The sequence below is a fragment of the Colius striatus genome, chromosome 5 (genome assembly GCF_028858725.1).
Source record: "Colius striatus isolate bColStr4 chromosome 5, bColStr4.1.hap1, whole genome shotgun sequence".
Lineage (NCBI taxonomy): Eukaryota > Metazoa > Chordata > Aves > Coliiformes > Coliidae > Colius > Colius striatus.
This window is the reverse complement of record NC_084763.1, coordinates 40,869,335-41,446,050: the sequence shown is the minus strand read 5'-3', so window position 1 is coordinate 41,446,050 and position 576,716 is coordinate 40,869,335. Positions and strand designations below refer to the sequence as shown.

General features: G+C 40.9%; 3 protein-coding genes across 4 annotated transcripts; 1 reads left to right on the top strand and 2 right to left on the bottom strand.

Annotated features, from left to right (window-relative positions):
• Nucleotides 1–18,648: 18,648 nt before the first annotated feature.
• Nucleotides 18,649–21,006, bottom strand: HTR5A (5-hydroxytryptamine receptor 5A). The gene is made up of 2 exons (XM_010199427.2): nt 20,269–21,006; nt 18,649–18,981 (listed from the first exon to the last, which is right to left on the bottom strand). The coding sequence occupies exons 1-2, from the start codon at nt 21,004–21,006 to the stop codon at nt 18,649–18,651; spliced, it is 1,071 nt and encodes a 356-aa protein (XP_010197729.2).
• Nucleotides 21,007–46,050: 25,044 nt separating this feature from the next.
• PAXIP1 (PAX interacting protein 1) lies at nt 46,051–80,368 on the top strand. Of its 2 annotated transcripts, XM_061997268.1 has the most exons (21): nt 46,051–46,167; nt 51,119–51,253; nt 53,177–53,220; nt 57,982–58,045; nt 59,059–59,172; nt 62,767–63,408; nt 66,192–66,918; nt 67,736–67,830; nt 68,829–68,924; nt 69,228–69,365; nt 70,593–70,714; nt 71,191–71,375; nt 71,544–71,587; nt 74,117–74,184; nt 74,567–74,669; nt 75,537–75,705; nt 77,335–77,435; nt 78,581–78,715; nt 78,800–78,875; nt 79,472–79,536; nt 79,983–80,368. In XM_061997268.1, exons 1-21 carry the CDS (start codon nt 46,081–46,083, stop codon nt 79,992–79,994), a joined length of 3,222 nt encoding a protein of 1,073 aa, XP_061853252.1. In that variant the 5' UTR covers nt 46,051–46,080; the 3' UTR covers nt 79,995–80,368. The 2 variants fall into 2 exon arrangements, 1 of the variants encoding a protein (XP_061853252.1); XR_009818818.1 differs by lacking the exons at nt 78,800–78,875; nt 79,472–79,536; nt 79,983–80,368 and adding an exon at nt 77,751–77,976 and having other exon boundaries at nt 78,581–78,653.
• Nucleotides 80,369–126,801: 46,433 nt separating this feature from the next.
• Nucleotides 126,802–561,567, bottom strand: DPP6 (dipeptidyl peptidase like 6). The gene is made up of 26 exons (XM_061996360.1): nt 561,367–561,567; nt 320,278–320,392; nt 311,905–312,003; nt 284,285–284,379; nt 281,553–281,627; nt 259,525–259,577; nt 235,538–235,619; nt 217,770–217,890; nt 185,488–185,642; nt 184,289–184,386; nt 179,455–179,578; nt 178,677–178,715; nt 172,307–172,414; nt 171,639–171,730; nt 169,795–169,842; nt 167,559–167,677; nt 146,963–147,010; nt 141,177–141,275; nt 135,854–135,923; nt 133,712–133,906; nt 132,954–133,008; nt 131,936–132,041; nt 131,281–131,339; nt 128,753–128,825; nt 128,580–128,653; nt 126,802–127,084 (listed from the first exon to the last, which is right to left on the bottom strand). Exons 1-26 carry the CDS (start codon nt 561,565–561,567, stop codon nt 126,938–126,940), a joined length of 2,550 nt encoding a protein of 849 aa, XP_061852344.1. The 3' UTR covers nt 126,802–126,937.
• Between the last annotated feature and the right edge of the window lie 15,149 nt (nt 561,568–576,716).

Sequence of the window (576,716 nt, the reverse complement as noted above, 5' to 3'; positions counted from 1 at the left end):
CCAGGAGTGCTACAGGCTTGGGGAGGAGTGGCTGGAAAGCTGCCAGGCAGAAAGGGACCTGGAGGTGTTGACTGACATAGGCTGAACATGAGCCAGCAATGTGCCCAGGTGGCCAAGAAGGCCAAGGACATTCTGGCCTGTGTCAGGAATAGTGTTGTCAGCAGGAGCAGGGAGGTGATCATTCACCTGTACTCAGGTTTGGTGAGGCTGAACCTCAAACACTGTCCAGTTTTGCCCAACTCTCTACAAGAAGGACATTGAGGTGCTGGAGAGGATCCAGAGATGAGTTACCAAGCTATTAAAGGGTTTGGAGCATGTCTCATATGAGGAACAGCTGAGGGATCTGGGGCTGTTTTGCCTGGAGGAAAGAAGGTTCAGGGGAGACCTTATTGCTCTCTGCAGGTACCTGAAAGAAGGTGGGGGTCAGTCTGTTCTCCCTAGTAACAAGCAATAGAACAAGAGGAAACAGCCTCAAATTGCACCAGGGGAGGTTCAGGCTGGATATGAGGAGGAATTTCTTTCCTGAAAGGGTTGTCAGGCATTGGAACAGCTGCCCAAGGAGGTGGTAGAGTCACATCCCTGGAGGTGTTTAAGAAATGGGTGGATGTTGCACTTAGGGAAATGGTGTAGTGGTTGATAGGGCTGGGACAAAGGCTGGACTCGATGATCTTAAAGGTATCTTCCAGCCAAAATGATTCTATGATTCTATGAATCTGCCTCTCCTGATCTGAATCTTTTAGAAAAAGTTATTTGCTTCCAAGTAAGGGTAAACTGCTTAGTTAGCTGTTCCCACAGTTAAGTACCCTGGCAAAAATTGGCTTCTTCATATGTTGTTGAATTTCGGCTTGACCCTTTCTGGGAAGGGTCCATATTGTCAGAGTCTCCACATGAGAGAGAAAACAGGAGGATGTAAAGTAGGTAGTGGGAGAAGCTCTGATCTGTGATTTGTTAAAGAACAGTGATGAAAAAATCCTCATGATGTTCCATAGTGATCCTAAAGGATCTTGTACTGAAAGAAGGTGATTTTTTCTTCTACCAACCTCACATCTTGACCTCCAAGCAGAGCTTACAAATCACAGGACAGCAGTGAAGTGGCTCACAACCATTGGTGACACATGAGAGAAGGCAATACAGATACTTGAGGAGGTAGAGAATGTGTTGCTCCATAGTGCAAAACCATGACTTGCTGGGACGAAACCGTGAATTAAGGATCATCCCAGGACATAGAAACAGCTGAACACAACTGCAATGGAGCACATGCTTGTGATATGTCTCCATACCAACACTTCAGCTTGTTTCCCACTGAAACCTAATATCAGCCCAGAGCAGCCATATAGATAAATTATCACTGAATACTGAACTCAGATCCTTACTTAAACCCCCTGTAAACTCTCTTGACATCTTGAAATTTTCTCCTTAAAAAAACTCTTCTTGAAAGCCTGCTAAACTATTGTGATTTGCTTTTCAGTTCAGCCCAACAGTGATAGAATGAAGGTCCTTGCACGAGAAATATCCACAGCTGTTTTATTTTCTGTGTGCTGCTCTGGTCTGACTGAGCACACAGGGCCTTCCAGTTGGATTCACAGAATGGCAGGAGAGCTTCTTTTGTACCCGTTTCTCTGAAATACGTAGAATGTTTTGGTATCTAGGTGAAAATTAAAGAAATTCAACTGGATATTTCCTTTCTAGGATGTTTTGAAAATATGAACACAATAGTTTCACATCCCTCCAAATTCTGTGTTTGCTGCTTCATCCATTTACATTGAAAATGTAAATACTGGGCTCAGGACAACTTGCTAGTGCTGCTGTTACTGCCTACACTTTCTTTCTGATGATTTGGCCTCAGGAATCAGTGAACCATTCAAGCAGTTCTGACTACATTTTGTCTTTGATCTCTCACATCAGAGCCCTTTGAGGTTTTCAGCCAAGAGCTGATTCAAAGGAAGACCAGACCAGCACTTGATCATTGCTCTTGCCTCTCCTCCACCATTCACTACGACCATGTTGCAGGGCAACCTAAGGAGCTGTGTCCCCTCACAGTCTCTATATGCGGGTCTAAAACATTTCCAAACCTGAATGAGAATCTCCTACTGCTTGAAGCATTAAGGTCCTCTGGCATTAGGGCTTACTTCTCCTGTGTCCAGTGTTTATTTCTGAGTAAATAAACACCCAGGTCTAAGGGTGGCTGAGCACTCAAGCTGGGATCACCCACTCACAGGTTATTTCCACTCCACAAAACCACCACTTCTCCACCCTGGGAGGGGCTCACTGCCCTCCACTCTGCTTGGAGAGCCAAGTCCTTGTCAAACTTTACTGCTGTCCTATTTCTTCTGCCTACTCCTGCTTTGTCCTTTCCCCCACTTCTAAAAGCATTTCTGATTAGTGGGTTTTGTATACAATGAAATGTAGAGCAATGACCCCAGAGCAGCTCATGGATTATGAGGATGGAACCAGCTGTTCTCAGAACTCTTTTGGTTTGGGGATTTTTATGGGAGTTGTTGTGGTTTTCTTGATATATATTTTTTTTTAATCAAGCACTGCCTACCACACAGCTGAGTAGAATGTTTCTCATGCAAAAATTGTCTTCAGAAATACTAAGGACTACCTGATAAGTGAGTCAAAAGAGGACAATTCATATTCTGCAAGACTGCAGAGATTGCTGGAGCATTACTGCCAACTTCTATAGCACAGGACGGAAAATTTCCTGCAAGAGTAACCCTGCTCTGCACTGAGACATCACTGCATAGTTTCAGTGTGTGTTTCAGAGTGCAATGGCAAGATCTGGGCAAAGGGAACATACTCATTTTCACAGACAGGTTATTTCTCAGGGAGGGACACAGTCTTGCCATGCCCTTACCCCACTGGTCCAGCTCAGAGAGACAAGTCTGAGGTTGCAGCAAGGAGAGGTGACAGTACAGTGAGTGCTGGGAGAGGAGCTCCTGGCTCTTGCTTCATGGAAACTCAAATTGCAAATGCAAAGAGTGTTTTGTTCTCCAGTGCTGCCAGCCCAGCAGTGCCATTGAAAACTGTCTGTACAATGAGCTCATCCTTTGAGACTTTTTTTTTTCACTTTGCACCTCCCATAAATACTTGTAGCACCTGCAGCAAGGAAGCATCAAGAAGCCCCAGCTGGGATCACAACCCTTTTGAGGAAAGAATTTTACAACAGGTAATAAAAGAGTAAAGGAGATAGTGCACACAGATCAAAGGCAAGATCCATATTACCTATCTGCATACTTTAGACATCTAAGTGCAATACTTAAACCATGCAACTGGTGTCTAGAATTGGCCCGGATATCTGTCATGGTTTGACATGAACATGTTTCTGGTAAGGGGGAAGGGGCTGTAAAGATGGCTCCTGTAAGAAGTTGCTCAAAACTCTCCCCACCTCAGAGCCAGACCCACTTCTGAGGCTGAGCCAATAAGACGCCTCCATGATCACTTTTTAAGAAGAAGCCAGAAGAGGAGGCTTCTTCCTGTTTTTTCCTTCTTCTATCCCTTCTTCTTTTTCCAGCTGGTGGAGGTGCAAGGAGTGGGAAAGAGTGAGAGAAATGACCATATGGACTCCAGGGTCAGTGAGGGAAGAGAGGAGGAGGTGTGCTGGAGCAGAGACTCCCCTGCATTCTACGAAGAGGACTGGTGAAGCTGAGATTTGTTTGCATTTCGTTAAAGACACGGCATCAGGGACAATGACTCACTTCATTAAAGACCTCGCATCAGGGGCAGTGATTCTCTTCATTAATAGGAATCGTTTAACAGAATAAAGCTCAAAACAAGTTAAAAACCCCGTGCCAGGGGCAGTGACTATGGCCAGAGGAGGTTGTGTCCCGTGTGAGAGACCCTGTATGGGTAGGACCTGCAGCTGCTGGGAAGAACCCACACCAGAGATGTTCATTAAGGACTGTGTCCAGTGTGAGAGACTCTCTCTGTGAGAGACTCTGACAGGAGTTGTCCTCACCTGAGAAGAGAGAAGCGGCAAAGCCCATCTGTGAGAGACTGACCACATCCCCCACTCCCTGCCCCTCTGAGCCGTTGAGGGGGAGGAGGTAGAGATATTGGGAGCAGTGAGCTGGGCCTGGGAAGAAAGGAGGGCTGGGGGAGGGAGATCTTAAAGTGCTGATTGCAATTTTCTCATCATCCTACTCTCTTTTTGCTTTTGGTTCTGTTCTGTTTCTTGTAGGTAGTAGAATAAACTTTCCTACTTTCCTCTCTAAATTGAGTACTGGAGTCTGTTTTGCCCAGAACCATAATTGGCAGTGAGACCTCCCTGCCCTTGTCTCAATCCACAACAACCTTGCTTATCTTTTTTCCTCCCATTTCACTGGGGCCTCTGCCATCCTAATGAGGCTGGGGGTGGATGGGGAGCACCAGGCAAGAGACTGTAGTGGTGCTTCATTGCTGGCTGGGAAAAAAACACAACACAGTATCTATGGTTAGTTCTGCAGCGATGGAAAGGTTGCTCAGAGGAGCAACTCATGTCTGTGGGGAAGAGCAGAGCCTTCAGGAAGCTTCTGAAGTGCAAGTCCTGGCCAGGAACTTGACACTTGAAGCTATATTTATAAATGTAATCTTCAGGATGGGTGCTTTTGACACAAAACTGAGGGTTGGAAGTTCAGCCTGCTGTTTTGTCTACACACTCAAAAATAAGTGTAACACTTGCAGCTGCCAGTGCTAAGGCTTTTTGCTCTTACTGTAATGCTCAGCTGCAAAGAGTGATTTCCTGCTGAGACCACAGGAACCATCACTTGAAATGGCATCAGTATTTTTGCCTTTGGACATCCATGTTCTTGTTTATAAAGAAAGGCCAGTAGACAAAGAACTGCTGTGTCACTTGTTAAAAAATAGACATTTCCCCATTGTCTGGTGATGTAGCTGTAGTGAATCACCTATTCTACATGCATTTTACTAACTCACTCCAAGGAGCTATTGGACCTGCAGGATCTTGAGTTAAAGAAACAATTCCTGCTGTAATTCCTCCCATCTGACCAAGTAAGAAACCAAAATGACACGCATAATGAATGATTGAGATATTCTTAAAACAATGGTTAAATAATCTAAATCTCATCTTGGATTAATTGATGGTTGTATTTTCCAGATCCTCTTGATAACAGATTTATGGAGTCCTTTCTCATGCCTGAGATCTGCTGGGTTATCATCAAGAGAGAACGCCTGTTAATACACCTGAGCTCTGTTCATTGCAAAGGCTATTTTCGCTGTTTCAAGCAGAAGCACCACACAACAAGAACAGCAAACAAACAGCTGACAAAGCCTCATCTGCTCCAGACAGATTAATCTTCCTTTCCATGAGCCAGCTCCAGTGCCACAAGACCCAAGGAACTGTTGGCAAAGATGCCACTCAGCTGCCAGGCAGAGGGGAGGCTGCCTCCTCAGTGATACACAAGGGTGGCTGAGCATTTTTGAGCTCAGCATGTAGAGGAAGAAGAGTGAAAACAGAGCAACCCAATGGTAAAATGACAGCTTGTCATCTTCCCAGACAGATCAGCCTTACAGCAGAAATTGCAGAGATGCATTGCAACATCAGCCACAGCTGAATGTTACTTTCTGTCACCTCCACGTTTCTAGCTTTTCTTTAATCCTCAGACTATTGGCTTTTCCCAGAAATGACAGTCAAATGAATGATTCGAAGAGATGTTTGCGTTGTGGGCAAAACTCCTTGCTCTTCATTAGGTTACCCATCGTGAGTTTGACATGCACATGATACACTCACACACAACCAAGCAACTTTTCATGCAAGTCACATTATTTTTTTCTCTAAAGAAAGAAAAAGAAGGAAAAAAGCACCTATTACATTTTTTGACTTTAAATACTCCTGAGACATGTAGCTACAAGAATTCTCCAGATGATGTCTGAAGGCAATAACAAAAAGGAGGCAATAAACATTTTTTCTCTATGAAAAAAAATCGTTTTCATTAATTCCCAGAATATTGTAAGTCAGAGTATAGGCTTATCCCTGCTTCCCACAAGCAATAAGACATTGGAGCAATACACTCCATTTAATTGCAACAGAGGTTTTGAATGTGAAGAGATAAAGATATCTGTCAACTTGCAGTACAAATGATACACCAGCCCCTCCAAGTTTTTCTGTCCTGTTAGTCTAAAGCTAGAGATATTTCAGAAAAACTCCAAATCTCACTCAGGTCATTTCAATAGGTTTAAATTAACAGTCAATTCTGGCTCTGAAGTCATGAGCCACAGGAAGTAAGAACTAATTACTCAGTTTACAGAACAAGGAATGGAGAAACCAGATTTGTAAATGCAAGGGTTTTTTTTGCTAATATTGTTTTCTAAGCTCAGAACGGAATTTGCAACATCCATGGTTCAAGATGCTTTTGTTTTCAGCCAGCTGCTCCAATGCTTCTATACTTGGACCTGGTCAAGGAATAACTAGAGAGCCTAAAATTCAAAGCACATGAGTTCAAATATTTTCCTAGAGTGCAATCATGCACATAGGCAAAAATGATTAAATAATGAAGGTTTATAAATTCGAAGGCTTGCTGTGGGTACCGCAAGCTTCAGTGGTGGCTGCTGTTTTATTGTTTCCATGGCATCATAGTAGTAATACACATCGCCACCTGCAATCATTTGGACACATGGCAAAATTTGAAGATGAAAAGTTTCTTTAGGTTAGCTGGAGTCCAAGGTGCCCAGAGAATACAAAAAAGCTTAGCAAATGAACAGCACAGCAGCAAGTATGATACAGTGGTAAAAGTTGATTTTCACAGCCCACACACACTATGCCCACAGGACCAAAACTGACTCTCCATGCATCTCCTTTTTATTCTTTTATAGGTAGAGGAGAATCAAAAGACGGAAGACGCAAAAAAAGGCTCTGCCACCCTCCCAGGTTTATCTAGTCATCATTAATAAACTAATTTCCTGCACTTCTCCTGGTGTTAGATGAATTTTTTCCCCATGTAAGATTAATTTCACCTACCTAGAAAAGACTTCAAGTTTAATGTTCAAGTGTGAGCTAGTCTCTGTAGGCTTTTTTCATATTTAGTGGAAAAATGTGTCTTTTTAGCAATACCTCACCTCCTTTTGAATGGCAAGTTAGGTGATGCCTAACTAAGATGCTGCAGAAAATGTCACTTGCTGATGATCATATTCATCAACTATATTATCCACCTGGACCTCAGCAAGGCCTCTGCCACTGTCTCCCCTAAGATCTTAACTGAGAAGCTGTTGAAGCACAGGCTGGATGAGCAGAGGGTGAGGTGGATTGAAAACTGGATGAACTGGCTAAGACAGTGGCGATGATCGAGGGTGCAAAGTCTAGTTAGAGGCCAGTGACCAGCAGAGTCAATACCAAGTCCAGCCCAGTTTAACATCTTCATTAACAACCTGGATGCTGAGGCAAAATATACCCTCAGTAAGTCTGCAGATAATACTAGACTAAGAGGAGTGGCTCATACACCAGAGGGTTGTGCTGCCATCCAAAGGGACCTTGATTATCTAGAGAAATGGGCCAACAGGAACCTTGTGAAGTTCAACAAGGAGAAATGAAAGAGCCCGTGCCTGTAGAGGAACAACCCCATGCACCCATATACTGGAGGACACACAGTTGGAAAATGCCTTGACAGAAAAAGAGGACCTGGGGGTCCTCATGAACACCATGTTGAACATAAGCCATCAATGTGTCCTTACAGCAAAGAGAGTGAATGCTGTCCTGGGCTGAGGCGAGTAATCCTTTCCCTCTGCTCAGCACTGGTGAGGTCACAGCTGAAGTGCTGGGTCCAGCTCTAGGCTATCCAGTACAAGAGAGATGTGGACAGAGAGTCCAATGAAGGGCCATGAGGATGATGAAGGGACTGGAACATCTCTCCTATGAGGTGAGGCTGAGAGAACTAGGACCATTCAGCCTAGAGAAGAGATGGCTTGGGGAATCTTGCATACAAACACCTGAAGGAAGGGTGCAAAGAGGATGGAACCGGGCTCTTTCTAGTGGTGGACAGTGACAGGACTGGAGGCCATGGGCACAAACTGAAACACAGGAAATGTCTGAACATCAGGAAACACATATTTGTTGTAAAAGTGACAGCACTGACACAGGTTGCCCAAAGAGATTGTGAAGTCTCCATACTTGGAGATGCTCAAAAGTCATCTGGGCACAGTCCTGGGCAATGAGTTCTAGGTGGCCCTGCTTGAGCAGAAAGGTTGGACCAGGTGATCTCTAGAGAACCCTGCCAACTTCAACCGTTCTCTGATCCTATGAACTCCTGGTCTCTTTCTTAGCTCTGTCTATAACATCAACCCTTCATGAACAATGATTAATAAAACAGCACTCAATCCTGAGCCATCAGAGTGATTTGCAAAACATCTTACTAATGTCCTCCAGAAAAAGTTCTGGAAATGTTTTGTCTCCTCAAATCACATATAATTGATGCAATAGAAAAATTTAACAAGCTAACAGCATTTTCCATGGTGAAAATCAGTTTACCTTTGATTCGTCTTTCCTTTTATCCTTGATGAGACAAATGCTTTAGTAATTAAGTTTTTTGCTGAGAGATATTTTTGTCCTTCATACATCTGCACAGTCATTCTAGTTGAGAGCCAAATAAACAAGACCCAGCAAAAGTCAATGCAGTGTGAAAAAGAAACATGCGTGTGTTTGTGCGTGTGTATGTTTTGCAGGAAAATCATGCATCTGTATTGACATTTTCCAGTGCATGTGGGCTGATCATTGTGCCCAAGGAGAATATATTTTCCCAAACATATTTAGGTATGCAGTGTTTGTGTGGTGGGAACACTCAGAGCAACGATATCTGGGAACCTGGTGTGTATATGTGTTCAGACATCTCCTATGCTGCTCTGCTCAGGGGGCAAAGGACAAAAGAGGCTCCCATACTCACCTGTGTCTTTAAAGTTTTCTAAGGATGTTTCTGCATTAATTTATTTTATGGGCTCAGTGTAAATCAGCCATTCTTCAGAAACAATACCACCTTACAATCTGGATAATTCTGATTTTCCTGCCTACTTGGTGCTGTGGGGTGTTTATGTAGTATCTGGGGTAGCGAGGCTTGAGTTAATTCAGAGATACCTCTTCCCCGAGGACTTCCTTGGGACTCCTGAAAAGAGCTAGGCTGGATAGCTTTGTCTTTGCATGAAATAGAAATGCAAGATGGTGTAGAGCTGAATAAAGGAGTCTGGAAATGTACAGTACTAATCCTACTCTGAAGCATCTCAAAATTCAGAGCACTTGAAGGGGAGGCGGGGAGGGAGGACAGTGGCTTTGATCTGGTGTGGAGGGCTACAGATAATAGCTGTAGAGGGTGAATGAGAAAGATGGTTTCCACTTACAAAGAGCTGTACAAAGTTGAGCATCTAACTGCTCTTTTTGCACAGTATTGCAATATCTTACAAAGCTGGAGGATACTTGTTTAGCAGCCTTACCTTCCACTGTCTGCACTAAGGTTTAGGGTATCTAGGTTGTTTAGGTGCTCCATTACCATTTAAATGAAAAAAAAAAAAACCACACAAGTCTAAGCATCTCACTGTCTCCAATGATCATATTTGGGAACAATAAAAGGGATATTGTTCCTTTTTTCCCACTGCATGGCAGCTGGTAGAAGGAAATGAAAAATAATCAGTTTCTTTCTGCCCTATGATGCCACTCTCAAGCAGATAAGAGCACACTCAGCCCTTGACCTCACATCTTGCCAAGCAGACTCTTATCTTGCCACAGAGGAGCAGAAAGGTGAGCGGGCCAGATGGTGCTTTTGACATCATCTCCTTCTCTGCAAGTAAGTGGAGCCATCTCGCCGTCTGCCTGCTGCCAAAATCCACGGCGGCAGGTCCAGGCAGTGCGTGCTGTCTGTTGCCTGCAGCTCCTGCTGCCCTGCAGAGCCACGCACAAGCTGCAGGCACAGCCAGGCACAGGCCAAGGGCAGAGACAAGCATTGGCGGAGGGCAGAGCCAGGCATGAGCTGCAGGCAAAATCAGGCACAGGCAAAGGCCAGAGCCAAACATGGACTAAGGGCAGAGCCAACCATGGGCTGAGGGTAGAGCCAACCATGGGCTGAGGGCAGAGCCAGGTCCAGACTGCAAGCAGAGTGGGACATGGGCCCACAGAGAGCTGTCTGCTCCCTCCTCACCCTCTGCCCTGCCTCCAGAGCCCTCTTGCTTTTCCAGCAGGTTCCAGGATGCATGGAGGTCCACACAGAATCATAGAATCATTTCAGCTGGAAAAGATTGTTAAGATCATTGAGTCCAACCACTAACCTCACACTGTCAAGCCCATCACTAAACCATGTCCCTCAGCATCTCAGCTAAACAGCTTTGAAACATCACCAGAGATGGAGACTCCACCTGTGCCAGTGTCTAACAACCCTCTCCGGGAAAAAGTTCTTCCTAATCTCCAATCTCAACCTCCCCTAGCACAACTTGAGGCCATTTCCTCTTGTCCTGTCACTCGTTACTTGAGAGAAGAGACCATCCCTCAACTTGCTACAATATCCAGTGAGGGAGCTGTAGAGAGTGATCCTGTCTCCCCTCAGCCTCTTCTTCTCCAGATAAAACGATCCCAGCTCCCTCAGCTGCTCCTCACCAGACTTGATCTCCAGACCCTTTACCAGTTTCGTTGCCCATCTCTGGACATGGTGCAGCCCCTTGACGTCTTTCTTGTAGTGAGAGGCCCAACAGTGAACACAGCATTCGAGGTGCAGCCTCATCAGCACCAAGTACAAGGGGACAATCACTGCCCTGGTCCTGCTGGTCACACTACTCCTGACACAAGTCAGGATGCCCTTGGCCTTCTTGGCTACCTGGGCACACTGCTGGCTCATGTTCAGCCAGCTGTCAACCAACACCTACAGGTCTTCTCTCTTCAGGCAGCTTTCCAGCCACAAGTCCCCATGCCTGTAGCATTGCATGGGGTTGTTGTGAACCAAGTGCAGGACCTGGTACTTGGCACTGTCAAACCTCATAGAACTGGCTGGGGTAAAAGCACAAGGCTCTTCACCTTCTTGGTGGTACTGATGTTCAGTGCCTGTGACAGACAGGGGTCCTGCTGTGTTTCACAGGGTGCATGCAAACCCTTCTGTAAGGAAGGATATCCAAAAGAAACAAATTCCTCTCCCATTAACAGCACTAGAGTGGCTGGAGCTGAGATGGCCCCCTTTTCCCAAAAAAAGTCTCCCTCTGTGAGGATCATGCCCACTTTATAGTTTTGAAGTGCTTAGAGTCCATTGCAACTAGGTGTTTCAGAGGGATACTGGTGCAACCCAACAGCTTTTTATTACCTCATTTGATCTGGGGTATGGCTCATTTGGTTTATGAGGTGATTATCTTGACTATGATCCCTGAAGGGTCAGCAACCCCAACTCTGGGAGCAGCAGCATGGAAGAACATAGGGAAACAGGCTCCACCATTGGAGATCTCCTCTGGGTCCCTCTGGGAACAAGAAGGGAGCCTGGAGAGGAGGTGTGGGATAAGAGATGTTGCTCAGCTGGGGCTGCTGGCTGGAGGGATGAGGGACAGCAGGATGGAAACCAACCCAGCTGTCCACATCCAGATAAATGAACACAGGAATCTGCATAGCCACAGGTGTTGCCTTGCCTTTAAAGCTGGGGCACAGCTTTTCATGAGACACTCATGTGCCTCTGATTCAGGAATCACCTGGGGAAGATGCTGTAGTGCACACATGACAGGTGGGTATGTGCTGTCTTGGAGGTATGTGTGAATAAAAGTCATGGAGAAGCTGATCTGAGGAGCAGCAGCAGCAGATTTGCTGTCAAATAGGTTTTGTTCAGAAGTCATTTGCTGTATTCTGCCTGCAAACACTGACCACTTCTGAGGTTTCTGAAGGAATTTAAAGGGTTTATGCAATTTACAGTCTTCTCCAGGTGCCTTAAATGCTCATTTTAGTAAGAAACAGCCCTGACACTCATTTTGGTTGGCAATTATTAACAACTTATAAAGCAACCCTAGGGAGTTTAGTCAGGGTAATATGCTCTGAAATCCCTGGTTAGGCTGAGGTCTGTGCCGCAAAACTGCGGGAAGCAGAGGAGTGTGACTGAGTGCCGCATTATCTTGCCTCAGCATCTACCTGCCTCCTTTTAAAAAGCCTCAGAAGAAGCTTAATTACTTAATACCGTGAGCTTGCAGTTGCTTCTTCTTTTCAGATTCCAGATATTGAGTAACCCCTTGTGCCAGCAAGTGTACTTGCACTTCGCATCTGCTGTATTCCTCCTGTCTATTTAATATTCACCCCGAGGCTGTGATGTGAGGCTGGAAGGTCCAAGATGCTCGGTGGGAGTATCCTGCCTTAATGCACCTGGAAACTTTGGCACCAGGCAAACAGCTGAGGAGAGAAAAAAAAACCTCACAGACCTGCAACTCCTAGGCAATCGTGCAAGAAGCTCCATATGCTCTGGTGCCTGCAGAAAGGGCTGTGTTTGGCATTGCATCAAAATTATTTCTCCCTCCTCGACAGCAAGTCTCCGTTTAACCACAAAACTACGTGACCATGAACTCTGCTTCTCCCCTATAAAGCCTGTCTGACAGGAGCCCAGGTAAACTGGGGGGGATATAAGGCTGTTAGCAGATTTTGAAGGGGACTGGAAGATGATAACATTATTTTTCACTATGATTTACATGCCACGGCTGCTTTTTGGTTGCGAAGAGCCCAGTTTGGTCCAGCTGTACCAGGCCAGGGTGATGTTGCAGAGGCAGAAACCTGACCAATGTTTGAACAGCTTCCTGATGTCCAAAGCTCCAACACAGCACCACAGGAAAGTGGTAGAAAGGTAGGACATCACAAACCTTAACAAAATGAGCCAGACCAGATATGACTTAAGCTTTGGGGCTGCCCCAGGAGCCTTTTGAAGAGCTTGGTGATTCAAATGTTGAATCACAGTAGCTCAGGCAAACGGAAACAAATCTTGGGACTTTGTAGCACTTCAACTGTTGATTTGGTACCTTGAACACCCCCCTTGAGTTGAGGAGGTTTTCCTAACTAGTAAAGATGCTAATTTTGAAAGGTTGCCCTCCTGTGTACCAGCAGCCAAGGCTGGTGAGACCCGTGCCTTTACCACAGAAAGGCACAAGGAAGGAGCACTGACCTCAGATTGCAAACCTGAACTGATGAAAAATGCAATGTTACAGGCCAAAACTTAAGTAAATGTAGGGAGCTGGCCATCAGCAGAGAGTTTTGAGTGATACAGATTTCCATTCCCTGAAGCTAGCAGCAGAAGGGGGCTGAACCAGGAAGGTGGATGCCTAAGCCATGCAGAAGGAGAGGTAGTAAGGGGAATTTTCTTTTTTTCCTGCAATTAGGGCTGCAATGGGTTGGGGAACCTTTTTGTCTTCCCTTTTGTATTCTTGAAGAGATGAGCAGATGCACAGCAGGGACAGCCTGACCAGAAGCAGGGAGGGAAGTTAGAAGCAAGATTAGAGGACTGGTTTGTCAGGAATCATTCCAGCAGAAATCTAAGGCCAAGCCATAGCTCCTGTTTTCAGTTTTCCCATCCTGGTTGCTGCCAGAGAGCAGTGGAGAGGCAGTGCTCCATGGACCAGACCCTGGAGCTGCACCCAGCCCTGCTCAGTGCCACCTACCGAGGAGGTAGCAGCAGTTCAATGTTGCAGAAGCTGTTATTCCCACCTCTGAAACTGTTAGTTAGACAGAGCAACAACAGTAATTCACTGGGGGATCCAGAGGAAAGACCCATCTGTCTCATTTTTTAGGATGATTAGGGAAGTATTTGACTTGGCCAGCATGGGAAATTACACGGCTGAGAGAACTGCAATTCTGAGGCTGGCAATAGTGTCCGGGGGGAACTCAGAAAAGGCAATGAACTGAAATTGTAGCCTCTCCTTCAGTGCCCAGAACAGAACCCATAGCTGGACACTGCCTGTGCACAGGTGAGGAAATCTGCTTGTTCCCAGAATGCTGAACAGTCTTATATGCTCAGCTCCTGACGTACCCTGAATCAGCCGTGCCTCCCTGCCTGCATCCCACTGCTCCCGGGTGTGTGCCTTTCCCTCATGCTGGGCTAAAATGCTCCCAGACGGTTTGCATCCTCATTTCTCTGTAAAAATGACTTAATTTTCTGTATTTACACCTTTTCCAGCCCATGAGTCGTTAGCAAATATTGGACAGTTTGAATCTCATATTGATTTCTTCACCTTTTCATGGAAGAGTTAGGTGTTGTCAAGTCAGATTCAATAATGAGAAGTGAATACTTTATATCATCAGCAGCAATCAACCATGTGTTGCAATCAAAGAAAGACATCAATGTGATCTATTTTAATTGTATTTATTTCCTGTAATTTTTTGTTCATCAAGTCCTTTCTCAGCTGTTTGACATTTTTGCCACAGATCAATTTCAAGCTGTAAATCAGTAACTGTATTAGCCTTACAAATACTTGGCTTTCCCAATTTGCCCTTTTAAGATATGGGCACGACTACATGTTCCTTCCAGTCTTCTGCAACTTCCTCAGCACTTCAGTGTTACTGGAAAGAATGGTGATTTAAAGAGCTCTTTGGCCACCTCTTAAATTCCATGAATATGCTGGCAGTTTCATGATGTTCAACCAGCATATATCACAGTGGGGATGCAGATTTTGCCATGGATGTTACCCTACTGTTCCCACATGGAGTGTTAGTGATGCCCATATCATGTTGATCGTGATCATGTTAACAGCTTAGTGCTGAAGCAACACAGGTAAAAACTCAAAAGACTCCATGGTGATGAGTCCTGCCCAACCAAAGCAGCTCAAATCACTACTTTGCAAAAATAACTGTGACACTTTGTCAGTAGTACCTCACTGCAGCAATCGCTGCAGTCATTAATTACCTTTGTCAGGTGAAATTCTTTTAATTGCCTGCAACTTCCTGGAAACTCCCACTTTCAGCTGCTGCTGACAGATTAAAGGACATATCTCCCAGCAGTGACTTGTTTGTTTGTTTAAGAAAAGTCTAGGGAAAAATAACAGGGCTGAAGCCATGCATGGCCCACCTCTGGTTGTGCAGGGTCAGTATGTGTCCTGGAGTCATCTGCCCAACTTAGAAGAATGGTAAGCAGGATGGGGATGAAGAAGGAACGTGGTCAGCCAACCTGTCATGTAATCCAAGGGTATTCTTTTGTGACCTTTTCTTCTTCCTAAAAAATAAAGGAAAACCAGTAGCAGACTACCTGAAGAGCTGCTGCTCCTTGAACCTTGGCAACATGCGCTCAGCATTGCGAGGAGACGCTTGGCAGACAGCATTCAGCTTGCGCCCTCGTTGCCTGGGCTATCAAGCTCCCATACAGATGTTCATTGAACTGTCAGAGCATTGAGAGGGAAATAAATTGATTGTAAGTGGAAGAAGGTTACTTAAATATTTTCTGGAAGTATTATATAGCCATTAAATTGCAGAGGAAACTCAATAATAATGGGTAATAATGTTCTTCCAAGGAATTAAATAGAAGCCCAATTTATAATACTGCTCGGCATTCAAACTAGAGTATTCCACCCTCCTGGTACATGATAAACATTTACTAATTAATCCTCACAAAGCCTCAATGAGGCATATCTCTTCACGCTACTGATTCTTTTTTATAAGTGGGAACAAGAAGGTGCATGATACATCCTTTGAAGCTGGGGTCATGTATGTCTTCAAACATGATTTGGACCTCTGGGAGCCGACTTGGCATCTGTGTTTGAATACTGAGAGGCTTGTAAAAAGCCTCAGAGCCAGGGTGAGAAGTCAAGATCTCTTTGTGCCCCTTTGCTGTGCTTGGACCATCACAGTGTATTTCAACATGATTCTTCATCACAGTCTCTAGGATACTGATGTTTTCCCTGCATGAACATATTACATTGCAGGAATTGTATTTAGAAGAAAAGCCAGTGTTCGTAAGTCTCAAGTAAGAGCTGTAGGAATTGTCCCATAACCGAGCTGTTGATTACATTGAGATTCAAAGGAACAAAACTTACGACCAATTGGAAGCTGTTATTTGCAGAAGATCAATATAGATTGTATGAGCCGTGAGTTGTCACATAAATGTGGATGTAATTTACACAGTGACGTTGGACTATCCATGACTACAGACATGTTAGAATTATCCTAGTCATCATCTTAAAATTCTCTTATTGCCAATTCAGGCACGGCATGAATAAACACAGGGTGCAATGAAAGGGAGCTTCATCCCAGCATCGAGATGCAGCAAAAGTGGGGATATTTCCCAGTGATTTAATTTTTGTCTGCTTACATAGGATACTAATTTGAGTTTGCAGTTGATTGCACAGACTGCAAAGAACCCACACAACACAACAGAGAATCTGCAATACTCATCAAAGAGCAAACAGAAACAGAGCTGGTCACAGCCAGGACTGACACAGAGTGGTGTAGATGTGATGCTATGTGTTAAAAGAGTGAACTAAAGTTCAATTTACCAGTTAGTCCTTGCTTTAGCATTTAAAGTACTGCTGTGGTCACCTAACAAGTAGTTTCCTACTTTTAGGTACAATCAAGCTTAGATAACTTCTTGCTTGGATGAGGAAGAATTTTTTCCAACTTTTTCTTGGCTAAACAATCTTTGACAGAACAAAAGCAATAAGTTCCCAAAAAGAACAACTCTGCATTGATGATGGACTGTCCAGAGAAAGCAATGCAACTTTACACCCTCAGTGAAACAAAAAATGGGCTTAAGAGTTTACTGCAATTTTTGACACATCAGAGATGTCACTAATAACACTTTAAAACAGGTAAGAAAGAAAGAAAATGCGCTTTATGAGCTATAGAGAAATTGGTCTATAGTTAGTGCAGATCAGAGACTTTTTCAGGGGAGTTAGGAAATTGCTCCCATTCTCTCCATCTCCTTGAATTAATTAACATTAAAACTCCGCTTTTACGGGACAAGACACGCTAGACAAAATTATGGTTTGCTTGAAATCACTGAGAATTTGTCCACTGCTTTCAACAGGGGTAGGGTTTTACCTAATACTTCTAACAGACTTTTATAAGAGAGCATTGAAAAAGATCTCAGGGGCCATTCCATTTCTCCACTTGCTGCAAGGCAGGATCAGCTACATTGACATCAGTCCTGATGGATGTTGGTCCAACTGGTCCTGAAAGCGTTGCAACACTTGATAGCACCTTGAACTCTGCTTCTATTTGCACCTGTCCCGAGGTATAGAAAGGAAAAGGACTTATTTTTCACCGGTTTAAAGGAGCAGTGATAATTTTAACATCTGACGTCTCACGATCTATTAATGATAGGACATAATCCTACTCACCCCTATGGAGCTTTCCCATGATTTTTTGTTATTTTTCCCTTTTATCTCCTCTTCTTGAGATATCTGACAAGAAATCTTGTTGTTCTGGTTCCCATCTTGTCTTTTTCTCCACCATTGGACTTCTAGTCTGATTTCAGTAGCTGTCCCATAAGAACCAACAGTTAAAACTAATGCTTTTGTTTATCTGAAGGCTTGTCAGTCTTCCAGCAGTGCAGCGTAAAGTGTATAATTTTAATTCTAGGAGTGAAATGCCAACTCCTATCATATATTGGCAATGTGGAAAGGCAGGGAGGCAACAAAGCAATAACGACCAGGCAGGACTGGAGCCTTAGGGCAGAGGGAAAAAAGAAAGAGTGGGCAAAAGAAGAAATCTTTAAGTCTGGCCCTCTCAGCAGAGAACCTCCGTAGTTTGCTTATAATGTTTCCAGAATGAAACATCTCCAGTCATTAACTGCCCTTTGCCTGCAATTCAGTGTTCACAGAAACAAAGTGGGGTCTTTGCTTTGGTTCTGAGATGACCTGAATCAAACTTGGAAATAATAAACCACAGATTCTTGTTGACAGTCAATTTGAAATACACCCCTTGCATCCCCTGCAACTACAGGAAACCTGCCCACAGCTGCTCAAAATACATTTGTGGTTTAGAAACAGGCACAAAGATTAACATTTACAGCTGGTATTTCTGAAAGTAAAGGTCTGAGGCAGATGCTCACGTGCAGCAGTCTGAGACCAAGCGGTGGATTTTCTACGCATTCTCTCTCACTCCAAGGTACACCATGATTCAAACTTTCATAATAAATTACTTTAAAAAACAAAAATAAAACACGGAATCCAATAGCAAATAGCACAATTTGTTGTGGCTAAAGCATGTAAGAAAAGGCTCTGTACTTGGAGTCTACTCTTAACCCTTACTGGGTCTTTTATTCCCCAAATACAAACACTTTACCATCTCTACCAGCAGAAGAAAAGACAAATAACCTTTTGAACCAAGCCATAAAATACCTAGTTTCTTACAGAATCACAAAATCTCCTGACATTAAAGAGTTCCAGCTTTGCACACAGGACAAAGTTGATCAATGCAGCAGTGGTCAAGACAGTTTCAAATTAGACTCTGCCAAAAGACTCCTCTGCACCATTGCTGTCACTGAATAGAACATCGGTAGGAAGGCAGGAGGAAAGCAGTGGGTCACTGGAGGAAGAATGCTGTGCTGATGAACAGAGAAACCCTTACATGCTTAAGAAAAATAGTAACTGACTTAGCATCTGGGATGGAGATTCTGAGTAGGAACTCATGGAAATGCTTCTTTAGCATCCCCTTGGTATCTGTGGCTTTGAACTTCCTCAAGAGTTTGGTAGATCCATTGAGAGGTGCAACCAACTTTCTGGGGCAGCAGGAAAGTTTTTTTCTGCTCAGTGCTGTCTAAAGAACAGGTTCCTGAAGGCATTGTTGTAGTTTTTGTTGAAAGCAGTGTAGATGAGTGGATTAAAAAAGGAATTTGAGTAGCCTAGCCATAAAAATATACTCTTCCAAATGGGTGGGATGTCGCATGAGCAGAGGGGGTTGATGAGCTCTGTGATGAAGAAGGGGATCCAGCAGAGCACAAAGACCCCGATAAGGATGCCCACCATGAGGGCAGCTTTCTTTTCCTTCTGCTCTCTCCACGTGTCTCCATCCGTCTGGAATGTAACAGTGGCGTGACGGACAGTGAAGATCATCTGTGGCTGCTGGGCAGCTTCTTGTACCTGCCAAACACAAACACAAGTTGCACCATATGTGTCTCAGTCAGCTGATCCCACACAGTAGGTACACGACCAAACCACGCAAGTGACGTCCAGAGCTCACAGGGAAACACCAGACATCTACATCACGCTCTAATGGAGGGGAGAGTCATCTTTGGGGTAATGGAGGCTATTTTTAAGTGAAGTGAGAAACTAAAGAGAGTAGAGATATATGGTCACATGAAATTGCTCACACAGCATTGCAATAAGATTGTTTTCCCATTTACAATCAGATCAATAGAACAGTCGTGCACCTACATTCCTGGCTCTGAAGTCTCCTTGCTTTCTCTGAACCCATTTTATTTAAGTCATAGAATCATAGAATGGTAGGAATTGTAAGGGACCTCTAGAGATCATCCAATCCAAACCCCCCTGCTAAAGTAGGTTCACGTCGATCAGGTCACACAGGAACACATCCAGGCAGGTTTTGAAAGCCTCCAGAGAAAGATTTCACATCCTCTCTGGGCAGCCTGTGCCAGGGCTTCCTCACCTTCACAGGAAAGAAGTTTTTGTGTTCCACCTTAAAAATGCCACCCCATCCTCTTGACATACACTTGTAAAATACTTGTATTAATGAGGTCCCCCTTCAGCCTTCTCTAGGCTAAACAGTTCCAGGTCCCGCAGCCTTTCCTCACGGGAAAGATGTTCCAAAGTCAAAGTAGGAGAGGAAAGAATATGAGCACACGTTTTCATCTTCCTCCAAAAAGTCTTTACAGTGCACAGTCACAATGCCTGAGATGCACTGACATAATACAGCCCTGGTTAGGAAGGATTTACAAGGATGTTCTGCACGTGCACCTCCCACACGTGTAAATGCACAGTCTCCCCAAAGCCCCAGCTGTTTGCCAGGTTATGGTCCGTAGAGGAGACAGGAACCCATCCCTTCACACCCCCACACTCCTCCCCATGGGAGGATGGGTGACCCCTTACTCACACTGGCAAGCACTGATTCTGTATTCCACGGGGGATGTCTGTGAGTCACTGCACGCCCACGTGGTGCTCAGGTTCACAATCTGGCCCAACATTGTTTTAGCTACACCTTGTGTGTTCACAGCTGGGGACTTGGAAGGAGTCAAAAGACTGGGCTTGCAAGCTTTGCAGTCAACTTTCCATTGAAAGCTGCCAGAATCCACAGGGCTTTGGTGGGATGCTATCTGCTTGCACGCTTTAGCTCTAAGTGTTCCCCACTGCTGCAAGGGCTTGGCTGCTACCGGCAGTTGACCAGAGCAAAATATAATGCAGCTGACCTACCTCCAGGGCTTCTGGTGTAATGGGAGTGATGGAGTTGCTCTTCCGAGACCCAATTCGAAACTTGGCAGCCTTGTAGATCTTCCAGTACACAAAGAGCACTACACAGAGGGGCAGGAAGAAGGCGCCAAAAGTGGAGAAGATGGTGTAAGAAGGCTCTTGGCTGACTTGGCACTCCTCATTGTCCTCTGAGTAAGTCTCTCCCCAGCCAAAGAGCAGCGGGGCCAAGGAGATGAAGGCAGAAAGTGCCCAGGTGAGAGCAATCATGATGTTGGAGATGCGGCGCCGGGTGCGGAGCGTGTACTCCAGGTGGCGGGTGATGGACCAGTAGCGGTCGAGGGCAATGGCGGTGACATTCCAGATGCTGGCAGTGCAGCACAGCACATCAAAGGAGATCCACACCTGGCAGAGCGAGCGGCCCAGCCGCCACCGCCTCCCGGACAACTCATGCACCAGGCTGAGGGGCATGACCAGGGCCGCCACCATCACGTCAGAGACAGCCATGGAGGCCACCAGGTTGTGGGGCACCCGATGGAAAGTGCGCACCCGGAGGATAGTGGCCAGGACTAGCCCGTTCCAGAGGAAGGTGGCCACCACCAGCATGGCTAACAAGGTGAGGACCAGTACGCTGAAGACCGAGAGATGCGCACGGCCACTCTCCGGGCTGGCGGAGGACACGCTCCGGTTGCCGGCTTCTGGCGTCGTATCGTCGAAGCAGCTGAGGTTGAGCGGACGCTCCATGCCAGGGGCTCCGAGGGTCCTGGGCTCCTCCGGGCGAGGCGGCGGTGCTCGGCGCTGTGCACTTCCCCGGGGGAGGAGGTGGGGAGCGCCGCTCTACCGCGGGAGCGGACGGTCCCGGACCGCTCCGAGCGGCGCCGGCCGCGGCGGCTCCGCGCTGCCCGCCGCCGGGGTCTTCATTCCCGGGAGAAAGAGCCCTGCGTCAGCCGCCGGCTGACGGCAGCCCCCGGCCCGCCCCGGCGGCGGGAGGCGGTGGCTCCACGGGCGCGGCGGGGTGCGCGGCTGCGGGGCGGCGCGGGCTGCGGGAGCGGCGGTGTCTGCGGAGGAGGCGGCTGTCTGGCGGGGCTCGGGGCGGGCAGGTGAGTGTGTGTGTGTGTGTGCGATGTGTGCGCCGTGTGTGTGTTCGCCCCTCTCCGCGCCGTACGCGGGTGCAGGGTGAGCTGCCTTCCGTGGGGAGCGGCTCGGTGGTTAGTTCGTGCTTAGTCATTTTAGTGCGCGGATGGTCCCTCGGAACCGGCGCCGGTCGAAGCGGGTTGAAGGCAGAGCGGGCAGCCCCTGCCCCTACCCTTCCCCTACCCACACCGTGGGGGTGCAGCCCTGGCTTTGTCTGCGCTGCTCGGAGTGACATCTCCTCCGTGGGGTGTATTCCCTATTAGGTGCAGGAAAGTTCGTCTCCCTTTTGACATTGCACCTGGGCTCTCCAAAAAATGTGCTAGCGAGATGTCTTGGGTATTTTATAGCTTCTATGTATGCTCGAGCCTATGTCCAGCAAACCCGTTGGTAATCCTGGTTATTCTGTGCAGGGGGTGATGAGGCAGGGGATTATTTCTTTGAGAACTTCTGCTCTGGCATTTCCTAACTTGATACCAATTGACAGGCCTTTTATTAGCAATAATCTCTCACTTGGCTGTTGTTATCAATTGTCAGAAACGTTTCATTAACTGATAATGAACTGTTTGAGCATTTCACCTGGTTCTTCTCACCCTCTGTGATGAGAGGTGAGACTGTGGGCCTTGCTGTGGAAGGCAGGATTTCAGCCCATGGAGCGGGTTTGCCCGTGCAGCAGCTGTGTGCAATGATGCCAGGCAGCTCCAGCCCCAGAGTCTTGGGCAGCACTCAGGCAGGGCTGTGCTGGTGTTGGCACCTGGCTCTTCCAGACTGCCCAGGACGTCCAGAGAGCTTTTGGGTCGGAGCTGACAGATGATGTGAGAGGCCATTGGGCACTCACATGGGGTTCGCAGTATGTGTCTCTGGGAGGGGAGAAGCAGGAAGGGCATCAGTATTAATATAATGATAATAATCAGCAACAATGGCCCTTGCTGGTAGACTGCACTTTCAGAGTTGGGGGAGAAAACACAAACTAAATAAATATTCAGGGCAGTGCCCAATGCACAGTGTGCTCATGAGGTACAGAAGGTAAACCCACACTGATGCTTTCTGTACTCTCCTTGGAAACTCTCTGGACTTTTTAATGAAAAACAGAAAAGTAACAATAACAAGGGCTAAAGAAACAAGATGTTTTCTAATGCTGCTGGTTGTTTCTCTGTGTTACCAAGTTAAACACAAGGCAGCATATCCAAAACAGGCCTAGGACCTTGTTTTGGCGGGACAAGAATTTCCCCATTTGGACTCATATTGTTCTGTGATATTCATCCTTAGAACCAGAGAACAGGACCTGGTCTGTTGTAGTTCCTAGAACAGGTGTGGCCCTAGGGACTAGAACATGATTTTGGAAATACAGTACCATCTTTTTTGGCGGGAGATGTGATTGTCATATTTTTATATGCATGAATACTGACAATTTTGGAATGGGTAGTGTTTTTACTTACAATTGCAACGACAAATGGAGTTTGCAGGCTTTCAGAAAGCCTCTTGATTTAAAATTCCTGGTTTGTGAGGTGCCAAACATCCTTGACTGTCATTCAGTTGATCAAAACACTTAACAACTGCTAGGACTGAGAGCTTCTTGTTGCACGGGCCCTTCCCAGAAAAGCCTATGAAGCCCAGAATTAACAAAATCAACCACAAATTATGGAATATGTGCTCCTGAAAAGATATTACTATTTTTTGCTTCAGACAAAAATTACATTTCAAGGGAAATGGAAATAAAATGTATTAAATCTGAAGATGTAAAACTAGATTATATCCTAATGAATAATTATGACTACTTTCATTATCTTACTTACTGGACTGTTAAAAAACTGTAGTAGCAGATTCTGGAGTGGAATGGGTTGGTTGAGTACTAATTGCAAATAGAAAATGTAGATTCATATATATATATGGCATATATGGAAATACAAAGGTCTGCACTCGGGATGGAAAAACTCTATACAGCATTACAGGCTGAGGACTGACTGTGTAGATAACATTTTGCAGAAGAGAATCTGGGTGACCTGGCCTATATGAGCAAGTGTGTGGGCATCAGGCTGAAAAATGTAATTATTTCCCACTGCTCAACAAACCTTGGAAGTTTATGTCCACTTTGAGGTTCCTCAGTGCAAGACACTGAACATACTGGAGGAAGTCCAGTGGCAGGTGATCAAGATGATGAGCAGACTGGCCTATGATGTATAAAGAGAGGGAGAAATGAGTTTATCACTTAAAAAAAAGGTAAGGGGGAAAATTTTACAGCAGTCTCCAGGTACCTCAGGGCAGAGTGTAGGCAAACTCTTCTTTGAGGTGCACAGCAATAGGACAAGATGAAATGAACACAAGTGTACAACATCAGATATTCCAATTAGGAAACTGGGAAAGAATTATTCACCCGGAGGGTGTTCAGTGCTTGAAATGGGTCCAAAGATGCTGTGAAATCTCCATTCTTGATGATGTTCAAAATTATCTGGACAGCACGGTAATTAGCCTGATCCAAATTTGAAGTTGACTCATCTTTAATGGGGGTTGGACAAGGTGAACCCCAGAGCTCCCTTACAACCTAGATCATTCTGTGACTCTAAGTCTGCAGTCTTTAAACATGTTGGCTGGAGGCATCTGCAACTGCATGTTGTTATCTTTAAGGACAAAATGCTATTTAGTTTACATAAATTAGTATACACATTGATTTCCTCAGAATCATTGATATTTATAAAGTAGAGCAGAAGGCTGGGATCTGTAGTGAGTGGATAACGTTTGTGGAATGATCATTTCATGGAATTATGGAATGGTAGGGGTTGGAAGGGACCTTTAGAAATCATCCAGTCCAACCCCCCTGCAGAAGCAGGTTCACCTAGTCAGGTCACATAGGAACATGTCCAGGTGGCTCTTGGAGACCTCCAAGGAAGGAGACTCCACACCCTCCCTGGGCAGCCTGTGCCAGGGCTCCCTCACCTGAACAGTGAAATAGTTTTTTCTTATATTTAAGTGGAACTTTTTGTGTTCCAGCTTCATCCATTACCCCTTGCTGGCTACTATAGAAAAAAGGGATGTCCCAACCTCCTGACACCCACCATTTAGGTATTTGTAAATGTTAATAAGATCTCCCCTCAGTCTCCTCTTCTCCAGACTAAACAGCCCCAGTTCCTGTAGCCTTTCCTCATATGAAAGATGTTCCAGTCCCCTGATCATCTTGATGTCCCTGCGCTGGACTCTCCAGCAGTTCCCTGTCCCTCTTGAGCTGAGGAGCCCAGAACTGGACACAGGACTCCAGATGAGGCCTCACCAGGGCAGAGTAGAGGGGGAGAAGAACCTCCCTTGACCTGCTGGCCACACTCTTCTTGATGCGTCCCAGGATGCCATTGGCCTTCTTGGCCATGAGGGCACATTGCTGGCTCATATTTAGTTTATTATCAATCAGGACTCCCAGATCTCTCTGCAGAGCTTCTCTTCAGCAGTTTGACCCCCAGCCTGTACTGATGCAGGGGTTGTTCCTTCTGAGGTGCAGGACTCTGCACTTGTCCTTGTTGAACCTCATGAGGTTCCTCTCTGCCCAACTCTCAAGCCAGTCGAGATCCTGCTGAATGGCAGCACAGCCTTCTGGGGAATCAACCAGTCCTCCCAGTTTGGTGTCATCAGTGAACTTGCTGGGGGTACACTCTGTCCCCTCATCCATCCATCCATAGAGACATCTATGAAAGTCTCTGAGAAAGGGCTCTGCACTACAATGTCAGGGTTATCTCACATCCTCATGGATGGAGCCAGAGGAATTTAAAATGTCAGGCCTTCCTTGGATTTAGTAGGGTTCCCCCAGTACAGACATTCAATGCTGTGTGCTACTAAATAACATCTACTGGAGGTACCTTCCAGTTCGAAATGCATAGGGGATGGTTGGAGGTTAGGAGGGAATTCCCAGTGTAATCAGTGCCACTGCGTACGTGCACACCCAAGTAGTATCTGCCTTTGAGGACAGGATGAAAGGAATTTGAACCTGCTTGTAGCTTTTTTTGAACCTCTGCACTCAAAACGGGCAGGAAAGGGTGAGGAGATGGCTCAGGAGTTGGTTTTGCTGGGCATACTTAATGAATGAATGAGAATTTCAGTCTACAGGGTAGGTGGAGCTGCTAGGTTAAACAAGGATTAAAGGAACACATATACTTGCTGTATATATACACCAATAAATCTCTGTATATACACACCAACACTGAGAGCTCTGCTCAGTTGCCAGCCAGACTGCTCTGTAAGTGTGCATCTCCTCAAGGCAATTTGAAAAACTCAGAATCACTTAAATGTCATTTAATGTTCATCAACTCCAGCTGACACTGATTACATCCTTTTTGAACACACTTTTTTGAACCTTTCTGAACACACTTGCAGACCACCCACCCCTCTCCTACAACAACAAAACATTCAAACACACAGTTAAAATGTATACCCTCAGAGCCCGTCCACACTTCTGGTCTCACTCTTGGCTATCAAAACCAAGATCCTCAGAGCTGGCCAGTACTGTGATAGACTTTCACGGTGCCCCCACCTCTAGCGTGAATGTCCCATGGGGAGAGATGGGGAATGCTGAAACGGACCTCTTTGTGGATACATATCAGCTGTTAAGAAACTCCTATCTTTGTCTAATTCATCCAATAAGGAGGGAGAAAAGAGGATGTACAGGGTAATGGCTGTAGTTGGGAGGAAGACTGAGTGAATCACTCTCTTGCTGGTAGTCTGTGAGAGTGTGTACTTGAGGCATAGGCAATCAAGGTTCAAAGCACCCCAGACCATGCTACAGGCTTGAGTCATCATGTTTTGAATCCCATGTAAGCATTTTAATTGTCAAGCAGCTGGCTCTTCTGACAGATTTCTCTCAGGATTCTTCTGTTGGACCTCATTGATAATCATGTATTTGCTGGAGGATGGACTTAGCTGAGGTTTTCTGACATCCCAGCCAACAGATATATGGAGACAACGTTTCTCTCCCAGGAATGTGTAGTTACTTGCTACAAAGTGGAGTAATTGCTATTGACTGAGAAGTAGAGATTAATCCTGCCTTGTGTTAACAGGACACTTGCAGGACTGTAGGAGTACATCGGAGCAGGAACAAGGGGGACCTGAGTGCCCGACATCCCCAGAATGCCCCACGTCCCCAGAGTGTCCCAGTAACTGACCTGTTTGCCTAGGTCCTTTTGCTCCAGGTGCTTATGAGGAACTTTGAAAAGTTTTACTGTCTTGGCGCAGAAGTTAAAACAATGAGTTGACGTCTTGTTGGCTTTTTATTTCTATGGCTGGAAAACTTCTGATCTAGCTCTCATTTGGTTTAGGGCATGCAAGCTTTCCTTTAGGATTTGTCATCAATTGTGTGACTTTAGTGACATAACTAAAGTATTGTTTAATTCCGCAGTCAGAACAAAACAGAACACGAACAAAAGCTGTTCGACAGAACAGCTCGTTTGCCTATCCCTCTTGCCTTGAGCATAGTCCTCTCTTACGTAAAGTCCACGGTAAGTATCTCAGTCCTTATGTCTCTTGAATTTGGCCACAATCTATTACACAGAAAGCCTGCAGGGAGGATGGACTCTGGAACCTTGCCTTACTGTATATGTCTCAGTAAATGGATTGCCAGGAGCGTTTATCTGTCTTTTGCCCAACGTGAATTAACTGCTGCTGGAATTAAGCCCTTCATTCTTGCATAGCCAAAACCATGTTCATGATCAGAGGACCAGATGGAACCTGACTTAATAAAGTCTTAGGATGTCTCTGGAATCATTCACTGCTGCAGTTAAAGTTGCACTCTGTGTAAATAAATGCAATGTAAATAATCACGTTTTTCATACCTTAAGGGACAACATTAATCATTTGTGTAATTTCAGGGGAGTCAGCAGAGTTATAGTAGGTGCCGTATTGGCTTTTAGTTGAAGGTGCTTTGCAGTGAGTAGTTCTGACAGTAACGCAATAACTTGGAGCCAGCCTCATAAGGCATCCTCAGTATTCATTCATTACTCAGGTGGTAGCAAATACTTAACATATATATACACCACCACTGTGATCTTTACCTGAGGTTGATCCCTGAGGAGTAAGCCTTTCTGTGGACTCTGATGGCTTACATCAGAGTGAGTTGCTTACATACCCCAATGGAAAATTATCTGTATTTCTGATTAAACAACAACAACAACAACCACAACAGTTTAAAAATATCAAAATATATTATGCTTCTGGGAGCACACAGTATCCTGCAGTTCTGTCAATCACCTAGAGTAGCAAGCCTATAGAAAAATAATAAGAGGCTGTGTGGGAAGTCTAGGTAGCTTTATCTTAATACATGAGTATTGGCAATCAAAACTGCCAATGCAAACTATCAGGACTCTGCCAGGGAGACAGATGGCATGATGACAGCAAATGGGTAGGTCTCTAAAACTCAATTATCATTTCAGTTCAGACCTTTATTCCGTACGCCAGGTTGTGGAAGAGATTTGTTTATCTTGAGCTTTATGCATTTTGGCAGATAATATGCATAGGTGTGAAGCTATAGGGAAGGCTGTGATAGTGCTAGGCTGAACACAGGTGGTGGTGTATTGTCTTGTTTTCCAGGTTGCCTTTCTGCCTCCTTGCAGGTGGTAGGTTTCTGAACCTTTATTTACAATAATCCATCTGTAATCTGGAAATGTTCTGTCAGAACTCCAGGGGCAAAATATTTTAAGATCCATTGACCATAATCAGGAGAGAAATCACTCTGAACAGCTTTCCAGGCCAGCAGTTCTTCAACTTATTTTCTTATACTTCATTCCATCCCCATTCTGCTCCATTTGGCTCCTTGTTAGTGTGTTCCCATGCCCATGTCTTCCTTTGTTAGAGTACCTTCTCCCCAAACCACCACCAAACCACCCAAACTTCAGCATTCAAGATTGGATTTCTAATTGCAACAAATTGACAGTGTGTGCTAAAAGGAAACCACCGATGCCTGTCATCAAATGATATCTTCAGTAGGAGATTCTATTATCTTCTTCCACCTCAATAGCCTGTTATCTTTATATGCTGTTGGTTGCTGCCTTTTTCCCTGGAGTTTTCTGAACAGCCACATCTCTACCTGCCAAAGGAAGCATTGGCATAGCTGTGCATCTTTCTCAGCTGATGAGTGTCTCAGATTCATATTCACATGCTCCTTCCTTCCAGTTGTGGAATATTTTCCTCCCCCTGATTATATGGACTACCTGTATGTTTCCCTGCTCCTGCCTGCCCAGGTCACGCCGATCAGCAAAACTACTGTCAATTTAAGTACAGTAAATTCCCAGTATTTTCAATCTGTGCAACATGGCAGGTCATTAGAGAAAATGGGAAACCTGAAGAATTTCACTTATTTATATTTCATATCCCTGTTGCTATTGAAATGAGAGGCTCATACAAATGAGAGGAGTCATTTTGAATTTAGAACAAGTCAAGCAGTACGATATGACCACACGTTTTCTTTCTGCAACTGAGTCTGCCTCCATGCCCGTGTGAGAAAAGCATTTGCAGACATCTCCTGTAGGCTGACAAAAGGCTTGCCTCTTGATCACAAGCAAGACAGCAAACTTGTCCAGCTATGTGAACAGAGGCAGTTGTTTTCAAAAGACCCCAAACATAATTTCTCTCAGAGGATTTGGCAGTACCATGTTATAAATACTTTAGTTTGGTTCTTTCTACTGCAGCAGACACTTGATCAAGCAATGTCTTCTTGCTACTGCTATAAAATTCTCTGAACCTGTGGGATGAAAGTGATTGTATAAATATGTCTAAATGTCTCTCTGCTTTTTACAAGGATTTTTCTTAGTAGCTTAATTATTTTTCACAACCAGTATTCACTACTTTGAGAGCAAAATGTTGCCAGATCTTTCTTAATTGTCCAGATATGTACTTTATTTATTAAATAGCTGATTTTTCTTCTGTCTGCTGGTCAAGGTTGGTAGACTGTAATTCAGACGTGATGGCCCAGTGGTTTGAGAGCTGCAGCAGCTCAGCAGCACAGACATGATGGGTGACAGTGGGAATATACTTACACAAGAGCTGGTGGTGGGAAAACTGATCAGCAAGCACAGCTGAAGCCAGCATTCTGGAGTTGCCTGAGGTACGGCTGTGTGCTCACCCTTGCTGTGTCCCATGGTGAAGCCACCAGGCTCAGAGGAAACTGACAGCATCTGCCACCATCTCCTTTCTTTTTGGAGCTCTTCCTTCCACTTTTTCTTCAGGTGTCTCCAAGTATCATAGAATCATTTTGGTTGTAAATGACCTTTAAGATCATCAAGCCCAACCACTTACCTGACACTGCCAAGCCCACCACTAAACCACCACCTCAGCTACATGGCTTTGGAATATCCCTAGGTATGGGCACCACCTCCCTGGTCAGCCTGGACCAGCATTTAACAGCCCTCCCAGTGAAAAAGTTTGTCCTCATCTGCAATCTAAACCTCCGCTTGCACAACTTGAGGCAGTTTCCTCTTGTCCTATCACTTTTGTTACTGGGCAGAAGAGACCCTTCCCCATCTCACTACAACCTCCTGTCAGGTCCTGCTACTTGCCAGTAGTAAGTGATCATGTCATTCCTCAGGCTCTTTTTCTCCATGCTAAACACTACCAGCTCCCTCAGTCACTCCTCATAAGACTTGTTCTCCAGACCCTTTCCCAGCTGTATTTCCCAACTCTGGAAACACTCTAGAGTAGATGCAATATATAGTGTAATTCTTGTCCCTGCAGAGATTTTAATGTGTGACCTGAAAGGTAAGGGCTCTGTCTGGCCTTGTTAAAATGTTTGCTTCTGTAAGTTGGTTTTCTGTAGTTCCTTTTTCTACCTCTTCTGTGGTTACCTTCCACTTTCAGGTTTTGACTGTATCACAGTGAGTTTGAACTCAGCTGCTAAAGCAACAAAAAAGGTGACATCCCTATCAGAATTTCAACTTAAATTTAGTAAACGTCATCCATTTTGATACAACTGAACTATTCAGGGTCTCATAGAAGCATACTTTATAGGATATCTTCATTAAAGAAGATATTGTCCATATGCATAGAAGATGGCTCATGTACTACTTTAAAAGCTGAATCTCATTTTTGAAACAAAAGAAATTACTATATTTTCAATAGGACTCCTGATCTGACCTGATACATCACCAGAGCTTTCTGGACAGACTGTCAGTGTCCTTCTTTGTCCACACATTTCACCCTCTTCACTGCATGCTAATGCTTCTCCTTTCTTCTGTGCTTTGTGGAGCACGAGGATAGTTACCATGGTCAGCTTTTATAACATCACCACTAGCAGCTGACTTGGCAGTAGAGTTCCAAATGCAACTTTGTAACTGTGACCAAGATTTAGTAGAAAAATGAGGAAAAAAAAACCCACTTAACATTTTCATGTTTTAAAGCCTTTGATCCAACATTCTCACGTACGACGTCTCCTGTCCCTTAGCTTTGACTCCTAGCACTGTTCTCAGTCCTGCAGAGCTGCCCACACACACATGTATTCCCACACACACATGGTGCATGTTCTCCATTCCAAAGAGGTTTTCTTGCAGCTTTTCTCTTTTTATGACATCTGTGATTGGAAGGAACCATAAATCACAGTGTCCTTCCTCCAGATAATATCTCCTGCCCAATGAGAGGTATACCCCATTAAACAATACATTATGGCCTCAGATTAATGATGAGTGTTACAAAAGAGCACCATGGGTCATGGAGAACCATTGGTGGTTCATTAGAGTGCATCTTGCAGACAAGTACTGATAAACACCGAGCTGGACTATTTTACACAGGTGAGGTTTAGTGCAAGGGCTTGGGTTGCGTCAACAGAGTTAGCCATCAATATGCCTAGTGTTTATAACAAAAATCTATGGCAGCTGCTTTCAGTGAGCATCAGTGAAATAGGTGAGGAAACAGATTTCCTTAAGAAATCCATGGCTCTGGCTGCCTCTCTTCTATTCATTTCAAGGAGAATTATTGTTTTACAAGGTCATAAGTATTTTTATAAAACAAAAATCTCTAAAACATAGATGTAAATTCTCTGGATTGCTTGTTAAATCTCAAAAAGACATCCCTATCAGAATCAAGCTTTCTTTTCTTTATCTGAATAATAATACTCCTGTAGTAGCTTTTATATCCTTTATCCTTCAGAGTGAATAGAGACAGGGGTGAGCTTTTGGTCTTGCTCTACAAAACCAAGACCAAACAGTCTCCAAGGTATGTTCAGGAAGCAATCAAGTCAGCCTATTATAAGAAATTCACCCTCTGCAAATTGAGATGCCGTAAATAGTGACATACATGCTCCTGTTCTTGTCAGCTTAATGTCAAGATTTAGGTCCACCTCCCTGCATGGCTTTCTTCCTTCCCTTGCCCTTAGCTAGAACAGGAGTATGAGAGGGTATGTAACCTTTTGATATTTACCAACTGGATTATTTATGAATGTGTGAGTCAACTTGTGGTGTGTAGGAGAGCCGTGTGATAGCTAGGCTCTTCTGGAGAGGGCAGATCTTGTGTATCCTGGGATGGACCTAAATATTTGCACTGATTAGATTGCAGTTTGGTGCTTTTATCATTTTATCATTATGAGCACTGTATGAATCATAGCTTATAAGCATGTACATGGAACGCATAAGATGTGTAGAGCACTACAACTAGCTGGTATATAAGTCAGCCATTGGAATGTGCCCAGTGAGCCATTTTTTTATCTGGACTTATTTCAGGAACACATCCTCATTCATGACTTTTAATTTTTTTTTTTTTCCTTAATTTCAAGTATGTGCTTTAGTCCTATTAAAATGTGCAGAGCTTGAGGATATACTAAAAGCTGAGAATGTGATTTTGGAGCATTCCTGACTCAGAGACAAAGCTTCGGAAAATTGGTACAAAATATAGGAGGCAAAAAGCTGGGACTGTAGAGAAGTGTAACTATGGAAAAGTTCCCCCTTCCTTTCAGGAAAAAAAAAGAATATAAGTGTATCCAGCTCTCTGAGTGGAAGCAACACTAAGGAAAACACCACACTACACATTCAGAATGAATTAAATCAATTGATGGCTATCCAACCACAGAGAAAAATAATGTAATTGTAACTGTGAGCAGCAAAATGGTTCTGCCTAATAGTTAAACATCAGTAAGCACCACTGTGTCAAATAAAATGCAGATCTCATTATCTGTTTATGTGCATTGTGAGATAACTGTTCAAGTTGAAGAGTATAAAAATTTGATTTAATTCACTGACATTTTGAATACAAGAGGGTCAGGTTGGTCTTGTAACAAATAACAGCTTGGGGCATGTGGAAAGGAGTGTAATTGAAGATAAGGCTCTAGCAAGATGAGTGGAAAATGTAATAGAGTTCAAGGATACATTAAACAAATGTATCCTGGCCTTCACACTGTAATCACCTATGTCTGCCATAAGGCAAACAGGGAATGTAATTGACTCCCTGAAGGAATATCATTACAGCTCTGGTGCTTGCTGCCTCATGCCATGATTTCTTCCATTTGCAACACTGAGAATTCGGACTTGGCAAGTCCTGGGACCCTGAGGCTGCTCTCATTTATATAGGAAACTCAGTAAGCTCTAAATAAACTTAGAGATGTTTTCAGTGGCTTCTCTGAAGGTTAACCCTGCATTGGCAAGTGTCTACTACAGTGTCACAGATCCAAAATGACCAACGTTGGCATGAATATAGCAGAAGCCTTGTCCTTGGAAGACAGTCCTTTAAGCACATTTGAGAGCTAAAAAGTTCAGGCTCTAGTATCCCAAAGACAAAAGAGGCAGCTTGTTTGTGGTCTGGTGTGCTGGAGATGTTCAATGCAACCACATTTTCTTGCATGTGCTGTGGCAGTTGTCCCTTTTCCCCAATTCCTGGGCAGTTCCAACCATGTCTGACAGGGCTGCAGAGACATTAGGCATATATCAGAGATGAAAGACCTTACTTTAGACACTGAAGAAGCCACACTGTGAATTTAAACCTTATTTGGCCTCAGCCTGTTTACAGGGGAATTAGAACTTGAGACATAAATCAATCATAGGCTTTCTTGGTTCAGAGAAGTATTTGTTCATATTGTGGGAGCTTCAGCATATCACAGAGTATATCTTCCTGGTAACCAGAACATTTAGAGACATATACAACCTTTTCTTCCCTGAAAGCCTCCTGAAAGCAAAAAAACCCCAAGAGACAGAGCCAGGACTGGTCTGAGAGCACAAGCAGTATGCTTGCATTCATTCTGAGCTTAGCTCTAATTGGAGAAGTCTTGACAGTAAAACTTGTTTCTTTGAATCTCAGCTCCTGGTTAGCACTCAGTAGTGGAGATCATTAAAACAGACTTACTCTAGACACCCAGTCAATAATTCTAATTTTTTTTTTTTTGCATTGGAGAGTGGCAGACAGTTAGCAACTTAAGTAACAAATGTGTTACTTCATAATGTTTTCTGCTTGGCATACTAAAGAGGCAGAGTTCTGAATATCAATCTCTAATTAAGCTGGGTCATGTTAAAAATATTGATCAACTAAGAGCAGCAGTGGATTCTTCATCCCTTGATGTCTTCACACAAGATTCAGTATCTTTTGGGAAGCCCTACCTTGACTAACCAGTCACTCAGGATGCTCAGCAAGAGTATTTTGGATGAAATTTGAGGGCAAATGGTAAGAAAGCTGACCAGAAGATCTACTGGTTTCTTCTGGCCTCAAGGCTGTTACAGATTTAATTTAATTTGCAAATTTGTTTAATTTCTAAATACATGAGAAATAGAAATCAGCTTCCTTCTCCATAAAAAGAAGGGAGGAGCCAAAACAGACAACAGTAAATACTTGTCTGCATAGTACGGTAACATCCGCATGTACTGAGAGCATCCAAAAGCTGCAAGCACATACGTGTGACATACAATCAGCTTTTCCATTTGTACCATATCACAGGCAGATAAGTATGTCTACCTCTGTGTCCATGGTTAAGGATGTGCTGGCACGTGTCTTTCAGTGTGGTGGTTTGACCCTGGCTGGGTGCCAGGTGCCCATCAAAGCCACTCTATCATTCTTCTCCTCAGATGGATAGTGGAGAGAGAAAAGATTCATGGATCAGAACAGGGAGATCACTCACCAATTACATTATGGGCAAAACAGACTTGACTTGACTTGGGGAAATTAGTTTAATTTATTACCACTCAAATCAGAGAAGGGAAATGAGAAATAAAAGCAAACATTAAAACACTTTCCAACCACCCCTCGCATCACAGAATCTCAAGGGTTGGAAGGGACCTTGAAAGATCATCTAGTGCAACCCCTCTGCCTGAGCAGGATCTCCTAGAGTAGGTCACACAGAAACTCATCCAGATGGGTTTTGAATGTCTCCAGAGAAGGAGACTCCACAAGCCATCTGGGCAGCCTGTTCCAGTGCTCCCTCACCCTCACACTGAAGTTTTTCCTTCTGTTTCTTTGGAACCTCTTGTGTTCTGGTTTGTACCTGTTGCCCCTTGTCCTATCACTGGACATCATTGAGAAGAGCCTGGCTCCATCCTCCTGACACTCACCCTTTACATGCTTGTAAACATTAATAAGGTCACCCCTCAGTCTCCTCCAAGCTGAAGAGCCCCAGCTCCCTCAGCCTTTCATCAGAAGGGAGATGCTCCACACTCCCCTAATCATCTTTGTGGCCCTGCACTGGACTCTCTCCAGCAGCTCCCTGTCCTTCTTGAATTGAGTGGCCCAGAACTGGACACAGTATTCCAGATGTGGTCTCACGAGGGCAGAGTAGAAGGGGAGAACCTCTCTCGACCTACTGCCATCCTTCTAATGTACCCCAGGATGCCACTGACCTTCTTGGCCATGTGGGCACATTGCTGGCTCATGCTCATGCTGCTGTCCCCTAGGACTCTCAAGTCCCTTTCACCTACACTACTCTCTAAGAGTTCATTTGCTAACCTGTACATGGGGTTATTCTTTCCTAGATGCAAGACTCTGTACTTGCCCTTATTGAAATTCCAGTAGTGCAGGGAGAAAGGGGATTGTGGTCAGTTTATCATGGATTATCTCTACTGCTCCTTCCTCCTTAGAGGTGGACTCATACTCTCCTGCTCCAGTATGGGGTCCATCCCATGGGACACAGTCCTCCACAAACTTCTTGAACATGGGTCCTTGCCACAGACTACAGCTCTGTCAGACATAGGTGAAGCTTCTTGCAGCTTCTCACAGAAGCTACCTCTGTAGCCTCCCAGCTACCAAAACTTTGCCATGCAAACCAAATACTTTTGGCTACCCTGAAAATGGTGCTCTAAGCTTCAGCTTTTGGGAAAGCCATAAGGCAGAAATGTGCTCCCAGACTGGGGCTGTTTTTGGAGAAAAACAGTAGAGTGATCAATTCTGCTCCCTGTGCTCCATGTGAAAGTTTAATCTAAATGACCTTCTGGCCTTACACTCTGTAGGCTGGAGGAACTGCTCTGAAGATGATGAAACTACAGTGAATTTTTTACATCAGCCAGGGAAAGTTTCCTGTCAGAATATTTTTCATTGATTTTAGCACTAAGACCCCATGGCTGCATGTGGATTTCTCAGGCAGATAGATGGGCATGTGTTAGCTGTTTCCCTTCATCTCCCACTTCACAGACAGTGATGTGTCTGAATCATTGCCCATGTTGAGCCAGCACAGGGTTAACTGGGTCAGGAAAATGACCTGAGGATAACCCAATCATTTTTAATAGTCTTCTCTCAGCAAGACCAGTGTGGGTCACCCCTGAGACACTGAAACTTTTGTGTGAATACAGTACTGAAAAAAAGTGAAGGGGCAGAAATGAGGAACCTGAACCAGAGGAGGTTTGGTAATGGTTTAAGTCAATTTAAGTGAGATTGTGGGTTGGAGGATCTAAATTAGCAGCAGACAGCTCCTCCCATCTCAGCGGCACATGGAGCACTCCTTTATGCTGCTTCAGGCCTTGCATAAATCCAGGCTCAGGGAACTAAACCACATTATTACCTTTCAGCAAGTTTAGCTCCATGTTGGTCAGATAACTCACAGTTTGTTCAAGAGGAGCAACAGAAGTATGGCAAAAAACAACCAACTGCCATGGTAAGGATGGAGGAAACCTGTTGCTCTCAACATCAGCAGTGAGACAGAAGAATAGCACAACCATGATGTGATGCCACATGCCCAGGGAAGTGTCTTTTGTCCATTCCTCTTCCTTTATGAGCAAAACATCTAACTTTCTGAACAACATGCAGAAAGATGTGATGTAATGGGGTTTTTTTTCAGCTAAAATTTGGGGGTTTACTCTACTTATAAACACAAACCCATAAATGAATAATGGAGATATTCTCAGAGAAGTAGCCAGGCTCATTCTTCACACTGTTCTATAACATGCTCTGGAACTCCAATAATTTCAGTTGTCTTTTTCTGCATTAATAATGTCAAAATAAATACAAGTGTTAACATCCTTTGAAGCACATCATAAAGATTTGGCACAAATAATGACAAGTTTGTTGTTCTCTAGAAAAACTCATTTTAGTAACTCCAGGTTTCATTAACTTTTTCCAAGCCTGCATGAATGGAAGTCCAGGCTTAAAGGAAAATTTCCATTCTCCACTGTTTGGCTAATACTAATTTACCTAAATGGAAAGCCTGTAAATGAAGGAAATCTTGACAAGCAACAAAAAAGAGCTATAATTACCCACCATGTTTCACAAGCATTTTTTCTCAAATTCAGAAAAAAAGACAGGAATTGGTAGGTACCTTAGCAAGAGCAGAAACAAAGACATCTCCAGAGCTGCAAAGAATGATGCCCAATAAACTACAGCATCATATTTTATTTGTGGCAAATTATTTGTTCTTGCCAAGAACACTGAGAGGACTTGCATTCTTCTTTCCTGGTACACTACAATTAGGTCCAGAATGCATTAAGAAAGTATTATATATATAATTATATATAATACATTATTATATATAATTATATATATGTAAAAAAGTATGCATGTATGTGTACAGAAAATTTATATAGAGAGGGTTATTGGTAGTCTGAGGGAAAGAGAGCAAGATATAGATCAGATATTAGGGAAGACCACCTAACCACAAGGAATTTTTTCAACACTAGAACAAGGTTTTGGGAGGGTTATGTGGATGTTATCACTGGGAGTTTTAAAGGAGAGAGATTAACCAGGGGTTCCTCCTGCTGTCCCCCATCCATGCTGGCAGCTCCTTAACTCTGTGTGTGGAGGAGACTCTGCAGTCTGGAAGAGCCCTGTGTCAGTCTGTGTACTTGATTCCTTTATTAGCTAAAAACTGCTCTACAGCCCTCCATACTTGAAGCCAGCCCTGTACCAATGTGGTGCTGTTACTCTTGTTGGGAAAGATCTTAGAGCAGGAGTGCCTTTAAACAAGTGTAACTACTACAGTTACACTGTGTACAGTCCCGCTAGCTGTATTTTCATAAAGGCATACCCAGCTGAAGTGTAGGGGTGGCTTTTTGTCCTTGCAATGTGACACATAACATCTCATTCACCTTTCCCCGTGGGCTAATATGCCAGACATTACTTTTCAAGATAATAGAAAGGAGCAGATCTCCTCCTAGTACTGTGTTTCACTTCTGATAAAAAATGCCCTTGCGTTAGACGTGCTAATGAGAGCATTCTCCTCCCCTGCTCATTTATGTACAGTTATAACAAAGGTACACCTTGTTACTTGACACTTGCAAAACACTTTGTAACGATCATATTCAAAAAGAAAACTGTCAAACAAATGACAAGGCATTCTCAGCGCAGTCCTGGAATTGGGAGAGAATCGAAAATGAAACTAACAGTTCCAAGAGACCCTTTAGGATTCTGTGTTTCAGTACAGATAAAAAGAAAGGTTTTCAATTATGAATCATATTTGCCATTGCAAGTAGTCCCATTGAAGAGGAAAAATGCATAGACAGTGGAAGCCAAAGCAGAGCCCTCTGTGTACCTGCTTTGCATATTTTGCTTGAAATGATAAAACCAAATTCTTATGCACATTAAGCAATTGGTCTGACCCAGCAATGTGTCCTCATGGCCAAGAAGGCCAATGGCATCTTGGGGTCTATTAGAAGGGCTGTGGTTAGTAGGTTGAGAGAGGTTTTCTTCCCCTTCTACTCTGCCCTCTTGAGACCACATCTGTAGTATTGTGAACAGTTCTGAAGAAGGACAGGGAGCTGCTGGAGAGAGTTCAGCACAGGGCCACAAAGATGATTAGGATAGTGTGGAGCATCTCCCCTCTGATGAAAGGCTGAGGGAACTGGGGCTCTTCAGCTTGGAGGAGACTGAGGGGTGACCTCATTAATGTTTACAAGTATGTAAAGGGTTAATGTCAGGAGGATGGAGCCAGGCTCAGTGATCTCCAATGATAGGACAAGGGGCAATGGGTATAAACTGGAATATAAGAGGTTCCAAAGAAATACAAGGAAGAATTTCTTCACTGTGAGGGAGCACTGGAACAGGCTGCCCAGATGGCTTGTGGAGTCTCCTTCTCTGGAGACATTCAAAACCCACCTGGATGAGTTCCTGTGTGACCTACTCTAGGTGATCCTGCTCTGGCAGGGGGGATGCACTAGATAATCTTTCAAGGTCCCTTCCAACCTTTATGATTCTGTGATTCTGTGATCTGGTGACAATGCAGCAAGCATGCCTTCTGTGACTTCACATCAACTTTCCAGACACATGGAAACTAACGTTAGCTTTCAGTAAAAAATTGGGTACTTTGGGAAGATATATTTTATCGGAAAAGTAACATCTAGAAAGCCAGCTGCTACCAAATGAGCATGTATTATTAACAAAGGACTCAGAAAGCCTTCTGCTCACTGGAGCAAAACAAATACACAATTTAATCTAAGCTCTGAATTTAATTAACTGCAAGAAAAAAAAAATCAAACTGTTGCTTTTTTTTCCACAAGCAATTATGCCTAAATATGACATTGGAGGTGCATATGAATTTTTCATATAATCATTTTTTTGCACACAAATAAGGCATCTGTGTAAGCAAAAACTAATTGTCTGCACAAATCTTGTCAACACAGTGGGCTTTCACTATGTGCAAGTAACGCCCATTGCAGAATAAAGATTGCTTTTCTGGAAACGTGGTCAAAAAACTGCTACATACAGAACTCTGGTTAAGACATAACAGATACTGCTTGGTGTGTTTATAGTACAGATAATGTGCCATTCAGATAATTGGGGACTATAGTGATGTGAGATCATTGTGGACTATGGTGATATGCACAATCTCTGTTCAGTTTATTCACTAGAGTAACTAAGCCCAGAACTCATATTAAGGCATAAATAATCTCTGCGAGCAGTTGTTCTCATTGAATTACACTATTGTGCCTGCAACAGAGCAGCCACTGTATTTAAAGTGAGAGTTTGGCTGTAAAGTAAATGTTTCCTGGCTGTGTTCTGCGTAGATTTAGGTTCTGTATGTACTCAGCACCTCTGCAAGAGTTAAGTTCCTTTGAATTAGTCTCATCTCTCTGTGTTGTGATCAGGCCACCAACAGTCGCTTGACTTGACACATGAGCATGCCACCATGTGACTGAGCATCCCATGTTACGTGATGGGCATGGGTCCAGCGACGTGACAGGGAGACTGCAAACCCTTCTGAAAGAGGGTGAAATGAACATAGCATACTGCTAGAAGAAAACGTATAATTCCAGATCCTACAGCCCAAGAGAGACAAGGCTGCTCCTGGTGCAACCAGTAGTAAGTCAGGTCCAACCAGTACTAAGGCTGAATGTGTATTCCCAGCCGGCACACTCACAGAACCACATGTGTACACTACATATATACACAGATACATGGCCTGCCCCATGCATCACAGACATATTCTCATACCAACATGGACAGCACCAGGCCCTACCCTGCTCCCAGACAAGCTGGACAGTGTGCAACTCCACTAGTGAGAAAATATATTTCTGATGAGTTCCTGCGTGACCTGCTCTAGGTGGTCCTGCTCTGGCAGGGGGGTTGGACTAGATGATCTTTTGAGGTTCCTTCCAACCTAGGAGATTCTGTGATTCTGTGGTATACAACATAGGTCTCTCCAGCAGTTGCTCTCAGACAGTCTGTCCAGTATCTGGCCCCTCAGTCCCAGTCTCCCCAGTTGTTGGCATCTGGGCATACAAACCCTGAGGCTGCAGCCCTGCTCCGACTGGTGGTACAGAATGTCAGACACAAACAGTTGGCTGGGACTTCTCAGGTCCTGTAGGTGGTTCCCCTGTGCTCTTGCCTCTGGAGACAGGCAGGTGCTCTCATACCCAGAGCTGGCTCTTAGGGACCCACTCACCCCCTTTGCTCCTAGGCCACTTCAGCCCCTGGTCCAACTTGATCTGGGGCTGATGGCTCTGCTGAGACAGTCATGGGAAGGTCCAGACAAGCTGGTGGTACCTGAGTTTGGGTTCCCACCTGCTGATATGCCCCTGTGCTCATCTGGCTTGTGCTGATGGGCCATTGATGGCCCCAGGGATGGGCCTGGGAGCAGCCTGGTGGGGTATTTTTGGGGCTTTCCCTCCTGCAATTGTCCCTCTGAGCTCATGCAGATGAGCTTTATCACATAGCCTAATGTCACCTGGACATAGCTGAGCACATTTTCTACTCCTTGCCATGACTAAGCAGTGTGATCAGCCCACTGACTGGACTCAGTTCTGTGTGCTGACCTGTGGGCAGAACCCAGAATTTATTTCTGGCAAATACAAGGGATATTTTTCATGTTCAATAATGTATTTTTTCAATCTAGTTTTCTGTTCTTATGGTTCATAAAGTTGATCACACACACAAGACAGAAAGCAGAGCTATTAATTTTTGTTAGAAATAGTCTAATTGCTAGAATTTGAATAACTTGTTGACAGGTGACTCATGAAATACATAAAGAAGTGAAAAATAGTTTCACTAATTTAATTATGGTGCTTACTTAGAAGATAACTAAGGGGAAGAATTTGTGACTCATGTGAGTAGTCTTTTTTCCTGGGAGTGGTCATCTTGAAGACAACAAAAATGTGAATAAAAAAAGGTACGTCCCTGTGAGAAGATTAGTATCACTGCTGAGAATACAACAGCCACTCCATGTGACCCAAAATCCAATACTAAGATTTAGAAAATTACTTCTCCAGGGCCACTAAAACTGTTAAGTGTCTAAACTTCTCCCAGGTAAGTTTTCTGTAGCCCTGTTGCTGTGCATTCTTCCATGGCACATACAGAAATACTTCTGCTTTGGCTGTGCTGCACAGATGGTTACCTATCTGACATCTACTCAAGCTCAGGCAAGATCTTCCAAGTCCTACTTCTTTAACCAGCATAACTACAGGGCTCTGTCCATGAGCTGCTTTCAGGGCCTATTTGTTTGATGAGAGGTGGTTGTGATGGTCTCATTCTCCCCATTTTTATCAAAAGCTCTGTAGTTAAAAAAACATATAGAGGATGTAGGCTTCCAGCAGCCGTACCTGCCTTGTGCTTTTACTCCATCCAGGAAGAAAAGGACAGACGTAAATGTCATTGTCTCACATTCCAGGTCAGGGTTTCGAAAGCTTTGTTTTCAAGGACTGAATTTATAAACCCAATATCTTTTAGTAAAACTATTTTAGTTAATTCTTAACCTCACTTTTTTTCCCCCAACATTGCATTACACTTTTGTAGCGTAGATGGAATGACACTTTTTTTCTTGAATTTGTATCATAATTAGTCAAAAAGAACAATTCAGATTGACATCTTCTTTATGGGTGTCTTTTTGTGGAAAACTGCTTTTGCAATGAATTTCAGTGATTTAATGCAACAATCTGACCTTGTACTACTGATTTATGATATCTTGTAGAGAATTTTCAAATTGTTGGGGTTCAAAACACCACATTTTTCTCATATTTTTCTGATTTGAGTAGTTGAACAAGCAGAAGATCCAAAGCAGCCCCACTTGATGCTGCATTAGCACAATTTCAGCTGAAGGAACAGGCTGCCCAGGGAGGTTGTGGAGTCTCCTTCCTTGGAGGTCTTCAAGACCCGCCTGGACACGTTCCTGTGCAACCTGATCTAGGTGACCCTGCTTCTGCAGGGGGGTTGTACTAGATGATCTCTAAAGGTCCTTTCCAACCCCTACCATTCTATGATTCTATGATTCTATGAAGGGGCATTATTACAAAAAATCCCTTTCCAAGTACTCTGGTGGTTTGCAGTATAGCTTCATTAGCATAGCACCTGGTTTGAAATGCTTGTAATCTTGCCGTATGAAGAACTAGAAATAATGTGGCTATCGTAAATCCAAAGGATAGAAAGGCCAGGGGTACTCATTAGAGCAACAAAGAAAATAGGCTGGGCAGAGAAATCAAGAGGACAAATCACTTTGGTATTCTTTCTGTGGAGTGGTAATACGCAATAGCATATGAGATTAGATATAAGGAAAGTACTCTTGTGAAAAGGGGCAATTTAGCAATCACACTGAGAAAGATGAAGCCAACTAATGATCGACATCATGAAGAGAAAAGAACTCAGAGAAATACAGGGAGCAGAAACCTGAGAGATACCCGTATTTATGAAAGAGGTGAGACTTACCAGTGGTGGAAGATGCAGATGATTATAGAGGTACTGAAATCCAAAAGGAAAGGAAACTCAGGAAGCTATAGTGTTAATGATATCTGATAGATCAAGAAGGATAAAAAAGATTTTGCTGCAGGTGAATGAAGATTTTGGTCAAAGTAGTTCTAATTTAGGGGGATGAAGCTAAAATAGATCAAAAATGGAGTTGGAAAGAGTGAAAATTATGGAACTGGTCTTGAGGCCTGGACAGCAGCTATGAAGGAGGGCAAGGCTCTGAAAAGTGTTTTTCAAAGAGAGTCTGGGAAATATTTGGGGCAAAAGAAAATGACAAAAAAAGAAAGTAACAAGAGTTATTAGAAAAGATAGAAAGTGAGATAAGAATATGAATTACTGGATGAAAGAGATAAACAGATTTATAAGCAGAGGGCTTTTTATTCCCTGTATATGAAAAAAGTGTATCATATAAAATTTTAAGACCTTTTAAACTTTTTACTAGAAGAATAAATTGTAAGGAGAGGGGGTGTGGTAGTTTGATGCTGGCTGGATGCCAGGTGCCCACCACACCACTCTATCCCCCACCTCCTCAGCAAGCCAGGGAAGGGGAAAAAAATAAGATGGGAGTCTTGTGGATTGAGATAAAAGTAGTTTAATAAAGAAACAGCAAAGCCGCGCGCGCGAGAAGCGAAGCAAAAGCAACTAAAGCTGTTACTCTCTACTTCCCATCAGCAGCAATGTCTGGCCACCTGCCGAGAAGCAGGGCTTCAGTACGCGTAGCGGTTGCTTTTGGAAGGCAAGAAATGAATCTTGCCTCTCCTTCTTGCTCCTCTCCGCCAGTTTATATTACTGAGCTGACGTCATATGGTATGGAATATCTCCTTGGTCAGCCTGGGTCAGCTGTCCTGGCCATAGTCCCTCCCAAGATCATGCCCACGCACAGCTATTGGTGAAGGTGGGGGAAGGAATGCTGGAGGGACAGCCTTGATGCTGTGCAAGCAGTAGTCATAGTACTGATACCAACAGTAAGCACAGCACTGCAAGAGCTGCTGTGGAAAATCACTACCATCCCAGACCCACTATAGGGGGAGAGAAGTAATATGCTTTAACCTGCAATTAAAGAGAAAGATCTATGTGGGGTTCCAAGAAAAGAACAGGTGGGAGGTTGGGTATTTCTTACATAGCTGGAGTAGAAAGGGGTAGATTTCATGTGGAGATCCAGAACACCAGAAGAAAGGCAGATGAGGCATCTTGCTTGTAAAAGGATGAGGAGTTAGCAACTTCCATGCTAAAAATCTCACTTCTACTCCCCTCAAATTACTGGATAAATAATAAATTTCTTGTAAACAGATTAATAATTTCTACCTGATATGTTTCAGGAATAACTCAGGTTAAATAACTTTTTCTCTTGGGAAAGTGTGACAGGCCTTGTAGTCAGGAGGCAAACAATAGGTGTCCTGTATTTTTATGGCCTTTTGATGCCGTTTCATAACATCACTTTTAAGTATGGGAAGGAAATATTGTTTGTGTAAAAGTATTATGAGTGGTCCAAAACTCCTTTGGAAAGCATAGTGCATGGGTAAATTTTACTTGGTAATCCATGGATTTTTAAAAATAGTCCAGATGAATCAAGCTCTGAAAACATTCATTTCTTACCATTGGCTATGAAGGTTATACCAATAAAATAATGATTTCTGGTTTCTGATCAGTCATCTAAAGTTAGGTAAGATACATCCCTCTCTAGGCTTCAATGGTTTTCTATTGACATAGGATGCTTTGAATAAGTTTCTGAGAGAAAATGTCTGATTTGGGTAGTAGTTTGTATCACATACTAAGAGAGTGGCTAGGGTTGGAAGGGATCTCTGGAGATCATCCAGTCGAGCCCTCCTGCTAAAGCAGATTCACCTTGATTGGGGGCACAAGAACATGTCCAGGTGGGTTTGGAAACCCTCAGAGGAGACTCCATATCCTCCCTGGGCAGCCTGTGCCAGGGCTCCTTCACACTCACAGCAGTTTTCCCTTGTGCTCAAGTGGAACTTCCTGTGTTGCAGCTTGTGCCTATTACCTCTTGTCCTGTTACTGGATGCTATAAGAAAAAAACACTGGCCCCATCCTCTTCACATTCACCATTTAGGTATTTATAATCATTAATATAATTCCCCCCTCGGTCTTCTCCAGGCTACACAGCCCCAAGTGTCTCGGTCTTTCCTTGCAAGAGAGATGCTCCAAGTCCCCTCATCATCCGTTCATTAACGAGTTGGGTACTGGAATACATCTTACACCTATTGCATTTGCAGTCTCTCTTTTTTTAAAAAAAGGATTGCATTTTCAAAGGTCCCGATTAATTGAAAAAATGGTTTGAAACTGGAAAGTGCAAAACATTGTAACTTATGTACGAGATACGTAGTACACAGTGGCAAGCTGGCGGCCGTTGCTCCGCTTCCCCCAGGAACAGCGAAAAAAATAGGAGTGCCCCGGCCTGGACTCCCTGCTTTCCCCGTGGGCTGGAGTGTGAGGAGTCCGGCTGCAGTCTCTCGCGGTCCCTCAGGGACGGGGATGACGCGGGACACTGGAACTCGCCATGTTCGCGGGCCGCTGCCCTCACCCGCGGCGCCTCTCGGCCCCGTGGAGGCGGGACGCGGCAGGCACGGCTGTGGCTGTGTTGCCACGGCTGAGGGCGGCCACGGCTGTCGCCGCCGTCTCCCACACGGTGGGAACGGGGGGCGGGGCCCTCGCGGGGCGGGCCCTGCGGCGGCCTCGGGGGGCGGGGCGGGGGGCAGGGCGCTCCCCTCCCCCCCGCCCTCGCCTGTTTGCCAATGGGCGGGTCCGGGTATCCCCGCCGCCCGCCTCTGTCGTTCTGGGCGAGTCCATTGCTTTTCGTATGGGGGGAGATTCGGACCCGGATGCTAGCTCCGGGTCCGGTTCGGAGAGAGGAAGAGGAGCAGAGATAGCACCTGTGAATCAAGGCCGGCCGCTGTCCTGCGGCAGCAGGAGCGGCTGGTCGGGCGGGGGGAGCCGCTTTCTCCGAGCGGCTCTCCCCTCCCCCTTCCGCCTCCCCTGCGTCCCGGCGGGGGATGGTGTGTCCCACAGCGCGCGCCTTGCTCGCGCGGTTCGGCGGCTCGGTTGGGGGAGGGGACGGGAGACCCCGGTGGCTCTCCTCAGTGAGCGTGGGGGTACTGGGAAGGGGGCGCGGGGGTGCGCGCGGTGCTGGCGACCGGGACCATGTCGGCGGACGAGGAGGAGCTGAAAGTCCCGGAGGATATGTTCAAAGATGTCAAGTTCTTCGTGGTGGGAGACATCGACCCCAAGGTACCGGGTCACCCTCCCTTTCGCCTCCTCCCTGAGCTCCCTTCTGCCCCTCTTCTCTCTTCCCCCCGCCTCCATCCCCTTGGGGGGGGGCACTGTGGGATCGTCCAGATCCTCTCACACGTTTCTCCCCCCCTCCCCCGCCCGCCCCTTCCCGCGCAGGCTCGAGGCTAACGCGCCGCTCCGCAACACGCGCCGTGCCGCCTTCCCGGGAACGGCGCGCGGCGCGGGGGGAGGGAGCGCGCCTGGGGGAGTAGCGGTGGGGGGCAGGCTAGCGGCCGGTAACGGCCTTGCCCGCGAGTAGCGCGCGCCACCCGCCATGGGAGCCCGCGGCCCCGGCGCGCAGGCCCCGGCGCCGCCTGAACGGGGGAATGGCGGGCGGACAGGCGAAGGGACTTCCTGTTGCAGCCCGGGCCGGGCGGGCATCAGGGCGCCGTGCGGGGCAGCGACCGTGCCTGCCGCTCCCCGTGCCCCGCCGGCGGGGCGCTCCGCAGGGCCGCGCACGGCCCGCCCTCTCGCCCTCAGCGTGCCTCTGTGCCGGCCCCAGCCCCTCCCGGCCCCGCCGCTGTGTTCGGGTTCAGGACAGGGACGGTGGGCAGCGGGAGCTTGCACCAAGGAGGGCTTGGCTGGCTCTCCCCTCCCCATACGGACCACACAGCTCTCGTCCCGACTCAGGGTGAGCTGTATGGGACCTCCGTGGCTCAGGAGCCCGTCTCAGACGCGTTGGGCGCGCAGAAGTGCTGCTGTGATCGGAGGTGCCACCACCGTGTTTGCCCTGCCCTGATCCAGAGGGAGCAGAAGAGAAATGAGTACTGAGAAATGACGGTCCGGCCCTCTGGCCTAGGGCAGTACCCTGAGTGATGATGTTGGCCTAACTGTGGCTTAGGGTAATCCCACAGGTGATGACGTAGATGTTACAGTTAGTAACAAGCAATCGTGTTGAATGAAGTGGGCTAAAAAAAGTTTCTGTGGCATGGCCAATTAGACTAGTAGTTGGAGTATCCCATATCTAGCTTTAGGACAGCACCTTTGTGCAAACAGATGACAACGTGTTTACCACTGAAATTCAAGTTTTTGCTTTGTGGTAGTTGCTACAGTCATCTTGGTTCAGCATGGGTTCCTTAAATTTCATGTCCTGGCGTTTGTGGAGTCTAGTAAGCCTTTAAGTAAACTTGAGATGTAGGCACTGACCCGTTGAGATGGATTTTATTAATACAGATAGGATTACATGCTAACAGATAATAGTTAAAAAGCAGGAAAAAAATCCTGATATCCCTAGAGATAAAATTTTTTGACAATGTGTTGGAGATTGGATAGCAATTACTGCATTTAAAAAAACCCTATAGTGGCAATATTATTATGTGTATGCAGATGAGTGTAAAAATCAGATAGGATTCTTGTATATCATTTGTCATATAAATAGTGTCCCAAAAGGCATGTAGTTAGTTCTGTATTGACACAGCAAGACAGTCAGCTGTATTCCCACAGAGTGAGTAAACAAGCATTCTCTTAAGCTAGTTTTCTTTCTTAAGTTTTATCCTTCTTAGCAGTTAGTGTCATTGACTGAAGTCTTTGATTAGTGTTAAATTAGGTACACTAAATTCTCCTCTACTTGTAGATGACTTCTCTGGGTTAGAGGGAGACACTGAAGGTGGCTCTGGTGGAGCTGATAAGGTCAGGCACAGCACTGCACAGAACTGACTACTGCTGGCAAGATTGGGTTGTGTTTGGAGCTGTGTAGCTTCTTTATGAGAGATGCCTGAATTGAGAAGTCTCATGGACCTGAGTTGTTTCTGCAGCTGGCTGGCCACTTTAACCACTCTTCCCTACAGAACTCTGGTTTCTGAAATGGTTTGGTAGCATAGCACAGTAGGCATAGTTTGGTGGCACAGTAGGCATGGTTTGGTGGCATAGCATATTACATGGAGCCCAGGGCTCACCCCTGTTTTCACTGGTGAGCCATTGAGAGGATGAGGCACTGAGGAGTCCTGCCTGGGTTGGGTTGCAGAGTTGAGTCAGAGTGGGGAAACATGTGCTGAGCTTGTGGCCAGCTCTTGGTGGGTGCTTTTGTTCTCTCTTCTGCAGGTGCCCTCTGATACTCTGGGAGCAACCTGAACAAGAGGAGTACTGGTTGTGCTTTGAGCCAAGGGAGAGCATATATTCTAAATTGAACTCCACAAATAGTTTTTAAAACAATTCTTATAGTGAAATGTTGTTCTGTTATTAATAAAAAAAAATCAAAAATATGTTTGGTGCTTTTTACTTCTTCATATACAAATGGTGCTGACTTGATTTTGAGAAGAAGTTTCTTCCTCTATATTTTGGGGAGGAGCACACTTTGATCAGCTAAAATTTTCAAATGGTTTAATGGAAAATAATACATGTTGAAACAGGCCTTGCACAAATGAGCACTCAAATCCAAGAGTAACGTACTCAGGTGAATAACTGCATACTCACTACCTATTCAAACATCTGCAACATGAACAAGAAGGGAAATAAAAGTCTGGAATTGTGCATTGATGTTCTTTGGCAGATAAGGGAGAATTAGGCTGCTGGCTCTCAACTTTAAATCCATTCCATTGGGATGTTCATTTTTCTGCTCACACCTTACAAGGAGTGATAAATAGATATCAGCTTTCTTTTTTTTTTTTGATAAATACATTTCTTGCTTTCTTAAAAAGTGTAAACCTAAACCATTGTGCTTTGGTAACACAAAGTATTTCATACAGAAAGAGAGAAAAAGTGGTGACAAATAAGAAAGGTCTTTTTTGTACATACAACTGTCAAGTTAGTATCTTACCACATTTACAGTATTTAAACTGACTACCTGAAACTAGTGTAACTTTCTGCACAAGCAGACTCTTTGCACAAACTCTTTAATGCAGCATTGTTTCGTTGTTGAAAAAAAGAATCTCCTAGCTTCTTAATTGTATTTTCTTTCTCCTGCTTTCTGTCAGACCTGGGTGAGCAGTTTTCACTGCAGTCACTCCTTCCCATACACAAACAGCTGAACGGGACTTGTAATTTGGGGAGAGCTGTGTGAGACAGAGCTTGTGTGGTGGGACTGTTCTTAAACATCTACTATTTTCAAGAGCACTTTATTTTCATTTGGCTTTTCCCATTGGAATTACAGCATCATGTTTGAAGTGGATTTCAGGCAGGGAGGTATCCTGTGATTTGAGAGATTGGTGTATAAAATGGAAAACATTCTATTCTGTTCCTGACTCTGATAGCAAGAACAACAAGCTCGTGGTCCATTCACTTTGTTGTTTAGAGTAATTCTTTTGTAATTTGATAATATTACGTATACATCCACTGCAGAGAAAAAAAAAAAGTTGTGGATTGAGGTTTTTTCTTTTTTCAAATGGAGTTTTAATGTCAAGCACTTCAGTCAGGAAGTGCCAAAATTGCTGCCTCACTGAGTGACGATTTGTCCATTCTTGTTTTTCTGTGTAGCCTAGATGCTTTCCAATAACCTGGTGCCACATTTTGAAAGAGTCTGGGTTTTTTTAGTGCATTCTCTGTCCAGTTCAATGTACAGGGTAGGTAGTAATTGCTTAAATATTCAATACTCTGATGATTGCAGTGCCTTGCTCTCTGCTATTCACTGATTGGGAGGGGCACATCCTATTATGAGGGAGTATCCCCATCAGGTTTTGAGGAACAGACCTTTGTCCTTAGCAGATTTTGTAGAGTGAACATCATTCTACTTTGGTTCTACAAAATATTTTTTTCCTTTTATAATTCAGAAATAAATAATTTTAAATATCATTTTTAGCATTTGAACTCTAGACCTTAATGTTCTTTTCCTTCCCTCTACACCCCACTGCCTTCTCTGTTACTTTTATTCAAATAAAAGTGAGTCCTGATTTGAAGGGGCAGGACTTGATTTGTCACACAGATCTCTACAACTGAGCTCAGAGAATCCTGAACCAAAATCTTCTATAGGGGCCTTGCAAAAATAGGAGTAAGAAGTGCTTTATGAGTTTGAGGTGCTTAGCGTTTTGTGAGGACAGAGCGATAATGAGGCATATCAATTCTGGCTCTAAGGCAGTAACTCAGGAAGCTGTGTGTCCTTCTACTGTTTTTTTTTTCTTATTTCCCTAATTCCTTTAAGTCCTCCATCACTTCTTTTCCAAGTACATCAACTCCTTTTTAGAATATTTTCCCTCCTCATGGCAGTGCGTACTTTTTTTCTGCTTGCAGGTCCTTTTCATTCCGAGAGCATTTGAAGTGTTCTTTCCTCAGTTCTTCTGTCTGGCTGCACTGTTTTGGAGCAGCTGATGGCTTCTTCAAACTTACACATATCCTCTGGGATGAAGTATATTGACTGAATCTAGAAATATTGAAGCCAAATGCATTTGGTGAAGGTGGAATTCTTTTCTTAGCTGTTAAATGAACATTACAGAAAGTGCCTGAACTTTTTTTTTTTTCCTCTCAATCCAAGTAAATAACTGACAAAATCTGGAAGAATCCCTGTGAAGACTGCAATGTAGTTATGATACTATCTTTTCTAAGGTAACTATTGGGTTATCTTTTTAAACTTGAAACTCTTCTTTCAAAATATATTCAAACGCTTCCAAAGCTGCCATATGTGAGAAATCAGCACTGAGAGTTTTCTTGCCCTGCCTGAGAGAAAATTGGTTTGAGGTGGTTTTTTTTGAGGCATATATGTTTTGGGAAAATTTTGACATTTTCCAGATTTCTGCCCCAGCCTGAGTTAGTTTGGAAAGTAAATCTCCAGCTTGAATAGTAAAAATGGCAGAGGTGTAAATCATTGTCAGTCAGGTTTTAAATGGGATGCATTTGGCCACTTAGAGAGAGTGCTAGCTACCTACAAGTGAAAAGGTCATATTCATTCCTTGCATGTGTTAGTATGTTCTTGCATTAACCTTTTTCTCAAATAAAAGGTGCTAAAAACTGTTGACTTCTCCCTTTTCTCTTTTGGCTTTAGGTTATTCAACTCCTGAAAGCTGGGAAAGCAAAGGAAGTCTCTTACAATGCACTGGCTTCTCACATTATTTCAGAAGATGGAGATAATCCAGAAGTTGGAGAATCTCGTGAAGTTTTTGATCTCCCTGTGGTAAAGGTGAATGATTCATCCGTGATATTGTCAAAGTACTGATGGAGATGCTTTATTACCAAAACAAAAAAAATAGACATTTGGATGATGACCAAATGAAATGTAGCTTTAAAAATCTTTCATTCTTGTTACACAAGAATATCCTAACTGAAAGATTTCTATTACAGTTCTGTTCTCTGTTTCCTCGTGTTGCTCTGTATCTGTCAGTGGTTTGGTTTGGGTTTTGGTTGTGGGGTCTTTTTTCCAGATTCTTTCTTCAGTCATCTGTGAGATTGTGTCCTATTAGGTGTACTTTAGGAAATGTTTCTGATGGGAAGGTTCTTAAAAGCTTCTGGCAATAGAAAACCTCCATTTAGAATAAGTAGTAGACTGCTGAGGGTTTTTTATAACATGTATAATTGGCAAGGTGCAGAATTACTTTGTTGATTCTGCATGTGTGTTCTATGATAATTTTAAACAATAGGAACTTGTAGGAAACTGTTTTGCTTTTTTTTTTCCCCTTCATTTTCATTTTAGCCATTCCCCCCCCCCCACCTTCTTCTTACTCACACTGTCATTACCAGTATTTTGTTACTGTCTTGCAATACTGGGTTATTTTTGCAGTGAAATTCTGGGTTTCGTGTTGAAAACATGAACTTGTCACTGTGTATGTCATGAGAGTGGTTAGAAGAAAAAACACTGATATTCCACTCCCAATACCTTTGGGTACATGATTTTAAGTTGTTTTTTTTCCATATGGTTGTAGGTAACACTAGAGAATTTTGATAGCTTATGTCACGAGAGTTCACCTAACAGTGCAGAAGTAATCATTCATTCCAGAAAATAAAAGGTGCTTAGCTAAGGGACTTCATGGTTGTGGTGGATGCGATGATTAATTTTTAGATCCTTTTTCTGAAGTATTCTGTGGCATAATTTTAATCTAATAAACAAGACCACTGCTGCCATTCTCCTGTGAAGGATATCAACATTGGAACAACGCTTTCTGCTTTCTAATGCCATTTACTTAAATGTTTTCATTTTCTTTATAACTGCTACTAGCTAAACTTTTTCATTTGCCACATGAGAGCAGATCTTTCAGTAATGTCACTTAGTTTGACCTGAAAACATCACACACAGCCTGGTCAGTAATTGAGAAGATTAGACCAATTATGATGGGAATGGAAGTCAGAGGCAAAGGTAGCTTGTTGTAGAGAATATAATACAGGAATAAGGAAGAGAAAAACTTGAGGGAGGAAAATTCCTGGTTTTGAGTTTTCCAGAGGATTGAGGAATTAGAAAATAAGTCAGTTCATTTTTATGTATCTCTTTTTGAAAGGGAAGAAAATAGCAAGACTTTGGATACCATAAACAGCTACTATAATGTATTGTTTTGTTCATTTTTTGAGGAAAAGTAATTTCATACTGAAAACAGTGTTACTCTTTTCCCCTCCTTCCTTGTATGCTGTATTGGGACCAATGTCCTACATCTCCATTCCTGGCCACTTCCCTCTCTCCCTTTGAGCCCTCCTGTCCCAGAATACCGTCAGTCGCACCATTGCTGTGTAAGGTTATGGTTCCTGACTCCTCAGGGATGACTGTAAGGTAGGGGTTTTTTGTGTGTTAGAGGTTTTTTTTAGAGCAGGGAGAACTGAAAAAAGGGAGATTATGAATAAATACTATAAGTGTTTTTTCCTGGCACAATAGAAGGATAAGAGAAATGTGTCTTGCTTCCATATTGCTGCACGACCTTTGACCAGTATTTATATTAACTCTTAGAAATAAATCAGAACAGTCCTTTTTGTAAAGACCTAAGTACAATGTCTGTGAAACTTAAACTTTCAAAGCTGGGAGGTATGTATTGAACCTAATTATAGTATGGACTTGGAAATAAATTAATATTTCATACATATAGACCAAATTTTTTAATGTCTTGTGCATTTTATTTTTCAGCCTTCTTGGGTGATCTTGTCTGTTCGCTGTGGAGCTCTTCTGCCGTATCCTTTAAGTTAAAATTTGAATCAATTCTATGGGAAACACTTTAAAGTAGATAACATTGAGGAATTAAAGGCTATTTCAAGTATGTACAGCTTAAATTTTTTTAAATGTTAAGGTTTGTTTGCCTGCCAAGATTGTAGCATGCTTGGAGCTTCTTTGTCCCATTTCAGTTTTCTTATCCCTCTGTCTCTTGGATGCTTAATAGGCACTTGCAAGAAAACTGTCATCAGATCAACTCAAAACCTTTTGGCTGGAAGTTGGTAATTAACTGAGAGGGATGCAGGAAAAATGCTGGAGTGCAAGTTTGGGGGCAAATGATGGTTCAGAGTAGAATGACCTAGTCTGCTTTCTCTAGAAGCAGAATTAAGTAAAGGATAAATGTGCAATAACTCATAGCAAAAGTGTGTCATAAATAACACTTCATAACCAGATAGTGTTAGTATTCCCATTTTGGAGTAGTCTGTCCTTGCCTTTGCTAATCCCTTGTTGGTTGTTTTTGGCTAGATCTGTGGTTCTTTTTTGGAGCATATATTCTTGCATATGGATGTCATCTTCCTTCTTAGCAGTTATACTGTTTCATCTTTTTTTATGTTCACTTCATTTTTTTTTTGCTTTGGATCATAGGAACAGTGACAGTGACTGTCATCAGAAAAAAAAAAGTCATGGATCTTTTTCTCAGACTATTCATGTTGAGGATTCTGTATATGGAAAAGCTGAAGCAGAACAATACATTTTAGTACAGTAACAAAACTAGGGAAGTACTCTGTCAGGCGTGAGATCTCATTTTGGAGTGAAGTTAGCAGGTGATCATATCTGGAATGGAAAACAAGAGGTGGTAGACACAGGAGTCCAGGTGTTTGTGTTAGAAATTAAAATCTTAATGTACTTCACCGATTCAGAACTTGTGTTCTATGCCCAGTATTTCAAGGTATGTGTCTTTGCTTTTTGTTGTGTCTTGCCTATTTTGGAAATAGGCTGCATATTCTCTACTTCCTCAAGAAAATTCAGCTCAGAGCATAAACCATAGGAAAAGAAAGCATTGAAGTCATCAGTTAAAATGATACAGCGAGGTCTCTGCAGCTGTTTTAATCACGATAATCAACACGCCAAATAGGATTCAGCAGTTACTGTGAAACAGTTGCCAGAGTAATGGATGGTCTTCTGACCGAAGCAGAAGAAAGTTTTCCATGAGTGACTTGACTGCCAAATGGAAAAAATGCATCAAATGTTACATGGCAAAGCCCAAATTAGCAGAGCTCCTGGTGATGTGATCTAGGCTGATGATTTTTGTCTTTTACATTTGGAAATAATGTGTTTATCATCCTTTCATCGTCAAGATGGGAGTGTACAGTTGCTTATGTGCCATTATCTGTAAGCCTTCTCCCTGTTCCTGACAACTGGTCAAAAGAATAGTAAAATGGCTTGGAATTAGCAACCTTTTCAGGTTTAAGTCATGTAGCATTATATTGTTCTTTCCTGTGGAGAAGTTGCACTATTGGAAAATTGGTCATCCATCAGAAACTGGGAGTTTTTAAAAGCGTACTCCCAAGAGCCGGTATTAGTACATACCCAGAAGAGAAATCAACAGATAAAACCAAAGAGTGATGCAGTCCGTAGCTAAATTGTAGCCATAAATGTGTGAATGTAGGCTGCAATAGGTATTGCTCAGGAAGTATTTATTGTGAGTCTGTAGGAACAACCAAATGAAAACACCGTGTCTCAGTAGTATCATATTCTCGAGTTATGTGGAAGAAGGAAATTTTGTACACCTGTCTGCAATAAATGTGTCCTTGGACCTTTGACTTTGTTGTTTCTAGCACTTTGTGTCCTTAGAACCTGTTGTTTTTGGATTTATTCTGACCCTTATAGTGCTCACTAAAATGGGTTGTTAAGTCTTAACTTTGTTCTGTTTCAGTCTCTTTATGACTTGTAGTGCAGTGGCATCCGGCCTTTCATTAGGGTTTTAGGTACTACGGTAAGGAAAAAAAATGCAGTAGTTAATAGCTTACTTTTCCCAGTTGTTTGGTTTTGAACGCTGTTTAAGTAAGAACCTAAAGTTTGAGATTCTATGGTTTTGGCTTTTGTTTATGTTTTAATTTGAAGATTTAATGTTCCAAGTGGTCATTGACTTTCTGAAGAAACAAGTCCTGGAAGCATCTTTTGTCAGTTAGATGTACGAATCTAATAAGACCTTCAAAGATTTTATGTCGGCTTCCCAGTTCTGGTACTTAATTTGATGGGCATTTGCCCGTCAGTTTTTAAAGGTGAAATTTAACTTAGAAAGATTTAATACAGTAAAAAAAGCCATAATAACTTTGCCTGTGTCGTGTAAATATGTTTTAACATTGCACTGTGAAAGTTGTTTTCACCAGGGGGAACTTGGAAGGCAGAGTGTTCTGCTGTTCCCTGCTGCTGATGTTCACAAAATCTGACCAACCTGCAGCCGATGAGAAGTAATGGAAGAACTAACCTGGAAGCAGCCTTCATGGCAGAGGAAAGACAGTTTTGTGTGTGAAAACCTGTTATAATGCCATGAAGGGGGCTGGTGATTTCCTTCATAATTCCCTTGATGGCAGCAAAAGCAAGAATGAAGAAGATTTATTTTTCTGTGGTCTTGTACAGATGAAAGAGGATCAGACCACTTCTGAATTTTTGTTGCTGGCAGGGGAAAAAAAAAAGTGAATTTTGTTGCATTCCCTCTTTTTTTTTTTTTTTCCAGGCTCAATTGAATTGTTACTGTTGTGCCTGCTTGTAACTATTTTAAGAGGCTCTGTTTCACTCCTATTCTTCAGAAGATGCAGGCTGCAGTCAAACTAATGGACCTCTTAAAAGTTAAATACTGAGCTGTTCCTGCTTTATGTGCTTCGAGCAGATGTTCAGGCAGGGAGTAGACAACTGTACACTTTTGAAAGATCCAGTAACGAATCTCTACCTTAAATGAGATACTATGCAACACGTTGAAATTTAGGATGTTCATCAGACTTAGAGCTTCTTGGACTGTTCTGGAAAATGCCAGTAATGTGTTCTTAAGTTTTAAAGAGCTCTGGGCTTTGTTGTTAGCTTGCTTTGTGTTGCCCTTTCTGAGTCTCAGAACTGAAGTATTGCTGATGCGTTTATCAACAGCACAGAGAAAATAATTTTGTTCCTTTTCAAATATCCCAGTAGGTAGTTGGAACACAACGCACATCTGTTTTTGTAGTTACTTTTTCCAACAAGATGTGCATGTATCATAAAACATACGAAAACCACAAAATCATAAGAAAGGGTAGAAAAGGGTGAGAAGTTACCAAAGTCAGGTGGTCCATCTGTCTTTCTCACATCACTTGTGTCAACAGTTCTCTCTCCTTCTCTCCTCACAAGGCCTTTCTGGTAGTGGAGATTTCATTGTTTCCCCAGTCAAACTACAGTGCCTAGCTGTTGTGTTCGTAGAGTTTAACCCCATTACCATGCTGCAGCCTAACAGTGTTTTATCTGAGCCACTCTGAACAGGGAGAACAAATTACTTCCTTTCATTTAGCAGCCTTTAAAGGATTTGAAGTTGTGTCTTAGCTTCTTAAACACGTTAATTCTGGTCTTCCACTTTAATCTTGTAAGCCATATTTACTACATCTGTAAAAATTCCCACTGCTCTTTTTCACATACCATTTAATTTCTTAATCTCTTTCATGCATCTGAAAAGAAATAACGTTTTACAGCCAGAGATCTTGTTGAATTTTGAAAGTGTAGTGGAAAACTTTGTGCTAGTTTCAGGATGTGCTTCTGTTTATACATCCCAGGTCCATACATATAGTTTTCTCAGTCTATGTTTCACAGTGGCTCCTAGATAACTTCCAATGCAGAATCTTACCTCAGTAGGAAAAAATCAGCTGCATAAGAGATGTGATACTTATATTGACTTGCCTACTACAGTTTGCAGATAATCTCTGTAATATGTTGTTTGGTTTGTTTTTTGTTTGGTATATGAGCTCGTTCCTCAATATGTTTATTGTTCAGTGACTTTTGTAGACATAATAACCATGCTATATGGTAGGAAACTGTTTCTACTTTCCTAGTCTTTGAGATCAAATTGCAAAGGGCAGGTTAGGTTCCAAACAATATCTTCAACCAAAACCTCTATCGTTTGGTTGTCAGACTTAGCCATTTCTGAAACCTCTGCTTCTGTATTGCTTTCAAAACCTTTTTTTCTTTAAGGCTATGCTTTTATTTCTTGCTGGTTTTAAATGAGGCCATCTACCAGCTTGCCATCTTTCTTAAGTGCAGAAAAAGCACTTTAACTTTCTCACAGCTGTCCACTATTAGCTTTTATTTTACAAAACCCCGCTTGTTCTGTGTTATTTTGTTGAATTTCTTGTGCATCATAATACTTACTTAGTTTTTGTTGCTGACCATAGCAAAAATTTATTTCATTCTCCTGGTATTTTTAAAGCATGGAAGGTAAGCATTTGATAATGGAAGGAAGCTCTTGATAATGACTCAACTCCTGTAAGCTAAGCATCCTGAAATGGGATGAGGGAGATGTTCTAGGAACAGGCAAGTTTATAATACTACCCAAATCAGTCATAATATTGGAGGTGCCTCTCCATTTGTTCTTGATGCATGCAACTTCAATGGGAAATAACCAACATGCTTGTGAAGATCAGTTTTTGAATGGTCAGATACTTGATAACATCTGAGAATTACTATTCACACTAATTACTTTCTAAAGTCCCTCAGGAAACTCTCATTGAAATTATTTTTCATCCTTGACACCTGCTTTCCAGTGTAAATGGCTTTTCTCCAGAATCATGTCAGATCTTTTTTGGAGTCACTGCCTGTCTCTCTCAGGTAAGAAGTGAACTGTATTTACTCTGCTCCAATGTACGCTGTGAGTGCGATGCTTTGGTTTTTTGAAGAGATATACTAATTTTTCTGGTGTACTATTTGACTTTTTTTTCCTGTATGTTAGGTGAACTATAACCTAAGACACTTTTCACTGAAAATGAGGACATGAACATTTCCAACTGTGAACATTCAATGAGTAGTTTGTCTTGTAATCAGATGTATGGTGGTTGACATGTAGACTACACAAGGCTATAAAGCCTTTGCTCCTGTTCTTCTATTTCTGCATTAACACAATATTCAGTCAACATGTTTTACCTGCCTGTGCACTGAAACCTTAACAAGGGTGCCAGTGAGTAAAGTAAGTGGAAAGGTGGTGCTTCAGTGGCTTGCATTCTTTACAAGCTCCATGGATCTGTGCTCAGCATATGTGTGCAAGCAGATAGGATTGAGGTTTGGGTGTTAATGGAATATATATGTGTATGTGCTTTAGACTTTTTAACATGTTTTTTGTATAATGCTGTCACTAACTGTGAAAGGTAATGGCTTAAATACATGTGGCATTCTTGGTAGAGGAAAGGGGTATTGCTGTGACTTAAATTGTTAGAAATAAACACTCTGTATGTTTACACAGACTGTTATTTTGGTCTACTTGTTTAAGTCCTGTTCAGTGAATTTAAAGAGGTTGTGTAAGAAAATTACTGTTTGCTTGATCACTACCTTTTTTTCTCCTGTGGAAGGAGATACATTAGTGTTGAGTTTTAGAGGAGTGAAGGATATTTTCTCTTTATATGTGTAGATTAAAAATGATTGTTTAATGTCTTTTTTGTTGCTTCTCTTTGTCACCCTTTTTTCTCCATAACTTTCATGATAATTTGGTATTTAAAAGTGATAGGTAGTACATTAGCTAGACTTGTAAATGGTATGGCATGGATTTTAGCCATGGATTGTACTAAAATTCTTTAAGCAGAAGGCAGCTTACTGTGTAGACCTAAAAGGCTTATTTACCTTCCTTTTAGGTTTCATCTGAAGACCGAAGTACGCTGTGGGCTTTGATTACTTTTTATGGAGGGAATTGCCAGCTAAGCCTCAATAATAAGTGTACTCATTTGATTGTGCCTGAGCCAAAGGGGGTAAGACTTTATTGCATGTACAATTCTTCTTCTTGTAGCTCCCTGAAGTTAGAATTCTTATGAGTGTTCGTTAGCCTTGAACAGCTAATTCAATACAATTATGCATTGCAGCTATTCAGTTCACATCTACTTTCTGTGCGGCTTTAAGCCTGATTAATTCAAAAGATGTCCACTTTGATATTGCTTTTTGTATTCCTGGTTGTATAAAGCATTTTATTCTTTATTCTGATTGTCTTAAAATAATTTTGACATGTCATAATCATTAGTAATTGTAATTTGTAAATCTGTAGATACAGAGTCAGTGAGGAGAAATGAAGGACAAAATTGAAAAGTTGTGTGAAATGCCCTTTGTTGTGAGGGCTTAAAGGATAAGAGCAGGAAGAGGAATAGGGTAATGTTTTTGGTTTTTTGGTTTTTTTTTTTTTCTTAATGACAAGAGAACCCTCAAAATCACTCATTCCTCTTAGAGAGACATTAGGACAACCAGTACACAGTCCAGCTGCTTATAGTCATACTTCAAATCACTTCCTTCATAGTGTCGTAGAATGTCTTCAGTTGGAAGGGACCCATACGGATTATGAAATCCAGCTCTCTCCTCCTCACAAGACTGTCTGAAACTAAACCATATGATTAAGACTGTCATCCCGATGCTCCTTGAACTCTGACAGGATTAGTGCCATGACCTCTTCCCTGGGGAGTCTGTTCCCGTGTCTGACCACCCTCTCAGTGAAGAACCTTTTCCTAGTGTCTGATCTGATCTTCCCCTGACTCTGTCTCATTCTATTCCTGGTATGAACAAACTAAGCGACCTCAGCTGCTCTTCATAAGTCTTGCCCTTGAGAGCTTTCGCTATCTTGTTCATCCTCCTCTGGATGAACTCTTTAATAGTTTGATGTCCTCATATAAATTGAGGTGCCTAAAACTGCACACAGTACTGCAAAGGGGCTGCACCAGTGCAGTGCGGAGTGGGACAACCATGTCACTCCACCAGCTAGCTATGCTGTGCTTGATACACCCTAGGACTGGCTGTGCCTTTTGACTACCAGGGCACACTGTTGGCTGATAATCAACTTATTAACCCAAACCTCCATCTCGTTCTGCAGGGCAGCTCTCCAGCCTTTCCTCCCCCAATTTGTACACGTAACCAGGATTACCCTGTACCAGCTGCGGAATCAGGCACTTGTTAAATATCATACAGTTGGTAGCTAGCTGGCACTCTAGTCTATCCAGATCTCTGTAAGGCCTGTCTGCCCTCAAGGAGGTCCACAACTCCTCTTAATTTAGTATCATTTGAATTCCTACTACCTTGGAGGAAGTCAAAAGTTTCTGTCTTTATGCAGATGGAGAAAGAGAATCGGAAATGCCAGGTAACTGGCTAAAGGCAACATTGAGCATATCAGACCAGCATGTGAGTCGTGCTTTGGTTATACTAGTGTACTAAAAAGTTCTTCATGAAGTGTTCAGGTACTCACCTTCATGATTTATTTCTTCCATCAGGATAAGATGTAATGCATGGATGATAGCTTAAAATGCTTCTAGTCTTGCTACTCTGACATGCTACTACAAGGGAATATGCAGCAGTTTGTAGTGAGAATAGTTTTGACACTAGTGAAAATTTAAATATTTGCTTTGACTAGACACAACATAATAAAACAAAATTCTTAATAATGCTCACCACAAAGAAGAATGAAAACTCATATCTGCAAATAAACTTGGTTTCATCTGTAATCTCGTTATTGTGTATGAATGACAGTTTCATTGTAGGAAATAACTCTAGAGAAACATTAAATTAAATTAATTTCCTCTGAATGTGCTGGATGTTAATTTATCTTGTTTGACATACAAAGAAAATCTCAGTTAAATCACTTTTAAATATTAGATCCTGAAATTAGTTTCAAATCTTCTTCAGAAAGATTTTTCTTTGCACTGTCTTTATATTTGTGAGGGATTTCCATCATCAGGATGATGTTTGAATAAATAAAACACTGATTCTGATCTATTTTGATGTCTTAAGAAGGGAAACAGTGTACATATGTACACTTAGTACATACGTACTTATTAGTACTTCATCTTCAAGTGATGAAATGATAAGGAAGGAAGAAGGGATAGATAAAGCTTTTTGTCAGCATGTTAACCTCTCACTGAAATGGATTTAGCTAGTATTTGGACAATATAGTGTTTTAGGCCCATGAGGGAACAAAAGACCATGATTAGCCTCAAGTACCAAAGACCTGAGGATTGCCAAAGGGCAGGGAGAGCTTAATTGCTGCTTAAGGTTCAGGACAAAACAGACCAGGCTACTCGGCTTGGGGAAGAAAACAGAAAATAATTTAAAGCAACATCAACTAAAACATAACCATAAAACCCCAAAACACAACCAAAATTAAACAACACAGAGGGGTACAACGATCAAGAGTCCGACCAGCCCTTTAAGACCACCTTCTCCCCACCCCTCCCCTTTTCTCAGGCTCAGAGCCCTGATACTGTGTTTTTACCTCCTCCCCCCCCCCCCCCCCCCCGCAACGACTCAGGGGAGCAGGCAGTGGGGGTTTCAGTGAGTCTATTCCTGATAACTTCTGCCCTTTGTCTCTCCTTAGGGCAGGTGGGCTCCACACCAGTACTCCCTGCAAGTCCATGGGGTACCTCACACGCACAGCAGCCCTGCACAGACTGCTCTGACATGCATTTAACCCAAAGGCTGCAGCTCCTCTGCTTCTCATGTGGGGCTGCTCTGCGGCCCGCAGGCTCTCCAGCAGAGCCTGTGCCATGGCCACCTCCTCACACAGTCTCTCACCCATCTGGGTGCACTCACATGGAGCTGCTGGTGGCTCTCAGTCCTGACATGGCCTTGCATGCACTGCAGGGATACAGCCTGTGTACACAGTTGCAGAGGGATCTCTGGTCTGGTGCTTCTCCTTCCTTCCTCCTTCTCTGACTGTGGGGTCCATGTGGTCGCCTCCATCTTGTATCACTCTTACACCTCCTACCAGCACTTCAAATTCCTGTCCCTAAATAGTGATGGCAGAGGCACCAGATTGGCCCAGCCGGGCCAGAGGTGGGTCTGAACCCAGGAGCCAGAGGAGAGTCCAAAAACTCTTTACCAGGTCTTCGCTGCAACACCCTCCCCCTGTTACCAAGCAAAAGCTGCTCCTTGATAAACCATGACAGACAGAAATGTAACTTTCAAGTTAAGGACAATGTTACAGTTTGCAGCTTCTGATAAGATATATGGGAAATATCTGGCTGGTGTCTGACTTGTATTTTTTGTAACATATAACTGCATTTAGACTCACCTTAATGTCCACTTGAAAATCATCTGCATCCTAGTACCAAACTGTGAAGGCTTTTTCAGAACTAAATTTCATAGGTTTTGAATCTTTTGGTGGTTAGGTTGGATTAAAATTTGGACAGACTTAATTTTTTACAGTTATGCCTTCTGAGCCCTTTAGATTGTAAATGTGGAGGTTTTTGTTTTAATGTCTTGGAACTTGTGTTTGTGCACAGTAATTGTAGTTTACCCTTTTGATTCTGAGAGAGCTACTGTTGATGCTGTCCAGTAATAGAATAATATTTTATCTTCTTCCCCCTGCCCAGGAAAAATACGAATGTGCTTATAAACGGGACAGCATTAAAATTGTGACACCAGACTGGGTACTGGATTGTATAGCTGATAAGACTAAAAAAGAAGAGACTCCTTATCATCCTCGTTTAATCATATATGAGGAGGAAGAGGAGGAGGAGGAAGAGGAGGAAGAAGCAGAAAATGAAGAACAAGATTCTCAAAATGAGGCTAGTACTGATGAAAAGTTATCAAGCCCAACATCTTCTCGAGAAGGATCGCCTTTGGGCGATCAAGCTTTTTCACCAAAATCCACTACAGCTGATAAAGCAAAAGGAGAACTGATGTTTGATGATTCTTCAGATTCCTCTCCAGAAAAGCAAGAAAGGAATTTGAACTGGACACCAGCTGAAGTCCCACAGGCATCCGCAGCAAAGCGTAGGTTGCCTCAAGGGAAAGACTCTGGGTTAATTAATCTATGTGCCAATGTCCCACCAGTGCCAGGTAATATTTTGCCTCCAGATATGAGAAGCAATCTTATGGCTTCAGTACAAGGTGCCCAAAGTTCTGATCGACAGGAAATGATGACCACATGGAGTCCAGCTGTACGGACATTAAGGAATATTACTAATAGTGCTGATATTCAGCAGATTAATAGACCGTCAAATGTAGCACATGTAAGTGTTGGGTTTTTAATTTATAAGATATTGGACTTTTTCTTGGGAGCTATCATGTCCAAGAACTTAATTTTCCTCTTAGTATTCTTTACATGTACAAAGAATTAAAAGTTCCCCATGAGAAGTGGCCAAATTAGTAACCTCCCTGTAATAACTAATTTAATTCCTAGCAGCTTCACAGAAGTAAGAATGCATTTGGAAGAAATTTTTCAAGGAGTAAAACTGTTTAACTATAATGTGGTGTAAGAGCTTCAGTACTGATTTCTTGGTAAGAGAAAGAAAAAAGAATAATTTTTTAGTTTAGAATTATTTGGCTAGCTCAGGCAATCTGATTTCGTGCCCCTCAAGCTTTTTGTTTAGTGCAAGGAATTATTTGTGCTATAAACACAGAAAACCGATTGTTCTCACAGTAGGTTCAGTTCTATACTGTGGTGTTCTGCTGGGTATCATTAAGTTGTTATACAATATAGTCAGGATTACGATGCAGAAGACAAGTTAAAAGTTCTTCTGCCCCTTCATATAGTTGAAATAATTAAAGCTTTTGTATTGAATGTATTTTTTAGAAGAAAGTAAAAAGTGAGTGAGCATGCACTGAAATAACTTACAGCATTGAAATTCTTAGATGTTCATAGGAAGGCAATGTGAGAAGAGTAAGTGCTGATAAATGTCAGATGTAGATTTTACTTCAGTAACTGTACTGGTGCATTTATTTGGGTGTTCATCTGATGGTAAAACTTCCAAAGATGCCTGAATAATACAGAAGCTTACAGCTAGTACTTGAATGCACAAACTGGAGGCACTCAGGAATGTTGGTTCTTTGTTCTCTATATGACTTCTGAATATGAAATGGAAATACAGACTTCATTTTAAATCTGAATCTTAGATTCTTCTTCTCAGTGCCTTGACTCATTTAAGGACTGAGATTTCAAGGTAAGGACTGATCAGAACTGTCAACTTCCTGGTCACTTGGCCAGTGCTGCTAAGTTGGCTGGTGCTTTAATGTCTGAACACCATGTCTTCTACAGCCTGGTCATTGTACTGTCAAATACTCTTTAGTGATGCCTCTGTGGAAGTATTTTTCTGTAAGTCGTATTTATATTGCTACAGAGCAGTTGATGCTCTGTCATGCCTCAGCTAGATTTTGTTCTCCAAAAGTCTGTTGGACTAGCGACTCGACTGTGGTGTGCAAGGGCAGTTCTCAAGTATGGTATCAGACTGCTATGTAGTTTGTGAAGCTAGCTCTAACACGTGGAGAAGAGTTTTCCATCTTAGAATGGAGAGATGCGTGTTTTCTGGAGGCAGGAATGCCAATTCTACGTTTTACCTTAAAACTTCCCCTTGGCTAGGTGGAACTGTACTTCATGTCTTGCATGTATTCCATGTCTTGGTGCACAGTCTTAGAAAGTTAATGTGTGATTTGAACCTCAGATTTCTGTTGAATGGCAAGATCTGTCATAAGGCAGATTGCAGATAAAAAGTGGCTTCCTGAATATAGCCCTAGGATACTTTTGAAAGTTTTATCCTTTTATTTTGAAATATGTGACCTGAAGCTTCTGTAATTTTGACTTTTGAGACATTTTGTGGAGAGCAGAATGAAGGTCTCTCCCCACACTGAGGCAAGGAAACATGCATTTTGTGTCTGTTACTCGTAGTTATTGACTGTTTATACTGTCGTGCTGTGATAGGTGATGCTTTGATAATTCTGGTTGTAAATATATGCTACACCAACAACAGCCTGAGATGTTTTGAAATGCATTGTAAAAAACACAACCAAACTCTTGAGCCACCTCAGATGAAGAGTTGATGGACATCTCACTGAGAGAATACAGTTAATTGGCTTTGTGTTCTAGCAATGTGCTTTGATTCCTCTCGCTCGCGCACACACGTGGCTGAAATTTACACTATATGTGGTGAAACAGTGTGGGTGAAGGAAGTAGGCTTTGCAGGATTCACAGAAGCTAATTTCATGTTTAAAATACTTTATGAATCGTGAGTCTAGAGTTTCTTATTGCTGCTTCTAGTATGTTAGGAATTTACCTAAATATCCCTTTTCTGATGCTTTAAAATCTTACTTGCTAACTTGTGTCTGTGTAGTGTGAAATTATTTTTTCCTTAACAATTAGTTATACATCTAAAAATGAAATTAAACTCCATATTACTTTAGCATTCCATAAAAACCTAAAATCTATTATTCATAAATACGTGTTGGTTAGTTGTTTGGGTTGTTTTCCTTGAGAAACTATTAGTTCTGAGCAGATCAATATTTTCTTTGTATTTTGGGATTCAGTTTAAAAAATAGAGCTAAATATTCCTAAAGTGGTTCAAAAGAAAGCAAGGTTAGATTAAGTTTCTATGTTCCAAACAGCACTAGTTAGTGGAGGCATTATTGGCAATTGTTAAGTTAAAGAAAATAGAACTACAGAGCTAAATGTTGAACTTTGAATTAATATTACAGTTGGTTGAATTGATTAGTGTAATTATTAATATAGTGTTCGTAGTCATAATACCATTGGAGATACAGTTAGTAATACAGGGATGGGTTTTAATCTTCATTTTTGCTAAAACATTCATTGCCTTATTATAAGAGCCACATGTAGCTTCAGGCCTTTTTATGTGTAAGTGTGTCTTTTCATTCTGCTATTAACATTCAAACCTTTTTCTTTAGCTCGCAATGTATTTAAGGGTAGTGCTCGTTTTTGAAACATGTTTTCCCAGTGGTTGTTTAATCTTCTTAAAAACTGAATGAAAACAAAAAGGTCATGAAACTAATCTTTGTTTTCTAGATATTGCAATCACTTTCAGCACCTACAAAAAGTTTAGAACAGCAAGTAAATCATAGCCAACAGGGACATCCAAATGCGGTGCTGTTTAGTCAAGTGAAACTAACACCAGAGACACATTTATTACAGCAGTCACATCAAGCACAACAGCAACAGCACCATCCTCTTTTACACCTTCAACCTCAGCAACTTATGCAGCTACAACAGCAGCAGCAGCAGCAACAACCCCAGATTTCCCAGCAGTCTTTCCAGCAGCAACAGCCTCACCAGTTTTCGCAACAGCAGCAGCAAGTTCATCAGCAGCACCAGTTTGCACAACAGCAGCTTCAGTTTCCACAGCAGCAGTTACATGCTCAACAGCAGCTACATCGACCTCAGCAACAGCTCCAGTTCCAACAGCAGCATGCTTTGCAACAGCAACTTCATCAGTTGCAGCAGCAGCAGCTACAGCAGCAACAGTTGCAGCAGCTACAGCAACAGAATCTGCAACAACAACAGCTGCAACATCATCAGCAGCAAATGCAGCAGCAGCAATTGCAGCAGCAGCACTTGCAGCGATTACACCAACAACATCAGCAACAGCAAATGCAGAATCAGGCAACCCAGCACTTAACTCAGCCATCTCAAGCACTACAGCATCAAGTTGCAGCCCAGCAGCCACAACACCACCAGCAGCAACAGCAGCAACTGCAACAGCAGCCGCTTTTTGGACACGACCCAGCAGCGGAAAGTTAGTAATTACTACCTTCTTATCCTGGAAAAAAGTGTCTGGTGACATGACACAGTGTGGATTAGAATAATAAAAAGTAGTCCTGTGGTACAGCATGGGATTGTGAGACTTAAAGACACCATTCATGACTAAGGACCTTGTGTACTAATTTTCAGGCAGACAAATTTTAACTAAGGATGGTCCATAAATTTGCAAAGCATGAGAGCACTGAGAGCATTCTGTTTTCAGAGACACACTTTATGTCACTAGCACATAAATTAGACTATGAGAACACTGTTAGTCTATACATACTGTAAATTTTCAGTTGTTATTTTGATTCCTTTGAAAGAGGGGAAGGAGGAAGCTTTCAAACAGAAGAACATCTGGAAAGATAGCTTAAAGTTTGGAAAAAATAGTAAATGACTGCAAATTCAGTATCAGATAGAAGATTTTCATTCACATTGCTTTGAATTCTGTCCATGCTAGTAGAACTGAAAACTTTTTGCTAGTTTTGACTATTCATAGCTGATCTGTATAAAAAGTTACTGTCTTATGTTTTTCTTTTGGTGCCACTTCTTTCTGCCCCTTTAGCCCCACTTCCTCCAGAAAAAACCCACCCAGCACAAAACCAAACCCTGGGCAGAACTGTGCCTTTAAATGGCTCTTGGCTTTGGAATTTTGAATCCTACTTTTTCCAGAAAATATTTATTTCAAAACTGAATTAACTTTATAACCTGGTAATAGGGAAGATTAGTGTAGCAAATATGTTCTGAGATGAACTTTTCAGACTTGCAAGTATTTAATTGTTTTTGTTCTTTTATGTGCCAAACTATTCCAGTTCCAGAAGAGTATTTCCTCCTGGGCTGTGTCTTTGCAATTGCTGATTACCCTGAACAGATGTCTGACAAACAACTGTTGGCAACCTGGAAAAGGGTAAGATTTCGTTGTGTTTTTCAAACACTGTGATAACATAATGTCATGGTAACTCTTAAAAGAAATCATTGTGAGGATTTCAGCACTGGTCACTTTTCTTGATGCATCTGGCATTGTGCAATGATTGTGCTGTAACCTAAAAAACCATTATTCAACTGCAGCTGATCAGAGAAGTAATATGCTTTAGACATGCAGCCTGCTTGGATTATGGCTTTAATTATGTCATTAACTAAATAAGTTATAACCTTAACTATTTCCCAACTATTTATGCTTTTAGTCAGCTGTAGTGCAGCAAATGTAATGTAGCATTTCTGTCTATCTTTAACTTGATTTTATAAAAAGACTCTGGCTTTTTTTGCATATCATTTTGGCATTTATTAGCCTGTGGGGTGTCCACCTGAGTGAATAAAATGGAGGAATAGAGCGTTTCTATTTTTTGCCAACTTCTATTTTTCAGAAAAATCTGATTGTATCTTTTCCTAAATGAGAGGACTTTGGTGTTCTTCAGAAACTTCTGATGGATTTTGTAGTTGAATTTTCCCTACAATTTTGCATAATCAAGTAAGCTGTTGACATTTTTAACAGCACTTGTGTTTATTGCTGAGATAGAATTGAATAGTTCATGAAAAAATGTTTGATAGTTATATTGCACAAATAAAAAATGTGAGAAGGGTTATTTTGTTTATATATCTATTTTTTTAAAATTGAGTCTAATAAAAAATAGAGTTTTTGTAGCTCAGTGGAAAGGTGCATATTAAAGTTTATTTTCTCCATGTTTTGGGTTTTTTTTCCAACACTGTTTCTTAAGTTAGATATCCAAATTTTTGGGGGGGATAACTCTTCAGGGAAATGGTGCTAATTGTGGCAGTGTCCTCAAGTGTAGACTTTCATTTCTGACTGTTTTTTTTCTTAGGGTAATTTTAAAATTCTGTTTTATATATATATATATATATATATATATATGTATATTAGAAATTTTGGATTTATTCTCTTACCAGATCATTCAAGCACATGGTGGGACGGTGGATCCTACCCTTACAAGCAGGTGTACACATCTTCTTTGTGAAAGCCAAGTCAGTAATATGTATGCTCAGGTAAGCAAACTAGTAACATGTATTCATGCATGCAGAGCTTTTCAATGTGTACTTCACACTTAGATGGCAAATATAAAATCCAAGCTTTTCATTATGTGCTTTTTTCTGATTTGTGGTTTATGGTATAACAAAATTTTGTAATGCGCTTACTAGACTTATTCCAGAGAATGCTGAGAAAGATGCTGTGAGAGGGAGCATCCTGAAAAAACAAAGGATTGAAATTAAAGCTTTGTATTATAGAAAAAGTTTTTAAAATAAAGATGTGTTTTGTTTTTTGAAAGCTGTTTTTGTGCATATTCATAGGCTTTAAGAGAAAGGAAGAGATGCATTACAGCACATTGGCTGAACTCAATCTTGAAGAAGAAGAAAATGGTACCACCCCATCGAGCCCTTCATTTTCCAGTGGCATTTCCACCAGGAGGAAAGCCATGTTCTCAACATGTAAGAAGAAGCAGCTTATTTCTAAAGAATTCTTGCTTCCTTATGTGAGCAGTAACAAAATACAGCTGGGAAATGCTTACTCAAAGCAAAATGTAGGGTTTTTTTTATCTTGGAAGAAAAGCTTCTGTTCATCTTAAAGTCCTGTGTCACAAGACTTAAGTTCCAAGTGCTCAGATGCAAAGATTACGTAAGTGAAAAACAGCAAGATGACAGGAATCAATGGTGGATAGACATTACTAGTAGCAAGTTTAACAACATATGTTTCCTTTACCATAACTCAGTATTTTGGGGGATTTTTTGAGGATTTTTCTTTTTTTGTGGCAATACCTAGCAAATATCAAAGAAGAAAGCCATGTTGTTAATCAGAGAATAGGAGGTCAAAGTTCCAGTAGCCTTTTTGATAAGAAGCAGTGAGGTAGGTGAATTTTGTGGGATTGAAAGATAAAGTTGAGGTTGAATTCAGTGCATCTTGAAATATACTGTGCAGTATAAAATGAGATGCCAAAATATGTCTTGGCACTGTATTTCTTTGTGCTGGATGCAGACACTGGATGATGGCTTTACTACTAGCTGGTTCTAAAAGACACAGAAAAAAACAGAGGTTTGAGAAGATTAGAATATGCACATAAACAGAGTGGTTAGTAGTAAGTGTAATAAATGTAGTTTATTATCGACAAAAAAATTGCTGTTGCCTTTTCTGAAATAAAAGGACAGTGGTAAAAATGAAAACTTGGCAAGACAAAGAAGAGAAGTGAATTACTGTTCAACACCTATGATTGGCTGTCACAGTTAATTTGACTTCATGGCAGGGTAGAGCAGTGTATTCAGATTATTAGAAGTAGAGCAGTACAAGTAAGTATAAGCATTTCTATGTCTCTCTGAATATAAACAGTAGGAGAAGAAAGAGGTGAGGCGTGTGAAAAGAAAACCAGCTCTGAGTTCTTTCATAGTAAAACTGTAGTCTCTGTAAATAAGAAAAAAGCTGGCCAGCAGAATGGAAGGGATTCTTCCTGAATTACAACTAGTACAACAAACTTGACATTATTATGTATAAGCAGATAACTTATAAATTGTACTTTATATATCCTACAAGCCATGTTTTAATTTAAGCACCTATATGCCATAGTTACGATGCCATCTATGTTCATTGTAGTGTAATCAGTAACATAAATATTTGTGGGTACCACCTGTATTCAGTTATTTGTAACTCTCCCTTTCTCTCTATAGATAATCTCAGTGACAGGATTTGTTGACAGTGACAGAGATGACCTCAAACTAATGGCCTACCTAGCAGGTGCCAAATACACAGGCTATCTGTGTCGAAGCAATACGGTTCTCATCTGTAAGGAGTAAGTGGTTTATCTCTGCAGCACTTGTATTCCTACTTGCCTGTTGCCAGTTAGTGCTTCTTTTTAATGCAAGGTGCTTGCAATGTCTCATAACGAGTGTTGATTTTAATCAATGTTGTGATTTGATAGCAATAATTTAATCACACGTTTACAATACTTTCTAAGTGATGCAGTTACATATCTAGAAGTAAAAGGTCTTGTTTGGAGTTTTTTATTAGTAATTGTTTTAAAAGGTTGAGGAAGGGAATATCATTAAATACACATCTAACTTGATTCTGTTTGGGGCAGAAGTTCTCCCCTAATTGACTTTTTCTAGCATGTGAAGCAAAAATAGTTTTTACAGAGTATCTGCTTTGTCAGGCTTAACATAGGCCAACACAAAGCACTGGTATTTCAAGTTTAGTACCAGAAGTTGCTGTTTTGCCTGTTTCATTGAAATGCACTGAGGTTTTGTTTCTTCATCTCTGAAAAATAAGGCCCAGTGGCTTGAAGTATGAGAAGGCTAAAGAGTGGCGAATACCATGTGTAAATGCACAATGGCTTTGTGACATACTACTGGGAAACTTTGAAGCTTTGCGCCAGATACAGCACAGTCGGTATACAGCGTTCAGTCTTCAAGATCCACTGTCTCCCAGTCAACATTTAGTTCTAAACCTTCTGGGTAAGAGTTTCAGTTCCCAAATACTGTGTTCTGCAGTGTTTAAAGATGGAGGTGTTTAATGAGTGCATGTACCTGATTATATGTATTTATGTACCTGAAGCATATAGCTTCTGTTACAAAACAAAACCCCACAGTCGTGTAATTTTTGGTTTGTTCTTCATTTCCTAGATGCTTGGAGAGTCCCATTAAAGGTATCACCAGAACTTCTAATGGTATGTTGCATTATTGTGTATATATACAGCTATTTTTATGAGAACACTCTTTAGTGTTTTTAAGCATGAGCACATGTATATGATGTGATCAACATGTCTGAGGGATTTACACAGACCCATACTTAATCTCCTGGTTGTATTTCCTTCTAGTGTTCACTCTATTTTGAGAAATCTGAGAAATAGTCTTTTTACAGAACTACGAATCTGCACTGTGATACACAAAATCAAGTCACTTTTGAGACATCTTGAGCTAGTGCTTCACTCTTCAATTTTTACACGACACCTTAAGAAAAGGCTTACTATTTTTTGAATCAGTACCTAACATTATCTGAAAATTGGGCCACATAAGGGTTTTTAAGGCAGAGCACCAAAAATCAGTAAGAATTTTGTTAGAACGTTAATGAAATTTTAAATAGGATAGATAATATAAATTAAGGGTGGAACTACTTTATATCATCTCTTTGAAATAGTCTAATAAATAAAACCATATATACTATGTATTTTTAAATTAAAGAGTATATCTTGTTAAAGTGTGGTCAATAACCCTAGAAATAGCAACAATGTAAATAAACAATAGTAAGGATATGAAGATTGTACCTTAAAAAATACAGAAAACATTTAAGTTTTGTCCTGTAGTGGATTCTGTGAAACATACAAAACATGAGATAGGTGTAAGAGGTGAGATGGAAACTGCAGCTTATCTTCAGAATTGTTTCCTTGTTCTGAAAATGTAGAAAACTGTTTCAGGTTTTGTGTTGTAAATTCTCTTCAGATTTACACTTGATAACTGTTTTTGAGGTGTCTATGTCGCTGTAGGTAAATCCCGGTTTAAGCTAGTGAGCTTTCAGTTTGTTTGTACAGCAGGAGACTGTCAGATGACGTTTTATATTGCACCAAGACATTTTGCTGTAGCTTTTGTGATCTGAATCACTTCATCTCAGTTATTTTGTATGCCCTGCCCTTCAGAAAAGAGGAGCTTAGTAACTGTCATAACTTAACTTGTATTAATACTTTAAATGAGGTCTGGGCACTACTTGTTTCTATACATTTAAAAACAGCCTTAGAAATGGCCACTACTGTATGCCTGGCTGTAAATTTGAAACCACCTTCTTGTAAATCCCTATGGAATTGTTTTGTGAGCCTGTAGGAAATCAGTTTTCAGGAAATTAAATGCTTTTAAAAATTTGTGTGCTTCAAGAAGGATTCATTCTACTAGTGGGAAAAGAATTATTTAAGAGATTCAGTATGCATTAGCAGTATCTAAAATAGCTTTTAACTAGCTCAGTTTTGAGTTTGTGTACTACCCTTTGTGTTCATACTGCAGTTGAGATCTGGGCATGTACCACTCTCTGTGACTCAGACCAGATGCTGGTCTGTGTCTTGTCTTGCATAGCAAATGGAGAGAACTTAGGGTTCACACACCTCCCTTTCCATGTTTGCTATATGAGGACTCTTCTTGCCCATGATTCTTGTAACTTAGATTGCAGGAGACTTCTGAAGGTAATGTTGTCCAACTCCCCTCAGGATGCCCACGTTTAAAGAATGTGATACAGTAATAGAAAGTGCAGGGTGTGTGGAAGTATCAGACAAGGTACTTCACTGGCTTCACAGTCGGCATTTCTATTTGTCTTGGGATTTAAGGTATAGGATGCTCTTTTGAGGACGACTGTCTGTCAGATGATGTTGATGCCGTCTATCTTTTCCATTTTCATAATTGAAATGTCTATCAAAAAAGCTCTTCTTTCCAGCCGCTCTTACTAGTGATTGTCTAGCATAAAAATGCGTGTCTCAGAGTAGGGGACAACAGTGAGCTTGGATTAATGCTGCTTGTCTTTCTGGTCATCTGCCTCTAGCATTCCTCATTAAATTTCAGGTGTAGATTTGAAAGTTAAAGCATAGATGTCACACTCCTGCAACTGAGAGTTATGTTTTCCAGTTACTCAGGACAAGGAGAGCTTAAAAGCTAATTTTTTCTACCCCCCAAGCAAATACCCTAGTGGCTGATCTAGTACTGAGGAGGTGGGAATGTCTATCCAGTGAGTACTGAAGCTTCCACTGGAGCTTCTGTTTATGTACTTGGGGAACCTGAGTGTTTAAAATACAGGTGCTAGTATTTTCTGTTGCTATCTAAGCTCCTGGAAGAATATTACAGCCTTTGTGTATTTAACAAATTGAGAGGTTTTTCAGTCTCTTTCTCATTTAGTTATTTGGGATTTCTATTGATGATTATCAGCTTTACCTAAAGGAAAAAAAAAGCCCTACAATATTTTATTTGCTGTACACTTAAATGGTTATGTAACTTTATGGAGAAGCTTTGAGCAATTTTTGATTAATTTTCTTTAAACTTTTGAAAGCTTAAGGGAGAGCTTCAGCATAAGATTTTCTTCAAGCAAATTAAAAGCTTTTTCATTAGCAGTTATTTTTCTTTAATATAGTCTCAGAATCCTGGTGTATAGTTTTCATCTTTTGGAACAGAGTTTTGTTTCCCTGCTCAATTTAGATATAAACATGCAGATGATCTAATTTCAGGGTGTGAGGTTGCCTTTGAAACCAAAGCAAAATGAATCCAGTCTTCAGCCATCTTCCAAAAGAGCAAGGTAAGAGTAATGAGCAATCAGTGCTAGTAGTCCTGAATTTACTTTTCCACAGAAGTGTCAACTGACAATCAGTCTGGTTCCATCCTTTGCCCTGCACTGATAGTTATCAGTGTTTTTTGCATTTTGCCAGCTTCTCAACTGGCAAGAATTAAATAATAACTAAAGAGTGGAGTAGTAAGAGAATTGAGAGAGAAGAGAAGCAAAAGATGCCCTATTCTCAGATTAGCAGTTTTTTCTTCAGAAGAAGATTGATTGTGCCTAATTCTCATTCATCTCAGTACTTCCACTGATAGAAGCTGCAATAGTGTGCTTACCTAGTTTTAATGATAAGACGAACTTGGGCCTAAAGTTCACATTCTTTTCTATTTCATGTATTTTGTAGGATTGAAGACCTACCACCACCTACAAAAAAACTCACCCCAGAATTGACACCAATGGTGCTGTTCACAGGGTTTGAACCTATGCAAGTTCAACAGTACATTAAGGTGACTTCCATGCTTCTCTCTTGTGAGCTACATTGAAACATCTGTTAACTTTTATTCTTGATGTTGAATTTTTTCTACATAAGGCTTCATTAGCGCACTTGTAGGAGATAAAACCTCACACTTAATGGGGCTGAGGTTAGAGTGTAGATTTATATGAAACTGGTTTTATTTGGTAACTCTTTTGCTTCAGTTTGCTACTGTATGCTTTTGTTGCACTTGTTTTTTCCTTTCCCTGCATTTGTTTTAAAAAGCAAGGAGGCCTTTCTCACATTGATTTTTAAATGAGCAAACTTCATGACAAAATTTCAGTCAGAAAAGTACTGATGGTTTTACCTGGATTAGACCCAAGATTCTCCTAGTGCACTTGCTATCTCAAATACCCACATGAAAAAGAGATCATTAGAATCATAAAAAAATACACGTGGAACTAATGTATCTAAAGAATACATATTTTTCATGAGATGTTTTTCTCTCCAAAGAAAAAACTGCCGAAATTCAGTTTGCTGTAGCTGCAGCTACATATTATACCTTCCATAGAGAAGAGCAAAGTTATTTCATATTCTGCATGTTTCACTCCCCAGAAAAAAAAAAGAATTACTTTTTATCCTGTAGTTATTTCCTTGCTTAAAAAACCAAAACAACCTCAGCCAAAAAAAGAAATTTGTGTCTGGAAATAGCTGGATTTTCCATGGCTGTAACTTCTGTACTGTGATCAGCTTTAGTAGAGGAATGATTGTAATACAGAAATCTATAGTTACTGTTTCATTAGGAGCTTAGTTTTATTTAATTATATTATGATTTTTCATTTTTTTCCTCCAATTTTTAAAGGACTATACCATTCTGATTTGTGTCTTGTACAATTTTCAGAAACTTTATATCCTTGGGGGTGAAGTAGCTGAATCTGCCCAGAAATGTACCCATCTAATTGCCAGTAAAGTGACCCGAACTGTTAAGTTCCTAACAGCAATTTCTGTAGTCAAGCACATAGTAACTCCAGAGTGGTTAGAAGAGTGTTTCAAATGCCAGAAGTTTGTTGGTAAGTTAAACTAGTATCAACTAGTAAACTTAACATTTGTTGATTTAAGTATGTGAGCATAGTATACATGTTTTGACTTCTGACTTCAGTGTCTCTTGCCAGTTTTCTAATAAAAAGTCAGACTGACATAGTTCATATCCAATGCAATGTTTAAACAATTATGCTGGCAGCTAGTTTATGTTTCACTTAATGTAGAAAGTTATGTTTGAAATCATTAAATTAAACTGTCATAAGAATTTTTTTTCAAGTTCTCTTTCCATAGAAAATCGATTTTAATTTTGTTTTCATTTGATTTAATATAGTTTCTTTTTGTTAAATGAAGTAAAAAAACACTTCAAAAGTTTGCGTTAGAATGATTAGATCGTTGAATGTGGTTAAGCATTGTATTTCTTTCTTGTATAGACATCTGCAGATTTTTACTTATGATTACATGCATTTGAAGCCCCAGATACTTTCGGTTTCAGTAATTTTTCTAAAATTATTGATAAGGAACTAAACCACTGTTTGAAATAGGTACAAAAGTGCATTTAAACAATTACAGTTAATTAGTACTATATCTGTGTTGGAAGATGCCAGCTTCATTTACACTGTTTCTCTGTTGATGGGTGAAAAGAACAAATTTCGATAGTTTTGGTTTATTTGGCGAGGATGTGGGTTGTCAAGAAAACCACCTTAAAGGCTGATTATTTGTGTTATGGGTTTTTTTTAATGCTTTTTATATAGTTTGATCGTAAGGAACAAAGATGTAACATTACTGCCTAACCATTCACAAAGACTCTACGGGTAGTAACTAAACCAGCAAACATTTTTATACATGTGGACAAGGTAACTTCCATGGTTCAGCATCAGTGATCTGAGAAATCAATCAGTTTGAAAGCTATTGGAAGATAAAGTCTGGGAATTTAAAAGGGTGGCTGTTTTGACGTAGTACTTCAAGGACTTGTCTACTAATATTTAGTCAATTTGTAGCCTTCACTTTTGTACCTATCCAATGGTGGAAAAGATGGCAGTTGTTTAGAAAAATTGTCCTGTTTGTCTTACTGGAAGAGCATTAACACCATCTCTTGTTCTCTCTAAATTTTTAATAAAAAATAACTTGGGGGTGTTTTAATTCAAACTGCTTTAGAAATGTATTTGACATAGCTTTTTGTGGAAAAATAAATGAAATTAAAGACTGAAATTCCATCCCTAATAAAAATGAAAAATCAACTGAATAAAAGATAAGAGAAGCTGACGGAAAGGTTACTCAGTTAAGGATGCTTGAGGAGTTGAAGGCAGATTCTGGGCTACAGTAGATTTTCACAATGATTTGTACTTAATCATTCTGCTCCATTGAAGAGAATGAACAAAGTTTGCAAGTTCTTCCAATAAGTTAGAAAAAGGGACTTTATAGGACAGTGGCTGTTCCTAGATACATAAGTGTAAAATACACTGTTTCATTCTCCAAGTAATTGTGAGTTATCCTTGTAAGATGCCCAATAAAAGGCATTATTATAATCATGTTAAAATTAATTTTGTATTTACCATGTAGAGTCCCCCTCCCACCAACATTTTCTGATCAGATTACATCCTGGGTTATGTGGATGTTTTTGTCTTTCATGTGTTACATCGTCAGTCTTTCTTTTTCAGATGAGCAGAACTTTGTGCTCAGAGATGCTGAAGCTGAGGTGCTGTTCTGCTTTAGTTTAGAGGAGTCTCTAAAGAGAGCACAAGTAGCTCCTCTGTTCAAGGTATGCAGTTTAAAGGGGCATTTAAATAGTTGGAGCTTTTCAAGCTCATGATAGTTAAAGGGCAGTAAAACAGACTAACATATGACATGAAGCATTTGTTTGAAGTTTTAATTTTAACTTTATGTATATTTCCTCCCAAAGCACTGTTGGACTGGATCTAAGCCCTCTAAGTGGCTGGATCCTGTAGATGTGAACCACACATGCTCAGTATACTCAACGGTATTTATTCCTTATAGAATTTAGAACATTGCTCCATTATTTGCAAAATGCCACTTAAAAAAGGACTTTTTTCTTTTCTTTTTTTTTAAACACCAGACTGGTAGTCAAAGCACTTGCCTGTAAAAATGAGGTTCCGAGAGGGAGTTTGATCTTCAGGCTAGGGAAGTTCTGATCTGATTGTCCTTCAAGGCTGCAGTTACCACAGGCTGTTTGTGAAAATTACATTGCAGCGCAGAAGGGTATCTGAAGATCCAAGTTGCTAGAGATTCTTCAGATCAACTGAACTGGGAGACTTTTTCTTGAGACAAGCTACCTAAAAATGGTATTTTTAGAACTTGTAATGAATAAGAATCTATGTCTTAAATCTAAATACTACATTTCACTCAGTTTAGCAGTCTAAATAGCAAGGTAATTTTTTGTTATTCCTATCTGGTAAAGAGAGATAATTATACTTTATGATCTGATCACCTCTGTATCAGTCTTGGTCAGTAGTAGGATATTTTTTTTTTCAGGACTAATAAATACATTGACTATTAATTAAAAGCTGAAAGTTCTTTTGAAACACTTGAGATATCCCTATGCTTGAAGAAGAAAGGAGCATTGTTGTTCATTTATGTCTTACCTTTTTTATTTAAATCCTAATTTAACTAACAGTCATGTGAAGGTTTCCTGGTTGTTACTTTACAGATGTTGCAATAGGCACACCTAAGCTGTGGAAATTTGTCAAAATTCCCTCCAAGGAACACATATGGGGTAATTAGAGACAACTCATCAGCTGATTGCTTTGTTGCTATAAGCTGTGATATCTAAAACCAGCTCACAATGCCTGCCCTGTGATGGTATAAAAGAAGAATCACATGATAATAAAGCTCAATGCATTGCATAAATTGGTTAACAAAATGATCTTCTTTCTTTTCTCTTTTCAGGGAAAATATTTTTACATTACACCTGGAATTTGTCCCAGTCTTTCCACCATGAAAGCTATTGTGGAGTGTGCGGGAGGAAGAGTATTGTCTAAACAGCCTTCTTTTCGAAAACTCATGGAGCATAAGCAGAATAAAGTGTGTAGAGTGTTGCTTTCTAAAATATTACCAGTATATCTTACTGTGTTACTCTGAGCTTAACGCTTAGTTTCTTTTGTTTAGAGTTTGCCAGAGATAATCTTGATTTCCTGTGAAAATGACCTTCATTTGTGTCGAGAATATTTCGCAAGAGGCATAGGTATGTACAAGCTACCAGGATCATTTGAACAGTGTACTTGTTGTTTTGATTAAAAAAAAAAATTATTTTACACGTACAGACATTTCTTGAAGTTTTCAGATTCAATTAGAGGGATACAAGGTCTACCCTGGAAACCCTGGAGAAATACAAGCTAGCTGTTTCCTAGGAGTGTGTCCAGGTGGGTTTGGAAACCTCCAGAGAAGGAGACTCCACTCCCTCCCTGGGAAGCCTGTGCCAGAGCTCCCTCACATGAACAACAAAATAGCGTTTTTTCTTCTGTTTAAATGGAACTTCTTGTGTTCCAGCTCTTGTCCTTTACTCCTTGTCCTGTCACTTGAGACAATTTTACCTCATGCAGTTCTGCATAGGACAAAATTACTGTCTCAGTGTTCACCAAGTCAAAGATTTGGGGATTTTCATTTTAGCTGTCTTTACTTTGGTGCAGAACCCCAAGACATGCTGTATTTATTAACAAATATCTGGAAGGAGAAGTCTAGTATTTGCAGTGTCAAGTGTGTGATGGCTAACACTAGGGCTCTGATAGTGCTGGGACAACACCTGGTGTAAACTATGCGCATGTTTTTTGATATTTCCAGATGTCCACAATGCTGAGTTTGTCCTGACGGGTGTACTTACTCAAACACTGGATTATGAATCATATCCTTTTTATGTAAAGGCTGTCTACTGCTTAGGGGGAATGTGGATTGCTGAAAGTTTCTCTTAATTAGAGACTACTTAGAATTTTGTAGGATGTGTAATGTTTGCTGGTAGGAGGTTAATTTAACACCCAGAAAGCTAGCTTCAATTCAAGGTGGAATGACTTTTTGACAGGAAGTACTTCAGTGGAAGTGGGAGGCTGGGTTGTCAGAGAGTAATAGTAGTAGAATATTAAACAACAGGTAGAAAGCTTGTTTACTGAGGAAAACAGTGGTCACGAGTCACTTGCAGATGTGGAAAATAGCTTTTTACTGAAGAAGATTCTAAACCCTGTTTGATAAATGCAGTGGAGGGACCAGTAAGGATTCTGTATCTTTATGCATGCTTTTATATAAGTTCAATTTGATAGACATTTCTTAAAGTTATTCTTTCTTAACCAACATTACATATAAGTTTACTTGATGGATAGTAAAATGCCTTACTGCTTCGGAATCCTTGGAGCGCTAAATCTTGCTGTTCAGCCATTGTTTGAAGCAACTAAAACTTCCTGTGGATGCTGTTTTCCAGCTGTTTTCCTAGGGATGATGAGCAGTTTAAAGCAGGAAAGCAAAAATCAACTGCATCTTTTTTAGGATGTGTAATTTTATTATGCTGAAACATAATTTACTATGTTTTGTATTATACTACCCTTTTAAAAGAGCCCACTTTAGGTATCACGATTAGCCTGTTTTTAAGCATTTTAACATAAATGATGGTACTTCAGCCAAAAGTGTAATTTGGATGTAAAAATAAAAGGGCTTGCTATCTATTAAATTATGGATGTTGAAGATGAAAATGTTTTGTACTTTATTTTTATTTCTTATACTCTATTTTCTTTTATATTGATATTTTGCCCACATTTTAAATAAATGTACTTTTAAATGTTTTACTCTATACTGTAGTGGTGGTTCATTTTTTTGAATACTGTGCAACGATGGCACTCTGGTAAGAGTAAATTACTCACATCTTTTGCAGGCAATGTAAAATTATTTTTAAGCTTATTTTACCAGATATGTTTTAATATATGAAATCCCAGTGCTTTAAAGGGAAATAGTTATAAATGTATATATATATGTTTCTACTGAAACAGGCATCTTGAAGGAAGGAGAAACTATAACCCTTTGTATTACACTGTTGTGATAACTTCTGTTTGTATAGTGAGTTTTATTAAATAAATATTAAACCCCTGTTTTCTGATATTTGGTTGTATTTCCTAAGCCACAGGCAGTTCTAATAATCTGGCTTTACCGTTTTTGTCAGTTTAGATTTTAGTAGGTGAAGAATCATCCTATTTGTTTTTTGATCAGTGAGCCATTCACTCTGGTGGGTGAGCACAGATAGACACTTGTCTGTGATAAAATGATACTTGTCAAGTGTATTATAGCACTTTGTGAGCCATTCACAGGATAATTCAAAATGCAAGATAAAAATAAATTATAGTTTCTCATGCTATTTGTTTTCAAGCACTTTGTGTTTTTAAACAGAGCCATTTTATGGGGAAGCTTTTACATGTACAGTGTCATTAAACTGAGGTTAGCTGCTGATTTTAGCTTATGCAGAACTATCTGTGGAGATATTACTAATCAAATCTCTTTTGTGCTATGGCTTAATATGTAACTCTAGCCAGTGATGTTCAGCCACTGTTTCTGTTGCCATTCTTCCCATGCCTCAGTTAAACGAAGTGCGTGTGTGAATGACAAGCTGTAAGGACACAGCAGTAGTAAATTTGGAGATGAGTGCAGTCCCATAGAGGTCAGTACTGTGCCCGTTGCCCATTATTGCTGCTCTGGGTTCCTCAGCTATCCTGATTTACCTCTGATTTCAATATTTTTATCCCGATTTATCTGCAGTTTCTACTGTGATGATATGAGAGGTAAATTTTCTATCTGGTAGACTTTTGATAAGACGACCAATTGTAGTAAATGTGGAGGTTTTATTTTAGCTCAGGATGGATTGGAAATCAAAAGGATATGGTACAGAGTGGTACTTTTTTCTAAATGCATTTACTTGAAACGGCAGTTATGTGTTTGCCTTAGTGTGATGTTACACTCTCTGTAATACAGTTTCCTCTTCATTACGAGATAGGTTAAGGAAAAGTCTTTAATGGGAAGACTTAAGGTTGGAGGTTGATGACATAGTTTTATGCCTTAACTTTTAAAAATGGTAAAAAAGGAAGAAGGGACTGCAGTGGGAGTTAATTGTTGGATTGCAGTGGGAGTTAAGTGTTGACTCATGAATTGTTGTGCAAATGACTTAAATTGTTCAATCATATACACTTGGCATGTCTGATCTCCCTTAACTGTCAATGAAGGGGGAGAATATCTCTAAAACCTCACTTTAAAACCTCTGCAGAGAGCTCATCTCTTAACAGTTTAGCAAACTAGTTTAGTTCTCTGCATCTGTTACAACAGAGAAAATAGGTGTGGTGAATCGAACCCTAAAGAACTGTAGTGCTATGTTGCATAAATACTATATTTTTAGATGGATTAAAAACTTCACTTTTTTTTCCTCCCTCAAATACACTTCAGAATAATAATGTTGAATTTATCTATATTAATATCTGTATGGTTTGAGATTTCCTTCATTTAATACTAGTTACCAGATTGCAGAGAGTTGTTGGGTGCCTTTTCCTTTAAAACAAATGTCACCTATTGTAGCTTTTGGACTTTTGAAAATGTTGTGATAGACAAAACCTCTTAACTCGAATAAATATTTTGTACCTGTTGTGCATTCAGTAATTCTTCTGTATGCCTTACAATGAGTTGCCATGTCAAATGTAAACCTTGGTTCCAAATACTGGTACAGGTCCGGAATGAGTTTGCAGCACCCTTCAACTGCGCATCAAATCAAGCACAAGGCATGTGGGATTTGCAGGATGGGGTTCTAGAAGCCAGCAAGACTTGCTTAAAACAGCTTTCTGCAGAGTAAAACCTGTCAGTGAGGGAGGAGAAGCGGAGGGAAAGCAGGTTTGAATGTGTTAGCAGTTTCTGCCTCAGCCACAGAAACTGCCAGACTCGATAATGCATTTGTGCCTGGAGAAGAGTTCACACCTTTTTTACGATTAACTTCTTCCATGTTTTTCACACTGAAGCAGTATTGAGGATATATGCCTCTGACGAAGATGACTGGAGTTCACAGACATGTGAATGCAATAGCATCTGAAAGGTAAATTTCCTTATGAAAACTATCCAAGATGCTGTCAGATACTGCACAGAGAAGCTTGAAGAAAACCGAATGCAATCATGGAACAAATGAAACCCATGGGACATGTGAGTGGTAATGCATCTGTTTCATCATCAGTCAAGACAGTGTGTTTATTTAGCCAACATACAAGTATGACTGATTTGATTAACCTTTCAATTAGAGTGAAAAACAGAACCTGCCAAGAAATACTCTTTCAAGAACCACAGGAGCTGTCCAGAGCCAACTGGCTTGCACAGATGTTGCTGTGCATGTGGTTAGTGGTAAAGGGTTTGATGGAGTATTGTAATACTAGATTGCTGTTATAAACACACTTTGACTTTAGTGGAAGGTTATGATAGTTAAGTGTCGATCTGGTCCTGTCTTCTGTACTTAAGAAAAAAATAAGTACCTTCCATGGTGTTGTTTAGTGGCTTGCAGAAGCCTTAGGTCCGTGATTTTGCGTTCTTTGAAGAAAATCTTGTCATGATGCAGCAGTTATTTAAAAATAAACATAGAACATGTCTGTAACAGCACAGACATGCCATCAATTCAGGATCTGCTGGAAGTCGGGAAGACTTCACTTATGACTCACAGCAAGGAAAGCTGTAGGGTAATAAAGTAGGCTTGAACAGAATTGTACAAGTAGTGCTGGAAGAGAACTGGTGGGCTGATCCAGTTTCCAGTGTCTCAGGGGATGGAGATACCACAGTCTATGTGAATGTTCTGTTTCTGTTTATTACCTTCAAGGTAATAAACCATTCTCCTTTCTAACAACAATGTCCATTGTTCCAGAAGAGACTATTGACTCTTAATTTCATCCCCATGAACCTCTAAAAGTCTGGCTCTTATTTCTACCCTCCCTTCTTTCTAGAAGGCTAGATCCCTTGCCTCATTGAGCAGTAGAATTTCCTTTCTTTTCTTTTACTTTTTGCCACTGATGTTTTTATAGAAGCCTTCTGTGATGCCTTTCAGCAGCTAGTTTCAACTTGGGCTGAGCTGCTGTATGAAAGAAATCAACTGCACAGTTCGAGATGTGTAAAACATCTGAGTGGAGCAGATAAGCAGCAGAGCAGATGTGTTTAGGAAGGTTGTGCAACTTTCATCTTTACACAGCTCTGCTATTAAAAATTCATCAAATGTTTTCTAAGCTCAGTTCAGTTTGTCTTACCTCAAGGCAAAAGGGTAGACGAGTGCTCTGTTTATATACTTTAGGTTTACATACCATGTGATGCCTTACAGGGTGCTGGGAGATGACAGTATGTTAGATAAGAATTGCCCTTTTGATGAGTGGAAGTTAAGACTGAGGGAAATTTGCACTTGAAGGGGTGAAGCAGGGAATAATACCCAGGTTAGCTAAATTCCAAGTTCACATCTTGACAGGCAGTCAGAGCCCACTCCCCTTCCCATTCCTCTGCCTGTCTCGTGCTGCTTGCAGCAAGAGCAAATACAAACCAAGTGATGAGATGAGTGGGAGCAGCAGGAGAGTGCATGGCAATCGGAGAGGCAAGCTGACCCCTCAGAGAACAGGCTTTCACAAATGACTCCAAGGTTTGATAGGGCTAAGTTATCCTAGAATGTCCATGGAATAATGGGAATGAATATAAACATGTTAATAAGGGAATTGCAGCTGTGGTTTTTTTTACCCATGGGGCTGCAGGATTGAGAGCAACTGCTCTCCAAACTCATTCCTTTTGCTGAAATTCATTCTGCAGGAAGCACTGCAGGCTGCTGATTCTTCTTGTTGCTCCCTTAATCCCTCTGCTAGTGTTTAGGAAAGAAGTGGTTTCTAGATGTTCCCAAATGTCTCTGAGCCTGGCTAGTGCTATGGTGTGTATGGGCCACAGACCAGCATTTCTGACATGAGTAGTACCAACCCTTTTCCTTTGTATGTTCATGGTCCTTCCAGTACAATCACGGTGAGCTTGTTGTCCGTCCAAGCTCTTAGGGAGAGAGAGTATGAGCTGAGCACTGGCTGTTCGATGCAGAGCAGCTTGTACAAGCAGAAGACAGGGAGGTTAGGAAAGTACCTTCCTTAGAAAAGCAATCCAGTGTCTTTGAAATGTAACAGGCTGCTCTCCAGGGAAAGGCACGCTTGAGGAACTTCCTCAGTGGGATACAGGAGCTTTCCCTGGAGGAAGCCAAGTAGAGAGTGACTATCTGAGCCCTTGGGAGATGCTCAGAGCTCTGCCAAGGGAATTTAACCTGCAGAGTATGCAGACAATGGTGGTGAGTGAGTGATGCTTGGAAAAATATTCCCACCGTGATACATTCCTTTGACCTCAAGCAGTGTTTTGTCATAACGAGACCATGTTGTATCTGCCTGGGAGAAGGCATATCAATCAAGAGGCACCCCAGGTCGGACAGATGGACACGGCTTTGAATGGGCCTGCCTGGGATGTTTCCTTGTTGCAAGCTGTGCAAAAATTAAAAGCAAGCCTGTTTTGAGCTTAAGAGATCAAATTTTCTAAGTATGTAAACTAAAAGACTTTTAAATGAAGCAGCTACTACAAAGAGAAGGAAGATAAAGCAGAGGTTTCCCTCCCTGCTCTCTCTGGTTTTAAGGGACTATTCCTCTGTTGATTTTGTTCAACTTGAAGTGATTGGGTTGTGGGAAGTTGCACAACCCTTTCTCTTTCCAGATACTGAAAATATCTTGCTGAGCAATGATACTTCCTCAACTATTTCTGTTGTTTTGGGGATTTGACATTTTTATTTTATAAACTTGCAGCTTTTTATGGACAGTGACTATGTCTTACAATGCCTGCCTTTATGAGAGAAGAGAAATGGCTTTGTAAGAAAAGATTTGCATTTCAGCTACATGTGGGAAGTCAGAGTTAACCCAAGGGACCCAAACCAGCTGCCACCCACTAGCCTTCCAGAGGCCAGACTAGAGCAGAGAAAGGAAGAGGAGCTTACACCTACAGCCCAGGTGAGGGCAGGCAGCATTCCCAGGAAGAAACATCTGGAGAAAAATACAGTAGTATTTCAGACTTGTTTTTATTCTATTAAAGCACTAAATAAAATTTGTGTTTTCCAAGGAGAAAAAAGGAGAGAAAAGAGTTTCCATTGTCACGTGGTGATTGTGGCTTTTCGCCCCGCAGGGACTGGAGCAACTGGACCAGCTTGGAGAAAAGTCTGAATGGCAGAGTTGTCAGGAGAAGCTGAGGTGGTGTGGAACACTGGCTAGGGTTCCTGTGTGCTGCAAGGCTGTGGCAGATGTGAACTGAACCAGCCTCTTTTTGTCTGCAGTGATGTTTGCTGGTCTCACCTGAGTAAAACACATCAGTGCAGCCCTTCTGTGGTAACTCACTCTGTTTTCAAACCTGGGTATTGCTGTAGCTGTGGAACCACATCTGCGTGCATGTCTGTGCTGGAAGCTGAGCTGGAGGGGAGCTCATGGGAGAGACCCCAGGCATGACTGAAATGTGCAGAGAGGACAAGAGAGGAATTAAAACATATTCTTCCTCTTCAGCATCCTTTAGCTGAGAGGCTTGATGGTTACAGCTCCCATCATGTAAGGGGAAAGCTCACAGGAGCTGTGGTCCAAGGCATATTTAAATCTGACTTACCTGGGCTGAATGAGACCCCCCATCTCCCTGGCAAAGCTTTGCTTCTCATGCAGTGTATTTTTCAGTTCGTGCCTCTTCTCATTTCATGCTGTTCTCCCCACCACTTTCTTTTCCCTCTCTGTTCAGAGAAGGCAGCAACAGCCATGTATTCGACATTCCAGACTCTCTAGCTGGTTTTGGGCTGCAGATTGCTTTGACTGGCCTCACAACTGCTACCATCTTTAACAGAAAGCCCAGTGTGGTATATAAACTATTCAGGATATTAAAAATGCTACTGAGGGCATTAAAAGTAATACATTTTGTGTCTTGTCTCTCATATCGTTCTGTGCTCTTTGACTTGTTTGTTCCTTGAATGAGCATGGGATCAGAGCACTGCTGTGGAGAGGAAATCAAGCAGTTTGCTCAAGAGGAAGTTCCCCAGAGTTTCTCTGCAGTGAGCATCCCAATGCGTCTGCTTGACAGAGCCTCTCCCTCGGTCAGCAGTGACTGATAGAGCTTCATTTCCTCTCCTGCCATACCAAGAAGTTTTTTATTGCAAACTGCATTTCTACTTCCGTAGAACAGAAAACATAATAAAATCTAGTTATTAAAAGAAGTATCTCTTGATCTTAGAGACAGAAGTTAGGTAGAAGGCAAGAGTGTTTGTAAGCTGCTCTGCTTTGTTTTGCTGTAAGGTAGTGAAATATCTGAAATGCGAATGGATCAAATACAAACTCCATCCAATATCTGTTTACTTGGATTTGTGGTGAGGGGCCAATATAAACAAACCTGTGGAAGCACTGTTACAGCTGGGCTGACCCAGAAATGCTACAAAAAGCTTTACAAGGAGGGCTCTCTTTCTAGGACAACTGGTATGGAGGAGCAAAGTGTCCAAGCTCTGTATCATGTGCACACCTGGAGAAAAGCTTTTGTGATTGAAAACTTGTCTGAACCAGATGATTTCACCAGATAAAACAATGCAAGATATCATCCCTCCCAGCACACTTACTCATCTCCGTCAGCGAGCTGTGGAGCCCTGGGAGCATCAGTCACTTGACAAGAAACAAACCCTGCCCAGGGCTAGAGCTGAGGTGCTTCTCTCTGCAGACCATCTCCAATGACCAACTCTTTACAGAATCTTTATAAAACCTGTTTTCACATGGATGTGAGACCCAGGGACATTCTAAGGACCAAGAAAAGTATAAGAGCTAAATGAAATATTGAGCTCAATAGCTGGGTCAACAAGGACATGGGAATGAAAGGTCATAGAATCATTTTGGTTGGAAAAGACCTTTAAGATAATCAAGTTCAACCACTCACCTCATGCTGCCAAGCCCACCACTAAACCATGTCTCTCAGCACCTCAACTACACGACTTTGAAGTAATTCCAGGGATGGGGACTCCACCACCTCCCTGGGCAGCCTGGGACAGGGGCTGACAACCCTCTCAGGGAAAAAGTTCTTCCTAATCTCCAATCTCAACCTCCCCTGGTACAACTTGAGCCCATTTCTTCTTGTCCTATCACTTGTTACTGGGGAGAGGAGACCAACCCTCACCTCACTATAACCTCCTGTCAGGGAGTTGTAGAGAGTGATCATGTCTTCCCTTCTCCAGATTAAACAGCCCCAGCTCCTTCAGCTGCTTCTCATCAGACTTGTTATCTAGACCCTTCCCCAGCTTCGTTGCTGGTCTCTGGACATGCTCCAACACCTCTTGCAGTGAGGGGCCCAGAACTGGACACAGTATTCAAGGTGCAGCCTCACCAGTGCTGAGTACAGGGGGACAATAATTTCCTTGGCACTGCTGGTCACACTATTTCTTGTGCAGGTGAGGATGTCATTGGCCTCCTTGGCCACCTGAGCACACTGCTGGCTCATGTTCAGGTGGCTGTCACTCAACACCCTTTTCCTCCAGACAGCTTTCGAGCCACACATCCCCAAGACTGTAGCATTGCCTGGGGTTGTGGCCCAAGTGCAGGACCCAACACTTGGACTTGCTGAACCTCTTACAATTGACCTCAGCCTGGCCAGGTCCCTCTGAAGAGGACCCATTTCACAGAATCATAGAGTAGATGTGACAGTACACGCAGAGCTGGTTCCAAAGAGCTGAGTCACTGGTCATCAACCTGAAGCTAGAACAGCTGAGCCTCCATGGAGGCCCAGGACTGCTTTGAAGTGGATGTAGGGATAATAGCAAGCAAGAGTGAAAACTTCATGCTAGTACCTCTGAGCAATGCAGGAAGATGTATGCTGCCCACCAAAAAACACCCATGGGGGGGTGGGGGGGTGGATTTTGAGAGGCTTAAGAGCTTCTGAGAGCTGGCAGATTAGCAAATTATCCCATTTGAATTCAACTATTTTTCAAGAAACCCAGTTTTGGTGAAACTAGTTTGGAATTTTTGCCTAGGAAGGCAAAATGGAATATTAAAATATCAACTAATAAAGTAATTGGAATGAAACTAATTGAGAAAGCAAAGCAGAAACAAAACATTTTATACCACTGTAATCAAACCTCCTCCGTATGGGGAAATTGAAGTGGGAATTCACATTTCCAGTGTTGCAGCAGCATTGCTTCAGAACTGTGGAAACGACTTAGAAGCCTTGGAGTTTATCCAAACTGAACAAATAAAGAGAGAAACTTCAAATTCTTTTTTTTTTTTTTTTGTGTTTTCCTCAAGCACTATCCTGGGCATAACTGCTGACTTGCCAGCTACTTCTTGTAGCACCTCTAACAAAATCCCTAGCACATCGTACAGCACTTCTGGGTAGTTCAGTCCTTGATTTGGGGTTTCTAGCTAATGATACTAATTGTTTAACCTTCAGTTACACAGACCTCAAGAAATTCATCACAGTCTCCATGTACAAGCTGCAAACAGCCACGTTTGCTCTCACTGAGTGATGGTGAAGTTTCTGTCTTTATCATCCCCTGCATGAGCAGACTAAGAAAAAAGAGGGCCAGAAGTGCAAGGAGAAGTGTCACCTTCAGAGGACCGTCAGGAAAATTACAGCTTTGATAGCACTGTCCTGTAAACCTAAAAAGCACAGACTGGGAAATACAAAGACAGAACCTGAACTCTTTTTCTCTCTACAAATAATTGAATACCATGTCTTCCCCTCTGAAAAACACCCATACCAAAACCAAACTTGCACTGGGTTATATTTCATATTGGAAAAAAACCGTGATTCCTGGGCTTCTCTACTTACCAAATTTGGAACTGACAGAGGAGGCTGAATGAGCTGTTGCACTCAGCGCTGCTTTGCTTTGCTTCTTTCGGCAGGTGTTCTCTTTTGCTTTGCCATGGTGAGCATGGCTCCCTGGATTTTTAGCAACGCAATATACCCTTTTGTGTTATTAAAAGATAATTTAATATGTCAGAAAAGACTGAATCGCTCTTCTTGAATCTTGCCCTTTAGCTACTGAATCCAGTGAAAAAAGTCCAGGCAACTTCAGTCACTGGGGAAAGAAAACATGTTTAAGGTGAAGTATTAAAGTAGCTGTACTGACTTCTCTTGTGATTATCACCAAACTTAAACTTCCATCAAGAGCATTGAAGCTGGGGTTGGCAAAGTATCTAATGGAAAGCTGTGACGAGCTACAGCCGTCTAGTCCCAGCCTCTTGCATTAACACCACTCACTTCCCATTAGTTTTACCCATTATGGCAATTTTCTTACAAAATGGGCATTTTGTGGCTGCAAACACGCAGAGCCAGACCTCTGGGTTTGTTGCTGACTTCTGTGAATTGCTGTGCAATTCCACAGTCTGCCACTTTGCAGTGAATACTGATTTCAACACAGGTGAAAACTCGTAATAACAATCCAGCAGCATGAAAGAAGAATAATCATCTCTGCCTCTCTTGTCCCACCTGTAAAATGCACAGAATATGCAACTTGCTTTAATCTGCAACAGTTCATCACTGTTTCTGTACAGAAGAAAATACTGATAGCCTCTATAGTGTGATCCATTGCCCTGTGCAGTTCCTTAAGCCCTGGATGAGTGTTTGTCACTTGTCCTCTTCCAGACCATAGGATAAGACACATTGCTGGTGTCTCAAAAGTTCTGCACTGTCATCCATCACTTGTAGCTTCAGCTTCTTTGAGTGATAAATTACCAGTTTAACACACATGGCAGAGGTTTCTGTCACAATTACTACTTGCAGCTCCTCAGCATGCTGTTCCTCCGACACAAATAGGTACTGCCAGGGCCTCTTAAAAACAAGTGACAATAGACAGAGGCAAGACATGTTACAGGCACACCATTGCGCTGTTCTCTCAGTAAAACTGATGGTATTGTCAGGGTTCTGTAGTTTGTAACAGAAAAAAGAAGAGCATTTGTGCTCTGTGGTCACAGTAGTGGCAAGGATGTTCCCTTCTGGGAGGAGGAAGAGAATTGTGGCGTGTCTGTCTGCCATCTGCCACCTTCACCTCACCTCTCCTCCCAGCTGTGCTCTTCGTGTTTGGCGTGATGCTCCTCATGCAGGAGTGTGGCCAAACCCTCGGTATTATAGGCAGCACTGAACACAAGAGGATTTTTCTACAGGACAGTGTAGATAAAAGGGCTTGAAGGACCAGATTGTGTAGTGGAGTCTTGCTCAGGAATGACTGTAACAAGCTTATGAATGCTGGTTAATTTTCTTTATTGATTTTTTGGGGGCTCTGCAGCCTGGCAGAACACTGTATTCCTGTTGTTCACCTGCTTTGCATTTAAAGTAAACTGAAAGCTGGTGAGAAGGCAGCCACTTACAGACAGGTTTATTAACTGGGACTAATTGTTTTTATATCCACCATCACAACAACTTTAACTCTGTGATGTTTGCTGGACACAAATGTCCCTCCTGTAATAATATATTTAGTTATATCTGATGCTTATGAGCATGAAACATTTATCTAACAATAAATAAACTCTAACAGGCTGTTGAGACATTTGTATCCTTTGTCTCACAAAGACACATCCTTCTCTTATGTTTGCATTCACCTGCCATATGGCTTTTGGGCACAAAGGCACCACCTTAGTGATGGACAAAGTAATTGTAAAGTTCCTCTGGACTTTCCTGTTCTCTCTGTTTGTCTGGCAGCATCATGCAGAAGGGGTTGTCTGTGCAAGGACCACCTGAAATTCTGTGGTTCACCTGCTTTCTGGGCTGCAAGTGCACATTGCTGGCTCCTGTCCAATTTTTCATCCACCAGTGTACCCAGGTCCTTCTCCTCAGGGTAGCTCTCAATCTATTTGTTGATACTCCCAACCCAGGAGCAGGGCCCTTCATGTTGCAACTCCAGGAGCTGGAGCTGGAGGTGGCAATGAAATTGCCACCCAAGGCACAGTGAGCTGTGGAGATGCCAGCTCTTGCAGTCTTAGCATTCACTCAGTGTGTCAGACCAAAGGGAAAGCTCTGAAATCTGACCCCGTGTTCTGCGCTGTTGCTGCTGGGTGGTGAGCTCTGCATAGCACAGAGAAAACAGCATTCATGCTCGTGACTGAGTTCTTAAAAAAGATAAAACCCTGGGTATGAAATGCCTAAGGAAATCATGTTTGCTGCTCGGTGCTAGACTGCTAATTTGCTTTGATTTAGAACTTAAAAAGATAATTGCAGATGTGTGCGTCTGTGTAGGTTGCTGTGAAAAGACTTTCCTCTCCGTTTAATAAGCAGCCCATTAATACGGACTGCGTTCATTTGGCTTTCTTTTTTCAGTACTATCGATCTTAGTCCCTCTGTTAGAGGAGGAGACTGAGACAGAGAACATCGTGTGCTCACAGCAGAGGCGTAGGGTGAGAGATAGAGAGCTGAGGAGTGGGATTCTCCTTGCCCTAGAAAAAGCCTCCAGGGAAAAGCAGGGACATATACTCACCTGGTATAACTCTTCTCTTAAACTTCATGGCAGTTTAACAAAGTCACTTAAAGATCTTTTCTCCTGTTTTAGCGTTAATAAAAGTGGAGTGAGATGAAAGTTGCAAGCAAGCATGGTATCAGCATAACATAGAAAAGAATTCCTGTTTACCAGGACACTTCTTTAGGCTTAATTCCTACCTTACATGCTCCAAGGGATGAATCCCTGCTTCCATCTGCTGATACTATTTGTTAAAATCCTTTGCAACCTCTTCAGCCATCAAAAGCTGCCCAGACTGGGCTGCAGCTGCACGCCTGGAACAGCTCATCTGCTGTGTTTTACTGTTTATCTACTCAAGGATGACACTGATCTGCATCCAGCTGAGGCTCCTGCCCGGCACTGCCACCTACCTGGTACACACCTGTGATTTTTGAATCCAGTTGACCAGATTGGTTTTTACAGGTAAGGGAGTCAAGATGATGTGATATCATGTCGGGGGATTGGAACATCTTTTTTTCTGATGAAAGACTGTGAGATGTGAGACTGTTCAGCTGGGAGAAGAGAAGATGGAGGAGGGACCCCATCAACACTTGTAAGTACCTAAAGGGTGGGTGTCAAGAGGATGAGGCAACACTTTTTTCTGTAGTGTCCAGAAACAGGACTAGGGGTAACAGACAAAGCTAGAACACAAAAAGTTCCACTTACACACAAGGAAACCCTTTTTCCTGTGAGAATGAGGGAGCCCTGGCACAGGCTGCTCAGGGAGGGTGTGGATTCTCCTTCTCTGGAGGTCTTCAAAACCTGCCTGGATGCATTCCTGTGTGACCTGATCTAAGTGGACCTACTTCAGCAGGGGTGTTGGACTAGATGATATCTAAAGGTCCCTTCCAACCCCTTTCATTCTGTGTGATTCTGTGTGATGTCATGCTAGGCTAGTTGGTCTGACCCTTCCGTATCCATGTTTGAAAGAAAACAGTAACTGTAGACATGAAAGTGCGACAGAGATGACAACTCGATGGCTGCTTTTGGCAGCTCCTTCCCCACTGAAAAATCAACATCAAAGATGATTTCAAATGTGCTGGTGCAGCAGTGCTGGGATGGAATTGCACTGACTGCATCATTGTAACAACCCAGAGCAAAACTCAGTTGCTGCTTCTGTGTGAGCTGTGAGAGCAAAGGAGATATGGTAAAGGGCATCCCTGGATTTTGCTATAACCTTTGTCTGTCCTCTCCTTCCCCTGCCAACATGAATCTTCAGTTGTCCAGAAAGGCAGCAGCACTGCTGCCGTCTTCTTACATGGGCTTAATCACATGCAGCAGTGTGCATTAAAATTCAGACATCACCTTCCTTGTGAAGTTCCTTGAAAGGGACGGGAATCAGGTTTTCTGTTCTTCAAGGATGGAAACTTTCTCTAGAAATTATTCTTGTCATATTTTTTCCATGCATGGAAATACTAGTGATTAATTATTATAACTTTCTCAAAGTGGCTTAAAATTACTAGCTGCTCTGAAATATTGTTAAAGAAACCCCCCAAATTCTAGAGCCTTCCAGAAGAAATCCCACTGTGTCATGTCAAAGTCCACTGACCATGGGCATAAATAAACCAGGATGGTGAGATTCAGCAGAAGGAGGGTGCAGCAAGGAGCCTTCACTGCAAAACACTGTATTACGCAGAGGGGAAGAGGGGGAAATGCAGAACGTTATTTCACTGCTGGGAAGCTTTAAACTGGGATACTTGCAGTGAGAACTTGCAGTAGGCTGTCTTCTCTCAACTCCCACAGTGTGTGGATGAGATACTTGTCCCTTGCAGGGTCGCCGCGAGGGGAGCAGCATCTCCTGGCTGAGCATCCCCTAAACGGCTGATCTCAGAAATACCCACCGGATTTAAGAGAAAAAGCCAAAAAAAAAACCCCACAAAACCCAATGATAAGGTCCTCTCCAGATGTTTGCTGACAACTGGACCTGGTGCCTGTCCTGGGGGAATCTTCTGCGGAGTTCATAGGGTCTGAGCGGGAGAAGCCCCGCAAGCGGCGGAAGCGCGGCGGCTCAGCGCGGCCTCTGCTGCCACCTGCCGCTCGGCTGGGGCGGCGGCGGCGCTGCTCCAAGAGGCGAAATTATCACTGGTCGCCTCACAAATGCTGCCGGAGCTTCCAGAGGTTTGTTATTTCGAGAGGCAGATTCCAGGGGTTTGTTTCCACGGAATCCCTTTTCCAAGAGAGAGTCGAGGGGTGGGAGTTGCCACCCGCGTGTGGGAGTGACCACTTCTGCCCATCAACCCTTACAGGGCACCTTGTCTTAACTTTGCTCACCCCAAGAGAAATTGGACAGTGTGAGGCATTTCTTCACTAGGAAACAGAAAAGCCCAGGCCACTGCTGCAGCTGTTAAAGCAAAAAAAAGAAGTAAAGAATCCTGCTGATGCACACACACACACACACACACACACGCACACACACACGCGCACACACACACACACACACACACACACACACACAAATAAAATACAGAAGTGTTGTTTTTCTGGGTTTTTTTTTCTTTAAAATGAATTGCAGATTTTTTTTTTTAAAGATGCAAACAGGTACAAAATTTTACTTTATATATTTTCATCTTTCTCTGTTTGAATCATACAATCATTTTGGTTGGAAAAGAACATTAAGATCGACTTTGCCAAGCCCATCACTAAACGATATCACTCATCTCTCTATCTTTTAAATATTTCCAGGCATGTGGACTTCACCACTTCCCTGGGCAGCCCTTTCCAATGCTTAACAAGGACCGGGAGCTGGGAGATGCACTCCCATAGCCATCTCTGCTGCACAGCCCTTGCTCACATCTCAGCTGAGGCTCTGCCTCTCTGCTGCCTCCTACGCTGTGCTGTGGGACTCGCTCATTAATATGTGAGTAGCTCCATGAGGAACGAGATTATAATCGCCAAGAGATGACAGGCTGAGTCACTTCTGCTGTCCTCACATAGTTCCCATCCAATATCACTGCAGCATCCTGAGGTTAGAAACCTCTTTTAAAACACCTCCATGCCAACCTCCATGCCAGGATGCTGGGCACTGGATAGGCTGTGTCGGTGAATTTTAATGTTTTATGCTAATCCAGAGCTTTCCCCAGCTCTGCTGACCATAAGCTAGTATCTCTTGCATCTGTGAGAGGCCTCAGATGTGGGGAGAGAGTGTTTATGGCCAAACCTACAATGTCTGTCCTGCATTAATGTGAAATTTTGTCCATGACTTTGGTCTACTTGTCTGACTTCTCCTTTCCTATTTAAAGCTTGAGTTCCTATTTAAAACTTGAGTTCCTATTTAAAGCTAGAACTAGCGTTCTATGATAGTATGATACTTAGCCAGCTGAAAACTAATCTCATCTCTCTGATCACTTTACCAGAAAGAAAAGGTTTCTAGAACAGCAGAACAAACACTACCTACCTTGCAGTGATGTGTAACAGTAGATGTTTAGTCTTTCAGTGAGGACATTTCAGGCTATCATTCAAGCTCCTGTTTCCACACAACTCATAGCCTGGTGTCTTTGGGACTGTTGTGTCCACTAAACACTGAGCAGTGGGTTAGGGAGCTGTCAGGGCTGGGGAATGAAGGGTGGACAAGAAAATCAACACATGCACCTGCAAAGAACAATTTTATCAGCCTTACTTAGCTGAAATCATGAGTAACTCCACATCCTGGTTTCTCTCTCTTTCTCATATGTTTTCTCCCACTTTTTCCTTTGTATTTTTAATGGAATAGGCAAATTTTCTGATTCTGTGGCTGAAGCAGTCTTTATTGGGATTTTTTTTCTTTGTCTGTTAATGAGGTGAGAGAAATTATAGAGCAACCAGTGAGTTACCCTGCATTTACCCTGGGCTTCGAGACTTTCTAATGATACCCCTTTTTTCAAGACTTTTTTTTAAACAAATATCAAAGACAATTTGAAAATGAACTTAGTAGGGAGGCACATGCCCAAAATGAGAGGGGAAGGAAGGAACAGGCAGTGACTGGTTCACTGGAGCAGGCTCGTAGAACGTGGAGAACTTTCCACTCAAATCCTTGCCTGAACTCAAGCGAGCATGGTTTGCAGTTTGCATGCACTGAGATGGAGCAGGAACACACCCTCTTCAAATTCAGTGGTTTTGTGAAGACACTTACAGCTAGCTGACTAGTAGGACCTTAAATCCTGCTTTGCCTTTGCCAGGTCTGAGCATCCTCCCCACCTACTCAGCGCATCTGTAGGTGTTGCAGCAGAAACGAAGGTCACAGCTTGGCTGCCTGCGTCCTTCAGCCTCAGCCGTAAGTGAAGCCCGGGCCGTGGCTGCCCTGGAGCCTCCTTTGGCACATCCCACGAGTTTCACAGCTCTGCTCTTGCAGGGCTGCGGGAGATGGCCCTTTGCTGCAGATTTCCACTAGATGGAGCGATGTCTGAGCAGCAGGAAACGGGGGGAAAGGCTCGGCTGTAGTTTAAAGAAATTATGAGGGAAACAGCTGTTGAGAGTAAAATGTTTTTATTTTACTAAGGCTTCTTTATAAAAAGAACTTGCTTCAGCTGAGGTATGTGAGGAAGAGCTCTGTTTCCCTGTAGGGAAAAGCAGCTTTCCTCCTACAACATGGAATGAAGTGACCTGGCAGTCCCCACTGTGGGGAAGTAGCCAGTAGCACTGGTGGCCCTGCGTTAGACATCCCTGGGCCTGCTCAGCCTCCTCAGAGATTCCTCTCTGGGATTCTCCTCTCTCTATGGCAAATAGTCCCATCCAGGTAGCAACACAGTGCCTGCCCAGGTCTGACTTGGCTTTTAGCTCCTAGGTGTTCATGAGCGTCTCTTGCCACCAGCTGGAAGGTCTGCCTTCAGCTTGAGGATCTGACCTCACTCAAGTTGCAGCATGAACCGATTTCACCTATTTGCACTCCTCTGCTGCAGAGACAGTGTGGACAATGTGGCAAGTGGGGTCCAGGCAGGGAAGGCAGGACCTCAGATTTCCAAAAGCTGCTTCTCTTTGAGTCCATACTAGTGCTGGAGAGGGTGACAGCACCTGCATCTCACTCCAGCATGGTGCCCAGCCATAGCCAAGGCACTTACCTGGACATGGAAGGTCAGATGTGCTCTGAGGGATGGTGCTCAGGGCATAGCCTATCTGTACCAGGCACATCCTCCCTTCCACCCTGGCTGCCACCAACTATGCACGTGCATTTGCCAGAGAGTAAATTGACACTTTCATTTGACAGCAACCCTTCATTTCATAGAGATGCAATGTGACAGAAGGTAGGGAGGGAGTGACAAATGGGTGACCCAAGATGAAAAGTAAATAACTTGGTGTGAATTAGAGAGTTGCGTCCAGTTGCAAAGCAGCAGCAAGCCTGAGCTGGCTTTACTGCCAGGTTTCACTAGGCAATGCTTCCATATGTCACTTTGAGGCACTACAGTCCTGAATAAAGTTGTGCTTTGTAAGGCTAAAGGCTGTATGTGTCTGACATTGCAGACAACTCTCCCCTCTTTGTAAACAGCAGTGGTCAAAAGATAAATCCATCTGTGCAGCAAAGAAGGGGAAGCTGCAGGTAACCTTAGCCCACATCCTGAATAAGGAATAACAAGAGCTTGGGCAGCCTCAGGCAACATATTTCAGAGCTGACAAGCTGGAAGCCTTGGCTTCCTTCAAACATACCTGGTCTCCCCCATGAGTAATGATAATAGGATCCAAGCAGGGAATCAGACATGAAGACAGGCTGAAGGTTACGGCACGCTGTGCAGCTGAGCTGGGGCCCCGGGGAGCCGGCCGCCCGCTAACGCTGCTCAACTTTCGTCATGTACGGTTTGAAAACTTTAACTGACCTTGAAGGGCTGGGATTGAAGAAACATTGATCTGTGGCAAGTGGAGACCGTTTCTGTTTTGCTGTGCAACGCTTTGGGTAATCATTGGTGCAGAACTTCGACTCGGGGGCCTTTCAGTTTGATGGCCTTTCAGCTCTTGTCCCTGTCCTGGTTTTGGCTAGGATAGAGTTAACTTTGAGGAGGAAGTAGGAAGGGGCACAGCATGGGCAGCTGACCTGGGCTGGCCAACAGGTATTCGATACCATACTGACATCATGCCCAGTACCTAGAAGCAGGGAGCTAGTCGGGGGCGGGGCTTCGGGAGCACAGGCGGGGCTACCGGTCGGAGGGGGAGTCGCGTCGGGTCCTGGGTGGTGAGCAGCCGCGGCACGCGCCATTCCTTTTGTATATTCCCCTCGTGTACTGTTAAAACTGTTCCTTTTTCCCCCTGAACCTGTTCATTCTTATTGTTGTTCTATTAAACCGCTCTTATTTCAACCTACGCGGGTTTTTCCCCCTTTTCTCTGGTTCCCCTTCCCACTCCACCGGGAGGGGAGGAGTGAGCGAGCACCCTCGTGGCTCTTTGTTCCCGGCTGGGCAAAACCACGACACGTTTGGCGCCCAACGTGGGGCCCGCGGGGTTGAAATAAGACACAGTAGGCTGAAACAATTGTCACAATGTTGATGGATTTGCTTAACTGCTGTTGGCCCGTAATTTGTCATATGCACTATGTATTCTCTCTGATAGTGTTTATGTCCTTTGGAAAAGGGACAAAAGCACTCGTTCTGATGTACTGGCTGTTACTGGCTTATGGCATGGTTGTGTCACTGGGTATGGAGCTAGGCCAATACTTGTACATGACTGGATTGGCATTTCTGCAACTTGGACATTTATTTTCAGAAGGTAGTGACACTAGTGACACTCAGTTCATGGGAAAAATGGAGGGACGTAATTTTTCCATTTTTTCCATCCTCCCTTACTCATTCAAGTTAACTGCAATAGCTTTTGACAATTCCGAACGCACTTGGGATGTCCGAGCCATTGTGGTTTTATTGCTCTGTTCCCCAGGTAGGGTGTTTTTCTTGGGTAGAGTTGTGAAATGTGTTTTCCAGACTGTTATGAGGTTGGGCAGCTATGGAGGGATTGATATACAGAAGAATATGAACCGGTATTGGAAGAGTTTTTTACTTGTACAGATTAGGAATGCCACCCCAGCAACCACTGTGGCTATTCAAACTGAGGCAACTGATGCTGTTGCTGCCCTAACTCCAAGAGCAGACACTGATTCTGAATCAGAGGATCAACCTGTGGCAGTGTCAGTTGCTCCTGTCCAGAAAAGGAAACACATAAAAAAATCAGTTCGCCTTGTGAGGGATGAAGATGAACCAGTATCATCACGGGAACGGGAGGAAGAGTCAGAGCCAGAGCCAGAGATAATCACCCGATCCTTGTCCCTGAGCGAACTGCGAGAAGTACGAAAAGATTACAGTCGCCACCCAAGCGAGCACCTTGTTGCCTGGCTGCTCTGATGCTGGGAGAATGGGGCCCACAGCTTGGACTTGGAGGGCAGGGAAGCCAGGCAGCTGGGCTCTCTGTCCCGGGATGGCGGCATTGACAAGGCGATTGGAAGGAAGACAGAAGTCCTCAGCCTCTGGAGAAGACTTTTGTCTGGTGTGAGGGAAAGATACCCCTTCAAAGAAGATATCATATGCCACCCAGGCAAGTGGACCACAATGGACAAAGGTATCCAGTACCTGAGGGAGTTAGCTGTGCGGGAAATGATTCATAATGAGCAGTTACCAACAGACCCAGATGAGGTCCAGTGCACACAGTCTATGTGGCGAAGATTTCTGCAGAGTGCACCATCATCTTATGCTAATTCATTGGCAGTCATCTCCTGGAAAGAAGGTGAGGGGAAAACAGTGGGGGAAATGGGTGTTCAACTTCGGCAATATGAAGAAAGTCTGTCTTCCTTCCTACAGGCTGTTGTCTCGGCTGTAGATAAAATGTCAAAAGAGTTCCACCAATTCAAAGAAGATATGTCCCGCACTCCACCTGCCCGAGTCCGTACTTCAGCCATTAGTAGATGTCCCTCTGTTCAAGAGAGGGAATATAGAGGGCAGACACCACGAGGTGCTTTGTGGTCTTATCTGCGGGACCAGGGAGAGAACATGAACAAGTGGCATGGGCAACCTACTTCGGCCTTAAGGGCACGGGCACGGCAGCTACGGGGAAAAACCGCTACAAGGAGCAATTTCTCTTGGAAAGATGCTGCTCCAGTTTCCAGTGAGCAACTCCCTAGACAGAATAGAAGTGTTGAGCTCTATTCTAGTCCCCTCGAGGGGACTTCTAGCTCTTTTCTACAAAAAGTATCCAATGACTGCCATGGCCAGTACTAGGGAGGCCCTGCCTCCAGCCAGGTGGAGGAGAGGGACAACCGAGTTTATTGGACAGTGTGGATCCGATGGCCTGGCACATCAACCCCACAAGAGTACAAGGCTTTAGTGGATACTGGAGCACAATGCACTCTGATGCCATCAAGTTGTAAAGGGACAGAATCTGTTTGTATTTCTGGAGTGACAGGGGGATCTCAACAGCTAACCTTGTTAGAAGCTGAAGTGAGTTTAACTGGAGATGAGTGGCACAAACACCCCATTGTAACAGGCCCAGAAGCCCCGTGTATCCTGGGCATAGACTACCTTAAGAGAGGGTATTTTAAGGACCCAAAAGGGTACCGGTGGGCCTTTGGTGTGGCTGCAGTGGAGACAGAGGAAACTGAACAACTATCCAGCATGCCTGGCCTTTCAGAGGACCCTTCCGTTGTGGGTTTGCTGAAGGTTGAGGAGCAACAGGTGCCAATTGCGACCACAACAGTGCACCGGCGGCAATATCGCACCAGCAGAGATTCAGTGATTCCCATTCATAAGTTGATTCGCCAACTGGAGAGCCAAGGGGTGATCAGCAAAACTCGCTCACCCTTTAACAGTCCCATATGGCCAGTGCGAAAGTCTACTGGAGAGTGGAGACTGACAGTAGACTATCGTGGCCTGAATGAAGTCACGCCACCGCTGAGCGCAGCTGTGCCGGACATGCTGGAACTCCAATATGAACTGGAGTCCAAGGCAGCCAAATGGTATGCCACCATTGATATTGCCAATGCATTCTTCTCAATTCCTTTGGCAGTAGAGTGCAGGTCCCAGTTCGCTTTCACTTGGAGAGGGGTTCAGTATACCTGGAATCGACTGCCCCAGGGGTGGAAACACAGCCCCACCATCTGCCATGGACTGATCCAGGCCACGCTGGAGAAGGGCGAGGCCCCAGAACACCTGCAATACATTGATGACATTGTTGTGTGGGGTGACTCAGCAGAGGAAGTTCTTGAGAAGGGAAAGAAGATAATTCAAATTCTTCTGAAGGCTGGTTTTGCCATTAAACGAAATAAGGTCAGAGGGCCTGCGCAGGAGATCCAGTTTTTAGGAGTAAAATGGCAGGATGGACGTCGCCATATCCCAATAGATGTGATCAACAAAATTGCAGCCATGTCTCCCCCAACTAGCAAAAAGGAAACACAAGCTTTCCTAGGTGTTGTGGGTTTTTGGAGGATGCATATTCCAAATTACAGTATGATTGTGCGCCCTCTCTACCACGTAACACGGAAGAAAAATGATTTTGAATGGGGTCCTGAACAGCAACAAAGTTTTGAACAAATTAAACAGGAGATTGTTCATGCGATGGCACTTGGGCCAGTCCGGACAGGACCAGATGTTAAAAATGTACTCTACACCGCAGCTGGAGAGAATGGCCCTACTTGGAGTCTTTGGCAGAGAGCACCTGGGGAGGGTCGAGGCCGACCCCTTGGATTCTGGAGTCGGGGATACAGAGGATCCGAGGCCCGATACACTCCAACTGAGAAGGAGATACTGGCGGCATACGAAGGGGTTCAAGCTGCATCAGAAGTGATCGGCACAGAAACACAACTTCTCCTAGCACCCCGACTGCCAGTGCTGGGCTGGATGTTCAAAGGGAGGGCCTCCTCCACACATCATGCAACTGATGCTACATGGAGTAAGTGGATCGCATTGATCACACAACGAGCTCGTGTAGGAAGTTCTAGCCGCCCTGGAATTCTGGAACTGATCACGAACTGGCCAGAGTGTGAAGACAGTGAAATATCACCAGAAAAGGAGGCAATCCGTGCTGAAGAGGCCCCATCATATGAGGAACTTCCAGAAGATGAGAAGCGGTATGCCCTGTTCACCGATGGGTCCTGTCGTCTTGTGGGGAAGCATTGGAGGTGGAAGGCAGCTGTGTGGAGCCCCCTACACAAAGTTTCAGAAGCTGCAGAAGGAGAGGGTGAATCGAGCCAGTTTGCAGAGGTAAAAGCCATCCAGTTAGCTTTAGACATTGCTGAACGAGAAAACTGGCCAAGGCTTTATCTCTACACTGACTCATGGATGGCAGCAAATGCTGTGTGGGGGTGGTTGCAGCAATGGAAGCAGAACAACTGGCAACGACGGGGCAAACCCATCTGGGCTGCCCCAATATGGCAAGACATTGCTGCTCGGCTGGAGAAGCTGGTTGTGAAAGTGCGCCATGTAGATGCCCACATACCTAAGAACAGGGCCACTGAAGAACATCTGCATAACCAGCAAGTGGACAAGGCCGCAAAGATTGGAGCAGCTCAGATAGATTTAGACTGGCAACACAAGGGGGAGTTATTTTTAGCTCGGTGGGCCCATGACACCTCAGGTCATCAAGGCAGAGATGCCACCTATAAATGGGCTCGTGATCGAGGGGTGGATTTAACCTTGGATGCCATTGCACAGGTTGTCCATGAGTGTGAGACGTGTGCTACAATCAGACAAGCCAAGCGGTGGAAGCCCATATGGTATGGAGGACGATGGCAGAAATATAAATACGGAGAGGCTTGGCAGATTGATTACATCACACTGCCACAGACTCGCCAAGGCAAACGACATGTGCTCACAATGGTGGAGGCGACCACCGGCTGGTTGGAAACGTATCCTGTGTCTCATGCCACCGCTCGGAGCACCATCCAGGGCCTTGAAAGGAAAGTCCTCTGGCGACATGGCACCCCAGAAAGAATTGAGTCAGACAATGGGACGCACTTCAGGAACAACCTCATAGATGCCTGGGCCAAAGAGCATGGCATTGAATGGGTTTATCACATCCCCTATCATGCACCAGCCTCAGGAAAAGTTGAACGACACAATGGACTATTGAAGACCACACTGAGAGCAATGGGGGGTGGAACATTCAAACATTGGGACACAAATTTAGAAAAGGCCACCTGGCTAGTCAACTCCAGAGGATCTGTGAACAGAGCTGGCCCTGCCCAATCGGAACTTTTACATACTGTAGAAGGGGATAAAGTCCCTGTAGTGCACGTAAAAGATCTGTTAGGGAAAGCAGTATGGGTGAGTCCTACCTTGGGTAAAGGTAAACCCATTCGTGGGATTGTTTTTGCTCAGGGACCAGGGTACACTTGGTGGGTGATGTGTAAGGATGGGACAACCCAGTGTGTACCTCAAGGAAAATTGATTTTGGGTGAGAATAGCCTGTGAATTCGTTGAATCAAATTGTATTATGTTAGTTGTTAAATAACATTGTTGTTATATGTCATCATTACCATAGTTGCTCTATGCCATACCACTAACACTACAGTAAGGACCACCCAGATCACCGAAAGATGGACATGGACAAGCAAGATACAGAATAGCAGAATGTGAATTGGTGCCCAGTGACGTCCTCAAGATCAATGCTTTCAACTTACAGATAAGACACACCTAAACAACCAAATGGACTTAACGGGAATGTTAGGGGGGTGGCCTATAAACTGAGGGAATGATATACTTCTCTGTGTGTGCCCCTATTTTTTCAGGGAGAGGAAATGTGGTGCTCAGATGTTGTATATTGTGAAACTAGGCATGATGTAGATGGTATAGAATAAGGGGTGGAATGTCCTGGTTTTGGCTAGGATAGAGTTAACTTTGAGGAGGAAGTAGGAAGGGGCACAGCATGGGCAGCTGACCTGGGCTGGCCAACAGGTATTCGATACCATACTGACATCATGCCCAGTACCTAGAAGCAGGGAGCTAGTCGGGGGCGGGGCTTCGGGAGCACAGGCGGGGCTACCGGTCGGAGGGGGAGTCGCGTCGGGTCCCGGGTGGTGAGCAGCCGCAGCACGCGCCATTCCTTTTGTATATTCCCCTCGTGTACTGTTAAAACTGTTCCTTTTTCCCCCTGAACCTGTTCATTCTTATTGTTGTTCTATTAAACCACTCTTATTTCAACCTACGCGGGTTTTTCCCCCTTTTCTCTGGTTCCCCTTCCCACTCCACCGGGAGGGGAGGAGTGAGCGAGCACCCTCGTGGCTCTTTGTTCCCGGCTGGGCAAAACCACGACAGTCCCAAAGGCCTTGTATGGATTTTATGAGTGGGAATGGTTTCACCCAGCAGGGAAACACAGTAGATTCAGAGTGATTATTCAGCAGTGACTGGGGAACACAGAAGCAATTGCTTTGGCATCACAGAAGGACTTTTTAGGAGGTTCATAGAGACAGATGTAAAAACATGACTGGGAAACCGGGATGACCCTTCCTATGGGTCATCGTGGGGTCTGTTCTGGAGGTACACACTCTGTAACCCAGTGGGAGGATCTCTCCCTGTAAGATATCTACTCTTTTTGAGGAGGTGTCTGTTGAGATCAGGATTTCCAGAGTAACTAAGCTTTTTCATCGGATTGCAGGCCCAGATGAACTTGGATAAACGTTTTAACTTGAATCCTGATGTAGAGGGACAAAAAAGCATGATAGAGAAGTTTTCACGCAAGTTTTCTGATCATTTGAAATTTATCTGTAAAGGATGGAAACAAATGCCCTCAAAATTGCCAGGAACTTACATACTTTAAAGCTTTAAGTATTGATTAAGAATTACATCATTTGATAAGGGAATGTGTATATTATCTGACTAAAATTCAGAAAAAAACCCCCATTTAATCCCATCCATCTCTTATATCTAGAATGAAGTTCACTTTTAAGTGAACTATTTGCTGTGATTCAGCACTTACCTACAGCTGAACTTCAGCATTGTGTTCCCAAAGGCTCCTTAAAACCAAACTGAAGCAAACCAGAGGGGAGAGTTTTCTGTAACAGCTGTCGTCAGCTCCTGCATGGGTACTTTTCTACCATTAACCTCTGATCCTTTTCTAAAAGGCAGTAATTGCCATTAGAGGATGTTGCTCTCTGGAAGCCTTATGAAGGCCCTTCTGCCCAACTAAATGATGTCAAGCTGTGGTTGTTGTGATTTAGCTGTGCGCATGGTTTTGCTGGGTGACAGAGACTGTGAAACACCTTAGAAAGGTGAAAACACGAATGTGGCTCCACTCTGCACGTTTACTTTTATCCTTACCACAGTGATATGTGAGAGCAGATCTGCACTAGCAGGATGTAAAATTGGATGGGCAACAGGATAGCTTCCCCATCTAACTCTTGTTCTTCCCAATATGATTGTCTGCTGTTCACCTCCTGTTCCTGGCTCAAACTAACAGCAGGTGCTTTGTGGGCATTGCAGGTGATGCCAACCTCTAACTTTATGTTTCTGGGAAAAAAAAGAAAACCCTTCACTTGTATCTGTTTAAAAGCTGAAGTAGCTTAACTTTACCTGGAGTCCATCGCATTTTAGGGCCAAGAAAGGCACCCTGGGTGTGGGAGTATGTGTGCATAGAGGTGTGTTACTCTGTGTCCTAGAGCTATTAGCATACAGTCATGGAGTATCCTCATACAGCTTCACTGTCCTCAGCAAAGTCACCAAATAACTCATGTGCAGCCACAAAATAGTCCTGCCTGATTATGTGTCAACCAGAAGGGATTCAATGTGACTTTTGTGCTCTAGTTCTTATGAGAGGGGTTGTCAGTTCAGAACATTCTCCTTGGTTTCAAATCAAAGCAGGCTTGATTTGCAGCCACAGGAAAAAAAAGAACAAAACCACAAACATGACCCCCCCTGCCATGATGTGTGGCCTTTCCTCCGAGGGCTTGTGCCCATAGCACTGCACTGGGGCCCTGAGCTGTGATCCACACACAAGGATGGCTCAGAACTGCGCCTCGTGTGCAGCTGGCCCTGTGCCTTGGCTGGGCTGCGATTCTGCCTCCACTTTGTGGTGGGGATGGTGTAAAATAAAGCTGTCTTGCTCTGCCCCCTTTTCTCACTGCTGCCGGGATGGGTTTTGGCTACTGTGAGTGCAGTGAAATGCCAGTTGCAACTCAGTTAATGTATGCTAAGTAAGCATTTCATTAGCTAGCAGTGAGTCTGCAGGATAGTTTTATTAGTTTGGCATGAATCATTACCTCTCCTTTCATTTATATGGGAACTATACATTTCACTTGGATGCCTGTTTTTCTTCTTCTTTTTCTTCTATTTACAGTTTCTCTTCCCTACTTCCTTTCGCTGCCACCCTCTCCCCGATTTGCCAATGGTATCTTAAAGTAAGCTTTGAATTGTCCTAAATGATAGAATAGAATATAACAGGACAGAATAGTTCAGTTGGAAGGGACTTACAATGGTCATTTAGTCAAACTGCCTGACCACCTCAGTGCTGTCAAAGAGTTAATGCATGTTATGGAGGTCATTATCCAAATGCCTCTTAAATGCTGACAGACTCTGAGCATTGATCACCTCATATTTTTCCCTTTGTACCTCTTTTCAAAGGCTTTTGGATGTACCTACACACAGCCAGGTATGTAATCATGCCAGCGCCTTGCCCTGTATGAAGTCTATGCCAAATGATATCCCAAGCCCTTGCCTGTCTGCTCTCCCAAGAGCCTGGGATGTGCCTGTGATTGTGTGATCTGAGGGACAGATTGACTGTTGACACATTCCTCTGGTGATGCTAAGCGTGTGGCAACCCAGCCTCTTTAAAACTTGTCTTCTCCATGTACCTCAGTTTGCACTTTTCAGGGGAGACCGCAGATAAGGTCTATGCTCCCTGCCAGGGCTAAAGAGGTCATGCCTTCCACATCCTCTTCTTCCCATTGCTGCTGAATGAAACTTCCTCGGGCAGAAGACTCCTTCCTTCCTTCCTTCCTTCCTTCCTTCCTTCCTTCCTTCCTTCCTTCCTTCCTTCCTTCCTTCCTTCCTTCCTTCCCCTCACTCACATTTCTTCCTCCCTCTCCTGCTCTGCTAACTTATTTCTGCTACTTTGAACCTCTTTTTGTCTTTTTTCACCCAGGGGCTGATGATGGAGGCTCATTTCTGAGCTACATACTGCCTTACCTGAAGTGGAAAAGGCTGAGATGTCTCCAGAGACAAATTGGTTGGTGGTGTTTTATCTCTCTCTGAGACTCAGAGTCTGCTGTTTGGAGGCTTTTTCAAAGGCTATTCATGCATTGTTAGTTTGAAATTGTATTTGCAATATTTTCTTTCTGGAGCTTTTCCATTGTGCTGTCTGTGCTGACAATTAATTATTGAGGCAGTTTATTTACAGGCAGCACTTACTTTCTTCTAGCACCTCCAATGAGGTGTGAATAGCAACATTTTTTGTTGCTGGCACAGAGTGGTAGATATATTCTCTTTCAGAGCAAGACTGTAATCTAAACAATAACTTTATGAGAGAATCAACCTTGGTTTAAAAAACAAAGAGTCAGAAATTCAGCCTTTGAAGTTACATATATTGGCCAGTAACCTTGGACTTGTTTGTTGCTGCTTTAAAGAAGAGGTTTTTGTTGTTTTGCATAAAAGCAAAAGCAAAAGTTCTCAGATATTCCCATTGGTATCAGGATCTTGCCTCCAAGTCTTGCTTCTAAAACTGCTGTAGTGTCATTGTGGACTTACAACTGGACACTGTATCTACAGGAATAGGCATATGGGCTGCTCTGCAAGCTGCCCAGATATTTATGTACTTTCTTAATGTATGATTAAGAACTTTGGGATTGGACATGCCCAGATCAGGCATGGTGTTTATTTCCTTTTCTCAGACTAGTCTACCCTTATTAATCTGCAGAGGAGTTGGACTAGATGATCTTTAAAGGTCCTTTCCAACTCCTACCATTCTATGATTCTATGTCTAAACATACTACTGGGATGTTTAAGGTCCTTTAGTGCCCTGTTTTGGAGGAGAGTGCGTGGACTTGCTCCAAACCAGCTGTGTGTCCACACAAGTGCTGCCAGGAGACTCTCATGCTTCCAGCACCGGCACCACTTTCAGACACCTTAAGGCCACTTTCAGCAAATCACTTAATATTTCTCCCTGCCTGCTGCTCAAGTTGGTTGGGAGTGGAGCAGTGAGAAGGATAATGCTTTCCAAAATGCCAGTCCTTTCAGAAATCCTTGCCTTGCCTCAAAGGGCAATGCATAGCTGCTCCTGGCTCTGCCTGGGAGCCTGAGCTGCCCAGCTTTCCAATAGTTCTTTTTCCTCCTTCAGATAGTGCCTTTGGCAGTGAGCAGCACAACAAAGCAAGACATCTGAGGCTTTTCCTACCCCACTCTTCAAAGTAACAGCTGTCTCCTTGGGAGTTTCTTTTTCACTCAAAGACATCAATTTATGTAGTATTTCTCCCCCATAGCCATGGCTCTGAGCTCTGGCACCTGCAGTATGAGGACTGCTGAGAGGGACCACAGGGCACACGTGTTTGTACCCCACTATCACTATACTCAGTGTTTTGCCTCTTGCTTGACCCTCTGTTGAAGGACCTGTTCTCTTCCCCTTCATTTTAAAGACATGCTTGAAAATAAAATGAAAGCTGCACAAGATGTCCGAAGGAGACAGATGCTGGAGAAAGTCCCCCTCCCTGCCAAAGCAGGTTCCCATTGATCAGGTCACACAGAAACACATCCAGGTGCTTTTGGAAACCTCCAGAGAAAGGGGCTTCACACCCCTCCTGGGCAGCCTGTGCCAGGGCTCCCTCACCTCAACAGCAAAGAAGTTTCTCCCCCACCCCGTTCCAGTGAAACTTCTTGTGTTCCAGCTTGTGCCTGTTACTACTTGTCCTGTCACTAGGTGCTACAGGTGTCTTCTTGACATTCACCCTTTATATTTATCTGTAAGTGTTGATAAGATCCCTTTTCAGTCTTCTCTTCTCCAGGCTAAACAGCCCCAGGTCTCAACAGAAGTTACAGTGCTCTGATCATCTTGGTAGTCCTCTGCTGAGGGCTTTGTGTTTCTTTCTCCACTCAGCCTCAAAAGATGCTGAGAGATAGAAACCAATGAAGGTTTTGATGACCTTCAGCAGGTTTTTGGTTAAGCTCTCATATTCATCATGGGCTGTAGCACTGGAGACAGTTTTAAACACGTTCCTACTGTTGTGTGGTGAGTAACCCCATTCACCTCCAGTCCTCTCAGATGACCTTACTTAGTGCAACTGGTATTGCTGGCTTTGAATGCAGTGCACAGTGCTTTATCCTTGTCATGCCTGGAATGTGGAGACAAGGAGAGTCTCCATCCTCCTGGGTATGAATGCTCCCGGTGCTGTGGTGTGTGAGGGTGCAAAGAGACCTTTGAAGAACTGCACTACTCCTGATGTCCTATTGGTAGCCTCCTGAATCCAGGCTGCTCATGAAGGGTGACAAGGACCATCTGGGAAAAATGTACTCACTGGATAAACTTCTTCAAATCCATTTCTGCTGCAGGTATGTGTCCAGCTTGTGTGACTGGAACATTTCTTATGAGGAAAGGCTGTGAGACTTGGATCTGTTTAGCCTGGAGAAGACTGAGGGGAGATCTTATCAACACTTATAAGTACCTAAAGGATGGGTGTCAAGAGGATGAGGCAACACTTTTTTTCTGTAGTGTCCACTGACAGGACAAGGGATAATGGACAAAAGCTGGAACACAAAAAGTTCTACTTCAACACAAGGAAAGACTTTTTCCTGTATGAGGGAGCCCTGGCACTGGCTGCCCAGGGAGGGTGTGGAGTCTCCTCTGGAAGTCTTCAAAACCTGCGTGGATGAGTTCTTGTGTCCCGTGATGGAGGGGAACCTGCTATAGCAGAGAGCTGGGATGGATGATCCCTGAAGGTCCCATCCAACCCTGACCATTCTGTGATTCAATGATTCTGTGACTGGCATTTTGTGATTCTGTGAAAATTGCCCATATGATTTATGCCCATTGGGAAGCAGCAGTCTCACCCAGGACAAGGGGGCTTGGCCTTTGCTCACTTGTGCAGAGCTGTCACTGTTTAGAGTCTTCAAAGTGGCAGTGGTTTCAAAGCCACGTTGGAAATGTTTAAATACATAAACAACAGAGTTGGCATTTCCCTAATAGAGCTGAAAAGGGACCCATCCAGTACCCACTGAAACCTCTGCATGCTTCCTCAGTGATGTGGGCTGTGGTCCAGGCTGAAAGGGAAGGTGCTGGGGTTATCCAGCAGCTATGGAAGTATCACAGAGCTGTAGTGGGGGGAGATGCTGACACATTGTCACAACTGATTAACACCATCCATCAATGCCTGATTAAAATGAGCAGAAATGTTCTTCTCTGCCTCTGCAGCAGAAGAGCTCTTTATGCAGAAAGTGTTTCTCCTAATTACCACTCTGTAAACCCTCAGTGAGATTGAGCATCAGCATTGTAACTTAATTCCTCTCTGCTGTAATAACCTTCTCATTTCCTAAGTGCATAAGGCACGATAATACATGTGTGTTTTGGTGTTTCTTTTCATTTGTATCAGAAGTGTCCTCCATTCAGTAATGGAATTGCAGAAGATGTATACAATAAGATGTCTATTCTTGCAGCAATTAGAGGCAGAGCCACGCTGTAATCTTTGCAGGCCCAGGGAGTTCAAGCTGAGATTGCAGATCCGGCTTTCACAGCTGGCTTGTTTCTACTATCCAATCATCTGAGCTCCCTCACCCAAATTCTGAGTGAGACTCTAACTCGACTATTACTCATTTAATTTGAATAGAAGTTACTTTTTAAAGTGGCGTGGGTATCCCAACCACTTCAAGAAGTGTGTTGGTGGGCAGCTGAGAAAGTGTGAACTTGTTGCAAGACATGATAGTGCCAAGGAATCTCTTAAGGAAACTTAAGACATGGGTGGGCTGTCACTGGTGTATAGCAATAATGGTAAAAGGACATATATTGAATATGGGGAAGTGTGTAATGCTGTATGGTGAGATTTGGGCAGGATTGTATTAGGGAGATAAAGGGATGGACAAGTTGGCTTAGAAGATGCTATGCCCCTGAAATGCTGGCAAGCATTCACCAGAAGATTTCAAAGAATCTTTGTAAATCTAAATGAGATGTGTGTTTTGGGTGGGATAAATGCAGAAGAGTGAAGGTAAAGCATAAAACAAATGCAAGAGAGTGAAGGTAAAATACAAACCAGTGTCAGTCGCAGGAGGGATCGGAGAGCAAAAACATTTTGAGTGTCCCCTCTGCTCTCCTGGCACACACAGGAAGTGGGAAGTGAATCTCTGTAGTGGTTTTCCGGCTGCCTTCTGGGTTAAGAAGGGATCATTTCAGCTGAACCCAGAGGCTGGTGTGGCAGCAGGACAGATGAGTGTCCTGGATGTTCTGCAGTGACTCAACAGCCCCTTCCCCAACATCAGAAATTCTTCTAGGCAAAACTCAACAGAGCCAGTGAAAACCAGAAAATCCCTTTTGCACTTGAAAGTTGTTTTTGTTTTTTTTTCTCTCCTTCCATAGAGAGGGGTACAAAGAGCTGAGAATGACTGGTTAAACAAGCCAAGGTGGCTGGGGAGAAGTGAACTGAGGATGTTGAGGCAGAGGCAGGCGTGGGGACAGCCTGAGTAAGCACAAGTGGAGATGGGGTGCAGGGTGAGAAGGCAGACAAGATGTCCACTCTTCTGCACTGGATGGTGGGAGGTTGGAGAACCCAGTGTGTGAGGCAGAAATAAATGCTGGAAAAAGCCTTGAGTATTAGAGCCAGCAACTTGAACCTTCTTGTATTGTTACTACAAGTGAAAGGAATGTCTATCAGTGCCAAAGAGGTTTTACCTGATGGGTTTTGCCAAGGAGAATCAGTACTGCTTTCCTCATCTGTGGACATCAGTACTTGGCCAAGCAAGAAAGTGGTCAAGGTTCCCCAGAAAACCAAGAGCAGAGCTGTAAGCTGCACCCAGTTATCCAATTCCCAGGCCAAAAAACCAAACCTAACCTTTTGTTTCACATTTCTGGATGTGTTTTTCCAAATAGGAAGTCAGACAAATCCAGTCCCCCAACCAGAGAGCTGGGACAATCTTTGAGCGCCTCTCTCAAAGTCTCATTCTGGAGAGCCACAGTTTCTTCTCCATACTGGTACCAAATGTAGTGCCTGTGATGGGAAGCAGGGTGGCTCCTGGCAGGCTGACTGGCAGAGCAGTTGAAGGCTGGATGTGTTAACCCTCATACATTCTTTAGCTCTGCAAATGCACCTTCTCTTGGTTGGTGCATCCAAGATGTTGACTCCTTCATAAGGGAAGGAGGACTTGTTCTTTCCAGGAGGACTTTGAGATCTCCAGCAGCACACCTCCATACCCAGCTGTAGCCATATCCACCCACACATGATGGCCAGAGCTGGGCACAGCCAGAACTCTGTCCCAGGGACACCACTGGCACAAAGCCACAGCTGCAGGGCCTGTGTGAGCACGGGAGGTTCTGCTGGCTCTGCACATTGGTGTGATAAAGAAAGGCAGGGCACAGGCAGACAGCGTGGCCGTGCAAAGCTGGAAGTGGCTCAAAAGGCTGGACACAACTGATTGAGTGCATCTCCATTCACTTCTTAGTCCAGATCAGGAATTCACTTTGGAAACCATAATCCTCTTTGTCTCCACCTAGCACCCTGGTTCTCATCAAAGAGGGATCTCTTGGCACATGTGTGAAACATGTCCCATGCCACTTACAAATACAACATTAAACTCTTGCAGTATTGCAAAGAGAAGACCCGGCATATGCATCCAACTTCTGTCCTGGTGTGGCAGACTGAGGTTTGTTGCAAGCCAAAGTTCACCATGAAGCTCTTATGCCAGCAAATAACTTATCAGCTTGGAAAAAGACAAGACATGACTGTGATCAGTTCTAACCAATTCTGGGAAGAGCATGTTTTGGTCAGCTGGGTACAAGGCTCAAGAGACTGAAAAAGCCCAGTCAGACAAAGCAAATTTTATCACCTAGAAGAAGAACAGGCTGTTGCAGCCTGATAGAAAGTGTGGCTCCCCAGGGAGATGCCTGGAGGCAGGACTGTGCTCTGAACAGCGGCTCTGGCTTGCCACAGAATCAAAATGTTAAGGTTGAAAAAAGTCACTTAATGGCCCCAAAGCCCAAATAATGTGAAACTGGTGTTCTCTGTAGGTTTTTGATTGATGATTTTGATGAGTGAAATCAACCACCTAGGAAATCCCACTTTAAATTCACAGGGACAACTATTTATTTCTGTATACCTTGCCCAAGATAACTTACACCCCACAGCTCAGCGTCTCATCTTTATTCTCCCTTCTTTCTCTCCAGCTTCTTGCTCCTATATCATTGCCATTTGAAAAAGTTCCAGAGAAAAGGAATTGGAAGAATTTTCCTATCTTCCCTTCTTCTTCAGCCTCATTTATAGACACAGTGTCTTTTTAATACTTAATTGTTCTAATTGACTAATAATCAGTCTCGCACAATCGTGATTTGCAGCTGTAAAATGTTCTTCAGTTTCTGGATGAAAATCTCATTCAGTTGCTCTCATGGAAACCAAGATGAAGCTGTTTTGCCTGGAGGGGAGGATGGCCAAGAGTCAGAGCACCAGATCCTGTTTCAAACTGAGCTGAGTTGTTGTGGGTTTTGTCTCCATGGAAACATTCTGAGATCTCATATGGGCCACATCTCTCTGCTCCACCTCTGCAGGTGGGTAAAGGGGAAGAGGGGACAAAGTTTGAGTGCAATAAGTAGGAGACAACTTCAGCATCCCTTTGCCTACTGGCAAGTCAGACTTCCTGGTGTGAGACTTTGGGGGTCTACTGTCTGCAGGGATACAGTCACAAACTACTCAGGGCTTAAGGAGTACAAAGGTCCCAGTGGGAGTAATTCCAGAGATCAAATGATGTGCAAGTAGGAGAGCTGAGGTCTGTCATTCATTTGTCTTCTCAATAAACTTGTTATCTAGCTAAACATTCCTTTTCAGCAGCTGGTGATGACTCCATTAGCCTTTGGAGGGACTCTGTACTCCTAGGACTCAACTTGTTTTAGGGTCTGAATCATGAGCTTCTGCGCACCGCATGATGGGGTAGACTGGTGTAGATCCTAGCCTGGTATTTTTATAGAAGCAAGAATGGTGCCAGAATCTCTATTTTATTTTTCCTTTTTTTTTTTTTTTTTTGGTCTCCGTTATTCTAAATGTTCCTATCTTGAAGAAAACATTTGCATTGGGAAACAGGCCATTAGCAGCACAAACAGCAGCAGCCCTGTGGGACCTGAATGGTTGAATACAGCTCATCCTAGCAGCAGGGACACCTCTCCAGATAACCAAGATCGACAGAACCATTAAACAAAGATAATCCAGTAGTCATGAGAGAGGTGTTTGCCTCTTTCCTGCTAAGCACTATTGAAGTTAAAGCTTTCAGAGGTATACAAAGAGCAGTGGCTGTTTTTAGTACACTACAGAGTGAGAAAGTTATGAAGTTTAGAAGCAGACAGCCTCCCTGTGTTCATATACTGACGGAAACCTTGGGAATTACTAGTTTACATTTCTTGTAGTAGGCTTTCCATGTTCCTCTGTTCCTTGATCACAACTAGTCTCAATGTATATGCATTGGATACCCTGAGCTTTTGCAGTAGAGAAGATGATCAGAATCTCTGGCTCAAAATTGTGAGATTTGAAGTGTGTGGTAGGTGCCAACAAAGGTACTTCCTAAAGTATGACCAGATGGGCAGTACTGGAGAGACACATGGCAGATGGATTTGTTTTTCCATGTTAACTGTCTCTCTTTCAAGAGCATTATTACTTATAAGTTAAACGTTACAGCACATATACACCCACACTCTGCTTTGTGACTTCTGTAAGTGTAAACAAACCCATAAACTTTGTAGCCTGGGACTGCTCATCTGTTGAGCAATGTCTGCTCCAGGATATTATTGTACTTGGAAAAAGTGTTCAAAGAAGTTCAATGAAGCTCAGGAAGGGTCTGGGGCACAAATCTGATGAGGAGTGGCTGAGAGAAGTGGGGATATTTTGCCCGGAGAAGAGGAGGCTGAGGGAAGACATGATCACTCTCTACAACTATCTGAAAGGAGGTTGTAGTGAGGTGAGAGTCGGTCTCTTTTCTCACTAAACAAGGGATAGGACAAGAGGAAATGGCCTCAGGCTGTGTCAGGAGAGGTTTAGGTTAGAGATCAGGAGGAAGTTTTTCTCTGAGAGGGTTGTTAGACACTGTCCCAGGCTGCCCGGGGAGGTGATGGAGTGTCTATCCCTGCAGATATTGCAAAGCTGTGTAGCTGAGGTGCTGAGGGCCATGGGTTAGTGGTACGCTTGGTAATGTGAGGTGAGTGATTGGACTTGACGATCTTAAAGGTCTTTTCCAACCAAAGCAACTATATGATTACGTGATTCTGTAACAGCCATATGTACAAAATATGAGGAAATGTAAAGCTGGCTTCTGAGTGACAGAGAGCTGCATCGCTGATACAGTTTGTGGAGCTTCACAAAGCACAGTCTTGGCTCAGAAAGGCTCCCACAGGACTGGGTTGTAGACAGCCACAGGATATGACTTATGGGATACGTTTGAGCTACTGACCTTGCAGAAAACCTCAGATTCCATCTGTGTGCAGGGCACTGACTGAGACGCTTCTTCTGCAGCTCATCAGGCAGTGGACATCAGCCCCATCAGCTGCTGGTAGTGGCTGTGCGCTTGGGCCAAGGCCAACCAGACTATGTGACATGGGGCCTGAAACTGGGCACATGGTGCTCACTCGGGTTCAAGGAGAGTGAAGAGGACCTGCGATACCGTTGCTGCAGGCTTTGGGGATGTCCAGGGCTGCTCTCGGCTGCTCCCTGGCTGTGCAAATATAGACCACCCAACTCTGTGGTACTAGATTCATCAGAGCTATATCAAGAGGCCCTTTCCACAGCCCTTTTGGTTTTGTTGCTGTGCAAAAGCCACCCCCAGATACACATGCCAACCTAGAAGAAAACACTAGTTCCCCAAAGGCTTGGATAGCAGTTTACCTAGGAAAAAAACCCCCAAACAATAAAGTGCTTCACTGCTTTGGAAATGGTTTGTTAGCCTACTAAGAGTGGAAAAAATCTTTCTGAAGTTGGTGCCTGAACAGCACTTATATCTCAATTATCCCCAGGTTGCGTTGATGTGCATGAGATTATGAGATAATGCACTCCTTGTGTCTTTTTCAGTGCAAGTTTAAGAGCAACATTTATCTCTGGTCACGTCAGTTCCTTGGTCAGCTCAGCAGCAAAGGGGATGTTTACTGCCCTCATGCTGGAGAATCCACTAACCAGGCTGACTGATTTATTCATTAAGGGCAGGGAAATATGGAGCTTTACTCAAGAGGCCCTGGTGGGAAATTTGCATGGCAATTCGTGCTGTTTGCCTGCAGGAGCCCTGCCTGTCAGCGGGTGCCCTTCCCTGCCTTGCCACCCATTCCCTTACTGCAGGAAATGGCCCTGCTTTGCTTCAGCAAACCCTTTAATGGAAATGCAACATGGAGAGGGTTTATTTTACAATTGTTTGTTTGTTTATTTGTTTTGCAGAAGTCAAGGGACCACCTATTTGAAAAAAAAAAAGTTGGATTTTGAAGACGGAGGTGATCTTTTTGGCCATGATGGAGCACCAGGAGTTTGCTCTGATCCCAATAAAGGCTTAAGAAAATCTTCTATAGACTTTGAGGATGGAGGAAGGTTCTGGAGCAAAGGACTGGACCAAGCTGAGCTAGAAAGTCTCCAGTGTCTGGACATGAAAATAAATTTCAGGTTAATTGACAAAGTTTGGCTTCAGATCCTCAAATGTGATTTGCTGAAGGTCTGGTCACACCTGTGTTTTATCTGACTTTGTCCTATTTGCTTGACTAAAGATATTGCAGGCATTGGCCAAGTTAAATCCCTTTTCTGGGTTGTACTAACATTTATTCCAGATACTCTTGGCTTTGTTTCATGAATTATGTGAGGACCTCAGACCCATGCATGCATTCAGGCTCCATGCTGCTCTGTGCTGCCCCAAGCCTCTGATGGCTGCTGGACTCTGAGACTTCTCTTTCCCCTTACACCCTGGCTACCCTGCATTGGAAAGCAAGGTGTATGGCCTGAATAGGTACTAGATCTCTACTGGTTGCAGAGAAGCCAAGAGGACAGTCCCACTGCAATGTCTATCCACAAGCATACTTGTGGATGACTCAAAATCTACCTTCAGGATTTCCTGGAGGTGAGCAGCCTTTTGACTCGTCTCTAGACTCTCTGATAGAGGACTTTTCTACCTCTTTTGCCCTCAATGATGCCTTCTATGAACCAGTTGTAACTCACATTACCTGACCAGGCATCACAGTCTGAGTTGGCTGAAAAATAAACAATCAGAAATTAACTTACCTTTGAAATGAAAAATCTCAAAACATTTGAATTTTATGGATGTAATCTGAAAGACTAAAATTCTTATTTGTGGAATGACACTTGATACAATGCTAATGAAATCAAAAGGTATAAACGCCCATGGTTGTCATTCCTCTGCAGCAGGAATAACATTTCAGTGACAGGAACTGGCCTTGTGTATTGTGTCAAATCTTTCCTAGGTTTTTAATCTCTTTTAACATTTTGAAGCTTGATTTCTTCCCGTGGTCCTGGAGCCCCCACTCAGTTGAGACATTAGTCCCTTGCTCTAATTTCCAAAGGTTTCACCTTTCAGAACCTCTGCCCCTCTTCAGGTTGCTCCATGCTTTCTTCTGTCCCTTCTCTCACAGGAGAGCCAGGTCAGTACCGGCCCTGTATCTGAGGTTCAAATGCTACATCTAACATTAAAAAAAAAAATTCTGCGAGTCCTATAAGCAAAACCCACTTCCCTTTCCCTCATATTTTGCCATCAAGCTTTTCCATGTGTCTTCTTTGCTGTCATAGTTCAGGTCAGCCTTTCCTTTAGATAGGGAACCTTACCATTGTCTCCTACTGGATACTTGTTTTTTTGAAGATTGCAAATACTTAATTATCCTTGAGATTCCCCTTTTCCAGTAGCAAACAACTACTAGGTATATGAGGGAGCACTGTCAAGATGCCATCTGCTCCTTCAAGCATCTTCCTTTCCTTTTCCCAGCCCTTTGCAGGAGGATGGCACAGGAAAGAAGTTAGAATTAAACTATATTTTTTTGTTCAGTGGAAAATTGTATTGGTCCTTTAAGCACATGGTCATTGTGATTGAAGGAGTCCAACCTGGGAATGTGGCTTTAAACAGATACATGTAATGTATGAACTCCAGCAGAGGAAGGGATCTGCATTATGAGCAGTGACAGCGATGATGTGTATGGGGTAGTGTTACCTGTGCATTAGCCACTGAGACGTCTGATAATTGGAACTCTGACCTCAACTCCCCAAGCAGCTGGCCACAGCCTCCAGTCTTGTCTTTGGCATCCAAATACCACTGGGAGAGAAAAGTGTCTTCAGGAAGGAAAGTCCAGGATGGCTGCAAATAGTGGTTTCTTCCTGGAGAGGTGACTGGAGCTGCTGGACTTCATTGTTTAAGCAAGTCTAGCTTGTGTCCTGCATGAAGGGTAAATTTAAGAATATAAGCTTTTGGCATTGTTGACTTAATGACCATTTTGACAGCCCCTCAGAGTGAGATGCTGAGGCAGAGACCCCCCAAGGGTTGTAGGGGACCACACATAACCCCTCTGAGTTCTGCCATCGAGCTGCCTGCATTCCTTCCTGTGTGAGGCTCAAGCCTTTAGGCTATTTTTGAAGGAGAGGCAATTTTTCTTCTTGTTGCTGGTGCTTCCACCTCTCCATGCATGCTGCCCCAGGGGCCTAGCCAGCAACTGCGCTCCTGAAACTCCTGGGTAATTGATGCCTTCTAAAATTGCACCTTGGAAGCAGTTGACTGGCTCCTGCGATGAGCTCCTGAATAATTGAAGCAGTATTTGCGGGTTTTGCACTGAAGTACTAACAGCTGTGGTATGTTTTGATATTTATGAAGCCCAATAAATTATGGATTAGTCAGTGCAGTGAGCCCAGCGTGATGCTTATTACCGCTGGAGTGCCGGAGCTGACGGTGTGCTATTCATCTCGCTTTGCTTCCATTGTGTGGCTGAGTATGACTGGTGTCTATTACTGGACTTAATAGAGCTTGCTCGCAGGTTTAAGTCTCAGTCCCTGAGAGCCAACAGTGTGTTTTAATTTATTCTTCTCAACACAGATTTGAGAAAGACATACTGGGACTGTATTTCAGGGTCACAGGGCACTGCATCGAGTCAGAGATGCGGTGATGATTCTTTCTGCAGTAATGGAGAAGGGCACTAGCAGAATTAGCAGCAAGTCCTGGCATTAAACTGGAAATGATATAAAATACAATCTTCTTTGCAAGCCAGTCAGTGGGTAAATATTGTACATCTTCACTGGGAGGCTTCGTTCATTGCACAAACTTTTCCTCACGACTGAGGCAGCGCTTGTGAGATTAAACTCTTCCCTCCGCTTTCTATTCAGGCAGATTTTGTTTTGTGGATGGAAATATTTTCACTTTGCAGATGATCCAAACGCATTCCCAGTTTCCCCTCCATTGGCACAAGCTGCCCACTGGGAAGGGATACGGAAGGAGGAAATAATGTCTCACGGCAGCAGATGGCATCCTACCACTCAAAAGCTTCCCTGGTGCTGTAGTGGATAATAAATATATAACAGCAAGTGGCTGTGCTCTGCTTTATAGCTGCAGAAAGCAATTTGGGAGGAGACTGAGAGGTTTGTCAGGTTCTTAAAAGCTATTCCTTTACAAATCTAGCACTTTCTTTGCTTTCCCCATCTAAAGCTGAGAGATCTACAGCTGATCTGCCCACCTAGATTTCCCGGTGCACACTGACCGTGCAGTGCGTGCCCTCCCAAAGCAGGCGTCTGGAGCCGGAGGGATAAATTGTGCCCTAAATTGCCTATTAGTCTACTGCAAGAAAAGTCATAAAGAGAGCCTAGATGGGTTGTTTCAGCTGTGGAGATGTTCAGTGTAAACATCTACATTTCACTCTGCGAAACCAGCTGACACTCGTCCAGAAAAAAATGTGGCACTCTAAATTTTTCTTGAAAGCATCATGATACAGAAGTTCTCAGAACAGGTAATCTATAGGCTCTGCAGCCAAACCGAGCCTTTTTATCCAATGAGGTGCTTCAGGTGGGGATTTCTTCCTCTTCCTTTTCTGAAGATGCAAAGTGAGGGAATGAAAGCTCTGTTGTCCTTAAAACCCTGACGTAGGAAAAGGCAGTGCTGTTCTGTTATTAGTTGAGCTGGAGCTGCAGATCTTTTTCGAGGAAGCTCAGGATGAGTTTCTGCCTGCTGTTGCTGTGTTGCATGATAAATTGTTTACAGTCTGCCACTAGAGGCAAGCGAGAAAAGTTTCTCCCATCCCAATTTCCTCATAAATTATGTAATTGTAAGAATCATCACAGCAAAAACAAAAGTCTACTGGATCATAGATAAATTCTACACAGTTAATGAGCTTTGAATTGAATGTTTCCAGGGCTTCTACCTTCAAAAAAAATGCCCCTTCAAGAGGAACGGCAGCCACTGTACAGAGTTGATAAGGATGAAAAATGCTGAGGTAGCACCAGCTTTGGTTTCCACTCAAAGCTGGGACGTTATTTGCTCCTTTCCTACAACCCAGTTACCAACAGCAGCTAACAAATGCCTTATTGTCAGCTCTGATATTGATAGTTTAGAAGCAGTAATTTCTGTTCCTGTTATTATCCCAGATCCTCTCTGGCTTTCAGTGCAATTCTTTGTACTGCTGATGTTTGGTTACCCCTCTCATCATCACTGCTGATTTCCTCTGTGACTGCTAACTTTTATAAGCACAAGATGCAGGGTAAAATCGCAGGCATGGCTGGCAGCTTTTGGGTGAGAACGTGCCCCTTTCTGTTCCAATCATTATTGGTGCAGTGCTTCTTGCTCCTGGCAGCTCTGAGGGTGCAAGCTGTGATGAGCAGCTCAGAGCCTCTGCCTCAGGGGAACAGCCAAGAGACAGATCTCAGCCATCTTCAACTCACTTTGATTTCTAGACTCCAAAAGATTTCCCACCGAGGCTTGCTAGCTAGTGAATTTAAGCTTACTGGTGTTAAGTTTGCTTTTCTCATTTGCCTTTCATGGACCTGTCTTAGTGCACAGACTGCAAATGTCTGGGGTGGAGGGTTTCTGTGTTTTTCATAGGCATAACACTAATCATATCAGAGGACAGGATTTCTGAGCCTTCCCCTTCACAGCTGCCAGCAACACAACCGCTGTAGCAGAAGTTGTTGTCAAATAAAGGGCCCAAGACTGCACTGGGAGGGTGGTCTTGCATTTGGCTGTGCGATTGGGAGAAACTGATTTCCCCATCCCAGTGCAGGTCCAAGGCTGAAGGGTTAAAGACCTGTCCCTATCTGTCTCACACTGATGTAATAGTGTCAGCAGGGGTGGTTTCATGGTTTCTCCTCTCCCAATGGTCCCTGTCTTCAGATGTCCCTCCACTTTCACTCTGTCCCCCTTGGAGATGGTCAGTCAGGGTGATCTCAGCTGAGGGTACTCAGAAAAAGTGTGTCCTCAGCCCTAAATTTCTTGAGCTGTGGTGGAAAAGTCAGATGGTGGTTTTGGTTGTTACAACCACAAAGAAACAGCTGCAGACAGCAGTTGGCTTTCGAGGCTTGTTTTGGAAATGAAAACTCTAGTTCTTATATAAGCACCTGAGCCTCACACCAGGTTGTTTTAAGAACAGACACAGGGTCACACTGATGTTGTGCCACTGAGATAGTTGAAGATTTACCTCTGTTACTGCTCAGCAAAAGTGTTGGCAGCTGCTCCAGCATCATCACTTAGTTCTTCTGCCATGCAGACTAAATGTGTCCTCCTCTCCCTTTGATTCTGGAGCTGAATTAGGTGGAGGACACCATTAAGGAGGGAAGACCAAAGCCTTGTTTACACTTATGTCACTGAGGAGGTGAGCTCATGGCACCTGCCATAGACAATGGGTGATGTCCTGATCAGGGCTATCTCAAACTGATGGGTTCTTCCAAGAGCAGAGGCATGATGTCCCTCAGGTTTCAGTGTCCCATCTGTTTGCAGGAGCTGAAGTGGGCAGCAGGAGGGTAATGTGGGACCCTTCACAACTTGAAGCACCAGAACTGGACATGATGGATGGCTACAAGCCTCTCTATGCCCATCCTGTCCTTTTGTACAAACCAGAATATTAGGATCTGCTCTCTTATCCTTTCCAAACATCCTCTCTTTCCCTCTGCAATCTGTCTGATTCCACAACCACCACTGGTTTGGAAAGACTGAAGCTGCAAGGTGAGTGGAGGGCTAGCTGGCCAGTGGAAGTGGGGAGAGCCCAAAGAGCATGTGTCTTCATAGAGGGTAGCCTAGTGCAGTAGAGAGGACAAATAATTAATCTTTGGGATTTTTCTCTTTCTTATTCTCTCACAGAAGAATAAGCACCAAGCTAAGGACACTGGCCAAGCATGAGTTGGCTATTAGAGAAAATAATTTGTTTTGGTTATGGCTTATTGGGAGGGCTTATGATGCTGCTTTTGTATTTGTCTCTTCCTAGTTTCCAAGGGAGTGCTGGGTTTGCTTTAAGACTGTAACCATGATGAATGGGGAGAAGAGAGAAAGATGAAGTGGGAAGAGAAGGCAGGTCACAGCAAATGCCCTTAACTCTGCTCTGAGACTTCAGCCTGGAGCTTAAGTTGGGAGAGCAAAACAGAATTAAGCAAACAGCTGGTTCAGTAAGAGGCAATACTTAAGGAATTGGTAACTTAGATTGTGAGGTTTTCCTGCTATCTTTTCCATTTTTGCTTTTTCCTATTCTTTGGCAAATGGAAAGTAGACAAGAAGTCCAGAGGAGAATGAGCACCAAGGGCAGTCGGCATTTCCCCAGGCCAAGGAAGAAAGTGTCCTCACTGCAGCCCTCACTGAGGCATGTCTGGCAGCTTGCTGCAGCCCTAGGAAGAAATGCAGGGCAGATGTGCCCCACGATGATATGCAAGGTTCAAACATCCATCCTTACTGCTGCCAACGTGACTGAGCTTCAGAGAGACAACATGAGCATAAGAGCAAAAACAAGAGCACCAGGTACAAGCACAGCTCCAGCACCAGCCTTGTTCCTCTACCCTCCCTCACCAAACACTAATTTCTCCACATTGCTAACAGTACTCTCCACTGGTCTTCCCATGGGAAATGTGAGTATCCCACACATCCCTTCTCCTTCACTCTTTTTTCCTTCAGGGATTCAGCATTTATTTGGCCTGAGCTCGTGGGCAGAACTTGGATGGATTTATATACTCCAAGCCTGAACCCATAGACAATTACAAACATGGCTGGCTGCCTGGCTTTGTTAATTAGCTACCTGCAATGCCTCATTTTCCCCTCTGTGGTTTCCTTCTGAATTAGTAGGGCACTGTTCATTAGCTCTCTTCTGCTTTGGGATGCTGCAGTTGAACATTATGGCATCCAGAAATGCCTGTTAGTTGAGTATAAGCTTGATTTGTTTGGACAATAACAAAAAATATTAGTTACATTAGGTAATTAACCAAAATAACAGCAAAGCTATTTTGTATTAGTGCAAACTGCCTGCCCTATTCCGGTGCTTAAGCTTCATGTTTCCTTATTTGCTGGCAACAAAGACTAGAATAAATGTCCACAATATTTTCTTGATTTTGCTGTAAAATATTCAATTTCTCTTCCCATGAATCCAGTTCAGTCAAGTTGGTGTCAGCTGATGGGACATCACCCTGGACACTAAGAAGGTGCTTCAAGGCAGCAGGTCTCTTTGGAAAGCATCCCTGACACCTTTGTACCTCCAACTGTCTGCTTAGTATCACAGCCTTGCTATGTGATTTAGTCTTTTAGGGTTAAAAGATCTTTCATGTCTTTATTAGGCCTAGAGATATGGATGTTTGTGCAGATTCAAATCTTCCTGAAGTTACTGCTTGAGAAGAAGAGGACAATGTATTGTAGGGCAACAGTCATAGCCAGGATCTCTAATTTGAGTAAAAAAATATCCATTTCCTAGAAAATCCATAAAATGAAATTATTTTCTTTCCAGGTGCAAAGAATGGTGAAGGCACATCCAGCTGATCTTACAGTCCACAAAGTGCTGTTACAGGGCACAGCTAGGGATGGCCTTAACTTGTCCCCCAGCTATTTGAGTAGAGTAGCCAGAGTAGCAAAATAGGCACATGGGAAAGCTGCTGCTGGTTAGAGGGATGTGTCAGAGGATGGTCCTGACAGGTATATGGCTCTCCTCTTGACTTGAAGGAAAACAAACACCTGAATTTAGATGGGATGTTTGATCTTGTAGAAAAAATCTGCTGTATCAGTTTTAGTGCTTTGTTACCATTTCATAACCCACAAGCAACTTTTAGGGAAAGGGACAACAAATGAAACAGCAAAGATCACTTTGGTCAAGCTGACCTGACTGATGCCCTCAGGAAATCCCCGTGCCAGGTCAGCAGGCAGAAAGGGAGGAAAGGTGTTTTTTTGCCAAAGACTTGAGGGTAGTAGAGGTTTTCTCATGAACTGCCACTTTGAGGTTGGACACATTTTGTGATATTTGATGTTTTCCTCCAAAGCAGTCACCATTTATCATGGCGATGCCACATACCAAGGTACCATGGCGATGCCACATACGAATGCAGACTAAACTGCGATGGGTATTGATTTATAAATACTTGTTTTTATATTTCTGGTCTGCACCCTGGAGTTTGGGCTCAGTACAACTGGGAATAACACTTCCAGCAACTTGATTCTTATTTAAGTACATAACACTGAATAACGGTAGTAGCAAGCAGGGTGGTAAAATAATGTTTTATTCCATGAATGAACAAACACTACCATGCCACATCCTAGAGTTCTTTCTACAAAAGATTGTGGACAGAGCAGATTTTTACATTTCTTGGGTCAAGTTCATTTCAGGCTCTTGAGCCTGTTGGGTGTAGCAAAAACTGGTCACGCAGCATTCTTATTGTCTATTTGGCATTTTGCCAGATAAAGCAGATTGATACTGTAGTTCTTGTTCACACAAAGTCAATGCACTGTAAATTAAAGAAGATAATCAAAAGCAAACTAGGTAATTTCTGTGGTTTTTCAATATATTTTTTTTCATGATGGTCAAAGTACAACCAACATTCAAAGCTCAAAATAAAGATAATAAAAAAGACACACTAAAGAACACAATGGGAACATCATCATTGCTGTCAGGATGTGAGTTTACCCACAGTACTATGTAAAAAGTAGAAACTGGCATTGATATTCAAGCTGTCAAAACAAGAAAAGAAATTACATTAATTGTTATATTTCCAAGCTAGTACTTCTAAAGAGTCCTGATCAGCAAAGAAGTGTCATCGCATGCATGCTGAACACAAGACCAATATTGGATCGGGGACCTGACAAATAACTGACTTAACATTCCTTTATATACAACAAAATGAAATATACAGTATTAATACTGGCTGTACATTTGGTCAGAATATTTTACAAGGAGTGACACTTGTCAAAATTCTTATGACGCAGGACGTGGAAGCGAATGAAGGCTGAATTTCCTTCTGAGAGCTGAACATTTCCACAAGAAGTTTTAAAAGTTGCTTTGCACCCTTATAGTCAAGTGTTAGACATTTAAAAGCAAAACTGCTCCTTTTTCTTCTATGCTTGGCAAAACTGGTGTGAGCAGAAAAGATAATGACGTGTGTTTGGCATGTGGTAATCATTGACCTGGAATAAAGCTAAGCTGCAGACAATAAAACTCTGGTTCTGTTTAAATGGCTTTATGAGATGATTTGTGAAGTATCTGGTACAAACTCCTGCTACCATAGCCTCACCTAGCTGTTCCCCAACAGGCTGCCAACTGACTGTTTCAACACTAAAAGAAGAAAAAGAATAATCGTTACCATCGCATATTTTTCTCTAGTACAATAAAAATGCCTCCATGTCAGGGTGATTTAGCTTATTTCTGTGCATCTTTTTTAAAGCTGACAAAGAAAATACTCATTCTTGCAGGCAAAGACTATGCTGGAAAAATGAAATTGAGATTTTCTTTGCTTTATTCTAACAGATTTTTTAATACCTTGATCCCTCATTGCCTCTTTAGAACCCTAAAGTTTAAAGTGAGTTGGTTAATTCAGTGTATGATTTTGCCCCCATCCAGAACAAGCTGAAAAACTAATAAAGTAAGTATGAGACTCAATGAAAACAGAAGTAAATGCTATACAAAATTAAGAAATAATTACAGGAAGGTAAAGACTGGTGTAACCATAGTAATATTTTGAACAATGGAATTTGTATGTCCTGTAGCATGACCAACCTTCTGAACATGGGAAAGAGCAGGCAAGTATGTACGAACCAGTATCCTTTAAAAATAATTGTGCTATAATCTTTTCCATGTATTAGGTTAGATGTTTTTTTTTTTTCTGACACAGTGTGATGCTAACTATAGCAACCTCAATATGGATGACAGATTTCACTGCTACTGCTTGATTGCTTGAATGCAAAGAGACATTAAATCTTCCAGTCCTCAAAGCAGTTTCTTGGGGTGTTCCTTCCAGTTCAGTGTCTTACCACTTTCACGCTACAAAGCCATTTTGTGGCAAACAAAAAAAAAAAAAGCAAAAAGGGGAAAAAAAAACCCAAAGAAAAAGAAGATGTTGGTTGTGAATGGATTAATTCCAGACAGCAGTTTCTGCTGAGTTCACCATGCTTAATGTTCTTCCATTTAGGAAGGAGTTGCTGTCAAGTAAAGCAGATGAGCTGCTTTCAGTGTTCTTTGAATACATGCTAACAACGTAACATCTCTTTCTTCAGGAAAATGATCCAGTTGCATATTGTTAGAGAGATCTGCCTTGTGCTTAGCACGGACAAGTAGGGTTAATCATCGTCCTCCTCCTCTTTCAGTGGGGCTATCGGGAGTTTGTCCTGAACTTGGAAACATGCCACAAAAAAGTTGACGATGGAGTTGTACAAATGCTGCTCCAATGCTGCATTGCTGAAATAATGGCTCTCGTCAGGGTAAATCTGCAAAGAAACAGGCAAGTACACACTGTTAGGAGGGTCAGGACTGACCAAACATATATGCAGCTCAAGCTGGCCTGTAAAACCACTGCTTCTCCTCAGCACTTTGGGTCTTCCTGTAGATGCACAGGAGGTGATTCGGGCACTGCAGCATTCTGGGTGCAGATGCGTGTATTCCTTCAAAAGGAACTTCTTCTGGGGAAGATTTCCCATTTTGTTTCATTCTGAATAAGTTCAGGCTAAGCAGAATCAGATCACACAAATAATAGTGCTTGCTCTTTGCAAAAACTGAAAAAAAACCCCAGGGCAAGTGTGTGGAGAGAAATGACAACAGGTTTCACTGGCTAAAACAAAGGCTTTAAAGACAAAATGTCACTAAGTAAAAAAATGAAATAAAGCTTGCTGGAGAAGTAATTTGATAGAAAAAAAATGTGGGAAGCCATAAATGAAATAATTTAAACAACTTTATATTTAAATGGAACAGGTAACTTCTGCACATTTTGAATGAACGTGACAGGATCATAACGAGTTGTCTAGACTGGAATCCAGCCTGGAAAAAGTGAGTTTTTAGGGCTAACTGATTGCAGGCAGTAGTGAGTTGTCTCACTGCTGCTCTGAGTACCTCAATCCAAGATGTAGATCCCTCAGCCCTCCATTCAGTCCTCAAATAACCTTTGACATACATCAGGCCCATTAGTGCCTTCAAGCTCCCGTGTATGAATGCTTCTGCTTTAGGAAATGTGCAGGGACACTCCGGTCAGTGTGGCCAAACCCATACCAGGCTCATTGCTTAGCTCTTGTATGTGTATTCCATCCTATCTGCATTTGGAGCATGATGGAATGAGCACACACAACACGTGAAGCTCCGCAGAAATGCAGCCAGAGGGAGCTGGTATTCAGTAAATCAAGCTTCAGTAGGACTTGGGCACTGCAACACAACTGTGAACCGTAGCATGGTCCCTGCCGTGGATTGAGCCACGCCAATCCAATTCATCCCGACCATGGCTTGGGATGAAGCAGAGGGTAGGGACCATGCCCATAACTGGTGGATGGGTTCATTCTGGAAGCTTTAATGGCTTGAACATAGGCCATTCAGTGAATCAGAGATGTAACTCAGTGGAAAAAGTGATTTTCAAGACCAGAGTTTGTCGTTCTCGGCAGATTTACTGATTGGTTTAATTTAGGTCCCTGTTTCCCTGTTATTCCTCCTGAACGTGGCCTGTTGTTCCCACAGAAAGTCAACAGACATCAATTCCTTAGAGATATGTTGCTCAAAACCTCATTTACTGTAATTTAATAACTGTTTTTCAACTGTCCAAACTGAAATAGTGGTATCAAATAAGCACAGGAGTACACAGGAAGACATTCTATGCTGGTGTTATTTCTACTGCCAAGATGTGTTTGCAAGGGGCTTTTCAAAGCTTGCTTTACAACATCAGTTTCGAGTTCAAACTGGGAATAACTGTTGCAATATGAAAAAATGAAACACATACTGTACCTGCAAGCTGTAATTAGCCTTTGCCCTAATTAGGTGTGTGATAAGGTCTGCAGTATGTTGAAAATGGATTTTTTCTGTAAAAACAGATTACAATCATTAAAGAGGCAAATTTAATTAAGAAAAATCAAAGCCATCCCAAACATATAATGAGCTCAAATGACGGGATAACTTACCATCAGCAGTAGCATGAATGATCAAAAATGTCTGTTCCTTCAGTAATGAGACTCTGTGTGCTAATTTGGTGATCTGTGAAGGTAAAGGTTGTAATAAGGTTAATAATCATGCCAGGAATGACAATTTGTATGGAGAAAGTAGAAACACTTAATTCTTTTTCATACTTGTTCACAAGCACAACAAGCAGACACCAGCACAGGATACTCTCTTGGCTACTTGAATCCATCTGGAAGTAAAATAGATCCCCATCCCGTCTTTTCAGCCTCAGTATCAGCAGCAGAAAGAGGTCAGAGACCCTTGTCTGTTCTGATAATGTTCATCAAAAGCCTGAACTGTAGAACACATGGAAAATGTCAAAGTGAATTTCCAGTGAGTATGAAACTCAGATGAAAAGTATGCCCAGATGCCCATGCCTAAGAACTCTTCAGAGAACTGGAGTGACTTTGGTATGGTTTGAAAGCCAATCTCAATGAGCTTTGACAGCCCAGGGTAAGATCTGACACTAAATTGAAGTGTCCACTGCTGAGAATGCCTTTGCCCCATCTGTCTTTGAGATACACAGGGGAAATACAAATATGAGTGACTGCAAATGACACTGGATAAGAGAAATGAAGGACTTCTCCAGCTTTTGCTGCATTGTTCAGAAAAATGTGTCTCAAGGAGACTCCAAAAGACTCCAAAAATGTCTTAGAGTGGCAAAAGAATGTACATCTCAAATTAGAGATGTTTCTGCTTTATAGGAGGGCAGGGAAGAATAGCTGTCTCAACCTAAAGTCATGTTTCCTTCACTGTTTAAATGCATGTTCCCTACCTCTGGTTCACTTATATGAGTTAATGTCTTCTTCAGTTAAGACACTGTATCAGTTTTATCTTTTACATATTTTCATCTTCCCACTGTCCTATGTGGTTTCCACAGAAGATAAAGTGCATTTCCAACAGCAACAGGACCTTCCATGCCTGGCTGTGGAGGCCAAATTAGCTGGCTAAAAACGCTGGCATGTATTATTAAGATATGGTCACTGTCACTTTACATTGGATATTACATGCACCTCTCCTCATTTAAAAGACAAAGCAACCCTGAACATTAGAAGTGGCCGTGCGTATTTCCTTGGTGCTAGAGGCAAGTTTTGGGATATTTTCGTGGATGCAGGCCATCAGTAGGATGTTTGCAGATTTTGCAAGGGAGCCCTCTGATCTTCCCTCTACTGTTGGACTTAAGTAAGGACTTCTCTCATCCTCAGACTGCTGGCTGCAATACTCAAGTCTTGTGATGGTGTATGCACATTATCTTGCACCCTGTTCTCCCCCTTGTATGGCTCCTTCCTTTCTGCTCCCTCACTTGTAACTTGCCACAAATTAACTCAGCTTTTTTGGAGTCTGCATCAAGTCTTGAATTATGTGATGTTCATAAAGTTCACATCTGGTCCATGGGTTAGGAACAGTTCTCCCCAAGAAATTCATAGTTCAGCTGTGGTGTGTAGGAGGTGTGTATCACGGTCCATATCCAGCACAGTGCCATGCTCTGCAGAGAGCCCAGGTGCTGTTCCTAGCAGTTAATCCCAAATCAGCCGGAAAGGACCATTATTTGCTTAGGCCAGATTTTTCAATGCCCAGAGACTGGCAACATAAAGTTCTCACTTCTGGAATATTTGCCCTTGCTTTCACCTCTGCTGACCTGCCTTCAAATTTCTGAAACTAGAAGAGTTTGCAATGATCTAGAGATTGTGAGTGCAAAATCTGAGTAACTGTGAACTCAATATTTCAATAACCATGACAAGATGGGAGAAGCTTCAGCTGCAGGGGATTTGAGGGTGATACCTGCCTTCTCTGTAAGAAAACAATTTCAGATTTTTTCGGCCTTCTTGTCCTGTAGCTGAAGACAAGGCTCAGTAGGCTGAGCAATGTGTTCTGTACAACAAATTTTGGTTTTGTGACTATTCTTTCTTGGGTTTTTACTCCAAGTAATTGAAAGAAAGAAGACATGAACCAACTGATCCCATCACACATATTAAACAACACTTTCATTAACTGGTGCCAGTTCTCCTTTTCCATGTCCTGCTCAACTCTGGCACGGAGTTCTGCCTACCTGAAGTATCACATCTGTACTTATATTGAAAAAGCCAGGACAAGCTGAGCTTCACTTGACTTTAGGTCAAAAATTATACCTCAGAAAGAACCAAGTGACAAGGCCATTGGGATTAATTTAAAAAAAAGTTGTGATATCATGCCCACTTGGGCATATCTGAAACAGCCTTAGCTCCTTCAATCTGTAAACTGGAATAATTGTGTTTACCCAATTTAGAGAAGCAGACATGAAGGCTAACCAATAAAAGTCATATCTGTCATCACTATTAAGGCAACAAAAGCAGTAAGCAGGCTGAAGAACACCTTGATGCATTTTAAATACAGAGTTTTACTAGAGAGTCCATCTTGCATATCCTTTTTCTGTCCCCAAAAGAGAACAGATAGAGGAAGAATTAAAACCCTGTTCACATTTTACCACGAAATGCAGTACCCATGTAGTTACCTCATATGCTCTGTTATCAATCCCATGCAAGCCCAAGTATCTTTCCGAAAAGGCTGAAGCTTGAAAAGAAGAAAAACATCTCTTTCAGTCATAAAGGAGTACACTGGTGCTTTTGAGTCAAATATTGCAAATGCTAAAGATCTTTGCTACAATTGCCTTAGTTACACAGGACATATTTCTAAAAGTTATTGCACTAAGAACACATATGAGACTACAGTCTCTCGTTATCACCATGTACTTATGGTTTCTAAATAAGTCACAGAAGATTCTTTTTTTTTTTCTCTTAATGCAATGAAGATATGAGATGACAAGAGCACTATCACATTATGTCCTTTTCTCTTTTCACATGGGGCCCTCTCCATTGTCAGTCTACTGGAAGCTCCTGTTGGTCTTACGGATACCTGTATGGGACCTGAAGGCTGGTTTAACACCACTGACTTTCATGGCAGTCCTTTGATTTTCAGTGGCACTAAGTGCAAAGGGAACTAGTGTGTCCCTGAGAGAAAGGACCATCATGTGCCGTGGAGTATTGCCATCAGAGACAGGCAGCTTGGAACACAGCTCCCATGGATGGATGGCTCAGGCAAGAAAGAACCACACAGAAACATCATTTGTGGTCAGTAAGAAGGTCTATGGGCTCTGGGGTGGGGCTTACCATATAGTTTGAAGTCTGTCAGTGGTGAAAGAGCAGCTCCACAGGCAAACACTTGGTTCTCATCGCCAGCTGGAAGCATGTAAGTGCTCAGGTAGCCACCGTAATCCTGAAACAAACAGAGCAGGGGCATCAGTGACCTTGCCATGAGGCACTGCTGCTTTTGTATACAGCAAAAACGCAGCTGAGGCCTTGCAGCAAATTCTCATCCATTATAAAGCCCTGAATACCTTGCCCTGAACAAACAGGAAACAAGAAACATGTCCTTGGCTTTGGCAGATGCAACTGAAGTCGAGCTCTGCACTCACTGCACTCTTCTGAAGGCAGGAGGTTGTGTGCCCAAGAGCTTGTGTCTTTTTCATCTCATTTTATGCCTGTAATCTAATCAGACATGTTACTTCTCCACAATACTATGCTAATCTTTTTGCTATTTAAAACAGACACCACAATTTCAGCATCTGCTGTCAGTCTGTTAACAATTCCCTGCAGACACGCTGCTGGTATACAGCTCTCTCTGCCCACTCTGAGACTGTATCTCCCACAAAACACCAATTTCTGCTCATAGCCCTGCTCTAATTTCAAACTGTATGTACTTTGCAATTGCTGTTTCCCAGCCAGATGCACATTGTGGTGCGAATCTACCTCAGAGATCAATATTGTTGTTGTACATTTTTATGATACGAGCTAGATCTACCATCATTCCCATAGGCTTTAAGGGGCAAGATGAAAATGAAATGAAAGTTTGCAAGGCGAAAAAATAATTAATTATCTGACAGTGTTATTTCTGACAAGTAGTCACTTTCTGCACTTAGAAGTTAATTAAAAAAAAAGTAATTGATGAACACACTGATAAAATGAAAGCTCTCATCTTTAACATGTAAGAGAGAGAAGCAGACTATCTCAAAAATAAATAATCATAAAAAAGTCGCTACTGACGTGTTCAATAAATCAGGATTTAGCTCAACTGCTTAACTACATCAGCCAAAGAGAACAACACTGAGGAACAGTGGGGAAATGTTACCTTCCCAAACACACCGACTCGCAACTTATCAATGTAATGCTCCTTCAGCATTGTCCTAGAAGACAAGAGAGGAGAAACAAGGAGTTAAAAACATTTTAGCAAACATAGCATGATATGTACCAGCTTGAATTTGAGGTAGCTGGAGAAAAAAAGGTTGTAGACAATCTAAATCCATGCTGCGGTACACAGCTTTCACATGAGTGTCTGATTTAATCTCGCAACCTGTTGTGTTGGGTTCGGCCAAGAAATGGCAGCAAATAACCTGCACTACCTCTGAAAATCATAATAAAACTGATGCCATTGCACTACTCTGATAGTGTTTCTAGTGTGATTATGTGCAGAATAAATCTAACAATGTAACAGGACTTGACATTTAGGGGTTTTTCTGTTTTTTTCTGCTTTAAAAAGTTTAAGGGTTTAAAAATTGCTTTTTTATTTTTCTGACTATCAGGCCAGCAAGAAATTAATATAGGAGCTGATATCCAAGTTTACTTGTTTGTAGCTGTATGACTGTATAGAGCTAAAAATAAATAGGCTTGGAACACATGATGCAGATGAGCACGCTCTAATCTAGCTCTGTTTAAGACTTGCTTTTCTTCCTCTACACAGGCTGCCATGAGCCTTCTCTCACATGCCATTCCTTGGTATCCCTCCCATCTCCTTGCTCTATCTTACACACCATTAATGCAATCAGGACTAATGACAGTCGGGTTAATTGTCATTAATGAATTAATGTTTTCAATAACAGTGTCATTCACCGGACAGCTTCCAACTGATCCTTCTCTTCCAAAAGGCCCAGCCTCCTCTTAACCTCGTGTAGTAGCTTAGTGCCTTGGAAGCCGCTCCCACGGCCATCGAACTTCAGCACAATGGCGTTGTGAGAGCTGACCATGACGCTCTCCCACGTCACCTCAAACCTCTCTGTCACAATCTGGCTGCCAGGTGTCCCATCTCTGAAACAGAAACAGGCATGAAGCAAAGACAATGGAACCAAGCACAGGCCAAGCACCCTCCCCACAGCTGTGGTCTTGCCATGGCAGTGGGGACCAGCAGCTCCTGCATGCATTGTAAGGTAGGGCAGGTTTCAAGAAGGGGACACTGGTCTCTGCAATGATAATGTGCAGAAGACTGGTTGTGTGGGATGGGTTTTGAGGCTGGGGTGGATGCTGCAGGTTGGCTTCTATCTCTCTCAGTACAGCAGCTATTCCTGAGCTAAGCTGAGCTTTGAATAAACCTAGCAAGCATATCACCTGCTGAGCAGGATTCCTCTTGTGAGCAAACCAGGACAGTGACACAGAGGTCCGGTGAGTTTTCCACTGTATGTATTTTCTACATTGACAAAGATGGTACATTTCTGGTGGAGGGGTTTCTGTGAGAAGCCTGGATTTAGTGTGCTGGTACTGACAAAATACGTTGGATGAAGCTTGCAGATGTAATTGCTCTTTCCTTTACTGGCAAGCATTGAGGTTTCCTTTACTGGCCCCATTCACAGATTATCCCTCTCCTATGAAGTTCTTAAGAGTGGCTGTAGGTGGAGCGGTCAATCACTTCTGTCACCACTGCTTCACGTAAGAATGGAGGGTAAGGAGACTTCTAGAGCAACAAAACTAACAGCTTAAAAATGCCCTGGTTGTCATAAAATTGGTGGGGAAAGGGAAGAGGTTGGCACGACTCCCTTTTCACCATTCTGCTTAGGGTCCAATCCTGTACAGAGAAACTCTCACAAGAAACACTGACCCCAATGCAGCCAGTCAGCTCAAAAAATCAAGAGATGACGATGATGACTATAAGTAATATTTTAAGGACTGGCATTACTATAAAGCCACTGCACTTCCACCTGCTTCTTGTCCTTTCTGGGGTTCTCAGAGATGTCAGTCAATTCATAGCAGGGTTTTAATGTGCATGTGACTTCAGGCATTTGCATATATTCAAGCGAGATCCAGGCACATTCAGCTTCAGAGGCAGCCTAATCAAGTGCTGTTAGCTTGATGAGTACCAATCTTCCTCAAGCACTTGTATAATGAAGTACATTTTCTCTGCAGTAATTTTGTGATGTAACGACATGCTTATTGCAGTGTTTTTGTCCTTCATGGAGAGATGTGCAGGATGGTGTTCAGGCATTCACTGGGTACTCATAATTCCTGCTCGAGGTTTCTCTCTTGTGAGGTGTTCCCTGGCAGCAAGCAAGTGATGCAGTGAGATGCAGCGAGGGCCATATGGGTTCTTCCAAGGTCAGTGACTTCCCTTCCCTGGTTTCTTTCCAAATTACCAGAAAAAATTCAGTAATGTGTATTATCATTATTAAATGTTGCATACAGGAATACCCATCTGCTGTGCCCGCCAGAAGGAAATCCTACCTACCTAATATAAATGCCAGCGTCACAGAGATCTTCAAAGGTTTCCATCTCCTTACTATTACTTCAGGGAACACCAGCACTTAAATGGGAAGGATGGCTGCATGACGGTAAAATTTAAGCTGTACTAAGGCTGATTGCATCCCACTCTAAAACTGCCTTTTAAATAGCAGGGTGAGTGCCATAAGCACTGGGACAGAAAGTCAACATCCATATTTTATCCCTTTCCCCTTCTATTTCTGCCCCCAAATTACTGAATTGCAAGTGTATGTGGAATAACTTCAAAAACTCTGCGATTTACTCTGCAGGATTTCACTAGGGCACCCTCCTGGGAGCTGAAACCCTTAGCACAAACATAGGAGAGCAGGGACCTATATTTAGTCTCTTGAAGGTGAGACAGGGAGTATGGATCAACATGCTGGAGTTTGGTGCTAGAGAGATCTGAATTCATCGTACAAAACTTATCTTTAAAGGCTCTGATCGTGGCCAGGGTTTCCACACTGGCCTAATAATGTGAACAGAAAGAAGGGATGAGCAAGAACTTACACAACCAAGAGCAAGGGGTAGTGCGCAGTGTCCGAGAACGCTGCTGGCTTTAAGATCTGCATTGGCAATTCTAGTCAAAAACAAACAAACAACAACATATCTTCAGTGTGGGTATGCTGACATAACTCTAACAGATTTTTTTTTTTTTTCTGGTGTTTTGGGCTCTTATTATCAAGAACAAACTGGCATTTCATCAGAGGCACTGGTAAATATACCTTAGAAACATAGATGTTGTCAAAGAAAAGACCCATATTCCGATAGCCGAGGTGACAAGAAATGTGAATCGGGGGTACAGTACGAGCTGTTCAGGCATGCATCACTTTTACAACATTCAATTAACATCTGGCAATAGCTATAATTTTCCTTTTTGGCAGCTGGATGGGTGATGCAGACAGGAATAAATATTTTAGGGCAGCAGAGGAGGGGGAAAATTGGCGATGAAAATGATAATCTAAAACCCAATTAAGTATGGTGGTTGGGGGAGAGAATAGGATTATTTTGCTGTAACAGTCTGAAGACAGATAGAGAAACATGTATTTTAATTCTGACTTCCAGGGGGCTTAATTTTGCTGCAAACTGAGAGGTAACCGTGCTGAAGCTCATGTTCACTAAAGCTACACTTAACTGCTTCCTATGGCTTGAATAGCCAAAAATACTGCCATACAAGTGAGGCTTGCACGGATGAGCAAGGAGCCTCTGGAACAACTCAAATGGAAGAAACAAATCTATGGAAATTAAAAAAAGGGCCTGGTCACTTGGGAAGAGTATAGGAATACTGTCAGAGCATGCAGGGATGTAACAAGGAATATTAAAGTCCTCTTGGAATTAAATCTGGCAAGAGATGTCACAGAGAACAAGATGGGCAGATTCTTTAAGTATATCAGCAGCAAAAAGAAGACTAGGGACAATAAAAGTCCATTGCTAAATGAGGTGGGTGGCCTAGTGACAGAGGATGCAGAGAAGACAGAGCTACTGAATGCTTTCTTTTCCTCAGTCTTCACTGCCAAGGGCAGTCCTTGGGAAGCCCAGTCCCTGAAGGACAATAAGAAAGTCCAGACAAAGGAAGAACTTGTCTTGGTGGAAGGGGCTTGAGTTAGGCGTCTACCAGGCAAACTAGACACCCACAAATCCATAGATCCTGATGGATACACCCACAAATACTGAGGGCGCTGGCTGAGTGCTAAGCTGCTGGAGGACAGGCAAGGTGCCTGAGGATCAGAGGAAGGCCAGTAGCACTCCAGTCTTCAAAAGAGCAAGAAGAATGACCTGGAAAATTACAGCCTCATCAGTGTCACCTCCATCCCTGGAAAGGCAATGGAACAACTCATTCACAGAATCACAGAATCATAGAATCTTAAGGGTTGGAAGGGACCTCAAAAGATCACCCAGTCCAACCCCCCCACCAAAGCAGGACCACCTAGTGTAGGTCACACAGGAACTCCTCCAGGTGGGTCTTGAATGTCTCCAGAGAAGGAGACTCCACAAGCCATCTGGGCAGCCTGTTCCAGCGCTCCCTCACCCTCACAGTGAAGAAATTCTTCCTTGTATTTCTTTGGAACCTCTTGTGTTCCAGCTTGTACCCATTGCCCCTTGTCCTATCATTGGACATCACTGAGAACACCCTGGCTCCATCCTCCTGACATCTGCCCTTTACGTATTTGTAAACATTAATGAAGTCACCCCTCAGTCTCCTCCAAGCTGAAGTGCCCCAGCTCCCTCAGCCTTTCATCATAAGAGAGATGCTCTACTTGCTTCATCATCTTTGTAGCTCTACACTAAACTCTCTCCAGCAGCTCCTTGTCCTTCAACTGAGGGGCCCAGAACTGGACACAATATTCCAGATGTCGTCTCATAAGGGCAGAGTAGAGGGGCAGGAGAATCTCTCTTGACCTACTAACCACAGCCCTTTTAATACACCCCAGGATGCCATTGGCCTTCTTGGCCTTGAGGGCACATTGCTGGCTCATGCTCATCCTGCAGTCCACCAGAACCCCCAGATCCCTTTCCCCTACACTACTCTCTAACAGTTCATTCCCCAACCTGTACTGGTACATGGGGTTATTCTTTCCCAGATCCGGACTCTACACTTGCCCTTGTTGAATTTCATTAGATTTCTCTCTGCCCAACTCTCCAGTCTGTCCAGGTCTCATTGAATGGCAGCACAGCCTTCTGGTGTGTCAGGCACTGCCCCTAATTTAGGACCATCAGCAAACTTGCTGACAATGCCTCTGTTCCCTCAGCAAGGTCATTAATGAATATATTGAACAGCACTGGTCCCAGCACCGACCCCTGAGGGACTCCACTAGATATAGGCCTCCAACTAGACCCTGCCTCATAGATCACCACTCTCTGCTTTCTTCCCTTCAACTAGTCAACAATTCTGATGCCATCTTTAAACACATGAAAGAAAAGATGGTCATCAGGAGGAATCAACATGGATTCACTAAAGCTGAATCCTGCTTGACCAACCTGATGGCCTTCTACGATGGCACGATTGACTGTGTAGATGAGGGGAGAGCAGTGGATGTCATCTACCTTGACTTCAGCAAGGCTTCTGACACTGTCTCCCATAACATCCTCATCAAAAGCTCAGGCAGTGTGGCTTGGATGAGTGGACAGTGAGGTGGATCGAGAGCTGGCTGAATGACAGAGCCCAGAGGGTGGCACAGAATCGAGTTGGGGGCCTGTGGCCAGTGGAGTTCCACAGGGATCAGTTCTGGGGCCAGTCTTGTTCAACATCTTCATCAAAAACCTGGATAAGGGGAGAGAGTGTACCCTCAGCAAGTTCCCTAACGACACCAAACTGGGAGGACTGGCTGATTCCCCAGAAGGCTGTGCTGCCATTCAGCGGGATCTCGACTGGCTTGAGAGTTGGGCAGAGAGGAAACTCATGAGGTTCAACAAGGACAAGTGCAGAGTCTTGCACCTGGAACAAACCCATTCACCAGGACAGGCTGGGGATCAACCTGCTGGAGAGCAGCTCTGCAGAGAGAGACCTGGGAATACTGGTTGATAATAAACTGAACATGAGCCAGCAATGTGCCCTCGTGGCCAAGAAGGCCAACAGCATCCTGGGATGCATCAAGAAGAGTGGCCAGCAGGCCGAGGGAGGTTCTTCTCCCCCTCTACTCTGTCCTGGTGAGGCCTCATCTGGAGTCCTGTGTCCAGTTCTGGGCTCCTCAGCTCAAGAGGGACAGGGAACTTCTGGAGAGAGTCCAGCACAGGGCCACCAAGGTGCTCAGGGGACTGGAGCATCTTTCTTATGAGGAAAGGCTGAGGGACCTTGGGCTGTTAAGCCTAGAGAAGACTGAGGGAGATCTAATCAACACTTATAAATACCTACAGGGCAGGTGTCAGGAAGATAGGATGAGTATTTTTTCTGTAGTGCTCAGTGACAGGACAAGGGGTAACAGGCACAAGCTGGAATGCAGGAAGTTGCACTTGAAGATAAGGAAAAACATTCTTTACTGTGAGGGTGACAAGAGTCCTGGCACAGGCTCCCAGGGAGGGTGTGGAGTCTCCTTCTCTGGAGGTTTCCAAATCTGCTTGGACATGTTCCTGTGCCCTGTGATTGAGGGGAATCTACTTTAGTAGAAGGTCAGACTGAATGATCTCTAGAGGTCCCTTCCAATCCCTATCATTCTGCCATTCTGTGAAATGCTTTCTACATTTAGGAGAGTACATTAATTTTTAAAATGTTAACTACAATCCAGATTAGCAAACGCCCAGCAATTAAATTGGTATTAAGAGCATTTTCAGTAGATTAATACACAGATTAACTGTGTGGTTTAAGTGGTTTGCTTTGCAATCATTGTCTAATACTCCACCTAATTAGTTATTCCATCTGAATGCTAATAGCTGCAAATTGGATCAATGGCCCAGGGACAGCCAAAAAGGCCATCACTCGACTTTAAATATAACTAAGTACCACATGCAGTGCTCCCAAGGCTGTTAAACCCAGTCTACGGAAGAACAGCCCCATGGCTGCAGCCAGCTTGTATTTATTACACACATGCATATATATTTTAGGTTAAATCATAGAATCATATTTCAGTGATACCCTCAGTTAAGAAATTTAGCATCAAGCTGAGTTATTCCTAATAAGCTGGCAGTGCCACTACGAATTGGCTCACAGTGGGGATAGATGTGATCTTTCTGACAGGCTCCTTCTCCATATTTTCTGCCCATAAGGCCTGGAAATGCACATTTGTCCTTATTATTTCATGCATTGGTTTATGTTCCTAATGCTTGTGTGGCAAGCAGAACATTTTAGGCCCATTATGATCCTTTTCAAATGGCAACTCTCTCTCAGCCTTTGCTTCACATTTTTTAACACCTGGCAATGGTTGAAATTAGTAACCTGCTATCCATTACACCTCACTGCTTTCATTTCACTGCATCACAACTGAGAGGTGTGCTCCTTTTTGGCATGGGAAATATTATGCATCATGGTTTGAACTCATGGTCTTTGGGGTTGGTTTTTTTTGAGTTGTCACCATACAAATAAACTGGGATTTTTGGGAGCCATAGCACAACTCTTAAGTATGTGGATTTTCCACATATAGGTAAGACATATGCTTACAGACAGAGAAGATGCTTTTTAGGAAGTTTCAGGTACAACTGCAGAGATAGGCAGGAGCTGCTCACATTTTGGCTGTTTGCCATTAGGCTTTTCTACCTCTCTGTCCTCTTTGGCATATAGGTATGTAGGGAGTCATTACACAAGTGGTGCAAATAATGCACCAGCTGTGGATATAAACTGCTAAGTTTCTGGCTTCTTTATGTCAGGTGAAATCTCTTTTGGCTTCCTCGTACAGCTGGGTTTTTTTTCCCAACCCTATCAAATGATACAGCTTTCTCAAAGAATCTTAAATGACTCTGGTGGGCAATTGTTGGCAAGGCATCCTCAATATTGTACACTGAAAGGTGGCCACAGCTATAGCCAGCAAGTGCATACAGCATCCCACTTCAAACCCATCTCAAATAATATACCAGTCGTGCTAGGGCAAATGCTCTGAACAAAGAGGGCACCACACCATGTCATTTCCAAGAGTGACTTTGTCTCTAAAAAGAAAATTTTAAAAGGGAAAAAACCCCAAACCCAGCCCTATAATTTTGCCTTTCTACAGCTGCATTTCATCAAATCCTGTCTCTGTAACAGCCTCCTTATGTAGCACATCCTAAGAGAGTACTTTGCAAACTGTGCGAGTTTATTGAGAGACAAACTCATTTTTCCTCCTTCTAGTCTAGCCAAGATGACTGTATCATTTCACAGCAACAGCAATGAAAAAGAAAAGTAAGAGAGATCAAAGGTGCTACTTACTGTAATCATCAATCTTGATTTCCATGTATTCTACCTTAGGCATTTGCCTGTCATTTACAGCCAGCTGTACATTTTCATTTACCTCCAGATCAAAAATTTCTGAAAGAAGAAGGACAAGATCACAAAAACTTTTGGCATTGTTTGTCAAAAAACATTTTAACATTTTACAGCCACCTTAATGTGTATAACATGAGTTTCCTCATGACAGAATTTTCTTCTAGGTCCTCACAGATGTCTAATTCAGTCAAGTCTTTGAAACCCCTTCATGGTTCTGTGTTGGCAAAAAGCTATATTCCTGAAATCAGTGACATTCAGCTGTACTACAGTAAATGGGAATGTGACTTTCTGTGTTGAAGCAATACTATGGGTCCCAGTCAGACACTCACCTGCCATGCAACACTACATATCAAATGAGGAAGTCCTCAAAGTTACATGTAATAAATGGGGAAAGGGAGGAGACAGTGGATGGCTTCAGGACAAGGTTGTGTTCTACATAAGAGAAGATCCATGAGAAAGAAAGCCACGGGGAGAGAAGAGTGAAGGAAGATCACACAAACCTGCAACATTAGGTTTTATAGCAGTCTCAGTTTTGCTTGTGTCTTATGCAAGGACTCTCTGGGATTTAAGTAGAGGATTCCTTTCCAGGAATTCACCATTCTTCCCTAAACCCTGGCCATATGCTCTACTTGCTGAGCCTCTTCTAGAAAAAAAAAAAAAACACCTCCAACATCAAGAAGAGCAAGTCATTGCCAGTTGGTAAAGAAAGGGCCCACCTTTAGGAGGCATTACAGGTTGCCATGTCCTCAGTGGTGGGAAATGCCTCCTGGTGATGGTGAAGCTCCTGAGTCCTATGGGGGAGGGATCCAAGGGCCAAGGGAATCCCATTGTGGTGGCAGTGAATCCTGGCCTGGGGAGCCCATTGCAGTACTCATTCCCATGGCATCAAGCTGGGTTTGAGCCAGGGGGATCCAGGGCATAATCTCTGCCATGGGAACCCAAAGACAGTTTCATATTTTGCATCAAATTTTGTGTTTCATTGACTGTAAATTCCCTTTCAAGACTCACTGATAAATAAGTGTGTAAACCCAGCTTCTTAAATAATACTTACAGTATCCTGCTTACCGTGCTGTCTTTGCTCATCTCTGCTGAATAGGTAGGCACAGCACAGAAACATGCTCTTCCCAGTTAATACATTTCACAAATCTTTCAGCAATAGTATATTGGTTCAATGACTATTCACCCTGCTTCTGAAAAGCCTGTCTCATCTCTATTGAAACCACAACCCCCTTGAAAGTGCCAAAGCAACAGCCTATTACATTTAGTTAAATATTAAGATTCTCATTTAATTATGGCACACACAAGTAGCTTTATCAGCAGAAAGGGGCTTGCCACGTAGGGGAATTTAGTCAAGCCGTTTTATTTGTTCATATAATTGCAGTCACAGAAAGCCAGGAAGACTGTGAAGGAAATAAAAAAGATTGGCATATCTCCTAAAGGACTTTCTTTTCTGCTTTAGCACCACAGGGAGCTTGAGTCTGTGGAGTACAAATGGTCATTGCTTAATTAAATGTAAGCATGCTATAATATTCAGTGCAACTCACTATTATCAGATTATTGCAGAACACGGAGACAAACTCCTTTTATACAGTAATGGGCTTATACTAAATAAGTAAATTCAGTAGCATGCAACTGTCAGTTGCCCTCTATTCAAAAGCAAAAGAATAAGGGGGGGGGGGGGGGGAAAAGGAATCCAGGGAAATGCTAATCATATGCAGAAAATCATGAATTTCAGTAGGGGATGTGTTCTGTGCATGATCAAGTTCTGTATGTGATAAATGCTACACATATATCTGCCAAAATGAAACTAGTCTCAGTGTGTTTTGTGTTACTTTTTCAAGCCCTTCATTTGCTGTTTCTGTTTTATAGTACCTCTTATTTTATAAAATTACACAGAAAGCTATAACACAATTCATGCACTATCTTGTACATGCTGTTATATCCAATTAGCCATCTCCATGTCTATGGTAAAATCAAGGTACTGCATTTAAGGGGAAAAAAATAAAGTAATATTAGAGTTACAGGTCAGAGCTAAGAAGTTCTCCTGGCTCTGTGGCAACACCCTCAGTGAGCTGAAGAGCCTTGCAGGTGTCATCAGGGCTGCTCTGCGGTTATTCTTGGTGAGAGCATGGCCAAGCGCAGGGCTCTGGTGGGAAGAAGAGGAGCTGATACACCCTTGTGCACAGACTGCAATATGAGTGGTCACTGTGCAGAGAGACTGAAAAGACAGGAGCTTGCAAATTGTTTTAATTATTACTTATATTAAAAAATAGTGTATTTTTGTAGACTAGAATAAGCTACAAGTGCTGACTTTTGCATATTTATAGCGAAAGTAGTCTCACAAGGGACTAGACTGGCACATGTAACTATCCTCTTATTGCCAGCAGCAATAACCATGGCTCCACAATGAGAGCCCTACTCCGGACAGCAAAATGAATAGCTCCATCATGACAATTTTATCTAGAAATTATAGACCAGTGGGGAAATTGAGCCACAAGGAAATGAAATTTCGTGCTTACACGGTCACCCTGTAAGCAAGGTGACAGCAGATAGTCTAAGCCAAGGCCTAGGATTCATTGTGCAGCTTTGCTTTGGCAAATTTTATGCATGTCTTTCTCTGTAAAGGAGCATTTTAATTGGAAAAACATTAATGGAAAATGATGGAAGGATAAATTAGACCTAAATGTACAATACATCTCATTAACAATACTGAACATGGTTGAGACTAGATGGAACATTACTGAGTATTTCTATTTTAATGGCAATGCATATAATATACCACAAATCTGATTTTCAATTTGATTTAAAAAAAAATCAGTCAGAATTTGGACGTTTTATGCATCCTACCTACAAGCAACTGAGGAAACTGGGAATAAAACAGAGGACACACAGAAACTGTACAAAGCAAGACAGATCCTATACTTTTTCTTAGATGATCTGGTACTATAAGAGTCTTTCCTTTGACACCACCTTCAGTGAGAAAAGAAGCTGCTCAGCATTGCACAGAAAACCTTAGTTCGAAACTCAAGTTCCTTGGTTTGCTTTGCTCGTTTGCAGAGACAACTGCAGTGAGCTGCTTTAAATCCAGTTGCACTAAACTGATTCTTGATAAACTGGGCACATACAGAGCAGCTAGAATAAAGGTGTTGCTTATTGTATCCTAGCAATGCTTGAAGTCCCTAACTGCAGGTTAAGGCTGCACTAAGCCCTTCATTAAAATGAAAGATAAGGGCCTAAGTCAAAGTGACAGCAGCAGATAAATCTTGGTTTAATATGAGACATAGTACTACACCTTGCTATGAAGTTTCCTGAACCTCATGAAAGAGAGAAAGGGGCACCTTGGCTCAAGATTCCTGTAGACAAGCAACAGAAAAGGCTTGTCTATCTGAGGCTTTCAGGTGTGCTGACTTGGGATTAAAAGCTGATCTTTCTGGATAATTTGAATTGCCACATGTGTGAAGGAAGATGTGAATCATTAGCATGAAAAAGCCTTACCAAACAGTAAGTGCTACAGTCCCCATGAGCAGTTTGGGAAACCAGGCAGACATACAACTTGTGTTATACCTTGGGAGTTTACTATAGGCCACCTGATCAGGAAGAGGAAGTGGATGATGCCTTCTACGAACAACTGAGAGCTGCCTCACAGTCACAATCCCTGGTCCTCATGGGGGACTTTAACCACTCTGATATTTGCTGGCAAAGCCACACAGTCAGGTGCACACAGTCCAGGAGGTTCCTCCAGAATGTTGACAACAACTTCCGGTCACAAATGGTCAAGGAGCCAATGAGGAAAGGTGTGCTGCTGGACCTTGTGCTGACAAGTAAGCTCTGGTTGGGGATGTGAAGGTTGTAGGCAACCTTGGCTGCAGTACCATGAGATGGTGGAGTTCAAGATCCTGTGTGGAAGGAGCAGGACATCAAGCTGGGTTGTGACTCTGGACTTCAGGCAAGCTGACTTTGGCCTCTTCAAAGATCTGCTTGGAAGGATCTCATGGGATAGGATTCTAGATGGTAGGAGTATTCAAGTAAGCTAGTTGATCTTCAAGCACCACTTCTTCCAAGCCCAAGATTGGTGTATCCCCCCAAGTAGAAAATCAGGAAAAGGAGTCAAGAGGCCTACATGGATGACAAAGAACTACTGGATCTTCTCAAGGAGAAGAGAGAAATCTATGAAAGGTGGGAAAAGGGCCTGGTTCCTTGGGAAGAATATAGGAACATTGCCAGAGTGCAGAGGAACAAAACCAGGAAGGCCAAAGCCCTTTTGGAATGAACCTAGCAAAGGAAGTAAAGGAAAACAAGAAGGGCTTTTTCAAATACATCAGCAGCAAAAGGAAGATTAGAGAGAATGTGAACCTACTAATCAACAAGGAGAGTGCCTTGGTGACAGAGGATGCTGAGCAGGCAGAAGTACTGAATGCCTCCTTTCCCTCAGTCTTCACTGTCAAGGCCAGTCCTCAGGAAGCCCAGTCCCTGGAGGAGCGTAGAACAGTCTGGAGAATGGAAGACTTTCCCTTGGTGGATGAGAATGGGGTTGGACAACTGTTAGGCAAGTTTTACACCCATAAATTTATGGGACCTAATGGGATGTACCCACATGGTGATCTATTGTGGAGGACTGACTCCAGGCTTGGAAAGGTGATGGAATAACTCATCCTGGATGTCATCTCAAAACACATGAAGGAAAAGATGGTTATCAGGGGGAGTCAACATGGATTCACTGAAGTGAAGTCCTGCTTGACCAATCTGATGCTCTTCTATGATGGCACGTTTGGCTGGCTAGATGAGGGGAGAGCAGCGGATGTCATACACCTTGACTTCAGCGAGGCTTTTGACACTGTCTCCCATTATAGTCACATTTAAAAGCTCAGGCATTGTGGGTTGGATGAGTGGACGGTCAAGTGGATCAAGAACTGGCTGAATGACAGAGCCGAGGGTGGTGATCAATGAAGCCAAATCAAGTTGGAGGCCTGTGGCCAGTGGAGTTCCACAGGGATCGGTTCTGGGGCCAGTCTTATTCAACATCTTCATCAATGACCTGGATGATGGGACAGAGTGTACCCTCAGCAAGTTCCCTGATGGTACCAAACTGGGAGGACTGGCTGATTCACTAGAAGGCTAGTAAATAGTAAAACTAGGAAAAACTATTTCACTGTTGAGGTGAGGAAGCCCTGGTACAGGCTGCCCAGGGAGAGTGTAAAGTCTCCTTCTCTGGAGGTTTTCAAAGCCTGCCTGGATGTGTTCCTGTGTGACCTGATGTAGCAGGGGGATTGGACTAGATGATCTTAAGAGATCCCTTCCAAGCCCTACTGTTCTGTGATTCTGTGACTGGAGCTCGCTTCTCTGTGTTATCTCTTTTAAGCTGGTAATCTATATCAGAATGACTTTTTCTTTTAATCGTAGATTAAGCTAAATATTTCTTGCTTTTTGAGTAGGACATAAATCAATATTCATGAAAGACTAATAAAAAGTCAGAGAGAGATCTGAACTGTTCAGTTTTTGAGAGGGCTGGTAACAAACATCATGCTCAAACCACTGTCTTTGTAGCCCAAACAGAGAGCTTTTTTGATGGCAGAACAACAGCTATAGAAGTCCCTCTGGCTTCAGAAGACTTGCATTTAGGTAGAGCCTGGGCTCCCTGCCAGTCTAAGTTTACCAAAGAGCAACTACATCTCAGTGTCCTGCTTGGCTACTTTTCTCTGAAGAATTGCAAGGCTGGAGCCCGTTCTTACTCTGTGTGTTGGTCGTGTTGTGAACAGTCACCATCGGGACTCGGGGACCTTGAAAAGAAGAAGAAGAAGAAAAGAACTTGGTTAATATTGAAGCATACACAAATGCATTTGAACCTGGTTTTGAATTCTGCAGAGCTGAAGACTCCTGAGACTCCCTTTCCATGCAAGAGTAATCTAAAAAGCAAATCACCCTGGTATTAGAAAGAGTCTATGAATAAATGACAGTACTGTAGACTTGAAGACGTAAGGTTTCAAAGCCCTTTCCCAATGGATCACTAAATGCATCTTTCCCTAATTTGTAAACATTAAAATTAGCACAAACACAATTAAATCACTTGCTTTTAAAATTATTCTAATGACACATAAACAGCACAGTACAAGACACATTTTGTATGCTATGGATAAGTGTTGCTGTTTTGCAAACGTTTGGGGGTGGTTTTTTTGTTTTTATTTTTTGTTTTAAATGAATTAAACACCAGTTTGGCTCTCACATCAAAAAAGATGACATATACTGTCTTTAAATGCAGCATTATGGATTGAAATCAGTCAGCATTATACAAAGAGGATCATAATTACTACGTAATACACTTGAGTGAACCACAGAACTCGTTGCCGTAGATTGCTACAGTCTCTAGGATCCTACAGCCCTTACCACGGGATGCTATAGTCTTCAGCACAGGATGCTATAGGATGCTATAGTCCTTAGCACAGTGGTCTAGATTAAAATTCTTGTTCAGAAAGTCACCAAGAAGCTGATAGATAGAAAAATGGAATTGCACATGAGATGAGGTTCATGAGGTTTGTAGTTGTCAGCTTCTTTCTGATTTTCCATTATCATCTGCTGACTGCTCTTGGAGACAGGACACCGGGCCAAGATGAGCTTCAGTCTGACCCAGTACAGCCACTTGTTTGAGGCTATCATATCTGTTTGCAGATTTTCCACTGGGTTTGACAATACTGCTCAAGAAGGTGGAAGAAGCACTGCAATGACTGTGGTTAATTCTTAACCTCAGAGGCAGTGGTTATCTTACTTTCCTTCCCTTTCCCCACAATATAATATGGGGAATCAGCAAGTGTAAGCAACTGGGGAAAGACAAGATGTACACCCAGAAAAGATCCCAACAGCAGAGCCAGAGGACTCTAATGTGTGTGACTGAATATCATAGATCATAGAATCATAAAATCATACAATAATTTTGGTTGGAAAAGACCTTTAAGGTCATTGAGTCCAACCACTCACCTCACACTGCCAAGCCCACTACTAAACTGTGTCCCTCAACACCTCATGTACACAGCTTTGAAATAACTCCAGGGATGGGGACCCACCACCTCCCTGGGCAGTCTGTGCCAGAGTCTGACTACCCTCTGAGGGAAAAAGTTCTTTGTAATCTCCAATCTAAACCTCCCCTGGTGCAACTTAAGGCCATTTCCTCTTGTCCTATTGTTACTTGGGAAAAGAGGCTAGCTCCCACCTTGCTAGAGCCTCCTGTCAGGTAGTTGTAGATAATGATCATGTCTCCCCTCAGCCTCCTCTTCTTTAGGCTAAATAACCTCAGTACTGTAACTCATCTGTTCCTCATTCAACTTGTGCTCCGGACCCTTCACCAGCTCTGGTGCCCATCTCTGAACATGCTCCAGCACCTCAATGTCTTGCAGTGAACAGACCAAATCTGAACATAAGGTGCAGTCCCACCAGTTTTTGTTGACAGGACATCTCCTTTGTTTATAGTGTTTCCAGTTCAAACATACTATGTGACAAGGATGTGCAGCTGGTGGGGATGGCAACATTCGGAATTGTCTATATAAAAGACCCATGGAGGAAAGGATGTTAGAAAGTGTGTTTCCAGTTTTCTCAGGCTCTGACAGTCTGATGGCATGCTGCTGGTGTGTAAGGGAAATTTGCTTCTGAATCACATTGAATATCAAAACACTCAACAACTTAAGCTTCAAAATTAAGACAGCTTAAAGAGTCTTGTTATTCACTGAGATTCAGTTCCATTTAATGTGTCTTGAGTCCTTCAGCCTACAAGCAATTCCTGAATGATCACCACTAAATAAAAACTGGTAACTGTGAGCCATCCATACTGGTTTGGTAAATGAAATAAGTTATTGATAGCAAGAAAGGCTTTAGGGTGACATAACTTTGTCAATGGTTTTTCCTGTGCTGCCCAGAAACCACATCCTATTGCATACAACCAAGAGTCTTTAATGTAGACCTTACCTATACAGAGAAGAGGTGGGAAAAGGGTATATTTATAATTAAGCTGACTGATATGGCAGCCTGCCTTTTGTTTCCCAGTAACTGAGAATTTTTTTCACTAATAATACAATTCTTTTGTTCGCATCACTTTCTTAGAATGCAGCTAAGTGAGTATAATGCACAGAGGAAACCCCCGTTTTACTCACTAGGATTTAGCTGAATTTACCTTTCTGCTACCAATATACATTGATATGCTGACCATATTTATTTATAAATCTGCCCTGCTTTTTCCCTGCAGTCGCAGAAGCCAGTTTGCTGGAAAAGCAACAAACCTAATAAACATGGGCATGATAAAATCATCACTAAAAATAAAAGGAATCCTCCCAAATGACTTCAATCAGAGCTAGAGCAGTCCTTTAATTAACACAAAAATGCCTAACAAAAAGAAAAGGATGAGAGAAATACAATGCATATAATCCTTTTATTTTTTCAATTATTTTTCCTTTTGTATTGGTCCCATGAGAAGCTAATAAGTAAAGAAAAAAAGCCAGTATATCATTTAGAAAATTATATATATTATATATTGTGTTTCCTTAGTATCTCACTAAATCAATATTTTGGAAACTATCACTCTCCAAATAAAGTGAGGTCTCATAACAAAAAATTCAGTTTGAGGTATTATCAAATAACAATATTTTAAAATATGTATCAGTATCCTTGAAAACGTAGACTTTTGATTTGCTCAATTTTTATTTTTCAACATGAGGAAAAATAGGAATGACAAAAATGTACAGAGTAGAATCACCACATTTGTGAGAGCGATTACTTTTGATATTAAGGATTCCCAGTGATGACATTCTAGTTCATGCATTTCACACGTGAGCAGGTCGAGAGTCATTGCGAAGAAAAATTAGGTTTTTTAGGAATGATGAAAATTGCTTCTTTCAATCATAATTTTTAAAGTCAAACAGCCTGGTTAGATGCTAGACTACATCTTTTAGTATACACACTTTGAAAGTCTCAGCACAAGTCATGAGTGCCTGATGCCTGACAGGGATAGAACAAAATTCGTGAGATTAGGAAGTGTATATTCATTAGCTGCCTCCTCTACTTTATTTTCAAACCTATAACAGTGTGACAGTCCCATTACACATGCCATCTGGTAAATGCCATCCACTGTCGTTTGCGGATCTGAGAGTGAAACCTAATTTGTTCAATGAACTGCTGGGAGCTGACAGAAGCAGAGTGAGGACATCCTCTGCTCTCTGTCTCCTCTCTCCAGAGTCCTTCCAAACGGGCCTTGATTGGGACTCCTGAGCCCTGGCACATTCTGCTGCTTCTGTTCTTTAATCAGTGCTGATGAGTGTCTATGTCTAACTGCCCCCCTTGGAAACTTTGCAAATGTTCTGCCTCTTGCTTAAAAAGGTCCTGAGGTTGAATTTAAGTATTTGCTTGTGCTCCTTGCAGAATAAAACACAAAGTGTTCCACTTTGAGAAAGTAAAGCATATACCGAGCTGTTTTTCTCTTGATGTGAAAAGGCAAGAAGGATCCAGCACATACCCCATAACCTGAGTGACTGCTTCCACAATCACAGCAGGCCACTTTCCTGCATGACAAGGGGATGCATCTGCTACTATTGGTTTCCTTCCCTCAGCCATGGCTGCAGAGGGATATTTAAAAGCAGGGTAGTTCCATAGCCCAAGGTATGGAACTTGGCACTGCTGCTCCCTGCTACCTCCCCCAAAAGTTTTAGGATGCTGAGTGTCACCATACAGACTCTCTGTAACTCTGTTATCACCCTCTACATCCTTCTGGCAGGAGTGGAGTGCCCTGGACTGCTATCAGCTGGAACTGCTTCACCTGTCTTGCAGGCTCTGCTATCTCTCCTCAGCTCCAGCATCACACCAGCTCACTCCAGCAACTTGATAGCAGCTATAATACTGCTGCTTTATTTATAAAGGTCCTTAAGAGTAAGGACCAAATCTATTGATAGAAGAATTTCTGTCTGTATAGACAAATTCTATAGGTTCCCAAATAGATGCATAGTTACACAGAATAACAGAATGGTCAGGGTTGGAAGGGACCTTTAGAGATCCTCCAGTCCAATACCCTGCTAAAGCAGGTTCATCTTGATGAGGTTGTACAGGAAATATTTAATAATGCTGCATAAATGTCTAGTTACAGGACTGAGATTTCCAATTAATACAGCTAAAACTCTGTCTTTATCATAGGGCCTTTTTCTTTAAAAACATTATTGTCATTATCCACATTAGAAGTATATTAAGCTATATCGCTATAATGACACGGGCAAATTTATCATCAGAAAGTACTACCTACCGTGATCTGAAACTGCACAGAAACTCAGTGCCTCAGTAATTTGACAAGAAAAAGCATTTGCCATGGCATATCAGGAATTTTTTAAGCAGCTTTCATTATTATTTCCAAGAGGGTTCTGCTTAAGCATTATCAGAAAGAAGCAGCTCTAGATATTCAGGTGGTAAGGTATAGATTTCTGGAAATCTGGAAACTAGGAACTCATACCACTTTGAACAAAATATTTACCAGATATTTGTTTTGTAATACTTTAAAGAGAATATGGCACAATATTTTTGCTGTTTTCATGATTTAAACAGCATAGGGATGTATCAGTTATCTATCAATCATAACTTTAAAACAAAAGTAGTCATTATGAAAATAATATGAAGTAAAATTGCAAAAAAGGTAATCAAAGTTATTGAAGCATTAAAAACAGAAAAAAGAGCAGAATTGTCTTATTCTTCTCATCCATATTCTCAAAGGCTTCAATGTGGCAGATAATTTCAGACCAGAAGCTAAATTCACAGTGTGTAAACAATGAAAATTCAAATACTCTCTGCCAGTGCCACCAGCATATCTCTTAAGCACTGATGAATGATTTAAAAGAGCAGCTGCAAGCAATGGGAGCTAAGAGGTCTGGCTCTGCACAAGTGAGATAATTGGCAACAGCCATCTCTGTGTACAGATTCCAGATCTCTTTATTTGCTAATCCATGAATTATTTATATGTGCTGCATAAAGTTCATATGTTGGGGTGATATTATCAGCCTAATAAATAAAGACATGGGGAATTCTGTGAACTGCTGCTTACCATTAAAACCTTTTTTCCATTTACAGTATTTTCCAGGCTGTGCTACAGACAGATGTTCATGCTGTTTGCTTTGGCAACCCTGTTGACACAAACATCAAACAGATTTGTGCTGCTGTTCACCCTCCCCAAGGCATTTAATTTTTTAATCTAATCTACTTCCTCAAATGTAACTTGTCTTGTGAAATAATCAATACTGTCTTGTTCTCGGGCAATACACAGCATTGCACAAACCACACTGATGGTACTGCTTGTTTCTACCCCATCCGATACTAGTAATACATTTCATGCTTACTTTATGTAGAGCAGAAATAAACTAGCTGTTCTGAGGTAGCTTCAGTTAGCAGTGTCTAGAGGGCAAATGAGCAACAGATTTGTCCATCGTTTTACACAAAATAGGTCTTGAGCACTTCTAAAAGTTGCTCAAGTGAATAAGCATGGTCAGGTTCTCAGTTCATTCCACGGCAGTTTGAGAGACACCTACAGTGGTGTGGGAAGTTGGGATGACTCTAAACAACTCCACTCCAGTCTGCACTATAGTCAGAGAAACATCAAAGGACGTGGGATCTCCAAGTCTGAGAAGATTCTTCTTTGCTTCTTCATGTACCTCTATTATAAAAATATTGACAAACATCTTCTAAACGTAACTGTTTTCACTGGTGTAATTCTTACTGGTGTTTCACTCTATTGATAGGAGCTGCCTTTTAACTTGAAGCTACACTGGCTGTCACTCCAATTTACACTTTTTGGGGTTCATTCCAATAAGCTGTTTTCTAGTAATCATGAGTATTCACATTATAGTTAGAGTAGCCATGTGTCCCCAAAGCTCTCATCCAGTAAAATAAACTAGATTATTTCAGCTCCCTTTAGTTAGACTAAGTTTCTTTTCATCATACTCTTTAATGCAAGAATGTTTTACACTCAGTTTCTCCTTCCTGAACAGGAAAGATCAGAAGATCAGACCGTATCTGGAATATTGTGTTCAGTTTTAGGCCCCTCAGTTCAAGAAGAACAGGGAGCTGGTGGAAAGAGTTCAGCACCGAGCCACAAAGACGATTAAGGGAGTGGAGCATCTCCCTTCTGATGAAAAGCTGAGGGAGCTGGGGCTCTTCAGCTTCGAGGAGACTGAGGAGTGACGCATTAATGTTTACAAATACGTAAAGGGTGGGTGTCAGGAGGATGGAGCCAGGCTGTTTTCAGTGACTCGGTGATGTCTAATGATAGGACAAGAGGCAATGGGAACAAGCTGGAACATAAGAGGTTACAAAGAAATAAAAGAAAAAACTTCTTCCCTGTGAGGGTGAGGGAGCACTGGAACAGGCTGCCCAGAGGGCTTGTGGAGTCTCCTTCTCTGGGGACATTCAAAACCCACCTGGATGAGTTCCTGTGTGACCTACTCCAGATAGTCCTGCAGAGACCTGCAGCGGGGTTGGACTAGATGATCTTCCATGGTTCCTTTCCACCCTTACGATTCTGTGATTCTGTGACTCTGTCCCTGCTGCAGAGGATGTCTTAACTGGTCCTTATACAGTGAAACTGCTACTCACTCAGTTCTATGGAAAACTGTTTGCCAGAGCCATCCAGAAAAAGCATTTGTCTTTCCCATGACTAAAGCCAAGAGCTGATTTGCAGACATCCAGTGATTAGCATTGCAAGACCAGGCACCCATCTGCTCTTCTGAGATATTTGTAACTCTTGAGCTTCAAGCATATAAAACAAATTCTTGCCCTGAGTCACCATGTGCTTAATTTTGCTTTTTGTACTATGAATTTCTCCCACTCCAGCCCTGCAAGACAGACAAATTCTCCAATATTTCTGTCTCCCTTCCGATGACGCTTATCAACTTTGTGGCCTTAACAAGTTCCATTAGCTACATCCAGCTTCGGGTTCCCAGGCTGCCAGGGAACAACCTAAGTAAGGTCATTCCCAAGACCAGTTCCTACTGAACCTTGCTGCTGATCTCCAATTAGCGTTATATTTCTCTTCATCATAATCTACTGCCTTCTTTCATTTAGCGAGTACTTAACCTTCCCTTAGAATTCCTTTCCTAATCCCCATCCTCTCCGTAATTAATATCATCCAATGTCATATCAGATTGAGTGGGCTGAGGGAAACCACTTCCTTCTTTTTATGAGCCTTTGACTAAGGTTTTCAAATGCCCTAATGCAATAATGCACGTGGATGGTTCCAAAGAGGAACATGGAAGACCTACAACCTTCAAGAAATGTTGCAGATAATGTTAAAATTAGCTGTAAAAAAGAGGTAGGTAATGAGAATTTGCTTGAAGAGTTTCTGAGCCTGATAATGCACCATGAATATATATCTTGAGACACAGACACCAAAGGAGGGAACCACTTCAGCTCATGTGGAGATCACCAACTTCCCAAAAGGCTAAGGTATTTTGTTCTAGGATGCTGGTTCAAATCTATGGTTGGAGAATGAATCTAAACAGAAAAACCCCCATCCTCAACTCTTCCTCTTTTTCCAATTTCTGTTCTATTTACTGTTATTTGAAATCAAAGCCCTCATTAATTTAACCTCTTTCAATTCAGTTTTCATCCAGGCTTTCTGCAAACTTCGAAAAGAGATGAAAGCAAAGGTTAACATTTGCACCCATTTTTAAAATGTAAATTACTTATTGGATTAATCCTAATCCTAAAAGAACATATCATGAGTGGAGGAACATGCCTGACATTTTCTGTATTCCCTGCCTACCTTGGAACGTCTTGGGATGTGGTTCCTTCCCACCTGAATTCTCCAACGATTTTGTGATTCTGTGATTAAAAAGTATCACACATGGCAGCACCCTCAAGATGAGGAGAGTGTATAGCCATGTCCTGGCAGAGCTGTGGAAGGGGAAGAAGAGCATTGGAGTCCCTGTTACTCTTCCCAGCTGATATATTCAAGGGAAAAGGATGTTTCCTTGTAATTGCAGCATGAAAAAAACAACAAACCTTTGAGAAGTGCCATTTTCAACTCCTTAACACTGACTGAATAAAACCCGCTTGCATATTTCGTGCTTATTCCATTAAAAGCCTAGTATAAATTGATTTAGATAATCTTAATTTATTTTTTCCACAAGTAAAATTCTCTTGCAACAAATTAATGATATCCTATCTAGTTTAGTAATAACTGATGCTGGATATTAACTTAAAAAAAGCCCCAAATAACCCCATAAAAACCATTGCTTCACATTATCTGGTTATTAAGCTGCTTTCCTCCCATGAGTTCTCAGGTTTTAATATATCCTTAATGTGCTGACTGCATTAATAAGGGACTAAACAAGTATCACGCAAACAGGAAACAAAAGCCAGCAATAAACCTTACAGCTGGTCCAGCTGGCAAACAAGGTGAAATAAACAGTTTTCCTTAGAGAAAGCTTTAAATCTTGCAGGATGGTAACATCTGTACTATCCACTGCAGAATAATGAGTTCAACCAAGGTTGCTCATATAGCTGGAAATAACGCACATGCACCCTAGCCTTAACATGCAGGATGATACTGCCTGATTTGTAAAGCCTCATTACTTGAAGCATAGGAGGAAGCCTGTTGTCATGGTCATTTATCTCCTATAAGAGGAGTTTAGATAAAATTTTATATGTACGGAATGACTGAATGACAAGAACCCTGGCTGTAAGCAGATGATAGATCACCTTCCTCTGGGCAATGCCAGATAGCTTGTATTTACAAGCAAGAATCAAAATTAAAACAGGATCTAAGCATGTGAAAGCAAGGAACATGCAGAGCTCTGCAGAATGAGGTAATTTTGAAGGAGACTGGAGATTCACTTTCATTCCACAATCTTCTTTTTTCATGCACTGGAAATTACAGGTGTTTACTGATTTTTTTTTTCCTTTAATTAAATATTCATTATGTCACTAAGTATTTATGGGTACTTTAGACCTCTTTAAAGATGAATAACAACACAGTGAAATATTTTCTAACATAAATGAGTCTTAAAGGATGACAAAATGTGACTGGAACATTCACAAAAGTCAGCATTTTAATTAATCTCAGACTACTTTAATAACTACATTGTTAACAGCTGACAGAAAAGAAGTTCTCTTTCAAATTCCAAACCACTAATAGCATCCTGTCTTTTCCCAAAGAAAACACTCCTGTGGTACCTTCTGTTTGTGCAAAGGGATCTTTCATATCAGCCTGCTGCTCTGAAGTTGTATGAGATGTGAGGGAGCAAGAATAAGCACTCCCCATCCTGCTTTTACCCAGGGGATTTCTGACCCATGAACTGCACACAAAGGAGTTGAGACACAAGAGCCAACCTCGACTGTTAAGTAAGAAAGAGAGTCAAGTGAATGCAAATGTGAACGATATAGTAATTATAATATAAATAGGACCCAGAGATTAAGTCTGTGCATGCTTTCAAACAGCACAAACTAATTTAAGCTTCATAAGCCTCAGGAAAAGTTCCAAAAGGTCACAGTTTGCCTGGAAGCACTAATTACAGCCTTCCGCTACTGGGTATACAAAACTCCAAGTGGTGGTGTAATCATCGTTGTATAGGAAACCATTCTGGTCACAACAGATAACAGTCACCCAGTGACCTAATATGTGAGCAACCACTGGGAATGCCTTCCAGGCACAAGCATGGAAGTGATCATTTAGCTTTTGGCTGAAGTGGAAACCTGTACCCACGCTCTCTGGTCATGCCAGGCTACTGGAGGAGCGTTCATCTGCAGGACATTTATCTGCACTTCAGTGTTACCTCCACCTCTCTCATGCATCTTGGATTTTGTTAGCTAGATATTTTGGCTAGGAACCACTTGCTTGGTGGCTTGGACCACTTGCTGTCAACTCTTGATCCAAGACAAGGACAGCTCAGATGGCTCAGAAAACCTGAATCCCCATTGCACATAAGACAATAAGTAGAAAACTTTTCTGTTGAAGCTTATTATAGCACTTGCTGTGATGGAAAATAACATAACTTTCGGCAGCAGGTGAAAGCTATAATTTATTTTTTAATAATAGAGAATACAGATACCACTTTACACCAGGGTGCAGTAGTAATAAGATGCAGTCATCACATGGGCCATAAAATACTCCCCAGTCCTCACTCTGTGGTTCCCTAAAAGATTTAAACTAATGTTGTCCAGTTCCATCTCCATCTCAGCCACTTGGTCCCATCCCAGCATTTTCCACTCCTTTGCACAATCAGAAATGTTTGTACAACCACTCAGCAAAACAGTAGAACAGCTTTTAGAACTGGTCTCAACAGAAACAGTACATGATATCTGATTTTCACTGTGTTCAGTTCCTGGACCCAGCTCAGAGTAAGTTTATTTGTGAGACGGGTAGAAGACTGGTGGAAAAGCCCTCAATAGGATGGAGTTGCCTCTTTCAATGGCAGCACTGACTTTGTCATCCAGTCCTTGTGGACATCTAAGATGTACTGATGAAAAACACAGTAAGGTGCTTTCTAAGGAGGTTACTCCATTTCATAGCAAGGTGAGGTGGGGCAGAGAGGCACAATCAGATGAGACCTTGCCCTGAGCCTCCCACTCAGCATCTGGGAGCTATTGCTTATGGCACCTGCAGTAAGGAAAATATTTAAAGTTGGCTCTCAGCCTTGGCTGTCTTCAGAGCTACTGACATCGATGCACTAAGATGTGGTGGCAGCTGGCATCTACCCCATTAGTAAAATGCAGGAAGCAACCTTGCACACTTGTTTAAACCATGGTGTGCCTATTGAGTTTCTCTGTCCATAAACTCTTGGTTAATAAAACTCCTTTTCGGTGCTAGCAGTTATTTCAGTGTGTAATTAAGTCTCTTTAAATTACCTCAACAACATAATTTATTACGATCCCTGCCAAAGGTCACCTGAATTGTGAAGCTCTGGTCCTCTTAGCAGGACCAGCTGCACTTAGAAAGCATTTACTTGAATTTCAGTAGGAAGTGCTTCAGAGACTCTCTCAGATGCTTTGCCATTACCATGATGAGTAGTTTTATGATGTTATTAGGTGACACTAAACCCACATACTTCAGAAATATTGCCAGGCAGGAGGCTTTCTACATAACTGAGTTTAAGTAAGGATTAAATGAAGGTATTTCCCCTCTGTGCATTTAACATTTGTTTCAGGCTCTGGAGTGAGATAATTGTACCCACCGCAGCAAGGTTTCCCCAGATGACTGCCACTGGTGCCCTAAGCCACGTGGAATGGTTACCCGGAATGGTTAAATAGGAACTCCAGCTTCTTTGTGTCTCAAAAGCAAGAAAAAGGCTTTCTACCATTTTAACCTGGGTGTTATTGACAGAAAACAGTCCTAACAAAACATTATCCCTGTGGCATTTGACAAGCCAACACTTTTTTTCCCTTTTCAAATATCCTCTTAGAAGAACAATGCTCTATATCACCCAGAAGGAGCAAATTGCACACATACACACAACTAAGGACCCTCCAAACCAAAAAAAGCCCTCTCTCCACTGCACCATGTCCCCCGCTTCCTGACACACTCACAGTGCTGTAAAAACATATAATACATAATGACATGCTTTAAGCCAAAATAGGTTATTATATTTTTCATAACTGCTTTACTGCTACTATAACTCAAAATTCAATCCCTCATCCAAGAGATGGTTGGCTATCTCTAATGGCACTGAGGAAGGCTACGGTGGGAGGCTGATCTTGCTGGAATCCCATCCCTCAACACATCAAAGGGCTCTTGCTGCTCTTGGTACCTCCAGCTCCTGTTGTGGCTGCTGGGACTTAAGAGCATCCAGCACCTGGGAGAACTGTCCCCACACTTATTAAGGCCTGGGATGTAATTACAGACTAGTTATTGAATTGCTATTGAGACGAAACATCGCGAGGTGCTGACTGCTAACAGCAAATGCGTGCAGCCATGCCTTGTTAACTCCTCACTCTGGTATGATTTAATCATTGCACATGCTGGTTTTGTTACAGGAGTGCTGCCTTGAATACTAATAGCTGGGTTTCTGCTAGGAAGGTTTCTCTGCAGTGAAAAGATTCACTGAATCTTTCAAAACCACTCTGGTAATTTATCCATCCAGAAGCCTCTCTGTCCCTTATTGTCACTGCGCATCTGAGCATTGCAGTCAGTAACGGATTTTATTTTCACAACACCTCTAGGAAGCTGGAATTACAAGATCTTGCTTGAGTTCTCTCACGGAACTTGTGACAGAGAATAAAATCAAACCCACACATCCTAGCTGTCATTTTTAAGCTACTGAGGACTTTTTGGACCACTGTTACCAGATACGTCTTTGAACTCTCTGGGTCTAGATATGGGCCAACAAATTAAGATAACTACTATATAAACCACTTGTTTTTAAGTGTATGTATCACAGCTGTCCACATGCAACTCAGGATTCAGAGAATCCAACAGTGCCATACAATGTTATTATTTTGTTACAGAAAAGAAAATTAAGAAAGCAACCCACCTAATTCTGTGGATATATTTGCCTAAATATTGAGTCGGTTTATAGTCCAAAAATAACCAAATATATCCAGAGAAGAGCTAAGTTGCATATTTATTATTGCTTGCACCAACGTTTACCTGAACATAACTACCAAGAATAATCTGGTTCTAGGAGTGCTACTGATGGGACTGTGACATGCATAATTTCTGTGTCATATACAAGGTAACGCATGAGCAATGCAATTAGGTTTTGTGGACAAAATGTTGCTTTGTGAACTTACTCTTTATGAATGGCAGACATATCAACCTATGGCTCCTGGCACCTGCTTGTCCATAGTATAAAAACTCCTTCTCTCCACCCTTCCCATTCCTTTCCAGACATGGTAGGTCTGGTCCAAATGGCACAGGCTAAAAGGTCTGATTAAATGAAAGAACCGAGAAAGATGTAAAAGAGGTTCATTATTCTCCTGCCTGAAGGCACGAGCCAGCCTTTTATTGTCAGAGCTTGGCAGACATGTCCCTGATGGGTACATTATTGCAAAAATCCTAAAGAGGGTAATTATGCACCATCCACTGATGGAGACTGGCTACAGAGCTAGACACATTTCTGGCCTGTTCCAGTAGCCAACAGTGCTTTTCCTCAGAGTGCTGTCTTTCTGAAATATGAGGAAGGAAATGAGGGTCATGATACTTGACTCGAGATGTGGCCACAGGCAAACTACTAATTCTCACTGCACCTCTCCTTCCCACTTGGTGAAAGCATGAAAATGATAATCTGGGGAAAGGCTGCAAAGGGCTTTACACATTTTTCCATAACTCAAATTAAACAGTGCAGCATTTATTTTATCAACAATAAAACTTCTACTCCCTCTTCCCTGTATCCTGATAAATCTCTACATAGAATTATTCTGAGATATTAAATAATATTAAGTTCTTCCTGCTCAAAGAGACACAGATGTACAAATTACTGCCAATGATCCCATGGCCCTCTCATATTAATGGAGAAATGGAAGCAAAATGTGATTTGATTCAGTCATGGTGAAAGACAATTGTCATGATCTTCTTCGCTGAGGCAGAAAGGATTCAGTCACTTTTATTCAGAAAGTATAGAAGCAGTACAAACCCACTGTGTTTTTTTTCATAAATATTACAGACAAAACTTTCTCATGATTGACATGCTAAAACTAGTACATTTTTGAGATGTTTGTATATTAAAATTTATATTTCTAGGATTTTATGGAATTTTCCAGGAGAAAAGTTCCTAAACCTCACCACTATAAAAAGTGCTGATGAATCTAACTGCATCCCTAAGAAGATGAGTAAAATAGCACGTTACTTTGTTGCAGCAAGATTCATCCATAAATCCAAGCACTTTAGTGGTTTTGATTTAGCCTTCTTTCATTCAAGCCTAGCTGAATCAGCTGGTAACCCCATGAGCGAATAAAATACGAGGAGATTTTTCCAAAATAAATATCCTCAAAAAAGACAAAGTACTTACGTGGTAATGGCATGTAAGTATATGGCATCTAAGTATAGCCACAATCCTAGAAACAATGCCCAGAACTTTATATTTACTCATATTTTAAAAACAATAATGAGTTTTAAACCCCTGTGCCAGTGGCCATAGTGCTGGATGCTGGCATTTCCAGGGATGTTCCCGTCCACCTGGCTGTTGACTGAGTTTTATCCCATGCTGTACAGCATTGGTCTACCCAGCACATGAGGCAGCATTAATGACCTGGTTTTTCCACTTTTCTGACCACATCCAGTCTATTTTAAAAGTTCTCTTTGCAGGAGTCCTGGCAAGTGGTTTTTAGTAAAAGGGCTTTGTCATGTTACTAAAAGAAAGGAGAAGTGCTAATTAGCAATCACTAACTGGGCTTAGGAAGATTGTACTGATCAAGGATATGAGCCCTGTTTTGATTCCTGCTCCCAACAAGCACAAAAGGTGAGCTGATGCAAGCACAAAAGGTGAGCTGATGCATTATCCAAAAACATCCATCACTATAAATTAATGATTTCATTTAATGTGGTTTGTAATGTACATGAAAGGTTTATGTGTCTGTGGTATCCTGCAGAAGCGTAACTGTAAATTTCAGGTTTCTGTCACCTGTGTGGCCAGGAGTTTGTGCTGCAGCCACACTTGGAGGCAGAAAAATCTAAATTTGTAAATTGATTCCAAAACATCCATTTAGACCTCTTCACATTGGAAGGCTGAAGCTTTCTAAATTGTGCTCTGAACTCTATGGAGTTAAAAGGTGATTAACAGTGAGACCAGGGCAACCTGCCACAAAGCAGAGCCAGATGGATTGAGGAAACCTGGTAGCGGGAAATCTTTGCTAACTCCAACAAATACCTGGACAATAAGCAAGGAATAATAAAGGGACTTGTTAATGCTCAGAGTAAACCAAATAAGTGTAAGAAGAAAGCAATGGTCCTAACTGCTTCCACGTCCAGATGGTGTTTCCATGTTCCACCAAGAGAGTGGAAAGGGGATAATTAAATTCTCAAGAAACAGTTTAAGGAGCTGAGAAGTTTATAGCCAGCCACATGCCACCTCTATAAAGAATGAACTTGCAGCACTTTTTAAAACTTATAAATACAAAGACAGAATGAATTACTCGTACAATGATGTGAGGAACTTGACTCAAGTTATTACTATTTTGGTTGCATTTCTTCTTCATCACTATGGATCATTCTCAAAGGAGGTCTTTCCATTGCAAACCTTTCCTAGTCTCTGCTTTTGCACCACTTTATGGGACTGAATCAAGATTTTGTCTGACAAGGCCTAAGAGCTATAAATCCTATTTTTGAAGGGCATAAGAGCTATAAATCCTAGTGTCAAAGGTTGCCCGGGTCTATAGGCATCCTTCAGCACTGTAAGGGCCAGAAGTGTAGTTACAGAGCTGTTGTCATCATGGCTGGTGGCTCAGAGGACATACCTGGGGAAAAGCAGTTGTATATACAGATAAATCCCTTTCCTGTTGGTTCTTCAGGTATTTTATCAAGCATAGCTCAGTTACAACGTATCGTTTTGCTCTACAGCTCCAAAATTATCTGCTAGGAAATGCAGAAATGACTTAATACCAATTACCTGTGAGTACTACAGCATCTAGGCTAAGATATTGATAACTGCAGTGCTAGAGAGGACATCCAAAATCAAGTGATAATATTTCAGCATTGTTGTTAGAAGAGTCTATTTTCCTTTCTCCAAAGAGAGAGACAGCTTTAAAGTCATTTGATCTGCACAATACTGACAGTAAAGGCTGCCAGTCAGCTACAAACACAGGTTCCAACAGAGATAATTTTCAAAGAGCAATGATAAACTGTAGTGACTTTATTGGATCCAAAATAATTTTATTGTTTCTGGAAAAGCAGGAAGGACTTGAGACCTATAGAAGGAGATAGCGTTCCCTATTCTGTTACACTGTTTTCACAAAGCGAAAGATAACATGTCCCAAACTTATAATTGAATAAAAGGATGATACATAGTGCAGTGGCAAAGGCATTTCTCTATCACCAACAATAAAGCCAAGCATGAGCTAATAGTTTCCTCTTAGTCCTCATTACAGTCCTCTCCCCTCTGTGTAACTACCAATTTTCTTTGTGTCATCCCTAAAAATGATTAATCCTTTCCTGATAGTGCATGATTACAGAGAACTTTAATTAGCGGGCTGGTAGGCATTCCAAGAACAACCCTCCATCCTCCCCTAACCCCCATCATTTTCATCATGTATTAAATGGCATTAATTGTAGTAACATATGCATATGCCAGAGGTCTTCTTTACCATCCTCTTGTTTCAGAGACAGAAGACATTAACCCTTTGTGGGGATCCTCACACCTGCTCAAGTAATTTAGCTGGCCAATTTAGGGCTGAGGTCAATTGATGAGACTGACCAACCAATGTAAAGGACATTACAATGCTGCTGTCTGCAATAGCAGAGACTTGAACTCCAGGATCCAGAAAACCATTGCCAGTTCTGTGTGTTCAAGCAAAAGTCTCAGTGACTTCACAGATTTTTCATGAGAGTGAGGACACAGTAAACAAGCCTGCCACTTGGATAGTCAGAGTACAAGTTAACCTGCAACAGAAATGGTTGTGCATCCTTTCTTCCCCCATGAATAATCTCATTAGGACACAGGTTTTAATAGTGCTTCAGGTTACACTGAAGAGTGAGGGATGGAGTTATTGAAGAAAAGGTGCTTCCATTTAAAACAGACATACTAAAACATGGCACAGCTAACACAATGGTAATCGTTGATAAGGCTTCATCCTCCAGAGGAGATAGAGCTATCACCTAAAAATGGGCTCTAGTGCTTTAGTGGCTTGGTGTCCTTCTGACTTGCACCATACTTGCCAGAGCTCCACTAAAGAAACAGGAAGAAATTGCTCTACACAGCCCAAACTTGTAATTTCTTACCCTTTTTCTCTATGCAATTGAATTTTACATCCCATTCCAGATGAGAAAATTCCATCTACAATTAAATTTGTGTGTAAAGTAGCAAAACCTTTCCATCCAGATCCTCTTTCTGTTTATCTTAGAATCAGTGGCAGTGCCTGTTCTGGTTTATGAGAGCAGACAGAAGCATAAGCCCATATTTTATGATGAAAATGACAGTAGGAGTGACTTTGCTCCAGCATATATTGTTTTTTAGACAGTGTCTAGAGGAGATAATGTAACAGCAGTCTGCAAAGCATTGTGTTTCCTTAGACCCTACTACAGTAATTCAATCATAAGCATATAAAATTAGATGAAAAATAAGGTAACTAGCGTTGTGGGACTGAGAGATTGCAATAAATGTTGCCTCCTGACAGTAAGTATTACATTGTCCTCTTGAAAGAGAGGTTACCTTTTATTATAGCATACTTCTCTCATTTTAGTCTGTGCCAGGTAGCACTGCTGTTAAGCATAGTCTGCAAGACAGCAAATAAACTCCTTTAAGAAACTATATGCTGCTTCTAAAGTACCAAAGCAGTAAGTAGAAAACTTCCAACTCTTGACCTTTGGGATTAAATGAGCAATTCCAGACCTTTCTTATGGTTTTGGGTTAAGACAGATATTTTTCCTTTCCATTGCCTTTCACTGAAGTATCACACAGTACTTTAAAGCACTGGTTACTTAATCAATTCTTACAAACCCTGCCATCAGCTTTAGAGAAGTTAAGCTGAGCCTGTCATGTCTGTGTCTCTAAGCTCAATAAAGTTTGCAGTAGAAAGTCACAAAGCAAATTAATTAAAGGGATAGAGCGAAACTGCAGTATGGTGGAGTGTCAGTGCATAAATTGTTTCCATGCATTTATCCTGTGGAGACCTGAGAAAATACACTTTTAAAAATTACTACAGGCTTGATCGCAGTAAAATAATTTATGTTTAGCTACCTTCAAAGATGCATATGGGTCTGACATAAGGTATACACCAATTACTGCTACAAACACACACCTTTGTAGGCAGTCACAGAGTGTACAGCAAGACCTGAGCTCTGGCTGCTTTTCTACAAAATTGATGGAGAAGAAAGCACCAAATAGCAATAGGTGCTGTCTGCCACTGTCTTATCATTAGCATCAACTCAACTGTGATTGTTTTGGGAAAGCAAAGGTGAGAACTCCTGGCAGAAGCCCTTGGTTAGCAGATGTTCTAAGACATACATTTGTTCACTTTGGTGAACTGCTGCTGCTCTACCTGCTTGATCAGCTGCAGGATAGGTAGAGCTCCCTGATATACCCTCATTCAAGTAGCTATGTGCTATATGTGTATACGAATCAAAAAGATACTAGAGTGTGACTGCTTATGAGCAATAAAATACTACCCTGAGACAAAGTGAGGCAAGGCCAAACTCTAGCTAAGTAGCCTGAGGAAGTCTCCTATTTGTGGGTCCAAGTGATTATCAAATCACAACAGCTCTACCTTAGTATATGATGAAAGTCTGACGGGATGATAACTTTTATCCAGAAGTCTGCATTTCAGCCAGAACAGATGTTTTCATTGACCTGACCCACATCAGTATAGACATTTTTACAAAGGCATCTGAGTGGAGACACTGACATTAGCTCTACAGTTCAAAGTCTACTGTATTTGTGCTACACTGAGATTACAGTTTGAGAATTTAGTCTTGTATAATGAAAATTTAGACAGATATATTCAGCAGATGTAAACAGATCTGAGTCTAATGATCTTATAATAGAGACATTGTTTACAGCAGCTGAGAACCTGTCCCATAGTTTGTTATGCAAAATCATTATCTTGTGTACTTGGATTAATGTACACACAAATAAAATTCATTAATCTCTTCAGGTATCAGGACTGGCTTTTGTGTATGAGACATAATGTAATCCAAATATATCCCCTCATAACCATTGATACAATCCTTTAGAAACCTTATTCATTATTCTAATTATGGTAAAAGAACTACCTTGATGCAAATGATGTGGACACTCTCTCTAATAGTTACTGACAGCTTTTCTTGAAATGAAAACAAGAAGAAAAATGTACAGGTTTATTTTTGGGGTTTTTTATGAGACAAACTTCATAAATGTAGTACCATTCACTGAAGAAATGAATGTTATTGGGAAATCACACTTTTTGGCTTGTGTCTGCCAAACTAGAGATTCAGAGATTTACAGGTGGTCTGCTAAGTTGACTATAGTACTGTTAATGCTACTTCTCTGAACTGCATTGCAAAGTATATTTTAGAATACTTGTAAATGTCCGCAAAATACAGTTTATCTTTCCTTCTTGGCACAGAACATACTTTTGCAAATGTCCAGGTCCAGACAATTTAGTTGGTATTACATTAACTGTTCTGCTTCTCCATTATCTTTATTATTCTGGTTATTTCCCATTTTGCCAGGTTAAATATCTCTTTACTCTTGGCGTTCACCACAAAGTTACTGGCACCAAGGAATATTTGCCAGTCAGAGAAGGAGTCTGTGCATGTCCAAATAGACTGCTGATGTTAAGCAGAGAGAGCACTTCGCTGCTCTATGACAAGATAGACTTTTCTTATTTGCTTTCTCCTGTGCTGTAGAACATGCATTTCTTTGTGGCTTGCTGCTTTTTGTTTTAGAGAGCACACAGAGCCATTTCAGCAGCTTCAATCATAGCAGTGAACGACTGGTGTGAATGCACTGTGTGTGCAATTTAGGATAATTAGGCAGAATTACATTACATAAGATTAAATGCCACTGAGTTCTGCATTCATTCTTAACAGAGCTGGAGAAAGCTGACTTTTATGGCTCTTCGCCTAAAATGCCCTCTATCCTTAGCCTTTTGGATACTCCAAGGTATTTCCAACACAGGAAATCTCAGTTGGATGTGTAAACTACTCCAAGCTAAGGTAAATTTATGATGAATGAGCAGTGAAACACTAGATATTCTGTATTTACATTGTCCATTAGATAGCTTTCTGCAAACTTGCCTTTTCTTGGCAAATCGTCTTTCCATTGTAACTTACTCACTTTGAAGCCTCTGTTCACAGTACTGGTACAAGTTGAAGCATTTAGAACTCAGCCCCAGCCGCTCACAGTTAACCGCACCTCACTGTTTTAACTCCCACAAACTTTCTGACATTTTATGGCTCTAAGTTTTGCTGTTTCTTCAATTTAAGGATGCTTGGAGTGGCTACAGGAATGTACTTCTATCTCCGATAGTCAGATACACACGGAAAAAGGTTGCACACTTCTGCTTTCTAGTTAAAAATAAAACTACACAAAAGAAAAAAATATTAAGAGTAGAGCTTTAAAAGCAAAACGACCCAGATATTTATGGGCAGTCTTTCACTGCTGCCCACAGGCACATAGGATATCTAAAGATATCAATGCTGGCTCTAAATGCCATCCTTAGGCACAACAACTACAATAACAAAACCCAACATACCTTCACATGTCAGTAGGAAGTATTCCAGATTGTGACTGAAGGATGCACTGAAATAAGTACAGTTTTCAATCAGATCACAGGAGAGACACTGCCTGTTGAAGTTTCCATTTGTGCTTGCGCTGAAAAAGTTAACACAAGTCCATGAAGGTCAATGAGCAAATGCTACCTGGAAGCAACATGACTTGAACCTTACTGTACTGTAGAAGAAGAACATAAATATAATGTGTCCAACATTAGTTAGAGACAAAGCATTTCCATTTGGTTGAGTTTAAATAGCAGTAATGGCTTTTTAATTTTTTTTTAAAATTTTTGCCTGAGTGGAGAATACATAAAAGAATACTGATGTCTCTTTTTTGCAAGGTCAGGTGGTTATGAAGGAGGGTACAGCTTTTAAAAGAAAGTGATGGTTGCAAGAACACAAGTAATAATTTGGTGAATGAAGGCATGAAAGAATGGAACAGTATTTCTACACCTATTGTATTGTAACAGACAACAAATAGCTGGAATTGTTTACTTTCTTACTGGTTGCCTCACTGTTCTGATCTGATGGCAGCTGCCTCAGAAGCCAAAGTCCTTGCTAGGGGTTTAAATGGCTGCTCTTATCCAAGTAGAAAGGAAAGATTGTATTTATGAATCTGTGTCTGAAGGCGGTACCGTAGCCTGTCTATATGCTCAGAAAGGCTTTTAAGAGTCTACTATATGTTGAAGAACAAACCACAAATTAATAGCAAAAATTAATAAATAACATTTTACCCTGTGAGAACTTTGAGAATATTAATTAACAGATCTTTCTGGTATTAAAGTTAAGCAGGTGAGTGTTTTTTGCTAAGGCAGAAAGAGATGAGGCTAATTAACATGTTTATGGCCACAGGGGCAGAACTGAGTAGCTCTTGGATTCTTATTTAGACTTAGATTGTGACTGTGACTCAAATCCTGTTTGGAGCTACTAAATCAGGCACAAAAAGGAAGAATGAACAACCAAACAGATCCTCATCTGATATAAGCTGTCAGAGCTCTCTCAATGAACATATGCCAAGGTTGCTGCTGTGCTGACATCCTTGGGCTGGGACAATAGATAGCCAAACTACTCAGTGCAGGAAAGCAAATACTTGAAGTGAGGCCAAGATCACTGTGTAATCAAAGGTCAAGGACATTGACATTTTAAGCATCTCTTTCCCTGTTACCTTTGCAGAGAGGTGAGGTTAATGAGGCACCAGAGTGAGATGAATGCCAAGACAAGAGAGGAGTGGGAAGCACTTTGACTCACACCAGCAGCTCCTGAGCAGTTGTGCCCGGTCTTGGCTTTTAAAATGAAATTTTCTTCCCATTTGAGTAGAAATGAATGGTCAATATAATTTTGATTCTTTTCTCGTCAAGAAAATGAACACTGAGTTGAGCTACTCTCAATAAACTGTGGAGTGGAGTGAACAGGCAGAAAGGTCTTGAAAGGAAAAAAAATTATTCAATGACTGGTAATTTAGTTTGCTCTAGTTTCTTTTGCACTGAGTAAAAAAAGGTATGACATCATTCTAGAGAAGGAAAACGTACTGACTGCCCCTTATCAACTGATGCTATCACCAGCCCTGCTCTTCATCACAGATGCTGAGATAACACCAGAGTGACTGAGAAGAAAATCAGGAGAAATGGAATAATGATTCCAAAATAATTATTTGAAAGTTTGGGTTTTCTTCCCTTTGCAATTTGCTCCCACAATACTTGGCAATACCTCCACTGCCAATAGTGTAAACCAGCTTTTTACTCGTCATACAGTGAGGGAGGATACTAAAGTCAAATGGAATTGCAGAAAAACAATTGCAAACGTAGCATATTGTTATTGCTTTTCAATTTCATTAACAGGTGAGGTGCTATCAAATTTCCAAACTGCTATCTGGAAGTATAGGAACATTTTATACCATTAGTTTATACAACTCTGAATTCTTTCAAGTGTTACTGCAGTTCTGTTGGAAAGTTTTGTGACAGTTTATCAATCTTTAGACCAATTTGAAATTTTAAATAAAATGAGAAAATTGCTAAATTTAAAACAATCCTAAATGTCATGTGTTTTGTTCACTATTATTATGCTGTTCTGTCTATTCCAGTGACATGTTGAAGGATCTTGCAATGCCATTAAAGACAAACACATAAGAAATTGTTTCTATTGCAATTGCTTATGTAATGATAGGTGTAAGACTGAAAAAATGGGAAATTGTATATGTGAAGTCAGTAAAGCACATACCTGTATAAATGTCGCCTCCTTGGCAAATCTTCTGTGCTGTGGAAATAACTGGGGGGAAAAAAATCAAAAGGCTAGTGTACCATTAGAAGGGTGATAACAAGTATGTCACACAACATCATCTTTATTCACATAGCAATTTGCCTGATCTTGTAAAGGCAAGGAAAGTTTAAACTGAATTAGGAAAACCCACAGAGGGACATATAGTTGCAGAGGCTCAAGTAAGTATGTTGTAGTCTGCAGTGCACTTAAAACAAGCGTGGAAAAGTTTGGGTCCCAGATTGCTCGTGACAGAGGATCAAAAAATGATCATGTGATTAAATAAAAGACTTTCACCTTTTAACCTCAGGTTTTATGGCTCAGAATTTCCTTTAAATCCCTTTGTTTTTTCTCTAGAACCATTTTTTATTCCTCTGACTACTTTTTATTCTTTGCCCAGATAGGGGTTTTGAATATATCCCAAGATGGTGACTCCACCACCTCTCTGGGCAACCTGTGCCAGTGTCCAACAATCCTCTCAAGGAAAAAAATCTTCCTAATGTCCAATCCAAACCTCCTCTGGCAGAACTTGAGGCCACTTCTTGTCCTATCTCTTGTTATTTGGGAGAAGAGATTGATCCCCAACTTGCTACAAGCTCCTTTCATGTAGTTGTAGAGAGTGATTATGTCTCCCCTCAGTTTCCTCCAGGCTAAATACTCCCAGTTCCCTCAGCTGCTCCTCATCAGACTTGTGCTTCAGACTCTTCCCCAGCTCTGGTGCCCGGCTTTGGACACACTCCAGCCCCTCAGTGTACCTCTGGGAGTGAAGGGCCCAACACTGAACAGAGCACTCGAGCTGCGGCCTCACCAGGGCCCAGCACAGGGAGACAGACTGGTCCTGCTGGCCACACTATTTCTGATACAAGTCAGGATGCCATTGGCCTTCTTGGCCACCTGGACACACTGCTGGCTCTTGTTCAGGCAGTATCAATCAACACCCCCAGGTGCTTTTCTGCCAGAGGAATCACTGGAGAAGACAGAGTATGAAGTTGAAGAATCCTTCATTACCCTCGTTTTGTGCTGAGACTGCAGTGAACTCCTTTTCTGGGTAAACAGTGAAAGCCCTGGTGTGTAGTTACAACTTCTGAAGGTAGCAGAGAGGTGCTGCTGGAGGTGGTCAACCTGTCTTATGTGCAGACTGATTCCCAGAATTATTTCATGTCAATCATGTCAGATCACAGGAGCAAATATAGCATCCATGGGGTGTATAACATGTCAGGCAGGAAATTCAGCCCTGCTGATCTGCTTCCAAAAAGATGCTCTTGCTTAGATTGCACAAGTTTTATGTGGTATTTTCTGCTTGACTGTCCAGTTAAAATGCAAATAAGACTTTGGTGCTAGTTTGCTGCTTAGCTCTGCCAAATGCTAAAGACCCTTATTTTGTACGGAGGTTGCTGGTATTTGAGGGCATAGTTTTTCTAATACATTAATATTTCGCAGGTGAATAAATGATTTTTTCTAAAACTGACTGTCTAGGTGGTCAATGAAATAGACTTCTTTCCTTCAGAGGTTAATAGTTGCAGCAGGAGAAATCATTCCTTTACACAATTGTACTTAATAGTCACAGAAAGAGGGTTTTGAACTATACAGAGAAAATATAAATAAGACAAGATAGAAAATCAAAGTAAGACAAGATATATGTAATGGTGTGAGAGGTTAACCCAAAATGGAAACAGATTCTCCTGCTCTCTTATCTCCATCTCCTTATGCTCATACATTTCAGACACATACAGAACACCATTGTAACTAACCCTATAGTCTAGGACTAAACAAAAGAAGACTGATCTGCCAGACAAAAATTGACTTACATTTTATGCCTCTTTTCATCATATGCCAATATCTTTGTCACATCCCAATCGCCAGATGTAATAGACTGTATATTGTCACTGCTGCTATTGGGCTGCCAGAAAAAAAAAAAAAGAGAATTAGATTTCTTTATTCTTAAAAGAAGATATCTGAGCACAGCTTCTCTTCTGAAAAAGGGAGCTCTTTTGACTCCATTGCCTACTAAAAACAAATCATACATCTGCAGTTTCCACTCCTCCCTCACTACTTCTATGAATCTGCAGGCATAGAAATAAAAGAGTCAGAATCATCTTAACCATAACTCCACTGAAGATAATGGGATGAATTCAACACAGAACAGCTTCAGACCCCTTCCTCTAATCCAGCATGCCCACAAGACTCTGATTAATCCTTTATGGCAGTGCAGGGATTTACTTATTTATGAAAAACTAAGAAGGCATTAAAAAAACAAAACAAAGCAATGATATTGTTTGGAAACACACAGTTGGTCGACCTCTTCTAAGCATTTGGAAATTCCTGTTATGCCCAGTAAAACATCATTGAAAATTTTCTTTTATACACAAGATCCACATTCCACATCTGCATCTTCCAGTCTCGCTGGTACAAGATACTGCCTTTTATTGCACCCTGCTGCAAGTGAGACCCAAAGCAGTGGCAATGAGGGAGTCACCTGTGATGACGACATGGTGATGTGGTAGAACTTCCCACGTCCTCCCTGAGGCATGGCTCGGACAAAGAAAAACTTCCGACCGTCCTTGGAAAAAATGGGCTCTTCATTCTGCAAGAGGCAGATTTAAGGGTAAATTTACTGTATTTGAAATTGCTCAGCACTGCAAAACCCTGTGAAATTCACAATGAAATGGAGAGTGCTCTTTAACAGCAACTTGAGGCAAACAAAAAGCCTGCTGAAAACTGGGAAGATTATTGTGCTTTGCTCTTGGGAAAGTGAACGCCTTTCAGCTGTGGGAAGACAGAGAGGCAGGCAGCAAGGAAAGTTCCTTGGCTAGAAAGTTAATTCCCATTTGCAAACCGAAAAATACACATTTATAGCTGACTGCTTGGAGCAGTAGGAATAAGGACTATAGAAATGATTTGAACATTGCTGGCACAAGTATGACAAACCTTGTTTACTCTGCTGGAAAAACTGATCTGCTCATGTCCTAGAGGAAACACAACTAACAACATCTAACTGCTGTCTTTTCCTACTCTCTTATAAATGCTTGTTTCACTGAATTATTTATGAAGGGGAAGATATCTTGCAAAACTGTCTTTGACACAGAGCTCCCAGGTGAATGTGATGACTCACTTTTATTGGGTGACTAGAACTTTCAACTAGAGACAGAAGAGACTCAGCAGAAGGAAATCAAATACTACTTAAGACAAGCAAGCACTTCCTGGAAGCGTCTCTGTCTTCTTTTTGCACAGGAATCCTGAGGTATATAGGAAGTCTTCACTGCAAGAGATGGCTAAACAACAGATTACAAGAGAAGGCAGAAGGATGGTCCATATGGTGGAACACAGTATCACTACACCAAAGGAACTGGCTAGTTGAAGCTCCTCTACTCTGAATCTTGAACGGCTGGGTCTAAACCAAGAGCTGAACCTGTCCCTTGATATCAGGCTTTTCTGGAGACTGGCTGAGACCTGCCTTTCCTGGCCCCGCTTTGTCAATCCTTCCTTTTCAAGGGCAATCAACAGGGAAATTGTTGCTCAGCCTCCTCTGGGTCCTCCTTTGATTCAGTGTTAATCAAACACTCCAGGTTTCTCCTTGGCAAGTGTTGAGATACACAATGAACCAGCAACAACTTGATTGTACAGGGAGATATGGCTAATGCAAACACCTATCACAAAGAAAGAAACATTTTTATTTCTCATAAGCTAACACACTATTCTTACTGTATATTCCTTTGCTCTCATTTCTTTATTGATTAATTCTTCTCCACTATTTATCAGATTTATCAACACTGTATTAGACGTTCAAACTACTTATTTTTATTTTCTCCTGCTTAGGTTTTCAGTGTATTTTAAAATATGCCCATTTACAGCTTGTTGCAGCTCTATGAAATAATGGCTTCATTTGTTTATGACATTATTCTGGAACCTGAAACATGAAACCCTATTTTATTTCCAAATATCTCTCATGACAGGAGAAACCTCACTGAAAAATAACTGTGATAACTCAGGCAAACCTTCTGCTCAATAGGTTTTCCTTTACTGTGGTAAACAGCAATGAGTTCACTTCACATTTCTATATCTGTCTACTGCATTATATATTCCAACAATACATCTCTACCAGGAAGAGCAGGCATTGTTCAGATTAGTTTGAGGCTCATTCAGAGTTTCAGGGGAAGAAGGTACAGAGCACAGATGACAGATGGGAGACTTCAGCAGTCGGCTGATGTTATGAGACATCCTGTTCACGTGTTCCTGTTGCTGGAAAGACAAAGCATTTATACAACCAGAACTTTGTTTAGCATCTTGGCAGAGATGGTGACTTATCCCGGGTGGCAAATGGGGGGGATGTCAGACTGAAAGGTTTTTGGAACAGGATTTTATACTGTAGGGAGCTACACTGGGCATGTAATTAAAATATTCTGCACGTTGATACAAAGAGTTTGAGCCTTTGGTTGACTATTATTGACTAAATCCCACAATGCTAGAACAGAAGAACCCTCCTTGCAAATAATAAGATATCAGTTTAACGCTGGTAAAAGAAAATATGTTTCCTATGCAGTAAGTAGCTATTTTTTAAAACTTTTGGCCACAGAGGGCTTATGGAAGCAGCTGGTATCAGAAGGTACAAAAAGAGATTGAACATACTCATGATTCATTAGAAGATCCTAAAGGGAGTAGACACAGATATAGTCTCAAATGTCTCCAAGATTTTTATTGTAGATTATGGTGAAATATGAGAGGACTGGACTGGAGAAACAATCAGCTCACACACTGTCCTTAAATACCATCATCTGCTGTGCCTGCTAAGGACAGAATGATGGGGCAGAGGAAGCAGTGGTGAGACTCAGTAGGACTCTTTTTGTCTTTTTGCTCAGCTAGATCTCTGTATCTAGACAAAAGATTTCCACCCAAACAATCTAGGCCGAATCCTGTTTTGTGCAGCTAAAGGACAAAGCTGTTCTCATGTCAGCTAAGCACAGCAATAACTCAGAGTTGAAGGAGTAATCACTAAACAAAGGACGACCCTGTGGCTGGTGAAGGAATGGGTGAGACTAAACAACCTGCATCACTATCAGTAAGAGAAAGAGGAAGCAAGCCATTTCCAGCAGCTTGATTATTGCTGTGTACCAAAATGATGTTACCAAAGACTTTGTCTTGGTGGAAGAGATAAGGTGAATGGGAAACTGCTGGACGGCACTGTAACTCCTGGAGGGATCAATGCTGAAGTTCAGAGTTAGATAACACAAGTCAGTGTATTTTCAAATGGTTAGAAGAAGAAGAAACCATGGAGTGCCTCAGAAGCTTATCCCAAGTTTTGTAGAATCAGGATGAATGACGGGACAATGCTAACAGCAGTCTGAGTTTCTATAGGCCTTAGAAAGGGGCATGAAGTCCTGGAGTAAGGAATATCAATTAAAACAGAAAGGCAGAATATATTCTGTTGTCTTTGGAGAAGCATCACTGAGCATCATTGGCTATGCAGCCACCAGAGGAGGACTCTTCTGATGAAAGGAGGAAAGTTATATAGAGGATGATGGAAAGTCCACAAGTGCTTCTGACCTTGAGGAGCTACACGGTCAAACATGCACTGGAACAAATATTTGAAATAGGAATTACTTTACGGTGAGCTGGAGTGTGTGAAAGTGATGTGGACCCATGAGTGCGGCATCACCAAAACTACTCACACATCATACACTCACATTGCAGCATCACAGGCAGGAACTCCAAACCATTCAAAACCACCCACTAACTACATTACTACTACTTAACTACTAAGAATCAATACTGGGTTATCATGCTGTCAGGATTAAGGCAGGGAGTTGTAAAAGAAAAATGATGTGAGCTTTTCAACATCAACATCTCAATGTTTTGACAAAGTCTTTAGTTTCAGACTGAGGTGATCATAAGCATGAGGGAAACAGGACTGGAAAAGCAAAATGCAACCCAAAGGAACTGTTACTAGGAAGGTCAGCCAGCCCATGCAGGCAATTTTGGAGGTTATATACTTCTAAATAATTTTGTGGTAATCTGGTCCTGCCAACGTCAATGTGAAAGCCTACAGCCTTTGTTGGAGTTGGAACTGTACCCTGGTTTATGATTATATTTTTCAGGTCACATTCACAATTAAATATATAAGCCAATTAAAATGCCAGTAAAGTTTACAATCAGTAGGTGCTCAGAAATTATCTTATTTCTCCCTTACTGACTCATTGTCTGTATATGACAACTACTAGCACTACCTGGAAATGGCTTCTTTCCAAAAATTGAAACAAAATTGTTTACAGCTATAGTTGCTATTTCAAAGACTTGTATAGTTAGGCAGAAGTATGAGCAAAGTTCATTCTGATTCTTATGTTCAGAACTGCAAAAACAACTATATAAATAAAGCAGCCAAAACTTCCAAAGTCCCTAGTCAGTTTTGGTGAATATGTACCTCTTCTTATGTATGCAAAATGTCTGAAAAAATACTTTCTAGCAAAATCTGTGTAAATGTTGTGTATTTCTCATGATACTTTGAGTAATTTATCCTATTTTTCATCTACACAGACAGTGCCAGCAGTATTTCTCTTTGCCTGAGTTGGATAGAGGCTCTCCAAAGATTTTGGACCTTTATAAAATTAATGAATGAACTTAAGCCCAAAGAGGAAGATGAGACTATTTACTGTGACCTTCCATACACAGATAATTAAATGTCACTGAATTATCAAACTACCATAACAGCAACAAAATTAAAATTCATTGGTCGTATACTCTATCTCAGAACTCCCAGTGTTTCAGACAGCTGACAAAAGTAAACTCTATCATCCTTGGAGAGTTCCTCATGTCCCTGGAGAGTATCTTCTGATACTGACGTTTTTCTCTCCTTTTCTCCTGCACCCAGGCTGCTGTGAAGTTTGCCTCTATTCCAGGAAGATCAGATGCATCAGATGACCAAGAAAGAGGTAAAGCTTTTCAAAACACATGGATGAAGTACTTTGGAGGAACTATTTTAAAGAATGAGGAAAGCAGTTCTCTTCCTTGGAGAAGTTGAGATACTTCTCAAAAGGATGTCTAGTCAATGGACTATACAAGTTGTCCTACCAGTGAGTCTTCAGGGTGGACTGAATCTTGCTCAAGGTCTGTTAACTGTGTGACCACACTGCTCACCACATTGGCTGAGGGGAACTTGGCACCTGGCTCATATGCATGTATCTACATTAAAATCTCTCAACTGAGGAGCCTTCATCCTGAGCTAACTCACAGTCCTGAGTTCTTCCAGTAGCTGCCTAATGTGTAATTCATCTCCTCCTTAAAGTGGTTAGGAGACTTGCAATAGCATTTAACATTTTCACATCATTCTCATACTCAGACACACATGACATGAAAATAACTTTCCACTTATCTAGATTAAAGTATCATACAGTAAAAGGTAAGTATAGAAAACACAATTATCACAGTAGTCATATATTCCGTCAAAACTAGAATTTGAAGTAATTTTGCTGTCAGAAATACAGGCAGAAGAGGTCTGTAATTCTTCAGACTCTCACAAAAGCTATAGAAGAGTACCATCAAATATCTCCAAAGTCCATAGCAAATGTTATCTTAGTTTAGTACTGAGATGTCTGACTCATTTGGCTGTAATGGACACCCTTCTCTAACTTCAAACTAAGTATATGATGTTTGGAGATACAGTAAAGCAAACTATATTTCCCTGGAGCAGGCCTGTTAGATACTGACAGATCGGTTGCTGCAGCTATTCAGGACAAAACACCATCTTTATATGCCTGTCCACGTACTAGGTATGTGACTAAAGAACCACAGCAGTTTAAAATCATAAGTTCTACTAAACTGTATTAGTGGAGGTCCCAGAAAATAGCAGTGAGAAGAGGAAAACTTTCCTTGGATTTATAAAATAAATTAATCCAGTGAAGTACAATTCTTTTTTAAGTTATAAAGTACGGGCAATTTAATTTTCTATCTTTTTTTGAAGCTTTGGTTTTCTACGCAAGTCAACACTGTCCTTATGAACGTAAAGAATATTTCAGCAGCATTTTTACTCTAGACCTGAGAATATCAGCAAAAGATTATTTGAAATGCTTGGAGCACAAATCTATTTCCTCTGTAAAATCATTTTTTATCTGGATCAGACATAGCCTGTTGCTGTAGGACAGCCACTGGAACAGAGGAGATCATTGTTCTTGCTGTGAACTGATGTACTGCCATTTCTACAAGTTCTTGCATCCTTTGAACATGCTGTGACAAAAAAGTGAAATTAAATCTGGACTTGGAAAAATATAGTACAAGATCTTTATCTGACATGCTGCTCCCTGTCTGATGTTCACACATCCCATGAAAAATAGTTCAGTGTGGTGGCTGAATTGGTATCAGCGCTTCTGTCTGAGGAACAGCTTAATCAAATCTGAGGTCACTTCAGAAACTGACTGCTGGGGAAGTGTTATAAATGATCTTACAGAGCTGGAAATTTAGGGGTGTTATATAGACATATGCTGAGGAAAAAAAAAAAATTAAAAAAAACTCCACAAATCAAAACTTCTCATGGGTTAAAATTTTCTATCCTGTTTTCCATTTTGGTATTTTCAGTATGAAGGACCTCTGAGGTTAATGAGTCTCACAGATACTGTCAGTGGGTGAATTTCCACAACAGTTTTTCCTCTATTTTAAATCCAAGTAAATTTCAGGCTGTGAGATGTACCAGAGATGATGATGTCTTCAGTAAGTAGAACTTATTTATTACTGAGAAACTTTTTCTTTAATACAAACTACAACTTTCTCAGGCCTAGAAAATAGTTTTTCTCTTTGGAGGAAAACCAAAGGAAAAAAAAGACCTACCAAAAACTTGACAACAAAGAGAAGATTACTATTACCTGTCTGTGCAGCCAGCCTTCACTTTCATCTTCATGTTTCTAAAACAAAACAAGACTATTAAATACTGTACTTCACATGTATTACGTTGTATTTATCAGTGCAGGAAGTAGCTGAATTGAATCTGAAAAGCTGTGCAGAAAGACAAAGAAACTGCTCAAATATGTTCTTCGGGAATATAAACCAGTGACTGCTCTCTATGTCTTTCCTCTCTGATGAATAAGCATGCCCTCACTCAAGAAAGGATTTTACTCGTACAGACAAAACATAAATCCACAAAGCACATTATTCCCTAAAGAAATACAGCTTGTTAGGGAGCAAATAAAGGTTGAAATAAAAGTTAAGAAAAGATTCTGCACTGTGCTTCATGCACAGTATTTAATCTTTTTTTTTTTTTTTCAAGGGATAGATATGACAAAACACTTTTTCTACTGTGGAAACATCTATGCCAGTTTAAAAGATGGCATCTGCTAATATTTACACAGGTTATATCAATACGCCACTTACATTAGTATCTCTACGGAAAGTATTAAGAGGAAATTGTGGTTAGATGAGCATGAGCTATTTTTAATGTTACGAAATATATATATAATGCCATTAAACCAGAATGTTGCAAAGGAAATAAACAAAGTAAATATTGCAAACATTGCTAATATTCTGTGTCTGCCTAAATAAATCTATGCCAGCTGACCTGCTGTCAGGTAAGAGAAGTGAAATACTTTCTCCTTGTGTGAGTTATGAAAACAGATGGGGAATGGCCATTTGGCTGATCTCTCCTACCTTCGTGCAGACTCCCGTGGTGGCATCACAGAGTGTCAGGATAGAGACGTTTTGGGCCCTGTTCAGCCAGTTTACTGCCACCTTGGTGCTGGTTGCCCATTTCACCATGGTTATGTAGTAGTCCCTGCAAACAGAGACATACATAAACCAAATCACAATGCTGACACCTTAATGAATTGCCACAAAGCACAGCAGTCAGATGCTACTGCAAGGCAAACAGTCTAGGAGACAGCTCCAGTTATTAAGAACACTGCATCTTGATGTCTCTAGGCTTCCTTATGTGCAGATTTCAACCCCTAAAAATGACATTTTTAGGGCTGTGCAGGTGTTTTATCTGCCACTTTTGAAAGTAATTTTCAAAGAAGAGACAAATGCAGAGATAAAGAATCTTTCAAGCTATTCATTCTTCCAAGAAGGACTGAAATGCCTGGAGCAACAAATTTATGCACAGGTGGAAAAGAAATTGCAAACAATTTCCATTCTGAGAACAGTAGCTGGCTGACTCAGACACATCACTGCCAGTGGCTGTATTCTTTATGCATATGAAGAGTTAATGGCCTCTAAATATGCCTACTACACACCAAAATATCCACAAACGTTGCATTAAAAGGAAAATGGCAAGAAGGCTAGAGTTTAGAGAGACATGGGGTTTCTGTAAAGCAGATGCAACTTATTTCCATAAAGACATCAGCAGAGATGTCACAGTTTTCATCGTCAAAATCACCATCCCACGCTCCCTGTACCATCCTCTGTTGTTGGATGTATCCAGGTTGTGAAAGTACTTGGAGCAAATCAGCAGTGTGGGCTGCACAGTCCTGTAATCACTGTCTTTAGGAAAAATCCCATGCAACAGTAAGCAATGGAACCACTTAGGCTGGGCTGGGCTGGAAAATACAGGATGGCAGTGTGTACATGGGTGGTTGCCTTCTCAGAGTCAGTCTGTGGTGGTACTCACAGATGTCAACCTCGGCAGCAATTCAGGGCTTCACCACTTTATCTGTAGGGTAAAACTGGCTGAGCTGACAAAGCTGAGCTGAGCTGACTGCTGGGCTATGTGGGCCAAAGAGATCCTTAAATCATAATATGGCTTTTCACAGCATACAGTCTATAAAAAATTTATTAGTTCATTTGTTTGCTATAAAATATGTATAAGGAATTGTTGCTCTCATTGGAATTAATGTGCTGTGTCACTGGAGAGTACTTTGTGTTCTGGCAAGCACTTCTGCTCACACTAAAGAGAAAGGGCAAAAGCAACAAAGACTCGTTTGTCTAGCAAAATAACAACTTGGAAATTGATTTCAATATTTAGTGCCTGAATTTGGCTGGGAAAAATAACAAAAGGCCTCCACAATTGCATCCACTGCACTGGATGCTTCCAGGTGAGACAACAGCAGTGTGAAAATTCAGCTCCTGAAATAAAATTGTAATTTTACTCTTTATGAGCAACAGCATAGGCCCTAAGAGGAAAAACACAACAAAGCAAAATTAAACTGTATAACCATCTCTTCTGTCTCTCCAAAATTAACTGAGCAGATTCAGCCTCCACAGAAATGAAATGTGAATTTAGTATATATTGTGGCTTCGAGCATTCTTTCCATAAATTCAATTTAAAGTTTGAGGAAGTGTATTCAGTTTTTACATTCCATCTGTTTGAATGGAGAAGCCACAGTACTTTCTTAGGAACTTTTAATTATTATTTTAGGTCAAACACTATATTCCTTAACACCCCAGAGATGAGCTTTGAGTCTCAATTACTCTCTGAAGCCTCTCTCAATCATCAAGCCCAGCAGACAACTGCAGATATTTGTATAGTTATTATTCAATAGTTATTATCTCAAAGTAGTGTCGAATCTTTAATTTACTTCACATCTATTCTGTAGGACAATAAGTTTTTTGTTTCCCATTTTGCAGGGAAAATTGGGAAATAAGGTATGATTCTTCTCAGTCAAACATCTGCAGCTCTGGCAGCTGCACTGGTTGAGCAGCCAGTGGAGAGAGGTGGGGAGACAATCCATTTCCCAAGCCCTCTTCACCTGACCTCACACAGATTTTATATAGAGCTCATTTAAGTAGAATCTGTTTCTTTCTATAGAATGAAATCTAGACCAGCAGGTAACCAATGACTTAATTCAGAGACATCCATGTCAGAGAAAGTTACTTCCTCCCAACTGCAATGCATTTCCCTATTCCAGTACACGTGTTTGTGGCTGGGTTTGCAATCACCTGAAACTGGTTGTTGTGCAGCACCTGATTCATATCCTGATCTTACTTGTCTGTTTTCTGAAGGTATGAATCTAAAATATGAGCTATGAATCTACAATATGAGTACTTAAAGTAGGACAACAGTAATACAGCCATAAACACCACAAAGAACAGATATATTCTTGGGCCAAGTGAGAGGCAGCAGCCCAGCCCAAGGTCCCTAGGGCACTGTCAGCTCCTGCCTCTGATCTGCACTCAAGTTTTCTGAGTTCTCCATTATTTATTTGTTCATGACCCACGCAAGGACTAGGGACAATTTCTGCTCTCAGGGGAAATAACATCTTTAATTTGCCACCTGGGATAAAAATAAGACGTGAGGAATAAGTAAGATCATCATCCAATTCTGACCAGCTGCTGATGTAATTCCTGGGATCCAATGGTTTACATTAAAATAAAGAATGCCTGTCAAGCATTACATGTTATAATACTTTTTTTTTCCTCCTGCAATGTCCACCCTTTCCCCTCCCTTTCTTTTTTTCTCAGAAAAGCATTGCATTGGTGAAAATACATTTGGTATGTATGCTCAGAATGAAAGGTTTTTAAAATGTAAAAAAATTCAAAATCGTGCGTTTTCCCCAAAAATATGTTTTCCCACCATCAACTTTGATTTTTTTTTAACTGAAAAATATCCTAAGAGTGGAAAATATCTGACTTCCCTTAATTCTGAAAGAGTAAAAGACCCTGGCATATCTCCACTTTGTTCTCAGCTTTATTAATTGTACTAAACCACTTTGCTCCAGATAAAAAGAAGACCAAGAAGTACTGCTCTGTCCATATATCATCTGCATGAACAGATTGAGCACATTAAAATGCTTCAGACAGGACTGCTTTGCTTAAAGATCCTTATCACCAGCTTCCTCTGCTTCTTTGAAACTCCTTTCTGTAACTAACTGTACAGTACATCCCTCTTGTCTATTTTAATGAAATGTTATCACACTAATCCTCTCATTTCAGAAAACATATGCAGAATGAAAATGCACCCCTATTGCTCTTGCAGCACTACTTCTAACATACTCTAGGGATGACAATTGCTATGGTTTTGATGAAATGTATAGAGACTAATTAATTACAATATATTTTGCATCATTTTACAATATTGATTGTAATTAAATGAATTACAGCCACCCATAACCATATAAGATAAATTTATTAGCATCACTTAGGTCTTTGTAGACTGATGTTATTACTATAATTAAAATGTTTCTGAGTCTCTCTGTTTACAAGGTGTGCTAGCAACAGAAAAATTATATTGTCCAGGAGCCGCAGTTCTGACACTGTGATCCTGAATTGTTGCCTGCTGCATACAGAACCGAAGCTCTATTTGTGAAACGCAAATACATTTCTGCCCATTTGGTTTGGTCACAGGTTATTCAGCTTTTGTTGCATAAAAGTATTTGGACTATTTTAGGGTTATTCATTGAAAACTGATGCCACTAGTTTAAAACTTCTATCAGACGACTACACAGCCTATCCACAGGCCTCATATATTTACCATGCATAATGAAGATCACTCCTTCCCTGCCTTCCAGGCTGCCCTGTTTCATTAGCACTGAGCTGTGCCTCCATCTTTATTGGCACTGGAATCACAGATCCAGCAATCTAATTTAGCAATTAGTAAAAAGAGGTGAGCACATATGATGGTTGGATGCTTCTATACAAACAAATTATGTGCTTGGGAATGATACTCTTGCAGCATTACATTTGGAGTGGTCCCTATGGATCTCTTAGATGTAGAAGCATGTCTGACTTCTCTGGGCCTGCTATAAAGCTATTTCAAGTTTAAATCAAAGTTACTGAAATCTGGATTTGGGTTCTAATCTCTGAGCTTTGCAGAGAAGAGTGACACACATTATGTAAAGCTGTCTCTGAACAACATGATCTTCCTTTCAAGTGTTCACAGATCCATAAACATAGCTCAGGCTTTGACCACATGCTGAAGTCCAAGCCAAATTTTAAAGTCTTGCTGAATGCAGACTTCAGCACTTACTTAATTAGAAATGGTTGTCTAAGTAGCTGGCTGAACTGCAGGCCAATTTCTAAAACACACTTGCCCTAAAAACAGCAAAGAGCTTTCCTTTCAATTTTTAATGAAGATTGGGCAATGTATTTGTAGAGTGTTGGCTTGGTTTCACTCCTACATTCATGTCACGAAGCCACGAGCTCACATTTGTTGTGTTATAGGGCTGTCCTGTTTCTGCTTCACAAACTTTCATACAGGTCATGTATTGTCTTGCAGACAATATTCCTTTTACAATGCCGGTGATTACATGTGGAACGAATGTGTTTTCATGGATTTAGAGACATTCTGCCAAGTTCTCTGAAAAAAAAAACTGTACTCCAAAGTCAGTCAGTCTCACAGTAGTTTTAAGTAAAAATCTTTTTTTCAAGCAAAACTTTTCAGGTAAAAACACAAAAGAGAAAAAGATTTTGAAAAACTTCACGCGGATGTACACAAAATTAAACTCTTTGATAGTGGCAGAGAAAGGTACTGCAAAATGACCTTGAAAAATGTCAGTCATTTAAAAAACCCAAGGGAACTCCGGTCCAGCATCCAGGGGGAGAAAGCACCTACCTCATTCTCTGATCATCTGGTGGAGTCATTTCCAAGTCATGGGTAGGTCCATTCAGACCAATCACATGCAAAGAAATTGTTGGATTTTCCATCCCAGCCTGGATTTAAAAAGAAGAAGAAATTAACATATTTTATAAAACACAGAATGGTTCTGATTTATTATATCCCCATGGATTATTAAATGCATTCCCACTGTATGGAATTATGGACTGAACTGCTGCAGTCATATGCAAGGAAAATGCCACTGCAGTGATGTGGCGCTGAGGTGTGGAGAGGTTGGTAGGCACAACCAAGCGGTAATTTTACTTAGAGATGTCTAGTCTTTGCTACATTTCATGGTGACTAGAAATATTGCTATTTTATGCACCTTTCGATAAAAGGTTATCTAACAGGATGATGGTAGCTATCGTAAAATACTGATTCATTTTGTATTGCAGGAAAGGGCATCCCCTGCTGAATCATTGTTACTTCCATAAAACCTCCACATATGTGGATATCTCTCCTGTCAAATTATAACTCAATTTCAACCAACATGTGAGGTTTTAGGTAATCAGTGCATAAAGTAAGACATTCAGAAGAAATGACAGCAGCATAGTACACTCCTGTATTGTCTTATAGTAGAAAATTACAGCAATAATAGCAGTAGTGTGTCCATACTGGTAGAAAGCTGTGCTACCGCTGTGTACTCCTGGCAGGACTGCTGTACAGGGCTCCGCAATCAAAGAAAGATTGGCTCCTAAGTCTTTTCTGTCTTCCACTTAGTTCTGTGTAATGCTCAGGCATAACATGTTTCCAAAACCAGACTAGCTCCTCTGACATTATGCCATTCTGGATATTCTAAAGAAGTCCAAATACTACTTCTTTCTCCCATATAAAAGAAAATATATCTAAATGTAGAAATGTCCAAACTCCCAGATGTCATCAACTCCATTCTAGCATGGGAGCAAAACTAGTTTTGTGCAGGTACAAAGCACAAAATTTTGTTTTCATTACATTTAGAATGACTAATACCCCAATCATAAAACTGTGATTTTACAAATCCAGCTAAAGAGTAATGAAGACCAGGGAACAGCTGATCTTCCCTTAGACCTATTTATCTACCTCCTTACAAATGTGCATGATTATACAGTCTCCTGCCTGGGCTGACAGGAAAAAAAAAGGGTTTTTTTGATAGAACTGTTTGTTTTATTTTCCCTTACCTTTGGATAATGATATGTTTTAACGGTAGGGTAAATGCTGCCAGTATATACCGGTATGTCCATGGTGGGGACTCTGGAGGCATTAATTGTTGCATATGCTAACCTGGTGCCATCAGGGGACCACCAATGAGCAATATGAGTCTTCAAGATCTCCTCTAATTAAAAAAAAAAAAAAAAAAAAAGAGAAAGAAAAAAGCAAGAACAGGAAAAAGTCTATTAGACATAAATTACTAGTTAGCAATAAATGAAACAGCGTAGGTATGAAAATCCCAGTCTAATCACAGCACAGGGAGGATGCCACAGGAATATCAATTAAAAATACTCATTAAATTATGCCATATACACAAATGAACACAATTGATAACAATTACTCTGAATATGTAGGTTATTAAGTGTAATTATCTTGCTCAAGAAATATAAAATCATTCATATTAGTACACATATTGGTACCTATTCATGACAACATGAAAGGTTCTGCTGCCCTTACTATGTGTCCTGTACATGAGTATGTGAATATACAGACAAGCACATGTTGGCAGAGCTTGGGTTCCAACCTGGCCCATGGTAACATAGCTGAGGCTGCTCAGGGCTAAGGGAGAACTGCAATGACTGAGATTTAGTTCTCTTCCATAATGAGTTCACTAAGCCACACCAGACATATATCAGTGGATTTAAACAGTGTTTATACTTAGATACAAGGGATTTAGCTATAATTTCATGAGCTCTGTTGCCACTTGAGAATAAACAAAAATAGTAATTTTCTGTACGTCATGCAGTGCTGGAGCTTTGTAGCACTTTCCATCTTGACTTTTATCTCTACTTCATTTTTAAAATCACTTTTGCAAAGCAGTATTCCACAAATAGCTAGGGTCAGAGACTGATCTTTTTCACCATTGAATTTGGAGATTCCAGACTTCATTGTCATTTAGATAATGTAGTTGCTATTGAAAAGGTACACAGAAAGATGCCAGTACAAATGTGTCAGAGTTCAAGTATGACAGGAGAAAACAAAATTGTCATTATAAGAAATTATTTTGAAGACTGACAGAACTGAATTCTCATTAAACACAATTTCAAAGAACTTTTATTCTAATATTTTTTCTCACAATTTAATATCCTTTATTTTACAAAGATGACTTCTGCTTATAGATATCCAGAAAAATCTATAAAATTCACTCTTTGTCCAAAGTGTCTCCAGTTACTAACTCGGCTTTTTAAACCTCCCATTTTGCAAAAGGCAATAATGTAATCCATTTTCATTAGGAGGCTTAATAACATATGACTCATTCCTATTTAAACCATAGCAGAAGGGCTTGCATAAGCTGTACAGATTGATGGGCAGGAAGACAGGTCCCATTACTTTAATGTGAGAATAAGAATTAAGGAGACTGCAGAGCATTCTGAAGCCTCCAACACTGAAGTCTTGATGCACAAGTCCAAGCAGCTCCAATGTCTGCTGTTATCAGTGGTCACCACAAAAATGAGTGAGGACTTTCAGAGTTCAGACCCACTGTATTTGTGCACCACTCTACGATGACCCTTCGATTCAACTCACCAAAGACTGACCTACTTCTTTTAAGAAAATCATGGATGAGTGATCCTTGGAGAATAGACAGATATTAGCCATAGGTCACATGAAAACTTTTGTTACTCCAGACTTGCACAGGGGTTGAGACAAAACTCAAGGTAACATTAGAAAGGGTGAAAGGGAAAATCACCCTTGATAGTTATGCCTTCTACAAATAATAAATTAATACTTCATAGCAACGCATGCAAATGTTGCATGGGAAAGCACATCTCTGGCAAATCTGCTTTGCTGCATTGTCCCACTTAGGTGCATACTTAAAAGATACTGCTTTTGACTTTATATTCATTGCTCATTACAGACATAATTAAGAGTATAAAGGAAAAGGAGTAATAACAGTTGGTAGATGAATCCTTGACATTTTATCATTAATTAGGAATGACTTTATTAAGTAAACAGTTTCTTCAAGATCTCAGACTTCATTATGAAGCAGTTCTGCTGAAGGTCACATGCCAAGAAAGGTTTTACTGCAGGTTTTGTGGTCTTCTGTTAATGAGATTTAATTGTGTGAGCCTTTGCCTTGAAGTAAAGCCAGGACCTTGCCATTATTAGAGAGATTAGTTAGTTTTAGCAAACCAGAGAACATTCTTCTGAAATAAAAAATACATTAATCCCAGAAAGTTTCAACACAATTTGCAGACAATTTACTCTTGGCGACACTTTATTCTTTGTGTTTGCATTAACCACATGCTCAGATAAACAGTTATATTCAATACTCCTGGGTCTTTCCAGTCAGTTCAGAACTCACTTCATATATATAAGGAACCAAGTTCTCCTTAAACACCAAAGTCCCCCTACACATAAATCTCCTAGCTAAGAATATAAAGTGATAATTGATCAAAACTTTCACTTTCTTCCTCAAGACTTGTAGCTGCTGGGTGCTACACGATGTAAGGATGCTGTGAGGAAGCCGTAGATCTTCCTCACAGTCAGTTGCTGGTAGCTCTGCTCCTTTCTCCCCAGCACTGCTTGCCAGCCATCTCACTGGAGCAAGTAAACCCCAAAAATAGTGAGAATGAAGTGTGCAATTGCCCTAACTCAGCAAGGACTGTGATACTGCCTGTTCAGATGTGGTGGCTAGTCAAGCACAGTGTCTGAGGCAAGTCAATGCTTATTCCACGTTACCACATTCAATATTGAACTATTCTGAAACAGCTGGATGACCTTCCTTACAAGTACTGACTCTTTGGTGGCAAGAGTTTACCAGCCAGCATGAGCCAGCTGGTAAACCAATGACAAATTTATGCTCAAGAAGTCTTACAGTATGTGCATTTTAATATTTCTTCTAGTTGAGCAAGACTCATTTCAAAGCTACGGAGAGCAAAATGTTCTGTAAGTTAAAAGACTCTCAGGAAGAGCATCTGAAGTCCTAGGTCAGAGTATATTCAATGACAATGGGGTATAAATCTATTTTAAAGACTTCAATATCACTGCATGAGAAAAACTAGAGAAAATCGCAGATGTGATGAGAGGAATCTTCCTTGAGCTGAATTACAGTTTGCTGCATTCAGCATGTTGCATAGGTGGTAGTCTTTGGTATCAAGACCTGAACAGCAATCAATCCCTGGATGGACTGCATAGTAGATCAGAGATCAGATGGATATTTCTATTAAGTATGTTGTCCAGAACTAGCCCAGCACATGTATAAAACAAAAGGAAGCATCTGCTCGTTTCAAACTTTGAGTTAATGTCAGCAGTATGAGAGTATTTTATTGCACTTGTATCTTACAAAATTAACAAACAAACTCATCTTAACAAACTTCTCAAGGAATCGGGAAACAGGACTGGAAGGGATTTCAAAAAGTGATCTGTCTCTTTCTTTCATGGACAATATCTACTCCAATCCTGTAAGAATCTTCACAAGTGGATTTTGCTATTCTTTTTGATACTTGTAAAACTCCTTTAGCAGAGGCTTGGTCACAGAAATCAAACACTTTAAATTTTCATATCCTTCTCTGTCTAAGCACATAACAGTCCCACTGAAGTGTGTCCAGACCTTTACCTTTCCTTATACAGTCAAGGTAGGGAAAAGCATTAGAGCTTCCTGAGTCATATTTATGAATCACACGTTTCCGCTGAAGGTGACAAAGTTCTGGCTTGCTGTTAGGGAAAGGATGAAGCCTTCAGCAATGACTGACTGGGAAATCCACTGGTAGCTTAGAGGTTTTGTCAAATTTTTAAAGCCACCACAAATAACTTGCAATTTTCAAGTGTAAGCTAAGAGAAGCAGAGACTTGTACAAGAAGACAAAGATGCCTAGACAGACCAGTCCTCTGACAAATGCCTTTGCAACCCTTTTCTCTCACTTCCAAAATAAACAAACAAAAAGAATAAATATGATGTCAGGAGGGAAAACTGAGACAAATTATAAAGAAATAATTTTCAAGTGAAAAAAATATATTTGTTTTTCTGTCAACAGGTATGGAGCTGTATTGGCTATATAGTTTACTCGCTGAGGCTATAAGTATTACAAGCAGCAATACCCCAGTTCCCATGTAGAATGAAAACAGTTAGAGACAACACCCTGTTCAGTCACTTTCCATTGACCATCTGCATGCTTCTGCTCTGTGCAAGCCAGGATCTCACTCCTCCACAGCCACCCTTCAGATGTGCCCATGCCTATGTGCCCACCTTGCCTCCCCTCATCAGGAGTGCCATGGTAATAACACCTAAGGAGACTCATTGGCAGTAGCACATAAAGCCCTTCTACAGGGGCATGGAAGTCAGTAAAATATTGATCATAAGAGCTTTTCAATCCTTAACTATTAACAACTTCTAATGAGAATGCCTAGAAAAAATATTACAATGAATGCAAAAAACCTAACCTTTTATCTTCCAAGAAAAAATGACTCATAGATCAGCACTGCAGCTAAACAAGAGATCTTCTGAAGATCAGAATGGTGTGTCCACCCCTGGTGATGCCCCTTGTGTTACACAAGTGTGCTGCAGTTAACAACTGCAGGTTCATTAACTTCAAAAAAGTAGCTTCCATTTACAATAGCTGAGGAGGTGTCCTTGGAGACTGAGTAGAAAGTTGTTTCTGTTTTTTAACTGCATCTAGAAAAGCAGCAGCTTTCTGGATCTCAAGAGGCAAAAATAAGGACGTAATGAATAGAAGCATATAGGAGGTTTTATCTACTAAATAAATACATTTATTTTATACAACTAAAATTCTCTCCTTGTTTCAGACATAGCATTTTCTCCTTTGGTTGGAAATGAAAACAATACTATTAATATTGTGCTCATAGAAGACAAAGAGAGATAGCAAATAGTTTGATTCTCCTCTGACTAGATACAGATCCATTCACACACAGAGAAACATATCTAGTTTTCTGTCAAAAGATCCATTAATTTCAGAATATTTTAATTTTTACACAAAATGTTAAGCAAGGATTTATCTGACTGAGGGAACTTCCTCTTCCATGTTATTTATTGCTGATGTGGTAAAGTGCAGCAATTCCAGGAAGCATAACCCAGGGTTTTGTTTGTGCGATGTACGGTAGCTGATGCTCAGATCATTAAGTACTGGGTGTGCTGATGACATTTGGCTGTTTCATTAAAGCTGTTAATAAAAGGGAATTTTGAACAAAATGAAATTAAAGTATAACATAAAGGCTGTGGCTTACGTCAGGAAAGAAAGCTCAAAAGAATTTGTCAGTAGGAAGCATCAAAAGAACATAAGAGGAAGAGAGATCAGAGAACAGAAAGAGGGTCTAGGAAAGGAGAAAACAAAGACTTCTGAGATAGCAAAACCCCAAGGGTTCTCATAGAAACATCAAATAAATACAAATGCTTATTTGACAGCTACCATCTGTTTTAAAATCAATTACTAGATCACCTCAAACCACCAACCACCCGTCCAAGTTGATTACTATGGTAGAGTTTGAAGGCAAGTATTTTTACCCAGTTAAGGAAAACATATTGTTTATATCAGCCTTCGATGCCATGTGTTCAGGGCTGGCTTTGGAAGACCACCATGTCATCTCTAATACACACACATGTGCAGATTTTTCTCTCGGTTGTTTTAGTGTAGATCTACACCAACTTCTATTAAGTCACTGTAATAGGTAGAAAATGGGTGTAAAAGGAGTTATGTGTATGTAAGTAGTCTAAAACTGGTTTATATTACTATATTCATTTACATAATTTTGTGCTGATGTCAGCAATAACCCTGCAGCACTATTGATTTTAGTGCAATTAATCCTCTTTCACAGCTGTCTAATTGAGGCAGGGGTTAAAAAAGTAATTTTACAGGGCCTCTAAACAATTCAACTACTTTTTATATAAAAGAAAATAAAAGAAATTTTTTGACTGAGTCCAAACTCCAGGGTCGGTCCAAGCCCACAGTCCCTGTATGCTGACAATAACCTTTCACAAGGTGTTTGTGCCATGGTCCAAAAGATCCTTAAGAAAACCTGAGCTGCAACACTCACCTCTGTGACACTTTATTCTTACTCGAAACTCACGGCCTTCTCTGCCACTTACGGGCAACAAGTATGTGATGAATAAAATATTACTTGCTTTCACAGTCTTTTTGAGGACATGGTTTAGAGAGCACGTTCTAAACATAAAATCCTCAATCCAAAGATCTCACCACTCGATGGCAGCAGCATCATGCAGCTATGGAGCAGAACAGACACAGAACTCCTGTGTCTTTAGTAGCTGTGAGACGGTGGCAGCCCCTCATCTCAAGGAAAGGAGCCCAGACAGAAGATTTGCATCTCCTCAAGCACACGGAAGATGTGGACTTCCAGTGTCATTAATTTCCCCTTAGTCATGTCGTTTAATTGCTTGAAAATGTGTTGTTTTCCATTTGTGCAGCCTGATAGCTCCCAGGTCCTGCGGAATGTTGTGTTGAGACAGTGGGTGAGGTTTTGGCCAGTGCTTTCTGCCTCCCTGTGCCCACATGCTGAGGACCTGCAGTGAAGCTCATTTCAGTTGGGACATTCATGCTGGAGGCTGAGGACACCCCATGGGACTATTCATGTGTTCTGTGTAGTCACCAAGGCTGCCTCTTTACTTACATGTCTCTTCTGAGGGCTCCAGAGCATGGCTCAAGTTAAGCCCAAACTCAGCAAAAAGGCAAACTCCACAAAATCTGAAGGCAAATGGGCCATGGCCCACCTTTTCTTCTGAAAGATGCAGGTGACTTTGTGTAACAACTCACAAGCTGCTGTAGTCCAGCAGAAGACACGTCAACAATTGGATGTTCTCTGATACTTGGCAAGGGTTCCTGAGGGAGCAACACAGGGATGAAGAGCAAACAGCATCCAGCAGCATCAGAGTAGGAATATCAGGGGCAAAGGCTGGCCAAATTCTGACCACTTCAACTTGGGCCTCTTATCTATAGTCCCAACTAACAGCATTATTCATCATTGTTTCTCTGAGAATAATATTTAGTACACCTCTCCCCAAGGTGAAAGAGTGAGATCATTTTAGGATGGCAACAATCTACTGACAGACGTAAGAGACTTTCTGGGACTATTCATCTCACTCACATCAAAACTGCAGTTTTAATGCTTGTGTTTTGGGTTTTGGTGGGTTTTTTTTTCCCTGATCCATCAATTCTTCTAATTTTTTGTGTTTCCAACACTAAAGGATCCTGTAGTTGTTTTACGAGTCAGGGCATTGGGTTGTTATTTACAAGGTTATTGACAAGTAGCTGCCAGACCTTCTTTGCTGTCTGAGTGCTTGGGAGCTTCCAAATGCTGGTGATATTGACTACTCGCCTGATCCTCTCCTCGGGTACCTCTCTGCAGCTCCTATCAGAATATGTGTAGGAGACCAGGCTCAGGATGTAATAACTAAGAATGTTCAAATGTTGAAAATCTCCTTAATTCATACAAATGGATTTGTTGAAGAAAACCCCAAAGCCTAACAAAAACAGATGTGCACAAGTGTGTGATGTCATCTGAGAAGTTCAGGCAGATTCTCTCAAACAAGTGAAGAATTCAGCTATTCACAAATGTACGGAAGGGCAGGGGACTCCTCCAGGCCATCTTCACATTCTGACACACATAGCACACTCAGCTGTACAGTTCCACTTGAGGTTCAGAAAGCCCTTGAGAGGACCTGTCCCATGGATCTGACATGGACCTCCTGTCTCCATCAGGAGCCACGAACAGCTCCTCAGGAGATCTGGCACCCTCTCCAGAACAACAGCAAGCAAGCAGGGTTACCACAAGTCATACACAATGCCATACTATCCTGAAGACACATCAGTATTTCAAAGTCCCTTTTTCAATAAGTTTGTCCTCCTTGGACAAATATGGAAGAACAATGCGAAGTTGCCTGTACAACCTCCTTCTGCTCTTTTCAAAAGTTTTCTTCTCTGTACAGGGGGTTTTTCTCCCCTGTGCTCCATCCTTAGCAATTCTTAGCTGTTTGCTTTCAAAAGCAGTTATTATTAACGCTGACAATGGCTCCTAACAGTTTGCGGGTTTCCTCCTTTGGTGGTGTGAGTCAGTGAAAATCTCTTCGACCATCTAGACTGACAAGAAGACATTTTATCAACACAGGCAAGTCTGATCCATCAGGCTATCCAGGTATAATAGTGAAAATGAAGACTGAATTATGAAAGTAGAAATATTACTTGGAGATCATAATGTCAGATATTCCCATTTCTAACACTCACTTCAAACAGCAAATGAGCTTAGAAAACATATCCGCAGTGGCACGCTGCTGTATGCCACTGATGCATAATAGGAATGTATTTTTCCATCACTGGGCACAAACATAACCCCCAAGCCTGCTGTCAGCTCTCCATGAAAGCCTGTTAGCTAGAGGCACTAAATCTGTAGAAACTTTCCTGTTAAAAGTCTTCTAAGTAATTTCCAGTGCAGCTTATTGCTGTGGGTAAATGTTCACTGTAAGGTCGTATCATTACCTTCTCAATTGCTAAGGATCTAGACAAGACGGAATTCATGTTGCACAATTGACTAGATGCAGCAGGGCTCCTTATAGTTAAATGTGGGTTTTTTCTTTCTTTTTTTTTGTCCTGCTGCGTAACAGGTTGCTATGTCTGGAAATACAATTTGCTTATCTGTGCAATGCAGTGAGACAAATCAAGGCCTCCATTATATGCTGAATATCACTCTATTCAAACCTGCTCAAGTAGCTTCCACCTCACCTTTCCTTTAAATTAAGTTACAGGTTCTTCTTAACTAATCTATGGGTTTTATGACAGGAGGAAGATGGAGAGCCAACCTTGACACGGGAGATCCTTTTCAATAGCTACATACGTATCAAGAAAGTTAGTGATCACGAACCTTCAGAAACTGACTAGCAAAAATTCATTAGATGATTGCAATGGTTCAAGAACAAAAGTGCCCCAAAGGAATCTCTTTTAATGTTTCATAAAGGAATGTGAGAGATAAGAAGACCAAAGAGCCTGATATTGCTATTAAAGAACGTGATTCTTCAACACAACAGACTTTTATCAGCACCTGCACGAACTGTCTTTTGTGTGGATTACTTGCATGATTTATTCACCTTAAGCAGCACCTGTCAGTTACCTACCATGAGTGCTGATAAATGTCAGCTCATATTGCACAATATAGTCCCACTTTATAAAATGAGAATTCTAGCGCATTGGCTGAATTTAGTTTACCTCCAAATTTCTTGCCCAGTTTAAATTGCTACAGTCATTGAACAGCCATTAAAAACCCACTGACAGTTTATATTGCCCTACTATGGCAACATTCCCAGAGGTTTCGACCCAAACAGTGATTCAGGATCTGGCTAGCTGAGAGATTTAGCTCAATAATGACTCAGAGGACAAATCTGATTTTACAGTACTGAATAATCAGAGGAACTACTGAGATCAACTGAGTTAGCCAGGAATAATAAAAGAGAGGGCACGACAAAAACAGAACTCAAATTAGCTTAAAACAACATTTCAGAAAAAAAATTCCTCTTATTAAATAACAGAAACATTTAATATTAATGAAGGCAATGGCATATAACAAGGTTATACCACTGATGGATCAGTATGGTTTGACTACATTTATTAGAGTGGTGGCACTTGCATGTTGAACAGCACTTCAGTTCTTTCTTTGTGCAAGTCTTGGAAGGACCTTGGCTATAGACTCAGGTAAGCACACAGAAAAGACAAACATACCTCTAGGATAATGTTCATGCATCAATATCTTTTTTTTGTCTACTACCAGGAAATACAGTTTTTTTTCCCCGCAGTATTTTTGATCTGTGGACTACTGCATAGGAACTCTAAATCTAATGGCAAAAACTTGCCTTCTCTGGACCACTTGGAATTATTCCATGTGTCTCAAGGGAGCTGCAGACCTTAGGCTGAACCCCACTAATGCCCAGAAAATAGTTACAGATGCTTTGGGTACAGGTGATGCCTCCAGCTTCACTAGAGCAAGAAGGAATGCTGCATGGTACCCGCTACCCAGGGCAAGGCCACTGAGTCTGTGTAACTCTGGTTGATACCCACAGTCCAGAAACTCCCATAAGCAGGAGAGTAAATAAAACCTTGGTATGTCTTGGGTGTGCAGATTGCCCATCAGGGAAATGCTGACAAAACACAAATCAGTTTGCAGCAGACAATATTTCTGCAGCAATCACTTAAAAGCTCCTTATAAGAAAGCCATAAGCACTCGCTCAGACAAGGAAAGACAAATTAGGGAAACATCTTTTCTTCTAATGAGGTGGTAGGAAGTGGAAAGAAAGCTATATAGTGTTTCCATTCACATTTGCACATTTGCATTCACTCGTTTCCTTGCCCAGCAAAGGTCTGTCCCTCAACACATTTCTCATCACAGGCACTACTCCCACCTATGTCTACGTTCGCTAACATTTATATTTTTGAATTTATGACCATTTTAATTTCCTTGGAGGGTCCAAAGCTTGCATCTCTAATGACTGCTGGTTTTACTTTAAAGCTACAACAATTAGAGTCTTCTAATGAGAGTTTTAATTGGATAGTGAATTAAATACCAGATGAGGCTAACTATTCATACTGGCAATGGAATTCCAGAGATTTAGATGCTTTAAAAATAAAAAAAAAAAGATAGCTATATTGATTTGAGTTTTCAGTTCCCTGATGCATCTTGTTTCTCACAGTCAGATACTGATTCCATTTTCTTCAACTTTAATGTCAGCTGACAAAAACCCCATCCATAAACCAGCATATAACAATTTCTGATTTTTAGCAGAAATTTAACCCCAGAATGCATAAAAACATACCTATCAACACACACACAGAGTCATGCAGTAACAGTGAAAAGAAATTGTCAGCATAATTGGATACAAAACTGGTAGGAAAAAAAAAAACCTTATTAAAATTAATATCACAGAAAGGCAATTAAGAATTTTAAGGGAAAAAAACCCTGATTAATTAACTGCAAATTATAAGTATTACTTGGAGATGCGTTGTACAGAACAGTATCAAATTACTAATTATCCTTGCCCGCTTTGTTCAAAGATCATGAATGTGCATTTTAATTTACACTGGAGTAAGCTAAATATACTGAGAACCAGCATGTAGAATTTTGCAGAACTCATTGGGGATGAGGGGAAACTCCCCCATTACCATATAAATGACACACACTAGATCCAGCTCCTATTGTTCCTTAGGATGTGGCAGGCAAATACCGGAAATTATAATGAAGCTTATAACCTACCAGATAATAAATGTAACCCATATCCCACAAATCCTCATTTACCAAAGATAAATTTATCTGCTGTTTTTTGCTGATTAACGGTGGGTTTGGGAAAAAAAAATGCAGCCTCTTCCTTTCACCTCTTTATATGTTGCATTTATTGGCAGGATGGAGATGGCTCCATTTTTATCTAACAGCTCACAATATCTAACATAGACTAATCTTCATTTCCAAGGTCCTCATAGCCAGTTCTATCCTTAAACACTTCCTGTTTAGTATCAAGAAAAATTCCCACATAAAAGAGAGTCATTATCACAGATTCACAGAATGGTGGGGGTTGGAAGGGACCTCTAGAGATCATCCCACCCAAACATCTGCTAAAGCAGCTTCCCCTCTATCAAAGGCCACAGGAACATATTCAGGCAGACTTGAAAACCTCCAGAGAAGGAGACCATACGGTCCCTGGGCAGCCTGTGCCAATATAGCAGCTCCTTTTTCCATGAATATATTTTACCATGACATCCATGATGTTAACAGCATTGCTGTGTTGAGATCACAGCTGACCACTGTCTCCTGATTCTCTGCAGCAGTCTGGGTCAGGTTCTGTCAGGTGTTACTTACTAGCCATAGACAGGCCACAGGATACACCAAATTGACAAGTACTTTCCCACCACTAGAATATGAAACATATTTTTAAATACCTCAAAATGTTCAGATGGCAAACATTATCAAATTGCAAAGAAAACACCATTGTCCTTGTGAAGCAGAACCAGAATTGCTGAGTTGCACCACCTGTCCTTTTTAATTTATCACTAAAAAAAAAAAGATATTTTTTAAGTCATGTAATTCCTGGAGTATTCAGAAGTGGGTTATATCAGTTTTAATACATACTATCCTTTCTTTCTAAGGCTTCCCTGGATGCCTTTCATCTTTTCAAGCTAACTTTCTATTGTGGCTTTGCTCAGCCAGCAATGAAACACCACGAGAGTCTTGCTCACTGCCCCCCATCCATCCACACCTTTGTTAGGATGGTGGAGGCCCCAGTGAAATGGGAGGAAAAAAAGATAACCAAGGAAGTTGTGGATTAAGACAAGGGCAGGGAGGTCTCGCTGCCAATTACGGTTCTGGGCAAAACAGACTCTAGTACTCAACTTAGACAGGAAAGTAGGAAAGTTTATTCTACTACCTACAAGAAACAGAACAGAACAAAAAGCACAACCAGGGAAGGATGATGAGAAAAAGATCTCTCCTCCCCATCCCACCTTTCTTCTAGGGCCCAGCTCACTGCTCCTGATATCTCTACCTCCTCCCCTCTCAACGGCTCAGGGGGGCAGGGAATGGGGTATGTGGTCAGTCTCTCACAGATGGGCTCTGCCGCTTCTCTCTTCTCAGAGGATGACTCCTGGCATTCTTCCCCTGCTCTAATACGAGTTCCCTCTCATGGGATACAGTTCTTAATGAATTTCTCTGGTGTGGGTTCTTCCCAGCAGCTTCAGCTTCTAAAAATATGGGGTCCCTCACATGGGACACAGCCTCCTTGGCATAGTCACTGTCCCTGGCATGGCGTCTTTTATGAAGTGCAAACAAATTTTAAGCTTCACTAGTTTCTGCTCCAGCACAGCGCCTCCTCTCTTCCTTCAAGGACCTTGGAGTCCACATGGTTGCTTCTCTCTCTCTTCCCACTCCTTACACCACCACCATCTGGAAAAATAAGGAAGAACAGAACAAGAAGGAACAGGAAGAACTGTTCTCTTCCAGCTTCTTCTTAAAAAGTGAAGAAGTGGGTCTGACTCAGAGATGGGGAGAATTTCAAGTAGCTTCTTACAGGAACCATCTTTACAGTCCCTTCCCTGTTGCCAGAAATGGCTCCATTCCAAACCATGACACTTTCGCTTTAGAAAACACAGCAGCTCTGGGCTTGCTGAATGTCCATTCCCACTGATGACGTCCCTGGCAGCCCCTGAGGTGAGTACTCTACTCCTGCAGAGATCAGGATCAGCATGTGGGAAAGTCCATGAGAGAGGGAGGCTGTGATTTACTCTTTAGGCTTCTTCAGAATGATATTGCTTTGTCATCCCCTCCAAATTCTGAACACTGTATGCTCCAGTCTGTGGCTATAAATCCCAGCTATGTTGTTAGCATATCAGTGTGAAGTTTCGTCTCCATTAGGCGTAGCAGGATTCCACCAGGATGTGAAAACACTCAGAGCGTGGTTACATCACGATTACACAGATTGTTATTATATTTCACTGTGAAAAGCATTTCTTTAAGCAATACTAAGGGGATGTCTGGTTTCTGCTTTGCAGATATCCGTTCATGAACTGAAAAAGGAACCATGATATACTGTTATAAACACAACTATCTGGCTGACTAATTGCCTGTAAATGATCTTTCTGTGCCTTGAATACTCAGAGAGCTCTTCTTTGTGTAGTTTTACGTCCAAATCCATTCCTGGTATAAATGGTGCAACTAGTGACATATACTAACAAAGGATCCAGTTCTTTTTCAATGTGATATAAAAGAATGTAATAGTGTTATGCTTGTCTACTAAGAAAATGGTGCAGCCAAGCAACTATTTTATGCTTTCTTTCCTTTTTTAAATGGTCAGCATAGTGCACACTGTTTTTAAACTACAAGCTTAAAATGAAGTCAGGCAGAAGTGACTCTTGGTCTTCAGGCACATTTTAGTTGCTGCATTGAAGGGAAAGGGCTAATTTCTCCTCTGAATCACCTCTCACCGACATACTTTCTCCTAGAGGAGAAGAATGGGTTAAACACAGGACAGTGCTGGACAGGGACAGTGTCTGGATATTCCAGGAACATTATTTTGTTGGAACTAAAGCATTTGGTGGACTTGAATTTGCAATTTTTACACAGTCTGAGCAAATAATTCGTGCAGGAGAACACCAGCTCTGGGAGGGGAACAGAACAGTTTTAACCTGTTTTAACCTGGCTATTTTAACCCTAATATGCTTAGTCAGGCACAGTGCTTTGGCTTTGAGCAACATGGCTGCATCCATCAAATTGTTGCTTTCCTCCTCTCCCAGGGAAAGGAGCTGTGCCAGGACTGGATTTTGCAGTGGCCCTTTTGAAGGCTCAGTGGGATGGAGGAAAACATAGCTCTTGGCCTCTCCACTCTTCCAGCAACTTCCTTTTGGGCTGAGGTGCCATTCAGCAGTTCTGTGCTGCGTGATCTGCTCATTAGAGATAATCTTGGGCCTCAGTAATGAGTAGAACATGTACTACATGACTTCCGAATGGCAGCTCACACTAGCAGAAAATTGTTGTTACGTCTGCTGTCTCACTCCTCCCACCTCTCATCTGGCACCACATGCTTTCTGCTAATAGAGCCAGAACAACACTGTTAAAGTTATTATTTCTCCTTTTTGGGGGGTTATTATTCTGTCTTGCATCATTTCAAATCTCACAAAAGCACTGAAACATTTCTGATGTACACCAAGCTTTTACTGGTTCACTGTGTGCCAGGTCCACATCCAGTTCAAATTATTCTCTCACAAGGTCAAAATCAGATGCCCAAAATTCACAGGTAGGGTCTTAAACAAGACATGCCCCAAACACAGACTTGTAGTGTCCATACAGAAACAACATACCATTTTATATGAGTTCAGCATTTCTAAGAAAGGGGGTTTTAATGAATGGGCAGAAGTGAACTTGTTGCTTGTCTCAATGTTTTGTTACTTGAGTCATACAAGCAGGAGGATGCTAACTGCTCTGGTGTTTATCAGCAGTGCCCATGAGCCAGAGAAGCAGCTCTACTGATAGATCTGTCTAAAATGGGGAAATACCCAGAGAAATTCCCAAGTCTACTCCCTGCTCCATAGCATCAAACAACCACATCAGCTGTGAACTTTCTCCTGACCGTCCTACCCTAACAGGTGTTTTTCTTCTCAGTAGGTGATGAGACTTCCACAGCTATACCAGATGCTAAATATCAGAGAAAAGAGCTGAGAAGCAGCAAAGGATCCTAAAATACTTCCATTTGGCTGGAAAATGATTTCTCCAGGGTATCATTGTGTATGATACAATCTGGGCTAGAAGTGCCAAATCACAGGGCTTATCAAGAACCTCCACACATAGACCTTCAGGCAACACCCAGAGTGTTGGGGGGCAGATGGATAGAGATGACGGAGAGAAGAAAATAAAGAGAATTTTAAAGCCCCATAATGAATCCTTTTCCTTCTGATGTACTGCAGCCTTGTGCTGTGCCTCCAAGGGGCAGCACAGCCTCAGTTATCACATCTGAAATCGTTAAGCTATTGGGGACACAGCTCTTCCCTTCTGTCCGGTTCTCATGATTTCTATTCTGCTGGTAATGTTCCCAAATAATACATAACAGTCTCTGGGTTAGTATGGGTCAGTTCAATAATCAAGTAAAGTTTAATTTTTAAAATGAGATATTGAATCTTTTAAGTCATCTCTGTGCCTACAGTCTTGAGGCAGAGACTGGAAAATCAAAACAAATGCAATAAATACAATGCTCTCCAGATAATTCCTATCAAGTACAATTTATTTTGATGTCTGTTTTCAGACTGTTGCCTTCAATTTTAAAAGCACAATAGCATGAAAACATAATGTTTTGCTTTTAGGAGCTGTTCTTTCTTCAGTTCTATTTCTCACCAGTTTCTCAAATCTTTGATCTAGCTATCTTGAATGCCTCCTTTAAAAAATTGCTTTTGATCTAGTCTTATGCAGCAGCAACTCATGGTAATTTTTTTTTTGCTGCTATTGTTGTTAACTCAAATATAAGACAATGACTCAACTTTGAGGAAAATGAAAACTAATGTAGGAGGCAAATGCTTGTGAGTCATACATGTAAAAAGGGAAGGCCTGAAGTGATTTGCTCCTGTTTTCTAGTATTTGCAAGTCACGTAAGAGGCCATCAGCCCCTCCATGAAGCAGAACAGAAGTAATAGCCTGGAAAAGGTGGGGCAGCTTTAACAGTAGACATTCACCTTCTGCTCTTAGGGTTTCCTATGTATTAGAAAAGCTCTTGGTCCTGTTGAAATTACTTGGGAAATCATTTGGGGCCATCTCAGTCTTCCTGCATAGTGACTTACATAGGCACATCTCTCCAGTTGTGCATCCCTCACGTTCTGTGACCTGAAGGGGACCTGACAGGGGTCTGTGCTAGAGGCGACGCTAAGAATGTGCTGAGAACCGATTGATCTGGGTTTCTATTAGATGCTTTGCGTTTTATTTGGCATCCAGGGGCCAAGGTGAGACTCTCACCTCAGTTTTGTGCTCCAATTTCACTCATCTCTTCTAAAACCAGGTCAATAACTGTGCCTCAGTTTGCCTGTTTCTAAAATAATGGTAATAACTCCTGATCTACCAGGATATTACATGAAGATTTATTAATTGATAATTGCACAAGGCATTGAGATCAAGACAGAATAATTGCCTTAGTGAAGGTAATAATTAGATATGTACCAAGAGATAGAGCTGAGCTTCATTTATGATGCTCATTTAACCTCATTTCTGTATTTTTGCTACAAGAGTGTGGATGCCAAGGAGTAGAGCTCTTCTTACAAAGGCAATGGCAGTATTTAGCATGAGGTTTAAGTATTTTGTTACATTGACACTTGCAAGTGATGTTACACACATTAGAGATGAGAGAAAGGTTCCTGCTACAGTGAAGACAAGAAATGGAACTTGCAGTGGAGCAGGACAGACCTGTCTGAAGGGAAAGTGACTGAGGCCATCAGCAGTCCCTGGTCTGGGAGGGGAGACTTGCCAAGCTCTCCTTGGCTGCAGGTCAGCTCAGCAACCAGCGTTAATCTGATCAAAAAGAGGATTCTGAAAATCTCATCCGACTCAGGCTGTGAAATCATGCTCTGGAGTCCTAATAATTTCTACAGGAACCAGTTGTCACATCACGAAGAATTCCGATCTAAAGTTTGGGGGAGGGAAAGAACGAGCTGACACACTTTCATGAATCTCAAAACCTGCTGCAGGCAGAACACGAAGAATTCCAATTTGAAAAATGATTATGTTTCTATATAGTGTGTTCTCAAAAGTTATTTGTGAAACACTAAGGCTCATATTTCTAAATGTGATAGAACTGGGAAGTATCCCAGGATTATCAGAAGAATTAGAGAACAATCAAAACTAATGCAGAAACATTGGAGATTATTTCAAGAAGATATGAAATAGAATGATGGATTTTTTAATTCAAAGCTTAAAATGACCTCATTTTAAAAAGACAACTTTTAAAAAATTCTTCTCTGCACTTCGCTCACTTTTCCTCTGAAAATTTTATGTAACAGTTTTCAATTAAAATCCAAGTAAAAAAAGTCCCCACAAACGTACCACCAAAGAACCAAATGTACACACTAATTAAAAGAAAAATAGGATTTAATCTCTCACTGCTTCTTTCAAATCAGGATGCTCTTCATATACTTTTTTTTTTTTCCCCAGCAAATCATCCAGATTTCTGCCTGTTTGCAGCACTCTTATCAAGCCCTGACGGTGAAGGTGGCTGATCCGAGCCCTCCATGGTCTCACCACATGGTGGCAATGTAACTTTCACCTTCCTCCTAAGGAGGTGAGCTCCCTCCGATTCCCTCCTTCATTACTTCTTAGTCACTCTAATGATTATATTTGTAGGTGGCAATTACAGCCTTCTGAGTTTCTGCTTTCCATTTCCTCTACAAATGTCATAGAGTATTGTTGGGTTTATTTTTCAAATAAACTCTGCAACATTTCCAAGGACATTAAACCCTGTTATGTAAGAGTTCTCCTTTCAGCTAATGCAATATTGCATGTTTCTTTGATCCCTAATGAAGTTTTGAGGATCACTATGGAATTATTCTTTTTTGACAACAGCATTCATATGCTCTTCCATGTTAACTCTTTCCCTCCAAGATATTACCTCTCTCCTTTAATCTCTATTACTTTTTTTGTCTCCTTAGGATTTAAAAAAAAAGCAAACCTAAAACCAAACCTCAAGTTATTTAAAACCTTCTTTAAAAGAATACATGAAATAGAAAACAGAAAAATTAGGAATAGCAACAACAAAAAACAGTACATTGCAGAATCACACAGAATGGTAGGGGTTGGAAGGGACCTCTAGAGTTCATCCAGTCCAATCCCTCTGCAGAAGCAGGTCCACTCAGATTAAGTCACACAGGAACGTGTCCAGGTAGGTTTTGAAAACCTCCAGAGAAGGAGATTCCACATCCTCTCTGGGTAGCCTGTGTCAGAGCTCACTCACCTGAGCAGTAAAGTTTTTCCTTAACTTGAAATTCTTGTGTTCCAGCTTTTGTCCATTACCCCTTGTCCTGACACTGGACACAACAGAAAACAGTGTTGCACCATCCCCTTGACATGCACCTCTCAAATACTTGTAAGTGTTAATGAGGTCTCCCCTCACTCCTCCAGGCTGAACAGTCCCAGCTTCTGCTGTCTTTCTTCCCTTGATCATCTTGGTGGCCCTGTGCTGGACTCTCTCCAGAAGTTCCCTGTCCCTCTTGAGCTAAGGAGCCCAGAACTGGACACAGGACTCCAGATGAGGCCTCACCAGGGCAGAGTAGAAGGGGAGCAGAATCTCCCTCGACATGCTGGCCACACTCTTCCTGATGCATCCCAGGATGCCATTGGCTTTCTTGGCCGCAAGGGCACATTGCTGGCTCAATGTTTATCTGCTGTCCCCCAGGACTCCCAGGTCTCTTTCTGCAGAGCTGCTCTCTAGTAGGTCAATCCCCAGTCTGTACTGGTGCATGGGGTTGTTCTTCCCTAGGTGCAGGACTCTGCACTTGCCCTTGTTTAATCTCATGAGGTTCCTTTCTGCCCAAGATACAAACAAACCAGCCTGGAATACAAAAGATTCAGTCTTGAAAGGAATTACAGATGCATAAGAAAATGTGATCCAAGAGATACTAGACCTCTGTAAACCATGCTAAGGAGTAAACTTGTAGTCTTCATTTTAAATGACTGTGCTACTGAGAAGATACATTTTAAAATATTATATGTGTTACTACTCCATTTTAAAATTAGTATGTAGACATAGTCTGCATTTAATGTACAGTATAAACCTTTTTTTCTACATTTTCAAAGAAGTATTGTTACTTCCTAGACTGGAATATACTATTTCCAAGTCTTAGTAGAGAGGTATTATTTTCTGGTCTCCAGCCCAGGCACGACAGATTTAAGGTTTAATTGGTTATATGCAAGAATGCAGCACTATACAAGTCAGTCAAAACACTCAAATAAGTAAATAAATCTTGAAGTCAAACTCAGCAAACTTTAAGGCATTTGTTAGAGGTATCAACTTCTGCTTAACTGTATAATGTTGCTCTGAATCTAACAGATAAATTATGGAATTGTACCTGCCAAATGAGATTGTAATTGTGAATTTAAACATCTAGTTTTCTGACATGTTTATGTGAATTATGGGAAAATATTTTTCTACTAATAGATTGGAATTCAAATACTCTGCCCAACAGACTGCACGGATTGCCCTTTGTTGTATAATAAGCAAAGAGTAAATGTTTTCTTGGTGTTGCTTACATCCATAAAGCCACTACAGTTGCCAAAACATCTAGGACACCTAGCTACATCACAGGAAATGTTATGGATAAAAACATAGAGCACTTGGGATTTTACTTCAGTATTATAGAATGTTTCCACTCTCATTAAAATCTCAAAACTCCTTTAAAAATGAAAAGCAATTCCTTCAAAATTGACACTTACAGAATTCGTTAGAAAGAAGCACTTTAAATAATTATAAGTAAATTACAGTATTTAGCTCTTAGCAGCATTTTGTACTGCTGTGCTGTTTGATGTGACTCAAAACAGTAGACTAAAATTTTCCAGTGCAGAGCAACATGCAAGAACTATCATGGTATTAAAACTTCTTATGGTTGGAGATCAGGGCACAACACATTTTCAGTCATTATCCAGCATAATATCCTGATATGCAAATAATATCCTGTCAAGCTGGCAGCACAAGCTGACTGCAAGTGTGACCCTTCAGCACCAAGATAACACGGGTGAACACAGAATGGTTGTGAACCACCTAAGAAGAAAAAAACTGGCAAAAATGGGGTCAAGTCTGTCTCTACGTGGCTCAGCTGTGCTGTGCAAATATTTCTCAAAGTAGAAAACCCAATTTGCAATGGACAGAGTGGAAAGCAGGCAAACTGCAAGAAAGGCGGGGAAAACATAATGGTTGGTGCTGTTCTTGCTGGAGGCTGCAGACCTGAGCAGATGTAGAAACAGTGGTCTACTCCTCAGTATTATTCCCAGTAGTTATAGAATAATAGAATTGTTTCAGTTGAAAAAGAGCTTTAAGATCATCAAGTTCAACCACTAACTTCACACTGCCAAACCCATCACTATACCATGGCCCTCAGTACCTGAGCTATATGGCTTTTAAATATCTTCAGGGATAGGAACTCCACCACCTCCCTGGGCAGCCTGTGCCAGCATCTAACAACCCTCTCTGGGAAAAAGTTCTTCCTCATCTCCAACCTAAACCTCTCCTGGTGCAATTTCAGGCCATTTCCTCTTGTCCTATCATTCATTACTGGGGAGAAGAGATAGACTCCCACCTCACTACAACCTCCTATCAGGTAGATGAAGTGAGTGATCATGTCTCCCCTCAGCCTCCTCTTCTCCAGACTAAACAGCCTCAGCTCCCTCAGATGCTTCTCATTAGACTTGTTCTCCAGACCCTTCACCAGCTCCAGTGCCCATCTCTGGAAAGGCTCCAGCACCTCAATGTCCCTCTTGCAGTGAGGGGCCCAAAGTTATGGTCTAGCTCTACTTTGGTGGGCTCGTGACCCTTTACTCCATGTCCAGATTCCAAGAAATCACAGCAGATGGGGGTGAGGGCTGCAGGGAGGTAGAAACAGGGTCAAGGTCACATAAAATAAGTTACAGTTTGCCATGGGTTTGAAGGAAAATATCTCCTACTTCTTTGTTTCGTGAAGTCCCCAGCCCATATCCCAAGAAACCAGGACAGGATTAAAGGTTTCTACCATCCCCCTGGATTCAGTTTCTGCTGTCCCACACTGGCTGCTTTGCACCACTGCAGCTGTAACTCCTGCAGTTCACCCTGCTGCAGGCACCTGGTGTTTTCAAGTACCTGATATCCCCAGCCTGACACACAACTGCAAGAGCATTCCTGGCCACTTGTATTTTACAACTCACCCACCTGAAAGTTTTAAGATCATCTTTAAAATATACTGTTTCCCTCCACTTCTCTAATTACTGTTAACTCTGTGGCACAGTTTCCCCTGTAGACCTATACCCATTGAAGACTGGAAAACAGCTGGTGCAGAAGCTACGACATATGGCAGTTACTTATAGCTACATAAACTAATTGACTGTTGAGGGTGATATAATCCCTGGATGCTTGTCTTAGAAAGTGATGATATGTCAGTCTGATAGCTTTAAAATTTCCCCTAGCTCTTAAGTTGTCCTTACAGAGGAGCAAAGTCCAGGTAGGGTCATTTCCACTTCCTGGTTGGTATCAACCAAGTCACCACTGGGCTCCTTTGCTGCAGTTTGAAAAACAGCTTGTATTTGAACACCCACATCCCTTCTGTACTTAAGGTCTGAGGTCCAGAGGAGAGCTGTGAGCTTGAAATACTGGTGCAAAACTGAGTCTTGTTTTCCCAGGACAGGGATCTCAGCACATTGGTTATCATTCCCCATGCAATGGCAAGCACATGCAGCACAGACAGCAATATTGAAGATAATTTTTTTCACATACAAAGATTTAACCTCCTGCCTCTTCTGCTGGAGGAAACAGTGGAGTCCAGCTCTGCAGGGGCATGCCTTGCCCACAGCCAGCCCTCAGCAGTAACTCACTCTTTGCATTTCACAGGTCACTACCTCCTCTGCTCGTCCAGTCAAAGACCTTGGACTGTTTCCAGATGGTATTAGGATTTGGGATTGCAGCTTTTTAACTGCACTTCATAAAATCACAGAATGGTAGGGATTAGAAGGGACCTCCAGAGATCATCTAGTCCAACCCCCTGCTAGAGCAGGTAACCCTTAATCACGTCACACAGGAATGCATCCAGGCAGGTTTGTAAACCTCCTGAGAAGGAGACTCCACGCCCTCCCTGGGCAGCCTGTGCCAGGGCTCTCTCGTTCTTACAATAAAGTAGTTTTTCCTTATGTTTAATCAGAACTTCTTGTGTTCCAGCTTTTGTCTGTTACCCCTTGTCCTGTCACTGGAGAAACTTCAGCATGGCTTTTCATCTCTTGCTTTTCATTAGGAGAGCTGACATACACAAATTATGACTTCTGTCACTATTTCTGATGTTTTTTGATTACCCCATGATTGCACAAGAATGTATAGGCCAGCTCTCTAGAGAATCACATATCTCAGTAGAATTTTAATTTCCTTCATGTAGCTTTCACTTGTTCTAGTTTGGGCAGACCACATTAATGTTTGCTTCTTTAATTTCTTACATTAATTTCTTAATTTGTCTTTATTCAGGCCAAGGAGCAATGAGAAAAAGAGGAGAGCTAGGTAAATAGTTTTTGCACTAAATTTCCATAAGCAAGGCTGTACCAAGGAAGAAGTGGTGTGACAAGAAAAAAAAAATCCCACAGAAATGTACTTTTCAGGTCAAATTGAAGGAACTATGCACTGACATGGAAGTTCATGGCTATCTTTCAATTTGGTTGTTCTTTCTATCCTTTTAATTGCTTCTTAATTGCAGTGCTTTAAATATATTGAGCTTGTTTTTTCTTTAAAATGTGTTCTGCAACAAAAAATTCATGAACACTTTCAAAAGAAGAAACTCATAAATTTCCCTCAGGGGAATAATGAGGCAAACCTAAATTTACTGTAATAGAGACTGCCATTCCCTACATCTATCTTGTATAAGCAGTTTATGTGTATTTACCCTACTGTATATAAAACCTGATGTTCTCTGACTTCTGAAGCTCTTCCAAAAGCTCTTACAGTGACTTTGTAATCTCAGAGACAATGTGTCTATCTGCTAAGAGATCAGAAAAAAGTCATCAAAACTACATATAAAGTTATATAATGTTAGGTCTAGAAGAAGCCCAAAGAAATACTCCAATCCCTTCCTTGCACTGAAATAGAGTTGAATTTTATCTCAACAATTTATGACAAAAATCTTTCTAATTCACTCTTAGAAATCCCCCAGGACAGAGATCCCTACAGCACCCCGGGCAACATGTCCTAACAGATATATTTCCCCACAATATTAATGCACATAGTCTTCCTGCAAATTAACCCAACTGTTTTAATCTTCTGCAACATTCTACAGCCTTCAAGACTCTTCTGTGTGTCACAGCCTGCAAGCTCAATTCTACTAACCCAGAAACAATGGATTTTTGTTTCATCTGCGGTGAACCTGACCACCCAAATATATTCTCTGCATTTTATCATCCCAAATCACAGATACAATTTTATGGAAGAAAACCACAGTTTTGCAATTTGAATGAATTTGCAAATAGTCTCTAACAATCACACTCTTTTTTACTGGAAATAATGTCAGTTTAAGGTGCTTCCTCTGTCACTCTGATAGTGGACATAAAGCATGAATATTACAGCCAGACCCTCATGTTCAGCACCCTGGTGTAGATCCAGGGCACCACTATTGGCTTCTATGGAATGATTCCAGACATCAGATTAGCATGGAATAGGCCAAAATAGTTCTGCAATATTTAAAGTGCTAGTACTCTAATTAGTTATTAAAAATACCAGCATAATCAGAAAACAGGTCACAAATCTCCAATAGAATATTTAACCCAAGGCTACTGTAATGAATCAGATACCTATCAAGTGCTAATTTCATACTCTGATATGGTTCTACCTATTTTATTTGTCAATTTTTCATTTTTATTCACATACTCTTGCTTAAGCAGAACAGTAGCCAAGTAATTGAGCTTAATTTGGGTCCAAATTGGGTAGCTCTTTTCTCATATGAAGTAATTGAAAAGGTAACTGTATTCCTGACAAAGCAGTGGCAGTAAAATAGCAGTGGAAAAGAGATGAGATTCTACCATAGGAGTTGGTTAACTTTCATGAAAAGTTGCACATCTCAACTAAATCTGCAGAGATCAAAAGACTGAGTCTGGATTTACACTGCTGTAACTGAACACAATTTGTGCCCTCACGTTTTCTATATAGACTCTAAATCTATTTTCAGGAAAAGCTTCATATACATTTCAATAACTTCTTTAATCTCACAGACAAGCAGATCTGAACAAGTCATTCACAATGCAGAAGAGTCTTGCCTTACCTTAAAAGATTAAAATACTGGCAACAGCAGAGTATGACATTTTTATTTTTACTATTACTGCAAGTACATAGAAATCACCCAATGACAATTGGATTATTTTGTCCAACAAAGAAACAATTTCATTCAGCAAAGAATGAATGGCAAGAGACTGCATGGAACTACAAGAAACTACTTGAAATATTAAAAAAACCGTTCAGACTTATTTAACGTCTCCCTTCTGGCTGTGACCAGGCTAGCATTGTATCTGGAGGCACAGTATCTAATTCTAGAAAGGAGAATTTCCTTTTTCTTTACAACTTGAGCTGAGCTGACATCAAGGTGCTGCTTTCAAGTGTGATGCCAAGAGAAGAACCAAGGCTCAGAGCTCTTCCTGAAGAAATGTGCTTTTAAACAGGACTCCTGTGAAAGAAGAGTGCAAGCCTCAGGGCAAACACAAACAACTTCACTCACTGAACACCTCTTGACTTAGAGTACTGTCAGTTTCTGTCTGACCAGGGAAATCAGGATGGACATCTGGCTTCCACCACCCCAAGGATATCTCTGACCACAGTAAATAACAGTTTTCCTTCCAAAAGCCATCCTGAAGCCCAAATGATGACGATCCAAAAATTTGAGGATGACAGGTGTTGGGTTTGGCTGGCAGCCTCCTTCCAAACAACCTTCTGCAGAAAGGGAAGGTTAAAGACTGGGACAGAGTTGGCAAGGTTTATTGCGGTGCAGTGCTAGATTTTGAAGCCAGTCCAGATAACAGCACATTTTAAAGTTTTCAGGAGCTTGCTGATTTCTAGGCAAGCATTCACAATGTGCATTGTAAATGGTTCCATTTTCCCTGACCTTAGCCAGCTGAGAAGGGCTAGAAGCTTGTTCTGGTTATGCTATAATGTGAGCTTCCCTATGACAGGGGAAACTCCATCAAAGCAAGAAGTGAGAGACCTTCTACCAGCCTTTCATGACATGACATAGTGAAATTTAACACTCTCTTTTCCTCTGCTTTAACATGGCTAATGCTGCATCTAGTTCATCTTCCTTGCAACAGAATCATGTATGGTGGACATATCCACTTCAAACACATGGCTGAGGGTAAGAGCTGCTCTTCATTCTTGAATGCAACTGAAATGGCCAGACTTTATGCACATTTGGTATAAATGAGCAGACAAATACGGGTGCCCTGGAAAACAGTCATCTGCATTTTCAATAGGCACCTAAGTAATGGATAACTGGGAATTGTACAGCCCTAAGTACGAGGAAAGGTTGCGAGAACTGGGGCTGTTTAGTCTAGAGAAGAGGAGACTGAGGGGAGATCTTATTAACATTTACAAATATCTAAATAGTGGGTGTCAGGAGGTTGGGACATCCCTTTTTTCTATTGTATCTAGCAACAGGACAAGGGGTAATGGGATGAAGCTGGAACACAAAAAGTTACAAGCAATAGAACAAAAAGTTCTGCTTAAATATAAGAAAAAACTATTTCACTGTGAGGGTGAGGGAGCCCTGGCACAGGCTGCCCAGACGGGTTGTGGAGCCTCCTTCCTTGGAGGTCTTCAAGACCTGCCTGGACATGTTTCTGTGTGACCTGATCTAGGTGAACCTACTTCTGCAGGGGGGTTGGATGAGATGATCTCTAAAGGTCTCTTCCAAACCCTACAATTCTATGATTATATGATTCTATAAGTGCTACAAAATAGCTGCCTGAACTCAGTGGGCAACAGTAAATGATGTTTAATACTCAAAATAGAGGGAAGTTTTCCATTTTAATATGGTGATAATGTCACTGAAACACCAGGTTGGCTTTGCTACCTCACCTGAACAAGTATAGAAAATTTCCACACAGCTTCCCAAAAAGTCCTGAATAACATCATCACGTATTGGGGGAAAAATGAGTGATTTTTAGACTTAAAGTGCATTTGTGACAATACTTTACAACATTTTCCAGTTCCAAGTGTTTCCCTATTCCCCTTTACCGCATAACAGATGTGTAGTACTTCAAATATATCCATCTCCATTAAATATTTTCTTTGTGATTGAAAATGTGAAAGCTCTGAAAACCAAATTAAAATCTGTATTCACCATCCCTGTGATTCTTCACATAACTTGTCAAAAAGGAATCTTTTGTATTCCCATTAGAGTTGGTCTTTTTACTGTCTGGATTCCTGGCTGTAGCATTCTTTTGGCAAGTGATTTATTTATCCAGAGTATATAAAAAAAAATCAGTGATGACTCAGTTTAATTCTTCATCTCATCCTCCTCTAGCAGGTCTTGGAGCTACTAGTTACTGGGAAAGGTTAGCCCTATACTGTGAAATATTAGGATATTGGATCTACTTTTCTGGTGACATTGAATTGGAATTTTAGGAGTTACTTGCATTTAGACTAATCATGAATGTCCCTTTTCAAATTCAGGTATAAATTGATCATCAAAGTCCCCATTCCAAAGCAGAAGTTCAGCATTCTAGTATTATGCAATGAGAAATCAAGCAAATGGACAAGTTAGTCAAGGCAAACAGTTTTGCCTGAACTGAAACAGTTTTCAGCAGACTTACCTAGTGTTTTCCCAGTATTAAGACCACTTCCAGAGTCTTAGTATTAATATTTCTAAACTTAAGAAATATATCTACTTTTCTTGCTTGAACTACTGTAAGCACAAAAGATACTGCTCAAAATAACCACTATTTGATTTGGCATCTGCTACCAGGCACTGCACTTCTGAGACCAACCATACATGTTCTAAATATACCCTCTGATTTTTGTGAGATGCTGATTAAATTATGGAAAAGATTTTTCTTTATTACTATGTTCTCTTTCATCTCTTTATAAAGTCTAGAAAAGGAACAGAACCACTATTAGCATCAATCAGCCAGGAGCTTTGGATGTGTAGTTCCCATAAGCACAGAGAGAGTTTCAGGGAAATGCATGTGAGGGTAAATTGGGAAGCTTTACTAGATCTTGCAGCAAAAAATTCTGCAGTTTCATTGTCTTAATGATGATGACATCCTGGCCTCTCCCACCAGGTGTCACTGCCAAGTCACACAGAGGATCTGTTGGTGATAAAGTAAGATGCAGGCAGAATGAAGATTAATAAGGAATACGAATCATCCCTGAAAAAAGAGTCCTTTTTTATCTCCTTCTTTTGTTCTCTAGCCAAAAATAAAGCATAGCAGCACCGCTGTGCATAAAGCTCAACAGAGCAGAGTACCAGTTTTAAATGATGGATACATATACCCAGTGTTGTGTAAGAGTTTTAAACATATGCCCCGTGAGCTGGGGCTGGTGCTCGGCTGACAGATGTGGTTCTCTCTGACATGATGAGATGTCCAGATGACATGTCACAGCCACAGTGTTGGGAGTAAGACTGGAATGGGCATGCTCACTTTGAGGTGATTGTTAAAGACTTACAGGACAAACCCTTCTGAGCACTCTGACAGTGACATGAGATGAAGGAGTAACTCACATGCAATTCTTTCTTCTGCAACCAAAGTCCCTAAAACCCAAAAATGTGTCCCACAGATCAAGCTGCAAAACAGATTCTAAGGGACTACTCTTACGTCTGAAGACACATGCAGCAGAAAACAAGGAAAATCTTCACTTTCACACATTATGGATGGGATAGACCCATCTATAGGTGAAAATCCTTCCTGCCCCTCCCACCAGCGACAGGAGCACGCATCACTGAACTGCATCCTGCTCCCCCATGATTTCCAAGTGTTCATTTAGCAGCATATCATAACTTCAGAAGTTGTCTACCTCTCTGTGTGATCTCAAGGGAGGTCCCACCAGGCCTTTATAACAGTGCAACACAGAAAAGATCCCTGTCTTGCTCATCAGAGCCACTTAAATGGACTTTAAATTACCCTGCTGGGGTGTCTCCAGTCTGGCAGTGTCTTTCTGCCCCATTGCCCAGGATTCAGTACCACACAATCTCAAACTCAGTGAGCTTCCAAACTGCAACACAGGGAAACCACAGCCTACTCTTTGTCTCTTAGCAGGATCACACAGATGGACTCTAGCAAAACCCCACACTGGCATCCTTTCTCACAACATCTGAACAGTCTCCTCCAGTGCATGGCAGCAAATGAAGATACTGTAATTACACCACAATAGAATTCATTTCTGTTGCAGAGTGCTCTAACAAAATGCTTACATTACATGATTTTACTTCCACCTTACATTTTAATATATAATTATAATAAAAATATTACATGTACAAAGAACATGTAAATAGTCTTATCCTATTGCTTTGAGAGTACTTTGTGCCTTACCACCACTTAAAAAAATCTTTAAGCCTCATTGTTGCTAAAGCATATTCTCAAACCAATGACTGTTGTGCAGCAAACTGAAAAACAAAACTCTTTCGTGGTGCTATGCATTTAAATGTTTAGCTGGTTTCAGATGCAGAACTTTAAACTCTGTTATACAGGATATCACTCCATTTTAATACAAGCATCCATCAGGCACAGTTCTGAAAATGTTAAGTCAGGCTATGAAAACATTGTCAATGCTTATTTTAGTAATAAACCCCACGCTTAATCTATGCTTTCATGTTAAAGTAATCTATGTATCAATCTATAACCTTCCAGCTAAATGCACTAAGTAGATTAAGCTCTGATTGATTTGAAATGTTTTTCACTATATTATCAAAAGTCTACAGATCAGCATAAATACCATGAAGAATTTTTTTTCCCTTTGGCAGATTTACAAAAGCTGAGCTTAACTTGAATTGAAATGAACTTCTGCATTTTTTCCAGGGCAAAAAGCCTGTCAAATCTAATCTAGATCAGCTCTGCTTCCGGACCTAGTAAAAACCTGTGATTAATAGTACAGTGCATCTATCCTGTCGTGACAAAAGTGATCACATTATAAAGAAAAATGTTCCCTCTGGGTCTACCGTTCACATGAGGTGTCAGTATTCACCCCAAAGAGTGGCAGTGCTGGAGCTGCCATCTGCACAGCTCTCAGATAGAGCAGGGCGGGGGGGGGGGGGGAGGGATTTTTGCTGAGGTGCTCTTGCTGAAGATGATAAAAGACTTTACAAATTGGCTTCCTCAAAGAGAAAACACCAAGATTTTTTTTTTCTTATTTCTGTTTTTGCACTGCATTTTAGGGAAAGTGAGAAAGCAGCAGGTCGTGAGCTATCAGAGGAACCCAGCGGGCGCTGCAGGGAGGCTTGGCTGCCGCTGCCAGAGAGGGCGAACTTCAGCAAGAAAAAGAGCAGGGGAGGGAAGAGGAGTGTGTTGAACTCTCTGTGATCCCCTTTCCATGCTTCTCGCAGCTCCTTTGCAGACTATCTGCTGGAGATGGCTGCACAGATGGAATGAGATTTCTACATATGCTCGGCGCTTGTCTTGATAGCTCGCTGAGACAGCGTCAGCACAAACAAACGTAGGGCTGAGCATCCCACCCAGCTCTGCTGGGGAGGTGCGTGAGACGTCTATAAATGTCATCGGGAATGGGGGAACAGTAAAAATAGGCTTGAGGTGGTAAATTATGATCCTTGCCCCGATGTAAAGCAATTCCAGTCACATGAGTTTGTATTTAAAATGTGGTTTCTCTTTATCCTGCTGAAGAGAAAGCACCCTAGAAAAGGAGAGAATTTGGAAAACTAAAGGTTTAAGAGTGTGTTGGCAGAGCATCCCAGCTGCTGCTAGGCTAAAACTTCATCTTCACTGACAATGCTGCCTGAATTCCCATAGACTCTGGTGGAGAGGTGTCATTCATCTTCCAGAGGTACTTACCCATTTACCACCACGCAATAGTCAGTTTCTTCTTAGATCCCACTCCATCCATCCATGCATTCAGAGAGCTGACATCTGAACACTGCAGACACATCTGATCCTATGGCCTCACAGCTTGTTCACGCATCTGCCATGAATTCTCAGCCCTGACTCCACACCCACATTTACCTCCAAGAGGAATGCAAAAGCTCAGCTCACACAGTATGGGTCTGGATTTAATTTGAGTTTCTGCACCTCATCACCTGGGAACATTTATATGTCAGCTTTTCCTATGTGTCCTTCTACACCTGGCTCTTGAAGTAAGAGAAGTTTTTGTTTCAATATAAGCCATACTTGGACTAAAGTGATGTTTCCAAAGTGATGCAAAACATCCTTCCAGTGAAAGCAGGTTCAGTGGTCCTACTCTGTACATGCTGCTAGGAGAGGTTACAGAACCTGGCTTGGTATAAGAAGACTGTATTTGATCACACATTCATTTCTTATCCCAGTACATTAACATAAAGTTAAAAAGAAAGTTCATTATAAAGGACAAACCTTGAAGTCAATGTCAGCCAAGAAATTGCCTGAGCAATACCATAATTGAATATAAGTATGCATCAGCAAAACAAGTGTCACCATGGGCTTGGAGTTCATCAGCATGACAAACTCCTCTCAGCATGGTGCTGTGTGCCAGACTCGACAAGAAGACCTTATGTACTAGATGATGTTTATCAGCAAAATATGCACTTTTTACCTACAGAGTCAAACAGACCTGTCTACGACTTCAGAAACAAATTCATAATGAAGGAAAAAACAAAGAAAATTAATATTTTGTGACTTCTAAGCTACTCCTCTGGTAACAACGTGCTTCACAAGGAGGATACTCACTTGAAAATACTCTGTGGTATAGTGCAAACATGGATTTGAATATTGAAAGTAATCAAATTAATGTCAATCAGATTTGATGTGTTTGATGAATTTGTACACTGGTCTATGGGACAAGCTTCTCTGGGAGTGGCAAACAAAATAATTTCTTATAATTTCCTCCTTTTTGAGTCCAACAGCCCCAAATTAACTGTGGTACCAATTAACAGTGAATGGTATTTTGCAATCTATTGTGTTCCATTAAGCTTCAAGGAAACTGTGAGCAGCCACAGGGCACAGTTAATATATGTATCTGGATACTTCTTTCTGCAGAGGTAAGAAAACCTTTGGACTGTACTGGAATCTGCAGGAGAAAGTGTGACTTTAGAAGGAAACTGTGCCACAGGAAAGAGATACTGTCAGGTCCCAAAATCAGGATCCATGTGAAAAGGAACTGCCAGCATCATTAGCCAGCAACAGAGAGAGGAATGCATGTTGTGTGCATGTTTTATATATATATATACACTTTATATTTTAATTTTAATTCTGTTAAGTATTAGCTTAATACCCCAAATACTTAATACCCTAAAAGAACTGAGTGTGTCTGGGATCCTTTCCTAAACTGGTCAGCAGGTGAGAATATTTTACAAGCAGCTGCTCACAGACAGCTAAATAACCATTTGCCAGCTGAAAGGACCAAAATAAAGCAATGCTCCAGTAATGACCCTCTACCCCATCAGGCCAATTTTTAAGGGAAAGAAGCCAATTACTGTGAGGACTTGTCTTTGCTTTTAGAAAATGTTCGGGGAGCAAGATCTGGGCAGCTTCCAGGGCCTATCTAGCGCTGTGAAAAACAACTAATCAAGTAAAATTGTCTCCTTTCTTTTTTCTTTAAAGTAAAACCTCTTTCTCTCCCCATTTCTGGTCTTTTTTTGTGATTTGAAAACTGGCATGTCTATGAGTGATTGCAGGTGCCATTAAATAATGAAGCACTTCTGTTCATTAAAGCTTGGTGATTTATTACATTTGGACTAAGGGAAAGAAAAACAGCCTGAAAACAGAATTCTTACATCATTTCACATCACTTCCAGTCCAGCACTTCAGACAACTGTTAAAATAGCAGATTTTTACCTCCATAGTCCACCAGTCCTCAGAAATCCAATGTTGAATGTCTAATTCCAGCCAGTTCTGTAAATCTATAGTATAACTGAAACTCATGGCTACCTCCTGCCCTCAATGTCTTGTCCTACCTTCATACAGCCAGTCGCTGAGCCCATTGAAAATAACACCTTCCTTTCCCGTGGAGACCACTCGGATGGCTTGTTTCCCCACATGGGCACAGTAATAGATGTTATTCTCAAAGATAAATATCTGATTTGAAGGAAAAAAGAAAAAAGAGAATAGCATTAAGCAGTGGCTCGATTATAAAATGTTGCATTTTGCTTTTACAATAATTGGCAGTACAAAAATCACATATCATGTTTTTACAGCATCTTTTGTCAAAGGATTTTCACAGCTTGCTTCCAATGCCATCAGCTAATAGAAAGATTCTAATTTACAACAAACTGAAGCCTTGGTCCTTTGATACAAGCTTTATTTTTCTCATTCCTGACTTTCTTTCAGAAACTGAACAGTGCAGTTAGAGGGCATGAAATGAAGAATGCCATGGCTCAAGATTTTGAGAAAGTGGCCCAGGACTCAGTAGCAGTTTGCAGAGCTGATGTTGATGTTACGTGGTGACTGAACTGACTGCTGGAAATGGCTTCCTGCTTGTTTCCAGTTGCTCCTGCTTCTTCAAAAGCCAGGTGGCAACCTATTAAATAAATCTCAATCCATTTTTTTTAATGCAGATCCAAGAAGACAATAAACACTATCAAATAGAGGCAGTCTATGTGACTGCATCATGTTGGGCAGCAAATGAGGCACAACCTCTCCAAGGAGTTTGGTGTTTTGGCTGGTGAGGAGATGTACGCACTCCAAGGACCCAGTGGGGTGGTGTAGACCTCCTGCCCTGACCTGCTCACCCAGTCACCTTCCTACAGAAACCAGGGTCAATAGGACGAAGGTGTCTATCTTCCTTACCAGCATGGATGCATCCTGCCATAACCCCAAGCCTGTCCTTGGAAACCTTTTTCCTCCTGTTGCAAAAACGTAGTGGATTTAGGTTGCTGAAAGATTCCATGATCAAAATGTCCCACAATCTCTGAGCTCTACATCAGTGCAAGGAGTCAACTATCAGGTACCTAAGGCTGCCTCTGCAAACTCACACAGCTGGTGCTTTCTGTGGGAAAGCAATTCCATCTTGGAGAAGAATTAATAAACATAAAATTCTTATCAATCGTAACATTTCAGTTCAAGATTGTCAGGAGAGGAGCCTGACATAAGGCTCCCAAACAAGCCTCTTGGTTTTTTTAAAACTAATTTCACTCAAGTCATTAGATCTACTGCTATGACAATGCTTTTGGGAATCAGGCTTTTTATTTAAGTGTTTAAGTGCTGATCAGTGAGCAAACTTTCAGCCAGATGGTTAAAAAAGATTTTGTTCCATGGCATCAGTCTTTATCATCTGGCTAAATGCTTTGGTCTGTTTTGCAGTCATCAGTGACAGATCCTGTCCCGTCCTCACCTCAACGTGAACCACATCCTTCTCAAACTCCATTCAGAGTGCAAATATGAACTGAGCAAGGGTATCAGAAAGCCATTTAGACTGAAAGAGAAACTGTTCATATAATTTGGTAGACATTTACAGATGGGTTTTTATAAACCTGAAAATACTGTAATAAATGTTAGATGTCTCTACAACTATATCAGAATGCAGTTTCTCATGTTATACTCATGAAAAGACAGAACTGGCAAAAATATTTGCTTTCAGCTTCTGTTCCTCATCCTATTATGGTATGTGTTTCACCTAACGATGAGCTGGAAAGATTCCAGAAGAAAGTATAGATCATAATAATATAATTTTGGCAGCTGTTACAGCAAGTTTGCCTAAAGGTAAAAAGTACAATTGAAACTGTAGCTTGCTTTTTTTCCTTTTAAAGTAAGAAAAATTGCACCAAATTAATATTTTTTGAAAGTAAAAAATATGTTGTGGAAGATACTACATTCTCTTCCTTCCTATCCCTGAATCTTAGTAATCAGAGGAGTTGGCTCAGGGTTGCCAAATAAAGAATTGTTGAAGCTTAAATGTACATAAAAATTGGGGTCAAACTTTGGGCCCAAATCTCTGTGTCTAAGCAGTAAAGGTGCTGGGGTGCTTGGGTGGGGACTCCTCTGTTAGAGGCAAAAAAGCAAGTAGAGTTATTCAAGCAATACAATCCTTCCCTTGACCAGACTCTCCTAGCAAATGAAGGTTTTGCAATATTTTGTAATGTATTAAATTTTAGATGAATTCATAGGAAAAAGAAAGGCAGTTTGACAATCTGTTCCCATCCTTTGCTTTGTAAAGCATTGCAATGTTTTCTGTTTTCACTGTTTTGTCTTTCAAAGCTTCATTGCACTAATCAGACTGCATGAGGTATCCAGTAGCTACAATGGAAAAATAATATAGTGCTCTGTCTTCAAATTGTCTCCCGTATAATTCAGAGGCAATTGCAACACCTCATAGAGAATTTAAAATTATCCTCCTAACTACAGTGCCTTGTACCCTAAAAATGTCAACCATAATCAAGATAAAAGATAACTGAAGCAGCACAAGGAAGATTTCTGTGTAATGTATCTTATAAATTAAGAAAAAGCTTTTGAACTTCTGTTATTCATCAAAAAGAAATGTCTTTGGATTAATTCACATTCTGAGTTAGAAGGATATTAGATGACATTATGAAACACTGATATAATATTTTTTACTGTTTTGGGTTTATGACATCAAAGCAGCGCTTTCTCCTGAATGCTCTCAATTCTTTCAACTAATTAGAGGATAAGAAATTTTAGTCCAGAAAAATAACTTTAAAATTTATGGACACCACTTTAACATTATTTTATATTTGCTTTATGTAGCAGTTCTATACTAACGTAAAATGACAACAGAAAGGGTCAAGCTTAGTGTCCTGATTTTGTCTGGGACAGAGTTAAGTTTATTCCTAGTAGCTAGTACAGTGCTACGTTTGGGATTTAGTGTGAGAATAATGTTGATAACACACTGATGGTTTAGTTACTGTTATATAGCTCTTACCTTAAGAATTCTTCAGTTTGCCATGCTCTGCTAGCAAGAAGCACGGTAAGGACAGCTGACCTCAACTAGCCAAAGGGCTATTCCATACCATAGGACATTGTGTCCAGTCTATAAACTGGGGGGAGTTAGTCCAGAGGGGCTGGTCACTGCTCGGACATTGGTCAAGAGTGGTGAGCAACTGCACCGGGCATCACTTGTCTTTCCTTAAGATTTATTTCTCTCTCTGTTATCTTTGTTTTCATTAGAATTATTAGAATTAATATGCTTTATTTAACTTCAATTATTTAACTGTTCTTATCTTAATTCACAAATTTTTTGTCTGATTCTCCTCCTCATCCCACCAGGAAGAGGGAGAAGTGAGTGAGCAGACGCATGGTGCTTGCTTAGTTGCTGTCTGAGGTTAAACCACAACATTCAGTTTTATACTTCTCTGTACAGAAAACAAATACCAGACTCTAAATTTCTGGTGTCTTCTCTTTTACTGTGCATATTTGAGCAAGACTTTATCCCCGACATTCTTGCAATTTATATACCTTTTAGCATGAATAGAACATAAAGTCTGACACTGAGCACAACTAATAACATGAAAAATTAACCCTATGCTATGTCAGAAAGATATCCCCACAATGAATACCATGTCCATTTTCATCAGGGCACATTTGAAACAAAGGAAAGAGAAAATATCCCGGACAAAGTAAGAAGAATGGAAAAATCCATACACGGATTGAAGAAACTGAAATTGCTAACTCTGTAGAATACACAAGGAAGACATAAGTTCTGCCAGATGACAGAGGAACAGAAAAAAGGAGGATGTTTTCACCCTTTCATTTCTCTAAACTGATAAGAGAAATCAATGAAATCTAGAAAAAAGCTGTTTAAAAGTGGATAAAAATGATTTTCCTAACAAAATAAGAATTAATGCATGGACCTCCTTGCCACTGGATTTAGCAGAAGACAAAAACTTCATTCTCTTTCTGTTGGCTTTTATAATAGATACTCAAAAATGAAGTAATTAAAGATAACTGAAATGTCTGGGAAGACTAGGATAAAGTTGGTTTGTTTCATTTTTAAACTGCAGTCACTTAATCCCAAGGTAATAAAAATCAATGAGGATTTTGCTGTTGGCTTTACATGGCTCAGGATGTCACCTGAAACTTTCCGCATAAGATATAAGCCCTTTAGCCTCAGGTATCAACATACCACTAACTCACGAAGACTGGGAAGAAATCTCTGCCTGTTTGCAACTTGTATTGGAACTGATTACTTCAAATCATTTGACATCCTTGTGTGATATTTAATATTGGAGAAAAAAAAATGTTAGACTGGTTGAACCACAAGCCTGAGACAGGAGGATAACTTTAAGTCAAAGGTTAAGTATTTATCTACTAAGATAAATTTATATAGTAAGGTAAATGCTTAAACTAACAAAAAATACACTTAATTCACTTCAACTATACAAGAGCTTTAACAACACTGATTGATTTAAGGATTTGTGTTTAAAATGCTTTTTTGCTACTGCTTAAGGGCCTCTACAATAATGTTCTCTACCAAACCCGGAGTGGCATTAAGTAGTTATGCTGTAGCAATTTAAATACTGGTACTTTCAAATGGATTAATTTATGGACTTTTTCAGGAATCTAATGAAAATAATCTCTCTAAGATCAGTGCAAAACTCACAGTGACCCCCTGTTTTGGGCAGACAAATACTTCAGCTCATTTTACAGTTCAATCCACCTTGATCCAGTCAAAGAGGTTCCTATTTCTTCACAGATCAAGAGAAAAGAAATTAATATACATTGATCTGCATTTTTACTGCTTCTATTATTTTTGAACTGTAGAGTGGCATTCTGGGTTTATGTTCTCTTTATCATTTCTAACATGCATAACTTGTCAACTAAATGAGCAACATCACTCAAATTTAGCATCTCGAAGCATAATGTTTATGTCTGGATGCTTATTACTTTAAATTATTAGCACATTGTTGAAGTGTGAGTGTTTTCTAGACATTAGAAGGCAGCACTCCACACTGCAAGGCCAGTTGACAGGATTTAGCCAAGAAGGATAGCAAATATGGAAAAGTTTGCTATTTAACGTGGACAATTTGGTCAGTAAGAGCTGGCCTTCATGTATAGACAGGCACAAGGTCTTGCCTTGACACTGTTTTAAATTCCATATAATTCCAAACTTCCTTGAAGGCTGAAAAAAACAGTCACAAAATGGAAGACTTTGTGAATGGTGAAATAAAACAATAAATCAACATGCTAGTCTCCCCTCATCTAACATAATGTACTTTGCGGTTTTCTGGTTTTAATGTTAAAGCCTTCTTTTATTTTTTCTCTCTGTGTAGAAGTCTGCTCTCTTGCTGGCAAACCAGTTCACCTGAGGGTGGATTCTGCAGAATAAATAACTGATTCATTTCATAATTCTGCACAGAAATGCTTGAATTTATTTTGCAGAATCAATACAAAATATTTGTGTAAAGGTAATTATCCCTGGACTTCACTGTTGTAGATGCTGAACAAATGCACAGAAAAGATAGTCCTTATCTCAACAGCAAATCGTTTCAATAGCTAGAGAAGTACTATTGTCCCCATTCAACATGTGAAAAAGTGAGACAGAGACACCAAGGACATGACTCAGTTGCCCAAAAGTAAGCCTCTTCATATGTCTACAACACCTGGCAGATATGATACAAGACATATGGGAATATACTTTTAACATTATTCAGCTGAGGTGTTCTAAGAACCTGTGTTTAAGTAGGCAGAGCCAATTTTTAAGCCTTGCACAGGAAGACTGGCAAAACCATGAGACAAACTTGGGTAGCTTGAACAATATTCCAATGTCTTAAGGATAAAATCATCCTTTACTGTAGTTGTTCCACATCAAGTAGACTATTAGAAGCATGTGAAGTCTGGGAGAGAGGAGATCCAATATGGGCATTTTCCTGCTGTGAACTGCATGTCTAACTGATTTGTTTATTGGTAGGGTCATGGTCTTGATACTTGAACTCTGCAGAGTCAGACCTACAGTTACTGTAACATGCCTTTTGCTGAATAATAAAGGAAGATAGTTCTCGAATGCATTGGCTGGAGAAGGCTCCCCATAAGGGTCTGTGGCCTGTGAAGAGAAGCCCATGCAGCAGCACAATTTCTGGCAGGATTGGTAGCCCACTGGGGACCTACACCAGAGCAGCTTGCTCCTGAAGGACAGCACTGTGTGGAAGACATCCACACTGGAGCAATTTGTGAAGAACTGTAGCCTTTGGAAGGACCCATCTTGGAGAAGTTTGTCAAGGACTGTCTCCCATGAGAGAGACGCCACGCTGGAGGAAAGAGCATGAGGAGGAAGGAGCGGCAAAGATGAAGAATTATGATCTGAGTGCAACCTTTGTTGCTCGTGCCCTTGCACTGCTCGGGCAAGGAGGTAGGGAAATAGTGAAGTTGAGTCTGAGAAGAATGGGAGGGGGAAGGGAAGGGAAGGGAAGGGAAGGGAAGGGAAGGGAAGGGAAGGGAAGGGAAGGGAAGGGAAGGGAAGGGAAGGGAAGGGAAGGGAAGGGAAGGGAAGGGAAGGGAAGGTGGGGTTTGTTTCATTTCTCACTATACCACTTCGTTACAATTAACTAGCAAGAAATTAAATTAATTTCCCCAAGCCAAGTCTGTTTTGCTAGCAATTACTGAGTGATCTCTGGGTCCTTATCTTGACTCACTAGCTTTTCATAGTATTTCCTCCCCCAGTCCCATTGAGGAGGAAAAGTGACAGAGTGGTTTGGTGGGCATCTGCTAATCATCCAAGGTCAACCCACTACAACAGTTCCACAGTTTAATCAAGGTAATTTTTTTAACTTCTTAGTGGAAGATATTTCCTTAGAATTTTAAAACTTCTGTTCATTTTTTGGGGAGTGTCAATTATAGGAATGTTTTGTGCTGAACTATCTTCATATTTATATGATACTACACATCACATTCATCTGAAAGTCTCGGGAAAATTACACAGATTTAGCTTCCCAATATGTCCAGGAAGTAGGAATGTATCACCTCTCTATTTATATGCTAAGTAACTGGTTGAGGTTTATAACAGTCACAGTCTGCAAGCAGGCTTTGGAAATGTCAGATCATGAACACCAATAGTTTTGGGTGTGATCAAGGTCTTCCTGGAAGTGCACACACAGAAAATCCTACCCCTTCTCCCTCCATTTCTAGCGCTCTCTAATTCCCTCCAAATATTTTGGAGGTAGCTGTCCGAAGCCAGTTTTGGTTTTTTCAGTCATATGAAAACTGGAAGCTGAGGATTGTGAAAATAAAATACTGCAAAGAGAGAAAGATTCCCTGCTGGTTTATCCAAGTCAAAACTTGTCCTGACTGCACAGAATTAGCATACCCATCCTTGTCTGTGCAGCATCTTGAAGTAGATACGATGATTGTGTTTTCACTTTTGGATATCAAGGAACTCTGACAAGCACTCTACCAGAAAGGTCTTGGCATTTTGCAGCTATCATTCTTACATCATCTGCAGCATAAAAATGTGTGATCAGCTCAAAATCAGTTCTAAGGCTTGTTGCAGATCGTCTATGCATTATTTTATGAATATTCTGCCAATTTCTTCTTTTGAATCTCATGAAATGCAAACTCTGATGTTCAAATAGCTTCCATTAATGCATTCTGTCATCAGTGTTGTCAATGCAGATGACATGATTATGTCAACTCTTATTGCTTCTTCAAAAATGGTAACAAAACCACAAACTACTCCTCACCAATGAGCTTACATAATAACAGATAATATTTTAATTAGGCTTTCCTTGTTGCCATTTAAATACAGCTTGATAGCAGGTGGGAAAAAAGACATAAGACAAAAAAACTTGAAAATATTTTCATTTTCTTCATCAAAATAGCTCGTGTTCACAATTCAGGGAAAACAGGTAACAATTTTGATGGAGGAGTGAGGTAAAGAATTTTAAAATCAACTTTTTTCTTCACAAAACCAAAACATCACTATTAAAGCCAGCGATGAACCAAAAAAAGTCTTCTACCTAATCAACACATTGCAGAGGATCACAACTTGAGAAATTATTGACAGAAAAGGCTACAGTTTCAGTTTTTCATATCAGGGTTTATCTTTGTTTTAATTCAAAGAAAGAAGCTAACCCCTTACCAAGCCAAGGATTTAGAAGACACAGCACTTTCTGAAGGTAAGCAACAAATAGATAAGGCTTACTTAAATTCAACGTCACCCTGCTCAGAGACCACATCAGTTCTAAAATCATTCTGTAGAAAGGTTTTCAGGACAGACAAGCTGAAAATACCCAAGGGGACCACTAAAACCAGAGAATACAGTAGTATGGATTAATGAACATAAGAATTGTGCTGATGCACAAACACATCAAAACCAGTATTCATGACTTCCCATTGGAGACTGAAGGCTTTTACACATTTGATATCAGTAGTGTAAGAGATTAACTGCATGGAAATCAATTATGTGAAAGGAAATATAATTGATTCTGCAAAGGAAAACCATCAGTTACTGTAAAAGACATTAAAAATCTGCTGCGTTGATTACATATCTAGGAAAGGAAGTACAGAAGAGTCACCACTTGTAAATCATGCAAATCTGATTTTAGCCTTGTGTTTTGGAAATTGCTAACATCCCTGGTAAAATAAATGTTAAGAACTTAATTTTGCTTTCATTGCATGTAATCGACAAAGAGACTAAGAATCCAGAGAGAATGGAAAAGCATTTCTTCATGTCTTCAAATAAAGTAATATTTTCTATGAATAGTGTCCAGGCTTCATTTAAGAGCTCCTGAGAGAGGGATGTGGATTTGCAGATCTGGGAATGACTTCTCTGGGGATGTGGGAGATGATCATCTTGCCTGCAAGAAGTGGGCATGGGAATAAAGTAAGTGAAGGAGCAGTGGGGGGAAGGTCAGGAGACTCAGCAACATGAGAGGTATCAAAAAGGATGTTGAAGGATCTTATTTGAGATCCTGAATGAAAAGAGGAGCAGACAGAGTCTAAGCTGATTGATTGGGCTGGTGAACTGGATTTCTGTGAAGGCAAAGGCTGGAAACTGCTGACTTGAGGCACCATAAGACAGAGTCCTGCTCTGTGAACAGATCTGCAGCTACAGAGTAGTTTCAATGGCCCAGTTGTGGGGCTGGGAGCAATGTCCTGCCTGGGAAGAAGAGCTTTAAACTGAGAAAAACAGGGAAAGGCAATGATGGCCCACAGTCAGGCAAGAAAGTGCTAGGCCAGGCTGGCAAGAAAAGGAAGACAAAGGAGGCAAAGAGGAAGGAAAAGGAAGAAAAGAAGGCAGAAGGCCTGTGTGGATGAGCACATTGCTCCTGACACAACTCTTGACATTACAAGAGAGCATACAAGAAGTACAAACAGGGACAGGTGACTTGGAAGGAATATATAGGCATTGTCTGATTGTGCATGGATGGGCTTAGGAAAACCAAAGCTTGTCTGGAGCTGAATTAAGTGAGGGAGATGAAGGACAATAAGAATGGCTTCTACACGTACATCAGCAGTAAAAGAAAGTCTAAGGAGAATAAGGATATCCTGCAAGCAATTTTATTTAGCTATTGAGCATGTTCTATGAACCCTATATATTGCAATTCCGTATTGGGAACGGCTCAGGTTTTTCTAAGATTATCATTCTTACTAAATCATGCCTGTGGTATGTCTACAGCATTCACTGAAGTCTGGAGACCTTTTCCCCCAGAAATGTTAAAGCTCCCTTTGGAAAGCAGAATACTTTGTAAGATCCTGTGGTTTTTAAGGTCTTCAGAGACAGTCCAAAACTGACAAAACTGACAGTCAAGATGAACTCCCATTTAATGGACTATAGAAGTAAGGACTGAGTTCTATGATCTGGAGACACATTCCTGAACTTTTTTCCTTTTAAATTGTACACAGAAGAGATTTTTTTTTTTTTTTTGCCTTTGCCTCCCAGCTCAAGTCCTTAAGTGCATTAACATTCTTCTCAGGTTTCTACAAGCTCCTCTACAGTTTTGACATTGCATCATTACAAACGCTGTGCATTTCCATTTGTATTCTGTGAGCAGGCTAGTCCACAACACATACAGATTCTAATCACACCTAGAATCTGCCAGAGCCCAGACAAATAAGCAAGTATCATGATTCTGGAGATTCAAATATATATGTTTCAAGAAAAATGCAATGTCCTATTTTCTGTTCTTCAGGGAAGAACAGAGGGTTTATTTCACCTCATCAAAGAGAACCATGTCTGCTTGGATTTCCTTGCCCTGGATTCTAGTGGGGTTATTTTAATTTATAACTGCCTTGTTATATTAAAGAATGTATCAGTAAATGTACCATTTAGTACAGAACTCTAATTCTGCTTTTAAGTCCTGCTTGATGGATTATCTTGTATTCTGTAACCTAATATCACTGATGGTTATGTAGGGCATCAGTATAAATTAGATTATTTAATGTGAGATGGTACAGGGTTTAATTTTAAATATTTTATTGTGTTACAGAATGAATATCTGGCTAAGGATAACTCAGAGATTACTTGTCAGCATAAAGAAGCTGGCAACTAGGATTCAGGGTTCCTCCAGGTATGCATCTGTCCTTGGATGGTGAGCTAGTCAGTGTAATATTCCTCTTTAAATAGAAGCAATCAACACCTATTCCAGCAACTGAAGAGCAGAGCTAACAGAACTCTTCCTGAAGCTTTTTCATGGCTCTGATGAATGGTGGTTTCTGGGGAAGGAGAGACCACCACCACCACACACTAAAGTGAGCTGCTCCTGTCCCATAAAGGACAATGCTGCTGGCATTCTAACATCTGCCACTTCGTCATACTCTCACCAATGACTGTTGCTATCTAAAGGAAAAGCTAGCTATTTTCATGGCACAAAATAGCTTTTCAAGAACAACACTTCTCATAAGCACTTATTTCAGTGCACATCATCTACCAACCATGGTTTTGTAACATGCCAGAAACAGTCCTAAAGTTGATACTTCTAGCTCATAGATGTCTGAAATGAAAAATGCCCTCAACAGAAGATATATGTTCAATATCCATAAAGTACAACTGAAATTAAAAGAATATCAACCCTTTATATCTCTGTAATGAGGGAATTCTTTTCAGTGGAACTGACTCTTTGATATTGTTTCCCTGTCAGGAATTTTTCACTTTATGCAACTGCAGTAGCATACAATGAGGTGTGGTAACATATAGAGAGAGAGAATTCAGTACTTGCCCTATAGCACAACAAGGTGGGGAACTGCTCGAAGCTAGCAAGTCCATCAGTACATACATTTCTTGTACGTACATCTTCCGTTTCCTTAACACAGAGTGTGGATGCCCATAACAATACGTTAATTCTGTAAGTCCACTGTAGGGTAGGAATATCTTGCCATCTCACTGCTGTAACTTAACCATAAAACAAAGTGACATATATGAAGCCACAGAAAAAGTCTATGGCAGTGTCTCACCCTCAGGGACAATGCCCTAAATACTATGTCTCACAGTTAGATGTAAGAGCTGTGACTTCCTTCTGATTTGTTAAAACTCCAATGGCAAAAAAATCAAGTTAATTTTTCCCTCTGAAATCTTTCACACCCACAAAAGAGCAACATCTTATTTACAATTCACCTTTATCTTCTTGCAGTAACATTTATCATAGCATCTTCATTTACCTTAAATATCTCACTCTTTTGCCACTGATGAAAATGCAGTACCAAGGATGCTGAGAGGGGAAGGGACACAACTGTTCTCAGCAGAGCTCACAACACTGACTGTGCCAAGGCTTCCCTTTGGTGAACCAGGACCAAATACATGAAGCCCGCTGATATCAAAGGAAATCACAGGATATGTAAAACAAAAATAGGATGCTATTGTCACTGTGGCCAAAGAGCAGGGCAAAGGGGACAACATACACACTTTTCAGTGGAATTCTCTGAATAAAATGGCAGGAGAGAGAGAGAAGAGGAATCCCTGACTAGAGTAACCTCTCCAGGTATTCAGTATTCATGTAATATATCTGTTATATTCTGACACTGGAAAAGGGGAGGAAGGGGAGACAGTACATCATTATCCTGAAACTCCTCTTTTCCCAGAATGGAGGGACCACAAATGGCTGTCTCAATATGCCTTACTGTACTTAAATAGGACTTATATAGACACTGTGGGGAGAGGGCTTTTCTTCCTTGCAACTAGCAACGTAACAAAGCCAGGACAAATACACAGAGCAGACCACAGTGAAATATTGATTCAGATGTCATTGCAAATACTAAAAGGTGATAGAACAGCAGCTTGAAAATAATGATGTGAAAATCTATGAAATAATGGTGAAGACAAATAAACCTACAGCAATTATACACAGCAGTTCAAAAGCATGGCTGGATTAGGAACAACAGCAGATGATTCACTGTGAAAATGGTCCTCCTCACTCGATATCTCTGCAGCCCTTCTGCCTGGAACTAAGCTGGCATGACAGGCACAAATTCAGGCAAGGAAAAACCTGCTAATTAGAGAAGTCACTCCAGTTTAGTTCCAGGTGTCATCACTGAAACAGCTTTTTTGCATCTAGATAACCTAGTTGGCCAGACATTATGCTACAGTGTTAAAAAATGTTGGTAAGAGCAAATTAGATGGATAAAGTCTGGCTCTGTGCAGCAGAATCTGTCATTCAAATGTTTTATATATAAAAGAAATCCAGTATTTCTCTTCATTGTATAGCACTTTTAAAACAGTAATATGTGTGACAATAAGCCTTTTACAAACATTAGCATCCACTGTCTGAGGGTGCTTGCAAATCCCTAACATGATGAGAGCGAAAGACTTGCTCCTCCTTTTTTTTGCCCCTGGCCTTTGCACTCCACTGAAATAGAGAATTCTTAATGTAACTTCTGCACGTGCTGGGTAGCATAGCTTCTGTTACTTCAGAAGCAGTTATACATTTGATTTCTGCATAATAAACAAAAACGAAAGTTAGTTCCTGCTCCAAAAGAGCTGACAATGGAAAAGGTTTCTTGACTATGAATGCAGGAGAAACCCATTTTGACCATTTTGTGGGGTTGCATGAGTGTGAGAGCATACAAGATTTCCAGCAACTGTAATCCTCTCCCTGTATATTTTTGTACTCCAAAGAAACAGCGGAAACTGACCAACTGGTCAGAAGCTAAAAGAAAAAATGTTTCTCTTTGCTAAAGAGTAAACACTGTGATATGAGAGAGACTTTATTGAATCAAAACTGCTGCCTTTGAAGTTGTGCAGAACTGCTTCCCCCAGCATCTGATGTGTCACTGTTACCATTAGTATGTCAGGCCTGTTACAGCTTCTGATAAAAAAAAAAAAAAAAAGGAAAATAACAGCACAACGGTTTCTCTGCTTTTCAAATTGGAGTTTAACAACGGTGAACTGCGCTTTAGTGCTGTCCATGCAGCATTATTAGAGCAGTCCCCCTGTGTATATACCTACTTAGTGCCTAAAGCAAATATTTTGATCATGCATAGGCTCATTTTGGAAAAAAAAAAAAAACCTCAGATAAAAGCCTCCTGAAAACTTCAGGTTTTTCTATATTCCTTGGGCACTTCAGCTACATGTATGCATGAGACAGTCTCTTGCTCCTGAAGCACTCCCTGACTTCATCCATGCTGCTGTGTAAATCAGCAACAGAAACCTTCTTAAAATGTACTTTTGGTTTATTTTGATAGAGGGGTTCAAGCCTGTTAGCCACACAGGTTTTATGAAAACTGAGTTCAGGGTCATGGTAACTGTTAAAACTTTGTATAGACATTGTTGGGGCAAATGTTCCACGGAAAGCTCACGTGAGCCCTCTGCATGTGGGCAGAAACTCACTGTAAAAGATGTAACATGCTGAAACTGGTAAAATATTCCAACAAGACTGATTAACAGAAGGGGCTTTTTTGTGGCAGAATTGAAACTCCAAAAGTGAGTAGCTGTTGAGTTATAAATAGCGAGATGAGAAAAAGAGAGGAAATCTAAGGAGTGAAAAATTTTACAAAGACCAGTATAGATGGAACAGGGAGAAGACAGAGCTGAAAAATTTTTTGCAGTCCTATCACACCTATTTCTATTGCTAGAAACTATGACACAACCTGAGGATAAATACAGCCTATTCACTGAACGCCACAAAACACCACACTGAAGGTCAGTGGGCTGATGTTATTCCATAGACTTTGGGCTGTTGGTTGCAGCATGGAAATGATGGATTATTTTTTCACAGTCATTTTGCATAGTTATTTACACCAACAAAAAGTGAGTATATGACAGTGCTATTCCAATTTATTGGTGTTTTTTCACTCATTGTACAAATCTGTAAATGATGGCACATCACAGAGCAGATGAGAGGAGTGAGCTGTTTAATAACAGCCACATTTAGGAAATGCGTTCTCTCTTGCACAGAAGTTAGTGGCTCTCTGTTGACTCAGGAGCTCACATAGGTAAGGGCCCAATTCTTCCAACAGCTTTGAAAGACTTAATTTGTTAAGACTTTGTCTAAGATCTGAGACAGGCATTTTTTCCAAGGTGCCAGAAGTGAGGGCTTTTTTGCACTCTGATATTCTAACAGATCTTCTCAGATCCGGTATCTGACATTACTTAAACAGCTCTGTTGGCATGTGTGGCATTCTGCAGGCTAGTAAGAAGTCAAGAATCATGCTCTGAGGAGTTAATCATCTAAAAATTGGCATATAATTTAATGAGTAAGGACAAAAGAAAACAAGACAAATAGAAAATTGCTCCTGGGAAAGTTCCTCTGTTTATTTTTAATCGCAAAGAATGCAGATCATTCAGGCTGCTTCTGTTTCAGATTTGCTTCTTTTTTGAATGATTAGACATGCAAGGCAGAAAGAGGTCAGACACAGTGACCAAAAGTTTTCCTAGGAAGGACAAAATAGAAGCTGTAAAGGGCATACAAAATTTTGGAACCAAATCCTCTTACTCATTCTCCTTCATGTTGACAAAGGACAAATCAGGAGATTCCAAGGTGAAAACTTTTTATTTCTTGAAAACTGAGTTATCTTCAAAGTGATGGAAAATCCACCTACCCCTTGCTCCCACCTTGCACAGGAGCTGCAGCATGAACTTGAGTTGCAGCCTGTGCTCAGAGGGCTGCTGCTGTGAGCAGCACCATAGCTGGCACACACTTGTGTATCTTACTGCAGATGTAGGACCACCCTCCGTACTCTTAACATATGTTTGGCCTTCTAACTTCCTAGAACCAGGGGAGCTGATACATATTTCCCAGTGTATTACTCCTTTTCATCCCACTTGACACTTTTTCTCTCCTTCTCCTGCAACACAACACAGTTTGAGCAAAGACATTCACAGTATCAAGTTTTAAACAGACATTAGCTTTTCTTTGCCTTTGCACTCGATGTTGTCCACACAGGAGGAGACATGAATTTCACTGGCATTTATATTCTGCGTAACTCAATTAGTCCTAAAATACAGAACAGGGAGCATAGTGTACTTTATCTCATCAATAATGCCTGTAGAAATTTTTTTACAAAAGTTTCTTTTATTTGTTTCTGGCAATTCTCTGCTGACCATTAGCTATAAACAGCTATCATATCAATGCATGTAAAAGCCTGATTATTTCATAGACTACAGCTATAATTTTACTTTAAGGTATATGACTAGCAGGGAAAAGAGTAAAAGGCATATATGATAGAGGTATGGAAAATAATGCTCAAAACTACCAGTGAGATTCTTCTCGCTTCCCCTGATTCCAAATGCCAGAACAGGGAATACAGCTGAATTGCAGGCCAATAGATTTACATATTTGGAAGGAAATTAAAGAAAGGAAAGAAGAAAAAAAGAAACATGCAGAACAAATCCACTGTTGCAAGACATGTCTGAGATTCATATGAAATTCAAGAGTCATGTGAATATGTGAAGCTACTCAATAAAACCACTTGCCATGCATCCCACACACAAATATGTATACTAAATCTGATGTCTTGGGGAATTAAGTTTTCACTGTATATTTCTTAATAAAAATTGGTGGAAATTGGTATTGATTATTTCAGCATTAAAAGAGAAATCTTGGAGTAAAGAAGACTTTCTGGACTGTATGTACTATGTTGTTGCATATATAATTCGTCCATTTTTAAATGAACAGTTTTCCTTTCTGTAATGTTATGTTACTTTGGCAGAGAAGGCGATGGAGGAAGTTAATTGGTTATCTTGACTTTGGTGTGAGAAAAGTCAAATCTTCTTTTCAAGGTGGAAGTTAAGTTCTACTTGGTAAAACTGACATGAATGTGAAACAATAATGTGCTGTGACTCAAAGTGCTGAAGGCACAGCAAGTTCCAGCAAACCTATATTCAAGAAAGGAAGATTCCGTTGTGAAGGAAACTAACACTAATGCAATTCAATATCAGCTTTGAATAACAGATGTAGCTTTCACTACACATGGTGAAGCTCACTTTGTAGGACTTAAAAAAGAAAGAGCTAGTGAACAGTGAATTAAAAAAAAATGCTGGTCTGCTTTTGCTTTCTCTGCTGTGTCCTAAAAGTAATCTCTATTCCTCAATACAGTGTGTTTTCAACTTATTGTATAATACTATCAGCTGACCAGAAGCCTGATGATGAGAACACAGTAGTCTTCACCAATGAATGTAAAAGAGAGCTTTGGCATGATCAGATCCCAGTCTCTGTGAATCTGTACAAATTGCTCAGTGGTGATTTTCTGGACAGCAGCCCAGCAAATTTGAAATGGCACATGTTAGAGGAAGAAAGTGGGGCATCTACATGTGTGCAACAAGAAAAAATTAGTGCCTCAGAAGTAATTTTGCATATTGGTAAAGCCTGATGCATTTCCACTCCTATCAGATTTGAGCTCACTGATTCTTTCAAACCTGATTTTCCCAGTGATGCAGAGGAGACACTTTCTTATTCCTGTATCTGTTATTTTTCCTCCAACTTGACTTGCTGACTGGCAATTATAATGTCTCCTATTAATGTTTTTTTAAATCACAGAAGTTGAAAACAATCTAGTAAAGGACACAGACAAAAAAATCCCCCAGAGAGGACTGGAGACAGGAGACATATGCCAGACTTTCTCTGATAATGAGCCTTCAAAGCTCATTTATTGGTATAAAATTTCCATATTATTATAAAACTTGCCACTTTTTCTTCTTTTGTAACAGTAGGGAGTGTTTGGAATATGAAAAACCTTAATACTGGACTTGAATCAGGGAATGACACCAGGGGATTTGTCCAGGAAATAAGTCCTCCAAAAAAGGGATAAATCCAAGATGGCAGTGGCTCAAGGAAAAACGCTGGAGACTTCAGGATTGCTGCAGCATGAAAGTGTCCATGAAACACAACAAATCCCTGAAAAATGGTTTTTTTTTAAAAGCCAGTTCTGAAAATGTTCCTGAATACACTTCTGCTTTTGAATATTTTGCAAAGAACCAGTCAACAAATTCAGGGTAACTCAGTTCTAGAAAGATGCATTCTCTAAACAGGGCTGCTAAGATTTAAATATACCTAGTGTCAAGTCTGCAAACCAGAAGATACCCTTGTGAAGCAATGATATGCTAACTAAATCATACTGTCTATTACGTCCATAATCTGTCCTGCATCCAACATTGGGAGAAGCAGGTGTATTCTCTCAAAGAGCTTCAATAAAGTGTTCTTCCTCTGCATTTTAGACACAATTTCTTTGCAGTAAATGAATACATTTGGGAATTTTATAAATAAATGACATGATAAAACAAACTCCCAAAAGATGCTACAAGCTAGCACACAGGTTTCAAGAAACTAGTCAATAAAGAATTATTCTTGCTTCCAAACAATAGCAGCATGGTCTCTAAATTCATTTACACACTTGTTCTTTCTCTTACCAGCTGTTGCCCTTTTGGACCCCAACCAGCATACTGAAGCTTTGCATTGCTGACCTCAGGGGGATACAAATTCTGGGGATCCCTGCAAAAAGAGAAAAATAAGATTTCAGCTTCAGAAATGTCCTTCTTTAAGGTGATGCACATCTGCTTTGGAAATCCATTACGAGCTTGTAAGGCATCTTTCAGCTGGAATAATCTAATATTTAGTGCCAGATTTCAGTAGATATTTTAATGTAAAGTAAGTACTACATCTTCTAGCAAGCCTTGGTAAGACCAAGTATTTAACTGACAATCTATCTTTCTTATTAATATGAAGCTAAACATATTAGTTCCACTGTTGACTTGCCTAAGCCTTAAGAATTTGTCAAGGGATGGCAAACAAAGTAATTGTGTTTACCAGCACCGATGATGTCCACAAAAGAAAAACAACAAGTATATTTTTAATCATATTGCCCCAAGAAAAATATTTCATCTTCACCTCATGGCATTTCTGCCTAGTAATTTTCCTTTCAACTTTACGGTAGAAAAGTTTAGAAACCATACAGTAACTGCTAGGCAGTCTGGCTTCGAAGGGGAAAGCTCCTATTAATATCAAATCTCTCTTTTTTTTTTTTTTTTTTTTTTTTTAGAAAATAAAATCAAAATGCTTTTCCTGTTCTTTCATCCATTACTTTCATTTTGTAGCAGAACATCAGTGAGACGTAGCAAATGCAATATAGAAAAAGGAGGCTTTTTTGGTAAATGTCAGAGTAGCATAATGTCATTTTATCACAGCACAGACAGCACTGCCTTCACTGTATTTATACCCAGCACAAATAATTGCATTACATATTCTGAAGTAACATTGATACAACTCTGTGTATAGCAACATTCTACAAACAAGAACACTAATAAGGCCTGTATACAGTATGCCTCATTAGCAGGTCTCAAACTGCTTTAAAAAGTAATAGTATTCTCATTACTAGTCTACAGACAGGAATAACAAGGCAATTTGAGGCCAACATCACTCAAAAACAGAGAAAATAGCCAAAGTCTACCTAGCCTTTAAGCAGAAGGCTTTTTCTTCTTGAACAGAGTTTATTTCTTCATTAAAGACAATGTTTCCCAGACCCTAATTTCAAAACAGAATAAACTGAATGCAATAATTATACACTAACCAAATTATCTTTTTTTGCCTGTTTTGTGACCTGGTGCAGTATCACAGTTAGACTCTGGCTCTGTCCTTTCAAGCAAGAACTCCCTTGGCTGCACGTTCCCAATGCCTTGGGGCTGTCATAGCAAGTCCAAAGACAGCAACAAGAGGAATGTTTAGAAATTGATTCTGTGCAGTCTTTCCAGTGTGAAGTAAATCTAGCTTTTGCTGTGAACTCCTGTTGAAAGGCCCACTAGAATCAGGGCAGAATCTAGATGAGGACAATGATGTCTACAGTTTCCCCTTCCATAACTCCTGCAGTTGGAACAGCAACTTCTGCTCTCCTGCTAGAAGATGTGTATCAGTGGTCATAAGCCATAACCCATAAAGTCTGTGAAGCCCCTGGGAAGAGGTCTGTGGAAATGATTAAAGTGCTCAAGATGACAGGTTTGATGCAGATGGGATCCTTTAGGAATGTGGAGGGACAAGAATGGTTTGTTGACACACTGACCCTTCAAGTCTGAACAAACTGCAGAGTGCACAGATAGCTTTTAGCTCTATAGGCAGCGTCACCCACAACTGCTGCCAGTGGAGTAAAATTATGTCTCTTCTTCTCATGTTTTTTAACTAGAAGATGTCCTCATGGGCAGCCTAAAGTCACAGAATCACAGAATCACAAAATCTTAAGGACTGGAAGGGAACTTGAAAGACATTTTTGTATGAATAAGTGAGCTCGCATACTGCACTTCTCCTAATAGCAGCCATAAAATTCCTATTCCATTAAGAATAACCATACAACTTCTTCTGGGTAACTTCTTCCAAGCTTGTGTGCATTCGCTATTTCAGTTTCAAGCCAGATATTCCTGTTAAGACTCAATCTATTTCGTTAGCTATCTTGATTATCTTAACAGGAGGAAAAGAGAAAAATAGTGAATCAAATGAAAAACTCTTATGGGAGAACAAAAAAAAAACCCTTCACTATTTGTCAAATGAACTACCTAGTTCGTGAGGTTTTTTACCCATGGTAAGAAGACGAGCAAGATATTATGAATAAAAGGGGAAATATCATCCCTGAATAAACAGATTATACAAATTCTAAGAATTCAAACCTATAAAGCTTCAGATAATACAAGTGGAGCTATGGGACAGAACTAACAATTACAGACAGTAATTCAGACCAGAGCCCAGACAAGTCCTGTCAGTTCTGCTCACTGCATCATCTTTCAGAAGAGGAAAACTAGCACAATGAGAAATACTACATAAGCCAGCTTTGGTAGCTGATAAGGCAGAAGGGAAAGCACTCTGTTTGACCTAACAACAAAGAACTCTGCTGCAAACAAAAAAGCAAAGTCATCTTCCACTTCTCTGGCATGGCTGAGGAAAGATAAAATTGCATCTCCTGACTTTTGGCTGGGAAACTTGTAGCAAAATTTTGTTTGTTAACCTCAAAGCCTTTTGATAAATATGCTGACTGATATATATATAAATATTTTGATAGAAAGGCTGACTGATGGAATTTAATATTGTCTGGAGGTGATTGATTTACAAACCTAGCTACAACAAACCTCTATATTCAGCACGTATGAGCATGCATGTCCAGGTTGTGATGTAGACCACTGGAGATAGGAGGTGGTCAAGCATATATCCTCATGCTATAATTTGTCAATTTCTAACATGAGTTCTAAAAGCAATCCAGAATCCTAGTTTCTCTCCACAAACATTCCTGAGAGATCAACATTTTCCTAGCGAGCATCTTTCAGAAAAGAGCTCACAAGGGGAAAGCTATCATCCAAATAAGCCCTAATATATCTCACAGAAGGAGTTGACTGGCATGAGATTCCATTTATGCTTGAAGGTAGCATGAAAATGGAGTCCACCTACTTTTGAACCCTACTGTGAAAGACCAGATGCCCACATGAGTACTCAGGCTAAACTGGGTGCATGATCTGTGGTGTAATACATGTGGACTCTCTCTCTTGGCAGTCCCAAGCGATCCTGTTACAAATCCATTATCTCAACTATAGAGAGAGGAGGAGGAGTTGTCTACACAGTGGCTCTAGGTGAGAAGGCCACGATTCTCTGCTGCTCTCCCCAGGAAAGCACTTAGTGATCCTCAAACTGAAAAAAACATTTTGAGACCAGCTATCAAATACATTCCCAATTAACTCATACTATTCTGGACCTTTAGGTCTCCTTCATACAAATTTCTTATGGAAGTCAGACCAAATCAATACATATATCCCATTTGTCCACTCTCCAACTGCTGCATAAATGGAGTCTCATGCCAGCCACTTTCTTCTGGAAGGTATACTATTACTGATAAGCTATAGTTCTCCACAGTTACATCCCTCTTTTCCAAAACAGCCTGCTTAAAATTCCTCTGTATTTTTTTCTTGCATCAATCTATCAATATTATGGGTCATCTCAGCTTCTCCAAAGAGCCAGTGCTCCTCATAGACCTTCATAATTATGACTTGTTTGAATCTTAGTCTTCCCCTTGTGAGCTCATTTCTGCAGGATGCTGACTAGAAAATGGGCTAATCTGAAGGCAGTCAGTGTATCTCCTGTTATTAGCTTGCATCAAGAACTAGGCTCACTGCATCCTTTCACTTTTTTCACTATTTTCTTTGTGGAAAAGAACCTGCCAAAGAAATGGCAGGCCTTATTAAAGAGTTGCCTTTTTTTTTTCTTTTTTTTTTTCTTAATCTTAGAATGATCACTTTTAAAGCCTGAGAAAGGAGGAAATAATAATGTTGTTTTAACTACAGATCGTATTGGTTTTGCGGAACTTTTTACATCCATGTGTTGTGTAGGCACAGACGTAGCTTGGACCAGCCAGCTTGAATAAAGATGGTAGGGATAAGTTAATGCAGCTGGCATGCTACTTCAGAAACAGGTGCTGCAAGTTAATCAATTGGGCCCTGGGTGATCTCATGGGCAGAAGCAGCATATAAGGAGGTAGCTAGCAAAGGAAGGGTGGCTTTGAGTCAGCTCTGGTGGTTGTACTATGTTGCCCCTGTATGTCTCTGCACGTGCATTACTTAGACCCTCTACGTCTTTGAGTGATTATTGCCTTCACAACAACAACATTTGGTGACCCCGACGTGATTCGCTGAATCGGTTGGATCAAGAACCCTTGGCAGAAAAGCACTTGGATTCCTGCTGGAAAAGGCAAGTAATCTGAGCAAACTGATATAATGGGAAAAATGCTAAGCAAAGAGGAAAATCCTATTGACACCCTTCAGCATATCCTTGCGGAAAAAGGATTCAATTATGAAAGAGAGCCTTTGCTAAGACTTGTAAGATGGGGACAGGAAGTAGGTCTCTTTGTTTCCCCCCAAGAAGTATATGAAAAAGGACACTGGGAAAACCTAGGGGACATGTTGAATAATGCTATCGGCTTGTGTAAATTGGTATCATCCATTATACACCAGCTAGAAGCTGAGCGTGCTGCCGCTGCTGCCATGAAAGCAGAAGCTGCTGCACCATCTGCGTTCCCTGTAGATGCTAAAAGATTCTTTGGAGGTGGTGACTTTATAGTACCATCGGCTCCACCTCTAGAAGAAAATACTCAAGAGATTCTTCGGAGGGGATAATGTCGTAATACCCTCGGCTCCACCTCTGGAAGAGGAGAGCATGGATGTGAGCCCACCTCCCCCAGAACCTCCTAGAGCACCGTTCCAGGAGCCGAATACACACGTTGCTTCTCCTCCCCTCCCACCCACCCTTCACCATCCTGCCCCATCCCACCCTTCTGCTATACCTGAAGGAGTACCTAACAGAGAACGGAAGGTACGTTTTACAAATGATATGCCGTTGCCCCTGAGCTCATCAATCCCTGAGTGTATTCCTCTGCCATCATCACCCCCAACTTCTAGTGAAGATCAACAAAGACAATTATTAAAGGAAGAGTTAATACAACACGGAGAAGATATGAAACACACTTTGGCCCAGCTGGAGGAACTGATAGAAAAACCAAAAGCAACAGCTAATCAACTGTTGGAACGAATTAATGAATTAACCAAAACAAAGATTAAAGTTTCATCCCCACAGGTACTCAGAGATCCTCGGCCAGATGACTATGATCCGGCTAAGAAATGGAGAGGCCTCATACGTGATGCAGTAATCGAAGGCGAATTTATTCCACAAGCCTTTCCAGTAATAACAGCACAAAGAAAACGACAATGGGCACCTTTAGATTGGAAATTGGTAAGAGAAGGCCAGAAAGCGGTAATGCAATATGGCTTGTCCAACCCATACGTTCAGACGTTACTGGATCATATTTTTGCCAGTGGGTTAATGACTCCATTTGACTCCCGGAAGCTTGCAGAAACTTTCCTGAAGCCCACTCAGGTATTACTATGGGAGTCTGAATGGGAAAAAAGAGTTGATCTGACAGTGGTGGAAAACATGGACTTACAACAGGGAGATCCGCGGCGAGTCGTCACAGCAGACATGATGCTGGGTAAAGGACCGTTTGCTGATCCTCAGGTACAAGCCCGACTGCATGAAGCTATCTTGCAGCAAACACAGACACTGGCACGTCAGGCATTTAAGATTGTTCCTGATATGGGGGTGCCAGTTCCCTCATATACAACTATTATTCAAAAACCTAATGAGCCTTTCATGACCTTCTTAGACCGTCTAAGAGCAGCTCTGGATCATATACCAAACATGTCGGCTGAAGTAAAGGCGGAAATAGGGTTACACTTAGCAGTTGCTAACGCTAACCATGATTGCAAAAAGATCCTGCAGGCTCTCCCGCGGACAGCAACTTTGGTCGATATGATAGAAGCCTGCTCTAGGGTAGGATCGTCAGCACATTTAGCTGAGGCAATGGCAACAGCATTGAAACCTTTAGTTCAAGCCCACAAAGGAGATCGGAGGCCAAAGTGCTTTAACTGTGGAAAAATAGGACACGTGAAAAATCAATGTCGGTCCAGACCATTGGTATGGACAAACAGCTCCGCCAGGCCATCTGGGTCCAATGGCAGATTTCATGGTAATTGTTACAGATGTGGCAAGTTTGGCCATAGAGCCACTGAGTGCCGCTCTCGAGTGGCCAGGCATACAATGCCTAAGGGAAACGGGTTGACGAGCGCAAAAAGGGCGAGCGCAATGACACAAAAAAGCCCTTCAACACCAAGAGCTGCCTGGATGGCCTCAGATCAGCCACTGCAGGAAGCGCAGGAGTGGATGTGGAAACAGCAGTAGATGTAACCATCCACAACACGGAGGTAACAATTATCTCCTCTAATGTTAATGGACCCCTTGGCTATGGATTAAGCGCTTTGCTTTTAGGACGGTCATCGGCCTCTCGACAGGGTATTTTTGTGCTCCCCGGTGTAATTGATGCAGACTATGAAGGAAATATTGGAATAATGGTTAAAGTTTGGCAGCCACCAGTTCATATACCTAAAGGAACTAAAATAGTGCAATTAGTTCCTTTCAGAGCTAAAGTTCCTTTCGCAGGAAGTCGTAAGCGTCGAGACGGTGGTTTTGGATCCACTGGAGTACCTGAGGTAAGACTGGCGGTGCCGCTTTCACAGGGAAAGCCCACTCAGACGGTTGTATTCCAACATCCAAATGGTGAACACATGGTTGGATACAACACATTACTGGATACGGGAGCAGATGTTACTATTGTGCCATTATCCTATTGGCCAAAAAGCTGGCCTTTAGAGAATTTAGACACCCCTGTTGTTGGAGTAGGAGGAATACAGATGACAAAAATTAGCACAGACCTGATTTCGGTATGTATACAGGGCGAAGAGAATAGATGTGTGCAAATTAGGCCCTATGTAATGAATACTTCAGTTTGGCTTTTGGGTAGAGACGCCTTAAGCCAAATGGGCTTTCGTTTCTCAAATGAAAATTTTTAATGGCAGCCATTGATGGGCGACCAATCCTGAAGTTAACTTGGCTAACAGATAAACCAGTTTGGATTGATCAATGGCCGCTAAGCAAAGAAAAGCTCGCCCACATTCATGAATTAGTAAATGAACAACTAGAGAAGGGTCATATTAAGCCATCTACCAGTCCATGGAATACACCAATTTTTACTATCCCTAAAAAATCAGGGAAGTGGAGGCTGTTACATGATTTAAGAGCTGTTAATGCAGTGATGCAGGACATGGGTGCTTTACAGCCAGGATTACCCTCTCCTGCAATGCTTCCAAAAGAGTGGCCCCTGTTGGTGATTGACTTAAAGGACTGTTTTTTCACAATTCCCTTACATGAGGATGACAGTGAGAAGTTTGCCTTTACAGTACCATCGATTAACAAACAAGAGCCAGCAAAACGATATCAATGGACTGTTTTACCTCAGGGAATGAAGAACTCACCAACTATTTGTCAAACTTATGTTGCCTGGGCACTGGCACCTCTGCGCAAAAAATACCCTCGTGTCTTATTTTACCATTATATGGATGATATCTTGATTGCAGGGAAAGGCCTGGACCAGCATCGCATTCTACAAGAAGTGAACCGACAGTTAAGCAACTCCGGGTTGGTGATCGCGCCAGAGAAGGTACAAATGCACGCCTCTTGGAAATATTTAGGTAATATTATCACTGATGCGCGCATTTATCCTCAGAAGGTGGCAATTCAAACAGATATTGCTAACTTAACAGACGTTCAAAAGCTGATAGGTGATATCCAATGGGTACGGACCATATGTGGTATCACAAATGAGGATCTTGCGCCACTAATGCCTTTGTTAAAGGGCTCAGTAGAGGCTGATAGTGCGCGAAGACTGTCTCGGCAGCAAATCCAAGCAATAGAAAAAATAGGAAGCAAGATAGTCAATAATTACAGTCATCGATATGATCCTGACTTGTCAATTAACATTGCTGTGATAAGTCAAAAACAGCATGTAATGGCAATCTTGATGCAATGGGATTCAGTAGCGAAAGACCCATTGAGGATCTTGGAGTGGATATTTTTGCCATATAATTTACAAAAAACAATTACCACGAGGCTTGAGGCAATTGCAAAAATAATAGTTAAGGCCAGGAAACGTCTGCTGGAAATAGCAGGGATTGAGGCAGACATCATTTTCGTTCCTCTCACAGATGAGTTCTTGAACTGGGCACTGCAACAATCTGATGAATTACAGTGGGCCTTATTGTCATATCCAGGAACTGTAAATAATCATTATCCGGCCCATAAATTGTTCTCTGTTAAATTTCAAATGGAAGACTGGCCGTTGAGATCAGCAGTACCCGTTAAAGGCCTGACTGTTTTTACCGACGCCAGTAAGATCCAAGCCAAAGCAGGAGTGGTTTGGTGGGAAAATGGAAAATGGCAAAATCTAACTGTCCACTCCCCAGGCAGTTCAGTTCAACTGCTGGAACTGATGGCTGTAGTTAAAACTTTTGAGAAATGGTCAGACGTCCCATTAAACATCATCTCCGATTCCCTCTATGTGGTCGATGCTGTCACTCGATTAGAGAGAGCGCTGTTGAAAGAAATCTCTAATCAGAATCTGTATAACTTATTTCTGAGACTCTGGCATCAGATAAATGAACGGCAAACTGCTTATTATATTGGACATATTCGAAGCCATTCGGGCTTAAAAGATGGCCTATCAGTTGGCAATGAAATTGTTGACAGGATAGTGGCAGCTCCTTTATTGATACCTACGGGGCCAATAATTGACAAATTTTCTCAAGCCCGAAGATCGCACGATTTTTTTCATCAAAGTGCGAAAATGCTGGCAAAGCAGTTTGACCTGACCATATCGGACGCTCAGGGTATTGTTTCCACGTGCCCTGCATGCCAGAATCAGATCGGCCTAGGAGTAGGAGTCAATCCCAGGGGTCTGGCACCATTAGGTATATGGCAATCGGATATCACTGTCTATGCTCCTTTTGGGCGATTTAAACGTATACATGTTACTATTGATACTTATTCAGCCATGGTTTGGGCCACAGCCTTAACCAGTGACAGTTCTCGAGACGTCATAAGACATTGGAGGAGTTGCTTTGCTGTCCTTGGTGTTCCAAGAGAGATAAAAACTGATAATGGCTCGGGATACATAGCCAGTAAAACACGTAAGTTTCTAAACTTATGGGGTGTTAAACATACTACTGGTATCCCAGGAAATTCCACCGGTCAAGCCATTATTGAACGGACACATCAAACCTTAAAAGGCCTTCCAGAAAAACAAAAAAAGGGGGAAGAGGGGGTGAGTCCTCAAGACAGACTAATGAAAGCCCTTTATACAATGAATCATCTCAGAATTGTGGCAAACCGGAATGAACCACCGGCATTAACACACTTTGCCCAAATGAGTCGGGATTTGGATTTTACTGACAAACCTAAAGTTTGGTATAAGAATCCCACTACTGGAGAGTGGCAAGGACCTGCAGATCTGTTAACGTGGGGAAGAGGCTATGCTTGTGTCATTACAGATCAAGGTCCCCGATGGATTCCGGCAAAATGGATCAAGCCACATCAACAGAAAGGACTTAACTGTAAGACCAATGGAAAAAACAATCTTGAGGAAAGAACCAAGTGATCCACCCTCAATCCATCACTCTATTAAAATGTAAACCCTCGCAACTGTGGCACCACTTAGGCTGCTGTAAATTCCTTCAGCTATAAAAGAATTAAAGAACTTAAGATGACCAACAGATGAAGAGATACTTCCATCTTATTGATAATGCTCACAGATCAGCATGCTAAAGGATCTGAAGAAAAGTCCAGAACTACATCAGGAAAAAGAAATATCAGTGGAGCTACCAAGACCTCATCCCTTCCTGCCAGTGTGCGTCCCTCCTACCAACACATATCAGATTGTTTATTTTGACTTTATGGATTTCTGTATTGTATTGTTCAGCGATGTAGCTGTTATTGACCTTTTGTTGTAAACTCATGGCCATGGGTAAAAATATTTGTTTTCTTCATGTACCTTTAATTCTGAAATGTGTTGCTAAAGGCTGGCTGGTTCAAAAAAGAAAAAGGGGGGAATTGTAGGCACAGACGTAGCTTGGACCAGCCAGCTTGAATAAAGATGGTAGGGATAAGTTAATGCAGCTGGCATGCTACTTCAGAAACAGGTGCTGCAAGTTAATCAATTGGGCCCTGGGTGATCTCATGGGCAGAAGCAGCATATAAGGAGGTAGCTAGCAAAGGAAGGGTGGCTTCGAGTCAGCTCTGGTGGTTGTACTACGTTGCCCCTGTACGTCTCTGCACGTGCATTACTTAGACCCTCTACGTCTTTGAGTGATTATTGCCTTCACAACAACAACAGTGTTGTCTCTTAGAATCATAGAATGGTAGGGGTTGGAAGGGGCCTTTACAGATCATCTAGTCCAACCCCCCTGCAGAAGCAGGTTCACCTAGATCAGGTTGCATAGGAACATGTCCCGGCGGGTCCTGAAGACCTGCAAGGAAGGAGACTCCACAACCCCTCTGGGCAGCCTGTGCCAGGGCTCCCTCACCTGAACAGTGAAATAGTTTTTTTTTATATTTAAGTGGAATTTTTTGTGGTCCAGCTTCACCCAATTACCCCTTGTCCTGTTGCTAGATACAATAGAAAAAAGGGATGTCCCACCCTCCTGACACCCACTATTTAGATATTTATAAATGTTAACAAGATCTCCCTCAGTCTCCTCTAGACTAAACAGCCCCAGTTCCTGCAGCCTTTCCTCGTATGAAAGATGTTCCAGTCCCCTGATCATCTTGGTGGCCCTGCGCTGGACTCTCTCCAGCACTTCCTTGTCCCTCTTGAGCTGGGGATCCCAGAACTGGACATAGATCTCCAGATGAGGCCTCACCAGGGCAGAGGAGAGGGGGAGAAGAACCTCCCTTGTTCTTCTGGCCACACTCTTCTTGATGCATCCCAGGCTGCCATTGGCCCTCTTGGCCACGAGGGCACATTGCTGGCTCATGGTTAGTTTATTATCAATCAGGACTCCCAGGTGTCTCTCTGCAGAGCTGCTCTCCAGCAGGTCAATCCCCAGCCTGTACTGGTGTATGGGGTTGTTCCTTCCCAGATGCAGGACTCTGCACTTATCCTTGTTGAACCTCATGAGGTTTCTCTCTACCCAGCTCTCAAGCTGGTTGAGATCCCACTGAATGGCAGCACAACCTTCTGGGGAATCAGCCAGTCCTCCCAGTTTGGTGTCATCAGGGAACTTGCTGAGGGTACACTCTGTCCCCTCATCCAGGTCATTGATGAAGATGTTGAAGAAGACTGGCCCCAGAACCGATCCCTGTGGAACTCCACTGGCCACAGGCCTCCAACTTGATTCTGTGCCATTGATCACCACTCTCTGGGCTCTGTCATTATCTCAAGCCACCTCACTGTCCACTCATCCAAGCCACACTGCTTGAGCTCTCTGATGAGGATGTTATGGATGTTTTTGACAGTGTCAAAAGCCTTGCTGAAGTCAAGGTAGATGACATCCACTGCTCTCCCCTCATGTGGCCATGTTCTCCTATTCTAAGGAACTTACCTCAGAGTTTTTATGGCTATGAGTCTCTCCCTGAGCACAAATATGACATACTGCTCAGTATCAACTTAAAAAACAATAGAAGTTTTCCACTGTAATTAAGGGAGACACTCCTTTTACTTCAAGAAAAATATTTTACAATGCCAGACTGAAAAAGTCTGAAACTGCAAAAAGTAATCAAAGTCTGTGGTATGGTGTAGGCTGTGTTGCTACGGTCTGCTGTAATAACTTTTAAGTTTAATTTTAAATACAGAACAATGGTATTTGTATGAGAATTCTTTGCTCATGCTGCCAAAATGAGCAAAAATGCAACATTTTTCACCAAAGTCTGCTCTGACATGTCCATCCTCTAAGCAAATAACCTGTAAGCTGCAGTGAGTTCTCAAGAAAAACTTTTAACACTCTTGCTTAACTATGCCATAATTTTGGAAAATATAGAAAATATATTAACATTTCAGTAGTATTTGTAAAGAAGTGATAAATGCAGAAATATCTCTTCTTGTTCTTTGCATTAAGATATTCTTTGCACTGGATATTTTGAAAGACAACAGTCCTAAGCACATGAACTCACAGAACTTTAAGCATTTTTTGTGATTAACTATAAAAACAATCTATCTATCTATGTTGCCTACCTGTCTCAGCACCAGAACATTGTGTCTTCACACCTACTTCTAATAGCATAAAATCAGACAGGAGCTTAGACAGATTTCTTGTTCCATAGAAAGAAGGAAAGAAAGAGATACAAACCACCATGTAGAAAACACATCTAGAAGAGTTATAAAAAACTGGAAACTTCATAATATTTAAGAGTTTACACTGGAGAAAATTTGCAAAATGAAATAAAAACATGTAAAGCATACATGTTCATAAATGCACAAAGAACCATAGACAAGGACTTGGAGAAAGATTTCCAAATGGTAGAAATGCCATTTCTTGAGAGGCAAAAACCCATTCTTAAACAATTAAATTACTTGTTTACTTCAGTATTCACCAAGGAGAAGAGGAGATAGGTGTCATTAAGAAAATTGCCTCCCAGGAGATATACAGGTCTGCAGAGACTCACAGTGAGGCAAAATAAAATATAATACAAATGGGAATCAAAGGCTTGGCAGAACAGATAATCAAGAAATCAAACTGTCAGAAGATGCAACTAAAAGAATCCTCCTGGTATTCTAAAAGTGCTTAAAAAGACAGGAAAGGCTCTTCCATTCATCTAGGCCCATCTGCTATTAAATATTTAATGCACATATGCACATATACACATATTTTCCTTACAGCACTTTTCAGCAAACAAAAGTAGAAGGAGGTAATGAAAGCAATTGGAACTTACTAATTTCAACTACAGATACACATGAGATCTTTCAGCCATTCTTAAAAACAACTGAGCTCACCAGCCATTTTGTCCGAGACAAATTAATTCTATGGATTTGGAGAATAAAAGACAAAAACCAAGGGAATCTAAAACATTCATTCCTACTTTGGCAATCACTCAGACCGAAGCAAACAATATGAGCTCAAAGGTCTTTTTTATTACAGTCAGCCTGTGTCTGTAAAGCATCCATCAGTTTTGGTACTGGGCCTACAAAATCTTGAACAATGCTAATACCACTCTAAAATCATTTACTTGTCGGACAAAGAGTAACCAGCTTCCATTGACAATTATGTACAATGATGGCATAGGCTTGCCTTTCTAACTGATTGAAAAATGCATCAGAGACTGGTACATGGCATGGCAGACTGGAGAACAGCAAGCCATTGATCAAAATCTCTGGTTTTCTCTGAGTAAGCAAACATTGGAAATGCTCTTTAGATACTGGTAGCATTACTTTTAAAATGATGACATTATCGTGTTTCTCATGTGACCCCTCTAAATCATAGATGACAGAGAGAATTTTTATTGCTCTTTTTTTTCCTAAGAACTTTTGTTCCTGGAGTCATATTTTGTTCCCTAAAGAGACAATGAGAGGTGATAGCATTCAGGTTATAAGCAGAACCACTTAAAAGAAACTTTCTCTTACTCATGTAATTTTCTTTTACTTTACAGAGGTTGTCAGCCAGCTCTGGTCTCAGAGCTACTTAAGGCATGAGGTAATGTTATAGTTTAACCCCAGGCAGCAACTAAGTGCACACAGCCACTCACCCACTCTCTCCATGGTGGGATGGGGAAAGGACAAGAAGGGTCTTATTTCTGTAAGAAAACTTATGGATTGAGGTAAACAGTGCTGCTACTTCTACTAATGAAAAGGAAAATAACAAAAAGACAGAGAAATAATACCTAAGAAAAACAATTGATGCAAATGAAAACCAACAGCTCACCAGTGCCCAGCCTCTTCCCAAGCAGTGGCCCCTGGCCAGTGGCCCCTTTCTCACTAGTTTATATGCTGGTCATGTGGTATAGAATATTGCTTTGGCCAATTCCCCTCCAAGCTTCTTGTGCACCCCCAGCCTCCTCTCTGACAGGGCAACATGAGAAGCTGAAAAGTCCTTGACTTAATATAAGTACTGCTCAGTGAACAACCACAACATCAATGTGTTATCAACATTATTCTCATCCTAAATCCAAAACATAGTACTGCATCAGCTACTAGGAAGAAAATTACCCTATCCCGTCCAAAACTAGGACAGTTAAGGCACAGAATTTCTCAAGATTTCAAGTCTATTCATCCATAGCAGAGTCACATAAAAATAAAAAATCTAAATATTTAAATGCTATCAAGAAGGCTAGTCACAATTACAGCTATTCAAAAATCGTCTATCTAAAAGACAGGCAAAGAAAATACAGATTCAAGACAACCAACCCAGTAAGCACTGAGACGTTCAAGAATGAATTGGGAACATCTCAACAATAATGAGCTCAGGAGGAATGTACATGGTTATTCACAGTGACTCTGCCCGTCTCTAGGAAACAGTTTTTGTGATGAAATCTTAGCATTTTCCATCCAGCTGACCTTGTCTGACTTGCAAACCCTAATAAAAATATGGCACCATGATGTGATGCCTGCAGAGAGCAATATGGGATTATTAGTTCATAAAATAAGACACAGCTGTGATCTCCTACTACCAGAGCCAGTAGAAATACCTCGTTACAATATGACTTCACTGGATGCTAGGTCACACTTTTAATTGGGCAAGAGATTGATTCTTGGGCCTGTTCTGCAAACCAATATAACAGTTTGTGTTACTGGGTTTCAGACAAAAACAGAACGACTCAGTATTCTCCTGTCTTTTTGAAAACTTAAAGTCTTTGAGAAAAGCATATTTTTTCTCCTGTCAACGGGATAAGGAGATCTTGGAAGTCTGTACATCGATTCTTAGGAATACTGAAACACAGCACTCTTCTAGAAAACAGCCTCTTCCCACAGAGATCATGTCCTTGTCAGTTAAATTAAATAAGGCATAAACTTAGCAGAACAATTTCCATTTCTTTTCAACAGTTGTATGATCACTTTCAAGCAATATCACAATTAGCCTGATTTCAGATATGGTCTAAAAGTGGTTTCTAAAAGTCTCCTTATTTAAAGGACTAAAATTCTCCCCTAGCCCTGCAGTTCTGCCTCAAAACAGAGATGTATACACCTCAAGTACACATGCAAGAGGAAATGCTCAAGTTGGAAATGAGATGTAACTTTTGCCTTCACAACTCTGCATATGGATGATCCTTTCATTCCTCTGTCTCCTTCTGCGACATGGGAAACCAACCTTTTCTACTCCTGTATCATCTCTTCAAATTTGTAGTGGAGTGTTCAATAAATGAAGGGTTGGCATAACAGGTGAAGAGATATCAGGGCTGATGTGACACAGTCTGGGATATCAGCCTGGGATTACATCACCTTTGCTGTAAAGAGACTTGCTCACTGGTTACTGTGTCAAGGAAAGCCCTAACTGCAGCATCCTTTCTCCACCCAAAGGTTCCTTCTTGCATTTCCCCATTCCCTCCTTCCCCATATGTTCTGAGCTCCCCAAGGGTGCCGAATGCCTGTTTTGGGATAAACAAGAGATGTTCAGCCTTTTAATTCTGTTTATGTCTACCTGTGAAGTGGTCACAGAATCAGGTAGCAAGGACAAAAGGGAGCCCAGGACACTGTTGAGGTACACAAATGCTATGGCACAGAGCACTATGTATTCCTCAGAAGTAAGGCACAGATCACTACAATAGTCCTCTGTGACTAGACACAGGTAGCCCTCACGGTGCTCACCTGAGCCCAGGTCCTATTAAACCCCACAACAGTGAGGAAATGCTCATAATCTTGCAGGTTTGAGTCCTCAATATGGGTTTTCTTTCAGGTGTCCATAAAAAAAAAGAGTTTGTGTTTTGTAACATGCAGTGCACATTCTTTGTGCGGTATAATCAAACAACTGAACGTCTGAGTAGGCTGAGAGTTTATCACTCAACCACAGTAACAAATAATCAAAGCCTGGGCTCCAAAGTGTCTTCACAGTCTGACAGAAGCAGAGCAAAACCAAGTCCCTCGGGAAATGCATGTTTCTTCACAGAATCACAGAATGGTGGGGGTTGGAATGGACCTTCAGAGCTCATCTGGCCCAACTCCCTGCTAAAGCAGGTTCACTTTGATCAGGGAGTACCAGAATGTGTCCAGGAAGGTTTGGAAACCTCCAGAGGAGACTCCACACCCTCCCAGGGCAGCCTGTGCCAGGGCTCACTCACCTGAATAGCAAAGAAGTCTCTCCTCATGTTCAAGTGGAACTTTTTGCTCCAGCTTGTACCTGTTGCCCCTTGTCCTGTCACTGGGCAGTACAGAAAAAAGACTGGCTTCATCCTCTTGAGACCTGCCCTTTGGGTATTTTCATGTTTCTATTTTAGTGTAAAACTTCCCAGAACCTTGAACATTAGGTTAGTTACCTATTCAGTGTTACACATCATTATTTTAAACATTCTCTTTGATTTGCTTTTATTTCCCTTCTCTGACAAAATTGTACATATTAACTCAGCCTTGTTGAGTGTGAATAGGGGGGAAAACCCACGTCAATGTGCCAAGTTTTGGCAGTGGCAGCGCTAGGATGTGCACATAATCTGTGGCAGTGTCTACCATTTGGAGGCTGACCATAACTTGAGGACCAGAGAAAGTTCATTCGCACTGCCGTAAACATTTCCAAATCCAGCTAGTTTCTCAGCAGGGAAGCACATTTTTTTCAGGAGCAGAATTAGATAGGAGCCTTGCCTCCATTTCTGGAAGTGCTGCCTCAGGCAAACACTATGGCAGAGCTTGCCTCAAACCTTTTTCTTTCCTTTTTCTTTTCCTTGATGAGCCATAAGCTATTGACCTTTTCTGTAACATAAGGAGGTTGGTTGCTGGGCTTTTCACCGCTAAACTGTTAACATCTGCATCTAACTATTAATTAGTCAAGATCTTTTTTTTTTTTTTTTTAAGTCTCAACAGTCATTAATTCTTAATATCAAGTCCTCCCATCAGGAGACTATTCGTTATTATTACAGTTTCACATGGTTTCTAAGGTGTCCACCCACAGCACAACCGATTCTGGAAGACAGAAGCATGTAGGTAGGAAATGCTTTACCCACACAGGAAAGGAATGTTTCACTGAAAAGAATTGCTATGCAGTGACCAACATGGGTGAGAAAATGGCAAATCCCCTGGGGAAATGATACGGTGTTGAGATGCTTAAGTAGATTTCCACCCACTGGCACAGCCAAGAGTCCTGCCTGAGCTGCCTTCTGAGGCTGAGCTGCTTTCAACCTGCCACTGCTTGGAAGTGAGTGATGCTCAGATAATGGCTTTGCTTCATAAAATGCTATCTCTTTCTTTTTAAAGAGGTACAAAATGTATTCACAAGCAATAAGCTGGTATGTGATTTAGCCACTGTTCCAGTGATTTACCGAGTGTTTAATTCAGATTATTATAAAAAGCAAGAAGCCCAACAGCTCCATCAGGGCTTGAGTCAAATGCCACTAAACTCAACTGAAAGATTTCTATGCACTTCAGAGAATTTAAGGTCAGACTCCACAATCAAGTTTAACTCTTCCAAGGGCCAGTCTTCTCTTCTCAAAATACAGCCTAGAAAGCATGTCACATCATGAGGATGTTGTTATTTACAGTCTGGCATAAAAGCCAGATGTACACCTTATTCGACTATAATAAATTAATTATATAAACTATCTCAAAAAGACGATAAAAACTGTGGAATGATAATTTATAAAAGGGCAGGAGAGAGAAGTAGCAAGAGCAGATTCTTCATTAACTACAGAACACATATCTCTACTTATTTAACAAATCTCATATTGTTTTTTGTTTTTACGCACCTTTCTGTAAGGTTTTATGTCAATCTCTATATATCATTGTTGGTGGAAAATATTCAGCTCATCTATGTAAAACTTAATTAGCTGAAAACAGACTATTAATTAAAGTATTTTTTCCTCTTAAAAAAACATGAGGGCTCTACCTCTATAAATTTATAAATGTTAAAGGGTGATTTTTTGCAGAGCTCTCTACAGTAATTATTACATATTGCCTTTGTTGGGTAAGCAATATTTCTCTCCTTGCTCTGCAGATGGGGACACTGAGGTACAAGGAGTTTCTTTGATGCTACAGAGAAGGGGAAAACAGGTCAGAGCAAAATAAAATAGAATAGTCTTGGTCAAACAGACAGAGACATTTCCCTGAAATTTTTTTTTAGCCATGATTTCAAATAATGAAACACATTTTCATTTTACTATGAACATAGAAATGGAAGCATATGCATGGAAAACCTTGTTGTCTTTCAAAATATAATAGGGTATATAAAAATCTGATTTAAGTTTTCTTGAGTTAACTTTTGGGTTAACATTAATTAACTCTTTCCTACCGGTAGCTTGCATAAAAAAAGGAAATAGGACCATTAGTGAGAGCTCTATAGAGAGAGCTACAGGTATCACTTTGAAACTTTACTCAGAGTGAAGCATGGGCTCAATTCCTCCCCTTGTTATCACTCTTGTTATGCACTCATTCCACTCATGGGACTTCTCTTGATGTTACTGGGAGTTTGGTATTGGGGATGAATGCAGTGTTTTATAGACCCTTGGCAGTATGGGCAGGAAGGGCTGAACTCAGCCTGCGATTGCTCCTGAGATCTACTTGACACATTCCTCTGACAGCACCATATAAATTTGGGAAAAATTAGGGATTCTTCTTAGGATTAACTGTGTACAAATCCCTTCTTCTCATCACCCTGAGCTTCTCGCTGATCCCTATGAGCACATCTGGAAGTTCCTATTGACATGCCTCATTTGGATGTGCGAAGGCCGTGCTGAGAGTTGACACAAGGGGGTCAGCACTAATCCCTGACACTTAGCTGTGCTCAGAGGAAAATGGTTCATTCAGAATTGGATGAGCACCAGGAGGTCTGAAGAAATATATGTTTTATGCTGGGCTTTATTTTGGGGAATACAAGCACAACACAGAACTGTAAAAATGTGTAACATTTCTGCTGGCAGTGTTTCAAACATACCCCCCTTGGACATCAATCTAAAGTTAGCTCTTGCTTAGGACCTACAGTGCCAGAACAAACCAGTGGTCCAGTAGCACGCAGTGGTGCGAAATGACCTTAACACTGGTGAGGGAAATCCTGAAACAAGGTTAGGGAAACTCTTCAGTCAGTCATGGCCTGACCACGAAAACCCTGAACAAAATAAGTTTACTGCCTTATTTCAGTGAAGGATGTGAATGACTATGCTCATCCTTAAGATTCTGTGATTCTGTGATATTGAACTCTGTAGGAGCAACATATTAAAACTCAAAAAAATAGAGCCATTTTCAGTGGCTGGATTTCATAGGTTGCCTGCAATGTATTGCTAATTTTTTATTTTCCAAAGTTAGGAAAAATAATATTAGGAAATAGCTACATATGATATTTGTGCTCCACTTTTTCTTTTTTTTCCCCAGTACCTTGCACAAAAGCTCTCTGTTCCACATCTAGACCTGCAGATGCTACCACAGTACCTGTAATTAACAATTACCTGGAAATTATGATGCAGTAAGTGTGGCTGTGGGGTTATGAGAGGAACTTTGAGAAAATATTTGTAATACGGACAGCTGTAAGCAGTTACAGGCAGATCTATCTGAAAAGCAGAGGAAAGCAGATGGGGTAGGTAAGGAGGCGTTGGTTGTAGCGAACATCAGGACAGAGGCTTGTGCCACTAGATGGCACCCGGCGCCAGCATCTCGTTTTTGGGTGACTAGCAGGAGAAAAACGGTTGACATGCAAGAAAGCTTTAACTGAACATAACCTCTCTACACCTCAGCCCAGGAAAATGAGAATTGCAGGTTCTAGCCGGCTCTCCTTGCGAAAACTGGAAGCCAGAGGCCACTGAAAACACAAGGCAAATGTGGCAAAACCAGTAGGGGTTTCTACCCTGACTTTAGCAAAAGGCTGTGAGAAGGCTGAAATAAGAGAAAAGGAATAGTTAAATCTGTGCAGGGAACACAGAATCACTGAATGGCAGGGGTTGGAAGGGACCTTTAGAGATCATTTAGTCCAACCCACCTGCAGAAGCAGGTCAACCTAGATCAGGTCGCATCGGAACATGTCCAGGTGGGTTTTGAAAACCTCCAGAGAAGGAGACTCCACACCCTCCCTGGGCAGCCAGGGTTTCCTCATCTGAACAGTAAAATAGTTTTTCCTTATATTTAAATGGAACTTTTTGTGTTCCAGCTTCATGCCATTACCCCTTGTCCTGTTGCTAGATACAACAGAAAAAAGGGATGCCCCAACCTCCTGACACCCACCATTTAGATATTTGTAAATATTAATGAGATCTCCCCTCAGTCTCCTCTTCTCTAGACTAAACAGCCCCAGTTCCCACAGCCTTTCCTCATAAGGAAGATGCTCCAGTCCTCTGATAATCTTGGTGGCCCAGCACTGGACTCTTTCTAGAAGTTCCCTGTCCCTCTTGAGCTGGGAAGCTTTTACTTCTATTTCGGGCTTATTTTCATTTATACATAAGAACCTTTGAGTCCATTTCATTGGCATATATTAGTTGTCCCACAGAGAGACAAATTATGCTGCTACTCTTTCTGTGGGGAGTTTACTTCTGCATTTCTCATGGAAAATTGTTGCAGTCCTGCACCCTACATAAAATACGATTTGTGAACCTATGGGCTAAGGACGTGCCCAAATTGGTTTGTCACATTTCTGGAGAGCTCAGAATGAAATCTGGAAAACACTAGAATGAGCCCCTTCATCTTCAGACACAGCATGAATCTGGATAGTCTGCAGAACATGGCAAAAATAATTAGAAATTTCCCTTTAAAAAAAAAATTGTGCTGGCAGATTAATGTCACATTATTTAGAAAGTGATGCCACAGATTAGATTAATTGGCTTCCTTATTAGTTAGCCTCAGCAGGGGTGTAGCAAAGGACTGAGTGGCTAAAAAGCCTAAACTGCCTGGCCTTCCTGATGAGGCAGATCATAGCTGAAGGTGAGGAACAAGGTAGAGAGAACATGGTCACAACCTGTTTCCAGGAGCAAGTGTCTAATGAGCAGGAGGGACATTGTGTAGGGGAGTCAGTTGATTTACCGTCAGTCACTGCCTTGGCTGCTGATTTGAAGGTATGTTGAGGTGCTACTGGCACACACTCATAGGGTGTAAAGCTGATGCCTAGTTGCAGAAGAGGACTAACACATGAAAACAGTTTGTGGAAATAATGGGTTGCTGCTCAGTGCCAAAGAGTTTTGTCACTCATGTTATCATCATAGAATCATACAATCATTACAGTTGGAAAAGATCTTTAAGATCATCAAATTCAACCACTAACCTCACACTGTCAAGCCCAACACTGAACTAAACTGTATCTCTCAGCATCCATGAGGAGGGCAAGAATGTTGTCTGTGGGTTCCAAATTTTGTTGCAACCCAAATGACCTGGAACATCAAACTGAACCCAACATTGTGCTATGTCAGTGTGCCTGATCCTGCCCTCAACAATCTTCACCTACATGCATCCATCAGAGCAATATTACTGTGTTAAATACGAAATCTGTGATGAAGAGATTTTTACCCCTTCATCCAACATTCTACTTTCAGTTGATGCATTTCATCTCCTGCTACATCATGTTCACCTGCTACACCTCTCCTCTTTCTCCATGCACCTCACGAAAATATATGTAGAACTCCAAAGGAATGACAAATGCCCATATTCCAGGGAAATGGTAATGTGCTACCCTTCCACTAACCACATGCACCATGATCACCTGAAAGAGTAACTCAATTGTTACTGTACAACATTATTTACAATGCCTGTCTACTTACCTACAGCCTAAACCACTTAGTAAACCATACCCATACCAACATGAAATCCAGCAACCCTCCCAACCCTCCTCCTGACCGTGGTTGCCTGATCCATCACTGTATAATGCTGTGGGGACACCAATGCCTGACACTTCTGCATGCCTTCTGGCATCCTCTTCCTTTCCAAATCTTCCCCTTACACTGGATACTTCTCCTGTGACCAACCCGCCAACTGCCTGCACTGCTGCTCAACCAAAGTGTGTGAAACAAGTGAGTGAGCAATAAATTCGAATCCGAGGGGAACGAAAAGCTGATTGTCAGAGATGAAGAAAGATCATGCAGTAGTAACCAACTGCATGGAGCACTATATTGTTAGTTTTTAGCATTTCCAATACATATTATGCATGTTACTTCTATTTTTTTTTTTCACTTTTGTTTTGTCTGGGATATAACTGTTCTGTAAGTAAAATGCTTTTGCTCTTAGCCATCTTTACTGCAGATACAAAGCTTATGTGCTCATGCTGTGTGTTCATCCTGTTGCTCAACACCCTTTCAGCCAGCAAGCTAATTTCAGATATATTGCCAGAAACATGGGGTTTAAAAAATTAAATACATTCAGGAAATGCCTAGGGTCAGGGGGGAAGAAAGAAAATAAAAGCAGAAACAAAGACCAGATTGAGGCAGAGAAGGAAAGAAACTGAAGAAGTCTGGTGCATGTCACACTGACATACCAGAGCTTTGACATGGATGATGGTGAAAAATCCCCCAATTCCCATGTTCCAATTATACATGGAAACAATTTAACCTCAAGCTCATGATATTTTGTGGTGAGTCAATCACCAGATACAAGCTGCAGAGAAGCAGGTTTCACAAGCTCCAGGGCTCACAGATTTTAAAACACTTATGCCTATAGTACAGGTTTTTTTTGTACTGTGTACTGTTTCTCTGTTGATAGGCAGAAGCCAAAGAACAGTACTTCAGTACTTGATATCATTGCTTGGGGTTTTGGTGTTGTTTTTTTGTCTTATTCTGTTGAGTTTGTGTGTGGACAAGCATGCTGAGACAAATGCTTCAGGAATGCCTGAATGTAACTACTATTTTTTATGGAGGAAAATGCTGAGAGACTCGTTCAAACTACCTGTTTAGGCATAATGTACAGAAATTACTACTTTAATGAAGAAGCATAACAAATACTGAAATTATGTTTTATCACCTGAGTCAGGTGCAATGCTCTACAGAATTGGCTGAGCACAGTTATATTGTCCTTTTTTACCATTCTCACACATTTATCACCAATATCATACTTAAAACACACAACATGGCATCAGCTTCCTGGCTTTTAGCTTTGTAATAACTGACAATGATTTGAGGAATTTTGCTGTGCAACTTGTGCATTTCCATTGGTGCTGCAGAAACATCACTCCAAAACACCATATATCCTCATATGCCTACATTTGTCTCATTGGTATGATGGCATTCCACTCCTGACCAGTTAGGCCAATCCTTCAATTATATTTCAAAAAACCCAAAGTGTCTTTTAAGGGAAGAGATGCAGGGCAATGAGTTGGAGCCCAGTGCCAAAAGACAAGGCTGAGAAAAAGGGATTTTAAAAACTGCAACTAATCTCCCACTAAGATAAACTATAAACTCGAAGGCTCATGGCTTCAGTATAATTGTGAGCACATGTATTTCAGCAGCATCAAGGTCCTTGGAACAGACTAGCAGTCTTTCTGCCTTTAGGTGGGATGCTAGAAAGAGCAGTTATTTCAAGGGAATCTGCCAAGAGGCCCAAAACTGAAGGGCGATGCCTCAATTCTGACCAATTTTAAGTGATTAAGCACCCCTGGATGGATCCTCTGACAGTGCTCTGGTGAGTTGCTAACTGCAGCTCTCAGCCAGACTCCAACACATCTATATTCCGGCCAAAACCTCAAAAATTGGAATATGAAATTCATGAAGTCTGATTCTCTGGAGAAGCTGAGTACTTCTGTTTCCAGAATACGTCATTTTTTGTAGTGCACACGGCTCAGTGGATGCTGTAGGTAGACAGACCGTTGCAAAGGGTTGTCACAGGAAACCATTTGTCACGATACACATTATTTTGCAGAATTCTAATGGCTGAGTTTCAAAATTAAGACACTGAAAAATTTCTTACCCGTGCGGTATTTTGCTGAGGACATAATATGCAGTATATGAATGCTGATACACCTGCAAAATAAAATTAAGAAACAAACACACAAAAAAAAAGAGGTTAGTAATTGTCACCTCTGTTAATAAGCTCTTCTGCAAAAAAACAATCTAGGATTTATGTCTAGAGAGCTCTTACAAGCACTTCAAAATCTGTAGTAGAAAAGAACAATACATTAATTCACCTAACACTGTTGTGTGTTCTGTTCATCTTGCACTTTATTACAGTGTTTGGCAAATCATATACATCCAGATGCTCTGTGTCGTTACCATGACTACCAGGTCTTTGATTAAACTGGGGGCACATGGTCTCTGCAAGGGCTAAATATAGAACAATCATTAATGAGGACACCTTGGTCAGCTCGAGACATTCTCCATCATTATAACTAGACAAATCCGGGACATAATGTGGGGTTTTTTTATGTTTTCTTTATTCCTACATAAATAAACCAGGGACTGATGCTGGATGTTCTCAGAGTGGGTTGTAAGACCCCTGTCTATCAGCAAATAAAACCTTATTGACTTAGGGTGTGAAGCTGACCTCACATTTGCTTGACCTGCTAAGTTGCATCCTCCTATCAATTTGTACTCTTTGGGCCTTGGAGAAGAGCTTGTCAGCTTGCATGGCAGGTCATCCGAGAAGGGTGAGTTTATCACTTATTTTCTACATGGTAAATAACAATCCCGGAGTCAAGGTTTAAGATCTGGTGATTTTCCACTAGCGACAGACAACACCATCCCTAACAGTGATGTGTGGTTGCCCAAGGTGAGCAATGCTCAGCAAGGCAACAGTCAGGGCACTAGTGTGAAAGGTCTAAATAGGAATGACTTTATACACATTTCTACAGGCACTGACTTTTGCAATTCTGTCCTGCTACTGAATGCTACTAAATAAATAAGCCTCCTAACAGTCATTTTGTTTGACTTCTTAAATCTTTAAGCCACCTGCTCTCCAATAGCTCTCATCTTGTCCCAGAGGACATAGGAGGGACTTCTTGCATATTTCACAGAATCTTAAGGGTTGGCAGGGACCTTGAAAGATCATTTAGTTCAGTCCCCCTGCAAGAGCAGGACCACCTAGAGCAGGTCACACAGGAACTCATCCAGGTGGGTTTTGAATATCTCCAGAGAACGAGACTCCACAACACATCTGAGCAGTCCATTCCAGTGCTCCAATGAAGTATCAAATTTGTTTTCCCTGGTTATGTCTGGTTTTGAACATTTTTTTTTTTTTTAGCTTATGCCAATAAACCACAAGATGTCACAGTTCTCGGCTCCTCAGCTCAAGAGGGACAAGGAACTGCTGGAGAGAGTCCAGCGCAGGGCCACCAAGATGATCAGGGGACTGAAAGCATCTTTCATATGAGGAAAGGCTGCAGGAACTGGGGCTGTTTAGTCTAGAGGAGACTGAGGGAGATCTTATTAACATTTATAAATATCTAAAAGGTGGGTGCCAGGAGGCTGGGACATCCCTTTTTCTATAGTATCTAACAACAGGACAAGGGGTAATGGGATGAAGCTGGAACACAAAAAGTTCCACTTAAATATAAGAAAAAACTATTTCACTGTTCAGGTGAGGGAGCCCTGGCACAGGCTGCCCAGAGGGGTTGTGGAGTCTCCTTCCTTGGAGGTCTTCACGACCCGCCTGGACATGTTCTAGGACATGTTCTGGACATGTTCATGTGACCTGATCTAGGTGAATCTGCTTCTGCAGGGGGGTTGGACTAGATGATCTCTAAAGGTCCCTTCCAACCCCTACCATTCTATGATTCTATGTCCAGGATGGCGCCACGAGGCTCAGCAGTGGCCATTCCAAGCACATTGCTAACACCACAAGCAAGCAGGACTCACTGCCTGTCATTGTTGAGGGCAAGCCTGCACAGTGGTGTCTAAAACAAGCTTACATCTTTTAGGTGCTCAGTAGAGAGGCAGATAAACATAAGCACAATATTTTGTATATATTAAAACAAACACCTTCATTACAATTTGAATCCAAATGCTAAGTCCTTACACTACTGCTAGAATCCCGTAAAAAAAAGCTACCACCAGAGTATAGAGGCAAAAGAACTGGATTTCTACCTATGAAATGCAGAGACTGATGCCAGATTGATATAATTCCTTTCTTCCCCTCTGCAATTCGCTCCCTTCATTACAAGAACAGTATCAGATTACGTTCCCAAATCAAAAAATTCCTCTAGCAACGTGTCTCTGATGTATTGATATCAGGGAAGGTCAAAGCATACAAATGAATCCATAGCAAGATAGCATTTATTTTAGTACATATGTACTTTTTAATGCACCAGTTTCAGATAATGTCAAAAATATTACCACTGTCACATCTACATTCAATCATACCAAAGAGTTCTTGAATTTTATAATGCTGACATTGAACACCTGGGTGATGCACATGGCTTAGATTTTATCCCGGCTTTGGTCAAGTTATAAAACTACTAAAATTCCTTAAAGAAAATGCACTGGAAGATTAATTTTGTCTGCAGAATTGAAAAAAAACCCCTAATAATACATTTCCATTAAATACTGAGCAGCTGAGCAGCTAAAGCTGAGCAGCCTTTTTTTGTTTTTTTTTCAAATATCCAGGCAGTAAGTAAAAAAAATGATGCAGATAAACAAACTATGATCTGAGGCAAGGGCTGATGTTCAAGGTAACAAGTCATGAAGTGTTGTCAGCTATCAGAGGCAAAGACAGAAGCCAGTCCCCTAGGTGGTTATAAACAGATGTCTTCAGGGGAAAACAGAGAAATGTGGCAGGTTGGAGAGAAAAGAAACAGCCACGGAAATTTTGAGCAGGACATCTGCGGATTGATGTCCCTGCTTGTGGTACAGAGTCCCCACAGCCATGCTAGAGAATTTAGAGCTGTCTTAGAGCCATTAATGGAGTCCAAGGTTAAACATTTTCTTTGCTCTGAGAGTTTAGGAGTGAGGAAAACAAAAGCTGTGTGACTCTCAAAGAACTCCTTTATTTTCTGAACATCATTTGTCATCCTCTTGGGTCTTTGGCCAGACTCTCAAATCTCACATCAGATGTGCTGGTACCATGTAGTCTTCAAAGACTTGCAGCTAGCAGAGTTCATTCACAGAAGCAATCCTTTAATAAATCCTTAAAATCAGTAGGTTTGCTTGTGAAAACAACAACTACTTGTATGACCAAAGATTTCAGGATCAGACACTTATTATTTTAGTTCTTAAGGACAAGAGCACCTGCAGCTCAAAAGTCCTTCACATCCCTACTATTTCAGACTTGTTTGGAAAACACACTGTGAGCAACTCTTCGAAGTAGACAGGAATCCAAAAGAAATATCACTTAATGTCCTTCTGAGAAATGAACTAGCTGCCTTCTTCTTAGATATGCAAATCAAATGAAGTTCTTTTAACTTCAAGATGTTGGCAAACTTACTTAATATCTCAACTAACATTTCTGCTGGGGTCAAGCTGAATTAGGTTATTCGGTTACCAGTAGGAAAATCCTATTCCAGGGAAAAATGCAGGAATCACAGAATCTTAAGAGTTGGAAGGGACCTTGAAAGATCATCTAGTCCAACTTCCCTGCCGGAGCAGGACCACCTAGAATAGGTCATATAGGAACTCATCCAGGTGGGTTTTGAATGTCTCCAGAGAATGAGACTCCACAACCCATCTGGGCAGCCTGTTACACTGCTCCATCACCCTCACAGGGAAGAAGTTTTTCCTTGTGTTTCTTTGGAACCTCTTATGTTCCAGCTTATAACCACTGCCCCTTGTCTTATCATTGGACATCATTGAGAACAGCCTGGCTCCATCGTCCTGACACTCACCCTTTATATATTTGTAAACATTAAGGAGATTACCCTTCAGTCTCCCGTAAGCTGAAGAGCCCCAGCTCCCTCAGCCTTTCATCAGAAGGGAGAGGCTCCACTCCCTTCATCATCTTTGTGGCCCTGCACTGAACTCTCTCCAGTAGCTCCCTGTCCTTGAACTGAGGGGCCCAGAACTGGACACAGTATTCCAGATGCGGTCTCATGAGGGCAGAGTAGAGGGGGAGGAGAACCTCTCTCAACCTATTAACCACAATCCTTTTAATACACCCCCGGATGCCATTGGCCTTCTTGGCCACGAGGGCACATTGCTGGCTCATGCTCATCTTGCTGTCCACCAGCATCCCCAGCTCCCTTTCGCCTACACTACTCTCTAACAGTTCATTCCCCAAGCTGTACTGGTACATGGAGTTACCTTTCCCAGATGTTAGACACTCTACTTGTTTTTGTTGAATTTCATTAGAAACAGATGGGCATTCTTCTGAAACCCAAAGCTAGGCCTCCGGGACTGGACAGTCCTTAAAAGTTAGTACTCATTTCATTTAAGCTCTCTGTTTCTGGGGCTTAGCCAACAAAAAAAAACTTCATTAACTCCTTGTGTTGCCCTTCTCTATCCAAGAGGTGTGGTAAAAGCCATTGGATTGACTTGATGTTCTTAGCCCTGATTTTTGGCTGGATCCCAGGAGCCCACAGTTCCTCTGTAGAGAGGCATATTTGAAGGTAGCAGAGTTCTTGGCAGCTATTTTTCTCTGTAGACCCTGTGTGCCAAGCCATCCTGCCAACATAAGGTAGAGTAAGTTTGAGATTGCTATGAAGGGTTTCAGGTATTAGCAAAATTGGGTCACAAAAGCTCCCATGCCAACTGTGACCAATGAATGTAGTAAAAATCATTATATTAAAGCCACTGTGCTAGAAACACTCACCTACTGGGCTTCTCATCCCAGCTCACAGCACAGATCTTGTTTATTTTCAGTCTACATTATCCTCTGCAACATGTACATGTTTACACCGAAATCATAAAAGGTCTAAGAGACAGATCTATCTGTTTCCACTTAAGCCTTGGAAAGGCAATTATCCCTCTAAAATTCAGAAAAAAATCAGGTCTAATTATACATGACAATATTTTGTTTTGAAGTTACTGACCTCAATTTCCGTAATCAACCAAAGAAACCTGGACCTGAACTTATTATGACTGGAAATGCAAACACTGCAGCAAACAAGGCATTCATCTCTACCCTCCCCCCTCCTCCAATTCCAAAATAACAGGCTAAGTGTAGTTACTACAAGCTGCAGAAATAAAACAGAAGAAGCTACTTCTGTGCCACATCACTACAGAGCAAAGTATGGTGTTAATGGTAGAGTAACGTCTCCTAGAAAGCACCTGCTTCATCTCCAAAGATACAAGCCCTAGCCCAGCAGGGCTTACTTAAACATAAAATACACATTATTTAAGAATAGAATGGATTTGGACTCATTTGTTCATTGTGAATATTCATATATTTTAAACTAGAATCTATAACTCTTGCCCTTGCCCCAAAGGAACTGCACAAATATTTAATAAAAGTACAAAAAGACAGGCAGGATCCTGGTTACCTTCCTACATCCCACCTAAGCACAAGCAGGACACACAGAGCCTTTGGTTTCATTAACTTCTTGCTAAAAGTTTGAAATTGTCACCATTATTTTCAATTTGGCATTGCCTGTGCAAATCACAAAGGAGTAGGAAAAGATTTTAGATGGACATCAGGGATTTTAGAATGAGATTGGGAAATGTGTTTTTAGCATATTTGGTTTGGCATGAAAGATTATACTGCATGCTGAGGATTTATCAGTAGCATCAGAAAAAAGAGGAAGAGTTTAGTTTACACTTCTATCTTCTGTGGTGGTTTCTGTCCTACTTTGTGGGCCGATACTATGCTCGCACCAGCAATAACCAGCATTTACCAAAAGGCTCATTTTAATCTGTTTGATGACATGCTGAATCAATAAAAACAAGAGGCACGTGGAGTCTTTCTTTCAAAGAGGTTTACAAGCAAAGTAGCAATGAAGACTCCTTGAATAAGCCCAATCCTCTCATCCCCCAACAGCTGGTTCTATCAAAACAGCTACTATAGAGTCTTATCACTCAGTATATTAAACAGTTCACAGATCTGAGATTAAACCCAGGTGGATGGGCTGCCATCATCTCATGATTATCTCTTACTTGATCAATACAGGAATAAACCACTCTTTGCATCTATCTTCCAAATGACTCCATAGTCACCTGGTTCTTCAGGCAGTAGTGTTATTTACATCAAAGAATTATCTTGAAAACTCACCAAAAGTCCTGTAAAGCTTAGAGTTTGAAAGAAAACAGCTACAGGGCAGAGTAGAAGTGCAAGCTGCATTATAAAGCATTTTGCAAGGCTTAATATGATTTTTCCAGTATTTAGTGTCTTTCAGGAATCACACATTTAATTTTAAAAATTTTAAAAGTCATCCCACTACCCCAGATAAAAATGAACACTCTAAATAGTCACCAGAAATTAAAACTGTACAATGGTTGACTAAAATCAGAAAATAGCAAGAATATATTTTAATGTAATTAATCATAAAGCACTCAGTAGTTATTTGGGTAAAAGGAATCACTTTTTCTACTGCAATAATTCTCCAAGTAATAGATCCCCTCAAGACTCTTAACAGATCCAAATTGTCTTTATAATCTATTCGCTTCTATACTAAGAGAGTGAAAATACGGCACAAGTGGCCAGTAGAACAGGAACAGCCAGGTCCATTAAAAGGATTTCCCACATAGAGCCTCTAAAAAGACATTTGCTGGAAGTAGATTATATAGCCCATTTTCCTACTTGTGCTATGAGCGGACAAATCCCCAAATGCACACATGAATGTCAAACCAATTGAATAATCCCAAACATTTGACATAATTACCTACTCCACCTTTCAAAAAAGTCCTGGAACCCTCAAACCGTTACTCATGCTGTGATGCAAAATAGACAGGCAAAAGATGATTTCCCATTTGGCCTTTAATATCTGTGATATTTAACCAGGCTCTGAAATTGACAAATTAAGAAGCAAAAAAGAAGAAAGCAGAATGCAGGAAGTCTGCTGCTCTGTATTGTCAAACAGCTCACGTAGTTGGTACCCTGTTATCTAACAATGTCATGAAAGGGAGGGGAAAACAAGTTCAGAAGGAAAATAAAAAGCAAAGGTTTTGTTTCCTTCTACCACGCACAGTAAAGGATGAGTCAAGTCACTGCCACACTGTCACAACAATGCTTCTATTGGTCGGTCACCAACAAGCAAATACTGTGTTATCTGTGCAGGATAACTATGCCATTTATACAAATCCTCCAGTAAAGGATAATTGTCTGACTAAAAATACCTCACCACCACATTTTTTTATGGTATTCTGTTCAGAATTAAAGCAGATCCCTGTACCTGTTTGCAGAATTTTCTGTGTTTTTTATTAAAGTCAATATCAAAGACTAAATCTTCACTCAATGAGTCAACATTCTTTGCCTGAATAAAAATTCTTTACAACAGCATTGGTTTTATTGGGGCTGTGCAACCTGAGAAATGGTTAATAACTTGAACCTGCCTGTTCCATTGAGAAGAAACTATTCTTTCCCTGTCACATGTTGAACTATCTCTCCAAAGAGATGAAAAATCCATTCCTGTAACTGACCACCCTAATTGTCAAAGCTTTGTTGATTTTCTGATGTTCCATTCTCCCATGTATCTCTGATTTAGAGCACAGAGAGTTACTTCTGGCTGAGGCATGTTTTGGGGAGAGAGAGAAAAAAAAATGACAAGACCATTACCTATCAATGGGGACAGACTGGTCAGTAGCATTCACCCCACCTCAATTATTTGAGCACAGTACTACCACATTTTTATTGCTAATAGGCACTCCATAGTAACCAGCCTGGAATCAGATTCTCTGAAAAACCACATGCTATCTATTCCTTCTGTGTCACTCAAAAAAAAGAAAAACAAAACAAAAACCAAAACCCCACACTGGTATTTTATACCCTACTTTCAGTGAAGCTTAATCACTTGCAAGAACCAAACAAGTCAATAAAGCCATATAATTTGAGGCCTTTTCAACATATTCACCTTTAAAATTCATTATGATACTGACCTATTTTGTTTTCTTTGGAGACCAAATTCTCTTTTGTCTCTACATTGAATTATCCCTTTATACTTTACCACTTCCCAAGTAATGTACCTCTAATACAGTCTCATGCTGTGTGCCAACCTGTTTCTCCAGCCCTCCAAGGAACACTGCCCATTTCTCTTTGTGCCTCTAATAAATTAGGAAAACCATAATGAAATGCTATCAATGAGCTTTTCCTGTACATTGGTTCAGCTGGCAGTCAAATAACCCACAGCTGTTATCCAACACTTGATTTGGGATGCTCTTACCTACTGCACCGTATTCAGCTCATCAGCTACATGTGTAATGTGGTCACAGCCACAGAGGGTGCATGCTGAGAGTGGTGTGTCACCCCAGGATGGCCTGGGGAGCTCGGGAAAGGGCAGACAGGGGGGAAAGAGTTTTGAGTAAGAAAGGAGATAGAAAGGGACTCCACATCAATCAATATACACAGCACTTGGCAACTGGTTGCCCTTGTAATAATTGTTTTTGATATTCCAGAGGAAGTAACTTAAATTAACATCTGGGCAAAAAGAACAAGATATCTACCTGGGGAATGCAAATATGATAGTTATTGAGTTATAGGAGGAAACCATTGTTCTTGGAAATAGAAAGGGAGGATCCTGATCCAGTAGCATAACTGTGCCTGGGCAAAATGACACAGACAACTCTAAGCAATCAGTGTCTCGGAGACACTCCCATAGGTCCATGCCTCATCTCAGCCACACCGATGTGAATAAGGAGCTTCTCCAATGTTATGGGGATTTGAGAATCAGTGATTGGGAATCGCCATGAAGAGTGTGTCCAGCAGGTTGAGGGAGTTTCTCCTCCCCACTACTCTGCCCTGGCAAGGCCTCATCTGGAGTCCTGTGTCCAGTTCTGGGCTCCCAAGCTCAAGAGGGACAGAGAACTTCTGGAGGAAGGCTGTGGGAACTGGAGCTGTTCAGCCTGGAGAAGATTGAGGAGGGACCTTATCAATGCTTAAAAATACCCAAAGGGTGAGCGATGAGAGGATGGGGTCACTGTTTGTTTTTGTAGTGCCCAGTGACAGGACAAGGGGTAATGGGCACCAGCTGGAACACAAGAAGTTCCACTAGAGTATAAGGAGAAAATTCTTTGTTGTGAGGATGAGAAGTCCTGACACAGGCTACTCAGGGAGGGTGTGGAGTCTCCTTCTCCAGAGGTTTCAAAACCCACCTGGACCTGATCTAGATGGACTTGTGTGACCTGATCTAGATGGACCTACTTTAGCAGGGGAGTTGGACTAGATGATCTCTAGAGGTCCCTTCCAACTCCTACCATTCTATGATTCTGTGAAATGTTAGCAATTGACTTGGAAAAAAAGGAATAAAGTGTTATGTACAAGGGATGGAGACTAGAGGAACATAAGAAGCAATGGATCATCAGTAAGAGCCTTTTCATAGCTTTGTTTTTGAAATCATTTAACAATTTAAACTCTAAGACTGAAAATTAAATCCTTGCAACCTGAGCCTGGAGGTGCCTTTCTCTATAAGCCTGTCCTTGGTGTAGAGGACAACCAGAAGGGCTCTCCAGTCATGCAGTGCTGTGAATGCCCCATCACCCACACTGGAGCAGCAACAATCTCACATCAAGTGACATCAGAAAGGGACAGCACATTCATGCCACAGGGACTTGCATTTTGGAAGTGTTTGTAACTCAAGCTCAAGCTGACTGTAATAGGGAATGCACTGCAGGCAATAGACACTGTTAATATGTAAATCTCTCCTACAAACATACAGGGGAGGATGTTGGGATTAGACACTGATTTTCCGGCCACCAAAACAAAGGTCTCTGAACCAGCAAAGCCAAGAAGTTACTCCTTGGCAAATAGTGTCTTCTCCAGTTTACAAAATAATCATAAATAACGTGTGATAGCAACATCCACTATAATAACAGTGTTATAAGATAATGTTGTTACTTCATGTTCCACAAACCGATTATCTCTCTCGGTTGTTTCATGGTAATAATTCTTTATTAAAGGATTTGTTTCCAAATTGCACTTTTGAGAGCCTGTATAAGGCTGACGCCACCGAAAGGGCATTTCAAGGCTGGCTTTAGGATTTATAACTTTATGACATGGTGGAGGTAAAGTGGAGGCATTTTTTTGTTACAAATGCAGCTCCATAACCAACTTAGGCTACAGGTATTAACATACAGCTTGTGTGCCAGATCTCACCCCTCGGAGAGTGTTAATCCAATCTGCCAACTGCTGCCACATTCTAATACAGCTCTGCCCTGCCAAGCAATTACAAAAACCTCCTTTTGCTCCTGAGCCACCTGTCCCTCACAGCTCTCCACTGGCACCAGCAGCACCAGCAAGCACTTGCAGTCACTGGCTTAGAGCATGACTGCTCCATTTTTAACTGGTAAATAAAATGGCACCTACAAAACACTCAGTAGGATTTTTTGCATTAGCCTTTGTGTGCTTGTAGCTGCTTGTGTAATTGAGAAGCATCTGCAACCAAGTTATTAAGAATGACGAGTGAAGGCTATGAATAATAAGCTCCTTTTGTTGTCGAACTTGTTTTTAAACTTTTATCTGTATTCACAACCACATGGTATAAACTCCCAGGTTCCTCTCCTACTCTGCAGGAAGCATAGTGTAAGACTGGATGCCCTTGTCTGTTTTATAGTCCTCCTCAGAAACTGGGAAATGAGAATTAAATCATCTAGCACACAGTTAATGTCATGATTCTAAGATACAAAACAGTGTGTCTAAGGCAAGAAAGTCAAAGACAACATCATTACACAATAAGAGTACAAAAGTCTAGGGCCAAATAAAAGTGGTCTGGTTTATTTTTTCCAAACCCATAAAACATAGAAAATAAACACAAAACATCCAACCACAATTCGCTTGTAATATCTGTGTTCATAATAATATTATCTGTATTGGGTCAGCCTCAAAGTCCATCCAGTTCACTATCCTGGCTCGAACAGTAGCCCAAAGCTAACTCAGAAAGAAAACTAGAGTTGATTTATTTATAGTCATCCTTCCCCAAAATACTCTCCCAGGCTCTTGCAGTTTGCAGCTTGGAGCAACGCTCTGCAGCTCTTCACCTTGAGGGACATCCCTGCCACTGACCTCTCCTGTCATTCTTTACAAGCATTTATCCTTTTTGCACCTACAATCTCATATAGCAACACCCTCTCTTCCCAGACAACAGTGCCAAAAGTCTGCTTCGGTTATGATTCCTCTGACAAGCCTTTGGTGTCTATTTTAGCCTTAGATTTACATCCTGGAGCACACTGATTATGAAGGCAGACCAAGGCAGCTGACACAGATAGGGAGTTTATATTGTTTACATCTACATTCACTTGACTGACACTCACCTTTGTTGACTTTGGAGTTATGATTCTGAGGGCTGAAGGACAGCATGAGAAATCAATGCTTAATGATCAATGCTTTTAATGAAACATTAGATAACACCTTCTTGAAAAGAAACATGTCTTGAGCTGAGCAGACTGACTGTGAAAAGATTTTTAAAATCTCTTTTTTTTGTGAAGTTTACAGTGTAAATTATGTGGCTTTTTAGCAATTACATGAGAACCAAGCCATGAAAATGGGCTGAATGCTTAGTATATCTAATTAATTTATTCACTTCTAAATAATTCACTTTAGTAGCAGAAATTATCAGCTACAGAACCACAGCATATATGCTTTCTATTAAAATTTATTCTTAGGACATAAAAAATGCTGCTTCTACGATAGCAGTTAAGAAGGTGAATACTACAAAGAAGTAAACTCTGTCATAGAAATCTTTTATGATGGTCATAGGCTCAGAGCACGCTTAGAAGACTCAAAAAAAAGGAATCCAAGACAAGAAAGATAAGACCTTCAAAACAGCATTACAGAGCAGCAGTATAAGAGCACTGAAGCAGATGTGAAAGGAGAATGAAAGTATTCAGATACATGCCAGGGAACTTGGTCCAAAATCCTTTCTCTGTTCAGTGAAAGATTCACTTTCCAGTTCCATGTGAGATCAGAAGACTCTGAGCTATATCTCACTGTACACGTGGATCTAACTCACCGGAGGCCCAATTTCTATTTTCTGACATAAGGAGAAATAAACTGAAATCACATACAGGACAGCAGGACATTTTGTGTGTCATCCTTGTGATGATGTGGACAGCTTCCAAGGGGTAAACGGAATGTGGTTATGTTGGTAATCTCTCCAGAAAGTGAGAGGGGAGAGCAAACTCGACAGGAAGAAACCTGGAGCATCCGCTGTTCCTTGCAGGCTGCACAACCATTCACACCATCAACAGGAGCTCTGTACAGGTACTCATCCACTCTTGCACATAGAAATCTGAGGACTTTTAAAGACTTGACTAAAGCCATGTGACTGGTTTCGCTTTCCAAGAAAGAGGAGGGGGTTTTTTAGGTCTTTTTTTTTTTTTTTTACCTGAGCAGAGCAGAAAAGAGAATAGAAAACTCCATTTCCTAATCTGGGTCATTAGCTGCCCACAGAAGAAAAGCAATTATTGGTTTTAGTGTAGCCCTGATAAAAACAGAGTTCTGTGGACAGTTAAAAAGGGAAATGGCACTTGTTCAGGATAAACAGAGAACTACACATTCCTTGGATTTTGGGCATATAAGTGAGCTACAGAAGGACATTTGCATCCAAAGATTTGCATTTCTGAGCACAGGAATTTCACTGGGGTGCCCTGCATAGTAAGATCTGATTTTCCAGAAGAGGGTACTAATTTTTCTTCATATTTATTCATATGATTCATATTTTCCCCCCTATTTTAGTAATTAAAAATAAATAGATAAAAGAGACGGTAAACCTCAAGGATTAGATTATAAACTCCTGCAGGCTTGAGTTTACAGGCTCCTGCCTATAGGCTTCTGTCTATGCATCTGCATAGACACCAGTATTAAATTCATTCTGATTTTGCTTTCCAATATCTTTAAATAGCTGGTTTTTGCTCATTTTGCATCCTATTCTTAATATATTTCTTTCCTTAATGTTTAAAATAACTATCTATAATTATTGCAACCCAGTATTAAATTGATTTTCATTGTCCCTAACAACTTGGGAAGCAAGGCTATGCTAAAAACAGGAAGACATCTGTAATGTAATTCTGAAGCCTCTGCATGTTGCAAGGAACTTTGTTCTTTATGGCATTCTTGTGGTTTTTTCAATAATTTTTATATAGCTGCATTTATTTCATTCCTTTTAAAGCCAAGTTCCCTTGTATTTCACTAAGATGGATTCCCGTGTAAGTGCAAGAAAGAAAACTGCAATGATTTTTTACTGCTGACAGTTTATCTGATTTTGACTAGCTAGGAGACTTTGCACAATTACCATACCTATGTTTTATTCAAAAATAAATTGTGGGTTATTTTTAAGATGGTTTGTGAATTTTGTTAGAACATTAATCTCTACCAGTCTATCTGTTCAACTGAGCTTATCTATACTCTCAGATAAGGAAGTAGAAAGAAAAATCTAATCTTATTCAAGCAAAGAAAAATGGGATATTTTTGTATCATAGTGTTTTGCCTTGAGTCTTTTTCTTCTCCCTTCTCTGTCTGATGAAAATCTCATTTGCTAAAGAAAATATTTACAGAGGAAGACTGCTCATAGCTGATACCGATACATAATATACCTATGTACTCTTGCATGACAGGCTAATTATTTCTGACTTTTGATAGTACTCTGGTCTTCCCTGGAACTGTGGATTTGCTTTTCAGTTTACTGATGTGTATCTGTGCCTGTGAATAAATGCAGGATACAGTTTGTTGGCTTCTGCTACATGAGCGAGGCTGCCCAGCTTGGTTTGAAACGTTACTTTGCACTCAGTCGTGTCTTTGTAATTTGTGTTGGAGTCTCTCAGCTCATATCAGGAGGCTTTAAGTTTAGGTTTAGCTCCATTTATCTACATTATTAGAAGAACAGCAAGAGCTTAATCCTTTGTTTTCAACAGAAAATAGCTAAAGCTCAGAGGTGGAACAGCAGCTGAAGTCAGCATACTCAGTTTATAATGTGCTCCATTTCACTCAGTATTTTGTTGCAACAAACACACTAAACAACACTCCCTGGAATGGAGATTCAGTAAAAAACTGAGATTTGGTGCAGTTTTACTGAAATCATTACTATAGAGGAAGCATGCAGTAGCAAACCTGGAATGTGGGCACTGAAGACTGCAGGAAGACCTGCCAGGCAGAGCTTTGCCTCTCAGCTCAGGCAAACATATATTGTATTTTAAGAATGTATCTAGATCACCATTTTATAAGCACCAACATCCTGCTGAAAACATCCCCCAATGATGGAGAGAAACAGAGCTAAAAAACTGGGATCCCAGCGTGGTTTCATTATTTGCTCCTGGAAAGAGCTGCAGGACACAAGTAACTATGGTGGTTACCCACAATAAACACAGGATCCACATCAATTTCTTCAACACTGAGATGATCTGACTCCTATAGTACTTGCTGGGGACATGTTGCTGGGTTGAGCACCCATTCCTTGCATTTTTCCATGGACAATAAACACAGGAAGTCTTCATCCACCCACTCCTCTTTCCTGAGATCCAGTGCCTATCATTTCCCCTTTATTAAGAGTGGAAAATAAAGAAAAAGTATTCCTATTTTGGATATGTCATTTCACTCCATGGTTTTTCGTTCCTATTTCTACTCAGAGTTAATTTTTTTTAAGTAGGAACCCCTTGTCCATGGGCCAAAGAACTTAACTACCAAAATGTCCCTGAAGTTCATGTACTTGAGTGCCTAACCTCATTCTCCCTTCCTATTTAAGATGGAGTTTTTCCTGTAACTAAAGTGGGCTGTGTAAGTGCAAAAGGATTGCTGTTAAGAGCAAAGTTACATAAAGGAATACATTTTCTGCTGGAGCTTTGTAAGGATTTGAAGTTAACCATGAGGCTACTCCAAAACAAACAAAATAAAGAATAGTTTTGACCTCTTTTTTTCCCCTCTTTTAGTTCCAAATTGGCTCTGAAAGTTACCAACACAAAATTAGTTTCTGTAGGTTCTCCTGCAAAAGAGAGCTCTAGGATTAAACTTGGCACTAATTATTGCTCCATTGTCCTGTACTTGTGTCCAAAAATTTTTATTCTAAACACATAATATGGCAGAAATTGGACAGTGATGACTGCTGGGCAGTAAGAACAAATATTCCAACCACCTGATAAGAAGTTTACTCAATTAAAGTGGGTATCAACTCTCCCATAGCAAGAATTTTTAATTTCATAAGCATGTACAGCAGTAAAAAAAAAAAAAATTGTGATTGAAAGGGCTCTGCTGTCAAAGACACAACTGAGATCACCCAAGAAGACAGTGTTTGCACAACACTGTAATAAGAGTTTTGAAAACCCTTAAAATCCCTCTAGAGTTGTGTGGCAAACTTCCCTCTCTCTGTCCGTGCCACTACAGATATGAAATATTAATTAGGTTGAACCAATTACTGATACCAACAGGCAACAGAAAAATTCAGCACGTCAGTATGTCTGACAGAGATATTGCTACTTCTGCCTGGGCTGAGATTCATTGGCAGGAAAATCTCCCCATTGCTCAGACTTTCTTTATTAGCAGCTTTGATTTATTTAGTGCAAGGTGACCACAAAGTGTTGGGTGAGCTGGGTGGGCTGCACACCTCCAGGTCTGACAGAAAAATCCTCTTTCATCTATGAAAGATGTGTTGTTGCTGTTCAGCCTGCATTGAAAAAGGCAGACTAAAGAATTTTTATTCATGAGAGTTTTGAGATTGGAAAAGATAGTCAGTCTTTCACAAAAGGTATTTTAAGCAGTCTAGATTAATAATTAAAAAATAAAACAAAACAACACATCACTCTCCTTTGAAAATAAATGCTTGCCTCTAAATTTTGTCAAATAATAGCTGCCGCTTTGGCTTCAAATACAAAGTAAACTATCACACAGAAAATTAACCTCCCCTGTATTCTCAGCACTTTCTTATTAATACAATACTTCTGGACACACAAGCCTTAGCTTTTGTTATGCAAATGTAGCTGAGGCACTTCTCCTTATCGCTACAAATAGAATAAAAAGTATATTATTAAACAAGGTTATTTACTCTACTGATCTTGGCTGTTGAAATATGACTCAAAACAAGATGTGAGAATATGTAAGAAGGAGAAAAAGACCAGCTCCCGCTTTCAGCCCTGGAGCCCCAGAATCACCTTGTTAAAACCCCACACAGGCAAACTCATAAAAATGGTGCAATTTTCAGAGTTGTGAGCATTTCATTGAAATACTACATATTAGCTGAATGATATTAGCAATATGTACTCTACAGGAAGCAACTCAAGATGTTGTTTTCATGAAGAGTATACACGGTTTAGCAAATCACCAGATTTGATGAGTGGCTGGCCTATATGGTTCCACTAATTTAGTAATAATTTGACTTCTGATCATCACAGAATCACCACATGACTCGAATCCTCTGGTAAGTTGAGAAAAGGGAGCATATTTTGCTTGAAGATACATACAGGCACAGATGTAATAACAGAAAAACGTTTAACTGATATAAATGTCATGTAATTAGGACCAATTTTTTTTCCTTCTTTTTATGTAGGAAATGAAACTACGGTTATTTATACTAATAATAGGTAATTCCATACTAATAGCAGGTAATTAATTCTCATAAGTAAACAAAGTTAAAACGCTTTAGGCTTGAAAATGTTGGCAAAACGCTTATAGCCAGTAGCACTGATAATAGTCAACACTGCCCTTATATTTTGCAGCTTTAGAATAGAGAAGGAGTCCTGGTTTATGAGCAACAAAAATTTAAAATTGCATTCATATGAAAAAAAAAGGCTATGAAAACTATAAACATAAGCTTTTCACCTCTAAATTCTCCACTCAAAAATTCTCCTGGTTTATAACAAACACCTAAAATTAAACAAATCACTAAACCATGTAGCATTAATTTGTGGTACAAATGTTCTAACTGCTCACCTTGCCTAGCATAAACACTATACATTTTCATTGTTTCTAGAAACGACATTGAGTAGGAATGAAGAAAGTAAATACAAAATATATTTACTGCCACAGAAAGAAAACAGGTTCATGCAAATCTATTTCTAGAACTGATAAATCCATTTCAGTCAAGTAATAAGTATCACAGCTACAATATCAGCAGTAATACTGATGATAGTTATGACAATGTCTCCTTTTCAGAGGCATATTTATCATAATAATAGTGCTCACCTAATTCAAAAGGATGTTGTGAGGATTCATTAATATTTATACGCATTAGTGTTTTCAAAATAACAAACATACCATTTTAATCTTTATATGAGTAATTAAAGCAGTATGAGGTTGTAACTGAAACCTGTTCATTTCATGTAACAGCCAGACTTGGACAAATCGTATAATACCAGTTACAACAACAATAATACTACTATACTGCTTTCTATAAGTAACGCTTTTTCACTTCATTCATGCTCTAAATACAAAGCCCACAGTTTTGACTGGATCTTTCTGAGGTCTCTCTAGTCCCCCACTTCCTTGAGATCTATGTCAACAGGCAGTGAGAAAAGAAACACTAAACTCACCACATAAAACTACTCTCAAAAAAACATAGTTGGGCCTGCTCTAATTACAATGATGATTAATTCTTTGCAGCTTTCAGCATTATAAAAGTGCATTCCTTTCACTGCAAAACAGGTAATAGTGGCTGTTGCATCAGCTATAAAAGTCTCTAAGCCCTAATTGTTGTTCAGAAGTCTCAGCACCCTCCTTTCTCTCTTGCATTACCACGGTTATTCATAATAAAGGCAATTAAATATTCTCTATTTGATGTCTCACCATGTCACACAAGAAAATAACTTTTTTTCTCAGTTATTTTACCTCTATCTCTTGTTAGCATTACACAAACTCCACTGGTTAACCCCAACTACCAGAGAAATCTACACAAGCCTGTGGGATTTGGTTACTCATCATTATTCTTACCCCATCCTTCTCCCAGTCATCAAAACATTACTGAATTTAAGAGCTGGCTTGTCATTTGGCTATTTAAGAAACCTCTTTTGGAGAGCACAGGGACTTACAAATGTGATTTCAGAGCAAACCTCGCAGACAACTCTGTGTTCCTCCAAAACAGTATGCAGGCAGCACGCAGCTCATCCAGTGATGCTGGTGAAGCCATATGCTGGGCAAGAATGGCTTTGATCTAACACCACCAAAGACAGTCCTAACTCCTTGCACCCCTTCTGCTGAGGTGCTGTGGCTACATCCCAATTTGTCTATGTGATTTGGGGTTCCTGAACTCTACAACCAGAGCCCACACATTTATTTGGGGAAAGGATGACTTGAAAACAAAGTTTCTATATGTATTTCTTTGCTCATTTCCCAATGCTTTCCCCAGACTTTATTTCAGCCTATGGTTGAAGAAATAAAAAACAACCAATCAACCAATGGAAAATTTACAAGACAAAGAAGTGTAGTGCCTTCCCTACGACCTTTCCAGAAAAAGAGCAAATCTGCTGTGTTCAGGGTTAGAAAAGCTCCTTATTAGCACAAGGCTTACCGAGAATATTTCTGCCTGAAAGATTAAACTTCTGTAAATATAAGCATTGCAAAAAAGTATTTGGAATGAAACCTGACATCCCACCTAGCCACAATGCACCCACACCTGCTAAGCTTCCTGGTAGAGACATATTTTAAGGAATATGCTTCAGTTCATCATTGTCTAAGATGATGAAGTGATACAACAGGAAAACACATATTAGTTGCACCAGTATCTTTGCAAAATAAGTGTCTGACAGTCAACAGTAGTCTTATTCCAGTATGTATGCCAGTGCCATAACCAGACTCAACACTAAGCAGAGATGCTTCTGTGCATTCTTTAAAATGTTTCACTTCATTGGAGTAACACACTATACTTTTCTGGTTTGTTTTCATTCATAGCTGGTATTAAAATAGAAGCTGAATCCATCCGTATTAGAATTCAGAAAAGCAATTAATTAATATGATGCACATTAAGACATTAAACACAAATGAAAGTGCAACACAACTGTACAGAGTAAAAAAAAGAATATCCCAAACTTCTAGACTCACAATTTAAAGACAGCACATCAGCATAAAATAAAGCAATGTTTTCTGACACCTATAAAATAAGTACACAATAGTTTCAAGAATTGTCATTTTTTAAAGTATTTGTACAAATAAACTTTAAAAAAATGTCCTTTGAAAATTCATTTTGTGAAATTTCCTTTTGACTTTGCAACAAGGACAACTGCCCAAGGCTTTGCTAATCAATTTCTTGTGTTGCAGAAAACAATGTCATTTGAATTTTGTCCAAGAATACAGTTTGAAATGCAGAAAAAGGGAAAAGCTAACTAACATGCAATCATTTGTAGCCACAGCCTGCATACTAAGTGAAAAGAAAGCTGAATAAGTAATTTAATAGTTATTGCAACTTCAACAAACCCAAGGCCATCTATCATGGCTTAAGGATGCAATATTCAAGAGTAAATCTTAGTATGCATCTTCAAAAAAGTTTTTGTATCCTTTATAAACATGGATCTCAAAGGAAAAAGGGAGAGGTTTAATCTTCTTTAGTTTGGGGCTGGTTTCTTTGATTTCAGAATATTATTTCAGGAATGTTTACAATATTATTCAGAATATTTCAGGATTATTCAGAATATATTTCAGAATATGATTTCAAAAACTTTTTTAATCATAAACTCATATCTGAATACTTGAACAATTTGCAATGCTTTCTTACACCAAATATATTTCATACCCTGCAATCTTCCCAAAGGTCATGTTTCCAGCTTGCCTACCTTGTGTTTTCCTTTCTGAAAGAAGACATGGTGTGAGGAAGGGAGCACCTGGCTGTGTGTTGCTCTCTCTTGTCCAACCAGGCAACTTAAGTATCACAAACTCGGTTTTTTGCCTTTATTTTAAGCCCACATACCTGCAAGCACTGAAATGCAGAGAGGAGGATCCAGGGGAAAGATGTCCAGCCCATTCCTTTCCACCTCCATCCTCCTCTTCCTCCACCTCTGCCTACAAGTGATCCTCCACAGGTTGAATGCAAAGTCTGGGCTGCAAAGGCCCTTGTAACTTTGCTTCTTGAGATCTTCCAAGTATGTACTCCTTTTGTGAATAAATGTTGAGAATAAAAAGTGGATTTCTTACTACTGCTTTTTTGGAATGCAATTTTTTGTCTCATTATAACTTTTGTTGTTACAGGCACTTTTCTCTTATTCTCAGAGGAACTGAAGAAGCCCTCTCTCCTTGGGGCTCTTTCAGATTGCAGAATGCATCTAAGCAGTGTTGGCACAAGTGCTTCTACAGCCAAAGGCCAATCTCCACTAAAAGAACTGAATTTTCAAAATACTTCTGGTGCACAAAGCAGGAAGGATTTTAGGTAAAGGCTTTGCTTGCTGTGTGGCCATTAGACTGTCTTCTCTGTATTTGGACCTAACATCACTTCAGCATGGATCTAGACCTCTAAGCTTCAGGTAAGGGAAAAGTCTTCAGGTAAGGGAAAAGTCTTCAGGAATTTAGCCCTGAACCTTCTGATACAGTTTTATTTGAACTTTTACTAATATAAAGCACGAGCCTCCTGATTTTTACATCACTGTGATTCAGGTATACCTCCAAAGATGATAGCTGAGAAATCAGATGAGTATCAGAGCCACAACCTATGCTACCTAAAGGATACACAAATTTCCTTTGGTTAGCAGTTGAAACTAGATTTATTTTCTGGAAGAAGAATTACAGTTGCCGGTGAATGAATTACTTTTGTTTTGAGGAATTGGTGCAATTCCAGATTACAGAAACAAAAATATATAGAGCTTATAGTTTGTCCACATAGTACAGCACAGCTATCATTCAAATATTTCACATCTTAAAAAGAAAATAAATATTATTCATGACAAAGAACTGCTTCCCATGTGTTTGATTCTTTATTCAATATGTAAAAATGACTCATTACACTTTTCCTTTTGAAGTTTGGTAGAAAATTCACCCTAATCTAAAACTTGGTAGTAACCCAATGGTGATTTCTTACGAGTGATTTATACCTAACACTCTGAAGAAAAGGATTTATAATGAAAGTGATAGCTCAACCCTAACTGCAGCACTGGGAACGGTGGCACCATAATTTATGTATTATTTCAGTTGTGGGAGACCGTGACAGTTGCTTTTTGTTCTGAGGAAGAAATTTATAGCATGACTGAAAAAGGCACCATGTAAAAAAAATCACAGAAGAGGAACAGAAATCCTTGTAGCAAAGACATGTCCTTACAATCCCTCTCCAAAAGACTATAAAATCCTGGCACTGATAGTGTTTCCTCCACGATGTAATTTATACCTTTCTCCTCTACTAGATGGCAGTACAACATGCATTCTGAATATCTAAGCAAAGACCTTTCGCTCTCCTCTCCTCTCCTCTCCTCTCCTCTCCTCTCCTCTCCTCTCCTCTCCTCTCCTCTCCTCTCCTCTCCTCTCCTCTCCTCTCCTCTCCTCTCCTCTCCTCTCCTCTCCTCTCCTCTCCTCTCCTCTCCTCTCCTCTCCTCTCCTCTTTTCCTTTCCTTTCCTTTCCTTTCCTTTCCTTTCCTTTCCTTTCCTTTCCTTTCCTTTCCTTTCCTTTCCTTTCCTTTCCTTTCCTTTCCTTTCCTTTCCTTTCCTTTCCTTTCCTTTCCTTTCCTTTCCTTTCCTTTCCTTTCCTTTCCTTTCCTTTCCTTTCCTTTCCTTTCCTTTTCTTTTCTTTTCTTTTCTTTTTTCTTTTCTTTTCTTTCTTTCTCCTTCTTCCCTTTCTTTCTTTCTTTCTCCTTCTTCCCTTTCTTTCTTTCTTTCTCCTTCTTCCCTTTCTTTCTTTCTTTCTCTTTCCCTCTTTCTTTCTTTCTTTCTTTCTTTCTTTCTTTCTTTCTTTCTTTCTTTCTTTCTTTCTTCCTTCCTTCCTTCCTTTCTTCCTTTCTTTCTTTTAAAATATAATCTTACTGGCATATAAGTGAAAAATGGAAAAAAAGTCCCAAAACTCACCACTGGCTGTATATCTCGAAATCAAATGTACTTACTGGTTCGACACTAAAAGCAAAAAGTGCATATTCCCGGTCAGGTGACACTTCATATCGAATAGCCTTTAAGGAGACCTGGAAAATAAATCAAATATTGAAATAAATATTTTTGAGTTTTCAAGCCAATGACATCTAAAATTAATTGTTATGATCACCTTTCTACTGGTGAAGAATACTGCCAGACCAAGTGTTTTGAAAAACAATACATCACATCTCTTTCCAAAACTCAGAAATGTTACATGGGTGCTTATATGCTCCCATAAGAGAAAGCAAAACTGCACTGTGACTCAGAGCAGGCAGCCATCTCAAAAAATAAGAACTGTTCTTACAAATTTACTTCACAGTAGCTGGTTGGGCAGCTGTTGCCAGCAGGTAATAGAAAACTCTGATAAATGTCACTTTATTAATTCCCTCTTATTCCCTGCAGTCACTGGCCAAAGTGCAGGAGATATACAAACAGTAAATCTGCTGAAGCAAATTAGTATAAAGAGAGTCCACTACCTCTCCCAATTATGACAATGCTGAGGAAAACTATTACATTTACCCTGGTTAAAAAAGTCTCTGGGATGCTGTGGTGACACAGCTTTCCATGTGCAGCCTGACCTGAGTTCTGGACAAAGCTGCTCTATAAGTCTTACTAACAAGAGATGCCAAAATATGTCAGACTTGTCAGGAATTACCTTTTCTCTGCTCCACTTATCATCTGTACAGTGCAGACATTTCTCCTTTCAGTATGTTTCAATATAATACATTGCTGGCACACACAGCATCAAGGTCAAAGAGAGGTACCAGTAACACGCTGCTTATCCACTGCCTTTTACACCTCACCTTCTCATCTATCAAATTAGATGCAAGTACTGGAGAGATTCTCATGAAGCAAAAGAGAAGAGGGAATTTGGGCTGCAAGAAATGCACAACATCCCACTGGGGAGATCTCCACAAGGCCAGTGAGTCTGGTGGTAGTGCAAGGGGAATCCACGGGACAGACGAAGGCAGAGAAGATGGACCACAGAATAATGGAAGGGTTCGTGTTGGAAAGGACCTCCAAAGGTCTTCCCTGCCACAAGCAGGGACATCAACTATATCAGGTTGCTCAGAGCCCCATCCAGTCCAACCTTGAATGTTTCCAGGGATGGGGCATCTACCACCTTTCCAGACAACTTAAGGGAACAACACCAGTGTGGATCAGGATCAAGGAGACAAGCAGAGCACAAGATACAGTAGAGACAGCATGTAGACATATTTTATTTACTCTTATATTAATAACACAGATAAATGAAAATATGGTAATGTAGCAAAAGTTTTCCTGACCCAGAGCTGGGAAGGAAGAGGACAAAGACAATGTATCTGGATGAGGTACAACAGCTGTACTGTGACTTTTTTGATTAATGTGGGGTGATGATCTGCAGATTTAATTTTGAAAGGGCAGAGGAGCATGGGTAGAACAGGCAGAGATGCCATGACATGAAAAAGTAGCATTATTTTGTAACACTGTGCTTTTCTTACAAACGGTAAAAACTAAAAAACAAGCCAAGAGGCCAAGTTTGACTTCACCAGACCTTGACATTAAAGGAAGTCAGCCTACTCCTTTACCCTTAGTGGAATTATAAAGAAAGAGGTTACACTCTAGTAAAAGAGGATTGTTTATGTGATGTAGCAAAGGTGGAAGGTTAAATGGCAGCATGAGAAGTTAAAGGCTAGGTCTTGTAATAATAATCTAGTGACAAATTCCTTGATTCATTAAAAAACGATACTTGAGCTTTGTATGAGTCTTATACTGCAAAATAAAATCAACCTGGAATGTGCTTTTAGAGTTTTCTTGTTGATTTAATTTTAGCTTTTGAATTTCTAAAGTTATTTTCTGCAGATCTTGGGTCATTAAGGTAAGTCTCTGTTATTCATCCTCTGCTTTTCGTAGCATTGCAACGACACAGCACAACAAAATACCTCAAGTTAATCAAAACCTCAGGCAGGTACTGTGTATGTGACAATTTCACAAGGATGATATGATTCATATTTCATTGTTGGTGCAAACACAAGTGTATTTTACTTCAGAAATTAACTTCTTACAGGAAATACTGAAAACACTCTGACGTTTAAAATATCAACATCTGCTACAATGCTGGCTTCATCTACAAAACCCAATTTTACAAAATGCTTTCATCATTATAAATAATACACTATATCAACTGCAAATTTATTTTCTTTACATTCTTTCTAATAGACACCTAGTTACTTTTTTCCCCCAATAATTTCTTATGGTGTCTTTCATACGCAACTCCACTTCCATTTGTCAACACTATTCATTAACAATACTGAAATTACATTTCAACCGTCAGGCAAGAAAAATCAGCAAATCCTCAAATTAAAAAATAAGTATTTGCACGGAGGAAAGTGGAAAAAGGTACCAACAAACAGTAAATGATTTCATTTGTCTTTTCTATTAAGCATGCAAAGATGAGAATTATTCATCTTTCAATTATATATGATATGCAAGAGTAGCTTCAAATATCTATATGATACATTCCTGCAGTACTAAAGAAACTGAGCTTGCAGAATAACAACAAAAGCTTGAGCTCAATTTCACATTATCATTGTGTAGCTCATAGTATTATCAGTGTATTGCTTCTCCTTGACAATATATGAAGTCGAAACTCAACTCATTTTCTGCTTTACTGATCCAACTGGAAGAGAACTGTGAAATTCTGCTACTCATTATAGAAAATACTTACAATTTTTTTGTTTTCTATTAATATTGTTGAATTGTTAGTTTCGACATTCCTTAGAATCACGGTGCCGTTCTGGTTTCTATAAATGAATTCAGTATCTGCAAGGAGGAAAAGGAAAGAGCATTAAGGAAACCTGAAATTATCTGTTTGTGTAGAACTGAATTATGGACTTGAACTAAAAGTACTGCTGGAAACTTCCCTCTAAAAACATAGATTATTTTCTTTTTTTTATGCAGCTATTGTTGTGACATTAAAGTGGCTTCCAGAATAGTCATTAAACATCATGGTTAGTGTTTGCCACTTGTTTATTCTGCCATGCTTTCCCAGAGATGAATGGATGTCTTGAATGCACATAGCTTGTTATATTGTTAGCTTAGAAAAAAAAAGGGCTTAAAGCATTCCTTATGCTTAAAGTTTTCCAAGATCCTCAGTCTCTGTAGAAGTCTAATAAGTCAAATGACAAGAAAGTCTCTGAAAGTTAAAGGCAAATTCCCCTCCTGACAAAGTAGATTCTAGATCCTAATATTGTGAATATCTTCCAATTCCACCATTTGTCCTGCAAACTTACACCAGAGGGAGATGCATGTAAAGCATTTGTCATTTTCACACACAAGACAAAACAGCTTGTCCTCATTAAACTTTGGGACTACTTAAGCACTTGGGACATACGGAAAAAGAAAAGAACCCCCCTCCAGTAGCTGCTACACAGGCAGGACTTAATCTCTTGAAGCTCAAAACCTACTTGATTGAAAGGCTGGGGTAAATACATGAAAGAAACTCCACATGAGAGTTGGGTAGCAGGTCAAAGGTTCAGGATGAAAAACCATTACAACAATAAAGAGTTGTCATCTTGTCAGATGTCATAAAGTGAAGAAGTTCAAGTCTGATCAGTGCTTAGATGCACTGCCCCACAGATGAAACACAAGTCCCATTAAAAGACTCACCTGCTTTTTGTTGCTTTTTGTAAGGTTACTAGTTTTGTTTTCTTAAATCTGGCTAAACTAAGATTACAAACTGATGAATCCTACCAAACTTCTGTCTCCAGTTTCATCTAGAGAAACAATTCCCCATTGCCTACTCTCACTGTGGCTACCCCAGGGTGGGTATCACGGTGCATCCCACAAGTGTGAGTGGCACATGAATGGTTAAACATTATCCATGGGTTGTCTTGGGATGAGTCAAGTGAGTTTAAATCCTGCAGGACTCATACAACCACAGATCCAACTCACTGTAACCACAAACAGATGCTCAGGTTAACAATATTGGGTCCACTTTTTTCAAAACACTAGTGTACAGACCTGGCATACTCCTTCCTTATCCATGTTTCAGTCTTTGTTCAGTTCTAAATTGGTGATGACAATTCTCATCACAGTCATCGATCAGCTTTGTAAAGTGCTCTGAAAGTGCAGAAAAACAGTTTCTACACTCACTACTATCAATATAAACAGTTATCTCCTACACATCACATTTTTACATGTAAGCCTGGGAAGGAGAAATCTTTTCTGAGATTAGGATGAATCAGATTCTGTGAGGCCAAACTGTTGCTGCAATACAGATGATTCTTCCCAAACAAGATCAGAGAGACTTAAGATTCACAATGTCCAAATCACAGCAGCAGCCTTTCAGATTCATAGGCAAAATTCTCAAAGCATCTCTTTCTTTTAATTATAGAATAAATTTTACCAATAACTTTGGTCCTGAATAAAAAAAGCAGGATTGGAATTAGATTAAGACTTGCATTTGAGACCAGAATAATGAAGAAAGTTCCTGTTTGGATGTGACAGTATTAAAATTTTATCATTAGTTCTGCAGTGTTGTCTAAGGGCATAACACTTTTATAAGCATGCCTGATTATATTTAGGGCTTTAAAACATTGCTTCATACAATTTATGACTGAACAAACTAAGATATTTTTTTTTTAATTTGGGAAAGAACTGATGGAACTAGGGCAGAAGTCAAAAAAGTCATAAGCAGCATGGAGAAAATGAGTAATGAATGCTCTTTCTCTGCCTTTTCCAAAATAAATATTGAGAGGCACTACACGATATCAGCTAGTGACAGGTTCAATACAAAGAAAAAGGATTATTTCTTCAGGCAGAAGGTAAATAAGTTGTGGAAGTTTCAATCCCACAGTAGGGTGGGTGACAGGACCACATGTGGGTCCAAACAAGAATTAGAAAAATGGAAGAAAATTCCATCAAAGATTTCCCCTGAGGGGAGATGCTTTTCAGAAAGCCCTTGAACCTTTGATTGTGAGGGACTAGAAGCATATCCTGAATTATAGTCTTGAGAAATCTACCTGGTTTTTTACATCTTCTCTAATCATTTGCTCTTCTCCTGACACCAGACAGAGATGATCTCTGATGTCTAATCCAGCTTAACTTCTAGTTAACTTCTAGCTGTGTCCAAATCCATAGGAAATGCCTTATGGCAACAATTTGGGAAGTGATACAATAAAAAGCATTAATGCTTCCTACACATCTTGCCTTTATACCCTTAGGTCATTTAGGCTAAAGCAACATTTGTTATATGAGGAAAGTACACAGTACAATTTTTTACTTTCAGATATTCCAGAAAAAACTGAACTGAGAGACAGAATAATAGCTAATTATCAGACATCTTGAAAAAGATTACTGTTTTAATAATCTCCCTATGTCAACAACACAGAATGTTTCCCAATTATATGCTAAGGTCTAGACAGAAAAATTGCATTTTAAATATGACCAGAAAAGCATTTGGATAATTGTTAAGCCTCTCAGGGTATTTCCTAATTACAGGGAAAAAAAAAAACTAGCAAAGAAATTCAGCTCAAAGTTCAGTACATAGGTAAAGTAGCTTATTAATCTAATGAGTCTGTGGGGCTGTTAATATTTGTTAGCTGTTCCTTGAACATTGCATGAACTGATGGAAGTTACATTACTGCCCATAATGGCGGTGCTACTAAACTTTTATTGCTCCCTAAGCTCCAAAAAACCATAACATTTTAATAAACTGTGAAACTTCCAGATGATTACATAAAAGTTGTTCCATCGTTGGAAGCAGGAGATTAAAGACTTCCCCATTATTAGTTAAATTGCAACAAGTTTAAAACCAGGTGCTAATCTGCTGTATGTACTTCGATATGAACAAGGAATAATAAATGAAGCAGTGCTGATTTGTTAGGGCTGTAAATCTTGCTATTATATTCAATACAAGCCATCAACACAGCATCTGAATTAATGAACAGAAAATTGCTCTGCTTAAGAGAAGAAAAAATTGATCTGTATTGTATTCCAAGCAAAACACTGTGAGGTTTAGCTGGTCTGTAAGGCATATTATCTTAGTCCTCAAAAGAATCAATGAATAATATTCCTGGACTTCTGTTTTGAAATGTGTGATTTGTTCTACTGAAAGTGCATTTATTTAAATGGGACATCCTTCAATCAAAGACAAAAAGCAAGGCAGCAACCTCTGTCTGTAATGAATTCTGTCTAGCAAGTTGATGAGAATTTGCAGTCTGATTTATAGTTGTCACCACAGCTGATAAAGGTCATCACTGCATCTCATTTTTTACACCTGCCCTTCTTTGGGTCTGCTGTTCAGTGTAAATGATGCTGAAAATTGTAACTTTCAGGCAAAAAGCCATTTATTCCTCAACAGCAGAGTTTACTTTGCCAACTCCTCCTCCTCTTTCAACTCCAGGAAATCGTCAGGTTGGTAGAATATATTATGTCTGTGACTATAGATGTCACAGATATGTAGTCACACTTACAAAAGGGACTGTTTACAAAGAGCAGTGATTACTAGAAATAATGGAGCAGACTTGGTGCTGTAGAGTCAGTGATGTAGAGGAATGGGGGAGCTTTGGCAGGAATTTTAAAACACCTGCTAAGCAGAACAGGTAAAATCAGAAAACCCAAGACCAGTGATATATTTGCAGTGTCAGAGTCTCCCAGCTTCTTCGTATACATCTTTCTCAAATTCAGACAGAAAATATGCACACAGAGAAAACAGACATAGCAACAGGGAGTATGTGCCCCTTGCAGTCACTGAGCTCCCCTCTGCAACAGCACACAGGTGGGCTTGCTTAGCTGGCCTCTTGTTTAGGGTGAATCAAGATAAACTGATGGGATTTTCTTAACAGAATAATGCATTATGCACTATGGCCCCAGTGCAGGTTTTGTGTTCTCAGGCATGCTACCTGGCCAAGCCTTTCCAAGGTTTTACCATCAGAAAAGGCATGAGGTCTCTGGAAACTTGTTCCCTGGTGCTGCTGTGATGCTGAATCTGGAATGCCTGTCCTTGGTATCATATGGGGACCTCAAATCATCAGCTCAATATCCAGAGGCAGTCTAAACAGCCAACTGGACACCATCAAGAGGGCAAGACAGAATGGATCATTTGCCACGATATAAAACAAGAGAGTACAAAGATTCACGGGCAACTGACAAACTGACAGATATTAAATGAAATAGGCAGGATATGCCATCTATCTTGCATAAACCTGCCTCATTATGGCCCACTAAAACTAGCCAGGCTGAAGTCCAACATAGCATCAGCTACTGCTGTAGTTAGACATGCAACACTAGGCTAGGGGGCATTTGCCTGAGTGAACAGCAGCTCTTTTTACGTTGTCATGTGTCCAACTGGGCATCAGAAGCAGTAAGTCTGAGTGCTGGCAGTGCAAAGAAGCTGAAGGAATTACATTCAGTTGCAGGAACACAGATTTGCATTAGTGTCAGTGCTCATGAATTTATGGCTGTACAGCTTCTCTGATGAGACTAAGCACACACTATCAGAGATGAGAGACTGGTTTATAAGATAAAATAGCATGCTTTTGAGGAGAATTTTTATTATTTGTCAGAGATTATGGAAAGTAGAAAGTAGAACTATGTGATAGCCAGGACAGATGACCTGAACTAGCCAAAGGGCTATTCTATACCATGGAACATCATTCCCAGAATAGAAACTGGAGAGAGAAAGCTGAGAGGGACTGATCACTGCTCTGGCATCTGTCAGTGACTGCTGAACAATTGTATCACTTAGCTTGCTGGTTTGGTTTGGTTTTTTTATTTTTTTTCCTTAGGTTTTATTTATCACTCTGTTATATTATTTTCATTACAATTGATACACTTATATATATTATTATTATTACATTTTATTTCATTTTCATTATTAAACTGATCTTGTCTCTACTGGAAAGCTTTACATTTTTTCCCCCATTCTTCTCCCCATCCCATTGCAGGATGTGGGAGACTGTGAGAGAGCAGCAGTGTGATGCTCAGTTGCTGGCTGAGGTTAAACCACAAGATAATGGAAAGCGGAAAGCAAAACTATGCAATAAAAGATGGGAAAGAATAAGAATTTCAGTCCTGTTGTAAAAAAAATATTTTTAGTGAAACTGTAATTTTCTATCAAGTTAGCAACTGACAAATGAAACCGAGAGAAAAAAAGTTACAAGATTCACATGCAGGAAGTCAGCAGTAAGAGTTACTGAAAAGCAGAAGGTAGTATTAAGATAGTTAGCTCCAGCCATTTAGAGACACAGCAATAGAGGAAAAGGCAACTCCTCAAGTCCTGTAGTTTCAGATCAACAGACACGAAAAATAATTGAATGAGTCTCAGTCTGATGAAAATCGGCATCAAGGGAATTACCATTCTCAATCCCTAAGATTAAGGGAGATTGGTGAATAAAGAAAATGTAAATCCTGAAGTTGTTCTGGACCATTTGAGATAAATGAGCTTTCAGATACATGACCAGCAAGACTGGCAAAGAGATGACATCATGTGCAGGAACAGCCGTGAGCCCACTCCCATTGTGCCCTGGGACTGAGGTACTGCTAGCAGGGAGCTCTGCGGCTGGCACCAAGAAAGGAATTCTTTTTGCCTGCTGCATAAGAGTGACTTTGATAGACCTGACCTCAGGCATCACTAATGGCAGCTAGTAAGCAGTTTGCATCTGATGGACTTTGCAGTGGGTTTAGAAATCCTGAAAGACTCCTCTGAGCTTTCAAGAAGTGAAAGACCATATCCTATTGAAGTCGATGAGGCCAGGTAGTGCAGCTTGAAATAAGACAAGAGCGAGCCCAATATTATCACTCTCTCACTTCCAAAAAAGAAAAGTTGTTCTGGAGTTCTGCTCCCCTTCTACTTTGCCCTGACGAGGCCTCATCTGAGTCCTGTGTCCAGTCCTGGGCTCCCCAGCTCAAGAGAGACAGGGAACTTCTAAAGAGAGTGGAGTGCAGGGCCACTAAGATGATCAGGAGACTAAAACACCTCTCTGATGAGGAAAGGCTGCGGGAACTGGGGTTGTTTAGCCTGGAGAAGAGCAGACTGAGGGGGCATCTTATCAGCACTTACAAGTACCTTAAAGGTGGCGACACTTTCTTTTGTAGTGTCCAGCAACAGGTCTAGGGATAATGGACACACAGGAAGTTCCAACTTGAAGACAAGGAAAAACTTCTTTGTTGTGAGAGTGAGGGAGCCTTGGCATAGGCTGCCCAAGGTGTAGAGTCTCCATCTCTGGAGGTTTTCAAAACCCACCTAGATGTGTTCCTGAGTGACCCAATTGAAGTGAATCTACTTTAGCAGGGGGTTGGACAAGATGATCTCTAGAGGTCCCTTCCAATCCTGACTATTCTGTGACTCTATGACTCAAAGCAGACAGAATTTTAGAATTTTATCTTACACCTGGAGGACGAGACTTTCACCAGCCTTACAGCGCTGTCTTCCATGGTACAGGGCATCATCCAGCCAGGCTGAAATCCCTTTGCTGATGCAATGGAAGCTCCTGAACCAGATGGGGGTTTCCTGGAGTTCTCCCAGGTAGGTATCAATCAGACACCATTGGTTAGCACTTACCATCTAACAAGGTTACGGGCAGGAAGGTTGCAATAGTAGAACATATGTTTTTTCTGACAAATGAGGTATTTTCAGACTGGCAATGGCATACAATCATATTCATTTGGAAAAATGTATGAGGATGAGGCAGTGGAATTAAAATAAAAGGAAAAAAACGTTCCTCTTGTTTAGCAACCCAACAAGTTTTCTGAAGAGTCAGATGAGCTCTAGCACAGTGGATGGAGACCAGAGGTGGGGAGTGTGTCCCTCAGGTGGGCTTGTGCATCTCACAGCCGTCACTCCCAGCACACACACACTGGGGCCAAGGAGAAGGATCTGGCTGGGGAAAGCAAACATGGAGTATCCACAGCAGACCTGTGGCACACAGGAAAAATATACTGGCCTGTAGTTATTGCCCACATTTGCAGAACTGGGAGATGCTGGCAGTTTACACTGAAATACAGTATGTCTCTGTGGGCTTAGCAGCAGGGAGTGTTGGCTGCTGTGACTATTAGCATTCCCACTCACAAGCCAGCCCGCATACAGCAGAGTCTCACAGGGTGAGGGCAGCCCTCAGTACCAGGCAAAGCTCTAGAGACAGAGCACCAGGCGTATACATTACATATAGTCACCCACACAACTCATGTGATCATCTTGCATGGAAAGCAAACTGTGGGGGACTTAAGATTTCCTGTAAAGGTGCTTTCTGAGTGACAAAGTGAGGAAGAACAGGACAAGCTGAGGTTAATAGGCTGCTGTGTATGAGAATAAGACCTTAAAAAAGCTCTTAATCCTGCAACAGCAGCACAAGCCTGCTATCTTCAGAGACATGTTTTGAGAGTGGCCTGAGATTTTGGGAAATAATTATATCAGAGAGGAAAGTGACAGAACAGGGTAAATTCACAGAGGAAATAAAAACTGTCCAAAAAACCCCAGCAAACACTAACAAGAAGCACCAAAGAAAAGAAAAAGATTGAGCATGATATGAGCAGGAAGAAAGATGATCACAGACAGAATGACGTCATGGTTGGAGCTGGAAGGAACCTCTAGAGATCATCCAGTCCAATCCCCTACTAAAGCAGGTACACCTTGATCAGGTTGCATATTAGAGAAATGCTTATTTTACTTTGCTTTCATGAAAGGGGAAATTGTATTTTATTTAGAAGGCCTAGAGGATTATTGACCCACTTATAACAGTATCTGCCTAAGTGGCATATCTTTGGTATGACGAGGAGAGTGATTCCCCCGGAACCTAAACTCCATGGTTTGCTTCTCAGAAAAGCATGAAGGATAGATGTTCAAAAAATAGTAGGGACAAGGTAAGCTCCCTAACTGCTATAAAACTTAACCTCACAGAAGATAATGCAAAACAAAAGGACAATCAGTGCCCCATGGAAGTCTATTCAGTATCCAGACAGATGTAATCCCAAATTCAGGTGAAAAAGACAGTTACCATGATGTATTTAATACCATGATCTGTTGTTATCTCAAGACATACTGCGGTGCATTTATTTGATATTTATAGCATGTACTCATAAACAATTGAATCTGAAATTCCCTCTCCAAAGCAGAAGTCAAGCTTGTTTTGATACTGAGCTGCTTCCCAGAGAGAGAATGCAGGGAAAGCTTTCCATCCCCTGTCCCCTGGTGCTGCAGGGAGCTGGCTCTGGGACACCAGAGAGAGAGAAGGCAAGGATCACAAGGAGTGAATGGGAACAAAACCCCATTTCCATACCCACAGCTTCACTCCTCCCTCAGTGGAGAGTTGTTCCTTAGGGAAGGTCCCTGTCCCTCACTTGTAAACCGCCACAGCCCCCTGACACCACCACCCTGCCTTTTGTCTTCAATCCACCTGCCCTCACCAGAAACTCCATTTTCTTCAGCCTTCCTACTCTGCAATGCAGAAATAAGTAAGAGTCTGTTAAACTTCACGATGCTGATGCAAGGGAGCAACGGGGGACAGAAAACAGCTTGCTTTTAACAACATCACTACAGCCTTTAATTCCAGGAGACAACTGAAATCCCATTTTTATCTTTCTGGCATTATGGGTCATTATGCTTTTTACTATTTCCAGCATTATTTTTTTCACATGAGAGGCTGAAAGGAAAAGTTCTTTAAATAGGTGATTTACCATAATTTAGCTAAATGCTGTATAATACATTGCAGTGGTACATTAAGTGCAACATGACAGAACGTACTTTATTATGCAAGAAGTGCTTTTAATTGCTCATCACCTCAATGTAGTTGCACTTGGTGCACCAATATAGCACTTTTACAGTAGTACCAGTAAAATAAAACACAATTATAGCTCAGGAAAATTCCCACATCAATGTGCATCCCTATCGGGGTTGTAAATTAACTTGTCAAAAGCTCAAAGAAGGCAGTCTAGGGAAAACTTAAACCTATAAAAACCAGGAGCACTAGTCTGTTTCTCTTTTTTCTGTCCAATCCCTAACTTTTCAAGATCCAAACTAAAAAAAAATAAAATAAAAAATCATCTCATTGAAGACCTCAGTATCAAGTCTGAAATCCAGGCAGAGTATACCTTTGAAATTTCAGTCCAAAATTTGAAACCAGGTACCATTCTGCTGCTGCCTCTCATTTGCAAGACTTAACTCTGCTTCAAAAAGCCTCACTCTTGGAACTCTGTAGCCTCCGATCACGGCTTAGTGGCATGGGCATGAAAAGCTGAAGTCCATGAGGGAAACAGAGAACTCGTTTTAACTTCAAATAACAACTGTTCCCTGCTTCTATCTGCTTTTATAACACATGGTGGGGAGAAAAAAGGAGAGAAACTACAATTAGGGAAAAAAAGGAATGATAAATCCTCTGGGGTAAATCCATTTTTACTCCATCCAGGGCAAACCATCCCCATTACAAACCTGCTGCAAAATCTTAACAACAACAGTAAAAACATACATCTTGTTGCTTGCTACTCTCAGTTTATCTTTCTGTAATGACTGACAGGAGCGTGGGGATTTTGCAGCATACTGAGTTGCCTTTGGCATATTCCAGTGCTGAGAAATCTTCTTTACTATCTTCTTTTCCTATTCAGTTGTAGTCATGCCATATGCTCTTCAAGTCCTAGACATTATAGCAGGAAAAGTGCAGATGACCTTTAGGTTACCCAGGTCTGGACAGTCAGAGATACCAGATTACACTCATTCCTTTGATTCCCTGACAGAAACTTCCCACATTTAGCACAGGCCAACAGCAATTTAACCCCAAGCAACTAATTTCTCAAGAAATGGTTCCTGGTGTCTTTATCCACACCCCATATATTTTTCATAGTCTCACCATGTACCTGAAGAGCAAATGGAGGACAATGGCAGACAATGAGTAGTGTGCAGCAGTTTATCCCTGTGGTGTAGTCGATGTGCGTAGTGCAAACCCAAATACACAGTAGCACAGATTTTACTGGGACTATAAAACCTCCAGGGCTTTTGCCATAGTAATGACAGCTCATATGAGAGTCCAAGATACCATTCCTGTTTGCCTGCTCATGCAAGTACACTTGCTCCAAGCACCCCCTGGTTGTCCCCCATTGCTCACCAAACTCTCTCTTCTCTGCCAAACTCAACAGGTCTTATCTGCCTCATTTAGTTAGCCTCACACAAGGGAGTGCATAACCTGAAGTGTTACATGTAAATGTAATAATCCATTTGACACCGAGAAAGAAAGGAATCCATGAATAAATTGTCATTAAAGTGTGACCTCACAGCTTGCTTCCATAATTCCCCAGTGCATTTCCTTGCCTCCTTCTCTTTGCCCCCAGTCAAATTACATTTCTAGTGGCTATGATAGAAAGAACATACGAAGTGGGTTTTTTCCTTCTCATTATTATTATTATGGGTAGAATATTGAAATTTCAGTACAGACTGAATGATATCTTCATATTTTAAGGGGAATTTGGGTCTTTGTCTTTTTTTTTCTGTCTGCTGCAGTTGTGGAGGACTGGTTGATTACCCAGAAGGCTGTGCTGCCATTCAGCAGGATCTTGAGAGTTGGGCAGAGAGGAACCTCATGAGGTTCAACAAGGACAATGAGCCAGCAATGTGCCCTCATGGCCAAGAGGGCCAATGGCATCCTGGGATGCATCAAGAAGAGTGTAGCCAGCAGGTCAAGCGAGGTTCTTCTCCCCCTCTGGCCTGGTGAGGCCTCATCTGGAGTGCTGTGTCCAGTTCTGGGCTCCTCAGCTCAAGAGGGACAGAGAACTTCTGGAGAGAGTCCAGCACAGGGCCACCAAGATGATCAGGGGACTGGAAGCATCTTTCATACGAGGAACTAGATGATCTCTAAAGGTCCCTTCCAATCCTACCATTCAATGATGATTCTGTGATGATTCTATGATGACTTTGCTGTATATACAGTTCTGGATAAAGTTTTAATTATACATGTGCGCGTTTCATGCTACTCTATCATTTCAGATGTGTCTGGTAAAGTATGACAGTGCAGAAATATGACTGTAAAAGGAGCCTGGCAGAGCTATGGCCATCACCCTGACTTCAGGTTTTTTAAAATCAAGGTATGTAAGACAGGAAGTCCAAATTTTGGTTACCAGTGTGTGTTTACTGGTTTCGGAATGGTCACAAGAGGGCACCATATTATAGAGCCGATGGAAAGACTTTCATCACTGGCAAAGAACTATTAATAAATAACTGGATGTGATGCTGGGCAGTGGATCTGGCAAGGAACTGCAACTGGAGGGGAACAGAGGCATCTGGAAGGGAATCACTACTGATGGGGCAGTTTGCAATTATACTTACAGTCTCATTGTTTTTGAACAAACTAATGAGGGAATGAAAAAACTAGTGTCAGCTATGTAAATAGCTTCCTTAAACATTTCAAAACAGCTTGTCTGCAGTGACTGGGCCAGCTCCTGGAGGAACCAAGTGATTCCTGAATTTCTTATTTAACTTGTTCTTGTTCCTGTTACCTTCTCCACCAAGGAACCAACACTGTGCATCACTTAACCCTTGTGTGATGTTGGTCTTGAATCAGAAGTGGTTTGCAGCTAACAAGGAAATGCTAATGCAGGTGCTGAAGCAAAAGAACCAATACAAACATCTATTCTAAGTACAATGGATGAAAAATGGCTACAACAAAAGAATGACCAGTCCTTTCTTGAATCCTTGTCTTCCTTTTGTACAAAAATATCTTCTTAATGTGTTCTCAATGGGGTATCAACTTTCAGCAGAGGGCATTAAAATCAAAGTATGTCCTTTTCAACGAAAAAACTTGACTTCCTCATATTTTAGGTGTTTTCTGTCCTTACATAATTTCTTTGTTGTTCAGGACAATTCTTTTTGTCAGGCATTTCCATGCTTCTGACATGGTTTAATCCTTCTCTGGACCATGTCTAGTCCCACTACAATCTTTTTTGGATGGAGCAATTAAAACTCACTGTAGTGATCAAGGTCATAATGTCTCTTCAACTGGACAGAAACTTGATATTTCCATATACGCTCTCTCCTGAATACAGTCCAATATTGTTTCCCCTAAAAAAGTTGATTGCAATAGAAACTTGACTATATGTTCTCTATCTCCTGTCCTAGGAGAAGGAAAGCAAATATAAAACATGAAATTCTAATATACCCTCTCTGGTTTTTCCTACTCATGCTATTATGGCTTGGTAATTCAGCCATTTTAGCCATTCCGTGCCCATTAGGGGAAAAAAAATCTAGAATATTACAAATATATAGATAAAATATATGGGTAAAAGGTAATCATAAACTCTCATGAATGCTGCCCTTGATATTAAAACCTGGAAGAAGGAAAATACAGAACACATGGAACAAATATATATATGGACATATACTCTTGATATTTTTAAGAAAAGGATTAAGATGTTTTTTATGTCACAGCTCACAGCTTCACTCCCACTGGGAAGGAGAAAAAAAAAGAAGTAAAACACACCTCCAAGTTATTAAGAGTCCTGGCTTAGGTACAAATCTTCCAAGAAATATGTCTTGTAAAATGAGTCAGTCCATCAACTGTAGAAATAATAAACTCCTAGCAGTAAAAACAGCTTCATGTGGCCCAGTGTGTATCAACCCTACCACCGTGCAGATGGGCCAGCTCAGCCCTTGCTGGCTTTGCTCTCTGCTGATGCTGCCAACTTTGTGGGCAAACAGTGCCAGCTGCAGGAGCAGCTTGTGGGTATGGGCTCCTGTCCACCGGGAAACAGGAAAATTGACTACTGATATTAGGGTGATAATAAATTAGACTACTGGAAAATTTTCTGGACACTCTGTCCATGCAGAATTCATGGATTTTATGTTTGCCCAAGTCTTGTTGGTTCTTCTCAGCCTTCCTGAAGGTACCACAATATTTAGGTATTACCACAGTGCATGCATGGAAAGGCCGAGACTTCCAATCAACATCTGGACTGGCTTAGTCTGCATAAATGACCACACTGAACACAACTGCAATGAGACCAAAGTCTCTTTGAACTGCTGCATCTACCACCCCTGCCACGTTGATTTCTCACAAGGTCCAATGCATGTAAAAATAACCATTTATCCACTAGATAAAGCGGTAATGGGATGAAGGGGTAATGGGATGAAGCTGGAACACAAAAAGTTCCACTTAAATATAAGAAAAAACTATTTTAATGTGAGGGTGAGGGAGCAGTGGCACAGGTTGCCCAGAGGGAAGTGGATTCTCCTTCCTTGGAGGTCTTCGAGACTCGCCTGAACATGTTCCTATGTGACCTGATCTAGGTGAACCTGCTTCTGCAGGGAGGTTGGACTAGATGATCTCGAAAGGTCCCTTCCAACCCCTACTATTTTATGATTCAATGGTTCTAGATACAAACTGATGTTCTTCATGGCAAAGTTGCTTCTCAGTTTAAACTTTTTTTCTTCACTTCTTGGCTTCAGCTTTTAAATTTCCTACGGCCTTTCTACTAGACTTTTCCTTTTTTCCCATCTATGCCATTGTGATCTGCCTTTCCCAGAACGGACAATGCTTTGAAGCTAATGATCCAGATTTTTTTAATTATTACAAATCTTAAGCATTGACAAGGCTTCAAAAGTAGCCTGACCTTTTTAAAATATCTTTTCCAATCATAGAATCACAGAATCATACAATGGTAGGAGTTGGAAGGGACATCTAAAGATCATCTAGTCCACCCCCCTGCTAAAGCAGGTCCACCTAGATCAGGTCACACAGGAACGCGTCCAGGCAGGTTTTGAAAATCTGCAGAGAAGGAGACTCCACACCTTCCCCGGTCAGACTGTGTCAGGGCTCGCTCACCTAAACATCAAAGAAGTTTTTCCCTTATGATTTAAGTGGAACTTTTTGTGTTCCAGCTTTTGTCCATTACCCCTTGTCCTGTCACTGGACACTACAGAAAAAAGGTGTCATCCCATCCTCTTGACATACATCTTTTAAATACTTATAAGTATTAAGTCCCCCCTCAGTCTCCTCCAGACTAAACACCTCAAATTCCTGCGACCTTTCCTCATAAGGAAGATGCTCCAGTGCCTTGATCATCTTGATGGCCCTGTGCTGGACACTCCCTAAAAGTTACCTGTCACTCTTGAGCTGGGAAGCCTGGAACTGGACACAGGACTCCAGATGAGGCCTCACCAGGGCAGGGGACAGGGGGAGCAGAATCTCCCTCGACCTGCTGGCCACACCTTTCTTGATGCACCCCAGGACGCCATTGGCCTTCTTGGCCATGAGGGCACATTGCTGGCTCATGGTTAGTTTATTATCAATCAGGACTCCCAGGTCTCTCTCCACAAAGCTGCTCTCCAGTAGGTCACCCCCAGCCTGTACTGGTGCATGGTGTTAAACTGGATTCTTTTTATTTACCTTTCAAACACATTTAGCTTTTGTGGGGTCACTTAGATACAATTTTAATAATGTTGTTGACTATTAAAAAGTTTAAGATTTGTTTCATTCTCTTTTTGATCAAAGTAAATATTTCTGTAAGTCATCTATACTGAGAAGCTGGTACTTTAAGTCAAGTAGGAAAATGAACATTTGTCATCATACCTAGCTGGCAGTGTTGTGAAGGCAAACTCCCTGCCCAGCCATACACAAACCTAGTGACATGTTCAGCTCCTTCTCTCCATCATACTTGTCTTACCTTGAGGTTTTTTTCCTGCTAAGCATGAGACTAGAAGTGGCTTTGAAGAGGTGTTATACTCTGATAATCAGGGATTATTTCTCAGCATGCATATCCATTTCTGTCTCAGGATCACTTACAGGATCACCATAATTTCTATCAGAGATTATTCCTTGTTACTGGCAATGGAAAGGGATGTCAGCAAAGTATTCTGTCTCGTAAGCATATGTACAGATCCAATTCTGATTTCACGTAAAGGTGTGAAATTCCTACTGAGGACATGCATCTCATTATTTTATAGCATTGTGGTCACTGTGTGGTATCATTTGGAATCCAAGATCTCCAGATCCTTACTCCATCACAGTGCAGAACCACCTGGCTTTTCTTTGGGCTCAAACAAACTATATCACATGCATGCATTTGCCTGAAAATGCCACGAAAATCTAAACTTTTGAACACATGTGAGAAGCTGACTCCTATACTCCTGTGTATTTCCTTGTCTGTATTTCCCACCAACTAGATCATCTCTAAAGGCCCCTTCCAAACCCTACCATTTTATGATTCTATGATTCTATGAGATGGAAAATGTTCAAGAAATGACAAGGACAGTCCAAGGTATTGATCTAACACCCACCTAGCAATGGAAATAGGAGCAAGCTCCCAAATAAACAAAGGGAAATAGTTCCAAAGTAGTTCCTCGTGTATCAGGTCTTAGGCCAGTGAAAGTAGATGAGGACCACGGCGGAGGCAATGGACTCTCCTGAGAAGTGATTTGGATACAAGAATCATTTGGGGTTACTAAGTAGACAAACTACAGGAGGATCAGGTAATTCTCTGGCTTTAAAGACAATGAAAATTGCTGCCCTCTTACTCATCCATGTGCACACAAATATTGTCCCTCATGGAAACAGGACTTGGGGCTGAGAAAACCCTTGGTCTCTTCCATCCTTAATCAAATTTTCACTGATGTGAGATTTGTATGTCTAAATGTTCAAGTATAATTATAGTCCCTTGATCAGTGATAACTACCTCACTCTAAAATTCCTTTAATGAATTATTTAAGTCTGGTACTATTTCTTGTAAGAAAAAAAATGATACTGCATCTTATATGTTCAACAGCTTAATATAGTCAGGAGATTCAAACTCACCAGGGATCTTCTTTATTAGTTAAGTAAATCTTTGCCTCTAAATTTTCAGTTTAGATATAAAGTTTAATCACCAAAAATACAGCATTTCCCAAGTCCAAATTTTTAAATTATGGTATCTCAGCATATATTTATTTAATGTTCATTAAAAGGAACAAGTGGAAGAATTTATACTGCTCTAATTGATCTTTGGTAGGCATTCTCTGTCCAACAAGTGTCCAAGAGCCGTGAAGCAAGCTCAGGAAAAGCTACTGAGTTATTAAAATGTGCTTTCCACTAGGTAAAAATCTTCAAGAAGGAATCAAAGACTTGAAAATACCTTGGGGAAAAAGAAAAAGAAAAAGAAAAAAGAAAAAGGAAAAGAAAAAGAAAAAGAAAAAGAAAAAGAAAAAGAAAAAGAAAAAGAAAAAGAAAAAGAAAAAGAAAAAGAAAAAGAAAAAGAAAAAGAAAAAGAAAAAGAAAAAGAAAAAGAAAAAGAAAAAGAAAAAGAAAAAGAAAAAGAAAAAGAAAAAGAACAGAGGACATCTAAAGATGGACTGTGTGAAAGGCATACATCTTTCTGGAAATCTCTACTGAAGGTAAGAGCAGCATGTGGTAATCATGATTAGTTGTTTAATAAGAGGCTCAAACATCCTGAAGAGCTCTTCAATTATGCACCTCATTTCTTCCCTGTTTTACCCTAGGTACTCATCTCGTAGGTGCTCCTTTCCCAAAACTTTTCCACCGTTACACCAGACTGATTGCTAGGAAAACTTTCAGCAAGTTCATGCAAACCCTCATTCTTCATCTTCCTTACCTACAGTTCAAAACTGAGGTCCCCATCTATCTGCCCATATTTTCTTAGCAATGCTGGATCAAAATGAAATACATTTCTTAGTCCCTGACAAAGTAACCCTCTTCATGGCAAGACACTGTCAACCTCCTGGACAGGGGAGAAGACCATCACCCAGCTTGCTCCCATCACCCAGGAGTATGGCTTTCCTTATTTATCTCCCTCCTTTTTCTTGTGTAATACTCCTCTAAGAGGCACAGGAAACATAAAACAACCAACTTAATTTTAGTACAAATTCATCTGCAGTTTGTATTAAGAGGCAATTATCAGCTTTTTAAAGGCTTATTGAAGCCAATTTTTGTCACAGCAGTTTCCTCATCCCCAGAGGCTGGGGACAACCAGGAGCTCATGGTTACCTGCTTCACAGATGTCAGCTGGGGAAAAGCATCTATCAGGCTCACACTGCACCTCTAGCTGTTCATCTGGATTTTAACACATACTGAGAGAACATCTCATCCCTCTACCAGTTAAACTCCTGTAAAACCAATGCCTTTCCTTTGACTCTGAGAGCAGCAGGTTTTGATTTCAAACCACTCTGAATCAGATGAAAAAACCCAATCCCTTTTTAACTGGATTCAAACTGTTAAGTACGTAGGCAGAACCTCCACATGTATTTCTTTTCTTCCAGTAGCAGAAACACTGCTGATGTGAGTTGCATCTTCAAAAGTCCCCCATGGATGGAGCCACTCCCCGTGGCAGCATATCCTTTCCTTCACATTTCCATTTCTGCCCTTCTCCTCTTTTCCTGTTAATCAAAAGGTAGTTCCCTCTGTGAATTGGGTGCAGTTAAGAGTATGTTTGCACGGCTGTCAGGGTAAAAGGACCAAGCACTGGATCTAGCAGCTTTTCATTGGCCACCAGCAATAGAGAGCACAGAAATGTCATAGTGCACCTTGGTGTAACATACAGCATGACAATGGGGAGGAGCAGAGAGGGCAGTGCTTATCTAATTCCCACGTATTTTTACCTCAAATCTGCAAACAAATCTAAAACACAAGTGGTCTTAGTTTTCACTTAGTTTTCACACTTCTTACAGCTTCAAATTATTACGACCAGCTTGCTGGGCCAATATATGAGACTGTGATCATCATGTTGCCTTTTAGGGGGGAAGCCTATTTTTCCTGCTTTGTTTCAAAAAATTTCGTGGAAACAGAATAAGGCACTTTTAGGGAATAGGTGTTAGTGGAACTCAGACAAGAAGGAGAAATTAAGTCCAAGGACATATCCTGTCTCTTCCAGCCATCATTGATTCGCTAATTGTTCCCTTTGACATTATCATAGCAATTGAATGTATCTTCCAGCTCATCTTAGGCCATTAACCAGCTGGCTAGATGAGGGGAGAGCAGCAGATGTCACCTACCTTGACTTCAGCAAGGCTTTTGACACTGTCTCCCATAACATCCTCATCAGAAAGCTCAAACAGTGTGGCTTGGATGAGTGGACAGTGAGGTGGATCGAGAGCTGGCTGAATGACAGAGCCCAGAGGGTGGTGATCAATAGCACAGAATTGAGTTGGAGGCCTGTGGCCAGTGGAGTTCCTCAGGGATGGGTTTTGGGGTCAGTCTTGTTTGACATCTTAATTTATGACCTGGATTAGGGGACAGAGTGTACTCTCAGCAAGTTCCCTGATGGCACCAAACTGGGAGGACTGGCTGATTCCCCAGAAGGCTGTGCTGCCATTCAGTGGGACCTCAACCGGCTTGGCAGAGAGGAACCTCATGAGGTTCAACAAGGACAAGTGCAGAATTCTGCACCTGGGAAGGAACAACCCCATGCATCAGTACAGGCTAGGGGTTGAACTGCTGAAGAGTAGCTCTGTAGAGTGACCTGGGAGTCCTGATTGATAATAAACTAACCATGAGCCAGCAATGTGCCCTCGTGGCCAAGAGGGCCAATGGCATCCTGGGATGCATCAAGAAGAGTGTGGCCAGCAGGTCAAGGGAGGTTCTTCTCCCCTCTACTCTGCCCTGGTGAGGCCTCATCTCGAGTCCTGTGTCCAGTTCTAGGCTCCTCACCTCAAGAGGGACAGGGAACTACTGGAACACAGTGAGGGTGAGGGAGCCCTGGCACAGGCTGCCCAGAGGGGTTGTGGAGTCTCCTTCCTTGCAGGTCTTCAAGACCCATCTGGACATGTTCCAATGTGACCTGATCTAGGTAAACCTGCTTCTGCAGGGGGATTGGACTAGATGATCTCTAAAGGTCCCTTCGAACCCCTACCATTCTATGATGTTATGATTCTATGATTATGCTTTTGAAGGGTGTGATATTTTTTTCACATGCAGGACTTACACCAGTACACTTCTCCCTCTAAATTCAGAAATTGCTGTAGCACAAAAGGATGATTTTCTCAGCCTAACAGCAGCATATGTGCCCCACCAGCACCCCAGCACAAAATAGCTGGGCACTGAGGTGCACCTAAACCCAAGGTACAGAGCTTGTCCTCAGCTTGCTCCTGCAGACTGTATTAATTTTTAAAAGAGTCAAATTGATTTCTCATTTCATTCTCTCTACCAGTAATGAACAAAACAGGTACATGGCAGAAATATTCTCTTCCATGGCCTATTACAGTATGTTAAAAAGCCATTAATTCAGAGGTTTCCTGTCTTCAGTGAATACGTTACTGTCACTACTTAACTTTACTAACTGCCCAGCAGCTGAAAGGCAGTTGCAGAGCAACTTCTCTCAGAGTACAGATATGCAGAAATCTCTGAAGAAGATTCAGGTTGGAGTCTAAAGTCAAAATTATGGTTAAAATAGTTTAACATTTTCTCCTCTTCTTTCTTGTGCCAGTGAGCATAAGCCCTTATCTATTCTGCTTTAGCACACAGGATGTCACTTCATGAAGGCATTTAGGTTAAGGACAGTAATCACCCATCTCTAAAGCTCATGGATAATTCCATTGACATGAAAACTACCTAAAAGTTCACTGTGTGGTTATCTAACTAGTATTAATGTCTTCATGAATCACAAGAGAGGGTTTTTGAAGGCCAGCCCCAGCAAAACCTTCATATGCGGGTGTTAGTGAAGCACTGTCACGTGCTTCCATGACATGCAAGATCAGAAAAGCCTCCTTCAGTCCTTCCCTAGTATTTTCCTCTGGTCTATACTGCATTTTCCTTTAGTGTCGTGTCTTTACCTCAGCATAAAGTCACTCTTAGGCTCCTCAGGATTGATGGATTTTTTGCAATTAGAGCTGGAAGTTCACTGAAACCTTAAACACTGCAAAGTGATGTGCTATGCTTCAAGTTTAAACCTTACAATTCAGATAGTCACTTGGAAGCAGTCAATTCTTGGCCCGTGGATGAGCAGCCCAGAGAAAATTGCATTCCAACTGGCTGTGCTGTAGCTCTCTATCAGGGCAATCTTAGTCTTAACGGCTGTCAAAGCAGCACCTAAACACAAACCTTTTTCACAGTGAAAAATATTAGCACTTACAAAGTTCTTAATATCTATGCAAGGCGAACTATAAATAATTCATTTACTCCATACACATCCACATCATTTGAAATGCATCAATGCTTTTATCAATACAGTGCAATGGATTTACATTGCACAGAATAGACTTGAGGGCATTTGGGCTATCCAAGTATTGTTGATCTGAGCATTATTACTAAAGGTAAACTGAAATAAATTACCTCAGTTATTACATGACGGTTTTTTTCAGCATGGTAAATAAAACTTATTAGTTCTAGGTCATTAAATTCAATATTAGACTTTAAAAGAGCCTAGAGATTCTATGATGTTATTAGTAAAACATGTGAAAACCCATATGTGCTTCAGTATTAAAGGTAAAAGAATTATTCTATTATATTTAGATATTTGTTAGTCAATTTTTCAGAAGGACTTTGGAGATAAAAGCCCAGCTGCCATTCTCTGATGCAAGCTAGGCACACAGAGGTTCTGGCTCTCACTGGGTGGCAGGTTTCCAAATAACTGAGCCATTTCTGAAACCTTCATTCATAGCCTTATGCTAGTTTACCCACTATTACTCTTCGGACAAGAATAAACACTGTTTTTCCAGTGCTGCAGGTGAAGCAAGGAGGCAGAAAACTCAGAGAGCAGAGCTTGATTTTCAGATTTCTTTAAGTCAACTTCCTATCACTCTAAACATTGCCTTTGGTGTCTTGTGCCTCAGTGCTCCTTGCCATTTGAAATTATTGTGATCTTCATAGAATCATAGAATGGTAGGGGTTGGAAGGGACCTTTAGAGATCATCTAGTCCAACCCCCCTGCAGAAGCATGTTCACCTAGATCAGGTCGCATAGGAACACGTCCAGGCGGGTCTTGAAGACCTCCAAGGAAGGAGACACCACAACCCCTCTGGGCAGCCTGTGCCACTGCTCCGTCACTCTCATGGTGAAATAATTTTTTCTTATGTTTAAGTGGAACTTTTTGTGTTCCAGCTTCATCCCATTATCCCTTGTCCTGTTACTATCTACTATAGAAAAAAGGGATGTCCCAACCTCCTGATACCCACCCTTTAGATATTTATAAATGTTAATAAGATCACCCCTCAATCTCCTCTTCCCTAGACTAAACAGCCCCAGTTCCTGCAGTCTTTCCTCGAATGAAAGATGTTTTATACCCTTGATCATCTTGGTGGCCCTGCGCTGGACTCTCTCCAGCACTTCTCTGTCCCTCTTGAGCTGAGGAGCCCAGAACTGGACACAGCACTCCAGATGAGGCCTCACCAGGGCAGAGTAGAGGGCGAGAAGAACCTCCCTTGACCTGCTGGCCACACTCTTCTTGATGCATCCTAGGATGCCATTGGCCCTCTTGGCCACGAGGGCACATTGCTGGCTCATGTTTAGTTTATTATCAGTCAGGACTCCCAGGTCTCTCTCTGCAGAGCTGCTCTTCAGCAGTTCAACCCATGTCAACCTTTATTCTCCTACTTGGTTATAAACTCTCTGCAAGGACTGTCTTGCCGTGTCTGGTCAGTGTCTAGCGCATAGAAGACACACGCCTAGTTGGAGCCTCCAACTAACATACAGCCAAAAAAACTGGCCATGGCCACTGCTACATACACTCTGTCTTGCAAGATGCACAGAACAAGGCTGGAAAAATTTCCTCCAAGAAGTAAGTAATGACAGAACATTGCATCCGATCAATCATAGTAACCACAGATGGTATATTATAAGCTGCTATTATGTTTTTCTAACTACAACTGCAGTCAAGTACTTTCAGTGTGGGCGGAATGTATTTGTCATTAAGTGCAAAGACAGAAGACAAGTCGCTGCAAATGATATATATGATGCAGCCTCTACTGCTTGCTTTGACATTGGGCATGATACTGCCTTCCCATGAAAAAGAAGTGCTCTTGAGATGTGAAGGGGAAGGGAGCCCAAAATCAAGAGTCAGATTTGCGGCTGTTAGGAATGCTATATGCAGCTCCATACAGCCACAAAGACAGCACTCATAACCTGATCAGCTTCTCAGGCCATATAATGACTACGAATTACAGAATCACAGAAACATTTTGATTGGAAAAGATCTTTAAGATCATCAAGTCCAACCACTGATCCCATACTGCCAAGCCCACCACTAAAACATATCCCTCAGTATTGCATCTATGTATCTTTTTAATATCTCCAGGGTTAGGGACTCTGCCATCTCCCTGGGTGACCTGTTCCAATGCTTAACAACCCTCTTGGTGAAAAAGTTCTTCCTAATGTCCAACCTAAACCTCCCCTGGTGCAACTTAAGGCCATTTCCTCTTGCCCTGTCATTTTTTACTGGTGAGAAGAGACTGACCTCACTTCAATCCCCTTTCAGGTAGTCGTAGAGAGTGACAATGTCTACCCTCAGCCATCTCTAGGCTAAACAACCACAGTTCTCTCAGCTCCTCCCCATCAGACTCGTGCTCGAGACCCTTCCTCAGCTTTGTTGCCTGTCTCTGGACCTCAATGTCCCTCTTGTAGTGAGGAGACAAAAGTGAATACAGTATATAAGGTGTGGTCTCCCCAGCACACAAAGTCTTTGGGTCTCCCCAGAGTACAAAGGGACAATCACTTCTTTGTCCCTGCTGGTCACACTATTTCTGATACAAGCCAGGATGCCATTGGCCTTTGTGGCCATCTGGGCACAGTGCTGGCTCATGTTCAGCCAGCTGTTGATTAACACCCCTGGTCACTTTCTGCCAGACAGCTTTCCAGCCACTCTGCTCCAAGCCTGGGGTTGTTGTCGCCCAAGTGTAGCACCTGGCACTAGGCCTTGATGAACCTCATGCAATTGGCCTTGGCCCATCGCTCCAGACTGACCAGGTCTCTCTGAAGAGCCTTCCTGCCCTCAAGGAGACCTACACTCCCACCCAGCTTGGCAAACTTGCTGAGGGTGCACTTGATATCCTCATCCAGATCATTGATAAAGGTGTTAAACAGAACAGGCCCTAGCACTGAGCCCTGGGGAATCCCATTGGTAACTGGCCACCAACTGAATTTAACTCCACTCCCCTCCACTCTCTGGGCCTGGTCATCCAGACAGTTTTCCACTCAAACATAGTATTTCCATCTAAGCCACGGCCAGACAGTTTCTCCAGGAGAATGTTGTGGGAAACTGTGTCAAAGGATTTATGTCCTGGAAGCCCATATCCACAGCATGAATTACTGTTTTCAGGACAAATCAGATGACTGAGCTGCTCTTCAGCACAAAATGCCTGCATTTCTCTTTATCCCGGTTTTTGTTCACCTTTACAAGAACATTGCAGCCTCCCAGTGAGCTCTTCAGAAACCTGTGCCAAAACCCAGCATGAGAGGAATTACAGGGAAAAAACATAGTAATTGTGAAGCCTAATCACAAAGTAATGTGGAGCGTGAGAGCAGAACTGCTAAGCAGTTACGGATAAGACAAATGAATGGCCCATCTGTCATCTGGGAGAGGGCTAATGGAAGGCCAGCACAGGGCACTCCTGACAGTGTAAGGAGGAGGATATGCAAATGAGGAAATGTCCAAACACAACATTTTAGAAACACAGTATGAAACGAGCTGCTAATTGGAGCTTATATGCATGCTTAGCATATGGATAACATAATTATGGTTGTACAGTAAAGGGAAGTTCATAACAGAGGGTGGTAACAGAATGGTGTGGGGTATGATGAGCAGAAGATCACAGGAGAAGGCATGGGAGATGAGACATAGAATCATAGAATAGTAGGGGTTGGAAGGGACCTTTAGAGATCATCCAGTCCAACCCCTCTACAGAAGCAGGTCCACCTAGATCAGGTTGAGGTTGTAGTGAGGTGGGAGTCAGTCTCTTCTCCCAAGTAATGAGTGATAGGACCTCAAGGAAATGACCACAGGTTGCACTAGAGGAGATTTAGACTGTAGATTAGGAAGAACTTCTCCACTGAGAGGTTTGTCAGACACTGGTACAGGCTGCCCAGGGAGGTGGTGGAGTCCTCATCCCTGGAATTATTTCAAAGTGATGTATCTGAGGTGCTGAGGGACATGGTTTAGTGATGGGCTTGGCAGTGTGAGGTGAGCAGTTGGGCTTGGTGATCTTAAAGGTCTTTTCCAAACAAAATGATTCTATGATTCTATGATTCTTCTACTACAATGCTTCATACCTCCTATAGTATACTGTGTATAGTGTGCTACACTATTACATAAGTATGTTGTTCTGAAAAGTGAAAACTTCACAATAAATCCAGCATTTATTTTCACTACAGGGCAAATCTAAGCGGTAGCAGTCCCTGCAAGTGACACTGGAAAAAACTATGGAGCAGTCAGTTCTGTTCTGTGGGTGTGTTGTTCCTCCCTGGAGCACTCTTAACTGAGTCAATGACAACAACAGTCAAGGCAATACAAGACAGAAGCTATTTAAACAAAATATTCTTTCCTCTCCCTAAACTACTGGATAAAAATACAACCTGGAATTTGAAATCACAGTAGCATCACAGAAATTATAAGAGGCTCAAACTTCCATCTTTGGCACATCTCTTTCTTTGTGCAAATAAATTTAATTGCGATTCCAGTAAAAAAGATGGAAACATATTCACAAACTAGACACAAGTTATGATTGAAAGTTTAGAGAAAGCCTGTAAGTTTTGCAATGAAAATGTACTTATGTCATCTTTGAGACTGGTTCTCTTTTGTTTTTCTCTCTTTTTTTTTTTTTCTTCTCTAGGTCCTTTAAACTCAATGAAATTAATTTAAGCTATCGATTAGAAACATGTTATTTTTCCACTTGCCCAACAAGAATAAAGAAAATACTTAAACATCATCCCATCAAGTTCCAGGAGCTTTCAGCACATTTTTAATATTTCTTTTTAAAAGAAATACTTAAAAAAAAGTTAAACACTCAATCTAAGACTCATTAAAGAGTAAAAATTTTGCTGCTTCAGAGAGTTTAGATCAGCCCTGTGCTTACTGGAAAGAACACTGATATTTTCCTGACTGAACTGACTGATATTTAGGAAGTAAATCTCAAAATTATTTGAATACTCCTAAATATGCAGCATGCTTCATCTTTGGAAAGGCCATTAAATGTCTATTTTCTGCAATATTTAAGAGAAAAAGGAAGAAAACAGAGCTTTGAAGAGCCAAGAGGACTGAATTTCACAGATCTCTAAATGACTGCAGTATTTTGCTATATAATTAGGAAGATAGATACATTCTCTATATTTTAACAATTCTGCAGATTTCTCACAAAACATCAACTCATTTTATGAGTTGACATGAAGTTTTAAAAAGAAATTTTTAAATATGCTTTTTTTTAAAAAAAAAAAGTGCTAGGGAAAACCAGTACTCTTGTAATAATGAGTTTTAATAGTTTGGCTTTGGCATTTTAAGTCTTTCATTTGCATCCTAAAAATTAAGAATAAGAGATCAATTTATGCTTGGGTATTGGGCTAATGATCTTTCATCCTGCTTATCAGGGACCTTAACCAAGATTTCACCACTTAGCCAGGCAGAGAAACCTATGAAAAGTAACCCTAACGCAGAAAAGTAATTAACATTGTAAAACAGCTTTGGGTAGCTGGATGAATGACATTGCAGATTAGTGTCTTGCCCTTATTTATATGTGGAGTCACCCTTGAGTGAATCTACAGAGTATCTATTGGTTTTGTGAAATTTCTCTAAACATACTAAAAATCGGTAGCAGTGGTATTAGTAGCATAGCAACAGAACAAGTCCTTCTGAAATATCTATGCACTTTTGTTCAATACTACTTTGCGCTTTGTCCTTTACAGAAACAATATTTTGGCAATTTCAGATCAGGCAAGACTGATGTTAAATTGCATTGAAGCCAGTGAGAGTACATGAGGCAACAGATTTTAAGACATTCAAGATTGGAGTCCTGATAAAAGTTTGTATTGCACCAATATGTGAACATAATCGGTAAAACATGGGAAATGCCGGTTTTCCTCAGAAGACTGCAATTTTGTGGAAAATATGTCCTATGTCTAGGTAAAGCTATCCTCATCAGAGGGAGAATATTATACCTAGCCCTATGGCTCATTCTCTGCTCCTGCAAAAGTTTATGTAACTCATTATCATTCCCTTGTACACTAGTATATAAAAAAAATAGTAAAAGGCTCAACAAAACATCTCTTCATTCATTAGGGATATCAATTATTATTAGGGATATCAATTCCAAAAAAAAAAAAAGACGCTAGACAAAAAATTCTGAACTTCAATGCAGCAAATATTTCCATTATTGTTGCCAGAGGGTGGTTATGGGGAGCATCACATCCTCAGTGTACACAGCCTGGAAAAGAGCTCTTGTCCATTAGTAGGTGTGTTTGTGAAGGTGTGTATTGTCTGCAATTGCTTTTCACTGTAGCTGAATTGGTGGGAGAAGTCAGAGACAGCTGTCCTGAGGGTGGCTGGGGAGCCTGTTACTTCAGCATCACCCTTTAACACTCACTATTTTCATTACAGGTATTAAAATTGTTCCCAATGGGCATAATAGACATGAAAAGCCAAACATAAGGAAGGATTCCATCCAGTTCCCCATTAAATTAAAAAGAAAAACTAATAACTTCAGCGATAATAGGAGTTGGACTGGAACCTACATGAACAGCATGTCAGAAATAATTTTATTGTCATCCAGGCTTGTTCCAACTGCAGCAATTTCCTGCAAGAGCTGAAATCTACATCCTCCAACATGGCTCTACTCCAGCACATACTATGTGCATTAATTCAAGTATTATTTGGGTTTCCCTTGACTAGAAAACATAAGGCAGCAGAGGATAAAAAGAGCATGTGGCTTGTGTGCAAGCATCAGCCCAGCTGCTGCTGGACCACTGTTTGTCTGTTGCTTAGCAATGTTTCATCTCTCTGTGGGGAAAAAAAAATGTTTCAATGAGGGAATATAAACCTGAAGTTCTGTTTACAATAAAACAATTACTGTGATAGTGCCAAAACCACTTCTTCCAACCATGTGCTACATCACCTGCTGAATACTGGAAGCTCTTTGGGACAAAGGCTGCGGTTTTAAATGCCTAGCTATGAACCCAATGGAGAGCTTTAAATAAAAAAAAAATAATAAAGGAGAAGTTGCGTTTGCATATTAATCAGGAGAAAAGCTGGAAGGAATCTGAGGATTGAATTTTTGGGCATGGTTCTAGGCAACCAGCTCCAGCTGTCTTTGCTTTATTAGGGAGTTTGACAAGATGATCTCCTGAGGTCCCTTCCTAACCTAAACCACTTACTGATTCTGTAACTTCAGGAACAAAATAAAGAATGGAAGGACCAAAGAGGTAAATAAAAAAGCAAGACACTGCAACATATTCATGTCTCACTCACCAGTTATCCATTTAGCCTCTGGGTCATGAATTTTGAAATCATCACTGAAGAGATCTTCCACTGTTATCTTCTTCTTCTGAGACAAGCTGTTATCTTCAACTGTAAAGCATTTGAAAACAAACTTCCATTACTTCAACACTGAAATGTATCTGAAAGTGCTGCAACTCTGAATAGTGCCATGTCATATCTCATTTGGAAAGGTTTCACATTAAAAGCTTTATGCCACATGTAAGTCCTTTCCCATTGTCAGCATTATAAAAAGACCATCTGGGGGTTCACAAACAGGAACTGATGGTTTAAGACTAGACTCGGTAACTATGAAAAGACCGAGTTATGGTGCAAAACACATACTTTCAGACACAACCTAATCAGGAATTATTTTTAAAAGTCATGAAAATACACCTATAGATGTCATAGTGATATACAATGCTGACTATTCCAAAGAATGTTAAATCTACTTAACATAAACATTGTCCTGAAATCATTAGTTATTTTTTTTTTAAATAATCAAAAGTGACCAAGTTTTTACAGTTTATATTTTTATTTCTTTAAAAACTGTCACACAGAACCACAATTGGAAAGACTTTAAGAGCCTTATACCAGCTCATACAAACTACTTCATGAATTCACAAAAGATTTTGCATGGGAATTACACATACAGCTGAATAAATATTTTTGAGAAATCTTTGAGACATAACCATAAGTCCTTAGGTGTTGCATAGATGACCCATACTAATTTTCATTTTTAGTGAAAGGATATACAGTTTCATCTGCAAACATGAAAAAATGGATAGCTTTTACATTGAAGAAGCAGACTGATAGTTTAAGATGTTGTAAGATCAACTTACAATAATGTCTTTAATTTAGTTAATTCTTCTTTACTTTGTAGTGCTCCACTTTCCTCACAAAGAAATACTTTTTGTACTTCTTCCTGTGCTATCCTTCATACATTCATAGGATGGTTAGGGTTGGAAGGGATCTCTAGAGATCACTCAGTCCAACCCCACGCTAAAAAGGGTTGCCCTCGATCAAGGTGCAAAGGAACATGTCCAGGTGGGTTTGGAAACTTCCAGAGAAGAAGAATCCACACCTTTCCTGGGCAGTCTGTGCCAGGACTCCCTCACCTGAACAGCAACGAAGTTTCTCTTTATGTTCCAGGGGAACTTCCTGTGTTCCAGCTTGTGTCTGTTACCGCTTGTCCTGTCACTGTGTACTACAGAAAAAAGACTGGCCCCATCCTCTCAACATCCACCCTATAGGTATGTATAACTATTGATAAGGTCCCCCCTCAGTCCAGTCTTCTGCAAGCTTAACAGCCCCAGATCTTGCAGCCTTTCCTCATCAGAGAGGTGCTCCAGTCCCCTGACCATCTTGGTAGCTGGACTCCCTCCAGAAGTTCTCTGTTTCAGTTCTGTCCACATTTCTTGTGATGTAGTCAGAGACTGCCAACAGATTTCTGACACAAAGCACAATCTCAAAAAAATTACTTATTTCTGTGTGTGTATTACTGTTACAAGGAAATCTATCTCATCTAGGATGCCATCAACACTAAACACGTATGAGTCCTGCTCAGTAAAGCCAAGGCACAAATTTAACCACCTGAAGTTTGCCGCAGCTACCAACTTTTGTGCCAATATTATACCTTCTCATTTCTATCACCACCTCTCTGCTGTGTAGCAATTCCCATAAACACACCACAGTGGCTCCTGGGCCTGTAACTGAAGGCTTTATGTTGAATCAGTGGATTCTTGGGCCTTACAGATGAACAGTAGAGACATATTACATCACAGAACTCTACACAGAGTACTTAGCTAATATGAAACTGGATTTTAATTTTCTCAAAGCTGAAGTTTGTAGAAAAAAATTAAACTCAAGGATTTGGATTCATATATTTCTTTTTTTCTTTTTTCCCCCAAGTATTTTTTTCTTATGACAAGCACTCACCTTCTATGAATAATTTATTTTCAACACTTATATTTTTGCTGAAAAAATATCTTCAAGGAAGCTTTTCAGTCAGCTTTAAACACATTTGCTCTTTAAAGGAACATCTGAGACCACATTCTGGGTATTTCCACAGGTGTGTTCTTCATCATTCTCATGCCTGAGGTCTATTGGTTTCATGCAGCCTTAGCTATTAACATTGCATGAGATTAACATTGTTTAGTACTAACTCTTACACTGAACTCACTTGTGATTAGAATAGGTGGAGTCAGACTCTCTGAAACCATTTATTAGAGGAAAAAAAGTCTTCCTTACTACACTAAATTGAAGCCCCTGAAACTACATCACACCTTACTACACTACATTGAAGCCCCTGAAACTACATCACACCTTACTACACTACATTGAAGCCCCCTGAAGCCCCCTTGAACACCTATGAGCAGTGTTTTGTTCCACTAAAAAGTGTTTCGATACAAATGATCATTTCTATCAAATGAAATTATATTCTTCCATTTGCATGTTTTTTCCAAGTCTGATTGAAGTTTCAATCCCACTGCTCAATGTGGATTCCAAATACCAAAAATCCTCAGCCAAATCCCTCTGTGTGACAGCATTACACCAAGTTCTCCTGCATAATTTTATTAAAAAGGAATTTAGGTCAGAAGGACTCCAGGAAGCTGTTCCAATTAGTTCTCACCATGGTGCAAGGCTGCAGCACAGGATGCCCTGGGGAGATCAAGCAGCACAAAGCAGGAGGTCAGACCCCACACACAGCCCTGGGATTACAGCTGTTTCAGGCACCACTTCCCAAGTGGGAACATGGGCACCCTTTTCCCCACCTTATGCCACGAGGGCATAAGGATGTGCACAACCAAACTTCTGTGCTGGAGATTTGGGAAGGGGCAGGGTGGGAAACACTTCTCATTCCCTCTTTCTGTGCAGGATGGCAACAGCCAGTCTGGGAACTGCACCACCTCTCTTTACTGACCTCTTATCTAAAATAAAGGTAAGTCAAAGTGCTCATTAACAACGTCCACTCCATTCCTCTGGCCTCAGTTCCTCATTTATGGAGGAAGAGATGCAATTGTGGGATCTCGAGTAGGCTGTTCTGTCCTGAGCAGCAGTCTCTGACCGTGCCTTAGAGTGTCCAAAACATCTGGTGGCCGCAAGTTGTGTCCACATACAAATGCAGAGACCTTGAGGTTTCCTTGTGTTTATGGAAGGCAAGGATCAAGCATGTGTCACCAGCATTTTTGCACTCATGTCCTCTGCCCACAGCAGATACAGATAGCAGCTGCCAGTCAGGGCTTGACAGCACAGTAGCACAGGTGGCACAAGGACTAGTTATCTGAGTGCCAAGTCAGTAATCTACCATGCAAATAGCAAAGCTACATGCTGAGGGAACCAAGTAAAAACCGTATCTGTTTTATTTTTTGTTCAATGTCAAAGGCATGATGGGAACCCTGCATTGGTCAGACCTTTTGGGTTCATCTCTCTGCAACTTATCCTTGAAGTCAGCGCATCCAAAAAGTCAGGAGCTGAACTCATAAAACCTTCCTCTCCAGAACATAAACAGAGCAAAAATCCTCCAAAAATCCAGAAAACTCGAATAGAAAAGAGCTATGAGCTGACCTCCGTGTCTGTTTTGCCTCTTCATTACCAATGCTTTCTCTCAAGCTTCCTCTCATCTCCAGTAATGCTTAGAGGCTACTTAATGAGTCAGGATGTTTCAGCCAACTTTGGATGCCCCTGTTTCTTTCTATCATTCCTGGGGCTCAGTTCCAGGCCAGTATCGGATGCTTTTCTCACATATGTCCTGGGCTATTTTGCATTGCAAGTATGTGGGTGAGTGCATGTGCATGAATGTCCACCTCTCAGTGGCCAACACATCAGGAGCTCCCTTCTCATCTCAGCATATGAGCTCAGTGCCCAAGGAGACCTAATCCCTCTTTTCTCCAAGATGACCTCTCTGTTCCTAAAAAGCAGTGGCCAGACAAGGCGAACAGGCACCCTTCCTCCCTCTGTAAAATCCCTTTTTTTTTTTAATGTCATATAATACACATTATAATAACAACTGTGAACAAATTACATTCCTGCACAGCTGGTCACAGGATCTTTTCTTGCCCTTCCCAACCAGTGAAAGTCATTCAAAGCCTTCTAGGTAACGCATTTGGCTGTCTGACAGCATGCTGTGAATTAATGCTATGCAATGATTACCTCCGTACCATCTTGAAAAATGTTTGTAAAAATTTTAATATGGAGTTGGGTGTACTTGTTTTTTTTCAGCTAAAGGTCAGATTTCAAAGGAGCAAACTTGATGTACATCTCCAGAAAGGTTTATATATCAGGAACAGATGTGTAAAAAGTCCGTGTTTGCCTCCATTTCCAAGCAGAGGGGAGTAGAAAGCAGCCTCTTCCTAAGCAAAATGTCTAATGGCATTTAATTAAAAATTCTGTAGGACTGGGTCCTCTCTTCAGCTTTGATATGTGTGTGTGTGTGTGTGTGCGTGCACACATATGCTGATCTATAAACTTCTGCATATCCTTACATAAATGCACAAGCAATGCTACCAGGAAGGGATTCATACAGGTGCCATATGCTGTGACAAGTGAGCAACTGCTAATTAGGAAAGGCTCAGTCCCACACTTTTCAATAGCTGTATAAATAGCTTCCCACTTTTCAGAGGTGGGTGGAATGGCAGGACTCACACACACATGAAATTAGAGTTCCTTGGTGTAGGCAGTCGTGTGCACGCCATGTACTACAGTGTAATTAATTCATCAGTTACTGCCTCTTTTAAGAATGTTGTTCTAGGATACCAAAACATTTACAAATCATAAAAATGTTGGAATTTTGATCCAATTTTACAAAATAAGACCAGAGCATTAGTTAGCAATAAATGACTGCTACTGTAACTACATCATCTGCTAAATGTAAAGAGCACTGTTCTCAGTTCACGAGCAAATCTTAAAGCAGGGTGAGTGACCTTCCTCTGAGAAACCCAGACCCATAGGGATTTCAGCCTTTCTGCAGCTGAATCCAAAATTAAAACCTTCTTTAAAAGTTTGGGATGATTTGCAAAAGAATCTTGAAGAGATTTATAAATCCTCTTTTTTCCTCAATTACTATATACCTTATCATTTTCTGTTCTGCTAAGCAAACCTTCCCCGTTTCCCACTCTACCACTCACTCTTGGTTTTGCAGGAGACTATGCAGGAGACTACCCCAGCTTTCACAGCATTGGGAAATACCACCATTGTGATGCAAGTCATGGGCCCCGTTAAGCATCTTTCTTTGTCTGAACACAGACTACAAGACTTCATGTTGCACTCTGTCCCAAACTACTTTCTGTAGGCATTGCATGATGTTCAGCAATGGGTTTAGAACATCTCTGCATTGCATGCTTTGGTATTGCACTGCATAACAAGTATTCAAATAACAGCAAAATACTTAGAGAATAATGATGTCCCAGTCAGGGAGAGGGCCAAGATAGACAAGTAAAATGCAAAAGGTTGTTTGTACTAGTATGACCATGTTATGCTGGATTCCAACATTATCATCAGAAGGCATACAAATATTTAAAGTATTCTCAAGCACTGTGCTCTGTCCATGCCAGACTGCATCACTCCACTAGAGACATTTCCAGTGGAGTTTTTTGTTTTATTTTATTTAAGTCACACTCACGTTTGGCAGCAGTTCCTTATGAATATCCACAAAACTGCTTCACCTCCTTCCTTTGCTGGCCTCCTGTCTCCTCCTCACCTCTTGTTCAATCACTTATTTTTCAGTTTGGCTACCAAAGGATAAACATTCCAATGGAATATTTTCAGTCAAGGAAATATGGACTCTGCTTCTCCTTCTGGACAGGTTCCTCCCTCTTCCCCATTCCTACCTTGTTGGGATGTGCTACCTCCAGTCAGGATTAGCAATGTAATACTTTTTATATTTGTCAAACCAGCTTCAATATCTCACTTAGCACTGGCTGGTGGGAAATGCCTGTGAAATGAGCCTCCTGTTACCCTCTGCCATAGTACATTCTCATAATAAGCTCCAAGGCCCAAAAGAAAACTGAACTCAGCTGCTGCCAAGCCACAGCAGAAACCTAAGCTATCTATTTTACCCTTCACAGAGTCTCACCATTCAACAGTCTGGATCCATAATAAAACCAGAAGCCATACAGAACTCAGAGTTTTTGTATTGCATGTAGGACGCGGTTCTGAAACACCAGTAGGAGAAAAAAAAACCCAAACCCAGTTTACCACGAAATGAGGTAATTAGAAATCTTGAAAAACGTTAATAGAAATTAGAATAGAAAATTACTTTGCATGTTCCTAAGTTTTGAGCACAAAGACTCTCTTAATGGTACTATTTGGAGTTGTTGATAAGTACTATCTATCTTCTGTGTGTATACACGTGTGTTCTTCCTAAATTGGAGAACATTACAGGGTCTCAATGCTCAGTACACATTTTCTGTCTAGGCATTTAGTTGTACTGCAGTATCTATAGTAACAATAACCATAGCCGATTTTACACATGATTTTCTCTCTTTTTTTCAGAAGTGGGAGTAGAGTTCAAGAGAAGTCCTAAATGAGGTCTATAACAGAGTCCAGAAGTGAAACCAGAGCTGCTAAATCCTTACCAGATATTCTGATCATTTTTATAAAACAAGAAATTATTACAAGAAATTATTACAGGTGGTCTTGTAAAAGGAAAGATGTGACTTCAACTGTATTTAGGACTGTACAGGTACGTTTATGCTTCTCCCCCTGTATCCATTCCATGTACGGAATCCCGCTCTTTTATGGAAGTGGTACACATCGTCTCATCTATGCAGTGCAAGCTACTGACAATTTCTTGAAGCCCACAGGTATAGATTTAGGAATCTAGGTTTCTGTATGAACTTTTGAAAAGGCTTGGACTCTGCTTCAATAAAAATAGGACACACCTAATAGGTAAGGGATGATATTTTTCACTGCACATAAGTAGTGCCTGATGTGAGTACAGTCCACAGACCATGCCCCAAAATATCTCAGAGATGAACTGCACTGTCCAAAGGAGTTAAATCTGAACCCTAGCAAAAGTAATTTAAAACATGATTTTTAATTAAGTTTAACCTTAATGAATTTAATTACTTAATTGCTCTGGCATGACAGTGTGCTTCTGACACTTACATTGAAAACTTCAGAATACCATGAAATAAACTGAACATGGCATGACGACAAATAACCAAAGGGATCACATAGCGATTACTTCACTCATTTTCGAATTAACTCAGTGCAGTCTTATTATCTCTTGATTTGTTGCTGTCTCCAATCTACTATACACCAGGAATTTGGGATAAGAACTGTTTCAGGGAAGAGGGCCCAGACCTGCTGAACTGCATGTCAGTTCACACATTATGGGCTAGAAATTTCATCTACACAACTTCCACCTTATTATTCCACTTCACCATCTTCCACTTCTCTGTCTCCTTTGGTTTCATTTTTTCCTTGCCCCTATTCCCCTCCACAGTTCTGTGCTATCTGTCCTGCTGACCTTCAGAATCATTTACATGTACTCATCTAAGAAAAGGAGTTCCTTTTCTTCTCCTCTACGTCCCTCTGCAGCAGACCTTTTGCCTTCTGTGTTTTATAGCTACTCATTCTTTCTGACACTGAGTTATCTTTGCTATGTCTTGTCTCTCATTAGTTTGTCTTTTCATACTCAGATCACCATCTTCTCAGAGCTCTAAAAATGCATTACTTCTACTCTGTAAGTAGGCATGGAACTTTACAGAGCTGTATAAACATGTAAAATCAATAATCATAATGTTATCACATTAAAATTCAAACCTCAGCAGCTACTATATAGGAGAGGGAATTTACAGAAGTTATATACATAGAGCTTTGCTGAAACTTAGCAAGGGGCTTCAGTTAAAGAATCCCTTATTGGCAAATCAGGATTTTTTTTTTTTTTTTGTGGTTAAGTACTATCTGGTACATAAGTTACCTAGAACTGCCTTGTAAACATGACTAAGGTCTGATTATGGCATTTAGGTGCCTAAGAATAGGTATCTAGTAGCATTTGAGATGGTTTAGGAAATGCCACCCAATTGGTAGCTGCTGCTCCATATGCTCCATGAACTTTAGAAAGTCTTGTGTCCTAAATAACCCCTCCCTGTGAAGACGTCTCTCATACCCTGGCACATCCAAAATAGCACTCCTCATCTGTGTTTAGGAAACCAAGTTTCATGTTTGTATCTTCAGCTCAGCAGCCCTTATCTTTGAATTGAAACATAAAACTCTCAGTCTATGTAAGAGTAGCCTTGAACTCATCTCACATCAAGATAAAGAAAATTCCTTTGATATTGACATTGCAGTCAGTTTGCAGCCCTCTTGGAAATGTGAAATTACAGAAGATCAGAATGGAAATAAGTTAAAGGTTATAAATACCTGGTGTCAGGAGTATAACAGAGGTGACAATGAGGGAGCAGATAACGAGAATAACAAGTAAGGCAATTGCAATTCCTTTCCAGTTTCTTTGAGGAGGATTACTCCCCACCAGCTCCTAGAAACATCAAAGGAAAGTGAACATTTAGAAAAGACACTTAGACAAGGAAACTAATAGTAGAGTCCAAACAGTAACGTATTGCTGCAGAACCAGACCATGCACTCTGTGGCCATGGTGAGTGAAACTCATTCATGCGATGACAGTATGTTGTGGTATTAACTAAATCCATCCCAAGGCATATTCTACAATGAATAAATGTGATGCACCCATATGAAGCTCAGTGGTGAAACCCACACTCCCCATTGCCTCTTCCCTCATGCGTACCAGCCACCCACACCAGCACTCGATTCCAACTCTCTTAGCAAAAGCAATTTCCTAACAACTCTCATTAAGTATGGGAATAAAGATCTTTAGAGCAACTTTCAAGAGACTTTTTTAATAAGATGCTAGAGAAGAATACAGGAAGATAAATAATTCACAGGGGTTTCTATGGGGATAAAAATTAATAAGGATATCCCCACTGCCTTCCCAGAAAACATCACATCTCCTCAGGCCCCTTTGCATTCCCTCCTAGGTTGGTAGGTCTAAGGAAATGAAGACAGGCTTCATGTCTAGGATATACATTAAATTTAATCACATCCTTAAAGTGTTAGAATAAAAGCACCATCACTATTCAGTGATTAGCTCTGATGTTACTGTGGTTGTGCCATATGTTCTGTCTATGCTGTATACAGCACCCCTGCTCTTCAGACTGAAGTTTTTATGAAGTGCTGTGTTCGCTTTCACAAGATCTTCAATATTTATTGCACTTTATCCCTTTCATGCTTTTTTTGCTGTGATTTCATGCACAAATTGAAGCATCCTCAGGAACTATATGAAATATTAGCACACTCTACTTTCTTGGAAGACTGAATTCACTCGAGGGATCTGGCCTCACAGACAGAACAACTCTGGATCTTCTCCTCCTTAACCTCAACAATTTAAAATTTTTGTTTCATTGTCTTTATTATGAGTGATAGTGGGTCAATGACAGACCTGATGGCAATTCTTTAAAAGATTCTTCTGGTTTTCTTTTCTATTTTTCTTTTCAGGAAAACGAAAGCTTAGTTCTTCTGTACTTCCAAGAGTTTGCTTCACTTACTGTAACTTTTTTTATACATAGCAACCTGACCTGAGCAGAGAAGTCAGGCAATCCTCACAGTTTTGATTTCAGAAAATGATGGAAAATATTTTTCAACATTTTTCACATCAAGACTCCATTTCACAGAAAATGTAATTTTGAAACTGTCTTCCTATATGTTTGAGGATCTATCTGTTACAAAAGCTAGAAATTTGCAAGGGAAAGAGAGGTTTGAGGCATTAAGCATCTGAGGTAGCTTCTGTATTTCATTATTAATTCTAGTTCTGTAAAACACATGAAGATTCTTTTCCTTCTGGCAAAGAGGGGTAGAAGTTAGCACCTCCATCCCTTCTTGCCTTCTATTCACTTGCACTTGACTTTCTATTTGAAATGAAAAATAATTGAAAGCAACAAATTAAAAGCTTATTACTCTTACTGGAGAAAAATCTGCAAAGTAGGTCAGGAGCCTTGAGAAATGCAGTTTTGCCAACAAGCAAACAGAAAGAATATAAATACTTGTGGTTTTAGAGCACTTTCAGCCTAAGCATGAATAAAAATGTTAATTAATTTAGTCTTATAACACCATTTTTAGGAAACTGTTACAGTCCTCATTTTTCAGGTGATGCAAATAGGTTCAAAAGAGAGTCTGTGCTTTTCCCAGGGTCACAAACAAATTGAGGAATAAAGCCAAAAAAAGAATTCAGGGCTTCTTAGTAAGTGTCAGAAATATTCTTCCTCTCACAGTAGAGAACAGTGGGACCTAGAGGGATGCCAGGAGAATGGGGAAGAAGCAGCTGGGAAACCACAGTGTAATCCTGCCAAACTCTAACAGTGTCTGAGGAGAGAAGTAAGACACAGGCAGTACTATAAGACCAACGACAACATTCACATCCCTGAAAGGATTCTAACAAACCTCTCCCATCCAAATGGTCAGAAGCTGAAAAACTTAAGAAAACAGTTCATGGACTTGAATTAGTCCTACAAACTCAGATGTAGTTCAAAAGCTTAATAAAAAATTGCATTAAGCAAGTTTTCCCCATGTGCGGGTCCCAGTGTGACAGAAATCCATGCAAAGGCTTCAGCTTTCAATATGTCAATATTTCACTGAACCCATTATCATATCATAATCCCATTAATTCTCCAGCCATTGAATCAATGTTTGAGCAAAATCACAATTAAAAAGTCTGGGAATTTCTAGCATATCAAGAGGAGGAACACTGTTCATAAACCAGACTTCTGGGGTTAATATACTGCAAGGAAATAGAAAGTGAAGTTTCCACTTTATTCTCAAAATTCCATCAGGAAATCCCCCCCCCACACCCCCCCCCCCCACCCCCCCGATAAAAAGCAAGAAGAGACAAATGACATTTCAAAGTAAGGTAAACAGCTTTATTCAGCACAGAATTGAAAAGCAGCCTTTTTGTTCTTCTCAGTCATTTGAAGTCTTTTTTTCAATGGGATCACACTGCATCTGCTCCACATACATTGTGCCATATATAAGCCAGCACCGATGACTCCAATCTTTTCTACCTGTATTTCTGTTAATACCAGAGAGATGTTGCTGTGGCATTGTGATCAGCTTTTACTTCCTGGAGATTACAGCCTCACGACCAGTCCATGATACCCCATGCCCTTAGTAAGTAACTCCCACCCCTTCGACCAAGTTCCCACAAGCTGACATCAGCTGCCTATTCACAGGGCTCAGGAAAGTCTCTGTGCTTGGGACCAAAGTCAGGAAGGTGTTTACTTAAGCCCTAGGCAGATACAGATTCAAACACACAAATAATGTTCTTGAAGTGACACCTCAAAGGTTTTGTTTCCAATGAACAGTGGAAAGCTACAATTTGCCCATTCCTGAAAGATTCCAGCTTGTGAATGTAAACACAGAGATCTAAACCAACCAAAGATGAGATAACCCTGGTGAACCATGGCTATTCATCCTGAACATACCACTTGGGTTTCAAGATTGAAATCAGCCTATTACACAAATGGAAATAAACCAAGCATGCATGACTTCTGCTCTGAAAAGGAAATGATTCTACTGAAAACAACATAAAAGGAAACATTAAACCAAAGCCACTCAGTAGGAGTCACCTGCTCTCTGCTTCTCATAAAAAACTAACACAATGCCTGTATGACCTCTGCAAGGAAACTAAAGTCCTTCAGCCTGAGTTTTTTCATTTTTTTTCCTTTGCTGTTTGTTTTCCACCCTCTTCTTTCTCTTACATAAAGCCTTGATTGGTTTTGGATTAGGAAAGTAAACCAGATGTTACCACAGGTTTTAACATAAGCACACTTCATTAATGCTGCATATTAAAGACTGTAAATGTTATCAGTTTCATTTTCATTTATGATTGAAAAATAACACTATCCACCTGTGAAGTTGACTTTGAAGCCATAAATCCAGACATTTACAGTATTTTAAGATTCTAAAGTACAGATCTGTGATGACATATTTTCCTGCCTAGCAAAGAATCACTGTACTGACATGTTATGGATGAAGGCTGAATGTGCTCCAATCCAAGATGCTGTCAACAAAATTATTTCTGTGGCATGTTCACTTCAAACCTGCCAAAAGTCTGCCAGCATGGTGGCCATATTAGAATAATATAACAGCTTCTTAAAACAAAAATTCATCACGTGCAACTTCTGTTTTGGTATTTTTTTGTTCTTAACAGTCATGGCTATACTGCTAAGTGAAAGGACAATAGAGGCAGCGTCTGTAAAGTATTGGTATTATTTAATAAAAGCTATGCATCCTGAACCAAAGTCCCCAAGGATCAATACAGAGGTGGTCATGGTGGCCTCTGAGTCCTTTTCAATGTGGAATTTACACTTTTGTAGAATAACAACAAAACCTAGGTGTGTTACACTGGAATATAGGCATTCCATACACATGCTGTATGTCAGACTCCTGTAGACAGGAGACTGAGCTTTCCTCTCACTTACATCAGTGTAAATCAGAAAGAAAAGAAAAACAAAACAAAAACAGAAGGAAAAAACCAAAGAAATCAATAATATGAAACAAAAGCAAGTGTAAGATCCCTTTTTGGATGGGGATGGGGTTTATAGCAAGGCTTTGCATGGTTTCCAGTGGTATGGGAACACCACTGTCCCTGGCAAAAATTCCAATGATGTCCAGTGGAAAAATAATCTTGCCGTGAATTCGTTCTTTATAATACAAATTGCTACAGATCATAACTACTAAACAGTACAGTAAATGAGATAAAGAGGAGGTAACCCATACATTTAGATTATTAACCTTTGTGTTGCAAAAAAAGAAATATTAATGGCAGTGATAATGGCAACAAACTAGATGCAGTGGTTACAGCAGGAGGTTTGCTGAAACCTCTGGTTAAGTTTCAGATTGATATTGCCTTACTGTCTCATTGCACTCCTTTGCCTGTCTGGATCCTCTGATCTCTCCAGCCTTAAATTTAGGATAAATATTCTTTGTGGGCAGGAAGCATTTTTGGTACTCTGCCTGGCATAGTGGGAAACAATATAAACAATAATAAGCATGTAACTGCATCCTTCCCATCTCAGAATTCAAGCTGAGTTACTTTTGTTTGTTTGTTTGTTAAAATTTATGTTCTTTCCTTTTCTCCTCCCCACCCACCTCCCTCCTGCTGCTGCAGACCACCTTGAGCTGTGCTCCAGCTGAAGTGTGATGCTGAATAGCAATCGGTTTACAGATAGACTCAGAGCCTAAGCCTGAGGCTATGGTAAATTCAGTTATTCAGATGCAAAAGAAACGCTTTAGAGTGAGAGGAATAAAAACTTGATCTGTTTTTACAATTTAGGCATGGCTTGTATGTGGGCTTTCTGCAAAACTCCTACAGAAAGATTCAGGGGGATAAATCCATCCTGCCTGTTGTGGTGATGAAAGATAACTACATTATGTTTTGCTTCATCTTCTGTTGATAAACGTTTTTACTAACAGGGAGCAACGACTTAATAACAGTTAACATCTTTTCTGTCTACTCACCAGCACATTGAGAAAACTCTTTTAACCTGCACACAATGCAACACTTTATCCTGCTCCCCATTTCTGGGAGGCTCTTTTATGAGTGCCCTAAAGCCACTCCTTTGGCCTTGTACCACCATTTTCTCTCATAATTTTCTGCAAAGTGTGTATATGCAAATGTTTTCAGGTTGGGCATTAATAGAGTGTTTGAGAGTGGGGGGGAAATGGCTGTATTCCTAACACTCAGCCCTTTGTCAAAACAAACCTTGCATGTTTTATGCTTGGTAGAGCTTTCAGTCTTACATGTTTCTTTTACAAAGCCAAGAGGACGTGGCCATCTGCATGTTACACCTAACTGTTGGCTTCAACAGATGATGGGTCTTCCATAGTTTTTGAGCAGAAGGTACCAGATCCGTAGCTAGCATTGACTGACACAGATCACTGGCTCCACTGGAGGAAAGCCAGTCTCTGTCAGCTACAAATGAAACTTGGTGCTACTTCCAAACTAATAAAAAATAAATAAATAAAAAAAATCTGTAAACAAGTCTAAATACAGTAATATCAGAGATTCGTAGCTGCCTTGTATTGCAGAAACAGTTATTTAGTAACTTCCCATCATTTTTTTGAGCATTGTGATGAAGCAGTTTTGGATCTCCTCCAGATGTAGCAGCATTAAAAAATTAATCTAGCATTTCTATATTTTGAACTGGCATCTCACATAGTCAAGTATAGTCGCCACACTGCAACATCCTCCTAGCCCTTTACAATGCAGTATTATTCCCAAACTATTCCTAGTGCTTAGGGAAGGAGTGACCACATGGAATTTACAAAATAAATTAGAAGTTGAGAACGTGGACTCTGAAATCCTGCCAGGAGCTGATTGTCAATGTGACAAAAATTTAAGCTGCAAATGGCAGCTGGATGTACTGTGTGTCTCCAGCCAAAGGCATGGCCGTCTTCTGATTCACACCCAGGAGAAAGGAGATGGCAATGTCGTACGTGTACATGACATACAATGTATGTCATTAGAGGTACTTATAGTTAAGAATTGTGATGGTCTTGACTTAATGCCATTTTACTAATCTTCTTCATTTTCCCATCATCAGTTTGGTTCATTCATCTACATTAACAGAAACGGTTTTATAGCACCTGGTTCAGTGGGGCTGCAAATCCTCATAGGGGCCCTTAGCTGCTACTGTAATTCAAGTCATAATTAAAGATCTATTCCCGGTAGTGACAGAGCCCATAAAATCAACAGCATTTCTTTGATTTTATTTCAGTGTTTGATGTAAGCACACACGTTCATCCACTAAAACATGACCAAATCATCTCCTTGGGTGAAATATCTGCCACAGCACCAGTAAAACTTGGTTTGAAGCTTAGAATTTTATTCCATAAGAGTCTGTGTTATCATCAGATCTGTGAAAAGGCTTAGCAAGCCCAAATGCCACAGATTATATCACTGATGCCAGGACCTCTGTATGCCACAATACTTGCTTAGCTCCACTTTTTTTTCACAATAATGCACTGAGAACCAGGCTCCCTCCAAACCAAGACACAACAACACAAGCGCCTTGAAAAAGTACATCCTCATGCAGAAAGCTTCTGCAAAAGGTGGTGTTGTCAAGGCATGCCAAGTTGACATCTCTCTACTCCATTTTTTTTTAGAATTACAATCTCAAGAAATGGGAAAAGAAACTTCTCTGCAAGATTTGAGAGCATGGAGTAACTACCTCTCAGTTTTATTGTCTCTCCTAATTCCAACAAAATGACACTCTGCTTACATTTGTAAAAAGGCAATTATCATTTTCAATGAAATATATTTCAGGGGGAAAAAAAAAGAAAATATCATTCAATTTCTGACTCTGAACACTGAGGAAGAATTTGTGATAGAAGTAGTGAGGTGTTTAATCTCCCTGGGTAGAAAGATAGCATTAGAAATTCTGTTTAATATTACATTTTACAAACTCCTAGGCATTTTTTTTTTCCTTCTGTAATCTAGTTTGTAAATAATTTGTTTCTAAATGGTACAAGAAGGAAAACATGAGGTGAACACAATTTAATTCCTAAATAATTTGTTTTGGAACAACGTGAGAAGGAGCCGTGAAGACAGCCAAGTACGGCTAAGGATTGAGGTCACTGTGCTGCAGAGACTAAGGGAAGAGAAATACAAAAATGGTGTGTACAGCAGGGAGGAAAGAAAATGGGTTTATCAGTTTCATTTTGCACTCTCCTGAGGTGTCCATCAAACTCAGGATGCAGAAATTGCACTGCGTGCTGAGAAAGTAAAAATTACCTTGCCGGCTTACTTGCAAATATTTCTATGATACAGTAGCATAAGCAGTTGGGCAAACCATGTCAGAGACAGGATTGACCCCTGAGACCTGGTGTGACGTGGGTAGGTGAGTGACATGGACAGACCAAGGGGCAGGAGGATGGTGTGAGCTGGCACTGCTGGGAAGAAGAGGCTACAGTGACAATTGAGAGCATTTTTGAGGAAGAAGACGTTTGGATTATAATTATTTGGATTATAATTATATATTAAAATGGGATTTCAAAAGTAATGAAAATTACCTGAACCTCCACGATGAGATACAAATTAAAATGCTTTTACTTACTGGGCAAATAAAAACATCCAAACTAACAAGCATGCAATGATAAAATCTGTTCTGTATGCTCACCAAAACACTCTCTGAATTTAGAAAAGAACCAGTACAAATTACATACTTCTGTCCTCTGTGGGAGTCAAGTGACATGTGTTTTACAAACAAGTTGAATTTATCAGAAGAAAAAAGTCTCTCAAATAAGTAGGAGGATCTCATGAGACAAAAGTTCCTCACCAACTCAAGTCAGAATTCACCCTTATTGAGGTCAATAACAACAGTTTTGGTAGTGTGCCTGAGTCCTTTAACCTATTCCATATACCATAAATTAATCAGATTATGGTGCTGGATTTCTCAAGCATCTGAGTATCCTATTAAAATCACAGCATAGTGTGGGAGGTGTATAAAATGGAAACTCCAGAGTTATTCTGGATGTTAAAATTCACAGATTATTTTTATGCATCTTTTATACTTTTATTTCAGGCACCCATCATTTACTGCTTTGAAAAATACAAATTGTTTGATGTGCAGATATTTCAAAGACGGGCAATTGCATTATTCATCACTGTAGCAATATTTATATTAAGATGATACTCATAACTTTTTAAAAATCTTAACTTCCCATTGTTTCTGGGATGAAAGGCTAAAACACTCAAGTTGTATTTCATGTGTTTTAATGCACTGTTTTCACAAGATTTTAATGGAAAGCTATAGAAGGAATATTCTTCCTGGTACAAATTTTAACAATGTTGAGCAATGGAAAAACAATGTGTAAGTGTGAGCCTGTAATTTACACAATGTTTTTAAATGGAAAGACTTAATCATTTCTTAGAGTAGGACACAGAATGAAGGCTTTTCTCTCCCAGCTATGTCCCTCTCTCCACAGTCTATGTAGCCAAGATCTTTTTGCTCAGTTTCTCTCTCCTTCTCATCTCCTGAATCTTTAATTTCTGTTTTTGTAAGTAAATACAAACCAGCAAATAAAGCAAACCAAAGTCTGTTCTCTTGTTCCAAGGGCAATTGGTAGACGACATTCTCACCCACAAACACCAGACTCCCTTACACTGCAGCATGGCATGATTGTATCACAATTTCTTTACCATAACAGTGCCTGTCCTACTGTGAGCCCCAGGCTTTGCTGCAGTAGTACTGAGACAGTCCTGCTAGTAATGGGCCAAAATCATGCCTGAGAGCACGCTAACAAATCACATCAGTCATCACCTATGCTTGGTCCCCTGCATCCCTCCACATTACTTTGTCATATAAATGCATCCCTACACTCTACCTGAGTCCCAGACCCTCAATCTGAGCTACAAACCCCAACATACTCCCAGTTGTGCAGTTCTAACTCTTAAGGAAAATCATTTGCTTGAGCTCGTACCATTACTCATACAGAAGTAAGGAACAAGGGACACAGCAGTAAAAGGATGGCTGTCTTTTCCATTTTTATAATGCTAACTATTTCTTTCTGTCTAGCAGCAACTTATCCTCACTTCCATGAATGTGGCTTGGATACAGAGACAAGGGAGCAGAGTCTGCAGCCTATTAAGACTATCCTCAAAATAGCTGTGAGACCCACGTAACATCTCAGTTCTTCTGATGGGATTTGCTAGGGCTTTTCTCAGATATTCTTGAACCAGAAACCACTTTATGGATATCCTGATTTGATGTTCATGAAGTTGAAAAAAAAAAAAAACTCCACCCTTTTAATTCTCACTGGTGTTTTCCAGCTTTAGCTTAGGAAAACTGCAGTGTGAAGAATTACAGCTCTTCGAAGGATACTTGGGCTTTTGGCACAAGGGCTGGCTCAGCACTGAGTGCTGCTGTCAGTCAAAGTGATTCCAAGGTCTCCAAAGGTTTACAACTCTTATGTTTAGTCTGTTTTAATTGATTTCTATTTTTACTGGGATTCTCACAGCACATTACTAAGAGCTTTGCAAAGTCATTTATTTTCATTTTGAAAACTTTCTAGGCAGCAGTAAATACAATGACTAAGCAGTAAGCAATTTTCCTCAGGAAAGCAAGATGCCAACTTTCTTTCCCATAATGACAGTGTTAATTCACAGAATCACACAATGGTAGGGGTTGGAAGGGACCTCTAAAGATCATCTAGTCCAATCTCCTGCTCAAGCAGGTCCATTTAGATCAGGTCACACAGGAATCTATCCAGGAGGGTTTTGAAAATCTCCAGAGAAGGAGATTCCACACCCTCCCTGGGCAGCCTGTGTCAGGACTCCCTCACCTCAACAGTAAAGAAGCTTTTGCTTACATTTAAATGGAACCTTTTGTGTTCCAGCTTCTTTTCATTACCCCTTGTCCAGTCACCAGATACAACAGAAAAAAGTGATGTCCCAGCCTCCTGACATTTATCATTTAGATATTTGTAAATATTAATGAGATACCCCCTCAGTCTCCTCCAGACTGAACAGCCCCAGTTCCCACAGCCTTTCCTCACATGGAAGATGCTCCAGTCCCCTGATCATCTTGGTGGCCTTGTGCTGGACTCTCTCTAGAAATTCCTTGTTGAATTGTGGCACAATACCAAGGAAGTATGACTCCTTGTATCAAAAGAACAATTTCCTTGCCCATTTTTCATTTGAAAGAAATATTCTTAATTCAATACAACCCTAAGACTCGTCAAGTGAATTACAGAATGGAACTGAGACATCCCCATTGTCACTCAAATAAAAAAGCAACACTGACCAACATCCTTTTTTTTGTCTCCTAGAACATCTATTTCATAGGAGTCCCTGATGGTCCGTGCAAAGCCACTGCATTATCAGATCATTTTTCATCTTCATGCACCTTCACATAACTAGCAAAAGCACCTTTCTTCCTGAGTCACACTGATGGTTTGTGGGCCTGCTTTTCATCAGCTTCAAGCCATGAAGTTCCCACTGTAATCAAAATTCTTCCTTCAATTTTCTGACTCTCACTTCTGATGTAAAAGTGAGAGAGTGTGGGTCAGGAAGGCCCCCTTTGTGATTGAAATGGAAGTTAAATGTAGGCATATCATAGTGATTTATACATGCTGTAGTATTTGAATACAGAAAAACCACCCAAGCAGACAGAATGACCTGTGTGTGGCAACTTCATTACATCCCATGAAAAAATGCTTCAGAGATGGAAAGGAAAAAGGCAAGTGACCAAGAAAGGAGTTTCTCCTTCACTCATCACCCTGTGGTTCTCTCAAAAAGCAGGGATTGGCTTCTGAAATTAAGAGGTCTTAATTTCATCTGGGAGACAGAGCAATCTCCACATTTCCTTACTCTACTCAGCAGAGCTTCACATCAACTCTTGATCTAAATACACCTAAAAATGTCCTGTCTCTTCATCTCCCTTTCTACCTCACTCACTTTGCAAGACTTAAAGACATCTCAAACTCGTGGGATACTTTAAAAAATACCTTCTAGTACAGACTTCCTTACCAAGTACTTTGTCTAGCCATCTCACGTGGTGCTGCAAACACCATGCTGCATCATTCTCTTCAGATGTATTTAGGTCCTTATTTCTTGGTGGCTTCACCAGGAGTCAGCCACAGAGACACTCCTGAGGACCTGGGCCTTGGTTCCTCTGTTCTCCTCACATAAGTTCAAAGATAATACTCTTCCATAACCAATAACCAAGTACCAGATATGTAGTAGTGAGAGAAAGCACATGATGAGGGCTAAAAGAGGAACATTAGGACAGCCAGGATTTCATTTCCGATGTGCAAATCCTGTCCAGAGCAGAATGGGAACTCCACCAATTAATACACTCTGCAGATGCACCACTCAAGAAGCAGAGTTACAGGGATAATTTTTCTTTGACACACACCATCAGGGAATGAAAAGGTTAATGTAGTGTATGTGAGTGCACTTTTAAAAATCAATTTAAGATCATTTTCTCTGCTGTAAATTAGGCTCTGGCACCAGGGACAACCATCAAACTCAAATTAACAAAAGGAACAAAAAAATTTAATTTAAAACTACATTGTGATTGTATTGCTCATTGGTGCACATAAAAAAAAATCAACAACATGCATTTCATTTTTACCTCTTTCATTACAAAAAGGCTATTATCAGTGAAAGATAATGTCAAATCATAATTACAAGCAGGACTCTCTTTCCTACCAGCCTGCAAAGCTCAACATTTTCTGTAATGCAATATAAAGTCATTTGGGTTAGAAATCCCATTTGTCAGCTCTCCTCCCATTCATCAGATTGCAAGCCCTCTACTTCCAGTCACGTACACTTCTGTATACTGAGAAAAAGTAGAGTTTGGCTTCTTAATTCCGAACTTTCCATTCAGCAAGACCTTACACTGCTCTAGTTGCAGTTAAGGACATGAAGAAATTTAAGGGCAAAAGCAATAAAGCTATTAGACTCATGGTACCTGCATAGAAGATCTGAACCAGTTTTCAGGTTTCCACTAATTTTAACTGTCAGAAGAACGAACCCTCAGCTGAATCCCTGATTTTTAAAGAGATGTAGAAAAGTTCCCATAACTTCATGGCATTGCCACAGGATCTCCACTCCCCATTATCTGACTTGCAAATTATCGACTTCTCTCTCTCACCACAGCTATCTTCTTTCCCTGGAGAGAAGAGGATATTCAGCTGTACGGTGACATTCACACTCAAAACTAGAATCAGAATGTGTCCCCAAAGTGACACAGTTCCACACAATGTTTCACAAAACTATCGCCAGTCATAGCCTTTATGCTTTTCTTGAGTTGACATTTGCTGTCACCAAGATCAGGAACTGAAAGGTGGCACTGAGGACAGCAAGATTTTATTACATGTTCAGTGTCAATGAAAGGAAGAAAGAATGTGACACAACTGATCTGTGCTGATACCATTGTCCTGGTTTCCAGAAGTTATGGGCAGCACAACGAAGGAACAGACAGGTTGTATGTACTGCTCAAGATAAATTATCTGCGTTATTTTCCTTCCACTTCATTGACATAAATACCCATGCTGTTCCTCATGTATTCAACAGCCTTTCATCTGGGTCATCAAAGAAACTTCCCTCTACAGAGAGTAGATAATTGCCAATGTAAAGAATCCCAGTTATTTAACAACAGATGAATCTCCAACCATTGCCAAATGCTGCCTTGAGGAAGAGAGGCCAAGGGTCTTCTACTCCTGACATTTTTCTCTCCTGAAGTGTTCTACACATTGCTGATCATGCCCCACACTGCTCCACCTGTCCCTTCACAGTACTTGGGATTTTCTACCTCTCTCTCCAGAAATTTTTCACCTGCTGGTAAACAATGTAGAGTGTGCAATTCTATATTACTGTAGTCTTTCATATTTAACCTGGCTGCTATGTACCATTTATTGCCTCCTCTTGCAACTGGTTTTAGCTTCTAATGAAGGGAGTGTCAAATGCTAGTCTTTCAGTTGCCATGATAAAACATAATGTCAAAGCCAACTATTTCCCTGAAAAAATTGAAAGCAAACAAACAAGCAAGCTGTTGTAGTAAAATATCTGCAGTCATTTTTGTCACATTCATTTGGATAAGGGGAATGAGGGAGACAGGGTAAAAAAAACCAAATGAAAACAAAATGAAAACAATTAGACTTGCACAGATTCTTTCACTGCATTATAATGCTACAGCAGAGAAATTTATACACACACACACACACAGAGACACACTCCTCTCTTTTCTCAATTTCTTGGCAGGGGAAAGGGGAGACTCACCCCCTACACATACACACCTACTTAGGTCTGTATGAGAAGTCAGATATTTTTTACCCATTAATTTTCACCTCCTTTGAATTGTGAAACAAACTGTCCTTTTGTAAACAGAGTGAAGCTGGACCTTGACTCCTCTCAGGAAACACCTCGCAAGTCGATAGCTGCAGCCCCTTCCCTGTTGGGTGCACCATGCAACAGTGACAAACTGCAGCAGAGTATGTTTCAGCTCATACCCTCCCCATATGGTGAGGGACTGTTATTGCAATGAATAAGTAATGAAAAATATCTGATCAAAAGTTCAAAAGAATCAGAGGAATTGCCAAAGTAAAGGCTAGTGGTTTTCTTTCCTTCCTTTTTTTCCTTTTCTTTTTTTCCCATGGGTATCTTTAGGCTCATGGGGACAAAGAGACTCTTAAATGAGAAGGCACACCCCTTTGTTATGTGTGCTCCTGAGAGCATGGTGGCCGTTGGTGTGACCTGTCAGCCCTGTGTCTCCAGTAGCTCACTAGGCACCCTGAGCTGTGCTGCATTTGAAACATGGATCTCAGTGCTGCAATACCTGCCCAAGAAACTGGGATAAATGCCGGGGCAGTCAGTTTCAGCCTCTTTCAGACACATGCTCTTGAGACCCCAGACACATTCTCATTTACTTTTTAGTAGGAGGCAGATGGAAGAGAAAAAAAAGTTTGTGTTATGTCTTTGCCTTGTTAGCAAGAAATATGATAAGGCTGTGCCTTAGTGCCCTACATTGCTTTGTGGTCTTGATTTAGAAAAGAAGAAATATTGTATTTTTGTACATAGCATTTTGCCTTCATAAAATGTCACTATTATAGCCTTATAATGTAAAATAAAAAAAAGTCATATTCTTTTCAAGAAACCTCATAGCAAACTAATGAGGCGCGACAAACCTCAGATTGTTCTTTTTTCATTTTCTTGGCATGAATTTAACAAAAAAAGAATCAGAATCTAGTTCATTCTCTTACATAAACCTTTGTGAAGGACTCTTAAAATTCACATCAACACTATCTCATTCCCACTCTTCCCTTAATTTTCATTTTGTTTAATGGCTTAATCACTATTTATTTGTGATCTCAATATTTATTTTTCCCCTCTTGAGAGAGAGAAAAATTCTTCCGGGTAACAGGGCAAAGAGCTGGAATCTGTCTGCTTCTGTTTAAAATATAGTAACAGAAAAAAAAAATTCCTCACAGGGAGTAAGCACAGTTCTACTTTTCTTTTTTTTCCCCTGGGGTCCAGTAGCATGATTCCAGCAATGCCAAGAGTCCACATGGAAGTGAAATGCAAGGAGATACTCTCAGTGTGAGGTATGCAGTCACACAGCACATCTTCTTTGCAGGCTGAAGCTGAAGACATTAAGTATAAAGTAATCAATCTCCCAAGGTCCTAAAAGGCCCCTATGCAGTCAGCTTCTAGAACAACAAAAAATGTGTGGCATAGATAAAAAAGGCAGCTAAGGGCTGGTATAAAATTCCTTTGTGAAATTACAGAAGGTACTTAATATTTGTCCTATACGTTTTTCATGGGAAATGAGGACATTTGCCATGCAGGCAGGAAGTCATTATCCCCGATGGCAATAAAAGATGTCTTGATATAATCCTGATCCTTTGACAACAAGACATCTGACTGCAGATGCCCTCAAAAGACAAGTCTATGAAACATTCATGCTTGGTTTCCTGCTGAGCATTGAATTCCCAAGAGCATCCTATATTCTAAACCATCTCCACTTTACATACCTCCTAATTACAACTCAACTAATTTCTCACTTACATTAAGACTTATATTGAGAATTCAAAATCCTAAACCAGTAAAAAATGTGAAAAGCTCATATGAGAGAAATGGTTAAAAAAAAAGGGTTATTTGTATAAACTTTTTCATGTTTGTACTAGTTCAGTTTTCTGACTTTGAACTAATCCCTCTTCCCATCAGTCACTCCATGGGAGAAGTGACCAGTGGTGCATGGTGGGAGATCCAGTTTTTTATCCAGTAATTGACAATTTGTTAACTTCTCTTTCTCGTTATGCAACCCCCCCCTCATCTGCATCTTCCTATCTCGTCACTGCTTTGTAGTTTTGCTGCCAATATTTTCCCCACAGTTTTCATTGTGCAAGCAGATCGGACACACTCACTCTAGGAACAGAGATTTGTGGAGAAAATGAAGGGTTTACCAGGTCATTTATACAAGGTACTTGGGTAATGACATTGAAAGCAGGGATAGATCAGTAGGACTGTTTAATATGGAGGAGACTGAGAGGTGACCTCATCAGTGCCTATAAATAGCCAAAGGAAGAGTGTCAAGAGGATGAGGCCAGTCTTTTTTCTCTAGTGCCCAGTGACAGGACAAGGGGTAACAAGCACAAGCTGAAACACAGGAAGTTTCACTTGAATGTGAGAAGAAACTTTGCTGCTCAGGTGAGGGAGCCCTGGCAGAGGCTGCCCAGGGAGGGAGTGAAGCCTCCCTCTCTGGAGGTTTCCAAACTTGCCTGGACACATTCCTGTGTGATTTCAGGTGGACCTGCTTTAGCACGGGGTGGACTGGACAGTCTGAAGAGGTCCCTTCCAACTCTGACCACTCTGTGATTTAGATGCCTGACATCCTCAGTTTCCCTGTAGGTGAGGCTCACAAAATTCTCTAAAATTGATGCCCCAGTTCCTAAGCATCTCTCCATTTGAGACAGCATCCTTTAACAGCCATATTCCTATGGGTTTTCTGCTCACATACAGAAAAATAGAATAATCTCCCGTGAGGGTTTTGAGACAGGGCAGGGACCTTTGCAGATTAGCCTGACACACAAGAGGTTTGCTGGCCAGGCCAGAGAGCAAAGGTGATGGTTCCTTATTTCTGCACAGTGTGAGAAGACAGAGCTCACCCACAGCACACCGGCCGCCCGCTCTGCTGTCACATGCCCTGGGCTTCTCTTCTAAAGCCATGGCCACACAAAAAAACATACTGCAGCTAGTCATCCATCCCACAGGCAGCAGTGAGGACAGGCAGTTATAGCTAATCAACTGTCTGCATTGCCTTGTCAGGACAGGAGCATTTGAACTTGGCTCCCGGAGTCTCATCGGGTGTGCTGTTCGTTATCTGCTGCTCTGCACAGGCCTATGTAACCTCTGCATATTTTATTAGCTCCTGTTGCACCGCATGAATGGATATCACATATAGTTCCAGCTTGCCACTTTCATTATCAATTATTCAAACGTTTGTTGCAGAGGGAAGAAGAATCCCGTTTCCCTCTGCTGCTAATGGGATGATGGTAGCAGTCACAGCAAACTGCCTGAGCATCTTTCACGGAGTCTGATTCGGCAAAGATCGTTGCTGTGGGTGTACATGGGATCAGTAAGAGGTGGGGATGCTTGGCCTGCCTGATAATGGGGCTGCACTTGGAATCAGACTCTGGAAAAATGCTTCCCATGTCCATTAGCGATGACATTTACCTTAGTCCAGATGGCATTCATTACCCTCTGCGCATCATTTAAGCTCTGAGCTCAGAGGCAGGGTGTGTGGCAATGATGTGTGCAGTTCTTCTGAACTGCTAGTGTCATCCATATGTGCACCTAGGGAATTTTTCTTTTATCATTTCAAGGGAAATGTTGACAATTAAGCAAAGGAACAGAAAACAGGTAAAACGTAAAAGTGGACCTCTTACAGTTATATTTTGTCTGTCTATGTTTCCTTAAGTAACTGCATGGTGTGCCTTGGAGTACTGTTGGTATCTTTATCTAAATATAAATTTATAACACTGTAGATTATGGTCAGCTCCTAAAATTAGTATCTGTATTTAATTCTTTAGTAAATCTTTTTGATACCAATTAAGAAATGCTGCTGCCAGTTAATGAATGATCCTGCACTATGGCTTTCATGCCTCCTTCTGATGGGATGCTCTTCTTCATTCCCAGAGAAAATAATGCCAGGAAAGGGCAATGGTTTTCTTTGGTCTCATATGCCTCAGCCTCAGCTGTAGATGAACTGAGGAAAGTCTTTATTGAGATGCATTTCTGCAGTAGGAAAACCATTTAAACTTGTGCTTAAGTCCCATGGACTTCAGTGGGATGCAGATATGAGTGCTTAGGTACATGATTTACCAACAAAAGCACTTTGTCTGCAGAGAACGACCCAAGATCATAGAATCATAGAATGGTAGGGTTGGAAGGGACCTCTAGAGATCATCTAGTCCAACCCCCCTGCAGAAGCAGGTTCACCTAGATCAGGTCGCATAGGAGGTGTCTGTAACAGAAGCATCCTTTCCTCAGGGAGGAGGATGCTTGCCTTATGCATGAAATTCTGCATCATCTCTCTGCAGAACACAGCCTTCTCTGTGCTCTGAGCTGAGACCAACTCCTGGGTGTCTTGTCTCTAACGCCTTTAATCAGGAAAGGGAAGTAAATATAGGTGTTTCACATACTAAAGACTCAATAATATAAATGATATTTGACACAACATATTAAACATCTCATAAACCTTCAACATGGCAGAATATATCCTGTGTTTTCCTGCTTTTTAATGCTTGTAATAGATCAGCTAAAAATGATGTCAAAATATAACTATTGGAAGATTATCAGAAGTGTACAGATAAGTGAAATAGCCTGCAACCACAAACCTCGGAAGGCAAAACCCAATGAGGTGCTTACAAGATCAGGTCATAAAACAGAAACTCATATTCAGTTTTGATATGATTGATTCTGTAGATTTAACCGCTCCATTATACAAGGCAAGCTGAGGAAACAGTAGAATGTTTCCTTGTCTTGCTTTAGCCTGCGTCTCAAGGCTGCTTATAGTTAAACAGCTAGATCAGAATTCATCAGCTTTTAGAGAAAAATTAAACCTCAACATTGATATCTATGAAATAATGACTTACATATCAGTGAATAATTAATCTTGATATTAACTGCATACCCTTGTGCTGTATGATTTATTATGGGTTATTCATCTAACTTCTTCTACGGGTATTACTTCATGCACATACAATCTATTAACTTTCAGTGCAGTAGCAGGTGCTGCTTCATAATAAGAACATTAACATTTTTGGACAAAATACTTTTATATCAATTGATCATACTCTATTTTCACTTTTCTAATGGGCTTCATAGTGATTAAAAATTAAACCTGATAAATAGATCTCATACTTCAGCCTTCACCCTGACTGCCTTTTTCATCACATTTCATATTATATTTTTTTAATTCCAAAACAATATTATATGCCTATAGTTCTACATATCTACAGCCTTTGTAAATGCGTGCTTATTCAGGGAGAACATCCTCTATTGTGTCCTCTGTTTAGACTGGGATTTCTCCAAGAGATCTAAGTATTTCAAGAGGCAGCTCATTCAGTTTAACTAACAAGGTTCTTCAGGACAATGACGTAACATGTTGTAGGATACAACCATTAGTTTTATTTTGGTTTGTAGCTCTAAAGTGTCCTTCTCACTACATGAACTCCAGCTACTGCAAAGTAGGTGTCTACATACTCATCAAACCAGCTATCAGAGATGCAGACTTTGAGACAGCCAGACAGATCCTTACTTGTCTTTGAGGAATGTTTCCAGATAGAGCTAAAGGGGAAAACCCAGCACATAACAAATAATTTGAAAAATGCTTGGAAATGAATGCAAAACTAACAGCATTTCTGCAGCAGCTAAGAAACATTTGAGGGGAAAAAAATGCAATGACCACAACTGAAACATAACTGTTCAAAAATGAAATTTCCTATGCTAACATCACTTCTTTACTCCTCTTCTGGCAATTACCAGAAGAAATGCTGCAGTTTCTAAAGAAGGTTGCATTGCATGGGGAGGGTGAGATGTAGGCAAGAGACATGCTCATATATTCACCACAAATAAAAGAGAATTTACCAGTAGTGACTGTCATTCTGCTAATCACCAGATTTTTCAAATTCTTGGCAGTCTTGACAGTGGATGCTAAAAGTTCCCATCAAAACGATAACCTCCTTGTGTTAGAAATTGTCCTAACGTCGTGTGTAAAGAGCTTAATTAAAAGAAGCAGTGCTGACCCTAAAGCCTCTGTTGAGCAAATCACTGCTGACAGCCCGAAATGTTTTAACATCATTAGTGTACCTCTTGAGGCAGCCAGTAGCTGGAAAACCACAATGTTATCTGAAATGGCTAAGGTGCTTCTCCCAAACCTGCCTGTAAGAAAGTGCTTTTGTAGTCTCCCTCTACACTCTGTATATGGACACAATATCAAAGAGTTCATTTTTTAATATGAATCAAATTAATGTGAATTAGTATCTGTTTCAAGAAGCTCTATGTTCCGCTGCCAAACCCTGTCTCAAGACAATTCCCTGCAGTAGATTCACACCTTAAATTGCAATATTCTGGTCACAGTAAAAAGCAACTATGCTCACTGTATGTTTACTGGTTAAAATCAGATTCTTGCATAGATGTGATGGATATCTCCTTCCGAACAGGCAACGAGCTACTACACGGATGCAGAAGTTAGCAGCCATCAGGACAGCACCAACGTCCATGCAGGTGGCTGACCGGCTGTGGTGAGCAACACGCTTAGCAGCATGTGTTTGCCCATAGAAACCAGGCCCTGTGGCCCAAAGTTACTCTTTCAGGTGAAAACCTGCTAGCTTTCCAAATATCTGTAAAGTCATAAGCCAGCTCCATGCTAAGACAACAGCTGTTTGCACATGATGCCCTTAGGAAGCAGCCTGCCATGCTGTCACTGCAAATAACAGAAACCTGCTTCAGTTTGGCCTTCCGTACTCATTCCCAGCTATGCTTCAGCATTTAAAGATGTAATCCTGTTTGTAAAAGTGAATTAAGCTTCACAAAACCTAAAAATTAGTCATTAAAGTTTTACATAAGCACATCTAAGCTAAGAATAAAGCTGTACCACTCCTCCAGTGAAATTCAGGATTAAAGAAAATCAATATACTGTGTCATATTCCTGTAAAATATTACCTGTGGTACAGCTTGCTTTCTCATTGGTGCATGAAGTCAAAATTTAAGTCCAGTTGTCAGTGACTGCTATTATGGCATAAATATGAAATTAAAAAAGAGTGAAAAATATTCACCTTCCATGCAATCATGTTTCTTTTCACAACAGCTGGCCAAGTAATGCCCTGACTTTTTGGAGAGGCTCAGGAGGCAGAAGCTCTAGGTCTGGCCTGCTTCCCAAAGGGGAGGCAGCACTGCAGCACCTGCCTTTTATTAGACATCTAACATGGCAGTGCAATGACAACTTTCATTTGCAATAAAATAAAAATTAGTCAAGCTATTTTTTTTACTTGCTATCTTTGTTTTCCCTGGTTTTTTTTTTGCTTTCAGGGCTATCTCGGTGGGGGAAAGGGGGGTTGGAGAGGAAGTTTTGGAGAAGGAGAGTGCATTAAAGTTTGCAAATGTTCCTCTGACTGGTGGTACTTTACAAACCCCAAGTGTAGAAATGGCATAATTGGGTTTTGCTCTCTCTTCTAAAGCAGATTCTTGTAAGCCTGCACATTAATTAATGTTAATTCTATTCCGCTGTGTCTACAAGGTGATTTTCAAATTCCCGTTGATTTAACATGGAACCTCGGTGTTTAGCACTTGCAAAAACACTGCCGCTTAGATAGACACCTTCAGACAGAGTTAGGTATTTAACTTGAAGAGTCAACATTTGCAGCTCTCCAGTAGGATTACTTAGGCTTTGAGGGCAAACTTCTACCTCATCAAATATGCTGCATGTTGTGCTAACCTGGATCATTGCCTTGCCCCTACAGATGAGCCTCTAGTAAGTAATTAAACACAGCCTGGGCCAGGCAGTGGGACTCAGTTGTCTATACCATACCAGTTCCTTGGTGTGGCCTTGACTCATGACACAAGCAGAACAATAATAACAATCAAAAAATATCCCAGAGGGGAAGTTTCAAGTTCAGCACAGGAGCAATCAACTTGATCTGCAACAACAGAGCTGAATGATGTGGAGGTTTCAGAGCATGTCCTGCTGTCATGGAAGGGGCCGTTATAGTGTTTAGTTTATAGATGTGAGGTTTGTGTAAACTCAGGAACAAATCTCTAATGAGCCAGGAAGAAAAGAAGCAGCTTTTTTATGTTTATGTTGTATTGAACATTTGCTGTCTTCTCACACGTTTCTGGGATTCACACTTTTCCAGAATCATTGTGGACCTTACTACAAAACTCCTAAAGAAGTGACAAGAAAACCTTAAGAAAAAGAAGAAAAACAAGGCTTTTTCTTCTCAAATATTTAATAGTTGGAATCTATAAGGAATCGTTGAAGAACTGCCAACATTTCCAATGATTTTCAAAGTCATATCATTTTTGCTTGCTCCAGAACTGCTGATATCAGCAAGCATGTCCTTCTAAATAATTTATTGGCATTTCTACATAAATTAGATACTTAAAGGTGAAGATGCCATGAACCTTGTGGAGGCTGAGTGCTCACTACATGGACTATAATCCATCAACTCAACAGACAGTTTTCCATACTGGCTTAAACCCCATCAAGCTCACTGCTTGGAAATAGTTCAAGGACTCCAGAGACTGCAATACGCTATTGAAATGTCATTTGTAGTAAAAGCACATTCTACACAAAAATAAATCACTATAAGATAAGGCATAAACCTCAGGTAGTTATAAATTGATCATTTAAATCACATGTTAGTTACTGCTCACAGAAATAAGTAATGCAAAAAATATGTTTACTTCAGCTAAGGACAATGTATTATAAAAGACAGCGCAGTTTACAAGGCAGAGCCATCAGCTAAAAACCACATCTAAGTAAAGATTAAACTCTTCAGTAAAACACTTTGGTCTCGCCTATCAGTTTTTAAAGTCACCACAGGTTTTTATTTTTTTCAAAAACTATACAATATGCAGGGTTTAGCCACTGGAAAATGTTGTGTTGGTATTTTACCCTGTAATTATTATACTTACAAAGACTCCCTGATAGCTAAGAAGGAAACCATCTGAAGAAGATGATAAAGAAAGTTGAGGATGAGAAAACTGGGAACAAAAAAAACCCCAAAAAAAACGCTCCTACAAGGAACAGATCAAAAGTTTAAATCTCCAAAATTTGTTTGAGATGAAAGAGAAGGAAAAAAAAAAAAAAGATGACTCCTGTCCTGGCTAAAGAATCACTGCAGCCAAGGTTGTGTGGCTATTGTTAGGATGGATTCATTGTTTGGATGGATCCCTGAAATACATTGGTATGAGAGGGTGAGAAAAGCCAGTGATTAATTAAATGTTAAAGGAGATGGAAAGACGATAAAAGTAGCATTTTCATCAGAAACCATGAGTGTAAGAGTGGTAAAGTTGTTACTGGAAATAGAAGAGAACACGAGGAGAAATAAAAATAAGGCAGACAATCAACACAAATATCTCAAGGGATTAATTCACAAATAGTTAAAAAAAGAAATATAAAAGTCATCAGGAGCTCAATATACTTAGGAAATCAACAGTGAGGCCTAAAAGTTATGGAAAGGTTGAGTTACAGCAGGTAAAGGGGGAAGGAAAGTACCGACATGAGAGACAAAAGCGAGTGTCTCCCTGTTCTCTGGGTGACTACAGCCCAGCAAGAGATGGGAAAGAGGTGCTTAGCCCTCCATGTATGAACGCAGGTGCAGGTGCAAGTGCAAGAATTCCCGTTTGAATACAAATCATGGTTTGCATTTATGAAATGGGATGATATTCTCATCCTTGGGAATTCACAGGAACAGATGCAAAGGAAGATGACAGCACAGTGAACTTCTCAGCTATTAGCAAGTACGGTTTTTTAATCAAATTCATAGCACGAACTCAGACTATGTGGGGACTCAAACAAAATGAAGAAACTAAATGGCGATGGATGAAATGGGTATTTTCAAGTGTAAACAGAATTTGTAGATTCTGTGGGTTTTTTTCTATTTATTCTTGAAAAGCTTGTTTTGACAATGGATTAAAAATGTTTCACTGCTCTTTCATAATCAGTGACTACCAAGAAAGGGAGAAAATGAGACATCTGCTCGACACAGCTTACTTGGTGTAAACTGTGAGTTTTGCCTTGCTCCCCAGTGCTATGTTCTTCTCAGTATTTGTTTTTGACTGTGACTCATCAGCTCTCTTAGCTCTACCCAGATTACAGGTTTCAGGCCAAACAAAAAACAAGGTATAACAGCATCTTCCTTGCGAGAAGAGGTGCAGCAAATTAGTTAATCAGAATTCAGTCACCATAACGACTTAAACCATGCCTGATTTCCTACCTTGCTACTTGCCATTCCTAACATTACTACCTGTTTAAGATGAGACACCCAGGGGAAATGGGGTTCTGCTCTCACATTTACACAACACCATTACTTTATCTTAATGACTAACACGCCCTGTTTAATAAAGCCCTGGCATCAACTTTATTACATCCTGCACTGCTAATGATTTGGTAGTCATCTAATGCATTAATCTTGATTCATGACTCACTTGAAATATTTATATAGTATGAAATGCTTAAATGAAGGTCAGTTGCATACAAAGCTTCAAATAAACTAGAAGATCTTGGCTTGCCTCTAGTTCCTTTTCAGCAAGTGAGCATGACCCCAACCAACCCCTGGACTAGCCCCAGTTGTGCCCCTAATACATCTCACCCTGCTCTCCCATGCCAAAGAGAGCCAGGGACCCCCATATAGACATACTTGGTCTGATCATCTTCCCTAGCTACCTACACCTAACAACAAACTGATATGTACCACATGCTGGAATTCCTTACATCCACTCTACCTACAATAAAAGTCTTTGAGGCCCTTTTCTCAAGTAACTAAAATTCCCTAAACATAAAGGAACAGCATCATTTGAGGATGCCCAGGAGCTAACCTCAAAAGGCATCACAAGATAAATGAAGCAGAAGTCCCTATTACTGTAATAATAACAAACACATAGCAATGAAAAAGGTGTCAATATAGACAAGTTTAGAATGGCTGACAAAACCACATCAAAACACACATTGAAACAGCTGAAAAGCATAGAATGGTACCTGCAACATCAAGCAGGCAGTCGTCAGCCTGGCAGGCAGGCAGGAGCTGTGTATAGGAGAGAGTCTGGCAAAAGAAGCCACATGGCAACAAATATATTGACTTTATTACCGAAGGAAGAACTTTATTTTCACTGATTTTTATTTTTCAGAGCATCAATACAGGAGCACTTGCAAAAGCTTTTATCTAGTTTCATCATAGTTCCTCTAGCATTAAAAGTATGTGTTGGCCCAGGGAAGTTCAAGCCATAGCATGATGTGGACAGTATAGCATCTAGACAAAACCTCTGAAAAAGCTAGACAGGCCTTTCTCTAAGTGTAAATGCAGTACACTGAATTCCAGCCATAATTGCTTTTGGAAGCCTGTTCCTAAGTCACCCAAGGCAGGGCAGACAACACAATGCCACAAGCTGCTAAGCCTTTAACCAGCTTTTTTTGCCACTTTTCCAGTATATCCCTCAAAGCACCTAGGTACTGCTTCCAGCAGCACTCACTTTATGTGCTACTTCTGCCTGTGGCATGTGGTTTTCTACTGGAGCATTTCAGCACGAGTTGTTGGCTGCAAGATGGTGTTGAGGCTGAACGCTAGCTGTAAAAACCGGGTTGGTGAGGAGGAATCCTACACGCAGCCCCCATCTTCTTCTTCTCTACGTTTTGTTCTCTTTGCAGCTATTTTTTGTTCCCTATGCACTGTCTAATGATTTGAATCATAGAACATAAGGAACAGTTTAATCAATAAAGTAGTTAATTGCTAAAAATTACTCCACAACCACAAACTCACAGCCAAGAGACCACACTGTCACTGAAGATGCATTGCAAAAGAGAATGAGGTTTGAGTGTCATTAGCAAAACAACAATAAAATAACCCATAAAAATTGAAAATATGACCCAGTGTGAGCATATAAACATAAAACAGTGTGGTCCCCAAGATGGAATCATATTGCATTACAGATAATTCCATGTAATGGGGTTTAAAATTGAAAGCCGTGTTTGTATTTTAAGGTGTGTAGACATATTTATTATGTGCAGCCAGTTTATTCTATTGCTTCATGAATTCAAGAAAAAATGTAGTTTCCATCAACTTGAATTGCATTATGTGGTCACTGCACACTGAGAAGAGAGTCTATTGCACTCAAATGAAAGATCTACCAGGAAACATATGTGAGACTATGAATGTCACATTTTAGACATTGTGTCATATAGCAATGATTAAAATGAATCTGTTGCAGTTCTGGTCCTTTATACACACTGCTTCTGTGAACACTTACTCACTGTGAAGATACAGGTAAAGAGTCCAGCAAAATAATCTGCCTCAGCACTTTGGTTATAATTTTGGTTATAATTAAATGCAGTCACATATTGGCACAAGTAATGATCACCATCTGCTCGAATCCATGGCTAGTCTGTCCTTCACCACAAATCACAAATGTCCACATGTCAAGCAAAATACCCATTACCATCTGATTCTCCAAAGCATCATATGAATAATCTGAATATGCAACATGTTTGTTAGAGATGAGAGCTAATGTATATGGCCTGTGAAAATGATGGCCCCTTTTCAGATGCTTTAATACTTTCCAGATGCTTTAACATGAAATGCTTGAAAGAAAATATACTGGATGACCTGAGTTGCAAAGTCAGGTGTCAGGAACTAGAAAAAGCCATGTCTTATGTTGCCTCTTCATGCTGTAAGTATTTGGATGTAGCACTGTACCTTAGTCATAGGGTATCCTTGCCTAAGACTGCATCTCATTTATTTCACAAAGTTTATTTTACACTGGGGCTATGCTCAATGAAAATATTTCACTGACTACTTTTATTCCATTTCTGTCTCTCACTCTTTTACTAGTCACTACTTAAATCTCATTAGATTTAAAGATTAACTCTCTTGAAAGTTTTCCATTAGCATATCTACACCCTCTAGATGACGTCTGAGCACTTAGTGAAGCCTGAGCTTTCCCACTGTTCACATGGTGGACTTGCAAGCACATATTTAGCAGCAGACAGCATCTGGACAAAGCTCAACGCCTTAGCATTGCTTCAAGCTCTAATTCATTTGGATGCATTGGGCATGGCTGTGTCACAGTGTATCACATCCCAGCCCAATAACGAATATCTGGAATGAATATCGTTAAGATTATACTATAGGTGTCAATGTTGACAGGCCACATACTGGCTGTGGATGTAGGTGAGACGGGCACACCTGTCAGCCTCCTTTTCACCCAGCAGTACAGGCATAGTCTATGGTATTTATCAGTCTAAACCCCATGTCGTGGTTTGGCCCAGCTAGCACAGCAGCACCACAATAGTCTTTTGCTCTGTGTCCCCCATTCACCCCCACTCTTGTTAGGATGGCAGAGGCCCGAGCGAAATGGGAGGAAAAAGATAACCATGACACCCCCCAAGCTTTATTCACTTATGGAATTTTTCTTCCTAATGCTTTTTTTTTTTTTATTCCTCTTTTTAGAAGTGTAGAATCAATGCCTAGACAGATGCAATGTCCAAAATTACTTCTAATTTGAGATGCCTATTGTAACATTCACTATATCTATCTCAACTTCAACAATCAATCTCGAAGGCAACAACTTATTGCATTGCACAACCTCAGTTTAATCTCTGAAGCTGTCAAGCCCAGATATTCAATAGGATAGAGGGTCCACTGAAAAAAACACCTGGGGGTGATCACATAATTAAAGACTGTGAAAAGACACCCATGTATGCAAGAGACACTTTATATTTGCATACAGCCTGACTTTCCTGATCAATCTACAGGCAACTTCTAAGTGAACATAACTAATGAATGGGAGTGTCTCTCATAATTGTGATTCTTCTCTTTTTTTAAATGACTTTGGTAAACAAAGATTTCCTGGTACCTCTTTCATGCACAGCAAAGTACAACAGTCACAGGTTGCAACATGGGGAATTCTGATTAGACATTAAAAAAAAATCACAATAGGAGTGGTAAATAATTGGAACAAGGGCTAGCCAGGCTGCGTTATCCTCGTCTTTGAGGAGTTTAAAAGCTGGACTGTATGAGGTCCTGAGAAACCTGATGTAACTGCAATCTTGCCCTGCCTGGAGCAGGTTTGGGCTAGGTTACTATAGTAGTACCTCCAACCTAAGCTTTTCTGGGACTGTCCTTCCTTCTATGACGTCTCTACACAGCTTATGCTGCATAGTGGGGTATTGAATCCTCTTCTCACCACACCACAGATATGTTCATTGTTTCAAATGAGAAGGAAATAAATGGATCACATTTGAAGATACCATTTGTACAACCACACTCATATAAGACAGGTTATTTACGCATGATCCCTTCTAAGTCCACCCACAACTGAGTAAGCGTCACACAAATGTACACTGAGATTGCAGTGAGATACCACAGTTTGGCTGAGGCAATTAGGCCATTGTTACTGGAAACAACTCTTCTTTGAGACAGCTGGAAGATCTTCCAGTGTACGAAAAACACAAGACTAACATGTGCATCAGCAAATTATGTTGAAAAGTTACATCTTCTTAAATATAAAATGCCAGAGCTCATTTTCTGAGGCCAAATGCCACAACTGCTCTTCAAACTAGGATGGTCATGTTTGGAAGGGTCATGAGCCACCTTGTTCCCCAAACCACGTCTCTGGTGTTCCTTGGAGACCATCGACTGTCATGAGCCAAACAAGTGCTGAGGAACAGCCAACAGAAAGAATAAGGTTTGTGCTCAGGCCTCTGTCCAGCTCTGCTGTCAAATTACATATTAAAAAATGTGCTGTAGGCATATTAATATGTCTGGGAGACACATTTTTCTGCCTTACTATATAAACACAGACCTCACCAGTGCCGTGTCTTATATTTAGCAACATTTTGTGCACTGTATACAGGTTGATTCTCGACACTCTTAAAGCATTATCTGAATTTACCACCTAACAACTCTTAAAGCAAATAATCCCAATTAGTTCTCAGAACAGGACCTCTGCATCATACCCATATTAAAGCAGTGGAGTTCCTAGAAGCAGATACTGTCTCCAAAAGAAAAATACTAAAAAGTCAATCCTGGCATGGTTTATTATCCTCTTCATCTCATGCAATAATTCATTTGTTCTTTGTGTCTTGGCTTGGTCCTTTAGTAATTTCTCTTCTAAGTTGCCCTGTCTTTAGCAAAGGGAGGATTAGGTCCTGACCTACAACCAATATTCTCCACAAAGCAAAATGATACATTCTGCCTGCTCTGAATTGCCAAGATAGCAGGTGGCATAGGGAAATGTAATATTTCTTTGGTAAATAAGGTTAACTTTTATTGCTTCAGTTTTTCATTTGAAGAGAACAGAGAATTTCCTTCTCCCAGTCTTATTGGATTCAGAAAGTCACCCACAAATAGAGCATGTGGGGATGGGATGCAGCATATCTGCAGAAAGATCCATACGGCACACGCAGATGGGATTAATCTACTTGTTCCCCACATGTAATTGCAGTTTCACAGAAACTCTGCTAAAACCACATTTATTTGGCAGTAAATAAGATGACTAATTGCAAAGGATAGCTGCACATAAATTCCAGACTGAAATTTTTGGCACATTTCTAATTGTCATATAAAAGAAAATGACAGACTCTCTCAACTCATTTTTCCTAATTAAAAGCAAAATATTACATTATTCCTACTACTCTTATTAGTGGAAATGGAGGCTATTTCAGTTTAACTGTCAAATGTGGCATACAGTCCCCTGGTTATTGGTATACTGTGCAACAGGAGTCCTGGACAGACCATACCTCCTGGTCAGATCCATATAGATGTTCTCAAGTCAGACTTGAAAACTGATCTGTATAGAGTTCTGTGAAGGTGATGTGACTCTAAATTAATGACTACAGGATTAGGGTTTGAGATTTAAATTTCAAACATAGATTTTGTGTTATAATCGAGGTGGTAGAGCTGTTTCAAGCCAAGAGCTTATCAGCAATCTTCCCTTGCCTCTAACCTGTTTACAGCAAAAGATGATTACAAGCACCAAGTACTCAAAGTCACATAGGATATATCTGGCAGAAGAATCATAGAATCACAGAAGATTAATTCAGACCTTTTGTGTCTCAAGCCACTGACAAAACTGATTCTCCATATGGGATTTCTAATACAGTAAAAAGGCTAAGAAAAAATAACTTAAAAAATCCTTTATTGCCAACTTTGAATAATGAAACAAAAAGTTCCTTTAAAATAGCATACAATATAAAGTATCCTAATATATATGACACTAAAAAAACCCCTAATCCTACAACAGCAGTATACTGCATGTCTAGCACAGGATCAGTGTGTTTTAGTAGTGAAGTGGAAATTTATTATTGCTGCCTTTATCTGTACACAAAAGAGCTCTGTCATTCGGTCCACATAACAGGGTGCAAAATATGCCATTTTACTAATTGCTTAACATCTATGAAACAGCACAGTATTTCCCATGTGGTAAAACACATGCTAAGTGGAAAAAACCCAACAGCAACAAAAAAAAAAAAAAGAACTTCAATTTAAAGTGTGACATTTCTCAGCAGTGGACATAAAAGACATTCAGTAAGAATGCAGTTGGTTGAGCATTGTCCCTTGCCCTGACTGTAAGCCCTTCTTTATGCATGAGGATTTTGAAGTCTAATGAGTATGCACAGAGCATTCCCACTGATTCACCACCACAAAGAAGAGATTTGGCTGGGATTTCATGCAGAAAATAGCTATGAAAACAGCAAAATACAGGTATGGGAGAAGCTCTGTGATGTTCCAGAATTCTACCTCCTCTCTGTAATATAGCTACATCTTATGACTACGGCTGTTTTCTCTGCCTTGCTGCACATAAACTCTCTCTAAAGCACACCTCTGACATTCCTCCATTAGGAAGCTCTCCCAGACCCAAGGAGAACATACTGCAAGTCATACACTGAACTTCTCTTCTCTCCACAGAATCACAGAATGGTAGGGGTTGAAAAGGATCTCTAAAGATCATCTAGTTCAACCCCCCTACTCAAGCAGGTCTATCTAGATCAGGTTGCACTGGAACATGCCCAGGTGGGTTTTGAAAACCTCCAGAAAAGGAGACTCCACATCGTCCCTGTGCCAGGGTTCCCTCATCCTCACAGGAAAGAAGTTTTTCCTTAAGTTTAAGTGTAACTTTTTGTGTTCCAGCTTTTGTCCATTACCCCTAGTTACAGGAGATTCAAACATCTGGATACCATGTCCAAAAGAAAGAAGCACTATCCTTTCCACCCCTCTTTTGCCAGATGAAGCCAAGTAAGTTTCAGATCTGCTGTTCTGCAAACCTCACTAGAAACTTGTGGAGATGCCAATGGCTATAGAACATTCTGGATAGTGGCTGCAGTATTGGTAGTAGCTGTGTGTGGTCAGGTTTTTATTAAGATGGGTCAGGAACACAAGCAACAGGGAACTGATGAGAAACAGGCCACTCCATGACTGGTGAGAATACGATCTTTTACCGTTTTTCCATCTTCATGAAGACATCTCAGCCTAGCAATGCACTAAGGCATTGAGATATCAGTGCCAAAGATAAAATTTAAGATCAGGAGATCCACATACTGAGCATAATTATAGTTACAACCCTGAGATGCTGGCTGCCCCTCCAAATTTTAAAGTCAAAACCTGCCTCTTCAGCTCAGAGATACTCATTTCCTTTCATTTTCTCTTGCTTAAGAAGTGTCAGAACTGATAGGACTGCAGGATGCAAACATTAGATGTTATTTAAATAAATCAATTTAGGGGAAAAAATCAGCAAGATATGGCAACACTATGAGCAGCTCTATCAGCCAGAACATTTAATATCTAAACCTTGAATTCTCTAGAGAAATCTTCAAAGAGCAAACCAAAGTATAATTCATCTTCATAATCTTGATGTGTGATTATAATCACTAAGATATTACTGCACTCCAGGCTTTTACTGTAGGCTGATTCCAGTCAGAAGTGTCCATTTGGCTTAGTTGAGGTATAATGCAGTAAAATCACCTTTTCTTGTTTATTTCTTCTGGAGTCAGTGAAGGGCTCAACAGTATCCTGTTGAGAAGCTATAAGCTAGACCTTATACTTGTTTCAGCAGCGTAAATCTATTGCAATGCCACTGATTTGAGTAACATAATCATAGAATCGTTATGGTTGGAAAAGAACTTTAAGATCAGCGAGTCCAGCAATTAACCTCACACTGCCAAGTCAATCAGTAAACTAAACCATATTCCTCAGTACCTCATTTATGTGTCTTTTAAGTATCTCCAGGGATGGAGAATCCACCACCTCCTTGGGCAGACCATTCCAGTGCTTAACAACCCTCTCAGTAAAAAAGATTTTCCTAATGTCCAATCTAGACCTCCCCTGGCACAACCTGAGGCCACCTCTCCTTGTTCTATCACTTGTTACTTGAGAGAAGAAATGGAACCCAGACTTGCTACAATCTCCTTTCAGATAGTTGTACAGAGTGATCATGTCTCCTCTCAGCCTCCTCTTCTCCAGACTAAGTATCTCCAGCTCCCTCAACCGCTCCATTTCAGACTTGTGCTCCAGACCCTTCCCCAGCTTTGTTGCCCGTCTCTGGACATGCTCCAGCACCTCAGTCTCTTTCTTGTAGTGAGGGGCCCAAAACTGAATACAGCACTCGAGGTGTAGCCTCACCAGCACCAAGTACAAAAGGACAATCCCTGCCTTGGTCCTGCTGGACACACCATTTATGATACAAGCCAGAGTGTCATTGGTCTTCTAGGCCATCTGGGCACACTGCTGGCTCGTGTTCAGTCGCTGTGGATTAACATCCCCAGGTCCTTTCTGCAAGACAGCTTTCCAGCCATTCTGCCCCAAGCCTGCCACGTTGCCTGGGGTTATTGTGGTCTGAGTGCAGGACCCAGCACTTGACCTTGTTGAACCTCATAATATGGGCTTCAGTTCATCACTACAGCCTGTCCAGATGCCTCTGAAGAGCCTACCCGTCCTCAAGTATGTCTACACACCTGCCCAGCTTGGTGTCATCAGTAACATGCGATTACACTAGAGAAAGCTGTATTTGGCAGTGCAAGACCTTCTTGACACATAGCTGAAAACAGGGAATGCGTTTAGAGAAAATATTTGTGTGGTTTTGCCCTTTTTCATACCCTTCTGCAGTTATCTGCTACTGACCACTGTACAAGACAAGGCATTAGACTATACAGATCCCCTGTCTGCCCTCCGAAGGTGATTTTAGAGCAAAAATCTCCAGAAGTGCACGTAGCTTACTCATTTGGCCTGTAGACCTGCACCTCAGAATCCATTTCTTTAATTACATAAAATATTTGGATCCTCTTGTTTAAGTGGAGATTGTAAATAATCCACTGTTTAATACATTTTAAAAATCAACTGGTATTGAACAAACCATTTAATCTAACTTGGTTAATTTGGAATCAATATTATAATTAATTTCGTACTTCATCTGTCTTTTGAGGTGGTGGAACAAAATAGCTTGTATTAGTTCAGCCCTGAAGCACTGTGTGAAACACGGGCTGTATTCTTGCTGCCCTCTGCTAAGTAACATTAATCAGCAGTAGACTTCCTTGCTTGTAGGAGTGCTCTATAGAAGCAATTCACGCCAAAAGAAAAAAAGTCACAACTTCATTCATCTGATCTAGTGTCTGATTTGATTTTTAAATCGTTTGTCAGGCTGAAATCCTTAAGGACTTATCTTCCCTGTATTCCTGTGAAATGCTGAGGTACTCCTGGGCTCCCTTTGCTCAAAGTACAGAGACTAACAGGAAAAATATCACATTCCCATTGGCTCCAATGAAGGAAGAGTTCAACCTGCTGCTACCCAGTACAACACACAGGTCTCCAGTTAGTAACCACCAGACATAGCCTGCCTCACTCTTAGGGAGAAAAAAAATCCTCTCTGATTTATAACACAGTGCATATTCTACACACCAATAATGGCAGCAAGCCTACCAGAAAAGCAGGTTGTCACTATCCCCATCACTCTCTTATCTGCTAATGACCCAAAAGCTGAAGGATCACCAGAAATCATGCTCACACTTAGTGCCTTTTCCTAATTACTGGTCAGCTAGACAAATGACCAGAAAGAATAGCCATGCTGAGAGCTCCCAAATACAGCCCACGTTGCAAAAAGATCAGCTGCTACAGAAGCTATTTTTTTCTCCTGCAGCAGAGAGCTACTCTGCAAATCTTCTATTTCCTGTAATGACCAATGCAAACATACTATAGATCATTATTTTTTTTTAAACTCCTTCCAAACAAGCACTTCTTTTATCAATCTCTGTCTTAATAGAATGGCTTTCCTATCCCATGGGACTTGCACTGTGAAACAAAGATCAGGGCAGGCTGGAAAAGTCTGTTTTCCACTTCTACTCTGAAAGCAGTTTTTGAGGAGTCCAGTGCTCAGCCAGCTGGATCGGTCCCTTTGTTTGGTGTGATGTCAGGTATCATTGTAATTGTAAGTGAAGATCAGTGATGAGTAAATGGGCCAGAAGGCTGTATATAAAACAGAAAACATGCCTCCATGTTGATTTCAGAATGATTTAATGATTTAAAACTTCTTTTGCAGAGTCTGCCAATTCCCACAACTCTTATAACTCTTATTTAGTTTAATAAAAGCTGTAAGAATGCAGATTTACTCACCAGTATTGACAAACTCCTGATTCTTCCTTAATGTTCCTATTCCTTTAGCCATGTGATTAATAAACAATGTTTCTTTTTAGGGGGAAAAGAAAAGGTTTTTAAAATGCAGAAAGTTTGGTAACATGATTTCAATGACTCCTCAGAGATTCAGAAAAACCTGAAAGTAAATCAAAGCAATGCAACAGTTTAAATTTCCCGATTTCTAGGACAAGCATTAATCTCTTGAGAACTCAAACCATGATTTACAAACCTCTGAGGCCAACATCTCTGCAATGATTAAAACTCCTTTGTTGCTTTAGCTGACCCGAACAGTAAATATGTATTGGTATCTGGTATTGCCACGGCAGCTGGGCTTTCTTTTGCATGCAACAGTATCAGTTCTCAGCAGTGTAATTGCAATCTGCCTGAGTGCTCACTGCGTTGCAAGGGCCAATGCTCAACCATCCCTCCTGACGAGGCATTCCTCTGATCCCTGCTCTTGAGGCTGACCCAGCAGCTGCCCTTCTCAGGAGCTCTCTGGAAACTGGAATGCGCTGCCCATAATTGCAAGTAGGACACATTAAAAAAAAGAATGTGCATCTGAATGACTTGGAGATCTGGGAGGCATTGTCCTTAACCTTGTGCTATTGGAAAAGTCACACTCTCCTAATGCAAAGGACAAGCAGGGGTGACAAAATCAGAACAGATCCCTGATTAATACACTTTGCCTCATTGCCCTTTACTGTATCCCCAATGACAACTGCTGAATGTGGGGCTGGCGTTGAAGAGAGGCTCTGAACTGAAACTGTATTAAGAAACAGATTCCCTGTTCCCCCAAAATTCCTCAAGCTTCTCTGTGATCATTTTCATCCTCACATAACAGATGCCCCTGCAACACATTTGCTCCTGAAGGTTTACTGATTAAAATAGCTCAAACAAGAGTCTATGTGACTTGGCTATTGATAGTTTCATTTAAGAAGAAATAAAAAAAAAAGCCAAAAAAAAATCCCCATATTTTTTTATTTGCCTCACTGGATAAGAATTTTTGGCAAATGCTGCTACTCAGTTGAATTTAACTGCATACTGATTTGTTTCAATACTGAAAAATATAGAGCACACTTGCTATAATACTGTTAAAAATGATGCCAACTTGAATCCAAGCTCATCTCTGAGAATTACTGTGAATCCTGTGCCCTCTGTACAACTGAGATCTCCAGAGAAAGTCCCTTGTGCTTTACTCAGTTTAAAATTTTAAGATGAGCTGCAGTAGGCAACTAAAGCAGTAGTTAAATGCTGTTCTCCCCATGCCAGCCCTGCTCACTTCAAAGAAGATGCACAGGAAACAAAGAACAATAAACCCCAGTTTTCAAAACATGTTGTCTCAATACAGAGCATCACTGCTCAATTTTGTCCAGTAGCTAATTTATAATCTCTCTTACAGAAATGTTAAGAGGATTATGACATGCAAACTGGGGACAGAATGGTATCCCAAAGATCACATTTGATTATTAACCTGAGACCAAAAGGGATCAAATTCAAAGCTGAAAATGACTGAAAGATAAGAAAATTACTCAAGAGCTCTCTTTAAGCAATATTCTTTAGTTTCTACTCTAGTGGGAATGCCAAGTGTCAGCAAGCCTGAATATACGTAATCATCTATTTTCATGCTTCAGCTTCCAAGGTTCACCTGGGAAAAAATATTGTGGGAGGAGGTCCATTTAAAGAAATATTTCTAAGGCTTTGAAGCTACTAAAACATTTTGAAACAAAAGGGTTGAACTTGACATGATGTAGTCACTGCAACCAAAACATCTTTTGGGAATGTGCTAATCTTGATCAAATCTTTAGAAAAGGTGCCTTGTGTCTGAACATGAGAGAGACCAGGGGCAATAACAATAAAGAGATATAAAATATAATTGGGTGACCAAGACCAGTGACTCCAAAGCAGGTCAGAAAATTTCTCTTTACCGGTTTCAAAGCTGAGAGCTGAACCTGGCTACTCATGTCCCAGGTGTGTCTTTTTTCTCTAAATGGCCAATCTGGTTTTATAGTCCAATTAATATTTAATTGTTTATGCAGCTGCAACAAGAAAGACGAGAGAAATCCAGCCCAGAGCAGCTAACTGCTGAATGGTAAGTGCATTCCTTGGGGAGTTGGGAGAAAGGCAAATATCCTCATTTCTTGGCCATTTTCTCTTCTGAGCTCTATACTTTCACCAAGAATTTATTCAGTTCTTAAGTTTTCAGAAAACAGGTAAAAAGAATGTATCTTAAAAAAACTTCACTCAAAACCCAAACCTTTGCATTTTCATTAAACAGAAATATTCCTCCCCATACATAACCACAAATAAAAAGCATAGTGCAACTTTGATCCCTCTCTGGACTCTTTGATTTGACGAGACTCTCCCATTTCTGTGTTTCAGGAAAAGATCTAGTTATACCCTCCCTTTTGGACGCATCTCACAGCAGGCTCTGAATTGGTGGCACACTCACAGCCAAGCTTAGTTTGGCATCAACACACTTTTCTTTCCAAAGACTGCAACCCAAGGTTATTAGAAGTGATCAGATTAACCAAAGGGTACAAAACCTTAACAAAAGAAACAAACATAAAGACTGAATAAATAAAATTTTTAATACAGAGAAAAAAAAAATCCATGATGAGGTCTACTTTACACAGCTTTTTATGTAGGTCACTCCTACCTCATTTCCTTTGACTTGAGGCAGCTGTTCTCTCCTTTTCACCTCATCTCACCTGCCTTTTGAAATCCCAGCCAAGGTCATCTGTGTCATCTGTGTCCTCTTAGCCTGGTTAAACCTCTTCTGCAGAGTGTCAGAAGTGCATACTGAAGCAGATAGCTCTACATGGTCTGATATCCCTTCAAACATCATCCAGGAGGTGTGATACTACCAGATAACACAGCCCTCTCTCCCATTCTTGGATATTTTTTATTAGCAAATTGAACACTCAATATGTGTCCTGACGGAATCACCACAGTAGCTAGTCAACACATTGCATGCATTACTTAGCACAAATGTTTCTCCTGCCATTTTCATCTGCCAGTGAGCCACAAGCTGAAACAGCACAACTGTGGATAATGTATGTTTTTCAGAAGTCATTCAATACACTGATGTTACAAAGGGATGTGTGTGAGCTGAATGATTCCCATATCTACCGCAGCGCTAAATACCAGCTGCCCGTTGCTAAGTCAGCCCGTTCAGCAATGGGGCACTTTCAAATGAAGTAGCTAGTGATATTTCTCCAAGAAATATGAGCAATGTGGGGAGCTTCACCACTGCAGATATAAGACACTGGTCTGTGCAGAGTCTAAATCTGCACCACATAATGAAAAAAATGGCTCATCTTCTGGCACTGCAATAATGCAGTGTACAATGGCAACATTTATTGACCTATCCATAGCTGTGACACAATTAATGGTAATTCGATTCCAGAAAAAATGCACGTGATTGACCCTACTTCGTTAGCCTGAAGATTATTGTACAAACAGAGTGCAAAGTACTGTGATTTAACAGATGAACTACAATAGCTGATTCATTTAATATTATTTCAACTCCAACAAACCCAGTTACCTTTTAGAGATAATATACTAATGAAACAACCTCTATACAAGTATTGATGCAAGATTAAAGAAAGTGTCTCTTTTCTGGATCTGTATTTCCAGTAGATTTCCATAAGCTTAACTTTATTGATTCAAGCACTAGGTGTAGAGTAGACAGATTGATAGATGTAGTGTTTCAAATTATCTACATTCATGACACCACACAAAAGCATTCAAACAGCATTTTAGCTTTAATCTCAGATACCTGACTCTGTAATAAACCTAGAACATCAGCTTAGGAAGCAGCAGCTGGTGTAACGATATGTAGGAGTATAAGAAACCTTTCCTCATGACAGACAGCCTAAATACCTTTTAATTGTAGGCTATGATGGAGACGTAAATGAGGCAGCGTTTCCTCATTTGTGCTTTTCCTAGCCTCCTGCACTTTTACATGGTGCAGGCACAGACAAATCTTCATGTGGCCTAAGTGAAGCATTGAGACTGCAAAGACATTGACCTGAGTGGGCCAAAACTCTAGCCCCAAGAGGCAGAAGCAAAGTAGATCCAGAGCTAGCCATAACTTTGGAGGCAGAACTCATCACTATAGCAATCACAAAAAGGGTTTCTGACAAAAAAAAAATATTAATAGCAAGTCGATTTTTCCCTTGTGATCTTTTCAAAATGAGTCTGCTCTTGTCTCTTCTCAGAGGTACACTAAGACAGACAATAACATTTTTAATTTGGTTCAACACTATTAATGTTTTCCCAGGCCTTGGGGAAGAACTGGCTTTCATTTTTGCTTTGGAACAGCTGTAGAAAAAAAAAAGAAAACTATCATTTGCACTGCACTACAGATGTGACAGCCTGGGAAATGGGAAGGAGAAGGATCAGATCTGTGGATCTATGGGCTTCCCATACCCCGCAGATACACCTAGACAGTATGGGAAAAAAAACCAAAACAGGCAGTGCACAGTCGAAGAAAACCCACTAATTGCATCTGGTATTTTCAAAACACCAAATAGAAATTAGGCAACTAATGAAGTTGCCTTATTCATCTTGGTAATGTGATAATCCCAGCTAGCCCAGAAGAGTGACATAGTACACCTAGAAAACTACTGTTCCTTTCAGTGTCTGGCTTTCAGCTGACACAGCTCAGCATCTCCACAGAAGTTGGTTTACATTTGTTGAGAACCTGGCCCAATATTATAAATTTCAGCTAAAAAAGATGCATTTTTAACATTACGAGTGTATTTTAAAGAAAAGGAATATCCAGCTCAGATCACACAGCTTAGGTGCAATCACTTGGTGATACAAAATCTACCACCAAACATTATCTGAATGAGGAAACTTGTCATTCACCCTGACTTGTCATTGATCATACCTCCTTTACAGGCTTAAAACTGATGAGATGAACAACTTATACTAAATCAAATTCCAGAAACTTCCACCAGTGAAAATAGTGTCAGTCCTTTCAGGGCTCTGGCTCCTGCAGGGAGTGGGAAGACAAAGAGAACCAGCTGGCAGAGGTTTAAGCATGCTGTTGGCAGCAAGGACTACTTATTTTCACCTATCTTCCCCTTAGGACTTGTGAAGATGCATGTTATTTATGCCTTCTGTGTCCATTCATACCTTGCTGTGTTGTCTTGCTGTGTGGTTTATTTTCTAATGGATGGTTCAAGGACCTGATTAGCCCTTTGGTAAAAGCAACAGGCAAATTAGAAGCCTAGAGGAATTAGGAGCAAAAAGACAGTTTGAAATAAACATTGAAAGACATGCACCTCCTCACACTTCTTTCTTCCCTTTCAAGAGCCAGGGAGAGATCTACTCTTTCTTTAGGAAACTGAGGGATTTAATCTTGCCTAGCTTCTTGCATCACAAAGCTTGAGTGCTCAGATTCTGTTGTTTTCTGTAGCTTTCCTTTTACACTCCTATCTTACATATTTCTTATTTGCTTGCTCGTGAGGCTTTTTTTTGCTTTTTTTAACATTTTTCCTTTTGTGTTTTTTGTGGGTTTTTTTTCTTTTTTAAAATGATTTTTTATTTTTTCATATCTTCTTTTTACGATAATCTGTTTGCAGGACAGAAGTCCAGTCAATGTTGATTAATTCAAAACCTTTTGGTTTTGTTGTGAAATCTAAAGATGTAGAATGGATAGTCTTGAATCAATGATATTATCAGGATTGGTTTTTTATTTTAGTACAAGCAGTAGCCCATTGCCAGTTTACAGCACAGAATCACCAGTCATTTCAATACAGTTCAGCTTTAAAAGACTGAATCATCATTTTGTCTCTCACATAAAAGAAGAATCAGCTTCAGTAACCAGAGCTAAATCTCAACACTAGGAGGGGAAAAAAGAAACCCCACTATAATTCCCGGTGCCAAAAAACCCACATGCCCACTGTATAAAGAGAGCACTGTTAAATTCCTTTTAGCCAATGCCTAATAACCAAAGATCTTTTAATCTGGTTAGATATTTTACCAGCTCTTTGATAGTGACCATCAGAAGAAATACTTTACCCTGTTCAATTACCATGGAATTGGCCCTAAACTGTCCATAGGAAAATTTGCCTGGAAGTTTCACTCCTCATTTTGAGCCTTTTACCATCTAACAATGTTCAGGTACAGGTTCAGACATACAACAAAAGATAAGTTTTTCATCTGATCCTCTAAACTCTCTTTCTGATTATTTGAAGATGTCACAGAACTGCAGTTTTTCTTTGTTCTCAAATCTACCATTTTCCACATTCAGATTTTAAAATTTACTTCTAGACAGCTTTGCTACATTTCTATTACATGGGCATTACAAGACACCCTTCCACATAGACAGACGTGTCCACTTGCATGTATCACCCTGGTGCAAAATATTCTGTAGCACAGAAGGGTTCATGATATTTTTGTCAAATATATTTTTAAGTATCATCTTATTTATGACAACTCTATGTTCAGCAACAGGGGATAGGAAAGGACACGAACCCCAGCCTAGTGCTGGAGACTAAGCACCACCTGCTCATTGGAATGGCAGTTTTATAATGAAGGCTTGTATTCATTGAAACTTGGACACTAATTTCTGAAATCACTGCTACACACAGCATTCAGGAAAAGGAGAGAAATGAAAGCAGTCTGTTTCAAAAATAAGGGCTACAGCTCTCGATGTAAGTCAAAAGGACAATGTTATCAGGATTTCCTACCATAAGTTAAAAGCTCAGTCATTCCTGACAAAGCAAGTTATCACTATTCATGAAGGTGTTCAAAGTTCTCCTTTTGCCCTGGGGTTTTTTAAGTGTTTTTAACACATTCAGTTATAATGGGAGAATTAGTGAAATTGAAACTACAGGGAAGCAAGGTCAGGCATGAAGGAGTGCAGCAGGCCAGAGGTCCAGCTTGGGACTCTGGCACAACAGACAGGCAGTTTCCTTCATCTCCCATTGACTCAGGCCTGCTGGAATTAGCTCTTCTTAGAAAATAAGTATTTGTCACTGCAGGATGTAATGGTTGGCTACCAGAGGAACTCACTCACCTGGACGACTGGCAGGTTTGAGGACAAAGAGATTAAAAGCTGTGCAACACCGAGTAAGAAAATGGTGTTATAGAAGTAATGTATCTTTTACCCTTTTTCTCAGTCTCAGGTTTCTAAACAATTTTGGCTGGAAGGAATTTGGATCCACTACAGAGATTTCATTACATTTACAACAGTAATCCGTGACAAACGATTTCTAGTAGTTGAAACATGTAAAGGTAGTGAGCTACTGTTGTATGACTCCAGTTCTCTTTACAAAGAATCTGGTTGTATTAGCAGTACAGGGACAAAAATCAAGCTGGCATGAGAATGTTGATTCATATATTTTTCTTCATGGATTTCTAGAGAGAAACTGAGTTGCACTGCAGGAACTACAGACACACTCCGTGCCCTCTAAACAGGCAAAAACCTCCGTAGGCTTTTCTGTTGCACTGAATTGACAAAGGAAGCAGCAGTATTTCAGCCTCTCAGAATTAGGCAGATTGTTAACTACAGAGAAAAAGCAGAGGTGCAATTTTACAACTTTCTGTGTAAGATGCAAGTAAGTGTTAGAGTAGACAGAAGAGTTTCTTTGGTGCCGAATGACAAAAAATTATTTGGGCTTCTATGTGCTAAATATGAGCAATTGACTCAACAGTTCCTGAAAAATATAACCAAATGTGTGAATTTAAAATACTATTGGTATCAAAGAAAATGACTGCAGAGAAATACAGCTGGGGAAAATCCAAAACATTTCTTGAAAGGATGTTGAGCTCACTTCCTGCTCTCTATAATATAATGAATGAAAGATGTCTTCTCACCCCAAAATAAGAAAAAATACTCCAGCTCAAAAATCTGCTACAAAGGATCCATTACAATGCCCTTGCATTGTTTTGTACATGTCAGACAGACTCCATCATAATTTCTATTGCAAAAGCCTCTAGTTAAAAGTGCTTTCACAGTTTCAGGCATTGCAATTGATGCATGGCCCCAGCTTAAAGACAAGTCACGTTTTATTTGAACTGCAGGAAATTATTGAATATGGAAAAGAAAAAAAGAAAGAATGAAGGTAATATGAACAGAAAAACACAGTCTCATAGATGCACAACCTGACCACCTTCAAATTCAGTGTCCATTGTATTACAGAATCAAGTAGCCAAGTCATTAGATTGCAACAAAAACTAATATGCCTACAAAGACGATGAGGGGACTGGAACATTTCTCTTATGAGGACAGGCCATGAGACCCGGGGCTATTTAGCCTGGAGAAGACTGAGAGGGGGGCTCATCAATGTTTATAAATTCCTAAAGGGCAGGTGTCAAGAGGATAGGGGTGAGTGTTTTTTCTGCAGTGCCCAGTGACAGGACAAGTGGTAGCAAACACAAGCTGGAAGACAGGAAGTGGTCACTGTAACATGAGCAGAAACTTGTTGTTCAGGTGAGGGAGCCCTGGGACAAGCTGCCCAGGCAGGGTGTGGAGTCTCCTTCTCTGGAGGTTTCCAAACCCACCTGGACATGTTCCTGTGCTTCCTGATCAAGGTGAACCTGCTGCAGCAGGACTGGATGATCTATAGAGGTCCCTTCCAATTCTGACCATTCTGAGATTCTGTAATGCAGTATGCCTTTTTCTGGGCTAAATTGACATTAATGGGCACAAAACTGTAAGGACACTCTCACATATGTAATTGTGATTAAACTCTGAACTCAGAGTCATGTGAGACTCTGGTCACTATGGGTTGTCCAGTTAGATTTACAACAATGGAATATGTATTAAATGGTAGAAAGTATAGGCCACAGAAATCACCAAACTATTTTTTGCTGGAGTTTTTATTGTATATAATATTTGTATTTCTGAGTAAATTTTGCTCTCTGTAACAAATGGTTAGACATTGTCAATTATTAGAGTTCACAGATCAAGGATATCATCAAGTTTAAATTACATAAATGTTTTGCCAATTTGTCTGTACAGGAACAAATTCTGCCCCACCTTGATTTATGTAGCAGTTCAGATTTTCTAGGAAGCATAGACAGATCACAGAATCACAGAATGGTAGGGGTTGGAAGGGACCTTTAGAGATCATCTAGTCCAATCCCCCTGCAGAAGCAGGGCAACCTAAATCAGGTCGCATAGGAACATGTCCAGACATCCAGACATCCAGAGAAGTAGACTCCACACCCTCCCTGGGCAGCCTGTGCCACTGCTCCATCACCCTCACAGTGAAATAGTTTTTTCTTATATTTAAATGGAACTTTTTGTGTTCCAGCTTCATCCCGTTACCCCTTGCCCTCTTGCTAGCTACAGTAGAAAAATGAGATGTCCTAACCTCCTGACACCCACTATTTAGATATTTGTAAATAGTAATAAGGTTCCCCCCTCAGTCTTCTCTTTTCTAGACTAAACAGCCCCAGTTCCCGCAGCCTTTCCTTGTATGAAAGATGTTCTATAGTTTGTAAGATCATTTAGTAATTAACCATTAATGCTATAATCTTAGATCAATTTAGGGCAGTGTTAAGGGCCTAATTCAGAACTGCATTTCCTTTTTGTGCTTTCTTATTTAACTTTGTAAAAGTGGAGCATGCCAGTACATATCTACTGGGAGAACGTCCATTCACCCTTACTCCAAGGAGAAATAGAGAAAGGAGATCACATCCAAGGAGTTGCTTTGATATCCTTCCAATTCCTATTTGAATGACAAAAGCTACCTCAGTTTTTGCTTCATTGTTCCCATGGGAGAATAATTTCAGGAGAGAGTTGCGAGTAGCCTTGTTGTAAGCATGTAAATACAAGGTTTTATCTGTGTAAGACTGGTAAGAGTTGAATATCAGAGCATCTTTTATAGAGCAATTGATACAGTTTTGGCAGCAAAGTTCAGTCTTTGTACAAAGTGAGACATACTGTTCTGTGCTTTGTTTAGGCATGTTATACAGCTAAATAACGTGAGAGAAGAGTGTCTTGAGGGTAACCCAAGGGGAGACGTGATAAGGCTCATTTCCTTATCAGTTGGAAAGAAGGTGGAAGAGAAAGGGTTTATCAAGAAAAGGGCTTAGAAAAAAACATAATTCAAAATAAAAATTAATCTGTTATGTCTGCATTTCTAATATCCAGCAAAGCGAGGCATTCTATCCCAAATCACCTCCCCCAAAGGTATTTTCTACATTTCCCTTGAGAACCAGGCTCAGCAACTCAGAGATAAAGTAGTTGTTTGCAAGAAATGTTCTTCTCTTAGTACTGACTTTTCTGTCCTTTTCCAATTATCAGTGCAGAAGTATTTTGGTGCAAAGTCACTCTTTCACTCACATACCCTCCAGGAGGGTATTTGGTACATTGAAATCACTTCACTCTCAGCTTTCCATGTAGAACTTAATGGTGATTTGGTTGTCAAGACCAATTTTTCTGTGTTGGCTTTGGAGATATTTTGGCAGCTTTTGTATTTGCTGTTCTCACACAACCTGATTCTATAAAGCTTCTAATAATCAGTTTGTTGAGGTTTGGGGGAGATGTTTAAAGGACAGAAGGGAGATAATGTCATCATATGCTATTTTTCAAATGCAGGAGGTAATCATGGAGTGATTTTTTATATCACATATGGGCTACTGGCATAAAGCCCCTAGAGATTTTCTGGTAATGTGCCTAAGTGCGTTGCTCAGGCAGTTGATTAAAAGTATCCTGCTGCATGACTGTTGTATGTAGATGACTGAGATGGGCTGTGTGCATTCTCTTCTCAGTGCAGATGAAGAGATGTCTAACTATATCGTGAGCATGCAGTGTATTTTGAATAATAGCTTATTGTGTAGCAGTAAGAGTGCAGGTTTGTGAAGAACACTGTTCTTTTTGAAGCAATGTTTGATGAAGAGTGTCCTTTTAGCTATTAAACATGATACCTACAAAGTTCTCTTGGTATAGGAATATTCTTGAGACAAGTTGATGGAGAACAAGGTAGGTAATGAATTTGTTCTAAAAAGACAGAGGAACAACTTACTACCTGTCAGACAGGAGAATTACATGTCCTAATCCTTTCGATCACATTAGTAAGTGGGTATATACTTGCCTGCTATTCCCATTGAAAATTCACTTTGGATGTCCAGCTGTGATTTTGCATTGCTCTACAAAATCCTATCAACTACTATAGTCCATTGCTCTGGGGATTTCATTATGCGAATACTTCAAAATCCATTTGTCAATGAACAGCACAATTGTGGTCCTTTCTTGGGGGTCAATTCACACTGAATGTTTGTTGTCTTTCTACTGACAGCTGAATGACAAACCAGTGCAAGCAGAACTACTTGAAGTAACAGCAAATGAACCTATTTCTATGCTAATATGTTTGAAATGCTATGTTTCTCTGACAATATCATAATGTTGGAGTGTATAAAACCTCTATACCATATTTGCTTTGCTGCTGTGTTAATAAACAAAGATTCATTATTCTAATTTTGTCCTTCAGTCTCTGTAACCTTTGCAGAAAAAAAAGCTCATAAATAATGGTGGTGATAAATTAGCACTGAGAACTAGATTTATTTACATGGACATAGACTTCATATCGGAACGCTAATTACTGCAGGCAAATTTAGTTTTCCCTTTAATCAGATTTTACAGGTAATTAGCAGTCAACTAAGATTAATTACAATTCATTTTGTGTTAATGTCATCTTTTGGTCACAGAAAGTTTACACAGTATTTTATTTGCCAGATGTATAAGCTAACACTTACATAGAAATATCAAGGTTATAAAAACATGGTTTTAGTTCACCACATACCTACTTGTCTTAAAAACACACTTTTGCATGAGATGTCTGTTGCATCTCAAGAGAGACATACAAGATCTCCAGCAAGCCATCAAAAACTCCCATAAGGCTGCAAGATGTTCCACCCAACCAGACTTCTGCATTATTCAATTGTAGTCAAAAGGATCATTAGATCTGTTAAGTCCAATACATTGTGAGGCCATGCTTTTGTATCCCACCTCATTTTTCCGTGCAGTTAGATTTATACACTTCTGAAGCCTCTTTCACTTCCTTCCTCTGGTGCCAGTTGCAGCTGCTGGTGAGTGCTATTGATGAGCTGTACTTCACTGAGAGGATAGGATCTGCCCCATGTTCAGAGGTGCTCAGCTAGCTGGAGGGCTTTCCAGTTGTATTTTCTATTATAGTCCTTCCAAGCATGCAACCCCACAGAGTATCTCACACCATGGAGAAAAAGGATGTGTCCCAGGCAAGCCTGGGGATATTGCCTGGGAACTGCCTTCAGGGCAGGCTGGGGATCTTATAGAGACATTGGAATAACAAAGCAAGTCTTGATTTATGGCCAAACCTGGCTCCAGGAAAGATCATAGAAAACCTGAAGTATAATTGCTTTGCAAAAACGCAAGGTAAGATCTTGACAAGACTGTCACTCTTGGCATGGAACCAAGTTGCAACTTACTGAGATGGTCTTGCCTTCTTTCCTACTTAGACAGGTTTGGTTTTCTTTCCTCCCTCCTATTGTAATCCATGTGCTGTAGCTCATCAGGAATCTCACATCGGAAATTCACTGCCCGATTCACCAAAGCTCACTCTCAAATTAATAGAGCCACCAGTTTCCATCCCCTCTTAGGCCACTTTACAGAGATGTATGAAGTCTCCATGTTACTCCATGTCCTATCGCACCAAATAATTGAGTTCACATTATAGAAGTTACTCTGTACAGAACCAAAAATCCTACTGACCTGTCACTGTTGAGGAATGTGAAAATGGAGCGTATGGGAAATGAGTTTTTAGGCTTCACCACCAATAGGCTTCACCGGGAATCAAAGCTGCTACTGAAACCAGAAAGTGTAGAAAATAACAACTTCTGAAACACTGTTCAGAAAGCATGTTTTAAAGGTCAGACACAAAGCTCATGGGAAGCTCATGGGCTCCAGCATCTCAGGAGGCATCAAGGCTTAACTCTAAACATCCCACTTCTTGGAAGCAGGATGTTTGAAAACAGTATTTTGGGAATACCCTACCTATTCAGCACTGAGAAAAGGTCTACCAGATAAAAGACAGCAGCTGAAACACAGAAAGCATCAACAAACAGTTCCCAGGAAAGCCACACTGTCTATGTACAAATGAAAAGGGTGGCCCTGAGCAAAAGTTGCTTGTAAGAAACTTCTGTAAAAGGGTAGATCGCTCTGTGGAGCACCACTGGCCCAGTTTCACACAGGGCCAGTTTTTTGGCTGTCCCTAAGCCTTTATGGGTCTGGAAATCTCTAGGTTGTGGGTGAGACTAAGACTCTGTGAACCTGGGAACTAAGCACCATAGTCAAATGGAGGAGGTAGGGGTAGGAAAATGCTGATCTGTTATATGCAACTTGTGCTTTCTGCTGGCATTAAGTGAGAAAACACTTAGTGATGGGATTTATTATTTCTCTCTAAACCAAATAGGCTTAAATGTCATAGTCTGATCTGAGATAAGCAAAAACAAACTGAAAAAATCATTGTAGGAAGTCACACAGACATTTCCTCTTTTTTATTCCCATTGCCCTCTTTTCATCTATCTCAACAAAACAAAACCAAGAAACAACCAGAAATATGTGAATCAAATATAAAGAAGGGGTTATGAATTTACTGTGACTGTTCAATGTGTCTGACTGTGGAGCACAGTGGAACTGCTTAGCCTGAATGAGGAAATAAATCTCATTGAGAGGTGAATAAGTGGGAGTATTTCATCAAAACCACTTGAGGCAGAAAAGCAGAAACACACATAAAGTGTGCTCTCTGCAAAGCTTCCAGCTGCAGTTACAAAAAAATCACAAAATCTATTTCTGAGTGCAAGACCAGAGTTTGAGGAATTGTAGGGTTTCCTGCACAATATCCACCCCCTTGTTCAAGTGGAAAGTCTCTTACAAATACCTGCCCCAGATACAAACAACTTCAAGAGCCTGCAAACCATCAAAGCAGGAGAACGCTTATCAATTCTTAGACTATAGTGATATGGCCTTTGAGTTGACTGTGCTACTGCAATAATGGAATTCTAGCCATGACCCAATTGAAAACCAAACCTTATTGACACCCCAGTTTTAACTGCTCAGGATGAGTCATTTGGCAGTGAAATAATTTAACAATACCCTCTACTGATAACCTGTTTTCATTTACTATTTTCAAAACACTTTAAAATACTTGGCAAAGCTCAACTTACATTACCTCTGTGACCTAAAAGCTACACTACGGAGTTCTTTTAGAGGAAAACAGTGAAAGAAAGTCCAGGGTGAATAAGTAATTTTATCAAGGCTATTCTAATCAGTGATAAAATGAGAAACAGGAATAGGAACACCAACAATCCAACTTTCAGACATTCATCTCAAAAGAGTACTTCTTCTTCTGAAGCCATGTTGCAGAGGTGAGAACAATAACTGCTGCAGTCAGATCTCTTAATAGAAACAATTCTATTAAGATTAATTAATTTTTAATTTAAAAAAATTAATGAAGATTAATTCTGCCTGCACATCAATTTCCTCTTTGCATTTTCCTAATTAGATCCTGTGAGCTCTTTTGCTTACCAATTATACATCTAGAGAACTAACGACACATTATCATTATCTGTCTGGCACCAGAGCAGTTGTCCAGGTCCACACTGGCCTCCACAACAACCATCTGAGTGTGAGGTTGGTGAGTGTCCCAGCATAGTTCTACTGTGAGAGATGGTGGCGTACCACAAGGCTAGGTCAGACATGTCTAGCTCATATGAGCACAGGACTTATGTTACACAGCTCTGTGTCCATCGTTGTATGAAATTCCTCTTCTCTCATTAAAGTAGGTGTGTATAGAGAGAAATGAGTTTTCCTTTCCAACACTTCTGTGCTCCACACTGCTCTTTTATTAAACTGGAGAATGAGAGCTCTAGCAAGACCTTAATATCTGCTTAATATTAGGAGGATATATTTCCTGTCCCCTTCATCACACAACCTGGTGATCTGTGCAGTAATATAGGAGGGAATCAGGTGATGCAGAAAAACTAAACTTACCACTTCCACTCAAAAAGGCTGAGCTATTGAGGCCAATCCAGAAGAATCTCTTGCCCTTATTCCTGCACAATTGCTGCTTGAGGACATGAACAGACCTGCCACAACGTTTCCAATGGTCCCAGCCATTCAGCCCCTTGAATCCTACTCTGCAAGGTTTGAGGGACTGCCTTTGTTGCTGATGAGCAATAATTACAGTACCACAATATGATTTCAAAGGAAACTTTTTTAGCTGAAGATGCTGCATGTGTGAAAATAAAATAATGAGTCTGGCAAACTGAAATTGGGGCTCATGGTCACACCTGTGTGTTTGCACACCACCTTGCACCACTCCTGCTCAGGGCATTTGAGCACTACTGCAGCATTAATATCAATGTTCCCTATAGACACCAAGTTCATTAAACTCAGTCAGGAAGCAAAGTGAATTCAGTAGACAATGGAAAGACCAAAAGACCAATTAAGTGAGACCTTATATATCATTCATGGAGGCTTCCACTGGAATTCAATAAAAAAAGTTCTGCTCCAACAAGCTAAGCTAATCATTTATCAAGAAGAAAAAAAAAGGAGCCAACTTTCTGTACTTATATATGGTAAAGTATTTTAAAGTATTATTGCAGTTTATGCAATACTTCAAATGCTCAGCGAGGATACAGAACCGCATTTACATCAAATAAGTTCTTATCATCTACTATATGAACTTTAAAATCATTGAGGATTTATATCAAATGAGTTATACGTGTCTTCACAGAGAAATTTTTCTTTTCCCCTTCAATATTCCTACATAAGTACTGCTCTCTAAATTCTTCAGTCTCTAAAAACCCTGAGGCTGCAGTTTATTTCTCCAAAGAGTACACTGGAGCATGCCAACACTGGCTTTTATCTGTTCTACAACCTTTTTATCTTCCATCCAACCCAAAGCACCAATATTCTCCGTTGCTACACTCCATTTACTTTCCCTGACGTAATTTGTACCCTTCTGATGCAATATTTGTATCCTTTCCCAGTATCTCCCTATGACAGAAATACCTTCAGGAACAGACAAAATAATTTAGCCACTTCTCCCTGATTCTGAGTCATCTGCATCTGTTCTGATTCACTATGAATGAATCGGGAGTCTGCAAATACACAACTATCTATAATTGGAAGCAAAACCCTGGTCCTTCATGCAAACTAGATGAGTAGGAGAGCAAATTTGCTATCCTAAGTAACTGCAGGAATCTAATTTTGAATTACATTTTCAGGATATTTCAAGGGATCTCATCCTGTAACTTCAGAGGAACAAGCGTTTCATGAGGTATGACTCATTAGGTAAAATCTTGGCTCATGACTTTCAAATCTATAGTGTATCTCAAGCAACAGTTTTTGGGCCACTACTGGTCCACATCTCAGCAGCAGACCATTCACAAAACAGCCCCAAGGAGGTAACACAAATTCTCACTTGGGCAAACAAGACAACAAATAAAACAAAGAGAAAAAACAACACAAAAAGAAAATTCAAAGTTTATCCTAAACTTATTTTCTTATGCAGTTCTGCACAAGAACATTTGGAATTCTTTCTTAAGAGTACGTGCTCCCTGAATAACAAAGGGTGAAGATATTGGTCTATGGAAATGCACAGAAGCATTCACAGAAGTGAATGCTCTCATGCTGCTTGTGTACCTCATGGTTATCATTCATTAACCTGCATTTAAAAAAAAACACTTTACAAGAACACATTGAGATCTTGACTCCCTATATTTTTTAAAGTGTCCAACATATTTAAAGACAGCTAGAAATATCTACAGTGCTTTCTTGAGGCTACTATTCTCTGTAGGTAACCACTTCAGCTGCTGCTTTCATGTAGTATAACCCTTAATGGAGACAGAATATGAGTATGGTACAACTTTTCTCTTACGATGTAGTTCACATTATGAGAAGTCTTCGTACAACCCCTCTTGGTCCAACATTTATATGTAGTGCCAGTTCAACTTTCTGCAATCATTAATGAAAATATCAGGCTGGAATTTCCTTCTTCAGCAACAATACACAGCAGGAAACTATGCAGCGTGGCTGAAAGTCATTAATAAGATTTCCTTGAAATAGGACATTGACAAAATTCTCCTAGTACTTTCAAACTCCAGTCAAGTAAAATCAAACTGAACAAAACAACAAAGTGAACCATAGATTCTATGAGTATCAGAATGATGCCCTAGCTGAGTGGGTACCTTATCTTCAAGTGTCACTAATACTTTTAACCTCAGAGAGATGCATATGTGCTCCACAGACAACTATAACACTCTTTGATAACAGCACATTTCAGTATAAAGAGCTATGCCTTAAGAGAATGGGCAGGATTAGTTAAGCAGAAACCTTGGCCCTGTATGAGATAGTTTAAAACTCCCAAATTGAGTGAATACTTCAGATAATTTAGTTGCATTATTTACTTCAATAAAAACTAGATAGTCCAGGCTCACCTAAGGAACGTATCAGTACATTTAGGTTCTTAGGCCATTTTCATAATTTCAGTTCTGATTTTATGACAAAAGCTAAAGGCTAATCTCAGGTCAGAGACGTGTCTTTATTAATCTGCTTTCTGGGAAGACAGGTTATGTGCATTTATCTTTGTATATTAAGGTTAACAGTACTGTTATTTAAGGTTTTAAGGTAGCCCCTTGTTTGCTCTTAGTAAACTACAATAAAATTTCATTGTTCATAATGCTGATTATCAAAAGATGATTTAGCAACTGACAGTGACACCAAACAACAGATTTACTATGAGATGACATAGGATAGTCATAAGTATTTTGCAGAAGGGAAGAATAAAATGCCAGCAGTTAAAACTGAAAGTGTTACCACCGAGAAAAGGAAATAAATGTCTCTTATCTAAAGTGTGCTGGGGGAAAGAAATAATTTCCAATTAAATTTTGCACACAGAGATGCAAAATATCATTCTCACATGCACCTAATCATAACCAGTTTGCTACTGACAGCTCAGTGAGTGCCCTGAGGCCAACACCTGCTGCCTCAGTGAAAGAAATCCACACTACCATAGAAAGAGCTTCCCTCTTGAAGCAAAACACAGCCTGTAAAGGGGCCTTGCACTTGGACAAACCTATGAAAATAAGCAATAAATAAACAGTATTTTAAATAGATGTCCCAAGCAGACAGCAAAGTACTGAGAACAAGTTCAAATAATAACCTATGTTAAGACTGAAAATTGTCTATGCAGAAAAAGAAATCTCATGTTTAATACATAGGAAATAGGAACTTAGAGCTAGTGTTTCTATAATGCTGCACACAAAATATATACATAAATGTACATACATGCAGTCACATACATAGACACACACATGATCTTCAACCCTTTTGCACACCAAGGCATGCTACCTCTACGCTATAGTTATGCTTCTTTCTGAAAAACAAGGATTTTAAATGGTTGCTTCCTATTGAATTATTTTTTCTCATCCTCTACTTGATACAGGTCCTTCTGTTGCATGGTGACTATGATAAATAGCCAGTTCATGAAAATATTATGCTTTACATAGCTATGTATATTATAATGTCTTTCAATGACTATCTACATTTTTCAGTAGAGTTTGGGATAGATCCAATAGCCTGGGCTTTCTTTTAATAAAATAAGAGACAGCACAACTGGCTTTCTGTAGTCCTTCAAAATAAGAAATCAAACCCTAAAATTCTTGATGTTTTAAACATTATTTTTTTAAATGCAGAAAATGTTAGTATAGAAATATCTATGCATAGAATAAATGGTGTTTTATGCTGAGTTTATATGACCATTTAAAATAAGATCTGCTTTTCCTGCACTGGGTTGTTTCCCTTGGGTTGCAGACAGCAGGGAAAACATGTACAAAAGAAGCAGACCGTGATATCCCAATAGTGATGCAGGATTTAAAGCCCTACTACTGAGAATTGTATGGTTCTCTCTTCAGTATTTCGTATGGAGAGGAGAGTCAGAAAAAACAAAATGTATCTTCATGGGTACTTCTAAAATTGAGTAAATATTGACAGACAAATTCTCAGCTGAATACCATTGTTTGATTTTTCATTATTATATGAACAATCCTTAATTAAAAGATAAACTTAACAGATCTACTTCCATGAATCAAGCAGGAAGGATTTTCCCATAAATATGACATAACCAGTAATATAAAGGCTTGAGAAAGTTGTAACTCCAATAACATCTTATACTTTATTCATTACAGATATATAATTAATATGTTTATGTAACTAAAAATGGAAAGAAGTGCAAAAGATATGGGTGAGAAAAGTGGGCCCAGAGCAGCATTCTATTTAATAAATGCATTGGTCTACAACTTAAGCCAGGTACATTCTTAACACGTGTTTAAAAATTAAGCTTTCTGGTGATAATTTTATCTAGCTCTGAAGTATCTGTAAGTTCTTTGTCTCAACTCCATGTGGAAGAAATCAGAACTGCCATGCATACAGAATCACAGTAATGCGTAAGAAAACATTCTCACTCCATCATGCTTGTCTTCTTGGAGACAGAAGTTCATAGTATTTGTTACTGAATAAATTCTGTCTTTAACTGGAACTATTCCACACTTGCCATTAGTCTTTAGTGTGCATGTATTTATCTCACGAGTAGTTACTTTCTTCTCTTTACCTTCAGTACCTCTTCCAGCTGCCCATCTCTTCCACATGGTCCATGCTGTCCTTCAGACAACAGCCCTTTGGGGGCCATGAATGTTGCTTATTGTTTTTCTTATTTAAGGCCACTACAATACAGCTTAAATTGTTCCTGTCCTCAGGTGGTATTTCAATATTCAATAAAACATCTGTTCAGGATGGGAGTATCCTGGATGCTTCACAGAAATCAACAGAAACACAGATCCCTTCCTGAACTGCATATGATTTCAAATTCTAGTTTGGAAGACTTGTCTCCATGAGTACATTATGTGGGCAAGACATGATTCATAGAGGAGGATTAGTGCCATTTGTAACAGTTTTTGTACTCAGTCACATTTCTCTCCATGCAGAGTCCCAGTGAAGACCACATGGTGCTACATGGGCACAAAAATCCAGTCTAACAGCAGCCAGCTACTGTGAAAAAGGTCTGGGGCTGTGAAATCTCCTGATGAGACGTTATTGACCTGCTGTATCTGGAGAGGAGAGGAGAGGAGAGGAGAGGAGAGGAGAGGAGAGGAGAGGAGAGGAGAGGAGAGGAGAGGAGAGGAGAGGAGTTTATATGATAAGGAAGAAAAACCAAGAAAACTAGCATATCTCTGTTACAAGAATGTGGGGAGATGTGCAGGTTCTTGATTTGTCAAGTTTTAGCATTTTTTTCCCTATTCAGCTCTTCACAGGAAAGAAACCCACTACTTATGCTAACAACATCCACCATACAAAAAACCATACACGTGCAATTCCAGCTGGAAGCCATTAGTCTGCCTGCTGTCCTTCAAGCAAATTATGTTCTTTCAGGTGGAGATTTACAAAGTTGTTGAGTCCTTTCTAGATGAGTTTTCTCTCTGATGTATCTGAGATAGAAAAGCTATCGGCTTCACGCTTCATTTGTGGTGACACATACAATTCCCATGGAGATTACTACAGCCACCTAGGATTTAGAGCCCACTTCCTGAGCTGCAATACTCCTGTCACTAAACACCATGAAACCTTAATTTCTTTGCTTGAGGAAAATGTGTGCAACAAAACCTACAGGATACAGTAGCCAAACCAAAAAACTTCCAACTTTTTTCTTTTCTCAGAACCTCAAACTTCTCCTTCTAGACATTAACTCAATGCCTGCCTATGTACACTTTCTGAATTCTGGTTATCGTGCTCCTCTGAAAGTTAGTGTTGCTGAAAAGACAGTATGGAATCTCTTCCAATCCACACAAAGAGGGTCAGGGAACTTAACAGCTGCAATCTGGACAGAGTTACAACTCCAGTCAGACAATTGGCAAGGAAAAGGAAACTTCTTAATGTGCTGATCGGCCAGCTGGCAGGACAAGACAACTGTGCAACTGTCAAGTCCAACCTGCATCCCTTCCCCCTGCAGAGGTGTTAATCTGAGTTTCTTTATTCCTATGCAGCCATTGATTTTCATATTTGAACTTGAAACTTTTGAGATAACTGCCTGCTCTCTTCCATTTGGCTGAAATCAGCTGCTGGATTCCAGAGTTACTGGCAGAGATGGACAGAAAGGTGAAGGCATGGATGAGGACCTTCATTGTACTTAACTTTCCAAACCAAGCCTATGGGTGTTTTTCACTTACAAGTTTTTGGTATCAATATTCAAAGACTTTGTCCTGACAAAATGTATAGTTTTAGATAGGAAATAATCTTGCAAATAACTTTACTCCATTTCTTTGTCACATTCCAAGCTGTTGATATGAATTACTCTGATATACTTTTTCTCATTCTTCAGCAGCCATTGTACCATTTTTTGTATTTCCCTTGCATTCCAAAAATAAAAACTAGCTCTGGAATTTTGGGCCTTTAAGTTACACTGCAATCACTTTTATGATCCTCTCTAGTTGCATGCTGTCTTATATCTAGTTTCAATATGAGCAATTGAGAAATTTCTTCTTTACATATTACAGCAAGTAGGTATATAATCTTTTGGCAATTATTGCCATCCTTTGCTGAGTCATACAAAACAGCTTATCCCATCATTCTTCCAAAATGTAAAAAGTCTGCTTTTTAGAGGACTGCATAAATAGCATATATTTTTAGTTCATAATAATTTAGTGTATTCTGCCTCCATCTCTTGAACCAATCTCACATACTGTGCTTCATATGTGCAATGCCTAGATCAAGATAAATAAAGAAGATAAAATCACTTTTGCATACTAAAAAATTGAATACAGAAGGTAATCCTAGCTACAATTCCTTCAATGAGACAAGAAATTTTCTGCAAATGCCAAGTAGTTTTCTTTCATTTCAATGGAAGTTGAAATCAAGTCTGTATATAATTTGCGAAGACTTATCTTTAAGTCATTCATAAATGTATATAATTATAATCTGAGATGAGATATATGGGGCTTAGTATAAAACTAGTTATGAGTATAGCTATATATAGTAGTATATCTAGTATGGCACAGTATAATTAATATAGGAAAGACAACATCTATAAAATCTTAAAAGAGATTATCTGGAACAATCTCTTAAAACATGAAATGCTGCTGAAGTATTGTGCATCTGGAGGACTGAATGGAAGGCAAATAACATTAGCTGATAGAGAGCATTGCAGGAAACCAGAAAGAAATGAAAGGTCACTAAAAAAAAAAAAATGAAAGGATAACAGTAGATTCTGTTTCCTAATCATACAAGTCACATAATATTTTAGCTGTCATGGGGCATCCTACTCATCTTCCCTCTGCTACTCCAGAAAGATGCAGTCTCAAGTTCTCTGTGTACGGCAGATGTCAAACCTGTGCATGTGTCTTGGGCAACTAAGGGCATGAAAATGGTACTAGGCATTTATGTTTAAATAGCTGAATGCCATTCTTAATGTTAGAAAAAAACCCCACAATCATATCTGAAGTAATTTGCAGACACAATGAATAACTGTGAGGTAATGACTTCTTATGTGCAGTGCCGTTTTGGCCTAACTTCAAGGTTTGACTTAAGGTCAAAGTATAAATGTGTCTGACATAAACACTGTCTTTCAATGGGACCAAGTCCAGCTCATAGAAATAAGAAGAGCTTTATACAATTAGTAATTATCACAGCAATTCAGTCTTCAGTCTAGTTTCTACTAGAAGAGTCTCATATAAATAAATGTCTATTTATGTGTGTTTGGAGGCCTTCTCTTCCAATTGCCTATGTAGAAAAAAAAAAGTAATTGCTTTTTCTGCAGTTTAAATATACTGTAGGTCCATTAAACATATCATATAACTTAATAATGACTCTGGTGACTAATGATATTCCAGCTTATAACCAAGAATGACATTTCTCAACATTATCCTTGCCTTGGTACAGTAGGGATGTTAAGAAGAACCCAGGTTTAATGGTTGAAGATGTTTTCAGGTTCATTGGCCGAAGGGGTTGAAGTGAGTAATGACTGTTTCATACTGTTTCAAATATAGTATCCTTATAAGAAGCAGAGCACTTCTTTCAACACAGTACTTTAAAGAACATGTCCAAGTTACTGCAAGACTACTCCTACAGAAACTTCCCATGCTTTATTGTGAATTTAAGCAAATTCATGTTTTGTGTAACAACAGCTTCTCCTGTGTGATAATGTTAAGCCAAAAATATCTATCAAGGCTCATGCAGTGCTGAGCGGCTATTTTTCTATTTACAGGTGTCAGATAAAAATATTAAATACCACACATTTTCTAATAATAATAAAACAGACAGAAATAGCTCATTAGAATGCAGTGAAAAAGTCACAAAATATCACCATAATAAAAGGCAGCCACTAAGCATAACTAGAAGTGTTTATCAAGATACATCAATAAGGTCTTTGATGTATCTAAGTTAAAAGCAGGACACTAAAAAGTATTTTCTTAGTGCTACACAGGGAATGTCTCATAACATGTACATGAAAGAAAATGCTTCCAAGGTTCTCATTCGTGCACATTCCAAAGTGCTCATTCTATTTCCAATAGAGAAATGTGTACAATACCTGCAGAGATGCAGATTGCAGACACAAACAGTCAATTTCCATTTTCTCAGCATTAGACATTGCCCCAGTAGACACAGAGAAGGTATCTCACTTAAATTCACCATCGAAAAGATGTTTGAGGAGGAAATATCATGAAGGCAATGCAGTTACCAATGGACCAGAGAGCAGTAGATGCAGTAGTAGTGAATGTGTAATTTAAAACTTATTGAATAGCTCTTATAATTCAGGAAAACTTGAAGCAAAATTGAGTCTGGAATTCTTTGCTAGTAAACATTTCTAAGTAGATTACACATTGACATGACTGGCATCCTGAGCTAAACAGAGGAGCAATGAGAGGATGAAAGTATGAAAAAATGTGAGTTGTGCTGAAAGAAGGTTCAGAGAGATACCAAAACACATCTTCATTTCCACTAGCTTTGCACACAGGAGTTCCAGAATCCTTGCTTTTATTGCTCACAGTTATTCTCCGACATCACATATTTGAATAATTTGGATATCAGATTAAAAATAATCCAGCCTGTGGCTAAATTCTGGAAAAAATATGTTACCTAGAGCAGTTCGCTAAGAAATAGAATTTTGCTGAAATATCATAGATCCACAAGAGTTCATGGAAGATAAATAACATGAGCTTTTAGCAAGCATTGTAAGCTCCTGGGAAAGCAACCAAGAGTCACAAAAGAAATCAATACAACTAAAAGGATAACGGTGTTTCAAGTAGTAGGGTTTAGTGGCTCCAAATATCACTTGTCTTGTAGGTACTTTTAAAATAATCCTAACATTTCAAGAAGCCTGATCTAAAGTTACTGGTTACACTAAATTCTCTTTCTATTTATAAGCAGTAATCCCAGTTCTCACTATTAAAAGTTGGGTTGTTTGACAGTTTAAATGGTTTTTTTCTAAAGGTTTTCTGTTGTGATTTGGAGAAGGTTATAACTGGAGTCTTTATTCTGATTTCTATGGACATGGCAGACTTTATCTTGTTCACTTTAACAAAATAATCACAATGATGGACTCATGTAGATGAACAGGTACTCTGCAAAGAGTGGGATGGTCCAGGTCCTTCAGTGGACTGACCTTCAGAAATGGAAACGCTCAAGAGCTGCAGAAACCTTCTAGCAGCTGAAAAAAGTGATTTCCTATAAATGTTTCCCAAGAGTCATCCTGCCACAGTAATGATGAATGCTATTTCTATTCATCTGAGGAATAGCTTCTCCATCCAGCTCTAGAAAAACAGCTGAAGTCTCAGAGGAAATGGAATGTGAAAATACATTAGTCATTAACTTCACTATTAAATGGAGCTTTGTAGTGCACAATATAATCCAATTTCTGGTGAAATCTAATTTTTGTATTATTTCTTTATATTATAGAAATTTACTAGGATGAAAGTTTTTACTTTCCCTCTTGCTAAATCATCTAAGTTGGAAAAAGAGACTGATTTTTTCCTTCAGGAGAGCAGACAGCAATCTCACAGATGCTCTCCAAAACCACAGGTGTCCATCATCACATGGAGTTTAGTCCCAGTCTTTCAGCAATATGACCATGTTCCTTGTGAGAATAAATCTTTAAGTCTGGTAGATACAGGACTGAGATTTCAAGCTACAAAATAACAGAGACTTCCAGAAGTTGATTCATCTCTTATAGATGTGTTTACATGAGTGTGCACCATGTGAAATCCCCATTGCTCTTAAGAATACATTCAACACATAATATTAAAGATTTAGTGATATATTCCTGTTGTGCAAAGCAATGAAACCTTTTTATTCATAAGACTAATTTACATGTAACATCTCATCATATGTGCTGCCACTATCTCATTAGAGTTAGAATTTTTATTATTTTTGCAATAATAAACATGATTAAAAAAAGAAACAACACAGAAACGTGTTTTAAAACACATCGAAAGCAGAGAGTTCAGTACTCGTAAAACAGAAAAGAGATGAGATACTAGGAGAGAAAGAATAATGAAATCACTTTGTTTGAATTCCCCTCTGAATTGTGCTGCCAGAACCACTGCAGGCAATAAGCACTGCAGAGTCTCTTTTTTGTGCCACCAACCAGCCGGGCTTGTTGAGCTGCAGGCTGAACTTCCCTCCTGAATACAACAATGGAAGAAGGGACTCCACTTGCAAGTGCACTTTTCCTCCTTTTCAGAGTTGCATTGAAGAAAACACTGATTTTAAAAAAAACATCACACTCTTTGAGGATGAGCACATTTTTCATTTCTATTCATTGATCTTAGGTATTACAACGTGCTCAATGTATAACCCTGTTACTTTAGGATCCTTTGGAAGAAAGTGGCCTTTCTATTGTCTTCCTATCTCTTTCCGTTTCACTGTTTGTGCTTATCATCCATGTGATCTCTTGCTTTGCACTTAGATCTTCAAGTCTTTGGAAATAGAGACCATCATAATGATCAGAGCTACTATTATTACAATATGAATAAATACATGATAATCTAAAAATAGGAGTTAGATTTAGTGGCTAAGAGAAAATACAGGGTGTTGAAAAGTCAATTGAATTAGAAAAATTGAGTCAATGATTTCCCAGAAAGAAAAGTATCTTCATCTAGTCTAGTCATCTCTGAAACAGAATTCAGCATGACAGACTTTCATAATGTGCATCACAGTTTGTATCTGGCCATTTCTGTGCTACTAAAAGATTGTTATTGCTATTTGACATCACAGCTCACCATGGCAGGTGGAACCCATGAAACAGTGGAAAAAGACAGTATGCTAGACCAGTGGGCTTCCACGGAGGAGAGCACTGACAGATGTTTTCCAAAGTACTCCTTTAGTCTGAGAAAGTGGACAGCTTCCTGCAGTTAAGAGAGGTATTTCAATTCTATTGCTGGCCCACTTGAAGTCTCACTGAGAGGAATACTTCTGTTTGCTTCTGCAGCTTCTAGGGAAATAACATTTTCCCTGTGAGGTCCCATAAACTGTAGCAGTCAAAATGTTTCTTCTCTACCACTAAGAAAATGTGCAGGATTAAGAAATGTATACCAAGGGCAAGGGAGAAAATTATGCTTGGAGGTGGGAGGAATGCACTGTAGCACTGACTTCAGTACATTCTGATTTCCAGAGTCCTGAATGAACATGGTAGGTGCCATGATTAAAGCTATGATGAAAAAAGATCTCTTTTGCAAAAGATGACAATTACTTGCTACTAACAAAACACACTGAATGCATAAAATAGATAGGAAAAGTATTAAAAGGGTGGAGAATAGAAAAAGCAAAATCTCAGCATGCAGGCTGGAAGATTGTATCTGCAAAGAATAAGAGAAATGAGAATTAATGCTGCTAAAATTACAGTTCTGATCCAAGAATTACAGTTCTGACTCAAGAGTGACTCTGCTAAAGATTTATTGTCTGACTTTGAGGAAATCTCCCCTCTTCTTCAGTGAGTGAAAAACAAGTTCTGCTCCCTGCAGGCCAGATTCTGCTTTGTCTGTGTGTCACATAAATAAGAAAATTTGTCAATTTATACTGTCAGATCTTCCTGACAGTGACTCATATGAGCCTGACAAAAGAGGGTTTTGATCTCTCATGCCTGCTAAAATATAAATAACAGTAAAACCTGACTCTGGGTCATTTAAATATCACTGAGTGCATGTCAGGTAAAAACCTCTATAGGTTACTTCAAGGTTTCTGATGTTCAAATTGGGTCAATGCAATCCTGTATTCAAGGTTAACAAGAGAAATTGTGCATACTCATGTTATGCACTAACAAACAACAATAAGCACTGCCAGTAACTAATTTTAGCATCTCATATACAAGGTTGCTCTTAATGGAGAAAGCTAACAGCCCTTAGGAGTGACAAGACCTTCACTGAGTTCAAGCATTAAACACTGCATTTTTTTTCCCAGGGTATTTGTCAGACAATTTGCAACATAAATCATGGTTTATGACATGAAAGTACTCAACACCAGCCTAACTCTGCTCCCACTAAAGTCATCTGTAAAGTCCTGTTAACTTTACTGGCAATAGAGACAGGACTGACCCAAGTGCTTTTGAAAATCTCACCTGCATTCAACAATAACAGACAAAATCTACCTTAAGGTTAAGGTTCAGACAAAGGCGGTAAGTTGGAAAACGTCAGATTTAAGCCTCAAGGTCCACAAGCTGTAATTCATCCCCTTGTGCCTATGTATTGTGCCAGAGTCTAATTACATATCCCCCACACTTTCAACTGCCTCAGACATTGCACCAAGTGGTTGGTGCTCACATGTAATGAGGCCTCTTCAGTATTTCATTTGATCCTCACCGTTGTGTGTGCAGCCTTATTTGCAGCACACAATCCCAACCTGCTTTAAAGGCAGAGTTACCAATTTTCTCATAGCGGTTTCTACGGAGTTCATCACTACAATATGTGAGTGCTTCAAATACTCATCACTTTTTTTCCACAGCACCTCTATGTGGTGAAAAGCAGATTTTATCCCATTGCACAGATGGGGAGCTGAGTCAGAAAATGATTAAGGTCAAATGTTTTGCTAATTTAGGGTGTTCCATTTCAGACATCTGAGATCAGTTTTTTTTCAGAGTAATTATCATAACTTTATACAGTTAAGTATAGCTTCTATCTAGTTCAATTGTAGCTAGAAATGTCTAGCACTTCTGAAAGTCAGAACAAGATAAAAAATTGGTTTAGAATCCAGAGTCTTACTGAGCAACTACATCCAGCTGAGTATTGGGGAAAAAAAGAAAAAAAAAAAAAAGGAAAAAAGGGAAAAATGGGAACTTTGAAACCTGTGAAAAATTTGGCTGAGTAATTCTAGATCACAAAACTATAGCAAAAGGGTATGAGAGGCTCCACGACAACATTTTACCTCCTCAAGCTCCAGACCATCTTTGTCAGTCCCTACACTCCATCTGATACCTTCAACAACTGATCCTGAAGTCCTAGACAGTAAACTCATCACTACTGCACTCCAAAAATCGTCCTTAATATCAAAGACTGCTTTTTCTAAAGTGCCTTAAATTAGACTTTTGGGATTTTTCCAAACTTTCTAACATTTAGCTCAAGTCTTATTTGGTTGGGTAGGAGAGGCTGGTGTTGGGTGGATGGATATGTCCATTTACATGCGAATGTTTGTATGTATTGCCTGTTAATACATGGATGTACTGAAGATAAAAGCGCTATTTTTGTTAGTTTTCCATACTATGACCCTTTAAAAAGTTGTCAAAGTTAGTAAAAAAAACAAAACCATATGTATTATAGATACATTTAAAATTAACTATTAAGTCATGGAAGGAGAATCATTGGAAACCATTAGTGGTAAAGGGCTATCTTAATTAACTAGAAAATATTTATTGAAAACAGTATCAATTGCAAACAACCAATTGCCAGAATCTTTGTATTTTTGGAAAACGCAGGACTGTCTGTCCAGCTCTATGCCACAGAGAAAGGGAAAGCCTGTTTGGAGTATTTCTGGACAGAAACTGTCTATAGTTTCAAATGCAGAATTGCCAGAAAGAACAGGAAACAGAGGCTGGTGATGATTTATTTCACTAGTGTTTTTACCTCTTCCACCCATATATATAATTTCAACACACTAGTAAATATATTTTCAAGGGCAGATTCTCTTTCTTCCAGCCTCCACATTTTCTCTAGGCTCTCCTTGTCCTCATTACTTGTAGTGTACTGAAAATGCAGTTGCCTTGTCATGCTATGGATAGCAGAAAGAGAAAAAATTCAGGGATTTTCCTGAAAACCTCATAATTTTTTTCTTTTTCCTAGGCCAGTGACCCATGGCCACAGAACTATCTCTCTAGTTGGACAGCTAAAAGCAGCACTGTTCACACATTTCTCACACCATTCCTGTTTGCCCAGTAAGGAATAACATATATTTTGCCCCTCAAAGTGAATGCATTTACAGGTCATAAAATACTGCTGTCACTGCCACCTGCAGACAGGAGATACTGAATCTTCTAGAAGAAAAATTTGGTGGTGAAAGCACTGAAAATTTGGGAGGCAAGGGTTAAGGACTAGGTCTGAGAAACAGCTGATCATCTCTTCCTGATCCTGTCTCTAACTTGGGAAAAGGAGAAGCACAGATTGAAGGTAAGTATGTAGCTTGTAATAGGAAAACTAAGCAAGTAACCAAAACGGTCTGTTCAGGCTTCATAAGCTATGCTATTAGCATCCCTGCCCTGAGGTTAAGTTCATTAACAGTGAGGCACTCAGATATGGGAGGAGGTTATCTTAGCACATCTGATAGGCAGTTCTGGGGCTCATCCTCTCCTGTTACAGCAAAACGTTCACCCTTTATTTGGATTTTTTTTTGACACAAACGACATTCTTCTTCCTTTGGGAACAAATAACAAGTAATTTCAAATGCAAAACCATCTGCAGTGGAAGGAGACTATTTGTTACTCTAGAGATGAGACGTTATTTGAGAGTGGTGTACCAGTCTGCTTTACTTTTTTTTTTTTTTTTCCAAGTCAGTTACTAATTAGGCCAGTACAAATCCAGTAGAAGCTGGAAAATGCTGCCTCTCAAAGGGGAAAGATATCACCCAACACCTTTCTAGAAGTATCATGTTCTTAAGGCAGTGATTTCTTGCTCTCAGGTTCAGAGCTCAACAGTTGTTGTCAGGCTCAAGAATTCATTTGATTCTCATGGTGAGGTGGTATGTCTGTGCATCTGTGTTTGTATGCATGAACATATATAAACATAGTGTGCACAAGTTCTCCAGATGGAGTGATATATCCACAGTTACATCTCAGAGTCTGGTTTAGAAGGAATTTCTTTCCTCTGTTAAATTTCCAGTGGTGCCCATAAAGATCCAAAGACCTAAGGATGTTTGATTTTATTTAAAAGAACTGAAACCTGAGTAACTGAATGAATGAATGAATCACTGTTAACATTTTCAAAATACTTGAGCGACGCAGGACACATCTACACCTTGCAACAAACTGCCTGAAGGCAGTGCTGAGCCAAACTGATAGTCTCCACAGCACCAAAAAACGTGGCATTACATCCTCTCAGAAGCTGAAACACGGGAGTAATTTAACCCTGGGCAAGTCACTTCATTCTCATATTAAGTTTCTCTTTCTGACACATGTGGGTAATACAGTTAACCTAAATCACTGAGATGTCAGGAAGAATATTTTTTAAAGTAATTTGAAGACATAAAGCACAAAGAACATCTTGGTTATTATTATTACATGTGGAAAGCAAAAGTTTAGCAATACATACCTTCCTGTAAGGAGGCTATATTTAAATAACATAACCATATAATTACGTTTCATTATTTTTAATAGTATAAATAGTTATTTCAGAGCATGTCCTTTCAGAATCTTTTACATTCCAAATAAAATAAAACTAAAATGGCAACTTAGCTCCATTATTGTCTCTTGGATGAAAAGAAAAAGGCAAATCTCAATGGGATTATCTAATGCCCTAAAATATGAGGAACTGCTATCTTTTCGTTCTTAAATAGTGACTAACAGACCAACAGTTTCCCAGGATTAAATGCCAGAATTTGACCACACAGCAGTTTAAATGTGTTTGTTTCAAATCAGCTACCTTTATAGCTGTTTTCAAAATAAAACAGGAGAAACAAATGGCCAGTAACAGCAGAAAGCTTTTTTTTAAAACAAATCCTTTTTAATGCACAAGAAAAGTGAGCCTTCAAAGCCCATGCATAAGCACCCACATAATTGGCTGGATTTTCAAGAGCACTGAGCTTTCAGAAGTCCCCAGTGAGACCAACTATGCTTCTGGATGCTCTACTATTTATCACAACTCAACAATTTATCCCCTGGGCATTATTTACCAAGTATGTGGTATACGGAAAGCTAAAACATTTGAGACTGTCATTTTCAGTTGGATTTGGACATCTAACTCTATTAGGCTCCCCTAGGCTCCCAAGAATTTCCACATGTTTTATTCCTGGATCTTACAGTAAAAAAACCAAAGACTTAATTTAAATGAACACTGCACACTAAGACTCAAATGTCAAAACTGTATCATGCTGGTAAAGGTTTCATAACGTAATGATTCATCAGTCTTTTTCCCCATTCAGGTTTTACTTACCTGTCAATAAAATACAGCAGATGATTGCCCGGCCAAAATATGCATTATTTCCAGCTCTTTAATACCAGTTCAATTTGCCAGCAATAATTTATTGTGTAAAATCAAAATTCTGCAAGCAACCTCTTCCAATCTGTTGCTTTCAACATCTCCCATAACAATTTGATTTTCTTCCTGGCTTTTCGTGTTAACTGGTCATCTCTTGCCAAACCCCAGCTACCTAAATAAGACTCTGCAGCTTGTTCAGCAGTTACAGATGTGCTTCATGTATGCAGAGTGCATTTCACAACAAACAGGATCACATCTTTCAGTGGCCCTACAAAAAATCTGGAGCTAGCTCAGCTTTTCAAAAGTCAAATATGTGCCTAAAGTTTGAAGCATTCCACAACACTTTAAAAGAGTACATGACTAGCAGGCACTGAAATCCGTTGTTAGAAATGGAGGGGTGCCTTTGGTGTCCCACCCCACCCTCAGCCATCTGCCTCTGCTATGGTCTCAGAGTGAGCCACAACCGAGGCACTGGGAGGACAGACACTGCACCTGGACAGGGGAGAGACTGAACCCTTCAAAAACCACCTCCCTGGTGGGGAAGAGGGAATCAGAGAGAGTAGTGACCACAGAAGCTGCTTCTGCAAAAAAAACAAACCCAAATCTTCCTTCCCTTAAAACAGAATTCCTGCAGGTATTTTTTTTTTTTAAATTTTATTTTAGGCAATCTTCTGGTCTTCTCTTGCTCACTAGAATTTCACATCAATGATTTCATTGGTCTGTTTGCTTAATCTAATAGTCAGGCTTATCACACCTTTTTTTGTGTCTTCCCTCCCAGTTTATGTGAGTGAAAGGAAAATTTGGTGATAATTAAGGCTTGCAAAGACAAGTGGCAGAAATGTACAAGTGAATGCCACACCTTTTTCAGATTATAGGTCTTCACTTTTGCACACTGCAAACACAAACAGTTTTGAAGAAACCCTTAACAGAAGTTGATCTATTCTTCAGTCAGTTGCATCATGCATGCTGATTAATAATATAAAAAAAAGCTGTTCAACATATTTTTGGCTTGAGGCCACAGACTAATCTTCATTTGGTTATTGAAAGCTTATATGATGGAAAGAAACTCTCTGGAAACTGTCAAGACAGTGAAAAGTAATGAAGTATAAACACTCGAGTGTCACTTACATTCAGTCTCTTTAGAGTAAGTGTCATCTCTTGTTTTATCACCAGTTTCAGCAATAAAAATAAATAAAACCTATGCATTACACCTGATGAGCAGCCAACCACACGTGAAAGTATTTGGTCAACAGCTTGCAACAACTTACTTCCTTTTATCTCACAAAAATGGTCTCTCTTTGACTGACACAAAGCATTTATTCAAGAAATCACAGAATCATAGAATCTTAAGGGTTGGAAGGGACCTCGAAAGATCAACTAGTCCATCCCCCTGCCAGAGCAGGACCATCTAGAGTAGGTCACACAGGAACTTGCCCAGGTGGGTTTTGAATGTCCACAGAGAAGGAGACTCCACAGCCCATCTGGGCAGCCTGTTCCAGTGCTCCCTCACCCTCACAGTGAAGAAATTTGACCTTGTACTTCTTTGGAACCTCTTGTGTTCCAGCTTATATCATCAGCAAACTTGCCGACAGTGCCCTCTGTTCCTTCATGAAGATCATTAATGAATATATTGAACAGTACCAGTCTCAGCACCAACCCCTGAGAGACTCCACTAGATACAGGAAATGAAAGAAATGAGCCAAGGAGAGAGAAAACATAGGTTCAGGGGATATTGGAGACTGTGTTTCTTGCAACACAATTGGCATTTGTGACCAAAACCATAAGAGCCTGGATAGAACAGCATGAAACATAATCTCGAATACGGTTTGAAAAAAGTGTATCACCATCTTCCTACACAGTCACTCTCCAGAGAAAGAGCACACTTGTGTTTCTTCCTTATAATCTCTCATTAATTGCTTCTCCAAATCTCTGCCAAATTTATTCTCCTCCTCTGCAGGATTATGCACAATTTGTGCTTTGCAGTGGAATGTGCCACAACAACTCAGATGAAGAAGGAATTGATTCTTTCTCAAACTTTTTCACAGAGGTCAAGGAAAAATGACAAAGAAGCTATTTGGGAAACAAGAGCCAAGAAAAATAATCTCTAGTTTCAGTGAGAGGACTAGAAGTAGCATGAGCACCAAACATCCCAGCAGGATTCATTTAGGCTTGTATTTTTAGCCTCAAGTACATATGTTATTTCTCATGTGTATTTTATATGGCCTGCTGAGCTCAATTACTTCATATCTTTGTGTTCATAAAATGGTATTTCTACAACGTTTTATTACAGAAATAGCAATCAAACAAGTCCTCTTTTCTTTTCTAGAGCAAGATGGGGAAGAGCTTTCTGATATTAATTGGGGGGTATAATTAGCACCAGTTGTATCACAAATTGGGACAAAGAGTGACCCTCAAGAGGGTCACACCAGAAGCTGATTGCCTATCTTGGCAGCAGAAACAATATTTTGAACAATGAGAAGTGGTTTTTTTGGTAATTCCCTATCCCATCCAATCTTGCTTTAAATATGTTGTTTTCCATTTTAATGTAGATACATAAAAATTCTTTGATAAAATGAGGTTTATGTTCCAAACATGTTCTACATGGAGATTTGAAAGGTGTTCCCAGAATACTTAGTTAGATTGCTTTGTGGGAATATTCCTGCATGAATGAACTGCATTTTGCAGAAAACAATAACCCTATGCATCATAGTTTCAAACAGTTCTAATTTACAGCAGGGTGAACACTGAAGCCTTAAAATCTGAGCTTAGCTTGTGACAGTGGCTGTGTGCTATCGATCACTGCAGTCTTTCTGGAATTCACATTAGGATGTTGAAGAGTAAAAAAAATTGCTCCCTTCTGGTATGACATACAGGATGACAATTTATTTACTGACCCGCCCAGTTGCTAAGAGCTTTATAACTGACTGGAGAAGTTCTAAAATTTATAGGAACTTACAGGAATTTATAGAAACCTACAGAAATTTATAGGAATAATATTATCTAGCATGGAGGTTTGGTAGTGGACCTACTTGGTCTCCAAGTGCATTCTAGTCACCTCCCACCTCAAGGTCAGAGATGGCCAGTGTGAACTGTATTTCCTCACCAAAAAGAGCACGGGAGCTAAAATGGTGCTAAAATAAATCTTCTGAAAAGAAAAGATGAGGAAAGCAGGTCTGCAACCTTATTCCAGCATGTAATCGTGGCCTGATTTATATTATGGTCCTAATCTTGAAGTCCATTCTCAGACAGAACTCGATCAGAGTTCACACATCTGAGGACTGAAGAGAAATTTGACTTCTGAAAGAAGCATTTCTCCCCATGACGACAGAATAGCCACTTAAAAGATCAGCTTTTTCTATCATAAATGCCACATGACAACAGAATGGGCCTGATGGAATAAAACTGCTAGTTACCAGCTTATTGCTCTTGTAGGTTTAAAGCTCCAATTATCTACATAAGGGTTTTCAGACTAGGGAAAGATAGTATAAGGGCCAGCTCGATAGATTTATTCTCAATTTGATCACTTTCTCCAAACCTCTCTTCATCATATTTCAAGAGACATACACTTTCCAGAATCCCTTAAAGCTCTCTGTTTTGTACAGGGATACTCCGTCAACATGCAATCCAGGATCAAAGCTGAATTCCTCAACGCATTGGAGCGAAAGATGCCTAAATGATAACAACACAGTCTCCTAATCTCCCAGAAGAGCATTGGAAAGTCCAGACTGTAAAAAAGAAACAAAACAAATGCAGACATTATTTACTTACTTACTATCAACCTTAAAGATGTTATGGGTAGGAAGGTAAGATTTCTCAAGTGGATGAGTAGTAACTGAAATCACCTAGTTGTACCAGATATCTGTTTGAACAAGAAAGACCTAAAAAGGTGTGGTAGTTTGAGCCTGGCTGGATGCCAGGTGCCCACCACACCGCTTTACCCCCCCACCTCCTCAGCAAGCCAGGGAAGGGGAGAAAATAAGATGGGAATCTCGTGGGTTGAGATAAAAGCAGTTTAATAAATAAGCAGCAAAGCCGCGCGCGCGGGAAGCAAAGCAGAAGCAGATAAAGCTGTTACTCTCTACTTCCCATCAGCAGAGATGTCCGGCCACCTCCAGAGAAGCAGGGCTGCAGTACGCGTAGCGGTTGCTTTGGGAAGGCCAGAAATGAATCTCGCCTCCCCTTCCTGCTCCTTTCCCCCAGTTTATATTACTGAGCTGACGTCATATGGTATGGAATATCTCCTTGGTCAGCCTGGGTCAGCTGTCCTGGCCATAGTCCCTCCCAAGATCATGCCCACTCACAGCTATTGGTGAAGGTGGGGGAAGGAATGCTGGAGGGACAGCCCTGATGCTGTGCAAGCGGTAGTCATAATATTGATATCAACAGTAAGCACAGCACTGCAGGAGCTGCTGTGGAAAATCACTACCGTCCCAGACCCACTACAAAAGGCTTCAGCAAGAAAAGTCAAAACATCACCTAAATACACATTTTACTGATGGGCAAACCTTACACCCTTACTTTCCAGGGCTATTTCAATCAATTTCTCCTTGGATTTTGCTGTTCCATACATTCACAACTGCTCTTTGTTTTATCTGTCTGGTTTAGCTTGGATTGTTGGAATAAAACTTATAATTAGAGCATGTCTTCCAACAGGAAAGTCAAGCATCGAGATAATCCAAGTAAAACCATATATTATACTTTATGAGGAAAAGACCATGGAAAAAAAAATCAATTTAAAGCAAATGAAACCTCCAATGATTAAGCTCACAAAGAATAATCTTAAATACTTGTTAGATTCAATGTTTCTGCATTCTTTGCAATGTTTGTAAATTAACTTTTACATCAAAGGTATTGGGACAGGAAAATTATAAAAATCAAGACTGCTAGCATTACTAGATTCTACTAAACTGTGAAGTGCCAAGGTTTCTTAAGCAGGAGAAACAAAGTTTAGAAACAAATTTCCTGCTAGGAAGAGCAGTCAATGCTTATTACACTCAGTGCAATAGCATCTACAGAATCTAAAATTTAAGTAATAAAAAAAGAAGTTTCATTATCCTTCCCCACCTTGAGCAATTCCTGAAGTTTGTACTTATCATGTCCTTCAGGTTATATAATGGTTTTTTTGCCATAGACTTTTTTGTACAATTAAAACCCCATGACTTTGTGTCTTTTCTCTCTCTCATTTTAATCTGGGCTAAATTGCAATATGTTTTCCCAGTCCATCCTTGAGTTTCTTTCTACCAGCAGTCACAAAATGCTGCCTATGCATTTGAAAATAACCTGTTTGTTCCTGGCCATGAAACAAGAAAGATAAAAGTGTAAGGCTGTCAGCCTCCTTAAGGATGGTTACAACTTAATGTCCCATTCATTAATTCCTACAACCACATTAAGTATCAGATCCCTTTAAACCCTGCATGAAGATTTGAGAGGTTGGTCACAGTGTGTGATTAAGCTAAATTAAGGACCCAAAATACATTCCATGTAATATGCTACTGTATACAGTCACCCCTAGTCAATTATATGTTTATTATGGTATCATTGACAAGCAAAATTAACATTAATGTCTATGTTGTGATTTCACTTTTGACAAAAATATACTATGACTAAGCCTTAAAAATCTGCATCATCTACAGACATAAATGAAGGTAATGGAGTCAAAAACTGCAGACTAATTGCTTCAGATGAAGGCTTATTATCTCTCCAATTTCAAGCTCAGCAGCAATTAAGTAGTAATATAAAATACTTTAGTCATAAACCATTGTTAATCTTTATATTAAATTTACTTTTATTTTTATCTCTTTTAGTTAAAAGTAACAGCTATTTGTTTTCAGAGTGACAATGGTAAGGATTTAAGCTGAAGGGTTAAAAAAAGCCACGAGCAACCAACCAACAGTTCAGCCTTCAGATTTGCTTGGTTTTACTATTTCATTCAAACTCTTCCTCTTCCCTTTTCTAGTGGGTTTTTACACGATCATTTCATGTCTAAGGTCATTTTAACTCTTCTAGAGTTAGTGCTTCAGCCTGTCTCATTCTCCTTCACCATGAGACATACTCAGAGCTTGATTCCCCACATGGTCTTGCATACTGAAATCTGTAAAACTGGATGCAAGGAGAGCACAAGGCTTTCCCACAGGGATGGTGGTAGTGTGTGTGCCTACTGAAAAGCTGTAAGTGGGCACACCAAGTTTGAGGCAGCAACAAAAAATGTCTAAATGCTTCCTCTCACTCGGTGATTCATCTGGATCCCACTAACTCTCTCCATCCCAGCACATTGCAGTTCTAAGCAAACTAGCCTATCCTCTGCACATGATCATCTGTGATTTGGCTGTTTTAAGATGGTCATGGAGATAAGGAAATGCTTTCCAACAGCAATCCTCACTCAAAGGGACGCAGCGAGATGACTCCATCCTTTTGCCAGTCTCTCTCACCAATGCTGCTCAGCCTGGAAGCACAATCAGGATGCTGGCATTGCAGGACAATTTAACAAGACAAGATCCCAAACCAAGGTTCCTATTATGCCTCTGTGCCCAGATGTTGCCCAGCAGACTGAGACAAACCCCACTGTGAGAAATTAGGCTCTATTTCCACTTTGAATCTGCAATTTCTGTCACAAAACCATACCTCATAATAGTAACAGCCATATATTGCTTGCCAATTACCACACATCATACAAGCAGGCTATCTCTCAACAAAAGGCTTTATTCCAGCAGCACTAAGGGCACAAGCAATCAGGGCACTTAGGGTTGAGTAATACAAGGGGAACTGAAGGAAACAGAGCTCTGTCCTCAGTCAAGAGAACTTTAACCCTTTCCTTGCTTTAGTTCTAAAGAGTCTTCTCCCTGGGCAATGACAGATGCTGCTTTTTCTTTGCTGCACTCCCCGTGCAATAGAAGTTCATGTCTTCAGTTAATGTGTTATATTTCTGAAGAGACATGAGGTATCTGAAAACAGGCAAAAATATAGCTATCTTCACTGCTTCCCTCAAGGCAGGCAGGGAAACAGTTACCAGCATGTTACAGGATGGAGATACTGAGGCAAGCAGTGTCAAAGACAGAATATCCAGCAAAAGCAAGAGACGTGGCAGTGCTCTGGATTCCCTCTGTCATACAAGACTTGCAGCTCATCCTCACTTTGTACCTCATTCCTCTGTTGGTATCAAAATACCATTCACATGCATGGAGAGCAGCCACTGTCCCTCACTGTGAGCCCTCAGGAAGGACGCAAAGCCTCTGAGATTCTCCATACCAGCACCATCGCTGCTCCATACAGCTTGGCTGTTGTACAGGGGATGATCATCCTAACCATAACCCTGTACAATGTGGCTACAGCTGATATCTCCACAAGAATCCTTCACCACTAAATTCAATAATACTTCTGCTACAATTCCCATAATTCCTCCAATTAGTTAATAACTACTTCTCTAGCCCATTCATCTTCCCTGTCATTTTTGTTGATTTTCATCAATGGCAGTGGGAAGTAGCCATGCCCTCCCCAGTTCCATTACAATTAAGAGCTCTCTTCAAAACTTCTACTACTTTTGTCAGGGCTTTCTCTTTACAAGTACCAGGCTCCAGACTTCAGCCCTGGTTCACAGCCTCATCTTTACTTTCAGGAGGTTGCTCTCCATCAGTCTCCTGGGCTCTGAACTTCAGCATCTAGCTTTCCACTTCTGGAAGGTTTTGTTTTCACTGTTCATCACACATATCCCTGGCTTGTCATTCCCCCATTTACTTTTCCATTTCATGTCTATGGCTCCTAATTATAACATGGTACTCCTATTGGAAAAAAAAAATAATTACTTCTTCTCAGAAAAGGTCTCTTTGCATTATGCAAAGATGTGAAACATGCATCCATATTTTACCTAAATGATAAAATTGCTTCAAGCTGCTAAAATCTTAAAATCAGATACAATCCCAAAACTCTATGCATTATCTCCCTCTCATTTGCAAGTTTGCTTCTAACTATCTCAAGTCCTGCCATGATTTACCTTTATCTGGATTTTTTAAGGAAATTCTTATTCATATGTAAGCTTTCAGAAAGACTTTTAAGTTTTGAGTTTCTTCCTCAGACTCTTTCCCTATATTCTCTAAATGGCAAGGAGTATGTCTCTCTGATATCTCAGGCATTTGTGCAGCCTGAGTTCCTAAACTATCTCAAATTTAATGTACTTATCCTCAAGAGTCCCCCAAGTCTTTTTTTTCCCAAACTTCAGCTGACAATAGACTATCTCAGTAGAAGACCAGCTATTGTCTGACTGACTGACACTGCATTCTCTGCTTCAGCCACTAAACCATCACACAAAGCCACCTGATAATCCCAGCCAAACTGTGCTTTTCATAGAATCATTGAATGGTAGGGGTTAGAATGGACATTTAGAGATCATGTAGTCCAATCCTCCTCCTAAAGCAGGTCCACCTAGATCAGGTCACACAGGAATGCATCCAGGTTGGTTTTGAAAACCTCCAGAGGAGACTCCAGACTCTCCCTGGGCAGCCTGTGCCAGGGCTCCCTCACCTGAACAGCAAAGAAGTTTTGCTTTATGTTTAAGTGGAACTTTTTGTGTTTCAGCTTCATCCCATTATCCCTTGTCCTGTTGCTAGATACAATAGAAAAAAAGAGATGTCCCAACCTCCTGACACCTACCCTTTAGATATTTGTAAATATTAATGGGATCCCCACAGTCTCCTCTTCTCCAGACTAAACAGCCTCAGTTCCCACAGCCTTTCCTCTGGAAGAAGATGCTCCAGTCCCCTGATCATCTTGGTGGCCCTGTGATGGATTCTCTCCAGCAGTTCTCTGTCCCATTTGAGCTGAGTTTCCCAGAACTGGACACAGGACTCCAGATGAGGCCTCACCAGGACAGAGTTGAGGAGGAACAGAACCTCCTTCAATCTGCTACCCACACTTTTCTTGATGCATCCCATAATGCCATTGGCCTTCTTGGCCACGAGGGCACATTGCTGGCTCATGTTCAGTTCATTGTCAATCAGGACTCCCAGGTCTCTCTCTGCAGAGCTGCTCTCCAGCAGGTCAATCCCCAGCCTGTGCTGGTGCATGGGGTTGTTCCTTCCCAGGTGCAGGACTCTGCACTTGTCCTTGCTGAACCTCATGAGGTTCCTCTCTGCCCAGCTCTCAAGTCAGTCAAGAGAATTCAGTCAGAATTCTTTTAAATCAGAAATTGATACTAACTCATTTTTCCATTTTTTATCACCTTCATTGATTCCAAACATAGGTCTGTCTCCAAATTGTTGTATAACAGAGGTTTTGCAACCTTGCTCAGTGCACTCCTTTAACTTCTGCAGTTAGTTCTTCTCCACATCTGCAGCAGCCCTTTGGAAAAGGGGTACACTCAGCTTTTTTGTTGTATTACTGCCAGCATTCTTTTTTCTCTGAAGCTATTTCACTTAAATCCCACTTAAGAATCAAAGAAAGATGGGATGTATCCTAGAGTGCTGAGGGAGCTGCCTGATGTGATTGCTAAGCTGGTTTCCGTCATTTTTGAGCAATCATGAAGGAAGGGCGAGGTGCCTGAGGACTGGAGAAATGCCAATGTCACTGCAGGCTTCAAAAAAGGGCAGGAAGGATGACCAAGGAAACTACAGGCCGGTCTGCCTCACCTCTATCCCTGGAAAGGTGATGGAACAACTCATCCTGAATGTTGTCACTAAATATGTGAAGGAAAAGGTGGTTATCAGGGGGAGTCAACATGGATTCAGCAAGGGGAAATCCTGTTTAACCAACCTGATAGCCTTCTATGAGTGCATAACCAGCTGCCTAGATGAGGGCAGAACAGTGGATGTCATCTACCTTGACTTCAGCAAGGCTTTTGACACTGTCTCCCATAACATCCTCATCAGAAAGCTCAGGCAGTGTGGCTTGGATGAGTGGACAGTGAGGTGGATCGAGAGCTGGCTGAATGACAGAGCCCAGAGGGTGGCGATCAATGGCACAGAATCGAGTTGGGGGCCTGTGGCCAGTGGAGTTCCACAGGGATCGGTTCTGGGGCCAGTCTGGTTCAACATCTGCATCAACAACCTGGATGAGGGGACAGAGTGTACCCTCAGCAAGTTCCCTGATGATACCAAACTGGGAGGACTGGCTGATTCCCCAGAAGGCTGTGCTGCCATTCAGCGGGATCTCGACCAGCTTGAGAGTTGGGCAGAGAGAAACCTCATGAGGTTCAACAAGGACAAGTGCAGAGTCCTGCATCTGGGAAGGAACAACCCCATGCACCAGTACAGGCTGGGGATTGACCTGCTGGAGACACAGCTCTGCAGAGAGAGACCTGGGAGTCCTGATTGACAATGAAATGAACATGAGCCAGCAATGTGCCCTCGTGGCCAAGAAGGCCAATGGCATTATGGGATGCATCAAGAAGAGTGTGGGTAGCAGATTGAAGGAGGTTCTGCTCCTCCTCTGCTCTGCCCTGGTGAGGCCTCATCTGGAGTCCTGTGTCCAGTTCTGGGTAACTCAGCTCAAGAGGGATAGACAAGAGCTGGATAGAGTCCAGCCCAGGGCCACCAAGATGATCAGGGAACTGGAGCATCTTCCTTCTGAGGAAAGGCTGTGGGAACTGAGGCTGTTTAGTCTGGAGAAGAGGAGACTGTGTGGGGATCTCTTTAATATTTATAAATATCTAAATGGTGGGTGTCAGCAGGTTGGGACATCACTTTTTTTTCTATTGTATCTAGCAACAGGACAAGGGGTAATGGGATGAAGCTGGAACACAAAAAGTTCCACTTAAACATAAGGAAAAATCTATTTCACTGTGAGAGTGACAGAGCACTGGCACAGGCTGCCCAGGGAGGGTGTGGAGTCTCATTCCTTGGAGGTTTTCGAAATCTGCCTGGACATGTTCCTGGGTTACCTGATCTAGGTTGACTTGCTTCTGTAGGAGGAACTGGACTAGATGATCTCTAAAGGTCCCTTCCAACCCTACCATTCTATGATTAGGATGGAAAAAGACAAAAGAAAGAAAGGATTAAAGAAAGGTAAAAGACGGGGCAAAAGAAAAATACTTTAATGCAAAACATAAAAAATAAACTACATAAATAATATATATTACTGTACTCTACATAATTTTAAAAAATGCTACCATCTCTCATATCACCCAAAGTGACCATGATTCACCACAACTTAATGCATGATAAAGATCACAAAGCAGCAGCATTAAAGGCATAAGAACTGAGAGCAGGTAATATCGTTGCTCATTATGTGACTGTAGCAATACATAGCACTGCTAATGGACCACAACTGGAATGAAGCACTGGATGCTCTGAGACAGGAGTTAAAAAAAAAAAAAGCTAAGAAGTTTTTTTTCATGTGGAGTTCAAACACACTCTCATGACCTCTAGATAACTGATGAACTTCAGAGACAAATGATTTTGTCTCGATCCAAACTGTTCTATGATTCTATGATCCAATAGCAAAATAAATACTTTATGAGAAAGACTGCAGTACAAGGTACCTCTGCTAGGAATGGAGGGAGCAGCAGTCAACCAACACTGTCCCAAGGACAAGTGTCACAGCACACCCCACTTGACCTGTCATGGTATAGCCAGGCTGTAAAGCACATACAATCTCAAGCAGCATCTTATGGCAGCATCCAAACCTTCAGAAGCTTTATATTTCGATCACCAATCATAACATGGTGTGGATACATCTGAGGCCTTCCAGAGGCCCTTCCATTTCAATACTGAACACCAGTAAAAGCTTCTATAAAGCCTTCTCCTTTTGACACTCCAGTTGTATGACAAATGTGTCCCTTTCCATCTCTGTCTCCCCTTCCCCATCGCTTAGCTGCCTGCATTCCCCGTAGCAAATTAACAGCTTGAAAAGACTGTCATTTTCATGCAATTTCATGTTCTTCAATACAGTGTTCTCAGGAGCACTATTATGGAAGTTTACTCTCTTGAGAAATAGACCAGATACCATTAACAGAAAAAAATTCGAATGTTCTCTATGACTTCCTGGAAAAAGCATGTGTTGGGTCTATAGTAAGATATGTAATGGACAGAGTTGTTATCAAGACATAAAAAGGAATTATATAAAAAAAAAATATTAAAAAAACCCCATGCACTTAAACAACTAACACTAAACAGTTCTACTAAAAGTAAAAAAAACCCAAACAACCCCCTGTTGTTTTCTATGCAAGTCAGAGTCAGGTTTCTCCTCTTTCCAACACATTCCAAAAGTGAACGTTGGTCCCTGATTTCTGCACAGCTGTAGTAATCAGAGCCAGAATACAGCAGCATGTCAGTGAGCAGGAGGGCTTCTCACAAGCAAGGACTCACCTTTGGGATACGACAGTTTTCAACTTCAGCCAAGACGGTTAAGAGCTCTGCTATCACAAGTCACTGAGATAACACGCTAAATTAGCTCCTCTCCTGGGAGACTCACTCCCACCTGTTCAACAGCTCCAGGCCAAGCTCCTTTCAGTACACTGTTGAATCTGGTACTGCAGAGGTATGTCAGGGTGCTTCTCCAGTTCCTCTGTGAGGATTTCATGCCACTGAGGTGCTGCAGTAGGGAGCATGACTGCTGTAAATCAGCGCTTTCTTGTAACATATTCACAGCTTCCCAACATCAAGTTACAATGCAGAATCTCAAACCTTCCTAAGAAAATGTAGGGGATTCAGTAGTGGCCCTTTGTGGTTTAGCATACACCAGGGATGGTACTGACAAATAAAAGGACAATGTCCCTCCTCTATTTGGACAGATAAAATTCACAATGTATAATACATGCCTCAATCTGCTGTACACTACAGCCTGTTTACAATGTGAAGGGATCCAGAAGGGCTTTGTCTTACTCATGTGATGTAAGGAGGTCTTAGTGTCACAGAGAATCAGGACTCTTACAATCTTTCAGGTCAGGCATGTTGTACTAACCAAGACATTTAGGACCCTGAGATAATCACCAGATATCATAGAATAAAATGATTTTCTGGACAGCATTCAGGCAAGCAGAGTAGATCTGGAATGATTTTAAGTCACACCTCACATGAAAAAGAAATTAACACATAAGAATACATGCAGATTGAGGAACGTATCTCACATGAAGCTGCAATTATATAGCTGCATACTCCCATCCCTACTAAAGATATGTGGGGTGCATCCAGTACTTGTTTTCAAATCAGAATTGCAGTACTGACCAAATCTCTCAGTTGTACTCATCTACCATGCTCTAACTCACATTTTATAGTGGCTCAGAGTACACAAACTAACTTCCTTTTGGTTGAAGATAAAGAGAAGATGCTGTTTGATCACTGAGGGACACTCACAGCAGTCTGGAAGTAGTTTGAAGTAAAATCCTGTCCAAAATGTGAATTTGGGACATCAATACCATCTCTCTCATGGGGTGTGTTCACATTACTTCTCAATGTAAGTAAACTCAAATGTTTTCTGGGAAGAAAATAGCAACATAGGACTCTGCTCACAATGATTGAAAATATTTATGAACTTCAAGAATGACAACAGGGCACACAGGGACCGATACTACTTGCTACAGGAATTCTTGAATCACCGGAATCATAACTATGTACTATAATAACTACGTAGGGGAAAGTCTGCAAAATGCGCCTAAAGTGCACCTTTTTTCTTATTTGGAAAAATTTACTCAGAGGCACATTTCAGAATAGTATATGAGATACTCCAACTGTACTTGCTCTTCAAGATACTACAGGATATTTCTGTGAAGTACAGAGTGGCAGAGGAACTTTAGGAACATTAAATATTAATCTTTCCATCATTGTATTCCTGAGTCTACCACAGGTTTCCCAAGTTAAATGTGTTCTCTCTCATCTTGAAGACATCTATTATTTGGAATTCCATCTGTTCTGTAAATCAAAATTGATTACCTTAGTGATAGCTAAAATAGACAGAACTGTTCCATTGATCTGACTCCACTCCTCCACAGAGCCCACTTCAGCAAAAGGCAGCCCTCAAGCTGTTTTGCCTCCTTACTTAATTTTCAGTCTTTTACATGGAGCTGCATGCAAACAATCATTAACAACCTTGTCTAGGGCATGTGCACATTTCAGAGTAGGGTCCTCCTCCAAATTCATGACAGTTCCTCTCAGTACAGCAAAAAGAGGAATAATCATTTCTTCTGAGTGTTCAAGTATTCAATTAACCAATCAACACTTATGTTTTATAAAAGATGTTCTTTGAGAACCTGTGATCCTGTTATCCCCAATATGCTGACTCATTTGTAAAAATACATAAAAGTCTCATTTTAGCATTAAGCCTATTATCACATTTTCATTAAAAACAACCCCTAGCCTCCTTATTTTTATGTATGACTGTAGAGCTATTTGCATTCCCAAAGGCCATTAAATATAACAAGAACTGGGCTAAACTCAGATAACAAATTTACAGGTTTATGTTAAAACACCAAGATCTTCAGCCAGCACAAATTACTAGTGCACATGGACCCAGTATTTGACCTGCTGTTGCAATTTTCTTCTCCTTTTTTTTAACAGAAAATTGGATTTAATGGTATAGTCACACATCCAGCTAACAATTCCCAAGACAGAAAACAAGATGTACTAGTCCTCTTGAGACAGATCTCAAGTCTGTTAGCATCTGGTGCCATTTCTACGGACTCCTGAGCAAAAAGCCAGCTGTAAACATTGTACACTGCACGGTATCCAACTCCAACCACTTCAACAAGAAAGCACAGCTGTGTCAAAAGCACCTATGCATAGAGAGGCAATCGCATTCAACTCACAACTTGATCAAGCAATCACAACTTGACAGGAAGAGACACTATTATATAGCACTTACATAATGTTTCCTGTACATGACACCTAAAAGATTTAAAAGTTCAAACTTGTTGAACAGATAAGCAAGGAGATAAATTAACAAAGTTCTGAATAGTTTAACTGGCATGGAGGTGGGATACGTTGATTATCAGAGTGAAACTGTAGAGGAACATTTTTAATTAGCAAAGGGAAGAAAGGGATGCTTATTGCTTGGTTTCAAGCAGGTAAGGCAGTGCATTGCTCATCTCCACACCTCAACAATTTTTGAATTATTGTAATTTTTGTAAATCTCAAGACAGAGCAGTCGTTCATGTGCACACAGACACATGGGTCTCAAAAAGGTTTTTAAATTTTTGCCTGCAAAGCTTCCGCAGATGTTTTCAAACTTTCCTCACCCTGTTCCTGCAGTGTCATTTCGTGCTCAGCTTCTGTTTGGGTTAGCATGGTAGGACACAGCATAGGCTTAAGCCAACTGTGTCACTTGTCTGCCTCTAGATCCAGGGAATGTCACAGCAAGGAATACAGAAAAGGAACAGTCACAATCTCTTACAACAGCAGCAGCTGCTGCTGAAAAAGACTGGGTTCTCTACAGACAGACTAGCACTTTGCCTTTAATTTTCTCCCAGCTACAATTTTCAGTTTCTTGATCAGTTTGAAGCTGCAAAAAAATCTTAGCAATTCGTGATACGCACAAGCCTGGAAATAGAATTTCATCTGGAAATAAAATTTGGCTAGAGATTTTTTTTCTCAGTCATAAACTATTTAAAATAAATGAGGGCTTAGATCTTCTTTTGGTGTTGGAAGATAGAAGTGCACTCAAATCAATGGACACAGATTTGATTCAACCTCCCAGTGTCAAGCCATTTTACTAATAATGTATTGTGAAAACAAACAAAAAAATATGGAGGTGAGCAAAGTTGCTTACAGGCTCAAACATTAATATTCATCAATATAATTGATATTTATATATGCTTGATATGCTTGATATTTCTATTTCATGCTCACACTAAGCAGAGCTGAGAGAGCATGTACTTTCAGAATATGTAAGTGTACCATATGAGTATAATTGCAACTCAATCAGTTATAGAATGTAGTCAGTCAAGACACTGAATAATACCAAAGACCTGTTCTGGTCTTTTTATGCTACATATGGGAAAGGAGCAAAGATATGGCATGCCAGTAGCAAAATGGCATTAGGCAGGTATGGCAATGGTTTTGGAACAAAACCAGTGCTCCTTTATAAAAGGCAAATGACTTTCACTTCTTGACTTACAAAACCTGACACTTTTACACAGCTTTAAGGAGCAGGAGGGGACAACCTCATAGCTCTCTTTGTTCAGAAAAGGCACTTATACACCCTTGCCTCCCAGAAACACAGCTAGGCTAATTTTAATCTGCAGCAAACAGTGACAAAAATACATATTCTGAAAGCAATGGACAGAGGAGAAGAGAAGCTCGACAGATGCACAGTTTCTTTATCCTCAGTATTAAAGTTGTTTTCTTCTTATTTCCACTGAACCATTGAGCTTGTTATGACCATTTGTAAAATGTCACCCTGAAAATGCAGGTTATATGTTGCTACTTGTGGTGCTTAGTGTCTTCCTGTGCTTTTCTCTTCCCCAATTCCCTAAAATAAAGCACCAAGAAAAAAAAAAAAAAAAGAAACAAAAGAAAACCAATGTGTGAAGCTTTCAACCTATCAAGCCAGGAAGAACTATTTTAAGAATTAATTTGTGCCCTGAGAGATCTGTTTAAATTATCCTGCCGTGCTGTCCTGATGGAGGATTAAAGTGGTGAACTTCCAATGTCTTAAGGAGACGATGAAAATTGAAGAAGTGGAGCGTACGGGCTCTGCCGTGGTCCCTCCAGGCACAGGGCCGAGTGCAGGGAGGGGAAGATGATGCCAAGGATGGAGGATGGAGCTGCTGATCTGCCGGTGTGCCAGGAGCCCACGGACCTTTGTCAACCTCAGCTGGAGCTCAGAGATCACAGTCAGACCTTCCCTTATGCCACCACTTTCTAACTATGCCTATCCTTGCTTTTCTGCAGCTTTTTGACAGGGAAAGTTTTGACTTCATTCTGTCCTGGTCCATGCAGTCAAATAGGAATTCCCTCTAAAAACCAGGCATGACAGGGAAAATTAAGTCTTTAACTTTCTGCCTCTACAGAAACACATAAAACACCTACCAAGAGAAATAAATGAATCAAGTTCAGATACAGTGTGAGCACTGCAATCTTCCCCAAAGTCAATGAGAGTTACACCTACTCACAGCTGCATTTTGCCCCCCCTGCCATTGCTGCTTGCACACACACAGCTGAGCACATGCAGTACTCTGAAGTGCCCCTCCAAGAAAATTCCAGACCACAAAAATAAATCCCTGGAAGTGCATAACAAAGTAAGAAGCTGAAATCCACTTTTGCAATTTTATATCCATCTGCAGAGAGGCTATGAAAAATCCTTAGCCCCTACCTTCAGCAGGAAGGGGCCTCTGTCCCAACGCATCTTCTTCCCACCCCTCGTCATGTAAGGAACAAGTTAGAGAACAAACCTCTACAGCCTTCAGCAAGAGGTTCAGGCTGTTAAAAATGGCACAATTTCAGGTGTTTTCCCCCCCAGCCTCCACACATACCGAGAAAGCAGACCTTGAACCCAGCCACACAATACTTTCCTCCTGTCACTGACTGATTACTCAGTTGACAATTTTAGGAATGCACACCAAGAAGACGAAAAAAAATATAAAATCATACAAGAAACACAGAACTACACAATGCAAATCTGTACTTGTTTGAAATTGAGGAAAATAAGCATTACCTGGTCTTGTTGTTGGGCTTGTTTCCCTGATGCATTTTGCTCCTTGGCTGTAGTCATGCTCACCTATTTGTGCCCACTGCAGTGGCAAACAGGATTTTACAGTGTATGTGAGTGTGCGTGCGTGCGTGTGTGTGTGTGAGCTTGTCTGTGTGTTCAGACATACACGCACACATACACACACAAAGACTAAAGGGATAAGGATGAGTAACTAGTCCATCACTTAATCACCAGCTGAGAAATTTCCCACCCCCACAAAAAGAAATAAATAAAAATGCAATGCAAAAAAGCACTAGTCTAGCTGTCTTCCCCCTTGAGCCTCTAAAATAAAAGCAGAAGCAGGAGCAGAGAGAAGGATGCTGTGGGGGCTTCTTCAATTAGCAACAGCCTCTGCAATCGTCACAGAAACAATGATAACTGCTTGGCAACCGGCAACTGGCAGCTCAGAGCCGGGAGGCAGCGATGTGGTCCCGGCTCTCCCCACCTCCACGGCGGCAGCCCTTGCGCTGCGCATGCACCGGCTGTCTCACCGCACGCACAATGTGCTGCTGGCTGGGGATGTGCAGGGCTGGAGCTCAGGGCTGGGAGCACTCATCTCTCCTCCTGCAGGGGAGAGGGGCCCGGCTCAGGAATCAAATCCTGCATTCCCCGTGACAATAGTGATGGGAGTCCCGCCAATGCAGAGCTTCTGGCAGACACGCTCCCATCTTCTCCCTGACTTGCATGGGTTTTGATGCCTTAGCAGACCCTGGCTACAAAGGAAAGCAGTGCCAAGGGCAGCCTCTGCCCCACTGCCAGGACAGTTTTGGAGGATGCAGCGTTCAATTGAGAGTACCACCATTCCCCAGGGAGCTGCTTGCCTCACTAACAATGTGGCCCGTTCAACAGGGCAAAAACATGCCCCTAGCCTCCCCCACATCCCTGATGCCGAGGGACTGCTTTGCATTTCTAGTATTGTGGCTGCCTCCGGCGCACTTGCAGCTGCCATGTAGGTCACGTTGCAGGGTGGCATACGGGCAGGCACTGCCTGCTCCAATCCACACTGCCACAGCTCGCTCCTCAGAGGCTGCCTGCCATAACAGAGACCTCTCCAATACACTGGAGCTGTCAAATGAGCTTTCTGAGCCTGGTGGCTCACCTTGCTGGCAGCACGGAGTATGTCTGAGCATGAGGCATAAGGTAAGTATCACTCTCCAGTAACCCTCAGGGGACCTTACATAGTTGGACAAAACAGAGCAGTATGAGGGCTGTTCAATATTCGCTCAGGACTGATGCAAGTCCTAGCTCACCTTAACATCAGGTGATGTGAAACTGGTATGTTGCTGCTTCCCCTCCCCTCACCTCCTTCCTAGAGCACTCATTGTACCAGGCCAAATCACCCCCAGAGCTTACCTCTGTGCTGTATCACAGCACAAAACAAAATGAGTTCTCACTCACATGATACCACGATCTTTGCTGAGTCTGCAGATAACCAGCTAAGGAAGGGGAACATCAGAGTATTTATCTGACAAGGAAGTAATTATGCCCCATTTGATCCTCAGTTTTACAGCACAGATTTATTAGACAAGGTCACATTCACCAGGAGCACAACTCTCCTAGAGGCAGTTTCTCCCTACACCTGGGATAAACTGCATCTTTGGTTCAGGAACAGAGCAACAGCAGGCCAAGTTCTCCTACAGGTTACCTACTAGCCACCACTCAGACCTCTTAAGCATTTCTGCATTTTCACCATTGCAAAGTCAGAGAACCAAAACATGGCAGGGGTTGGAAGAGACCTGTAGAGTTCAGCCAGTCCAACCCCCCTGCTAAAGCAGATTCCCCTCGATCAGGTCACACAGGAGCACATCCCAGGCAGATTTGGAAACCTGCAGAGTGTCCACATTCTCCCTGAGCAGCCTGTGCCAGGGCTCCCTCACCTCAACAGCAAAGAAGCTTCTCACAGAAGTGGAACTTGCTACGTTCAAGTTTGTGCCTGTTACCCCTTTTCCTCTCACTGGTCACCACAGAAAAAACACTCACCTCATCCTCTTGATACCCACCTTTTAGGTATTTATAAGAAGTCTCTTCCAGGCTAAATAGCCCCAGGTCTCACAGTCTTTCCTAAATATCACATATTACATATCACATCAGTTCATAGAAACTATGACATAAAAAGATCTGCAACACAGAATTGCGCTGGTGGGAAAATGAAAAACCTTGCCTGGTCACAGGTGCCAGGATCCAGGCAACAACTCCTTAAAAAAAAAAGTGAATAGCATCCCTCTAACATGAAGTAATAATTCACATTTAAATCTAACAGCATGTGCCAACCTCTTCCTGTGTTATACAGTCCTAGTTTAGATTGCAATTTCATCTCTTTAGTCCAATAGTTTTAGTCTCAACATTGTGTACATGTTTATAGTGAGGTTATTCTTGCTCATTCATTTTTTCCCCAGCAGAATTGCTTTCAAAGTCTTAAGTGAGTGGATCAGTTTGAATTTTCCAATCAGCTTAGTTTATTTTTCTGCCTGTGTGGTTTGTAATGAAGGCTTGCTTTACTCCATACTTTTGCTTTTTTCTTTCCAGGGGGAATTAAAACCAAACAAAACTGTATTTTGTGTGGTTTATTTTACTTCCTTACAGTATATCAGGGGGATTTCTGCAACACAGATCCCTTTCAAAACACAGACCATTCACTGTGTCCCTGACTCCTCAGCATTTACACTGGCAATCACTGAACTTAACGACACTGTTCTGAAGATAAATATATTTGTACCTATTTACCCTTGCATGCCCTTTCCATGCACATTAAATTCCTTCACAGTTAGCTGTTTAGGACACACAATCTTCACAAGTTTTCTGGAAATGGCCACCCTTCTGTAGAATGTTGATTGTTTTTTTCCACTAAGCTTGTTCTTGGACACACCAGAAGTTATTTGTGCTAATTAGTCCAGCAGTTAGCTATGCAAATACATGTGGCTTAGTCTCATTACATAGGTGCATTACGATGCTGACTGCTTTCGCAGTACCTCCCGATATTCTGGCACAGCTAAGCTGGTGTTACTGAGATGCCTTCATCTCTCTGCCTGGTGGTATCTCTCTGCCACCCGTGACCTGTGCCTCCCTCAGATCATAGAATCATAGAATGGTAGGGGTTGGAAGGGACCTTTAGAGATCATCTAGTCCAATCCCCCTGCAGCAGCAGATCCACCTAGATCATGTCACATAGGAACGCATCCAGGCGGGTCTTGAAGACCTCCAAGGAAGGAGACTCCACAACCCCCCTGGGCAGCCTGTGCCACTGCTCTGTCACCCTCACAGTGAAATAGTTTTTTCTTAAGTGGAACTTTTTGTGTTCCAGCTTCATCCCATTACCCCTTGTCCTGTCACTAGATACAATAGAAAAAAGAGATGTCCCAACCTCCTGACACCCACCCTTTAGATATTTATAAATGTTAATAAGATCACCCCTCAGTCTCCTCTTCTCCAGACTAAACAGCCCCAGTTCCCACAGCCTTTCCTCATATGAAAGATGTTCCAGTCCCCTGATCATCTTGGTGGCCCTGCGCTGGACTCTCTCCAGCAGTTCCCTGTCCCTCTTGAGCTGAGGAGCCCAGAACTGGACACAGGACTCCAGATGAGGCCTCACCAGGGCAGAGCAGAGGAGGAGCAGAACCTCCTTCAATCTGCTACCCACACTCTTCTTGATGCATCCCAGGATGCCATTGGCCTTCTTGGCCACGAGGGCACATTGCTGGCTCATATTTAGTTTATTATCAATCAGGACTCCCAGGTCTCTCTCTGCAGAGCTGCTCTTCATCACTTCGACCCTCAGCCTGTACTGGTGCATGGGGTTGTCCCTTCCCAGATGCAGGACTCTCCAGTTGTCCTTGTTGAACCTCATGAGGTTCCTCTCTGCCCAACTCTCAAGCCGGTCGAGAACCCGCTGAATGGCAGCACAGCCTTCTGGGGAATCAGCCAGTCCTCCCAGTTTGGTGTCATCAGCCAACTTGCTGATGGGGCCATGAGCTCACTGACAGGAAAATGAGGGACCAGGGGACAGTCATGTCCTCCAGATCTCTGACACCGTTCTTCCTTGATCAAAGGGGTTCAGAGTTTTCCAGACACCTCCTGGGGACATGCTAGAAGAGGAAGCAATGTCTGTTGCCTTTTAGAAATACTCATTACTAACAGGCACAGAATAATCTGCTCACATATTATCAGGGCTGAGGCCATCCATTCTGACCTCTGTGCTATGTTAGGGTACCAACTTTATTGCTCAGCTGTCATCACTTATGAAAGTTTAATACATTCATATCACAGGAAAAAAATCAGTATCTGCCAGACCCAGCAGCTGCCCAGGCAGAAGGATTTATAAAGACAGTCCCATTTAGAACATTGCAGGAGGCACTGGCAGATAAGAACCCTTGGAATATGACTTTCCCATCCATCCCACCCCACAGCATCCCAGCTGATCACAGAGATTTAGGCAACACACTGTTTTTCGCTGCCAGGTTTGAAGATACGTCAGGCTGTTCATCCCCTACTACAGACTGTTTGCCCCAAGCTTCGCTCCACTGGCTGCCTGAGCAAAGAGTCTGGTTCCAGGCTTGCTCCCTGCCACACAAGCTGTACTCCCCTCACAAGCATCCTCCATTAATCCATGTAGTCCACACTGTGCCACTACTTGCACAGCCCAAGAGCATAGCTATGAGCACAGACACCTCTGCCTGTTAACCAGGTGCACATTCAAAGTGTCAACTGCAACCACTTAAATGGCCTCCTCACACTTCACAGCATTTAGTTCCTCCAGCACCATGGCAGTCATTTCACTCCCCTCAGGAGAGGAACCAGTGATAGGTGAAAAGAACTGTTCCCAGCTTCCCAACTCATCTTCACTTAGAACGCTTGTTTCAACCAAATTGTGCAGCACTGCAGGAAGACAGATAATTTTTAATTACCTTGTAACAAATTAGTCACACATGTCCTACAGCCTTTCCTGTTAGAAGGGAAGTGCTTCATCATCCTGACACTGGCAGGAACAGGACTGCAGTCTGGGATCATTCTTAAAACGCTTCTTGTAGTTTTCAAGGAGCATTTCTACCACCACCAAGCTCCCTCGTGCTCAAATATTGTTGCAAACATTCCACATTGCACAAAAAATAATGCTGCAATTGTTCTGGAAGACAAGGTGGACTAAAACCTTAAAAAGTCATTGCTATGAAGACCCACGAATTCTTAAGAGCTAAAGCACAATAACCATTGTTTATGACCACACAAAACAGCAGTGCATAACAGAGAAAAAAGCAGGTTGTTATTACTCTCCAACATTGTTAACCAAATCAGTTTACTAAGAACATCTTTTATCCCACTCCTCCGTGGAGGTACAGGTCTCTGCTGTCATAGAATCATTGAATGGTAGGGTTGGAAGGGACCTTTAGAGATCATCTAGTCCAACCCCCCTGCAGAAGCAGGTTCACCTAGATCAGGTCACATAGGAACATGTCCAGGTGGGTCTTGAAGACCTCCAAGGAAGGAGACTCCACAACCCCCCTGGGCAGCCTGTGCCAGGGCTCCCTCACCTGAACAATAAAATATTTTTTTTCTTATATTTAAGTGGAAGTTTTTGTGTTCCAGCTTCATCCCATTACCCCCATCCTGTTCCTAGCTACTATAGAAAAAAGGGATGTCCCAACCTCCTGGCACTCACTATTTAGATATTTGTAAATGTTAACAAGATTTCCCCTCAGTCTCCTCTTCTCTAGACTAAACAGCCCCAGTTCCCGCAGCCTTTCCTCATATGAAAGATATTCCAGTCCCCTGATCATCTTGGTGGCCCTGCACTGGACTCTCTCCAGCAGTTCTCTGTCCGTCTTGAGCCGAGGAGCCCATAACTGGGAGAAGCCTCATCATCTGAAGCAGCAATGGGCTTTCAGGAGGCAGTGCAGAGCATTCCCATCCCCTGCACGTTGCAGAGGGCTAGATCCAACAGCAGCCTGTGCTCACAGGGAGCTCTCCAGCTGCATGCCCCTGTTCAAGGCAGTAGAGACTAAACACGGGCAGTAATAACCTTATAGTAGCAGCAGGTACAGTTCTGCTTATTTGAATCCTGTTGTTCTGGCTGTCCCACAATGGGCTATTTATTCCCCCTTCATCACCTCATCAAGGAAGTCAAAGACAATACGCAGAGTGGATAGAAATGAATTCTGCTTGATTAACTATACCTCTACACAGTCTGCTAAAGTTGTCCTCTCTTTAAAGGCCAGATCCCATGGAAAGCTATGTATCTGAAATTTTTAGTGGGACTAAACCACTAGTGTCTGGAGTGCAGAAATGTGATGCTTCCAGCAGAACACACCACAAGATCTGCTCTTGTACAGCTGGTCTCTCTGAGCTTCACACTCACTACCCATTGGTTTGGCTGATTTGCCTTCAGCTGAGATGACACATGGCCCAGGAAAGTATGTACTCTGGCAAGCTGTGACAAGGAGAAAACCTGCTCACAGGTAGGTTGCAAAGGAAGAAAGAATCCCAAGGGTTACAGTTTTTTAGGATATAGTGTTATGGACATAGTAGATGTCAGTAACATAACTCAGGAAGACAGACAGTCTGCCAGCACAGTCATCCACTATAAGAAAGGTCAGATGAGCCTGTAAAAATGTTGTGGCCAAGGATTTTAACATTCGGTCATTTGAAAAATGATTGATGTAGCTTGTATCAAAACAGGCCCACAGGATGCAAATGGAACAGTGTTTAGTACAGATCAGTGCTGCTTTCCCCAGGGAGAGACACGAAGCTGACAACTCCTTGCAGGTTCTGCAGCACCTCCCTGAGAAGAAGGTCTATCTGATCCATGTTCTTCTAAGACCAGTGGCATAGTCCCAAAAAGGTAAATCCATGTAATCTCCAAGTCTGATTTAATACATTTGCAGATTCACTATTGCCCCACCATTCCAGCTTTCCTAGAGAATTTCAAAGTGGCACAAGAGGGAAGGGTCTGTACAAAGCAGGCTGTCCGCAACATCATCATGGTCCTCTGGATGTGCCAAAGCATGCTGGTGACAAATTCACTCTCCTGAGCCCCACTGCCAACATCTCACCAACACAAAAAAAGCCATGGCACAGCCGCTCTTAATTCTGGACCTCTATTGCCCAGATGCAGAGAGTCAGAAAGTTCCGTGCTCATCCGCTGTAGATCCTTCTGAAGATCCAGAGCTCCTCATATGAGGGATGCCAGAGCAGATCAGAGCACTGTGAAACCATGAGGGCTGTATGATTAAAAACTCTCTTTACGTGAGTTTATGCTTTTCGATGCTGCAAAAGCAGTCAGATATCCTCGCTGTTCATTCTGGAGATCTCTGTTCTGTGCTTATCTGAATAAGCTTTGGAGAGGAAGAATTTAATTCTGTTTTGTTCTGAAAGTACAGTTTGTGCCCTGTCCCTCTCCAACAATCTGACAACACTAATATCCCATTATTGCACAGCAATGTTCCTAGTTGGAATTGGGAATTGCAAACACTTAGTTGGTAGATCAGCTGACATCAGCCCTACTCCTACAAAGGCTGCAGAGCATCTCTATTGCTTACACACCACACCTAGCATTGCTTCTCAAACTTCTTCCAATTAGAAGACTACAGAAACACTTCTATCTTGTTCCAATTTAATCCCTACATTCAGCACAACTTATCAGCTTGTCAAAGGACATCCCCAAAGCATTTTTTTATACAGGGGGAAAAAGTCTTCATGGTGAGGTATTATTTAGCTTTATTTTGCACTAGCCCTGCTACTGTCATCCCTCCCCAGTTGTCTCCAGCATGATGGATCTGCAGAGGGTTAATCACTGGGGAGTCTCCATGTCCAGATGAATTTTCAGAGGCTCCATTGAGGACCCCTGTGGCTTGGAGATAAGCTCAGATGGATGATTTTCTAGATTTCAAAGGTTCTGTGAATGCATTGGAGGCAATAATAGATTACGAATGCAGTTACAGGTAAAAATATATCACATTATCATTGTCCATGCCCAAGATCAATAGGAAAACAATTTAGTGTGGTATTTTCATTTAACAGATAAAATCTGGTTTATTTAGACTATGCTATTAATTAGTTATTTGTGTATTTGTTCCTTCAGGGGACACACTTCAAAATGTTCCCACAAGTCTGAGAACTGCTGAGACAGTAGGCACATGCAGCGGAGCACACAGAGACAACAGGCACTGCAAGAATGACCTACAGCTCTGTGTAACAGTCCTGTGGTGTTGCTACTCTTTGAGCATTACCAAAGCCTCACTACGTTGAGTATGAGAAGATGCTTTAAAGTGATTACAGTAGTTTTATTTGAAGCACTATGTTCTGCCACTTCCTCTTTCTTGCTGCTGCTGCTTCCAGGACCTCACAGTTCATGGTAAACAAGACAACGCTGGGATGCAAGCTGTGAAGAAGCCTGCTTGCTCATGCACAGCTAGAGTTATTTTGCATAGCACTTTCCCATCTAAATTGGAGTGTGACTCTGGGGAACACAGCAGCTACTTGTGCCCTTCTCACATGTATCCACTTCAGTTTGCTTACCCTAAAGATCAAGTGTGTGTACTGATAATCAGACTTTCCTATTTAAGTGGATTATATTTTTCAAAAACATTACTTTTGATTCACTGTGGAGTTATTTTTTGAGTCAGCATATATATTTTAATACATCATTCCAGTCTCAAAGGCACATGATTAGCAGTGCTGTCGTCATTTGGCGCTGTGCTATCCCTGCAAGGAATACGGACTGTACTGCTGGCTTTTTCCTCCCCTCTGCCTGTTTCTGCTGGTGTGCCTTTGGCAGCTGTAATGCAACAGATGCCTCTTTCTCGCTTGTTTATCTGTGTGAGAGAGACTTCTGAGGCCTCAACTTCAGTGCCAGCTGTGAATCATCTCCAAATTGGTTTTTCAAAGTTTGCCTCCTCACAGTCTGGCTTAGTATTTCTGCTCCCCACATTCTTAGGGATCAATCTTACCTGACATTCCCTCCTCACCCCCACCAGTTATTTCTGATGAGCATCTGAATCCTTTCCTCATCGATTCAGTATGGGCTCTTTTTGACTGTTGTTTTAGGAGGTGAAGGATTTATTTCTATGGTCTCTGTCTTTTTTCCCCCCTCTTTATTTAAACAAATTTTACAGAATAGGCATAATATATCTATCTCAAATATCCAGGTCAATAAATGTAAAAGAGAACACCAGTGATAAGAAAACACAGATAACAAAATAACCTCTGAAAATTATTGTCAAACAGAGAATTCCCATCTTCAAAACAGCTGCAAACATATTAGGCTATTTAGCAGACTACTTCTCAGAAAAGCGAGAGCCTCATCTTCATTTTTAGCTGTAGCAGTGATTTATAGGATGAATAAATGATCTGCATATAAGATGATGACTGTTTTAAATGTAAATGTCGTGAAAGACTCTTATGTAAGCACATACTATTGCCTAAGAGATCCTCATACATAAAAACCAGAGCTGGAGCAAGTGGCTTTTTAAGCCTTTGTTTTATAAAGTACACTATTCATTGGAATGGTTGTTATTTTTCATCTAGTTTTATATCAGCTTTAATTAAAAAAAAAAAAGGAAAACAACACTTAAACTTACAACACAATCTGTACACTTTCAATAGGGAGGTTATACAAAATACTGGCATACTGGCACTGTTAAAGCAGATAGTTGCACGTAACAGATTCATCTTAAAGGTGACATAATGAGTTATACCACCACAACTGGTGATTACGTTCCACAAGATGTAAGGACCAAATGTCCTCAGTTTCTGAAGGTAAAACAGCTTTATGCCATATCTCCTTGGGACTGGCACCACTTGTAGCAAAGGGGGTGACCACTGGACCCTGACAAGCAGTGACCTGTTGAACACCACCTCATGACAACCTCTCACAAATGCTCCAAACATCACCAGGAGAGGAAAGGGTCTCAGCTCTGTCCCCTGCACTAGTGCTTTCACTTTTGGTTACCGTCTCCCCAAAATGTTCACTGGAGCTGGAAGGCTTGTGGTGATCACTGCCCTTAATCACTAGTGGGGACTGCAAGTGTTTGCATACTAGCAGATTTCTTCTCAAGATTTTCTAGATCTCTTGGAATGAAGTCTGTTCTGGTTGACATGTTGCTGCATTCCTATTAGGTCTATAGTAGACAAGCTTTTCCACCATCCCAAAATAGCCTTCTCAAGAATATGAACAATGAAAACACTGCAAACATCTCTCCCCTCTGAAAGGAGACGTGTTTATTTTTGGAGAAGGTAAACCCACAATATTTTCAGATTTCTGAACTTAAGTCTTTGAAGATGTAAGGAAGAGGCAGAAAATACCTGGGCATAACTCAGCTTCCCCAGATGGATGAAATAAATGGTGCTCAGATACATAGCACTTTACTCACTTTCCCCTTCCTTGCCTCAGTAGACCCCTATCAGCACTCGCCTTTCTGGATTGAGTACTGAAGCAGAGGATGACTAAAACTCATTACCAGTATTTTGAATGCCTTCTACTGGAAATGCTATTTATGGAAAGTGGACCACCTGGAAAAGCCTACCCAGAACCCCTGACACAGGGGTAAATGTATGTCTTTATTAAAAAAGAGAAAGCAGGGGATAAGCAGAACTGACTAGTTAAACCTCGATCACCTCCATTTCTTGTGATGAAGCAAACAGAAACCAGAACAGTGCCTTGTTCTAACTTGACTGGCAGTTGTGATGTGTCACTTGGAGCACCTTTGAGACGTTTCATTTTCAGGGGTTGAGAGATGCCTTTCAAAAGCATGTTAGCACCATGACTTTAACTGCCTCAGTGGGGTACTCTTCAGTTCTGAGAATGCTGCACCAAACCAGATTCCCAGCTCACCTGAAACCAGATAACACAGTAAGGAAAGTAGAAAACTTACTGCATGATGTGGAAACACATAAAACACATAACTGCCTGAACAGAAACTTAAATAACACAAGTAATTCAAGTAATGTAGTGGCAAGGTCCTATTCCCATCCATTTATTTGATCTACTTGTAATATGAGAGAATTGATGCAGAGGAGACACATAAGATCTACACATCCTACTTATTTTACTGTAGGGCTCTGAGCACAGCATAAAGCCTCTAAAAGGAGATAAGACATCCTTTGTTTAGCATTGATAATGTTCATTAATTAGAGTCATAGCAAGTATTTGACAATGTCACCTTTGGCAAGCAGGCAGAGCTGGAGCAAAGGCACAGTGCCTCATGTGCCACAAGCAGATGTGAAAACCCTCACATCTCTACTTGAAATGACAAAAAGTGCCTCAACTTTACCCCTACCTGTCCCTACTGGAAGCAAGAACAAGGCCTTGAAAGGCTGCAACTGCCAGCATCACAAGAGCAACAGCATCAGAGGTGGGATGTCCAAAATGTACAAGGAGCATAAAAAGTCTCTTGCCAGGGTTCAGAACTACTCCCTGTGTCATCCCATCCAGAGTTTTTGCTCCTTTGAGGTCTAACAGCCAGGCAGAGGAAGGGTGAAGCAGTAGCAGTTAAGTGGCACTGACTTGGGTATATGTAATTGCTCTGGATGTGTCAGTGCTGCTGTAGGGTCCCAGGAGTTGTGAACAGCCTTCATTAAGGGGCTGAGGACCTCAACACACAGTGACTTAGAATAACTTTGACATTGTCCCACTACAATTTGCAGGGTTTCACTGTATTTTTTTTTTGTGAATATGAATAAAACACACTACAGCCTCCCCAAAAAATTACACTGATAGTCACTGCAACGTACTTAATCATACCTTCCCCCATACAACCCAAATCATCAAATGCATCCTTTCTCCAATAACACAGTTTTTTTGTTTCCAATAACACAGTTTTCAACATATTATTGTTTGATATGGTATCTGTTACCTTTCCATTTTACCATATCCTGAAGACAGTGAAGAATAGATGACACAAACATTTCAAAGTAGCCTGCAGCCAAATAAATGAGCTTGTTTCTAAATTACTCCATATGAACCCCCTCAAACTGAGTTTTTCTTTAGATTAAAAAATAGCAAAAAGACTGGAATTAGAGATATCTGGAGATTCATAGGAAGTTTCATAACATTGCTATGCAACTCCTAGAGAGCCTAGGAGTGAAAAAAAACACCTATGCTCGAGTTTGAGCTTGAGTGTGATAAAGTGTATCGGAGAAAACCACATGGTTGTCACAAATAGCTAATGCATTATGTATGTAATGTGGTCATCATATACATACATACAAAAAAAACAGCTCATGTACATCATAGATGCAAGTAGCACATGTGATTGAACAAAGTCCACAAAGACAAAAAGCTAAGACCACTCATGCATCCAGTTGTCAGTCAAGCCTGTTATCCCAACCAATGGTCTAACTACAAGAAGTACAGAAGGACTTAAAACCCACTGGCTAAATGTCACTAGTAGGAGGCAATAGCAGATCAACACCGTGTGCTTAGATCAATCTCTGCTGTAAATAAAGTGTTCTGGAAAGCCCTGGGTCTTTGCCCAGCCCTACCTGTGGAATATCTGCAACTGCAATGCATTGCTTTTGGAAACCTTATGAAGTCTCACTTTCATACATGAACTCACACTGGAAAAAAGAAGTTACAGTACACATCACCGCACACTCTGTTAACCAGACCTTTTGAAAGAGGAAGGGGCAGATTTCATCACACCTGAGAAGACTATCAGCTTTTTATTGCAAATATTACCCAAAGACAGTCCTTTGGACATACTCTCTAGTGGTAATAAGGTAGCTAAGGGCTTATAGAATTCATAGAATCAGCAGTCTTTTCATTTCTATTGTTCTCTTCTATAGATTAAGACTTCTGCTGATGTGGGAAGTGGCTGCAGAATGAGACATTTAGAGGCTTAAGCTGCAAGATTCTGGAATAGTGGAAATAAAAGTTGTCCGGAGGAAAAAAAAATAATCAAAAAATCAATTCCACCTGCCTTATTAAGTAATCCAGAGCACTGAATAGTTGTTTAACTCCTTTTCACCTTATATTGTAGTTTAGTGACATCAGAACAAGCAATAGCTACTTTGGAAGGATTAGTAAGAGGAGAAAGAATAATAGATTGATGAGAAATATATACACATTCAATCTGTGCTCAGCATGAAAGGGAAATTATCGTACAAAATGTTAACAGATAGGATTCTTCAGCAATAGCTTGCCTGATCGCTTTGCCTCTTTCACTAGTCACAGAAATGCCAAAGTAAATGGAGAAATTCTAACCAACAGATCAGGTTATTAATTATGTCCAGAAATGAAGTCAAGACACAAGCTTTCCAAAACAGATTAATCTATTTTCAACATTTTTTTTGCCTTCATAGACACCAGAGACAGACTGAACGTGGTTAAGAATTACAAAAATAGCAGAATAGTCTGCTATTGTTGTCTCGAAAGGATGCTTTAATTTGGTATTTTCTTCAAACTGATTTCACTTCAGATAGCACTGACAGCAGAATGACATATACCTGATTCAAAAGTTCGTCTTACCAGATAGGTATTAGCCTAAGACTGTTAGTTATACCCATGTGGTAGTTGAAGGCAACAAATACTAATTTGTAGTCCATCCAGCATTACATTTTAATGCCTTCTTATTAACTGATTCATTAGGATGTCATAAAAATGAACTCCTTTGTATCTCATTGCTAAATAACCTGTAGTATCATTTTCCTTGGTACCAATTTATGTAACTTTATTTAACTATTTAGCAACAATGATAAAGGATTTAAGTAGTTTCCCTACAAAACCTTTGTCAAAGATTTAGTTTTCTCCCCAGTAAGAGTATGGTACATTAACAGAAGTTAAACACAGATGGTAGAATAAATTCTTATGGTACATAAAGGCCTTTGCTGAAAGAGTGGAAACTACACTCCTTTGTCGATCATGATACCAGAATGCTTCTTCACTTTGACTTTCCTTCCATGAGGAAAAAGGAGTAGTTAATTTACTTGGAATTAATCCTTCTCTGTAAGACAGAAATTTAAGTATATTCATCAGATTTTGCACTATACATGAGGTTTTAAATTTCTATAATCAAAGATATTTGATTGCTCTACAAAGCTAACAGACCTTACATCCTGGCAAAACCCTATGCATCTTCTTCTCCCAGGCACTAAAGCTCCTTGACATTACTCTGGCTCTGTAAAGTGGCTATAAGTGGCTGTAAGTGCAACGCACATCAATTTTAAAGCCTCCTTACACAGTCAGAGAAGTGCAATGCAGACATAGTATAAATGAAAATCCATTTTTGTGTGCTCAAGTCAGAACCAAAAAGCATCTATTCATAAAACAGTCCTGTAGTATAGCAGCATTCAATCAGCATAGTTGACATTTTAGGAATTCATTTTAATGAAACTAAATGAAAAATAAATATGGTGTTGGGGGTTTTTTCAAAAATTATTTGCATTACACCAGCACCCATTAGCTGCATAGCCCAGGTTTCCCTGTGGTTTAGATTAAAGAAGTTTCCAAGAGAAGTTTCCAACAAAAAAACACACCCCTCTGAGAATTATTTCCAATTCCAAGAATATTCTGCCTGCCATCTGCCCAGCACTGTGCTTTCTATTCCTAAAGAGATCATTTTTACTATTAGTGAGCATCTCTGTCCTCATAGGTCAGACATTTCTTTTTCCAGTACTCACTTCTGAGGAATCCTGTTAAAAGAGTCTTTTTCTCTGTGTGGAGCATTGCATTTTGCCCCATCCTTTCAAAGTTCCCTTCCTGACGTACCCTCCACTGTACTTGGCATTTTGTTTCTACTTGCAGCACTGAGCTTGGACAGCAAGACCACAGCCCAGCTGGTGGTCAGAACCTGAGCTTTCCCCTGTTGTAGAAGTATACAGCTCTAAGTATCAGGAGGTAATTCAAAGTACAGGGCTTTTTTTTGTTTCCCTTTTGTACAACAAACATCTAAAGGGTCACTTGTGACTAACACTCCTGATCCATTCATAATGGGACACAATGCCATATTTACAGTCCAGAATCCATTACAGTTAATATTGCACTATTTACACTCATCTGCTATAAATCTAATACTGTTGTTATGGCTGTTCCATTTAATGCACTCTAGGAATGCTCTTCAAGCCAGTATCAATTACATTTGCAAATAAACTAATGCTTTGGGTTAAACAAAGTGGAAGCATCCTTCCTCTGAGAAATGTAGTACTCTGCATCTCCATCTATTTCAAGTGAATCTTGTGTTTTATTCAATTAAATACCACACAAGATTACAATGATACAGAAAACATTAAATGAAAACATTGATTCTACAATAATAATGTTGGATAAGCCATGAACTGCTACCAGTAACATAACCATGATGCATCAAACTTGATTACAACTTCAGAATAGTCCTTTAATTTCACAGTAATTAATCGTTATTTTCAACTCAACACTTTTGCCACTGACATTTGCACAAAGCTGTCTCTAATTTAAAGGCTGATATTTTGTGACCTTAGTCTAGACACCTGGCACACAAAATACCAGGTAGCATGAATCCTCTAGAATAATACATGTTCTCATCCTCTCCCTTTTCAACACTATTTTGGCAAGACCAGATCCTGCAGGCAGGTAAAGCCAGAAGCTTTGTACCAAACATAGATACTAATACTTTTTTGCTCTTTTTCAGCCCTACAGTTCCCAGATGATGGTCTGGATTGGCCAAGTCTAAGCCTTAATGAACTCAGGAAAGGTTTCAGAGGGAATCAGTTTGACTCCCTTTCCTTCTCTATTAAAAAAAAATCAGCCAATCCAAAACCTAATGAAAGCCTAAACCCTGAGGTTTGCAAATAAGATACAGGGAGAAATAATTTCTAACCTAATCCAGTGTTCCATCATGGACATTCGATATAACATGAACTGTTACATCAATGTAGTGTCTTCAAGACCTGCCTGGACATGTTCCTATGCGACCTGATCTAGGTTAACCTGCTTCTGCAGGGGGTTTGGACTAGATGATCTCTAAAGGTCCCTTCCAACTCCTACCATTCTGTGATTCTGTGATAATGGGCGTGACTTCTTCAGATATTTCAGCCTCAGTACAACGGCTGGAGGCAATACACATTAGATAAATTCCCCTTAGATATACAGCACAGCTCATAAAATGTCACTTTTCCCTTAGAGATCAGAAGTCTCTCCAGAAGCCTTCTTTATAATTATGTTTATTATCAGCATCAACTTCTATTTCACCAATCACCTCAGAGGAACAGTAGATGCCTTTCAACATTTACAAGGCAAACCAACAACTGCTTTAACCCACTGCAGAAACAGCCAGTGCTGGGTTGACACGAAGCAGCTCTCCCCAAACCACAGCAACTCCTAATGACAAATTAGTCAGCCACAAAGGAATAGCACTGGCCAGTTACCCCTTGTTTTCCTTCAGCTGCCTGTTTTTTACTTAGGGATAAAATAAACAGGGAAAGTATTTATGCTAGAGAGTGGTATGGAAGGGTATGTTTGGAGAGGTTACTAAAAGCTGCAACTAAATCTTCAGGAAAGAATGATGTACGGAGATTTCTTTAAACCCCTCAGTGAGGTATGTGAGAAGCCCAAATTTCATTTAAAAAAAAAAAAAATCAATTTCTGGCTTTCCTGAACAAAGGGAAAAAGTTCAGCTCCATTAACACGGAGATCAAAATTCAGAAGAGAGATAAAGAGGCCCAAAAATATACTCCTTTTTTCAAATGTCAAGACTCTTTTTCTGTTTTTTAAATGCCAGTTTTATTTTTCTTTTCACTTTAGTATGGATTATTACTTGTGTTGAACATTCAGGTCTGACAGTACAGCAGCTTATCCACCCAAACATTTAGCCAACTTGACAACACTTAGCTCTAATTACTTCAAAGCCTGAGAAAGCACAGAAACATCATCATTTCACACATCAGATCTGTTTAAGAACAGATACAAAACACTGCTCACAAGTCATAAGAGAAACAATATTGTCCCAGCAATAAAATCATGGAATGGAAATATCACAGAAATATTGCCCATCTTCGTTTCATGAAAAAAAACAATCAAAAGTGAACAAAATTTTAGTCATGCTGCTTTCACTGGAGAAACTCTAAAGGAAAAATAACAGTTTAACATAAGGTAATGAAATTATACATTTTCTCCTCAGCTTGAAGAAAGCTGCCTGTGGAAAAGTGAATTTAAGCTGGTTTTCAATACGTAAAATTTAAAGACTTTTTCTGTTTTCTTAGTTTTGCTATTGTCATCCATGATACAGCAATGAGTGCATTATTCTGTCAAATATTGTAATAAAATTGTAGTCTTTAAGTACAGCCAATTAACACGCAAAGCCATTTCTGAATGAAGGATATCTTTGCATCATCAGGTAATATAAAAAGAAGACAAAACACATTACATTGGATCAAACTGAGATCAATTTAGTGCAGCTTATAGTATGACAGCCAGAATCAGAGTAACGTGCAAGAAGACTTTTACAAGCCTCCTTAAAGGCATAGATTTCTGTTAAGAGATACTAACGTTCCTTCCAAAAGCTCTTTTGTACATATTTCTAATCTTTATGCTTAGAATTGTGAATGCTTTTTATTCATATAAACACAGGAGCATAGAGAAGGCTTCATTAGGAAGTACAAGTGGGTCAATTAATGGTGTAGAAAGTATAATTAATTCCAGAAAGTGTATGAAGCAGGAAGGATAGCTGTGCTTCCAGCTTAAGTTTTATCTTCATCACTAATACTTCAGATTTCACTTAAGCCATGGAGTTTGACTATCCCTCCTAACACGTGCTACTGCTAATCAGAACAACAGCAACATTCTTTGTCAAAATAGAAGTTTCCATATTCTTCCCAAACCTGAATTAATTCTTCTCTTGGCACCTTCTCATGGAAACAAACTCTGCATGTGGAAATACTGTCCTTGCATTCAATTTGGACTCAAATATGGGAAATGTCAGGCTTTCTAGTTGCTCAGAAGCTTTTGGTTTCCCTTCTCCAGATCATGCCTGGCAGCAGACCTTCAAGTGAAACAGGGAATATTTGGGACAAATGGGTTAGGAGGAAAACTATTTAAAATTAGTCTGGGTAGAGAAATTTCATTGCTCTGCTTTCTGCTACTCTGGTTTCTTCCTCCCTGTAGCTTCTTGTGTATATAACAATGTGAAGAAAGGGAAAAGATGTCCCAATAATCTGTTTAGTCCTATACTCATTCTTTGTCCTTTTCTACTGAGACAAAAGGGCTCCAAACTAGGTGCCTTGGCTCTGTACCCCACACACATCCCTCCACTCTCCTACCCTAAATTTCTTTTGTGCATCTCCAGTCAGAAACACATCTCTTATTGTCTGACTGCTACATAGACATTTAGTTTTGATTGTTCAACAACCTAATATCTCCTTCTACAGGACACCATGCATTTCTGCCCAATTCACTCAGAACTGAGCACTTGTCAAAAACATTCTTCCAAATCATCCCTCATCTCAGGACACTCTTATCCCCCAGATGTGCTATGGGTCCCCTTTACGACATCTCTTTTCTGCAACCACTCTCTGTGCCTCAGGACTCCTCATGACCCAAGGGACAGGCAGTGGCACAAGACATCTCCCCTCTCCACAGTGTCCTCAGCTCCTAATTCAACACTTTCATTCTCCTCATGCATTGGGTAAAATTAGGCATGGAAAATTGGGGGTGCTGATTCCTGACAAGGCACTTGCTTTTCATGGGCTAGATCTGGCCCATCGGTTGACACCTGAAGATCCCTGTCAGAGTTTAGCATCCTCTTTGTGGTCTATTTCCTATAACTAACACCAATGTTTAACAATTTCCTCATGGATTAGATTTGCTTAAATCTCAAAACATACCTATCAGCCCTCTCTGAGCCCAGCCCTGCATGCAGCATTCCCAGTGAAACTACAGTGATTACTTATATATTTATATAATTACATCATAATTACCCTCTGTATTATCCTCCATTCCATTGTTATGCACTTTAGCATCTTGTTTATATTTTGTTAATTCTTTTTTTCCTTAATTCTGCTAAGCCCCTGGCCTCAGTGATGTATTGGGGTGATGTAGCTCCAGAGGTGCACTGTCATTCAAGCAATTACTGTTGTCCATTATCAACTAATTTCCATTGTCTATAGAAAAACTCAAGGTCGAACTATTCCACTGCAGCTTTGGGCTGATCACCCAAAAGAATATGCCTCTAATAATTACTATTTAAATGCCAGAACAGACGAATAGCAAACACATTAACAGTGGTTTGGCTATGAAGATTATGCTAGAGGAAGAGATTATCACAGTGCCAGATCCCTGACGGTGCTGAGTACTTAGAATTCTCATTTGCATTCCTGCTGGATCAGTGCAAGAGGGCTGTTCTGGCAGGGTAGAGTGCAACACAGAGAGCACACATAAAAAGTGTGCTCCCTTTACATCATGAGACAGATTCTACAGTGTCATGGTCTGACTACAGTTCCACCTGCTTTGAGTAAAAATCTCACCTTCAGGAAACCTGTTAAATATTTTTAAATCTCCAAAAGGAGATAAAATGCCCCAAAAAAGAAATGCACATAGCTAAAAGTGGAGAGGGAATGGGGTGGAAGGCAAAGTTGTCCCTCCAGTCTGTCTGTACTGCCTCAGGACACAGCAGAGTCAATGTTAACACTGACCTCTCTCACTCTGATACATAGGGAGACAAGCAGAAGATCATACATAGGGTGGGGATGGACAACTGCCCATTGCCACTGCTTCTGAGGGCTCCTGTCTCCAAAGTGTGGGAATCCTCTCTCATGAAGGACCCCAGTGCAAAAGGAAACCTAGAAACGATCACGCTGCATTCTTCGTAGTCTGTTAAATATTTCCTGACATCACATTCAGCTGTGCTTGAAACAATCCAGTTTGCCATCATTAATACTTATGAGGCCAGTCATCACCCCTGACAGAGCTGAACTGTGCCTGAAGGGCAGTCTCTGCCAACCATGGGCATAAGAATTTACACAGACTACAGGTTATCATGCAGTCTTGAATGGCTTGTCATGGTCCTGCCCCTTACTGAACCTAACTGTGGCACAAGGAAGGACAGATTTCCCTCTTTTTCCTCTACAGTATGTTAACTCTAATGCTCAAAACAGTGCAAGTGTTCCACAAGGACATGTAAGAGCCCACCTAATGTGAGTAGATAGTGAACAATGCATGTTTACTCTCCAGCTCTCTGTTATCCCTTTGCAGTGTTACTGACATTCTTCCTGAGCTAATTTTTAATCATTTCCAGGAGATAGTCTGTTTATTAAGTAGATCAATATTTTGCATTCTATGCTTTCAGTAAAGTCATATAAATTATATAGACTGTGCTCGACATTTTTCTTCTGGTGCAGTGTGTTTCAGAAACTCAAGTAAATTTATAAGCCGAGAACTCCCTTTTCCTGAGTCCAAACAAACAATCTTCTATCATGTGCTTGCAGAAGCAAATCATATTTCTGTCTTACCAGTTATATTCTTAATAAAGAATTGCATCAATACTGGATTTTTTTCATGATCATTGCTTCTATATAGCAACTGCATTAGTCCCTCTGCCCAGTCCTCTTGAACCACCTCACCCTTGGAGATGGATCAAAAAATATCTGCCAAAGCTTTCAATTCGACTTGTTGCTTCCATCTGATTTCTTGGATGTAACTCATCTGGACCCAGTGCCTTGTCAACTTTTAACAGCTCTAATTGCCTAACTATCTGCTCTGGCAAAATCATAAAACCTTTTAGTATTTCGTATTGCTCCCAGGAAAACATATTCTAGTCTCTGATATGACCTTCAGCTTTTCCTGTTAATACTAATGGCAAAGAACTCATGGAGGCTCTTTGCAATGACAAGCTCATCTGTCACTCCTTGGGATGCTCACAAGGGGAAGAGAGGAAATAATTTGAAATAAATGCCCATGAATCTTTACATCCAAATCTTTGAGTTTCTGATATGTCTCCTTTTTGTACTCATCTCTGTTTGCAGAAGAGACTGAAGGGCTGAAACCCTGGAGGGAGCCTGCTCTCAGCAGAGACTTTTAAGGCCAGACTGTCACTTATGTTAAGCTTCCTCCTGTGTTATCCTTGTCAGAATAATGTGAAGGGGGGGCAAAAAAACAAACAAACAAATAAATAAATGGAAATAAGAATGAGGATGACACCCCTTATCCTCTACACTGTCTTTCCCAGCAATTCAGATTTTCCTTACTGTTTTTTTCCCCACACAGACTTTTCTAAGCACCAAGCTAAACTATCCATCACATATGATCAGCTGAAATGCCTATTGCTAGTGCCAGCTTCCCCATTCTCAAAAGCACTTTTCTCATACATCTTGCCTTTAACCATAATATTACCTCTGTTTCCTCTGTTGAAACCTATATCCACAGGCTGCTCTGCCTCCTGGCTTAATCAAGCAATCCAAGTTCTTTTATACCAGTCTCACTAACAAGTTCCCTCTTCATCTTCAGCACTATTTTTGTGTATATTCAAACGTCTCCTTGATAATAAAGCAAACAGATCAGAAGATGCCAAATAGAGAGGAGACATTCCTACATCCCACATGTATGTTCCTTGAACAGTGCAAACAGGCATTCAGCTTTCTGGGAGTAATAGCACATGGCAAACACAAGCCTATTTTTCTCAGAAAGGGCTTTCAACTAGGCCAGGTTTTTTAAATCATATTCCCTTCTTCCACTTCACCCAAATGCATTAATTTGTGTTACGCAGCGATTAAATTAACTCCATTATCTGTGTTTATCATCTCTATGTCCCTTTGTAGTCTTTTCTGCCAATTACTCACAGTTCCTCCCTATATAGAATCACATACAAATTCATTAACAGGCTGTTTACTCCCTCTTCAGGATCATTAAATGAAGATGCTAAATGAGACCTGACCTAACAAAGACAGCTGCAATAAGCATTTCCTTGTAAACAGAGTCTTTGCCATTTATCAAAAACTTTGTACTAATTTTCAGTCCACTCAAAGTTGTGTACATTGAGGTAATTTTTACAGGTTTTCAAGTTTACACTTGGCCCATTATTTTACCCTGACAGAAGTTAGTACAAATGAACCACAACACCAACCCAAGAGCTTTTCAAGGCATTAAACTGACCTCTGCGGATGTCCCCTCCAAATTGGTAAGAAAAACTGAATTAATCTACAGAGTCATCAATGGCCTGAAACAAAACTGGTGATCCTCAGTTCTCTCCAGAGTTGGAGAGGTCATATGTAGGGTACTGGCTGCAATCAGCTCTGGGCTGCTGAAGGATGCAAATCAATTGGAGAGAGTCCAGAGGAGGCTCACAGATTTCCAAAAATACCTCGTATCCAAGGGAAAACTTGAAAGAATTCAGATGGCTTAATTTAGAGAAGCAAAGGCCGAGGAGATGTGACATCTCTCAGGAATGGCGTGGGTATAATTAAACTTGCCTTCGGACAAAAGAGTGAACTAGATAACCTTTAGAGATCCTTTCCATCCCTGTTTTCTCCGATGCTTTGATTGTGCAGGTCGCCTACTCAGACTTCTACAGACATCAGCCATCATAGCCAGAAGCCTTGCAGATCTGAGCCTCACATTTTAGACCCAAAACACATCCACTGCTGCTCCAGGGTTGCATCTCCCCTCGAATCCTGTGACTGAGGCATCAGATGCTCAATCCCCTGACAAATCTGCATTTCAAGGGCAGGAAACTCAGCAAGTGCCATAACAAGGGCAAGTGTGGGACGGCTGCACCTCAAGATCCAGGGACTAGGTAGGGCGAAAGTCCTCCCACTGGCCATCATGGAGCATATGAGTTCTGGATGCTTCACTGAGATACTCACACCAGGTAAAGAGATACCCACCAGCCAATAAATCACTTCTGGATAGGCAGGTCTCAGTAGCCCACTAAGGACAGGTAATTTGCTTGCAGCCTTGCTGTCTGTTACAAGATTCAGTCTGCCCTTTGCTGAAACAGGGCATTCCTCAAGTCCTGCTGCAGTTATGTTATTGGCATTTCTCACACTTCTAACCATCCTCTTGGTCTCTCTTAACAAAGAGGCGTAATGATACTCAGCACAATTCATTAGCAGAGATCACTAGCCTTGAAACACTTGTCTTAAGTTTTTATTTCTGCTAACACTTTGAGACAAACATATTCTCTCTTTTTTCTTTTCCTTACCCAACAAGGCCATACATCATTCTCCACTCACCCCTCCTTAGCTATCACACTGGGTACTAGTCCTCACAAATCCTTCTTAGCCACTCCAGCATTCTGATGAAGAAATTTCTACTTTCCTATATACATCCCATCTCCAAAAGAGATGCTTTTTACGGTCTCCTAGGCTGGTGAATTGGTACTATTTCGAGATATAAATACTTTAACTGTAATAAGTCTGAAATGTTTTCTTTCATAGTTATGCCTATAAACCTCAGTTTAACTCTGCTGCCTAATTAATTGGCAGAGTGCCCATCTCTCTCTCCTCTCTTCAGAGAAACGCTTCTTCTCTGGTTTGTGCTCCCTGATGCACTCACCACCTCCACCTCTGCTTCCTGTGGCATAGTAATTGCTCCTTTTTCCCTGCTATAGCCTTGTCTGTATGGACTGTATACAGCTGGACAAAACTTCTCATATTTAGAAACAATTGTCAGCATAGGCATTTGGAAGGGGGAATATTTGCTTTTAATCAGATACTTAAGGTAACTTTATGCATCTCTCCTGTTTGATGGAAAAGGGAAAAACTAGCCGTGTTTGCTTTAGAAATCTCTGTTTGAGAACCAGTCATGTGATCCAGCCCAGAGAGGAGACACAACTCTTGGTGAAACAAGCACGCCAAATCTTTCCTTTGATCACAGAGATAAATGTAATCCTTTTCCCCCATTCCCTCTGCTAGTTTATCTGCAGAACATGCCTTCTGCCCATCCCCTTCAGCAATATGCAGCTCTCCTCCCAATCTGTCTCTCTGCAGAACCTCATCCCTTCGGTGTCTCCAGGCCAGGTAGGTCACCCCACAATTCCAAGGAAAAAGGAAGACTGCCATCAGTTCACCTTTCTCTCTAACAGCTTGGCTCCTGCTGACTCAGACAGCCAAGAGCCTCCTTCCCTCTCCTGGTACGTAAGGTACCAGGAAAGTTGAATTCACTGCAAAATACCTCCCCTATAACACCCCACTGGCTGATAATGACTGCACAGCTCCCCTCCATCACCAACAGACAGAGAGGTATATATGTAAAAGCTGACTGAGTCAAGCTTCAAACAGAGCAATGTTTCTTGTCTCTTTTCTCACCTGAAGACACGCATTGCTGGCTCTGAGAGTGAGGAGGGCATCAGTAAAGGATGTTATATTAACAATTAGCACCTGTGAGCAGCAAACCACTTATAAGAAAAACACCAGCATTGAATAATTGGAGACATGAGGTAATGAATGCTGGAGTATTCTGTGCCAGTTTTGCCTGAGCAAGGAAAGGGCAAGCTAGATATTCCCTTTTTCTTGAAAAAATAATATAAACCAAAGAAAAAAATAATCATTCTCCATTCTTTTTTTTCCACTCAGCAATATGTTAAATACTGTCCATTCCTATTCTAACCCATCGTTTCCTTTTTGGAGAAGCAGAGACCCCAAACCTGCCATAAGTTCCCACAAATCACAGGTTGGACACTGCCTGACCAGGCACCCCATGGCCTCAAAAGCTGCCTTTCAGCACCTGCCAGAGCCTCATACAATGTTTAAAAGCTATACAGGACTTACATTTGGTATGCAAAAGGAACACTAGAACTACCATGGAGATTTAGGCAACAGCCCTTGTCCCACACTATACATACATATCTATAAATACACATCCACACTTGATATGGGAAATTTTCTGTAATGATTGGACAATTTCTACTAGAGACTGCTTGTAAATCTGTATACACCAGCCTCCCTAAGCCTCTCAATATGCCATCTGCATATATTTCTGCTGCATCTATGGCTACAGCCTGGCTGTCCTCTACACCAGGTATTACACTTGGATGAAATGCTAATACTCAGAAGCACCTGAGCAAGTGTCCGAGCAATCAGGCAGCAAAAACAAGCAATGAATTACAGAACAGATTATCCAGATACCATCATCCAGAAAAACTGTCTACTAGATTTTATTTTTCCACAGTAAAAATGCCACTCACTGTAAATCTCTGAAATGGATAAAAGAAGCAACCCCAATCTTCAATATAGTCAGGAAATAGATGAAAACAATTTGCACAGACTGTGAGAAATGAAGAATGGGATTATAATGGATTATCTTAGTACAAGCTTTTGATGTTTTGTGTAAATGTTTTTGGTGGTTGTTTTTTGTTTTTGTTTTTGGTTTTTTTTTTGCCAAGAGAGATGTTTAATAAAAACTGCTGAGAATCTATCAAATTCAGTACGTATGAACACCATGTGCTGCTTGAAGTTGTGAGTGAAATTACATGGAGAGGATAAATGCACGTTCAGAAGCAGCAAAACTACTGACAGAAGAAATAGCATTAAACTGTTTTTCTTCTAACACTTTAATATTACAAATCCCAGGTGAAATCTCACTACAGCAGGAAGAAAACTTAGGTAATATCCATCCCAAAAGAAGTTTGTGAAGCAGAAAAAAAAAAGGGTAGAATATTATTACAATGTTAATCATGTCCAAGAAAGTACTACAGACAGAACTATTCAGCTCTGTTAATCTTGGAAAATACCATTATCTTTAGGAAAATTTCATTACCCTTTGGGTCTGTCCTAGCATCTTTGTCTTCGACCTTCTGTGAGCATCAGAGTTTTGCCCACAGCATTGAAAAATACATCTACATCAAGAAATCCAAACAGGGAAGGAAACACCCACAAGTTTTCACATTAACAGAACTGTCTCCCCCTTGCCAGCAACCTGCCAGGAAAAGTCTCTGAGTAAAGCAGCTCAGCACACTGAAATCTTTCCAAGTTCATGATAACCTCAACCTCAACCCACCGTTCTGGCCTCTCCAGAGAATCTCTTTGGAGACAAAAATGAGCTACATACTGCATCTCCTGTTTTCCAAAACAGACTAAATGATTTAATACAAAATCCAGGTGATAGAAAGGGAACAGAGACTTTAAACACCCCAAGACTGCTTCTCAATATATAAAATAACAAATAAAAAAAAAAGCAGGACTTACTCTCTGTGTAACCTCAGCTAGAGTGCTCTTCAGTCACAATCTCATCAGCATAATCATCTCTCTCTTAAGGAGAGAAAACTAGGATTCAGTGATGATTTATGCTCACTACAACCCATTATCTTAGCTTACTTGTGACTATAGTTATCACTATATAAATTGCATGGATCAATTACACTATTCACATTACTAAGTTGTGACAGCTAACAACACAAATACTGCTTGAGGTCCTAATGATACCTCTGCTGCAGATTCTAAGGAAGTGCTTGTATTATTAGGTGATACTAGCAGTTTCTTGAGTTTGGTTTCTATATAAAAGTTAAACATTTGAGCAGAGGAAAGAAAAATGTTATTTATAATCCTAAATATCATACCATTCCCCAAAGTGACAAGATCAATATTACAGCTTGGCACTTGCTACTGTGACAGATGGTGCTATTAAAATACTGAACGTATCTTTTCTGCAGGAAAAAACCCCCACAAGCGAGGACATTATATGCTGTCCTCATCCAATTTGCATTCTGGGTTACTAAAAATGGTAAAAAATAGTAGAAAACACTTATGTGTTCCTCTTTAAAATATAACAAAACACTAAAAAGGACTATTATATCCTTTTTGGAACAGAGAAGTGAGGGATGCTTGCAGCAGTTTAAAGACTGTCAGAAAAGAGTTTTCATTATGTTCCCAACTGTATTTTGCATCAATTTCACCAGGGTTCTTTCATATTTAATATAAGTCTGTACAAGAAGAGATGAGATTGGGAAGATTATGGATGTCTTTGTGAGCCACTCCATTATTTCTGCTGGGAGTCTTTTCTAAAACACACCTGAGAAAAGCTCGGGTAAGAGTCAGTTGTTTCCTGATTCCCTAGATATTTTAAATGGAGATTAGTTTAGATTCTTAGTATGGGTCAGACTCACGGAGCTCATTGTACTACTGGAGATCCTCCCAGCTGAAATCCTCCAGGCTGAAAGCCATCTGCAAGTACTTTCACAGCTGAGATTACTTATTGATAGAAAGTTCCCCATTTTTATTTCTACCTATTAAGATTTCCCATTTGTTTTAATTAATTCCTCTCATGACCGACCATCTCTAGTGTTTAATTCTCAGAGGTGTAACAATTGGCTTTGTTCTAGTTATTTATATATCTGTTCATCTAGATACTCAGAAGATGAGGAGGTATTGGATGTTGAGTCAGGATTCATTTTTTATTAATCACAGCTTTGCAGAAGATTTTCTGTAGAAACTTAAGACTTGACATTTCCTTTCTCATGCTCTTTTAAACTGTTAACTTTTCTCAAGGAAGTTCTGTTTATTATGTTCTTTTCACTTCCAAAGAATTCTGGCATCTATGTGATTCAGAAATACTTATTTTGGGTGGGTTTCTTTTGTGAATTTCTTTTTTTCTTAATGAGAATTGGCTGGAAAAGTAAGACATATCTGGTGGGAGAAAGCCAAAAATCTTCCTTTTGAAAACTGTTTATCTGTTCCAAGAATCTTCTAGAAGATGAACTAAAGGAGAGCAAACTCAATACAGAGCTTTCAAGATTTGTGTTAGCAAGCAAAAATGTTTCTTCTTGCCTCTTGGTGATTCCCAGCTGCAACAGCCCTTGCTTTGTATCCCCATCTATACTGCCCAATTTCTGTTGCCATTGATGTGAGGCAGACCCTCCATGTGATTAGGCTGACCACAGCCATTTTTCTGCTGATGGGGTTACATCATCCCTGAGCAGTCTTCACCAGCCTCAGATTAAAGTCACTCCCTCCACTATGCTCCTAACAGTAAAAATCACAGAATTGCAGAATAGCAGGGGCTGGAAGGGACCTCTAAAGATCATGAAACACATTCTGTAGTTGGATGCTGAATTTCTACTATGTCACACAAACAATACAACAATACCTCCCAGTGTCAGGCACCTGTGGTGTGACAGCGAGCATCTTGACCAAAGGGCATTCTTTTGGAGGACAAAACCAACACAACTGGACAATTTACTATCCACAGGACATGTGCCAGCCACTGTAAGTTTCGCTCCAGAGTGAGTCCATTCATAAAAATGTTGGATTTGCCCTGGTGAGGCCTCATCTGGAGTCCTGTGTCCAGTTCTGGGCTCCTCAGCTCAAGACGGACAGAGAATTGCTGGAGAGACTCCAGCACAGGGCCACCAAGTTGATCAGGGGACTGCAACATCTTTCATATGAGGAAAGGCTGCGGGAACTGGGGCTGTTTAGTCTGGAGAAGAAGAGACTGAGGGGAGATCTTATTAAAATTTACAAATATCTAAATGGTGGGTGTCAGGAGGTTGGGACATCCCTTTTTTCTATTGTATCTAGCAACAGGACAAGGGGTAATGGGATGAAGCTGGCAACACAAAAAGTTGCACTTAAATATAAGAAAAAACTATTTCACTGTGAGAGTGATGGAGCAGTGGCACAGGCTGCCCAGTGGGGTTGTGGAGTCTCCTTCCTTGGAGTTCTTCGAGACCTGCCTGGACATGTTCCTATGCAACCTGATCTAGGTGACCCTGCTTCTGCAGGGGGGTTGGACTAGATGATCTCTAAAGGTCTCTTCCAACCCTACCATTCTATGATTCTTTAAGAAAGGTCTCTGTGGGTTCTGTGCTTCTTCAGTAGTCCTGGTCAGGTTTGGGTAATGACACAGACATTTAGAATCACAGAATCATTTCAGTTGGAAAAGACCTTTAAGATCATTGATTCCAATCAGTCATCTCATACTGCCAAGCCCACCACTAAACTATGTTCCTCAGCACCTCAGCTACATGGCTTTTAAATATGACTTCACCACCTTTCTGGATCTATCAACCCTCTCAGTGAAGAAGTTCATCCTAATCTCCAATTTAAACCTCCCCTGGCACAACTGGAGCCCATTTCCTTGTCCTGTCACTTGTTACTTGAGAGAAGAGATTGACCCTCACTTTGCTATAACCTCCTTTCAGGTAGTTGCAGAGAGTGATCATGTCTCTCCTCAGCCTCCTCTTCTCCAGACTAAACACCCCCAGTTTTCTCAGCCACTTTTTATCAGAATTGTTCTGCAGACCCTTCCTTAGCTCCATTGCCTGTCTTTGGACATGCTCCAGGCATCTCAATGTCTTTATTGTAGTGAGGAGTCCAACACTGAATTCATGGTGCAGCCCCACCATGGGGATTTAGAGATGGCTGCTGATGGTAGGTTCCTTGCTTTCCTCCTGGGAGGAAATAGATGAAAGAGATGTTTTTAAGACTTGGAAACTGGACAGTGAGTGCCGGCAACAGCTGCTGATGTTCTCATGTAAGATAGGAATTATAGTCTCTGGACTAATAAAGGAGAAGGAGTTAGTCCTAATGACTGTAGGGTTTTTTTTAGGAGAACATAATCTAAAGGCTGCTTCTAACACAGTAGAATCTAAGAAATAATAGAATCTTACAATAATGAAGCATAAAGTTCAATATAAAGCATACAGACCACATTCGAGCTGCTGAATATATGATGTCAGAATCAGGAACTCTTCAAAAATTGGGCTAGAAGATGAAATAATGGTGATCTTTCCAGGATAACGCGTAACACAGAGAAGTGCTGGTCAGTAAGAACTAATTCTGTCTAATGCAAAAGACAAAGTCTGACTCTGCTTTAATGTGCTTTTTAGCTGATTCCTGATCTAGGCTTCAAACCTCTTCTGGAGTTGAAAAATCACAGCACTGCATTCCAGTTGCCCCAGTGAAAGAGCAAACTGACAACTGTTGTGTTTTACAGAGGTTTAAAACAAATGTGGAAAATAATACATTTTTTAAAAGGCAAAAGCCCATGATTGCATTGTCTCCATGTGTTAGGGACATGACAGTGTGGAAGAATGGTGGTTAACGGTTAATTTAAACAGGCACCAGGGAACTTATTGAGAATTGAGCCTATCAAGAAGGCTTGATTTATGCACTAGGCAAAAAACAATGCATGCTGTTGATAATGAAAATAAATAGTATCTGAGCAACTGGTAGAAGAGATTTGGTAAGCAGGGGAAAAGAAGCCAAAAGGTGTTCTGGAAGAATCGTGTCAGATGATTAATCCTACAAGGAGAAGAACTATGTATTTATAGGGAATAGATAATAGTAGTTTAGCTGTTGGCAGGCAGGTCTAAGAAAGGATAGTCTAACAAGAACAAATCCAAGAAGCCTGATAGGAAAAGTTAACCCTGGTACTGCCAAATACCATTGCAGTCTATCCTGATGTCAATCTCTTGGAACAAAGTAGATGTCAAATTTAAATCAGAAGCTGCTTCATGTCTATAAATATCCTTTTTTGCTGAATTGAAAAAAAAAAGGAGAAAGATGACATTTTTAATGCCAAGAATAGCATGCAAAATGAGAATAAATAATTTCAGTAGAGGAAAAATGAGGGAATTACATAAATTCCAGTATTATACAAGCACTGACTCTGTAATTACAGAGGACTGAGTCAACAAGCCAGAGCAGCCACATTTTAAACAGATTAATCTCGAAGTTAGATTCTGACAGAAGCAGCATAAATAATCATTTCTTGTGTTTAGGTAAATGAGGGAAAACAAAACAGCCCCAGCACAGACAGGTTGGGAATACTGAAGCACTCCACCCACTGCCCAGGAGAGGGAAAGCCCTGCAGTACCAGCAGTAAGTCCTTCCCTCTTTAAGCAGTTTAAAGCCAGAGACTTCAGGAGATGGGCCTCTTTGTTCATAAGCACATTTGCTTTTGTTTATTGACTTGTCCAGGAACTCCATCAGGGTGCTCCTTATCTGTTGCCACGTTGATTTAAGACACTTTTTGTGTCTTCCTAGGGTGTTTCTAAATAAAAAACTAAGTCCAAGTAAAATCTGTAAAATATTTCCCCCCCCCCCCCCCCCCCCCCCGCCTCCAGACATCCTTGCAATAAACCCCACAATCTTGTGTGCAGTTGAACAATGCCCAACTTAGAATCATAGAATGGTAGGGGTTGGAAGGGACCTTTAGAGAAGCAGGTTCACCTAGATCAGGTCACATAGGAACATGTCCAGGCGGGTCTTGAAGACCTCCAAGGAAGGAGACTCCACAACCCCTCTGGGCAGCCTGTGCCAGGGCTCCCTCACCCTCACAGTGAAATAGTTTTTTCTTATATTTAAGTGGAACTTTTTGTGTTCTAGCTTCATCCCATTATCCCTTGTCCTGTTGCTAGATACAATAGAAAAAAGGGATGCCCCAACTTCCTGACACCCACCATTTAATCCTGAAAATAAATCAAACAAGCAAAATTACCAGAGAGCTCCTTTCTTTTCCCCAATTACAGTTAACCAACAGGATTCACTAGATCAGGCCAGAAAAACAATCAGGCAAAGAGAGGCAAATAATAGAAGTCATTCCCACACATGCACACTTCTACTTTCCAGGTCTACTGCAAACTCCCTCCTACTAAAAGGGGCTGGTGAAGAGGTGAAGATGAATTAACCAAGACTATGAAGATGAGGAACAACCCAGCTCCCAGTCCTCCAGCAGCAGGAAGCCCATGGGAAAATTCGTTAGCAGCACCACTGTGGTGTAAAAGTGGTGATCAAAGAGAGTCAGAAGGTAAATTATTCGGTCTGAGAGCAGAAAAACTAAATGGATTTCTTTTCATTTCTCTTTCACTTCAGAAAGTGAAGGGGAAATATACATCCCAAGGTGACACTTTACAGGTAATGAAGCCAAGGCACTCGCAAAGGCAGATGTATTGAGAAAAGAGGTGAAAGAACAGTTCAATAAATTAAAATGCAATAAATCACTCAGGCTGGTTGGTATCACTCCAAGAACATAGAAGAAATGAAGGTGAGCAATGTCTACTTTAGAATTAAACCATCTGAATCACAGCTTCAAAGTGGGAGAGGGTGGTCATAGCAATGTCTATCAGAAGAGATGCTAGAAGGTGAGAGAGGGCTGGGAGCTACGCATTACCCACTCCTTCCTCAGAAACACACAGGGCAGAGGGGACACTGCATAAGAAAGAAAAGGATGGGAAAAAGTAATTCAGTGCTTACTATAAAGCACAGACAGATATGACCAAACCCACAAACCACTGTACTATTTGCCAGAGCAATTGAGCCAAATAAGATGAGAAGGGAAGCTAGGGTCAAGCCACTAAGCAAGTTACTCTTTATCAGAATAGACATAAGCAAAAACCTGAAAAATAACATTGGATTTCCAAAAAGACCTTCCAAACACACTGTCCTCAGGATGATATTTGGATAATAACCCAGGAAGGGAGTAGAACAGACTTCTGTCACACTTTAAGAAAGAAAGCATAATATTCTTGGCACACTGCAGGATGATGGCAAACAGTCGTAAAGCCAGAAGGCTGCTCCAGCTCCTGGGCAGGGGCTTCATCTGCCTAAAGACAGACACTCACATCTGAGCTCTCTATATGATTGCTGGCTTTCTGGTCAACAGTTATCTGCCAACATACTCCACAGAAAGCCTAGGGGAACTGAGGTCAGAAATCATACCCTTAAGGTTCCATTTTCTCTTTTATGACTATAAAGAGAGCCCTGAGTGACTAGGTCAAATCCTACCCAGATATGAATTTTTCTGACATTTATTCTTCAGAGTGAGATATGCTGTACAGCCTGAGATCGTTGCCTCTAAGGCAACATTCTTTGTTTGGGTTTTTTTTCCCCGACTGCAAATAGGTATCAAACCTGTACAGAACATGCCATCCTTACAGATCTGATTCACAGTGAAACAGGATCCTGCCTGCAGCACAAAAGCTGCTGTGCGGTACTGAGGGATAGCAAGTGAAGACGAGTTGTTTCAAAGGCACCTCGTACCAAATCACATCTTATTGAGCCCCTCAATGAAGGATCAGCTGCTAATTGCAGACATTTACTCTCCTCACCTCCTTATGGAAGAGCAGCAAGCAGGTTTTATAGGGAAGGAGGACTAAAAACACCAGGTCACTGGAGTGCTTTCCTGGAGAGCTATTATCTGCTCAGCCAGGGATGAAGCTCCAGGGGGACACCAAAACCTTCTAACCTACTTTTCTCTCCAGTCAGACATTAAAATGCGGCAGCTGTTTCCCCACGGAAGTCAGAGCTGTGAACATAGCTGGATTTTCACTCCACATCTGAATCCTACTGAGGCCACAGTCTCCTGTGGAAGGGAATGGATTCTCTCACTGAGGACAACCCAGCTTGGGAGTTATCAAGCCTCCAGGCAAGCTGATTGACAGGTTATGTGCACGTTTTTCACTTGCAGTAAAAAAAAATTAATAAATAGAAAAATGAAAAAACCTGGAAAAAAAAAATTACCTGACTCATTCCTGCTTTCACCTAAAAGATCACCGTTTTCTTACTCTATTTTATTAAGGTGAGTATAATCCTATCAAAAGAACAGACATTGCAATGACCTCATGGTATGTGATGAGGCAGACATGAATTTAGAGCTGGCAGAGAAAACCACACGGTCCCAGTGACTGGTTCAGGTACCAGAATAAGCCATGTTCTATGTTATAAAACTCCAAAGTGAATGGTACAATCACAGAATTCATCTCAGATCTTGCTGGAGTTTCACAGATATCTAAATTTACCAGTGTCTTCCCCCTCAGTTCTTCTTCTCTAAATTTAGGATTCAGTCAAACTAAGAAGCTTAGCAAGATTTTTTAGAGGCAACTGCCTGACATAGCTTCTCCCCTAAATTTCTGAGCAAACAATCCTTGTATTCTCTTGATCTCTGGCTGCCGTATCTGTCAGACCACATATCTGTCAGCTCAAAGGGATCAGGCCAAAACTAAGAGATTATTGGAAATACTAATCCAAGACCCATTTAACTGAAATTCACAACTTGACATGCTGCTTTTAGCAGTTTCAGTCCATTGTTTTAGGAACCCCAGCACAGACCCAGGGAGACATCAAGATGAAATGCCCAGCTGAGGTCTCATGATGTGCAACCTGCATAAGCACTTCTCACTGCTTTTAGTCCTCCAACTCCAGTCCTCAAAATCCTCTGTGCTGAGCATATCCCAGAGCCTACAGGAACCTGAGAGATTTCCACAAAGTCCCACGACAGTATCTTGCAAGCCTAGAGATGGCAGCGTAACCTGCTGACAGCTGTCCATCTGCACCTTGGGAGAAAAAGAGCTACAAGGGCCTCTAAGATGTCAAAGAAGATCACCTGGGGCAGATCTGCCCAGTCCTGTGCACAGGTACTAGATATAGTAGTTAATGATATATAACTTAATTATATCATCCCCACAGCACTTTGGGGTTGAGGAGGTTTTGGTGATAGCTTCTCCTATTTAATGCAGCTGAGAGCACTCACTTTGCTAATGCAGATGACTATCTGGCTGTTTGCTTTTTCTCCTGGGGAATCCTCTGGCTGTTTCCCACACAGTTATTATGGGTCCTTTTTGCAATTTATGGATAGGCACCAAGGACCAGGGGAATACATTTTAGAGAATTCCCAACACTTCTAACTGCAATCAAGCCTGACTCACAGCAATCTATTTACAAAATCTCCCCTTTATCCAATGCATTTATCACACAAACATATACAGAAACCCAGAAATATACAAAGGCTAATATTACTTGACATTTGGAGTTGAACTTAATTTTACCTGTGTCAGAAGGAGTTTAGTCATACCAAGCATTGTATAAGGTGAGTATATTTATAGGCAAACTTATATAATTCTGATATGGTTATATCACTCTTTTTTTTCGTTCTATCCTTTGTTCTTTTTCTACTGTGTGCACTGTTTCTAGGCATACCTTTTTAGACATTGAAAAGATGGCAATACTTCAACACTTGACATTTCTTTTTCGTCTTCCGTGCAGAGATCCCAAAGCAATCTAAAACAACTATGTCTCACAGTGCTGCTATAAACTCCATACAATTATATCCACTTCAGCCACTGGGGAAGAAAACAAGTGACCTGCCTGAAACAAAGCAGCAGCAGAATTTGGAATAGAATAAGCTCTGTCTCTGAACTTTGATCTAACTATTAAATATTTTGGTTCCTGTGTGGATTCAATAAACTTTGCAGAAATAATGAAAAAGAAAAAAAGAAGAAAAATAGGCTTTTATATAAGTAACTATATTTTCTCATTAGTTCTCTTCTGGCCTCCTGGAAAAAGCAGACTCCAGACAGGCTGGTGAGCTTAAGAGACCTAGGTTCATTCTTGGTCTTACACAATTATTCTGAGCAAGCCACAGTCTTTATGGCTGTTTCTTTCTTGAGCAATGTAGTTAATGGTACTGCCTTATTGCACAAATGTATTATCAGAATTAACCCATTGCTTTAGTTGGTGCATTGGTGCAGCTTATTAAGTACTGCTAAATTTCTGTATGCTAAGATGAAGTTAAGATAAGCCTTTGCTTTAGCTGAAGTTGTCTTGATTTATCAGACTACTGCTTGAAGCTTTCCCTCTGCACAGCTTTCTCCTCAGCACTCTGCATTAATGCTTAAGTGAAATGATTGTATCCCACCAGCTCTTTTGAGCAAGATAATTGGCAATTACTTATTTTTGACATATGCAGGAAATCTAGTAAAGCATAATTCAAATTCTGTTACCAGTGATGAACTCCTTTTGCAGAACAGTGCTCATCTCCACTGCCAATATCCCTGGCAGCTTTAATTCAAATCTCAGAAGTATTATGTGCAGCACATTGTTTCTTATCTGCAAGTTCCATGCTAGAGAAACTCTTTTGTTGTGTAACCTTGAATCCTTCTCCTACACTTTTGAAACTCCTGCAACACTTAACTGGTTAAAAAGAAAACGGAACTGATTTTATCTTATTCCTCTTTATTCTTCACAGCTGAAGCCTCCTGTATAATGTGTATTTAATTATCTCTTGCTCATTATAAACAAATATATCTAGCTATACAACCTGCCAAACAACAGCTAATCTTACTAAGATTTTTTTTTTTAATGAGTACCAACAAAACTGCCCACAGACAGGCCTTGTGGTACTCTACCTTGAAACCAGAGTAACAGGCTCAGTACAAAGAGATTACACATTAGATATGCTGCTGTCTCAGTGGGCACAATAAGTGAGTGCAGATTATCGGTGCTCATTTAGAAAAAATAATGTTGCCACTGGTAAATGATACCTTAGGCCATTAGTTATAACAGATATGCAGCACATCACTGTATTTTAGGTGCATCCAAACCTTGATGGATTATCCCATGCAGTGGTTGAATGAAAATTCATTTCTGGGTATTTTACTTTTGTAAACCTGAAGTTGTTTTGAAGCCTGTGGAATAGAGGGAACTCTGGATAAAGTTCTACAATTAAGGCCTGTTTCTAGTCAGTAGAATTGTTTTTAGCATTGTTTCTTTCTGAAGAGAATGATTTGAAAAGGAAATATTGGAAGTTATATTAAAGAGTTTCAATTTTTTCTATTATTCAATGCAAATCCAAATATTTTTAGGGAGAAGTTGGTACATAGATGCAGAAAACTATTCCACCCAACACCAAGTAGAGAAGACTATGTTGTCAGTGGAATGTCTAAAGAGAGATTCTTACTCTTCAAGAAATATCAGAGCAAGTTTTAGAAGTACATGCAGCACAAGAAAACATGTAATTTATTTTAAACTAGAGTACCGGGTTTCTAACATTAGTGTTTATTGTGAATTTCTGTACAATTTAATTATGTGTTGTGTGAAGTTATTGATCTGGTAGTTTAAACACTTTTTAAAAAAATCACTCAGTTATAAGCTATTGGATTTTGTAACAATGTCATTCTTAAAGCTTACTATTATCAGTGCAATAAAAGAGAAGCCATTTCTAATTAGATTTTCTTAATGTGATACTGCTCATTATAGATTGATTTTCTCTTTCTTTCTGCTATTTTTAAATGAGTTAGGTGAATCTTCGTTTTTGTGCAAGTAGAGGTTAATTTTCACTGGCAAAGAATCTGAGATATTGTACAAAAGGTTTATGAAAACCTCCTTAGGCAACTTTGTCAGATCACCTCAGTGTTAAATTTCAGTACCATTAGTATTCAAGCCCCAAGCTTCAGCTCTAATAGATGTTGAAAGACTTGCAGTATTACACAAACCTGCAAAGAGTATGAAATTTTTTTCTTTAATGAACATAGATTGCACTACAGCAAAGCACTGCGATTCAGCAGTGGTACTGCTGCAATGAAGTGATTCACAAAACCAAGGTAATGACAGACACTACCCAAGTGATTTGCAAGTAAGGATTTTAGTGCTGGTAAGTAGAGACAAGTGAAGGACCTCTAAATTGTGGGACCTTTGCTGAGGTGAGAACATCTCTGCAGACACCAAGGTCAGTGGAGAAGGAGGGGGAGGAGAGTGCTTAGGCCCTGAAAGAAAGACTCCCTCAGACCTGTTGTGAGGACCATGGTGAGGCAGCTGGGCCCCTGCAGTCCATGGAGGACCATGGAGAAAGCAGAGATCCACTCGCAGCCTGTGGAGGACTCCCTGCTGGAGCGAGTGGATGCCTGAAGGAGGCTGTGACTCTGGGAGAAACCCACACTGGAGCAAGAAGTTGTTGTGCATTTGCTAAACTGCAGCAGCATCAGGGAGTGAGAATGTGAGCAAGTTCCTGGCAGGACCTGGGAGCTTGTGGGGAGACATGAGCCCATGCCAGAACAGGTTTGCTGTCAGGACTTGTGATCCTGTGAGGAACTCAAGCTGTGACCTGATCTAGGTGAACATGCTTCTGCAGGGGAGTTGGACTAGATGATCTCTAAAGGTCCCTTCCAACCCCTACCATTCTATGATTCTATGGAGCAATCAGTACCTGAAGGCCTGTTCTCCCAGTGGATGACCCACACTGAGGCAGGGTGTGAGGAGCTGACCTGTGGGAGCCCCCATGCTGGAGCAGTTTATGAGGAACTGCAGCCCATGGGAAGGACCCACATTGAAGATGTTTGTGAGGGACTGTCTCTCATAGGAGGGGCCCTACAATGTAGCAGTGGGAAGTGTGAGGAGGCCTTTCCCTGAAAAGAAGCGGCAAAGTCCTTCTGTAATTGACTGACCACAACTCCCATCCCCCATTCCCTGTTCTGCTAGGGGCAAGGAAGGAGAGTCCTGGGAAGAAGTAGAGGTGGAAGGAGATGTTTTAAAATTTAGGTTTCATTTCTCATTTTTGTGCTCTGTTCTGATTGTTCATTTTTCTCCCCAAGTTGAGTCTGTTTTGCCCATGACACTAACTGCTGAGTGATCTCCTTGTCCTTAGCTCAACTCACAAACCTCTTGTTATATTTCTCTCTTTCTCCTGTCCAGTTTATGAGAGGAAGTGATATTATGACTTGGTGGGCACCTGGCACCCAGCCAGGGCTAAACAACCACATCAGTTTTTACACCAAACTGGTATGAATGGCACACTTCCAACAGCAACTGGGTTGAGCCTACTTATGACATTTAAATGAATGTCCAAATGATTCCACAATTAGATCCAAGGCAAAATATGATGAGTTTTCATTCTGGTAAGTGCTCTTGAACAAAAAGCACAGACGAGTTACACAAAGACACAAGCTCATTTCTGCTACAATCTGAGACAAAAGTCAGTTTACTAAACACAGTGACTTGGGAATGAGCCATTCCTTTACCATTACAAAACTACTAAGTACCTTCTTTTGCTTTTTCCACTCCCATGCACCACTAAACCAATGACACTATGATTTCCTTTACTAAGCTTGTTGAGATTGAATTAGTACCATAAAATGCTCCTATATCCTTTATTTGGAAAAGTGTGGTGGAAGACTTTGCAGAGAGTTTGATTACCAGTTTTCCCTCTCTGCATGGAAACATCTTTCCTGCTGTCACATTGCAGGTATATCATATGTGGTAGAAAGTGGGAATAGAGCTACTGCATCATGGAGATTCACTGTCTACATACCACAAAGCAAAAGTCTTAGTTCAGATTGTTCCTGGATCTTTCCTCACTTTATTTGAATGAGCTGATAATTTAAAAATATTCCTTTTGGATAACACAATCTTCCTTTTAGAGAACATGATCTCAGAGCCTTGCAGAGAACCATGTTTTAAGGTAGACTTCAGTGAAAACATGGGAGTTGCTGGTCTCATTTTAAAGCAGAAAGAAAGCACAGGATAAAGAAATGGGAAAGATCAAAGGAGGGGAACAAGTTTCATATCATCACGTTGGCATTGCAGATTGATCCACCCCATTTAGACAAGACAATTTGTCAGGACCCTCTGGCCTCCCCTACATTGTTTATAGAACAGTAAGAGTTATTGATTAAATTGCATAAGAAGCTGCTGTGCAAACACATCCCAGTGGCATCTGATATGCATGGAAATTTGGAAGGGTTAAATGTAAAGACAGAAATGCTGGCAGTTGCTAGGAGACAATGTCCTGCCATCACATCATGATTAGCCCATGACAGGCTGTTCCAACAGCACAAAAATTTTGAGTCACTGGTTGTGTGTACCTCCCCTCAGTGTGGAGAAAACAGCTTTCAGCCAAAGTTGAAGTGCTCTCCAGCCCATCCATGAGTTTTCATGAATTAATTAATTTTTTAAAATAAGTTATTGAATGTGGTTTCCCTCAGGTCTCAGTAAATTCTACAAAACCTAGCAAAGCTGGGTAGAGATCATCTTACTTATGTAAAAAGAGCAATACTGATACAGCACTCATGGCAGTCTGGAGGACAACTACTCTGAGCATGGGTGAGTATTGGATCAAACTCACCACTGGAATTTCTAGTCCAAAGATCTTGAAGTTAAAAAGCACAAAGAGATGCCAGGCAATAGCAAGAAGCCATAAAAAAATAGAGTAACATATGGGTTATTAATAGCAGTGGCTGCACAGCATACAGCAAGGCACCCCTTGGGAAAGCCATCAGTATGAAAAGGTTGTGGCTGGGCAGAAGATGGGAGGACATGCTATACCAGTGGTTAGGCCTGTTAATTTTTACATACTTGCTGCTATCTTAAAGTTAAATTGAATGGATACAGGTTGGACTATTCCTACTGAAGCTGGCAGGAAAAATGACTGCTGTGAAGAAACACAACAAAGGGTCTTAAAGGAATGAAATCACAATATTTGTGATTGTTTATGCCAAGAGAGGAAGCCCAGTCTTGTCTTCAAGAAATACAGGACAAATCTAGGTTTTTTGTCTCAGTCCAGCTTTACCACATTTGACAAATCACTTCTCCTTGTTCATCTGTAAGGCAAGGATATTGATGTTTCCTCTCACATTCTTTGCCTGACCTTTTTAGATTACAAATTCTGCAGGGCCAGGACATTTCTTTATCTTTATCATTAATGTAATATGCCAGTGCTTTAAAAGCATTAATGGATTATATCTATGCTACACCTCATGCTAAAAACTAATAATAATCTCCATTTTGGATACAGAGAGTTGAAACACAGCTCAAATTAACTCATGGACCCAAGGTCACACAAGAAGACTGCACCTGAACAAAAGCACTAACCCCAAGTTTTGCCCTACACTTTTATTGACAAAAAAAACCCCAACAAACCAGAAATCAGGTGTGGAAGAGCCTGGGAGGGGTTATTTTGTCTATTTGCTCTTCCAAAAAACTCTGTAAACTTCCTCAAAGATATTCAATCCAGGTTATCTTAAAACTCCTCCAGTAATGGGGATCTCACACTACTGAAAGTCGATCCTGTTCCCCCTTTGTTTAACCCTATTTCCTAATGTGTGGTGTGAATCACACATTACAGGAGACTGTAATTTCTTGTCACAATCACAACAAAACCATAATTCATTACTTTTTTTCCCAACACTTTTAATTGAAGCCTTCTTACGCTATCCTCATGTGAAGTCAATGCTGCACAATTATTTAAATGAAAGTCTACAGCAACTTTTGTTCTGCTACTGTAACCTGTGTCCCTGTCCTGCCATGCTTCTACCTGTGCACCTCCAAGAGGTGTCAAGTCTGTCTCTTCTCCAGGCTGGACAAAGCCCTCTCCCCCAGCTTCTCCTCACACAGCTCCTTCCCCAGCCCTTAACCATCTTGGTGGCCTCCCCTGGACTCACTCCTATTTATCACGTAAGAAAAAATTTCTTCAGTGTGAGAGTGAGGGAGCACTGCAACACGCTGCCCAGATGGGTTGTGGAGTCTCCTTCTCTGGAGACATTCAAACCCCATCTGGAGGAGTTCCTGTGTGACCTACTCTAGGTGATCCTGCTGTGGCAGTAGTGTTGGACTGGATGATCTTTCAGAGTCCCTTCCCACCCTTAAGATTCTGTGATTCTGTGTGATTATCGATATCTTCCGTTTTTTTTCTCAAAAAAGGGATCTCAAAACTGGACACAATATCCCAGATAGTCTCAAAGTGGTGAACAGAGGAGAAAGACCACTTATAAAATGCAGAGAAATTGTACAGAATTGTACAGAAAAAAAATCTTCATTTGGCCTACCTGGAGGAGTCTGTTACCAGCAACATTGTTTTGATGAGAAACTGGTTTCAACACAATGAAAATGTTATTGAGTGGTTTCTCCTTTTTGCAGCAAATGTCAATATCAAATGACTGTAACAAAAGTGCTGGTTTAACTAATGAAAGACTGGCCACTTTACTTATGGATGACACAATACGGAAGGCAATTTATTTTGACCAGACATGACCAGAGGTGCTCTTGAGTCCAAGAGAGAAGACAATATGTAGTTCTGCGAAAAAGGAGAAGAGAATGTGGAGCTCAATAGCTATGTCTCCCATGAAGCATTACAGTGATAATTATAAATGCATATTTTTCTTTACACTTCAAAATATATGAAAATGCACTCTCTGCTCATCACTCACCAAAACAACCCCAGAAAACAGAGTGACGCAGATTTTTTTCTAACTCACTTTTAAAAATAGTATTAAGCAAGTACAATATCAAGCTAGTTTTGTTGATAAATGGCTTAATGATTTTGACTCATGATTATGCCTCCAATGCCAGATTAAGTCAACAGGATTAGGTCCATTATGGCTCGCATTTCTGTTCCACACAGTTTGACTTCAATAAAATATATTTAAAGGATATTTACCTGTCTCTGAGAGGTGTTCTAAGGATAAATTCTGCAGTATTTTCACACTGCACTGAAAATATATCTGAAATTTTCAAAGCCACCTAGTAGATTTTGATGTAGTGTTCCCATTAATGTCAGAGGGAGGTGTATGTCTCAGAAATCTCAGAAGTAAAGCACCGTACTACATGACTAATGATGAACACAAAATTTAAGTAGGGAACATAAGAAGATATACCTAAATCAGTATTCCATGTATATATTTTATTAATAGTTTTTATGTCTTTATACAGACTATAGGAAATGAAATCAGTGATACGTGAATCATTTCTAATTACCCTGTTAAAAACTAATCAAATTATTTTTGGAGTCCAAATCTCATGATTTCCTCATTAATATTCTCTCTTCTCCTCAGGATGACCACACTTACTTTACGTTTTTATTAAATTAGGGGATTTTCGGGCAGATGACACAAACCAGCCTAATCTCTTTAACACTGTATTTGGGAGATTCTGCAATTTACATCTTGACAGGAAAGAACTTCTGAAGAGATTAGATTTGCTCTTTTCTTAAAGTCTGGCTACTGTGTCATGCTTAAAATAAATTGAAGAGTTGAAATCCATGGCTCTTGGCTTCTGTAAATAGTTTTGCAAAAAGAGCAGAGGTGAAAGCAGCAGCAAACGGGGGAAAAAAACCCACAACAAAACAAATCCATGATGGTTTCAACTCGGACAAATGTGTGGCACACAAAAAGAGACAGTCGGTAGCCTCTGCTGATGGATACAGGGTGGCAAATACACAGTCCCTTTACTTCTTGGAGAGATAAGAATATCTAGGAAATCACTTTCCTAACCATGCCTTGGTTCCCGGTCCTGACTTCAAAACTGCACGGCTCTCTCCATTTGTCCTTCTGCTGTCATTCTACAGTTGGCTTACGTGAAATTTTATTTATAAAAGTGGATGAACAACTGCAATTGATTCATGAAATCTCTTCTTTTGGGTCAGCCTATTTAATCAGGAATCAAGCCAAAGCAAAACCTAAACCAGAAGATCTCCAGTGTTCAACACTCCATTCTGTATCCTGGTTCATGAAAAATTACTTTTCAAACCTTTTACATAATTAGGACTAGTCCACAGCAGTCATTTCCATGAGAAGGTGGCAGTTGACAGACAGGGTAAATGAAATCTTCTATCAAACTTTTGCCTTTGCAGCAGGTCTGGGTACACTGACAACTCTAACACTGCAAGGCAAGCTTATGAGCTCCCTACTCGTCCTGCATTACATTCTCAGCTATAACATGCTTCAGAGTAAATAAAAGGGAACAGAAGGGGCAAAGTTCAATGAGACAACATACAGACCCTTCTCTATTAGGAACATGTGTTAAATCTCCATTAGGACTCTGTGGTTATATTCTACATACCTCTGGTCCCAAACGACGTTATGTCATAAAGGTCCTCTGAAGCTCAGTATCTCCACACTTCTCAATCCCAGGAAGATGTCTAACTGACCCTGCAGCTCTTACCATGTAACTACATCTCCCCCCAAAAAAGTACAAGGTAACATCAGACTGTAGGAGATGTGAATGTTTAATTTCAGAGTATTTCATCCTAAATCTTCCATATTGTGACAAGACCTCTCAAGTCACAAGCCAATGGAGAAACACATTGCTAAAGATAAGACATTTAAGCAGTAATCCTTATTAGTATGTGCTTGGAAATATTTTGTAGACTAATAAGCATAAAGATTAAGCAATATAGAAACATGTCTCCCATTATATTAAGGATTAATTGAATAATGATACATTTTAATAAGTACTTATATACTAATTCACAAAGTTTATTATGATTTGGATGCCCTCCAAAGTTGCTCATCCATGCACACTCTTAATTCAAGAGAGTTTAATAACTACACTCTGATGACTTTTAACCAATGTCTCCTCTAAATTCAGAAAGCTCTGAAATTCTAAGATTAAAATGAAACAATATTTTTAAAAAGCCAAAAAACACCCAAAAAATCCACCATCATTTTGGTAACTTTTTCAGAAGTAAAAGTTCTCTCTTGCATTTTTTTATGTTAAGTATAGCTCCCCTGAATGACTATGCTCAAATGACTATCACCTAAGTTACCAGAAGTAATAAAAGTCCACAACAAAAAGAAAGATAATGCAGGGGGAAGAATAATATTTTCAGCACATCAATGGGAAACCATTAAGAAATTTAAAAAGTCCAAGCAAGATTGTTTGCAAGTAATAACTATTCATCTGACTCATGAAATGTTAACATTCTCATTGCTTTTCAACTACTTAAAAGCTTAACTCACAGGTGAAGATAACCAGGGACCCTTAAGAATGGTATAATGGGATTGTTTTGGTTTATGTCAGAGTGGGAGTATGTGAATCCATACAAAAGGAATTGCAAAAATTTAATAAATTAACCTGAATAGTGCCCATGGAACAAAAATTGTCATGGTCTGTATGAAGTCGGAAAAATGTGCACTGCAAATCCTATTTGAATTTTAGTTGCATTTCAGACTGCTGCTTTTTCAAAACTTAAGGAAAAGCAGCTCTCAGCCTAATTACAATAGGCTAGTTTGAATCCAGATGCTAAAAATATTCATTAACAGTGATTATTTTTTATTTATGCAACTCAGCTTGAGTTAAAGAATTAATAAAAATGCTTGTAAGGCATTAGGAATTAATGAATGGTGGTGCACAACTGGTTTAGTGCATTATATTTTGGGTTTTCTTTAGCTCCTTTTCTGAAACACTACATATTATCACTGCCAGAGGCAACATACAAACCTAACAGATTAGGTTTGATTAAGATTTAGATCTTAGATTAAGATCTTTTTGACATGAACTAGCAAACCAGACACTAAGTGGGACTCAGACTGGACATGGAACATGGACTTTGTGCCAGGCTCAAGAGGAACACAATCCATGCAAAATTGCAAGTAGTGACTTTCCCCACCCCCCACAACTCAGTCACCTCATATGTAACAAGACATCCATCTACTCCAGTGTCTCTCAGCAACAGTGTAAAGGCAGCTGACAGTGCTAGCACCAAACCCAGGGAGGTGGTGGAGTCACTGTCCCTGTAAGTGTTTAAGAGATGGTTGCATGTTGTACTTAGAGAATGGTCTAGTGGTTAATAGGGCTTGGACAGAGGCTGGACTCAATCTTAAAGGTCTCTTCCAGCTGAAAAGATTCTATGATTCTAAGCAGCTGTGGGGAAATATATGTTACATATGATGAAGAAGAGGATGACCTAAAGATACAAATGGCTACAGAAATGTCCAAGCCACTGGGCTAGAGTCATAATTATAAATTCCACTTCAAAGGTAATCTTAATAACTTAGAAAATAGAAAAACAGAACTATCATAGAATTATTACAGTCAGAAAAGACCTTTAAGATCGAGTCCAACCAACCACCTCACACTTCCATGCACATCTCTAAGCTATATCTATCAAGAAGTCATTTCTACATCTTTTTAATATCTCCAGGGATGGTGACTCTGGCACCTCCCAGGGCAGCCTGTGCCAATGCTTAATAACCTTCTCAGTGAAAAAGTTCTTCTTAACGTCCAATCTAAACCTCCCCTGGCACAAATTAAGTCCAGAGATCAAACCCTACCTCACTACAACTCCCTTATAGCAAGTTGCAGAGTGATCATACGTCCTCTCAGCCTTCTCTAGGCTAAACGTCCTTAGCTCCTTCATAAGCTGCTCCTCATCAGACCTGTTCTCTAGAATACCGGTTCTCTAGTACCCAGCTAATTGTTAATTCAAGTATTTTTGTTTGGTACTTGCCTTCTAGGCTTATTGTTTCTTTTGCTGTCTCTGCTGAAATATCAATTTCCAGTGAAAAATCTGCTCAGTGTATCCAAGGGATGCTCAGTGTACCTGCCACAGCAGCCACATTTTGATAACAGGAACTTTCACCAAGATAAGTGATGCACCCAAAGTGTTCAAATTCTCAAGGATCCACTTGATATACCCAGGAAGGAGTTAGCACTGCCAAGGGTTGGGGAAGTTTGCAGTAGGGTTTAAGTTATTCAGCAACACCTTTTAATGCTGACGTTTGAGGTGAAAGACACCCAATCTAGTTGTGCAAACCCAGAGTTTGAGAGCAATCCTACATCAAAGCAGCCAGTAAAGAGGAGGTATAAATCTTAATAAAGACTTTAAGAGACAGCAGAAGTCTGTTAAGACCCTGCTTATGAAAAATGACCATGTGCAATGCTAGCTTGTCATCAGTTGTTTCCAAGGACAGTGTGGATAGCCCAAAGCAAAGGGCTTTTCCCTGTCTAGCCATGGTGCTGATGTCTCTGAGGAGATCAAACCGTGCAAAGTACCCCAAAACATGAATGAATACTGTTAACCCAGTTACTAATTGATGTTAAGCACTTGAAGCTCCATATTGTATTATTATCCATGTTGTTCATTATTATCTTAGTAATGCTTGGCTTGAAAAAGGCATAAGGGAGCTGCTACATCAGAGGATCTGGCTGGGGGTAGCTGGAGCCAGCTACTGTCACCTTCATGTCATGTAGGACTCTGTGTTCGCAGAGTCCTCCATAAATCACCTTACCTCATCCATACTGCAAACAACACGTCAGGAAGGCAATGAGCAGGCTCTTCCCAGAAGGAACCACTTTTTGTTTTCATAACAGACACTAATAAAATGGAGCTCTGATCCACTTAGCAGCTTCAAGGCACCATACTTACCAAATTAAGCAGATTGACTATTTTGCAAAGGAAAACTTTCATGGATATAGCTTGACAATGTTTTCTTTCAGAAGAAATATTTTGTAACACAAAGAGAAGGAATAAATATTTCTAGCCCTTTAGATTTCGTGTCTTTCTTTAAGTGAAAAGTTAAAGAGGCTGCTCTCTGCTCTTTTTTTTTTTTCCCTTTTCCTTTCTTTTTTCTTTGTGAAAGGGGGAGTTTGGTGATGAGTTTAGCTAGAGATCAACACACATACAAGCACTCAAGATTATTATCAGTTATTTTGCTTGGATGATATCTATAAATTCTATTTGTTCATATTACAAATTTAAGAAGCCCCAAATGGACTCTGGGTATTATATTGAAGTTTCTAGTTTAGATATTTAGGTTTTCACTGCTTTAACAAATTGGTCAACAATGCCAGTTCTACATCAACACAGAGTAATAGTTCAGCAGCAGAGTATTTTCAATGAGTTAGATGATGGTTTCACAGTATCAATTACCTTTAGATTTGTGAAGTAGAACGGAGGAAAAATGATGAAGCACACTGTACTAGCTCTTAATGCAGAACTACAGAATGTATAATTTAGCATTTATTTTATTGCCAGCATTATCTATATAATGTGTTAGTGCACAAAATATCCCATCGAATGCATTAGCAAACAAAAGCTATATAAAGACTAGAACCAAAAGGCAAGTTATGAATAATTCACATTTCCATGCATTAGAAGTCATCCAGATAAAACACAAAGTGCACTTAACTTGTCCCAAAGAAAACTTATAAATTATCTGAATAATTGTACATAATATCAACATAATATTTCAGTTACATTGAAGGATAAAGTTGCTTTCTTGGATGACTTTGAAGAAAATTTGCAAGCTTGCTCAATTTATGCTGACAGTAATTGCTGTACAGCTGCCTGATTTAGACAGGCAAAGAAGAGGATGCACTGTGCAAGTTACAACTACAGAAGAAAAGCTGCCGAGCTAACTTTTGTGGTGTCTTCTGTACCCACTGACAGGACTAGTGCCAACTGTTCAATTACCTGTCCAGAACAGACACTGTTTTATTGGTAACTGTACTTGAGGGGAGAAAAAAAAAATACTTATATAGTATTTAGAGCTAAATAAAGACACATTTATTAGATTAGCATGGGGGATTTGGGGAGTATTTAAAAAATATGATTATGGAAAAATTATATGTTTCATGCCCAGAAATATAAAAGTTAAGGAAGCTATGGAGTGCCCTGATTTGTGGAGTTACACCTTTACGTATCTTTTCTTTACTAGCATTAATGAAATAACATAAAACTACATGTACAAATGCACAAACACAAGTTGCATGCATTCACAAAATTAGCTGTCCACATTCAATTTTAAAGGTGGTTTTCACCTCCACACTGAAACCCAGCCCTGTATTACCATTAGATAGACTAAGATGCAGCAGCCATAGTTCTTAGCATTGTTTCTGTGTGATTCAAACTTTGCCAAGAAACCTTCAAGCAAGAGCTGTGCTGCAACAGTTAACAGCTAATGACAGACACGTCAAGCCATAAACGTAAATGGAGGGTGATGAGGTAGACAACTGCAGTTTCACGATTTAACCTTACAGGAGAGGTCACATAGCCTAAAGAACATATAAAGTTCCCCTCTTTATGCTTTTCATTGTTATAAACTCTTGGAGAAAGTGTGAAGCATGACACAAGATGTAAAGGAGGCAGAATTTTGGCATTTATGCTCAGATGAAAAGTACTCAGCATACAACAAAGACTGAGGACTCTGGTATCCTCCAGATACATCCTTGCAGACACATGCAGGACTGCAAAGCATTAACGTGCTTTTAGCTAATCACTGTTGGGTACAAATATTTCTTCAGGAAATATTGCCATTATCCTCAGCTTATTCTCTTCCTTAGGACTGCAGCTGCCTAATTACCACAAAATAATTCAGGAACAATTAAAGCATTTCTCCTTGCTTGTCATTTGACTGAGAGCAAGTTTCTCAATGGAGTAATGAGCAAAGGCACATGCTAATCACTCGTTAAGTGGTCAGATGCTTAAACATCATTTAATCTTGCTCTAGAAAACGCTATATGCTTCTTAACCTGTAAGCCAATGGCACTGTCTCATAAGTTGAAGACTGCTCAAAAGGAGATCTATATCTCTATTTAGTTAAACCTCACATGATAAAGAACACATTTTCTTTTGACTGCAAAAATTAGAGATTTATGCCTCCTCTTGCATCCTGTGGTCTTTTGGGAGGAGTATTTGTACTCTAGAATGGGTGTAATAAATTGCAAGACTAAGGGATCAGATACTGAAGTTACATAAATGATTTTCACACTAAATAGTCAAGCAAGATTTGCTATATGCAACAATCAAATCTGGATTCTTTGCAGGATATAATTTTGCTGTGCTTTACTGAGCAGAGCCAAATATCAACTAATGCTGTCCCCATCCACCCTCAGAGGCAACAGATTCACAATTTAGGGAAGCAGCTCTCTTACCAGCAATACCTTGAAAAATTATGCACAAGGAAAAAGACCTTGGCATGTCCTCTCTTCACGTGACCCCCAGAAAACAGAAGGTGCAAAGCAAGAGGGCAAACACTTTGTACTGTCTCCAGCTTTATCTCACATTGCTGTCACTCTCTGCTCAGACAAGTTTTGCTCTACTTTTTTCTTTGCCATATCTCCCACTCTTTCAAGAGAATCTGTCAGAAAAGATTCTGAAAAGTTTATTACTTCTTTACTTAAATTCCCTCCTCACTGCTTTTGGTTCTGACTGTGGCTGCCAGCTCTGCTGAGACCCTGCAGAGCACCATCATGTCCACAGAAACAGTGGAAACTGGATTCACAGTACTCTTCACTGCCTGCTTATTTTCAATATGACTTCAATAGCTTTCAATATAAACCTAGTTTTCTAAGGAAACAAATCTAATGTGACTACACTGCGAGTGTGTCTTCTCTGCTTACTTTTGAATTTGTGGCTACTCAACAAAATTTGGTAAAGAAGTGAAGTTCAACAAACATTAAATGCCCCAGTAGTTTTGTGGAAATGGACAGGTGGGTACAGAAGACAGGTGAGAGTTAATGTCCATAGGGAAAGAAGGGACAGATGATTAACACAATTATGTTAGTAGGCACTAGAGAATCTACCCCAGAAATCATCTGCAGCACTCAGGATTCAGAAAACTCAGTAACTTCAGAGCTATGGCTTTTAAATAAAGAAAATTCATTTTCACAAGGTTGCTCAGATACACAAAAAGTTTGCTGGAAAGATCTGTAATCTTCTGCTGCAAGTAAAATATGCACTTAACCTTTAAAGAAGACATTTCACTTGCATTTACTTTTTTTGTCAGTGAATCAGACTTTTAGTTAGCAAATCAATTTTACAAATTACATAACCACAGAGTAATGGCTTGGTACTTATTACAGTGTAGAAAACAAGACAATTGGAATGACTCTGAAATACTTCAGTGGGATGGTCAGTCAAGGGGGTTTGGGTTTTTTTGAAAAGTGAAGGGTTTGGTAACTAGTGGGAGGCTCTCAGTCTGTAAAAGAAAAAGCCACATATGTATTATAGGATATACTACAAGAAAGTAGGAGGGCTTTTGACATGAACATTAGTGATAGCACAAGGGATAATTGTTCCACACTGAAAAGGGGACATTTAGATTAGATAGTAGGAAGTTCTTCCCTGTGAGTGCAGTGAGGCCCTAGAAAAGGCTGCCCAGAGAGGCTGTGGCTGCCCCACCCCTGGAAGTTTTCAAGGCCAGGTTAGATGGGGCTTTGAGTAACTTGGTCTAGGGAAAGGTGTCCCTGCCCACAGCAGAGAGGTTGGAATGAGATGCTCTTTAAAGCTCCCTTCCAACCTGTCATGGTTTAGCAAGGAGCTGTTTTTGCTTGGTAACAGGGGCAGGGGGTTGCAGTGAAGACCTGGTAAAGAGTTTTTGAACTCTCCCCCCAGCTCCTGGGTTCACACCCACCTCTGGCCTGGCTGGGCCAATCTGGTGCCTCTGCAATCACAATTTAGGGACAGGAATTTGAAATGCTGTCAGGAGGTGTAAGAGTGATACAAGATGGAGGCGACCACGCAGACCCCACAGTCAGAGAAGGAGGAAGGGAGGTGGAGCACCAGACCAGAGATCCCTCTGCAAGCCCTGGTGAGAAGGAAGGCTGTACTCCTGCAGTGCACCAGCAGCTCTGCATGAGTGAGCCCGGACGGGCGAGGGACTGTGTGAGGAGGTGGCCATGGCCCAGGCCATGCTGGAGAGCCTGCGCACCGCAGAGCAGCCCCACACGAGAGGCAGAAAGGAGCTGCAGCCTTTGGGATAAATGTGTGTTGGAGCAGCCCCTGCAAGGCTACCGTGTGTGTGAGGTACCCCACAGACATGCAGGGAGGACTGGTATGGAGCCCACCTGCCCTGAGGAGAGACAAAGGGCAGAAGCTATCAGGAACAGACTGACTGAAACCCCCACTCCCTGTCCCCCTGGGCTGTTCAGGGAGGGAGGAGGTAAAACCACGGGGATCAGGGCTCTGAGCCCTGGAGGAAGGGGTGGGGAGAAGGTGGTCTTAAAGGGCTGGTCGGACTCTTCATCATTGTACTACTCTGTTGTTTTATTTTGATTATGTTTTGGGGTTTTAAGGTTATGCTTTAGTGGGTGTTGCATTAAATTATTTTCTGTTTTCTTCCCCAAGGCGAGTAGCCTGCTCTGTTTTGTCCTGGACCTTAAGTGGCAATTAAGCTCTCCCCACCCTTTGGCAATCCTCAGGTCTTTGGTACTTGAGGCTAATCATGGTCTTTTGTTCCCTGATGGGTCTAAACTAGGACACAACCCAAACCATTTTGGGATTCCATGATATTTGTTGATAGTAAAATATATTTTTCAAACCTGGGTCTGTTTAGGAGCTTTCTAGTTACTATAGATAATTGGTATGAATATCATATACAAGTCAATCATAAAATTATGCTGAATCCTAGAGGGTACATTTTTCTTTTTATGGCTACACTTCTTTCTTTTAGTCCAAGTATTATTGACTTGGTACACATAGGTTGGGGTTTACACCTCTGTCAGAAACCCTCATGGAAATGACAGTGAGGCTAAACTTACATTGCTTTTGTACTCCAACCTGTTACATCCACCACCATCCATCCACCAAGCCTTGAGCCTCAAATTTCTTTCATATTTGTGTAGAAGTAGCCCTTCTGCACATAGACATTAGGCAGAGGAATTACAGGATCTCTTGAGATTATCATAACCTTTTAGTCACCCAACAAGACAAAATGAAATCATTAGGCAAGTCAAATTTTGCTTTGAGGCAGAGATTATTCAGAGGTGTTCCACTGTCATTGATCTATGCACAAAGCCAATCCTAATCACCACTGTGCTGGAACACTTCTCTCTCCTCAGTTGGTATTCCCAGCATGCTTGTGCAGAATGGAATTGTTATAACTTTTTTTTTTTTAACGTAGGGATAATCCATTTTCAAGGTAAAATAGATACTTGTTAAGGCATCTGTGACTGGCTCTCCAGTCATGCCTTGTCCTGGGAACTGTCCTTCTCACTAACTTCTCATAGAGCTTTAGGTCTGAGGCATGGAGAACACAGCACATAACACATCCCAAGGGAGTAGAAGAAACATCATTTTTATCAGAGGGCTGCAGGTTCCAGCTAACCATCCCCCATGGCCTCAGAATAAGTGTTTGGTGTAACTAATCCTTGACAAAACTGTAAAGATTTGCAAAGGGACCCATAGCCCATTGGTCTGGGAAAATAGTCTGAGATTACAAGACTATGCAAGAAGGTGGTGATAACTGCAATAGAAGCTTAAACTAAATACTTCAAGAAAAGGCTTGAAACAGTAATGACCTGTTTTTCTCAAATTCAGTTTTGCAACAGGAAAACCAGACACAATAGCAAATCTGAAGGCAGCTGTCAGGAAAATGAAGCCTCAGTATGGATTTCACTGAGGCTGTAACTAAAGCAGGAGTTTTAAAATATTTATAGGACCTCCACTATTCACAAGTCATGGGATATTCAACCAATCACATTGAAAAACTCTCTTAACAGCCATCATCATGTGCTTTCCATTCTATATATACAGAGCAATTGCTTTATGGGAATAGTTGAAACATGATGGTACTGTTAAAAAAAAAAAAAAAGAAAGAAACATTGAAGGGTAATTTTCTCCCTGTAGAAAAAAGATGGATACCTACCACAAGTACTTAGTAGTACCTTTCATAGAATCATAGAATGTTGTGAGCTGGGAGGGATCTCCAGAGATCATTCAGTCCAACCTTCTTCAGTTTCTCCTTGATTAGGTCACATAGGAACATGTCCAGGCAGGTTTGGAAATCTCCAGAGTCTCTCTGGGTAGCTCTGACATCCTTACAGGAAAGAAGCTTTTCCTTGTGTTTAAGCTGAACTTTGTGTTCCAGCTTATGTCCATTACCACCAGTCCTTATGTTGGATACCAGAAAGGTAGTGCCACCCCATGCTCCTGACATCCACCCTTTAAGTACTTGTAAGTTTTAATGAGATTCTCCCCTTGACCCCAGGCTTCTCTTTTTGAGGCTAAACAGCAGTAAGTCTTGCAGCCTTTCTTCATAAGAAAAATGATAAGAACACTTTATCCAAGTGTTCTTTTATAGCCTGCTCAGGCATCACAAAACCTGGGCATATTGCCACCATCCTTTCATTTTGATCAGACTTTTCCAAAATCTGGCTTGTGATCTCAGACAACAAAGGCTGAGACAAGCCCCAGTCACAAGACTGGGCTTCCATACCACTGGGAGACATACCTTTAGGTCTCAAGGAGTCTTGGTGCTTTGGCATAGGCCTCTGAAAAGTGCTTTGTGTCTATGAAAGTGGGCGTAGGGAAGTGCTGGTCCCTTGGCTAAAGGGATTGCAGGACTCATAGAATGGTAGGGGTTGGAAGGGACCTTTAGAGGTCATCTAGTCCAACCCCCCTGCAGAAGCAGGTTCACCTAGATCAGGTCACATAGGAACATGTCCAGGCGGGTGACTCAACTCTATTGCAAGGAGTTTGGCAACACCAGAACAAGAGGGTTTTTCTCCCTTAAGCAAAAACCCAGAAATCTTCGCCTGGATCAATTCCTCTTCCCTATAAAGTTGTCTATGAATTTTGCCATGCTCATTAGATCCAAATAGCACCACTCAGATATCTGAACTCTGCTCCACTGAAAGACTCTACTTTGCATTCCTGGGTTATGAAGCTTTTTATCCTCTTACCCTTTGCAAAGCCCACTAGTTCTGTGTCTCACGACCCTTTACACTGGGTGACATTGCATTTGAGATGTAACTCCATAGTGCTACACCATCAGCTGTACACTGCCATTGGGGCTGGGCAAATACACAGTGCAGAGAGGCTGGCACACAGCAATAGCTGGTGTTAAACAGTCGCACTGATCGGTGCAGGTGGGTATCCTTTATAAGCTGCTCATGGGCAGGTGGCTTTCACACTTCAATCATTCCCTCACAAAGTATAGATTTCCACTTCAAAGATTTGGCAGTGTTGAAAAAGAGGTTTTTCAACCTACACAGGCTTCATTTAAGTTAAGAGAGGTTCATCTTCCCCAAGTTTGTACTGCTGGAATGGCTTTGCTACTACAGTGTTCAAAGTTCTCTCTAAAACACCTTTTGGTGAAGCAATATTACTCTTGTCCCTGAGAATGACTACAGTACATGTACAGCCACAGCCATACATCATGTGACCACAGCATAAAGTAAATATATTTGTTTATATGTAAAAACAGAATATAGAGATTTAGAGAATCTGCTTCTGAATTATTTTGAATCATTTGATAACAAAAACTCCATATCTGTGTCAAACTACTATTTTGGTTTTAAGTAATTTCTTTGCCTTTTTTTCCTCTTTCTTCCCCCTCTACTTAGTCTGTGAGGACAAGAGAAATTATTGCCCTGGCACTGGGCTTGCAAATGAGGTGATTTTTCTCATTTATGAAAAGCTCTTTTGCCTGAAGCATCCCTCATCCAGGGTTGGGCTGAGTCTCTGACAGGCTGGTGCTGCAGCTCTTTTCCACTGCGGAGATGCTAGAGGAAGGATTGGTAAGGGGTAAGTAAATAATGGGCTTTGATGCTGTGTCAAGCCACATAAAGTTATCTGAGCATACCAAGAGGTTATAAACGAAAGAGCTTCTTGTGAAGCACTTTCAAGATGTGGGAAGAGACCTGTGAGACTCAGGTTTTCCTTGAATCATTATCTGCTAGTTAGGAGTAGAATCCTTAGATGACTGACCTAAATCCCAAGTAATGCTGAAGAATGGTACAAGAACTGAGCTAAGTGAAGTGTTATCATTTAATCTTAAGACTTTCTGTAATCCTATATGTATTCCTTAGCAAAAGGTAACAGAAGGAACAATAATAACATACCCAGAATAATATAACAATACATGAAGGAGCTTAGCACAGACAAGTAATAGCCATAGGCTTCATCTGTTCTGTTTAGTTATGTTAATAGAAAATAAAGATTTCCAGAAAACATTAGAAGTAAAGAGATGCAGAAGAAGTGGCTTGGAGCTTTCTAAGGCATAAGTCTGAAAGTCAGTTGAATTCCAAATCAGTGAATAAATATATTCATTACTTTACAGGGTAAAATAACTTCATATTAGCAGCATGGATATTTGTTTACCATGGTTGTCTTAAGATAATTTAATAATACCATATTTAGTTGCCTTAAAGAAATCAAGCTAACTTCATACAAGCTACAGGATCATAAAAAGGCAGACTGGTTTTGTACCAAGATTGTATTCCTTGACAGCAAACCTGCTTTACATTACAGGTGGCCTGAAACCTCTCCTGAATTCTAACGTATACCTCTGAACTGAGGTAGGTCAGGTAAGATTTCCTCCCTGGTTAGTTTACCTGCTTGTTACTGTTATTTTTCTGATTTGCTTTTAACAAATTCTTTTTTTTTTTTACATTTATTTTCTTTATCATATCCTGTCCACAGAATCACACATTCATATATTCTATGGCATTATAATGTATAAATCTGCCACATAAATCAGTTCTGTATTGCCTTTTAGTAAGTATGTCAAATTCCAAGTAAAAATATTTGTATTTAGTACTGGAGGAGTTCCATTAAACTGGAAAATTCCCTTTGAATCTCATGTTTCCCAACTCATGTTTGGAGTATACTCAGCAAATTGCATACTAGTGTGTTATCTTGAAGGGCATATGCACTTTGATAATGCAAAACACGATTAGGTTCTGAAAGCCTTGCACAGGTATTACGTCTCTTTGCTTCCATTATAGCCCATCTCCCTATCACTACCCCAGATTTTTCTCAGTGCTGGACACCTAAGGAAGGACATAGCTTTCAGGAGCTGCCACACCAGCTCTCAGCTGTGTGAGGAGGTTGCAGGAGGTCTGAACTAGTGTGGCTAATGACCAGGCCACAGAGGATGGCTGTGCTTTGACCCATGAAAGCCTGGAGAAGCATTATGGCCTGCAGGCTGGGTCCATCTCCCTCATCTGTACAGTGCAAAGTCTGCAGGCACAGGCTGGTTCAAAGCAAAGATATATAAAAGTTGGAGGAGAGAGAAAAGCTAATACCTTACAAAACATTGTTTACTTTGCCATGGGTTCTTTCGGGCTGATGTGTAAAGATACAGTTTTCCAATCTAGAAGACTAGTGCTAAGCTTGTTTGTAGATACTCACAAGTAAGGTGAGTGAAAGGTACTGAGTATACAGCAGTGGATATTCACATCATTCCTCTAACTCTGGGAGAGATTTAACATCTTTCCAAAGAGCTTAGCCTATAAAATGAGGCTACTGATGCCTGCCTGCCTCAGAGGGCTGCTTGGGAATTAATTACTGCTTGTATTGTCCTGTGATATTTCTAAATATTGTGGGAGGGATGAGGAATACATTTTGCTAGAGGTAGTCTAATATTGTTTTCTCTGTATCCTATCAAGCATACCACACAGCCACCATTTCTGCTAGAACAAAAGCACTTTCCAATTAAAGCACCGCTGGTGCAAAAAGGAAATAAGACACTTTTCCCCCCCCCTAAGCAGCATCAAGCTAAAATACAACACAGTCTGCAAAGCAATTAGATGCAATACCATCATAGCCTCATGATAGCTGGAATTCAATGCAGCAGTTGCTGTTTATCCTCACTGCATAGCACAAAAAGCAAAAACTACATCTCAGATTGTTTACCCTCTGTAGATCTTGCCAAATTCAAAGACCATTGGATCCTGGCAATTAGTGGTGGAAAACAATCCCAACCATTAGATCATTCAGACCGTCTTTACTGATGCACAACTGTTCTAAATCAGCACTTTAGTCTAGTTTCCTCTAGGTCGGTAAAAATTTCATGTAATGGCAAAGGTATTTAGCTGCATCCCCAGTGTACCATTCCATAGCTGAAGAGATATTACAAGCAGGATACTTTGCCTTATATTCAGAAAGCATTATTCCATTTAAAATTTCATTCCTTAAATGTAAATTGAACTCCAACTCGGTATGACAAATATTTTTCTCATTTTCCTCATCTTTACATCTTTCATAAATATGTAGACTGTTATAAAACTGTCTCCACATTATTCATCGTTAAATCAAAGCTTTTCATACATATATTGATGTTCTTTCACACACTAATTGTCCCAATCCTTTTATCTCATTCCACATATAATTCTATAAAAGAGTGCTGAAGGCGACAAACAAATTCATAGGAGAAAGTAAAACAAAAAGGGGTAAGGCAAATATGGTTTCTGGATTAGATACGGTATGAAGGGAGGCCAAGGAGAGCTCTTCAAGATATTCTTAGAAACACTTTTATCACGAATCAGGAGGAAGAGTCCTCTTTACATTGTCCTCTTGTTTAACAGGCTGACAAGTAATTAGGTGTAGAGAGGATGAGGAAACAGTTTACACTTATCTGAAGGGTACCAGCAACAATGTACAGAGGCATGAATAGAAGTAGAAGGGAGAAATGAGTACAGGAGGATTTATTACAGGTGCTAAGACCTGGCCTGAGCAGTGGGTGAGTCTGGGCAAAGGGATCATGATCCCTGCCTTTTGTGTAGCTCTGTCAGCACAGCATAGGTTCTGCCAAAGCTGTACCCGGTATTCAGATCCCAGGGTCTAATTTAGGTTGTCACCCAGATGTGCTTCATGCACAGGATGGTGAAAACAAACTGCACAGACTTTGAACCTAGAGAGCACAACAGATGTGTTCAATGGATGCCTTGTATGCAACTCCACTGCAAAATCAAGTCTGCAATCTGCAATGGTCAAAATTAACGTGCATATATACCTAAGATGCAAATTTTAAGGCAGTCATAAGTCTTTGGGGGGTGGACTGGGAAAGCAGAGGTTTTTGTTGCACTTAATAGCTACAGTTTTCATATATCAGCTTTTGTAGTGTCAAGATGACTAAACCAATTAGTTATAAACCAACAAAAGCTAGTTCACATTCAAAAGCTAAAAATTTGTTGAAGAACAATCCATAAAGAATTTATGACTCACCACAAATCTTATGATTTGTGGGGAAATATCCATGTGTCTTTCAAGAAAAGATCTCACCTTCACTTTATTATTTTATTGCTTTTAAAATAAGCTGAATTTATTCTAAGTAATATATGCCATTACTGCTTGATTTTCTGAGCAAGTAAGTGATTCTGCAGACCTGACAGGAAACACAACTGATGCTGGGAGATGGAAGTCTGTGTCATATCTCTCTGCAGTACCTCTGTGAAGAATAAAGTGCCAAAATACTCCAGTCCACCCTAGCATGGCTTTCGGTTGCAGCTATCAGTCTATATATATGCTCCTCTCTTCACTAGAGGACAGGCAGTGGGATGATGTGTCCTTCTGCAAGAGGACTTTTTGCCCTATCAACTGCTATACATAGCCTGAAACTGTAGCAGATGTTGAGGAGAGTAATATCCCATCCATTTATTGTCAATCAAGTTATTATTTGAGATACTTAGTTCTCAGGAATAGTTCCACAGAAGCAATAAAAGCAGTGAGATTCAGGAAGCAGCCATAAGTCTGCTTCATTCATGTGGTCCAGAAAGTGCTTGCTCCAAGCTTTATGGGGAGCAACAACAACACAAGAGAAGGGATGACAAGAAATGCTCACTAGAAATCCTTACCAAACTCTGTACAGAGCAGATGTCAGCTTCAAACCAAACAACCACAAGTTCTATCATACTAATGACTTTCCAGACAGGAGTCTAGCCATATTCCTAAAGGGCCAACCAAGCCACCCCATCCTTGATTGCAAGAGCTCGGTTTTGTACATGTCCAAAGCCTAGATGTTAATGCCATCTTGGGGAAAATCAACACACCATCCTCTGAGTCACTGCACCTCTTTATTCTCTGAGAACCTCTGTGGAATTGCAGCTTTACTACACTTAATGCAGCTCAGCTACTCTAATACATTAGCACAACAGAGATGCTCAAAACAAATGGGTACTTGGAATGAGAGCTTTTGATAACAAAAAAGACTTCCCTAGATGGTTGAGACTAACAGTCAGCATACTAAGAAAAACCTTTCTTCTCCTTTTCTCAGTGTCTGAAGTTGACAGAATTTGAGAGCTGACATGCTCCCAAATGCACCCTAGCAGGTCTCCATTCACCCTCCTGGTCAAACAAGCCCTCTTCAGCTTTCTACCAACATAAGGGGACCTACTGGCATCACTCAGCTCCAGATGTCGTCATTTGTGCAGAAAATGGGAATGACATTTCCTTTTCACCAATAAGTAAGAAACACAGAATAAAGGCTGACCTCAGAAGGATGGAAGAGATGCTCTTCTATCCTCTTGTAGGTATTAGAGGAGAACAGAAGTGGCACACAGAAATATTTTTTCCCCTTGCCCCACACATGAATTATATGGAAGCCAATAGTAATAAAAGAAAATCACAATGACAGAAAAATTGTCTATAAAGACAACAATGGTGTGTCTGAAACAAGGACAAAAAGGATCTAGAAGTTGCTCTGGTGGGGAGATGGAAAGGAAAATTCTGTTTATTAGCCTGTGGTAAGTAAAATTCACTGGGGAGAAAGGAGGTAACTGCCTTCCTGAGCAATCCTTCATCTTAGAATGCCTTCAGCCTATGATGGAGACCACTCTACATCAGATGTAGGCAAAAGCTGGTCATCCTGCCTGAAGACATTAACTGGTAACTGCAGGGGGGGAAAAAAAAAAGTGTCTTGTCCCAGAGCACGCAGAAAAATGCTTAAAAGTAAAGAGAGGAAGTCCTAAAGTCCAGTAAACTCCAGAGTTTGGATAAACAGATTCTTTATGAGCTGAAAGACTTGTTGTTTTCTTTACTGCCATCAGAAATTGTTGCTTTTACACAGCTTCTATTCTCACAAAGTTTGTGTAAGTATGTGACCTTCTGCATTTGCAGAGGCATTCTAAGCTCTCAGCACAGTTTCTCCAAAATGCATGTTTTTGTTTTTTTTTTTCCAGAAAGATACCATACCATTAATTCTGTACCCTCTCTAAATGCAGCAATCAGCTACCAAACATATTCTGCATCACACTTCAAGGATACTTTCACATTCCCAACCTCTAGTGCTATTGGTGGGCAAAGGAGGAGGAATCACCATTACCCTCTAAGGAGACAGGAGTCAAGAGGAGTCCCAGTACAATTGCAACAGGTTCTTTTTTTCACTAAAGAAACCAAAACCAAACCAAAAAGCAATACTAAATTATTATAAATAGGCCTTCACTGACTATTTTATTTCCTATTGAATTCTGCACATTAGCTTGCATGATTATAACCTACACAATTTTCAGACTAAATATTCATTTTAGCATAGGGAGCATGCAGGATGAACCAGCACTGATGTTCCTCAGCTGTCAGCTTGGACCAGGCCCACGCACTTCTTTGCTGATGTAAACTGTTCCTCATATCAAAGATGCATGAGCCCTTGGGAAACAATCATTTGCCCTCCTCCTCTCGGGAAACCCCCAAATCCCACTAGTGAGGAAGTGATTTATAGTACTAAAAGCTTTTGAGATGAGAGCTTTCATTTTACATCGGCATTTATCAATATGGTCAATACAAAGTTCTCCTTTTTTTCTTCATAAAAAGCTGTTTTTGCTGAATGGAAATAGATCACATTTCAGCTTCTCCATCATTAATGCTTTTGGGAAGACAAAACTCTTTACATCTTTCTCCTTTTTTCCTGCTTGGAAAAGGAGGAAAAGTTTAGATTCTACTTAGAAACTTAATTTAGAAGGACTAGACTCAAGCTCCTATATCCAATACTGGCATACAGACTGTTTGTTTCCATAAAACCCAAGACTATATCAAGAAAATCAATTTGAAAGAAAAAAGACCAATACAGGCTGCCCATCGTTGTTTTGTTGGTGTCAAGAAGCTCAGTTCATGGGAGCTAAACACATGCTGATGCAGCCCATGTGGGCACTTTCAGAAAAGAGCAAAAGGAGACAGAGCTGTAGTGGTAAGAAGTTCCTCCATCCTGGAGGTATGTAAATAAGGCAAAATCAGAGAAGCTGCTCATGTTGTTCCTGAACAGGAGAGTGGAATTACAGGGCTGTCCTTCCCTTTTCCCCTCTCTTTATAATCCAAAGCCAAATTAACTTAAGGATATGTTGCATCTGATTTAAGTAAGAGCAGAGTATTTGGAGCTATCTAACAGTGCAAGCAATGTGGCTAAGCTCCTGTGCTACATGGCTTGTTAAACTAGATGCATTCACACAGGAGACCCTTAGCATCTAATTTTTGACCTATCAAAGCTGACAGAGGTCTTCCAATAACTTGAAGTGGGCCAGGATTTTATTCCAGCAGCCTCATAATTCACAGTGAAAATGCTGACTAGAAATGCTAAAGTAAATTTTGTACAGCATGCTGTCACTGCTAACAGCAATTACCAACAGCCATTAGCACAGCATCAGCAAGACTGACTGCCAAATAGATGGGCAGTCGGCTTCTTAGCAACTTCTAGTTCTACCCTGAAATGATCACAGGTGAAAAGCAGATCCACATTTTCTAAAAAAAAGTTTTAAATAAACAATCAACTTTCTCTGTTTGCTGAATTTTCCATTTTGGCTTTATGCTGCTGAAGTGCTTGAACTGCAGTGTGACATTCTGAGAGCATTCTTTCTTCTGGGAAATTTTGTTTAAAGTACTGCCCCTGTGCTAAAGAAATTCTGATGCCATTCCTGGTGTGACTGTAACTCAAACCCAAACAAAGTTAATAAACAAGCAGCCTCTCTTATAGCTTCAGGCAAAATAACCTCCAAATGAAAGGAACTTGCTGAGACAGCCAAACTGCTGGGAGGGCCCTTTTCCCCCAGAAAGTTCTGCTTGGTAGTTTATTGCCAGCTTTGTACATCCCACAGGTAAGGGAGAAGAATACATTGCCAGGATAGAACACCTAACTTCATTTTTTAACAACACAATTCATTAATTTTGCCTGATGGTGTAGAAAACATTTATAGATACATTTAATGTTATGGGCTGTCCTTGAAACTGAAAGAGGTGTTGTCACCAGTGAAACGACTTATACAAATAAGGGTTTGCAGGATCAGTGTGTTAAGTCTCAAGATTTCTATTTTTTTTTTTAAAGCCATAGGAACTTGCAAAATTCAAATGGAAAGCAGAAGCAGCATCTTAAAATAGCACATGCAATTTCACTCACTCTGCATTTTGATCGGAAGTTGCAAGAGGATATGATTATAGATTGCTTTGCAAAGTCCATTTAAAAAATAAAATCAAGTAATTTAAAGCTTGGTCACTGAGATTTGTAAGCCTGTGTAAATTCTCCAATCCCATTTACACTTAAGAGCTTTACCATACTGGGGAGTCCCTTACTGATGCTGGGGAATAGGCAGTCATAGATCTACCACATACTTCTGTAGTAAATTAAGTAGCTCCCACTTTGAACCAACACACCAGTTTTTAATAGTTAAATGTAATTAGAAGCATCCTAAGATTTATAGCTTGATTCACTATTTCCTCAACACAAAGGACAGGCCCTGAATAACTAAGACCAAGATGTTTACTAGTTTTTTTGGTTTACTTGTCTGAGCATTTTCCAAGACAAGTTTTTCCAGTGCAGCAGAGTCCTGGGCCAGGGCACAAACCACTGGTGTGGAAGGGATAATGGCAGAGTGCCCTGACTCAGCTGTGGGAAGTACTTGAATGTAGTGGACTTGAAGGGTACATAACCAAATTATTCCCCAAACATAAATGACATAAGTCACACAAGTCACTGTTGCTCCTTACCTGAGGACAAAGGACTGTGAGAAATGGGAGCTGGTCCCAGCAGAAGTAGTGGTGTTGTGAGCTGCTGCATCCAACTCCCTTCTTCCTCCTTCTTTCCTGCACTGGCTCATCTCAAAGCCATCAGAGAGGAAAATGCAAAGGGAGGACCACAAACCCAGAAATCCTGACCCCTCTGTCACCCTGTGCCAACAGAGTAAGCAGTTTTCTCAACTCACCTCTCAGCCCTGTACCTCAGAATATGGGGGGTGTTCAGTCACCCTTGTACCTCTCAGATCCCCACTCCTACCTGTCAGCACTAACCGGATCATCGTTGAGCAGATCCCCACTGCAGGAAGGCTGCTCCAGCTCTGCCTGGGTAGGCACCCATGGGTGCTGCAGGCTCATTCTCCAGTGCAGGAGGGAAGATGTTCAGCCAGGAACTAGCTGCTGCCCAAGCCTTTCCCTGCCTATCCTACCCACTAGGGCTGAGGGTCATTTGAAAACTTTCAGATGCCTCCTCCCTCTTTCCCAGGCTTCTCCCAGCTGTCCTTCTCCCATTAGTGCCTCCTGCAAAAGATGAGAGGCACTCTTGTAAAGGGAAGGGTGGGGAGTAGTGCTAATTGATGAGCTTTTGCACTCAATAGTCTCCTGTTAAAAGCTAGTAAAGGGAGAGACAGAAAAGAAATCATCAAGAAATTCCTGAGATGTGCCCTCCTTTCCCATCTTTGCTCATTCAAGTCTTGTGCCATCAGCTTTTACTGTGTGCATAGTCTTTCTCAGGCAGAACAGGCAGAGATCCTGGAGGTTTCTGTGACACAGCATGACCCAGAAGCATCTGTCCTGCATGGAAGAAATGGCATTTTCCAAAAAAGTTTAAAGCTACACTATATTGCTGCCTGATGGATGTGTTATGGAGAGCAAACAGAATATATGAAACCACACTTGTACTGAAACTTGAACTCATACCCTATGCCTTAGCAACAAAACTGCAGGTCACTGGCATTTCAGTGAGGGCAAAAGCCTTTTTTATCTAAAAGTCAGGATTACAAGACTGGATATACATCCTGTTAACAGGTTTAAGCATTTCAGCCTTGTTGCTTTCGGGACTAAGAGGTGAGGCTATAATTCTTTAAAATCTTAGTGCATTTTAAAAGCACTTACATAAGACATTCCTTTTACGCCTCAGCCCCTGTGTATACTAACACAAGCCACCTAAAATAGTGTTTATCAAGATATGTTTATAAGGAGCAGCAAGATAGAGAAACTGCTCCAGAATCAATGTTTTATACTGATTTACAGCCTAAAATACACCAATTACGAAGTAGGAAAATACAGCTTCCTGATGGAATCAGTGACAGTTCTAGGATCTGATCCCATAGAGAATTAACTGCTTCAGCCTACTAGCATAAGCACTTTCCAGAGCAAATTATAGGGAATTTTTAAAAAGGCATATTGACTCCAAACATCCCTTCAAATACTTGGCATGAAAGGCTATAATGGGGTTTTATAGGCATCACAGACTATTGGGTCAAATATCCACGAAAAAAAGTGGAGCTTAAATACTTACAGATATGATGGATGTCAGTTGGGTGTACTATTGAGTAAATAATGTGTGTTCTAAATATTTTCTTTACACAAGAGATTTGGTGGCTTTGAAGTAGCCATTATATACTTTTGTAACATTTCTTATGTTTCCATGATGTTTTACTTTGTTATGACTAACATCTTGGTACAATGTTGCTTCTGAGCTTGGTGCAAGTTAACCAAATACATCTGCATCATTAGCAACCATTACTAATGAGCTCTCAAGACAGTTCAGTTTGTAAATTAAATATTCTGACCTTCAGTCCTCACAGTAGCCTAGCATGCCCATTAAATATTGTAATCTATAATTTTCTTTTTTAATGACTGTAGGCAGATTTTTCTAAGCACAAAACTGAGTATAAAAAGATTAGTTGTTTATTGTTTTGAATCTATAACTCATTTCTGTTTCTTCTGATATTTGGCTTTCTGTCTTTAGTTATCCAAGTTGGCTATATCTTCAGGAGTGTTTAGTTACCAGCCACTTCACTGGCAGGAGTGGACAGTTGCTGAACACTCTGGAAGATGTAGTTGTCGGTGACATATGCCAATCCTTTTCAGATCTACACGAAACACAGGCCAGATCAAGAATTAATTGAAAACAATGAGATGCTTCCCATGGATGTTAGAAACTGCTGGAGAAACAAAAGTGAAGTTTCCCTGCCTTTTGCTGAAGGACATTCTCTTTGGTGTGAAAAATGACCAATACTTTTCAAGCAATGCTGTCTTTGAGCGTATATAATATTTCAAAAATGTCTTGAAAGCTTCATATTTTAATAAACAGTTCCTACATTCCAGTTTTTATTAATATGTTTTTAAAAGAGGAGTAGATAATTAACAGTATGAATCAGATCGTCAAGCAGGCATAAATCATCATAGCTCCATTGGTTTCAATTTATACTGCTTGTGGAAAAGGCTCTCTGTACCTTTCTGGAATCGCAGAGTGAATTCATCATCCCCAAATAATTAAGGATTTAATTTAATTATCTGTTAATCTCTTCATTTTACGACTGGATTCTGAAGGATGGCAAGAACTATGGAGAGCTATTGCAAGGGATGTTAATGATAAGTACAGTGTAAATCATAATTTTGATATATCCATAAATACTGAGCAAGTTAATGCCGAGAGTTAAGTAGAGGAAAGGACTGTGTGCCATATCCTAGACATATAATCTTCTGCATAAATATATTATGGCTTACTATAAATGCACACTCTGAACAATAAAAGGTCTACCCTTTTTTTTTTAATCTCAGCCATAAAAGCCCTCTTTGAGATTTTGACCTGCTTCTATCTAGCATAGTTCCAAGTAGGAAAATAAACAGTAGCATTTAAGACTGACATTTGCTTCTGCAGAGATTTAATTTTGAGCTATATTACCCTGACATATCAGATACCAGAATGATGGAATAGAGACAAATGCTATAGAGAGAGGAGCAGCAAATTCATCAATTAATGGATGCTTAACAGCCCTCAGTTTAATAATTTTTACAAACAGGAGGTAAAGGATATAGTGTTCAGCTGCACAACCACATACACAGCTATACGCAAATAAAATATTTCTATCCAAGAAGGACATTTTACCTCCTAAAAGCAAACTGATCCATATGTCCATTTAAGTATGATGCTCTGACTATGGTAATTATCTCACGTCACTTAATACGATACAATGTCAACTCATGCTTAATGGATATGTGCTAATTCCTGAGAAAATGGTGCCTGTTTGTTCATCTGAAACTTATATGATGATTAAAAGGTAATTTTCACCTAGGATATAACACTTTACAACAAACAAAACTGTAGATAGAGACATTAATTTTATATAGAGAACAAACTTGACAATGTGGAAATCCTCTGTCACTTGATGTCCTGACTATAAATTGCATTCTATTACAGAAATTAATCACTTCTTATCATTCTCAAATCAAAAGTACTTTTAAATACTTAAATCAATATTATTAGGAAGCAAGACAACAGATTTTCAGAGCAGGGAAAATACACATTATTTACTTAATAACGCAAGATAATTTATGTAACTTAATGAACCAAAATCAGAGCCTCATCTTCTGAAAGCACCCAAACAATGTTTTCTAATGACTTTAAAACTACTTTTAAAAATACTACTGTTTGCATCATATTTAACAATGGGCAAAACTGACCCCAAACTTCTCAAGAAAACACTTAAAAATCAATTTATGACACTTCAGAGAGATGTCCATTTCACTTGTTGCACCAAATTAACTTCATGGTTTATAAAGAATCATCTGTTCAATTTCTCTGTGGTCTTATTTGCAACATGTAAGACATACACTTGTTTATAAAGTAAATATGCCCTTCTATTATTACTTAATTGATTTGACCATCCTGCTAGATTCCATTGCTACATGGGCTTTAAGCACATTCCATACAGTTCAGCTCTACAACAGATCTCAGCCCTTAAAATACAGCCTGAGGGGAGAAGAGGGCATTTTTGTAATGCCTTTTTTTATATTCATCCACCTTTGAATGCCATTTTTAAAGGCCACAGAGGAAATTGGCGTAGTTTAGTTTCCTCCAAGGTTTCTGCTGTCTAAACGCTGTTGTTGTTTCAAATTCTGTAAAACTTTTCTCAAAAGTCAAATTAACCTGAATGCTTAATGTCTCTAGACATTTGCAAAGATGCAACTAATCTGCAAAACAATATACAGACAATCAAATGCTGCAATGAGACATCAGATCAAATAAGGTGCATGCAGGAGGACAGCTTGTCTCAAACATGAAAATTATCTCCTTGTAACTTACTCATTACCATCGCAATCTTCCCAATAGACTAATGCACATATTTCACTCACCCTCCATAACTTTTTTAATCTCTTCACTCTGGACAATTTGGATTTGTTCATCTCTGATGTCTGCAGGTCAAATATGTATCCTATATGGTTGTAAATATATTCTAGAACCAGCCTGGTGCCTACAACAGTAGAGTGATAGATATTCTTGAAAACAGAGGCACTCCCTGGCTTTTAATGCTGCTTCCAATAACCACACAGTTCATAGCTCAGCATAAAGTAACCAATAGCTGAGCATGACATTAAAAAAAAAAGAAAACAAAGCCAAACCCAAATCCCTCCTTTACGGTCACAGAGGGAGAAGTCTTGATCCATCCAATACTTGATTTAGGTCAGTGAAAAAAAAGAGATGCTATTATGTCATCCATCCAACTTTAAGAAGACTTGTGAGCTGACAGCTATGGCACTTCAAAGCACTGTCACGATGAGCCTCACAAAGGGATTGTTTTAATCATATATATTAAAAAAAAAAAAAAAGTAAGCTACTTAAGATGTATGGAAATCACATGGTATTACAAAAATGTCTGCAATGTACTGCAATGAAATGATGCTGAGAAATACCTCATGTAGTGTTTTCTACTTTGTTTTGTGGTTTCCTAAGGATTTGAGGTTTACATGATGGTGGGAATGTGCATAGCTGTCATTCCTCCCAAATGATTCTTAACCCTTTTTAAATTAAAAAACCCAAATATATAAAACAGAAGTCTCAAAGATGCTAATTTTTCAGTTTATTGAATATCAGTCAATGACTCAGGAAATTGTGCTGATTCTTATTCTAAGGGAAAGGTGGCAGTGAGAGAGAGTCTATGCAGAAGGGAGATCCCATGGAAAGCCTCAAACAAGAAAAAAAAAATTGTGACAGTTCTTGTTATCCATTTCACAGGTCACTGTTAGAGAAGAGCCATCTGGTTTCATAAAGTTCACACATCTGGGCTTATTATGTTCCCTTTTATATTTTCAGAAAATTGAAAAGAAAGCAGAAAGTGTGTGAAATATATTTCTGTGGTAAAACATAAAAAAACCCCCACCATATCTAAAATCCATTCTGGAATGAGAAAATAAGTTTATTTGACAAACACTGTGATTTATGATGGGCAGCTACAACTGCAAAGCTGATGTCCTGTGGTGCTGTGGTGTGTAATGAGCCATCTCTACAGATGTGGCTACTGAGAGGACACCCTTTTTAAGTGTCACCTCTAACTGAAAAGCTTCAAGTGTAACAGCCCGGGTGAATGGAAGGAAGTCATTCAGCAGCAACACATAAAAAGGTTTTGCTTCAAATATCTGGCACACCAAGTGGCTCTCTCCACAAGCATAAAGGAGTGACCACTACTGTCTCATGTGAATGATACTATGTGTTACTCTAGATCTTTATCTGGGTGTTACAGCATCACAGAAACCTTCTCTTTCCATCTTTAAATACTATGCAGTGTGTACTTAATCAGATTACACTGCATACAAGGCCATTAGCAGTCAATAATGACACAGCCCTTATGAAACTTTCCCTCTCTTTCTGTGCAAGGAATAGTCTAGAGAGAAGCACCACGGGTCTGAAGCTATAAGGTGCAATGTGTCATTACTTACACTGTATAGCATAACCCATTTGCGAATATGCATTCAAGACTCGATCCCTACTTTTTAATGTTTCACTAAATGTAAAATTCCATTTCAAATGTGAATGCCATTTTTAGTTGGCAGCAAGAGCTATTATGTACTATTTTCAGACATGACAGACTGGTCTTGAGGATCTAGGAGCATTCCCATCTACTGTAAAGGTGGTAGAATCTGATTTTTGTGCAATAAAGAATAGAAGTACCTCGTGCCTTGATTTTTATCTAAAAGGACTAGTTATACATCATTTTCTGTAAGCACTTCATCCCATTAGTAATCAGCTTCTCAGTCCTCTAACAACAGTATTCCAACCTTTAATTTTCAGTCACTCTGACAACTTGCTCTTAATCTGCTTGCCATCAATAAGACAGATCAGAATATTTCCTATTTCTTGATGTTTACTCTTAGTTAGATTAGTTTATGATTAGTTAGAGATAAGAGAATGTCTAAAAACTCTTCTTGATGATATGCTGAATTAGTACTGAGACACCAGGCATTTGCAGTGAAGCTAAATGCAGACAAGTGCTCTTAGGGGTCAAGTTTACTAACTGTAGGTGCCATGAAAGTGCAGTTGCACAACTTCTGCATGTAACTATGCCTCTGACCAAAACAAGACTGACAACTTTATGCTAACACATGCCTGCCCTGTAAGAAATGGGTCAGTACCTTAGTGACAGTTTCCATCTTTGTTTCTATACCATGAGACACAGCTGAAGGTGCATTTTCCTAGATTACATGATACCCAAAGTGAAATTCAGTCATTCCTTGAATTGATTCCTCTATGCAGCAGAACTTGCTTTGTATTTTCTTTTGTCCTCAAAAGACAGACATGAGCTTCTGGCTTTACACTATAAGTTAAATTGTTCAGGACATTCTTTTCGCCTGGCATGATTGGGAGTTATAAATAACAATGCATGTCCAGGGCAAGGTCAAGCCAAACATGAGTCTGCCTTGTGGCTTTCTTCTTTGTGGTTTGAATGCTACGGTTAGAAGCCAAAGAAAGAATTCCTTCCCAATTAAACCCACTTCAGAATCACTCAAAATGCTTTCACCAATTTAAGGGCTTTTGACCTTGTAATGTGCTAAAAACTGTCTTCCAGAACGTTTTTACCATAGTTTCAGGGTAAAATCTTAATTCATAAATAAATCGGTGTAGTTCATTCACTATGCGTATTACGTTGACAGATGCAGTTCAGGAAAATAGCTTCTCATGAGATTTAAGAAGTCTGGAGCCCACAAATGTCAATGCATTGGCATTTCCAAGGTACTGCTAACAAGGTGAGGAAGCTAGAGGAGGTCACAGTAGAGCACAGCTATTAATGACCAAACCACTCATTCATGTCCCCCAACTCTTTTCCATAAATTCTGTCCTGAAAATAAACTTCCTTAGAGCAACTATAAGGTGTCCATCTAATTACTGTCCTCTCTTCATTGAACCATCTACACAGAACTTCTACACAACCACCACTTTGTAAGAAATGGAGGCAGATGAAGAAAAGAGTCACACTGACATTTTGTAAAAAAGCAACAGAACACTTTGGACATGAAAACTATCAAATTCTCCTCAGATCATACTTCAATATTAACTTTCTCCATTTGATTGCCTTAGTGGGTTACACATCAACAAGCTCTTTGTGCCATCCAGCAATAACTGCTGCTGTGGGTTTAGTTGCTTTGATTCCAGTAAAGTGAGATGCTTAGGTTTTACCCAGTAATTTAGTTAAACATAATGGAGTGAAACCATCCCAGAATACTTACGGCAAGCTTAAAATCTCACCTCAACTGCATTTACAGAGAGAAACAGCCCTACGTGTGTTCCTGTAAGTATAATTATGTTCTTATAGCAGCTCTCAAATTAACAAAAGAGGAAGAAGACTTGATTGTACAAGTCGATGACAGGATTATAAACCACCAGTTTGGAAGGCAGTGGAAAAGACATCTGCAATGCACAGAGTTGCTGGGAAAGTCTTTATTTTCCAGTAAAGACTGAGAAATGTTAATAGGAAATCACAGAGTACTGCTAATACCTCGTTTGGATGGGTACAGTTTTGGTCACCTATATTCACAGGAAATGAAAGCAAAACTGGAACAGATGCAAGTGACTGGAGCAATGGCAAACCTGTAATGTGAGAGAAATCACGTGAGCCTTATTAAAGGCTAAGTGAGGATATGACTGAGGTCTAGAAATACACTGGAGAAGGAAACAGATATGGGGAAGAAGAGGTCTTTAAATCCAAGGTCAACACTGACATAGGACAGATGTATGTAAACACAAAAGGACAAATGTAAGCTAACAATCAGAAGATTGTGACCACATAACTCTAGAGTACTTTCCTAAAAAGGATAGGAAAGAAAACAATGTTACACGATTCTAAGAGGATGGTTGAGTAGTTTATGAGTGGGGCAGGATGAGAGTCACTGCAGTATGAGGCGAGATAACGAACATTTCCTACTGCCCACAGTGCTCTTGTGACAAAATTAGGCAAACATCTTTGCATGCTGGGCCTGATGCTCAGTTGCATGGTGAGCACCAGCTGTGACCTTCTTCTTCTGACAAGCATACACTGCTCCATGAAGTGGTCTTAGGACTGCTCCAACCTTCACCATCTACCTATGTAAGCCCATGGGTCCACCAGGTCATGATGTAATCCTAACCTTGCACTGGGGATTAGTCACAACAGAAAAGTGCAAATTCAGCCCAATCTCAAGAACACACTACAGAACAGCATAGCTGAAAGCTTACATTCCACTCCAGTTAGACATCTCCTTGCTGGCAAGTTAGATGCACATGATGCATTCACACTGCATGTTTCAGCTGGTTGGCTCCCAAACTGAAGAAGTCACAGGACCCTCTTGGTTCACTCTTAAAGCTTGTCCATTATACCATCCAAATACGTCATCTTTAGCCTAAGGTTTATCATTATATGAACATTCTTATTTTAACAGCCTTTATCAACCTTTATTTTTTTTTCCTGGATTCCTGACTGCAGTCAGGAGCAGTTACTTAGTTGTCTGAACATACCTCATCATTATAACATGAGGAGTTTCAAGGAGAACATAGAATCGTTTCAGCTGAAAGAGACCTTTCAAATCATCAAGTCCAGCCTTTGTCCCAGCCCTATCAACCACTAGACCATTTCCCTAAGTGCAACTTCCACCCATCTCTTAAACACCTCCAGGGATGGTGACTCCAGCACCTCCCTGGGCAGCTGTACCAATGCCTGACAATCCTTTCAGAAATCCCTTCTCACATCCAGCCTGAACCTCCCCTGGTACAACCTGAGGCCATTTCCTCTTGTTCTATTGCTTGTTACTAGGGAGAACAGACCGACCTCCACCTCGCTACAACTTCTTTTCAGGTAATTGTAGAAAATTATAAGGTCTCATCTGAACCTTCCTTTCTCCAGGCTAAACAGCTCCAGATCCCTCAGCCATTCCTCATGTGAGACACAAATCCAAATCCTTTACTAGCTTGTTAGCTCATCTTTGGATCCTCTCCAGCACCTCAATGTCCTTCTTGTAGAGAGGGGCCCAAAATTGGACATAGTATTTATAACATGATTTCTCTTACAGCTAACAGAACCAATATCTACTCAAGACAATGATGCAGAATGTTCTGACAAGCAATGAAGAGAAAAAGATGGCAATCTGCACTCCTGTTTGCTTATCAAGTTCTCATGAGTGAGAGGAGCAGAATCACACACTGACTCCTATCAGAGATCAGACTGCTTCTGGAAATTGGTATGGTACCTATAACCACAGCTCAAACCAACAAACAGGGAAAGTGAGAAGCCAAACTCATCAAGAAAAACAGACCAAGAAATCCTCAATATTATTGCAAGAAGAGCAGCACCTGCCAGAAGTAAGGAAGGGAACTGAAGCACCCAATTCTCCATCTTATTTTTTTAAGATCTTATAATGGCTGAGGCTTGACATGTGGCTCATGGTCAGAGAGAAAAATTTTCACACCTAAACCTTTTCTCTATCTCTCCAGCTTTATCTGCTCATTGTTGTCTCCAAAGATGGCAGCAGCTTTTGGCCAAAAGCCAGAAAATTGAAGTGCTCTATTTTTGCCTTGCCATCAGGAATGGCTGTACACAGTTTGCCACTGACAGCACTGATTCTTCTCCATGCCTAGACACAGGGCTTTGCATGGCAGCCTTTGCCCTCTTGCAGCAGGGAGATAAATCAAGTCCAAATGGTATTTTCCTTCTGATATTCTAAGCAGACTAATGACAACCATGCCCATTGTGCAACCCACATTGCTGTGCCCATGAGAGATAAAAAGACGTCTGAACATGAACTCCTGCTTACTTCAGTAACATTAACATACAAAACTAAGAGATACTTTTAATGATGTTACTCCCTTAAACATGAAGCATACTGCAATGTGAGACCCCCTTGGTTGTGCCAATGCAACTGCTTGTGGGGTTATGCTGTGAGGTGGATCAGAAAATTCACCTTTTTGCCAGGTTATTTTCAAGGCCGGCCAGTTTCCTTCTCAGCACATTGATCTGACTCACGGCACAGCTGTGCAAGCAGTTATGTTGGAAAGCTGAGGCAAATCAGCTCCCTTGGCTGGCATCACCTTTGAGCCCCTCATGCTGGGAGCTGCAGGAAACTTCTCAACCTGTCCCCTGCTCCCTGGAAACACCAGCCCTCAAAGGGTGAGAATCAGCCATTCATGAGCAAAAAAGCACTAGGAAGAAGTCACAGTACAGCGATGTGAAAGTACTTAAAATCATTAGCAGGAAGAAATAATGTATATTTAATGATTTTTACTATTTGCATATATATTAACCCAAATGAATACTTCAGCCACATCCACTCACCGTGCTAGAAAAATATGAAAGGAAAAAAACCCCAGTTCTTCCTCATATATGAGTGTGCACATTTGCAGGCATGGGGCATTTGCAAGAGGTAACACCTATTGCTTATTCAAAGCCACACTCAGTGACTGATTTCCAGTCTGCAGGAGATGTGGGAGAGAAGTCTTGAAAGCAGCATGTGCTCTGGGTGGAACAAAACACTTGAAAACAGCCTGCCACCACTACTGCCTTTCACAGAATGCCCCATTTGCTATAGGTTTTATAATTTCTGTGAGCAGCATCTTCATCAAAATCAGCTATGCAGACTGGACGGTTCCAGTATGAGGCGTTCAAAGGGCCTCCACCCCTGCACTGCACATGTTCTGCGTCTCGGTGTGTATAAAAGTTGTTGAACTCAGAGAATAAAATGCAACAACATTCTCATGTTTTCAACAGTGTGTTTAGACCATGGTATCCAAGATACCAAATGCCTTCATGACATTCAGACCCAAGAGGCAAAATCTTTTACTCATATCTAAGGTAAATACAGTCAGTAACTGAACAGGTTTTTCATTTTGTTTTCTGAATCAACCACATGAAAACTCCCATTCTCACCCATGTGGCAGTTTTACAGCTACAGCTACTCTTGATTTGTGCCACTGGGTTCACTGGGAAGTAAGTGCCAGCTCCTTCAGTAGTAGCACCAGCATTATGACACAAGCTGTTGCCATCCAGGAGCCCACTGTTTTGAACTTGTGGACTGCAGAAAAGACTGGGAGGAGCAACAGAGACGGAGGTCTCTGTGGAGTCTACTGTATGCTCTAAGAGACATCTGGATGAAGCATTCTTCTTGCTTGGCAGCAATAGGGCTAAGAAAGTGAGTGGGAGAAACAGACAGAAGCACAGACGGAAGCATATAAGACAGTGCAAACCTCAACTATCCTGAAAGTGTAGTAAGAGGCTAAATTTATTACAAATTATCAAATATGTGTAAACAAGAGGTCTGCGGTCTGTGGGAAGACACACTTGTCTGAGTTACCTCGCCTCTCCATGGAGCATCTTGGCTTTCCAGGTGCCCTGTAGCTGGGGCTGCCCAGGTGAGCAGTCACTTTTAGGGCAAGCAGCTCCAGGGCTGAATTCCTTCCTTGAATTTCTGTAGTTTGACTGAGGGCACTGTGTATCTGATCTATATATATAACAAAATACAGAAAATTACATTCCACTTTGTTGTAAGAAAGTCATCTTCCTCTGACATAAAATTTTAAAACCCTCAACTTACAAAGTAGGAGTTGAGAGTTAAGCCATTCCTGTCAGATATTTGTCCAACCCTGCTTTAGGAACTTCCATTGATGGACACCTGACAACATTTGGAGGAAATCTATCCCAGCCTCTAGAGCCAGAAAGCAATTTTTTTTCAAGCTTGTTATTCTGTACCATGCCTACACAAGACCTAGCTATAGTTTTTCCCTCTTTGCAATTACTCTAGATAAATAAAAAAACATCACTCTGTGTTCCTGTGAGGGAAGGCATTAAATAAGACCTGGGTTTACACTTTACAAATTAATTTTCCATCCATAGTGTAATATTAATTGTCAGATCTCATAATATGTTCTTTTATGGAGGCAGTTTCAGTTTCTTTCCCTTATTAGGTGCAGATAAAGATTTCTACGTGATATTTAATAGCGTGTTTCTTTTTGAGGGAGTAAGTTGTGTCTTCCTGTATTATGTTGCTCTCTGACATTGATTGGTGATACAACATCATGCCTTGCAGTTTTTCTACTTTAATTTATATATTCTGTGTATAACTAGGACGTTAGGAATGGTAATGGGTTTCCAGCCCTGGTATATATTTCTAGGAGAGTTGCTTACCCACCTAAAGCTAGCTAGTCCCCAACTGTGGGAGACAAACATTTATAAAATGAGAAAGCAAGTAACTCTCTGTACATCCAGCAGTTGTGCAACCATTCTCTTGGGGTTTTTCCACCTCCTTTAGAGGACAAAATCTACGAGGAAAATAGAAACCCAGTTGCTGTCTCTGTTCAGACAGATTTTGCATCTGAAGTCTCCACCAAGGTGACCAATTTATGTTAATCCAGAGGGCATTTTGTGTGATCAACCATTAGCCATGCAATCAACCCATTCATGGCCATCTACCGCTAACACAGTTTCTTCATTATGAAGATAGATCATTTGGAGCTGCTAGTTAAAAAGTAAAAAGCTCCTTAGCCCACTCCCATAATCATAGAAACTCTGTTAGGTATAATTACTGCCAGACGATAAGGGAGACTAAGCAGAGGGGCAAACTGAAATATGTCCCCAAGTGCCTTAACTATTTTGGATATTAATGCTTTAAAACCCCTTAACATTCTAAAAATATTAGCTCTGCCACCAAAGGCGAGACTCATTTGGCAAAACACAGACATCTACCCTGCAGAGGTGGCCATCTGAGTGAGCCATCCTGGACTCCTTTTGCAATCATGGAGTTCAAGTCAATGGAGACACTGTCTCCTCAAGCAGATATCTAAACCCACTCAGAAGAGTCATGACCTGGAAGTGTGGTTATTTTGATTATAAAGGGAGCCTAGGTTTAACTGGATCAAATGTAAGTCCCTTAGCTTAGATTAAAATGAATTCTGCCTCATGAATCTCCTGAGAAACTTTTTACTTCTGATAAACTCTGTCATGATCCAATCCTTGCAAAGCATCTGCCTTATGATGAAAGACTGAGAGAGCTGGGACTCTTCATCTTGGAGAAGAGGAGACTGAGGAGACTTCACTTGTGTTTACAAATACCTAAATGTTGGGTGTCAGGAGGATGGAGTCAGGAAATTCTCAATGAAGTCCAATGATAGAACAAGGGGCAATGACTACAAGCTGGAACATAAGAGGTTCCAAAGAAAAACAAGGAAGAATTTCTTCACTGTTCAGGTGAGGGAGCACTGGAACAGGCTGCCCAGATGGATTGTGGAGTCTCCTTCCCTGGGGACATTCAAAACTGGGATGAATTCCTGTGTAACTTACTCTAGGTGGCCCTGCTCTGGCAAGGGGGTTGGACTAGATGATCTTTCAAGGCCCCTTCCAACCCTGGACATTCTGTGATTCCATGATATCTTGCATTTGGAGAACAGGATTTGTGTGTGCATCTGGATGCCTGTCTGTACATGACATCACAAGGAATGATCTGGATGTTGCAAATATTGATATCCCATAGGGAAGTACATTTCTTTGCTCTGTATACTATAAAAGCAGAAATCCTGGCAGGCTCCTCCTGCCACTAGATTTCCTTGCAGCTGCCCAATGACCACGTTAGTGGTTGGTTAGGGTACTTATAGTCCTCTCTAAATTTTTAATATTTTATTCCTCCCTTGAAGCATCTGGTGGAAGTCACTTCTGGAAACAGAACACTGGACCAGATGGAGCATTAGTCTGTGACATTTGATCTGGTAATTCCTATGTTAATTTTTAGAACAATTTAGATAGGCATTTGCCACAGAGCCCAATCTGAGTCAATTCTACTACAGGGAAATTACACCTTTCCCCCACCTCTTCCTTTCCTATTGAGAACCCTTTGTTGTTTGTGTTTGTTTTTTTTCCTTTTAAATGGACATTTTCACAGCACAGTACCTGGAGAGAAAAAATGGTCATCGCATATTTCAGCAGGCAAGAGCTGGGCTCACACTGCTACTTCAGACACACAATGAAAAGGGGAACACTTTTCATAGAATCCTAAAATCCTAGAATGGTTTGGGTTAGAAGAGGCCTTAAAGATCACCTCATTTCAACTCCCATGCCATGGGCAGGGACACCTTCCAGCAGAGTAGGTTGCTCCAAGCCCTATCCAACCTGCCCTTGAACACTTTCAGGGATTAGGCATTCACAGCCTTTCTGGATAACCTGTGCCAGTGCCTCCTCACCTAATAGCTAATCTGAATCTACACTTTTCCAGTTTGAAGCCATTACTCCTTGTCCTGTCACTACAGGCTCCTGTAAAAAGCCTCCCTCCAGCTTTCTTATTGGCCTCTTCAGACACTGGAAAGTGCTATAAAGTCTCCCTGGAGCCTTCCCTTATCAGTCTGAGCAACCCTAGCTCTCTCAGTCTCTTCACAGCAGAGGTGTTCCAGCTCTTTGGTCCTCTCTGTGTGTCTCCTCTGGACTTACTCCATCGGCTCCATGTCCTTCCTATGCTGGAGGCCTCAGAGCTGGACACAGTACTCCAGGCACAGCCTGGAGCAAAGGAAGAGTATCACTTCCCTTAACCTGATAGTCATGCTTCTTTTGATGCAGTCCATGATACATTTGGTCTTCTGGGCTGCAAAGGCATGGGTCATGTTTCTTATGAACCAACATCCCCAAGTCCTTCTCCTCAGGGCTGCTCTCAATCCATTCTCCTCCCAGTCTGTATTTGTGCTTGGGATTGCCTTGACCCACATGCAGGGCCTTGCACTTGGCCTTGTTGAACTTCATGAAGTTTGCACAGGCCCACCTCCCAGGCCTTGTCAAAGTCCCTCAGGATGACATTCCTTCCTTCCAGTGTGTCAACCCCACCACATAGCTTGGTGTCATCAGCAAATTTGCTGAGGGTGCCCTCAATCCCACTGCGCTGGCCCAAATACAGACCCCTGAGGGATGGAACTCGTCATTGGTCTCCACTTGGACATTGAGCTGTTGACTTTCAGTGTAACCATCCAGTCAACTCCTGATTCACTGAGTGGTCCATCCATCAAATCTACATCTCCAATTTAGAGACAAAGATGTCATGCAGGACACTGCCAAATGCTCTGCACAAATCCAAGTCACAGTTGGCAGATCTCTTTCAAACTTTCACAAGCTTAAGTGCTGCATGACATGTACCAGTAAATGCAGTGTCTGATAGTATTACAGTCAGCATCATTTAGATGCCTGAAGGTTCCCTCATGAATCCCAGCTGTGTTGGCAGGTACACAGGAGGATACAGAAAAAAAAGACTATATTACAACATGCAATAAGGCTACATTTTTAGAAGCTATCAGCATCAGAGTCCAAAAGGTTCAATACAAGTGATCATAAAGGGAATTGATTTTCATTACATTTCTGAGTATCAGACTTCTTTCCATGAGTATCAGACTTCTTTCTTTCTGAGTATCAGACTTCTTTCCATGTTGATGGCTTTCCAAGCCATCCCAAACTAGCTGAGACCATTAAAACACTGAACCTGCACTAAACCACACAAACACAGTCAGAAGGTTAGGCTGTGCCTCTGCTTAGGGACAGTTTGATTGATCAAGGTCAGCTGTGTATAATACTGACAATTTGATAGCCATTTAATTTTCTCCAAAAAAAACATCCAGATTCTATCTAACTACTTCTCCCTTATGTTGTTTTTGCTTATACATCCTGACGATACCAAGCTGTGAAAAATTACACAGGTCATATAATTCCATCATTGTTCTGTTCTAACAATAACACATTAATTTCAAACAACGTAGCACAAAAATATGAACAAAAAAAATGTCGTGATTGAAGTAGTGTACTTAGATGTGAGTCCTTGCAGGCATTTCAGAGATTAGCAGTGTAACAAATTATTAGTTCCTCTAAATATCTGGATCTGGCTAAAGAAACCAATCATAAAACTGAATCATTAGCCTTTGGCAAACTGCCTCAGTTTCTGTTAGAACAGGCTGGTTGAAAATTTGAATGAGGTTTTTGGTTTCCTTTTTTTTAAATAACACAGGAAAGTAGATAATTTTCCACTGTTAACTTTTATAAACTGAATAAGGATTGGAAATGCCCAGCAGAAATAGATTTGTTGTTTTTCAGTTGAGATCATGAAGGATTCCTTGTTGTTGTATGACCTTTTAAAGTACGTACTATGACTGCACTCAGAGGTTGATAGGAAAACTCAGATTCCTTTTTTTGCCCAGCTTTTGTTCATTTAAGTGACAGTCATGAAATGTCAAAGTGATGACTTTGCCAATGAGTTTCACAGGGCTGCACCAGCAGTGACCTGTTTGTCACTGATTAAATGGAGTACGCTGCATGAACTTGGGTTTTTACCAATAAGGCATTATATTTACATCTACTCAATTGTATTGAGACAACACAATGCTTCATTGCTACCAGTGACATCAGACATGCAGCTCTCATGCCAATTTGATGCTGTAGAGGTACAACAGAGTACCACAGAGCAGCCAGAGGCAAATGCTACCTTGTACCTGACACCTGGAGCCCAGAGAAGCCAAGCTTTAGGGGCAAGAGGGCCCGGACATTTCTGTACATCTTATGAAAGAGAAAACCATTGCTTAGAGAGCTCAGACAAACCATATTATCTTGATGAAATATCTCTTTTTCAGCTCCCCTCACATCTGTGTGGCCTCTTTTCCAGAACAAGCATTTGCCAGAATTGTTTTTCTGCTTCACAATAGAAAGCAGTTGGACTATACCCAGTCTTGTGAGACTGCATCTGCGCGGGCAGTGATGAACAGGGGATTGGCATCCAAGAGACTGTTTATCTCAGAAATGTCATTTGGAGATTTTTTTGTGTATGTTACCTGAACAGCCAAGTGTTTGATTTGCACTGAAATGAGTATTTTGACTGGATTTTTTCACATAAAGAATTACAGTAGTTTGAGATAAAGGCCTGAATGAGTATAGTCTCATACAGCAAGTTCACAGACTCCATAGCAAGCCCCCAAGTCAAGTTTTCCAGCACCTGAGATTGGGAAGGGGCAAATGATTCACATACACAGAGACAGCCTATATTTGGCCAAAAAGAAATCCATTCATATCGAGGGGTATGGAAAATTCAGTTCTAGAGCTTTCTGCCAAATACAGCATGAAGTTTCTGGTTTGTCATGTCACTCCATATCTCCCCAAAACCACCTCTGTAGCAGCAGCAAATTACCAGTGCATAGGGAAGTACAACCAGGGCAGCAGATGGGGCTGGTGTGCAGGAGGTAATCTGCCAGAAGTGCTGCTCCTGGGCCATAAATGTCCATGTTGGGATGTGCTGTGTGTTCTCCAGAGGCACAGGCCTGTACACTGTACAGCTGCCTCTACCTGAGCTTTCCCACTGAGCAGGGAGGGAGAGGAAGCTGAGTGAGACAGAATTTATGAGGAGGGATAAAAAGGCAAGCCTGGAGCTGAAAGATATGGGATAAGAGAGATCCTCTTAGAGCACATCTGAGGAGATTGAAGTCCAGGGAAGAAAGAAATAGAGCATCTCAAGGAAACAGTGATAAAGCAGCCTGGTGAGAAGGATATGAATAAGTGAAGGTTACAGGAGGGGGAGGTTGCTGAACAGCAAAGTGAGGTGGCAAGAGGAAAGATATCCAGTCCTGACAAAGTGAGGACAGACAGAAGAAATGTTGTTATCTGGGACAGAGCAGCTCCCAAAATAGAACATCATCTTCTCCCCTATTTAGAGTAGGAAATAGCGATTCCTATCTATAGATATGTTTTAACGACTTCCACATTTTTTCCTTTTTTTCCCCCTTTTGCCTCCATCAAAACCTTTAACTGTTTGAAGTCACATTTAAGGAAGTTTGAGACTATGCTAATATTCACATGGAAAAATTCATCACTTGTGTGGGGGGGTAATGCCCATTTGTCACATTGCCTTCACCTGCATACTGGGGCCAGCATCTCTGTGGGACAAGAGCTATCTCTTCCGAGCTGAAGTGCTTGTGAAGGTCATCGAAGTTCAAGAAGCAATCCATTAGTTAAAAAGGCTTGTTTTGGAAGAGTTATGGCTGTTTTGCTAAGACAGGTGATTTTTCTGAACTGATTTCTGAAAGAAATAAGCCCTTGAAAAAAATCATTAATTCCAACCTGCATACAATGAACAACAAAGAGAACAAAGAAAAGACAATGTCCTGCTGAGTTCACTGAAAGGGTATAGATTTCATTTTTCTTCAAAGATAAGCATTACTGAGCAATTTTTACCACTTTTGTTGACTTTTACAAGTGTCAAAAGAGGGATGCAATCTATTCAGCACATAAGAGAGATTATTAAAAAAAGCTTTCTTGTTTAGTGTCTTGGCCAGTTTTCTTCTTTGAAGCTGCCACTCTTCTGTTACCACTGGAATTCAGTGAACTAGTACAAGATGTTGGGAGCTTTTTATCTGTCTACCAGAGATAAAGGTGACATGGTATCACCAATCTACGGATTTCAGCGAGAAAGAGGATCCTAAGAAAAACCAGTTTCGTCATGGGAAAACAGCCCAAACTGCTCATGCTCCTAAGGGATGAATTGGCTCAAAAGTGATGAATGGCTCAAAAAAATCCCGTGGGACTTTACCTGTTGTCTACAGAAGAAACACTCAGATCAGCTCTTAGACCTGATTTGTATAGTTTCAGCAGTGTTACTATAATGACAGGAGGCTGGATATCTGCCTCTAGTTACTGATCATCTGGTTCAAAGTGTACCACTCCATATCACTCCAGAGCTGGACCCAGTGATGCTCTCAGCAGGCTTGTAGAAATTCTGTGCCTTTGAACTTTGTAACTCCATAAAGACCACTTTTAACAGTTATTTTTATGTTGGCTTGTAGAAGTTATGCTTGGCTACTTGCTTAAAGACTCTCAATTTAATTGTCCAGTTGCATGTTCTTCTTATACACCAAAAGATCAAAGACAAAACTTTGCTTTTCCATTTTAAAACTTATTTTTAGGCAAAGTTCTCATCACAATCTGAACAAGCAAACACATCCTGAGATGACTGGACTGTGTTAGGTATGTTCTGGAGCCCAGTAGGAGAAAGTAGACATGGGCTTCTCTAAAGACCTTTCTTATCTGCAGAAGGTCTGACTCACGTGGCCCATCATACCTGGAAGTAATATTAGATAGCAACATTAGTCAGATAAGATGAGAGACTCCCTACCTAGAAGGACTTAGCACCAGAGACTTGCAGACAGCTGAGGAAAAGCCATTTGCCTTGTAGGAATGTGGCCGTATGAAGTCTAGAGATGCGGTGCTGTGATCCCCCAGGCTAAGCTCAGTGCAGTGGCAGGAGGCATTGCAAAGTCTAGATTTGCAAAATGGGAAGCCAGAAGAATTTTTAGGTCCGACTGCATACGTCAGACCCCAGTGACAATGCCTTTGGCAGCCATCACAGCCAAAGTGTGTTTCCCATCCATTGAGAAGGAAATCAATGGCTTGTTGTGACAACAGGCTGATGAACAATATAACCTATCTTGAAAATGTGGACAGTCAGGAGGAAAATCAGGTGAAAAAAAATCGTATTTCTTCAGAAGCACTGTGCTAATGTAACACTTTCAGTAAAACTAAAGGAGGGAAAATATGACAGGGTAGCAAATCTTAATAAGCTGATGTTAATTGCCCCGACTCTTGCAATAATCAGAGAGGGAACTATCTAGACCAGGAGACATGTTAAGTCTTTGAGTATAAACAATATCTCCTTGTGGGAGGAAGATGTTCAAATAAATAACCTGAATAAATTTTTGAAAGTTTGGCCAAGGTAGCTTATCTAGAGGAAACTGCCTCAGAAATGAGCCTCCAGGCACCAGCAGAATGTGCTTGGCTAAAAGGTAGCAAATTCCATCAAAAATCATAGCATTATCATTAATGACGTTACTTTCTGAATTCTGCAGGATGAGGGATAGCCCCTGGCTCAGGAGGACCAGGGGTGAGATTTGCTGAGAAATTACTGGGTCTGTCAGAACAGTTGAGGTTCTAAAAATAATACTCAATGTTTTGATTCATAGGGGTAAATTACTTAATTTCAAGTCCCTTTGGTGTTCAGCTTCCAGCAGGTTGGGATTTGCCTTCTCCTGTACTCTTGTCTTCACTCATTCACACATGCTTCAGAAAGAATCCAGTGAGAAGTCAGTGCTGAAGGGAAGCTGAGGCATAGGGAACACAGAAGTCTGACTGCAGAAGATGCAGAGTAACCCTTTGGTGTCTGCTCAACACTATCTCTTTGAGCACATTTATATTAAAACCAGGTAAATTTTTGAAAAACTTGCTGATTTATTCTTTCTTCCTTTTTTTTTTTTCCTGTGGCTGAAGTATTATGCTGTGTATAAATTACACGAGTTAGATACCTTTAGTAAATGACTCTTCCAATCTGTTTTTGGAGGTATATACACACATTACATGCTAAGCTCTGTACATACATCCAAGAGTCCCACATTGTCAGTACTCCTTCAGCTATTTCACCTGACCACTCGATAAAGCCAAAAGCTACAAATTGGTTGGCACAATCACAGATCATTGAAGATTTGTGATAATTCTTTATTTTTTTATCTGTGGGAAGATACGGGAATAAAGAATTGATAATTCGCAAAAAATGTTAACTGACTTTCAGATTATGAGACTGATTGTGGGAAAATGAGGTAATGTTACAGAATACCCTGTTGTGAGTGTGAGAAGTGGCAGCATGAGAGTGGAAAACAGGCAAAATCTGAAGGTCAGCAGGATGTCAAAACAAAAACTGAGATGATGTCATTCTTTACAGTAAATTGAGGGCTTGCATACAGCATGGTTGCATTTGCTCATGGCAATGCTCCCTGTTCAACAAACCTGAGTGGGTTGGTATGTTTCAGTGTGTTGCTGGCAGGAAAAATGTGAGAGCTCATGACTAATGCTAGTTTGTATAAAGCCCTTCCAAAATGATTCACTAGGCCTGGACAGGCAAAAGATGCCAGGGAGTGTGTTTTTCTAATGTTTGATTTTTTTTTTTTGGTTTTAAAATACTACCTTTTCACAGAATCTTAAGGGTTTGAAGGGACCTCAAAAAATCATCTAGTCTAACACTCCTGCCTGAGCAGAACCACCTAGAGTAGAAATTTCTTCCATTGTCATTAGGGTGCTATGAAATTAGGGACAGCAAGGAATCTGTTTGAATTTGCAGTTTTAAAGAACACTGGCTCTACTATGCTCATTAATTGTTTTTTTTTTTTTTCATTAATAAATGCATAAATGTTGTATGGATTTGATGAAAAAATGTACATGCTTTTACTTTCTTCAATATTGGAGAAGCAGTCATGTAAGTCAATACAGACTATTCTCTTTTAATATGGGTTTAACTCTTAGAAAAGAGTGAAAGCAGTGAAGAACAAGATAATAAAACCATTGTAAATAAAGAGTGGAAAAAAAAAATCCAACCAGCAGAAATGAGATGAAAGCAACCCTGCTTCTCATCTCTTCAGAAACAAAAATGTTTCCATGGTAAGGATAACCAGTATTTCAAACTTTAGAATAACCTTCCAGTGTGTTTCACACAAAACAGCCCTTGAAGATATTTACAGCAGAACTGGACAAGACATTGCACAGCAGGGGATGCACAAACCAGATAACCTAATACATATTTTCCAATTTCAATGCTTGATGGTTTTGGCAGAGGAAAAAACCCAATTGTTTCAGTAAATACGATAAATCTCTTGCAATACCAAGCAATAATGCTGCAATTACTAAAGGTCATGGCTGTAATTAAACAACATTATTTATTTTATTGCCAGTGCCTCATTTTCTGTTAAGTTAGATGTTAACCCAGCTGAGCAAACACCTGCCCTTACCTCTCTATTTTTTTCTACAAAAAATCTTTCAGGAACTATTGCTGGAGGTTTTAGCCTCTTCCACTCATTCAATGCTTAGAATTTGCACGTTTTCACTCAAATATAACAATACACAATACACAATGTTTTCTGCAATCTCAAGGTTAAAATTCATTGTCAATCCTTGCCTTGTATTTCTAGCTGGACTAATTTATTTTTTCAGTGCAGGCATACTTGTCTGAATCTCACTTGCTTGTCAAGTCTTCTAAGTTACATTTTGTTAATGAGTCTCATCTAATACCGAAAGCACATAACAAAATCATGATGTTAATTGCTTCCATTTAAACTCTTCCTTTACAAATGTTGGGATGGAGACTGTTTTCCATCTGATGAAGTATGAATACTCATACATAGACTTTACTGTATTAACTGCTACTTCTTACAATCACATTTGTGCTACTATTGTTCAGGACCCTGATTTCTAACTCCATACCTTTTGTCTCTTTCTTTCTCTGACACTTACTTGTAGATGTACATGGAGTTTTGTCCAGATGCTGCAAAGGTAATTTGTAGATAAGAAATTCACATCCTCCTTGCACAGAGAAACCTCAGCTAGTATGGAAAATACCAAGAAAAGTAGTGGAATGGATGGAGCCCAAGGTGAGATACATAAACCACGTAGCTGCACACTGCCAAAGTGCCCCTCACTCTGCTCAAGCCCAGTTGCAAGGCTTCTAAGAAGGCTATCAGAGGGCTACTCCTGCTCTACATTTTGGACTGTGGAGGTTATCTGTAAGGATCTTTCTTTTGGATCTTTACAGTCTCTTCAAACTCAAACCATTCTATGATCTCATGATCTCAGTCTTCCCTTTGAATTTAGTCCAGAGCTACTTCCAAGTGGAACTGATCCAAAGTGAGGATCAAATACCTGCTCTGAATAAGCAATTCCTTGCTCACTGCACTGAGATGTCTTACAGACATTACCGACCAAACTCCTTTCAGAGTCCTAGTCCTGAGCCAATCTGTTAGGCACAGCACAGCCCTGTGGTCTTTTCCTGAATTCTGTCTTTTAACTCTCCTCACAATCATACTACTCAAAATGGTTTTTAAGTGCTCTCCAGACACAGTCTATTTTAGGTTTATAATCTCCATCGTGAGTTCAAAAACATAATTCAGCACAGCCAGAGATGCCAAACCCCTGAATTCTGTGGGACTTGACTTCAGGGGCAGAAAGTCAGCAGAGATCACAGAGGAAGAGAGCCAAAATTGTCAGAAAGTATGAGACAAGGAGAGAGATGAGGCTGAAGAGAGTGCGGAAATGCACTCAGGCAGTGCAGCCTTACAGTCAAAGATGGGGACGGAGAATCCCAGGTCACTGTTCTCTCACACAGCCTGTCAGAGTGACCTTAGACACTCCTACCATTTATTTTATGCATAAAGGGAAAAATCCTACCCTGCCACGGGCTTGGTGTGCACTAGGCACTGTGACATGTGAGCTAAGCACCACCCCAGACACTGCGACTCAGAGTACCCGGTAGCTGCGAGCTGTACTCCTGGACCAGACAGAATAATTGCTAACCTACCAGCACTACAGAGCTGCAGCATTACATAGCTTTTAGTTACATCAAGTACTGAAAATATTCTGACTGCTGTTCTAAGCTACAGAGAAGCCTCCCTTATTTCAAATGTTTATGTCAGCTAAAATGAACACTTTGAAGTCTTTCAAACTCCCTATTTATCAGCCAAACTATACAGACCTTCAAAGACATCCATAGACTCAGGAAAGGGAAAAAAATGATAAATCTGAGTTCCTCCTCTGCTTTTCAACATTCACCCTGTGCAATAGATTTAAACAGATTGCAGGATCCAGGACAGCTCAAGAGTTCAAGTTTTGCAAGTTGAAATACCAATGCATTGCCCTTGTATCTAATATCTGCATTTCAAATTGTATTTACCAAGTGCTTAACATTTTTCTTTAGAACAGGTTATTAATCTGTCACAGGATTTTCCAATACTTCTGCATTCAAATTCCTGCACAGTTTAGCAGATACATCTGATCTCGCTGTTATCCTTCCTTTAGGAGATTTATACAGCATTCCTTCTTTGGAAAGACCATTAATTAGCATGCCAATAGAAAAAACTAAATTGCCTCCCATTTCCTATGTAAATGCTTCCCCATCTGTTCCTTTCTCATTTTCTCTGCACACATTCTACTAAAGGTAACTTTAGTTTTTTATACTGCTCACGGAAAACAGTACATTCTTTGTTGTGCAATTTAAATCTGTTAAATTGTGTTGCGCTGTGAAATGTGCCTCTATTAAAGTAATATATGGCTTCGTACAGTCTTTCAAATCTGAGCCAGCTTCCAGTGAAGTTGGTGGCTGTCCTTTCCTTAACACCTATGGATTCAATTTAAGGTCTAAAGAATAAGGTTTTGATATTTTTGCATTTAAGACTTCTAGTAATTAAAAAAAAAAATTACAATCTGCAGTTATGAATTAATAACAGCTTCTAGTAGGATTCCAGTAACAGCCCAGTGAACTCTACTGGAATTTCCACATGGCACTGTAAGACCCTCCATAGCTCTTTGTTCTGCTGTGTTAAGAGAATCATAGGCTTCTTTTTTAGTCAAAAAAGCATCTCTATGGAAGATTTTTTTTTAAATCATGTTACAGATGTTCAGAACTGATTTTCAAAGGGAGTACTGTTATTTTAGTAAATATTTCACAAAAGGTGGTAATTTTGTTTATTAAAAATATAACTGCTCACCCTTTTCCTTTAATTATCAAATAGCTCTACAGTAAATTATTTAAGGGGAACACAGAATATACTGGGCAGGACTGCTAAGGGGCCAATGGGGATTTGTTACTCAGTTGCCCCCATCTCAGATGTTTAGGACTACCCTGTAGCATACAACAGCAACAACTTCTCATGGCCTTGGCTCCTCAAGCAGAGAGGGCATCATAAATGCTGTCTGACCTCAGCACTCAGTTTGGAGTAGCAGGGCACTTCTGAGGTGGATCTCTTTGATAGTCTTCACCACATCTCAGTGCAGGCTAGTAAGTGGGCCTAGCAAAATAAATAGATTCTTTTTGGATGAAACCACACTGGCAGACCCACTCCAGATGTGCAGGTAATGTGCTCCAACCATGAAGGAGAGCACAGATGTCTAAAACAATGGACTGTGAAGTCCTCCAACAATTACTGAGCCCTCATTTCCCAACATTGTGCTCTCAAGCCCCTGTGAGCTCATCCAACACCTAGAAGAGCTTCTTGGACAATGTAAAGGGGCAAATGTGTCTTTCTCTATTCATAACTGCTGTCTTCCACTGGCCCTCATGGGGCTCTGCAGGCCCATCACAAACCTGGAAGGCCTGGTGATGCTCAAAGTGTTTCAGTTAGTGATAGGACAGATGGATCATTTATGGATCATTTTCCTTAGAGAAGGAAGGAGAAAGGACCGGGAAAAAAGCTGTCACCTTACTGGGGAGTGAGGCAGAAGGAAGGTCAGTCTTATGAAGGGTGTGCTTCTCTGTCCCACAAGGCATAAGGATCATCTGACTTTGCCTCTCTACTACTCCACAACTCTCACCCATGCAAGCTAGCAGAACTCGTGTTTCTCCTCCTCAGTGCTCTCCCCTCTCTGCCTTTTCCAAGTAAATCTTCTCCACACCAAATGTTTGTTGATACCTGCAGCTTTCTGAGTCTTCTGCTTCTCAGATGAATTCTTCCCTTGCATACAACTCAGGCCCTGGTCTGAGGTCTCCTCTGGACTGTTGAAACAGCAGTTGCAAGCACACTCTGAGGCATGGGCAATGCCAAAAAGAGCACAAGGAGATGTATTTGGAGTAACCATATTTGCTCAAACAGGATGGAAGACGAAGTGCCATTAGGGAGTGTGTGTGTTTATGTGGAGTTAAAGAGATGACACAGGGACTTGATCAGTGTGGCACGTGGTATATGGTGAGGTCATGATTAAATGTGAGAAGGTTCCATCATTACTCAAGCTTATGAGCCATCTGTACAGGAAGAACATAGCCTCTCTGACAATAAACACAGGGATGCAAAGATCACACATGACCCTGCCACTGCTTGGAAACATTCTTCTTGAATCTGAGACTGGAATAATTAAAAACATAGATCTCTTGAACTTTTCCTGGGAAAACTTTCTGAAAATGCCATAAATCTAAGCAAAGTCTCCCAGGTGGCCCCAAATAAGAGAATGTCTAGGAGAGTATGGTTTCAGTGGAGCCCAAGACCTGAACAACAATTGAGAAAAACAGTTCATAACATCAAGGATGATCTAGGCTGAGCTGGTAACATTCTTCAGTATCCCCTTCACAGTTTGGAAGCCAGTGCAGAGTAGATGCCGGGTAGTTTTGCCATGTATTCCTAATGTATTACCGCCAGTAGAAAGTTTGCAGGATGGCCGTGGAAAACTGAAATCATGTTTCATTCCCACAAAAGTCTACACTACTCAAAAATTTTCCGCCCTCAGACAGAAGGAGGCAGGTGTTGTGTGGCTGCACAGTGCAATGACCACTGTCTTGAATACAAAAAGAGCTCCCAGAACTTCATCTAATGATGAAACATTGCCAACAGCTCACAGCAGAGGGTCTCTACTGTGCACCTCCAAACTAAAAATCATTTTGCATCTATTTCTTGTCATCCCATGTCTCAAGGACATGGTTCCACCAGCTTGTGTTTGTTTCCCCGCCCCAAACCTCCAGTCGCACAGAAGCAAAGCAGCTGCCACAGTGAAGTCTCCTAGGAGGCCCCACACAAGAGGATGTCTAGGAGAGTATGATTTTAGTTGATGCAAATCAACTGCTGCAGCTGCAGAACTGAGCATGCAATTTTTGCTCCTAATGTTTCTTTGTTTTGCTGATGACCAAATGGGGAGCTAGGATGGGTTCAGGAGCAGGTGCAACGGTGCCATCTATAAACAATCAGGAATAGAATGGCCAGGAACAGAAATAAGCCTTGTTTCATGTGTGAGGTTGCAAATATGTGAGGATGAAAGAACAGCAAAATAGTACTGTCATCTGTATGAAATGTGTGCTACTCCCAAGAGCAATAGGTTGAGAGGCAGGCAGGACAGAAGCAACAGTTTTTAGGACACCTTCTCCACTGACAGCTTCAAGTCACAGACACAGTGGAGATGTTTGGTCTAGCAGAGTAGATTAACTCTCATTTGAACTGACACAGCTCTGAAATGTGTATAGCAGAGGATCCTCCTCATCAACTGCTTTGCTCTTCTGATCTGCTTCTACTGTGCTGCATCACCTGATGATCAGTTTTAGCTCCTCTTTTCAAGGAGACACACTGTGCAGAGAATGAGGCACGTGAATGACATGATGCATTGTGGTGTCATTTGCATCAGACTTTCTAATTTGTATGTCCTTTAAAAAGAAGACATTTTTCTAGGGACATGGAAGAGACAGGGCCAACCCAAGGATGGCAATACCTATAACACTTTAATGATTCTCAACTAGAACATTATCATGAAGGTTTCTGTTTTGAGACCCCAAGATTTTGAGTACCTGAAGGCTCCTTGATTCCCATCTGAGAGCTCAAGCCTTGCACCATCAACACAGCATGTTGCAGAGAAGGGCTTTCCTTTGCTATGTGCTTATGCGCTCTATTTTTGCTTTAGATTTCCTTTTTATTCCAGGTTAAAAACAGTTTCCTGCTTACTCGTGTTGAAAAAAGTTTTGCACCACATTTCCCATGAATCTTCTGGACATGGAATTTTAAAAAGTAATTAGCCAAATATATTATCAAGTTGTTTTACTCACAAATTTCAAATAGTAACATAAAAGAAGCATATGCTGTTGTGGTTCTCCAACTGGGTGCCAGATGGCAATACTAAGATTCAGACAGACTCTGCATTAGAGTGGGTTGGTAATATAACACTCAAACAACTTTTCTTCACAGTAGGAAACACAAATTCCAGAAAAATCAACATTTTCCATAGAAGACTTCTGCTCACATATTTCAGTTTTTCATATCTGCACTACTAAAAGATAATGTTTTGGTCTGTCAAAATTAATGCAAATGTCTTCATCGGGGTTAACTACAGCCTGGTCTGTCTTCATCGAGGTTAACTACAGCCTGGTCTGTCCTCATCCTGAGCTGCTGGAATGCTCTGTTTATCATAGCTCAGATGCCTAGTAGCCTTGTTTTCATTACAGAGCTGGTTCTCAGATACCAATCTGGGCTGTGGTTGATATGAACACAACATCCACCCAACACAACAGTCATGCATGTGTCCTCCATGCACCAAGGACATCCTGGGCACAGGATGGAGCACATGGGCTCTGGACAACATATTCAACAACACATTTGAATGAAATCACTGCACTCATAAGTCATTTAAGCATCTGAAACAAAACTGATTTCAGGACACTGAGATATTTCCCTTCAGTCTTGCATGTCAAGATAATCAAAGATATTAGAGATATCACAGATTCCGATTTTCCAACCAGTTCTACATCACCACTCAGAAAACGGTAAATTTTTCCAGTGTGTATACTTCCAGATAAGACAGGATGTCTTCCTGGATGACAAATTGCACAAATTGCAGGCTTAGACCCAAAAAGAGGTGCAATTTAATAAAAATGATTACATGATCCTATGGTCTTTTGTGCATTTAAATCTTATTAAAAATAGGAACTTGAAAAGCACTACACATACAAAGTGAGGACCAACTGTGAACTGCAAATAGTCTGCCAATTAAACACTCACGGTGCTTTTTTGTAATGAGGTTTACAATGTAACTAAGACTATTTTAGGGTGACATTTTGCAGACACAGTGACATGACTCCAACCTCTGATGACGAACCTGACACCTGGTCAGCCAGCATCTCGTACCTAGCTCATTAGGCTGCTTACTATCACACTATCCGAACTCAAATGTAAGTAAGTGTAAAATCACCGGGCAAAGGAATGGACTGGGATGTTTTTTTTCATTACTGAGTGGAGTGGCACAATCTCTTCATTTATAAACAGTAGTTAAACGATTTTGAGTTTCCTGCTGCAGAGTTTATGCACTGCTCTGTTTGCCTCTCCCTGTGAAATCTTTGCCTCTTCATGCAGCTAGCATTTTCCTAAAAGTTTAAGACCTCATTCATGTTCATTGCCAACTCCATGCGAGCTCTGTTTTCCCAGATTGAAGAGGGGAGCTCTGTCATCTTCACATGCAAACATCGCACCAGGTTTCTCCTCTTTCTTATCAATGGTACAAGAAAGGTACTTTCTACTGCTATTCATTGTCACTTTCGTCAGCTTGCTTAGAAGCTTGAAACTTTCCTTGAGTGATCAACCACTTCCACTTTCTTTTCTCCCCTCCACAGACACAATGTTTTGTTTTGAATGAGAAAAACCAGCACAGAGGCTTTGTGAAGTCAAAAAGATTTTTTTAGAAAAGCCTTCTATTTAAACTTCAGCCTTTCTCACCAAAGGCAACACTGGGAACTTCAAGGAAGGAGTTCTTATTTAAGTTCTTAAGAATAACTTTAATTTAATGTTACCTCTCATTTCTTCCTATCAAAGCAAAGCAGAAAAGGTTTTCATTTCACAGTGAACAAATAATGTTTTTATAATAGCCTCATCAGAAAATGAGTCTGAACTTCTGGCATAGTTCTGTTCTGCATATCCTTCATTTCCTGAAGTGCTTTACTTGGAGAACTGAGAACGTCTGTCCTGCCCATCCCTCCATGCTGGCTGAAACCATGACACACCACTGCTTGTCTACACCATGTCATGTGGCTGTGAATCGGATATTCTGCACACAGATGTGCAAATGTATAAATCTCCACTTCCCTTCTCACTCCCAAATGCATGAGCCTTGCTTTGGACCCTGGAATGCTCTACACCATAAAGCAGACTGTCTTCTAAAACTTGCTCTCAACAAATAAAACAAATAAGGATGGTGTCATTGAACTTTTATCTAAGTAGAAGCCAGTTAGTCTGATTTGCTGAAGAACAGGGAATGTCAAGTCATCTCAGATGATGCTGACAGACTGACTCTCCAAAATTTCTCCAGAATCACAGCAGAGGCAATCACAATGCATCATGTCTCTCTGTGACCCCATCCATTCAGCTCTCATGAGATACTACAGTAGCCCAGGAGGGAGAGATTAGATCTGTACTGCTACTACATCAGAATAAGAACACTATATGATGTTTTGTGCCATCTGTTCTCCTAGGTTGTTCTCTGAGTGTCTCATGAAGACACAGAAAAGCATTCAAAGACACTGGAATAGTACAGTGTCACTTTTCCTTCACAACTGCACAGTGGTTTTGCAGAAGTTGGGAGTAAAAATGAGTTCTCATAGTATTTTTGATACATATACAAATAGCATCGTGTAGTGTCTAATAAAAGTAAGTAGCTCATTTTATATTTTATGGATAGATTTCATAGTTTACTTCTTTTCTTCTCTTTCCAAATGGTTGCATTTGAAGCAAAAGACTGTGCTTCCAGAGTAGCACATAGCAGCACAGTACAAGCACCTGTCAATCTTGCAGTTGAATGGTGACTTCAGCACATCCATACAAGAAAGCCAAGGCCATTCAGATTGATACCAGAGACTGAATAGCAGAACCTGAGACTTGAAAACTTCCCTTGATTTAATGCTTGCTCTTCACATAAGAAAGCATCCTTTGACAAACTCATGTGACTGGTTTGACCACAGAGGATGCATTACCATTGCTGACTCATCCATTCCAGAAGCAGGTTGAAGATAGTGAGAAGTCTACCTTCTGCACAACAGATATAGGAGTGGTTTATGTCTCTGCTTAAATTCTCCACAGTAAGACAAACTTAGGAAAGAAGAGGGATCAGCTCTACTTTTATTTACCAGACTGAGGATGTGGATGCAGCGGCCATGACATCAGTTTTATGCTACAGCAAAAAGTCAGAGCTGAGAAAAGACACTGTGAGAGGCAGTCACTGCAGGTGCCTCATGAGCATCTAAAATCCAGCGTCCTACAGTGGGGACATCAGGCATGCGTAATCCTGCAGATCACTGTGAGGCATGCAGCCAGGGAAAGGCAAGTCCCCTCCCCAGTCAGTCCCCTCAGGGCTGCGGCAGTCAATACTAGATTCCAGCAGGGCCAGATCCTGCAAAGTCCCGGTCCTGGCTCTGAGAGTTTGGCTGCCGATGCTCCAGGCCAGCTCGGATGCTGCTGGGAAAGGAGCCGTGTGAGAGGAGCTGGGGGAAGCCCCATCGGGGGCTGATGCCTTGGCTGGGGAGCTGCCTTTGCTCCAGACCTCACCTCAGGTCCATGTCTGAGCAGTGCTACAGCTACAGCTGAGCCTGGCCACGTGGCCTGCTGGTCCTGACAAACTGATTTTAAGTCTAGCTAAACTGTGGACCTATCTCACCCTACAGACATGTCTGGAAAAACTGCCTCCTGGCTGCCATCCCTGAACCTGTTCTGTTCACCATACTCTGTCGTGCCTTGCTAGCTTCATTGGCTCCCCAACTCCTGGCTGACCCTCCTTTGCTGAGAAGATCCACTTTGACTCCTCCTCAATGTACCCCTCCCCCCCTCAAACCAGAATCCCTTAGCCACTCCCTGCTTAAAACAAGGGGCACATCATTTCAAGATGGATTCAGAAATTATCTAGCAAGGGATAATAATAGCTTTTGTACCTCAAAAGTGCCTTTCCCAAGCACCTAGCAATGCAGAGGGCTGTTTGCATTGCCACATGGTAGCGTCACATAAAACCACTTACGTTAGTTTCCTGCCTTTAAAACTACCTGAAAGGCTTTAGAAATTCACCTGTCTCCCTCACATTCAAAGAAAACAATCCCATAGGTTTAAATGTCGTATTTAAACTGAACATTTTGCTTTATTTCCCCTCTCAAAAGGAACAATAGATGCCAGAGGAAGAAGCACACCAATGTGACATCACAAAATTTCCTCTTGCCTGCATTTCAAGGACAACTAGAAACAGCTTGGTCCCTCACTGACCTCAATATTCAAAGGCTGAAGAGAATAATAACAGCCCTGAAAGCAGACCAAACAGATGAAGATGAAAGAATCTAGAAAGCATAAAAGCAAAGTCCTTTCCATAACAGTCAAATGCAAATTAGAAGTCTTCGATATTTGTAGTGATGCCTAAATTCAGGTAAGCATTTTGGCCATTAGATTTCAAGTTCCCTGAGTGGGAAATACTAAAAAAGTTTTCAACATCACCTCCAGGTCCCTGAAATCTTTACATCTTGCTAGACTCACTGTCCACTTGAGTGCAGGCCTGCAATGAATTTGGGATGAGAGGGCTCAGTATCACCATAAGTGTAATAGAAAAAGCTGTTGGTTTTAAACTGAAATGAGTTCAGGACACGTTACCATAGTTTCACTTGAGTCAACAGTGCCTTAAAAAACAGAACTAGAAATACAAAACTAGTAGGGTCTTGCACTAGCTACATCTTTTGGATGCTCCAGGGCAATGACTTATCTTGGTTTTTATTTTTTTTTAATATGGAAAGATGCTATTATTTAGCAGACTAACATTTCTGCAAACAAGCAACTTGTCAAAAAAAAAAAAAAAAAAGCAATTACTTCCAGAAGAGATAATTAATGATCCTTAAAATTTTGCCCACAGCTCTTTCTGAAATTATCCTGTGGACTAGTTGTCATATAAACATCTACCAGGAGACACTGCTTGCCATTAAGCACCATAATTCAAAAAATTACAAAAAGAGGACTAGAGAAGAGCAAAGGGACATGGAATGAAATGACTTTCCAAGGACAGCTGCAGAGTACATGCCTCCTGCAACCTAAACCTTCATCTTCACTGCATGCTTTCTTCATAATCTATGTAAATACTGCAGTCTGGATTTTGAGCAGTTATTTCATTCTATGGTCATTACTGGTAACTGTTGAGAAGCCCAGAGCACAATCTGTTCCTACTGAATCTTCATTAATTGTCACTAGATGTAGTCTTAATGGATTGCTTAAAAGCATCAGTAAAAAATGAGGACTGCAGTTCAACAAGGTTAAACTTAAATGAAAATCTAGGCTCTTACAACTAATGTGAGAAAGACAGGAAGGTTCCTTCTTTCCTGGTTTGACACTTTTCAATTAAGCACGGCTTGAAAAGCATCTGGCACCACTTTTGAGTCCCTCTTTCACCCACCCTTCAGGCTGAACTGAGCTCACAAGAGAGGCAGTGGACAGTTTAGGACACAGCAGAAAGTCAGTCGCCACTTACCAGAGCAATTTAGGGACTGACGGAAATTTCCCTTTCCTCTGAAAGCTACCAAGCCTCACAGAGAAATCTGAGAGGCAGCTGCAACGATGCAGTGGACTGAGCAGCAGGATGGCAGTGCCCATTTGCTTGTAAAGGGGAAAAAAAGGATGAAGAAACAGGGTTTCCAAGGAGGAGTAGAGCTGTGACTAACAGAGACTGAGATCCAAAAGTGTTGAGTCGTGCTGTGGAGTCAGTAATTCTCAATTGTCTAGAGACATTTTTATAGCTAGGAAAAATAGATCCTAAACAGGTTAAACTACCCACTGCGACAAAAGGAAGCACTGCTTGAAACAAGGATAGCTCATTTTCTCTCTTATACCTGTTACTTTCACTACAGTCTAATCAGTATTTAATATTCTTCCAAACAGGGCAGGAATAATGCTTTTCTGTCTCGTATCCCTAGGCAGAGTTGTGATTAGCAATGTTTCCAGGCTGCTGTCACATTCATTTAATTAGCATGAAATGGCATTGCATCTCTCATTTGAAAGTGTGGTTTCTAGCTGCAAGGGCTGTGAAGAAAATCTAAAATGTGTGAGTACTGTATTCCTCCTCAATGCATAGACAGCTGTGAGACAGCAGTATCTGTTATAGTCTTCTCAATAGATTCCTAGCCATGAACTTTAAATACACCCCAATCTGGGACAATCACTTCATTAACTCTTTCTCTTTTGATTAATTTTACTTGAAAATGAAAACTATAATTATCATATGCTACTCAAATCCTTCCTAGGCATTTTTTTGGACCAAATATCCTATTTATTTTGTGTTAAAACTTACCACTTCCACTATGATAACCTCCATAAAGCTATAATGAACTGCATATTCAGAGTCTCGTGCAATACTAAGACCAAAAAAGCATTACACAGCATTTAGGGTGGGATTGGACTGATGCCTGAGTGTAGCCACACAAGCCACATCCCCGGGTTCCTACTACAGACCACAAAGATCCAGTCAATGCAGTTAATGGAGCTTCGGGCACAGTTCAATTGATGAGACATAGTTTTCTATCTTGGTGTGATCTGAATTTTTTTGTCTCTGCTAATTTAATCAAAAACCTCTACTACCACAGACACTTAGTGGGCTGGCTCACATTGACATTGCCTAACATTTAGATCCTTCTTTCAGGGCTTATTACAGTTGCTTAAACACAGGTGATGGTCCAGTGCAAAAAAAAAAAAAGCCCATAATGCACCAGAAGAGCTCCATCTGTCTCTTGTGAAGGGCTTCTTTTTCTGAAAATGGCCTTTTGTATTCACTTATACTGTTTAAATATCCCATGACACTCCTGGTGCACTAGCATCAAACTCATCTGTTTGCTATTGAATTTTAAAGTGCCCTGTGACCTTCTTCAGCACTTGGAACTGTAGCCAAATGTTCTCCACTGGGCAGAGTAACCCAAAACTTGTGCCCCCAAAATTTTCAGTCTAGCTTCTCTATGAAGCACATGCCAATTCCAGGGGAGGTCAATGGTGGGATTCACTGACTGAGGCACCAAAAATGTGGTCATGGTATTATTTTGTGTTGCACTAGATTTGGATTTGCATTGTGTGCTGTACAGACTGCCTTTTTTTTGTCAGCTGTATCACTTTGTTTGTAGGAATTACAGAATTATTATATAAAGCAATATTGAAGTGACTCAGACTAAAGCAGGTGATCTGACAGGTAATGCAATGTGGTTCATCATAAAATCCCTGAATTTCACAGATTAATGGCTGTTGATAGGGATCTGTTGGAGAGGTGCAGTTTCTCAGTGATACCTAACTCTGGAAACTGCTACTCTTTCTTAATCCTTACAGAAAAGCAACAAAATAAAACTCCTATCTATGTTTGCCCAGAAAATGAAGAAGAGATGTGGGCTTTCCTAAAGATCTGAGTTTCTATAAATAGTGCCCTGCATCAGGAAAGGGCTGGTAGTATTGTAACCTCAATGGTCAAGGAAAGTTCACAGAAGAAAAGCTTGTTGATTGTGCAAGTTAAAACAAACAAACAAAAAAAGACAGGATCATCAGGAGTCATGTTGAAAGACTGTCAGGAATAGTATCTGCCCACCAAATGGTGAGTTTATTCTGAGTTTTACTGTTTTAACTGGATTTTCTAGGTGATGCTACGGTCAGATGCAGTTGTTCTTGAAACATCAGTAGGTAAACCACATTTCATCTGGTTGAAATGACATTGCTGCTCTCTCTTTCTCTCTGCTTTGGAGAGAATGTCACGACATCATTTGCAATGGAATATGGTCACATAAAGTCCAGTGTCCTGAAGCTTATCCTTTACAATAGTATATTCAGTCATCAAATACTCCTGAAAGAAACAGTATTATCAGTGCCTACGCTTTTGAAAAACAGGCATCTTTGACTGGGTATCTCATTGCTTTAATTGAGCTTCTTAAATCTTGAAAAAAACCCTCAGAATCTGAGGTTATTTTAAAAGCCACTTGTTCTTGTCTTGCCACAAATCAAGTGACTCCGTGCCTTCATGTGTTGGCTTAATCAAGGTGTTGAGACCAAGCACACTAATGAGTAGAAAGATATATTTCTATTTCCTAATAACACAAGGAGAATAAGTAAACTTCTGGAAAAAATGAAAGAAAATGCACATTTTCCAGCTGGTAGATTGGTTTATGTTTACAGTCCTATGGTCAATGAATGACTGCTGCCTAAACATTATTTTCTTCCCCTAAGTGGTGCCCTATTTCCTCTGTGGGACTTCCAGGATGAGAAGTTACCTCCTGGCTGGAAGCAGACAGCAAGCTCCCACACTGGTAACTGGTCCAGATTAACTTCAGTATGTTCTGCATTATTTCATTGCATCAGGAATATGACAGGTTTTGGTGTCTCAGAAATCAGCATCTGTATAAAGAGATGTCAAAAAAACATACTCCACCTCCAGCAGTGCAAAGAGTATACCTCGCTTTTAGGTTTGTGTCAGAGTCATTACTCTGAAAAAGAAACTAGAAGAAGGTGCTACAGGAGTCAATAAAATAAAAAAAAAAAAATCAGAACATAGCCATCACTTTGAGAGCAGCACTTCTCTACATCCTAACAAGCCCATCGAGAGTTCATCAAGAAGAAAAGCATCACTTGAAAGCAGATGTAAGTATGATAAATAACTGAGTTTCTCTGAAATTTTATGCTTAGTGAAGTGCCAGAAATGTCACCAAAATATTTTATAAAACTATTATTTCCATTCTGTTTAATTATATGCCTAACATAATTGAGAGAAGTCACTGCCTAGTTCCAGATGGTACGTGAAATGTATTGGCTTTTATATTAGAAACAGTGATCGTTAAACTATACTGATTTTTAATGAACCTCTCAGATATGTAAAATACTATTAAAATAATATTGTTAGAAATGTCAGCACTTTTTCTATAAAGAAAACCCACTTCACATGAGAAAAGAATAAAGCCAAGGGTCTACCTGCCTAAAAACAACTGAATCAAGCTATAATAAATACAAATAAAAAGCTTACTAAGAGATTATTTTTTTCCCTATGGGTTCAATTGAGGTGGTAGCTCCTTAAGAGTAAGCAACTGAAATAACAGTTATTTCCCTCCAATCTGGACACTGATTTCCAAAGTCCTTTTTGGCCTTCAAGATGACTATGGGCAGGCTGTTACACAACTAGGACAAGCTGGCTTCCTGGTCTCAACCACAAGGAAATATTCTCAGATCTGACAAAATACATGTGGTAATTACTTTTTGTTAAGACTATATGGGAAGCTACTGAAAGTGAAGAGTAAGTATTTCACATCTGGAAAATGCCTGGCACACTCAGGGGAGCTATAAAATAACATTGAAATCACTGCAAGGACAGCGTTTCTTCATTTGCTTTCTTCTCCTCTGTGAACAGAGAGTTGTTGTGTTACTAATACGATGCTGTCCTTGATCTTCTGACAATGTCACCTGTGCTGCTGCACCTCTTCTGGGTTTGGGAGCAAAGTGTCTTTCAATAATAGTACACTTCTAAAGAGGAAAAGACTGGAGGCAATGGCCAGCCTCACTAGTGAGGGCAGAGATAATTAATGATCTGGAATATCAGAGGTGGAAACAATTCTATGGGTGACAAAGGCAGGTCTTACAGAATTCAGAGCTTCAAGTGGGGAAAAGCTTCATCCCTTTCCATCTCCTTGACCTTGATGTGATTGGGAAGCGGTTCCCAGAGCTATAGCTTCCCTGCAGCTCCCTAAAGTGGCATGTTACACTGACATGGCAAATGCTCGGAGATGTGTGTGGGTACAGTGGGGTGGAATCAAGGCTAAAAATCCCACAGCTCCTCCAAGAAATCTGTGCTTGGTTCTCAGGGACTGCCACCAGATGGTGGTTGGACACTAGGGGTGGGATTCAACAAGTAAATTAAAGTATTTGAAATTAAGGACCTCTATTAGCCTGAAAATCATCTTTGGTTCCCTAGGCACAACTGACTGTATTGGTGAGATTTGCATGGTATGTAATGGGAGTTTAGACAGTCATACAGACACTTACAGATATTTAAGTGCTTTAATCTGCAAATTTAAGCCACCTGCAGCACTTTCTAATACTAGCCAACAGGCTGACATGCACATGGCATGCAGTGGCTGTTGGGAGCAGGTAGCCAGGAGGGCTGCATTGACCAGAGAACTACCCTATTTCCTAATTCTTGTTAAAATTCTGAGAGAAAATGGAAAAGAGGTCGTTTAAAATACCTCTTTATATAAAGAGAATGTATTTTTTACCCATCTATGTCATCACATGGAAAGGATACATGATCAAATTTAGTCCAATTATAAACCAGAATTACCTACTTAGCATTTCTCTTTCTAAAACATTAGCACTTAGACAACAGCAAAGGAGCTATACTGCATCCATGTTTTCCTTCCTTCGTTTTGCTCTCCACAGTATGTTTTAAAAGCCCTGTCATTACTCTGCTGGAAGTCATTGGGTTGAATAGAGAGATGTCAATGCAAGGTTTAATGACCCCTGCTTGCAGAAATTCAGTTGGGATAGTCCTTTCTGACCTTAACATCTATAAATGCAATTATATTCATGCTGAATCATAAAGTCAGGTACAGTATGGGGAGGCCAAAAGTTGACACACTGAGACTTACAAAACCAGTTGACTTTGAGGTTACCTCTCTTATATGCAATTGGATCTAAGGTGTTTCCTCTTATCTTCAAAAATCCCTCCATTTACTTCCAGGACAATCTACATCTGCAAGCTGCAAAACGGATTTGATGCTCACAAACCTTTTTTTGACAGAAAATCTCCTGTCCCACTTTTCAGATATTCCTACAGAAACGTAAAAGGAATATTCAGAGAATGTCTTAAGTCAACAGGATTAAGGACTGTCAAGTACATTGCTTAGAAGGCATAAACCCTATCTACGTGCTGAGGATTTTGTTGTACTTTCATGAGAATATCTGCACTGGTAGTTAGGGATATCTCAAGGATTTAGCCGTTTTTTTTTCTCGTTAATGATAGCTAGGGAGGTAAAATAACAGCCAGCTTGGATAAGAAATTGAACCCATGGCTCCTCGGCTCTCTGCTGTCAGTTTAACTGAATTCATTACATAACCTTTAATCTGACATCCTTTACACTTAACACTGCATTATTTTACTAACCCTTTCATTACCAGTCTGTACAAGAGCTTATGACTTGAACACCACAACCACACATCACATGGCTTCCTGGGGAAACCACTGCAATACAGGGAGATCTATGAAGCATGGCATCAGTAGGAAATGTTAAAAGGGTAGATTATCCTCCATCATCCGAATCATTGAAAATATTGACAACAAGGCCTAGTGCTGTTGGTGTCTGGGTAAATTCCAGTGGAATACTCTCCCAGCTCAACAGCAAACCATCAAAAGGTTACTCTACTGCTTTTCAAGCAGCTCTATACATACTTCAAGATGACTGTGCCCTAATGCTCCTTCCTCTGTACTGCCTGGAAAATATTTGGAATGGTGTCGAAAGCACGACATATCACATCTACCACTTGCTTTTTATCCACTTGGTCATTCTTATCCTTTTACAGGGATGACACGATTTATACTTGATAAATCTACATGGTCTATTTTTATCTCCTTATTATGCTCTACAAGCTTATTAATAGATAGATCTATCTTCCTTTGGCTATAGGAGTCAGGCTGTCTGCCCAACCATTCTCTCAGCCTTCTTTTTCCCTGCTTGTGGTTGATCCTCCAAGTACGTGTAGACAATTTTAATTGAACTAAATGCATTTGACTTCTCTACATATTTTGTAGCCTTTTATTTTAGAAGAATGAACAGACCATAAATATTTCAGCCTTTTCTCAGCAATCTTGCTTTGTTTTCTTTCCACATTAAGTAAACATCTTTCACTTCCTTTTGCATCCACACGTTCCTGAGGTATTCATAGTACCTTTACATGTTGTCTTTTAGGTGATTTGCTTGCTGCAAATTATTCTGTTTCTAAGTTCAGTTTCCTCTTTTCCAACATTCTTCTGTTATTCCTTCATGTCTGCCTGTCTAAGATGCCTTTTGAAACACTCCAACCTCTGAGAGCTGAATCTTAAGTAACTTGTTGCCTACACTAGAAAAAAATCACAAAATCATGTCTCAAAATTTCCCCCACAGCATGTTGCTGCCACTCTGCTTGGCTGCATGAGGAACTATGACCACAGAAATGCCCCATATGTGAACCTGCCTTACCAGAACACACATGTTTACTGTAAATAAGATTCAGTTCATTTAAAAATCTGGTCCAAAATTTTGGGGTTTTTTCCCTCAGTAGGCCCACTTGTGCAATTGCCAAGTCTTTTTTATGTCAAAAACCATCATGAGCCAAAGCTGCAAGAAAAGTACAAAATGAGCTCCCAGTTGTGGCTTTGACACGCTATTCTTTGTTCCAATAATGCAGTTTAAAATTACAGTGGTTAACACACATACATGTCAAGTATAACAGCATTTAGTGGAGAAATAAAACAGAAAAGTGCAAGCTAATTGTTAGGCTACACACTGAAGTCCTGTCCTACCTTTTTTCTATTCAGCCTATAGAGCTGTTGTGAAAAGCTGTCTGTCAATAGGGTCATATGTTATTGTCAACCCATTTGTTCTTTTGATCAAACTGACAGCGATTTCCCCTGATTGCTATGCAGCTGCAGTAATTTGGGCCCTGCTCTCCCAGACACTTTCGTGGCAGCTGCACTTCTATGCGTTATTGCAGCACACCTGCAGAACGATTGCACTCCAATGGCTGCAGTGTTATAACATACCACACATTGATTAGATTCATGGCTGAAGCAGAAAGCTTAATTACAAGGGAATTGGGACTGGGCATTCTCGGGAAGTTGAGATGTTACCTGATATAAAAAAAGATGAGCGCTGCTACTTCAAACACAAAGAAACCATCATGACCACTTAACGTGGAGGCGGTTTTTACATCCTTACACTTCAACCAAAAAGCCCAGTCTGAAACAGAAATTGACATTACGAATTCCCTCCAAGCATCTGTGTGCTTCACCACACCTGCATGTATCCATCGTAGCCAATCAGAAAGTGTTTGCTTGAAAAGGAAAATCCTGTGCTTCTGTTTTCTTTCTCACCCTCTGGTATCAGAGTGATAGCACCAAGGAGTGCTGTGAATCAGTGCCTAATTTACCACCCGCTGCTTGATGTAAGCTGTTGCCTGGGATTGCTCCCAAGGGTAGGTATTTGCTTTTTAGCTAGGCTCTTAGAATCACAGAATCATAGAATGGTAGGGGTTGGAAGGGACCTTTAGAGATCATCTAGTCCAACCACCCTGCAGAAGCAGGTTCACTTAGATCAGGTCAAACAGGAACACATCCAGGCTTGAACAACACAGTGTGGTCAGTCAAGAGGAGTGGCATCTTGCAAGGGATAGGGCATCTCCTCCCTTTAGAACTGCTCCTGAGTTTCATTAGCTTTGAAGAGGAAGAAGAAAAAATAACCATATAACCTGGACCTTCATTCACAAGAACAGAGATGGAAGCCTGTTCATTGAGAACAGGATGACAGGGTGAGGGAGCCCTAGCAGAGGCTGCCCACGGAGGGTGTCTCCTTCTCTGGAGACATTCCAAACCCACCTGGATGTGCTCCTGTGTGACCTGATCAGGGGGAACCTGCTTTAGCAGGGGGGTCAGACTGGATGATTTCTAGAGGTCCCTTCCAACCCCTACTATTCTGTGATTCTATAAGAAATCTGCAGGAGTAGCATGAAGAGGTAAAAAAGTGCTTTGTAATGCTTTGTTTTCAACAAACACCCTTGCCCTATGCAAAACCAATAGTAAACCTGAAAATGGCTCAAAGGAACAGTTTGTAAAACCTGTGAACAGAAAAAAATGTTTATTGCACTTATCACTAACACTGCAAGAAATAACGACCTGTCTTTAGTGCTCTTTACCTTGTTTGGCCAGTTCACATATCACTATACTTCTGAGACTGCTGTTCCTCCATGGGGTGTTACTCTGTCCAGTGATAAATTCCTGAACACAGTAAAAGTAGAAACAGTTTGAGGAGTAAATAACTGAGTTTGATTTCCCAATTCAAATAGTCTTAGGTAATAGGCTTAAAAAAAAAAAAAAAAGAAAAAAACAGAGAGGGACCTGTAATTATGTGATGTGGTGCACACACTTTGAGGCAATTATTGAAGAAAATTCAACTGACTAGAGTTCATTTCCTGTGCAAAGCTACCCCTCCCCTGAGGCTGCAGGGAACTGGGCTACATAGCCCTGAGCATGAACCTCAATAACAGAGTCTCTGGGGATTTCAACCCATTTGATCAGTTTAATAGGAAAAGTGATGTGACACCTGTTTTTAATTACCGGGGTTTCCTTATGTAAGTCACTCGCTGCCCTATAAGAGGCATGACCCCATGCGCCGTTCCAGTTTGTGTGTCACACTGAGGTTGCTGCTTCTTCTTTAGGACCTGATTATTTGAGAGACTTTGCATCTTTGATTGTCAATATATCCCTTGGAATGAAATCATAGTATCATAGAATCATAGAATGGTTGAGATTGGAAGGGACCTTTAGAAATCATCTAGTCTAACTCCTTGCTAAAGCAGGTCCACCTAGATCAGGTCACACAGAAACACATCCAGGTGGGTTTTAAAGACCTCCAGAGGAGACTCCACACCCTCCCTGGGCAGCCTGTACCAGGGCTCCCTCACCTGAACAGTAAAGAAGTTTTTCCTTATGTTTAAATGGAACATTTTGTGTTCCAACTTCATCCCATGACCCCTTGTCCTGTCACTAGATACAACAGAAAAAAAGGATGCCCTAACCTCCTGACATCCACCATTTAGACATTTTTAAATGTTAGTAAGATCCTCCCTCAGTCTCCTCTTCTCTGGACTAAACAGCTCCAGTTCCTGCAGCCTTTCCTCAGAAGGAAGATGCTCCAGTCCCCCGATCATCTTGCTGGCCCTGTGCTGGACTCTCTCCAGCTAGAAGAAAGGTTAGCTTAGAGCTTGGCAGAATAAAAATTACCAAGTAGAGCTTGGCAGAATAAAAATTACCAAGTAACAAGGCCTTGTTTAAAACAGAAATTATCCCAGAAATGGCTGTTCAAGAGAAGTTGCTATTCCAAATAACTCACCGGGTACACAGTTTTATACATCTACTTATGCCTCATGGTGAGGTTCTTGGACTCACTTTGAAACTGAGCAGCATCACATAACCGTACAGTGACAAGAAAAAAACAACATACTGATTTCAACCCCTCTCTGCCATTTTTTTTTCAAATCCTTAAACAAAACTTAGACTATGCCCTGAGGCCCAGCAAAAGTCAGTGCCACAATGTGCTGGGCCCATGTTTAAATCAAACTTACCAGTGACTGTGAGGCATGAGAAACCTCCATCATTGCAACTACAAACACGTGTATATTTTGCCAGGAGCCTGGTAGAGTCTGTTCTAATATGTACATGATCAGCTGTAGGATGAGCAGCTTCTGCTCAAGCTACCTGAGAAGCAAAGGGTAGGAACAGTCAACAAAGAAGCCCACTGCTGTGACAAGGCCACCAGAACCCAGGAACAGAACTCCAGTCATGGACCATTAACATCTGAGCTCCTTCTCTTCTATGCCAGCGTGCCTACCCAGATGATGCTGATGACAGCTTGTTTGTATATGATATTCATGCAAGGCTGTCTGCACCTCAAAGCAGACAGGAAACTAAACTGCTTCTGCCATTTCTTCATTTCATTTTCCAGCAATTTTCTACCTGTGTATGTGGAAAATAAAAGAGTGACAAACTCATTTTGGGTTTGTGCTGCAAATCTGATCAGCTGGGATTTTGTTCACATCCCACTACTGTCTAGAGAGATTTGCCAGAGATTCAAATCCAGCTGGCACTGGATGGAGCTTAGGTGACTGATGCCCTTTTTGATTGACCTGATAAACTGGCAATCTTGAGCTGCTATCTTTTGCATAATTTGCAGGAACTGTTATACAGGTTCTATAGTAATCATAAAATCTGGCTTCCTGGGGTCTTTAGTTCTCCACATACCTCTTTCACTGTGATGGTGAGGGAGCCCTGGCACAAGCTGCCCAGGGAGGGGTTGTGGAGTCTCCTTCCTTGAAGGTCTTGAAGACCTACCTGAACACGTTCCTATGCGACCAGATCTAGGTGGACCTGCTTCTGCAGGGAAGTTGGACTAGATGATCTCTAAAGGTCCCTTCCAACACCTTTCAACCCCTGTGATCCTGACTCTATGATTCCTGCCTGTTACAGATAGAAAATTTTCTATCTGTTTTTTTATAGCTCTATCATCCTTCTTTCCCACTGACTTGGTCTCTACCTGCATTTCTATCCTGTCTGTATTTCTTTATTGCTTTCATTCTTTAGATGTCAACTTTCAAAACCAATCTCTTTGTATTTCTTACCATCTTTGAGTCCCATAGAAACCAGCAGAAGCTGTAAAAGTTTCTCTCAGAGATTCAACAGAGCTGATTGGAAATTTTGAAACATTTTTTCTCCTGTGCAAATTCCAATACATTGTCGCCCTGCATGACACATATTGACATACAACCTCCAGTGACATCTGCTCAAGGGAAGGCTTAAGAATAAATGCCTAGTTTAAGAAGGATAAAAAACCTGGTGGCAAAGACAATTCTCCAGGTCACAGATTCTTTCCCAGTAGCTATCTGACCAGCAATCTCATTTCCCATGGTGGGAACCTCACTGCCCGGTCTGATGGCCTGATTCAACTATTCTCAAACAAGGAAGGTTTATATCATGTAACTTGTGACAACACAAGCCGACTCTAGACTTTAAGACATAAAAACCCATGCAACTGCATGATGAGCTCAATATGATGTACTCTTCAGGAGGCTTCATCTGGTAGCTGTTTACAAATGATATGATAAACATAAAGCCTTTCGTGGAGAACATGACTGATGAGTTAAGGGTCCCTTTTAACAAGCCTTTGGGCTGACGGTAACACACAGGTCCTATTATAGCAAGTCCTGTAATTTAAGGCAGTTATTTGGCTCCAGTTCTCTGGTATTTGACTGTCATCGTTTGCAACACATATATTTTCTCTGTGATGGAAGGAACTGGTATTTACTATTTAAAGGGTGGAAAGAAACTAAGTGCTTTGACCAACTGTTCATAAAAAACACCTAAATTGAGCAGAAAGTCTAATTTACTCATAACAGATTTAACTAGTGGTTGCCTAGCCTCCAAAATACCTCTATTCATTTGCACAAAAGAGAGGCATTTGAGCTGTAAGCCCCTTTTTGCAGGAATGAGTCCTGAGCCAACCGTTTCTTCAAGAATGGTTGTTCCTTGGCACTTTTTTCCTCTCCTCATCCATTTCAACCAAATGCTCTACCAACAGGCATCTTGGAAAAGCCTTTAATCTGCACAGTTGTTGGAAATAAAGCAGAAATCTCAGAGAAGACATGCAAGGAGTAATGATTTTGTGTAGCTTTGATTTATTGACTAGTTGAGGTTATGTATGCATGGTTATTTAAGGCCACTGGCTGCCTGAGCAGATTTGTTGCCTGGTTCAAAGTGCTTAATGCTGCTGAATGGTCATTATGTTGCTGTAGGCTTAATTAGCTCATGAGTAGTCTAAAGGATTTAATATAGATGAAAGGATTTTTGATTTTAAGAAGAAAATGTTTATTATTTGTCCTTTTTCTTTGCATACTGGCTCAGTATTGGCTATAAAAATGTCAGAATATGCATTGAAATCTTCCTGTAATTATCTTTTTTGTAAATAGTTATTATATTTTCTTACAGTATTCAGATATATTCCATCCAAAGCCCTATCCAGGTATCTGGGTTTGGTTTTGTTTTTGTTTTTTTTTTTTAAATAAGTATTTTTGAAAGCATTTCTGTCATCAGAGCTTTTCACTTTCATACCTAGTTGGTATCTTGAGATTTGCACTGAGCCGATTTGAGGGTGGAATATCAGTCTAGCCAGCAGACACTGCTCTGGATGGGTCCTAAGGCATATTCAGTACAAGTGAGGTGATGAGCTTGATGAGTTGATAGTCCTCTTTGATTTCTGATTTTCATGTTTCTATTTGTGTGACTCAGACCTGTGACATTTCCATAATGACCTATGTCCCTGTGACATTAAGGGATCATCACTCAGATGGCAGGTGCTTTCTGATTTATGTCAGAACAAATCTATCCTACATGCAGGACTTCATTATACAGATCCTGAAATAATCTCATCTTTGTTAGAAATGAGATCCACAACTACCTATCTGGAGACCATTGGCAGCAGTGGAAAGCAGCTACTTGGAAGAAATATTTTAGTTGTTCTGTGGAACGTCAGCTTAGGAAACAGCTTAAGGAATCTTTTTCCCTCAAAAAGGCACACACGACCATATATGATGCAGTGTCCCTGCAGGTGAAGACCTCTGGTCTCCTGTTTCTCAGGCACAGCACTAGCTGACTTAAAATAGCTATAAGGAAGGCTCATGGATAAACCTGTATTCACCAGAAACGTAGGGATATTGTAATCTAGGGGCTTCTCTCATCACAATCCAGGTGATGGTAAGATCACACTTTAAGGTAAGAAGCACTTGGAAGTCCAGCTGCATCCCATCACTGCAGTGCACAGGACAGCCTTAGTGCCTTCTCTTCAACTCTCTCCAAAGGACAATGAACATGTGAGCAGAAAGCAAAGGGACCATCACTATCTTCCCCAAGGCTGGCTGCTGGAGGACAGTGGGGATGCCCATGACATGCACACTGGAGGCATAGCAGCAAGCCATGAGAAACCTAGTGTCTCCATGGAATTCATCTCTTTACAAGCATCTCTAGACTGATGCCACACCAGTCTTCACTGCTGGACTTAGCTGCAATCGGTCTCAGTTTGACATGTGGCTCCTAACTGGCTAAATGAGCACTAAAATCTCATAAAAGGATTTGAGAAAATATCAGTCCTTTTTATACAGTGTCACATAATTTATTATCATGTATCATTTAGTATTAAGTATCTACCGTTAGTGCATTAGGTGGCAATTTGCTACTGGAGACATTTTCTATTACCTGTTTCTCAGTGTAAGCCACTCTTAACAGCCAGTGCAAAAGGTGTCACTGAATCTGAGTTCTGACCCATAGGAGGTTTCTTGGAAAGCACTGAAGTGGTTAATTTATACAGCCCTGGTAAGAACCAAAGTGCTTTACAACAAGATCATATAAACTCTCTTAAATGTAGGTATTTAATTGAGTCTTGCAAATTCTAGTTGCCCACTCAGCTGGGACGAGTAATTATTTTCGATGGACGAGTAAAATGTCATTAGTATTTCCATTCTGCTAAAGCTGGAAGATTAGTCTTTGTGGCTGAGCTGATACATTTCCATGACAGTTTTGCAAGGCTGAATGAATAAACAGATATAGCTGTGCTTTTGAAACTACACACAAAGTCTGTCCTGATAGGTACAGCCCCAGCCCTTACTCAATAGAGAGCCACTTCTACAGTAAACAAGTGTGAATCCTACAGAAACACTGACACTCGCCCAGCTTGAAATCTTGCTTGGCTTCTGCTGTATAATATCGAACAGTCATTATCTGAAATGTGACATGAGTACCTAATAGCTGAAGAGCATACCATGAGTAAATACACTGGGACAGTATTTGTCATGTACCTAAAAGTCCCATTTACCTCATTCCCATATGAATATTCATCACACGAGTCACTCCTCTTTAAGCTGCCTATGTGGTGTACATTGCTGAAACGCCTCTCAAATCATTCCTACTTTTTCTTCTGAGTTCAGTGTTAAGGGCTCCAGGCACCCAATACCCAGCCGAATCTCTGCACACAGTGGATATGAGATACGTCCAGGCCATGTGCTGCAGAGTCTGAGAGGCTGATAGAGGACACAAAGCCCGTCCTCAGAAGAAGAGGCAGGAGAGGTCATTGGTGAGGAGCTGATCGCAGGAGAAAGATTTGAAGATTTCATTAGCTGTCACAGCTCCTTAAGAAAAAGTCTCTTCAAAGGAAACCTTTGGCTTGAGAGATAGTAATAAGCACCAGTTCCTAGGATTATACTGACACTTGAAAGGGAAGGAATGTCACAGCAGGGACAGTACAAAACAGCTAGGAGAACTGACATTAGGTGTCTGAATTTGATTATAGTGGGTGTACATGCCCTCACTGAGTCATGTCCTGCAGCCTCCTACCACACACACACCTGCTTTGAGCCTCCAACATTTCCACCAGCACTCACAGGCATGGAAGAAGGCTTTAAATAAATTACAGAGTCATATCTGTGTCTTGTGCATCAGAGGTCACACATCTGCTAAGGCAAAGGTGTACACTGGAAAATGCTGTTTGCACAGCAAGGTGAGAGTGAACATCTTTTCCCCCATGTTGACTTCCTCACTCCTGACTTACCTATGCTAACAGATCCATGTGTCTTCTGTAGTGTCTTGGCACACCCTCTGCTACTAGTAGAAAGGTCAGCAAGCTATGTTGCTGCACTTCTTAGGACTTTTGTTACAAAGCCATTACAGTATAGACACCCCCCAAGACACCAGAGTCCTTTCATGCACTCCACGTTTCTCTAGTGGTAACAAAGACTCAGGAAACTGTTGCCAGGTTTCTCATACCCTGATTAACAAGTGGATGTTGTGACACTGTTTAATTGCTAAATGAACCTTCAGTCTGAAAGGAACTGGAGACTGAAGGACAAAAACATGTGCCACACACATTTCTCAGACACATCAAAAAACTAGCAAAAAAATCTGCCCAGCCAAATTCCTGAAAAAGATATGAGAGAAAAAAGCAGATATTAACTAGATTTTTTTAACTGTTTTTAATGGCATTAAAAGATACAGTAAAGCATGTGTCAGGAAAGATTATCTGGAAGGTATTTAAAACATAAATTGTAAAACACTATTTTGGGAGAATTTTTTTTGAGTAGTCGGGGAGTACTTCTTAGCAGCTCTAACTCCTACCTACAGCAAAAGGGAAGGGAAGGGAAGGGAAGGGAAGGGAAGGGAAGGGAAGGGAAGGGAAGGGAAGGGAAGGGAAGGGAAGGGAAGGGAAGGGAAGGGAAGGGAAGGGAAGGGAAGGGAAGGGAAGGGAAGGGAAGGGAAGGGAAGGGAAGGGAAAATACAAGGAAAACCAAGACAAGAATCATAGAATCATAGAATGGTAGGGGTTGGAAGGGACAAGACATGATAAGAAAAGAGTAAGACACCCTCCACCCCCCTCCCAACTAAACTAAACTAAATAAACTAACCATCCCTTGGCCACTAACAACATGCTCTCTTCCCCATCTGTGGGCTTATTTTATTGTGGCTTCTTATCCGCTACAATACTATCCTACTAACTTAGAAGTAGGCTTATGTGTTTACATATCATAGTATCTTGGCAGATAAAGGACAATATAGAGCAGTACTGCTCAAAGGAGGAAATGAACCTTTCATTTGAAACCAGAAGGAATTTGGTTTCATATGCCACTGTAGAATGATGCTGTGCTACTCCCAAAGCACAGTGGTGCAAACCCAGATACAGACACAGCACCATAAGCTTTTTTGGTTCGGGATCATCTGCTGACTTGCCAAGAGCATTAGGCATCTGAATGCCTGCTGTACTTCTGAAAAATCTCCCTTAGGTTATTTTTAGGTCATAGCAAGGCATTTTGCAGAGTGATAGTATTTATTAACAGCAAGATCTAGTGAACAACAATGTTCATGCAACTAGCATCAAATACATAGAAAAGGGGCCTTCCCTGAAGTTACTGAGTTATCGTTAAGAAAAAGGGAGTTTTTTTCTTGGTTTCTTCTTATCACAATATAAATCTGCATTTACATCATATCACAGATGCAACCTGAAAAAGTGTGAACACTGCCAGGCTTTGAAAGCATACACGGACTCTCATCTTCACTGCATTTCCTAAAGCCATTAACTTTTATATTCCTTTCACCTTATGAATTCTCCAAACAGCTACTCACACACCTTTATTTTGACTTACTAAGGTGAAAACCCACCCAATCATACCCAATCTGGGGAATTTATCAGCTGGCAGAAGGCTGCAATTCAAGACATACTCAAAACATAAAACACACCAGTATTTTATCTGACACTTTTTCCAGCAATCTACACAAATATACACATTGCTCTTTGGGTATCTTTATATTATTTTATATTATTTTATTTTATTTTATTTTTCAACCACTTTTCCAGATAGTAAACTATCATGGTGGCATCAATGGCAAAAAGAGATACAGGCTAATAAATGTGCTGGATCAGAACCATCTGACAAGATTCAGTATCAAATATATGATGAAAACAACACCTTGCTAATCACCAAAACACATTCCCTTAGAGACACAAAGGCTTGGACTGGCTTATGGGAAGCATACCAGGCTTTGACAAAGCACTGAATAAAGTGATCATTAGTTTACCAGAACCATAAATCTTGCATGTCCAATTTTCAAGCCACTGAGAAATTATCTCAACAGAATGACTAACTTTTTCCTAATCTCCCAAGATCTAGTGATAAAACTGCAAAAAACAAAAGAAGAACTCCAAAATGCCAGTTTATTTTATGATTTATTATGTAATTTTAAACAAAATTATTACCTTACTGAACAAAACAAATGTATTTCTGATGATACTCCCAGGAAGAAAATGAATACTATCAACTACTAAATCAAAACAAAACGTTGGAGACCACATAAAAAGGGAGAATCTAACATGGCATGTGAAGGGCACACATTTCTTCCTGTGACATCCCTGTGAATGTGCCCACCAGCTTGAGTGGAACCAGGAGTAATGCTAATAAGCAGCTCAAATAACAACAGAGAAGCCAACATGTCACAGACAATAAGTGGGACAGGAAAAGAATGACACTGAAATTTGCTCATGTGACTGTCAAGTCTCCTGAGAGCAAACCCTTATGGGGGACTGAACAATGAAACAGCCAACATAAGCCCAACATAAATATATGTAAAGTGATGCACAAAAAGTTAACACAGACAGTGATGGGTTTTGAGCAATTATCACTCAGGGAGGAGAGCCTGGCTTGTAACACACAGACCTATTAAAATGTCACCTTAGTGATCAGAAGCTGCCAAGGATGCAAATCAAATACTGAGAATTATTAGGAAAGTAGAGAACAGAAGAGAAAAAAAAACCCACCATATAAATCTATGGGACATCCTTATCTTGAAGTCAGTGTGCAGTTACTATGCTGCTCCCTGTCCCTAAAAGGATGTAGTAGAAATGGATAACACAGAGACAAGGGCAAGAGGAATGATTAAAGACTGGCTTCCATATGAGGAATAGCTATATAAACTCTGACTCTTCAGAGGAAAGAGGTCTACATAAGGAGGTATGGAATGGAGAGGTGAACAGGGAATGCTTGTTTATTTTATCTTCCAATATAGTAACTATGCAACATCCCATTAAATGGCCTAAAATGTCATATGGATCACATGGACAGTGTAACCTCAGCAAGTTTGGTGATGGCACCAAACTGGGAGGACTGGCTGATTCCCCAGAAGGCTGTGCTGCCATTCAGCAGGATCTCGACCAGCCTGGGAGTTGGGTAGAGAGGAACCTCATGAGGTTCAACAAGGACAAGTGTTGAGTCCTGCATCTGGGAAGGAACAATCCCATGTACCAGTACAGGCTGGGGACTGACCTGCTGGACAGCAGCTCTGCAGGGAGAGACCTGGGAGTCCTGATTGATAATAAACTAACCATGAGCCAGCAATGTGCCCTTGTGGCCAAGAAGGCCAATGGCATCCTGGGATGCATCAAGAAGAGTGTGGCCAGCAGGTCGAGGGAGGTTCTGCTCCCCATCCACTCTGCCCTGGTGAGGCCTCATCTGGAGTCCTGTGTCCAGTTCTGGGCTCCTCAGCTCAAGAGGCACAGGGAAGTGCTGGAGAGAGTCCAGCACAGGGCCACCAAGATGATCAGGAGACTGGAACATCTTTCATACAAGGAAAGGCTGTGGGAACTGGGGCTGTTTAGTCTGGAAAGGAGGAGACTTGAGAGGAGATCTTATTAACATTTACAAATATCTAAATGGAAGGTGTCAGGAGGTTGGGACATCCCTTTTTTCTATTGTATCTAGCAACAGGACAAGGGGTAATGGGATGAAGTTGGAACACAAAAGGTTCCACTTAAATATAAGAAAAAACTATTTCACTGTGAGGGTGAGAGAGCAGTGGAACAGGCTGCCCAGAGGGGTTGTGGAGGCTCCTTCCTTGGAGGTCTTCAAGACCTTTCTGGACATGTTCCTATGCGACCTGATCTAGGTTGACCTGCTTCTGTAGGGGGAACTGGACTAGATGATCTCTAAAGGTCCCTTTCAACCCCTACCATTCCATGATTCTATGATTCTATGCATTCAAAAGGTGTTGGACAAATTCATGGAAGAATAATTCATTTAGAACTACTACATGCACAAATAACTCTGGCTCATGAAATTGCTGGAGGCTACAAAGATTTCCTCAAAATATCTAAAAGTACAATCCTGAATCCCAAAACCGTACAAATTTTGAGTTGTTACCTAAACAATCAAACCAGAAAAGACCATGTTGGTTTTACAGTATCCTTTTAAAAATGTACTATTTAGCCACAGAACAGGAAAAACACTGTGATCATGATTTGCAGAGGCTCTAGATGTTGAAATGTTTTGTACTCAAATAGCAAAGGCCAATATGCAAACAGCTTGAGAATAGATGAAAGGACCAAGTTAATCGGATACATTTATTTTCATTGCTCATTAATCCAGCTCTAGTGATATCATAGTACAGCATTCTCTATTTCCTCTTAGTTTACTGTGGAAACTCAAACACTCTGATGTACTGTCTTGATCACCTAGGAAATGAGTTGTTGGTAAGGCTGTTTTTTTCATCAGGACAAAAAAGCTCCACTTGCTAGCAATATTCTAATGGCTTTAGCCTTTTTCATGCTTTATACTAGGGTTTTGGATTGTACACAGCCACAGATAATCCAGAAGAATTCTGCCAAAGTGATCAAAATATGCATGACATATCAGCATGCTTCTTAAAATGTCAAGTTTGCTCTGTTAAATCATGCTTAAGCTGTAACAACCTCCCTTCATGGCAGAAAGCATTAAGAGTTGTTCATGTTTTGCATTATAACCTTGGTAAATATCATCCGACTTAAAAATCCAAGAATATCAAGCTACCAGCAGCATTTACTTATTTTCATTTAAGCATTTTCCTAGATATTGACTCACCAGAAAAATCCTTTGCCTGCCACACAAAAGCTATAGATCTTCACCTAGAGTTGGCTGGGCAGATGACAACTCTTGATCTCTGATTTCGTTTACGGGAACTCATAGGGAAAACATTTTCTGTTTAGCTCTTCCTCTGCTAGCCAAGCAGTAAAATGGCACCTTTTCCAGAAAAGTAATCATAACAGCTAACCCCAAAGCTTTCTCTGACTCTTATTCATGTGTCCCCCCAGCTCAACACAAAACACAGTGAAATATCCTCATTTTAGTCAGAAGCTAGGAGGGCTCTAAAATAATGATTACCTCTGCAAGCAAATGTCTCAGCAGGTAATTTTGCAGTAGGGACAGGTTGTTATTTGATAGTAAGGGATGATGTTGAGCAGTATAGGATCAATCACTTGTATAATTTAAAGAACCAGAATTCTTCCAAAAGGGACATTTATAAAGTCACGTTTTGTTAGTAAGTTGTTAATCTGCAGGAGTTTATAGGAATGCCTCCTTGTCAGTTAACCCAATGGAGAGCAACAGAAGCCCTTTGCTGTTTATGAGCAACAGTCATGACAGCTAAGGATGCTACACACTGTGATTGACTCCTTGGGACCTGATCAGTAGCACCTACATGGGTCTTGTTTATGCACATCTCTTCTATGCTATTCCTCTGAAGCACAAGACAAAAACCCTTTTTTTTTTGCCATAGCACAAAGCATGTACTTTCCATAGCACTAAAATCGACACTGTTGAAGAAAGCCCAGGAGAATTTCCACACTCTTCCAGTACAGTTTCCCAACTACCACTGTGTCATTCTGTTCACTAAAAAGTACTCTGCAGTCTTTCCTAAAGCCATGTATTATTATAAAGTTTTTCCTAAAATCCAATCAAAGCCTCACTGTTGCAAATCAAGAATTCCAAGAAGAAACCTATCTTACAAAAAATTCTTTGCATAGCTAAATTTTTTTTTGCATAGTTAAAATAATTTCTCTTGGGTTTATATTTTTTTCAACTAAACAAATACAGGTTTTCAAACTTTCATCATGTTTTTCAACCCTTCTAATTTCATCTGGACTCCTTCCAGTTTTCCTGATTTTCTTCCAAGCATTAGGCCCGATATTTACTGTCAGTCTTCTCTTGTACAAAACAGAACTGAAAAATTACTTCCCATCACTTAAATACAACATACTTGCCAACATACCCTGGAACGAGTGTAAACCACTTCTGCAACTGCACGCATTTTGGATCTATATTTAACTTGTCATCCACTATATATAAAAGCCAAAAAATCCCTTTTCTGCAGAGAGCTGCTTAGCCAATTATTTCCCATTTTGTCCTGATGTCAATGACTTTGTCTCCTAACAATACTTAGCATTTGTTTCCATTAAGTTTTATCTTATTGATTTCACACTCTCACTCAAATTTATCATGATCATCTGAAATTCTACACCCATCCTCTTTGACAGTGCTTGCAATTACCAATTTTGAAAACTTTAATTGTAGTCCTTATTCCATTATCCAAAATGCTTACAGAACAAATACACAGCTATAGTGCAGTTTCTCTCCTCATATTAAAATATCAGCCTTTGTAAAATGAGTGCAAGCACGTGGAAACCTGTAATAAGATATAATCATTGTAAGGCCTTTCTATTAAAAGAAACACACAAAAAAATCCCCACTTCAGACTTTGACCAATTCAAAACCACTTTTCCCAACTACCTCCTTCCAGCACTACTTGTAAAAGAAACAGTTGAACACAACTCTTAGCAGGGGTCCTACCATGCTCTTTACACGCTGACACTCCACTCTCAAGGGAAACAGGCAATAAAACGCTGCACTTTCAAAGTCATAAATTTCAGATTAACACTAATATTAAGCTGGAGTCCTGTTCTGCTTGGCAGCCAAACATCTGCATCAATGCAGAAGAAAACGAGCTAGCTATCCAGCGTAAGAGAATTGCCCATACAGATTGAATTATGAGCTTGTATCTAAATCACTCAAATCTGCTTAAAGAAGTAGTAGCCTATTACTGATGTGCCTACTTCTTTATTTAATGTGGAAATATAACTCCTCACTCTTCTCACAGACACTGTCAGTTATCCATAAAGAAAAATTGCCAAGCCCAGTGTACATTCACTGGCCAAATTAGCTGAGAAACAATGGGCTTTCACGTCAAAGAGTTGGAAACACGATGTGACTTTGCAAAACTTTAAATCTTCCACTTCAAAATATTACCATTGGATGAATGTCCTGAACATTTCTTCTGAAGCTACAGAGTAGGCTCAAATCCCGCCTTCAATTTCCCTAGTCAGAGACACACATCTCCTCATTCAGTTCAAAACACCATTTCAGGCATGAAGCTTGTGTAGCTGCAGTCCCATAGTATCTGGGAGACTCACAAAGTATTTATCCTCCCCACATCACCAGCAGGTAAAGAATGCTGTTATCCTCCTTTCACAGCAGAGGACTGAAAGCCCAGTAGATGAATAACTGTCCATCAATGCAGTAGAGCTCAGGGTTCCTAAGTTGGTGCATCCTAAGTCTATCCAGGAGCCAGCTGAGACATGTATGTCTGGGGTGAACCATCACTCATACACAACATCCTGCTTTGGCAACCAGGCCTTGCATCACCATGGCGTGCACTGGTAACATTGGGTCCAGTGACTTCTGTTCACTGTACAGATTTCTCCTGCACTTGCAGGTTCATCTGTTGGCACCGAATATTGTGTACTCTCAGCTATTATTTCCTGCACCGTATCTCTGGATTAGAATGACTGGAAAGTGCAGTGGGTTCTGATACTGCTAATGCAGCAGATGTTTTTAGGAGTTATTCAAACAGTCGCAAAACTCAACTCATGTTTCTGATGTAGTCAAAGAGAACAACTCATTTCAAAATATTCCCATCTGCAATGATTAGTATCTACTTAACACTGTTTTCCACCTTGAAAATCTCAGCTTTACAGTTACATCTTAGGTAGCTCATATCAACACTAACTGTTCAAACACTGCAGCATCTTTACTGTGGAAGAGAGTATACCAGGTTAACTTCTGCAGTTGTGGTTTCTCTTAACAAGGAAAATGCTCCTCAAATCAGATTTGGCCTAAAGGACCTGCAACATCAGTAAGTCACTTGCTGCACTGTATCCTGTTGGTCAAAATTTGTGGCATTAACTGGCTTCAAATTTCCTCCCCATGCATAGATCGTTATAAATCATTTTGTCTAAGGGTAGTGCTTGCACAGAAATACAGCTATCTAGGGCACGGCTGAAGCCAGAGGGGTGGTAGAGGTGTAAGTAGCTAAAGACTAATCAAGACACAACAAAAAGAAGACAGAAAAGAAAAAAGGAAATCTTGTAGGAAAAAAGCACACATCAATATAAGGCAGAAGGGGGAAAAACTGGTCCTGTTTTTACCTGTACAGCAGCAAAGTTCTCAGTTATCCATCTCCAACACAATGTGAAATGGAAAAGTCAAAGAAGTCTGTGCTGACAGACTCTTCTGAGCAGGGGCCAGTGAAACACTCATTATACCCAGGCCTGCACAGGAAACCTCCAGCCCGCTCCTCTCTTTCCCCGCTCTCACACGACTTCAGACCTTCTCTGCTAAGCATCAGTCCTGCTGAATTCCCTCCTCCCTGGAAAAGAGAGTTCTGCTTATAGTAACACCTGCCCGCTGAGCAAAATGCAAGAGGTTTCTGGTCACACGGGAAAGTTTTTGCCTTCTCCAGGCAGACATCATGGCATCATCACCCAGCGTTAGGGGCTGCTCTCAGCCACACCTGCTGTGCATCCAAGAGATCCTATTGCCCCTGATTCTTCACAGGGAGCCAGAGCTCGTAAGCTGATTGGAGCCTTGGCCCATTGGCTTTAAATCCTGCCATCCGTGGTGGCACCCCAGCCTGCCTACCTGTGCCCCTGGAGCTGCCTCCTCCACAAAGAAGTCTTCCATTGCTGCAGCTGCTCATGTCTGTGCAAGGAACCGGGGCGAGGGGCGGGGATGGGGGTGGAGGGGAATCCTGGAAACTGGCACAACCTAGATACACAGACTGGCAGAGCAACCAACGTTTTAAAAAAATCTTAATTAATTACACAGAAGCCAGCAAAATTCTGAACCACTGAGCTGACTCTCGGGTTGTGTGTTTGTTTTTCATTTTCAAGCACTCATTACTCCAATGAGGCAGAAGGTAAAGCTTTTTGCTCTCTGCAGAGAAGTAGGCAAGGATGGCAGCCATCCCTTGAAGAAGACACACTAACTGCCTTGGCATGAAGCTGAAACAGGACCAGAAGGTGCTTTTCATCACTACTGATACCTAAAAAGGAGCAGCTATTTAATCATTTCAGTGCTACAGTGGGGTTTAGAAGAGTTACCACCAAATGTCGCTTTGGAGCAATGGCAGATGGGAAAAGCAAGACAGAGGCATCCTGCAAGGGTTCACTGAATGGGGACAGGCTTTGCAAAGGCTTATTCTGTGGCCCTGAGCAGGTCAATGGGTTTGAGTGACTCCAAAGGGAGTCCTACCAGGACAACAGCTCAGGCACTGACTCTTCTTCAGCTGCAAAAACAGCACAGGCTGTGCCCATGTGGCTGGGATACATCTCCACGGCATCACTGGCAGAACTCCCTACTGATTTATATGTGTCAGGATCAAGCCTGCAGGCACAGGTTAAAACAGCTCCCTGGTGAACACCAGGTCTTGCTACAGTAGTTAGAGGTTTTCATGATTCACAAGGAAAAATTATTTAAAATAATCCAAACAGCTGTAAAGAGCAGCAGAGGATTCCTGAAGTAATAAAAATATGCTCTCCAAAGAGCACAGAGTTGTAAAGAAAATAATAATTGAAAAGTAAGTGATGTGGGATGGAGACTCATATAACTGACAGAGGGGAAATACACTTCAGATCTTCACAGAAACAAAATAAGTTGGAATCTTTTCAGCTTTTCACATCACGGCTTTCTTCCTACCAACCATCTACAACCTTTTTTTTCTGATATAAATTGAGAAAATACACTTTGAAACTTCAAGAAACATCAGTGAACTCTGAGAAAAATAAAATTACTCAGTAACTTGCTTTTAAAACAAGTACAGTACAATCAGATGCCAAAAAAGAAGCCTATTGGATTCATTACTAATGAAATGACCTTAAAAATCTGCATTTTATTAAATGTGGTAGATACTAAAATGCCACTGGAGAAACAAGATATTATTTTATTTAGTAACAGCAAAAGCTGTCATTTTCTGCAACAACCTGGGGCTACAGAAAAGCATATTCCCATGAATAATTAGCATTTGGCATTTAGAAGTATTTTATCAAGAAAGCTTCCACAGCTCTAAGTAGCACAACTAGAAGTGTTGGATAGTATTAAAGAAAGGTTAAGGTGACTCTTGGTCTTATCTATTAATTTATCTTTGTGAAGCTAAAGTCAGAATCCTTTCATTATTGTCAAATTTTGGGTTACTTTTAATGAAACATAAGCCATATGAAGAGTTCTATTTAAGGAAGAAGAAAAACAGATGGGAAGTATCAGCAAGCAAAACAATCACTTGCAACACTCTGACTTGAAAAGGGCACTTTTTCTTGTAAACAAATAGTCCAGTTCAGGAAATCACAGAAACAAATTCATAATTTCAAAGACACGAACCTCCTGGTATCATGCTTGATGCATCAGAACCCAATCTGCTCTCTCTTTTAAAGGGCAAACTTCACCACATTTTACTATATATAAGAATTTTTGCTGCAAGAGTGAAATCTCATGATCATTATGGCTTTTTTTTTCACCTGTTTGCAATTAATAAATAGTTCTTTTCTATTTTGAAAGCTAACTGCACAAAAAAAACCCAAAACAAAACAAACACAGTTTATAGTACACTACCTAGTGGCATTTCTAAAGGATTTGAGCACAGAAAATTGATAGAGATCAGTTTCTCTACAACAACATCCACTTTTATGTCCTGGCAGTCAGAGGTAAATGTAAGATAAACTGAGTTAATCAAACTTGGACTGCCTGAATGATACCTTGAGTAAAAGGAAGACAAGCTACCTCCAGGATCTGATGGTGGAATAAGACAGATGTATATCAGCAATCCTGAAGCAGCTATTCTGTAGTGCAATAACAGGCGCACATGGCAAAGTCTTCAGAAATCAGAGAGATTAATACATTCACCTATAAAGAACATTTATAGTTGTTTATTCAGAAACCTTGATGGCTGTGAATTTGAATCCTGTTTGCATTAGACAATTTATTAGTCCTGACTAAAATACTTACCAAGATGAAGTTCTCTATAACTCACTCCTTGGCAAGTTTTAACTGGCAGGTTACATCTAACTGCTCCGTTTTGAAACTTTTTCCTACCTTCAGTTTCCTTTCCAGTGACAGGACAAGGGGTAATGGACATGAGCTGGAACAAAAAAAAAGTTGCACTGATACATAAGGAAAAACTTTACTGTTGAGGTGAGGGAGCCCTGGCACAGTCTGCCCAGGGAGAGTGTGGAGTCTCCTTCTCTACAGATTTTCAAAACCCACCTGGATGTGTTCCTGTGTGACCTGACCAAGGGAGTGGGATTAGACAATCTCTAGAGGTATCTTCCAACCAATTTTCCCCCCACCATTCTGTGAATGATTCCTTCACTACATTCTGCTTACCTTTTTTCCAAGCAGGTCAGAGAGATATGATAGAGCCTGATGAGACCCGATCTTCAGGATGTCATCATCATCTTTGTCTTTTCTTACCAAAGGTCTAGAAACTCATTTTTTTTAGTTTATTATAATGATTAGTACTAATAATTTTTCACTTGCTTCCATCTTGTTTTAGTATTTTTTCTATTTATATTTCCTTCCCTTTTTGCATTTGAAAACTCCTTTTGCTTTGTCTCTAAAACAGATAAGTTAGAAAAGAAAAATATGAGGTCAAGTCAGAGGACTACTCCTGAGCAGAATGCACAGTGAGAGATCTTCTTGTCAAAGCTTGGGTGCCTGAAACTTTCCTGAGCTTTGATTCCCTGAAGTTCATAGCCTTTAGCAGTTGTTGGGAATCCTGGATTGAACTGACATGCAAAAACCACAGCAACTCTCTATGAAAGTTGTCAGCTGTTTGTTGGACTTTCTCTTTTGAAGTCATGTCCTTTCCACTCGATTTCTCTGTGAAACTGTACAGGGATCCAGAATTGCTTGAAGAAATTACAGCCCTTATGTCTTGGTTGGACTTGAAGACCTGATTTCCAACTGAAATGATTCTATGAATCTAACATTCAGAGGAAATTGACTTTAATTTTGAGAACGTACAGCCAGGGGAGTTTGACTTTTCCTTGGCCTTTCTCACAAATATTCTGCACAGGTCAAATGATGAGCAACATGTGTGTATCACACCTTATCAAAAAGCTGGATGAGTATCCAGGAAATAACAGTAGTAGTGTCCCAATCTTACTAAACTCAACTAGGGATACAAGGCTATGAGGAGATGCACGTAACTTGAAATCATCTTGGCTTTGTTCAAGCTACAGTACTACAGAAAAGAACCATAATCTTTTCCAATCCTCTTTTCAGCAGCATTTCTCACTTTGTTTCTTTTTTCCAAGTATTTGGATGAAAGTTATAATAATTACTTTCTCTTAAAAAAAAAAATCCCTATGATTTACTGATCTTTACATTGTAAACAGAGAGTTTAGGATGGAGGAATATTTTTAAAAATCCAAATAGCGCAGCTCAGTTTTATTCCTTCTTTGATATTGTTCTTTTTTATGTTGCTACAGTATGTGTGCACCATGTAAAAGTGAGGTTGCTATGGAAACTACTCATTATTTTTCAATAGTAGGCTAGCTACGTAAAAAAAACCCTACATCTTTTTAATCTCTAGAGAGTCCTAATTTATCCCATACACAGACTTTCCTTCTTGACAGTTCCTTTAATATTCACTGCACTGCAGTGCACATTAATCTGAACATGTCTAACAAATCCACAACTTACTTCTGAAATCAACTTTCCAGCAAAGTTCGGTTCTAAAAAAAGTATCTTTTTTAGCTTGGCTTTTACCTGCTTCTGCTTATATTTCTCTGAAAGTTTGCAGGTATGAACAGCAAAGCCAAGAGCAGACTTCTACCAGAGTTTCACTGCTTAGAGAGTCAGACAGGGAAAAAACAATTATCAATTCTGTATCTATAATAAATGGTAAAAGCTGCAGGAAAGGAGGATGGATCATGGTCTGAAGTGTTAGCCTGGAATTTGGGGTGAATTCCTTGTGGTGGCACAGGCTTCCCTGGGCAGCAGATGGGTAAGAGGCTCTTGGTCTCTTCTTTCTCCAACTCACCTCCTATAAAACAGTATCTGGAGTCCTTCCTATCTGACAGTCTGAATTCACCAGCAATCATCTCAAGCACTAAGGTAACAAACCACCTCAGCATGGTCAGTGGGTGAGAGTAATGGGACTTTCCAGAACTCCAGACTATCACCATGTGGTACATCTTACTGCTTCTCTGCTTAGACATTATACTGTCCTTCCTTTTTTAAAACAAAACAAAACAAAAACCTAATAATGATGAACCAATTAACTCCTTTCTACCCAAATACCTCTGTATTATTGAGAGAATGTTTTTGGCTGCAGGTACCAATTTCAGAACATCAACTGTTGCCTAAAAGAAGCTCTTCAAAAGGACTGACCTCTCCCAGACGAAATGTTCATTCCTTCCTGAGGATTTGACTATTCTAAAATATTCATTCCTCTCCGAGGATCTGACTATTCCCACATTTCTTGGTATCTATTTGAAGCAGAGCAGTTGTATCTCAGTGGAGCGACTCTCAGCAGAACAAGAAAGAAAACTAAAAGAGCTGCAGTAATTAATTCTCTCATCCCTTCTGTATTAGGCAGGTCTGAAGTGTCAGTAGCACTTCCTTAGATTACTGCAGAATTTAACTGCTTCAGCAAATGACAAAATTCATAATATACACTGAATAGCCACAGGAACCCCAGAGTTAAATGAAAGTTGAGTTGTGATAACACAAAAAGAAACTCTCTCAAGTGTTTCAGAAACTACAAAAAACATTTTTGTGGTTGTCACTGTGACTTCCTTTCTTCCCAGTGACATCTTCTAAATAACCTTGTACATATTTAGTATGTGCCATCAAATGAAAACCTGATCAAAATTCAGCCATGGATGAGAGCAGCTCAAGGGAAACTTGAGCTAGCAGGTCCAGATCTAAGTTTTCCTATATATAATCAGTTTTTCCTTCTGAGATTCTTAAAAGGAATCAGTTTTCTTAATGACTGCCTGTAAGTCCTTGCACTGTGCTGTTTATTCTAATTTTAACAAAGAAGTGAAAAGATTGGAGTTTGTTACGTACTTCAACAAACTTTCCTAGGAGCACACTGCTCACAGGTACTATATATGATCATCAGATAACATAAGGTTATAAGGTGCACATCTTTGGCACTTTTTCACCTAAAGGACTGCCAACATACTTAATATTCTTTCCAACATTTTTGTCTAGTACTTATTACCACACTAGGACAAGAGAGTTCAGAATTTATTCTTGCTCACCATAAATGAACCTTCTTCCTGCAATATATTTTGGCTTTTTCCTGACCTCAGCTCAGAAAAAAATTCCCCTCTTTCTGTGTTGCAATTTTACTTTGTTGAACTGTGCCACTTTCTTAACATTTCCCAAAAGAGAGTTTATCGCTGGCAATGATTTTCCAAACTGTATTTATGAAAATGAAAACATAGTCAGTGAACCTAGAAAGCTCATAAATATATCCTAAACAACTTAACGAACCCCAAGACTGAGTAGTATGTTGCAGGTGGAAACCCAGAGAGAATCATATCTCTTTTTTTTGACACAAATCTAAGTCAGAAAAAAGCGTTGTGGTAGTGCAAGTATTGATGCTTCGGGGGCTCTGTAGCTCTTCCCGGAGCCTTACTTCTCTTAGCAGAAAGAACTTCTATTCAGCAAACCCTGCCCTCTGCTGACTAAATGACATTAGTGCCATACAGATACACACATTTGGGGTCCTGCCCGCTTACACGTCGACTGCAATGAAACAAGTAAAATTCCATTCACTGGCACAGTGTGGATTTTATTTATTCCCTCTAAGGTATTTCATTAAAAAATTTTTACTTGTTTCACAGAAATGGCCATATTATCTACTCTAAGGACTACTGTACATTATGTACATAAACAACTGATGTCATTTTCACCCGTCTTCTATGAAGACAACTACTTTTTTCGAGACTGATCATACAGTACTACAGAATTATTATGCAGCCACTGAACTGCCTTCTGGCAGTCAGGCTGCTGTACAGAAGAACATCCCTGAGTCCAGCTCTGACCTCTACACCTGCAAAGCCGAGATACACTTTTCACACATTGGGCATGGCTGCTTTGAAGTCACCGTGACATCAAGCAATACTGGCAAAAATTCCCTACGAAGACAATAAATCACTGGCATAATCAGGTTCCCAAGCTTGTCCATTTTCACAAGCAGAAATCGAAGCCTTCCACAGACAATGGGAAAATTGTGAAAACCAGTCATGTACATGTACACGATATTTGACAAAAGCCTTATTTTTAGATTTCATACTCATTTTCATATTTAAAGCTATTTGCTGAAATATTTTTCCAAATGGGCACTAAGCTAGCACAAAAATATTATTCTATCTGAACCATATAAAGAATGTATACCTCATTTCTATTGTGCAGAAGTTTATGTGGTTGTAGCATACATACCTTTAAAATGGCTATAAACCAAACTCCAAGCAGTCATCAAAATCAAAATAATGCTTGAAGAGCAGCAGGTCACTGGGTTTTTAGAGCAGTGGCCAGAGTTTACTGATGCACTGGAAACACTGCTGAGAGCTGCCAGGTGCAGGCACTGTGTTTCTCTTTCATTACTGAGGAGTTCCCAGAAATGTTGATGGTTTTTTTCCCCCTGCAGATTGCCAGGCAGCAAGAAGGTCTGGCACAAAGCTTCTCATGCTGAGACACATCTGGACAGGCAGACAGAAAGGTTGGGGAGAGGCCCATAAATCACAGCTTCTACTTCTTCCCTGCCCAACAACTCCATACCACAACTTGCCAGTCCCAGGCTGGGAGCTGCACTCTGGAGTAAGAGTCATGTGCTAAGTTGCAGAGAAATTTTGAATACAGGCTCCAAGTGACCCACAGAGCACTGAGGTGGGACTGGACAATAGCTGAATGACTGGAAAGAGCTGGGAAAATTGGTTAACTGCATTTCTGTTGCTCTCATTACAGCAGGACCCATTTACTTCATGCTGTGAAAACTGGAGCTACAAAGATGGCTTGAGAAGGTAGTAAGCTAACAACACAACCAAAAGACATCATGTCTTCTCCATCCTCTGCCAGTGACACAGATGTGTGTGGGGCCATGTGATGACACACAATCAGAGACCTAGAAATAGTGCCAGTAAAGGGATGAAAGACGACTTTTACGCTGTCCCACAACTCAACTTCTGCTTCTAGCCCAGCACTGCAGTGGAAGTTAACCCTATTCATTTCACATCAATGGCATGGAATCGAGTTGGAGGCCTATGGCCAGTGGAGTTCCATAGGGACCAGTTCTGCAGCCAGTCTTCTTAAATATCTTCATCAACGACCTGGATAAGGGGACAGACTATACCCTCAGCAAGTTCCCTGATCACACCAAACTGGCTGGTTCCCCAGAGGCTGTGCTGCCATTCAATTTGATCTCGACCAGCTTGAGAGTTGGGCAGAGAGGAACCTCATGAGGTTCAACAAGGACAAGTACAGAGTCCTGCAGCTGGGGAGGAACAACTCCATGCACCAGTACAGGCTGGGGATTGACCTGCCGGAGAGCAGCTCTACAGAGAGAGACCTGGGACTCTTTGTTGACAATGAACTGAACATGAGACAGCAATGTGTCCTCATGGCCAAGCAGGCCAATGGCATTCTGGGATGCATCAAGAAGAGTGTAGCCAGTAGGTTGAGGGAGGTTCTTCTCCCCCTCTACTCTGCCTTGGGCAGGCCTCATCTGGAGCCCTGTGTCCCGTTCTGGGCTCCTCAGTCCAAGAGAGACAGGGAACTTCTGGAGAGAGTCCATCACAGGGCCACCAAGATGATCAGAGGACTGGAGCATCTTTCTTATGAGGAAAGGCTGCAGGAACTGGGGCTGTTTAGTCTGGAGAAGAGAAGACTGGGAGAGGTTGGGGCATTACTTTTTTCTGTTGTATCTAGTGACAGGACAGCGGTTATGGGAAGAACCTGGAACACAAAAAGTTCCATTTAAACATAAGAAAAAACTATTTCACTGTTCAGGTGAGGGAGCCCTGGCACAGGCTGACCAGGGAGGGTGTGGAGTCTCCTTCTCTGGAGCTTTTCAAACCTGCCTGGACACATTCTTGTGGACCTGCTTTGGCAGGGGGGTTGGACTAGATGATCCCTAAAAATCTCTTCCAATCTCTGCCATTCTATGATTCTATGACCACTGCCATGAGAGGCTCCAAAAAAGGAAAAGTCTCTTAATTCTCACCCAGTTGGAAAGAAATTTGCTGTTGCTCAGCAATGAAAGCTGCCTGCTCTTTCCTCAAGCCTATCATGCAAGTCAGCAAGGCTGTTCCTCTTCCTCCAAGGATATACTGTAGATACCTGCAGAGACCTAACTCCACAAGTGTGTGAGTCCTTCTACCATTGCTCTGGGGATGTGCCCAGATTATTGCATTGCCTAAGGCAAGGAGTGTGCCACATACAAGACAAGGCCACCTTGCAAAGCAGGGAAAGCAGACATGAAAAACAAACAAAACAGTAAGAGCAACAGAGCTCAAAGCACAATTGAAAGAACAATTATCAGCCCAAGAGGAGAGACATTTTATGTCCTGCTACTTTCTTTCAGTCACGGGGCTACTGCTAATTAGGATAGATAACAATTTTTAGGTAGAGTGTGATTTCCAAGTTGATGGTGTTCTTAAAAAGCTTTTCTGGCTTTCATTGCTATTCACAGCACAGCAGTTTGCTCTCACATACCCTGACTCAGCAAAGCTCTTACATGAGCTTAGTTTTAAGCACAGGTTTAAAGCACCATGTTGTGAGAACATGGGTCTTCTGCTGAGCCAAGAGCCCTATGAAGGATGACTGGAGTTCCTGTCCTCCAGCCTGGGAAGCAGCATATGCAAATTGACTTCATAGAGCACACCAGGGCCAGGTGGGTCTCTAGGGGTATGTGTACAACTGATGCATGTTTAAGGTAGATGTGGGCAGAGGGAAAAAATAAGGCAATATGACACTGAGGAGCATCTACTATGGAGCTGAAGAGGTGTCAGCAGTTAACATGCCAGAGAATGAGCAAATGTGCAGTACAACCAGCCCTGACAGCAGTGGGAGAAGCCAGAGCACCCTGCCATCTAAGAGGCCATTACTACAAGATCAGGCAACTGAGTTTAACAGAGTTTTCTACAGGAAGATCCCATAGCAGGAGGAAAAAATACCTTATTAGCCAGGGAGATGGGCTCTGTCACTGTCAAGTGTCTTAAAGATGACTAAACACTAGGAGGCAACACAAAAAGCAATGATCTTCCAGAGTTTTACATGTGTGTCACCAGTCTCTTAATTAGGACTGAAACCATACACCAAAGGGGCCAAACCAGACAATGTATACAGTAAGTTAGGCTTTGATTTTGTAGTCAGAATACACGCAGCATGGCTTCATCAGCTCATGTAGTCCATCACTGCAGAGGGCTCTGCCAAGGCAAAGGAGGGTTTCTGTTGCTGCAATGATTTGCTGATTTACTGAAGATACACTGAATGGCTTGCAGACACAGAGACCATTTCTCTACTGCTGACAGTGCTGAGCCCTGTTATTGGTACTAAAGCACTGAGAAAGAAGGGAGAAAAAAGAAGAGACAGTTTATGTGTAATTGTCTTGTCTCCAGTTCTGTCACTTGCTTTATATTCTTGTTTTTATCTCCTCATCTGCTCCTGCCATAAATTTCTGGCTGTGCTTGCAAGGCCTTTTACCTGTACATCAGTGCCCAAGGGATGCAAGCCCTACTCAGCACTTACCTTCTGTCACGGGGTCTCTGAGGAGCACAACCAGAGGGTCTGATGGAACAGCGTGATCTTCATTCCAGTGACACATCCTGTTCATGCTGTTTTAATTGTGGTTTACTGGCTTACAGCCAAGGCAAGGAATGAATTTGAGGGCAGAAGGCAGATAGCTTTTTGCTTTCATGAAAGTCTCTGACACCAGACATGGCTTCAAATCACCATATATCTTGAAAAAAAATGCATTACAGTGTACAAGCAGGCCAGCTGCAAGGCCACTTGAGTGAAAAGTGATGACACGCATCTATTAATTTCTCCTTTTTCTGTGCATTTTCCCTTCCTCTCTCTCGCAGTTTCTCTCCCTCACTTTTTCAGGAAACTTGGAAAATTTCTACTGCAGCTTGAAACTTATGTGATTTTTACACAATTCTCACTTAGAAGCCAAAGATCAAAGTCAAGTCAGCATCATGCTGCTCTGGAGAAACCAGTGCTTTCTCCTTCCACTCCAGCACCAACTCAAACCATCAAGGCAAGGAGGCAGCAAAGTCAGGCTCACACACAACTTCTCAGGAGGCAGCACATTAACTTCACAGGAACTCAACTGCCCTCCCCTTCTTTACTTCCCATGCCATGTATTTCAAGCATACCAGTAATGCAATCCAAAGACTCCCAGAAGATCCAGACCTTTGATGCTCACCCTCACTTAGGGAAACCAGCCAAGTTCTTCACCTTACTGGTTAATAATAAACTTCTTGTTTAGAACAGTTTGGCACATTTATTGTGTTGTGTTCATGATCCAAGGCCAATGCCATGAGTTTAAGTAAGGCCAAGTGCCGGGTCCTGCCCTTGGGCCACAACAACCCCCAGCAGTGCTACAGGCTTGGGGAGGAGTGGCTGGAAAGCTGCCAGGCACAGAGGGACCTGGGAGTATTGGTTGTCAGCAGCTGAACATGAACCAGCAGTGTGCCCAGGTGGCCAATAAGGCCAATGGCATCCTGGCCTGTGTCAGGAAGTGTTGTCAGCAGGAGCAGAGAGGTGATCATTTGCCTGTACTCAGCTTTGTTGAGGCTGTACTGTGCCCAGTTTTGAGCCCCTCTGTACAAGAAAGACATTGAGGTGCTGGAGAGGATCGAGAGGCGGGCTACCAAGCTACTAAAGGATTTGGAGCACGTCTCCTGTGAGGAACGGCTGAGGGATCTGGGGCTGTTTAGCCTGGAGAAAAGAAGGCTCAGGGGAGACCTTATCGCTCTCTACAACTACCTGAAAGGAAGTTGTAGCGAGGTGTGGGTTGGTCTGTTCTCCCTAGTACCAAGCAATAGAACAAGAGGAAATGGCCTCAAGTTGCACCAGGGGAGGTTTAGCCTGGATAAGAGGAGGAATTTCTTTACTGAAAGGGTTGTCAGGCATTGAACAGCTGCCTAGGGAGGTGGTGGAGTCACAACCCTGGAGGTGTTTAAGAAATGGGTGGATGTTGCACTTAGGGAAATGGTCTAGCAGTTGATAGGGCTGGGACAAAGGTTGGACTCAATGATCTGACAGGTCTCTTCTAGCCGAAACGATTCTATGATTCTGATTGCTCTGACTAGACACCAGGTTGCCCTTTGTTAATTCCAGTTTCTCTTACTTTGCTAAGCAGTAATTTAGACTGAAGAGGGAAGCCCTCTTCATGTGATATACTGAGACAGGACATAAGGGAAACCATTCCACTATGTCCCAAAAAAAAAGAATTACCCCACTGATGTCTCAGAGAAAACAGTAAAAAAAAAAACGTGAGGCTCATTTCCTCAGGATGCTGTGTATGCCAGAAGATTATATGTGTTTGTACGAAAAATGCACAGAAATGTCCTCAGCCACAGGCTGCTGGGAGGAAATGCAGAGGGAGCTACAGTTTGCTTACATCCATCTAATACTCTTTTTGTAGGCAACTGCTGTAGACAATTGTCAAAGAGATGAAAAGATACACTATTTTGATCTTCAGTGTGATCCAGTATGCACTCTGCTATGTTTTAGAACTGGAATTTACCTGGTGACTTCAGCTTTCTTTTAGAACCCCAGTGCCTTAAATCATAGAAGTGAATAATTAAAGGCCTTAAGGAGACTTTTAGTTGTTTTATCTCCTGATTAGCTTCAGAATCTTAAATTGTGGAGGGTCAAGTTTACAGATGCTGGGAATCAGCAGTATTGATGCTGCTTTTAGTACCTACATGCTCCATTTCTCTATGACAGCACAATTCTCAACTCATAAAGGCATTTCCTCCTGCTGTCCTGTTCCAGGAATAATCTGGGAGGCAGCAGCAACACAGGAGTGAAGCTATGTATTGTTCTGGATGCTCCTCCCAGCCTATGTGATTGTGATATGTAAAACAGAACAGCACATGCATGTCCTGCCATGTGACACAGTATCTGGTCTTGTGATGTCACAGGGATCATGATGTGAATCTTCCAAGTGCCTCCATATCCTTTGCACCTTTCCAGCAGCAACGTGGAAGCAGAAACGTAAATATTTGGCAAAGCTCAGCTATACTTGATGTTCACTCCCAGGAGGGAAAGCAAGCTGTGCAGGACTGTTCCAGATGGCAAAACAGACATGCACAACTGAAGCTGCAAAACAAGCCCTGCTGACCTGCTACCACCAACTGATCAATGTGGAGTCTAATTCTTCTTTGGGGATTTCCATTGACTTAGCTCCTTAAAAGGAAGGAGTTCACTACTCTGTACATTGATCTGGAAACTGGTAGTTTAGAGGAACAGCAGAGTAATGCCAAATCACAGATCATGCATAATCCCATTAATGGTGCATAAGTACAGCAGCTATAACCCAGGCTTCACTGAAGCCAATCCCTGCTGTGGCCCTCACAGGATGGTACTTCAAAATGCCTACAGAGAGAGATTAACACACACATGGTCAGCTGCTTTGAGATCTACATCTTAGATCACAGGGTCATGCTCAATCCCTATGGCCAGCCATGAACAATTCACATTCTATGGTCTACAGCTCATCCCAAATTGGCACACACAGCTCTCAGAGGCATGCACCAGGGTTTGTTCTGTGAACTGCGCAGCTCGTTGAGATTCCAGTTACAGAACAGGCTACTTCACGGATGCCCATAGTTCGAATAATTTCAAGTCAAACTGGACAAACACACAAATGTATTATGGAGAAAAGCCTGCTATGGAAGAATAGGAGATGACCTCCTTGGTCTCATCTCTCTTCATCACTTCAACTGTGTTAAGAACCTAAACTGGAAAATGCATTGCCCAGCAGGGTAACATTAGGACCATCCTGTGAAGTGTTTTTTTTAAAAGCACATCAGTAAAATCAGCATCAGTTGTAGTGCTAAGGATCTGCAGATGTATCTGTTGAAGCATCAAATCTCTGCCAATCAGTTTTTCCAGCAGCTATGAATTTCAGTTGATCCACATCCAAAGTTACCCAGCTTAGTTTACTCTCCACCTTCATACTTTCTCAACAGGAAGCTGAAATTAATCTCTCCCTCTGCATCAGTACTTGCTCCTGTCAACATTTTTTCTCTGCACATGTTTTCAGCTTATTCTCTTAGTCCTTTTGCTAACATTGCTGTATTTTTGCTTCTGCCTTTTTTTTTTTTTTTCTCAATAGGCTGGTGTGTTTCATCTGACACTTATGGTATATTTTGGGCAAGAGAACCAGCCCTCCTTATTCTTCCTTCTGGTTTTCCTTCTTTTATCCTTATATTTCATTTGCAGTCTGCACACAGAAGCCATGAATACATCATTTTGGTGCCCAAGGTGCAGGATTCTAGGCCAGCTCCACAGAGATACTTAAATGCCAAAGCCCTGCAGAGCTCAGCTGTTTCACATAACCAGACTCAAATGTTCCAGTAAATTATTATTTGTAACATGTTTTATCATGATTTTAAAGAGCAATACATTCTAAACCTTTGTTTTTTGTTTAAACTATGGCAGATAGACACTACAAGAAGTGAGGTTGTTTATTCAAACTTCAGTAACACAATACCACAGAATTTCCATTCTGATCAGTCCTGTAGACAATAAACAGGCAACTTGCTGACTCCTAATTGGTAAGAATTAATTTGAATTTCATTACAAGAGATATGGATCAGGGAGAAATAAATTAAGAAACACAATATATCTTCATACCTGGTGACAGGAGACTGTAGCCCACACTTGCTTTGTTACAATAAGTTCAGGTCCCTGGCGCAGTTAAGTCCCAGCAGCAAGTTCAGCAAGGTCAGCCATGCAAACATGAAGTTGCCGTCTCTGGCAGCCATAAGGAGCCCACAGTAAGGTTTATGCTGCCAGGACTAAATTCTTAATGGCACTCAGTCAAAATACCCTTGTATCAGATATGGCTACACCTACAGGAATTGCAGTTCTACCTCCACTGTTTCAATAATTCCACTCCAATCCTTTCCAGAAGCAAGTCAGGGTTGTCTTCTGTAATTAAATGTCAAAGGTAGGAAAAGAAGTTAAATAAAAGAAGGTGCCATTACCACAGATCCACATTTAACAAGCACTGGTTTCTCCCTCTACCATATTATTTTGAATGATAGAAAGTTTTCCAGCCTCCAAGCAGAGATCAATGCTTGAAATCTGAAGCCAGACAAATTCAGGTGAAAAATGAGGCACACAGTCAAGAGCAAAGTGATTAACAGCTGCATGACTTAAACACCCTGGTGGATCCTCTGCCACTGGGGCATGCTCAGATCAGACCAGATAGTTTTCTCTGATTGCATTCTATCTCAAACAGTTCCTCATCTCAAAGCAGGTGTAATTCACGGAAGCTCATGACCTGCAGAAAGAAGGTGTCAGTCAACTTCAGAACAATTCAACATCACGTAGCACTTTGCAGTTTTGAAGATGCCTTTCAGCCACAGCCAGCAACAATACTCCACACATTGCTGGACCACGTCTGGACAGGAGGAAACATGGCTCTGGCTCTATCAATATCTGCCACACAGCCATGGCAGCAGCATTTCCCCTTATTCTATAAGCAAAGGAAGTACAGCATTTCCTGAACAAGTACCTTCCTATTATTTTCACTAAGCTAAAAGAGGTGGATGAATGGAAGTATCCCATGGACCACATCTGACCAGTGAGCTGCCAGAAGGGCCACAACAGACTAGATGATTGCTATGTAGACAAATTCACTTGTATTAAGTACTCTGTTTCTTCACTTACTATAGTCCAGTCTAGACTGACATGATGAATTGCCACGCCAGTAAAGTATCCTTATGAGTTTTGGGTGTAGGAGAAATTTGGAAGATGTTATCAACACAAAACTATCCAGACATTTGTTCCAGGAAGATATGGAAAGAGTATGAGCTGATTATCTGCAAATGACTTGAGAGATTCCCACCAATCTCGTGGAAAATGAGAAATTTAGCTCACATATCAGTGGCATATTAAAGCAATACTTCATCAACAGTTAGGAAGTATGGAATGAGATTGATAGGATAGAGACAGGGATGCTGATGTTTTATGCACTAAAAATTCAAGTGAAGATCATGACTTTAGTCTGAGATTTGAGGTTGCACAGCAGAATGCTCTCACCCACATTGATCAGGCTATCACTATATTGTCATAGTGCCACCAGAGATCAAGACTCCAGTGGGAAAGGCAAAAACAGGCTGTCTCCAAAGGATGGACTGCTCCTTGGGGCTCAGGTGTAAACAGGCAAGCTGCAGCAAGCAATGTAACTATCACTTGGCAGCTGACGTGTAGTAACTTTCTTTGTGCATACACTTAGCTTGTGGCAAATGTAAAGTAATTTGGATTAGTTTAGCCTTTACAGGGCCCTTACTGCTTGACAGCTGCCACTTAACAGCTCATGTGCCTAAACTCTGTGATTTCCTCTTTATCAGGTAGGTGCAAGCTCATTGCATGCATCAGATGTGTATGCTGCCCTCATCTACATTAAATATACCTGAACTTTTCCAGCAATGGAGCAAACTGCTGTTCTTTCTGACACAGGAGCTTGGGGGGGTCTGGGAAATACTGAATATTGCAAAAAGCAGGACTAGGGCAGTGATTGTCCCCCTGTACTCAGCATTGGTGAGGCTGCACCTCAAATGCTGTGTTTAGTTCTGGGTCCCTCACTACAAGAAGGACATTGAGGTGCTGGACCGTGTCCAGAGATGGGCAACAAACCTGGTGAAGGGTCTAGAGAACAGGTCTTATGAGGAGCAGCTGAAGGAGCTGGGAGTGTTTAGCCGGGAGGAGACTGACAGGAGACATCATCACTCTCTACAGCTACCTGAAGGGGAATTGTAGTGAGGTGGGGGTTGATCTCTTATCTCCAGTAACGAGTGATATACCACAAGGAAATGGATATAAGTTGCGCCAGGGGCAGTTTAGATTGGACATTAGGAGGAAGTTTTTCATGGAGAGGGTTATTAAGCACTGGCACAGGCGGCCCAGAGAACTGCCGGAGTCACCATCCCTAGAGATAGTCAAAAGATGCAGAGATGAAGTACTGAGAGATATGGTTTAGTTTAGTGATGGGCTTGGCAGTGTGAGGTGACTAGCTGGACTCAATCATATTAAAGGTCTTTTCCAACTGTAACGATTCTATGATTCTATGAATATTGTCTGGTGCTCTCAGAGCTCCGAGTTCTTCACTGATTCAGTATGTGCATCCAAAACCACAGTTCTAATGCAACAGAACCCTGTGGCCTGAGGATCAGATAAACTGAACATAATTAAGGAAAAGCGTGAATAAGTCTACTTTATTTCTCCAGGTAGTTCAGAACTACTCCTTCTAGCACAGGACATAGCACCAAATACTGCTCTGTTTGCTCTTAAATTCATAATTTTGTGTTCCAGAACAAAAACTACTAAATATTTATAAGCCACAAATTGAAATTAAACTTTCTTTCTAGAAAGACTTCTTAAAATTCTCAGGAATCTCACCCTTACTAAGCTTCCTTCCAAAGAGAGCACACTTTTGTTTTTTTCTTTTTAACCAACTCTATGAAATCTTCCCAAAAGACATTTATATCCTCAGAGGACACATAGGAATAATTTCTTCTGCATTCATTCATAAACCTGCATTTCCTTCTTTTACTGTTCTGCCTCAAATTTAGTCCTTTGAGCTACTCAAAACACAGGATAATTGCTATTTCTCAAGTACATGAAGTTTCACTAGCCTCAGAGAATTTAGACGAAAATCTTTTGTCATAGAAAGCAATAAACAAAAATCCTGTGGTGCTGCATTTCTCTCTTAGCAGGAAGACTACCATTTTCCATTAAGCAATGATGAACATTTCTTCCTACTGACTCCTCAGGAACTGTTCTAAAACCCTAAAGATGTTCTGTTTTAATGAAAGTAGGAAAATCCTCCAGGTTTGTTACATCAGCTCTGAAGTTCTGCCTAAACTTAAATCAGAGGTGATATCCCTCTGAACAGGAAGACAAACACAGGATAGATTTCAATTACTCTTTCTCAGGAATAAAAACATTCAAGGTACAAAAGATAAACATCTCCTGAAATGCTTTGGTAGAAGTAAACTGTGTGCAGAAACAAGAAGAAAAACATAAAATTCCAAAAGAACATGCATGAGAACAAGAATATTCTTGAAAAAAAAAATAGTTATACTTTCTGGTTTTGTGGATATTGCTTCTTTCAGATTATTTGGTTTTATTCTAGTGCTCGATCTCCTGGAATTTCACCCTTATACATCCCAGTCTAAAGATTTTTGAAATAAATTGGGAGAGGATACTGTCATTCTTTCCTACATGAGCTGATCCACTCTGCATGCAATAGTTAAATTATTAGCTAGGGCAGAGAACAATAGCAATTCTCTGCCATGAGGTCTAAATTGGATACCTGGGATGAAAGCTTTGCTCCTGGGAATGTTTAATTACCTCTTTGAGGTAGTATGGCTTCTTTAAGGCAGGTCCATAAAATCTTGTCTCAGTGATTCGGAGAGAGAATTTCACTGACCCAGACAGACTGCTACAACTACCTTCTTCTCCTTTTTTAACTTAGCCTAAATTAGATTTTTTATTGCCAAAACTGTCCATAAAGTCAGGACAACCTTTCCAGTTTCATGAAATATCAAATATCACTTTGGAAAAAATTACAGTTCATTTGTGGAAAACAGCTCAGCTAAGTTTACCTAATTAACTCAGCACAAACCACATCCCCTTTATGATAGAAAACAATATTCAACATGTCTGAATATCAACAGACAGGTAAGTTCTACTAAAAATAATGTATTGTTGAAGCATGATACAAAAGACAGACGTGCACAAAAGGGGAAGAGAAAGCAGAAATGTGTCAGAGGTAGTTAATCTAATGTCATAGTAAGTCAGGTGGAAATGACCAAAATATGTCCTTTGCTATCAGAAAACAACTCAGTATTCCTAAATTACTACTTATGTCCAACTGTCCTGACAGTTATGAGACTAAAGAGGAGAGATGGACATATTGTCCTGCAACAGTTGATTCTTAGAGAGGATGAGAATAAAATTATTCTTAGTTATTCCGTTAACTCTGTGGTTATACTCCCCTACTTCTAACCTACTGACGAATCACTGGGGACTCCATTTGCTGTCATGTAATGTCATCTCTTGTTTTCCTGCTTGCTTTTTTAAGATGGGGCTGCTTCTGTGGACTTGGTGGTCTGAGGACCTAAAAGAGACAGGATTTGCAGGATTTGCGTCACTATGTCTAGGGCTCATGCACTTTAAAGTTTGTTTACCCACAAGATCAGTCACGCTACAAAAGATATTACTTCTCTCTACAAGTCTGGCTTTAAAACTTAGTATGATACAATATTGGGGGTCTACATAGAACTTATATAGTCTAATTTAACCTTAACTTAGCCTTGTCTTCGAGCAGACAGGGACTTCCACTACAAAGGCCACTGCCTCATGAGGGAGTTGGTAGGGCCTTTGGTGACACACATGGCTGAAAAAAAACCAGCATACAGTAAATGAAGCACTGAGCTGGAAAAAAAATGGAAGGACAGTTTCATGACCAAGTCTAACGACACAGATGATTTCCCTGTGTTGTACAACCAGATTCTGCAATGCTGGGCAAAACATTTCAGTTGAATTCTGCTAAGCAAGCTGTTACTTCACAAACATTCACCTCAGGGACTTCCAAAACTATTTGTAGAAATGTTGAGAGTTAGCACTACCACTGAAGTCACAGACTTGTGTTTTGGACTCCCATAAAAATAGTCAAGGTACTCTCAATATATTAAGAATTGTTCCTCAACTTGCTATCTGTGGAATTGGATTAAATCCCTCCTCACTCTCAGTGGTTGTCCTGTGAAAACAAATTCACTATGTTTTGAGATGCATTCAAATATTGTGGCAGTAAATGCTAGAAAAGAGCTCAGGAGAAAATTAAACAGCATCTGAAGAGAGTGCAGATTAAGGCCTAGGGCCCTATATTAAATGATGGGGGGAAAATGAAATGTTGAAGGGCTTCCCATTAAATCACTGTGAGCGTGGGAAAAAAGGTCCTATGCAAAAAGCTCTCACAATGACATGCAAGCATTTAATTAAAGACTAACATAAGGCACACAAGGAAATTCAAGTAATGAGTAACAGAAAAAGCTGAATGAGGGAATTCACTGGCACCTTTAAGTCCAGCACTGTTTATATTTTTGAGTGCCTGACGTGGTGATGATTTCTCTGATGTATAGTGTAATACCACAAAGAGGTATCTAAAGGAACCTTGAACAACCTTCATCAGACCCTGAAAGTTTACAGCCATGTGAGTAATCAGTGGATAAATTAGTTCTGACTAATATGAATGAGGAGCAGCTGAAAAGCTGCCACTGCATCGGCACAACCCAGCGCCTGCAGTACCTTCAGCTCTTCCACCCGAGTACTGCATTGGGCCATGCCCAATAGTCTTGATGTGAAGGAAGCTCACCCCTAGGGCAAACGTGGCCCTGGGGAGACACTGAATTAGCTCAACTGTGTGTTTGGTGGCATGTGAAATTCCAACTCAAATAACCATGAAAATTCTGACTTTTCAACACATATTAGCACTTTGAAGCAGTATAAGCTGTACTGCTTATCTTTGCTGTCTTGAGAAATAGAAAAATAAAAAGACAGAATGTTTAGTGCTTCACAGTTTGGACGTTTCGTTGGGTGAATCATTTCTGTCAAAATGTGGTTTAGCCCAGGGCTCAGAAAAAACATCAAGAATAGAAAGCAGGAGGAAGATTATAGGATATAGTAAGAATGCTTCATATTAACGGCAGCATAGAGACAATATCAGACGGCTTTTATTGCATAACCAAAATATTCTGGAAAATCTGCCCAATACCACACAGGGGTTTAAAAGCTCATGAAAAATCAAATAGCATACAGGAACAGAAGCCAGCTTTCTAAACCCCAGTCATATGCTACAGCCATAGTGTTTGCTCAAGTGCAGCATGCTTTACCTCTGCAGCTGAGATTACTTTGGCAGTTCCATACACTTCAACGTACCCCCTGCACCCAACCCACTGCTTCATACTTGGGAAAAGCTGCTATCTGCACCCCCTGTCTGTAATTGCATTGAAACAGCATCACTAAGCCTCCCTCAGCACCCATTTCAGAAAGCACCACTTCTGCAGTTCCTTTCTTGCGCTGTCCAAAATGGGAGAGGGCTCTTATTCTCTGCCAATGCTGGAATAATTAGTAAGAGATCTGCTACCTTAGAATAGTCTTGCCACACTACATATCTTCACAAGTATGCCCCTTGTCACTTTATTTTGAAGAAGTGGCCACATTAGCTTTAAACAAGCCTATGCCACAGGTCAAGCTTTCGAAAGTGCTCAGGGCCAGATGCAATAGATACAGCTGCTTACAAGCCAGACACTGCCATTCCTACACTGTCAACATTTTTGTCACTCTGAGCTTGAAAAATCAGCATTAGAGGTGCAGAAGGGAGGTAGCTAAAAGGATTCGCATGGCAAGTGTGCAACCCCTTCTTGGGCACTTTTTACGCTCACCATCTGCTGAGGAGCAGAGCCCTATATCTCAGAATTCTTCCCATCACCACACAACTATGCTCTCTTTTGCTTAGTTTTCCCTCCAACTCATGTATCACTCCTGTGTTCAGAAATGACAAAAGAAAGGAGAGCCCTTCAGAGTCTGCAGCAACATCCTGCGAGATGGGGTTTTGAACAATGCTAAGAACCAAACCCCGATTTCTCACTAGATGAACACCATAACCGCTGAAGCGTCACATAGCAAGTGGGCAGTTTTGCCTCCTCCAGGCAGAGCTTCTAAAATAACTGGTGTTTTATAATGGACTCAAACCTTCCAATGAATGTTAAACCCACTCTGAAATCACATAATCCAACGAGCCACTGAAGAACACCAGGTGTGCTCCTAGATGAACTGAACTCTTCCTCTGCCTGTTTCTGACTCACAGATAGACATCAATGGATTTGGGTGCTTGCAGATGGGTAATTTTCTCACTCAAATGGCACTGCTCTTGTCACCTAGGGATCGGTTATACCGAAAAAAGGAAGTATCTGGTAAGGTTATTCAAACTCTGAGATAGTTTTCTTGGATGCATTGAGCTATTAATTTCTCTTTAGATACCCAAATCTGCAACTCACATAATCTGGATATAATTTGCATTCAGATTACACTATAGTGGTCCTATTACACAAACCAAATTGATATTCTTCCAATATCTTCTCAGCCCTTGTAATGTGTCTTTGTAATGGAGAAAGGCAAAGGCGGTGGCTGTAAAGGACTCTGGGATTCTGTAGAAAAGATAGACTAAAGCACTTGGCGAAACAAGAACATAAAATTTTACAATAACAAGGGAAAAATAACTTCTCTGAATTAGATTTACCCACACAGATTGTTTATAGTTTAAATGTCTGTAGATGCTGCTGACAGATCTCTTAAAATGGAAAAGTGTTTGGTCTACAGACCAGGTAGCTAGAAATCCTTAGAGAAGAACCACATACCTGGTACACCTGATACAATTTGTTTAAAATGCAGCAGTCCAGGGATTCTTGAATAAACTTGACTAAAAAATCTTAGAAACGTGCAAAGGATGGATTCAGCCCTTTGTAATCCATTTCACTATTTTTATTTCTATTTTTTACAACTCAGTGTAAACAATTCCCCTTCAGGAGACTCTTCAAAAAGATGCTTTGTCTGCATAATTACATTTGGAATTCCTGTTATCTAGCTGGAGGCACAGACCTCTTCCCTGGCTGCATGCAAAATGTCAATATATTCAGTTGTAAAAGGGGACCTTACATTTTCTGCTTCCAAGGGCAGGTAGATAATCTCATAAAAACAGTTACTGAGATCAACCTGAAAGCTAGATGTTACTTCATCTTTGTCTGCTCTTACTGGAAGACTCTTCCAAAGTTTCAATGATGAAGATCTTAGAAATCTTATCATCTCCAGCCTAATCTGATTTATGTTCAGATTACAGCCATCTAGTCATGTTCCAACAATATTCTTCATTTAAAAAAAAATCACTGTGCCTCAGAGAAAGGCCCATTGATCTGAATAAACCAGAAGCAGTGATTATTAAAACTGACCAAGGAAAATTCTGGGAATGTCTACGTCTGAAAATGAAAGTTTCTCCTAGATAGATATCCTGAGGGTGGACAGATTCTCCATTTCCACCATTACCAGCAAAGGAGACTGAGTCACAGAAAATTCCAATTTCCTGCTTTGATAAGAGATAAGAGCCATTAAGTATAACAAGACTCTTTGCCTTTTAGCAATCACACAAATTTACACTTAGAAACTGACAATTATGTCACTGTGATTTACTTCATAAAAGATTTTGGTGCTGTACCTTGCTGGAGTGCTCTGAGCTCCAAAAAGAGAAGCAGTAACTATGACAAATATCTACTGTAAGTTTTCATCAGAAGGTTTAGCAATGTCAGTAGACAAACTCTAAATTACCCATCTGACTAAAAGCAACCAGCAGGTTTCTTCACTCAATCTTAGAAATTTTAGGTATCCAAACTGATGTTAAGAGGCTCAGTTTCCAGATTATCTGGTTGCCCATTCACCCTTTAACAAGCCTCTGCCTGGCATTCATGAAAACAAATGGAACAGAAAAATAAAATAGAAACAGTCACATTGTCTTGTCTGTTTGTAAAGTCACAGCCAATGTGTATGAAAGTGGAGAGAGGGAGAGAGGAAAGGCAGTCCCTAATACCCAATATGTAGTTTGTAATGAGTCGATCAATCATTATTCTGCTCTTTGTAGAAATACCTTGAACAGAATAGAACAGAACAGAACAGAACAGTCCTGCAATGGTTCAGCACTCACAAACATTCAGTGAAAATGGATTCGGTTTCTGGTTTATGATACAGCATGCTGCAGGAGATGAGTTTTCTGGATGTGATACAGGCAGTACACAGAAAACCAATCTACTTCTTTCAGTTTTCCAGTGCTGTCCAAGGCACTGGGTTAGAGAAAAACACAGCAGCAGGCTGCTGCCAAAATCAGCCAGAGATCTCACTTATTGCTGCTAGAGACATTGATCCTTGTGCAATTCATCTGCATTGCATTGTGGCAAACCAGAAAAACCTCTGTCACACATGTGCTATTATTTCCTCTTTAAGTTACTTTGAGTATAAAGCCTTGCACTTTATCAGTCTTCTCTCAATTAATATCTCTCAGCAATCTGCCATTCAAACAATGCTCATCAAACATTTCATAAAGGCACCTGAAGCCTGCTGATTGAGTTGTCTCACAGAAGCCTTGCCAATAATATACATTTGGAGTGCTTTTAATCATGTTATGAAGTTAGAAAATTCTCATCTATTGAACTCCAGTGGACCACAGAGAAATTTTATGGCTCATCACCAATGGAGATCAGGTGAACGGAAGGCAGAACGGTTCTTTCAAATTAAATTACAGTTTTTCAGGTTGGACTGGCACAATCTGTCTTTAGCAAAAGAGGTACCTTTTGTGGAACTTTTGCAGCAAATTCAATCCTCTGATTCACACTGCTACTCCCTACATTTTTTACTAAATTGCACAGTTAAAAAGCTGACTATGGTATTCTCACATATCTTTCCAGCCTGGATAGCGTTGTGCTATCGGCCAAAAGTCCACTTCCAGAAGAGCTTCAGCTTAGCACAGACAGGACTAAACAGTGAAGTATCATGGTTGTAATTTGAGGCATTTCACATGCAGATTTACAGAGTGGGATTAAACTGGCTTTAACCTTGCTCTTAACCTTTACCTTCTCTCTCTAGTGCCATAAGGTACATTTTTTTTTGTTCATCTTTGGAAGAGAGCCACTACAGACTCGGGCAGTTGTTATGAGTATCCTTATATCTGAGAGAGAAAAAGAGTATTCCCTCATGATCCAAAGAAAGGAGGATGGAAAATGTGCTTCTCAGTTACAGATCTCCCCACTGAGCAGCCACGTATAATGGTGAAGGGTCAGGAATGAAGACTCATCTTGAAAAGCCACATAACTGCAATCGTGTCACACAACATAGGAGTGTGGACTGCACTGGACGGTGACACCATGGGAGACTCTCAGCTCCCATCTGTAAGGGAAAGCTTGATGATACAAGGAGATTCTTCTTGAGACATCTCCAAACACATGTATCAAACACGTGCTTCTGCACAGCCCTGTAATGCAAACGCTGCAAATCTAGGGTGAAAGAAAAATTTACAGTAAAGAAGAATATATTCTGGTGGAAATTGAAATGGAAAGGGACACTGTTTTGTATGTACCAAAATAGACCTTGAATTTGTTACTCACAATGCAAACATTTCATAAGGTGTTTGTTTTCCTGAGATTGCAGGTGTAATACTACATAATTGGTCACTAAGTAAGTAATAATAGAATATCTTCCTAAAGAAATTGCAGAAGAGGATGAGAACTATAAACAAACAGCTTTTCTGACAAGTATTTTATAAAGATATTAAATGCTTGGTGAATTCTAAAAACACATTGGTAAAGTTATAGAATCAAAATAGGGGAGAAATGGCTTCCAACCTCTCCCTTCTGGGGACATTAGAACACTTTAACAGAGGTGGGATAACGGTGGGAAAGACATTTCAAGAAAAACTAGGACAAAAATCCCTTTCTCTCAGATTAAGAAGAACCTGTCCTCCTGCCAGAGCTATTTCCTGGATTAGACTAAGTAGGAGGAAAGGGCAAATGTGGAATATTCTGCCTCAGCCACAGGCAAGATTTTGCACCATAGCAAAAATATTTTAGAAGCAAAATTCCTTGGCTTCCAGTATCAGAGTGTGCATCCAGTTCTGTGCATCATAGCTTTCTTCTTTCTTCTTCCCCTTCATTGTCTGTTGTCTGATTTTTGTCCTTTTGCTGTCTTCTCTTGATTTTGGACTCTGTCTCATTCTTTCCCCCAGCGGTAGATGAAACTGAGGACATTGCTTCTTCACACCCAGCTTCTTAATCACTGCCTCATGGCTGTATCTCCTTTTGGGCAAAGAAGTTGTCTCAGAAAGATTTTAACACATTTAAGCAGCCAGAATAGCCCAGACATCACATACACAAGACAGAGAGTCTTTGAAAACAGGAAAAAAAGCCCTTAGAGATGGGAACCACAAATTACTCCATTCTGCTCACCTTCCTTTCTACGTTTCCTTCCGTCTTTTTTTTCTCAGTGGCCTTTCCCACCTTATCATGTACGTGATTTTTAACCCAGACAACTCTTCCATCTATCCAGAGTCTGACATGCATGTTTATACTCCCCGAGGACCAGCCTTTGTCACTTCACCACATTAGCTCACATTTCCATCTCTGACAACTTCTGGCATGTTTTCCCCCTACCAACAACCCTTTTCTTTTACGTGACACACGGCACTTTAGCAGCCAAAGCACAACAGTCTGATAACTGCTCATCCAGTATCATGTATCTTCTTATTATCTGCAACATTATCCTCATCTAATTGCATGCACTTTGGCTGAATCTGACATTTTCAAAACTACAGATGCTTATTAGCTTTCCTTAGCTAAACGAAAAATGAGCATTATAGTGATTATCAGCTCCTGGCACTGCCTGTGAAACACTGTAATGAGAGAGATCTTTAGTCCACCATAAACAAGGACAATCAGGCCTGTTTTGGTTATTAGCAATGCTCCCACAAATGTTGCCACTGTCAGAATTAATGATCACACTACTAATTATTAACAATCTCATGTTTCTATGGGTCCTTTTTAGCCCAAAGATTTAGGCCAAAAGCAGAAATTATTTAATTCTGCATTATCACAGCAAAGCCACAAATGAAGTCACAGCCTTGATACTTTTATGGTAGCCACAAGATGCAGGTCCTGTACCACAGCACTAAATAACTAGCTGAAAGTCACACAGCAGGTCAGTGGCAGACCCAGGAATGGCAAGACATCCCTAATGGCCATTGCAATGCTCTATCGCTGAAAGCAGTAACAACTACTCACTCACAAAGAATCACAGAATCTTAAGGGCTGGAAGGGACCTTGAAATATCATCCAGTCCAACCCCTCTGCTGGAGCAGGCCAACTAGAGTAGATCACACAGGAACTCGTCCAGGTGGGCTTTGAATGTCTCCAGAGAGGGAGACTCCAAAACCCATCTGGGCAGCCTGTTCCAGTGCTCCCTCACCCTCACACTGAAGAAATTCTTCCTTGTATTTCTTTGGAACCTCTTATGTTCCAGTTTATACCCATTGCCCCTTCTCCTATCATTCGTCATATTTAGAACAGCCTGGCTCCATCCTCCTGACACCCACCCTTTATGTATTTGTAAACATTAATGAGATCACTCATCAGTCTCCTCCAAGCTGAAGAGCTCCAACTCCCTCATCCGTTCATCATAAGGGAGATGCTCCGCTCCCTTCATCATCTTTGTAGCCCTGAACTGAACTGTCTCCAGCAGCTCCCTGTCCTTCTTGAACTGAGGGGCCCAGAACTGGACAAAATATTCCAGATGTGGTCTCATGAGGGCACAGTAGAGGGGGAGGAGAACTCCTCTAGACCTACTAACCACAACCCTTCTAATACACCCCAGGATGCCATTGGCCTTCTTGGCCATGAGGGCACATTGCTGGCTCATGCTCATCCTGCTGTCCACCAAGACCCCCAGGTCCCTTTTCCCTGCACTACTCTCTAACAGTTCATTCCCCAAACTGTACTGGTACATGGCTCCTTGAAGCAGCCTCTTCCAAGCACACAAAACTCGAACACAGAAAGTATAAACAAGGTAAGTACAATACATGGGGTTACTCTTCATTAATTACTCTCCTTTGCAATGAATCACTGGATGTGTTTTGACAAGTGGTGTTTCTGAGAAGCTGTTTCAACAGTACCCATTTTATTCAAAACACCATTGTGAAGCACTAGAATACCTTCAGTGCTTTCTCCAGGTGCCTCCTCTTGTATTTGCGATTACAAATAGACAATTTCAAAAAATAAAGTGCTTACATTCAGTATGCCTAGCAGGAGACTAGTAGAAGTGGAAATCTTTGGTTCACTGTAAACCATTTATGTCCCTATGGCAACAAGACTGTTGATTTCTACAGCTTCCTTATCAAAATGTAATGGATGTTTGGTCTTTTAAAAGTTACCTTTCTTTTCTGGAACCTAAAGGAAAGAGGAAAAACAAAGCAAAGACAAATCATATGTAATATAGATTACCCAGAAATATGAGGAGAGATTTAGCAATAAATTACAAACAAATAAAGACAGGCTTCTACAGTCACATGAAACATAATCCCATGAGCAGTCTGTGCAAATCTCAGAGCTGTATATGCAATAAACTTATCTTGGGACAATCAGTCTCTTATGCAAGAGGTCAAGCACTATTTAAAGCAGATCCAAACATCCTCTTTTCCCTCTGCTCAAGGCTCTCTGTGTTCCTCTGGAATATGAGATAATCCAACCTGCCTGTGGAGAGGAGAGGAGAGGAGAGGAGAGGAGAGGAGAGGAGAGGAGAGGAGAGGAGAGGAGAGGAGAGGAGAGGAGAGGAGAGGAGAGGAGAGGAGAGGAGAGGAGAGGAGAGGAGAGGAGAGGAGAGGAGAGGAGAGGAGAGGAGAGGAGAGGAGAGGAGAGGAGAGGAGAGGAGAGGAGAGACAGGCAGCAGCTGAAACTTGCACTTTGTAATGCCAGAGGGCATGTCACTGTGAAGCAGTTGGAGAGCAGCCATCTGAGTTTTTTTCTGGAAGATCCATCTTCAGGCACCAGGGCAGAGACAGGTAAGGTTGCCAGCAGCCACCTGTTAGATAGGGAGGAAAAACTAACTCATGGCTTCCTGGCAGTGCAAACAAAACTTGAGTTTTTCTCCCATGAGGTAGGGCTGGGGAAAGAAAAAGGAAGAGCTGAGCTGTGCTTGAAGCCTTTCTTGCTCTTAAGGTATTGTGAAGCCTTGCAAGCAAATGGGAAGAGCTATCCACCCCAGAGCCAATTTCCACAGCACTCTACCTGCCAGCGGTAGAGGCAGTTGCCTCCAGATTTCTTTCTATGACCCTAGCACAAGTATAAATATCTAGTTTGCTACTGCCAGCAGTTCATACTTTTTATTTTGCCAAAGGCCAGTCTTATAAGCATTTTTTAGTCCACCTTATCAAAAAAGCACTATAGGACATTTGAGTTCATCTTCACAGATACAAACTCTACATAACTGGGCTCTGCAAACCACTGCTTATACCCTTGAGAAGGGACAACATGCAGTAACAAGCCTCGTGCTGCTACCCAGTTGCTGGACATTATTCTCCCTCTCTCTCTGCCAGAACAGGATGAAAACAGCAGGCACAAGGGTCCTGTGTAAACCTGCTGCTGGCTCTGCTAACAAAATGTCTTTAGATCTATGGCTTGGAGACTGCAGTAACATCTGCAATTGCTCAGTCTCCATGCGCTTCATTTCTCCCATGACCAAAACACCACAGCTACTTTCTTTTAGAGCTCATTTTCATGTAAAAAGAAGGAATCCATACATACTTTTGTCATAAACACTTTAAAATTTCTGGCTATGGTATAACTAGAGCTGAAGTTACCAAGCATTTCCCACTGCTACTTTTCCATTTCATGTAGCTCTGTACTTCTAAGAGTATGCTTGGAAAAAAATTGCATTTACTTTTGAGATCAGCCTAGAGTGAAATGTACTTGAAATGCTGGAGCAGATGCTATTGACAAATACAGAAAGAAAAAGGAAAAAAAGAAAAAAAGAAAGAAAAGGAAAAGGAAGAAAGAAAAAAAGAGGAAGACAAATAGGGGAAAAGGAAAAAAAGAGAAAAAGGAAATAAAATAAAAAGACACCCCAAATGTTATATAGCGAAAGCATTAAGACACTCCTATCCTCCTTTTTTGATGCTTTAAATCTCTTTTCTCTCAAAGTGAGCTCTAAACCTTTGAAAAGCTAGAGGAAAACATCAGACATTTGAAATGTCACATGAAAACTGTCACTAATGAGTGCTAGATACAGCAAAGACTTAAAGGTGCTGGACTTCACAATTAGTTTTACACCTGTGAGAATATCCTTGGTGACAACCAGAATAATTTTTAGTCTTAAAACCCCCGTGGCCCAGAACCATAAATTGCAATAGCTCACAGGGCTGAGCCACAACAAACTGTCACTGCTGTAGAGCTGAGATGAACTGTCTGTGAGACAATGTGTCTACTCAGCCTCTGATTTTCTTCCTGTAAAGTGAAGATAATAATGTTAAATGTGGTTTTAAAAGGAAGAGAGATGGCAACTCATGGAAGAATCTATGTACCAGCAGAATTCTACTAACAAGCACCTTGTTTAGAGGAAAACAAATTACATTATGCAAGTGATAAGCAATTACAAAATATACTCAATGGAAATCTGGTAAGATTTCATCAACAGAATTCACAGTATCAGCCTTCTTCACATTACCTCACAGACTTCATTAGCTTTGCTTAAACTTACTGCTTGCAATGTGGATGAGTGTCAGACCCTTCTATTCCTCTCTCCCTGGCTCCAGATGACATGTCCCTTGGGACTTAAAAACTGGATTAATCTCTGCTGTAATCTTTAGAAAGACTTTCAAGTGCTATATTAACAAAGCAAATTATGAAAGCATGGCCTTTGATACTGCCTCCCATAACATCCTCACAGGAAAGCTCGGAAAGTGGAGGTGGGATGAGTGGACAATGAGTTGGATTGAGAATTGGATGAATGACAGAGCCCAGAGGGCAGTGATCAACAGAGCCAAGTCTGGTTGGAGACCTGTGACGTTCCATAGGTATTGGTTTTGAGGCCGGTCTTGTTCAACATCTTCATCAACGACCTGGCTGAGGGGACAGAGTGTACTCTCAGAAAGTTCACTCAAACTGGGAGGACTGGCTGATTCCCCAGAAGGCTGAGCTGTCATTCAGCGGGATCTCAACTGGCTTGAGAGTTGGGCAGAGAGGAATCTGATGAGGTTCAACAAGGGCAAGTGCAGAGCCCTGCATCTGGGAAGGAACAATCCCATGCACCAGTACAGGCTGGGGACTGACCTGCTGAAGAGCAGCTCTGCAGAGAGACCTAGGGGTGCTGGTTGATAATAAACTAAGCATGAGACAGAAATGTGTCCTCACGGCCAAGAAGGCCAATGGCATCCTGGGATGCATCAAAAAGAGTGTGGTCAACAGGTAAAGGGAGGTCCTCCCACCACTTTACTCTGCTTTGGTGAGGCCTCCTCTGGAGTACTGTGTTGAGTTTTGGGCTCCCCAGATCAACATGTGATTCGAGAACTTCTATTGAGTCCAGTGGAGGGCTACAAAGATGATGGGGGGATTGGAGCATCTCTCTGACAAGGAAATGTTGTGAGACCTGGGGCTGTTTATCCTGGAGAAAAGAAGACTGAGAGAAGACATGAGGAGAAACTTCTTTCCTGTGAGTGAGTGAGCCCTGGCACAGGCTGCCCAGGGAGGATGTGGAGTCTCCTTCTCTGGAGGTTTCCAAAACCCACCTGGATGTGTTCCTGTGCAACTTGATCAAGGTGAACCTGTTCCAGCAGTGAGATTGAACTGGATGGTTTCTAGACATCCCTTCCAGCCCTTGCCATTCTGTGATTCTGTGTGATTCTATAAATTAAAGTGCTTAAGAGCCAAGAAAGAACTAAAACTCCAGTTGAATGTGGGAAATGAAGTTTCCCAAACACTCTAAAGATGGAAAAGTTGTAAACGATTTGTCTTTCCACTATATAAAAACCACAGCATATTCAACCTTCAAAATACTTTACTGTACCACTATACTATAATAGTACCACTATGATCTCTCTCTGTTCTCTTCTATGCTTCCCTGTGCTGTAGAACATACGTGTGCCCAATGGCCATGTCTTGCTCTCATTTTTAGGTATATACTGGTAGTAAAGACTATGGCACACTAGATCTCTTCATGTAGACTCAAAATAGATTTTAACTTAGTTAACTACCCACACTGAAACTCATCATTACCAAACATCTGCAACTTAATGAATACAGATAACATTTTCAAAGGCACATAGATGACTATGAAACTGATCCAAAATGAGTATTTATACACCTAAGTAGGAAACAGACTCCAATACACATTTTTGGATTTGACCACAAATATCTTTTTAAGCAAACCCTGAATTTACAAACCTAAATTACTTGTGTGTATTTCTGAAAATTTACATTGTACCACAACCCAGTATGACTGCAAAAGACCTGAGAAAAAAAATGAGGTTTTGTTTTCTTTTCAGAGAAAAGAGAAAAACATTCCTTTAGAAGAAAAATTCTTTTCTGCCCTCCTTTTCCAATGCTTGAATAGGGGACCGTTTAAAACTATTGGTGGACCATTCTTTTAAATGACCGTTGAAAACAAATATTTCACCCTGATGGGGAAAAAGAGAATTAAAAAACTGTCAGCAAGTCAATCAAACCTAGAGAAAACAATGAGGAATTGAATGTCATCCTCAAGTGTAGGTATGAGTATGTAAACAAATGGTTGGTGCTTTATTGTAACAGCAACGAAATGACAAGTGTTCTGTAAGAATAATGTAATCAAGACACGCTGCCACCCCTTGGTCTCAAGATGAAAATGCACACACATCACAGCAATGTGCAGGGAGTCATCCAGCACACCAGGCACAAATCCCAGTAAAATCAACTTGCAATTAATGAACGTTCATGGGAGATTTTGCTGGATCATCATAAGCATAAATATATTAGCCAAAATGAATGCGAATGTTTTTATTTCAAGGGACAAAATCTTCTGACTCCCAAAGAGCATTTTCAAAGCTCTGATAGAAGAATTGTCTTCTTTCTGGCCTTTTCCGAAACAAAAAAAATGCAGAAAGATAGAGAGCAGCACATACTCATAGATTTTTTTCCCCACTCTCTATGTCTTTGAAAGACCCTTGGAAACCAACACAAGCAGCCTTGACCCTGGGCTCAGTGACTTCTTTCTGCACTTGAGCTACTAGCTCAAAAGAAATAATGTGAGCTGAGTACACTACATAAAATTCCCCAGCTTATTGCACAGTTCACTACTATTAGAGACATGATTCAGCCTCTCAACACAGTTATTCCTGAATGCTTAAAAATACATTCTCTCTGGCAGATTTTTTTAGTGCATGCATCACCATCATGGCTCCTAAAGATTGCAGAAAGAGAGGCCGATTTTAAACTGGCAGCAAATATCAGAAAGTGGTTTAATTCTAAATATAGTTATAAAGCAAAGTATAAAAATTGTATCACCTGTAGATCAGATCGGAATGCCCATTATTCAGTAACCACAAAATGTATGATGGGCTTTCATGCAAATAAGCTCCACCATTTTTCTAAGGTTCATAACTATTTCTTTCAAAGGAATTAAGCTGTAATTCTTATTCCTTCCAAAAGGTAATCTTACAGAATGCCAGCAGGGCCTAACTATGCCCACTGAAAGAACTAGTCCCAGCTCTCTACATCTCTACAGCTGTTGGATAACTGAGCTCAGCATACAAGAACTCATCAAGATGAGGCAGAAGAGAAGACTCTTGAAGAGTACTTAAAGAGTAGTTTCTGTCAATAAGCACAGTAGTTCATATCTGTAGACAGACTTCCAGTTACAATTCAAGTTACTTTATCTCACAGTAATGTTATGATTACAGCAGTCTTATAAATTCTTCACTACATTCAAATCACTAATCTCTTGAGGAAAAGACCACACCACTTCGAAAAAGCCTGTTGTTTGCAGCTCAGGCCTCAGCCTTTCTGAAACGTCCTTGACATAAATTTCTAGGAGACAATACCTCTTCCCATTAGACAGACATGAACTGAACATTAACACTTTCGCTGACATGCAATAGCAAGTCTGATATATCAAACAAAAAATGTTTTTATACTAATGGCTTTGATTCTCACTTTTGTGGAATCACTGTATTAACTGTATTCATTTGTTCAAACAGGAAACACAGTTTTACTGAAGCATTTCAAAATTATTGCTGTTCATATCTGAACAAAAAACTTCTCAAAATGTAAATCAGTCTAAATAATCAATTGCGGAACTAGTAAAGTGTAACAACTAGTAAAGTATAACATAGTCCCAAATGTAGTTTTAAGCAAATGCATCAAAAAAGAAATAATTCAGAATTCAGTTATAGAAAGAATATTCACAGCAATGAAAGCTTTTGTACTTTGGGTCTAGCCTTTTTTATATGGTTTAAAGCAAATAGCTGTGTCGACTAAGTAATGAACCTGTAAGAATGCAGCATATGGCTCTTTATACAGAAAAGTTTTATGATGTTTCATGGAGCACTCAATATTTTTAACACATAACTTATCATATAAAATTTAATTTAAAAAGGACTTCTACTATCAACATTTTATAGTCAGTGCCTTATAAAATACATCAATATTCTCTGTTACAGAAAAGTGCTGAATTTCATACGAATCTGATTAATGCATTGTTATCATCCCAGTAATTAAAAGGAGCGGCGTTATACACCATCAGCATGATACATCTTACTCAGCACCTCCCGGCAGTTGCCTGTAAAAATTAAACTCATTAATCACTGTGATGCCAAAGAAGAAAATGCTTGGAAAAGATGGCAAAAAATTCTCAGGTCAACATCTAGGAGAAAATCCCTTCCACGGTACAATATGGAAAGCATTAACCTCAACAATCTAAAAAGGGGAATTACCAAAATTCATCATAATCTGCTACACTAGATTTTACTAAGACTCTTCAAAGACATTTCAGGATTCCTAAATGAACGCAGGGAAAAGGTAACAATTATATAACAAACCAAACATGTAATCAGAATTTTGTTTACAGCTGTTGCAAAAATTAACTTCGGTATCAACACTGCCCCAAAGCCAACTGGGAAGGGGTTTTCTGGGGTCATTTATACAAGACTTAGCCTCCTCATTAATAATATTCATTCTCTCCCATAAATAATATTCATGATTGTCTCACCAGGCTACTAATAAATACGAAAAATCTGCAATATTTAACCCAGCTTCTGTTCACAAGTCTATTATATGTACCTTTTCTCCTATATCTATTATAATTTGAAACATAGCAAAAACTTGTTAAAACTACTAAAGAACATTGTAACTTCTGCTTTGCTGTTGTTTCTTGTTACAAAACCACTATTTCTAGTCCATCCCAATAGTGGCTATAAAGTGAACTGAACAGTTGTCATATTACCTCACAACTGTCTTTGTTTAATTTTTATCACAAAGTTACTGCTTTCTCTTCAGCTTCACATAGGTTTTTATCTAGTACTTTTCCACCAGTAGTACTTCCAGTGGATAAAATGCTTACTAACAACACTGTGACCTTCAAAACCAAGATCTTGTCTTTCCCTTTGTTTTGTACTGTATTGAGGACCATACTGGTGCTTAAAAAATATAGCGCTGAATGCAGCACACATATTTCAAGAGGCACAGTCATCATCTGCAACCTAAAAAAAAAAAAAATCTCAGTTCTCTCACAATTACTGATCACATGAGAAAGTAAGGAACAGAACAACCTTGTTCTCAGGTTTGTTTTGGTATTTCCAAGTGTGGCCAAGCAACAAAACTTTGTTTCTCTATGTTTAAGCTCTCTCTTTTTCTACTAGACTGATGCTGAATGATAATAGACAACATGAATACTCTACTATAGTATTTGCATAAAACAGAGAACAAAAGTCTGATCACCTTAAAAAGGGGTTTCTAGTGCTGTTTTGTTAAGCCCTTCCCCCGATAAGCAACAGCACATACTCCTAACACCCTGCACAAACAGACCGCTATCCTTGCAGTTATCCCGTAGTCCTCGCCTGCCGCCTGCCTCATTTTTTCCTTTGCCTCAGGGATTCAATGCCCAAGGCTGCATTATTGGCGACCTTGCCTGCTCCCGCCGGGGCGGGAGAGAAAAATCCCTTTCTCTGCCGCGATCTCGCTACGACCAGGGGCAAGAGGCCGCCGCCAGTTCGCCTTGGCGACAGTCCCGGGCGGGTTCAGCACCGCAAACAGCTTCTCCTGCCCCAGATAGGGCGAGTTCAGCACGGCGGACAGCTCCTCCTGACCCGCTCCGGGTCGCTTCTGCCCAAGGGACAGCTCCGCCCAGCCCCGGTTCCTGCCCGGTTCAGCACGGTGGACAGCCCCGCCGCGCCGCCCCCTTATCGCGCCTGCCTGCCCTCTGCCTCCGCGCTCCCCTCGGGCAGGGCCCCTTCCTCCAGCAACACGCGCTTCAGAAGGACATTTCCGCTGGCTTCGTCACGACTTCCCCTTCCAATCTCCACGGCAGACCCCCAGCGAAGGCTGCCCAGGCTCTGTTGGAAGGGACCACAACTGCCTGACCCGATCCACGTGTTTCTCAGACACGCCCCTTTTAAAAAGAATTCACAGTATGTGCTCACGTGCGTTTAGAAGTAATCCTAAATCCCTGCTTCTAGCCGTGTTTTTTCACTTCGTTGCGGGACATACACCTAGGCAGACACCTTTCCCGCTATAGATGACACTGTTCAATAGTGTTCTTCACCCACATATAAACCTTGCGGGGAAAAAGAAAAGAGGGAGTAAAAAAAAGGAGAGGGGGGAGAAGTTATCCTTTCAGTAGTTTAATATTATTCTTATTAATATCACTTCGGAGCCTGTCAGCACAAATCACTCGCACATGCTGAACTGCATTCTTTGCTTCTGGTCGTCAGAACTGAGTCCCCAGACGCCGCCCGCAGAGTCTGGGAAGGAGAAGGGAAGGGGTCGCGTGCTGAGCCCCGCCGGCGCTCCGCTGGCTCGCAGCGACACCTGCCGCCCGGACCGCCGTCGGGACCTGCCCCGGCAGCGCCGGAGGAACATACACGCGTGGCTGCGGGCGCCCGGCACGGCGACAGGACCCTCCCGCGGTGGGCCCGGGCCAAGAAGCAGCGGTGCCGAGATCGTGGCCGGTGAGCAGCTCACAGTTAATTCAGGGTTGTGTGGTCCTTTGGGTCTATCGGTGAGGCAGTCACCTCGGGGAGGTTCGGGTCAGCGTGCCGAAGTGCTTTTGCTCTAAGGACTGTGAAAGACTTTACGAACGGACGCGAAAACGGAGAGGTAATTAAAAGCCGGTGTGAAGAAGTTTCCCTGCGAACTCTCCGAGTGAGGCAGACCCGCTGTCTCGGCTCGAAGCGGTGCCTTTCCCAGGAAGGCTCCCAGAGCCAGCACCAAACCCTGCCGCAAAGCCAACGCGTCCCACCCGGGCAAGAAGTATTTTTAACAGACACAAATACTATTCCCAGCTGCAGCCACTTGCTTCCCCTTGTGTGTGCTTCCACAGAGGCAAAACCCACTCAAACCTCTCTGCAAACCTCACACCACCCAGCACTGGGGAGTCACCCTATTTGATCTACCGCCGGCCCTTCTCTCTTTCCCCGCTTTCCAAGTCCCGTATTCCCCCTATCCCCTTCCGATCGACCCAAGCATGTTTAACTCCATCGGGCAGAGAGCGAGACGGCGGCCTGGGTGAGTCATTCGTTCCTAAGGCAATATGCAGATGCACCCTTTGAAGTCGCTACTCGGAGGCAGCGCGGGAGCGGAAGGTGCGCGGCCGAAGTTTGCGTCTTTCCCCGTGGGGACTCGAGCGGGGAGGGTGGGGAGGGAAGAGAGAGAGGGAGACCCAGAAACGGCTGCTCGGGGGTTAAAAAGTTTCCCTGCTGCCAGGGTGGGGGGAGGCTGATGGGGAATACGAGGAAGGAGGGACGAGGTGAAGACTTCTGCCCGGGAGAGTGTTAAAGGGTAAAACATGGAATACCAAGTTAAAAAAAAAAAAAAGGGGGGGCGGGGGGGGGGGGGGCGGCGAGGCGGGGAAAAGCCTTGTCGCCTCGCTTGGAGGGAGATGGTCGGAGCTTATGCCCGCCGTTTCCAAATGTGCCGACCCCGCGCCCCCAGCTCTGCTCCGCGGTGGCGGAAAGCCGCACAAGGAGCCAGAGGTGCGGGGGCAGCGCGGCGGTGAGCGCGCTCCGCTCGGCTCCGTGCGGGCTCCGTCCCGTCCTATCCCCAACACTTCGGGGGACGAAAAGGAGGACAAAAACCCCTCTTAGAAGAGCAGACAATTCGCAAGAAATAGCCGCCAGTTTGGAAAGACACACAGGCGGGACGGAGGGGCTGGAGGGGGGAAGACACCCAAACCCCAACCCAACGCGAAGGAGACCGGCGCTTACATCCTCCTCCTCGCAGTCACTTCGCGGCTGGTACTGGAAGCGGGGCCGGCTGCTTTCCTGTTGCAATGGACGCGAGGTCTTGCCGGCAGCGCCGTCCTCCTCGCTGCTCTGGGCGCCCAGGAGGTGACTCGCTTCGGGGGGAACGGGGAAAGAGCGGGAGGTGTTGATCTTCCCGCTGAACCGCTGGTACAGTGAAGCCATGAAGTCAATCCGCGGGAAACGAGAGGGAGGGAGAGATGCTTCTCCGGCTCGCTCTCTCTCTTTTCTTTTTGTTTCTCCCCCTCCTCTCTTCTTTTTTGGTTAGAGCATGCTACACGCGGGCGAGGCTGAGTCCCACATCAGAAGAAGGGAGAGCGAGGGATCCTGCTCCCCGGTCCTCCGCACCGGCACCCGGCGAGAAGCTGGAGGGGGGGGAGGAATCGAGGGGAAAGTGATTGGGGGGGGAGAGAATATAGATAAATAAATAATAAACCGCAATCGAGCCGTGACACCACAGGCCTCGGGAATGCCGCACCATCCAGTGCTGGGAAGGGGAAAAAAAAAATCGGAGGAAAGTGAAAAAAAAGGAACCAAAACACTCCACGAAGACGTACCCCCGATAATGGCGCCTGAGTGGATCAGCATGAAATGTGCTTTGGGGGTGTGCGTGTGTGTTTGCAAAAGCAGGAAAGGGAAAAAAAAAAAAGAGAGAGAGAGAGAGATGGAAGCGAGGCTGGTTCAGTGTCTGGCTGTCAGCGGCTCCCCAGGCAGGGGTGGCGGAGCAGTCGCCTCCGAGGTCGCATACCAACAGTGTGCACAAGCGAGAGGCAGAGTGACAGTGTGTGAGACGGAGTGCAAGAGGCTGGGAAGCCTCATTCAAAGCACGTTGCTCTTCTAAGGAGGGAGGGCTCGTCTACAATCATCTCCTTTTCGGCATCTTCTTTTTCTGCTTCGCAATTTTTTTTTTCCCGGGGAAACAACTTAAAATTAAAAAAAAAAAAAAGGGGGGGAAAAAAAAGCGCAGCAACAGACACCTGATCGCCAGCCGTGGGAGAGAAAAGAGGTGGGGAGAGGAGAGGAGGGGAGAGGCGAGGCGGGGAGGAGGGAGGTGGGACCGGCAGCTGGAGAGGTGCCGGGAGGCCAGTGTGCCCGGAGCGGCTCGGCGCCAGTGAAGAGGCAAGAGGGTGGAAGACGAAGGCTCCCCGCTGTACTGCCCTGGGCACAGCTCTGCCCGGCGAGCTGGCAAGTGCCCGGTCCTGGTCCCCTCTGCCCCGTCCTCCTCCTTCCCCACGGCTGGGGAGAGGACGGGGGAGAGGAGAAGGTGTGGGATGTGCGGGTTTTGGGAGGTTTTTGTTGTCGCTTTTTAAAAGAATCCGGTAAATTGTGTCTCTTACTATTTTTGTATTAATTCATTTTTGCTGCATTAAAACGTGCTTCAGCGCCCCTCAGTGGAAATACGCCCAAAGTGGCTCCCGGCAGCACCGGCCGGAGATAAACAAGCGCGGGGCCGTACGGGCCGGGGTGGGTCGGGCCGGGGTCGGGGCCAGGGTAGGATCCGGGCTGGGACCGGGCCCCGCGGCCCTTGCGCCGCCAGGGAGCTGCCCCTGCGCGGGGTGCCGAGCCCTGCTGCTCGGCCCGGACACCCGCGGCCCCCCGGGAAGGCTCCCGGAGGAGAAAATGGGCATGTGCTCGGATAGGCACCGGGGGAGCTGGCCGCGGGTGTCCAGCCGCTCCCAGCACGGCTACACTGGGACGGATGGTGACAATTCCTCTCGCTCCAGCATCAAGCTCTGGGGTTTCCATAGCAACAGATGTCTGGGTTTAAAGGAGAGTGGCAGAGTTGCTGTCCTCCCTGGAATCCTGCTCCTCTCTGTCCTCTAAATTTGCCAGAGATACTGGGATTACCGGGCATCCTCTTACAGAAACATACAAATCATAAACCAGTCTGCCCATTCCCACTGAAAGACTTGCTGCTGGCAAGCTCACAAGCTTGTTTAGCAAGAGGATATGATGGACTCAGATGTTTCTAAACGTGTTTTTTTACTTAAAGTTTTAGCTGTTAAGAAAATACCATCTTTGATAGACGTAATTTCATCAGTCTTAAAAAAGCTACCTCATCTCAGTAGGTCATGCATACAACATTCTAAAGTGCAACTATCCCCACCTCTACGATTTCAACAACTGCCTGATCAAAAATCTCTTTACATCTGAATAGTTTCATCTGCTGCTTTTTATTTGTATCTTCAAAGTCAGGGATGAAAAGCCTTAACATTTAGATGAAAAGGGAACCTTATCTCATCAAGAGAGAAAACAAAAACAAACGCTCTGCCTCTTTCCTGACATAACTTGAAAGAGGAAATAATTTTGATCTTCACAACTACGATCCTGACATTTACTTAAAAAACGAGATGAGCACACAATGCTCTGTAGCAAAGATCTAGCTTCTAAGTCAGAGACACGTCATAACTGAGAAAACTTTCCAGAAGCCACTTGGACTCCTCGTAAGTTATGTTTTGGACACAAATTGACTACACACTACCAAACATCTGGACAGTTAGCTCAGCTACATTCCATCTGGAACTGCATGAAAAGTGACTTTATGGTTACTTGGAATTGGTGATAACTAGCACCGAGAAAAAAAAAAAAAAGAGAAAAGAACAAGATAATCAAATTAAAAGAAATGTTACATTTTTAACTTCCAAGGAAAACTAGGACACAAAGGAATAATCAAAAGAAAGCCACAAAAATACAAGGTATTAAAACACCAGGCAGGAAAAAAAAATGTTACCAAAGATTCAATGTCTGAATTAAAAAGCCTCAAAGTACAGAAAACATTCTGCCTCACAGCTTAGTTCAAAGCCACTAAGGACCAATTCAGTTAGAAATCCATTCAGTTTGTGGTTTTAATTCTTAAGAACCAAGATTGGACATAATCAAGTTTGTCTAGTCATGCATGCACATATTGTGCACGTACGTGTGCACACAATTCATGGAAAAATATATTAAGGGAACATAAAATTGCAATGTCAAATACTTTAAAAGCTCACTGAAAAAAAGCCAGCCAAATGGTCCTCAACCACCAAAAAAAAACCTCTTGATCATGCAGATTTGGGCTGTGATTCATTTGCCCTGAAATAAATAATTTGGGCTATTTAAAGGCTTTCCTGATTCCCGCTCTCGATTCCCTGACATACCAGAGACAACAGAAACAAAGTTATGTCATGCTCTGGGGTTTGTGGTGGCTGACAGAGGATGATTTGCACCAGATGAGAACTACAAGAGATGTTTCTGTAGCCCTGCTACAGTGAGAGTGACCTTGTGTAGAAGGGCTGAGCAGGCAGCTGGAAGCAGAAATATCTCGAATTACTGCCTGCCATGAGATTCACCAGAATCAAGCTGTCAGTGCCATTACTGAAAGCAGGAGGATTTTTCTGAGTCATAGGGGACCCAAATGATTTTGTTAGGGACTCTGGAGAGTACTTCAATCTGCCTGTACATGAGTTACCTCAGGATGTAGTTTGTCCCCCACAGGCATGCATCATGGTAGTCCTGTTTGCCTTGCAGGGAGGGACACAATGCAGCGCTTCTGAGTTGCAGTTGTGCTGGGAGCCCTCTACTCTCCCCTTGCAATCCATTCACCTCTGCATGACTTGGAGCCCAGAGTCCTCTACAATGTCCCAGTTACACGAACAGATACTATTATACAGTTTGTACACCAAAAAAAAGAAACACTGAATCAGGGATCACTGAAACAGGATAGTAAAATGGCAATAAATAAACATCGTATCAGAACCTGGGGATTCATTACAGAAAAAGACCTTTTCAATCTATGGCGAGATTTGAGGAGAAGAAAGCAACTTACATTATGAAATAAGTTTAAAGAGGCAAAATATTTCAGAAGTACAAACCTAAGATTCTTGCCTTTAAACACGCATCTTATACGTAAGAAAATTCCTTTCCTTAAATCCTGCAAGCAGATCCCAAGATAAAAATGAAGGCATTTCAAAACAGTGTCCTCAAGCATCTCTTAGTTGTATATTTAATTCAGTATCCCAAGATTTCATTCCTTACTAGTGACATTTCCATCAAAATAAAGTGTGTTAGCTTCAGATATTTTCCCTGCAGCTGCAAAGTAATTATGTTTTACTGACATTTTTAAGGCATACAGATAAAAATGACACTTGGTTTTTCCATGCTGTATAAATAAACAGCATCCCCACATTTCAGCACTATTAATGTAATACTATCAAAAGCAGGTTCAACCCAAGCCCTACTGCCTTTAAAACTGTATATAAAAGATTTCTTTGTGGACAAGACTTCTCAGAACACCAGCAAAAAAAAAAGAAACAAAGAAAAAACCCCAAACAATCCAGCAATACTTTTCTTGGATAATCTTTTAAATATCTTATTCCCATCTTTCAGGGAATTCAAATATTGTTATTCATGTTCCTTTTTCTGCTCTGATCAAGGAATTCCTGTTTGCTTAAACTTTGAACGTGCCATCTAAACAGAGTTTCATGCAGAGCTAAACACATTTCTAGTTTTCTTGTGATGATAGTTACAAGCAGCAAATAAATGATTTTCTGTAAATATTTTCCCAATAGTTCAAGTACACATTTTATTATGCAAAATATTATATTTTCCTTTTCCAATTGACATTTAAAGGAATTTTAGAATCCTCGTTATCATTTCATAAAACTTCAGGAAAATCTCAAATTACAATTATTTGTTCTTAAAATGATTGTGTTTATTAATATAATCCCTCTGATTTTTTTTTAACAGCAATTGTCAAGGCACTACAGAAACAAAAATACTGTGTTTTAACTGCTATCACTATTGTTAGTCAAGATAAAAGCATCCAATTTGTTAATCTCTAATCTCTAATCTCTAATACCATATACACATTTGCTTTCTGGTGTCATCTAAAAACACAACCAAATCAAAACAGAACAGAAATTCTTGTTCCTATATCAAATGCACCAATTCAGCAGTCCCTGAGGATACACTTAATTCTTCATGTTAATCTAACCTGTGTGCTGGGGGGAGCATACCATTGTGTCAAGATAAGTGACACTAGGGCAGCTGAAGACTGAGGGGGATTATACACTGTGGAACCAGTATCTTAATGGTGGGTTTTCTTATGGCATTATTTGTGCTAGTAGCATCATAGAGCAAATTCTGTAGAAACGCAGCACTGGACAATGAGTGAGCTTGAGGCCACAGAGAAGTATACTTCTCTCTGTCATGACACAGATTAGAAAAAGACATGATTCAAAAAAACCCACAATATCAAAACCCCAAACCAAAACCAACTCTAACCAAACAAGCTAGTTTTCCAGGCTGAACTAATGGAAGCAGTGAAAAAAACCAAAAGTTCTCTGGGCACTCCAAGGATAATGCAATCTTCCACAAGTGGTTGGACGAAGGCTTTTTGTCAGGAAGAGAAAACACTCAAGTACTGAGAACAGCAGCCAAAGGTGGCTTTACAGGATACAAAATTTGGGGGAAAAAAGAAAGTAGGCTGGAAGAAAAGACTCTTTAGGGGAAGAGATGGACCCAGGGGGAGCAATGAAGAATGAAAAACAAAAGCACATAGATGAGGCAGAGACACAGTGAAGTACCAGGAGGGTTGAGAGAAAAAGGAGATGAAGGCAAGTCAGGTCAATGAGGTTGAGAAGAAATGGGCAAAAAATGGCAGAGATGGAAAGCACCAACAAGCCTGGAAAGCAGGGAGACAGGCTGAAGTGGTAGAAGGTTAATTGGAGCCACAGAAGGGGAAGATTTTCAAAGCCAGGGAGATCAGCTGCTCTGGAGGCTACTTCAGACAGCTGGTGGACAAATGCTTGCTCAGTGGTCAGCAGACAGGTGATTTTATCCACCAAGAGTCTTGATACATGCCTGGACCTAATTAAATGAAATCAAGAACACATAGCTGAATATCAGCAAGTACTTCCCAGTAGCATAAGCAGGACTGTTTCCAGAGGAAATGGGTGAAAATCCTAATGCTGAGGATATTTATAAATAGCCTGTACAAGGCACGAGAAAATGTAGAGAGGCATAATCCTGCCAACTGGCAAAAGGATAGACCATATGACCAATGAGGTTTTTCCCATCTTTAGTTTGAGGATTTTGCAACTGGTGCAGGGATGATGAAAGGCAGAGAAAAATCCACAGAAGAGAGCACTCAGGAATAAGTGTTGTGCAAGTTTGCTGCTAGAAAAGGTAACTGCAAAGCACAAGTCAAAGAAGGTACAGATGCACATGTGTTTGTACAGCTCTACACTACACTAGAGCCTTGGCCTACCACTGTACCTACTATTGCCATACATGTAGATAGGGATTTAAGTTGAAGACTATCTTTCTTGCCTTAATTAATATTCTGTCTTTGGAAGCTTTATTTTCAGAAAAGTTGGGATGAGATCCCAATTCCATGTCTTCAAGAGAAGCCAGGAAGTATTAAAGTTACAGTTAAATACATTTTTCTTTGGATGCCAAGAGCAGTTGGCAGCCATGCAAGACTCGGCTAATGTTGCTGAACTGGTTTCCACTATACATACTCTTCTGTGCTTTGCAATTTGCCAGTATTTGGTGCTCAAGTCACATATACCATGACAACAACTAGTTTGCCTGATTAATATGATCTCACAAGGGGATTTTTAGTAAGAATAGGAAGGAATTTTGTCTTCAGAAAAGCAAAGGAGGCTGTTGCGGGTCTATTGAAAAAGTTAAGTATCTTGCAAAAAGCATCGACTGGCACCTTAATCAGCTACTTCAGATTGACTCTGTCTTGAGGCAAGAGATTATGCTCAACTCTACATGTGAAGGTGATGCACAAGGTTCCTGCTCTATCTCACGTGCTGAGACCACATCCATATTTGTCCATGTCGGGCAAAGCTGATACAATTCCTTTTTAATACTGCACTATAAAATTGGTAGCACAAGCAAGCAGTACACCTTGGAGAAATTCTGAATTTCCGCTTCCCAAAAAGAACTTGTGCATGCAGAATCTTAGCGAAACAGAAGGGATTTAACCAGTCAGCATTTCAAATGCATGCTACAGATTTCAAAGGCAGCAGACAAGATAAAATAAAGACTACTTCTTTATAATACAGAGATTTTCTTTTAACAGATCTGTGACTCCTCAGACTGTCACTAAATTGACAGCTTTCTTACTACTTGGAAGAGAACAAAACTCTAGTTTTAATAAAGGACCCAGGGGATGTAATGACACAATTTCAGGTTTTGGAACTCCACAGCTGAAGGAAAACCCTAGAGAGAAATATGAACATGCAGAGAAAAACACATCTATAGAGAGATGGGCAAGTATTAGGCTAGAAAGGCGAGGAGCTGGCTTGAGATGTCTTCTCAGGACAGTTTTGAATGTAGAGAACTGCCACTCTAGATCCTTCAGAAAGTTTTCAGATTGAACAGAAAAACACCTAAGTTCCTAAGAAAAGTTCCTGTCATCTGGTGTTAAGTGAGCTGCAAGCACGTACTTTATGGAACACAATTCTAGATTAACTATCTGAAGTCCCTGAAACCACCTGAAGTAAATAATTCCTTTTTGGAGCTGGCACTAATTTGAATTGGTAGATGTTTGTGCTGCTTTGCTATTAGTGCTGGTGCATGTCCTTTCCTGTCCATTTGTCTTCATAAATTGTTTAGAAAAAAAGCTTACCAGTTCACTTATAGTTTTCCAAGTACAAATTACCCCATTTCTCCAATTTGTGTGTCTTAGTAACATAAAGTCTAAAATTACTGGGACTTTCAGAAGCTATTTTAAGGATTTGTTAATGCTTTTGGTCAACTGCCACTATGTAACAGCAAATATACAGGATTATAAATGGCTGAGGTGAGTGACACACGGGCAAAAAAAGGGATATTGATAGGATATTAATAAGTCATGTCCTCACCAATTTAACAGAGTCTTATGAGCACAGTTATTTAGGATCACCAAACAAGAGATTTTCATTTTAAATACCTTGTAGGATGTGCCTTGATTTAACTCATCAACATGTGCTTCCTTTTAACCTTACCACGCTCCTCCAAAGCATGTCACACAGAGGCACGAAGGGCAGCTTTGCTAAGGTATTTGGCAAAGTGAAGTACTGGAATTATCAAAATCAGATCAGTGATGGCGTAATCAATGTCAGGAGCTGGTTTGGAAAATTCCAGGGGATATTCACATGCATTTTGGTGTACCTAAATGCAGAGGCATTTGATTTCTAGTTGCTAGTTAAGCTGATATAGCTCTTACTGGCTTGCTAAGTAATATCTTTAAAAAATAAATCAACCCAAAGTTTTGTGAAACAAGATATGCATATTTCTAGTCCTTCTTGACTTATAGGTCAGGATCTATACGCATGTTTATTTGCATACGCCAAGAAAACATAAAAGCATGCCAAGTGACTCAAACTAAAGAAAGTGTGAAAACTAAATTTTGGGATGTTCAGTAACTTCACCTCAAAGATAAAAGCAATCCAGGACTCTGCTAAACAAGAAAACACAAGTTGCTTCATCATGTTCTGAATACAACTGTGACAAAGGCAATCTATGAAATTTTTACTTCCACTGATAATTTCAGACCTCTGAAAGAAGTCTGATTTGCTCTTCCAGAGAAAAATAATCTAATTCCCTCCAAGTTATGCAAGCATACACCAGTATTCAGATCTCTTATTCCTCTCCACATAGCAGGCAAGCAGCAACTAGACAGCTAAAACTGTCACAACAGGGCTCCAAGAACCAACCTTTGAGTCCATCACAATTTCCGCAACAATTACATCAACAGGACTTCAGCAACACAGCCAGAGCTGCATTTTGCAAAAGTGCCAACATTGAAAGTAATTGTTGGAAAAAAATGAAGCCATCATAACTTAAGGCAGTACCAATTTGTGATGAAACACCACTTGCTATACTAGTTGATGCCTTCCCTCCAGGAGCACTATTGGCAATGAACAGACCGAAACATCACCGTTTATTCAGAATTTAAAGTTCTTCATAATCATGAAACTGTTTCTCAACACTACATCCTCAATGACTTCATATAAATAACTGCACTAAAACCTTCCTCAATTTCATGAGACTGAGCAAAGTTTACCATTTTTTCTCTAGGAATTGTTTATTCTAGCCATTATTCACCAATTTAAATATGTCCCTGCCTATCCAGTAACTCAGTAAACTAGAATTCACTACTGTTTCTGGGGATAATAAATTTCCTGACAATATCCTTTACTGAAAAAAAAAAAAGAGTATCCCCATTCAAAGGAACATACCCTTGTATTGGCATTGCTCAGTGTTTTTGAAAGTGGGTAACACCTCAAAACAAATCAGCATGGCCTGGCCTAGTTGTGTCATCTAGAAACATACGGGTACTTCAAGATGAAGCACATGCAGTACTGACATTTGCAGTACATTATGACAAATGCAGGCAACAACTTGTCAGAGGTGGAAACATTTGCTGGGTAAAAGATATGACATGACAAGAAAGTGGGACAGTCACCTCATAGAGGGGGGAAAACTCTTTTGGTTAGAAACTGAAATGTCACTTTGGACCTGCAAGAATTTAACTGACCTAGGATTTTTGTACCAAAGACACCTGTCCCATCTTGAAACACACAGAGCTTCCTTTGCATTAAAGAATTTCCAAGGAAGTAATGAAATCTGGCTTATATCAGAAATAGTGTGGCCAGCAGGACCAGGGCAGTGACTATCCCCCCATACTTGGCGCCGGTGAGGCCGCAGCTTGAGCATCAGTTTTGGGCCCCTCACTACAAGAATGACATCGAGGTGCTGGAGCATGTCCAGAAATGGGCAACAAAGCTGGGGAGGGGTCTGGAGCACAAGTCTGATGAGAAATGTCTGATGGAGCTGGGAGTGTTTAGCTTGGGGTAAAGAGAGCTGAGAGGAGAACTTCTTGTTCTCTATAACCTCTGAAAGAAGGCTGTATTGAGGAGGGGATTGGTCTACAAGTTGCAAGTGACATGATGAGAGGAAATGGGCTCAAGTTGCACCAAGGGAGGTTTAGACTGCAGATTGTGAAAAATTTCTTCATTGAAAGGGTTGCCAAACATTGGAATAGGCTGAGTCACCATCTCTAGAAGTATTTAAAAGATGTGTGGATGTGGCACTTACAGACATGGTTTAGTGGTGCACACAGCAGAGTTAGGTGAATAGTTGGATTCAATGACCTCAAAGGTCTTTTCCAATCTAAATGATTCTGTGAAAAAGGAAGGAAATCACTTGCAAGGGGCTTGAACCTTTGGAATATGCTGGTCTCTTAAGTTTGAAACAATTCTACTTTCAGAACACTCACCAAGGCCTATTTCTAAATAAATACACTGGCAATGATTTCATTTTTTGACTGGTTTTTTTTTCCCCAGGTTGCTGTAGAGAAGCACTGCTTGTATATAACGTATCTGTGCTTTGAGTTTATGATCTGTGTTAGGAGTTTATGAGCTGAGGGGCTCCCTGTCCTTCATGCTGACTCTTCATGCTGAGCTTCAGCTCCCCTCTCCATCATGGGCAATTCTCTAGCCAAGTCACCTAGTTTAAGAGGCAGCAGAAGCCACATGTCCTGCCACCTTGCAAACCCCACGTGTCCCAGAATGTTTGAAAATAGGTTTGTGGGTCAGCTGCTAGCTGTGGGCTGCCAGCATACCCCATCTTAATACTGCAGCCATGGTGGGACAGGTCTGACTGCACCTTTCTGTTTATTTTAGGAGCAGCCTAAGGCAACTTTTGTGTTAGCATTAGTTCCTATCTCTAGGGGAGAAAAAAGAAAAGAAAAATATAATTATATGATCATAGTATAATTTCTAAGCTGAGACCAGGCCTTTAAGATGAGAGCACAGACATTATACTAAATATGCTCCATCACACATAATTTTTGTCTATTATCTAGTTCATATTAGAAAATAGTTGTAATTTCTTTATCAGATCCTTTTGGAAACTCACTACTGTTGGACCCTGCCCTCTACTGACATGCTTGTCTTGTGAACACAATGCAGTTGTGTTATATACGTGACAACCTAGATGGTTCACTGTAAATGAGATGAGTTTTTTAGGGGAAGAAGAAAAAAAATAATCAAAATGAGGACAAAGAATAAAATGGTATTGATTTCTATTTCCTATGTCAAATAAGAGAGAGAGAGCAAAAAGAAAAAAAAAAAGAACATTTTCTTTGTAATTATTATTTATTTCTTAATAATCTGAATATCTTAATAATCTGAAGATAATTCGCTGGAGTCAATAGAATTTTATATATAACAGTCTGTATCGCCTTCTACCCTTTAGAAATAAAATTGCTTTGTTTATAGTGTTTTTCAAGCCTGTTCTCTGAGTTTGATACAGAAAAGATGCTGAACCTAGTAGAAGCTGCAGTAGTAAACAAGCAGCTGTGCCATTCTGCTGACCTGCAGCATTAGCACATATGGCACAAAGCAGTGCTGGTGGCTCGGGAGCACTTCCACATCCTCCAATCTGTGCCCTCTGCCCAGCACATACTGTGGTGACAAGAGGGTAAGCATTTGGATATCTGTTTTCACTTAAGGCCTCTAAAGCAGAGGCAACATCCATTAAGACTTAACAGTAAACTTCTGAAATGAAACTCTTGTTGGTATTTTACAGCTGAGACAGATAAGTGATTTGCTCATGCAAGTTTGTACTTGGGGCAGAAGAGTGCACAGACTTCATCCTATGGCCATTCATTCTATGGGGTAACAACTCTAATTTTGGAAGCAATAGGTCCCAAACCAGGGTCATTCCTCTGGACCAGTACAAAGCTGCTTGCTTAAAATAGGCAGCTAATGATGTAGGCAGAGAACTGCACCCCAAAGACAGTGACATTTCCCTGAGAATTAGTATTCTTCCTAAGTCATAGAGATGTCACTGGAAGGGGGTGTCTGCTCAAGCAATTGTGTTTCCTATCCCACAGCTGTTCTACATTTGCAACTGTGGTCCCGAGAAAAACCCTAACGTGCTGATTTATCTTTCTGTGAAGTTCTCAGGTTATTTATTCCAGCTCAACTGACAAACACCACAGGTACTGCAGGCACAGAGAATGTTTTATGCCCCCCATAAAATCGTTTGACAAACCAAGAAAAACTTTCCTGAATCTGTTGTTCAGATTCCAATGTGATTAATTGTATTCAGTGGGAGCTTTACCTGAGCAGGGACTGCTGAGTCTGACAATATCTGAGCAGGCCAGCCCAAAACATTAAAATGATTCATAACCCTGAAAATAATCATTTTTTAAAAAAACCCTGTAAATACAGATCAGCATCACCACTTGAGGGTGCTGCAGTAGTTCTTAAATATGAACTCAAAGATGTGCTACCAGGCAGGTACTGTACGCAGAGCTACATGACAATAATTCACCTAATTACTTCCATGGAGGCACTCAGAACATTCGTAGCTAAATTTGCACATAATACAGATGAACAGGAGATCATCTTCTGAAAGAGAGGTTTAAATCCTACAACCTTCCTGGCTAAGTAAGGTGATAAAACAGGATTCTCCTTAAAAAGAGGTGGAAGAAGGAAACATTAAATAGAACAAAAGACGAGTCACAATTACACAGGCACATGCACTTCCAACTTCCAAAAATTCTTTACAAGTACAAATTCTCATCCCTGCACACACATTTCCTTTTACTATAGTACAAGGAAATGTCTTCCAAGGCATATCAAATTGATTTTCCTCTGAACTATTACAGGATTACAGTCCATTTAGATAGTCTTCGCTACAGGAAACTCACAGAACTAGTGTCTGCGGGAAATATATTGAATAGCCAGTAAAACACAAAGCAATACCAAACTACAATGGAAAATGGTTCAAAAAAGCCACTGCAACCTCAATGTAGAGTCTGAGTCAAACATTAGCTAGGATTTTCTTATTTCACAGAAACTCCTTTTATCATAAAAGTTATTTGCTTATGAGACTATAAAAACATGAAGAAAAGAATAGACAATAATGAAGTTAAAGAAACTTATGAAATCACTGTTATATGTTACAGTTACTGTACAGAAAATGAGCTGTCATTTGGAAAGCACAACCTATCAGGTTCTTTTTATCTGTCTCTTATCAGACATTCAAGAGAGCTGGTCAGAAACTATTTGATGATACTCTTAGAAAATGCTGACTCATCAAAGTTAAAACTGCTGGTGGAAAATGGACTGGATTAAAAGAAAATTACCAAAACAAAGACATTTGGGGGAGGAGGGGTGTGCAGGGATGTACTGCTTAAGGTTAGAAGATACAAATGGACCACTTCTAAATTGAAAATAGCACAAATTTATTGCCAAAAATTAAGTGATTTTAAAATTCCAATGAAGAATGAAAAAAAAAACCTCTGAAGTGAAAATAAAACATTTCACTTGACCTGAACTAATTTTATTCTTTAACTTGCCACAGAGCAGACATTTCCAAGATTGACTACTCATCTCAATCCACAGCAGCAAAGTTTTGGAAGCCTGGAAACCTGAGTCCTTCTCAGATCTAATCTCTTTGCTGGGTGCCCATTAGAAGACGGCAGCTGGAAAGGCTTTCTAAAGCTATTGAAAAAGAGTATGATTACCTGGACCTTGGTCTTGAAGTCAAAGTACTGCAATCAGCTAGAAGGGTTAAGACTGCCCTGGTGCAAGGGTGACTATAATCTATGAACAAATATTTAAATATTAGGAATATTCTTTGCAATGAGAGACAGTCTCATCCTCCTTTCATGTTCTCTCCCTTAGGTTCAACACGTTTCTGCTGAAGTTGATAACACCCATGATCCAGAACATGTGTTTCCCAGGGCTGTTCACACATAGATATAGAACTGAGCCAATTTTAAAAGAAGACTGATTTAACTCCAATGAGCATCTTTAAGCAACACATCCACACAGCTCAACAAATGCTTGTGCTTCACTTTCCTAGCAAAAGATGACAAAGAGAAAGCAATAAGATGAGGGTGGAAGCTCATTCTGCAAATGATATGTTAGGCCACACACTTCTTTGGCCTTAGTCCTCTAATAGACTGGAGTCATTTGGAATCTATATTGCAATACTCAGCATCAGAAAAAGAGAGCAAAAGCTACTGTAGACACTTTACAGCGACAGAAGTAATCCCTGAGCCTACGTAGCAAGTCATTGTTTTACATGGGCATCTGGAATCAGAGCCAATATTGTCAACAATTCTCTTTCTTTATAAAAGGTGTGTTAGAAATAGGCCAACAGTCTTGACATTATATGGGTTTTTCTACAGCCTATTCATTTCTGCATTGCATTGTTCAACTAGTTATTTTTAAATTTTCATTACTTTGCAGATAGTGCCCTGATTATTCCCCTGAGAATGGCAATCTTTCAAATACCTTTACACATGATTAACATCAATGCAAGGCCTACCTGCTTCCCTATACCAAGGACAGAAATACCAGATGAAAATTTCCAATGAGTGAAGTAAAAGGTGCATGTGATTTTTCAAGTTAGAGTACTTCTGTGAGGACATTTTCTAAAAACCAAAAATAGCAGAAGAAGATATAATACTATCTTGGCCTCATTTAAAACCTGAGTCCATCTGACACAGGTTTATGCAGAGTGCCAGCTTAGCCTACACGTATATGAAGAGTCAGCAAACAGATCACAGCCAAGTGATTTGGCTGAGAGATGCACAGAAGGGAACTCCTGATTATTGACTTAGATCTTTACTATGTGGGAAATTACACCTCCAGCAAAGTGATACATTTACCTCTTATTAACCTCAGTCAGACTAGGATTAAATTTTGGGCAAGCTGCTCCATTTCTGTTTAAGTTACCCCAGGAATAAAATGTGTGCGTAATGACAGAATCACAGAACCTTAAGGGTTGGAAGGGACCTTGAAAGATTATCTAGTCCAACCTCCCTGCCAGAGCAGGTCACACAGGAACTCATCCAGGTGGCTTTTGAATGGACCTACCAGAGGGGGCTGTGAAGATTAATGGTAAAGCAGCAAGTGAGTGCCAAGGACAGATATTTATCCTAGTTATGTCTACATATGAAAAATGATCAGACTCTCAGAAAATGGTCACAGTTACTTTCAAATACATATTCAAGCTCAGAGTTGCAAATTCCAAGACCAGAATAGTTGAAATTATTAACAAGTAACATGTAACACTGTAAATGTATTTCACTAGGAAAAGGTCAGCATTAGAGATGTGAGATAGCCTTTTACATTCGAATAACTCATCTCGCCTTCTCTTCATCGGTCACGTATTTCCATTACTGTGCTTTCTTTTAGTCGTCTTATTTAACAAAAAGGATTTATGTTTTGTGGAAAACAGTACTATAGAAAAGGCATATTTATCAAGTCTGCCACTGCAAAATATTTGTATTAGATAACTGTATAGCAGCCCTT

What these genes read in the sequence shown, in the direction of transcription:
- HTR5A (XM_010199427.2), bottom strand. Translation starts at nt 21,006, where the DNA reads ATGGAGCGTCCGCTCAACCTCAGCTGCTTCGACGATACGACGCCAGAA. An exon ending in TTACACCAGAAGCCCTGGAG is followed by an intron (nt 18,982 to 20,268) that starts GTAGGTCAGCTG and finishes TGTGTTTGGCAG; the next exon opens with GTACAAGAAGCTGCCCAGCA.
- PAXIP1 (XM_061997268.1), top strand. Translation starts at nt 46,081, where the DNA reads ATGTCGGCGGACGAGGAGGAGCTGAAAGTCCCGGAGGATATGTTCAAA. An exon ending in AAGTAGCTCCTCTGTTCAAG is followed by an intron (nt 77,436 to 78,580) that starts GTATGCAGTTTA and finishes TTCTCTTTTCAG; the next exon opens with GGAAAATATTTTTACATTAC. An exon ending in TGGAGCATAAGCAGAATAAA is followed by an intron (nt 78,716 to 78,799) that starts GTGTGTAGAGTG and finishes TCTTTTGTTTAG; the next exon opens with AGTTTGCCAGAGATAATCTT.
- DPP6 (XM_061996360.1), bottom strand. Translation starts at nt 561,567, where the DNA reads ATGGCTTCACTGTACCAGCGGTTCAGCGGGAAGATCAACACCTCCCGC. An exon ending in CAACACGACCAACACACAGA is followed by an intron (nt 141,276 to 146,962) that starts GTAAGAACGGGC and finishes TTCTTCTTTCAG; the next exon opens with AAATTTTTGATCTGGAGGTA. An exon ending in TACCCCTTGCTCTTGGTTGT is followed by an intron (nt 133,907 to 135,853) that starts GTAAGTTCTTGC and finishes TTTCTGTTTCAG; the next exon opens with AGATGGGACACCTGGCAGCC.